The 528638-nt window shown below is 38.4% G+C and overlaps 3 protein-coding genes and 1 long non-coding RNA gene across 23 annotated transcripts; 2 read left to right on the top strand and 2 right to left on the bottom strand.

Moving 5' to 3' along the window:
* Window positions 1-16577: 16577 nt before the first annotated feature.
* On the bottom strand, window positions 16578-18508 carry LOC136993598 (uncharacterized). The gene is made up of 3 exons (XR_010885971.1): window positions 18443-18508; window positions 17286-17397; window positions 16578-16630 (listed from the first exon to the last, which is right to left on the bottom strand). It is a non-coding gene; the product is annotated as an uncharacterized lncRNA (long non-coding RNA).
* A 1243-nt stretch (window positions 18509-19751) lies between these two features.
* LOC106500113 (translocating chain-associated membrane protein 1-like) lies at window positions 19752-39313 on the top strand. 5 transcript variants are annotated; one of them, XM_067307871.1, is made up of 13 exons: window positions 21066-21726; window positions 22335-22381; window positions 25579-25639; window positions 26150-26172; window positions 28288-28406; window positions 29697-29813; window positions 29902-29960; window positions 30685-30769; window positions 31110-31180; window positions 31265-31369; window positions 33614-33757; window positions 34611-34771; window positions 37882-39313. In XM_067307871.1, the coding sequence occupies exons 1-13, from the start codon at window positions 21644-21646 to the stop codon at window positions 37953-37955; spliced, it is 1149 nt and encodes a 382-aa protein (XP_067163972.1). In that variant the 5' UTR covers window positions 21066-21643; the 3' UTR covers window positions 37956-39313. The 5 variants fall into 5 exon arrangements, with proteins under 5 accessions (XP_067163973.1, XP_067163976.1, XP_067163975.1 ...); XM_067307875.1 differs by lacking the exon at window positions 37882-39313 and having other exon boundaries at window positions 21055-21726; window positions 33614-33767; window positions 34611-34693; XM_067307874.1 differs by lacking the exon at window positions 33614-33757 and having other exon boundaries at window positions 21061-21726.
* An 8296-nt stretch (window positions 39314-47609) lies between these two features.
* Window positions 47610-147708, top strand: NCOA3 (nuclear receptor coactivator 3). 11 transcript variants are annotated; one of them, XM_067307526.1, is made up of 25 exons: window positions 47610-47741; window positions 72543-72584; window positions 99885-99941; window positions 114501-114576; window positions 121559-121666; window positions 123371-123543; window positions 125585-125685; window positions 126665-126839; window positions 127382-127570; window positions 127840-127941; window positions 128799-128939; window positions 130284-130431; window positions 131189-131577; window positions 131821-132701; window positions 134487-134622; window positions 135775-135963; window positions 136472-136711; window positions 138313-138439; window positions 138938-139109; window positions 139897-140193; window positions 141460-141564; window positions 142035-142260; window positions 142479-142653; window positions 143246-143387; window positions 144447-147708. In XM_067307526.1, exons 5-25 carry the CDS (start codon window positions 121578-121580, stop codon window positions 144456-144458), a joined length of 4209 nt encoding a protein of 1402 aa, XP_067163627.1. In that variant the 5' UTR covers window positions 47610-47741; window positions 72543-72584; window positions 99885-99941; window positions 114501-114576; window positions 121559-121577; the 3' UTR covers window positions 144459-147708. The 11 variants fall into 11 exon arrangements, with proteins under 11 accessions (XP_067163627.1, XP_067163630.1, XP_067163626.1 ...); XM_067307529.1 differs by lacking the exon at window positions 114501-114576; XM_067307525.1 differs by lacking the exon at window positions 99885-99941.
* Window positions 147709-149499: 1791 nt separating this feature from the next.
* On the bottom strand, window positions 149500-324319 carry SULF2 (sulfatase 2). Of its 6 annotated transcripts, none has more exons than XM_067307538.1 (22): window positions 324303-324319; window positions 215579-215760; window positions 213691-213938; window positions 207240-207479; window positions 194252-194403; window positions 190513-190682; window positions 186093-186243; window positions 183885-184060; window positions 179861-179989; window positions 178816-178872; window positions 177863-177992; window positions 168101-168308; window positions 161477-161720; window positions 159474-159570; window positions 157651-157745; window positions 155375-155434; window positions 154782-154951; window positions 154073-154215; window positions 153229-153352; window positions 151855-151885; window positions 151505-151561; window positions 149500-150361 (listed from the first exon to the last, which is right to left on the bottom strand). In XM_067307538.1, the coding sequence occupies exons 3-22, from the start codon at window positions 213863-213865 to the stop codon at window positions 150331-150333; spliced, it is 2640 nt and encodes an 879-aa protein (XP_067163639.1). In that variant the 5' UTR covers window positions 213866-213938; window positions 215579-215760; window positions 324303-324319; the 3' UTR covers window positions 149500-150330. The 6 variants fall into 6 exon arrangements, with proteins under 6 accessions (XP_067163639.1, XP_067163637.1, XP_067163638.1 ...); XM_067307536.1 differs by lacking the exon at window positions 324303-324319 and adding an exon at window positions 220145-220196; XM_067307537.1 differs by lacking the exon at window positions 324303-324319 and adding an exon at window positions 219894-219941.
* Between the last annotated feature and the right edge of the window lie 204319 nt (window positions 324320-528638).

Consider the following 528638-nt stretch of genomic DNA (forward strand, 5'->3'; position numbering starts at 1 on the left):
CCTTTTATCAAATAATTATTTATGCAAAAAAAGAAAAACAAATGGAGTTGTAGAGGGAGAGATTTAATATTAAAACAATAATTAGCAAATAACAAGCTAAAATAACCAAAGCAAAATAAACATTCTTACACTCCTGAAATGATTTGATGCAGAATCTAGGATAGTGCAAAAGCAATTACAGGAAACCATCTCCCATAAATCAAGGCCAGTTGCCAACAAAATATGCATTTCATTCTAACTTTACCTGAATGCTAATGATCCCTAAAACAATCACCACAAATAAAACTAACCCCCTCCTTTAGCTCCCACCAGCACCTTTCATGACATAACCATTCTAACACACAAACCTCTTTGCTTGAGAACTGACATGACTCATACCTATGCAACTCAATAAAATTAATAAACCTACTCTGCATTGTCCCATACTGAATTCAGATTATTTCTGAGATAGCAATTATTGTCTCAGGGAAACTGCCAAACCATCCTATCACTGTGCTTACATTTTTTGTGTACTTGTGTTTTAGTCTGCACCAGTGGATTAAGAGCCCAGAGTATAAATGTTCATCTCATAAGTAATTCTGGAGTCCCTGCTGGAAGCATTTTCCCTTTTTAGCTTTGGCACCATTTTTCAGGGCAGAGAGCAGGAAGGCTCATGGATTACACTGGCAGTTTGTTCTGTTTTAGGAATGTAGCAGAAACAGTGCTGCTATAAAGGGAATCGTACAGCCCACTACAGCAGCAAGAACACACTGGAAATGCGTGACATTAAAGTGAACACTTGCAGTAGTTTTAACAGTTCAAACGATTCAAGATAGGTTTATTTTTTACTGTATCCCTAAAACCCTATGCCACTCAGAAATACCAGCCCCCAATGTAAAAATATCCAAATTTTGATTTGTCCATGCAGCAAACGTACATAAGAGAGGACTATCAGCCATTAACATTTACTCTCATTAATGGACTGTTCTACTCTAATATTATTCTATTCAAAAAACTAAAATCCTAATCCCTATGAAGCACAGCAAGAGAGTAAAACTAAATACATAGTATTTGTCAATGCTTTGTGCTAACCAAGACCTTACTCTGGGAATGCAGTAATGCTGATGGTGACTGGGAACTCTGCCAAACTGACACACTTGGACCTAAGGGAAAGAATCAGCATGCAGCAGACAGAAGCAGAAGCAGCTCTAGAAAAGGCCTAAGGTCCTATCCTCTTGACTCAAGAAAATGGTGGCCCAAACGCAAAACAAAAGTTTACAAACCTTCAGTCATTAGCTAGCAGAACGAGGACAAAAACCTAGAAAGTGTATCAGACAGAATATAGCATTTGTATTCAGCCACCAGGTTACTCTGCTAAGATAAACAAAAGAATTCTATCTGTTCCTTTAGAAACAAATCAGGAGGGGAAAGCTTGAACTACCTTTCTCTCTATTTTCTTGCCCATACACATAATTTAAACAGGAGGTACAAATCCAGTAAAACAATATACAGGTAATTCTGGAAAACTCAGTAGATTCTGTCTGTTAAGCCACAATTAATGAATTTCCTACTGCAGCTTGAGCAATTCTTTTACATAGAAGTGGTGAATTTTTTGGAGGGGGAAGGGAAGGAAAGGAAAAGAAAACAAAGGAGAGAGAGGGGAAGCTAAAAAGCTTTGTTAAAGCAGAAGAGAGGGCGGAGAGATTAGATTAGCTAGTATTTGACCTTTTCAATGCTTTGGAGATGTTAAGAAACAACAGGGGTTTAAAGCAGAAAAAAGAAAGAAAACAAGGGAAAGATGGAAAGCAAGAATACAGTCACAAGGAAATTAAAAGACAACAGTGTTAAAAGTGCAACCTACTATATTTAGGGTTCTTTGCAAAGAACTGTGCCCACTGTGCAAAATCTCCAGAAGGCACACTCATCAAGCATCACTGCCAAAGGACAGGCAGAAAACAATGTTATAAGGGACTATACTACTTAACATACACTGAAAAGCCCCCAAATTAAATTAAATAAACACCAGTAAGGAAGAGACCTGTCTGTGTGATTGAAGCAGGCAGTTTGGATATATGGTCTATAAAGGAACCCACGGAAAAAAAGCGCCATGGGGTGAAAATATCATTGACAAGGAGGGAACAGTAGATGATGGTCAAAAGACCAAACTTTCAAGGCTAACATTTTGAACAGATACACAAAAGGAAAGGGAGAAAGTCATATTCCCTAAGGATAAACAGAAAATGGGAAAAGTTGCATTAAGGGCTTGTAGCTTGGTCCCAGATTTCCAAGTCACTGAATGAGAATCCTAATTTCTAAAATGTTTCATGTTGCTAATCTATTTCAGTATCTTTCCTTTAGGGAGTTTGTCGCACCTTCTCCCCTTAATTCTGAATCTGCCAAGGTATCATTAACTGCTTAGAGTCCACAGGACACAACCACCACTTGATACAGAATCCAACAATAACTATCCAGAAAAATAGTTCTCGAATGTTTAGAATCATGCTGGATGCTGAATGTACTGACCTGCCTAAGAAGATTGCTAATTCTGTAAATTATCAAACACTCTACTGGAGAATGTGTTTATGCCCAGCTAGCTGATTTGTCCCTAAGCTTAAAGGGCTTTGTGGCCAGATGCATGCATGCATTTGTCCTGGTGAACAATATCTTTGAATACTTTTGGTTTAGTTTATTTGTTCTGGTTCACACTGATCACTCATTGTCTGCAGATTGAAAAAGCTGATTTTGTTTCTAATAAGCACTGAATATCTGGTGTGTTATGAAAGTTTCTCTTGACAGCCATTTTTAGTACACTGTGTAATGTATTTCATGTACATTTCCTTCTAAAGGAAATCTCCATTCATGTTCTGCCAAAAATACTTTAAAAAAACAAAAGTCCCTTTGAGCCCTTTGCTTTATCAGCTGTAGCTTTTTTAAAAGAGATGCTGCAGCCAATGTCATCTTAAGGCATAAGCCCATGTTTTTCAGCCCTTTCACCTTCATTTTGAAATGGTCTCTCCAAGATTCAACAGGTGGGTGCAGGGCTGTGAGATATCCTGTACAAAACAGAATTTTCATTATTATATATTTAAATTATATGTTCTGTATGAAAAACCTAACAGATATAATTCATTTCATGTTTCACTTGCAGCCAAATACTTCTTCAGATACCTGGAAAGCAGCTGTGGGACATATGCAGATATACTGCATGTCAAACCTAAAGCATATTCCCCATGCAGTTGAACTGCACCTGCAGAGTAAGTGGAATTATCATGCATACTCTGTGATAACCTGGTAATGATTCCAACCCACTCACTGCACATGCAAGCTTTGTGGGTATGGGGATGTAGAGATCCTGCATGAGAACTACATACAAAATCCTAAAAGTAGCCTGCATTTTAGCAAGTGATTCTAATGCCCAAGTGTGAGACATTCCGCATTCAGCACTTATTCTGACATTGTATTCTTCCCAAGAAGACAGAAGACAGATTCTGCTGTTAGGGAAGAATTATCTAGGACTGGCTATGAATAATGCTAAACCCTAGTCCCATTGCTATGGTGTCCTCTTTTCATTTTTTCCCATTCAGGAATCACTTGGTTAATATTTTCAATCATAAGGTTGATTAATTCATAACATACAAGAGACTTTTTTTTAAACAAAAGCTGATTATCTTACAGAGGACTCTATCAGCTAAAGCTTGTACAAAATATGTAAAGTGATGGAATTACAAAAATACTGTTACTGCAATACTTTTCCTCTCTTCTAGACTGAGAACTCTTTGCAACTCACCACGGCACATCTAGACAATATCACTCTTATTTTTAAGCTCTTTCTGCTCCTAGACACAATACATTTACAGTCTGACCTCAGCTTTAAGGCTCTGCATACTCACACCTCCTTCTCCTTCCTATCTGCTATTCCCATTGCTATATTCATCTCATTTTTCTGCTCTGATTTGCCTCTCACCAGCAAAGAGTCTGTTTCTTTTTCCACCACAAAAACACAGTACAATCACTTTCACAAAGGCTTAACCCATAGTTTCACAAACATTTCTTTTATTGAAAGTACCAGCTTAAGCATCTTGCCATTCCTTCCAGCCACAACAGTCTGCTCAGTCACACATCTAGCAGAACTGTCTGCATGGTTATGCAGAACAGAATCAGCGATTCAAACATTTTTTTTTAATCTTTTGGGTTAGCTTTAACCCAGGACAGGCACCAATTCACAATAGTTCACATTGCTGCTGCAAAAATATTTGTAGTGGCATGACTGAGAGGGCAGAAACGAGCGGTTTGAGATAACTTAAACCATCACTAACACTAAAAGAAACTCTTGTGAAACTACACGCTCAAGCACTGCATCTACATTTCTGTTTTACAGAATTTATCATATTAGCTCAGGTTTTATTCACGCCTAAATGACACTACAGATCTGTCCTTGCCTCTTCAAACCTTGTGAAAGGGCAGAAGGAAAGCAAGTGTTTGAAATATAATCACATCTCTGAGAAGAAGCAACACTTTTTCCAGCTGTGTTTTGTGTGTTAACTAGGTACACAAGTAAGTCTTAGCTATGAGACTTATTAATTATTAAATGAACTTTAATATGTTTTTTAAAGCCACAATATCTTTGAATGACATTAGAGTGGACAGATGTCAGTTTACAGTATTCAAAAGTGACAACATTTCAACCACATATGGACCCACAGAACAGAAGTAAAAGGAAAATAATTATGTTTTTGGGTTGAAGTCACTATAGGTCCAAGAAGAACTCAAGCACAAATGTCAATTTCCCTTTTTATAAAGCATTATTTTGACCTCATGTAAAATAGTCTTGCTTCATTCTGGCTTTTAAAGATATCCTGGAATGTAACAGTCTAGGCAGTACAGTGCCTACTGAAAATGAGTTGTGATACTACTCTGCATTTCAGGTTGTCATTAGTAATTCAGGAAGTACCAAGATATTTTACAGCAGAGCAAAAAGAGAATTCTAAAAATGTCTCTTAAGCAATTCTATGCAACATACATTCACAGGCGGCTCAGTGACAAAATTAGTACTGACCCTTGTTTTATTGTGATTCTATCCATCTCTCTGCTGTATTTCTCTTAAATTAAATCACCTCAGATTCCACCCATGAATTTTGCACCTTTTTAATCTCATTTGTGCATTCATATATCTATAACTATCATCGCTTCTTTCAAAGAATGTGAGAACATACTGGAAAACAACTAATCCTGGATATTAGCACTGTGCAAACCTTTTAAAACAGCAAATAAACATGATTCAGGGAAAAAGATTTGCTAGCTGATATAATTACATTATATTTAATAGTGCATTTTCCTTCATTATGGCAAAAAGTATTTAAAATACAAAAGGAAAAACTATACGGACAATTCTAACTTTAGGATGCAAACCAAAATAAAGTAGGTGACTTAAATAAAGCCTGGCAAAAGAAATGTTCCCAACTCAGCCCACCAACACAGTCCAAAGCGGATTCAATTAATTCCTTGACCACTATTGGATGTCCCATGCTTGTAAACCTTACAGAGAGGTAAACAGTCAAATACATGAAGATGAAGAATATGCTTTCTAAACTGCAAATTTATCAAAACAGGGCATTATCTTCACATATATTTAGGGCTCGGCTCTCAGATGAGCCCTTAGAATGTAGTTAAACAAGATAGTTAAGTTTATACAAGAGCTTATTGCCCCTGAAAGGGGCTCTCTTATTTACCTCCTCATTCCCAGCCACATATTCCCACTCCTTCCATTGCAGTGGATTTATTATTTGTATGACCCTGCAAGTAAGCCAGTTCAGCAGGCTCAATCAGCAGAAAATTAGATGGAGGAAGAGTGGGGTTAGACTGTGCAGCCATAAATGGTAGGGGGAATGAGTGGGATTGCTCCTTTTAACAGCTAGAGGCTGTTAGATCAATTCAAATAATCTCTTCTGTACCCTCTCCTCCCCAAAGATATTGCTACAAAAAGAAAATTACACAGAAACATTAGCCAGTTCTCTGCATTTTCTGCACTTTAACTTCACAATGCTACGAATCTTCCTATATAGCCCCAGACACTTATCTACATTTTTTGGGGTGAGCTTAGTACTTTGCATTCCTGTGAGCAAAATGAACCTTTCAGTACTTGGTCTTATTCCTGTGAGAATCTATATTAAAAATAACAACAACAAAAAAAACATAAAACACAAAATCTACAATATATTTGCTGTGGACTCTTAGGTTTATTTAAATGTGTATGCATTTGTTTAGGAAAGCTTAGATCTTGATGGAAGGATAACATAGAATACCACCAGCATTTCAGATTGCACCCGAAAATCCATATTGACACTTTTTCTGACAGTCCAGAAAAGAAGAAAGGGCCATGAGTCATGAACGTGAGCAATGAGCCATGAACAAATACTATTCTCTTTTCAAGAACTAAGCAGCGTGGCTGTATAAGGCATGACCAGCAGAAAACTTGAAATACAACTGTCTGCATAACTTAAAATATAAAAAACAAGTCCTACATGACTTGGGTATAATTGTTAAAAAGATTCTCTTTAACATTGCTTCTATTTGCAAAGATTTCTAAAGCAAATGCTTTAACAGACAATTTCTAAATAGCAATTTCTTTGAAAGTTAAGGTTGTCATTCCTGCTTGTTGCTAGAACGTATTTTTAATTAGAAGTAGTAATCTACATACATTTTGACATGCATTTGTTCCTCATGTTAAAACATTATGAAAGTTTATGTAATTGTTCAACAACATTTAAATATTTCTGTTTTGTATAGTTTTTATAAGCACATAAAAACAATGTAAATTACTTAAAGGAAAAACAAGTTATAGCGCAGAAGAACCAGTCTCGTCCTCTAACAGCTTAAATTTTAAACCTGCAAACCATTCCTTATTTTTGTCAAAGGCCAGTTTTTAAGACTGGGGGCCTAGACTAAACATCTCTGTAGCTCTGTAGATAAAGTATATGAACTGTTCTTCACCTACTTTTGCACGTAGCCTAATGAAATGGGATCCTGATTTTGATTCGGATATTGCTATAGCATAAATATTTAAAAATAAACTCCTTTATATACAAGCATTAAGGACATTTTATCCTGAAAATTTATCTTAGAAAAGAATTTAAAAATAATGTATTTCTACTCACTCGGATATGCTGTGATAAAATACCCCTATTATACCAATGACCAAAAGCTGTTTTTCTCACTCTATTTGTGGAAGGAAATGGTAATGGTTTCAGATTTGGCTGGCGTGCCTACATCGTTTCCTAGGATAGAAGTGTAGCACCCCCTAGTGTTCCTTTACCAGTCATTACACTCAATTAAAAAAAATTGGTCATACAATCACATAGAAAATGCTATTCAGAACAGTTTTTGCCATAGGATTCAATATTCAATTCTGATGTAGAAATTAAGATTTATATTTCAGAATTATGTGAAATTCTTACAACAAAATAAGACTCCAGTCCCCGGAAGAATCATTCACCACTAACTGAGCTCTCTGAGAACTGCTTCTACATAGTCACATGAAGATTTTGGCACAGAGACTTCACTCATCTGCCTGACAACCACAGACAATTTGAGGGTGAGGCTTTCCTCAAGGGAAATCAGAAAACTCTCCACTGTGGCAGCATGAAGCTATCAAAAGCATTTTTATACCCTATACTCAGATCGCATCTACTGGTTGGTGTCAACACCAAGACCAAGGCTGACCATCCCATACTGACCTGTGTGGCTCCTACGTGAGCGCTGGCCGTTCTGGCCCTTGCGAGGAACCCTGGCCAGCAGAGTGTTCAGCGCCTTCTTTGTGAGGTAAGCTTGGAACAGTGCATCCTGCACCTTGCTGTTAAAGAAGAGCTTGCACACTTCTCACTATGCTAGAGAATAGTCTTCCTCTAGCCACATCCAGGGCCTCATGTGTTAATTTAATTCTGAGAAGGCAAACAGGTGTGATGCAAAGGATTTTATATCATTGCTACGTCTCAGTCAGGACGTGCTTCTGCCAATGCAAGTTTACAGTAAAATATCTAGGGCTACATAAGCAAATCTTAGTAAACATGAATTAAAAAGACAAAGGCTAGAAGCAAACTTGGCAACAAAATGGTTCTTGTACACTGCAGCAGCAGGCAGAAAGTACTGAGGCAATTGGGACTCCTCTGCCAGAATGTATCAGGCAATGAAAGAAAGTACCACCACCAGGGGACACTCACATAATCCCAATAGACATACATTCAAAATATACATACCCGTGAAAACACTTTCTGAAGAACAGGAAGACATATGGGCCCTCAAAACACACTTCTAATTTCATCACAAATTATTACCAAATTTCTTCAAAGACCTGTCAACACTAGGGTGACATTTAAAATTAGCTTCGTCTTGCACAAAGCAGATTTGATTTTATGAGTTTTGATATGTCAAATTTTAATTCAGAGTTTTGCTATAAAGCTAACAAAAAATCAGACAGGTGTGTCTGAGCTTTTAAATTTACATTTTTCTTTTACATTAAAAGTGAAGAGTTGCGACCAGAATGTCACTCACTCTGAACAAACTGAATATATTCCCATGTATCTTAGAAAATAGAAAAAAATGTCATTCTTTCAAGTGGTATTGCAATCATGCTATTACAGTGTTACAAGCTAATCAGGAAAGGACATGATGGCTCAGTTCAGAATATCTGTTTTCTCTGCAGTTAGCCAAGAGTCATAGAGATTTAATTCACTTAAAAATGCCAAGCAGAGTGTGGCTTGAGCTTAGGGATGGGGGAATCTCCAGTCACAAACATTATTTTCTTAACCTCTGGTCTTCCTGAAAATCTTTTAAAGACTTTTTTTCCTGGTGATGAGAGGAAGCCACCTCACTGTGATAACATTGAGCACACAACTTATTGAGAAAATTCCCATACAGCACAAATACATTAGCATAATTCATCCTTCTCCGGATGGCATGATGGCACTCCTTTGCCAGCTAAACTTACAGAAAATAGCTATACTGGACAAAACAGTTTTAATCAACCCATGTAAGTATAACTATGTAGTGCTTTAGAAATAAACCACTCCACTTGTCAATTCAGGCAGCCTAAGCAAGCTGTTCACTTTTGTAATTAAAAGCCCAACTACTTTAATTAGTAAAAACAAACAAAATCTTCCTACTTCAAGAGAATAATTGAGACACCTAGAGAGACATCTAATGATATTGTAGATGTCCCAGGATATGCCAAGTAGCCTCTAGCTGTCACTCCAGAGGGCCAAGTCTTTCATAAGTCCCATGTCATATCTGTCAGCTCCATGAGGACATCTCAGCTCCCAGAGAGCATTTAAAATTGCACTAGATACCTCTGTTTAGGAAGCTAAATCCCACCCTTTGAAAAATTCTTGGACTAGACATAGTTGTGGTGCTGGTTAATAGCCACCTGGAATATTGAGGAATCAAGGTTTCACTCACCCTGGAAAGCTGTTACGCTTGTATCACACGGACTGTACAGAATAGTCAGAATTAAGATATCCAAGCAGACAAAAAATTTTCAGAACTTTGTCTGAACAACATTGCTCAGAACAGACTAAACTTACAAACATAACTGAAGGAAGAAAGAGAGATAAAACAGATGCAGAGTATTTCTGCAGGACTAACAACATTATAAAATTCCTTACAAAATTCTATCATATATATAAAGTAGAAGGCATGATGAACACATCTTGTACCAAACTCCATTAATTAATGCATTTAAAGTATACACATCATTAAACCACAGAAGCGTAAAATTAAGTCCCTTAGCGGTATATACAATGATTTCTCCTCTTACATTCCCAAGTGTGCACCTTACATTACTACCACTGAAATACTACAAGCTATACCTTTAACTGTTTTGCACATGCACATGATCAGGAAACATTACTATATAGATACATTATTTTTTTCATGTTTTTTTTTGTGGGTTTATGTAATACAAGTTGTATTTATAAGAACACTAATTCGAATGCTTCTATTTACTAATACTCAGTTTTTCTCTAGTGTTTAATTGGTGTGACCATTGAACAGAAATGATGTTGTTATTATGGGAGAGTAAGAACAGATGCTGGTAGAGAACATATTACTGGTCAACAGCTGTGAATAAATATTCCCTCTCACAGGAGAAAATCTAACAAGCAAAAAAAACTTGTTCCTGAAAAGGAAGGGTTTCTGTGCATCTGGCAATTAGTCATTATTAGCTGCCCTGCCCAGGCTCTATTGGCAAATTGCATTTCCATGATCTCAGTCTCCTACTTTTCAATCGTCTTAAACAAACTTTCAGTTTGTAATGTGAATAGTACTTAACCATGACAATAAATACAAGAAAAAAATTTCTCTTCTAAATTCCCTATTAAAGTTTATGTTTTATTGCACTTTTAGGAGCAATAAAGGTCAACAGTGGATTTAATCTTTTTTCATTTTTTAACCCATTTTAGGCGATTTGCTCCTAGGTGTTTCCATAGCTGAGCAATGCTAATGTAATGTGTTCACACACTACTACATAGATACTAGCTCAACTGCAGCAAAAGAAGTATTTCAAATAAAGAATTAAATGTAGTTATAAATATTGATTCATTAGAACAATCTTTAGAATGCTAAGAAATAAAGGCAGCTTATCCACCCAGATAAAAGATAAAGAAACATCAGATTAAAAAAAAGGTTTATTTCCAGGTCCAATTATTTCTAGTCATTAGTTGTTCCTTGACAGAATACTTAATGTATTAATGCATGAATGAAATATTTGTCTTTGCATTGCAGGGTCATCTATTTAAATGTCAGTTTAATAGCTCATTACATAAAACCCTAGGGTGAAATCCAGGCCCTATTATCTCCAGTGAGGCCAGAGTTTCACCCAGGACATTCATCTGCTTTTTCAATGCATGGAAATTACAGTCTTTCAAGGACAATAAAATCTGTTCTAGGCAAATTAAAAATTATTAATGTATCTAAGCTCTTCTTGTGTCTATTGAGTAAGTTCTGGAAAATAATAGTTAATAGAAATGTTAAGGTGACAGAAATGTTAGAGGTATGTGGAAGAGATTTTCCATCCAGTAGTCTCATATTTTAATTTTCATTAGTCTGTTTTCTTATATTAGTGTTACTGCTTTGCAATTCTCAATACTTTGTTTTTATGCAACACTCTCCAAACACTTTATAAAAGCATTACCAAGCCCATTTAATAAATGGGAAAAACAAGGCAGGGAGAATAATTTACTTTCCCCCCGGATATGACAAGGTAAATCCAATGTTATGAGTCCTGAGTGATCAGGCTGGAACATAAAAGAAGGGGAACATCAGGTTGAAGAAAAGGGTATGCATTCTCTCTTCCCTGTGAGCTTAAACATCCAAAAGCCTCAGGAAATTGTCCAGTATTTCTTCATCTGATTTCTGTTTTTATGATTCATTGGTGAACCATAAGATGTAGGAAAAAAGCATTAAAAATACAAGCCTTTTCAGTCCTTAGTAAAGCTACATGCTACCTTCAAGCCAAAATAATGAAGTTGGACAACATCAGTTATCAGAATTTAAAGGATTTGAGAGAGATTTTGAGGCATCTGGGACAGAACTAAGACTTCAAGGTCCATTCTGTAACAAGTAGAACATGTTGCTTCTGCACAGTGCTATTAGCACCAGTACAGACAGGCATGCATTCTGTCAGCATGAAAAAATATTCAGAGAAAATCACTTTCATTTGACTGTTACAACAAGGTACACACTGAACAGTGTGAACAAGACTAAATACATTAACATTGGGAAAAGACTTCCTGGGAAAGAAGGCTAACTGTAGGGAGTTCAGCTATACCTAAACCATTGTAGAAACACGTCGATCAACTTAGTTACAACCTGTAACAACAGAGCTTTTTTTACAAACCAGGCTGGACAGTACTTATTTCTGATGCACACAGATTTTGCTGCAAAAGGTTAAATTTAGGTCTTAATACAAAGTAACACATTTTTGGCTCTGTTAAAAGCCCTGCAGGCTTTCATGGGCTTCAGTCTGACAAAGGTAAACAGAGATGAATACTAACAAATGGTCATGGCTCATTCTCATTGTTCTTTATGCACAGTCAATTTATGAAGGCTTGCCCAAACGTCGCTGCTGACTTGCTCTCTTTTTCTTATCTATATTCAATATTGCCCCTTCATTCCACTGAAAGTCACCATACTCATTCTGACATAAAACTTATTCAAAGAAAGGGCACAAAATAAAAAAGAAGAATCTTAAGTGAAGCAGATCCCAATTTCATTGGGATTGAGTGGGAGGAAATGTCTTTATGTAGAAGAATTAAGTTTAGGAATTGGTTAGAAACTATACCACACAGGACAATTTGTTATCTGAAATTTACATGCTTGAAATGAGAAGAAAAAAACATAAAATTTTAAACATTTGCATAGATTGGATTGCAAAATCCTGTTTGTTTTGCAGTCTCCTTTCTTGGAGGTTTTCAAGACCACATTGGATAAACCCATGTTCAACCTGCTCTGACCTCATAACTTGACCCTGCTTTAAACAGGACGTTGGACTAGATACCTCCCAAAGACCCTTCCAACCCGAATTTTCCTATGATGCTTTGATTTGCAAAATAGTACATATTTCTGTTTTAAAGCCCTCTTCTTTCTACTCTATTAATAGAGTCTTAAACATTGTCAAAGTTAAAGTGAAGTAAGCCTGTAAGATAGATGTTTTCTCTAGCAATGGAAGTCAAAGAACAGGTCAGATCTGTGCTTTCCCTCCTATTTATGTTTTGGTGATGCTTTTTAGGTGTTCACAAAGAACGTAATATAACAAAGAATTTCATTTATTTTGGGGATGGGGAAATATATAGAGAAAGGAGTTATTCACAAACTAATCATACTAATAGGATTAATGTGCAGTCTCCATATATCATATTGTTAATTACTGCAGACTTGCAGCCCACCTCTAGTGCAAATGTATACACTGCATTTAAAGATACTATGCTTATTCTTCCTTTATTAGCCAGCCATTTTAAAACTATGAAAACAACTATGCTGTGCAGCTTTTTGGTTTTACCGCTACAGGGATGAAAAGGAAAGGGATAGACTGATATCAAATTTAGGGAAAAAAGGGTTAAAAAATACTTTTACAAAATAAAATGCAAATGCAAAGTGTTTTCTGGAAAAAATTTAAGAGTTTTTTATTTTAAATTTTCCCTAAAATAGTTTTTTTTAATTAAATCTGCCCCACACATGGTGAAAATGTAAAAGCCTGAAAACATAATTCACTAATTTTTTATCAGTACTCAAGCTGCAGAAAAAGCACATATTACTCTGACAATATACCATTAAATAGAAGTGTTTACATTTTCTGTTTTCCAGAATGTTATTTCCAAGATTACAGTTTTTTATATAAGAGTTTTAATCAGTTGGTGATCTTCAGAGCTGTTCTTCCTCTTTGAAGAACTGCCTAGTTAGAGAGACAGTCTCCATTCCAAAAAGGAAATGCACGTATCTCATGACAATGGAAACAGCATATAAATGCATAAAGATGTATGGGGAAATAGATCATCATTACTTATGTCACTCATATGTCAATAATATCTAAGCAATTACACAGATATAAGAGACAAATTACAATATAGCTTTGTTCTTTTCTACTGTGCCCATTACTCCAGCCATCTAAAGCAAGCTCTTTACACATCAAAACATAGATTTATACTGTATATATTACTTGATTAAATGATTACTGTCTTTCAATGAAAATATCCATGTTGTAAAACAATGCAGTTTCAATTCCAAACAGATATATTAGGAAATACAATAAATACCAAAACAGGATTTTAAAACCAGTATAAACTAACATAGAGGTTTTTTTAAATGTATAAAATGTACTAAAGCAGATTCTATTTAGACAAGAACCGACTATATCTAGAGAATCTACCTACTACATTAAAGAGAAATGCCTTCAATCTCTCTATTTTTGTGCAACTATACATACCTCTAAAATAACTTAAAAAGAACAACCCACCTAATACCAACAAACAGAACCCTTGGCATAAATAAGTAAAACATAAGCAGTTAGATGGCGAAATCATCTTCATGCCATGTTACACTACTAAGATAACATTTTACAGGATCTATAAAGAACAATTTTTATCTCGAAGGTTTTACTGAAACACCAGTAAAAAACGGCATTTTTCTTGTAATCTGAAAGTTGAATCCAGCACTACTTAACTGTACAGTTAATACAAGACCAGAAAATAAATTAGAAAATAATTTTATACAAAAATGATAATCTGACTTTTCTAAATATAACTAACCCCCACCAAACCAATCATTCTACTTCAAAATTCACTGCCCCTCCTTTCCTTCTAGAAAACATCTCATGCCATGACAAAAAATTCAACATTTGATCTTCCAAATACAGTATTATAAACTAGTTTGTGCTCTTCATCACTTAATGGACACCCTTAAAACAAAGAAGTGACAATAGACTGCAATAGGATTTCTAGTTCAAAAGGAGAAGAGAGCCTCAGACAAAACAAAAGGTATTATAAAAACATAGAGATCTAGGAGCTTGTATTAGAAGTACTATCTTTAGAATGCACTATGTTAATGTATGCAGCAGTTGTTCCACCTGCTCTGCAAGTATAATATTCATTTGCTTAATAGATTCTAAATAAAAACTGCAATCAGTCACCACAGAAATTGCACATCATTACATAAGAGCCAGTAATTGATTACCAGATGCAGACATTGAACTAGATTTCTACCCTTGTTTTTCACATAAGAGCAAGATAGCTTTTCACTCTTGCATGCTACCTAAAATCTAGAGCCTGTTTCCCGCCTTTCTTAAGGCTCTACTATTACCATTCAATTACATATTATAGTAAAATGACTTCAACTACTGTCTAATTTTGAGGTGTTTTTTTGATGTATGATTCCCATTGAGCATTTTAATTATAGGGCAGAGGCACAAATCCATGCTTGCTTCACTTCCCCCAGCCCAATTATATGACCTACCCTGTACATTATTAACAGTTTTCTTTTTTTGCAGAGATAACAGAGCTTCAAGAAACAGGCAGATTGCTCTCAAATTGCAGCACAGAATATTCAGAATTCACTATCATATTTTTACGGCTACAACAACTGCTGTCTCTTTTTTGCACAATTCCATTTTCGTAAAACTGAGAAGCACTTTTACTCAATAACTAAATCTTGAATTTTAATCTTTACAAAGTAGAAGTCTGCTTTGTAGTGCCTTATGAAAAGAAAAGCAAGCAATATCATGCAGAAACACATCAATCATTCATCTAGTTCAGAGTCCTGACTCTGCAATAATGATTGGATCATATACTTCAGAGAAAGGGCCAAAACTCTATTTCCAGTTGTGAAAAATTATATTGTAATAGAAAAAATCCCCTTTGAGTTCAGCTAATTCTTTTATTCTCCAATGGACAATGATTGATAGGCTCCCATAATTTTCATTTCAGCTACTATTGTTTAACTAGAAGTTTTTGGTTTTATTTTATTTTTATTTTGTTGCTGTTGCATTTTATTTTTCTTGTCATTAATTGCCAAATGTTTAAAATAAGCCTGTACTGTTCAAGTGTTTTCCTTTAGGTAAGGAATAGGTGAAAACATCAGACATACATATCTTGCACTTTGTCATATTTTGTATTTGCCATTATCCTTCTCAAACTAAGGTGGGACCATTCCTGCCACATAAGCTGGAATTCCATTAACTTTAGGAAGATTCTGTCCAGGCAGAAAGTTTGGTGTAAAGAGAATATTTTACAAATGCATGGCCTAGAGATCCTGAACCTTTTGTATTTTGTCTCGTAAATCCTGTATATTAAGAACAGGCAGAGAGCAAAACAGGCTCAAACAGATCAATTCCTCACCCTCAAATATTCCTGGGCCCAGAACAGGTCAAGGGAAATCACCCTCATTTCAGTCCTTTCCTTGTGCCTTATAAGTACAGCTGAAAACTGCAGAGAGAAATCACCTATAGATTCTAACCTGTAGGAGGAGCAGCAGCCAAAGCAGGGACATGACAGTCCAACATTTGCCTAAAGGTTTGCCTGAGACTCCGTTTTTGCCTTGCTTGCTCGCTCCAGTCCTTCTTTCCTAATGTTTTACCATATGTGTGTCCCTCTTCTCTTCCGTTTTTCCCAGCTTGTCTTTTCCTAGGTAATCTCTCTCTTTCCTCGCCCCAGGGAAGTCCCAGAAGAACACAATTAATGTGTTTTGATGCCATTGCACCATTTACTGCTTATGAGGTATGGTTCTTCCCCACAGTGAACCTAGCTTGTCTATTTATATCCTAAATTCTGCTAGATGTGGTCTCTATGCTACTTGGTGTTTATAGAATGCCTAATACAAAACAAACAAACAAAACAAAACAAAACAAAAAAACTTGGCTGGCTCTTCAACACCCCCCCCCACACACATACAAAAGGAAATCATGCAGTTAATTTGAATGTATATGTCTAATGATTTTTAAATTGGGTTTACTCACCCCATGAAAATGACTGGATCTTTCTTCTTTTCTGAATTTACTCAAATTCTGAATTAACTCATCTTATTTGACTGAAGCATAAAATGAAGGAGTCAAGGTGGTCATTCTTAGCTACTTCAGCATGGTCAATCAGATCTCTGGTTGATTTCTACAGCTCTGAAAATGGCATTAATAGATACAATGATAAATCTACAGAAAAGTTTTAAACTGTGAATTAAGCTTTTTTGTTTTGTTTACTTTTTTAGCAGAAAAAGCCTCTATGAAAACAAGTAAAAACGCAAAGAATAGCTTTCTTGGCTAAATTAATTTGTTTAAAGCATAGGACAATGGAAATGACCCACTAGGAGCTAAAAAAAGTGAAGCAATCTTACCAACCAGTTAATGGACTACCAGTATTCATTAATGTATTATAGAAGAACCTACTCAGCTCTACCAGAAAAAGGGATGAGGAGGAAAGGCTATTGCTACGACAGTCATGTAATTTAGAAATACTGACAAGAAAATGCCCATGTATAACACAGAAGTTGTGGAATCAAAAAGGTAAAATACTTGGGTCTTTAAACCTGGAACTTAGAGCTTAAATAACACAGACACAGAATTATGAACTAGTCAGGAAAGTAGATAGCCAAAAAAATAAGTGGGTTGTCTTTATGTAGGCCCATCCAATTTTCTCAGTTTCCAAATCTTAAATAATCTAAATTCTGAAAAGATACCTGAGAAAAATAAGTAAATATAAGCAACAGAAGTATGATGTTTCCCTAGCCTCTTTTTATGCATTTATATAGTGCTTTAAACAATAGAGCTTGCTTACTTGCCAAAGACAGAGTCCAGCAATCTCAAGTCTTCTTGAAAAAGCACATATCACACACAGTGGAAAGAAGGGGTCACTTCACTTCATTACCTTAACATGATGTTGCCATCAACTGCCAGAGGAGAAAAACAGAACTTGAGCACAGGGTTCCAACAAGTAAAAAGGTGGTCTGCGACTTCACTTAAGTGTCTTTTTTTTCCCCTTGCCTCCCACACACAATGTTTTAATGCAAAAACAGGTTCAAGCCTTTTGTCAATTCAAATAATCAGTTTAGACAACTGTTAGCTCCTCTTGTGCATACAGAGTACATCAATATTAGAAATTTAAGTTCATATATGCAGAAAGGCAGAAGTCACTGGATATTTCTGGAAGCAGGTACTTGAACTCAAATCTGAAGTTAATATTACTGTAAATTATCATATCTGATTGCCTCATGGTATCTCATTGTCTAAATCTTTGAGTTTTATACCTAGCAAATCTGCCTCAAGATTCATTTTTCTGAGATAGTATAAGTATTAGCTTAATTATAAATCTTAAACTGAGGTAATGTATTAAAATTGAGTTTCTTGTACAAAAACATGCATCTGTGTAAGTGAGGAATGGATGATAAAAGTTATCTGCTCCTAAATTTCCTTAGTTTTGTTTCAAAATAAAAAGCCAAACAATATTGTTTGTTTGGAACTTAAGCAAATATATGAGGGCTGAAGTTTATACTGAAAGTGAGATTATCTACAAAGCTATGAATGTAGAAGCTATACAAATATAGAACAATTCTTAAAGCCCTACAGCTTTTTTCTTCTAGAAAGTCATGTTCCCAGCCAATAAAAATTCAAACTAGCTTGTTCACTCTGATACGGGACAAAAATGGTTCAAATTATATTATATGGGTATATTGTGGGTTACAAAACCATGTTCCAAGTTTGTGTTTCTTGGAACTACAAGCTCCCATTTCTATTTGGCATTACTTGCCCCTATCTCTAGTATGTGTCCAGAAGAAGAAGGGAAAAAACTTTTGAATCACAGTTAGTTTTCAATTGGGGATACTTTCCTAGCTTAAGAAAAAAGAAAAACAGTAATTATAATAACAATTATTGAAATCTTGCAATTTTATGATTTTCTTTTCATCAGAAAAAAATCACCATTTGTAAACGACTTACTGCAAGTATTTTTATTTAGAATCCCTCTCTTTGGCTGAGGTAAAGAACATGCATGGCTGTTGCTTTCCCAAATGTCCATACAAGCGCTCAGTAGCAATGCTTAAATTCTCCCGTAAAATCCAGTTTCTGAATACATTAGCCTGAAACTCAAAATGAATGTGGAAAAAGGAGCATGAGTATTGCCAAACTGAATAACTAGGAGAAAGTATAACAGAAAGAAAATTCTGGAGTACATAAAAATTGTTTCAGTGAGCATAAAACATTTAATAATCAACAAGTAGCAAAACTACCTTTACAACTGAACTGAATTTTAGGTCCTATTTAGCAACTGGATCCAGATGAATCACCCCTTCACTGGAATCAGCTGACACTATACTCCCTACAGCAGGGGAGGCATCTGGTTGCAAGATGGAACCTAAGTTTTATCCTCCTTTTCAACCCTCTTCTCTATGATGCCATCACCTCCTCCGGCCTTCCCCCTTTGCCTCGTTCACAGTTTTTTGATAGATTGGTTTGCTTTCTGCCTTGAGTTCCAGCTAGAGCCTGCAGATGGCCAAATCCTCACATTTCTAGGACTTCAAAGCACCTTTTAACCCCTCTCCCTCCATGTTAGTTGAAATAGTAACAAGGGGTGGGGGGGTAGTGGGGATTTCCCAACAGCTTTTGCCTAGCGGTGGTAAGCGACCACTGGCCATCCGCAGGCGGGGAGGACGGCGAGGAGCCGCCAGGGGGATCTGAGAGTGGCACCCGCCACCTGCGCGGGCGGCGCTCCGCGGACCTGTGAAGGGAGCTGGCCGCCCAACGCGCCTCTCATCCTGCAGGCCTTGCGAGGGCAGAGCCGCCTTGCCGTCCCCGGGGCTGGGGCGAGCACAGCCCACCCCCCCACGAAGACCGGCTCAAACCGGGCCAAACCGGACTTGCCCGCTCCACAAAGCCACAGCCTGCGGGGACCGCCACAGCGCTGCGCCCGCGAAAGCCCGCCCCCAGCACGAGCCTAGCCCCGCCCACTGACCACTGTCTGTGGGGGTCTTCTGTACAAGCCCCACCCACTCGCACATGGGACTGGTTGGAGCCCGTGTCACTCACATCGCACCCCGACTCCAGTCGTGAGCGCCCAACTGCCGCTGAAGCACCGCCCCCCTGGAAACCTCTCCTCCCAGCCGCCCAGCGATTAGCTGCTAGGGCTGCTAGTTAGGGAGCTTCTTCAGCTTGATTGGCTAAGGAGGGGTAGGGGGCGGGCCCCGGGGTCCTGCGGTGTTTACCGTGCGTGAGGGGAGAGCAGCTATTGTGGGGGGAGGCGCTACCCCGGGCGCCGCCACCGCCATGGGGCTCCGCAGGAAGAACAAGAGCCCGGCGGTGCTGAGCCACGAGTTCGTCATCCAGAACCATGCGGACGCCGTGTCCTGCCTGGCGATGGGCCTCCTGCTGGGGCTAATGTTCGAGGTACCGGTGCGGGCGAGGGGGCCGGTGGCTGCCGAGCCGAGCGGGACCTGGCGCGGCAGCCGCGGCGCCCCGCCCCGCCTCGCCTCGCCTCGCCTCGCCTCCCCTCCGCGGAGCCTTGCCCCGCCGCTGCGCTCCCCCCCGACTCCGCTTGCCCTTTCCCCTCTTCCCTGCCGGGTGGTGGCCCTGTTCCTTCCTTGCCCCGAGGCCTGGCTCTGTGGCACGCTGCCCGCCCACCCCCTTTCCGTGTCTCCACGCGAGCCCCGGCGTTGCCCGCTCCCGCTTGGCTGCTCTGCTGCCTTTCTCGCCCAGCTTTCGTTCGTCTCCGCATCTGTTTCACCCCTTGCAGCCTCCTGTAAACTCCCTTCTACTCAGTTCCGTTCCCTTGGAAAAAAAAAGCTCCTCAAACCCCTTTGCTTAAAGCAGATTCGTTGTGTGTCTCTTGGTCGTGAGAGTATTTATATATCTATATATATATATATATTTTTTTTCCTGTTCAGATGTCCACATGGTAAAGCATGTAGGAACACTGTTGCAAAGAGGGTTTCAGGCAGCCACTGGTGTTCTGAGCAGGGTTAAACCAAGTGGTGGCCAGAAACTGCTAACCGCCCTCTTGCACCACTGCTCCCTCTGTTACTGTCTCAGCTCCGTAGTGGCGGATAGTCTGACGAAAAATGCAGGATTTCACAGTTTCGGACTAATTGCTGAATTCCTCCTTCCCTTTGCATTTGAAAGTGTTCATAAAGTTTATTTCTATATGCAAGCTGCTTATCGGTTTCTTGGGTACCGGCTGTTCTCTTTTAGGCATCCTTTTCCCACCTTTGGGACAAAACTGTTGTGCGTTGCTATGTGAGTATGTTAGGCTGGTGTTGAGTATGTGGTAGGACTTTGTAAATGGATAGATAACTTACATATTTTACTGAAATATTTCAACATTTTTCCATCAGTTGGATAAGATTTAAATTCAGATTGTTTTAAAATAAAAATACTTTTAAATTCTGAGAGAAAATACTTCTCTGCAGGAGTCCTTTTATTTTTATCTTGACCCGCTTCTGAAACTGTTAAGGGTACTGTGTAGGAATAGAGTAGAGAAAGGAGTTGTGACAGTCAGATAATTTCCTTCTAAATGATGGACAAATCCAGTGTTGACACACAATGAATTGTGTCTATGGTATAAAAGTTAATATATGAAATGCAGAAGTCTGTCTTTGGTTTAAAAAAAAACCAAAATATTAGCTAGGAGTTTGGCAACTAAGGTGATAAAGGCTTTTTAGTTAACTTTGAAGGAGGAAAGTAAATGCTTGCACCTGGGATAAAACAAATTCAGTTTGGGATTCCTATACATATATAGAACTTCTTATGTATCTTGTATACGTTACTTTGTAATGAGGTTCTTATGTGTCTTTGCTGTTAAAAGCAAGTATGTTTTCTGGAATTTGGTCTCAAAACTCCGTTTGTCTTAGCTCAGGCTTTGTATGAACACAGAAGTTGTACTTCTGTAAGTCTACCAGTTTTTGGAGGGTCTGTGCAGCTTCCCAGCATGTTTTTGTTCTGGTGATGAAGCTTATTTATTTTATAGGAAGAGGAGTGAGTCAATATTAGTTAAGCTCGAGCATAATTAGCAGAATATCTCATTTCTACTCTGAATAAATCTCAAAGCTTAAAATTGTGCAGAACAGATCCCAGTGTAGCTTGTGATGTGTTTTTATTGTGCTTGTTTGACTAGCCTTGTATACTTACGGTTTAATTTAAACACTTTGCATGTCCTTTTTGATGCAAACATTCTCTGTAGATTGGGACAACTTTAATTTCTTATTCAGAGGAACAGTGTTGCTATGTAACAGGTGATAAATGATTTTGTTCCTATAAGTATAATATAAAAAAAAAGTTCTGTACAGCCTTTCATTCTATTGTCAGATTTTTTCATATTAGACCTCTGTCTCATTCACTGCAGAAAAGCATGCAGTAGTTATTGAATGAAATTTATATTTCATTGCTCACTGTGTAGGTCTTATTCCATATTTATTATGTGTAATTCAAACTCTACCAAACAAAACTACTGATGTTTTTGAGTATTTTTTGTGACGTTTATCATGACACAATATAGAGCGTTTCATAAGCGTTACTGAACTTGCCTACACAGCTGTTATCTCCATTTCCTTTTGGTCTTGATTTCTTCTCTGTATTAAAGTGAAATCATTTTTAGGTTTGAGTTTGGGGTACTGAATGCCAATTTTTTTTTATCAGTGCTTTTCACAGCATTTTATGTTTATTGTGACTTCAATTGCAGCTGTCAGTGGCAAGTTTCCAAATCCAACTTGTAGTACCTTAGGCTGTATGCTAATGAACTAAAGAATGTGTAAATGAAACATTTTAGAGTTGACTACTTCTTGAATGATTTGCTCAGGACTGTGTAGTGATATCGGAGTAAATACAGGGTTTTCTTTTGTAGGTGGCATTCAATTGCCCATATCCATGAGGCCTTCCAAAAAACAATAGGTATGTTAAAATTAGAAATGAGCATTAGTATGTCATTAATTCGATTATAAGAATTTCTTTAAATGAAATTCTTATGCCTGGTTGTTTTTCCACCTTAATTGTGCTTTTCTATACTTTAACTTTGCTAATTATTATGAGGTCCATAGATGTTTGTAATGAGATCCACTCCAATTATAACATACTGAAAAATGGCAGTTAAATTTAGTACATAACTGCTATTTTCTTTCTTCTTCCTTCTCTGAGAATCTTTATACAGCCTTGTCCTAGTCCTTTTCTTGACAAGAGAGTAAACTTTGCCTTCAAAAGAAACTTTGCTTTCATCGTCCACGGTTCTTCTTAAGCCACTAGTATAAGCAGAAAAAGTTGCATATGATTTCCTTCCTTCTCCTAGAACAGTTTCCATCCTCCCTTCTGTGTATTCTGTGGTAAGGTGGCCGCAGGTGCCACTAAACAGAGCTCCTGTACTTTCAGTAGAGTGGAACGTTTGCAGTGTGTAGTCTGCTTCACAGACAGCTGGGGAAGGTAATAGCTAACCTGATGGGCTGTAGCAAAGATACCTGCCACCTTCTTCTCTCCAAGCACATGAAAACTGCCTTATCCTCAGGAAAGCTACTATCCCAATATGTCTTCAGGAGATGATTCAATTGAAGGAGAGCGTATGGTTTCAGTCCCTTTTTAGAATGAAATGAGACTGCAGTGAACTCGCAGAGCAACACTTCCAGGTTTTTCTTCAGAAATAATGTTTTTCTCCAGTCTTTGAAGGGCAGCCTTCTGGTAACAAACCATAAAATGAAAAATTGCCTTTCACTGCCTTTTAGCTTGACTGTCACTTCAGGTATCTTTGTGGCTGTATATAAATTTAAGTTATGTGCAGTGAGCCTATATTGTAAAAGCAAACTGTACCATTCCTCTAGTAATAGTAGCTGTAAGACTAACTTGCTTACAAGTTTTTGAGAATTGTTCCTATACTTAAGGAATTATGTTAATTAAGTAATGGTGAAGAGAGTATTCTGTATACTTTATTTAAGTATGGGCCTCAAGGTTATGGAGTTGTGACCAATACTTCTGTTTAACTTATAGATTGCTCCTTCTGTTGGCTCTGCAATTTGAGCTGTTCCAGATTTGTAACCAGGCTTCTCGCACAGCCTGCAGTCATTCCAAATCTCAGAAAACAGCACGGTGAGGGCAGAACTGTTGAGCAGCACTTCAGTACTGCTGAGGCTTTCAAAGATCTCCCTTTTGGCATGGGCAGTGACAGGGAAGAGGCATGTCCCCTAACGAAGGGCTCTGCAGGACGTTCCATGGTGCTGTCTGAACGCTCTGCCACAAAGGCAACTATTGCTGTGGGTCCTAAGTCATAACTGGCTGAAAGCAAGCATCTTTGCTTTAGCAAGGTGCTGATGGCATCAATACCTATGTAACTATCTATATTTTCCCTGTCTTCTACAAGTAAACAGTTGGCAATGAATTCTTTGCACTCTTGCTCCATGGGGGTTTTAAGTTGGTTTTGCTACTTTGGCTGCTTGTTCTTCCCCTCAAGCAAACACAAGAATTTGTGTAGCTGAGCAGTGCAGCAGATTTGGAAACCCATCTGTGTTTAAAATTAATAGTTTTTTCCTCCCTCTAGTTTTGCTGGGTCAGTTTTAACTTATGTAATTCCCCTGTCCAATTCACCATGCAGCTACTTGTGCTGACAAGCATGGTACAGAGACAAGAACTAACTGGCATTAAAGAGACAGGCCGGTTTGCTCTTGATGGTAGTGCTGGTTTATCAAGCTTAGATTGTTCATGGAACTGCAGCGGCTGTCAGTCAATTTTGTATGCCAGAAAAATCAGTACTTTTTTTCCCTTAATGAGAATTCCTTTTAAATGTGCTCTTCAATATTATGACTCCTCTACTGCTTAATTTCACAGGTGTACTCCCAAACAGTGTACTTAAATGATTTGCCTCCCCCTCTCTTTTTTGTTACAGAGGATGTTCTTCTAGGTTGTTGTGCCACTTGCTTACTTTGTAGCTGGTTAAATTTGTGCTTGTTTTATATGTTCCTGTGTGTTCCTATTTATACTTTCAGAAATTAGGCTGTGTAACATGTGAGGAAAAATAGCTTTCTTTTTTTAGTTTATATTTCCTTATAAGTCACCTCTATGAAGCTCAGACTAAGAGAAAATGTAAAAGAAACAAGAATTTATTCTCCTTTATGTTGATTTTCAGTTGATGCCTGTTGTCTGTCTCTGATTTATGCCCTAGATAATGGAGTGCTTGCAATCATAATAAATGTATTTGCCATTGGCAGTGTAGGGTGTAGTTCCATATTGCATTTTCTGCAGCAATGAAATCAGTTAGTTTTTCCCCTCCACTCACTTATTTCCATGTGTTGTAGCTTATCAGTCTTTCAGTTAAATGAGCATGACTGTTTTTGAAGTTGTGCAAACCAGATCAATGAAATGTTTTCGGTTAAACTTAAAAACATGTTTACCTCTTATCACTCAGTCATAGGGTCTATAAGCCATATTGCAAGCCAGAGGATAAACAGTTCCATTGCCATAGCTAAGGGCTAAATGCACTGCAGCATGAGAACGGGAAGAAGTTGTCAGGAGATACAGATGACTGAAAACTTTCTGACTAGCTTTGCCACTGGAGAAAAAGTTGCATGGAAGTATGCCACTGGCTACTTGGATTGTGCTGTAGTTCTTAGAAAATGTTTGCTCTTTCTTGCTTTATTTATCATGCAAGGAAATTCATGGATGAGTCCTTTAGTTCTACTATTATGCTTTGAATACTCGATTTATTTATACACACTCTTAGCCAATATATCATTCTTTAGAATATCTTACAAGATTAGCTGAAACTTTCCATCTGTGTTAATTTAAAGGATCTTTTAACTTTTGAAATAAATGGAAGACATCTGCACTTCTAAACTCTTAAAAATGTTTTTTAGTACAACACTGAGTAATTTGAGCCTTAGCTAAAGGGACATAATTCAAGTTCTGACCCTATGCAACAAATGTTAAAGGATTTGCAACGTGGTGAGCCTCCACAGTTCTGGGAGATGAATAGCACTGTTGTGACCCCTTTGATTTAAATCATGTGTGGGAGAACATTTGCTGATGGCATAATCTTCTCCTTTTTGGGGAGTGTTTAGTCTAGCTTGTTTGAAATACCTGATACCTTTTTCTTCTCTCTTTTTAAATTTCAGGTCACAGCCAAGTACGTCATCATCTTTATCACTGTGCAGTACAATGTCACCTGTGCCACCAGTAAGATTAAATCAAATCTATTCTGTTTCTGTGTAATGCAAGAAGCCAACTATTAAAGAGTATTTTTTTTCCTAAAAACTTTTATAATACGGTAGTACTCTCATGTTTGTCTGTCTGCTTTTGGATTTACTAATACTGTATTTAGTAAAACATTCTACTGTTTTCTCTGTTGCTTGTGACTAATACTCAGCTATTTTTCCCATAGTTAACGTTGCTACAAAATCATATTTCAATGCAAGAAACATGTTCTTTCCAGCTTTTGATACAAGCAATGGGAAGTTATTGAATAGTAAAATATTTTTGTTAAATTCTAAATATCTATTGCTTATTCCTGATTTCTTATGTTCCTACTAATAGATTTTTTTTTTATATATATATTTCAATAATATCTTATTATTATTCTTGAAGAACTGGTATAGCTGATTAAAAACATGATTTTAGATAACAAAATGAGGGAGACTAGTATGGAATTTTTCCCCTAAATATTTTCATTTCTTCCATCTTTTGTAGCTGCTGTACTAAATATACGACTGGTAAGCGACTAGTGGGATTCCTCTATTTGATAACTTATTTTTTCATAATAATATGAATAACCATACACTATTTCTAGAAAATCTTATATGGGCATCACTAAAATTACAGAAATAGAAACTTAATTGATGTTTAACCTCTTTAAAAATTAATACATACCTCTTTAATACATGACAAATTCATTTAGCCTCTGTATACTTGTATACATATGTATTTATAGTAGTTTTTTCCCCAGTCTTTTTCCTTTCATCATAATTTAAAACACACTATCTGAACCTTATATTGAAAAGAAACTCATAAATTTATTTCATCATAGACAATTTCCTGTATATTCCCAGAAATTAATCTTCTCAGTGTTTTGGAAGAATAGGTGCTGTGATCCACCTATTACAGATATGGAAGTAAGGTTCAGATATATTAGAACAAAAGTCATCAGGATTCTATGAATTTTGACTTCCAAACCTGAGACTTCTGTGCTGTGACTCTTGCAGACAGTGTAACACTTTCACTTCATTTAATATGTTCAAAATAATGACTTGATCAACTTCACTTACAGTTGTGAATATACATCATTTTTGCAAACTTCTCCTGAGATGTCTCATGTTGAACACTTGAGGCATGCACAGTCAGTGGACTTGTGCTTAACTGATATTTGAGCAGCATCAGGTAGGAATCTCATATAGCAGAGACAAAAGTAGAGTTCATTTGTCAGAACAGTTACCAAGATGCCTTAGATGTGAGCCTTCGTAGTGTATGGCATTTATATACGATAGATATGATCAAGGCATAGCTTCCTTTAATTTTATAGATATGGATGAGTTGCACACAAGAAACTTTAAGGCTTCAGCTCAGGACCTCAGAAAATATTGAAAATATAACTAGTGGATGCCCATTTTAAAAAAAATAGTGCTAGCTACCAGTCAGAAATAGCATTTGATATGCAATTACTTTTATATTATGTCACAGGCTTCTTTCAAGCATTGAAACAGGACATCTTACATATTTTATAATTCTACAAAAGTCTGGTGTGCTAGGACCTTAGTGTACCATTCACATTATAGGAAGCAGTAATTGCTTTCTTGACATTTTCTACCATAGTTTTCTTTAGGAAAAAAATGTTTTATGATTACTGTGTTTTTGCTGATTTGTTTTTGGGTAACATCAACCAAGTTTGCTAAAGGGTAAAAGTCTTAAAGACAAAAAATTCTTTGACATTTATGAAAAGTAATGGCTGTATAGAGGAGACATATCCAAATTAATGCCCTTACTTAGGAGAAAGCAGAAGAACACAAATCTCTATCTATGCAGAAGAGCCTGCATATCAGGATGAGTGTGGTTCTTGAATAGTTGTAGTACAAGTTATTTCTCTTCCACTGCAGTCTCACAAATGCATAAAGAAAAGTGAGGTTAGGTGTTTGTGGATCAAAGGTGACACGCCCCAATGAAACAAGGCTTCCTGAGATCTACTTCTCCTTATCCTTGCTTTTTTTTATTGAATTTCATTTGTGTGCTCTCCCACGCTTCAACATAGTAAATGCAAACATTTGAAGTATTTCTATGACAGTGGAAATGATTTTTATTTTGTCTAATAACTTTGTTTTTAATTTATGAGAACATATTGCTGGTTCTGTAAATGTAAGATTACTTGCAATTACGCAACATCTCTTAAAAAGAGGGAAGTTACTTATTTGTTATTGACCCATGATGTTGAACTACTTAGGATACTATCCTCGCTGTATAGTGTCTGTCTTTCTACATGTAGTCATGCTTCTTGAGATGGAATTTCATTTGGTCTCTACCAAAGTATAGAGGGGAGTGTTTTGTTTTTTTTTTTAATGGCCTAGTTGAAAGATAGATGCTGCAGCTCAGTGTGTACTGCTTTCAACCATTCCTTCCAGGTTTATAGGTGTATCATTGTATTGAAGGAAAAGAGGATTCAGCTTATGTAATTAGGTACAAAAATCATTTTGCCACAACCAGAAAGTTTAGAACTAGTATCCTATATTAATTCAACCTAGCTTCCAAAAACACAGGTCATTGGTGCCCTTTCTCAATTGCACAAAATACCTTTTCATAAGAAAGTAAAATATATATTACAAACTTTTTTTCTTTTTCAGATGACAAGAGTGAACACATTCATTTTTATGACTATGGTCCAAAAGACATTGCCACTGTCTTCTTCTACATGCTCATAGCTATTATTCTGCATGCTGTAATCCAGGAATACGTATTAGATGTAAGTTTACTACTGGGGTATAATTTACTTTTATAAACATACTGCTTTTAGCTATCAGTTGCTTAGCAGGTTTTTCTGCGATAAGTGTATAAGCCATGGTACAAGAAATAGCTTAGCATTTAGAAGCCCTATTATGATTGATCCTTTTGTTCTTTGGCAAAAGTGTGAATAGGCTTTGATATTTGCATAGTGATATTTCCTCAAATTTTCTCTAATGATTTTCAGTAGTACTTTCTTCCATAGGCAGATGGGGGGAAAAAAAAGGTGTACATGCTATCCAGTTACTTCATATTCCTAAAATACTTAATGTGGTAATCAACTGACAGAAGGTCTTTTACATCTTGGATTTTTTTATATTATTATTTTTTTTGTTCAAAAAAACCCCAAAATAACATTTTCCTCTCTTAAGTGGTGTTCATTTGGAAATGTTCGGACTCCTTTATGCTCTTTTGTGCATAAATGCATGTGCAATCACTTGCTTGTAGCTTGCAGCATACAAAATAAATGCTACCTGTTTTTCCTAACACTGTTTAAAAAAAAATATATATATATCAGATTTTAGATGGTGAATTTTATCAATATTTTTCTTTTTTGTATCTTTTCTGGTTTTTTGGCTATTTGCATGAGGATTTTTGCCAATAGGCCTTTGAGCTTGGGCTGAATCTTTCTTTCACTTACTGTTACGAGTTCCATTATTCTGTAACAATGGATACTGAATGTTCATGTCCAAGCTCAGAATGCCTGTGAATGAGGTTTGCTGCTTTAGATTTTTAATATATTTTCAGGAGATCAAAAATGAAAATAACTGCAGTGTGATGGATTCTTATTTGTCAGCTGAGCCTCAATAACTTGATCATGTGCTGTTTTATAACAACTCAGTTATAAAGTAAAATGAATTTGGTAAAGTCATCATGAAGACAAATTAGTATTGAATGGCCTTGGAATGACTTCACAAATAGGTCATCTGAGTCACAGAAGCTCAAATGTATTTAAGTGTGCAGAGATTAGAAGAATTTAGCAATATGACTCTGATTCTGGAGGAAAAAAAAAGTCTAGCTTTATTATCTAAATATTTTTCCATGTTTACTTTGGCAGCAAGTTTTATTGAACCTGATTGTTATATATACAGATCTGCATATTCTGCAGATCAAGCTCTCAAATGGTAGGAGCTATATATTTTGAGTGAGGAATGTGAGATTAGGGAAGTAAAGAATACAAAAGTGAACACTAACTGCCAAGTAGCTTCCTTGTTTTAGAAATAAAATGTGTTGATCTGCTTTTTGTTTCTAGAAAATTAATAGACGTCTGCATTTGTCAAAAACAAAGCACAGCAAATTCAATGAATCAGGACAGCTAGCATTTTTCTACTTGTTTTCGTTTACATGGGGAGCAAGTATTTTGACTGCAGTAAGTAAGTCACCCTAATTGCTTTTTTATTTACAGAATAGACTTAAAATAGTAAGAAGGTCCTTAAATCACTGACCTTTTTCTTTAGGAAGAATTCATGATGAACCCAACCTCACTGTGGAAAAATTATCCCCATTCTCGTATGCGGTAAGTATTTTAAAACCTGATACTTCTAATGATTCAATTTTAAACTGCCCAGAATTTGGGGGACTACTAAAAAGGTATTGACACTGGTACATTGTAAGAATGACAGGTGAAAATAGTTTCTTCTGTTTAAAAACTGAGCTGTTCTATCCAAAGGTAATTTGCAATGCTTTAAACAACAGTCCAGCAGATATTTGCACGTGTCTTTAGTTTTACCATGACAGCTGACTTAGAGCGAAAGTGTTTGCAAGATGGGATGTATAGTGGGACAGCTGAGGTGTTTCACACTAAAGAAACATGTGTGTGGGAGGGTGAATGTTCAAATTAGAGGGGATCTATAGCTTGATTGTTATTAAGATGCCTTATGAAATTGTGTTGTTTGCCCTCCCCCCTTCTTTTTCTTTTTTTCCAGTGAGTGTGGTACATGGAAGGGGGAGGATATGCATTTTTAAGAAATGAGTTCCACCGTTCAAGGGTTGACCTGTTTTTGTTTGTTTTAATACTAGTTCAAAAGGTGATTCAGAACATGCTGTCAAGAAGTGTATGGATGCTAATTCAACAAACTGTCACCATAGAGCTGTTTTATGTTTGCAGCTCCTATGATTTAGAAATCATAATATATAATTAGTCAGAATGAATTATTTTAAGATAATTAAAATCTTGCATCTCATGTTGAAAGCCTGAGAAGTCATGATTTTTTGTTTTCTTCATCTGAATTATTGTTTAGTTTTCAGGTAAAATTCTTCTATATCTGCCAGATAGCCTATTGGCTGCATGCACTGCCAGAGCTATATTTTCAAAAGATCCGAAAGGTACGGAGTGAAGTCCTCAGTACAGTTAATGAAATATATATTCTTTTCAATTATTCATATTAATATTTCTGTTTGTTTCTAGTAACTATATAAATATTTATTTACATATTCATATTAATATATTCAGTTATTCATATTTTGTTGATATGTTTTAATCGCTTGTATTTGCTAGCTTATTTAGTCTGTGTCAGAAAATGGCATTATCTGTAGGTGTTGAATTGGATACGCTTCTGAGAGATGTATACAGTAGTGAGAAAAATGATCAAGATTAATGAATTACATGCTTTTTCTTTAGATAACATAACTAAACTGTAACAGTATGTTATTTCTCCAATTCTAGGAAGATGTTCCAAGGCAGCTATGTTATATTTGCCTTTACATTGCTCATATCTCTGGTGCTTATATATTAAAGTAAGTGTTTGCACAATCATTTTGAACGGATAAATTTATTTACTTCACCATTTATTAAACAATTCTATCTTTTCTGTTTTATAGTTTGCAGCATTTGGGGCTAATTCTGATGGTACCTCACTATTTAGTGGAACTTATTTTTCATGCCTCACGTCTTTTCTACTTCAGTGATGAAAACAAGCAAAAAGGGTAAATCTTGCATGTATTAATTAATATTCAGAACTTTGGGTACTGTTTGCATATAAATGTATTTGCATGTATGTAAAAATGATCAGGTAGCAAACCTCATGTGATCTGTGCCTGATTTTACTTGCTTTGAATTCAAGCAAGTCATTGTCACTATATAAAGTCAAGGAAGCAAATACACAACTTCATAGTTATCATAGTAAGATTTTGCTTAGATTTTCGTTAAAGTCCCATTTGAAATTGTCAGCTACTTCAGCTTCTGTAAGTTGCCCATTTGCTTAAATGTTCATAAATGTTTGTATATAGGGATGCTTGTTTTTAAAACGAGTTAACCCAAGAATAAAAGGAGCATTCCCCATAAGTTTTGCAGGTCTCTCCTTTTTTAGTAAGAGCAAAAAGGAAATAACTACACAACAGAGGAGGTAATGTCTAAAATGTGCGTAGGTGATAATCTCTTCAATTATGTATCTCTTGAATATGATTTTCAACCCTTCTGAGAAGAAGGGGTATAAAAGTAATGTATCCTTCAGGAAAGGAAGGAGATGCACTGAGATACTTAACTGCGAGGCATGCTAAGAATGATTGGGTACATTTCACCATCTGAATGCAAAGCCTTTTGGAGGTTCTGATATGAATAAAATGGCGTTGTCCGCTTTGGGTGTTCTTGTCTCTTATTTGGTCTTTCTTTGCTGTGCAACTGCCCACCTGCAAGAGAATATCATGCACATCTTGCTTTCTTTCATGTAATCCTTTATATACAGGCAGCCTCCTTTGAGGCAATCTAATGGTGCTGCTCCTTCTGATCTTTTCACCAGACCCATTTATGTTACTCCTTAAAGCTAATGATTTAAATATTTATATACAGTGAGCATCCTTTGCAGAAAATCAATATTTATTAATGCAAATAGGGAATGTGGGAGAAAGGTTATTTTCATGTGTCATACTTTTTTTTTTTTTTTTTTTTTTTTTTTTGAGCTATGAGCTTATCTGCTTTTCATTATATGCCATCCAAATGCATCAAGGCTAAAATACTGATTAGAAGAACATCTTTTTCTGTCTTATGAAGAATGTAATGGTCAGATAAACAACTATGTTTTTCTTTGACTGGAAAGCAGTTATCCTGTGTGCAGCATTGCTGCAACTTAAATAACTGGAAATGGAAATTGGACTTCATGAAAGATGATATGCAGAAGCATTTGGGGTATTTTATTTCTATTACAATATACAGCACTTGTAAATAGAAACGTCAAATGCTGGGCTAGGAGAACACCTGGCTTTTCAAATTGTGTTGTTTCTACAGTTAAAATTATGAGTTCTACATTCAGACACTAGCTTTTCTCAAAATCTTGTTTTAGAAGAGGGTGGAAAGAGGGTAGCTTTTTTAGCAGTCTTGCTTACTATACTGTGACAGATTTGAAGTATAAGTTTTCTTTAAGTTTAAAATCAGTTGAACAAGCTGTTTTATTTATTTTTATTTTTTTCCAATGGAGGTTTTGAAAAGGTACTGTTTTTCACATTAGTAGAGCCTCTTTTAATCCATTCATCAGTCACATGATACCAAGTCTCTTCTCTGTATAAGTCTTTATGTAGTGTAGTAGTAATTACCAATATGACCATGTTCATTTTTTAAATTAATTACTGTCAACTTAGTAGCACTCTGTGCTTAAGGGTTCTTTGTCACATCTTAGAGCAAAAATTCCTGGATGCTGAAAATCTGTAGGATGACATCTTGCTCTGTTAACTATAAAATGAAAAGGTTGTGATTTCTTACTTGTTCTTGCTAGCTAACTGACCATTGTTTTTTCTCTTCGTAATCTATAAATTTCTGGCTGTTTAAAAATATATATATCGCCTTGATCTGCCAACTATTTGATATATGTATATTATACCTTTAGGGTCATCTTTCTGGCTCTATAACGTCACTGCTACTTATAAATGACTCACAGCATGAATGTCAACTTGAGATACACCTTTTTGCTTCACTGTGCTTTCTAGTCAAAATAGTATGTAATTTTTTTTTTTTTACTTTCTCCCTCAATGAAAACTCATTTTCTATATTGAACACTTTAAGGCAGGATTGAATGGTTTGGAGAAGACCAAGAGGTCAGTTTTTCTGCAAATGTTGGTCCTTTCCTTTCCTATCATTGCTGAGAGAAGTTTTATGAAAAGCTCTTTGTGCACTTAACTTCATTGAAAAGAAATGGACTGAAAGGAGAAAGCACATTAATTTCATTATTTTGTTTTCAGATTTACCATTTGGGCTTTACTTTTCGTAATGGCACGTCTTTTGACCCTAACTTTATCTGTCCTTACATTTGGATTTGGTCTGGCAAGAGTAGAGAATCCAGATTTTTCCGTAGCAGCCGGAAACTTCAATGTACTCACTGTGAGGTATAACAAGGCTAGTAGACATTCATGCTTTTGTATAATGTGGCATTTCAAAGTGTCTTTTAATATAACAATGCAAGATGAAAATGTGCTTTGAAGAGGTTCCCTCTCTTCAAGCCTCAGAGGTGACATTTTCCTCTGAGTTTTTAACAGGAAGGGGAATTTTATTCTCTTTTCTATCTTCTTTTCACAAAAGTAGTAGAACAGACTATATGGGAAGCATAAGGCAAAAAGAGAATTTCTTTTTAATGAATTGTTGATTATTATCCAACAACCTGGGATAATCATCTCATGGAAGTTTTTTACTTTTCCTATGTCTGTTATGGACATAATATTTGGAGATATTAATACCATCATTTTTAAAAATAATTTTTGATTGGGGCCTTCCTAAAATGTGTTTTGCGTATCTCTTATTCTTGCTTGTTCGTTTTGATATCTGATTCCTTTTTCGGTATAAGCTCATCATTTTAAAATTCACTGTTATAAAAATGTCTGTAATCAAGTAGGTGGGAGGGACTTTGAATCTGTATGATTTCTCATTTGTAGTTAATTTGGCAGAAGAGGCCTCTATTATGCAATTTCCTATCAACCACTGAAAGCGAAGATCATAACTCATTGATAAGCATGATTGCTTCTATCAGTGTATTTGTATACAATTCCCATTCATTTCTCATGTGGGTACATACCCCATCTTGGGAAAGCCTTCTGATACACCTGTTTTCCTGTGGTGTAAAGATTTTAATTGTTTTGATGGTAGACATTTGGAAGAAAAGGAAGCAGGTACTGACTTGCAGTATGTTCATGGATAACTAAAACTTTTATCTAATTGTCTCCAAATTCTCAAATCTTTTATTAGGATTAGCTGCCTGACTGCCATTTGTCTAACACAGGCCTGGATGATGTGGAAATTTATAAACTTTCAGCTGAAGAAATGGAGAGAGCATATTCAGAACCAGATTCCTAAGAAAAAAATAACTAATACAAAGAGCAAACCAACAAAAAGGGAACCAAACAGAGGTCAGTGACGTAATGTTCTTAAGCTGTTTCTAGACTAAATGTTTTTATACAAGATGCATCATCTTATCTTTCCTTTTTGTAAAAGAGCAAAAGCATGTATCTTTTGATACATACAGAATATAGATAACATTACAACTTCTTCAAAAGTTGGAAAACATTCTTCTCTAATTCCATATTACTAGCAGGACAGCACACTGTATTTAATGTTAGTGATGAAGAATCCCGGGAGATGTTCAGGACTAGTGTTACTCATTGAACTCTACATTAATCTAAATGTAAGGAATGTTTCATGAAGCTGGGCTTAATAATTCCAGGTTGCTTTTCTTTTTAAAATCAGTCTTTTACAACGCTGCAAAAAATTGTTTAACTTTTACCTCTACTGTATCTCATAGATTCTGTTTGTATTATGCTTCAGACCATTCAAATTTAGCTTGCCTGTTCTATATACAAAAAGACACAGCTTGTAAAGAAAATCATAGCAACTGAAAAAGAACTCCAAAGGAACGTTGCAGTAACTGGTAAAGGACAACTAATGGAGAAAGACCTTTTTATTAAATGACATTATATTAATTTCAGATTCAAATGTTTTATCAATTAAATGACTTAAATAGGATTTATGAAGATTATGATCAAGAGAAATTTCATATTCCTGTTAGTAAATATATAAAACACTGGAGAGAAATATGTATGAAAGCTTTGGAATCGCTTCTCATGAAATTTGGGTAGAGCTTTGAAAAACACTGGGAATTTTACCACATGCCGTCTCTGTCTCTCTCAAGTTATTCTTTATGTATTAGCTCTTATCAAGAAGCGTAGAAGCACTTTACATTCAGAGATTACTAGCTCCCTGAGTCAGCATTAACTGAAATCAGTTGGAAGATTCTAGATGAACATAATGTCTCAATAACACTGTTTTTCCTTATCCTTCCAGAGCCGCCTTTCTGCTCTGAATATAGCTGCAGATGCATTTGTTTTCCTTCTCCAGTCTCGTGGGTCCTTCTCTCCTTTCCCAATGAATAACTTCATTGCTCTTCTGTGTTGCCATGTGAAATTAGTGCAATTTTTAAGTTCCCCAGATGATTATGGTTTGGAATAGCGGAAGTGAAATCATAGTTTGACTTTGTTTTGCGCTGGCTGAGCAAAACAAGGAATAGCAAAGGCATTCGAGCTCTCTGATTGCATATGTGGGAAGTTGTTCATACACTGTTTATCAGTTAATCTTGCTTCTAATTGCAGGAGTACTTACACCTGGAGAGAAATTCTTAAGGAGAGCTTGGATTCCACTGAAGCCAGTAGTTTCGTTTCAGGCATTGTCTACCAGTCATTTTCTAACCTCCTGAGGATAATAGACTCTCCCTGTCTTGCTACCCTTAAGATAAAAATCCAGGCTCACCCTTAAGATAAGAATCCAGGCTCAGGTGCTGTTAATGTATCTAGTTAATGGTTAGTCATGATCTGCATAGGCTCCTAACAGTATAAGAAAAGAATATATATTTGAGGTTGTTAGGTGTGGAGAGTTCACGTAGCTGATAGTAAGACAAAATAATCAAGTTCAGATTTAACTGGGAAAAGGAAGGCTAGGAGAATTAAGTGTGCCATAAATCCTTCACACGCTGCTTTGTTCTGTCTGTCCTGCTCCAACTTCTTGTGCTGTGACCTGATCTTCTAAGCTAATGACAGAGAAGGATAATAAGTGTGAAAGGACATACTGTCTGGGATAGCATATTTCTTACTGGTGTAATACTAACACTGTATCATAGGAAAAAAAAACCCTAAGAAATCAGTAAAGTTAATACAAGAAACGATAAACAACTAAACCAAAATTCCAGTTAAAGAAAGATGTCATAGGAGAAGAGGGGATGTTGATTAATACTTGGTTGAATAGTAATTGGTTAAAAGATAGGAATGGTCAATTGATAGTCTGAAGAGAGCTTACCAAGGGGGCCTGACAAGTTTCTTCAGTGACATTTTCACCTCATCAGTTCATTTATGAATAATCTGTAAATGAAGCAAAATTATTCCAAATTCCTGATAACGAAGAGTTGCAGAAAGATCTTGCAAACATGGAATAGATAAAAAATTGGCAGATTTAATATGCAGTTTCTAGATTTCTAAGCTACTTAATGCACATTTTAAGGGGAGGGAAAAGGAAATTTATATGTACACAACATTATACATCAAGTTAGCATTTATCTGTCAGGAGAGATTTTCTGAAGTCAGTATTTTTTCTGCAAACATCAGGTTGAAGCTTTGCTGCAGTCAAAAACAAAAAAACAAAAAACAAAAAATTGGCTAGAATGTACCATTGTTTAAATTGTTCTGTGTATCTACATCCTGAAAATTGGATGCCCTTTTGGTGACTCCATCTGAAAAGACTTAGACTAACACCAGAAAGATACAAAGACAGATGACAGTAAGGGGAAAGTTTAAATACCAGGTAGCTTAAAAAAAAAAAAGTGGCTGATAGGAGATATGATAGCGTTCCAAAACCTTAAGGGATTTGAGCAGGCAAATACCAAATGACTGTTTGCTATTTCTCATAGCATAAGGCTAGAGGATTTTCAATGAAATTATCAAGTAGTATGTTTAAAACAAACAAAAGGAGATATAAAACACAGAGAGATTATAGAACTCATTTCCACAGAAGTTTGCAAAGGTATTAATTAAGAGATTTAATTCCTGAGGGTTCAAGTCTGTCAGTAGGCATTATTAAAGCAATGATCTAAGTGCAATTTAGGCTTCGGAAGTCCCTAACCTGTGTTGATTTTTCTGGAACTTGAGGGGAATTATGTTGGTTGAACTACTCTATTTGCACTATTTATGTTGCTCCTGAAAACTCTGCTACTAGATACTTTCAGAGACAGAGCACTGGACTAGAAGCAACTTTTGTCTAACTTTTGTTCTTACCAAGAAACCAAGAACTTTTGTTCTTACCAACTTCATACAAAAAGTTCTTAAAAATTTTAGGTACCTGACTCCAAGTAAATTTGTTTTGAAGCAAATACCTAAGTATTTTCGAGGTGCTATTCTAATTTCAGGCTGCTTTTTCATGTGCAGTCAAGTTGTGGTTTTGCTTACTGTAATTTAATTTTCCTTGTTTAAAATTACAGCTAACTTTGTCAATGGAGCAGCAAAATTAGAAGATGGAACATCTCCAAGAATAAGAAAATCAAAACCAGTATAAGCTAATACTAGAGGACAACATATGACAGAAGACTGTGACTTTTTAAAAAATTGATCCTGCAAAACTATTACTTGGATGTCTTATTATATAAATGGACACTATCAGGTTATATTTAAAACTTTTTTGTTAATAACTCACATTTATGACAACAGATCATCTTTAATCTAGGCTAATCCAACAACATTCTTCAAATTTCACTTAGCTTTGACAAAGAAAACAGATAAACCAGTTTGAATTACTGGCTCTATGACCAGAATGTGATCAGAAATGATCCCATTTCTATAATATTTGCATTAGAGACACTTCAGGATTCTATCTAAATCTAAACGGTCTGTTTATTCATTTGTTTTTTACAAAACCTAAATTCTGCACTAAAAAGATCATACCATGTCTGGTGGTTGTTGTTGTTTGTTTGTTTTCCCCCTTAAAAGACTCTTCTCTATTTCATTCATCTTAGCTGGAGTAAGAGGTATGTCTGAAATCTATCTAGCATGGTAAAAAAGCAAAAATGTTCTATACCTGATTTCTTTCTAAAGATTACAGATTTAGAGATAGAACAAGATACCCAGAGCTAATTCTGACAAGACATCACTAATCTTTTAGTATAAAGGTGACTGTAATATTTAGTAAAGATGCAGATTATGTACTTTGCCAGATCTGCTAGGTTGCCTCTTGGATTTAGTGTGGATGGTAGTCTTGGGGGGGGGGGGGCAATTAATACCTGTAGTTTAATCTTGGCCCTGTTTTGAGGGGGTAGGGGGGAACTTCGTTATATTTCCAAAGAGCCAATATAGCATTCTTGCAGTCACATGTTCCAGAATTTTTTTTTCCTCATCTGTTTTTTTTTCTTAGTTTATAACTGGCACATCTGAAAGTCCTGAGTCTACTACTTTAGGAAGGTGCTCAAATAATATTGTAATGAATGTTTCACCAAGCATCATTTCAAGGCTTTTTTTTTCCTCTCCTTTTTTCTCCTTTTTAACCTGTAGATAATCACTTATTTCGGTCTGTGACTCAAGGTTTTATTTCTGTGAAGGCATTAATTTGCTCCTTACATGAACACTATATTTGGATATGATTTTAATATTAATATGCTTATATTAAGAGTGCTTGTTTGACTATAAAAAGATTAATGGTATTTTTGTAAGTAACTCTCTTTAGATCTGAGGCTGGTATCTCAATGTTGTTTACCTTTCATGAACTCACTTTCTTATTTGCTGTAACTTTTTCCTTGTGCAAACAGATTGTAGGAATATTGCATTAATTCACACAAGCCTTTACATTTCTACTGAAAATGTTTTCCATGTAACTAGAATACATTTGTTAATCTTTTTAATAAAGTTGTAAAAATGAATGTCTCATTTGGTAAAAGTATAATCTTTTGAGCAGTTTGGGTGACATTTCTTAGCCTTTAGGTGTGTCTCAGCATGCTGCTCACAAGGCAATGCTTTCTTTGCTGTATACCTGCAACCATAAGCCTATGGTGCCTGTAGGGTTTGGACAGAGGTAGCCAAAGACCAGGGATATAGAAAATTCTCCCTTACTAAGAAGGGAAATTGACACTAAGTTAAAGATACTGTGACTAAAGAATGAAGAATGATTGATTTTGTTTTTGTTTTTCCCTCTACAGTGATGCAGCTCTATTCCAATCAAATTTTTTCCCCTGTCCTCACTCCAAAATGCTTGAGCTCTGGAAATGGGAGACTAGGCACACCCAAGTTGCCAGGTTTTCAAAAGTGAATCCAGACAGTGGCTTATTAGGTGTCAGTATCCATTTCTAGACACCTAAAACTAGACAATTTTGAACTTAAAAGATTTTTTTTTTCTTTGCTTTTAGTGTTATCAGAAAGTATGTTCCTAATGCTACGACTTGAATGAATTGGTAACACTACTCCTGGATGTTCTTATTGCATGACACTTATGATGGCCTTTTCAAAGAAACTTGGTGCGGATTTTTAGATTATCATTTTTATTTAAATTACTATTTTTAGAAATATGATTTTCAAATACTGGTATCAGATATACCAGTGTGTGTATAGCAGCTGCTGTATTGCATGTACACATACATTTGAGATAGGTACATCCTCCTTACAGCATGATGAAACTCATTTCTCTTGAAAATAAAAATCACTGTCTATAATTACGTTAAATATTTGGATACTTACAGTAATACCAAATGCAAGAAAATTCATTCTAGGCTTGTGCCTTATGAAGATGTTTCAGAAAACTCCATTTGCATCAAAAAGGCCGCTTGCATTTAGAACAGTGTTTCTGGGAATATCGCAGTGTAATTATTTTACAGATATGAAGATGGTTCCACTGAATATACAAATAATGAGGATTAGCAGGTTGGTAGAACAAGTAGTTCATTGACAAAAGAAATAAGCGTATATACTTTTTGGAAGTACACTGAATTGAGTCAATTTTTGTGATTGTTCTATTTTATTTTATTTTTATTAGCTTGCTAATAGAGATTCTGTGCAAGTTCAAATGTGAAATAATTTTAAGCCAGAGGTGCGTGGTGGGGTTTCTTTTAAATCTCACATTTTTCCTTTCTGGCTTAGTGGCAATGAGTTGTCAGGAAAGTCGAATCTGCGTGGAAAATAATGAATTCGCAGGAGTACTTGGTTATGTGTACTTTGACTTGTTTGTTTATTTTTTAAACTTGCAAGAATAAGACAATTCCATATTCATCTCTGCAACTATCTGTTTTTAATTCCTTTCACACTGCTAAATTAAAACTTCTTGTTTTGTTCCATGGTTAGAAAAACCTCTGTGCCACATTCAGGTATTTTTTCCATGTATTAAGCACAATATTTTATAAGGAAGATCTGAGACATAGGTCAGCAACTCTGAAATCCCAAGTGCTTGCCAGCTTCTTTTTAATTACAACCTTTGGGAACATTGCCATAATGTCTAATGTCTTTGAAATGACTCTTCTCTAAAATAGTAAAACCTATTCCAAACTCCTGAGGTAATAGCAAGATCCCAGGTCAATCCAAGCAGCTGATTATGAAGTCAAACCAAAATGCACGGTGGGAGTTGCATATAAAAGTGTTCAGCTGAATGGGATCTAGCTAAAAGATAAACCTAAGTTGAGGGTGAGGAGAGTAGTGCGTACTGCCACTTCCTCCTTAAGTCCCATTTATGTCAAAGGCGATTTTCAAAAGTCTTAGGAACGCACATCCAAAGCGCCATGAGACAGATCAGGAAAGCCTGTGCTTAAAGTCTAGGCTAAGAACTATGCAACGTGTTAGTGGTTGAGGGGAAGGTGGGGATGGTGGGTGTTTTAGTTGTTTCCTTTTAAAGGTAGCTTTGCCAGTTTTTTTCAGAGACCTAAGCTGATCGCGTTTGTTGTTTTCAAACAATATTATGAATGTCAAATACAGTAGCGATCAGATTAGATGCTGACTCATTCCTGTTGCAACCACGTAGGCTTAACTGAAGTTACATAAAATCTCCAGCAGCACAGATGTTGCGGCATGTGCCCTAGTCTGTAATATTACAATGAATGATCTTATTAAGCTCTTTTTATCTTTAAGACTTTTATGTAAATTGTAAGACTTTTAGAGCAACTGCATGTTGTATCTTGTCACAATCTAATAGTAAATTTAATTTATGTGGCAGAAGTCCTTTGCAAGTAGTCATATGCTCATCATAAAATAAAATATTACCATGCATCTGCTTTTTGGGGAACCAAAATTAGATCTTCTTATTTTTAACCCTCCTTTCTTCCTGGTGAGTATGTAAGAGCTGTTTTATCTTGTGAATATTTTTTTTAAAGATAAAATGGCATTTTTTAGGCAGTGCAGAAAAACTTACTTTACAAATTTATATCTCAGTTTTTGAATGGTATGATACAAGTGAACAGATTGTTTCTGACAGAAATGTAATAAAAAAACATTCTTTAGCTGATACATTTTTATCTCCACTTCTTAGGTTCTGAGTTGACCACCTGGCATGGAAGTGAGTGGAAGTTGTTAGTGGCGTAAAGATGTGGACGGTTCTGTTGCTCTTTCCCACTTCTGTTTAAGTGCGGTAAACAACTGTAATGAATCCAAGTAGGCTCTAAAATGTAGGATGTTTTCAGAACTTGATTAACACCAGCTCCCAGGTACACATGAGAATTTCTAAATGCTCAGTATTGCAGAATGCTACCTAACTCTCTGTAAATAACTAATTAGTTTCATTATGTTGAAGATAAATGGATTGGGGTGGGGGAGGCAATGTTTCATCTATATTTGTTTCTTAATATTGCAAGCATAGGTTGCTGCATTCAGTTAAATTGAGAGAACATATGCACAATGCCTTTCTTACACCACCTGAATGGTGACTTTCATCACAAAAATTGCTAGTAGTTAGAGAAATGGGTAGAAGAACATTGATACTGTAAACTACAAATATTTAGATGTGTAGTTTTAAACCTTTGTAGCTGAAACTTAGGTTATGGATTTACTCGTGGTGAGCAAGAGAGTAATGTTTACAAACTAACGTGCTTGTAACATTTTTTGTTACAGTTATCGCCTAAAATTCTTCTGCAGTGTTGCTCTACACTTAAACCAGCAATGTACTCTATATTACATTGATAAATGTGTGATTCAACAAATATACTGATTTGTTTTTAATGGCTGTTAAACTGTATTTTCATTTCAGTTAATTGACTTGTCTGTCCTTTTCCAGTTAAACAATTAGAGTGGTGAAAGGCTTTTTTGTTTATAATGCATTAGGAAAAATGAATTTGTGTAAATATCATTTCATCAGTCATTGTATAAGCTAAAATTATGCTATAGTGAAAGGTTGCTAAAAATACCGTCAGTTATTTTTGCTGAAGCACAACAGTGTGTTTTACTTAGGTTTTGTTGTTTGGCATGTAATCCATAGCACAAGGTCTATGTTTTTTAATGTATGTAATTTTTGGTTGGTGGTATTCTCCAACTGTGTATTTCTGATGCATCTCATTTTTGTCCGCTTTTGTTTAATTTCCTTTGATGACAGTAGATCATCTGTTCTATTATGCTAAATCAATTACTTTTGGTAGTCTGGTCAGTTAAGTAGATTAGCCACAAAAATGTCAGGCAAGGAAGAAGATATGTAGGTAGTTTGTGTTTATTAAAAATAAAATAAAATTATATTCTAGTTCTTTAATGTTTTTACCCATTTCCTATTAATGTTGGTTTTCTTTGCTTTTTATTCAATACCAGGAAGACTTTTCTATTCAATCCCTATGATGCCTGTGCTAATTTCAAGGTCTTTGAAACACTAGATATTCTCCCCAACTCCAATTAAGCAGTTTGCAATCAATCTGCTGCAAGCTACTAGCATACAGAAAATTTATCAAAATAATACAGAAGGTAAAGCAGGTTAAAATTTTATAGTCATCAAGAAGTGCCAGTTCAGCCCCAGAAAGCCTGGCAACGATGTGACAAACTAGTTCTGCTTAACCTGCTTAGTCTGGAGAACTCTAAAATAAAATTTCTTTGGTACCTGATCTTTTGAATTCATAAAGTTTTGGTTGGGATTTTGGATTTGGGGCATGAGGATTATTTTGTTTCTTTTGTGTTGACTATTGCTAATTATTTGGTGAAAAAGGAAGGGATGGAAAGCTGTTTTTGTCCTAGAGTAATATTGGAAAATGTGGTAGCATAGGAGAGTTATTTTCTATGGGGATGTTCTTGCTATTTCTTTGCAAAACATTTCAGCATTTAAAAAAAAATCCCATCAATAGATGGAACAGGAAAAAAGCTAAGCTCAGGTAAAACTTCATATAAAGAGTTCTTGTTGATCATGCTTAGTGTTTTTTCTATCTCTGAGTAAAAAAAGAAAAAAAAACAGGCTGAAGAAACAGGGGTTTTCACTTGCACTAATTGTCTAAATAGGAAGTGATCTTGGAAAAAATCAGGAGACAAATCGGTTATGGAGAGTGATGCCCTTGTAAAAGGGAAAACATTCTTTGGGGGGGAGAATAATAGCTGATAGAAAATGATGACTGACTGCATTGTGGCCACAGTAAAGATGAATGGCAATGTCCAAAAGATGAACTGTGGGTCCTGTTTCTGTAAGTCAGTGCTTCCATTGGCCCTTTATTGACAGAGAAAGTGTTGTGATCAAATTGGATTTAATGAGCACATTACATAAATCAAGCTTAAATTCAAGCGTGTCTCTTGGTGCATATCTTTGTCTTTACATTTGTCTAAATGTATCTACAAGTTTGGCTGGATATACTACTTTAAAAGAAAAATGCACCAGTAGGTGGAGCAAATAGATGAAAATGTTAAATTATACAGTTTTACAGCTGCATTTATTATCAGTTTTAGGACAAGTACAAAATTTTTTTATTAATTCTTGAAGAGCATCACCTATCAATGAAAAGAGAAAGCATTTTATTACCTTATCTTCATTGTATGAAGTGAGAGCTACCTTTGAAGTTAGCTTGAATTCTCCTTGTTTGTAATTGCTACAACAATAAAGAAAGGTTAAAAGAAAAAACAAAGCATATACAGTATTTGTACTGTATTCACATATGTTCTGAATCATCCTTGAGTCTAACGTGTGGTAGATACAATGTAAATATCCAAAGAGCTTCTGATCTAAATGGAAGAAATATGAGTAACCTGCCGTTTGCCAAAATAACATCTCTTGCAGTTTAGTTGCATTATTACCACTGTCCTTAACCTACCCCTCTCTTGCACACCCCCTATGTTCCTTTTACATCACCCTAACAACATTAACTCTTTGCTGTTGTGATACCGTGATAGGGAATCTGTCCTTACCAGCTGGTTAAATTTGAATTCACAAGGACAAGCATGCGTTTATAACTGATAGGTTATTGTGTAGTATAACTACAAGGTGAAATCTAAGGTGGAGCTACATCTAGTTCTGGAAAAACAAGCAACTGTACTTGGATTTCTTTTACCTCTGAATTGTCTTGGTTTGTAATGCTTGTTTCAGAGACAATTACAACTTCATAGTATCTTATATTAATAACTTACTCATAGGCACCCAAGACTAGTTTGACTTTTTTGGGGGGAGTGGGGGAAAATTACTGAAAGGTGTATTTAATGGCTTTACTTGTCTGTTCCTCTCGAATACTGATTGTGTCTATATTACTGTAATGAGCTCTATATGAGTAGCTGGGCAAAACTGAAGTCCAGTGCCTTAATGCAGGAAGGATCCGTTCTATATTTTCATTATTTCACACTTTCTACATTTGCAAAAGGAAGAGAGCATTTTTATATGGCTGCTTTATGAGTACCTAGAACTTAGGTATACCGTGTTCCCTACTTATCCAATTTTAGCCTGCAAAATTTTCAATTCTGGTTCAGAAAACATTTATGAATACAGGATTTACTGAAGCAAATTGAGGCATAGGGAGGTTATATTTTACATCTAAGGCCTTTAATTTATATTTATCTTTAATTTCCTTAGCTTACAGATGGCTAGTGAAATGGTATTATGAGATAGTTTGAAAACATAGTCTTTAACATGTATCTGAGGTAAAGAATACCTCTGGTACTATTTATGTTCTTTTAATACAACACAAACAGTTTGGAATAAAACATTTACTTCAATTGAAACAGAACAAATTGTGCTCGTTTATACCAAATCATTAGCTAGCTTTAATTTTCACCTCAATGTTTTGATTGAGAAAATTAAAAAAAAAAAAATCACGCTTCTGGAACACAGGGAAGTAATATGACAACAGGAGTTTATTCAGGTTAAAGGAGGGATTGAAGACTCTTCATTACTGATAACATACTTTTATTTAATAATACTTACGAAGTATTATAGGTCATTTCTGAATCTTTGTTTTTTTCCTTCTAGAGTTATTTTTCTAGCTTACCAATCAACTTTAAATTGTTTACAAGATGACTTAAACTGAAGTTACCAGATACCTGTTTTTTACTTCGAACTTATAGCTTTATTAAATTCTTGATGTGTTTCTGTAACTTCATGAAAGTACATTTTTTTTGTGGTCTTTTTTCTTCATGCTTAATTATTTTTTTTTAAGAATCTTCTGTCTGTCTGCCTGTCTCTTCTCAAACAACACACTTTATATCATTTAGAAAATAATTACATAATACTTTGTCCCTAACAGATAAACCAGAGTCCAAGTTGTCTTGAAATAGCTAACTGTATGGTGCCAATCTAAAATTATAAATAGAAGTATTTCTAGCTGTGCAAGTTGTAATACTTAATTTATATACTATGAGTTCTCTAATATAAACTGTGCCAAATTCATTGTGCTGTGACTGTAATTATTATAAATTCCATGATGTAGTTAATATTGGAAATTCCATTTCCTGTTCTGTGTATGGATGCAGTTCTTAATTACATAATCATTGTGTGTTTGTTTTTTTTTTTAACCTTTTATGGAGTCTTTGATTTCCTTTCATAGATGAAGGATCATAAGTGAATTGAGTCCTTAATATCACTCAGGGAACTACTGGGAAGCTAGTTCCAAGGAAAATTAATCATATAAAGATTTTCTCCTCTTTCTTGGTATAGTGTGGCATAAAATGGTTTTAGATTTTGCTGCCCCAACAACTGGCTTTCCTGCAGGTTTTTTTGAAGCAATGATAAATAGCATTAATGGAAGATGTTTAAAAACTTAAATTGCAGCAGCACCAAACTAAGTGGAATTTAAAAAAAGTGAGGGATGGCAGATGTAGTATTCTTAATAAAATTTCTGAGTGATTTCATGTACCAGGCAAGTCATTCAGACCTTCCCAATTTGAAAAAAGCTGCCTGGAGGTGGCACTTGTTTTTCTCTTTTGTCATGCTAGCTTTAGCCTTGGCTATAAATTTTCATGAATGAGCGAGTAAGTCATCTCTCCTGTCAGCTACCAGCTAAGTGACACTGCAAGCAGCACCGCTGCCTCAGCGCAGCGTGCAGCACCCCCAAACTGCTTCCTTCATAACAGCACATTGCCTTTTTTAAATTATTTTTGGTTTATCCTCTTTGGGTTTTTTTTTTTTTTTTGGAGGGGGGTTATCTTTTTGGGGGGTGGTTGGTTTATCTTTTGTGTTTTTTTGTTTATCTTTTTTTTTCTTTATCTTTTTTTTCTTTATCCTCTTTCGGGATTTTTTTTTTTAATTTTTTTTTGGGGGGGTGTTGTTTGTTTTTTTTTCCTTCCTGCTGTGTTGGATGGAACAAAATATTTGGATTGCACAGGCCAGTGCTGCACCGTCTCTTCCCCCACTGCTGGGCAAGGACTGCCGGTGGAGGAGGAGGTGCGAGGGCGCCGCTGCTCCCCATGCCGTGTGTTTTAGCCCTCCGTGAACATAAAAATGCCCCTTTTATGAACCTGACAGCGGTGCGGAGCCCGCCACCACCGTGCTTGACCCCAAGCACGGCGAGGGCCAGTCCCGCGTTTAACCGAGGGGCCTCGGCGGCGGGGCCCGGCCGTGGGAGCCGCCCCCGTGACGGGCCCCGTGTCTGCTCGGGGCGGGCCCGGCCTCGGCCCCCGCGGCGGGGCAGCCCCGCCCCTCCCGCCGCGAGGGCCGCTGGGAGCGGTGGCTCCGGACACCTACAGCCGCGGGCTCCAGCGAGGACTACAGGTCCCGTGGTGCCCCGCGCGGGGGCCGGGCCTCCCCGAACCACAGGTCCCGTGAGCGCCCGCGCGGGGCCGCACTACAGGTCCCGCAGTGCCTCGCGCCGGCTGGTGGCTCCTCTCGGGGAGGCTGGTTCCTATTTAAATCTAGGCAGCGAGGAAAATGGCGGCGAGAGGCTGAGTGTGGGGGAGACGGGGAGAAGGCGACGTAGCCGAGCTTTGGCTCCTTTCCCAGGTGAGTGGGGTTTGGAGGGAGGGAGGGAGCAGCAAGCGGAGGGAGGAGAGTTCTGTTTCTTGCTCCCCCGCTTCTGGCGCCGGGGTGGGACTGGGACGGGGGAGGCAGGGCTGCCCCTCGCCGGGAAGGCAGCAGCCTGGGGCTGGCTGCGAGGGGCGTCGCTGCCCGCTGCCCGGCGCCCCCTCCCGCGGGGGGAGGACGGGCGGCGCAGACGGGCCGTGTGCGAGGCGGGGGCCGGGGATTCCCGAGGCAGTGTGTAAATGCCGTTACCTCTCCCCGACCATTATAACTTTACGAGGTCCGTGCGTGGCTAGAAGGGGCCTTGCCGAGGCGGCGGCGGGCGCTAGCGTGCGAGCTGGAGGCTTACCCGCCGCTGTGCGATGCGGTGTGTGCGCGGGCTGAGCTCGGTGGAGGGTCCTCGCGCGGCGCCGAGAGACCTGGGGCTGCTTGGGATCCCCGTGCCCAAGGCGCCAGACGCTCTCTGTGCCGCCGGGCGGGTGGAGGGGTGTGGGTGAAGCGCCTGCGGCGGCCTGCCCCCACCTGCCCTTCGCCGGGTTTGTCTGTTCCGAGGCGGTTCCAAAGACCTTGTTCCCTGCGTCCTCCTCCTGATCATCCTGTAGCCTCGGTAAGTTCCAGAGGTGACTTCTCTCCTCTCCTTGTCTCTAGTAATAAGGAAAGGGAAGAGAAATACTGGAAATAAAGGATGATTTCCATGCCTCTTACCAATTTCTGCCTCACAGCGGTAATGAAACTGCTGTTGAGGGATGGAGGCAAGAAGCAATTTCTTTTTTCTTCCCCCCCCCCCCCCGAAGTCACAGACCAGTAACTGGAAAAGCTCCTGGTGATTCTGGGGTATAAATGGGTGCATATGGGGGAAAAGGGGTATCTGAGGCTGACATAATTCCCAGCGTCCTCTTTGTGCAGTTGTAAAGTTGGTTCTGTGTGTGGTTTCTGCTCCTACTCTTCAGTGTAGTCAGGGTTTTTTCTTTCCTTTTTTTTTTTTTTTTAAGAGACGCTTCCTGCTTTATCAGCTTATCCAGTGAACACTGTTTTAAATCTCTTTCCTTTAGTCAGTCAGCATCTCCTTCCTCTTTAACCTGTTAAGAAAAAAAAAATCTGATTTTTGCCTTTAAATGGTTTATCTAAAAGTTATTACAGAAAATGCTAGGTTGGATTCTATCCAGAATAACAAGACAAAATTGAAGCAAATTTGGAAGCGTGACAGTCAGTAATGTCTAGCTCTGTAGTGTCTGTAACACCGTTAAAACAGATGCTTTAAAAAAGAAGCTTAATCCATCATCGCTATTGTAAAATAAATATTTTGTAGTAAAATATCTTCTACTTACAGTGAACTGCTGCACATGAAATAAAGGTGCATGTGTTCTACATTAAAAATATAGGGTAGCTTCATAGTAACAAGTAAACCTCAGCATTAAAGTCTGGGTTTAGAGGAAACTGACAAAACTGGGTTGTGTTTTTTAACTAGACAGTGCATGATAATACATAGTGATTGTATTCACTGTTAAGTGTCATTGTAATAGGCTGTTTCTGTATTACTCTGGTTTTGAATCTCATTCAACTCTGTTACTACAACTAACGTTTTTGGTTTTTTATATAGCAGTTAATACCAGTGGATTTGCTGCTGTGAAATGAAACTAGAGGTTGGGGGGTGAGGAAGGGAAGTGATGGCAGACAGAATAAACCCAACATTCAGGCTTGCTTTAAATACCTTGCTTGGTAACAAAGTGCTGCTTCCAGGCTGCTTTTATCTTGGCATGCGAGTTGTGATTTTTTTTTTTTTCCTTTTTAATTCTTCATTCGTAACCTCTGTTCATTCTGGGTTTTGATTCATTAACTTGGAAGTTTAGACTATCTGCCTTTTTTTTTTTTTTTTTTTTTTTTTGCATGGTATCACTCAGACTCTAATGTGTAGTTGAGATAAAATGCAGAGTAGGAAGGAGAAGGAAATTTCGTCTACAATAAAATGTTATCTTTTGATCGTGTGCTTTTTTCATTAATACTGGACAAGAAATCACAGCCAAAGCCTTCAAGATGAATTTCTATACTACAGTTCCTTAGAATAGATTTTATTTTTTTAAAGAACTCTGAAAAAGAAGGGGTTTCTTCGTCATATTTGTGTGTAAAATGAAGCCTCCATTGATAGCATGTAAAATGATATTGGACACTACAGTCTGACACTGGAGGTTGCTTCAACTCCTGCATTTAAATGAGCCTCCCTCGAAGATGTGATCTTGAATGGCTGTATGATACAGGATATTCTGCATTATGTTAATGCAAGCTGTTTGATTATGAGTATTTAGAAATATCTTAAATATTATTGTAATTATTTGTTTTTATGCTGAAAAATGGAGGTGAGGGGGAGAAGACAAATAATATTTTTCTTTTTATGCTAAGGATATGAGAGGATGGAGAAGAATACCTAAACCTGAATGCTGGGGCAGGTGCCTGTTCGCTTTTTTTGTATGTGTAAATCTGTTGACACTTTTAAATGCAGCATATTAAGGAAGAGGCATTTGTGAAAGAATTTAACCACAACTGATTAAATCTGCTGTGGAATATATTTCCACTCTGATTTTAATATGTTGCGTTTAGTTTAGTGAAGGTACATCAGATCCTTTTTCACTCAGTGTAAATGGGAGGTATACTTCAGAAAGACCCCATTACTTTAAAAAATACTTTTAATGGGTAATTTTTATTTTTTAATTGATAGTTATCAATAGGCTGATTGTCTTTGAAGCAGAACAAAATTAACTTGGCTCCAAACTGAGTCTCACGAGGAATTTCGAGTCTTTCATATGAATTATGTGGAATTACTGTTTGAGGCTTTATGCTTCTAGATGTACATACATGTTTTTCTTCATGTTGTCTAGAGCCAGCCCTGTTTCTGACATTGTACAGGTTTAAAATAAAAAGGGGGGGGCAGCAGTTGCTTAAGACAACATGCTATTTAAATGAGAGGGAAGAAAGGGCAATGGGGCCACCAGAGGTTTTACTGCCCATTTTGCTTATAACCTGGAAAGTCAGGCTTGCTGCTGCTGAAGAACAGCTTAGGGTATGTTGAAAGACACCTACTTCTGAGATTGAAAAGGGTTTTCCTGCAGCGGTGGTCACTGCTTTTGAATAGACAAGAGGAATGGAGGTGGTGAGGCCAGCTCTGCAGTTACCTATCTAACTTTGTCTTCTCCTTCCCTGTGTTTTCTTTTTTTATCCCCTCCCACACTTGTCTCCTTCACAGTTAAATGTGAGCCAGCTCTGATCAGGTACACTTAAACTGTTTGTTAAACATTCTTTGTTAGGTTATGCATCATTACCTTCTTGGAAATCTTACTTTAAAGACTTTTTTACCATCAACTTATGTTCTTCTTTGAAAGCTATAAGCATGGATTGTGCCATGACTTCAAGCCTAAGACCACTAGAACTGTGTTTTGTGAACAAGACTGTTCTAGAAACATTAAACTGTAAAAGTTGTCTAGAAAATGTAGTGATCATTAGGTCACGGCAAGCAATTTTTTCATCCAAGTTGTTGCACATGTGGCTAAACTACACAGCAGTCTTGCCCTGATTCATCAGATGCACCTGAAAATGTGGGAGGGGAGAGAAGAAGAAGGCCACAGAACAATACCACTGTATTATATTGCTAGCCACAATGACTAGCACCTGCATTTGTGCAAAGTGAATGAGAGTCTTTTTGTCATAAAGCCTATTTTCTTTACTGTTTCCACACTTCTGCGCATGTCTGGATGTATCAGATCCACGGAATGAGATAATCTAGTACCACAGGTATATCCAGAAAGCCTTTTAGTGGCATGTTTTTGAGGTTTGTATGTGCAGTTGCATGGAATATTGTGTGTATGACTCTCAGGATTTTTTTTTTCTTCTAGTTGTCTGCTGCATGGAAGAGAGAAAATTAGTTGTCTGCTTTTTCAAAAGCAGTACTGAAATGGTTTGCATGGCTAAAAATGTTATCAAGATAATACCTTTCACCTGTCTCTTGTGTAGTTGTAGACTAACAGTATTTTTCCTTGGCAGTGGTGGAAGGGGGACTGAGTGATAAGGAGAAGCAGAAGTACCTTGCATCTCCCTGGTCTCAGGGACTGTAAGACTATTTAATGCATGGATGGAACTTGCTCATCAGGGTCAGCTGTGTTTGCCTAAAATCTCCACAGGACTATATAGCTGTATGTGTGTGCTCTTTTTCATGAACTTTTTAGGTGAAATGAAATAGAACTGGATACAGCGGCTTTTGTTGTGGTTCCAATAGCTTTTTGTCAGCAAACTCAAACGGTAAAAATGAAATGTTGTTGCGTATTTTATCATTAGGCCCCTTAAATATGTTTTTGAATGGTACTACAAATATTGAAGTATTAAGTATAGACACTGTTCCCTCCAACACTTCCCTTCAACAAACCCAATTTTCATATGCTTTCTAATGGAAATGCTTTCTGTTTTAAGTTCCTATTCAGCCTAGGTTTTACTATGCTTAGAAATGCATGCAGAAGAGCAGTTAGTGAGTGTGGGAAGGGGAAAAATAAAATGATTCTCAGGAAACCCACCTAGACTAGGAAAATGAAGCAAGTCAACAACTACTGGCTAAGACTATTTGCCTGTTGCCCTTGTTGAAGAAAACAGTTGGCAGATTTGGTGTTTGCCTGCCACTTTCAGTATATCATTATAGAAGATAATTCATTATAGAAGATAGTTCATTTGATGTTAAACTTTTCTTTTCAAATGCTGGTGTTTCTCTGGGTCATGTGCATAACAAAACTGTAATGCATTAAATTTTTTGCAGGGGGAACTGTAACAAAACTTAATCCATATCTTGCACCCCTTCCACGTGTCCTGATCACCTATTTGTTTAACTTTGTAGTTGATCACAAACTAGACAAGACTTTAGTAGTGTCATGCTGTGTCTAGGGAAGCATCCATCTCTTCCTGTTACTGAGCCAAGTTGCAGGTACAGTGGTGATGATACTGTGCAGTGCTGTATTAAATGAGTGTTTCCTTGGAGGTAAGAAGAGATTGCCTTTAGCCAACCATAGATGTCAAATGTCTTTCCTTTTCTATATTCATTAATGGGTAATTTTAAACTTTAAAAGAAAAAAACTTTTACTTCCAGACCATATAGTATACTTTTATAAACAAATTTAATGGTATGGAATGCTGTTTTTTCTCCCTAATGAAGAGGGAGAATAGGAGCTTTAAGGCAAAGGATCTGTCATAATGCTTAACGTGAGACTCTTTAATTACAGTAATTATTAGTGGCTTTGCTTCACATGGAAAGCTTTATATTAAATACATTGGCTGTATCATAACTTTAGTTTAATGCTTTCAGGTAGTGTATTAAAATGCAAACTGTGCTGCCCCTTCTCGGCTTTCATAATGTTAATAATATGACATTAAATCCCTGAGGAGTTGGAGTTTAAAAAAAAAAAAAGAGGGGTGGTAGGTGGGGGCTGGATTCTTGAACCTTTAAAACATGCCTTTTCTTTATGAGCTACAGGATCCTTGAGACTTGTTAGCCAAGGCTGTGGAAACTAAATCTCAGTGTCCGCTGCCTGTCAGAGAGGGCTACAGTATTTAACTGGGTTGACGTAGGCTATGTGAATGCTCTGGTCAAGATGTTCCTGTGCCCTAAAAGTTAAGGTTTGTCATTTTTGCAGTGCATCCAAGCATAGGAATCATGCAAGGTGATAACTTGGATAAAAGTTTGATTCAGATGCATCCTGAGCTATGAATCAACTTTGGTCAGAGGGAATGCTGCTTGCACTAGTGAAATAAGCCCTAAGCCAACTTGACGACTCTGTCAAATGAGGATTAAAAACATTCAATATGTAAATGCAGCCAAAATGGGGGAAGAACTGTATTTGTGGGGAGGGAATGCTTGTCTTGCATCCATGGAAAGCAGAGTAGAAAGCTCTTGCAAGGGAAGGTTTAACACATTTTGAGGAGGTAAATCAATAGTATGACCAAAGAATTTGTTTGCAGTAGTAGAATCTCTAGCATGTAGTGCTGAAACTTTATTGCATGGGGCATGGTAAAACCTTTTGAACTTCCTGCTGTTTGAGCTTTGAGATTAGTTGGGGAATGACTGGTTAGTGCAACTAAGGTATTATCCTGCTTTGCTGTACTAGTGTTTGGAATTATGAGTTGTAGCTCTGAATGTTAATAAATGTCTTTAGATCCTTGCATATCGTCACATAAATCTGATATGACTTAGGCATGTTCTTGTTGCAGTGTGTGAACTTTACATAAATCATATCTTTACATGGGTTTGGTATTCTGGCAACTCTCTTTTATAGAGACCTCTTGTCAGACTACTTTCTAGTATAGCAAACACTTCAAAGATATGGCAACCTCAAACTAAATCTTCCGTAGAATAAGAAAGGCTTCCTCCTTGTCATTGCATCATGGAGCTGTTGACTTTTGCTGTTGCTTTGAAGGGTTTCTTTCTATATGCCTTTTGAAAAAAAAACATGTAGAGTAGACCACAGGTTAATCTTTTTACTAGTATTGTGCTTTGAGGGTATATGTTTTTCAGGTTGATGTGAGATGTAACCATGAGCTTCTTTCCTGAAGCTTATCTTCTCCCAGAGTGCAATTAAAGACTCCTTAGTCTTCAGAGTTTCTTTAGAAAGTGGAGAGGCATGGGAACATTATTTAGTTGGTCTACTGGATACTTCATCAAATTGGTATGTTTCTCATTTTGTAAACTCTAAATTATTGCCTCTTAAGTACTACTACCTGTTTGTCCTACCTTCTGTTTTAGCTTGTTCTCTTGATTAGGCAGAAACCACTGCATAACTTCTACCCCTCTGCCCAGTCTGGAAGAAATTCATGCGGGGTAAAACTAGGAATGTAAAAATGACTTCCAACCCTCCTAAAGCTTTTTGAAGATGAAGGAGTTCATCTAAATGAAAACTCTCTTTATCTTAGCAACTCAGCTTTCCTTTCTCCTTGTAAATTAGCTGCTTGTCCAAATTCTAGAATTTTTCTTCACTAACAGGGCTTACTATTTTGATACCTCTCAGTCACTTAGAGTGATACATATATGTGAAGGGCAAAGGAAGTGATTATGAAGTGTAGGGTATTGTCTACTGGTAAACAGTACTCTCAAAACTTAGCTTGCTGAAACCTTTATTTTGAAACATGTACCAGTTAGGAGGTCTTAAGAAATTGTCTGGTTTGACTAGAAACCTTAACTTTCACAACTTCTCTGACAAATTTAAGAATTGACTTATATATTTTTTAAAAGCTGTAACCTGCAGGTAACACTCGCAGTTGTCTTCCTCAAAGACTAGCAGATGATGCAGTATTGTAATCTGATAGCAACAGGTTGCATGGTTAAATCAAGCAGACTGTTTCTTATCCTGTGCTCTTCTGAACTGGACAAGTTGGGCATCTTCTTTTTGTAAGAGTTTGCACTTCTGTAGTAGGTAAATATCCATCCTTTTGATGCTGGTGAGCCACCATTTGTGTTGTCCTTGCATTAGCCATTGTAAGTGCTTGTAGCCTTCTTAAAAGCCATTTTGGAGGCTCTTTAATAAAAACTTAGAACAAGAGGATGATCTCGGGAAGGAATCTGAAAATAGTTGAAGTGTTTTTGATGGTTCACTAAGCCAAAGAATGACTTAGCAATGGAAGCTTACAAGTAGTGATGTAGGGTTTTTTCCATTTTGCTCATCTGAAAGCATCTCTTTTCCTTTTTTTTTTTCTCTTTTTTTCTCTCCTCTCCTCTAAGCAGGAGGCAGTCTGTCACTGCTCTGAGCTCTAACTAGATCATAAGGTAAGAAGTGCTGTCGCATAGTGAGACTGAGCAGCTGTTTGTCCCTCACATTGGCAAATGAGTAATAAGCTCTAAGGGAGTTGCTTTACCATTTGCTTGAAATGATTCATGGGTGAAATGTAACTTTAGAAATCTTATGTGAGGGCAAAATCTGCCTGATACGAACAGGCTTCTTTCTTGACTTGCATAAGGAATAATTAAGTTTTTTCTTTTAGACCTCTTATTATTATTTTTCTTACTTAAAAGCATTGTCAAATATTGCTGTAAGTCTAGAGAGGACCTTAACACTGCATGGGTTTTATGCTCTGTTTTTTGCTATTAGCCAAATATTGAGTGCGCTTAACTGTTTACATATAGATAATAGTGTGAAGTCTAATGCAACTTCCAGTGCTGACTCAGCACGAAAAGCTTGGCGACAAGTTGGCTTATGAACTTGCTCAAAGTACATCGCTCGACTCTTGTTTAACTCTTATATGACTGACCATGGCAATTGTAAATGTCTTTCAAATGTTTTCTGATTTAGTTAACGTGAATCTGAGGAAATTATTTGTCAGGGAAGTCTCTAATAAAATTCAGTAAGATGTAGGTATGCATGGTAGAAACTGTGTGCGCCTAAGAACTTGAGACCGTATAACAATGTGGTTGTGGTGTTCTACATATTTTCTCTATGGTTACTTTATGTCTAATATCAGAATGCCCTGCCTCACTGTTTGAAACATCCCAAAGTGATAGAACAGGTAATAGAGCAATGGGTAAGGGGAAAAAATGCTTTTGGTGCTGTACCTAATGGTAGAAGAGTTAAGCAGAAGGCAGAAGAAAATTCAACAGTTCAGTTGCCCCCCAAAAACTAAAGTGACACATGTATTCTCTACTCCAGTACTTTGAGTAAACTTTTCCTTACTGGTTCAGAGTAATCAGTCTAGAGAACTGCTTAGTATTCTTTTTGCACCAGTCTGAAGAACTAAAACCTAAAGCAAAGATAGCATTTCCCTAGTTTTGTCCTGTACTCTAATTGCACTGATCATCCTATGGAGTGTATTAGCATCTTATCGCTGTTGTTCTTGTCAAATATTTGATGGGTGTTTCCATCAAATTCTCTGTAGGCTAGTGAGTCCCCAGAATAGGGAAACTTCTGTGCTGTATGCTTCTGGCAACTAGTATGTGTGTGAGTGGGTTGCAGCTAATAGGATCTACTTGGACAAACTTTTCTGAAACGTCTTTGTGGACAACTGTTGGGAGTGTACGTGTGTGCATGCACACACAACCTTACTTTGTATAAGCTCTGGATTTCTTGTTTCTTGGAAGTTTATAAACAAGGAAGTAACAGTTAAAATCGTTTCTCTTATTCACAGTGGTGTCTTTAAATTGATTATCGATTCTTCTAGTGGCTTGCATCTTAAGGGGATGATCTCAAAAAATTGCTACATCTTTTTGCCAGTGACTTAGATTTTTTTTTTTTTTCCCCAGACCTTTTCTCCTCCTCTGTAATTCCCTCCCCCCAGCCCCAAAGCTGTACTAAAGAGGGTGGTCAAAAATAGGGAATTATGGCTCCTCTGCCTTTTGTGTTCTTTCCATCTTTGCTGGAATGGACTAAAGTAGAGATAGCAGCATCTTTTGCGACAGTACTATCTCCCCCTGCCTTCCACACCCTTTCTGGATGCCTTTTAACATTCAGAATTGGGATGTCTGGCTCAATGGAGAGACCTCAGCATGTGGCCTACTAGAGGACTATGTTCTAAGTAACACTGTTAGGTATGTATGGATTTTTTAAATCATTTTAGCCAGTACATATAAAATACCATTTGCTCGGCTCAGTTATAACTATTAAGTATTATAAGAGAGGATCCTTACAGTTAACTAAAGAAGGCAGTTTAAAAATATTTGCTCAGAGTCATACTCTGCTGTATCTTTCATTTCAACATAATTGTGTAGTAGCCTTTTAAACAAGAAAACATAAAAGAACAAATGGATTGAAGACATTTAAAAGGTATCTTATTTTGGTCGCTTACTTGTTTAATGGCATGTGTTGTCATATGCATTATCCTCTCATTTTGTAAACTGTGTGCATATTTAGAAGTTTTAGTTTCCCATTAAAGGCAACATAATCCATGAATGCTTTATCTGCAAATTGTTCTCTTGATTAAATACAACAGCAGCAGCACCTTTGTTGACTTTGAATGTCCATTTGACACACACGTGCCTGTGCACACACACCTGCAGGAGGAAGGCTTTTATTTTGATCCATGTAGAGAAAACTGAGAAAAGAAAACATCTGCACTGACTGGAATGGCTTTTGGAGATGGTTTGTATTGCACTTGTTGGGGTTTTTTTGTTGAAACTCCTCAGTCTCTGGTTAATGCATGTTTCTAGCTCATAAATAAGACTTGTAGAGGTGAGGCATAGAACCAGTGCTTGCAAATTTGCTAGACTTGTATTGGCGGGGTTAATGATTATAAAAAGTAGTAGTGGCAAGGAGCAGAACCCAGTGAGATGCAAAATGAGTGAAGATTTGAGGAAAATTCAAGTGGCCTTCATTTGATTGTGTCATCCACTCTGTAATTTGCACTTGAGCAGAAAATACAAGGTGGATTTCCTTAACTGCTTCATCTCTTCCCTTTAGCCATGCTATCTTTTTAGAGGTGATTTGAGGTCCAGCTACAGATTAATACATAGTATGGTAATATTTCAGATTAGCCAAGCAATACTTCTGGTATCTGAATGATGGTGCTTTTTTTAATCTTAGCACCGCTGTACTGTGTCAGTGAAACTTTTGCTTAAACTAAGGATTCTGTCTAGGCAGAAGGCTAAGGTTGTTTGGGCTATGCATTTGAGAAAGCTTTCAAAAAGAACTTTTAAAGCAGTGGAAATTTCCAGGCTTCACCAAAAAAAAAAAAAAAGAGAGAGACATATGAAGTCCTGGTCTAATAACTGCTTTGCAAGAAGAGAGAAATATGAAAAGGAACCGCAGACGTTCTGGATGTCAGCCTGTGAAATTTTCCACTATTTCCTTTAATAACATGCAGGCATGCTTATATTGCTGGAATTTCAGTTAGAAGTCTTATTCTGACTGAAGCTCCAAGCCACTTGGTGAGCAAATGCTCCCTGTAAATGAGTTGTTAGGAAAAAAAATTCTCATTTGTATGAACTTCTATAAACCAATTGCTGAATATAAACTATTATATTAATCTTGCCTCCCATTTCTGGTGTTACAGTTTGCATTAACTGTTGCTTTTACTAGTGTATAAGATGATCACGCCAAGTGACAATCCATCTTGTTTCTTTCTTCTGATAATCTAGACTAATATTTCCAAGATGTGCTACTAAACTAGAAATCTTAATTTTCATTTTTATATACTAATCAAAGATAGACATTAGGAAACACATCCTGTACTAATCATATTCTTCTGTAAATTAACTAACTTTAAAACATACTTAATAGTTATTTATGAAATCATTGCTGTTTCAAATACACTGGTGAAAATAAAACTGAAGGGCTCTACCAGTTCAGCCTCATTTGTGTACCTTGAAGCTGTTTTCTGCTGAATTCCTCGTTTACTATGAGGCTCTCTGACCTTTCTTCAAGATCTAGAGGACTCTGTACTTTGAATGTCTTTGTCTTTCTGTCAGTACAGATTTTCATTGTTGACTTGTGCTTTTTTGGGTCAAAGCCTAAAGAATCCTTTACATTAAGTTTTCCTGCTTTGCTGAAATGCTGGGGTGGGAGCTCAGGTGATACCTTGTGCAAAAGCAAGCAACATCACAACAAACCAACTCCCTTCCAGTATTAGTTGAAAAATATAGTGACGGAGTCCTCTAAATGCATTCCTGTGGAACGCCGTCTTCCGGAGGCCGTACAATGCACTTCCCCAGCAGCTCATGCCAAGTCAGGGCTGTTGTGCTTCCTCCCTTTTACCTCCCTTTCCATTGCTCTGGAACTGGTGCTCCTACAGTCAGCAAACTGATTCACTTGAAAACTGACCTAGCCAAAACAAAACAAAATCACCCAGACAACTTCTTGCCAAGTCAGCTTACCACCTGGTTGCACAAACACCAACATTAGTGCGGGGGGAGGACACTGGAGCATCCACAGTTTATAAAAGTTTAAGCTGCATGAAACTCTCGCAAAACTCTGTTTCTGAAATAAGCATGTTATGGAAGAGAGCCTCAAGCAGTACCTGGGCACAGCAGAAATTCAGCCCCTTTTGTCTGCCCTGGGACTCGAAACCTAGAAGAGGTGATGGAGTTAACAATTATGTATTATTACTGGTAGTTCCTTATCTGTTGAATCTGCATTGGAAAATTAACTTCATTCAAGTCAATAGGGAGTAAGTAGATGTATTTAGTACTGTTCTGAAAACTGGTATTAAGAAATCAGCAAGCGTTTAATAGGAATTTGTTACTAGTGTGATTCATAGGTATTGCTGAGCAGAATAACCTACTGAAAGGGGTAAGTACAGCAATAATGCTAATTCAGGCTGGAATTAAGCTATCAAATAGATGGCTTCTGTAGAGGCTCAGAAAATCAGCAACCTGATGGCACTGGATCTAGTGTTGAAACATTTTTTTTTTTTTTAGCAGGACTGTGGGAATAGAGTATCTGTTGCTTTTTGTTTTGAAAGAACTCCTTGTTTCTTGTTTTTCTCCTATGCTATTGTAATTAGACAGTGGTCTTTCATAGGCTACTGCCTATGGACTTCATGGTTTCTAGGTTGAGGTTAAGGACTAAGAACAGAATAAAGATCCCAAGTATTTGGTGATACGTGTTTCTAAATGAACTTGCAGAGTAGGCTGATATACTCTGCAGCGTGTATAGTATTTAACTTCTAAGTGGAACTATCACTTAAGCCCTAGCTTTCACTTCCACAACATCAAGATTAAAACTTTTTTGTCTGAAGACTTTTATGGAGACAAAAACAAAAAAGGCAGGGCAGGATGACAGTACAGAACAACTCTTGTATACATCTGTGTCTTATTTTATACCAAGAGTGCCTTTCATGTCTAGAACTAGATTGCTTCCAAAGTTAACCTGTACAGCTAGGCCAAAATAAACAGCCACATGCAAAGCTGAAGACAAATTACTGTACTCTGATAAAGTATGTTTACCCTAGGAAGCTATTGCTAAATAGAAACATATTCAATGTTTATATGAACACTTGTTCAGAAGGACATCTGCCAATGCCTGTACACAGATTGATAGGACACATGTCAATTTAGTATATAGCCATCTTGCCTACACCTTCACAGACGCGATAAGAAGTGGGAAGAATGGCACATAATAGTAACTGACAAGATCATCAATCTCAAATAGTACTTTTTTGAGCCAAGATGGCAGTTTCCAGACCTCTAAAAGCAACACAGCTGAACCCTTTTGATTGGTGTTAAGTAATTGCACTACAACAGACAGTTGCCAAGATAATGATGATTTCTTGGATTTAGGCCCTCGTTGAATGTCCGCTTAGTATTGTCTGGAAACTTTTTACTTGTTTTCTGTCTACCTGGTCTTTTTTTCAGGTGCATGTTAATTTTTACTAGGCCTTTTATGACAAAATATGTATTTCTTTAGCTTTGTTAATTTTCTTTAATGCTGCAGTACCATACGAGATAAGGTGGTAATACAATGTGTGACATTCCTGATGAAGTTATTAACTTGTGTAGAGACAACCTAATATTGATATCCTCTATTTTATGCTTTCTTTGAATTATGTTTATATATGTAGCAGACTTAACTTCCTTGCAGGGAATTCAACAACTCTGCTGCTCATGTAAAACCAGACCTCTCAGTTATCACTGTTCTCTTTTGAGTTACTGCATTGTCTGCTCTTCTTGCATCGATGGCTGACATCACTCAAATTTCAGTGACTGGAAACCTCAGGTCTTAAGCTCAGCTAACCAAAACCACCACTCAATTTGGTAGAAATACATGGCCAGCTAGAAGGGGGATCATATTAGTGCCCACAATGTGAGAGAGGCTGTAGTGTGAGCTTGTACCTTGTTGGTTATAACATTCAGAGAGATGCTGTGAATTCCTTCACTCTAGGAAAAGCCTCAGTCAAGTGCATGACTTCTCTATATCAGCGCCTGCATAAAAAGTATCCTGCAGATACAAATTTTAGAGGTTGCTGAGATCACCTAAAGCAGGAGAATATCAAAAAGGAAGGTGAAAGTATGTGTAAGTAGTTAAAATTAAGTGGTGTGAAGCTCATCTTATGGGGGGAAGGGTGTGCTTTTATCCTTTCTGTAGCATTTGTTTAAATAAGTGGTATGTTTTGAAAGGAGCACTTCAGGTAAAGAAACGTGTTCTATTAAATGTGTGATAAGCTATTATTTTTTGGGTAATGAAACCAAGAAATCTATGCAAATGAGTTTGAGGGGAGTGATAAAAGGACAATGAAGTATGGGCAATCTTATTCTGAGTGGCTGTAACTTAAATTTGATATGTTTAAAGGAGCTGCTTTATGCTTTTTTGAAAAGAAAGTGAGGTTAGAGACAACTCGTATAGTTGCTGGTTTCTCTGCTTGCACAGCATTCTGAACTTACCCTTTCTTATACTCAAAGCCTCCATAACTGTGCATGCTATGTAAAAGATGATAGTGTTCTTCCTGAATTTCCCCTGTAAGCTTGCCTAAATGCAAGCTTCATCATTAACTTATCAATTAGTAAAGTGTGCAGTTTGAATGGAGACCTAGCATGTGGACTAAATATTAGACTTTCTCTTGCATGTTAAACTATTGGTGTTAGAATGTACAAAGTAACTTTTTTCCAAACTCAGAGTAAATGCCTTATCTTTTTACGTATCTTTTAAGATCCAAAACATACAAACCTATAAATTACCTTTACCCTGCTAACGCTTTTTTAAAAACTCTGCAGGTTACGTTACCTCCTGGGGTTTTGTCACAGGTAGTATTTTAGGCTCTGTGGATGTCTCTTTCCACCTTTTTCTTCTTCTTCTCCTAAGCAAAGATCAAGAGAGACACAAAAGCTAACTGTAGCCTTCAGCCCAGCTCCTGTGAGTTACAGCTGACAGGTGGAGGGGGTCCTCAGTCAGCTTTCAGGGCAGGTAATAGACTGGCTGAATTGACTGTGGGCCAAACTCTTTAGACTGGAGTGTTCAAAGGCTTGTTTGAAAGTGTGTGTCTTTGCTTCTAACTGGAATTAACTCTTAGTTGATGCACCAATTCACACTGGTGTGGAGACTCAACACATGTTGTCCTTTATCATATGGGCAACCTTTTGAGGTGAGCTGACTTTTTCTGAGGCAAAGCAGTCCTAACTCTTGTTTTTAATTAGAATACACAAATGTTTTACCTATACTAGAATCTCTTGGACATCAAAACTATGAAACTTATCTGACTGGTCCTTCTAGCCTCAATTTGAGAAAAAGGTGAATCTTGCAACTGCAGTTTAGTTTTAAAGTAAACCTTTAATGTCCTAGGTTGTTATAATTGTCAAATCTGTTCATTAATCCTTTGTCTCTTAAACAGAAATGGTTCTGCTGAACATTTAACCCTCACTCTTCAATTCCAGAGATTTCATTTATTCACACTTCAGTAGTCATTCACCTTTTCTTCCTCTCCCAGATCTCACAAGAGCTGATAGCATCCTATGTAGAGAAAAACACTTTCAGGCTTTGGCTGTTCCAGTTAGTGCTAAGTTCTTCTGAAACTTTATTCAAGCAGCTGAGGTTGCACAGTTGAAAGTCGTCTGACATGCAAAAATAATCCGTTGTGCTCCCGTTTTGCATAAGTTTGACATAGTAAGGCTCCAGAAAGTTTATTTGTATCAGAGAATTTGAGAAAAGACAACAAACTTTCTCAAAACCACATGATATTGCAAGGCTGCTTCAGCAGACTCATTTCTTGGAGCAAGGACTGCTCTCTGGATTAACACACTTTGCATAGCTTAAACTTTCAGTATTGTGTGTGTGTGTGGGGGGGGTTGTTTGTTTGTTTGTCTTTAGCATAGTATAGTTAAGCCTTACACTGTGTGGACTCTTATAACCTTGGCCACTTGTATTCGCACTGAAGTATCAGATGTCTACCACAGCATAAGAGATTTTCAGAATGACTCTAAAAAAATCTAGTAACTTCCTCCTTAAATATTGAGGCACTAATACAGGATAGATGTACTTATTATAGATCTGTTGTACCAGATTGGTGGTGTCAGCTGAGGATGTACCACATTTGTGGTGGTGTTACTATGGCAACTGCCTTCTAAGAGCTGTCTCAAGGTCACTCCTCAGTTGTAGCCTGGAGTGCTTGCTTCTTAAGCAAAATATCCACACCAAACAGCTAATTCGGAAAATGAGCACTTTGCTTTGAAAAAGCAACAATAGGGATGCAAAGCAGTATTTTATTTCTGGGTTGAGGGAAAGGAGATTCTATTTAATTGCTTTCTGTATATTCATCCAGCAGCTATTTGAGGATTCTCAGAATCATGGGGGGATTTTTGATGAAATGTAATCCATAAATAATCTAGTATTAATGACATGTAAAAACTGTTTGTCTTTAAAAGATGCACCCCTGCCTCTCCCCCCCCCCAAAAAAAAAAAACACTTGAGTTTTAACCTGTGGAGGCTGAAGGTCTTAAAAATTAGTGACCAAGCCTGAAGCTTAAGGTACCAAAACAACTGCCTACACTGATGAAAATTTAGACAAGATGGTGAAAACTGTAATGCAGAGCTGAGAATTCAGTACTTAAGGTCTTCTTGTATGAGACATCCAGATGCATCCTTGCATCTAAATCATTGTGGATGCGGTTAGAGAATGTCAAACACTCTAGCAGTGTTTTCAGTCTAACGCACACTGATTCGGAGACAAGGCTAGAGAAAGAATTGTTCATGAAGTTAATCTTACATCTGAGGTTTTAAGAGATTATAATGTAGGACATGTATATAACATTAGACTAAAACTTGATTTGAATGAAAAAGTGCTATTTCCTTGTTTCAGATGGTTAACTGACTAGTAAAATGCTACCATATTTTAGCTGTTCTTTTTCCTTTTTGGATTTAAACTCAGTTTTCTTGTTTTGCCTCATTCTTTGGACCAAAATAGCTGTTTGATAGCAACATAAGCTGCCATTGGACTCAGCAGTTGATATTATGGCTACCCGTGCTTCTTTTGTAAAGTGGTTAAGCTTTTTTTTCTTGAATTTATACCCATCTGTTATGTCCTTGCACTCTTTTAGCTCTTCTCTCTTCCTAGCGCCCATTCTCATAACGCAGTCAGACAGCAGTTTAATCCTTTCTTTTGCCTTTTAGACTGATCAGAGCCTGTTCTTCTGACTTCCTGTCAAGAACATGTACTAGCTGCGCGCTCGCTCTTGCACACTTGCTCTCAATTGCTCGCACTCTGTATATATTTTTAATTTGAGATTAGTTTCTAGCTTCAGAGGATTTTGTTATTTCCTAAGAGCATGATGTTTCTATCTTGTACTAAGGAATATCTTTCTAGAGCTGCTCCTGGAATTGTGTCTGTAAACACCACTGGAGCTGGAGACCAGGAGTCACTTCCTAGAACCTGCTCTAGAACTGGATCTGAGCTGGATCTAGTGCCATTCACTAGAATTAGGTCTAGAGCTGTCTATTGTTATTAAACATAACCAATTAAGTCTCGTATTCAAGACCTTTAAGAATCTGAATTACTTGTTTGGAATTTTTATACAAGTAGGTTTACTAGCTGTGGTCCTCAGAACCCAAGTAACCATCCATAGAGTACTGCTTGAACTACACAGAAATGGCAGGTGAGTTAGTACTTCTGTTGCTAGATTAGTAGGATATACCTGTATCAAAGGAGGGAATGAAAACACTTAAAAAGCTAAGGATATAAAGCTAATAGTCCAAACAGTCTCTCTCAACCCTCAATAAAACATGCCTAAACACTAGTAAGAGGAAAAGTTGTGCATTCCGACCATTTTTTTTTCTGTTGAAAGAGGGATATCCATTATCTCTACCTTAAAGTTGGCCTTCAAAAAGTGTTCACACAAATGTCTAGACTTCTTTCTCCAAAGCAAGCTGTCTATTCGACATTACCACATATTACAGAATGAAAATGCTAGTGTATCCATTGCTATAGTGTGAGGCCATAGCAAGAGAAGAATAACTTTCACCTGTGCCACAGAACAGAGGTTTTCAGGATGTGATATACAAGTCACTTCCACATGATATGAAGCGGCAGCATATACAAGCACTTCCTGGTCTGCAGAGTAAGCAGTTTTTCACAGGCAGCTTAGAAATTGCACAAAGGAAAGCATTTCCTGACAGATACTTGTGTGAGGCACAAGGCTGACACCTACATCACTAACTACTTGAGACATGCTTCCCGCTTGAGAACCATGGAAGGTACAGTCTTGTCACCCAAAGCTGTCAGTGCAACCCTACAGCTATGCCGCCATAGGATGGTTACCTTGTTGCTTTGTTTTTTTAGCCTGTGTTGAGCTCCAGGATAAGTTTATCCAGGTGTTAAACTGAACTCTTGCTGAATTCCACATCTTGGCTACACTGCTGATAGAAAGCAACTTCAAAGCTGTTTTAGGCATAATTATACAGATTTAATTACAAAAAAACATTGTAGAGCAGATATCTTCAGTATCTGCTTAAGAGAAAAACCAAATTTATATTTTTTATGTGCACTCAAGAGGGTTTCACAAAGTCAGTAGGTTAGACTTGTGGGTCAGCCTTCCACCTCCATTTCCTATATTATTGCTGTTTAAGAATCCTGCAAGAGTTCCTGGGAGGAAGAGTCTGATCTTCCACCGCTGTTACATATTTCTTGGAGATGCAAGTAGCTGATATCTTTTGACAAAGGCAGATAAGCTAAGATGCCCAACAGTGGCAATCTTTTATTCCAAGTATGCATACTGACATTGGGCAGAATAGGCCCAGAAATTTAGCTACACTAATTGTCTCAGTCATTTGAGAAGGGTTTTTTTGTTTGGTTGCTGTTTTTTGCAGTAGCAAAGCTGTTTCAATTTTCTAATGTAATACTTTAAACAAAAGGTTGTATACTTTCCTGTAGTCATACTCCCTTGAAAGTTTCTTCTATTATGGAGCCTTCCTATTTAGTAATTCCAATCCAGTCTAGACTTGTTTTTTTCTGGAATAATAAAAAAAACCCTTGCAAATCTTCCAGGCTTTTTTCCCCTCCCCAAATAAAGTTAGCAAGGAGATTCACTAACATCGCATGCCCATTTTGGGATTGGGGGCAGGGGACTTTAATGTACTCTGTTACTGTAAAAACAACAACCAAAAAAAAAAAAAAAAACCCAACAAAAAAGTCACTGCGAGTTTGTTACTGTGCATGAAATGGAACGTTTCTCTTCTATAGCTATGCTGGCTCCATAGGATCAACAGCGGAGTAAAATAAGTAACCAACAGCCTTGTAGTTTAGCCAAATCATTTAGGACTAGGGTTATCGGTTGTGGGGGGAAGGCGATGAAGGGGGGGACCCACAACAGAATGCCACAACGATCTCCACAACGTAAAAGAGGCTTGTTCTAACTCGCCTAGGGTATTAAGGTAGCATTTCTAGAATTTTCAGCCAAAATTACAGGCCCCACCCCCAAACCAAGGATTGAAGCAACTGCTCTGGCTTTGCTCTGTACCCGTGCATAGAAAGCCCCATGCATTTCAGTAGCGCATTCAAGAACATGGAAAAGAGGAGGGGAGAGCACAGTTAAGTAACTACTTAAGGTCTTAATATAAGACCAGCCATCATCAGTTTTTCTACCTAGTTTTTAGCTGATACTTTATAGTGGAGGAACTTGCATTAAGATTTGTTATGTAAAACTGTATTGTAAATATGTTTTGCAGAACAGATGAAGTGGCTTTTGCAATCAAAACTTTATTACCTTTCATGAGAGGGTTTTTTTTTTTTTTTTTTTGCCCAAGTTTGGAAGACTATAAGGTGTAAAGCTCTTCCCACACACCTAAATCAACTTTAATTTCTTTCTCTCTCATCAGCTATCTTACAAATTCTTTCATTGTTCTAACTGCAAGAATTTCTTCATGATATCTGCTAGAATGGGATCTACTACTTTGCTTGAATATGCTTTGCTCCATGCAGCTGCTTGCTGTCTTAGAACATAGAAATAGAAGGATAAAGCACAGAACAAGAGTCAAAGCAAAGAATATGTAAGTGGTTAAATAATTTTGGACAAGAAGAAAATACAGCTTCTAGAATTAAGGTGTCTTGCCTTTTTTCCAGTTGGGATAACTTGCATACCTTGGTTTTGCTGCCATGTACCCAGATGTGACTAAATTGTCTTCAGGCAAAAGTTCCCTGCAGCATTATTCTACTGCTTTATCTACAAAGATATTACTGTCATGTTAGAAACATTAATTTCTGTATCAGTTACAGCTTACCACTATAGAGCAGAAACTGCCGATCTCAAAACTAGCAGAAGTTAGCTTAACCCTCTCAGAGAAAATAAATTATGCTTATGTGCTAATAAAATAACTTGGAGAAGATCAGTTGACTGTTTTGCTAGCAGTCACCTGAAAGCTTTCAACATCTGGCATAAGCATATACATGTGGCATGGTCTCTGCTAGTGCTAACACTGTCCCTAGGAGAAAGGGGTAGTTCTTATCTTGTAGACTTCAGTCAGGCATGACGCCAATAGTACCATACTAGAAAAAAGTGTGAAATTAAGGAACTGGCCAAAGCAAAGCAAAGGCAGAACTGGAAGTAGTAGCTATCATAGAAGTGGTCAAGACCTGGAATGAGCATGTTCCAAATTTTCATTACCTCCCTTAGCCAAAGTCTAGGTTTGGCTCTAGACATAGTTCTGGTTTTGGCTTGAGGAATTAATCTAGAATTGGCCCCAAGACATATTCCAGAAGCATCTGTAAAAAAGGATTCCTGGAAGCAGCATCAGCTAGATGGCTAGAAAATGATTCTAGGCGAGTCTAGGTGTGGCTCTAGATCTGAGTCAGGAGACAATAGCTAAGAAACAAGTTCTTAGTGCTCAAATCCCATCATAAGTTTGCTCTGTTTTTACTGTGATTGTTACAAGCCCTTCTGGAGCTTGGCCCTTTGCTCTGAGGACTTCAGCTTTCTGTTGGTAACTAAGCAGGTGTTGGCTTTTGTTAGCAGACCTCTGAGGTCTGATTTTTTGCTTGTCATGCATGTAAATTTTTGAATGGGGTCTGGACTCCAAGGTATATATCATGTGATGTAGACACTTGTACATACAGGAGTGTTAAAAACCAACTTATGTTATCTCCTAAAGATAACCAGATGCTCACACCTCTTCCCTGTTTTTTAACATCCTTGAAATGTAGAAGTGTCTTAAAGGACAGGCTTGTTTTCACAGGCTTTGTCTTTCTCTCATATCGTTATGTAAACTCTTTCCTAATAAGTCAATTATGAGATTGTCTGAGCTGGTCTGGCCTTGTGAAATGTTTTAAGGATCTTTTACAGGTCTACAACAGTGCCCTAAATTTCACCATTTAAAAGTTATATTAATCAAGTTGTTCCATTACTGTCAAACTATATGAATGTGCAGATTTCTTCTCCCCATGAGCTAGAGCAAAGGAGATGTCCAGAGTTCATTTTTGAAGTTTTGAAATGAAGCCTATATTTGTGAAGGGCCCAATGATTACAAAAAATAATGGCAAATAATTAATTACTACTTTCTAAAGCAATACATAAGTCCTGATTTGGTATACTGTGACAGTGGGAGATTGTGTAATTTGGTTAGGTCTAAGTAAATTAATTATTTCTTTGGCTAAAGATTCCTTTGGTAAATACATTTAAAAAAAAAAAAAAGTTTCTGCCTCAGACCAACTTGTTAGCTGCTCCTGATCACTTCTCAAATATTAAGTTACTGCTAATGAGAAGGGACTTGACTAAAGCTAAAAATAGAGCATGTTGAACTTGACATGAACCTTCATATCTTTTCTAGCTTTTAAAAGGATTTTATTGCAAATTGTATATTGTTTAGTTTGTTTCTCACTGATTCAAAATACTGAAATGAACTATGTTATGAAATTGAGCTGCTGTGGTTGTGTTGTTTTCATTTTGGATATCTTATCTAAATATGTTACCTTACAAATTTGATGCAGTGTTCGAGCTTGGAGATGAGATTTTTAATTCTTACCGACACTTACTTCTGAAGGCAGAAGTAAGCATATTGTGGAAGACACAAGACACAACTGAAGTGTGTTTGTGTTCAACACGTGGAAGAAACTTGCTTTGTTTACCTGGGCTTTGGATAAAGTCAGTGTGGCAGATCAGGTATTTTCACTATATGGAGGTTTTTTTACTACAGTCTTAAAGATGTTTCCAGTGTTCTTGAATTTGATCTTTACAAGGATCCTTCTTTATTCTGTTTAATGTAAATTAATTTATTGACTTAACTGCCAAGTTTACTAGTTACTGAGTAGAAATGATACACTGACCTTGACTGAAACACTTCCACGAAGTTTGTCGCATGAAGCTTTGGTAAAACTCTTAAGGAAAATAACCACTTATGTAATACTTGTAGCTCTGGGAGAAGCGGCTAGTAGTGGCTTGCTTACCTCTGATCTCTCTTTTCTTCTCCCCATTCTCTAAGGATGGTGCTTGATTTGACAGCTACACCTAATCGTGGGTTATTGTCAGATTTGTCATAGCAGCCTAGAACACAGGAGTTAAAGGAGCTCTCTTTTCTGGGTGAGTGTCTGTATGTATCCCTAGCTCTTGATTTAGGAGACCTTACCTCAGTGGTATCTGTAGGGCTGTGTTTGTGTGCTGCTCTTTTTTGAGGTATGCATGTGGCCTGAATGGGTAGAATGGGCTCCGAATCTGCAATTCTTGTTTGCTTCAGCTGGAAATTTACAGTACCTCTTAAAGCAGTGGCCTTGACACCTTTTGGCTTGGTGTGGGTTTTGTTTCTGACCCTTTTAGGAGCAAAGAACCCTCCCAACCTTTTGTCGTGAGAATCTCTCCAGCTGTCGCTCTTCTTGACTAACCTTTTTTCCCCTTCCTCTGTGTGGTTCCCTTTCTAGACAAATGCACCATCTATGTCCTCTGCTGCTAATGTGAACAGTGGTTTTGATTAGATATAAATCTTAACTGATTCGTGAGGTCATTTTTGAGCTTTGGTGCATATGGTAAACTGGGTAAGAGGTACTTCCCTATGTAGTGGAATTACATACTTGTCCAGCTTTCCCGTAATCCCCCTTACTGTTGCACAGTGGATGAGAGCAACAGGGGATGCTCTCAGGTAAGTCTGGAGATGTGATGCTTTCAAGTTGCTGTTCATCAAGCTCTGATACAAGTCTTTTAGGGGGACACTTACTAGTTGATGGGGTTTCAATGGTGTTTGGTAATAGCTGATGACACAGGTGAAGCTGTAGATTGAGTGCTATTAGCAGTCCTGTTATTCTGCGTGTGACAAAACACATAGTAAAGGACCTCTTATTTGAGGCTGAAGGTAACAAAACCCTCCATGTTTTTAAGGACTTTTAGTGCAGTATTGTTCTCTTTGTGTTAGTATTAGGAAGTAGAGAGTCAGTTTTCTTGGTTGTTCCAAATACAAATGTCTCACTGCTTTGACCTCTCTCATTTTCAGAGAAGTACAGGGCATCAAGGTAGCAGCATGATCACAGCTGCACTGAGCAAATCAAGATCCCATGCATTTTTTTCAACCCTCTAATCCTCTCTTGTTTTGGGGCAGGATTGGTCAGATGCTAGTCAGTCAGCAACCAAATCGTGTCCAAAGAGGTGGTGCTAGCTCTGACTTGAGGGGTAGCTCTGGAAGCTGTTCTGGGCTTCTGTTCTGTGACTCTACAAAATTACTCCACACTCCCTTCTGGAAGTGGCTCTAAGGGTGGTTTTACTGCCTGACCTATGGCAGGCTCTGGATCCAGTTGTAAAGGTGACTTTAGAAACAACCTGAGTAGCAGCTTGGTGGCTGGCTTTGGAAGTTGGCTCTAGATCCACCTCTGCATGTAGCTCAAGATATATCTAGATTCAGCTCATGGCCTGCATGCATGTGTCTAAATTTATCTAGCTAGTTCTAGAGCAAAAAGGCAAGAAGTCTTGAGAGACTGGCTAAGAAACCCGGTGTTAGCGCTCTAATCACATCAGAAGTTTGCAACAATTTCATTTACAAAATCTTTGCTGCCTTCAGCCCATCTTCCTTTCTTATTTCCTCAAGAGCTCTCTGTATAATAGCTTAATCTCCACAGCTTGCAGGTGTAGCCTCAGGTTTAACCCGAGACATATGGTAACCTCAGATCATGAGGAGAATCATTAACTGTTGCAGTGGTGGCATACTCTTATCTGTGATCTTTATGCTTAGTGATGTATGTAAGGGAGAAAACAATAGATTCCTGTCCAGTTTTCTTCCACACTGAATAAAAAAATTCTTAATTATAGATTATTCTGTGAAAATGACAGATCAGTGCTTAGTAGTGTTGAATGTTCTGGATTATTAGCAAAGAAACAGAATACAAAATTGAAAATTCTGTATCATTATACATTCATGTTATGCCTTCCTCTTATATAATAAGTAATTGTGGCCTATGCCATATCAGAAAGAGTATAGTGGACTTAAAAGAAAAGTGCAGAGAAAGGTAACAAAGATCAAAGCGGTGGAACAATTTCTGTATGAGAGAAAATAAACCAGTGCTCTTCTACCGTCTTTTTTGGCTTCAGAGGACCAGACAGATCTATATGAAATAATCATAAGTGTCATGGAAAATCAACAGGAAGAAAGTATTTTGCTCTTCAGTCATTTCATTTATTTCCCTCCTGTTCTTTATTATCAGATGGTAAAGTTAAAAATAAAATGGTATTTTTTCAGGGTGTAGAGCTCAACTACAGACCTTACTGCTACAGCCATATTGTAGATACTAATTTTCATGGGCTCAGAAAGTATTTTATATAGTCTTATAGAAGAGAAGTCCAACTACTGGGAAACTCGGTCCTTCTGAACTAGGAAATGCCTGAGCTGTAGCCTGTGAAGTTTAAGAGTATGCTGGAAGAGAATCATACCTGTCCCTTGTTCTTTCTAGGCATTCCTACTGGCTTTCGTTGGAGAGTGAATACTGGGCTAGGTAAGTCTTCTGTTTGACTTAATTGTCCAGGACTACTTTGATTTATAAGATGTGATCCAGAGAAAATTGATTTTTTTCAGGGGTTGGGAGAAGGGAGGAAATAGTTATCTTTATTTTACTAAGGGAATTGAATTTTCTTATGTTGTATATTAGTATTGTATATAGTCTGCTCTGCTCTACCTCCCCAAATTTGAGGAAATCCATGGTATGACTTGACTTCAGTATGTATGATAATATCTAATGCTAATAGGCTTTTGGAGGTACTTGGGCCTTTAAAGGATGTTACTTTTAAAAGTTGTGGGATGGAGTGATAGCATCTTTCTGTGTATATATTTACCTTTAGTTCTTAATCCTCCATACCGCTGATACTTGAGTTTTCCTATTCCTGAAGTAACCAATGAACAGTCCTTTTGAAACAGTAGTAATGAAACAGAATTTCTTAATTGAAGCTGTTTAGGGCCCAGAGTGGATATGACGCTAATCATCAGTTTTTAGTACTGATTTTTGCCATAACTTGGGGGGTAACCAAAATATAATTTAGCCTTCAGTATTCAAATAGATTAATATGCCAAGCTATACACCTATTGCTGGAGTGTGAACACTTGCTCGTCTGGACATCCCTTTCAGTGGGATTTTGGCCTCAGAAAAGGAGGCACCTCGTCTTCAGAGTAGTCTCTAATAGTAAGATCAGCCTCCTTGCTCCACAATTTAGCAAGGTGCCCTATAATAAAATTCAGGTGAGCTGGCTTGGTCAGAAGAAGGGAAGGTTAGAGCAAAATGAGAAAAGCAAAGGGAGATAGTGAAAGAAAAAGCTTTGAAGAATGATCTCTTCTAAGCACAGAAAAGATTACTTGAAGTGTTTTGTTTCAGATAGTTCTGCTAGTTTAAATGTTAAATGTTCCTAAGCAATGATTTGCAGACAGATGCCATGCTGAGGTAAAATAATATGTCGTGGAGAGAAATAATAAATAACTTCTGCTCTTGACTGGATGGAGGCACATGACTAAGCATGTTAGTCATAAATCTACTTGGAATGAAAAAAATAAATTACAGTGTTTATAGTCTGAAAAACAAAATTAATGATATCAGATTTAAGATTTGTATGCTCTCTGCTTTTCTTGTATTTCCCCATGCTATGCTGTGTATATCCTGTTATTGTATGTATACTGTTTTTCATAGGCTTAGTCTCTGTGAAAGTTTAACAAAGTAAGCTTCCTACTAGTGGGAACCCAAGTGTAACTAAGGTTTTGTAGCTTTCTGAATTGTTAGCGTACTGTTAACAACTCACTGAAACACTAAAAAACACAATTAACAAAATTAACAAAACACTAAAAGCCCATACAGTGGGCTTTAAAAAGAAGATATTAAAGCTATGCTGTACCTAGAGACAGTGTTATCAATTTTTCTACTACATCTAATTTTGACAGAGCCCAAGAGTATAAGATTCTGACAGCAGTGTGCCTAAACATAATTTCCCTTTCTTAAAAATTAAGAATTCCATGTAGAAATGATGTACTGTAATAGAGGGTCACTTATCTGGGCATACGTATTACGATCTTTACTGACAAGAAAACACATGGAATCAGCTGCATTGTATAGGTGGTATATTCCTGTTATATGGCATAAATGCATGATGGCTGCTAATTGATTAGTTACCATGTTGGAAATGCTTACCAGCTGCTAATACACATCTCTTGGGAACAGAGGTGTGGCTGGATACTGGCTTTAAAGCTTAGCATCAAGTTAGACTTTGAATTAAACTGCAAAATGACCTGAAAGCCTGGAAAAAGAGAACATGATTTGTTTAAATTATGGTGGATGCATATTGGCTCTCTTATCAGCAGACAAATGCTGAAACAGTGGTTGCCCAGCTCAGGGTTTTATTTGAATGTAAGATACAATTCGGTTGGTCTACTTGTATGGGAACTAAAGAGACAGTGAATAAAAAAAATAACAACTCCATCCTGGTGTTTCCTCCAGTGCAGTTTATAAAAATACATAAAATTGCTTCCTAATGTTGTAAAACTACACAACTATTTAGCCATTTATCTACAAACAAGGAAGCAACTGGATCTGGAACAAAACATTACAGATGTGTTTGGCACTTGAAGGGGAAGGATGTGATCCATTCTTCCGTCTTTGGCAGTCAGTGGCCTCTTGTACTAACTTCCAGTATGGCTGCACATCTTCCTAAAATTATTTGGAATTTCTATGCTAATAATGATATTTTCATTTTGGATAATTCTTCAGATAAACATCAGTGTTTGAGAAGCGCTGTTTGTATAAAAACTTTCGTGAGCAAAACTTTTTTTAATGGGTAAGTAGCTATTATAAATATGCCTGCTGTAGGAATCCTAAGGAGCTTAGTGTCAGACTTGTAAAGTGTTTTTTTAATGAAAGTGAAGGTTTTGTTTCCTTAATAGAACATTAGAAAAACTAGAAGCATAAGGCTTTGTGCAATGGAAGTTCTTGGTGAACAGTAGAAATGCTTGGACAAAAATATCAACAATGCGTTGTGAGCTTCATTCAAAAGCATGCTGCTTTTTCTCTTAAATAAATAATAAAAAAAAATCCTTGGTAAGCATTTGTGTTGAGGTAAGGAATATATACTTTGTGTCCAGTGAAGATGGGAGTATTAATGGATATATGCAAAATGTAAAGGAAAAAAAAAAGGTCCAGGAGATTAATAAAACATGGCTTGTTTGTTTTTGTTATTGATTTAATGTGGTGACAGAATGTTGAAAGTAAGGCAGAGTAGTGTTATTTATAACATACCCTATTATCTTAAACCCATTGACTAATGGTAGCAATTTATCATTAGGCTGCAGTACATAATTCTCTGATGGTATTGTGCTTATTCTAATGTTACACTGAAAATCACAGGAAATGATTCTAGCATCAATCCAAACCCTGCTAACAAAGTTAGAGCAGGTTGCTCAAGGCTTTGTTCTGTCAAGTTCTGAAAGTCTCTTAGGATGGAGATTACACAGGCTATCTGGAACCAATTCCAGTACTCAGACGCTCTTTGCAAATTGAAATTTCCCTTGTTGCTGGTTGTGAACACGGCCTCTTGCCCTCTTGTTGTAGGCCTCAGAGGAGAGTCTGTGGCTCCCTGCCCTATAACATACCCTCCTTTACATGCAGTTTTCCATAGTTTGTATAGCATTGAACAAAGACACCAGCCTTTCTTTCTTTCTCTTATTTTTCCATTTCAGCTTAGTTTTTAAAGAATTGATCCCTGAAATCTAAGATTTCACTGTAACAATGACATGCAAAGCAATGCTACAGCTTTCAATTTTGCTTAGTAACTTTTAGCAGATGCTCTGTGTAATAACCATGGGTACACAAAGGATGGGGAATATTTGAAATATAACAAGATAACCTGCGTGTAGTATGGCGGGACAAATAATTATTCTAGTTTGAGAATGATCCTGTTTTGGCATTATTTTGCAGTTTAGTTGAAAGTAGGCTGGTAAACTCTAGTAATTCGAAAAATGCAATGTAGTAAAACATACAAAAACAAGTAGAGGAAAAGAGGAAGGGTGGGTTGTTTGTTTTCAGCTGATGAAATTCAGATTTTGAATACTAAGTGTAAGCGTTCAACTAAACAAAGGCCTCTACCATAAGTGTACTGTACCTGTGCACACTGAAATTTAATCATAGGGATATTTTGATTACAGCATTGAGCTAGGAACATCTCCATATTTCAAGGTCAAATCATGTTTTAGAAATGTCATGTTTTGCATTAAGTAGCTCTACTTTCCAGTCTTTACAATGGAACAAATATGTGAGCCCTGATAGCGTGCATGGAAAACTTAACTATTTTTGGTTTCATTTCTTCAGTAACTTCCTTGCTTTTATTCTCTAATCTTGTGCTCCCTCTTCAAGCTTCAGAGTTTAGTTATGGGCCAAAATGCGAGATAACTTTGTTAACATGCATTTTATTGTTATTCAGTTGGAGGATAGCAAGATCTAATTTCAAAAGCAAGGGGAATATTTTTTTTAAGCTATTTTAGTAACCTGATGAAGAGAAATACCAAGGAGAATTCTTGCAAGCACTCTAATGCATCAGGCATCTAACTACCATTGAGGTCAATTTGTCTGACTCTGCATATGTAATCTGAAAACTCCTACTAGATAGCTACAGGGGGGACCCTGCCTCCCCACAGCACCCAAAGACTTTTTCAAAATATGAATCTAGGGTTTTTTCCTTTTCAGCTGTGGATTTACTAACTACAGTTCAATATTTTCTTTATTTAAGCAAAGTGAGAATTTCACATTTTAAAATGGTAATGTATGCAGAATCACAGAATGGTTGAGATTGGAAGGGACCTCTGGAGATGGTTTAAGTCCAACCCCCCTGCTCAAGCAGGGTCACCTAGAGCATGTTGCACAGGATCGCGTCCAGGCGTGTTTTGAATATCTCCAGAGAAGGAGACTCTACAGCCTCTTTGGGCAACCTGTTCCAGTGCTCTGTCACCCTCACTGTAAAGAAGTTTTTCCTCATATTCAGATGGAATTGTCTGTGTTTCAGTTTGTGCCTGCTGCCTCTTGTCCTGTTGCTGGGCACCACTGAAAATAGTCTGGCTCCATCCTCTTGACACCCTCCCTTTAGATATTTGTAAACATTGATAAGATCTCCTCTCAGTCCTCTCTTCTCCAGGCTAAACAGGCCCAGCTTTCTCAGCCTTTCCCCATAAGGGAGATGCTCCAGTTCCCTAATCATCTTTGTAGCCCTTCGCTGGACTTGCTCCAGTAGTGCCACATCCCTCTTGTACTGGGGAGCCAGAACTGGACACAGGACTCCAGATGTGGCCTCACCATGGCTGAGTAGAGGGGGAGAATCACCTCCCTCGACCTGCTGGCAACACTCTTCCTGATGCACCCCAGGAGACCATTGGCCTTCTTGGCCACAAGGGCACATTGCTGCCTCATGCTTAACTTGGTGTCCACCAGCACTCCCAGGTCCTTCTCGGCAGAGCTGCTTTCCAGCAGGTCAACCCCCAACCTGTACTGGTGCATGGGGTTATTCCTCCCCAGGTGCAGGACCCTGCACTTGCCTTTGTTGAACTTCATGAGGTTCCTCTCTGCCCACCTCTCCAGCCTGTCCAGGTCTCTCTGAACGGCAGCACAGCCCTCTGGGGTATCAGCCACTCCTCCCAGTTTTGTATCGTCAGCAAACTTGCTGAGGGTGCACTCTGTCCCTTCATCCAGGTCATTGATGAATACACTGAACAAGAATTTTGACTAAAATGAGCTGCTTTACAGTGTTGAATAATATATTTACTGACATTAATTGTATAACTTAGTTCTTGTGTAAACACGTGAATAAATGTCTGTATGTATTGCATCTGCTGACTAGCAAAATGTGCCTAAGGCAAGACAACGTGATTTATGGATTATATTTCCTTCCAGCTTGTGTGCCCCCCCAACCCTGCCTCCAACCCTTATTGGCTGGTGTAAAGATTTCCAACTGTTAAATCAGTGATTTAAATGCCAGTTTAAAAATGTGCTCTGAGTGAATATCCTTTATCAGAAGTTGGGAGCTGTCATAATTAGGACTGTATTTTTTACATCTGTCTTGTTTACTCTTTATATATATTAAAAAAAAAAAAAAAAAAGGTTCTAAGCTGAGTGTCACTGAAACTCCCTATGTACCCAAGCTGGGCAAAGGCCAGGTTAGGGTTCAAGTCCCTGACGGAGCTCAGTTGGCTGTTATTAGGCCAATGTCTATCACTGTATGGTAAAGAAAGCAGGGTTACTTTGCTGAGATAGTAATGCACCTTGGAGATGATACAACAGATGCAACTAAATCTATAGAAGGCTTTTTTGTACACTGATGTGTGACAGTCCCTCGTACTGCCTGATAGGCAGTGACCCAGCAGTGCGTGCTGGGCTAGGTATGCGCAACGAGGGCTGAAGAAAGAAGGCTTAGAGTTAGGATTGACAATACTATTTTAAGTTTTTTGAATGACCTCCCAAACTTAATATTTTGAATGTAACTTTGTAGGGTTTTAAAAAGCACATGGAAAACATACAGTTTGCTCTAATGAAGTTTCTGCTCTGTATGCCAGCAAGGTTGTCATCTGGACTCTGCAGCGAGGCTTCATAGCCCTTTGGCTGCGGGACCGGGCTTGCCTTCTCCAGGGGCTTGATACCACTTTGGCTGCGGGACCGGGCCCGCCTTCTCCGGGGGCTTGATACCACTTTGGCTGCAGGACCGGACCCGCCTTCTCTGGGGGCTCGATACCACTTTGGCTGCAGGACCGGGCCCGCCTTCTCCAGGGCCTAGCTGCTAGCGGGGCAGCAGAGGCTGAGCCCCCAGGCTGCTGTTTGTACTGCAGTCTCGAATTGGAGGGGGGGTCGGCCTCTGCTAATCTCTTGATCCTGCTGCAGCCTCCTCTTTCGTGGACGCTGTGGGTGGGTGGGGCAGGATAACCTAGAAAAATGTCCCTGTTTACTAGCCGCTGTGCTGCCAGGCACTTTAACTGCTTCAGAGCTGGCGCGTTACAGACAAGCTGCACTTGGTCTTTATAACACTGTGATAAAACATGTTCTGTCCTGTCAGCACAGAGGAGCTGTGCAGGGACAGAGCTTACTCAGTTAGATAAAATACTTGAGGGTTTTGGCAACTGGTTTAAAGCAAAACTGAGCATGTGCAAAGACTTTAACGGCACTAACCATCTGTGCAGATCTCTTCATTGGGGCAGCAGGATAAAGTTTAGCTTGTTCTAGGATTTGAGCATTTTCTCTTCTAAAGTTTTAAGTTCTCAGATTGCATGAAAGGTTGTATTTTGTTCAACAGAATTCTCCACTCTGTTTTCAAATGTGGCTGAACCAATTTTATTCAAGGCTTCCACCAAAAGTAATCCAGAGGGGTGTGTGTGAGACAATCATTAAAGAATGAGGACAGGCTTCCATGATGGAAAATGTTAGGCTTCTGTAACCACAGATGTAGCTGTGCCCGCATAGGTAATGATATGCTTTAGTGTATTTTTCTATTTCAGGCAAAGATGCCCACCCTAAACTAGGAATATTCTTTTTCTAATGCACAAGCTTGTAAAAATTAACTCTTTCAGCAGATCTTCCTAATTTTAGGCTAGTATGAAACTTTAGCTGCCATGTCAGGTATATCAAGACTGTTCTAAGGATGAAACATTAAATTGTGTGTGTTCATAAATAAAGACACTGGGGTCGCTTTGCTAGACAAACAGATGCCCTTGTGAAAATGCCTGTTGGTGTGTGGTTTTGAACATTTCTCAGCAATCCCTCTTTCACCCCTGCTTGGTACTCCAAACTGAAGAGTTTTACTTGCACATACAGAAAGCAAAATAATGCTCTCTTTTGTTTGGTATAGATCATATTTGCATGACCTGTAAGCTTTAATTGTGTCTGGGAATGGAAGAAACTTCATCTGTTTGGCCTCATTCACAATGCAAATGTGGCATGTTTTTAAAATAACCTTTTAAATATCTTTAGAAGTCAGCTGTGTTCACCTGTATTTTTAAACAGGTTTTGTAAACAACATGTATAGCCTTCAGAAACTGGAAAAAACACATGCTGTAGACTTCTGGAAAAAAGCTAGCATGCTTTCCTCAAATGTGTTTTTCCAAAGTGGCTTCAGAATAGGACACAGCATAGATTGGGTGGAGCCTCGGAGTCTCAGTAGGATTGAGACATGCTGTTAATTCAAGGGCAGTCTCTTATTAGCTTCATGAGCTGCATAATAAAACATACATGGCTTAAAAAAAATACATTTTCAAGGGAATTGCATGAAGTTTAGTAAAGGGCCCTCAGAATTACTCATTTTTTACAGACATGCCAGTGCATCACTGTAAATCGTTTTTGCTTGAAAACATACAGACTTAGACTTCAGTTAATAGGTTACTTATTATGTGGTGATCTAGTAAACACTTCTAAATATTACGCAAGTTTTGTAATTAGCGTATTTTTGGAGACTTGGTGTTAGAAATTGCTAGTGTCGTCTTCCCATCCCCCAGCTCTTGAGCTCAGAGGAGTCTCGTTTGCTTGCAGCTGCAGTGGTAGGCATCTTTCAGGAAGTGACCTTGGCTTGTATTAATCAAATTCAGAACACACAGAAAAGCTTCTTGGTAACATGCTGACTTGATGTAAAATTTTATAGCATCCATTTTCTTTTAAAATGAGGCCATCTTATAAAATGGGAATATATTTATGATATCTCCATTTAACAGAATTTTTTTCTAGAATGACATGGTATTTAGAGAAGGTAAAATAACAAAAACGAACTGCTGTTATTTAGAGGAAAATATGCTTTGATATATATAATTAAGTCTTAAGTTACTCTTGGCAAAACTATTTAATCTAGCTAGGCTGTGGAAATACAGCATCATTTGCCAACTTTTTTCATTGGTGTTTTACCTTTTTAAAACAGAGTAGAAAAGCTTGGTGATGAGGCATGTTCTTAATCAGCTACGATCTTTATGCCACCGCTAGCTTGGTGCATTTTAATCACTTCTCGGTAGCTGTGTTAAGCTGTTTCGCCTATTTGCATAGATTAAGAAAAGAATATACCTGTGCAAGAAATCACTGTTATTTGACCTTGCCCACCAGCTGGATAATGTTTTTTATTGGCTGCTCTTAAATTGAGTGGTTGACTATTTCTGAAGCAGCTTAGGGGAGTACTTGCATGATCTCCTTCATCCTGCCCAAAACTCTTCTGTGAATTGGGTTATAAAAGTGGAAGGTTGTTGACAGTATCTTCAGCTGGCATAGCTGTTTGTAAGAGTGTCTCTTTATAACACTAGCCTTCCTCAGGACCTACGCAGAGGGCTGGGACCAGAGTATCTTTCCATCACTACAAGGTGCTCTGAAAGCCTTTAAGGCTTTGGGGTAAGAAAATTTACCAGTTTTCAAACTGCATCTTTCTGGAGAATTAGTAATACCTGGCACCTGACTAATACTTTTTTCCCTGTAGGTTGTCATGTATATTATCTTAATCTAACATCTGGTTGGTTTCAGGGTATGGAAAATTGAGTTCTACCTTAACTGGTACCTTCAGCATAAGCCTCCTTTGCATTTTGGTGGCATACTTACTCATTTTTATTTCCTCACAACTGTATTCAGATTCTGTCAGTCTTTCTGCCCGTGTTAGAAATCTGAGTGTGTTAACATACGTGTTCTCAAACATTTCCTGACTTGACTGCTACAAGCTGCCTGTTTGGGATGCTTAATTCCATGGTGTCTTTCCTGCAAATGTATGCAATAACTTTTCATTCTCCTCAGGATCATGTCAAAGCTGCTAATCATTCACTTTTAGGTTTCTACAAAACCCTACCCCTTTCTGCTGGATTGAATATACTCTTAGATTCCCTTGCCTACTGCATTTGCTTTCATTTTTTTATACACTTCTCTTTATGCTGCCTTGTATTATATGTGTTATATATTTGTGCACTAAACAGAACTCTTTATCCACATCTTCCCTGAAATTGCTTTTAGTCCTCTTCCATAGTCTGCAAGGCCAATGAAGGGTGACTAAATCTGTTGCTATGCATGCTTAAGTGTAAAGTTAAAACCCGCTTTCCAAGATCAAGTGGATGCCAAAACATAATCATAGATTGTCATTCCCCTGTTACTCAGTACTTGCTGCCTTCAACATTTTCATAAACCATCCAGAGAATAAAGCTAGTCCCAGCCCTGATTTTGGGGGACCCCACAGCAGACTGACTCACTGAGTTAGTAGACCCTGTGATGAAACTACATTGCCAGACAGATGATATCTGGACTCTGGAAAGCTTTTGTCATAATTCTGCAGTTATGATGACTTTAAATGAGAAGTACTGTTAGAAGACAGAACCCAGAACCATTGATACAGAATGGAGGCATGTGGAGGAACCCAAATTTCTTCTACATTCTTCCTTCTAGCTCCATAGTCCTGAAATGAGTGGAGACTAAGATTTTTTTTGCATACCAAAATAAGGAAGACAGGATCTATAACAAATGTCTGCTCAGTTTTCAGAACGCTTACTCTCTTACTTTTGTGGCTAGATGTTTGCTCAAAAGGTGAGAATTTATGTACTTAACGGCATGACTGCTGCAGGAAAGCAGTTTCTATTCATGCTTAGTCATATTTGAGTGTAGAATCCTAATAGACACTAAGAACCTGGGCAGCAGAGTACAGTATTGATGCACAAGTATTATTCTGTTATCCACACTTTCATGCAGATGCCAGGTTGCCATTTAACAATATTCTCTTCACTGCCAAGAGCTCCTTAGAATGAAATATCTTAACTTACCACCAAGTAGATGGTCAAATAACTTCCTGCTACCGAGGATCTTGATCTAATGGTCCTGTGCTTCTCGGAGTGTTCCCATATGCCCTGAGCTTCCTGAATCTAGGTAACTGATTTATTTTAGCTTGCAAAGTAGTGACTTAAACTTCACTTTCACTGTGGAATTTTGGAAGTTCTTCTATTTTTGCTGGGACCTTACCTGAAACTTATATCTGAACTTCCATTTAACCAGCTAAGAACTAGTTTCTTAGCTATGGAGGGCATGCATAAACCCTTTGAAAGTTCCCTCATGACTCTGACCATGATTTTCAGTGTCGTCATATCATTGTATTCCTGTAGCCTTGTGTTTTAATGGTCAAGCTACCTTTTCAGAAGATATCTAAATGGCCACAGTGCGCTCACAGTATTGCCAATCATCATCAAGTATCAGGGCACACTTAATCTGAGTAGGAGCCATCTCCTCAGGAATGCACATTATCACACTGTGTCAATATTACATATTTTGTAAACCTGTGACAGGCATCCAGACTGGACACTGTATGTGGCAGTTCTGGAGAGCAGTGGAATCCATTAATCAAATGCACCTGAGGCTGCTCATTCCTGTCCCTTCCCTGTGCTTGTCTGCTAGCTGCTGCAGCGGTCACTCACCTTGTGTACTAGGGTTTATACTGTCCTAGTGTGTGACAATATCTTGTGTAGGCAACTGTATACTTGAGTAGTGTCTGATGGAGGGTTGTAGGTGCTACTTGTTTTCCTGTTGCAAGATGGTGAAGACCTGAAGATTTTCATGAGGAAGAACCACCGATTCAATGTCCGTCCTTCTCAGGGTGGACACAGGGTGTCTGTATGCTTTTTTCTTTCCCTTTTTAATGAAGTCAATGTCTTGAACCATCAGAGTATTATTGATGCTATGGAGACTCTGGACAGTGTTGGCAGCAGTACTCTTCGGGCTGCCCAGCCTTATGCCAAGGGCAATACTGATTCTTTTTTGTCAAGAAGGAAAGTAAATCACTTTAGATCTTGACTGCGTGTTAGGAATCCTTTCCGACAATTCTGTTCTAGTATTCTCCCCCCGCCCCTTTATCAAGGTCAGTCTTTCCTGTTTGCCGAGACAATCTCCCTGTTGTCACTTACAGTTCCATATTTCAATGCTGCTTTGATACTGCCCTGCGTCTGCCCTACTCCTGCGACGACCGACTGGGTTTTCAACTAACATGGGGGTAGGGAACCCACTTCTACGGTTCTTAAATCCCGACTCGCTCCGACATACTGCTACTGCGACGCTAAGAAGAGTGCCCGGCTGGCAGGCCGGGGCCGGGCGCCCCGCGGCGGGGCCGGGGCGGGGGCCGGGCTGCCGCCGGGGCCGGGCCGGGCCGGGCCGGGCGCTGCTCGCCGCCGGGCCGCAAGGAGTTAAGGGCCGCGCTGCGCCCGCGGTTGCCTGCAGCCTCGGCGCTCCCATTGGTTGCGGAAAGGTGAAATTGAAACCACGGTAAACTTTTGACCCTGTAGCAGTTCTTGTGGAACGCCTTCCCCTTGCCAAGAGCAGAGCTCCCCCCCTTCCTGTATGTATTCGCTGTGATCGTGCCGTGCTGCATGCAGCCTCTCCGGGGGGGGGGGGGGGGGAGTAGCAGAGAACAAGCACAAGCAAGTAGCTGGCGTGTTCAACTAACGGTAAAGCTGGGAAATATCTTGCTACTAATGCCAGCGATCTTTTAAAACTCTGATCAGTAAACAAGTAGGAATCCGTTTTTCAACTTCCAAGATGGTTTCTGTGTGGTTAAAAAAAGCCCAAATTGATGCTGACTATCACGGCTAATTAGAAACTAGGGAAGGGAGGATGAGTCATCAGGCGCACTGGCACGCCGGCTGCAGTGAGCCCTGCCTCTTAATAAAGGGACTTGGGCTTTGAATTGTGAGATTGCGATGGCTTCTTACTAAAATCTTAGGTAGGAGTGTTCTCTCTACTACTGATTAGTTCACAAGTTGCTGTGTTAAATACGCTTTTACCTCTCGGACTTCTTTTTTCTGTACTGTTTTTCTGTTCCTGTATATCTTCCTTAAGTAAAGGAACGTATTTGTGCAGTCTGGGAAACGAGCAGCGCCAGCTCAACTTAATCCACAACTTGCAAAGTGTAGCAGGCTTATGGTAGCCATGTTACTGTACAATTTTTTTATTGGGGTAGGGTGACTGCAACAAATTCTGGAGCCCATTACAGTGCAAGTCAGTTCCATGCTGCACAGATTCTGGCCCTAAAAAAATCCAAATATCTGTGGTCAAGAACATTCACCTTCCCTCTGTGGCTTTGCCAAACCAGACGAATTAAAGCAGCATTACGTTTTCAATGAAGTATGAATATAAGGTTTAGTTAATTCGTGTTTCTTGCCCCTTAAACATGTCTGTCTTTTTACTGACAAAAGAATAGCTGACTTGGTTACTTCACTGCATCAGCTGCCATCTCCCCCTCCCCCTCGCAGCACAGGTATTAGCCTGCTATTCGTCCTGCAGCATTAAGCTTACTGAATGTTAAGTGCCACTTAATCAAGGAATCACTCAGCACCTTACTTAGAGATAACATTCAAAACTCTTCCTTGACAAAGAAACTTGACTCTTGACTACTTCAGGCTGCTGTTTTCACCTCTCTAGTGGCTTGTTCTTGCAAATAGCTTTGTCAGATTTATATAGCCTGTTCATTTTCCTAATGAGATTAGGGTGGGGAGGAGGCCTCAACTGCTGTGATTTGAATTTTTAAAAATGCACTTCAATGAGTAGCTCTTTCCTGGTTAAGAAGTGTTTAATTTACAGCAGTGTTAGCGTAGTGGGACAAGATGGTGAGGGTTTGGTGTTGGCCTCTTGTTCTTGCTACGGTTTTATCTGGGAGCTGAGGAGGGAGTCTCCTGAAGCACTGCCAGCCGCATCGAGGGAACAATGAGCATGATATGATTAATAGCAGATCCCCTGCCCCCCCTTGTGCGCAGTTCTCCTTGCAACAGCAAAAGAAACACGCGCTTGTGATGATAGTTGGTGGCCTCGCTGTTTGTTCCCGTTAGTGTTCCCAAGCAGCAGCTATTACATACTTTATTTTTCCCTGCTCCCTGTCATTCTTTGTTCTGTCTTCACTGCGCTTGTGTGCGTATTGTCTGTCCCTCATTGTCCCTCTCATGGCGGTTCGTCTGCCTTCCCAATGGAGCTGCACCGAAGCAACAAATCATACTGCTATCACGGTGAGATGAAATAAATACTTTTCTAAAGGAAAGAAGAGTGGTCGAGTAACAACTATTAGGAACTAAGAATCACCTGCAGACTCCATTATTTAACTGTCATTTAAATGTCCCTATGTCAAAGGTTTCTCTTGTACAGTTGCATGATTGCATTGTGGTAGCATTAGTTGCACGTGCATTTTGGTATTGATCTTTGTGAATTATTCTTCTAAAAGTTTAACTGCTCATATGCTAGAAATGGGCAATCTCTGAACACATTACTGTGTATGCCAGCATTAGGGTAGGGAACTGGCAAAAAGTGAACCCTGACTCTGAAACTAAGGAAACACAAACTTCACTAGGCTTGTAAATTCTGTAACTTTAAAGTATCATTTTTTCGGGAGAGTGGGAATTGGCTGATTTATGGCTTTTGAAGATTATTATTAACAACTAACTGTTCAACATGCAAAAATGAGTAGTGCAACCTTTATTTCTAATAAAAATAGCCTGAATGGCTATTGTTGGTGCATTTTGTAACCTAAAAGCCCAGAATGAGCAGTCACAAACTGAAAATAAACTACTGAGCTCTATGCTGTTCCACTCTGTTTATTCAGGGTAGACTTTGAGGTTGGTTGCATCTCTTCACTTTCCTCGTGCTAATTGCCAGCTGCTTTGGAGGCTGCAAAATGTCCTTTTAGGATTCCCCCCCCCCCCCACCAAGAGTTCCAAACTGTGAGAAATTTGAAATGGGCAAGTTCATGCTGAGGTATTCTCATCTACTCTAGCCGTTGTCTGGAGTGAGCCGTTCCTCTTGTCCTGTTTTGCCAAAGGAGTGGAAGATGAGGAAGAGGAGATTCTGGAGCACAGCTGGTCAGCTGAGTACATGGCTTTATGTTTCAAAAATCGTCGTTGATACTTTGCTTCTGTAGTCTGCCTCAAAGTGTCTGCAGGCTTATTCCCCTAGGTCTCCTGGCTCTGGTCAGGTAGTCGCGTGGTAAGCCGGCTTCTGGGATGTAGTATTAAAGCTAGTCACCTCGCAGCCCTGCCTCCCCCAGATGAGTTCCTAGGTGTCAGTTCTGGCATAAATGAGATGCTGAAAAATGCAAGCCTGCAGTAGTCTACAGTCTTCTTTTCTACTACCAATGTGTTCCTGCCTTCTCTCCTTTTATTTCCTTTTCAGCTGGAGGTGAAACTTCCTATCTGCAGTCCAGGTGCTTCTCCTGTCACAGGATTCAATAAGCAGCCTTTCCCCTGCTGCTGCTTCAGTCGGCCTGCGTCCCCAGGCAGTTCTGTGGGGATCCTGCTGGGGATCTCCAGTGAAGAGTGAACTCTTGTCCCTGTGGGTCCTCTGCAGTAATGCTGGGTAGAGTTTTGGAAATGTAAATCCCTCTTTGAAGAGCTGTTAGATATGGAGACATAGCTTTTGTAGGAAATCTAATGATCAGGACTAAAGGTCTTAAAAGCACTTTCAACTAACTTTCAAATCCAGTTTTGTTCTATCCTTGGAGCAGGTTTATAACAGCAACTTCCTAAAAGACAGTGAATAAAATCAGTGTGTGTATTCTCTCACCTTCCTTGCTAGCATGGCCTTAATTTTTCTAAGTTCTCTTGCATGCCATCAGGATGTAGCAAAATGGGTAGATGCAAAACTTTTTAAGCTGTAGACATGTTGATTTCTTTAAGTGTATGCATGTGTACTTACGATCTTGTTTCTCCAGCACTAGAGTTCAGGAATCAGTGTTTTTATATATATGTTTGTATATATAGGTATGTGTGTGCATGTGCACACACAAAACTATGCAGAGCAGAGTGGTGCGATCCTAGTGAAGCAGATCTTCTCTAAATACCTGTGAACTACGTGTAGCCTTCTGCACTTGCTTGAAAAATGTGGTAAGTATAAGGATTGGTTGCTATAGCCGAAAGGATTTTATGCTTTTCTAATCTCTGTAGGTGGTATTATCTGCAGGGTTGTTGCTCCTACATGTCTCTGGGTTAATGTGCCCCAATAGGTTGTTTTAGGTAGAGATCTTCTCAGTCTCACAAACCGCAAGGAGGGTAAATCGTAGCTTTGCTGCTGACTTTTACTGAAGAGCAGAGCAGGATGTTTATTCTGCAATGTTTTGGGAAAAGTCTGCTTTATTTCTAGTATAGCTTTAAAACCTATTTTCCAGTTGTTTGTTTGTGTGGGAGTTTTGGGGCTAGAGGCAGGACCGGGTAGGATTGCTCAAAGAAATTCTACCTGCTAATGTAGAGCTGTCCTTGTCATTTACCTCCAGCTTATTTTTTTGTATTCCTGAAAGCTGCTCTTACCTATCCTAAGTGACCACCAGCACTAATTTCTCCAAGCTTCTCTTCTGATGTTTATTGAGTAAATAACACTTGTCTTGTAGGTTGATTATCAGCATAACCCATCTGGCTCTTTCTCAAAGCAGTGCATGAAATTTAAATAATAGAGAGATTGCGTCCATGAACAGATGCCAGATGGAAAACAGAAAACTGGCTGAAGTGCTCCATAACTGTTGCATTTGCCCATTTGTGGTATGTAGCCTTCTTATGATAGTCTGTTGAAGTCCAGAGCAGGAAGACTAAGACAACAAAAGGGATCAGTTTTACAGTTTGTGGAATAAAAACTTCTCCATGACATATCGCTGCACCATGCCCATTGATCACTCTCTCCAAACAGATGAATGTGAAAATGCATAGTTTTCTCCAAGATAATTAAATTAAAAGCACAATAAAATAAGTAGTCTTTACACTAGTCAACTTTCATTCTCAAAGTGAAATCAGGGAATGTCTTCCGAAGTCAAGAATCTGATGAAGACAGATAGATTCATGGCAAAAATGATAGGCCAGCAAAACCGGTAGGCCTTTGTCTTGCCAGCTCCAACAGGATATTGTAGCCGTTTGGTGATGATGCTGCGAAAATAGAGGATGAGTATTTTTCCTTTTGGATGTTGCCGCTTAAACATACTCCTGTTTTGAGCAGTGGAACAGAGAACTGTAAACATTCCTTTATAATAAATCTCAAGGCTATGATGTGATAGAGAATAGGAAAATTAGCTATGCTTATTTACATTTTTTTCTAGCTGTAGGCTCTGTCTGTCCTATGGAGAAAAAAGGGCCATGTGTACTGAAGATGGAAAATTATGAAAAGAAGTTTGTTTTACTTTCAAGAAGGATTTCTTATGTCTCACAGTAGGAGAAATAATTTTGCTTTTCATTCAATGCTTATTTAACATAAATATAAATGGAGAGGGCAGAACTGAATTATCTTGGCTATGCAAGTAGAGGAGGAGGAAGAAGGGGAACTGCAAGCTCTATGTTGGTCTCGGTATCCTTTTTAATTTATCTATGATTGTCATTGTTCACAGAAAAAAAACTTGTGTAAATAGTGTCATTTCCCATGTTATGTTGGTGGTAATGTCAAGAATTCTGAATTAATACTTTTAAATGGTATATGGCAAATATATTGATAACTTTATGCTTCCTTTTCACTTTTCCACTTTCTAATATTCATTAGGTGATTTGTTGTTTCAAAAGCTGTCATTCCCTTTCTCCTCCCTCCAATACTGTTAAAAGTAGGAAAGGTTGCTTTGTTTTGGACTTCTTTCTTTTTTCATTTGCCTCTTTACAACCTATGTAATGTTCTCCTGGGTCCTGTGTCAACTTCACCAGTTCGTTGTAGTGACAGTATTTGAATTGAAGATTTCAATCAGTAAGGCACCTACTTTAAAATATCCTAAAATTGAAAGTGAAGAAAATTCAGATCAGCATGGAACTTCCTTAAATCTGCTGTAAGAGGCAGAAAAAAATGTTTGGAGAGAATAAGAGTCTTATGTTTGCAGGGGGACAGTGGGGGAATCCTGTTAAATGAAAGTCAATACATTTAAAATTGATAAAGAAGAAAAAAATTCACCTATAAACTTAGGCACATTATATTAGACAAGTTAATATCTTTAAAAGTATTTTGCATTTTTTGGATAGGAGAATATTTATAGCTGTAGTTAGTAGAACTTATATTTAAAGGATATTCTGCGGTATATATTAGTTTGCTACTAATTCCCAGAAGCTAAACCCCCCTTTGGTAGACTTGTTTGCCTCCTCACCCTTTTTCAGTACTGAGGAGTACTGCACCTCTGCTATCACATGGCATGATAAATCCTCGACCTTATGGCAAACAGCTGTTGATAATCAACACACTAGTGGTAGAAACACTGCCTTTATATTAAGGAAATACCCCTTCTCTTTTCCTTTTCTGTTACTTTATGGGCATGTAATATTGAATGTTAATTAGGTGTCTTTAGAAGCCCTTTCTGGTCTTTCTGAAAGTAAAGCACTCTGAAGTTGCAATTTTCTTTGTTGCTTGCTTTGACTGTCTGTCAAAGCATGATTAGTATTGTTCCATGGAGCTTTTTTTTAGTAGTGTACCATTCGTGATCTCTTCATAGCCTGCCTCAGTCAAAGGTTTCACAGAGGTGCAGGGACAGCCTTTGAGAAACTTAGAAGGCTGCTAGTCGTTCCTTGGCTCAGAAAGTTAGGAAGATGCTGGCTTGCTTGGCTGTAAAAGCAAAATTAGTTTTTGCTTTTAGAAAACTTAATTTGGTGTATTTAAAGTACAGTCATTAAAAAAAAAAATCAGCCATCTTCTTGAGGAGTGAAAGAGAAAGGATTTAGTGGTTTTTAAGGTGTTTTTTTTTTTTTTTTTTTTTGTCCTGTAAGCTAGCAGACCTAAGATGGTCTTTTGTTGGTATCTTAGGATCTCCGATGGGTAACTGAAGAACTTCTGCCCTGCTTGTGCTGCATGGCAGCTGTTTGCCAATGCAGAACCACTGCAGTTTGCAGAACCGTATTTTAAGAGCCCACTTTCATTGTGCTTAAAATGCTCTGCTGTGATGGGTGTCACCTGAGCAGCTTCGGAGGAAACCACAGTGACTAGCTGCCATGTGGGCACAGCAGGGAGGAAGCCCTAATCTCCGCAGTTGCCCAAAGGTGATAGATAACATATCCCTTCTCGGAGTCAGAGTTCTTCTGCAAAGATCCTAGAATTTGAAAGAACCTCTCGATCTAGGAAAGATGTGTAATTTCTAAAGCAGTAAAAGTAACTATTTGGTGTTTACTGCAAAATGCCAGGACTCGTGGCTCTTTCATAATCCAGAGCTATGGTATCATTTACAAATAGTGGAATTTTAACTCTTTCATTACAGGTGGATGAAGGTTACCTCTCCTCCAAACTAAATTTCACTTTGGTTTTAAGATCAAAAGATTTTGGGAAGGAAATCATCTAGCAGTCTTCATAAAAATTGTGAGGACAAGGGGAAAATTAGAGAATATCATTTAAAGACTAAGCAAAATTTCTAAAATTTCTCAGTGAAGTGTTTGTATGTCTTCTGTAATGTTTTAAGGCTTCAAACTAGAGCTGTTATGGCTGACATGAATGAACTGTTTTCAGCTTCACTGGCTATTTTTGCTGGTCAATGGTAGGTACACTGTGATACTTAATCTGACATTTTTTTGTCATTCTTAGTACCTATCCCTTCCTTTTTTTGTATACCTACATACACTAATATGTGGATATATTTAATAATCTGTCTCTTTGAAAGTAGCTGTTTTGAAACGTTGGTATGAGGATTATAGCATTAAGAAATATGTAATGTTGATACTGATTCATTTTAAGCAGAGCACACAAACATTGCTCTTGAGAACCGTACATCATCTTGGTGGTATTAATAGTTCATCTATTTTAGGTTGCAGCCTTTTCATTAGGGCTTCTGCCTTGGTTGGTCAGTTCTAGTATCACATCGCCAATGCTGGTGTCAGGGCAGTTGCAATGAGTGCTGTAAACCAAATGCGGAAGGGGAAATTTTCATACTTTGCTGTTCTTTATGCTATAAAAATCTGAAGAGCCTTTGTATACAGCTGAAACTCCAGTGTTTGCTCTGATTAGTGCTTGTAATGACCTTCTTGGTCAAGGGATGTCATTTTGATATTTACATTGCTACAGATACTGCAACTTTTGTAGTAAGTCTAATTGGTAAATTGCCACTGTTTTCAGCAACTGTTGTTTGATTTCTGCAACAGTGACGTTCAATGTGAAAGAAAATTTAGATTACTTATTACAGCTATAAATAAGTGGTCAGTTCTCCGTGTCATATTTAAATAAAAATTGTGAATACTGTGGGACACAGATAACTGTTTTTATTAGGTTATTGTTGATGTTCTTACAAAACATCAAATAGACTGGAATAATGAGTTTAAATAGAAATTATTCAAATTTAGACATCAGGTTCAACATAGATCATAGTACGAGAACATACAGCTGAGCAAACAGATAGTTAAACTTTTTTTTTTTTTTTTTGGCTCTGTGTGCTGTGTCTACAGCTATGTTTCTAAATAGCCTGGGAAATAACCAGTTCTAAATAAAATTTAGGTCTCCTGATAGGACAAAACATATTTACTGCATCTTTCCTTTTATGTTAATAAGAATATTCAGATAAGAGATCTTTTTTTCCTACTGAAGATAAAATTTTGAATAAATATTACTTTTGGCCTAAGTAATTCTACTGGAGCTGATGACAGAATTCTCACTGAATTCAAATGAAGCCATGTTAGACCAATGGTAAGTGCTTTTGAAAATCCCAGCAGAAGTATATTAAGTTTCAGGTGATCAAAATACTTATATAAGTACAGAGGTGGAAAGTGCTTGATACAACACACGTACTTTATGATCTCTCAACACACCGAGCTTTTGACCTGCTCAGGAAAATGAGCTTGACACTTTTATTAAAAATTCACAAAAGACTATCATAGTGCTTTAGATGTACCTGCAGAAAAAGAAACCTCCTTGTTAACATGATAGTCACAGTGAAACCTTTTCAAGTACATTAGTACCAAGCCACTGCCTGGCTTGATAACGGTAGCTGAGTGATCATTTTTCATATACACGAAATGATAAATTGAATCTGGTTTCGGATGGGGGAGCTGGAGAACCAGTGGGTCTTAGTTGGATTGCACTGTAAATAGGAATAATTGACCTATTTATATCACATTTGAAAGTAACATTTCCTAATGGTAAGCTCTGACAATCTGATCCCCACCACAACCTTTTTTATACAATTAGTGTTCCAATACTGTGCTCGCTGCAATGCACCTCGGCTAATTCTGCAAGATACAGCTAGCATTTTATAAGGAGAGGGCAGGAAATGTTTAAGTTCGTGCTGCTGAACAAGACCTTATTGGAAGAAGTTTTATTCAAGGTTGCTATAATCAAGTCCACAAAAAAGAAAATTTTTTTAAAGCTTATTTTGCTCTTGAATTTTTGAACACTGTAGTTAACATCTTTCTTTAAGCTGTGACAACTTCCTCTATTTTGGTATGCCAGTCTCATACTCATCCACCCAGGAGAGAAAGTGACTGTATTTTTATGTAAATTGTAAAAATTCATTGTAAAAAAAAAAAAGGGAAAAAAAAGAACAAAGAAAGAAAAGAAACACAGAAATTGGCAGTGGAAATAAGAAAAAGTTTTTTCCTCTTACTTTTTTTTTTGATTAGGTTTCATGTTGGATGTGTCTGCTTTGCTAGAATATGTGTATTAGAGTGTAATATGTAACTTTTACCAGAGATTTTGAAAATACTTCCATTAGTAACAGTGTGATGATTTTATCCATGTAGTGTTACCCTGTTTTCATGTTTTAAAATTTTAACTTCCAAACTTTTGACCTTGGGTAGATGTTGCCATGTATAATGCATTATATTCAGCTGGGGAAGTAAAAATTGCATTTTTCTGGGCTCTGATTTGTGGGAAAAAATAGTGTGTATTGGGCTGCATTGCCTGACAACTGATATTTATCAAGGGGAACAGGAGCTTTACAAGAGTAAAACAAATTTTTAAGCAACTTTCAAAGCTTTGCATGTATACACATGTTCAGCATATGTCTTGCAACTTTGAACATTTTGTTTGGAAAATATTAACTGTCATGCAGATGAATCCAAAATATAAACCTGTAACGATTTTTTGCATAGAGAATTTAGTAAAAGCATTAACATTATGTAAACTGGCACTATAATGTAAACCCTGTAAGAGTAAAATTAAACGTTTAAAGCTGAAAAATATCTTATTGCTAGCAAATGTTTTAGTGAACTTCAGAAGTGGACCAGTAAAGTGTTTGTACTTTCAATACACTGGATTGTTTTGAATGTATGATACTGTTTCATAAGCATACAGTTCCTAGAAAGCATGGAATTAAATACAGTAAAAATACTATTTCTTATTAGAATAAAATGCTAAAGGTTCTATTTAAAAACTTTAAAAAGTGGAGACGAATTTTCTTTCAATAATGAACAAACTGATTAAATAGCCATTTTGATATCTTTGCAAACAGTTAGTATACATTTGCTAAATAACAAAAAACTTGTTCTACTTGCTTCAAATGCCTTAAAGAATGATGTGATTGTCTTAAATGTTCAAAACTATGTAATTATTCTTGCTTAATAATCCCCTGAAAGTTATCTGAAAGTAATAATTATTTTCATATTTAAAAACATTTCTGTTAGTCTAAATAGTATGCTGGACTATTTTTAGTCTCATAGTTTCCTGTTACTGCAGTAACTCAGTATATTGATAAACAGATCACACTGGTCTGCTGCCAGGTAACTTGAAATGGTATGTGACTCCTAAAGATAAAATGCAAGAGTATGGTTGTGATCCTCATCTTCTTAAATTCTGATCAACAGTATGAGGTACATTTTTCTCCTTAATATCTTACTAATGTCCATGCTAAATACTGACTAAGTTTGTCACTTGCAGATGAAAGTTGTTGCAGGTGACCTAAGAAATGATTTTTTTTTTCTTCCTTAAATAATATCCAGATTGCTAACGTCAAAAGATGAATTAAACCTTATTGTAGGGCTGTACTAATAAGGGTGTTGGAAAAAAAGTTAAGAAAATGTGTAATTAAGTATTTTCTAAGGTCTTTTTTAGGGTCATAACTAGAAATTGTATTCAATTAATGATTCTATTGCAGCTTGTAAGGACTAATGATCAGAATCATTGAGACCATAACAATGAATGGAGTTATGCTGAAGAAATTAAACTGCTTCTGATTTTATACTACTACTTTCTTCTTTTCCTAAACTTTCTATAGAGTATTCAGTTTCCCACTGGTCTCTTGATATTAATGTTTCTTCTACTGTTAGTGTAAAGGTAGAATTGAACATGATGGCCTTTTCATCTGTTTGTTTTCATGAACTATTAAAAATTCATAATAGTTACTTGAAATCTGAGATGTTCATACCAATATTGTAAGTAATATTGAACTTTTTTCACTGTGTGTTTCCCTAACAAAAGACTTAATTAACATCCGTCCTGCTTTTCAGTCGAATGTAATTTTCTCTTTAAAATAGACAAGATATATTTTCTTTCTCTCCCTCCATCTGTAGAACAATCTCAGTTTCTTTGGTTTCTTTAGTTCTTCTGTCTGAGATAGAAAGAAGTCTCTTGGCTGATACACCAATCTAGATATTATCAATGAGCAGTGTTGGATTCTGACAAAATATCAAGCCACCAGGATGTTTTTGTCTTGCAATGCCAGGGCAATTGCAAACAGTATTTCACTGAGAAGTCTTCAAATCTACTTATTAGGCAGGCTGAGCGCTTCATATTAAAAATCCAGTATTATTCAATATTTATCCCCCTTGCATAAGTTCATGCTGTATGTTGCAATCTGGTTTTTAAGACAGACTTCAAAATTTCTGCCTTTGTGTCCCTAGGATTTTATGTACCTAAGACCATGCACCTTTTTGAGTTAGGAAGGGCAATCACAGTCTGAACTGTTTTGCAGAATTCCCATCCTCAGTACTCTGCTATTCTCTCTTTTAACAGAACAGGAGAGAACTGTGCAAGTTGTAGTACGAAGAAATACTTCACAAGTGCCATCATAGTTGAAGAATGGAAGTCAAGCTGGAGCTTCAGTCTTTACCAGACCAGTTTGTTAAAAATTGGAGGTTCAGGATGGGATTTCCTTGCTCCGGTTTGGCAGCCACAGGTTTTTAAACATCTGTTGATCTCAGACGCTTGTAAGAGGCAGAGCATTTCCACTGCATTTTAGTGTTGTTTTGGACTGATCTCAGCAAAAATTGTGATGGTAATTGCAGCAGCTCTTAAATTCTCCCTGTTTATTTGCTGACCTTAAGTGGACTTACTTTGGTCTGATCATTTCAAGATGTTACTAATGCATAGCCAGCTATTAAAAGTCATGCAGACAGCAAGTAAGTCAGAGTGAGATGACATTAGAAAGTGTCCCTTCCTTGGGGCTTGTTGGTCTCGAAATAATCCATAGATTTTAACTAGTGTCATTAAAAGCTTTGCAAATTCATTTAAGGCAATTAATGCATTGATTTATGACATTTTAAAATTACAAAACAAATCATAACAAGAAAAAAAGTTGACTTTATTTAGCAGCTTGAAGACCCTTGAGAACCCTAAACTGTAGTAGTAAAATTTGGTCTTGCAGACAAAATATGCTGTATTGCATGGCAGAAAATGTCTTTATGAACAGAAACAAAAAATAGTTAGAGTAGTTGTGCCAGTATTGTTGCTTTTAATTACCTGTGAATGTCTCTGTGTTACACATAATTCAGAAGATCGTTGATGTTTCATTTTTCTCTTTAGCAGTTAGTGTCCCTGGTAGGATGATGGGCTACTGGATCTGTTACAAATGTTAAATTTCTTCCTTATCAGATGTTTTCATATACTTTTATCCTGCGAAGTCTTCCTTCCATCATCACTATTCCCCCCCCTCCCCCGCCCTGTACTTATGCCCAAGAAAAACCCTCTTTTGTATGTGCACACACTTTGTTCCTGAAGAAAGCTCTTGTAAAATCTTACGTTATTTTTCTTGGGATATCTTTGGTTACTATTGCTGGAAATCTGGGTGATTTCTCATTGCAATGACAAACTGTGATTTCTTTTTTTTTTTCCAGCTAGTAAATACAATATGGTTGCAGTGAGTTGAAACTTGTCTGTCAAGCTTGTTTCTTGGCTAGGCCCATTTTTGGTTGAATTACAGTCTTTATTTCACATTTGTACCATGCAAACTGCCAAAGAAGAATAGGGGGAGTGGCGGCGGTGGAGGTAATGAGAGGAGAATAACTCTAACTGCTTGATACTATCAGGTTCGTCTGACATTGGTCTTGAAAATGCAAGAGGAATGTGTTAGTGGGTAGAAAAATTGGTGGTGGTCTGTTCAATGTAGAAAAGTTGAAACAGTTCAATTTTGTGCTGTATGTGGGAGTGAAATGTTGCTGTTAAAATGGTAGAGTCTGTGTGCCTGCACACACGCTGTGTGTCTGTGTACATCTGTATAGTCAACAACAGTGTATGTTTTGCAAGTGCTTAAAAATGGTCTTAAAAGTGAAAACCAGGTGAGAATCTTGCTTTCAAAGTTAGATTTTAGCATACTGTCTTAATTTTATGCATACTTTCTCTATGTGCTCAGGTACTTGTTGGAGGAAAATATATTTCTGCCTGTAAAATTTTTGTTCCTTTATTTTTTCTCTCCATGTGAAGTAGCTGTAGGCATCATGATACAGAACTGCGGAGGTTAAGAATGACTAGGGCTGTATAAATCCTTTGTTTTAAAAAGCGTTCGCTAGTAGCAAAAATGGGAGATAAGCTTTATTTTTATCATTGCTGGTCACTGGTATTGAACAGCAAATTCTATAGGATGGAATATGGTGACATTAGCATGCTATAATGAAATCCACTTTTGTGCTGTACTGTTGCTACAGTGATTGTCTGCAGAACTCATTTTACAATAGAGTGAAACTCTTAAACATATACTGCAGTACAGGTGCTGTATTTGCAGCGTATGTTCTCGTTTGGTTGAGTAATCTTAGATAACTTCTCTGGTTTCAAATGTATGTTAGTTCACTTACAATCAGTCTAGAAAATGGGGGAAGTGATTAGCACAGAGGTAATTTTTGAAGACCTTGGTAAGTCTGTGTGTTATTCCCTAATTAAGGAGCCTGCATGCCTGTTTTACCAATGTTTGTGTTACCTACGAGGTAAAATGTAGGTGTAAAGCTGCATGGTAAACTGTATCTGTGTTACTGTGCCGCTATATTTATACTTTCATAATTATAGTGCTTATGGCTTCCCAGCTGAAAACTTGCTCAAGGTAACATAATTTGTATCACATTAGAGTGTTTTAAGTCCAGTTACTTTCGTCTGAGGTATGTATAATGTAGATAGGGCGTTTTATTTATGTAATAATGCTAATAAGTCTTCTCATGTGAAAAAAACCCCAAACTTTAGTTTTGAGTTTTACAAATCTTTACTATGCATAGTTTCTCATGATGCACTGATGGCCAAGCACCTCTTCATTCATTCTCTAAAATATTTTTTGTCTAGGTTCATTTGCTTATTTTTGTTTGTTCATGACCTAAATTATTGTAATATATTTTATCTTAGAGTAATTTTGAAGGACAATTAGAAGTTACAGCTAATGTAGTGTTTAATATTTTTCATAATAAAGTGTTTATCAGTCTGAGAAGGCAAACAATTGCTTTTTGTTCACATTTGTGTATGTCTCTGTTGCAGATTGCAGTACTGCTATTTTTTTTCAAATTTCATTATATTTGCTATTTCTCTTCAAACCCCAACTGTGACAATGACATGACTAGCAAAGCATCTCATTTTTCATTTAAAAAGAAAAAGGTTTTCCATTTTCCCAACACCATAAAAGAGAATTTGAAAATATTGAGAGTTTATCTTGAAGTCTGGCTGAAGAAAAGGGGGTAGCAAAGATGACCTCTTTGCTTTTAAATGAAGTTATAGGAACAGAAAAGACCTTGTGGTTTATTTACATAATAGGGGTGTCTGATTCATAATATTTAAAAATATTCAGATTGCCATTGCTAAGATAAAACTACTAATTTGGGAATTCAGGGATTCTGCACTGGATTTCAGTTCTTCTCTAAGTGGAAATCAAAGCCCTGAATACCATGTGAAGTGCCTTTGACTGCCTAGGTCCACATTATCTAAGAGTCTGTATTACTGAGTATTAAAAGAGCTAAAGTATCTTTAGTTTTATCTCTAACTTTCTGAAGCAGTTGAAGGAGGGAAGGAGACAAGAATGTGAAGTTTCACACACATTGTGATACAGATACGTGAGTAGTGTAGGGAACGCTGAAACTGAGACTCCATTTGCTTGGATAACTTCTGAGCACTGACAAGGAAGGTGCTGAGCAGCCCCTCGTAGAGGAGAGTCTAAAAAGGACCTGTGAATCCCCTTGCTTTTTGTTGAAAGTAGAAACCGCTTTTTGAAAAATAGGATGAGAAATGTGAGTTTTGACTATATATTTAACTATATGTATTTGTAAACTGGAAATTACAAAAAAAATTAGTGAGTTGCACAGTTCAGATTTTCACTGAACTGTTCTGCCTCCTCTCTCAGATTGGTCTTTGGCTGATAAATGCTCGAAATTGGGACTTTTAGAAAATATTAGATGTTCAGAATCATAGCACCATAGTAGGATAAATCCTGCTAGTTTTTCTTAAGCTTGATCTCTACTAAGGAAGCTTCCTGGTAAATCTATATCAACAAACCTCTTAGTAAAATCACATTTCGTACTGGCAAAGGAGTCTCTATACAAGTTCTCTGAACAAAATAGACTGTAGGTAAATACAGTTTTGCCACTGCACTCAGGCAGTTCAAACATAATAATCTTTTTACATGTTTTAACAAATTCAGGATGTCAAGAAATGTTACAATGATCAATCGAGGATCATACAGCTCATAAAGTGATTCTGTACAACTTTCATTTTCTTTTTCAGGGCTATTTTTTCCCCTCAAATAAGTTTATAGAGCAAAAGAGCAGAGTTTTCTGTTTGGTGAGTAAATATTTTTTAAATTTTTATGTTCAGTTGCTTAGCTGTTATCCACATTAAGGTCTTCAAAAGCCAACTTAATTCAATTCAATCATATGCACTCTTTCAAAAATCTGTATGAACAACACATTCTCAATGTGGATTCTCTCTCTTTTCTGTACTAACTTCCCTGCTTACAATCACTGTAATTTTACTGAAAGATGTTATTAAAACTTTTTTTTTTACTATTGCTGTGAATTTTATGTTCATTTCTACGTCAGTATTTTGTTTTCAGTATAATCTGTTTTAATCTACAAGCACTCTTAGTGTTTCAGGAGATTTTGTTTTAAGGTATACTGAGATCTTAAAGCATTAGTTCCTTAGGTATTCTGGCAGAGTTACGGCAACATATTTTTCCATTTCTCAGTCAAACTGGGGTCAGGCCAATGTTTCATCTAGCACCATCTTCTGTTTCCCGAGAGTGGCAGTAGGAGGCAGCAGATAGGGAGAGTGTGGGAACCTAGACAATTTGCACAGTCCTTTCACCTCCTGCCCCCGCAGCATCCACAGTGATTGCATTAGGGATGTTAGAAGGTAGATCTCTGCCTGTTTTCTTAAGTACCTGTTCATGAAGCTGTTGTCCCTGAATTTGTCTCGTCCCTCTAGAACCCATCCTCACTACCTCTGGTGATCACAGGCCACAGAAGCACTTTCTTCATCATTTAAACCTGCTAGAGTCACCTAGTGCCCCCTACTATTGGGACTGGGTAAACACCAGTTCCATATGTGGTTTAACCCTTGTCTTCCTGGTTTTGGAAACTTCAGTCAGCTCCACTTCAGCTTCCAGCACTCCAGACTGAAGAGTCTTTGCCTCTCCTCATAAGTTGGCTACTCCATCACCTAGATCTTTGCAGCTGTCCTTCTGTAGCTCCACTACCTTTGTCTTGAGATGCAGAAACCAGAACAGTGTCATCCAGTTGTGACTATGCCATGGTTTTACAGAGGGACAAAACAAAGTTTTAATCTCAGTGTTCTTCCTGATGGTGCCCAGCCCTTTTTTGGCCTTTTTGTTTGCTGTTGCTAAGCACTGAGCTGATGATTGCAAGGAGTTGTTGCTGAGAACACCAGAATGCCTCTCCTGGGTTGTAACTGCAAGTTTCGAGTTCAAGCAGGGTTTAGATCTCTCCCAGAATCCCCAGCAGTCTCTGAAGGCTTTCCCTTTTCAGAAGACATGCTATGTTGACTGTTTTCCTGCAGACCTTTTTTATCCATGTGCGTAGTGATCTTATTTTTTAGGACAGCTTCTGCCATATAACATGGATGGAAGTCAGACAAGGAATGAATGTCAAATTCCCTGGTCCATAGTTCCCTATATTCCCTCCAGATTTCTTCTTGTAAATAGGAGTTGCGCTGGTTACCTGCTAGTTCTCCAGTATAGTAGCAGTTTGTAATGACAGATTATACAGATTGACCAGCAGTTCTGAAGATTCACGTTTGAGTTCTTCTTGGATGAATGGTATCCTGGGGACTGATTAACATCTAGTATGTCTGGTTTAATACTTGCTCTGTATTTCCCTAAAATTCATCTTACTCCTGCAAGCTATTTGCTGCAAAGAACATGCTGAGTATGGGAATCTCCCAAGTACCGTCAATAGTGAAGACCAACACAAAGAGGCTCTCTGAGCTACGGCTTTATCCTCTCCCAGTGCCCCTTTTGTGCCATTGTCATCAAAAGGTCCACTGTCCCCCTAGCTGACTTCCTGCTTTTGATGTGTTTAAACATCTTTTTACCCTCAGTTAGAGAGTGCCGTGCACGGCAGTCTTCACATTCGTTTTTAGCCCTCTGTTTCCTGTTTACATTCAACTTGCCATGCTTTATGGGCTTTCCTGTTCTTCCCAGGTGGACAATCTTTCCACTTTTTAAATGCTGACTTTTTCCCTGTGGTAGCCTTCCTAAGTTTCTTATAGAACCATACAGGAGTTTTTTGATGTCTTTACTCTCTCCTCCAGAATCTGTGTAGGTGTAGCAGCTATTATCAGAAATTCATTTAAGAGCTGGCATCTTTTTTTGTCTCTTCCTCTCTCTCTTGTCACCTCAATCCAGGCACAGAGTGACAATGTAAGCACTTTTCCATCATGAATGCTGGGAGTATGCAGTGATGTCCTCGTGTATCACTAGAGATGTGGAATTTCCTATTCCATGGTGTTACTAAGCTGCATATTGTTCTTTAAACACAATTAATTTTATAGGAGAATAATATTGTCTTTGAGAATTTGTTTGATTTATGTGCACACACATTCACTGATTAATGTGCTGATTTCCTTTTCCTTTTTTTCTGATGAAGACTGTTTAAAATATTTGGCTTTAATACTTTGGACTGGAGCTACAAAGGATGTGAAATATTGAAAAAATAAATACAATATCATAAAGTGTTAGAAACTGTAGAGTGTGTATTTCATGTAGTCTGTATGTCTTTGTTTAATGTGGAAAAGTGTTTTGGCAGCATTCTAAGCAGTTTTGAAAATTAAACCTTGACTCAATCCATACACTTCAATTCATACTTAAATCCTAAACTTGTAAGTTTTAAATAACTGAGAATTTGCAGTGGCTGTAATGTTGAGTATTTTTAGAGTACCTATGAGTATTTCCTGGAAAAAAGTCTTATTAAAAATGAAATTACAAGATTTGAAATGCCTTTTTGCACTTACATTAGATGTATTCAAACCCAATTAATTCAATTTTAAGTAGTACTCCTGTAGGTCTTATAAAGATCCCCTAAATACTACTTCAAATTTGGAATTAAATTAAAAAGTCATCTGTGTTTTAATCTGTGAACAACATCTGGTGAGCTCTAGTAAGAATATGATTTTTTTTGTTTTCTGCTCTCTATTTTAACATTTCTCTACCATTCTGATCTAGTTTCCTTGATGCCCAGACGATGATGTTTTTTGAGGTTCATACAAATGCTAGACTTTATTTGTTCCGTGGATATGCCCTTTCGTTTGATTGCTTTTATAAAATATGTCCATTGTACCTAGCTGGTTACTTTTTCTCCTCCTCCTCCTCCTGCAAAGACTCCTTTATTTTTTTCCTGCTTCTCTGTGTTTTAGTCTGCTTCATGACTTTCATCCACTTTTTAAAAAAACTGAGTTAGTTAAAAATTCAGCAAGAAGTAAGATTAATTGAGTTATGCTGCTGAATGCTTCCTAACAGCATTTTACAGAATTATTCACATCTTCATTTTACAAACAAAAAAAGCATGCGCCCCTTCCTCCCCCACGTCCTCCGGGAAGGCCTTACAGGAGCCTATTGTCTCCATTCGCCCTGGGATGTCACAGATGGGGAGATGCTCTTCTCAATTCTTTTCTCTCTTGAAGCTCTAATGACCGCTGCTCCTTTGATTCCTTTCTCAGGCAAATTGGCATAGGCAATACAAAAAGAAATTTAGGTCACAGATATCTTTACCTTATTCTGCTTGAGTGAGAGGGAAGAGTTAGTTCAATATGTACTTGTATATACTGTAAGTATATGGCAAAATTAATCTGATCCAACAAATATGAATTTACCAGCTCAGATACTGTAGGCAAAGGAGTGTACAGTTTTAGTGTGAAATAGAAACAGGCAGTTGAAAGAGTGTTAAAGCTCTACTTATGTTTTTTTTTTCTAGAGACTGTAACCTGGTTCCTTGTGTTCATGTGCATCTATACTGTTAAAACAACTGGGCGTATTAAGAATGACTAATTTTAAATAAAATAACTTTATTTTTTATGTAGTTTCATTTGCAAATGAGTATGGATATGTTTGTTTTAGTTTGAGAGGAGCCTGCTAGCTACCCTCAGTACCGGCTCCCCTCCCTCCCTGTCAGGACAGTGAATTTAGCACCGTGGCGCCGAACGTTGTAGGGAGCTTCCTTTGAACCCCAAGTGTGTTGCACCCGTTGGCTCGGCACGCAGGCCTGGAGGGAGGGCAATGCGTACTTGCTTGTGGACAGTGTTAGCCACACGGATATGCAGGTGTTTGAGCTGAGCAGGTAGTACCAGGGGTCGTTTAGTCATTCAGAATTATTTTTCTGTAAGCAAACTATTCCTTTTTTACGTGCTCCTCAGGCCTGCCTTTATGTGTGGCAAAAGCAAGCATTTACAAAAACAGGAAGCTGTTTTGTGTGTTGCCTTGCATCTCTGAACTGTCTTATACCGACATACCTTTTATGGTTGGCTACTTGATTTTCCAGTTAAAATTAGTGTTGCCTTTAAAGTATTACTAGCAGGTCATGCTCTTCATCACTTCTGTAGGCTGGGTTTTGCATGTGTCTGGTCCTACTTTTCAAGTTAAAACGAGTACTCAAAAGGTAAAAACACCACCGATACAGCATAGTTTCTCATTGTTTTACAGGATGCAGTGATTAAATCTAAACATGTTAGCTAAGTTATTTAAGCTGTTTCTCATTATTGTTTGTCTTTTTTGTTGGTGTTTTGTAACAACGGAATACTATTCCCTCAAATATTCGTGCCCTTGAAAGTGCTGTTTATTTCAGCTGGCTGCAAACTTGTGGCAGCAGGCCATGCAGTTTATGAAACGTTGCACCCCTGAAAAAAGGACTTTTTTTGTTTTGTTTTGTTTTGAAGTGTGTAATCAGGGTTTCGGGCTGTCCAGGGTGGGAGGTTATGTTCTGTAGAACTGGCTTTGAGTGTTTAGAAAGCGTGACAGAAAGTACTGCAAGCATTGTGGGGTGGCTTGTATTCCAGCTCATCTGCTGGGAACCCGGAGCACCGCTGGCAAGGCGTATTTCTCCCTGTTAATTTATTTGTGCATAACTCTGCTACTAATACCAAAATCTGTTTTTGATGCATCGTAAGGACTGGAACTAAAATCTTTCATTAGACGTTATATTGCTGTGTTCTTGGTACTCATGCTGTAGAAGTCTTAAGAGATTGCAATTTTTCCAAGGCTAATATCAGAAACTCTTAATTGTGTAACAACTTTTATTCTTACAAATGCAGAACAGAATACTAGTCTTGTCTATATACTAAAACAAAAGATTCTTAAAACTGCAGCATCCGATTGGTGTCTTATACACCTAATTTTGTGTTGTTTGTGTAAGTAAAAGGCAGACACTTGAGATTTTCCTTTTTGTAGTCAAAATCAAAGGGGATCTTTATACTGAGGTCTAGGGCATTCCATTAAATTTGGAAGTTGATCTGATATAATTAATGTTGAAGAGTTGTGACTTCAGAGGTCTTTACGTGGGGTGTAAGAACTTGCCGCAGTCGGTCAGTTAGAGTGAAAGTAGTTTTTCGTATCATCAGGCTGACAAAAGATTAGATCTATTAGAAGTTTGCAGTGTCTCCCAGGAGACTGTGCACAGGGATAAAAACAACTATATTTTACTGTTCCCCAGTACTTCCACAAAGGCAAAATATGACAGAGCTTTATAGGAATACTCACGAGCACAAGGACTGCTCTTCAAGGATTTGCCACAGTTTCCAGCTGTGGATAAATTTCTGTGCCTGTTAATAATTTGTGATTATTCAAGCGCTAGGAAATGGCAGATGAAGTGAAGAGGCTGATACACTAAATGTATGGTGGGATGATTAATGACTGTGCTGCTTAAGGCACGCAAGCATCAGCTAGATCACATCTCATCTCCAAAGAGGAACTGGTGCCAGAAGTACAACAGTGGAAACAAAACTCTGACTAAAGCTCAAAGATCATTATAAAAAGTCTAGATTGCTTATAGCTTTTAATTAAGAGGCTTGCTTTTTAAACAAGCAGATAATAAAAAGAATAGTTAGATTTTTTTTCAGTAATGAAGTTGTAATTAAAAAAATATTTTTGTCTCTGGAACTTGACACTTGAAAGTGTTTCTTTGAATAAACAAGTTTCTTAAACTCCAGCCTCCATGCCTACTGATTTGGTGAATACTCTCAGTTCACATACAAGATTCAAAGATTAAATTGGAAATACTGGGGGGGAACATCCATTACGAATAATAGCTGTAGAAAATGCAACATATTCATCTACTTTGAATGTTTTTCTCAGTATTTTTTTGTAGGGAAGTTGAAAAGCTGGCATTAAGCTTGCTGTCTGCTTGACAGAGATCACGTTAGAAACTGATAGTGTGTACAGTAAATGTTTCATTCTGACAAATAACAAGTCAGTTTTTCTCTTTGTTTGAAGGTAGCTTTTGGTTTTATTAGTTTTTGATGCAAATGTTATTTTGCAGCTGTAGAATGACTTCTGTCCCTAAATTTAAGCTTGCAGTGGGCAAGCTTTCACAAGGATATTGCTGATGTTCTGCCCAGTTTTTAACTGCTGCCCTAGAAAACTCTGATTTTGAACTGATCTCATTCTAAACACATTTCATATAAAACTATCATCTCTGTAAAATGAGTGAGATTTTGGCATAATAGAGTCTGATTCAATTGCAGCAATGCCATAGAGCTGGAATGAGTTTATGCTAATTGTAATATTATAGTCATGTTTAATTTGCCTTTCTCTGAAAATCAAAAGAGCAGTGTTTGTTTCCTTGAGACGCTGGTAGAGTAGAACTGGAGAACAAAAAAGTGCATGTGTATAATATATAAAAACGTATTTGGACACATTCAGAGTCTTAGGGAGGAGGGTGGACTTGATGATTTGGGGAGAGTTCACATGTATTTAGTGAAACGAACTGAGTTTAGTTGATTACATTTCCTGTTTTCACCAAGAAATTCATAAGCACTTTCTGTTTTTCAAGTACCAGACAGTGTATAGCTACCTCCAAGAAAATGAGAATCGTTGCTGCTGAAAACTTGCAGTCTGAGTTCTAACTATCCTGAAACTGTATGTTTGGAAAGTTGCTTTCCTCCCTTTTAAGGGAAAACTAATTCCCTAGTCATTTTTAAATTAAGGTAAGAGATCTTGTATCTTTGTCTGCTCGTGTAGGAAAATGTCTCTGTCACTGTAGGATCTTACAGAATCTACTGTATTCTATAAGAAGAAAAAAAAAAAACATAATTGCCTAATTTACCAGAGCTTTAATCAATGTAATGATACTAAGGATTTTGGTGTTTTTCTTTAAGTATACTATTAAACATATTTTGTGAAGCGTGCATGAATTAACAGGAGTGTACTGTTGTATGTAACTGTCAGCGTTTCACCAAAAGCACTGGCTAAACTTTGACAACTGGATTTTGCCAGCTGATCGCCCTTAACCTTGAGTTCTAGAAGATTTGCAAACTTTCTGCTTTAATGTATAAAAAGAAATTGAAACCAAGTGGATGTTAAATTTTTCATAATAGCTTCAAGTTGTATTTTAATGTTTTTTATTCAAATACTTAAATGCTTCATCTTTTTACACTTCTGTATAGTAATCAAAAAGGCATGCCAATCCATACTAAAATAATGAAAAAAATGTTGTTTTATAACCATTTTGTGCTTCTTTAAATCATGAGGTTAGTTACAATTTTCCCTTTTCCCCTCCCTCAGATGTACCCATGAGGCCTGTGTCTGCTCTGAGTTTTCTCTTCAGCATCTCAAGCCTTTGCCAGTTTAGGATCTAGTTTTCTTTTTATGATACAGCAGTGCAAAACAAGTGCACGTACAGAACTTAGGTATTGTATGTGTGACCATAAATTTATGGTGTTTAGATAGATACTTCTGGACTCTTCAGAATTTGCTTTAGATTTGGCAAGAGTGAAAGAAAAATTATTCATTAAAATTATTTCTCTCGTGTGAAGTACTATAATTTTTTTTTACTTTTTTTTTAAAAAACTTATTAAGTTAGTGAAGGGAAAAAAGCAAATTCTGTCCTGTTTAGAACATCCAGCTCTAAATAGAGTTATATTGCAACAAATACTGCAGCCTTGTTGACTGTGTCAGTCTTCAGTACTACTAATACTATTAGCTAGTTCCATAATCTTACAAGATCTAAATTTTCAAAGATCTCTAGGTCTCTAGACCTCTAGAAAGTATAGAGACCCTATCCTTGTTGCTCCTAGGATATCATGGAGATCTAAAAATCCATGTTGCAGGGAGAAATGTCAGTGTATTGAAATTCATGATAGAGGTAAAGTGAAAGAGCTTTCTTTTTCCTAACTGTGCTATGAGCAGTTTTAACAGAAAAAGCACTGTGGTTGAGATTTATACCATCTCTTCTAATAAATGAATTTTCCTTTTAAAGCTGCACGTTAATGCGATATTTACATATGTGGGTTTTTTTTCCATAAGATACAGTGCTCCCAATTTTGTAAGCTGTGGCACGAATCCCATCTAGTATCTACTGCTAGTCAGCACTTTGTGTTTGCCTCTGCTGTGATCGTTACCTGTTTTCTGTGAGTCATCCTCTGTACTGGGTCTGTTCTGTGCAACTGCCGTGACTGAAGCGTGTGCTGAGAAGGGCGGCACGTTATTGTAAAGTGTAGTGGTCAAGACTGTGCAAAAATGGAAGTCATATATTGCCAAGGCATGAAATAAACTTTCATTAGGTGAGATAATGTGTCCACTTAAAACGTAAGAAGTTAGAAGTGGCTAATAAATGATTAATGCTTTCAGACTTAAATCATCAAACTGATAGGTTCATGTTCTAAGGTTCTTAATTAACGTCCACTTCTAATTTAGAGTGATCTTGTAGCTTGCATTAATAATCTTAATTTAAATAATTTTTAGCAATATGTACTTCCATCTTAGTAAATTATGTGAATTAGTTCAAACTTGATTCCTGATGGAGTGTGCTGGAGACGGGCGTCGGGCAGCTCGCCGCCTTCTCGCCGCCCTGGGGGTTACGTAAGGAGTCAAACGCCCGGCGCCGCCTCGCAGTTCAGCCTCGCTGGCATTGGAAAGCCATTCCCTCTCTAATACTGTTATCTCGGCGCTTCCTTTGTAACCTCCAAGAAGGACATTTTGTCCTGTAAAAGGAACCTGATTTTGGTAAATTTCCTACTTTTTTAGAATTTTTTTGCTTTTAGTAACTTTTTATTTAGAGCGGAGAGCACGTCGTACAAGCTTATTGCATAGGACTTGCTGACTCTGTCCAGGATGAAAGGGGGAAGTGTTTTCTGTTTGCAGAACTTCATTAAATATTAATACAAAAGCTAAGTAGACGATAGCACCTCAGTCTGCTGCTGACTTTGCTGAGTTCCTTCTGCTGTTCAAGCGGCTGCCTGTACAGAAAAGCATGCTGGTGTCTGTGGTTTCTTACCTGCTAATTTGCTTTATCAAGTCCTGTTATAGTAGCCCAGATATCACATCCTGTTTCTTTATGGTGTCTGAGTTAGGGATTTTTTCTTTAAATATACTTACTATACCCTAAATTATTTTTTAAAGCAGTGTTTACTGATTTTTCCAGATTCAAGTCTCTAAAGACTTGTCTATGTTAAAAACATTCTAAACATATTCTAAAAATGTTAATCTGCTGCCAAGAGCTATGCTGAAAGCCCAAACGCCTCCTTGCAGTACAGCAGCTAGGAAATCGGTCAAGGTTAAAGGCCGCCTTTAATATTTGTAGCCCCCCCCCCCCCCCGGGTTGCCGGTTCTTTTTGCCAGTGTCGTGTAAGTCGGTGGTGTTGGCCGTGTCTTATCCAGCTGCCTTTCACTCGCGGGAGCTATATCCTGGCAGATATGCTTAGCCAGCTGGGTTAGGCTCCTATCATGGCCGGGATACGAGGGCAGCGCTGGCTCTGAATCCGGAGCGGTGCTCGCCTGCCTGCGGATCCATGCTGAGACGCGTTAGCCGCCTTCCCGCAGCGCTCGGTGCAGAAGGTGGCTGGGGGGAAGTTCTCACAGGTGTTCTGCAGCGTGCGGCAGGGCGTAAAGTCCTGTTCTATGACAGAGTTCACTAGAGCCCCTCGTTGTTCCTTTTTATTTGTTATAACAGGGGCTTACAGCTGTTGCTGGGGTTAGCAAGTAGGGACGTATAGGAAACATATTAGCAACTGCTGACTTTCCAAAAACAGAGTGCAGGCGTTACTTCTCGAGGAGCAGGAGAAGTGCTCAGGATGTGTCCCAGCTCTGCCCACCCTGTAACTAAGTGTCCTGTCATTTCAATATATGCAAAGTGAGCACGGCTCCAGTTAATTGGCATATCTGAAAAATAGCAGAGTAGTGCACAGTGCTTACTAAACACTGCGGGGAAAGTGGTAAATGAAAGCTGACAGGGCCTGAAGAATTACAGTCTGCCTAGGATGGAACATGTAATGTAGAAAGGATGTGTGCGGAGTTAAAATTATTTAACATGTTGCAACAAGGTGTGCTGCACTGTCTCCCAGATCATAGATAGCACCTTTTTAGTTTTTTAACTGACAGCCCTGATTCAGTGAAGTCTCTCTGAGCTGGTTATTTATTATCTAGAAAATGACCTTTTTTGGCTGATGGAGTGCGGGGGGAGGAGGAAGGAAAGGGAAGAATGATTAAACACATGTATTTTGGAACAGCATTTTATTAGTACTTACTGTACTGATGGAAGTGCTAAATTAGGATAATGATTTATCAATACAATTAGCAATGTATTTTGCTTTTTCTTTCGTAATGTAAGTGTAGATGCTTTAATATTAAAAGATAATTAAGCCTTTTAAGTACAAAATAGTTACAGTACACCAAAATGTCTTTATTAACACTATATGCTTCAGTTTTGTTATCTGTTTCTGTAGTTTGTTACATTGTATTGCCGGACTCACAAAGCTGTAGTTAAGGTTCAGTGGTATTTGTTTTGTCTGCTTCACTTTTCCCTGCGCAGATTTAAAAATAGGTTGTCCTAATGTACAGTAGTTTAAAGTGTAGTACTTTATATTTGATTTTCTTTTTAAAATGGCATATTAATTGTCTCTGGAACACTTAAGGAGGATTACAGGTGTAATCCTTTTTCTTCCTTCTGTCAAAATGTTGCCTTTGTGTTTAACATATCTAGTACATTTGACTATATAGTATATTTTTAATATTTAAAACAGAGTAGCTTTTGTTATCACATTGTGGCTATCTGTGCCACAAACAGTAGTATGGCTTGTCAAAAAAGTCTCACTGATTTTTATTAAAATTGTATCCAAACATAGTAACTTTTCAAATTTTATTTTATTGCTAAGGCTGATGTTTATCCTTCAGCTGATACTGTCGTTTGTGGGTCAGATTTGTGACAGTGGTACCTTTGTGTGAGTATATTGCTCTAAGAGTGACTGTTTTCCCTTTTCTTAGAAATTGGCTGAGTAATTATTGTGTATGTTGAACTTTGAATGAAATCCTAATATACTCCAAGAGGTAACTTTTAAATCTGCTATCATCTCAGTTTATCTGTTTGATTTTTCTGACACAGGCTCTCCAGCAGGACAATGTTACTTGGCTCCTGTGACAGACTTCGTACTGTGCCCTTACCCCTAGCCATCCCATCCAGAGGCTAATGTAATGTGTTTTAAACCTTTTTCAATTGCATTGAAAATTTGACAATATGTATGCTTAAATTTGGAAGCTGGACTGTGTATAGCTTATGAGTTCTGTTCCTGCGAGGTGTGAACTGAGTATATCTGTAGCTCCTGAGAGCGGGGAGATCAGTTGCAGCATGTTGAGCTCATTGAGATCAAAACATGCAGAACGATGGTTTTCTGTAAGTAGACTTGTTCTTTGGTTGAGCAGTTTTTAGGCAGGAAACCGAGTGCTCACGTGATGCCAGTGGTAGTGGTGTGGTGAGAGCTAATGGAGAAGCTTGCTGCAGGGGCACAGATGCCAAATGTTTTAGAATACTAATGGCTTTGAGACTGACAAATGCTTAGAGTATGACTGTGCTTTAATACAGGCACTCTAATAGCCTAAGCTAATTCAGGTAAAGTAGAAGAGAAAACAGTTTTGAAAATAAATATATATTTTTTTAATTTAAAATCTTAAGAATTCCCCTGTTATCTCTGTATTCAGAAGAGGAAGCAAATAGCATTAGAGTACGGACAACAGAGTTGAATCATCAGCTTGCAATAGGTGAGAGTATGGGCTTTCATTAGCAGGACAACACCAACTATAGAAAAGAGGGGCATATTTTATTTTTTCATTTAAATGTCTTAGATGATAACAATGTAATGACTTACTGGATTATATAATTTTAATATCCCATTTTATATGTAGTAGTACCTTCAGGTGTAATTTACTTTTGATATATGGCAAAATTTTTACTGTACATTTTGTTTATTTTATTGGATAAGATTTTCATTTCTGTTTCAGCTTGCTTTAGTTCAATCTGGTCTGTAGAATAGCATTTAGAGCATCTGCCTTGGTTGCCCTGCCAGTCCTCATAGGATGGTCCTCTGAAGTGTTCTGCCGGACTCGATTAATGCAAATGCTACTTCAGATGCTCTTCTTACCCTTCAAAGGGGAAATCCTGGAAGATTATTCCGTAGGCGAAAGGTTGCTTTACTGCAGCGCCTCTTTTGGAAGTTGTATTCCATCTTCTGTTTTAGACAGCTCCAATGTTTACATCCATAGAATGAATATTCTACTTGAGGAGAATAGAAAGGGCATATTCTAAAACTAATTTAAGTAGTGTTAAGATTTTTATGTTTCTTTCAACTTTCAGCGTTTTCAGGGTTTCTCTCCTCCCCCTCGCGTTTCCAGTCCCGCAGGATGCTTTGATACTTGTGACAATTGTTAATGGGGAAAAAAGGAGCATCCTTCATATGGATTTAGCTACCTTGATAAGCTCGAGCAGTTGAAGTTGTAACATTCATGTTTTTGAGAAAGAGTTATGGGTCTCAACTCTCCCTCATACTTCTTTAAGGGATTTTGTGATCCAGCTGTCATGCACAGCTCAGCTTCTCAGTAAGACTCTTGTTTGCGATTATGTCAGCCCACCTCCCTGCTTGCACAGATGTGTGCACAAGTTTATCAAGCCAGTGCCGAAATTTGAGGAAGGAATAGACTGGAAAAGACTGAACATCGCACACAACAATGGCCTGCAGATGGATTTTTCAAACGCTTGAGTGCTGCTTGGCGTGTCAGTATAATCTACCAAATCAGATTGAAAATTATGGGAGATGTGTGGTTAATCTCTAATTGTCTGTATCCCTCCATTCACCATCTGAGTGTAATTTATACCATCTCTTTCTTTCATAAATTCTGTCCAGCAGAGACGTCAGCAAATAGTTTGCAAAGCCCTTATGGGTATAAGATCCCAGTGAGGAGAGATGGCAGGCTCTAACTGACTGTACTATAGGATTGTTTTAGCATTTTTACAGAAAATAATAGCCAGAAGATTTAATTTTCCATAATGTCCACATAAACATCTCTGATACTGCATCCCAGGATTTCTGTATTTTTTTTCTTTTTGTGCCTTTGTTCTGGTTTTCGTTATTAGCGGCGGTTGATTTAGCATAAAAGGATGTTACAGAAGTCTTTAATTAGGAGACAATTTACTCTTGATGCTTATTCTTACGTGACCACATTGCCAATCAACCTTCTAATTGGTAATTCTAGTTCATATAAATAAAGCTACAATCAGTATCGTCAAAGGGATGGTTAAAACAGTAGTGAATGTATAGGCAACCAGTTGATATGAAAAGCTTCAGTTTAATTTCTTAAGAAATGAGCTACTTGAATAAAACTCCTTCACCTGACTGCTAATGATTATCTATTAAGTAGCCTGTGTAGAAGTATCAATTTTGAAACTCTCAATTTTGGATAGGACTATGGTGTGTGCTTACATGTGAATGTCTCATAAATATTTCCCAAGAGCAATTTATTTTTCTAATTAGCTTGAACAGCTTCTGCTTTACATAGTGCTTCAAGCAGTTTTTAGTAAATCAATTCAATCACACAGCTGTTGTTTGAAACTTTTCTTAAGTTACTGTAATGCTCTGTAGAGACCCAGAATCTCACTAATTAGTACACTTAATCATACCTTGTATAAAATGCATGATAATATGTATTAATCATTCCCAGAATTTCATAGAAGAACAGGGTAACAGAAACCTGAGAGTGTTTATAGCTTTGGAAGCAGTTTGCTCTTCTCGCACAGGAGGTTGTACGAAGCACCCCGCTGACGTAGCGGGGCTGCGCGCTTAGTTTTTACTTCCGGATCATAACCTCACAAAACATCTCATTTGGGGCTGCAGCTTTTTATATCTAGATTTAAAAGTGCCTGCCTGAAGTTTCTAAGAACAAACATCTCTAGTAGTTTTGATATTTCTCCAAAAGGAAGGAAAATATTCAAGTCTAGCTTTAAAATATATATCTTCAGCTCTTAGGTGAAGGAAAACTTGGCTTTCTGGTGGTGTTTGACTCAGGCTTGTGAAGTGTCAAGCCTGTAGCGGCGTTGAAAATCTGTGAATGGAGCTCCATCGGTGTCCCAGCTGACTTCCTCCTCTTGCTGTGTAGAAGATAGAGGGTAAAAGTAGAGCAAAAGCCCACTGAAACGCTGTTCACGTGCAGCCCAGCATCTGGAACCTTCCTGGTGTTTCACATTTACTACTTACTGTAAATGAGTTTTAAACTCACTTGACAGATTAAAATATCTGAATGTTGAGTGTTTTCTTTACTGGTTTGTAACATTATTATTATCAAGTAAAACCATGAAAAAGTAAGCACTGTTTTTTCCCCACATATACAGCCTTTTTTTTTTTTTCCCCCCCCTCCAGGATGTGACTTAAAATGACTTCTGATTCTGAGGGTCCTCTGAAAAATATGCTGTGCTTGAATGTTTGCTAAGGACAAGTGAGTAACTGGTTTCATTTTTAGACTATACGTACCTGAGCAGTTATTCCTGTATCATTTTTAAAGCTAGAAATTGTGTATGTAAATATAGAAGAAGCACGAAGTTCTTCAAACAAACAAATGAAAATACACTTCACTACTGCCAGAAAGTGAGTTTTCCGACTTTGTTTTCTTGTGGATTTCTGTCTAAATAAATGCGAATATCCGTTGTTTCTGCGGTCCCTCTTACAACAAAAGAAACTTTGCGTAGTTTGAATAATATTTTGAATCAGAAGTTTCACTAGAAAGTTATCATGCTGTTTATGTCTTTGAGGGAAATATAAATTAGAAATAGCACATTTTCACTGAGAATATGCAGTTGCTGAATCAAATGTCCTCTAGTTTTATTTACATCCGATTAAAGATTTGGGGCTTTTTTCTTTTCTTTAGCAGGAACCAGTTAGTTATTTCAATTTGCATCTTAACTATCTGAATTATGTCTTAATTTTTAGAAAGGAAGATTATATTTAATATTTTAATGTTGCGTAAATTTTAAAAAATTCCAAGACATCTTCACGATCCTTTGGAAAGGACTGGTTTGATTTAATTCTTCATAATTGACTTATTCAGGTGAATGCTAAGAGCCAATTTATGCTTTTTCCCTAGTGAAAATTTCAAACAAAAAATCAGCTCAGAAGAGCTTCCAACCATGGAGTATACCATACATACTTTTACTGTAATAAATATACCATGTATACTTATTGTAGTAAAAGCTGGTATATTCATGGGACTAAAGAAGTGATGAAAATGTTTATGCAAATAGTATGAATTTTAAAATAGTTGTGATATGAAGTTTTATAGTAATATTTTATGGTAGTGCTTTTTTTCTTTCTTTCTTTTTATATGGTCAACTATTTCAGCTAACCAAATACAAAAACTGAATCTTAAACATCTAATTTTCTATATTTTGGGGCCCCTGATAGGGCAAAGATTTCCCAGTTGCCATAAGCTTTTTGTTGAATAGATCTTTCATCTACAGCTAATGAGAACATGGGCACCAGGGAATACTGCTCAAGTTGGAGGGGAAAACCAGTGTACTCAAAGACAAAGTGGGACAAAACAATCTAATGCGTAAGAAAGGACTTCAGTCTCTTCACACCATATACTTAAAAATAAATGCTGTGGGTTAGCAGCATTCCAGTGTGTGGGTGGGTAAGAGATGGGTACGACCAGGGAAGAAACTATTGAATCAGGCTGAAAACTTTCTGCTTAGTGTGTTTAGTATTTCTTGATACCCTTTCCACTTGAATGCCCTTTAGTAAATGGCTTTAGGAAGCTGCCTGATTCGAAATACACTGTATTGCTAGCATGTGCTTCCTTTTCTTGGTGGTCTACGAAATGTATTTAGAAGAATTTTTTTTTAACCTTTCAAAATACTGAAACCCTGGCAGGTTGAAAAACACTGGTCTTTCAAATGCTGCTGTTTTGAACTCTGCACAAATATTGTCATAATAGATGGATTAATAATTATTAGAACTTGTTCTACCTGTCACACAGAAAAACCATTACCTTTTTAACAATCTATCTATAGTTTTTGCTGCGAGAAGAGTAGACATGTGAAAAGTATGTAGTACATTGCAAAGGGCATGGACATGTGCACCTTATTAATAGGGGTAGATTTTTTTTCTAACCCATTTACTGATGAGCAAAATGGTCTTTGCTATTTTTTGTTTCCTTTTTCCTCCTTTCTGGTGAGTGAGAGTCTCATGGGTCTTTTGGAAAATTTAAGATTATATCTGAAAAGATAGAATCCTTCTATCAAATTGTAATGCAAAAACATTCCTACTACTTAATATTTACAAATAATCATGAAACTTTGGAACTTTTTATCCAAACACTGCTGCCTTTGGTTCCACTCCACTGGTGGAGTTGGGAACATCAGCATATACCAAGAACTTAAGCGGTAGGTACCGCTGCCATTAGTGGAATTAAACAATGATAGCAATAATCATACTGTGTGAAGAAAAATGGTGTAGTAGATGTTAAATGTGAAGAGAGGAGCATAAATTGTTGTTTGTTGCTAAATTCACACCGTGTTTCAGACTGATTTTCTGATGTCTTTCAGTTTTTATTTTCTAATTTGCTGCAAGTATAAACCTTTGGAGGGCTCTGCTCATACTTCCTTCCACTGAATTGCACATCCTCTGTCTCTCTGAGATGCAAATGTATATCTTTCTAAATTATTTGGTGAGAGCTAGGGCTGTGTTTTTCTAAATATCTTTTCGTTCACCTCAGAATGGCTCAAAAATGCTAAATGTTTGAAAGTCACATTGGACAGAACAAAACAGTGGTTTATTCCCATCTGTTTTGAAAATAGAGTGTAGCATAAAATGTTTTTATTTTATAAATTGTTTGATGTAAATGACAGTGTATTCCAATACAACGTAGTAACATAGGCACTTAAATTTAGAACTTAATATTAGTTGCTTCCTCTATTGACGTCAGACTAGCAAACATTAGAATATTATTATATACCTAGGAATTATCTGTCATGAAGTACCTGATTTTAAAATTTGTCAATCCCTAGAAATTCCCTCCATAAATTCTGTAAACCAGGAACAGATAAATTTGAGAAAAATCTTGTTGTTTATTATTGGATAGAAGTTACATTCTGCATTCTCTTTCATCCTTACATCTAGTCAATTTGTTGTAGCTTCTTGCACTTTAAGCACCTATTTGCATACAAATTTCATTAAAAAGTACATAATAGTATGTATTGATAGCTCAAATTCGTAATTCAGAGACCTAATGTTAGTTATGCTTTTATGCACTAGCCTGGCTATCTGCTTTTTGAACTTTTACATGCAACTTTGAAGAAAACTAGCAGAACAACCAGACTTTGCATGAAAGTGGTTGCTGTCATATCTGTCAGTTCTTCTGAGTAAAAATAATAATGTATGTTGACAGATTAATTGTTCCTGTATTTTGGGTGTTTAGTACTGATCTAAAATGTAACATAATTTCTTATGCTTTGCTGGTTTTGTATTGTAACTGAGCTATGCATTGAGTCATAGAAGGCTAGCTTGTAAATTTATTTTCATTAAGCACATAATTAAAAGAATTTCACTGTATAATTTGTCCCTTTAAAAAGTGCTCTGCTTAGGTCAATAAGCTGTGCAATATAACAAATGGAGGAGTCTCTCTAACACCATCTTTCTAGCTACCTTTATTGGTGCATGAGCCAGAAATAATGCCATTGCCTGTTAACTCAGTCTACAAAGATGGCTGCGTTAAATTTTTTTCATTTTATTGGTTAAAAAAAAGCACCAAAGTTTTAACTTTTGAAAGCTGTGTTTCAGAATTGTCTTTTAAAATAAAGATTAACTTGAAAAACAAATAAATTTATTTTTGGAAAAATACTTAGCCTGTTAGAAATTACAGTTTCATGAACTGGTTGTTCTTTTCATTATTAACTCACTGAATAATGGCTTCTGTTGCTAATATTTCCTGTACCAGAAATATTAGTTTGTTAACAATTTGTACTATAAAGCCGTGCATATTGGAAAGCAACTTCTGTAATTTCCTTAGCTAAACAGTTAAGAGTTGTTCTAGGCTTTCCATGCTTTCTCAGCTTGTAATAATTTTCTTAGAGAAAGGAAAATACAAGTGCAGGGGACTCAGCAGCTCCAGGCCTGAAAAAACTACCAGAAATGACTCTGGTGTAATTGTAAGGAAACAGCCTACACAAATTACCTAATTTTCCTTCCTTCTCTAAGCTTCTATATTCAGGCACTAAAAGGTTTTCTTAAATAGAACTAGTGCTTTATTCTCGAATATGCATTATGTTTCTCAGAGAACATGTAATAATAATTTGGGTTTTCTACTTAATCATATTGTGAGTTATCTGTCAATACAGGTAAATGCTAAACCAGAAATGACATTTCCATTCTAAATAGTTTAATTCAGCCTTGTTACCTGCAAAATTACATTATGCTGAAATTTTGTATCCTAGCTGAAATGTTCAAGTATTTAATAAGGTTATATCTACTTGGAGATCTCCTCTTCAATAAAAGATTTTACTCTTGGCTTCTGACATTCTTGCTGTGCCCACACCCTTCCTGAGCTCTCCTCAAGTCTTACTGTATTTTAAGCTCTTCCTTTCTCTTTCCACAATAGCTCTAACACTGCAGCATTATAATGTGCCTGGGATTGCAGTTTCAGGGAAAAGCACCAGTCCTGGATTTTGCATGTGTCACCTACAGAATGACTCTTAGGATTCAGCCTTAGCTATGAAGGCTGCAGACATAAGACCTTGTGAGTCATATGTGCTGTTGAGTGTCAGCTTCAGATAATCAACTGCTTTTTGCATGATCGTAGTCTGTTTATATAATTTGTTTTTGAAACTGCCTATTTGTTCAGATGAGTAGTTTTTCTTTCCAGTGCTTAAGCGACAAACTATTATCCCCAGGATTTTTTGGTGATATACTGCCATCTAGTGGCTTTTATGCCCTTAACAATTTATTTTTCTTGAGCTCAAATAAGGCATGCTGTGACTTGAAATGTATTGTATTTGAGAGTTTTGCCCTGGAGGAATATCTGGCTGAATAAAAGTCTTCAGGCTTGCTGTTCTATTGCTTTATATATTGGGTTTTGTCTTACCCATACTGTTTTCATAGCAAATAGTTAGATATAATACCAACTTATTATCTGTGGAGTCCCTGACCATATTTGTGTAGTGAGGTATCTTTTGTAATTGTTTATTTCAAATCCAAGGTTATGTTTTACTGCTATTTTTAATTTTATTGTGATTTAAAAGGTTATCCTGTTCTTGTAATGCATATCATTGGGTCAAAGGTTGGTTATATATATAATTTTATGTTAAGCATTGTAACATTCATTTAGCTACAAAGAGAACCTGTGCTTTAAAGAAATGCCATTTTGCTTCTGAACTTTGCATACCTCCTAGAGTAACCCAGTGTTTGCTCCTCAGTGCAACCCAGCAGTTCTCTGTCCTGTCAAGCCTTTGAAGGTTTGTTCTGCTGCATGAAGATGTCCTTTTAAATTGTCCACCCATAGCTAACATCCTATGATAACAGTATCAGCTATTGCAAGCAGCCCCCACGCTAACATAACAAGTGCTGCTTCACACAAATATGTTCTTGTGTGTCTCTGCCCTTCGCCTCCATTGACTCAGCCTTGGAAAGAACTGAGCAGTATTACTTTTTGCTGCAAAAAGCAAGTAAGCAAAGAACCCCATCAATCAAGGTTAATACAGTAGAGGCAGTCCACACACTTCAGTCTTTTCTCTTTTGACATCTTGTCCTGGAAGCACTTGGTTGACTCAGGGTGCCTTTCTTAGGCTATACTCCATTTTTGTTTCTTCGTTGTCTTAAGTGCACAGAAGAAATCCAGCTGCACATCACTGAATCACAGAATAGTAGGTTGGTAGGGACCTCAGGAGGTCATCTAGTCTAACTCCCTGCTTAAAGCAAGTCTAATTAGACCAGGTTGCTCAGGACAGGTTCAGGCGAATCTTGATCTGTTTTTAGCCTGATCGTGATCTGTCTGTATAAATTTCCAAAGATGGAGATTCCACAACCTCTTTGGGTAACCTCTTCCAGGCTTTGACTGCTCTCATGGTTTAAAAAAAAAAAATAAAAGTTTTCCTTATATCTAATCAGAATTTTTATCCAAGATGATAGTGGGTGGCCTCGTGATGACGTCTAGACCTCCTTCAGCACCCTTGGATGTATCCCATCTGTCCCAAGGACTTGTGTATGTCTAATTGGCTTGCGTGATCCTTAACTCTGTCTTCCTCTAAATGAATGGGTGTGAATGATGCAGTAAATAGGGACGCGGGTGTAGTGTGGAAAGCAAGAAGAAAACACAATAGAAAATTCTACAGTTGCAGGGATTTTAAGTTTACATTTAATTTGGAAATTCTGTAAAAAGGATAGAATAGTGCTACACTCCTGACTGCACAGGTGTGCTGTATTGTTATTATAATACATAAAACCAAATCCAAACGATTAGATCATTTTACAGTTCTGATTATGTTCTGAAATGTCTTGTTTGGGTAGGTGAGTAGCACAGATTCATTAAAAAGGTTTTTCTCCCTCAGCATGTCGTTGATTGTAACATGGCCGGATAGGGCATAGTTGTCCTCTCTCCTTTTTGTGTTCCTTTTTCCTCGTGGGAGTAAGGGGAGACGAGAGTCACAAGATGCATAATATGCCAGGTTAGCTAACTGTATCTAGAGTTTAACAAAAGCAACCTATTACTTTACTGGTTTGTGTCCTGGTTGTTGCCGCAGAAGCAATGGAGTTGAAAGAGTGCTGAAATCTTCGCTTGCCTCGTCCCTGCAGTCCTTAGAAAACTGTGTGCATGTGGAAGGTTGTAGCAAGGCGTATGAAGTTAAGGCAATAGTAACATGTTGAGTTAGAAATAGGAATAATAATCTGTTGGTTATATACTAAGCTAAGTAAAAAAGCCCGATGTAAGCCCACTGATCTAAGAATGGCAGTTATTTGTGGCTGCAGTCCTTAGGTTACATGAAGAGAAGAAAGGAACATACAAAAAAGGAAACTTTATTCCACGCTTCTGTATTTTCAGTGCTCTGATCACCCATCCCGCATTGCGTTAGCTTATCACTTGCCTTTTCATTAACGGTATCTAACTTTATTAATTGTATTTAACTATATTTTTGCATAATATGTTACTTTATTTTGAAGTTATCTAAACATGCATTAAAACACTCAGAAATTTCATTTATTTTCAGACAAACTGGAGCTATAGGTAGATCCCAGTGTTATGGTATAAAACTTAAAGGTATATGTATTTCCAGTAAAAATATCAACTTGTAAGTCTGATTAAAAAATGACTTAACTGGATAGTCTCACTTTTAAATTAGATAAAGAACACTAGAAAGGAAATAGTGGGGTTTTTACATTTTGAATTATTGTTTTGAGGGGTTAGTTCATAATTCTTATTTTATTGCCTTTAGTTGCTGATGTGTGATCAAGATGAGTGGATTGGGAGAAAACTCCTTGGACAGCTTGACCAATGAGTCAAGGAAGCGCAAGCCATTGCCCTGTGATACTCCAGGTGCAAGGTAAGTTTATACAGACTTTCCAGATTTTACATTATGTAATTTTTTTAATGTTTCAAGTTTTAATTGGAATTTAGAGTAAGTTCTAGCTAATCATTATGTTAATTTGAAAAATTCTTTAGGCTAGCTTTTGTTGTTGTGAAGATACAACTTTACTATTATGCATAGAGCTGCCAAAACGCATGAACCACGCTGGGTAATTAGACTCTTGCATAAATCTTAATGGATTGAACAAGTAAGGAATCACAGTTTGAAACTGTGATTGCAAGACAAAAGAAATAATGCTTTTGCTTCCCCAAAATTATAAAGGCAGCATCTTATGTCAGGTAATTCATTTGGCAGGCCTTATACTAGGCAGTGAGGGTCAAGTGCAGAATGCTGCAATAGGTTGAGCTCTTTTTTGATTTGGTTTCTCCAGACTAGTTCTCTGCTTGCAAATCTCAAATCCCGGTGTTCCATGCTGTCCTCCTGCCCTTCACCCCACCCTGTTAGAGTTTCTGTTATCCAGGGGACTCTGTTTTCTACCCCCCTCCTACCTCCTTGTCTTCTGCTGTGTGTTAAGGGTTCTGTACTAGCTTTTCACGTTCTTGTTCCCACACAGTATTATCCTCTTTCTCCAGTTTTACCAAAACACCAGATGTTACAAGTGTACTCATATTTCTCCCTTTTATATGCTTCCGCACCATCCCGTGCTAATTTCCCCGTAGCATAAGAGACTGCATATGAGATCCTCACATTCTTCTACCATATTCCAGTGTCTGTCTGTGTCCCTCATTCCATTTTCTCTTTCCCTTTCTCTGATGTCTGTCTATCTGTTCAGGAATTCTGTTTTTCTCTTCATCACCACTCATTAGCTGTCTTTACCTTATAGGTCCCTGCTCTGTCATATATTTGCTTTCTCCTTCTTCCACTACTGGCCCATGCTTTCTTTCCTTACTCTTTCACTTGAGGTCTTCTCAAAGAATATTTATTCTTTTTTGATTTCCTTTGTATGTCCATTCTTCCCTTTCTTCTGAGTCTCTCTCTTCCTCATCTTGGCATTCTCTGTATATGACACTATTCTTTCTGTTGATTTTAGGCTATGGAGAGTGTATTTACTCAGCACATTAATCTATGTAGGAAGAGGAATTTCTGGGGGATACGTTATCCTGCAACATTAGGTTGCTTGGGATTCTGATTTTCTTGAATGTTGAGATGGTATTTTCGTCCTGACATCTAGAAATGTCTCTGAGGTATTACCTTCCATGCACATCTTGTTACAAGCAAACCAAAGAGATCTTATGGAGTGTTAAAATTCCATTTTATTTCTCTAATAAATTTATAAACAAATCTAAAGAAACTTTTAAGGTTAAAATATACTTTCTGTATGAGTGTTACAGTTTTATAACAGACAATTGCAATTTTCATTGAATTTGACAACAGAGAAATCACTGGAGGATTTTTTTGGATTAATAACCATTTCATATCCTCTTAAGATTCTTTAAAAAAACAAGCAAACAAACCCAACACACAAAGGTGCACGCACACACACACACACACACGCACAACCCCTTTTGGTTTATGTTTACTAGGCGAGTGTCTGCTATCTAGACTTTATAGCCTAGAGAGTGTTCAGTGTTAGCTGAAGTGCATTAAAGCTCAGAGTGTGAGTGCGGCTTTGGTTTATGCTGGAGTATTTGTACCTGAAATGCTGTTTGTGGTTCCCAGTCTGACCTGCAGTGGTGAGAAGCGTCGGCGCGAGCAGGAAAGCAAATACATTGAAGAACTGGCTGAACTGATATCTGCTAATCTGAGTGACATTGACAATTTCAACGTCAAACCAGACAAATGTGCTATTTTAAAAGAAACCGTGAGACAGATCCGGCAGATAAAAGAACAAGGTACAGGTTTCCCTCTTAAGACAAAAGAAATAATTTCATTTTCTTGTAGTGTCTTTCCAAAGCAGTAGTTACTTGGACAATTCAGTTGTGCTTTTTCACAATAGCAAAGACTTCAGACTTTGAGTTGAATCAAATCTCTGATGTGGCTTAAATGATTTTATGTTAAAAATTGAACAAATACTTAAACTGAGAATTGGGACTTTAAAATACTGTATGGCCTTTCTTACTTATTTCCTGAAAATACTAGGAGAGCTTGAGGTAGTCCACAGAGAAACTGTTTTTTGGAAATACAGATGGACCAACTATCCATTGGCATGAAGAATGCAGACGACTGCCTTTCACTTTAAGGGGCTTCATGCTTAAAGGGACTTTAATGCTTTGAAATAAATTTCTTAAAAATATCTAGTTTCTTATAGGATACACTTCCAATCAGATGTTTTGATTTTATTACTATTTTTTCCTAGTATGTTTTATGGACTTTTCTTTCTTTTCTTGTGCTGTTTAACACATGCTTCATAAATGGTTAAGTATTGGATTCCAGTATAGTTAAAATGCGATTAGTTGTGAAGTTAAGTAATTAAATAGTGTAATTGGCAAGACACAGAATATAGTTAAGTCAACAGAGGAGAAGATGGAGCAACAACAAATCTTGATAGTTTCCTGGAGCTAGGGTAAGCCAAAATGGTACAGTAACATACTTTTTTAAATGAATAGGTACCTGCAAAACTTATTTTTTGAAATATATGGTGAGGGGAATATTTTTTAAGTGACTATAACCTGCCAAATTTATGTATTTCCTTTGGGCAGTAAATTATCTCTGGAAATAAAGTGAGCTATGAAATAAAGTGAGTGTATTTTACATATCTTGATAAATTTCCACATTTTTTTAAAGGCATGTTAAAACAGTTCTAAAAAATCATCTTAACTGGTGTTTTAAAAGTATTTCTAATTTAATCTAGTGCATTCTATTGTAATAATTCTGTTCCATTATAGACTTTAGTATATGATAATCTTTTCTTAGGATGTTGTACTCCCCTTGTGGTCTGCTTAGCCAGCCAACAGGTACCACAGAACAAAATTTATTATTTGTTTTCTGTAATTCTGCTGCCTGATGTGGGTGCCCATCCCCCTGCCCCCTGCAATCCGATATATTTATTTAGGATATTTTGTTTCTTAAAAGCTGAAAAAAGTGAGAAAAGGCTTTTCATTCTTGGCATAAGAAATGTTTAAATACTAATGCTCAGAATGTAAAATGAGATTTTTTTTTTTTAATTTTTATTTCATATAATCATTAAGATCCAAGAGAACAGGTTCAGGAGCAAGTCCACTGTCTGTGATGTTGATAGGTTTGAGGGTCACAGATTAAGCTAGGATTCTGCAAGTCCCTGGCTGTCCACAGCACTTTCTCTTTGGAGTTTTCACCTTCATAGCAGGTATGACTGGATAGGAATCTGCATATACTCCTGATTCACCACAGATTACAGCCCAAAATGTTAATATAAGTTGCTTACCCCTGCAAGACTGCAAAATACACGCATACCCTATGTCATGCACCCTGCTGTGAAGGTAGCAAGGGCTCCTGTAGACAGAAGGGCAACAGGGTAGAAGGTGCTGATGACATCTGAAGACTGACCAATGGGCATGAGATAATCAAAATAAAAACAGAAAGAAGAGATGTGCTTAAGGAATGTGTGTAATGGCTATTGAAAGATTCATCAGGGATTCATCAGACAGATGCTCCCAAAGGCAGTAGAAGAAATGTTGTTCACAAAACAGAGTGGGTGGTAACTTTGATCCTACTTTAATTGTCAAGTCAATTTATGTGAGCAAAAGGTTTGACATTATGTAACCATGACATGTTTTTCTGGTCATAAGCAACCAACAGTATATGAGACTCCTGTCTCATCAGTGGTGGGGTTTTTTCGTTTTTTGGGGGGTTTTTTTGCCTTTATCCCCAGGCTTCCCAGAATCTGGCTTGTAATATTAAATGCAGTTGTCTTATGAAATTTTGCTTTTTTGAAATGTATCTTTTGCATTTCAGGAAAAGCAGTTTCTAATGATGATGATGTTCAGAAAGCTGATGTATCTTCTACGGGTCAAGGAGTTATTGATAAGGATTCTTTGGGACCCCTTTTATTACAGGCAAGTACAAATTATGTCCTAGTAAATCCCCATTGAAACAAATACTTAGGTCAGGTGAAACTACTACAATAAAGCCACCAATCTTGTAGTAATGAATAGTATGTGAGGACTATACAGAACAATGTTTTAAAGAGTCAGAAATCAGTCACATTTTCTTAATTTCACTTAAATAGTCTTTAGAAGGAAAGAAAAGAGTAGCATCTGGATTTTTCTGATAATGTGCTTTACTTTCTTTTCCTCCAGCAGTCATTACTAATGCGGTGCTTGGCAATTCAAGGAATAGTTTTCCTTTGCTTTAGAGGGTAACCATTACAATAAATGGATGAAGTTTTATTAAGACTAGAGGTCTTAGAAGTATGGTGGGGTTTGTGTTTCTAAAATGCGGAGCATTTTAAACAAATGTTGCCTTCAAGAAAAATAATATAACTGTAAAAAGAGGTGTATAACAGATACTTCTTCCTTATGCCTAGAAAACCAATCCCATGCAAGCTTATTAAAGCAATTTTAAAACTTGCTTGTTTTAAGAATATACTGAAATGTTCTTTCAGTTAAGAAAATACAGTATTTAAAGAAGTAGATAGCTGTTCTCTTTTTATTTTGTCACTTGCTGTTGGAAATGTCTTCATGTTCCAGTCTTACTACTTGTTTCCAATGAATTTTTTCTTATTGTAATTTGCCAGATTTTGAAATAATGTTACAAATTCATTAGCTCATGCTCAAATAAAACAAGAATAAAAACAAGAAGGCTGGTTATCACTATGAAATAGCTAAGTTGTAACACGAATGAATAGATTGATTTTTGATATTGAAATCATTCCTTAATAGAAGCAGTTTTCCTCACAGAAAAATTTAAAACTTCAGCTTTTCCTTGACAGGAAATGCGACTGTTGTAATTTGACATTTATCACTCACTTGGTTTTTAAACCAAATTACATTCAGAATTATGTCTTATGTGATATGTTGTCATGTTAATATTTAGGCATTGGACGGTTTCCTGTTTGTTGTAAATCGAGATGGGAACATAGTATTTGTTTCAGAAAATGTCACACAGTATCTGCAGTATAAACAAGAAGACTTAGTTAATACAAGTGTCTATGGTATATTGCATGAAGAGGACCGGAAGGACTTCCTTAAAAATTTACCTAAATCTTCAGGTAATAAAGTTTGACTTACTGCACTGTTACTAGGCTATTTAAAATCAAGCAGAGAGGAAAAGCTCAACTTGTAATGGATAACCTTACAAAAAAATTAGTTTTACAAAGAAAACTTGACTTCAAAAGTAAGTTAATCTTGAAAAATCTTAGTATGTTCTTTTGAAAACGTACCATTATAAACCAATGTACTGTAAATTCACACTCTGTTTTCATTTTGCAGTTTGTTTGCCTGTAACTTACTATATACTAATACTAAAGGAACAGGGTTCCTAAAGCTTCTAGGGTAGCTGAGGTGATTTCCTGCTTTTTAGATATGGGAGTGACTTTTCAGCTGCCCTTCCAGTAGGGTTGAAAGTATCATGGAAGGGATAATGTTCTTTTACTTGGTTCTCAGTACGACTATTCACAGGGTATAGAAATGATGGTATATTGCAAAATGTTCTTTAATCTCTCTAATCAAGTAACAGGGTATCTAATTTAAGAAAAATTGCTTATGAACTGATTTTTATCTGAAAATATTTATAAATTTTTACTATGTTAAGTTAATGGAGTTGCTTGGACCAATGAAACGCCAAGACAGAAGAGTCATACGTTTAATTGCCGGATGATGGTGAAAACCTCTCATGATCTTTTGGAAGATGTAGGCAGCCACCAGGATGTGCGTCAGAGATATGAAACAATGCAGTGCTTTGCTTTATCTCAGCCAAGAGCTATGATGGAAGAGGGGGAAGGTAGGAAATCCTGTGCAATTCCTGTGCAGAAAAGAAATCTCTAAATAAAACTTTTTATTATGTGGTATGTATTATGAAATCTGTAGTTTCTGGATGGAAACTGAATGAAAACTCCGTTTTTTGAATGGAGTAGGAACAAAATGCAAAAACTTCAAATCCTTTATACTTATGTCTTAACATTGCAAGACGCTTGAGCTATTTTATTTAAATGCTTTTATAGTATAAAATAGGAGAGAAATGAAAGCGAAACCATTCTTTTTTAAATACAGATTTGCAGTCCTGTATGATTTGTGTGGCACGTCGTATCACAACTGTAGAAAGAGTATTTCCAACAAATCCAGAGAGCTTTATTACGAGACATGACCTTTCAGGTGAGAAATGTACCCAAGATTAAGGTTTCCAATCTCTTTTGTCCTCATGCTCTTGTCCGGTGTAAATGAAGTACTCTAAATAAATTGTGTATCTGTAGTGACTGGCGGAACTGATATCAAGAATTCCCAACTGTTTTTTTGCAGCGTACCATTGTCAGCAGTGGGGTATAACAACAAGCGTGGGACATGCGTTCTGACTGTATGCTAGCAGAATTACACAAGCCGTTCTTTGGAAACATGGCACAAAGTATTACTTATGTTGTAATGTGGCAGCTTTCACTTTGCTTTACACATGAGAGAGAGTTTAAATCATAATTTAAGCTAATGAAAGTTCTTTAGAATGTTTGTGGTCTTCTACAGTATGTGAGGAAAAGCTTAGAGTGTTTTATGCTGTTTAAATAGAAATATTATATACACAATATCTATATGGGGCTTTTTCAGATGCCAGTTAATGTTTATGATATTCATCCGTAGATGTAGTTGCTCAGTATTTTTGAAAACTTTACTGTGTATATGTCCTTTGGGTGCCTCTAACCCATGATAGTCAAAGTTGCTATATGTTTTCTAAAACTCGGGCATTTACCTGTGAATGTTTCAGTTTCCTCTTACTCTGTAATCTGAATCTACTTGAGTATTGCTCTTTTATCAAGCAGCTTCATATTCTTCATATTCAGTAGCAGATTATTCATAAATGTCACTTTTGTATACTGTATACTTAAAGTTTGGCATTAGGGTGATGGATGATTAAAATGGTGATATTAGAGTCTTCTGAAGTGTTGCACCGTATTCATATATTGTATAGAATTATTGGGGTAGTCATAAAGAGTTTATTGTGAGTATTTTATTTCCCTTAACAGGCAAACTTGTCAACATCGATACAAACTCATTACGGTCTTCCATGAGACCTGGCTTTGAAGATACAATTCGTCGGTGCATTCAGAGGTTCTTATGCCATAATGATGGACAGTCATGGTCAAACAAACGCCACTACCATGAAGGTAAAAATCTGTTTGCAGCATTTGGTCATGCTGCTTCTCTCAGTGGCTGTGTTTTTTTTCTGAATAACAAAAATACTAAACTCTACCCGTGTTCATTCTTTTTCATGTTTTTAGTTGGGGCTAATGCTGTGATTCATATTTACAAGCTGAAGAGATATGACCTCTTGAGGAACAGTAATTCTGATACAGAAGTTATTTTGTTTCTGTAGTATGTCTGTTTTGATAATTTTTGTGGAAAATACCAGATACATGATCTAGGAGTCTGAAGAAATTTATTTTTCCACACATGGATATAGCAATGACAGTGACAAATTCAGCTGTATTTCTGTAATGACCTCTTACCCTTGTTCAACACCAGCTTGAATTTATTTTAATTTATTTTAATAAAAGAAAGGATAACTCATTTGTTAACTAGTCTGAAGAGTAGTAACCACTGGTTAATACCTTTTTTCATGTTATTCAAGATACAAGGCTTCAAAATATTTTCAGTATTCTAATGCTACGTATTTTTAAAGCTAATTTGATGACCCTGATAGATAAAACAAAGTACAGCCAAGTCTCCATTAAGAAAGCTGTAATTTTCTATATGTGTTAACTTTAGCCTTTTTGAAGGGTTCACAAAGTAATTCAAAGTATTAAATAAAGAAAAACTAGTACTGACAGAAAATGGAATTTCCATTCCATTGGACTTAACTGATTAAGTTTAATCCTAAACGTACAAGAAATTTGGAGCTCAGAAATTTTTTTACGAGATAAAACATTTCAAAACCATTTGGTATTGACTTTGAGACACTTCAATGAAACTTAAATGCTGACTTAAAAATGAACATTTCTTCCATATTGAAATGATTTATGTGAATTAGTTTGCACTGAAATTTTTGACTAAAAGCAATGGTTTCCACAATTTTCTTGATAAAAATACCTTTTTTAAAAATTAAAAGTACTCCATTTGAAGGCTTCCTAATTTCATTTCTATTCCATATTAATTACCTGTATATTTTAGTGCAGTTGAGATTGAAGTATTGATTAATCCTTCTCCCCAAGGAGAAGACATGGAAACCTCCTTACCTAGCCAGGCAAGTCTATTAACAAATTTAGAGTTTTGCCAGATGTGCATGGTTAGCACAAAGTACTGCAGTGTCAAATTAATCTTGCTTGCTTTTTTTCCTCTCCCTACTATTTTAGGGAGAATATATGGGATACTTCCTTTTTCAGAATATCTATCTTGGGTGTGTCTTTCATTTTTCATCTTGAGCAAATGAGTATTTTGTAAAAATCTATACAGTGCTTATTAACATTTCTTGGACTTTCAAATATGCAAAATATTTTGTATTTCTTTTACAGCTTATACACAAGGTCATGCTGAAACACCGTTGTATCGGTTTTCCTTAGCGGATGGTACTATAGTGACAGCACAAACAAAGAGTAAACTATTCCGAAATCCTGTAACTAATGACCGCCATGGATTTGTCTCTACCCACTTTCTTCAAAGGTGAAATCAGCAGCATCTGTTTGTCATTTAAGTATCATAGCTTTTAAAAATAGATCTGATTTTGGCGATACCTGAAGAAACAGTATACCAGAATATTTTATCTGGTTAAAACTAGAACATTTTTCTTTGGGATTAAGATTTATAAAGACAAAACACTGGAAATAAAAGCATGTAACTCAGCATTTCTATCTTGTGCTTTTTAATTACAGACCAGTAAAAAAAGACAACAAAACCCCTTAAAACGCATCATGGATGATTCAAAGTTAAATGTACTGTAAATAGCTGTACTGTAAATGTGACCTGTTCTTGTTGATTACAAGAAGAGTTGCAATGCCACTCTGGAGGGAATCTGCCTGCTTCTGGCGTTAAAGTGCCTCCAGATGCTGATCAGTGGGTAGCTGAGATTGTTCAGGGCATCATTAATGTGCACAGCAGAATGGTGTCGCGCATTGGCTCGGGAAGGGAGTATAAGAAGGAAGACATTTAAACTGATAAATCTAAATAATGGCTGGTGATAAAAGCATTTTAAAGGGGTGATCCTGTATGCGCTTATAGCTCAAATGACCTAAAGGACTAAACACTTCTATAATGAATGAATGAGTGGCATGGTTTAGTTTTGCTTTTGTGGAGATACTCGAATTCTCACTGCTCTTTTTGAAAAATCATTTAATAATGCTATTCTCTTTGTAGCACTTGATTCTGAAAAAGATTTTAATTTATTTTCTTGGGGTGTCTGGGGATGCTATTGAATTTACAGAGAACAAAATGGATATCGACCGAATCCTAATTCCGTTGGGCAGAACATCAGAGCACCTGTGGCTGGAAGCACAAATTCTGTTGGAGGTATTATGAACATGTCACCCGGTCAAGGCATGCCGATGCAGAACAGGAACTATGGCATGGGAGATCCCAGTGCAGTGGGTCAGCTGAGCAGCACGAGATATGGAGGCCCTGGTAATATGGGGCCAATGAACTCTGGACCAGGAATGCAGTCCTCCACTTATCAAAATAACAATTATGGTTTAAATATAAGTAGCCCACCACATGGTAGTCCTGGCTTAACTTCCAACCAACAGAACCTAATGATATCTCCTAGGAATCGAGGGAGTCCAAAAATGAGTTCACACCAGTTTTCTCCAGTTACAGGTACTTTATTTTTTGCTGTGCGCTTTTTTAAGAAGTTCTCTTTTCTCACTTTTATCTGAATTCTATCTTTCATCCTTTTTATCTATGACCTTGCGTGTGTTACTTAAATATAGCATACGTAGTTTCATTGTAAAAATTTATTTTAAAGTAATTAGCTCAGTGCAGCAGTCATATGTAATCCAGAAGGAAAAGCAGATGCCGACAGCAATCTAATTAAAGTTTGATCTCTGTCGTGTAATACAGGTATGCACTCTCCAATGGGATCTGCCAGCAACACCGGCAACAGCACTTTCTCTAGCAGTTCTCTTAGTGCTCTTCAAGCCATTAGTGAGGGGGTTGGAACTTCCCTTCTATCTACACTTTCTTCGCCAGGTCCAAAATTGGATAATTCCCCAAACATGAGCATAGCTCAGCAAAGTAAAACGAGCACCCAGGACTCGAAAAGCCCGCCTGGTTTGTATTGTGAACAAAACCAAGTGGAAAGTTCCGTGTGCCAGTCAAACAGCAGGGAGCTCCTTAGTGAAAAGGATAGTAAAGAGGGAAATCTAGAGGCATCTGAAAGTCAGAGAGGACCATCTGAAAGCAAAGGGCATAAAAAGCTGCTTCAGCTACTCACGTGCTCCTCGGATGAAAGAGGACATTCCACAGCATCAAACTCACCTTTAGACTCTAATTGTAAAGAATCTTCTGCCAATGTTACCAGTCCTTCAGGAGTTTCCTCATCAACATCTGGAGGGGTATCTTCCTCCTCAAACATGCATGGGTCGCTCCTGCAAGAGAAGCACAGGATTTTACATAAATTGTTACAAAATGGTAATTCTCCTGCAGAGGTAGCCAAGATCACAGCTGAAGCTACTGGCAAAGACACATATCATGATGCTAGTAATACAGCGCCCTGTGGAGAAGGCACTGTCAAACAGGAGCAACTGAGCCCAAAGAAGAAGGAAAACAATGCTTTACTGAGATACCTACTAGATAAAGATGATGTTAAGGACCCGCTTTCCAAAGAGTTAAAGCCTAAAGTAGAAGGCGTGGATAATAAAATGGGACAATGCAGTAGTTCTACTCTTCCTACTTCTAGTCAAGAAAAGGAGATTAAAATAAAAGCGGAACCAACAGAGGAGGTAGAGTATAATGTAAAACGATGGTAATGAACAAGCCAATATTTTCTTTTTAGAGTGAATGGCTAAAAGAAGAGTACTTTATTTTTTTTTTAATGTGTGTGTAAACATTTCCATGAAAGTTCTGTGCAAATGGTGTGAAACCATGTGCTCAGGTTTTACTGTAAATGACAAAACACAAACAAATAGAACTACAGGATATATATAACCAAATGTGCTGTACTGAAATCCCAGAGTAATGTATATTTACAGATTATTATTTAAAATCAGATCTTTTAACATCTGCAATTTCACATAGCACATGTTTATTTTTATGGCTCATTAGGAAATGGAGCTGTTAGCTGCCTCTGTAATTAGTTGGTAATGCAATAGCAAAAAGTAAAACTAGCAGAGATTACATAACTTCATTTTTAAAACATAAACACAGCATATGTAATATTTAAAATAGCTATAAATTCATTTGTGTTAGTACTCTTTAATTATTAATTTTATATATATACACAAACATATACACACACACATATATACACACACACATATACATACGTACATAAACATACGTGTGTGTGTATATATATATATTGTATTTTTCTGTATTCTTTTGTCTGTAACAAAATACATTCTCAAAACTGGAAAGATGCCTTAAAGCAAAATTAACCATTATTTATGCAATTAACTCTGAAGAAAATTTTCAATTTGATTAAAAAAAAAAGCCTTTGTGATTTGAAAAAAAAAACATATTATTCAACCATTAATGAGTTGGGATGATAAGAAAAATTTGAAGAATGTTTGAATATGTTTCTAGAGTTGAAATGCCAACAAATGTCACAATATTACAAACTACATGACCATGGAAATGGAACCCTACTGAAATCAGTGGTGCACTTGTTGGGAACAGCTGTTCTTAAAATTGTTACTCTTAGATAATATTTCTTTTCTATTTGGCACCTAGGGCACATTTGGAACTGCTTCGACATAAATAATGCTGGTCAGTAGGGCAGAGTTTACTGAAAACACGTTGATAGCTTAGAACTTGGATTTCCCAAATCACTAATAGTTATGCAAACATGAATTTACTGTACAACTTTTTATATTAGCTAACAGCTGACTATATATTAAACACTTCATAACATTTTTTGAATACCATTGAGGAAATAAGTTGTTAACAACTGTGCAGTAGTACAGGTGTGTAGTTCCACTACTTGTTGCTGAGAACTGTGACCCATATTCAGAGAAGCTTACTGTGCAAAGATATTAATCCATTATTTATGCAATTTTTATTCTGTTAAAACTGCATCTGATTTAAAGACAAATTTTAAAAGAAAATTAGGGATCATATTGGCCAGAAAGGTCTGTGAGTATTTTTCATATGTTGTTGTGTTTTGCAATGATCAATTTAAGATATTTATAAATGCCCGATACATTATTTATTACCAAACAGTACACATTCGTGATGTTGCTTGCTGTCATTAGTGGTTTTATCTTTGTAATTTGTGATGCCTGAAATGTTTATATTCAAAGGTGATTTTCTTTCTATTTATGTATAGTACCTCCAATTTCTCCTTAAATTCTTCTTTCTCAAAATTAGCCAGGCAGAATACCTATTAAAAAGTAGCTAAATGATATCCGAAATTCTTTGGAAATTAGGAGAAAGCCTCAGATATTATCGGTGAACTAAACTATTTATCTCTTGGTTATATCCTTTAAGATTAGTAAGGAGCTAAATGAAAGCTGACAGATGGCAATATGATAGTAAATAACCTTGGTATTTTATTGTTTCTTTTTCAGATGAGTGGAGACTTGGATAATTTGGATGCAATTCTAGGTGATTTGACTAGTTCAGATTTTTACAATAATGCTATGTCTGCAAATGGGAATAGCCTTGGAACAAAACAAGCATTATTTCAAGGAACTGCCGCACTGAGTAAGGAGTTTAATTTAATATCACTTTGGTTTTAAAATTAGTGTTTTTTTCTTACCTGATGTAAACATAATGCATGCTCAAATTCTTAGAGAATACTTTTTTGATTTCATATATCTTCAAGGGCAAATATAATGTAAAAGGCTAATCATGCTTCCGTAGGCTATTGTATTATTAGTTTGAAGGGCAATGTTGGCAGCATTTATCTACTATACACACCCTAAATAAAGTTAACTCCCTCATTTTATGGTTTCTTCTGGGTTTGTCCAACATGGATTTTCTACAGTGTCACCAAAGGCATCAGGAAAAACATTTTGGCAGTTGTAAATTGAAATAGAGAATTTTATTCCTTGCAGATGACTAGGGAAAGAACATGGGATTAGTGGCAAGCTTTTGATTTCCTGCTTATTCTACATGAAAGCATCTTGTGGCTTGTAAAATCTAATCAATAATCCTCCTCTACATTGAAAGGAATGACCTTCCTTAGTAGGAAGCTGAGCAGGAGAGAAAGATAGACTCACTAATGGACCAGCATGATTACAGTAGTCACTGACTTTTATAATAGTGGTCCTCTCTTGGTTATATGTGGCAATAGGTTGCTGAGTTAACCTTAGGAAGGTGAAACATGGATAATGCAAAATGTTAATTCAGCTACAAGAACATATAAGACCAGTGACGCTGTTGGCTCTGGAGCCCAGTGATCTCTAAGATAATTAGTTCACGTGGTACAAAGTGTTCAGGAACATATTGCTTCTGGATCCAACCTGGTTCAAGCCGAGCACCATTTGACTTGTCTCTGCCTCCATGTCAGAGATATCCAAATGCTGGGCAGTCCACTCATGTGTATTAATAAGATTGTAATACTAGGGTATTTCAAAATGTTAAACATGGATCATTATCAAACTTAACTTAAAATGAGCCTTTCTATGTGTAGGGCCAAAGGAATTGCATTTGGCTTTGCCAGTGAAAAGTGTTAAGTATGTACTCAAAATGCCACTGAAGTAGTGAGAACATAAACAGAATAACTGTTCCTGGCCTGTTAAAGGTGAAATATGTGTGCTTCTAAATAGATCAAATTTATGTAAACCATGAATAGTACTTTCTGTTTTTACGTTTAAAATGTGCAGTTGCGAGCATCTTTTAATTCTTTAACAGGTATGAGAAGTCCCCAGGCCGTGCAGCCTACCCGCCCGCCTTTCAGCAGAGCCATGTCTTTAGATAGCCCTGTGGGTTCTAGCCCTCCAGTGAGGAGCGTCAATGCCTTCTCCATGTTACAGAAGCAAAACTTGATGGGTGGAAGTCCAAGAATGATCGAAAACCAGGAAAATTTCGGAGCAAATCTGGGTCTGTTGATTGTGTACAGATAGATCTCAGAAAGAAAATGCTTTAATGTAAAAAATGTTGCAAGATTATAAAGTGAATTCTTGTCAGAAGAAATCTTAAAGAATATTATCAGCACCTGAATACCTTAATTATTATTACCAGCTAAAATTATAAGAAAATAGCCATTTACTATCTGTGTGTATTCCCAGGACTTTACTTTTGTTTAGTAGTTAAATTTTTTTTGACTGTTACGAGTTCTGACTTTAACCTATGCTTTTATTATATAGAAACAAGAACAGGTGAAGATGGCAGTCAGTCATTAATATTTTTAAATGTATTTAGATGAATGTGCTCTTTGGATGATATAAAGCTTGATATGGTAAGCTTTACTTGCTTTTGCAGGAATTCAGTGAATTGCTCTGTCATTGGCAGTTGTTGGTAAAAGAAAAAAAAACATAATAATTCTAAAACCAAAATATGTATTGTATTCTATATGAGAAATCATTATCTTCTCTGCTCTTCATTATAGCAAGTGGACCCAACCGAACTGTTGCTATGAATCAGCATCCCTCAGGAGACTGGGGTCTGCCAAACTCAAAGGTTAACAGATTGGAGCCAACAAGCTCTGCTTCGATGTTGAGACCAGGACCCGAGTTTAATGCCTCCCTTCCCAGAGCCACCGTGGGGGCTTCTATGGCTGGGTTGCCCATTCGTTCTAATAGCGTCCCTGGTACAAGACCAATGCTACAACAGCAAATGATTCACATGAGTAAGTTCTTCGTATTATATTGTACCACTTAATGCAACCTTGTTAGTTCCTCGGTAAGCATTCATTATAAGAATCTTTTCAGTTTTGGTAGGACGCTAGCTCTGCATCCCAGACTAGGCTCCAGAGGTGAAGACTGGTATTCTCCCCTGACTGGGACACATGCCAATTAGACTGTGAGATGCAGTGTAAGCTTAATAACAAATGATCGCATTATATCAAGGAATGGTGTTATTTGATGCCTTACTGCTGTTCTTGCTGTTTGGTGGTATCAGTGTGTTTCATACACAGATAATTCATGCCAAATCTCCAGATTTTTTTGGATAGTTCCAGTGTATTTCTAGTTCTCAAGTGCAGTACTTCTCTGCTGAATTCCAGGAACTAAATTCCATCTAGGATTATATGAGGAGAGACTAGTATTGTGATTTATTTAATTCATTTTACCTGATATCTAATTTGTTTAATAATCTTTAAACTAAATTACTTTTTGAAGTTAACGTTTTGGTAATCAGGTTTTTAAAGCTTTTTAGTAAGTGTTTCAGAACTCTTGTCACAGGCAGTGTTCAAACTTTGTGTAAAGCCACATTGCAAATACAGGTTCTTTTTACGTATTTGTATTTGCTTGGAGAAACCAAGCTACATGCCCGAAATGTAAAGAACGTCTCAAAGTTCTAATTTTGAGAAGCCTGTGTTTTTTTCTGTTCTATATCTCTAACAAAGATTTAGCCTAGAGCTGAAATTGTCTTGACTAATGTAACAATATCAGCAGGTCCAAAGATTCACGTGCCCCTAGGGCCGAGAAACACCCTGGCACTCCTTTGCTCCGTCTTCATCCTGGAGCTCTATGGGGCTGTTACCAGGTGTGCCCTTACACGGACTTGCTGTTTCAAATTGACGTGTGGATGTAAGGCTAAATCTGGAAAAAAAATTATGCAGTCCTGAACTGAATTACAGTTCCTCAGTAGCTTCTTGGAAATCGTTACTGATAGGCGATTCCTACAGATACTGGGAAGTAATGGGATGGCACACACTGTGTAGTGCTGGCTCTCTGCAGCAGGTAATAATGGGTGATGTGATCCCTGGCTACCTCAGGTCTTCTCCTGAGCCCTGGAGGCTTTTTAGGGAGAGCATCAGGAAGGGGTGAACAGGCAGAAGAGCCACACACTGAAAATCATTGTCATGTAACTTCTGTTTCATTTGATTTTTCAATCTGCTTCAGAATTTAAAATGCCAAACACTGTTAACGTCACTGTGACAATGCATATTTGCTAGGATCCAGATTTCATTGGCCAGAAAACTCATTTGTGATGGTGTAAAGTTACTGCGTTTGTCAAGTTCCTATTTTAGGGATTTAAAGATTAGTAATAGCAATTCTGTTCTAATAGGGCAACAGCTTTAGATCACTGTTGTATTCAAAATCTGTGGTCTATATTTCTGAAATAAGCTGAGTGTGAATTTATGTATGTATGCAATTTAAAACATGCTACTGGAAAGCTCTTGAAGCTATTTGATGGTTTGTATAATCATCCATAATGCTTTGTGTGAACACTCAAGAGCAAGGTGCCACCTTTTGTTTTTTAAAAAACAAACCTTTTACTTCACAGGGCCGAATGAGATTAACATTGGTATGGGTGGGAATCCTTATGGACAGCCAGGACCGTCTAACCAGCCAGGATCATGGCCTGATAACATGCTGTCCATGGAGCAAGCATCTCGGGGTTCACAAAACAGGTAGAAATGAGGATAGTTTTAAGATAAGTTTAAATACAACTGTTCACTGTTTAATACGTGGAAAAATCAATGTAGCATATACAGTGGGTGTAAGGGGTTGGATCATAGTCTGTTTCTGTTGCTGTTCTGTCATCATGTGACACTGCATCTCTTTTAACCCAGCTCCACAAAAAACATTGCTAACAAAATCAAACTATGCTTGAGTTGGGAGGGAAAGTGAGATGGGAAAGCCTTAAATTATCTCTCTCTCGCATGTGCACAAGCTAAACTTTAGATGCCAGGAGAAGTTTAATTGGAAACAGGAAAAGCAGAATTTAGGTGCATTGAAGGTTAGATGGTAGTTGAGTGGACGTTTCGGGACCTAAATTTGGGACTTGAGGCTTGAGGTCTTACTTCAGTCTTCTGGGTGGTTATAATCTTTCAGGTCAGTATGCGATATAAAACTATATACCTGTCTTTATAGTCCATAATGGCTGTAATTTTTTTTTGTATTTATAGACAATTAGTTAGAAGCTCTTTGGATGACCTTTTATGTCCAGCACCAAATGTGGAAGGACAGAGTGACGAAAGGGCACTTTTAGATCAGCTGCACACATTGCTAAGTAACACAGACGTCACCAGTCTGGAAGAAATCGACAGAGCATTAGGAATTCCTGATCTTGTAAACCAAGTGAGTACTCAGAGATTTTGGCCATTTATTTTTCAACAACCTGTATTATCTTGGTACTTGAAAATGAAGAGAGCCTTCTCGCTCATTTGCATCTCCTCACTTCGTTGCTTCCATTTTCCAAAACCTGCCTTTGGAAGAATCTGCTTTGAGTAACGATATTCATCGGAGTTCAGTATTGATTAAACTTCTTGTGCATTATGAAAAAATAAAATGACATCTTCTTTCCTATGTTTATAGAAAATGCCTTGGTATATAATTTGGGGGAGGCATAAATCATTGTAATTCTATCAGCAGAGAATGAGTTGGTTTTCTTTAGTATATCTATTATCAGCAGAAATATGGTGTGAAATATATTACTGGCAGTAATGTGTTAGCCAGGGTGACACCTCTGTCCCCTCCAATTCCAGCTTGAATTTGCTTGGCTAACAAGTAGGAAAAAGAAATTCCATTCGATAATTTGGAATTTACTGGAAAACACAAAACCACACTGTCATTTGTACAAACTGCAGTTTAAAAGTGAAAAAGAACTTAAACAATGATACTAGTCTGTTCATGTAATCAGTATGCAACAAAACTGATTTAAAGATAAATAATTATGTTTTATCATGACTTCTGCCATTTCTTTTTTCTGGAGACAGACCTAGTAGTAATTATCTGTACAGCTTTCTACTCAAGAAACTATTAGTCTTAGCACTCTGTGTTAGTTCAATTGTTTCTTTAGCACTTCCTACTAAAAGAACAGTGAACCCCAGTGTCTTCACTAGCAGTATCTTTATATCTGTTGAAGGGGCAAGCTCTGGAACCGAAGCAAGATTCATTCCAAGGTCAGGAATCTGCAGTTATGATTGACCAGAAGTCTTCGTTATATGGTCAGCCCTATCAGGGGCAAGGGGCAGCAATGCCAGGAGGTTTTAGTAACATTCAGGGACAACAGCCATCCTTTAATTCAGTGATGAATCAGATGAGCCAACAAAGCAATTTTCCACTTCAAAGTATGCATCCTAGAGCAAATGTGATGAGACCTCGAACCAATACACCAAAACAGCTCCGAATGCAGCTCCAGCAGAGGCTTCAGGGGCAGCAGGTAATCTTTTGGTCCTGCTTTTACAGTTTTGTCTTGTTTCAGAACAGAAGGAGGTACGCAGAGTATTTTATTGGTTGAAGAAATGGGAATTGACATTACAGCTGGTGATCGAGTGGACGGGCCATTCATTTTAACAGTGCTTTTCACATTGACCGTCTATTACTATAGAAGTGAAAGAACCTTTATTAGGACAAGTGTTGTTCCTTCATCAGCTTCCTTAGTTACCGATTGGATTAGTTCCTGCAGGACAGGGCATTATTGCTATTTAAAAAGTAATCCTGTACTAAATAGCTCTGCATGATCTCCTTATCTTTGTTAAGATTTTGTCCTTCTTCCGAATCTCACCGAGTGGGACCATTAAATAGGCAGTTACATTTTTTCTGCAAATTGATTCTTTTGATTGTGTTCTCTAAATAACCATTTGTGTTTACTGAAATATTGCTTTGCTTTTGCTTTATTAATTTGATCTCATTTTAGCTACGTTCTTCGGATGGAAGGAGACAGTGCATAAAGCCACAAAGATCTTAACACTGTCTTGAAAGCACTGCTTAAAAAAATTATCTGTTGCTGCATGATTTCAACATTAATTTCCCCTTGTGAAAATATACTCCAGTAGAATAGAATCATGATGTCAGTGGAGAATGCAGAATACATGTTTAATATGGAAAATACTGGCTAATGAAAGGAAATGCTGTGGCCATTCTGAAATACACTAGGACATGACCAAGTTTTGGATAATAGAAAATTCATAGGTAAACCGCAGAAAACTAAGATGATGCTGTGTAACGTGGAATGGCAACATTTAATGCTTAAGAAATAGTGTGTTCTGTCTTGGCTGTTCAGTGACACGAGTTCAACCTATGTGGTTTTGTGGTATTATGACAAAGAGGGAAGGAGACAGAAGTTTATTATTTTAAACAAAGCTGTAGTCTGTGGTTATTCCTTCTGCCCCAAATATGATTTGGCACAAGAGTTGGTCTGCTATATATTCTTAAAAAGTTTTAAGTTCCAAAAAAAAAAAAGAAAAGAAAAGAAAAAAGAAGAAAAGCCAGTTAGTACTAGACTATTTGGAGGGGTTTTCTTTTTGTGTGTGTTTGAGCTTGCCAACTAATAGTTGGGTACTTTGGGTACATCAAACAGGGAAGAATGAGTCATTGTACTTTATAGATTCAAGGGGTTTATAAAGAATTTTTCTGAGGACTTGCCACTACTTTTTTTAGATACTGATATTTTCAAGGTAATAGTGCTAAAATGTCTTTTTCTAAGTTTATGAATCAGACCCGTCAAGCGCTTGAAATGAAAATGGAAAACCCAGGCAGTGGCAATACCTCAGTGATGAGACCAGTTATGCAGCCACAGGTGGGATCACAGGTAAGTAATTAGGACACTAACCTTTCTTAAACAGTAGTTTTTAAATAGAGACATCTTTTGCAAGTCTGCTTAGAATTTAGGCTGCCTTTCATGTTTCCACAGTGTATATTCATGTTTTTCCCCTGTAAAACAACCAAACAAAAATTTTAAACCTCTTCTATTCATGAGATTTCAGAGGAATCTGCTTGTTAGGCCCTGCTGTTGATACAGTGTGCTAATAGTCTTTTCCATGTAGGGTATGCTAGGTAGTCTGCTGCCTCATCTGTTTAGCACTAGTGACAACTTAATGAAAACCCTTGTCTGATATTTTAATGGTTCTTGTACTGGCTGTGGATTTTCTTTACTTTCTGTTCTGGTAATGATTGTGCTGGGTCTTAGAGTTAGAAAGTGTTTGAGATTTAATTGATTCTGTCATGACTTTATTAATAAAAATGTTTTCTAATATGATTTTTTTTTTCTTTGGGGGATAGCAGCAAGGTTTTCTTAATGCTCAAATGGTGGCTCAGCGTAACAGGGAGCTAATAAGTCATCATTTTAGACAACAGAGGATGGCAATGATGATGCAGCAGCAACAGCAACCTCAGGCTTTCAGTCCACCACCAAATGTGACTGCCTCAGGAAGCATGGATGGTGCTTTGACGGGCCCTCCAATGGCTCAAGTTCCTCCCCAGCAATTCCCCTATCCACCTAATTATGGTACTAGTGCTAACATGTTGCTTTTTTTCTCTCTTGTCTTTTCTCTTTCTTCATTTATTATCAATCTCAACTACCTAAATATTGATCATTGTGAAGCATGGAAAATACTTGTACAAAAAGATGACTTTTCCCCCCTCCTTTCTTTGCAAGAAGATAAACTAAAAATGCTTGGCCATGCTAACCGAAGTATATTGCCTGTCTGCTCTTTGTCTTGTAAGGACTAAGCCAACAACCTGATCCTGCATTTAGTAGGGTATCAAGCCCTCCCAACCCAATGATGTCATCAAGAATTGGAGCCTCCCAAAATCCTATGATGCAGCATCCTCAGACAGCCACAATGTACCAGTCTCCTGAGATGAAGGGCTGGCCGTCGGGAAGCATGGCCAGGAGCAGGTAAACATTATAACTATAACCTATGACTCAAAGATTCTCTTTCATTTTGCCTGAAAGCAAAAGCCATGTTAAACAGCTTGTAGGAAGAAAAGTATTTCAAAGAGGAAAAAATAGATTTTATCTCTAATGTCTGTATTGTCCTTGATCTGCTCTGGTTTAGGAAACAGACTGTGATTAAATGCATCTTATGCCTAGCTCCAGTTATTTATATTGGACCACTGCAATCATTGTAACCAGAAACAACGTTTAGTCTTTGACTATTAAAAAAATAACTTGGGAGAAAGATAAAAATTCAAAATAGTATTACAATGTGCAGTACAGTCTTAATTGAAGCCTCCAAAAGGGTTACAATAGGAAATGCATATACATATTTCTGTATGATGTATGTAAAAATTCAAAATTCCTTTTGAGAGGGTAACTTTTTTTTTTAAACATTAAAAAGACAATAGGTGGAAAAAAGTAAATGTAAATAGTTTTATGCTACTGGTGATTATGTAGTTTTTCTCTCGTGTGTCACAGCTGGTGCAGGGAAGGCAATATATCATTGAGTAGACTTCTTGGAGGTAATTCTGTCTGTCCTTTTGTGCTTCAGTTCCTTTCCACAGCAGCAGTTTAGCCATCAAGGTAATCCTGCGACTTACAGTATGATGCACATGAATGGCAGCAGTGGCCATATTGGACAGATGAACATGAACACCATGCCTATGTCAGGGATGCCTATGGGTCCAGACCAGGTAAATTGTATATAATGATTAATTCTGTCATTAGACAAAATCATAAAGATTCAACAAGTCTATCATCCTTCAAGGTCTGGATGAAGAGATCTATTGACTCATTTGACACTGAGTACAATTTGCTTCAGGCTGTTCTTCTGGCACAATCCTGTTCTCAGTTACCCTGTTTGTAATTACATCTGTGGAGCTACCTTTTGTATGTCCCAAGAGATACCTTATTCTTGTTGATATTTAAACCAAATCCATGATGGACCTAAGCAGTGTGCTATGATTAGCTGTTGACTTTCAAGTATCACAGGATCAAGGCTTAAAACCATAAGGGATGCTTAAATACTTCTGAGCCTGGAGAAACCCCAGAAAACAAAACACAAAGACTGTGAAAAGTATCTGCAGGAGATGTAAAAGATTACGTATAACAGTGAGTCAGACCAAGAATCCCTGTAACAGTGTCCTTCTGGCAGAAGCTAGTGATGATAATTATCCTTATGCGTATACCTTGTGGATGCATAGCAAGCAGCTATGGAAAGTTTAGGCCTATTGTTTAAGGGGAAAGTGAGTTAGTAACAGACAATGTAAAGAAAGCTGAAATTCCAAATATATTTTTGTTGTAATCTTTCCACAAAATACCAAAGGTAGAGCAAAACAATATTCAGATAAACTAAATATACTCAAGTCACCAGTACCTCACAAAATGTTGTCTAAGGTTCCTAAGAAACTAGTGAAAAAAATCTGAGGACTTTTGGGGGACAAGCAAGGTTGTGGAGGACTGGGCAAAAGCAAGCATTACACAAGTCTTATAAAGAGGACTAAAGGAAGGTGAAATGTCAGATTTTCCAAAAGCACACATCATACTGTGAAGATAACCAAATACCACCTTTAAGCAGCTCTGGGATAGCATTTATTTTCTATAAATTCATCTTCAAGAAGGAGCACTAAACTTCTATTTTTCTGCTTAGAACTTGACTTGACAGTACTTTCCTCTTCAGAAAGCAACGTTGGACAGTTTTTCAGCAAAGGTTTTTATTTTCTCTGATGATGCTTTCTTCTTTTCTTTAACAGAAATACTGCTGACACCTAAACCCATGATCTCCAAACAAGAATGCGCTCTGTTAATGGTGCACTAGTGTTACAAAGGAAAGCTGCGCATTCTTCATGGCAACTAGTACTGGCCTTATGGAAATAAGTGATTTTTCCAGCTAATCACCATGATGTCCTAAGTTACTTCATTCAGAAGAAAAAAAAATCAAAAAAACTTTTTTCATAGAAGCAGTCTGTATTACTGTGTATTATGTTGTACAAAAAAAGGTCATAAATATTTTTGGCGCTCTGCCTCTAGAAATGTGAATTTGGCAATAGCATTTTAGTAAATACGATGGGTAGACTCCTTGTATACCATGTCTGTTTGCTGTAGCTATCCAAAGCCCTTTAACTACAGGCAGACAAAAGTGCCTGGAGAAGTCATGGTGATAAGAATTTTCTGATTTCTCTAGTAAGAATATCTGACAGAGAATGTAGTTCCTAGCCTTGACTCTTTTATATGAATTCCTAAATATAAATGCTGCTTTTAATCTCTTACCCCCAAGAGTCAGGATTTCCCAAGCAAAGTAGCAGTGCAAAATGAATTGGCACATACTATTCCAGAATCCTGTCCATTGATGTCAAGGGGTAAAAAAGAGAGGATAATAAATTTAAATTATTTAAACACAATTGTGACTAATATTTACATATTGATGTGCAGCTGAGTGCACTTTATAAAAGATTATATAATGGATTAATGCAATATCTTTGATAAGGACTTAATATGAAGGTAGGGTGTACTCATGTTCCTTCTCAAATACAATCTCTTTAGAATTATTTGAAAAGACTGCATAATGTAATGTTTTCTGTGTTTGGAAATTAGAGCAATAATCTTTCATCTTTTTTAAAATAAACTTCAGAAAACTCAAGGCCAGGCACTGCTGTCTGAATCAGAATTTTGCAGTCTTTTTGTGAATAAATTTTGTAAATATGATCTTTAAGATATTGTATTATATATATGACTTTTGTAGATCACTAACTCATTTTTGCAGAGTTTGTGAAGCTAAATATTTAACAAAGTTGATTTCTGTAAACTAAGTGTAGTTGAGGTCCAAATAGAAAACTTTTTTTTGTTTAATTAAATTTAATGTCTTTGAAGCTGGGTGACTTTGGCCCACGTCTTTCTCTCCTTTGGTCTTTGACACGTCATTTATTTTTACATCTTTAACATATAGCTTTTTATAAAAGACCAGTTGTTAAATGCTTTCTCCACCTGTGAGCACTTTGTTACATTTCTTTTTACATAAGGCAATTTCACAAAAAGGCTCTGCATTGTAAAATGTTATGACTTGTCCTGATGGTCATAGCTTATACATTGCCTTTTCAGTTGATGAATTTGGATTATGTCTTTTTTGGTCAATGTTAATGAACTCTAAATGTTCTTCAGAAGAAGTTTGTCTGTTGCAAAATATTTGTTGTTACATGACATCCAGAAATCTTGTAGGTTATCGAGTCACAGTTTAACCAAATGTCTGCACCTCATTGGATTGTTCTAATAGTAATGAATGTATTTCCTAAGCAGGTTTCTCTCGTATCAGTATTTACATTTGGTTACAAAATTATTCATACTGCTTGCTGATAGATGTTTTATTTCTCTGTTTTGGTTCCCTAAAATGAAGATCCTATGGCAGTTTTTCCAGTTTCAGGCAGTTGCAGCGAGTTAAACCTTGAAACTTCCCTAAGGGGTGACCCAGAAATGTTGACGGTGTGTGGTGCTCTAGTTCTCTTGTTCACTGTGTAATGGAAAGCTGACTTCTCCCAAGTGAGTAAAGAAAAAAACCTCTGTTCTTGATTGCTTTTTCTGGTACTGTAAGCATGAGGTGGTTTTATTTTTCAGAATATTCAATGATCTTCCATTTTAATAGAAATAATTTTCACTAGAAAAGGTCTTACAAACGTCATCCTTAGCATCCAGCCAGTTGCCTTCCAAAGGGAATGTAGATTCAGTCTCAGTCTACTTTATGCAACCCCATCTTTGCAATTAGTACTGAGTGTATAAATTAGGTGATAGCATTTACTTGAAACCTTCAGTCCAATTCATGTGTGCTTTTTAATGCTAAACTTTTAAAAGCCTAAGGAACTTTATCTCCTTTCTTATGTCTTAGAACACACCTATTGGTTGAGTAAGTGCTGCCCACTTAAGTTGAAAGGCAACAATCCCTTGTTTTTTTACATTAAATCAGAGTGGAACAATCTTTATAGTTTGTAGTTGTTCATTATATTGATGGAAGCTACAAACCCTGATTGCTTTCATTAGGTGAGCTCGTAGACTATATGCTACTTTATACGTTGTGCCCTTTAAACTATTTTTCAATGAGGGATTCTATTTATACACCTCTATAACTGACTGATGCCATAAAGGATCATCACTTTCTCACCTGTATTTAGAATGTCGGAGCTTTCCAGTACCTACTTTTTTGCTGAATCCAAAGAATTTTAGTTTAAACTTGATTAAGGGGGGGCGGGGGGGAAGGCCTTTTTAAAGTGCATTGATGAAATCTTTCTTGGCAACACTGATCCTAAATATTACATCTAGTTTGAAAAGTTTATCTATCTACTGCAGTAAATAAAACTTTCCTTGAAATCTGTTGGCATTTAGTATCTCCACCAACTCTGTTTTGATTCTACAGCAACAGAGTTTTCTGAATGTTTCTTAAAAAAAAAAAAAGGGGAAAAAAAAGAAAGAAAAAAGCGCCTGTGTAACCTTTCTCAGCAGTAAGAGACCAGTTAGCTAGTACAACCACCTCTGATCACAGTTGCACACTGAACATAGTTTTGCTACGTCTTTATTATTCTTTTGATCGCAGAAACCATGTTTTTATAAAATTCACATATAGTATTTTTATCCAATCTTGTCCTAAAGTTATGCTTTTAAAGTTAGGAAATCAGGACCATTTTTCAGTTATAAGACAAAACTATTTGAATGTTTTACCAGTTAGCGCACATTTTATTTTAGAATTTACGTGCAGACTACCAGGTGATCGAATGCTACAGCAAGTATGAAACCGTGTAATTCTGAGAGCAATATTTAAAAAAAAATCTCAGGAGAAGGCATACAGTATTGAGAATTGCATTTAAGTGTAGTTTACATTAAGTTTTGCTTGGAATATCTGTATCTTTATTTTGCAAAACAGAAAACCATGGGGACTGATTTCTAAGAGCTGGTTGTAAGGTATTACTGCTCTTCTGATTTTTGTGTTTGGATGTTAATAATAATGTAAATAAAGGTTTCTATTTAAAATCAGCACTTGGTGACAGAGTGTAATAGCTGTCTAGTATTTTAAGGCTGATAACTATCTGGAAAGGTCAGAGACAATCCTGTACTATTACAAAAATGCTGTAGCTGTGACTGAGCAAAGCTATGTATAGCAAATGATTTTTTTTTCCTAGTTGGCTGTAAAAGCTGAGAGCGTAATGACTTGGACCTTCCACCTGTGAGACATTTAACAACTAACGCTGTGTGTACACTGAATGGGATTAATGTCTTTTTCAGCCTTAAACAGCACTCTTATGCAGAGCGGGAAGGCAGAGTGGTAGCTTTTCCATCTAACTTGGCAACAACCTACCTTTCATAAAATAAGTTTCTTCTTGTATAACATAGCCCAGCAGCTCAATATTTTGCCTGTGTATAAAGGGGCACAGTAACTCGTCGTGCTTCTGACTGATAGGCAACAGGAGCAGTAACAGGGGCCATGCAGGATTCTGCTATTCACACCCTCCCCTGGCAAAAATTTTAGACTGAACACAGAGAAAGGTAAGTCAAAAAAAAAAAAAAATTTTTTTTTAAATCTATCTGGTATTCTGTCTGCATACTGATGATTGGTAATGGTAGACAGCGAATACTTTTCTCTGGCAAGCAGTAAAAATGTGTTTCTAAAAATGTTTTCTATATGAAAACTTTTTTTTGTTTGTTTGTTTTACTTTGTATTGATCCAGGCTTTCATCATCTAGCAGATGTTTCTTTGCTGAGGAACCATTAAATCTGTAACAGGTTATAAACAGAAGCTATGGTTAGATTAGGAAACACAGTCAGATATTATTTCTGTGATTTAAAAAAAAAAAAAACTGTCAAGAAAATTTTGGAAAGTATATTTGACTCATTTATGTGTGATACAAATACAAGCTCAAGCCTAGTTTTACTATAACACATACAATAAAAGACCCCAGTGCCACCTTTTGAGAGGGTTTTTTGCTTGGTTTGTACATTCAGGTGTATTTTTTGTGTATGGGTACGTGGAACCAGAGATCTCTATCCCCAGTTGAGTAATTCCACTTGAGTTTCCTAATGTGCAAAAGCAGAAGGGGGTATCAAAATCATTTCCTTGCTGTATTTTTTACTCTGTGTTTCTAGAAGTGTAAGTTAAGTTTATGTTTTGACAAAATGTACCTCTTAGTGTTAAGAGTAAAGGCCACAGTTGGTCGAGTCTTCTATTTTAAATACTTCGTAAAATGCAGGTACATCTCCCAAGCCACAGTAGAGAAGATTGCTACTAAAGTCGCAGGCTACTGCAAGGAAAAATAGTAACTTGACAGAGTGTCCTGTGAGCTCCCTCTGGCGTGGGCCTCCTCACAGGTGGCCTAGTAACACGGAAAAAATTTATAAATACAGAGATCTCACCGTTAGTGCCTGTACTACAATGTGTTTAATAACCTTCTCTTTAGGGGAAATACTCAAATAGACTCTGCATGCTGTGCTGCTTTAGTAGAACGGTGTTTTTCAGTCTTTACCTACAATAACTCTTATTCAGAAGATCTACTTTTCTGTAGACTGAACTATACTATTATATTTTATTGGCCACAAGAGTATTGAACTTGTTGGAGCTGCCTCTTTTAAAAATAAAGATAAAAGTTACACTACTAAGCAAATGTTGCTTTCTCAAAGGAATTGTTTTGGTTTTGAACATACAATATAATATTACCACATAAAAAGACTTAATACAAATCTGATTTCATTAAAATTTAAGACGTACATTTACTGAAAATTTCAGTACTTTTAAAAATGGATGAATTCTGAAATGTACTATGTGACATTAAGTAACATTTTGAGAAATGGTATGTGGACATTCCACACTTTTTATTAACAAAATTCTTCACAACCTGAAGGAGTTTATTTTCAAACAGTATATCGATCAATATGTACATAATCCCCCTCCCCGAAATCTGGCTTCCTGTTAGTCAAGATTTTCTCTAGAGTTCCTAGAGGTGTCAATAGGACGGACAAGTAGACATTGAACTACAACATATCCTCAGAGGAAATTTGAGAAATATCACAATGTTGAAACTATTCAGTGCTGCTCACTTGAATTCCTGAATCTCTTAATAGTTCTTTTCCACCATTACCAACACCCCAGTTAGAAGCAGAAGTGTCCATGTTTTCTAAATCTTGCTTTACAGTTGTACTTGGCTTTGATGTTTTTCTCATGACATTTGAAGATATAGCTGAACCGAAAAGCGTCTTAAGTCTCCTCCCACGGAAATGTCGTTGTCTGCTTTGCCCACTGGGATGGCGATCCTCTTTGGGATGCAGCTGCATTTCCCGTTATGTCAACTCCTGGAACAGTGTTAGTGGTGACTTCTTGTGAAATGCCTTGTGAAGCAGGTGAGGTATAATCCAAAGCAAAAAGCAGGTACAATAGTGGATTTCAGAGACCTGTATTCCTGACAGCAGTTCCCAAAATTTCACTGTATCTATTTAATTCACTGAACAGTGCAAACATTCTATCTATTTGAGCTTCAAAAGTTCATCCAGTCCTCCAGGCTAACATTATAATTCTTTCTGAAATCATACACGTTTTCATTTAGTCTGTACATGGATTCAAGTTCTGGCCAGTTCATATCTTCACTGAGGTCCAGCAGTTGGGGGAGATTAGCCCTCCCATCCTTCCCACAGTTGTCCTCTTTAAATAAAACAAATATGACTTAGTGTATAACATGCTAATAGGAAGTAGTTGAACATATACTTCTAATAGTTCCATGCAGGAAAAAAACAATTACAGATGCTCCACAATGTTTCAAAAATATAGCATGTGTATCATAATCAACTACGTTTGAAACTTTAACCTGTACAAAATTTGTATCTATCTCATTAATTGTAGCTCCATCTGAGTTCTGAAGGTATCGCTTCAACTAGAAATAAAAAATCTTACAACTAAATGAGCAACTCCTCTTGGAGGAGCTCTTGGAGAATGCCAGACTGTACCCATGAAGGTACTTGTACATATTTTTTCACTACAGAATTTGAGAGTGTCTCAACTCTCTTAAAAAGAGGCGATTCAGAAACAGAGGGTAGTTGGCAAGTCAAAGGCAGCCCAAGAACCCATACTGTTTTAAGCGTCACGATATCTTTAAATTTGTATCTCACCTTTGGGTTCTGGCAAGTTGAGAATTGACAGTACTACACTAATTAAGAATATCTTCCAAGTTTTAAAGGGCAGTAAAATAAGCAATAAGCAAATCTGGATTGTAGTATAATGTCAGAATCACCCCAAATGTACAGATCTGTCTATGTACAAAGAAGTCTCCTTTATGTTCTAGCTTGCCTTCTTTGCTCACAACATAGGAGGCTATGGTGGGATAAGTAACAAGGAAACACATGCTGCTCTCTGCTTTGAGAAAATGACACTTCTAACCACAGTTTTGTTACTTCTGGCTGGTGTGACAGCTAGAGAGATTCTGCAAGTTTAAATTTAGACAACACCAACATAATTGCATCTAATTTTTAAAGGCAGTTTCTATTTTTTAATGGCAGTTAAGCATAGTCAGTTGTTTCTAGTGAGAGGTCACCTTTGCTTCAGTGTGAAGCTGCCCTGACCTTAATGCTCCCAGAATCCCAGAAGGTATGTACTAAGAGGTTTTGTACAGCAGTAGTAGTCTATAATGATGGCAGTATCTTATTTCTTGCAAAATTTAGAGGACTTCCCACTTAAGCATTCCATGAGAATAGGTGATCATGTTAAAAAGGTGCTGCATGCAAAAAAGAAACGTTAGGGAAAAAAAGGTAAGTAAAAGCTAATGCTTTTCATGAACTGCTCCCAACTCACAGCGACTTGGAAGATGATGGTCTCTTCACATCTGGCCACTTTCGACGCTGAAACTGCCTAATTTTCAAGCAGCAAAAGGAGAAAAAAGTTAACCATCACCAAGAAAACCACCAGCACTACAGTCTGAAAGATGGGAAAGGAGAGGAGTTTAGCCTTAATTTTGACGAAAAAGATTAAAACGTGCTGTAACATTGAAATAGGAATAGCTAGAGTGTTCCAAAGTAATCAGGATGCAAAGTTCTTGCAAATGCAGTTCCAGGCAGTTTCTGTCCACTTGGTTCCCAACCCCACATAACTCCTAAGCATGAAGGTGGTACTAAAAAATAACATTTTTCTTTTTTTAAATATACCTGTATTGCTCGTAGCTTCCATCTTTAAGCCCTAGGTAAGGAAAAATTAACAATGTTACTAAGCATTGCCTGCAATAGAATAAGGTATCAGGTAAGGTACAATTTTTAAAAAGTAAGACTTACTTTAAAATATAAACAGATAACTTGTATTGTCATGATAAATGCTTGCATATGTGTTCACTAGAACTGTTATTTTTGTACTTAATTCCTTATCTAGGTAAAATAGGTTGTAATTTGGGATAGGTGTCTTTTAAACTTTCCTGGAAATGATCTTCAGTGGTGAACGTAAATGCAAAAACTAGTGGATTTCAAAATGCACATCTCTATGGTGCATGTACTGGATAAGGCCTAAAATAATATTTTGGGCTTTGGGGGACTGAGGTAGATAACAGCACTTTATTCTGGGATTAGGGGGCTTCAAGCTCTAAGGGCTGTGTCTTCTAAAATTGTGTTTCTTATCTCCCCTTAGCACAATTAAGATGACATAGATCTCGGTTCCAAAGGAAGTTGTAGCTTTCTGTTTGCTGTCTTAAACATAAAAAGATCACAAATATAACCAGGATTCACTGAGTAGACCAAGAGATAATTTATGGGATAGAAAATGACAAAGCTAATCTAGACCAAGAATAAAGACCCATTTGCTGCTTGGAATTTAAAGCCATCGTTACGAGAGCACATCTTTTAGCAGCATAACGTAGCCTGCCTCCTCCTCAGATGTGCTGTTACGTTACAGTGACCTCGCATTAAAACAGATTGAGGAAAAATGATCAGCTTAAAAAATAACCTCCTTTTTGTAGTTAAAGTTATTTTTAAGCCAGTTCACCACAAGGCTGCATGGACTGCACTGTCTCTAAAATAAATGTTTCTAAAAATTATGCCTTCAGTTGGAATGTGAATGCTAAAACTAAACTGATGATAAACTTATTGCCCAGAGAGGTTACGCAGTCTCCACGCTTGGAGGTTTTCAAGACCCCACTGGATAAAGACCTGAGCAACCTGGCCTGACTCTCATAGCCGACCCTGCTTTGAGCAGGGGGTTGGACAAGATGCTCTCCAGAGGTGCCTGCTAGCTTGAATTATGCCATGAGTCTACGAACTGTATTTTGTGTTACTGTATTCTTTCACCCTTTAATCAGTTTTGTTCCTCCCTCATATCCCCCTGCCCCACCACACCCTCGCATTACACTTCAATATACTACTTAGTTAATGTTTCCAGAAACTGATACTTAACACATTGAACAAAACCAAAAAGCTGAACAAGCAGCCATCAGCCTCAACAGGACATTGCTAAAGAACTGATACAAATTTCCTCTGGGCAAGCAAGAGACCCATTTCTTTTGAGGGAGTTTTTGAGCATAGTGGGAAGGCACTTACCCAGATCCATGTTCCTAGTTCTCGGGTTGCATTGTTTATATCCTTTGCAGCTTCTCAGTTCCATGAGCTGGATGTGCAGTTGATTGAGAACGTCTCTATCTAGCGTATTCACTGCATTAATTAGCTGGCAATAAATAGCAGTTCTTGTTAGCGAACAGAGATTGTTACGTGGTTTAGTAACGTCCACATATGGAATACATATTTTTTTTTCCAACAGGAAAGAAGGCAAAACATGTTAAATGATTTATGACTCATCTACAGCTTGCACCACTACTGCTCTGTTTTAATACATCATCAATAAACAACACTGATGTGCTGTGCTACTTATAGACTATAGTTTGTAATCTTAGGACTCATCTCAGTGGGCAGCCAGGACCCTCAAGGTTTTATCAGTCTTCTCCAAAGTCAGAAATAGGCAACACAGAAAAAACGTTTTCAAAGCAAGGTAAGCTGCCCGGGTGCAGACTGCTAGGTTTATACGTCTGTGACAAAGGTTTGGGGAATTACATGGTGCTCGCTCAGGTTGTGACTGTAGTTGAACAGTACCGTCAGTGACAGCCACTACAGACAGAAGAACGCAAGAGTCCTGCAACATTTAAAATGTCTGGTTCTGGTCTGCTCTTTTTTTTTTTTTCATTCTTTTTTAATTGTTTTTTGAGAGACTTATCTTTCTTGAACTGGGATCAATCTGTGCATCCCCATTAAGTCAATATGTAGTTTTTTGTTTGTGCTACAAAAACTTCTAGCAAATGCATATTCAGCAACTCGAAATAAATTCTTATTGCAGAAACATGTTAGATTGTTAATGTTTTGATATTTCCAGAGCTGTTTTATGATCAAGTACCTGGTATGGATCGGTATTGAGATCAAAATACTCCAAAAACCCAGTAGCAAATTCACAAAACAGGAAGTTGTGGGTCTCGTTGATTGTCCTCAAACACCAGTATGTGTTGTTGTTGGCACTGGTACAGGCACAGAAAGGGCCCACTGCAAATTAAAGTTCAGGTGTCGTAAAGACGTAAGATGTATGTTGCTGTTGTTAGGCACTGTAAAGTATATCGCTTTATCCACAGACAATTACTGTCTTATCCCTGAGCTCTCGGCGGAGACTGCCTTCTGGCACTAGCTTCTCCTCTTCTATGCCTACCCCAGCCTCAGGACACAGCTAACTATATACAGGCTGGGCTAGTCGCTTTTCCCTCTTTATTCCATGTGGGAACCCTCCAGCTGTAGGTGAGATAAGACACATAGTAGGAGGCTCTATTATAACCACTATAGTGTGGGGAGACAGAAAAGCACGTGTTGTGCCACAGTTGGGACTGCTGTCTAACATCTGCTGGCTTTTATGTGCAGTCTGGTTTTCTTTAACCCCCCTGCCTTTCGTAGGGTGAAACCATAATGCCAACACTGAAACACGGATTATTTAGCATGAGGAAGATTGTGTGGCTTTGGCTACATACCTAGTGATAACGTTACTGCTAGTAACCCAGAATCCTAGGCCAGCTCAGCCAGTACCTTGCACCCACCTATTACTTAGTTTAGAGTATCCTTACGTGTCCACAGGGGGGCAGTTTGCCAGTGCTGGTTGTCGTGGGTGAAGCAGGTCAGACCAGGCATGCTGCACGTGTCGTTGTTTTTTATTCTCTTAAGCAGTTTGCGCAGTTTCTTCTTCCGCCTCTGTTCTCTAAGCAGCCACAGCCTGTCCTTCTCCTGGAGTGCTTTCCTGCACACATGAAACATTAGGGTCATGCAGACTCTGTTATACTTGTACATACCTAAAAGAAATAAGCAGCTAATCAAATAAGCTGCTTTTAGGGAAAGAAATAATTGGTGTTTTTTAAATAAATGGCCTCTTTTCCAGATGGCTCCTGAGATGACTCTTTGCAATTCCATGGTACTGAAAGGAAATGAAGCCAAAGGGGTTTGTCTGAAGTCTCTGATGTAACCTTTCCCAAACTAGCAACTTGACTTCCAGAATTTACAAGCTTTGCTTATAAGAGCTTGGTTCCTTTCCCAGGTGCCTGGTTTCTTTTTAGTACAGGATGAATGAGCTATTACTGCCTTTGCTTAGGTCGTAACTTGTGTGCATGGACCAAATGTTTACATCTTTGCATCTCCTCTTTCAAGGGAGCGTGCCTTCACTTACTTGAAAGGATGCAGATGAGATCCTCTGTGCCTCAGTTTGCTTTTGTGTTTTGAATGGTAACTGGGGGGGGAAAAAAAGAAAGCATTGTTGATGAACAGCAGAAAGACAATTGCTCCTGTTTATACCACACTTTCGCTCTGTATTTGAAGCAGATTTAATCCAGTGTCACTTCTTCCTTTGATTTACTCATTCAGGGTGTGCAAGGTCATGCGCTTCTGAGCCTTGTGTGCCTCCTGCCTCTTCAGCTCGTGTGTGCATAGTGTCCTCTGCTGGTCTAATACTGTATTACAATATGCATCCAAAGACGGTTTCAGCTACAATTCTCTATTTTAGTTATCGTTAGCTCTTGTTTCCCTACACTGGGCAGATAAAATCAATAGATTTATAAATGTATTACATAATACCTTCCACTGAATATTCACTAATTTGTTCAGACAGATAACAAGATGACAAGCTTATCCTGCTGTTTTCCTTCTAAATGAAAGAATGAAGTAATTTAAACTATCCGTTATACTGCGTAGTTTTTTTTCTCTCCATTGTTACTAGCTGGAAGTTTCAGGAAAACTGAAACAAGATGCATGGACCTGTCCCAGCAGTAGTCGTGTATAATACATTCTGAGATATATAGGATGTATGCGAATACATACTATGTTCTAGCTAGGTGGGTGAACTGTTTTAGATCTGTCTCCAGAAACACTTTTGCTCCCATTACAAAAGTTAATGCTATTCAAGATTTTGCAGAGATGCCTTTCTGTATAATTTGCAAAGTTAAAGCAAAAATCAAAAGAGGCCTAGTCAATGGCAATATTTTGCTGACTGATAATGTTCACTATACTTATTAGCCACACAAATAAGCAAAGATAAATTAAGTTCAATAAATGTTATCTTCTAAAGAGCACATCAGAATTCAGTTAGATGTCGGCCTAAAAGTCTCTTCAAAACCAATAAACAAATATATTTCAAATTATGAAGAGCTGTAATAAATTAAATCCCTAAACCAAATTAACAAAATAAGATTATTAAAGAACTTAAATTCAGTCAATTTTTATCTTCCACAGAGACTGGGTATTTCATTAACTAACCCTAAATACTGTGTTCAGTGGAATGCTCAAAAACGCATTCCGTTATACAGCGAGACAGAGAAGTACCAGCCACACGCTCTCACAGAGGCCGGTGAGTAAAGCTGCTTTAGCTCAAGATATGTCTTGTGCCTTCAAGTACATTGTTTCATGCCATCTTTTTTTGCGATACATGTACAACTACTGTTGCTGTGGCTGCTGTGCTCCCGGTGCCATCTGGCTCACAGCAGCCTCAGGAATGGCTCTATGATCACAGCCGCTCCTGGCTCTTTGAAATTGTTATTTCTGAGCAACTTTCTCTGAGGCAAATTCTATTTGTGTTAATGTTTGATTTTGAAAGATTTTCTGATGTGCTTATTTGTTGAGCAAGAGCTTCCTTGCCCCAGAAGGTTTCGGGTGTGTTTGAGCCTTCTTTCCATACAATCTACAGACCCATTTTACAGCCATTTTGCAAATATTTGACTATATGAGAAACCAACTGTACAGAGACCCTTGATACACAATCACTATTTTGATATTCTCTATTGCATTTAAAATTCACAAGTCATCTGCATTAGGAAAAAAAGATCTGGTGCACTGAAGTCAGTGATGATTACAGAATTACAGTTACTCTGCACTGACTGATAAATACCTGCTTTCCCCTCCTGGCACAACTGCTAAATATTTTATTTCTGTGACTATGTTATGAGGCGATACATTCTGGCCTTGAAAAAATGGGATGGGAAGAATTTCTCTTACCCGATCACTCTATTAGTCCACATAGTTTACACACTACTATTAAAAGAGCTTCGTGTAATACTGCAGCACACTGATAATTCGCCCTTGTGGACAGCAAGTTTTAAGAAAAAAGCCTGCAGATTAAAACATTAATTGCTGGTATCTAATAGCAGCAGCTTCAGTACAACAGCGTTAACTAGCAAAGTGGCTTAAAAGCCTTGGTGCTAGTTAGACCTCTTACACCATCACCACTTGACACAGAGGCAATTAAACTGTTGCCTGGCCAGAAAATGTGTCTTGTACCTCTACAGCAGTCCAGCTCTCCCAGGCAGCGTTAGCAGATGAAACATACCCAGCTTATTTTCCTGCCTAACAGAGACAGAATATAAGCAGACTAATACTTAAACAGATTCTGATCTGTGAAGATATAAATCAGCTACAGTTGCATATTACAATTACTCAGAAGTACACAAGAAATACCTTATCTTGTGGCAGTCACATTCTTCAGGTCTCTTCTTCTTTAGATGACCTCTCACCTCCCTCAGGTTTTTTATTTTATTTTGCAAAGTTTCAATCTAAAAAAAGGTAAAGATATGCATTAAAAAAATGGAGTATGATTTAGCCTTGTTCTAACCCTCTCCAGTCCATTCCACTGCTATCAAATGCTTCCTTTTCACCACCTTCCATGACTCCCACCACTAGCAAGCATTTTCACATGATCTGTTTTCACAAAGACAAAACACAGGAAATCTCTAGAGGAAATTACAGCCAGGAGAAAACCTTTTTTGGCAGAGTTTGCCTGCTTTGATTACACAAGGTGAAAGCAGAATGTGGTGCTGGGGGAGAGGGCAGGGAGGACATACGGCTTTAGGTAGACAAACGCTACAGTTTCACGGTGATTTTTCTTCTTGCACAATTCAGGATATTTGCAAAGGGAGAGAGGTTACCCAAAGGAAACCAAAGCCCTTAAAGTTCGGCCTGTTACAAACCTGAAAAGGGACTAGGGAGAAGGTGCTCAAGTCCCCTCTTCAAAAGTGGCAAGTTTCCATCATTTTACATGACAGTCTTTAGCAACATCTGGCCATACAGGATATGGATAAGCCATTAATTTAATTGTGCTACCCACATTGTTTATTTTTGACCCCTACTTCAGCAAGTCAAACACCTGCTTTTGTTCAGTCTAGCTCATAGTCAGTCTAGCCCATCTGCACTCAAACGCACATTCCAGGCTTCCACCTTGGTTCTTTATACAGCAGAAAAAAACGAAGTCACCCAGTCTGAACAAAGAAGTCACTGCCGAGCTACCGTAAGATGTCAGTGACTGTAAAACTAACGGACACGCACGACTGACAAATAGACAGAGAACAGAGTTCAAGAAAAATACAAAGAGAATCCAACCCTACGACCCTAACGCAGGAGCACAAAAGGACAGAAGTGAGCTCTCATTTTCTTTGCCACTCCATATAGCCTACATCTTCTGAAGAATAAAAGAGCTGGAACAGCATGGTGATATTGAAGATGTTTGAGTTCCCTTTTCTTAAATGCTAGCAGAGCTAATAAGTTTTTCAATATCTGCCTTGTTATGTGCCAATCCGTACTGTAAAGGCCAATAAGTTCTCACATACGACTGTGCTGTGAATTCATGTGATTTGCTACGAGAAAAAGAGGAGGTCCTTTCTTCATGCTCTGCTTTGGCATTTGTTCCACCATTAAATGTAAAGTGTTTCAGCTTATACTCTTCAATATTATCTAAAGTTTTACAGGCAGATTTCACAGGACAGGTTCTCTCCAGGTTCTTCATATCCATAAGCCTAAGGAAAAGCAATTCAATTCTCAAGTACGGAAGTTAAAAATAAAGAAGCAAGCAAAATAAATAGTTCCAGGAGCTAATGAAGCTCACGTTTCCTTAGATTTATGTTTCATAACTGAAAGGCTTTTTTTTAAGAGGTATGTTGGGAAGCAGTGTTAATAAGATGTGAGATCCAGTTGAAATTTTTCCCAGGATTGGGACACCTATAAGTCTCTCTCGCTCATCTCATGAGGTTTATGTCATTCCTCAGTTGTTTTTCCAGTTGCAGTTCTCCCTCCACTCAGCATCGTGTTTTCACAAACCTGTAGTAGCTTTATTATCTATGAAATCTCTACTCTGAAACCAGCCAGTGAGTTCAAAAGGTTCCTGTGGGGAACAAAGATACCCAGAGGCAGACAGACCCCCATACAAACAGTCAGCACGATCCTATCAGCCCGCAGAAAACCATGCTAAAAACACACACTGCAAATGCATGACTGATAACATCACTGACCTCATGGTCAATATGAAGCTTATGGTCCTTCCAAGCTTGCAGGGACCTGTACAGATCTGTGTCACACTGAACTGTATCATTCTCCAGGATATAGCACCTGGCCATGGAAAAACAAATGCATTTATCACTGTACACAGAAAAAGTCCCACCAATGCAAACAGCTGGTTTCAATAATACCACCCGAGGACACATGAGAAGCCAGCTTGGAAATGACATGCAGAATTCAAAACAACATTGTTCATTCAAGAGACTTAACAGAGTATCCTATGAGCCAGGAAAGACGTTTGGTTTCAAGTTGCCATGGAAATTTTTCAGAAGGAGAAAAATTAAGGGGAGAAGATCCCTATAAAGTAGACCCTGTTGACTGTTTCATTTCTATATGTAAATTGTTCTGCACAGAGTTCCTGTTTATTCATTAGGCTGCCTACATAAATAATCTCTACTAACTAGCAAGCACTGAAAGCAGTGCTCAGAAGCAATTTCCCTGTGCATAATTAAGTGATATGGGGGTAGCAGCAAGCAGAAAGTGCTTCTTTATAAGATGTATTAGGATACCACAAAGAAAAAAAAGGAAACCTTGCAGTTTTCTAGAAAAAGGGATAAATTTTTTCAGAAACATCTCCCTGACTTCAGAAGCTAAATACCCTTAGACAATATTAAGTGCTTGTGTTTTACTAACTTCTAATGCAATCTAGGCTTTAAGATTCTTTCAAAAAATTGACTTAAATGCTAACCTGAGAAGTTTATTAAGGGACAAGAAATACCATGTAGTTATTTTTGAGTTCTTGTTTAAATTAAAGCTGAGTTTTTTCAACATTTCTTTCTCTATTTCTATATAGATATAATAATTAATTCCTTAATAAATAAGGAATATTTATTTATTCCTTTATTTTCTGTAAACCACCTCACACATGAATGTTGTCCCATTGCTATCTTTTCCACGAGTGTTCCTGGGGACTCCTCATGAATTATGTACAATCTTCCTGACAGTTCCCTGTATGGATACGGGATTCACCCAATATTTAACTTGCTCCAGGAGAAAAGCACATATAGTGGTTTATGGGTCCTGAACATTCGAGAGAGCTGGGGAAGGAGGCACAGTTCTGCTCATGTCAGCCTAGCTACGTTTCCTCATGTTGCTGAGTCTCTAACCCTGGAAACAGAAGTTAAACGGAAACCACAGGTTTCAGCAGCAGCTGACTGGCTGATGCATGTTGACATGAGCTAGTCGTTAAACAATTTAATGCACATAATCAATAATGGTTGGTGGATTTCCTGATAATTCACAAGCAGAAATGGTGACTAAACTAATGAAATATAGTTGCAGGTACATCATCTGCCCCTAGACTCACATGCTGAGAAACAGACTTTTTAGCTATTAGAGTGTCTTTACAGCCCATACAATTCCTTTATCTCCCTCACAAATGTTTGATTTCCCAATGCTCCTGGTCCATCCAGCTTCATCCATGATATAGAATTTCCTTTCCTAGCACTGGCTACTAGCTCTGAGATGCTGCTTCTTCCCTTAGGACTGAATTTGTTTTTGAAATACAGAACAATAAATGACATGAAACTAGGTCACGCTCCACTTAGCATCTTTGATCTTCAGACAGGCTAGGTGAGCAGGACGCACTGAGATTTCCAAGGGTAGAGCCATTCCTGGTTTTAGATAGGATTACACAACTGCTGCAAACAGTTTTGCCTGTCCTCATTGGAAATAAGCACTGACTGATGATTACTGTCTCCAAAGAGTAGATGGCATATAAAAGCATTGCGGTAGTTCTTCAATAGCTTCATGCCCCACTACATGTGATGACAAAATTAAAAGAAAACCTAAAAGTGTTGTATAGATGAAAAAAGAATTTTAGTGAAGTTAGACCAGGTATCCAAAAGGGACCCATATGGAGGGATCTAAACGATAAGCTAATCAAAAGTAACACACCCACTTTTGTAAAGCAGCCATTCAAGCAGCACAGGCTTACAGACATGTCGTGTGTACTCACCTGTGAGTCACTTTTATTAGGTTAGGGGCTGTATACTCCGCAATGCCACCAGTGCCACTGTATTCCCCCATGTCTCTATCTTCCTCTTCACGAGCAATATCCCTCTGCATCTTGTGTCTTTTGGTGATGTTCCTTGGTAAGACTGGTTGGTATCCATCCTCTAGCCCGAAGTTGTAAACCTCTCCATCCAACTCAACAGACACAGAACGGATAGAGCGATTCCGGACATAGCTTGCTTTGTACTCTGCATGGAAAAGGCAGAGAAAAGTGTGAGTGAGTGAGAAACAGCATGTTACAATTTGGTCGCCTTTGTGGTTCTTGGAAAAAAAAGCCTATACCGTGGCATTTGGAATTAACTGAATGAGAGATGGTGCTTGTTGCAGCTGTCCTCAGAGCTGCTGCCTCATTACCTTTTGCAAGGATAGATAGTACCTTAAAACATGAGAGAGAGGGGCTGATATAATCCAAATGCAGAGGGATGGCAGGAGGGAAAGGAAAAAAAACGTATTCATACAATATCACTTTGAGAGTAAACAGCTCTTTCAAAGAAATTCTGCTTTTCCCCCCGAAGTCACCAGATGGCAGTAAGACCTTAAAAACTAAACCTGACAGTTACAAACAGCAGGGTGGTAGGTCACCCTGCCAGGCCAGATCTCTAAAGGTTGCTATTGCCTAGCGACAACTGCTCCCGTGATAGGATGCCTGCAACACTTCCCCAGATTTGTCCCAAGTTTCAACAGGAAGTATTCCCAGTGTTCAGCCTGACACTTTTCTCAATTCCATGCTCCTTCTTCAAGGTAAGATGCTTTATTCTACGGAGAGGGGTTAATACCTGAATCTCTACCTTCAGCCACTTCTACTTCTTTTCTATTTTTCTGATATATGGACTAGACAGTGAGTTTCTATACTCAGCAGCACCCTCCAGTGCTGTGCAGTCCCTCAGACTTTGCCTCTGCATTTGCAGTCCAAAATCAAAACGAAACATTTGCTACCCATTATCGCTACACAGTTTGAGATGTGATTTTTTTGCCATTACTGCTTTCAAAACTTCTTTGTCCCAGCATAAATCCCCAAAGTTCCTCTTCTGTTTGTTCTGGAACTGCAAGAATATACCTTAGTTATGGAGTCTAAATCCGTATCTAAACTTCCCTAGCATGGGATAGGGTCCACCTCTGGCCACTATTTTCTACTCATTGTCAACAGTTGCTCAGAGTCACTCATTACATTAGGCAGGCCATCGCGTTCCTCGAGAAAAAAGTACAACCGGACAAAATACAACAGCACAGCCTCACTTTTTCCACCTGCGCAATGCTCGATTCTTTTGCTCCATATACGTGGTTTGGAATCATCTATGACATTACCGGAAACAAGCAGGTCTCTTGGCTCCTCTCGTCATCTCTCCTCTACACAGAGCTGAAACAGCAAATCGCACTAGAATGGGACTGACTTCTGCAATCTGATGAAGAAAAAACGCCATCATTGAGCCAAATGAGAAGACCAATTTTCTTGCAATTCCAAGCTCCATAAAATAGCCAACTTTCTCTACGGGATAATCTCCACAGAAAACAAGCAGAGAAAAAAGCAATGGAGGTAGAACGCAGCCAAAATTGACAAAAGAAATATTCACATCAGCCAGCGTCCTTTGGCATTGACACACGCTGACTTTTTTCAAGAATCCTTATATGAATTCCAAATGGATCAGAGTCTCAAAAGCCATTTTGAAGATTTTGGGAAGAGAAACAAACATCTCTTCCCACCTGAAACTGGTCCCAGCACCGAATTCTTGTCAGCACCACACACACAAAGTAGAAAACCAGCTGGATTGTCTGGCTCAACACATTTTCCACCTGTGGCTCAAAGTTTGTTGCTGATATTAAGCCAGGTGAGTCACAGCTTGGGTGGAGAGGGGGAGCAGAAAAAAAACCCAACCCAAACCAAAGAACTTATTTCAGGCACCCATTCAGGAAATGTCTGAATAAATGACAAGGAAACTGCAATCTTTTCAGAAGTAAGAGGAAGTTCCAAAAACCTACACCCTAACAATTATATTCAACGTGTAAATTCCCAAATTCCCATTTCTTTAATTGTTCCCTCATTTCATCTTGTCAAGACCAGCCAACTAACAATTTACCTTCCTTCCAATTCTAACATGCCAATCCAGCTCAGCACATAGCCGCAGGGAACTGCAGCCTGCACATGTCCTGAAGAACAAAAGCCCAGGAGAGTTACTTTGCCCTTGTAGCCAATCCTGATCCAACCTGGTAGAGAACAAATTGGTCCCGAGTGAGACAGCTCCTGAAGGACTTCTCGTATCGCATTGTCACGATGCTCTACCCACAGAGCTGTGATTAGTACCAAACTATCATTTTCAGAGGAAATGGTTGAAATATTTAATAAGATCAATATTCACCTGTGCTCTCCCACCTGCAAAGTGGTATAAATTCCAGGCTAATCATTTTATTCTCCCTCAGTGTTAAGCTTTGCTCTCCGGATCATTTGCCTACACACATAACCCACAAAGTAGATCCAGGGCTACTAAACATTTGGCTCAAAATACCTGTACTCCCCTTTTCAAACTACTGAAGTTTAGCTTTGGTAAGTTCTGAGAGTCCCTGTACTTCTTTCTCTGGTCTTGCAGAAGCCAGCTATTTTAGAGATGGTACTGCTAAAATGTTACATCCTCAAAACTGAATCTGGAAGTGGAGCCTGGAGCAATTTCAGCCTAATGAAGCTAACCACTTCTCAGTGCCATAGTCATCCCTGCTTTGTCTTCTTGAATCACTTGAAAAGCATGCTCGTCGTCTCTGGAGCCTGGAAGAAAGTATACTGTTCTGGTCCAGATTTCCCCAGGCAGTCTAGGGACTCATACCCACCTGATTTTTTAGAGCTATTTTTTGGTAGCATCTCAGGTTTCAACACTGGAGAGTGAAAGCATGAATTGCAGTATCTGAAATTATCATTCAATTGAATAAAGTGAGGCAATGCTTTATTATAAAACCATAAACTTCATATCTGACATAAATATAAACCTTGAAGGCTGGGCAAGTTTAACTCTTCGCAAATCCTCAACACTCAAGCCTTATTACTTATTTTGCAGCTGCCAAATTCATGATTAAACACTGAGATCATTCAGAAATGATAGTTCTCTCAGGGATAACTGAGAGGACCATAACCAACTGCAACTATGGTATGGCAACTCCCCCAAAGCAGAAACATCACTGCTCAGCAGGAGCATTAGCAGAAGACAGAGGACTCTTGGTCTTCCCCATTGCTACTTATTCTGTGTAGGTGGTTTGGATCCGATGTATTTTCCAGCACCATAAATGACCATGGAATGAGCCAGTAAGCAAGGAATCCGCTGCTAAACATGTGCCACAAGGAAAAAATCCACCACTAGCCTTATGAATACCAACTTGAGATTTCCAGAATTTAGTAGAGAAGCAGCACCTTTTTTAAACAACACCAAAGGAAAACTAGGCACTTTAAAGTTAATTTTTTAAAGATATCTCAAGTGTCTAGAAATATGGATAGAGGGATGAAGGTGATTTTTCTTAAGCATTAGGCACATAGGGACTTCAAGAATCTTATCTTGAATCTGTGTCCTTAGATATTTCAAGGAGAAAAAGAAATCTTCTGATATCCAGTTTCCTACAACTGCCATTTAAAATTCTACTTCATTCTCTTTAAAGTAATTGTCATTCAGGTATTTTGCATAGCAAATAAAGTCAGGTCTTAAAACACAGGGATTTTGCTACAACACTGATACTACCTCAAAAGAAAAACACCACCATGAAAACTGGAGTAAAAATGTACTAGCCCCTTTTCACAGACTTCTGTTTCTTGTTTACAGACCTATGTGGCCTATCATTTCTCTGCATGCAGCTAAGTAACTCCTTTAATCACATGTACTTGCTCATCACAGTAGGAAAAGATCAAATTCACAGCAAGAAAACCTAATAGACCACAACACAGCCCACCATCACTTTTAAACTTTCCTCCTATTGCAAAGCTTTGCTTCATCTTTCTTATAAAAACAAAAACACACCAAAGAGGACAGAGAAATATAAATATTGTAAAATATTCCTGACACCCAAAAGCAGATATACCAAACGTTAATGCTTCTGTGATTCTAGCACGTAAAAGCTTCGCAGGTGGGTTGTACACGGCCCAGATAGTATGTTCACAGCATGACTGTTTGCTACTGAATTTATTCAATTTAGAAAATATTCTCACTTGCTAAAGGCACTGCTGCACCCGAGCAGGCATCTGGGCCATACCTACATTAGAAAGCAATTTGTTTATCAAAGCATTTGGTGCTCAGGCCCCTCTATCTAAAATTTATGTGGCCTGTGGCAGGGTGGTAACTTTGGGCTACATTTGATCTGGTCCGCTTGGCCATACATCCTCACCATGCACGAGTGGTTTCAATCTTTCCAAAAGACTCGTCCTCGTACCCCATCGGGGGCTGGAACACACTTGATGCACTGCAGCAGCAGAGCTTCCAACTGAGTTTTCTGCAAGCGACTGTAGATTAAAACGCAACAAAATTGCTCTGCAAACGCATCCCTGCTGCGCATGGGAAAAGGGAATGATCAGGAGATTCCCTTCAAAACCACACTATTGCTATGAACCAAAGCATTAATGTAGACAGGGCCTATTCTAGTTTGAAACTTTAATTTTCTGTTTACTTCTTGTTCAATCTGACAAAAAGCATTTGCTGGCATTCAAGTAGGGCTGCCGCATGACACCCTGCATTCATCGGACTTCGAGTACCAGAACCCCAAGGGCTCCCTCAGAACTGTGCAACCCAACACAGACTACACTTTATCTCCCATCCCGGGACTCATGAAATGGGACATAAGATACCCACACACAACATCAAAATCCAGGTCACTCTCTATTACCATTTGCAGAACACTAGCTGGATGGGCAGCAAGGCAAGGCTCTATTTTCTCTTTTGACAGTTTGCAATCCAAATCTCTTTTGACAATTTTGAGCCAGATTTCTAGGTAGGCTGTTTAAAAAAAATCCCTGGTATGCTACCTTGACTTGTATTGCTTTATGTTCATGTCCTTTCAGCATGTGATTTATTAGGTAAGCGAATGTGAAAGAATAGCCAACACCAAACCAGTCTGTGTCAACAGGTCTAAGCTAACCTCTTCCACTGTGTACCACACCCCGCATGTGGGCAGAGGGAAAGATAAAGCATCTGTAGTCAATTATTTTACTCAAGACACAAGCAATGGGAACACGATTGCCAAGATCCTATCTTATGCTGCTTAAGCTTATGCCTTGTGGTTCAAGGAGGCACAGTGAGCTGAAGGGTACAGTACAAACTCTGCCTCTTCTGAGCAGAACCCTGGGGAAAAGATGTTCCGATCGCTCTGCTGATGGTATCTTTGCAACCTTCACTTCTTTGCCTCAACCTCCTTCATACATAAACTAAAGGTAATTATACACTTAATCACCTCCTCTGCATGTTGTGAAAATTAGTTAATGTTTAGGAAGCATATCGCAGATGAAAAGTACTTAAATAAGTGTTAAGTATTATTAGATAGCACTATGTTGCCCTCACTTAAATTGTTTTCCTCTTCACATTTAAGTGCCTTCGATCTACTCCTGTTATTTGACTCCCCATAACTGAACTTTCTTTTTTGTGACTTACTAAAAAAAAAAAAGTTAACTGAACTGCAACCTCTAGTGTTATTTAAAGATTATCTGCTGTGCCACATATGTAAACAGCAAGTATAGTTGAGTAATTTCATCCTGGAACCAATAATTTTTTTCAACTAAAAATTAGCTTAGTAGGTACTAATCAGCTTGCAAGGCAAATATAATGGGAGAAAATCAATTTAAACTCTCTGTTTGAAGCTTGTGCCAGGTCATTATAGAGAAAGACTAATCTGCTAAATAATTAAGGCTCTGCATTTGTGGAGTGAGACGAAAGAAACATTACAAGTGAATAATAATTCTGTGCTGCCATTTGCGTCTTTAATCTATAATTAGACTATGTACTTCAAATATAGATGTTAGCCTAAGGTTTAAAACAGAGCCAGTGGAAAGGGCTTTCTGAAAAAAGCACCTGCTCTGTGCCAAGGAAACTAGAAACAGACTCATCCCCTTTGGATGTGATCTCTGGTTAAAAGTCAGCCTTGGCTCTGCTGACTGAGCATAAGGAAAAGATGTTAGAAGCAAGCGGCTTCTGTAACAAAGTGCACACATCCTTATTAAAAATAAATTACTGCAGTAATGGCCCAAAGCACTGCAGTATCTACTGAAAATTTGAGTACTTGCTATAAAACACTGTTCATATTTTATGACCTATGTAAGGATGGGCTGCTTGCGACTTCAGTGTGCGTATGGCAATTTCTAGTTTCAAAAGAAATATATGGCCCTATTTTCGATCAAAACATTACTCTTCCTACAAACTGAGGATATTTTCAAGTCTGATTGTCCAGTAGGAGATACCCAGCTTCATATTTAGATGCATAACAAATAGCCTGGTCTTCAATGACATCTGCAGGTGTTCAATGTCCATGAAAATCAGGACAATTATGGGTGCTTGCGAACAAACTCGTAATAGTTTTCTAAGGCAGAAACAGAAGACATAGTGGGTTAACTTACTCTTCTTGGAAAAGAGTTTCTTCCTCCGTCCGACATGGCTCAGCTTGTATTCGTTCTCTTCACAATTGCAGTCTTCACTATTCCTGTTGTAATACTTGGGCAAAAGGTTTGAGGTGCCTTTGCTGTTGCCTGCAGCTGCCAAGTTTGCCATTCCCTTGCACTTGTGTAGCTTGAGCTTCCCACTGGCATCTTCCACACACTGCCATTTCTGGAAGAAACATTTTATCAATAAAACTCTGCCTTGAACTCTATATTGTCTAACAGTCAGCTGCTGTGATCTAGCAGCGGTTCCTCATTATAGTAAGTTGGGACTTATCTATTGCCTACGACCAAAACCAATTTCTTATCATGTTCCATTCTCAGACAAAACAGGAACTCTCTGGAACACTCTTGCATTTGTTTCTCGGAGGCAGAACAATGGGAATTGCTTAATAAAATCAGTATTACTGCTAAAAACATGAAGGTGACAAGTCCCAGAAGAGAGACCTGTGGGATGAACCAAGGAACTTCAAGACTCATCCACAGGTCTGAGAAGGATCCCTGCTTACAAACAGGTGTGTTTGCCAGGCCTGCAGGAATCGATGCCACTATCATACCGTTGCCACAATCGTACCACTACTGCCTTAAATAGAGCCACTATCATTCCATTAAAACAGAACCAGGCCTGCACGTAATCTCTGCCTCATCCCCTGCACTATAAAAAGGGAAGCAACTTTTCTGAGGAATCTCCTTTTCTTTCCTAGTTTACATGCTTGATGGTGGGATGAATTTATTCAAGTTGTAGATTCCGTTTTTTTGTAATTAGCTGATCTGAGCTGATTACCTAGACACCTGCAGCTAATGGAGAGGAACAGGCAGCAGCCGGGTACAATTCATTTCACCTTAAAGCAGACATGTAAAAGGGATGAGAAAAGGACTGCCCTACAGAAGAGCCTGTTTCTCTTCATTGACCTTAAAAGGGTCTAGGTGACTGGATCAGCTATGGGTGTCTGTAGTTAAATGAGATTAATTCCATCCGGAGGGTTTCTCTCAGTAGCTTTTCCCATTCAACATGCTTGGGCTTGATTCAGTTTAATGGGGAGCCAAAAGGGATGCCTGTAAATGATAATCCCTCCCTCTTTCTCTCAGGCTAGAGAAAACCTCATCTCTAATCCCTGATTCCTTCTGTTACCTAAAACCTGAAGCCACCTGCTTATCGGCCCCTTTCTGCTCCAGTCAGAGCTGTGTTCAAGCGCAAGGGAGTTCAGCCACCTTCAGTTTGGCACAAAAGTGTTTACCCACTTCCCAGATGCACCACAAAATAATTTTACCTACTCTTTTATTTATCAGCACGCTACTAGCTACTAAACTAGGCTTTGGTACACAGTAGCTGTTATTACTGCCTTAAATAGAGTCACTTGGGAAGACTTCAGCTTTTTGCCGAGTCTTGAGAGGAGTTCCTCCTTTCCCTATTACAAAATCCTAGATCTGTGCCTCCAGGACTCACTGGGGTATCAACAATTTTCCAAATAAAAGAACAGACAGAAAAACAGCAATAGCTCTCCAGCGAGATGACATTTTACGGCCAGCCGGGAGCTCCGTGGGGAAGAGCCAGTCACCTCTTCCCGCAGCGAGGTGCTCCCAGGCTTGTGCAACAAAGCGGACGTTTCCCAGTGAGACTTGCCCCGTTATCTGCATGACAGCGAAGTAAAAAAAGAGCAACATTGTGCTTGTGTTGTAGAGAATTTAAGAGGAGCCAGCACTGGACTGGCCAGTCACAGCTGATTCATGTACATCCAAGGTGAGCTCCTCTCTCATTTAAAAAGTTTGGAGGTTTGTAGTGTGTCTACTCATTTCCTTAGAGACCTGGATGCCAGGTCTCCCGAGCTATAATTATTTCGTACATTCAGGTATTATGCCCAATCTCCTTTATGATCCATGCCTTGTGCTCACGTAGATAAACCGGGCTAAACTTTCAGCACGAGAAATCATAGGAAATCAGTGACAGACACTGACATTCGGACATTTAAAAGCTACATCACTGCATGACCGTTTTCATCTGTAAAGCAGGATACATTTTGCTAGAAGGGGTGCAGAACAAGAAAGTCTTTGAAGAACAAACTGCTAAGTTTTTTTTTTTTTTAATGTCTAACATGGACTGATGCAGCCTGCAGTTTGAAGTAAAAGTTATTTTACTAGAACGAGTCTTTTACAATGAAAAAAGCTGTAAAAATGTTTGTTGCTGTTTCCCATTTTGATTCGTATGAATCTTGTTTTGGAAAATATATGAACAAATTGCATTTTCTGCTCAGTAGAGCTCTCTGCTGTAGATATCCAATATATTAATAATGAAGACCTTTTCAACAGATTCAACAGAGAGAAAATTAAATGCCATGATGAAAACTACTGTAAATAAATGCCCTGATGTGTGGCCCAAAATATTTATTCTCCATTTCTTTCATCTCCTGTCAAAAAAGCAAGTGATGCTTGTTTTTCCCCTCCAGGTGAACTAGAAGAATTCCTTCAATTTTTGGTGCTTTCCAAGGCAGCTGTATGCTAAAGTGAAAATATCTTAAAGGCTTTGCTGGAAGGGCATGGTGTATACATTAACAGGCCCACTGCTGAAAGAATGCAATGCAGAACTATGTAAACCACTTCAGAAGCAAATGTTGAATACATGTAGCAAAAAGAGAATCTCAAGCTCTTACTTTTCCTCAAAATAGATACAGGCATGTGTGAAAATGTGTCTGGGATCCTACAACTTACCCCGCTTGCTTGTAAGTACAAATAAATTCTGTAGGTCAACGTCATGGCTATATCAGATGCAGTCATTCCCACGGGATGCTTTCAAACTTAGGGAAAAGGGCAGTGGTAGAAACGAAACTGTGAAAATCCCTACTTGACTTAAAGCTTCAAGAAGCTTTAACCATTGTGAATTCTGGTATTTTAAATTTATATCTAGCGCACAACATAACATCATGCAAAAACCCATGTCAACCCTGGAAGCAACTGAAGTATTTTATAAGAGGTAATCATCTAAATAATTAAGTCCCTATATAAAGAACTCTAAGCACCCCAGAGATAGTCTGGCTCACAGTCACAAATCATAACCATCCAATATATAATTATATATACATAGTGGATTAACTCAGCCATCCAAGAAAGCAAAGTGCCCTTAGTTCACCACTTGCCCCCAACTTTTCAGGTCTTTTCCTCATTAGCCCAAAAGATATGTTCCTCATTCAGGTTCTGTAGCTCGTAATATCTCGCAGCAGCTAAGTCCTGAAAGGGAGGGCAGCTGTAACACAAACTAGAGATCAGTGGAAAACACAAGCTCTCCCAAAATCTTTATCCCAGCTCATGTCAAAACTCCAAAGGAAGAACCTTTCTTTCTTCCTGTGCTGCCTTACAGAACAGCTACTCAAGTCATCAGATAAATGGCTTTTGCAATACATTCTGAAGTCCATCAAGCTCACATTGGGCAAAACTTTCCAGACACCTCATTTAGTCATTAAAGCTGTTCCAGCTGGAGATTTCCCACCATCTTTAGGCAAGCAGTGCCAAGGTAGTGGCTGTGCTGGTGCTTTCTGCCACCTACTGCGTTGGGCTTGTTCTAACACTTCCACTCCATCCTCTACCCGACCTCCCACTGCAACATGCTACTCACAGTTATTCCTGCGCGATTCAGAAGAGCCTGGGCTATATTTAATGGAGAAATTAGTCCTACTTAACAGAAATCTGGTTCAAAGGTACGCTGTGAAGTTAAAGAGAAGACAGCTTGTAAGATACACTCCCCCAAAGCCTAAACTACCTGCTACATGTATCAATAATAGCAAATTAGGACTTCAATATCAATGTAACATGAATCTAACAGCAGCAGTTGTATACCCAAGAGATGCCCTGCTTCTCTCCAGTAAAACTATTAACCTTGAACACGCAAATGACCCCTAATGGAAAAAGACATGTTGTATTTTTCTGTGTGTCAGAAAACCATGATTTCTCTAACAACCTCCATCACCATCAAGTGGTTTTGCATTATTGTGCATCAGAGCCTTCTTGCCACTACAGTAATTACAGATGTTAATTCAAAGTCATTACTTGAGGCCCAATCAGAAATAAATAGCCATGACCTTCCCAGTAGGATTTTACATGCAATTCACTCATTTCCTCAGTGAATCTCTCTCAATCGACGTTGTTTTTCTTGGGGAAAAAGGGCTAAACACACAAGTCCTGCTAAGAGAAGACAAAACAAACAGATTTCAGGGCTGAGCCCTAAACCATCACATCGTGTCTCATCAGCTCCTCTTTTTGTTAAGGAAAAGGGATACCATTCCCTCTTACAGAGAAGTGAAAAGTGAAATCGTGTCTGATCTGCTAGCTAGGCTCCCTCCCTAATGGTTTTAGGATTAGAGGCTCTAGGATTGAAAGTTTCTCCAGGGTAATGCAGTTCTCTGTCACTGCCAGCAACCCCACAAAATCAGTTCAGCAGCATTCATCCTCTTTAGTTTATGTGAGTGTTTCTTGCACCCCATTCTTGCTGCCACATTGGATGGCGAGCTCCAAATGAACAGCTGTAAGGGCTAGAAATATCCTAACTTCCAGTCTAAATTTATTTTTGAGCAGTAGGTCCACATTTTTTCTTGTATGAAAAAGTATGCTTTAATTAGCTTTTCTCCCCTGCTGTGGTTTGCTCCTTGTGTTTTCTGGGCTAATCAGGATAATACAGCAAAATCTGCAGAGAGACGTAAGCCCCTTCTCTACAAGAGGTAATTCTACAGCTTTGGCTGGCAGCTTGTCCTACTGCTCAGATGTTACAGGTTTCAGGAAACAGTGAACCTGAATTTCCCCTTGTCCGTCTCATACACACTACTTCTTCTCTGTTCTTGACTGAAAATAATTGGCTCCTGTCTTCTGCATAGTATCCCTTAGATTCATGCAGACAGATGTCCCTCTCCTCAGCTATTTTTTTATAGACTGAATGTGCCCGGTTCCTTAGCTCATCCTCACAAGCCTTACTTTCTTAATCTTTTATCATTTTGGGGTTTTCTCCTCTGCACCTTCATCCAATTTATCCATCAGCAAAGGATGAATCATAATAATAGCAGAATAAATAGCACTTTCTATTTTTTTTTCATTCCAACTGGACATTATTTCATTACACTGGCTCATGATTTTTGGAGAATCTGACCTCTGTGCTCTCAGCTGAAGTTCAGCTGTCAAGCATCACATATCACTCAAACCTTAAAATTACAAGAGGAATTGACAGGAAATTTGGGGATTCTCTAATGTCATAAGCTATAGCTGAAGTGAGGCAGATGGATCAATCAGCTAGCATGCAAATGAAAATTTAGCTGAATACCTGATCTGAAGCATTATAATTTTATAATTAATTTAATATTACTATAATAATTGTATCGTGGTATCAGATGGTCCCAGCTGCTGTGTTAGGTACTGCAGAAGCTAAAGAGCGAGTGCATCCTGCAGCCTAACCAGGCATTGGACTAGTGGTGACGGAAGAGGCAGAAGCACTGAGAGGGGAGCGGATTTGTCTGAGGTCCCACACCAAGCCTGGAACAGCTCGGAGACTGAGGCCAGTCTCCTGACCTCTAGCTCGGTGTCATTTGAGCTAACCTACACTGCTACTCATGTCAGGGTATTTTAAGCATTTGTTTTTTATTCAGTGTCAGTATTGACTTTGGCAAGGTACATACAACATCCACTACTGTATTGACAGGGAGTTAAAAAAAAAACCTCCGTTAACAAGAAATGCAAATTTCTTGGTTTTGTGAAGCAACAATGAGCAAAAAATGTATAAAAGTAAAACAGCCTCTGGACATCATTATAGGCTATTTCTGGCTAAAAGAGGAAACCAGTGTTGTTAATTATAATTCTTGATAAGGAATACAATCCTTGAATAACAGTCCTTAATAAATCACTGTGATTTTAATTTTCATGGTTAGTTGCCTCCCAATGTTATCAGTTGGCTGATAAAATTTTTAATGTATGAAGTTATCAACAAGTCATTTCTTGTTGTAATCACAAATTAAGAACTGGATCCCAAAAGCTGCTGAGCACGTGCAACTCACACTGGAATTCAGGAACTCCAAAGATCCACCTGATGTTATCTGGATTCTAGATGGTTTGATATGCTTCACTGTTATGAACAGAACCTCAGTTCCTTAGTAACCTCAGGATATCTCTGCTAGCTACAACAGAACCGGAGAACCACATGAGAGAGAGAGAGAGAGAGATCTAAAACTTTCTTCCCCATTGTTAAAGAAATTCCTTATAATCCCTGATTTAGCTTCCCAGGTCTGACTAACATGAGCAGAAGCTACAGGGCCCTCAGGAAAAGAAGAAAATGTAAACCATTTTCTCTACTGCTCCAGCCTCGGCACTAGGCAATGGCTAATGATAACCATGGTGGCAGGAATATGATCTAGGGATACCATTTAGAAACTGCCGTAGGAAAGCACACATTAGTCACAATGATTTTCATCGTTGCTATGCCATGCTATGTCAGAGAATTTGGGGGACCAAGGGAGTAAGTGGCATACTTTTACTCTGGCATACTTTTACTTATGATATCTTCATATCACTTGGTCTTTCCTTACAAAAGAAAATGTCCCTTCACGATCCTGGTACAGCACAAAGCAATCAGGGAAGGTTGTATAATCAACTTTTCATTTGCAGAACATCTGCAGGAAACAAAGCACAAATTTTTGCATTTTGAATTTTCTTTGGGAGAAAATGGTCATATGAAATAAGCTTTTTAATGCTATGTAAAGCAAAATTCTACTTGTATTAGATTTGCATGCAAATAAAGCCTTGAAAGGAAAAGGGTTTGAAAAGGAAATAATGCAAATTCAGGCAGCTATTTTTCTTTGCAAATTAGAAATATTATTGTACTATACCAAGTCCTGTTAAAGACAAAAATCATAATTTTTAAATGTACAGCATAGACTCCCTATAGCAATCAGCAGTGCTGCAGGTATCGCATATTTAGCAAACACGCACAAAGTTGGCAAATGACTTAAAGGGAGATTTTGTGCAGCTGTTGTTATGATACTGAGGAGTTGCTGGGAATACTCTGTGGAGCAGTGCCGATATCATAATTGGCTTCCACAAAAGCACATTAATGTAGGCCGCCAGATAAAAGTGGGTCAGCTTCCACTTACCAGCCCGTTTAGAATGAAAGGCTGAGCTACACTGAAGAGAAAGAATTTGTGTGCAGGCCATTAGGTACCAGGATAAATGTTTTTTATTTCATGTGGGAAGAAAGAGCTCATCTCTTTTAAATCCTTGAATATAAATGCCGAGCTGCTCTTTCATCTGAGGTTACAGTCACCCTTTGTTGGATGCAAACAACTAACACAGCCCAAACCCTACTAACCGAAAAAGAAAACATGGCAACACACACATTCCCATTGCACTCGGAAGCACTTCCATATATTATGTTGCCAAAAAAATCCCACATAATGGACTATGCAACAAGGTTTTAAACAGTGTGAATAACCTCATCTCCATGATCCTGGTGCTCTCTTATCAAAACAATTATAGGTCAAGGAGGGTGACAGAGATTTGCAAAGGAAGAGCATTTTGTGGCGATAGAACAGCATTCACAGACTTGCACGCTCACAGAGGGGAATTTCAAGTTCTCCATCTCACATTCATAGCTTTCTTTACCTCTCCTCTACTCAAAACTCTGTCCTTGTCTCTTCTCATTCAGTCCCCTCCTGAGTCTTTGTCCCCCATTTGTGCTTCTCTTGTCTTCCTGCTCACACTTCACGTTCTCCGGCACTTCTCAGACTACTCTGTGCATGGCAGCAGCTTCCCCAAAACTTACTGGAGTCAAGAGAAAGACTTCTAATGACTTTAGCAAGCTTTCGCTAAATCCTGACCCTGACTTCTCTTCATCTTTATACCAGGACGTGAAAATTCATCTCTTGTACTAAACACTCGAGATACTGTTAAATGCACAATAATTAAGTGCCCTGTAGGGTCAGGCGACACCTGCAAAGTAACCACTGTATCTGTATAACATAAACTCCCCCAAGACAGCGTCATGTTATTCATTTGGGCACATTCTACCTCTTACGCAGAGCTGTGAACAGCATCAGCAAACAGACAACAACCATTCGTCATTTGAGAAGTTATTCTTGCTTCACTCTGAAAAAGACTTTTGGGTGCACCTACATTTAGGGACAATTTACCTTCAAATAAGCACATTCATTTCCCACTGTTTCTGCTGTCTAGACAGAGTATGAGGACATATTCTCTGGAGTAGGGGTTAGATGGATTGAGACTCCCTTGAGAGCCCTTCCCAGACTCTAATTGACTTGATTGTTAGGCAATTTTTCCTGATGTCCAACTTAAATTTCTTTTTTGCTCAATTTCATCCTATCACTTGCAATTACGTTTGACTGAACTGTTCAAAACAATTCTCCTCCTCCCAGTCTCCTCACAATGAGGATGCAGCGCACACACCTCTTATTAGCACACCTTCACTTTGAAATTTATTGGCAATTCTAAGTACAGAGTTGACATTTTTTCCCCCCTTCTCACAGATGTCAAAGATATTTTATTTTCCACAGAAGAAAATATAAGCCTGTGCATGTGTGCAGACAATACAGGGATGTCTCCCTCTCTTTCATAACTGAGACATGTGGTAATTATAGCAAGAAAGCCTGAATGTGGCTAAGTTACTTTATGTAAAAAGACAGCCTCAGTGACAATGTGGTCTTGGAAAGTCTCACTTCCCCTCTGTCCTTACAATAATGTTTAAAATAATTGGGAAGAAAACGACCAAAGGAAGAAGCTGAAACACTCCTCAAAGGGAAAATACTGATGGAAAAAGAAAAGCTTTATTTCCCCAAACTACTTACTGGATGACGTTGTAGGAGAAGCAATGACTTCTCCCCTGATTTCTCAAAGAATGTGGCAAATTTAAAAAACAATGGCTTGCTCCCCCCCATCTAAAATTTCAGCTCTAGACATCTGATGACAATAAATTACTGCACAAAAGTTAGTACTTCTTTAAATTCAGTATTTTCAAAAAAAGAGGACATTATGATCTCTTTGTCCACTAAATATGACAAAGAAGCACAGGAGGAAAAGAGCAACTGGAAAATGTTTGTGCATATAAATTGGATGCAAACACTTAAAGAACTGTGGACTCATTTCACAGGTGTGCTGAATTCCATGATCTGTATAGCCAGAAGCAGGAGGAAGACACACACACACACACACACACAACCAGACAGCTTCATGCCCCTTATACACACTGAGACCGCCCGCAGTCGAAAACTGCGTATGTTTGCACCATATATTTTTGCTAAGAGCAGGGATATATTGACTTCACAGAATGTTACTACTCTGTTACACAAATCTAAATAATAATAATGAAATGAATTAAATTAAGAATTCAAAGAAAAGGAGCCATGTGCATTTGGAACAGGCTAATCTGTTAGGCTCACTGTAGCTTCTCATCAGTAATGAACCCCAAACCACATTCTATCTGGGGAATATAATGTTAAAACAGCCTAGGTTGTTCTCTCTCAGTAGTCAGAAATCAATACAGGGCCACTTGAATCAGCAATTACTTGACTGACAGCGAGTCTCATAAATGCCATACTACAGTTTTGAGCAAAGGCCACAAAATGAACCGCTTGATTGACAAGCTGGCGTTGACAACAAAGTGAAGGACATTGTCATATCTGCAAGAGGTGGTAAGGTTAGCCTGGATACGACTGCTTATATTCAGTTAGGGCCCGGATGCCTCACCTGCCCAAGCTGTTCACAGGCCGTTTGATACTCAGCTCGCTGACAGAGGTCTTTCACACGCTGGTATTTGGGTAGGAAGTTTTCTTCTTGGGCATCTACCTTCTCATTCTCTCTCTTATGCAGTAGTTTACTGGAGCGAAAAAAAAAACATTTATCTGCATTAAGGTTAATTCCAAAATATACATATTTTGCTGGAAAGGCTCAGACCAGTAGGCTATCGTCCAGACTCTCCAGCATTGCTGGTGGCCAAAAATTAATAGCCCAGGAGAAACTAGCACTTCTCATCATCTCTGATAACACACAAATTACTCATCTCACGCTCCAAAGCAGCATACAAAGGCATACAAAACTAGGAAGAGTACACATGCGGAGCCCAATACCTTGCACATATCCCCTCCCATTCCAAACTAAAAGGCAAAGCTCTGTGATTTCTGTATTCTATAGATACTAACATTATTCATTAAACAATGTAGTTTAGATCACCACACCAGTATGCCACATGGCTGCTGGGCAGGAGATAACAGTCCACAGAAAGGGACCAAACCTTCCTCAGTACTCCAGGGCTGCTTTCTGCAAACCTTGCATGTCCGCTGTTACGTATGAAGGCAAAGGCACAGAGGGAATGGCCACCAACCAGAGAGGAAAGGTTATTCACACTCCCATGATACATATAGGAAGGTGGAGGGCAGCAGTCAGAGCAAAACCTGATGCCTTTCCACCCCCCGTTCAAGCGTACCCCCCGCCCCCACCCCAAAGGCACCTTGTGCAGGCTGTAGGCAAAGGCCATACATTCCCTCCTATCGCACAACCGTTGCCATCAGGCACCCTGCAGCCCTGTCCCTGCTGGCACCGCTAAATGGCTTTAGGCCCGTGGTAGAGTGCTGCTTTGGCTCTAGCTATTCAGTATCCTGCTATTTATAGAGAGTGAGCTTTGTGATTAACCCTTTCCTTACCCCCTCTCCACTAGGAACGAGTCTCTCCACACCTTCATCTTTTTCTTTAAATGGAACCTGGGAGGAGGAGAAGTAACAAATTTGCACAAAAACAGTAATCAAATCATGCCCCAGCTTGCTCTCCCACCCCCAGTTCAGATGAGAAACATCACATTGTCCTCTCCAGGGGACACGCAGCTTTATGCAGCAAGCACGTATGCCTTTCCAGTGCAAATCATGAACAAACATAGAACAGATTTGTTCTCACAGGGACATAATTCGCAACAGATTCCCACAGTATAACAACTATTTCAACCTAAGCACTTTTAAGGCATAGGGGATTAACTGAATTGTCCTAGATCACAAAGGATCGCAAATTAAATCAGGATTTCCTGAATCGAGTTTGGGCTCTTAATGTGCACACCATTCCCATAGTATCCTATTCTAAAGCAGCTGTTCCTGTTCCCCCTCTCCCTTCGCCCAACTACTTATAAAGCAAATCACTTTCTTTCCCTTTTCCTTTATACTAGCTGCTGATTTTCTCTACCGAGCATCCAGTCTAATTCTCTTCCTCAGCCTTTTTCTAATGCAAGTTTTGATGGAAGGTCTCAAATAATAACTGTGTAATTCTGAGTGCTCCTCTGTCTTTACATCATAGTCTGATACACAACCCATCCTTTCAACTCAATTATTCTACAGTTTATTCAATATGAAATGCTTTGCTACAAATGATGCCACAGAGACATTTCAAATCTATAACTCATAGAGCTAAAAACCTTCATGTGCAGCCCACTCACTGCTACACTGATTACATTCAGTATACCCAGGAACTGTATCCCATATAGCTAATATATGAACCTGACAAAGTGAAAATAAATAAATGAGGTCAGTCACATATTGCTAAATAGGTCTTTAGATTTTCCTATGAATGATGCACTTACACAGATGGTAATTTTATTACATTTTCCTTTAAGTTTAGCTGCATGTTGCTGAATACTTGCCTGATGTCCTGTCCCCTATCCTGTAAAAACACATGCATGTTTACCCGCACATTTCTATTTCTTACCTATTCACTGGTCTCTCAGAATCCAGAAGTTTTAGAATGGATTTACCATCCATATCAGATGGAATATCCAGTCCGGCAATATCTAGAATTGTAGGTGCAAGATCAATGTTCAACACAATGTGAGGATTCCTGAAAAAATACGTATGAGAAAGAACCCGGTTTAGAGTCACCAAGCAACTACAGTAACTCCAGCTCACCCACAAAGAGACCAGGCATCTGAAAAAGCTTATTTTGTGACAGCTGCAAAGAACAAAAGAGGACACAAATCCAATGCAGTCGGTATTGAACAGAACTAAAATGTAAAGTATCGGAAAGAACTTAGCTGCATAACCTCAAGAGGGGCTAACATGAAGATTTAAACTTGAGCACAGAGCATTTTTGAGAATGTAAAGTAGTTCATAAGGCAAAGTTAGTTAATTATTGCAAAGAAGGGTTCAAAACTCTTTCAAAACATGAGAAAGCATTTGAAAACCTCCTTGGGTGTCTTACAGAATCAAAGTTTCTGCCAAATATGCTGATAACTTTATTAAAAAGTAAAATTGGCATGTAGCGCAGGCTTTATCTGTTTCAAAATATGGTATAGAAATAAGTACCTCAGCTCACATCATAGCAAGCATGTTCTGAAGAGAACATGGGGAGAAATACATTGCCAACTACCACAGCAAATAACTAGAAGTGATTGTTAATGCAGAATGTGACCCAGAAAAAGGTAAGGGGTCAGGAAAGAAAAAGAAGGGAGAAAGCAGTTATGGAGAAAGCAAAAGGGAAAGAACAGCTTTAACTCAGATAACATCAGCCTTTCCAAGTGCAGAACTATCCATTCTGCAGACACTTACAAACAGCTTTGACTCGCAAACTCCAGTGCTGTTTGCTCTTGCTGCTTGCCATGCTCTGTTACTTAGCAAAGTAGCGGCATATGCTCCTCAGCCACCACAGCTAACATGGCAACCTTTGAACTTAAACTGATCTCAAATTAAGTTAAAATCTTGGTGTCAGCTCCAGAGGAATAAAGACAGTTCCCATCCCAAATCCCCTTGAGCTGCCACAGCTAAATATGAGAGGGTTCCTGGCACAGTCCAACTTCACTAGCTAAAAGAATATCCAAATTTCTAATCATGTCACTTGTCTTTACTGTCAGTCCAGTTTTGCAGAAGTGCTTTCAGTTTATGTTGTCCCTGACAAAATTATTTGAAATACATCTATGATGTTGTTGTGTAATAACCCATATCATCACATACATACATAGTGTTAGCTGCACACCATTTCTTTTTCTTATTTCTTACAAAAAATACCAAGGCAGGCGCTCAATTTTTTTAAAAAGTGGAGGGGAAAAAAACAAATAATAAACATAGTGCTATACAGACAATCTTCTACAGCACTGAGCATCAAGACTGACCCTGCTATGCTTTAGAGGCACAAAGGAAGGAGAGGACCAGATGGGCTGCTACATACGCCAGTGCAGAATTCCAGCTCAAGATACAGGACAGAAGAAAGCTGCTAAATTCACACTAATTAATGATACACCATTTATAAATTGCTACCTTTTTTGAGCGAGCGGGCAAACAGGCACTGACAAGAGCATGGATGATGAATTAAATTGATGTACCTAATTTGATTTTAATTACTAATAATTGTGGTGTAGCATATTTTGCAATAGAAATGAAAGCTTAGTAATGACTTGCTGCAGTGACTACTATTAAATCTTCCTTGGTATCAAAAGGGAGTCACGAAAATTACTCTGCAGGAAAAACATAAGGTTTATGCAAAACACAGATGAGTGGGGTTCTACCATGTAAAGAAATTCAGGCTGAAAGGGAGGATAAATTTATTATCTGACATGTTCCCTATCCAAGGTATTTTATCCTGTTCTTCCTATTTGTTCTACTGCACTGGACTCTGTTCTGTTAGGCTCTGTCAGGCTGACTCCTGTGATTCTAATAAAAATATTTTTTCATCTTCAGAAGCCACACAAAAATAAAATTCAATGGGAAAGTTTCACAGGTTTTATGCCTGCCTAGGTGTAAAGATCCGTGAACTATGAGCCGGCTGGCCTCCCGCGTTGCATGCTGCAGAAAAACTAGCTCAGTCCGCTTTGGCCACATTAACATTGCCTCTTCTTTGAGACCAAAAACTGCAACTGAAGGGAGAAAGAAAAATACACACACACACGTGTGTGTGTGCATGTGTGTGTGTGTGTATATATATATTAGAAATACACAGTATAGGCATAAATATATACCTATAACACACACATGTATTTCTTTATTTAAGAAAGAGCAAGTTCTCGGGAGGCTAAGCCATCTCACTTGAAATTACTTGTTGCTGCGCACAGACTTCTTTCAGTACTGAAGCAACCTGTTTATTTCTACCTAAAGAACCTCTTCCCTCCAATCCAGGCTGTAGGACAGGTAGTCCCCAGTCTGATTTTCTATTAAACCAAGAGGCAGCTTTGACACCGAAACACTTCTTATTCTTTGTCACTTTTAACATTACAGAAGTGACCCGAGTCTACCTAGGATTTCAATAGACTCCAACCTCATCTACGTTTCAGCTCCAAACTGTAGAATTTTATAGCCCCACTTTTCAGCAGAGTATTGAAGCATCTCCTGTTTAGAACCGGTGCCAGTCACAGAGTCCCTAACGCAGGCACCAGCTCCCCAGACGTTTATCTTTCAGGCTACTCTTATTCCCCTCACTGTGCCTGTTTTTTCCTCCTAGTCTAACCCCTATCTGCTCTACTTCTCTCAAACTCATGGCTTCAAACCTTCTCCTTATGTCACCTCACATTAGAGCAGTCTCCTATTCCTCTACAAAATATACCCCCTCTCCTTTCCCCAGTAATATTACTCACTTGGGTCTTTTTGCTAAAGTCACATGTTTCACTGAGTTGTTCAGTGCTGACTTCTACAGAGGCAAAAAAACAGATTTTTCAGTCCCAAGACCACAACTTCAACTGAAATCAACAAAAGCTTTGGAAACCTGGTACAGAAAATGAAATCATCGCATCTCAGAAAGCTTAACATTCAGATTCTATCAGGACTGCGCTTTAGGAAGAGATGTTGTTCACTTCGCACGCATAACTGCTGCAAACAAATTACAAATACACAGTGCAATACCTACATAATTTAGTATTTTTTTGGCTCACTGATACTATGACTGTGAATCAGTGAATTGAACCAGCAAATGGAATGACATTTTTTATAACTATTTGCTACTTACACACTATTACTCTATTACACACTAGATCTGGTCCTCTGCAGCGAAGAAAAAAATTTGTGCATGGAAGACTATATATGTTAATTATGCTAACGCATGCACACTGATACAAAGAAAAGACAGCAAATTATGGCACTGTCCAAAATCATTACTTAAGTGCAAATATTTGATATTGAAATAATTGCTTAGAAAGTATATTTACATAATTTCTTAGCTGATCAAAGCTACCATTTTAATTAACAGTCATATTCTGCACGCCTGTGTGTATCTGACAAAGAGCCCTAACCATGTAATTGCAAAGGATGAACCAAGGAGAATCTTCTGCAGATAATACTATGTAAAGCATTACATGCATTCCTCTTCACAAGCTGAAACAAGTGATGCCACAAAATGATTTAATTAATGTCCAACAATATTATCTACTGTGCCAGTGAACATTATACAATGTAGTTTCACCTGGAAAATGTATTAATTACAGGTATTTTTTTGCATTCTTCAAAAGGAAACAAATCAGTGTTTCCTAGATTAGACACATTTCCAAATGACTTTTTTAACTGCATCCACAAATGTCTAGTGACTTGGGCTGCCCACCTGTGCAAGGAACCCTGATTATACAGCAGCACATGCTATCCATTCTGCTGGCTGAGCAAACCTACTTTGCTGCCAAAGAAAAGCAGGTAGTCAGTCAAAATGGGCAGAACTTTGTGCCTCCACTTGGATGCCAAGTCAAGATGATTTGAGATGTGAATATAATGGATTTTTCTGGTCACAACATACACACACACATGCACACTAGCCGAGAACTTACAAGGACCCAGCCTCCACATTTGGACCTCGGACATAGAAGGGAACTCTGATATCGAACTCATACGGCATGGACTTTCCTTTCACTAGCCCAAACTGCCCAATATGATAACCATGGTCAGCTGTGTATATTATATAGGTATTGTCCAGTTCACCTGTTTCAACCAACGTATTATAAATCTGAAAAAAAGCAAAACAAAACAAAACATGACATTCTCTGCATTGCATGGTACTATATATATATAGAATATTGGATATAATTTTCTGCCTATGTATAATCTACACATAAATAACAACACGTCAGCATGCCACTGAGTTATCATGATGGACTATTCTGAATGACATGTAATCACACACACGAAAAAATTTACAACTAAAAATTGGGGTTATACATTACAGGGCAAATCTCCATTTTCTGTATTTAGGTAGACCATTAAGATGCCAGAGTTTGAAAAGAGTCTGGGTTCAGTATTTTGTCTGAGAGTTATCAAAATAGTACTACATATATACATGGTAACATAGATGAGAGTTTTAGGGTGACGAGCACTTTTGAAATTCTCTCGCCACCTTTATTTTTTTTTCTGTAGCAAACAATTTTAATAAAATGAAAGCATTTTACATCTCATGCTTATTTAAGCAACACTCAGCTAACCTGCCTTCAGACAAATGAGTCCCCACTATTCAGAATATTTGCAAAATCTCACCCAAATAAACATCACTTAGTCATACTCTCACTAGCTGGAGAACAAACATGGAGAATTAAGAGACGCTTTAACCATACTTGTGGTTGCTTCTAGGGATTTAAATGGGAATCTTCATGTGAAACGTACTGACTTGAACACCAAGGACTAGTTTTTATGTGATATTTTCACTTGCACAGCTCCATGCAATTTCTGTCACATGATGTACATGCAACATCAAGACCCTACACAGCAGACCCTTCCAACCGAAACGTCATTTCCTGTCCATTAATTCTTGTGGAGCCTGGGCTACAAAAATATAAGCATGGTTCTGCTATCATGCTGACCCGTATCAAAAGAAACTTCTTCGATACAGATAGAATTTCATCAATATAAATTCAAGGTTATCTGTTCCAGTAGTGAAAAAATACAAACTTTTTTTTTAGATTTTGAAAGACTATTAGACACATACAATTCAGTGGAAAAGATCAGACCAACTTGGGGATTACAGCTAAAAAAAACGCAAACCAAATCTAAAAGAAACAAACAAAAAACACACATTTTGTCTCCAGTGAAACACAGTCATGATAAACTCATCCAAAGCGAAACCATTTTACTAAACAGAAAATCAGAATAGTCTAGTAAAGTAGCTAAGCTCCCCTAATGCTGGTATCTGATCCATCTAAGCAGGTTCATTAATATGAAGTAGAGATCATACTTTCCTGAATCAGTAATTATAAGACATTACTAACAAGTTAAAGCAATGCCATCCAGATAATCTCCTCCTTAACTCACAGAATTCCACTTATTTTATGTGTTACCTTTTTGAATAAGAATGCCAACAGACAAGCAGTACATTGCAACACTTTTAAAGCTGACTTCTTGCAGCTGGAAACAAATCCATTCTTTTTTGCAGTAGCTTTTAGCTAGTTCAGACGTTTCTATTCAAGACGCCCAACTTGCACTGTGAGATTTCTGTAATCTCACTGTTACATAATGCAGACAATTCAGAAAAACCTCTACCTATATATTTACTTACTTTGTGTATTTAACATCCTGGACCCGTTTTACCATAGTGTTGTTCCAGCTAGGACTGGTCTAACTTCATTCAAATTTTTTTTTTTAGAGTTCTCTCAGAAAGCCACAGTGTTACGGGATCAAAATAGGCCCACAGTTAGGTTCCTAATTTCCAACAGGTTATAGGATGACTTTTGACTATCAGGATATACATTTTTTAAATTCATAATGTACAATTTTTTCAGGTGATCCCTCTCCTCTTAATCAATAGTGGGTCTGTGGCAAAAAACAGCTTGCTTACACCACCCAACTCATAGTGCCTATCTTTATTCAAGATGTAAGGATCCTCGTCTAGAGAGACAATATCCTCAGAGGTGAAACGATGGGCATGCTATTTAAAAACTCGAGCAGTCCTCCTCCTCCCTCTTACATCCACACTTAGCACAAGCATTTTGTAGCTTAATTCAAGAAAAAAGTACCTGTTGACCTGAGAAAAAAGCGACTACTAAGCTTACCATCTCCATAGAGTCATCCACAGACATGAGTGTTTGAAGGCGCTTTCTCTGCAGCATGTTAGTGAACTCCATGTGTATAGGTTTCATGGGACCCGTGTACCTCATTATCCAGTGCTTGTCTGGGTTTGGAGCATAGTTATAACTAGGAGTGCTAAGGAACAGATAGAAAAGCAGAATAATTTAGCAGTGTAGAAGAAAAGCCACAGTAATGTACACCAAAAATTTCTATTTGATCAATGCTATAGGACTGACTCTCTGAGTGCACAGGAAAGCATTACATTTAGTTTGGAAAAGTATTATCCTTTCATGTTCTATATGAAAGATGGGAGAATGAAAACAGCTCTGTGGGGAATAAAACCTATTGAAAGAGTAGACATACATTGTTCTAGCAGTGTTCAGACTAACATGGATACATTTCAAGGCCAAAAGATTAGAAGCCTAACACCACAACTGGGAAGTATTATCTGAATGAAGAGCATGAACTACTGAGTTCCTACTCATGTAATTGCTTTGCTTTCATTCTGTGCACATTAGCACAGAATATTATTGTTCAGGCTGTTTAACAACAACTATCACACTTGCTGAAAAGTTACTGATAAGTAGCAGCTCTTTTGAATTCAGCATGACTGGCCACTTGAATACTTTAGCACTCGTGTACCCAGAGGAGCACCGGTACCCTACCTGGTAGTATCAAACTGCATGTGAGCTCATGGCAAGCAGAAGTGGATACAAAGCCGGATTTTAAAGACCTGCCAAGAAAAGCAGGGGTGAGGGGAAATAGGACTGTATTTTGTAGATACTTTCCAGCCACCAACTCTTTTGTGATCATCAAAAACTCTCAAATTACAAATTGATGAGTTCACACTAAAGAAAGATAATTAACATCACTGCCAAAACCCCAAGAGCTGGATTCAATGTCCTCCTGGAATCTCACAGCCCCTTCACGTCCTCATGATCCTTTAACACCATTAAAGTGATGAGGATGAACATCACTGACTGTCCATTAATTCATGTTGATGGCAGTTCCAGAGATTGCTCTTCTGTGCATAACTATATTGTTCTAGGCCAGCTGGATATAAACAAAAGATTTATTTTGGTATATCATTATCATGCTGTTGACTCTTTGCATCACCAGCTCACTAAAAAGTTACATTTATATCTTACATTTACAAGAAATATTACTTTTACCTACCATAAATATTCCTAAAAAGTTTGTTATTACTTAAGACTGAGAACCATTTTTGTCTGTTTCTTCACATGCTGGCTCAAGACACACCACATGCAGATTCTCAAATATTAAAGATTACTTTTTCTAAATGATTTGTTAAGGCTTCCTTTTCCATTCAAAGCGATTAGATCAATCTACGCAAATGTGCAAGCCAAGAGGGTGACACAATAACACAGGAAAAAATAGCAGACATTTAGTTATTTTCTTCCTCCTAAAACACAACTTCCTGACAAATTCAGCTCATATTTGGAAAATATCTACTGTTGTTTTTACATATGTAACAGAGCAGCAGGGTAAGTTATCAAAATAAACAATACTAATATAAATTGAAACTTCTCCTCAAAATAAGGTGCATCTAAAGCATCTTTGAATATGACAGGTAGTTTAGAAGTTGTAATATAAATACGAAATGAATAATTTGACAGTGAAATGTTTTATGCAGAAAGCCTTTGTTGGATGCTATCTGAAAAATGTGCATAGGTGGCAAATGGAGGATTCTTCATATAGGGAGGACAGGGCTGGTGTTTATTCTCTGCGTATTGTTAATAGCCTCTTGAGTTTCAGAATGTTATTGTGGCTGAAATAATGACATTGCTCCTTTGAAAATGCTGACAGTTAAGGAAACTGTTGCTATGTGATGCCCAGAATGAATCAAAAATGCTTGGCAAACTCCTTTTCAGCTTACTTTGTGATTTCCTGGCTGATCTGAAACCTCCTGCTGTTTAATCCAACCCAAGCCCATGATTTTCTTTGATTACTACAGATGTAACCCTCTTACACTTAACAGATTTGTCTGTCTTATGGGCAAAACACACAAAATATAACATTCCTAGAAGCTGGGTAAGATGGCCTCTTCAAACGTGCTCAAAAGAAGTCCTAGCCTGATTGCATTTGACCTTGGAAAAGAAGGGTGGTAAAATGTACCCTCTGCACAAATAATATTTGTGATGCCCAACTGTTGCATCCTCTGCAGCTATCAATACATGCAGTAAAAAAGGAAACTCGATCATGTAGCCCAGGGATTTGCTATGCGAATGCTGGCTGATGAGGATAATTTTCAAACAAAAAAAGACCGCAAAGCAGTGTGTCAACTAGCACGAGCATTGCAGTCCTGCCTTCATTTTGCTGGGCGGGTATAACATAAGCATCAGCATGTCCACTTTACCAGTGCTCCTGCAGGCAGGGGTACAAAGACACGCTACGTGGTGCATTGCCTCCTGGTGCTGGCACCTGGCAAAGTCTGTCCAGCTGCTGCTTTGGGGCAATCCATGAGCACAGAAGCCTTCCACTTGTGTACTTCTCATCGTGGCCGACCCCTATTCACAAGGTAGGGAAACAGCGAGAACTACCTACCGCCTGTTATCGTTGACAGATTTATCTGTCACGGAGGGATTCCCTAGGATGTGGGAGCAGGGGAAAACACGGAAACCAGAGGACAATGCTGCATATATAGCGAGGGAATGATGCGCCTCCTGCATTTTTAGTTTCAATCTTAAAACCAGGCCAATGAAAATCCTTATAGATTATTTCTACATAGTGCTATGGAAAAGTGTCTGAAATCATTTAAGACTGGCTGTTTCTTTGCACCAGATTTATATATAAAATTCTGCTTTATGTTCATATCTAAAAGAATAATACAATTCTGTAACCTAGTATGATAATTTGTTTCTTTACAAACAAAACTTACTTCTGCAATGTGGTACTTCCTGAATAATCACCCTAAGAAAGGTCACCTGCAACTAAAAATATTTTTGTGCAACTATTTTATAATCAGGAAGGTAAACCTAGTTTGCATGAAAATAAAAGTTAAACTATGAGCAAAAGAAAAACAGATGCAGTTTATATTTTTCATTGCTGTCCTTCCTCAACTCCTTCCACTCCTTTTCATTGGACTGCCATAATTAAATGGCTACAGAATGCTGTTTGATAAATGACTCTCATCTCTGAGATAAGAATGCCTTCCACAAGCACCTCTAATAAGACTGAAGTCAATACTGGGTACTAGCAATAGCAGAAATTACTCATTTGGCATTTCTGTAATTTTCATTTCAAAGAAAAAAAAATGAGCACAAGATGGCAAACAAGCGTGAAATACAGTATTGCTGTAAATCTGGGATACACATTCTCTTTTGTAGCACAGCACAGAATAATGAAATATATAAATCTAAATTCTGTAATACTTAGGCAATAGAACAAAGGAAAATTTTTCTCTCAGAGTCTATTTTAAATTGAGTGGAAAAGCTCAAATGGATTTCACTGGACTTTGGACTAGTCCTGAGCACCCTTGGCTACCAACTGATTATTATTTCAATCAATTCCCAGTTCCTTCACAAACGCAAGGTAAAATGGAATGGCCCTTGGAGAAAAAATGTGCATGTAGAAAGAAAATTACAAATGTTGAACATCAGTGAAGGCACAAAGCCAGTAATCGGAAAAATCTTGGAATGTTTTCAGTTTGCCTAAAAGGCAGTTTGGGAGATTCATTCACATGAGCAGCATGTGAGGAGGTGTCTGAACTACCCAGGGGAGCACTATGGAGTTGTGCCTGTAAGCAGGCTCTGTGACTCTAAACAAGAACTGTCTCATCACGGTGCTGCACTGGAGCTAACGCGTTAACTGGGTAACCAGGCTGTAGTGTTTCTGGCACCTGAGCTGTTTTCAAGACTGTCAGGTGCCATGCAGAGACAAGCCAACTCATTCAGAAATAACTGAACCATCTAATTTGACACTGCAGGCCTCTATTTCCTCTCTTTCCATATATAAAATAGGAATAATGGCTATTGCACACTATGAGATTTTTGGTAATACCCATAAAATAACATAGTTTGTGCATACGGATAGGAAGATACAGTTTCTTCCCCTGAAGAGATTACAGCCCAGGAACCAGATTTCAATTCCCCTGCTCAAAATAAAACAGTGGTTTACTTTCCAAATAGTCTGTCACAACGCCCAATGAATTCAACATGAACCTTTCCATTTATCTCAATGGGCTACAATTTTGAGTTGTAGATGTGGTAGCCATTCTCAAGATACTTGTACTGTTCTGAAGAAGTATAAAAATCTCCAAACTCTTTCTGTGTATGTGACAAACTTATGCCAAGAGTATTGTAAGGCAAACATTTTTTCACCCAGAGGTACACAGCACTTTTAAACTCCTGAACCTGGAAATACAAGGGTTTTCTTTTTCCTTACATGTGTTGTGAGGCATTAGGAAAGAGATGTGAATACTGAGGGGCTGAATCTTCAGGACCATGAGGAGCAGCATGGCTTATAACCATCAATACAGGCCTGTGAGGATACATCTTCTTTGAGATTCTGAAGAAGGTAATACTGTCATTGGTGATCAGATCAGTTAGATAATCCTGGAAGTGGAAGGAAAAGTTTAATGAGATATTTCAACAATAAATGCAAGCTGGGGAGTGAGATGGCAAGGGGAAGCCTGAGGTATCATAAGAAACAGGAAAAAGGAGGCTACTTAGCTCAGAAAGGGAGGAGGAGGGAATAAAATTTAGATGTTAAAACATCAAAAACTAAAATGAAATCATCTTCTCTTCACTGACTAAAAATACGAAAAGCAACAGTTTCACCTCAGAAATAAATGACACTAAAGAAGATCAATTAGAAAGCTTTATTCCCAGAGTGCATAATTAAATTAAGGAGATCACAGTGCTAAATACAGTGACCACATATTAATAAAGAATTGAAAATTACAGGCCAATTTCTTTGCTTTCTGGTGGTAAAGTTTCCAAGGCATGTAGTCCCTCCTTACCTTATAAAAGTGCTTTGAAAATTCAGGGTTGGTATTCATTTTTCTTAACATCCCTCTGAAGCATCAGTCACTAAAACTAAAAGACGCTGGACTAGCTGGACCAAAAATTTCATTCACTTTACAGATACAGTGACAATCTGATAGAGATTTACGTCCATAAAGTAAATTACTGGGAACTTAGAAAACTCCCTTTGGAAGATGTGGACTGTCAATCTTTCTACTTTCTAAAAAGTATCATGTACATCTGATATCTCCTGGAGCTAAACAGATTAAAGAGAATATTTTTAATGATATACCACCTTCTTTTTCTTTGGCTAAATTATGGGAACTGCTGCACATAAATACCCCTCAGACAAGAGTAGGATGGGACACACAACATTGCAAAGCTGCTCCTTTAAAAACAAAAATAATAATCGTCATGTCACAGCTGAACGTAAAATCAGACGTAATGGCTGGCTCTGGTCAAGTGAACAAGTACAAAGTGTGGTACATACTGGATGGCATCTCCCTTTAAGTACAGCTTTCTGTCCATGGTTCAGACACTTTCTCCTCTTTACCACTGCCAGTGTCCTTAACCTGAGAAGTCAGCTGTTATTAGTCAAAGGAAACCTTTTTCATTGACTGTATTTATCTTTTTTTCCCCTAAATTATGTCCTGTGTATCCCAGAACCAGGCTGTCAGCCTCCAGTTATAATTTTATATATTGGTCTGCCCATGAGGCATGTCTGTTACGAGACTGCCACGATTACGACTGTTACTGATACGGTATTTTCAGCCATGAAAGCAGGTGCAAACAGACATAATTCCATCAAGGTTAATTGAAGGACCTCTATTCCTAATGATTTGCAGGGAACAGGAGGATGTACAATAAACCTGACCAAAGCAGAAATGACTTCTGAATCTCCATACAATAACTGAGACCATACCTCTAGCTGAGCATACCGGAGTGCTCTCAAAAATGCACCAACGTTAAAGGTTGTTTTTTTTTTAAATTGAAAAAAGAAATTTTTTTTTTTAAGCTGGGCAGTCAGTTTCTTAAGTATGTAACTCATCTTTGGTTTAGCCATTAAGAGAGCATAGTTTTCAAATTCCGTTTTATGGATGAAGATATTCAACCTAGTCAAAACATCATTCAAATTAAATGTTGCAAAACCAAGTATTTACCAAGCCAAAAGACTGAACAGAAATATTTCCTCTAACTGATTTCTTTTTTTTAAGGCTCCACATTGTGGAGTTGTAGTTGACTGTGCTAATGCATATGGAACTAAAAATTCAATTGATAGAAAAAGAAAAAAAGTGAGTAGAGTACTTCCGGCTAGAAAATCTGAAATGATTTGCAAAGTTTTGATTTTCAGAGGATAATGCTTAGCAGTTGCTTTGGAGGACAGAATTAGTAATGGGCTTTTCTAGTTTTCCACTGGCACATGAATTAACATATTAATTATGTCAAGTAGAAAGGGTCAAAAAAAATCTCTCTGAAGAAATTTCATTTCATTTGTTCCTTGCTGGAAAATTAAGTTTCCAAAAGTGAAGAAACAAAAACAGCAGGACGGAAAGATATTCAGTCTCTATCTCAGCTTCTGTATGTTCATTTGAACTCCAATACTAACATCAACATGTGCTGCTGCTCTGCACACTATCATCTGGTTATTATTATAGCACTGTATTATGCAAGAATATGAAGATTATCAAAATGTTTATAACTTTATCAAGTTTTTTTACTATCAAATTCAGTAAGAAAAACTGAACTAAATGAAAACCTTAACATTTTCAAGTACTACATATACAAAATAGAGCTGAGGACATTTGAACTTCAAGTTCCCTGTTGGCCCCTTGTTACAATGGGGAACGCTGCCCTGTGAAATCACTTGCCTGACACTGTTTCATTTAAGATTGATTTCCGTCAAAACATTTTTGGTAGCACGGCTGTAAAGATTAGCTCTCTCATTTTTCATAGATCAGAAAGGAAATAAAAGAGAAATAATTCTGTTCATCAGTTGCCCCTTCCCCTTCGCAGCTGGTAATAGAAAATGAAACCTTGGAAGCCTGTTAAGTTTCATCTTTCAACACAAAGCACATTAAATTAAAAAATTTCAAATGGGGGGGAAAGGGGCAAATCACACAGACATCAGTCTCAAAGAAAAAAGTGACTGTGAACACGTTGCTAATGAAGCAAAAATATGGAGGAAGGATTTGTGCTCGATAAGTAGAAAGGAAACTGAATTTCTGTTAAGCAAATACACCCTACAAATGAGTATTGTGCAAGAGAGTGAGTCAACTTTTTAGATTATACACTACATAAGCTACAGCAATTTACTGATAAATTTATCTATAATCATATTCCACAGATTGTTCAGGCTATTTTAGGAAATCACAGAAGCTGGTTACTTCGGCAAGTTCACACTTTTGGTTCAAATAAATATACCCCTGACTGCAAACATTTAACTGTTTGAGCTGTAATGTGTGTTAGATGAGAAAAAAGAATAGTACTGCATAGGACAATGAGTATCAAGCATTTTAGTTAGTTTGCCGAGAGTAGAGCATCCTTGCAAGGATTTGAGGAAACATATTTGCCTGTAACAAAAAGTGGAAATACATATTTAATAGTTAAATGCTCCATTCATTCAGACAGTAAAGTCAGATTATCATGTAACACACCAAAATCCTATGAACTCTCCGTCATATTATGGCTGTGAAACAAGTTCCTTAGATTAACGTAAAAAGATGGGCCTCGCTGGAGGGAACTGGATTCTAATCTCCTTTACACTTGTGCAACTCCACTGAAATCAGTTCTACACTAAGGGAATAGATGACAATCAGACTTGGCACGCAAAAATTAAAGTACCAAGCACAGAAATAGTCATCATACAGAATTTAAATTCATTTTCAAGTCTTTAGCTCATAATATATATTTACAGTCTCAGGATGTTTTGTTTATATTCCCACTGCTGCTGAAAGTGTTTTCAGTAACGTGACTCTTCAGCAACGGAAGATAACAGAAGGTCCAAACACGATGCCTGTTGGGCTGCAGCTGACGTTATAGGCAGCAGCTTTCAAGTCTGAAAAGAATTCTTTTGTCAGACTAAAACCATAAAGTGTTTGTAGCTTTCTTGCAGCTATATACAAATGTTAAAGGATTAGAAATAAACCAGTAGAACCTACCCTGGAGTAGTCAAATCCATGCTTCTCCTTCACTCCATTTCTACAGAGCGTGTAGTTGTAAAATCGGGAGTTTTTAAGCAATCCAACCCATTCTTTCCAACCAGGAGGCACATAGGAACCATTGTATTCATTAAGGTACTTTCCGAAGAAAGCTGGAGGTAGAGAAAGCAGAAGTATATGTATTAAGAAAATGCAGCATAAACACCTCAAAGACACCATATCTAACAATACTCTCATTTCTGTCTCTTCTGACTGGAGCTTTGTTTTCTTCATTCAGATACATATAAGGTAAGAGATAAATTATGAAATAACTTGTAAAATTTGGCTTTAACTTCCCTTTATTTCTTTATTTCAGAGCTCTATAACACAATTCTTTTGATTTTCAACTGGACTAAATAGGAGATGAACTGGACCACAGTTACAACTATATTTTCCTTAGTGCATGATCGTTCAGACTTAGACAAACAAAACAGAAAATGTTTAAAATAGCGCCAGTTGCCACATTATCTCACCCTATCCTGAATCACCAAATTTAGCTACACTTTTCATTTTGGTTACACCCACTTAAGCCATCTCCACCTAGTATCTGGCAGAAGCAGCGAAGCCAGTAAAAGGAGGCTGGCTTGGGAGAAATGCCTACAAATGAGGTCCATAAATATGATGAGATTTTAAACTTGCTGCATTAAAGAAACGAAGCAGCAGTCTGTTTGGCAGAACAAGTGCAGGGAGAGTACAAGGATCCTTACAGAAGGCAGGGTCGGCATTTGAGCCATCCTCCCAGAAGAGCAGGCTAGCCGTGCTCCTGTAAGCCACAAGTGCACAGATACAAATCACTTTGCAGAAAATGGTTAAGAAAAATGCAAAACACTAGAATTTGATGGGGAAAAAAACAAATTCCTTAAGATACATGATGTACTCAGTGACACTTTTACCCCATTCCAGTTAAAAAAATGAATTTTTTTAATAGTACGTGCATGTCAGTATTAGTTTATGTGTTGTCATCACTATGCAATTACAGGATATATTGTACTGGAAGATCCCATTCCTCTAGCTAGTTATTTAAGGCTTAAAGGCAAAAATCTGTTCTTGGGGCTGCAAAGCGCTTCAGCATCTGAATTTCCATGCTCAGAACTCTCAGATCTGAACTTCTGAATGGTCTGGTAATGAAAGTTAGCACTGCCACTACCACGGTGACTAGCTCAAAGATCATTACGCTTGTTCCACTTGATGTTACACCGATTTTTAATTCAGAGGCACACAGTGCCTGAAGCAACTCACACTGACAGTCTATTAGTGAACATCTGTGCTTCCGTAAGGGCAACAGAAGATAGGAGATTCCTGATCTTAGTCCTAGATTAAAGCTCATCTCAAAACACAGGGGATTTGAGCATACAATTCTCAATTCCCAGGTTCTTAAGGATTCTTTTTTAAAGCTTGAAGCCTATAGTGTCTGATCCTGCACCCCCTTGCATTTATGTACATACAAGGAGCAGTACTGCAGAAAGAGCAGACCAGGCTTTCAGCCACTGTAAAAAGGGCCAGCCTTATTGAAGTCAATGGACCCAAGTCTATTTTAGTAGGTTGAATATCTGTCCCAAAGTAAGAAACAGAGATACAGAACAGTATGCAAGAGCGCTCCGTATCATTAACTGATAATGTTTTTCCTTTCTGCAAAAATAGGAAATGTGGCATTAGTAGCATAATAGCATAATGGAATGGTATAATGGAATGGAATAATTTTACAGGGAGTAGGCATATTGTGCATTGAATGTCCATAAGGTCCACCTCAAAGTGCTTACGTAGAACTCAAAAGCACATTTTGAATCATCCTCCTGAACAAATTTGCAGTGTATTCAATTAACATGTGTTAGTTGAGCCAAGAGAAACTGAGCGAATGTTTGACGTCTTTCTAAGCGTTTGAAAGAGATGGAAGTGCTGATAGAATTGGGATCTGTATCACAGAAGATGAGGAGGGCAGATCTATTGGGAGACAATTAATAAACTATTTGAAATTACACTGTGCTTTTGAACAATTTTGCAAAAGTAAGTAAGGTGTTATGCTATAGATGAGCCACTTACAAAAGGGTTAAGTAACTGATAAGCAGGTTGCAGAAAGGAATTTCTGTTTCCTTGTCCTAAACTCTAACTCTTGATGCCTTCTTTAATCAAGCAAAGTAAATTAGCAGCAATGAACAAAGCAAAATCTACTCCACTGCAGATAAAAACTATCACATTACTCAGGAAGGAGCTTATACACACATTTTCAAATGACTTTGTTCTGTGAACAACTTCTAATTTTTAAAGAGTGAAAGGCAATCCACAGTGATTGGGGTAATTAAACAACACAGATGCACATTTTTTTCTTGGCCTGGTAACAGGGAATAATGGATTGAAACACTGACTACCATCTACAGTAGCAAATATGCACAAGCCACTCCAAAGCCTTCTGTCCCTTATCAATGTATTACATCCAAACAGAGATATATTTGGCATTTCTGCCCACCCTGTTCATGGAAGCTGAGCTTCCAGTTTACCAGTCAGTTCCTAAAACCCTTGGCTGAGCCAGCTGAAGAACTCAGGAAAGAGGCATTCTGTAAAGAATTACTTCATTGTTATTCTGCAGAGGCATTAAAGGAAAGTCTGGCGGAAGTTCCTTCCAGCACCTTTTGCATACCCCCCATTGTACATTCAGGATGTCTATAATCTGTCATGGATGTCAAAGTGCTTTAAATAATTTTCTCTGCTGTTTCCAATCTTCCATTTAATGTTTTTTCCTTTTCCCCCCTCCTTACTCCTTCTCAGCCCTTGAAAGGCTCATTATTTAAAAACTTCTAAACATTACTCCTCAGTACTACAAAATACTGGGTTACAATAAAGCCCTCTTGATGCTGGTGAAAAATTTTGATTTTGGATTGCAAAGATTCTCTCTAACACAATTTTCCACCTCATCAGATTAGTTCACCCCCAGAGACAGCTGCTCACTAGAGTACATGTGCCTTCGGTACATCCGATTCCAAACCGCTCCAAGATTTCGTTAACAAACATTCATGGAGACTGCTGTTTGAGATGCTCAGCCATGCTTCTATACCCAGGCTATGAAGGGATGATTAAAAAACATCCACATGGCTGTTTTTAATAAATGCAGTAGGAATGTGGTTTTCTCTTGCCTTAAATACTACACAAAGCCATCTCTCCTAAGACTACATGAAACAGGATATACAAGAATTGAGCCCTTTGTACACTGTAACCATTTCCGCTGGAGTTCATAACCTTATAAAGTTCTTTTCTCTAAGTCCCACTCCAATGATAAGCACCTGGAAAATTCTTTGGTATAGACTAGAATTTTTACAAGAGGTTTCTTTTGTTTTGGTTTGGTTTTCTTTAAACTCTTCCTGAAAGGAAAAAAACTGAACACACAAGAATTTGCTCTATGCTCCCAATTAATAAAGGTCTGCTCTGAAAATAATGCAATTGCAGATACATGAGGCCCAAAGCTCATTGCTTAGAAAGTAGTCTAGCATATTGTTAAATGTTGCATAAAAGCAAAATCAAATGAACAGACATCTCAGTCTCAAAAATGTTCCAAGAGGCTCCATTTACTGGAAAAGTTCAAGCTAGTTCTATCTATATCATCTGCCAAACTCTGTAAGGTTTTTTTTTTTCTTCTTTAAACAGTAATTCTTTTTTTAATACCTCCCTAAAAATACCTTTTGAAAATTAATGTATTCACAAAGGATATTTATGTATCTTCGCACTTAATTGGAAATTAAGAAAATAATTCAGGATGGATCAATCAAATGATGCCAGAGATCATTCATGCCTTTTTGTTCCATACAGGCTGCCCAACACTGAGAGTTATACCTGACAGACCTTGTCATGCTCTCACACTCGAAGCCGTCAGAAAGAATGCTGTGGAAGTCAACGGAGATTCACCAGCATCAAACTGACAGATCAGAATTAGACCCAGAATTTCAGTCTTTCATTCAGTTTCCCTGATTTGGCAGTTCAGCTCTGATTCTGCTCATCGTTACTCTTCTCTTTAGACACAGCTCTGTTAATTACTGGTCGAGATCACTTATTCATTTCACTAATAGCTTGCTTAACAATACAATCATGGTACTTATGTTCATTTTAAATAAGGTAAGAGGATGAAATTAAGAAAGGAATGTACAACAGGGCAACTGGTAGTAACTTCCTGACAGCGATACATTCCCTTCCATTGGGAAGTAGTGAAAGCTAAATCTCCTGTGCCATGGAAGGCAAGTCAGGCTGTGCACTAAAAAAATACACTCCAAGGAGCAATGACGCCCTGGCTTTGGGGGGATCAAATAGCTCTTTCAAAACCTGTGAGGAGATTATCGAGAAGATGGAGCCAGGTTCCTCACAGCGGTGCATGACGAGAGGACAAGAAACTACTGGCATATACTGAAACAAAAGAGGTTCAGACTGGATATAAAGAAAAACTTTTTCACAAAGAGGCCAGCCAAGCCCTGAAACAGGTTGCTCAGAAAGACTGTTGAGTCTCCATCCTCGGAGGTTTTCAAGACCAGACTGGATAAACCCCTCCACAGCCTGGTCTGACCTTACAGCTGACCCTGATTCAAGCAGGTGGCTGGACAAGAGACCTCCCAAGGTCCTTCCTGAACCTGAATTATCTGGTGATCCTACGATAGACTGGGTGACTTAACAGGCCCATCTTTAGTCAAATTTATACGATTCCAGGATTTTTGCATTTAGGACTGTATTTGTAAATATTCATGCTCTCTTAATAAATACTGAAGTTGAGAAAAGCAAATTTCAGCTTTTTGTTACTGCTGGACACTAAGCTCAGAATTTATACCACACATCTCCCCTTCTGGAGTCATCCCTTCACCTCCTCCATGCTACTTAATTGTATCTATCCTCTGTCTTATTAGCACACCATTAAATTGCACTTACCATCATGAATGTAAAGTTAAACTCACGTTTTAAACTCTTAACCCTCTATATTTAAACATGAATGATGTGCATTAAGTACTTTAATTAAAGTTCTTAAAATACTGTTTTTCTCTTGTTTTTTTATTTTATTTTAACAGCCATCTTTTCAGGTATCAACTTAGGTTTCAAGTTGCCAGTCTTAAAGTTACTCATACAGATTTGTTTACTCCTCTCAGATCTTTTGCTACTCTATCTGATACTAGTTTTTTCCAGCTTATAGTTGAACAATTAGCTAAATTTGAGCAATTCTTCAGTTTGGGGGGGGGGGGAAGCATTTCTGATATTATTTCTGCTATATATCTAGCAAAAATTACTTTCAGTACTTTTTGTCCTCTAAAAGACAATCAGAGGAAAGCGGGTGAGAAAGCACTCTCAGCATGACTAAATGCACATGTAATGAGCAGTAAGCCCAAAGGTCATTTCAGTTCTGTGTTCTGTATTCACATCATGGCCAAATACACTCTTAAACCGACAATGTATAATGGAATCAACTCCAGTCAAATTAATGGATTTACAGCAGTATAAGTATGGGGGATCAGAGAGAAAAACCTGTAATTTGGTTTTAAATTTGGTCCCACAGGAAAATTTTTTCCAGGAGACGTCAGTTCTCATTATGCACCAAAATAACTGACCAGTGTTTCAAAAAACAGTAGTCTGGAGTGCTGAAGTCACCTGAACAGAATGGTTCCAGTTGGCACCTTTAGTGACAACAGGAAATAGGGCATGGCTGCATAGATTAAAAGATGTGGCATTAGTATCAATACCTCAATAACTGGACTAACTCTAAAGGGCTGTTTAAAATATACAGTGGGTTCTTAAACATTAGAATATTTTCAAGGAGGAAAAGTGGAGCTTAAGACCACATTTTGTTTCCAGATCCCTTTACTGCCATCAATTTCAGGCTGCTAAGGTAGATTGGTCTCTGAGTGCTTTTTTGCTATTTCTTTTCTTTCATGCGTCTGGAACAGTCCTTGAAATGATAAATTCATTGAAGCACTTAATCAATTAGACTAAGGAGAGAAGTATAGAGACACACACATTTTATTGCGGTCTATTGCACATGATGCCCCAATTCTTCTCTATTCTATAGGACACTGATAACACACACTTTTCTTGAAGATCTCATGTTCCACCCACCACCACAGGGACATTAGGGACAGAGTTTTAATAAAGGCTCTTATGCACACCACTATTATCTGTAACTGGGACAAAAATTATTCTTATGATTCATGAAACTAGTTGTAAGAACCCTATTTTACGGTGACTGGTAGCCAGAGCAATTAGAATAGCCTACAGGCTTTCTTTCTATGCCAGGGGACTAGTCTGATATCTAGCAGGAAAAAATAAACTTTATGACACCTTTGTTCCTCTTCCTGAGCTGGTATTGCACATTCCTCAGCTGTGGCCAAGGATCAGTGCGAAAATCCGTTTAATGAATTGAGAATTGGCTGAAGGGGAGCAGATGAAGCCAAATCTTGAAATGGTCAACAAGGAATCAGATAGAAGAACACTGATAATGAGCCAAGTGCTGCCCATCTTTCTCAGGTGAGCAAACTCCCCGTGGAGTCACTTGACCAAAGCCCCCTTTCATTAATGCCTACGGCACAGCTTATGGAAATTTAGCAGAACTAGAATTGCAAGGCACAAATATCTTTCTGAACAGCTCTCACATACAGTCCAAAAGCTAATGAAAAAAAGAAAACAAATCTTCCTATCATGACTCTGTATTACCATTTGGTAGGAGATGGCTTAGAGAGTCACAACAGCATAGTTTCCTACCCTGGCAGTATAAGAGAAAGCAGGAATGCTGGCTACGTGCCTCAGAGCGCTGCTCTACAACACAGCTCACTGTCACTCCTCAGTCTGCTCAGTCCTTGGTGGCCAGCACTGACCATTCAGATTTTACCCAGAATGCTTCCCAACATCAAAACCACCACAGCAGCGAGACAGTTCATTAAACATTCACCATGGGGATCACTCCCTCCTTTCATATACCAATGGCCACAGAAAAATTCTAACCTTTAGATTTATCCTCCACTCTTCATATGTAACATTTCCTCCTCCACATATAAAAACCAAAAACCTTCTCAACAGTGCATTGGCAGACCTTTTTTAATAACAAGCAGCCCAAGCAAGAGCTTATCCAGCTTAATGCTGAACCTTTATTAAAATACCAAAGTCTGCACCATGCTATTTTGTCAACTCCAAAAGAGTTTCATTCAGATTCATTCTGTCTATAGGATTTGAAGAAAATGCCTGATTGCCAAGTTCCAGAGAGATTCTGAGATAATGCTGTGCAAGAAGAAACATTTGCCATATTTAACAAAGCCTGTTTTCTTCCACCTAGCAACAAACTTGGGAGAAACACTAGTAAAAGCATTAATTCATAAATAAAAACAATAAACCTTTACTGAATCCAACTGAGAGAAAACTCCAACCTCAGTTCAATACAACCACAAAATTGCTTTCAACAAGATATTCACTGAAAAAGAAGAAATCCAGGTTCTACTGTAATTTATTTTCTATACATTCACCTTTTACCTAAAAAATAAATAAATTTGATACCCAGGTTGTTTATACTCACTGACCTCTTACTCTTAAATGCATTCATCTCCAAAACATATATAATCCTCTCACAGAATGGTAGAGGTTGGAAGGGACCTTTGGAGATCATCTAGTCCAACTCCCTGCTCAAGCATGGTCACCTAGAGCATGTTGCCCAGGACCCTATCTAGACAGCTTTTGAATATCTCCATAATACATAACATATACGTGAGGTTGGGAAGCGCTGTTACCTCCGACTTGGCAGGGGAGGCACAGGTCTCGGGCCCCCTCCTGCCACTGGCATGCACAGAAACGCATGAGGACGGGCCAATGTGACAGGACTGCCACAAGGTTCTGTCTGCAAGCTCTGTTCCAAAGGCATTGGCCAGGCTTTGAGATCATCGCTGTTCTGCTGTGCACTTTATTAAAAGATGACATACAACTTATTGTTTAATCTCTGAACTTCTGTATCACTAAGCTTGTCCATTGCCCACTAAGTTTTGTATGACGGCTGTATAGGACAAGCATATAATCATGTGGGCCATCTACCTCATTCACACCTTTGTGCACACAGGAAAGACCAGCTTAGGAAAAGTGTACACAGTAGATTCCGCAATTACATTGCTTTGATCATTTTGAAAGATTTCTGCAAAAGAACTGGCATTCTAGAAAAACAAATGTGCAGTTATTCTATTTAGCTTTCACTATTTTGAATATGACACGACAATCCTCTTTCTGAAGAAATATCAGGCTATGAATTGCTCTTGCTTGAAATGATATGTATCGTTTCATTATGATACCAATCAGTATGACAAAACCATTACTTTAAATGCTAGAGGTGGCAACCTATCAGAAGAATACTTTATGTGGGGGAGGAAAAGATGAGTTTTTCTTCACAGTCTACTTCTTATACTGAAAACAGATAGACTTAGGGGAAAAAATAAGAGAGAGGGTGGGAGTCAAAGAAAATATGACTGGAAAGAAGGGTGCCACAGACGTGGCTTATTTCTGTTGTGGATGCATTCATCTCAAGACTCTTGGGAAAGTTTTATTGGGCTATGGGCTATCTTGTGGATTTTAGTTAGCGAGTATATAACGGCTAGGGCACTGGAGTGTGAGTAACTGCAGGGTGGATGGAGTTGTTTCTCTTCCTAACTGCTGTTTACCTGCATGTGACCTTGCAGAAAGTACTTCACTATTCTGTCTCCACCTCTATCCATCCTTGACTCTTTAGGTCACCGATTGTCCGCTACCGCACAATTATACACAGAGATCAACTTCAGTTAAGTCTTTAAACATTTCTGCAACAAAAATAGTAACCAGCAACTATAGCGAAAAACAAAATCTGCAGCAGAGAACTGATAACCTGAGAATTTTCTATTGGCATGTATCTGGACATTACAATCTGGTCACATATTTTTCAGGTTCATTCCTCCTTTAATAAACATTTACCAATAGCCTTTTCTCCTCTTTCTTACAATTTAATGTTAAAATCATTTTAAAATATCAAAGGCTCAGACAGTGAAGTGGAAAAATAATTATTTGAATGCAGTCAGTCACTGTATCTTCTTAGTCTAATCTTAATGGGAGGAAATGGAAGATTGCCACTGAATTTTAATGAATTCATTAGTTAATTATTGTAAAGCCCTGTGAAAGTGCTAAGTATGATTATTACTTTTATTCCCAGGAAATTTTTTATAATGGCAGAGATAGACCTCCCACAATGACTTTTCTCTAGGTTCAAAATATATAAATGTTGCAAAACAGCATTTATTAATTTTCTGCATAATTCAAGTATGGGCAGAGTGAGATACCAAGCCATTACCACACAAGAAGTAGCTTTTGCCTTGTTAATAGGTTCATTTAACTGAATAGGGTTAGCTGTACCATAGGGTATTGCTCTATAGGAATGACGATGGTAAGTTGGCCAAAATTTGTATTGCATTTGCTGCATACTGAGCCACATTAAGTCCTAATATAAATTAACAGAATTCTCACAGAAGATTCACTGAAGCAAATGCTTCCTTCTGCCAGGCTGAATTTGGCCCACCATCCCTAATTCTGTTGAATTTAATAAGATAAACATGTCTTCTCATTTCCTGACTGCAGATAAGACTGACAAAATATTCTGGAAACAGTCCCCAGTTTTAAGACCTAATCATTCAGACAGCCAGGCAAATGGAAAAGAGAAGCTTTTCTCATTAAGTAATGTCTACGGGAAAGTTTAAATTTGTGTTTCAATAAAACATCTCAGCATTTGTTGTTGCAGGACACAAGCATGCAACAATGCATTGTGCAATTTAGCAGCTGTCTCATGGAAAGAGATGTGTATATTCACAGAAAACAGCGCATTCTTTCTGTAAATGTTTACACAGGAGCCTTTGGCAGAGGAGTTCTCTGACGCTCAGAAACGTTTGTCACAGGATCTCTTTGTTTCTCTTACATTCTAATCATCTCCTGCTCCCAACTGAAGTATTAGTACCCACTGTTTTAAGTTACTGATGATTCAGATGTTGCTTACATGGACTTTTTGAACGATTAATTCATCACTTGACTTGGTATGTTTACATAAGTTGTCCTTCTTGCATAATTTTCCACAATGTGTAATAGGGCAATGACATGAGAAGCTCTTCAGAATGGGACTGATGGTTCAACATACTGAGATCAGGAACTTGGTAGCTACGTGAACCGCCTATGTAAAGACCACACAGCCTTTTAGTCGCTGTTCATGACACTGGCATTTTTTAGCAGCGAGACAGCTTAATGCTGAGGAAGATGTACCTGTAACACCCACAGTCTTAATGGCTTTAGTGGAAGAAGGAAGAGCCAGACTTTGCACTGTCATGATATTTATTTTAATTGACCACATAAAGTGACAGTAAGCCTTCTCATGATGGCTGATATCCTGGCTGTTAAAAATCAATGACAGAACTTCCCTCGAGCTCAGTCTCCTTTCACCTCTAGTTTGCCTAGTCCAGTGCCTAACCCAAAGTATATCAAACTTTTTAAAATACAAAAGTTGAAAAAATACAAAAGTGACAACCAAGGTTGAAACTGGGAAACAATTACAGGAAAGTCATACCTCTTCTATCTCCTCTCACATTTTTTACTTTCAAAAAATTGTGCAGGAGAATCCTGCAGCACGCTGACGCCTCCTGCCTGCATACCACCGGCACCTTTCCCAAAGGCGGCAGCAGCAGCACAAATCTGGCAACTGGACAAGTCTGTACAAATCAAACCCACCAATGCCACTGCCACAGGAAAAATACTACAATGCTGGAAGAATGGTCACAGCAGAATCCTCTTTTGCAACAGCAGTAAAACATAGAGAGATCACAGTGAGCAGAGATACGGGCAAGGAGACGTGAAATGAGGGGCAGGAAAGAGAAACTGAGGGAAGGTGAGGTGCAGTAGGATAGTAGAATTTCTTCCTTCATGTTTAAAGGAGAGTGAAAAGAGGCAGACACAGGGAGAAAGCCTGGGTTATGAATTAAGAAAAACCCAACCTCCCTCCCAAAATAATAGCTTCCTCACTCCAGCGTTGTGAACTTGCATATCAGAGCCATGCTGAAAAGGCTTTATTTCTCATGGTCTTTTCTTAAAAAATAGCAAGAAGCTAAATTACGTGTTTTTGCAGGGTTAACCAATATCACTGTGGACCTCAAATAAAAAAATCTACAAATGAACTCCTATGATTTTTGATCTCCTTTTGTTCACTGCAATAATGTTCAAGGAGGTTCCCATCTCACAGAAACTGTATTTGTAACATCCAAAATACTCTCCTTAGCAGATTACTTTTGAAAACTGAGAAACTGCGTTGAACAAAGCTTCTAAAGTATAATGTCCTGCTGTTTCTAAAGCAGGTAATTCTGATCAGATCTTTGGGAAAAATAGGTAAAACACACCTTCATACTACTGACAGTTCTTTCATATTGGTAAACTCTAGACTTTAATCAGAGATCAGAAATGAACAGAAGTCTCCAACAATGGCAGCTTTCATTAAAATTTGTATAATAAAATACATTTAACTTCATGAGGATCTCATTTACACCTGAAGATTAGAAACCCACTTTGTACTTGTGAAAGCACTATTTCTGTGTGTTCCAATACCTTTAGTTTGCAAATTAATGGTGGTAGACTGAAAATACAATATAGAGTCACTAAGATCTTGGGCCTAAAATTAAATATTAAGTTAATGTAAAAAATTTAAGACGTATGAGCACCAGGACACCTACAATAGCTGTGGAAGTTAGTGAAACTTGCAGGAGCTCGAAATATCATCACTAAATACAACAATTATTACAACAGACAAATATCAGTAAACACAAAACAAATGCTCAGTAAAGAATAAAACATTAACCTTGGTGTGATGTTTATAAGATCACTGCTGTTAATGCCAGGAATGACAAATGGCAGGAAACAGCAACCAATTAATTAGGTATGTGCACTTTCCCTAGTTTATTCCTTTCCAGATTGAATCAGGTCTTTATTTTAGAAAAACAAAACAAGGAAATTACCTATTTGTTTTAAGACCAAGCTTTTGTGGTGATGACATGCAAAGCTCATGTGAATGATTAAAAAGAAAAAACGGTAGTTAAAAATACTATTTAAGATATATTCTAGCTCCTAGAAGCCTCACCCAGATCAAGCATCATGTACTACAAATCCAAAGCACAAACATATACTATAAATAACAATTATAATACTATGCTGTATATACTTTAAATAATATGAACAGATTCAGCTTTATGCCTGTTTCTCAACATGACAAAAGGTGTCAACAGCAAAGTAGACAAAAACACTGCAATGGGCAAGGTCCTATATCTTACGTCTGGAGAACACAAGAAGAAAATAGGCGTGAAACAAATGTTCCATATTTTCTGAAATCCTTTTCACAGGATCTTTATTCTTAAGGAGAATTGCACACAAAGAGGATCATTTGTTTCTCAGGAGCGCATTTGATCTTGCAGACTACTCCCCAGTTGTGATTTATCTTAACCACCTTTTTAGGAACGGACTCTCTAGAGAAACCAATCCAGTTGACAGCTCTGCCCCAAAGCACAGAACAAGGATCAGTCCTTTCTCTTGTATTCTTAGTTTGATTAATACATCTTTTTTACAAAAAATTGAAGTAACTAATTCCTTTCCATATTTTCTTTCTTGTCTGTTCTACTCACTTCAGGTAATTGCTGGGCATATTTTACGTGCTGTACCTTGAGTTCAGTCATATAACAAGATACTCTGTTCCTAGAGCACGTATATTTTAACCTTCCCAGCCTCTGAAAAAGTCTTTTTTTTAATTTCTACAAGAAAAAATAAAATGAAGTTAAACCTACAGGCACAGCTGAAGCTCTGGCATTCTGCATTGCTGCAGTCCTTTAGGAGAACAAATTAAAAGGTTATAAACAACGGCCTCTGTACTGAGAGGTCTAAGGCAGCTTTCAGATAGAGCCAACCTTGATCTTACCTGTCCTGTATCCTGTGTTGTTGAGGTACACCGCAAATGTTCGTATTTCATGCTGAGCCTGCCAGGACGGAGAAGAACAGTTCTCATTGTTAGTGTAAGTGTTGTGGTTGTGGACGTACTTCCCCGTAAGAATAGAGGAGCGAGACGGGCAGCACATGGGTGTTGTCACAAAGGCATTGATGAAGTGAGCACCTCCGTGTTCCATGATCCGCCTCGTTTTATTCATCACTTGCATTGAACCTGGAAGAAGAAAACCATCTCAGAAGGATTTTCCTGTTTCAGTCACAAGAGCTAGCTAAGAGTTCTCTCCTCTTTATCAAGGTTCCCCCATTGCTTTAAGAAGGCCCAAATATTGAAATCCTAACTTAGATTTGACTCAAACCTGTTGACATAGACCATCACACATATTTTGAATGTCTTTCTCTCCAAGCTCAACATCTACCACTGTAGCCAAGAGGTTACTCTGTGCAGCCTTTCTGGAGCCATTACTGCTGTTCCAGTAGCTGAAGGCAAAACTCCGAATGAACAAGGCTGAGACAACGTGGCCTGAGGATAAAATTCACCTTGTGCAGCAACCCTGATCAAAATCTATGTTCTCCTTAAGCATTATTTAATCCTTGGTCTGAGAAGACATCTTTTGTGCCAACCTTCTGCAAAAGGCTGAGAACTAAAACGTTCTCCTCCCTAGTGTGAGATATTAGCAGGTATGGATACTCTACATCAAAGTGAAGGCAGAGTAAAGCCCTCCTCAGAACTTCCCTAACCAGCCCACTGAGTTCCATCTATCCATTTGATCAATTTTGGTAATGCTGTTACCTAAAACTCTGTGAATTTTCTTAGGCTTGATTCAGTAGAACTGAATTGTTGGTGATTTCATTTGGGACAGATAACACTGTCTCGTTTATAGCCATCATCCTAAAGCAAACAAACAAGTTTAACTGGCAGGGACTTGGATGACTTGTGGTAATGGGACTCAGCCTTTTTGCCAACAATTACTAAAAGCCACACTGCTGCCAAATGGCTATTCCTTTTCCTATTTAGGACAATGCTTTGGACTCAGAATGAATCTTTACCATAGACATCCATCAAGCAAAATCTGCTATCCAAATCAGAATCTTTCTTAAACAGAATATCAAGGATCAGAAAAAAAAGGAGATTTAGTTTCCCTCATCTATTAGCATCTGATCATTAAAACTGCATCAGAGTAAGCTATTCTTGATCTAGGAAGAATTTCCATTTTCCAAAGACATTATAATGATACCTGTCACCAGCATGACCTTGCAAGGGAGAGTAAACCTTTCCCTCACCAGCCCTCCCTTCCTGTAATGAACAGGGAAAGCCAACAGACAACAAGGCGATGAGGACATGGGTTCATGCTGGAGTTGGTTTGGGGCTAACTTACCAAGGTTGAGTTGAATTAATAGTTCAGCTTTAATCAATGCATCCTGCAACCATCTGGCACAAACTGTATGTTGTTTCTGTCAATAATGGGCTTAGGTTTCTTCTAAGCTCTTTAGGCAGGGATTTCATTATGAAATTGCAATAGTAAGTCGGTTTGATACAGGGCACATTGATATAACCAGGAGTCAAAACCTAGAGGGAAAATGGTCATAAGGCACATACGAAATCTGACTCTCTGGCACCATGAAGGAAGGTTAACTGCTACTGTAGGTCATTTAATCTTTAAACTGCCATGGCATTAGTTTTCTTGAGATCATTTCATTTGAATGAATAAATAAAAGATCTGTGCATTTTTCAAATCAAAACCCTTCCCTGTCACATCACTTTGTCACAAGAGCAAAGGCAGGTTTATCATAGTCCCCCTTCAGAACCTGTTAAACTGCACATATCAAGAGCAAGTTTCTGAACAAAGCAACATTTTTTTGTTCCCCGAAGTGCAGGATAAGAAAGTGCATGGTGTGGGAGCAGTCTCCCTTTCCTCAAAGGCACTAACTCAATTACAGTTATAACAGTCAGTTATGAGAGCCTGAAAACTGTGAATGTTTCCTCTGTGGTGTCTTATGAGCTAGCCCACGAACAAACAGGCAGACCAAAAAACTGTTTTGTTATCCCAGTACTAAAATAAAATTTAACAAGCTCTTCAAATGACAGAGGCATCTGTGGATAAATAACACTATATGTTAAGTCTCCCCTTGAGGTCAGTAACCTCCTTTAATAAAAGTGCTGTAATGACAAGGCCCTATATATCAACAGTCTTTAATACAAAAACATATGATCTAATCTGCTTCCCCAGTTTGAGAGCTAATGCAGAGTGACAGATCAGTGAAAGGTAAGAATCCAGCATACTCTTCTGTGAAGTCTTAAATAGGCCAGCTTTAAATATTTTAAACAGCGTTAAACCAGCCAACCAAAACTTATTTTTTTCAGCTTGCTTCCAATACAAACATGGAATTGTGGAAAAAAAAGTAGGAATTGATTTTTCTGTGGCAGAAGATTAGTTACGTGTTAATCAGCAACTGGAACCTCACCAAACCACCTTTTCTTGAGTTGGAAACCTTCTGGTGTGTCATTAGCTGATGTACCAAGGGAAGTTATGCTTTGAAGTGTCAGTATTTTACTCAGAAAATGGTCTTTTACCTGCTTAAAATCACTGATAGGAAATAAATACGACTTAACTAAGTCTGAAATGTCTAAGTTATTTAAAAAAAAAAAATCCATGGGACTACTGTGAAAAATATGAGCGTTTTAACAATTCGATGCATTCAAGCTGCTTGTTGGACAAAGTGAAGCAAGAACTAGGTTGAAATTCCACTAGGAATTTGTGTGGTATCCATAACTTTGCTTAGTGTCTCTTCAAAGTTCACTGCAGGGATAAGATGGATATTTTGACTAATAAAATGGAGAAAACACACTAAAACTGCACATATTTTTAATCAGGTCTTGACACTGAGGAAAAGCTTACAAATGTGAAGAAGCTAAAAGGTATCCAAACATCCATGTAACCTAGTTACCCCAAAACTGAGAGGGAAGACGGATCACACCTCTAGTCTTCTCATTCACTGAGAATGGAGGCTGGAAGAGCCAAAGTGATCAGGATGGAAAGAAACTTCCCAGGAACCCAGAAAGTTTGAGTTAAACTGACAGCAGTAAATATCTTCTTCAGTACAATCTAGATTTCAGGATAGATAGGAGTATTCACACAGAAATATTCCAATTTGAATGCACAAAACAACTTTAAAGACAAAATGCACAGATTTTTATATGCACATTTGTCATGATTTGTAAGATACACAATATTGCATATTGTTTATATTTCTTGTTAACTAAAGAAATGCCCAATTAGATCATCATCTAATTCATCATCAGTGACAGCAGTGTGAAGAAATTTATCTTGCCCACTATTCGCAATAGATATGTTCCTGAACTTAATTTCACATTTTAATATATTAGAAAAAAAATCTTTGCTATAATCCTGGGGAGCTGATTATATTTACAAAGGTTACAAACAAAAGAACATCTAATAACGAAAAATGTTTAAATACATTCAATTCTCCAAAGGTATTCCTAGATTTCCGGTAATGTACATTTCCTATATTATGTAGGAAAAAGAATTATGAAAATCCAGTACTGGAATATAATTATCTGTACTACTACAAGAATGCATTATTAACTGCTCAGTATGAGGCTAAAACAGAAATTTGCTAAAAAAAAAAATCAATTTAACAGTTGTTTTAAAAAATAATATTGACTTTCTCATTAATTGTATTTTATTGTCAGATATAATCTAATTAACATTTGTTTTAAGGAGCTCCAGTTGAGGACCTTATATTAAGCTCCAGGTGACTTAGTCTACTCTGAAGCAAAATTTCCAAAATATCCACAGGCAGATATGTTAGCTGGACCCCTGGAATGTTAATTAATACTCTCCCCTAAAGCCTATTAGCATCCTATCTGAACCTTATTAGACAGCCTTTTCACATCTTCAATTCCTCTTTTTGCCTGCGTTTCATTTTAATGAAGCTCTAAGGCCCTAATCTCCATGTATGATAACTAAGAAATGGTATCTTCTGTGCCACATTTGTAGTTTTTCAGTGGGATAGGTAGGAGCATATGAATCTCCTCTCACTAAGATTTCTCTGTCATCACTGAAATGTCTTCTACATAATCAGATCTTTCTCCAGATATAACTAAATAAGCTGGTTGGTTAAACTACAGCAACATGGTAGTCAAATCTAATTAAACTGGAGATGCTGAGTCTCCCACACAGGGGACATCAGCATTAGACTAACTTGGACTTGCATGGCTCTAATGGGGAAAAAAAGATCTTTGGTTCTAATTAATTCTTTCTCCTCGTCAATATATTCCTCTTCTTCTTTATATTCAGCTTGTCAGTACAACTCTCTTGATTAGGCAGTCAGCTGAGTGTATATGTTTCAGTAGCTCTTGGTGTTCTCATTTGCCTTCTCCCATTTGTATCCATCACAATTTGCACCGGCTCTCCTGTGACCTGGAGATCCTGCATGCCCTTCAGCAGTCCCTCATCAGTCCTTCCTTTTTTCAATATAATGCTGGGGTTTGGCTTCCCAAGTAAAACACATGATTAACAGCAGTACAAATAAAGAAAAGGAAGGTGAACTCCTTTCCTGAAAGGACATCTCCTTCTGGCAACCCCCACCTGCTGCTGGTACATCGTTAAATCTATCCTAAATTAAACAAAGGCAAGGCTGTTAGAGCACTTGAAATGGTGTTGCATTCCCTTTTGCTTCAAAAGTAGCCCCAGAACAAAAATAAAAGCTACAACATCCATCAGTTACAGAACATTCTTAGAAATAGCTGAAATCTCAGTTATGCAGAGCTTTCTCTACTACTCTTCGACAGCTTCCATGTTTTCCTTAGCTTTTATTTGTAATTCACATCTTGTTTCCACCTTTCTTAAACACATTAACCGCAGTCCCCACAAATGGCAATTCTGATTAACTCGGACAGCTCACCAGACAATAGACAAGAATAAAAATTAATTCAAACAAATATTGGGTCTCATGAAGCCATTAATGGCAAATGAGGAATATCAAATCTCAGCTTCATCAAATGGATTTTCTTCAGTTAGATCCTAATTTGAAGGGACACATGCCCATTATGCTTGAAATTGGGAAGCATCAGATTATCAGAGAAGAGAAATACACTGCCCAAAGGACTTTGGCAATTGCATCAGAAACAAGCAGGCTAGCGCAAAGCGGAAAATGATAAATTTTTTAGGACCACCTTCTGAGCCTGCAAGATAATGTACTTAGATCTTTTTTTGATATACATTATTGAAACTGCTTTTTTTTGTATTTTGTCTTTTGTGACCAAAATAATCATTTCCTCCAAAAACCAGTAACAAGCAAAGAAATCCTTCTGATCTTGCTCATTTGAACTAAATTTGTATTTGTGGAGTTACTTCCGTAACAAGATTTCTCTTTGAAAAAATTGCAAAATTTACAGTATTGCAGACATGCAGTAACACTGATCAAAAGGAAGCACCTGTAAGAACACTGCCACACTGCTGTCATAAACCTCTCATTTAGAAGGATAACTGTATACATAATAAAAATTAATTAACTCTACTATTTCGTTCCATTTTTTCTGCAAGGTCTGTTTTCTGATTTTTTCCATCTACAGTACAAATTTGATGTAGCAACCCTCAAAAGAAACAAACCACACATATACAAGCTCTCACCTTTCAGATGAATCAGGCTTTATACCCACTTAAAACTGTATTTATAATGTAAAATTATTGAATATTAACTGCTTTGTCTTAATCACTTCTCCTAAATACAGATAACATTCGGTAAATATAAGCTTGTTTGGGAAACAGAACAAAACCCAAACTCTGTTAATTCATTATTCCAAATCATTAGGCAAAGCGTATGTTTAATCTTCATCTCTTCAACAATTAACATATTGTTGAGTAAGACAGCAGAATCTTTGCATACTAAGTGATTTTGGTCAGTAATTAACTACACATCTAAATGGACAATAGCGAGAACAGTATGTATATGTTAGGTAACATTTAAGTAATTAAAATTAAAACTGTAATTGCAATGAATGTCTGCAATTACACAAAGAATTTGGGTAATTATATGGTGCAATAATCATTTATGAATTTAAACCTACTGCTTTGGCATGCAGCTTCCCAGGTTACACATGCAATTGCCAGAAGCAGTTTGGGCGCGTAGATGAACACAGACAGGCAGGAATCTCACGTTTCCACAGAAACAGGAAGTTTGACATTTTAGGTTGAAACTCCCATTTGCTATCCTTGAATTGCATGCAACTGCGAAGTATTTTCCACATAAATGTAAGTTTTAACTTTTACTACTTGTTCTTTCTATCATATTTCCACATTGAAAAAAAAAAAGAAGATAATTAGTTTGAAAGCAAAATCTAGTTGCAAGGAAAAGCAGTACCATACTCGTTAGCTAAAATTCTCTTTATCTTAGGCTCTTACCAAGTTCTACATCCTGATCATCAGTAAGAACAAGGATGATGTTTGGACGGATGTTTCTACGGTCTCTTTGAAATCTTCCCTTCAGACGCTGATTTAACAGGAAAGCTGAACTTCCATCCAACAGTGATAAAACAGTCATCATGAATAATCCAAGGACAATGCTATGCTGTGCCATATTGTGCTGATTTAGTGTTTTCTCTGAACAAGGTGGGTTAACGTCTTCTATTTCTTTTTTGTTTGCAGAGCTGCTGCAAGGGAGAGGAAAAACAACATTTATTTCCCCCCAAAAACCTTTACAAAGGAACAGCAAGTTTCTCCTCAAAGAAGTAAAAATACAATATACCTGAAATAATCTAACTCCTAAGAAAAAAAACAAAGGACCTGAAGTTTTATTTAGGGCCAAGTAAAGTAGAAACTTGAAAAATTCACATTTCATAAGTTTTTACCTACATATGCCGCAAAATTTTTACTCCGTACTGAAATTTAGCAATAGGTTCAAGAATTTAGCAGGGGATCAAAATTTTTGCTTTGATACTTTTTAAAAACAACCTTCTTCCTTAAGTTTTTGGGATGTTTTGAGTTGACAGTTTTGTTTACTGTATCAAAAATGGAGATGTTGAAGAGGAAAACATGCCTATCCACATTTTAAAATGGGACTGCAGTAAAACGTATGGAGTTAACAACACGTGTAAACTCATAGAGGATCCTCAAACAGAAGGCTATTTCGGACTTGACGTGAACCGTTTTCTCTTACAGATTTCATCAGAGTGCAACGGGCTGCCCGAGTCTTGGAACTATGGGATGATAGTGTTTGAAGTCTACTACAGCTTTGATGATACTGTGATATCCTTTCACGGTATCTATTGGTTTCCATATTTTTTATTATTATTAATAAATACATTTTAAGGCCCACTCCTGCAAACTTTGGGGAATGGAGGCACTGAAGTTTTTTGCACTGCCTATGGCTTCTCTCCATCATAAATATAATACTGCAAAACTGACTTATTTGCAAAACAGAGCACAACACTCTGATCCTGCGCTTGTTAAGAGTCAATAAAAAATTCCTAGTGATTCCTACAAGGATATCCCTAAAAATGAATAAATATATTGAAGCATTTTTGAAATCTTAGTTTGGTTGGTGATCTTCTGGTATAAAAGGATTTTCTCTTGCTGTCAGAAGTCAAAATACCAGTATGAAATTGTATTGAAAATATCAAGTGCTAATTATTTCTTCAGATCCATTGATCAATGAGCCAGTTTTTGATGAATTCCCTACTCGCTGCCTGCCTTTTCTTGGACTGGTGCCAATGATCTCTTGTAATGCAGTAGAAATCAATTAAAAATGACACAAGGGAGACTATCTGCTTTTCGTAAAGACCAGAAATGCCTTAGCAGAAAGAACTTAGCAGTGTGTTTTACCCAAAGAAATACACTGGCTATTCTGTTCCTAAAGCCACTTGGGAAAACAGTTTTTCCTCCAGCAGATTATTCCATAGCCACATTATTACTTCATCTCTGTCAGTGTCTGCTCTTGGAGATAAACTTTGATTAAGAATGTTCTCCCGCAATAGCAAAACCACTGGTCTGAAAAATTATACTCAGCTTCTACGCTTATTTAAAAATACATACTGAATTTTCATACAAGTCAACAGATACATCACTATAGTATGATGCAATATTTATTAAGGCTATTTTCCAAAAGAGTACACTAATAAGGTTTTAATGAAAAGAAAAATCTTTCTGCCTTACTAGTCCCTTCAATAAATTTCATAGGTGGGTGATATTAACTTGCTTTATAGAAACAATTACTTTCAGAAGTTTTAGCACCTATTCCAATGGATAGGGAAAGGGGAAAAACTTCCTAAAATTATAGTTACAACTTCAGTACCTCTGCTGCTGCTCAGAGGTTTGCCAGGCTATAGCAGCAGGAGCACCAACACGTCTGATCAGTTTTCATTCCTCACATTCAGAATTCCATCTGCAGCAGTACAACTGGGAAGAACCATGTCAGACTCAATGTGTCGCTACTATCTAGAGTAGTCAAAAGCAGCCTGAGAGGCAAACCTGGAGCTGTTTCAAAAGGGGAAGAAAAACAAAAAAAAGTTAGTTTAGCAGGCATATATTCCTGGACACCAGCTTTTGGGGAGCGGCAGCAGAGAAATAGCTCCTGCTCTTCAGAAGTGACCAAGTATGCACTTCCATAAACAAAAAAAAAATTGAAAGGATAACATAGAGGTTTTCATTACACACGCATTTTTCCAAAGTCCTAAAGGTTAATTTTGGGGGTTTTTTTCTGCTCTATACTAGCTAACTGCTTCTCTAAGTAACGGCTTTTTGCTGACTTGCAGCTTGTAGAAGGCTGTACATTCTTGTTATATCTGATCATACCTATATCCAGGGAAAAGTACTGTGCAAACGACAGCCTTCCTCGCATTTTCCTCACTTCTTTGAGCCAAATGCCTGGAAGTAACCTTGTGGCCTCATTGCCTCTCTCCCCTCAGCCTTTTTCCTCGTAGTTTCTTCCCCCTCTCTCACTCCGCTGTATCTAAAAGTAGTCCCCAGCTCAGAGAGCTCCTTCTCTATCAATAAAATACTTAGCGCATTTGGGGAGGTACATAAACTGCTCTTCCACGGCTATTTTATCCACGCTTCTATATTTATGGTTAAAAGAATTACAGTTATCTCTGAGCGGATACTGCGGGTGGAGGAGAGAACTTCATGCCAAGTGCAACAGGCATCTTCTCCCGAACCTGTTCTCTCCTCCTCAGCCCCCCTCCTCACCGCACATTTCTCAGCTAATCTGATGTGTTAGGTTCCTATTATTATCAGCGTAAGTACTGCTAGGAACCAGCTCAAAGCATATAATTATGTGCAAAACTCATACCAATAACTAGGTAAGAAAAATTAAAGCAATTTTAGAAAATAACCTATTTTTTGTAATGTGTATTCACACAAGATAAATAGGGCACTGCTAACAGCATATTTTGCAGTGAAATCTAAAAGCCAGCTTTAAATAGCTCTCAAAATGGCAGCAGAAGAGTCCCTTGCACAGACTGCCAGCTGTCAAATGGAGATTGATTTTTTTTTTTAACCCCTAGTCTTTGGCGAACTTCAGGGAAAAAATATGACATAAGGTCTCTCTTCACAATTCTTTCCCCACCTCTGTCAAGAAGTTTAATCAGTGACTCAACAGAAGTCAGAAGAGCTCCACGGCAATGCCCCGATCTGCCTTCACTTCTAATATAGCACCCTCTCCAATGATGCATTTTGATCTGAGCGGTACAGATGGTCCATTGCTTTATGTGCCTCTGCAGGCCATCCTCCAATATTAGAGATGCTTAATCTGCAGCGGCTCCCATGAGAATTAGGTATGCCTCTTCTTTTCTTCCAGCCTACATATATAAACTTGACAAGTCTGGTCACTCCTGTTTATATTTAGGCAAGTGCTATCAGAAATTTATGAAATGCTCTTCAGCTGGGGCATCTAGCCAAGCTTTATTAAGCCGATGAAACCTTCTAGCAGGCTGCTTTAGAGAAAGTCTGGTCTTCTTATTTTCCATAGTTTACGGTTGAGTCTAACAAGTCCCTGACTCCCTTCACTGTCTAAATTAGATACAGCTGCCTCTTTTTGTTCCTCACTCCTGCTTGTACGGGGAACGAGAACAGAGACAAACTCAGTTCTCCCGTGCAGCCACACAGGACATTAAGACTAACTCACATTTAAAATGTTGAGGAGACAAAACCACATTTTACTGCATTTATTCTATTTATCAAACAATGTAGCCAAGTTCTGTTCCCAAGTAGCATTTACACCAGGGAAGGACTTTTTTTTTTTTTTCTTTTCCTTTTTCACCATTGCCTTCAGTCATTATTGTCAGCTCTACTGTGGCACAGGCAGGATGCACAGGGATGGCTGGTGTCAGCTCTACCCCCAGATGGTCTTTTTTAACCTGCTATTGATTAGCACTACTTGGCACAGAGGTAACAGGCACTGTGCGAGAAACTGTAGCAACCGACAGTCGCCTGTACCCGCCAGCCCTCCCAACCCTGCTCATGCTAGTACAACTGAACAGAAAACGTTTCCTACAGTCACTAGCACGACTGTCCTGAGCGTAAACCTAGTGCAACTTCGCTGTAGTCAAATAATTGTATTAATCTAACATAGAGCAGAATCCGACTCTTGCTGTAGTAGAAAGGCACAAGCATTTAACAAGCTAATTCCTATATCAAAAATATGTTACATTTACAATAACTGAATCTTAAAAGATTGGCTTGCTACAAGCACCTCCTCCCCCCCCCCCAAAAAAAAAAGGTAAGGCAAGCTCAGCTTGCTAGCAGCTGCGATGGAGCAGGATAGCAGTGTGTAAGCCACAAAGGACAACTGCAAAAAGCAACTCACACCTGCTCTGAATATGGCCGAGCCAATAGCAGGTGCATTATTTAAGTGGACTTAGGTGTGCCATTTGGCCAATGTTTAAATTCATAGAAATACATGGTGCTGGATCCATTCCCTAGCAACCAACCCAATTAAACAAGCACTTCGTCAGTTAAATGGATTCTGAGGTGCTGCTGCTCCTTTAACTCTTGAGTCACTGCTGTGCATCCCAGGCTTGGTTATGATGCTCCTTCTTTACTAAAAGTGTTAACCATCACTTAAAACTATTAAATTTTGTTTGTAGGAGATAAAAGCAATTTTACACGTAAATTGGGAGGATTCTTGTTTGTAATCAAACGGGTTCCCAGGGGAAGGAAGGCTAGAATCATGATACGTGCTGTAATCTAACGACATGCTTTGTTTTCTTGTAGTTTTATACTGATTTTTCTTCCAGCCAAAAGTTTACAAGAAAGTACAAAATGAAACCCCCAGTGCTAAATATGACTCTCAAGATTACAGCTATACTCACTTACCTACACAAACTATGGCTAAAGTACTTTTATTTGCAAATATCTGCCCTTTCCTTCAGAAGTGAGGAACCCAGCTTCCAGACTTCTAAGAGCTCTAAATCACTATTCGCATGCGCTCTTTTGAATTGTTCCCCTTACGCTAGTGAATTCTATATCAAAGCTAAACATTTATAAAGGGAAGGTTTACTCTCACTGCAGAATCTCTCCCCTCATCTATAACTTTATTTTACATAATGATTTAAAAATCCAGTTATTTTCCCTAGGATCTTTAAAGAAAACCACTTTCAATAGCGTGGTATACTCTCCATGAATCCATATGATTCTTTCTATTACACTGCTTATATATTACAGCAGAGCTTCCCAGTAATACTTAGTTAGTCCTCATGTAGGTTAAATTGCTATTTGGATCCCCAACATCCATACTAATAAACATACTTTTCTGCAATACACACAGTGATGACCCCATAACAACCTGATAGAGATTAGTGTTATTTCTCCATTATACATGCTATCTTCACGTATTTATAAACTACAAAAATATACTAGCTTTAGAGATAGTTACATTAAGCACAGCAATAACTACAGAATTTTACTACTAAAAACACCAAAGTGAATGAATGCAAGAGCTTTAAGAACAGTAGGTAAGAACAGTTACTGTTATGCAGACGCATCCTATCTAGTAAACAGATTTTTTTTATAGTTGTATACAGAAAAAAAACCCCGTGGTCTATATGCACACACGCAGACACTTACACCCATACATTACCCGGATGCACACGGTAATTTACGAAATGAGGAGCGAAGTGCTGAGGCACCAGTTGCCTTTGGCGAGGCGCACAGAGCCCAGGCGCGGCCACCCCTCGCCCACCACGGGCAGGGGACCTGGGCGGGGGGGACCTGGGCGGGGGGGACCCGGGCGCCCAGGGCCGCCTCCCCCCCAGCAGGGCCAGCAGCTACCGAGCCGTGAGCGGGCCGGCACGGAGCGCCCAGCCCGCCGGTGCCCCGAGCCCCCGGGGGGCTCCCGCGCTCCGCGGCAGCGGGGCGCAGCTCCCCCAGCGGCGCGGCCCCAGCGCCTCGCCTCGGCCCCTGCCTCCGCCGGGCCGGCGCCCGCCGCCCCCCGCCGCCGCGCTCCCAGCCCGCTCCCCTGACGCCGGGCGCAACTTCCAGCGCCGCCCCGGTCCCCTGCGCAGCGGAGCGCGGCCGGCCCAGCGCGCCGCCCCCCGCCCCGGCTCCCCGCTGCCGCGGCCTCCAGGAGCCCCGAGGTGGCGGCCCGGAGCCCGGCTCCGCCGCGCACTCACCGGCGCCGCCGCGGCGCTCAGCCGTGCCGCGCTGCGGGCGGCGCTCTCGGCGCTCTCGGCGCTCGCCCGCGGAGCCCGGCGCGCGGCGGGGCGGAGAAGCGCATCCCGCGGCCGCGGCGCCGGGCAGCGCCGGAGCCCGCTGCCAAAGCAACCCTTAGAGGAAGCGCTCGGGCGGGCGCTGTTCCCCCGCTTCCTCCTCCCTCCACCTCCTCCTCTGCCTTCTTCTTTTCCCGTCTAAAAAGTTCCTTCACCTCGAGGATCCTCCTCCTGCCTTGACGCAACGCCCGGCGGCCCGCAGAGGAAACCTGTTCCGCCAGCCGCGCTCGCCCGAAGGCCGGCGGCAGCGCTGCGGGCTGCGGCTCTGCCCCGCGCCCCCGGGGGTGCCGCTCCGCGGGGGCCGCCGCGGCTCTGCCCCGCGCCCCCGGGGGCCGCCGCCCGCGAGCCGCCCCGGCTGCACCAAGCCCCTGGAGCGGAGGGGGCGGCGAAGGGCGGAGCGGGTTAGCGGCCCGCGTCGCTTGGGCTCTTCGCGCCTCCGCGGGCCGCCGCCGGCGGTACCGGGCTGCGAGCGAGGGCGGCGGGCGGGCCGAGCCCGTTCCGCTGGGGCGGGCAGAGCCGAGGGGCGCAGGAGGCATCAGCCGGTACGAAAAGCTCAAGCGAGGTCTTCGACGTAGGGGCTGCGTCTGCATTCGGTGCCATCTGCACTACCTGCAGCATATTAACTTCTACTCCTGGAACGTCATGGTGTTTGGGCTTAATATTAAACATCAAATATCGTTAGTGAATTCTTTAAGGACCTCATACATGTATCCTCCAAACATGCTGATGCATTAGTATGTTAAAAAAAAGTTTAAAATTTTCTTCAAGCAGTCTCATCCTGAGATAGCCTATATTGCATGCGAGATGCTACCTCTGAACTTATTGACACTTGTAATATTACATCTACTATTGAATTATCCATCGATCACAAATTCCAGTGTATCTGCAAGTTCCATGGTTTTGAATTTGCATCTTGAAAGCATGCATTAGTAAATATACATCCAAAAATAAGAAGAACACTATGTCACAATATTATCATAAAATGATGCTACGGAGAGAAGGGTTTATGTGGTTGAAAATGGACAGGATATCATTTTCCTGTGCAAGAAGAACAATCAGTGGAAGAAGAGGAGTAAGCACCAGAATTTCACAACTGAAGTTAAAACACATGTTCACTTAACCACCTGCAGAACCAGAGGGGAAAGGTGGTGCTTCCTAAAAACTCTTTGGGAAAAGGACTAGCTGTAGTTTTAAGGAGAAAAGCCAGAGGAGAAGAGACTTACAGGAAGAACAATTGAGTTCTAGAAGTAAATATTTTGAAAAGCAATGTAGAATGTAAAAAAATTACTTCTATTGCACCTATGGTTTATTTGGATTTTTGCTTCAAAACAAATGTTATTTCCAATGAGCTAATTCAGGCTTTCCCGGATTAGGCTAATAGTCGAGATGTAACTATTACAGGGAATTGTGCTGTTTTGTTTTTGCTGATTTAGATTCAAATCTGTGCATAACCAAGCCTAACAACAACAGAAAAAACAAAACAAAACAGACAAAGGTACCAAGTATGCTCCTACAGAAACAATAATAAACTATATGAGTGAAGGCAATTTATGTCAGTACAACTGCATCCACACTAGGGGCTGCAACAGTATAACTGTATTAGTATAAATAAACTACTCCCTTAGACATAGAATTATATTAGTACAAAAGCTGTGTGTAAAACGGGCTACATCTGACTAACATTGATAAAAATTATGTTGCTTTCTAAGGTAAGATTTGCCCTTTTACTAGTAACCGTCACCTCCTGATCAATTTACAGACAGTTAAGTTTTCCAGCACACCTGTGAGCTAAGGCATCCTGATTCAGCACATTTTAGAAATGCAAGAATAAGTGTCAGATAAGGCAGAGTCAGCCACAGCCAAACAGGTTTCCAGCAACACGGCCAGGCACGGAAACCAGCCCCTCGGTTCCTCCGTGCTAACCTCGCCGCCTGCAATATGTGAACTCTACAAACTATCTCTAAAGGGTCCCTGCAAACAGTGACTACGAAGCCAAATGACAATATTGTTTGCTACGCAGTGGTCCACATTTTCCATCGGAGAAAAAGATGTACAATATCCCTTTTTAAAGCATAACTTTTCTAGAGCATTGTAAATGGGATTTTCCATTGTAAGAAACATGGGACCTAATAAAGCTGTGCTGTGAAATTTCATTAAAATAAAATCCAATCAAAAAAGATACTAAAATTAGTATCACTGACATCTGTATAGTAATCTAAATTTGATTCAACATCGCTGGAAAATCTGCCACAATAGATCACTCATTTCAACAAAAGGCTATATGCACCTCACAGTGAGGGCATGTAATTTCCATTAATGTTAATGGGAGTTATGCAAGTGCATTAAAAGGATAATATACCCCCTGGTTTGTGACAACCCTGTCAAGTGTAAGGTGCTTCCCATTGAAGTGAATGGGGTTTCCATCTCATGTATTTCAAAAGAACTTGTTCTGGCACTGTTACAAAACACAGCGGATAACAACTATTATACATGCTCAGTGAACAGCTTCCAAAGTTAAAGCATTCCAGTGATTTCAGCTAGTTTTCCCATTGCCAAAAATTGAAGGATATAAAGGCATTTAAAACCCTGTGGTTTATTTGAAGTCTGGGGGAACAGTACCATGTGAAATCACCACTAAAACAAGAAGCTCTGAAAGCCTATTGGTGCAAGGGAGAAGGAACTACGCAGGTATCTACTTTTTAAATAAGCCAACTCTCTTCATTCACCGGCAGGAAAAGGCTTCCACTGCCATACAGGGCTCATCGCATCAGATCAGGAGTTCAAAGGATAAAGGGACAAAGCAATTTTACTCCCTTCGCTCCCACACCAGAGCTTTCTCACTCTGCATCAACTACATTTCTCACAGCAAGACATTTAACAGCTTGGAATTATTTTACTGTACTTCAAATATTAACAAATGTTACTATCTAAATATTTTAGTCTATTATCAACTGTACACACAACTTCAGAGACCTCAGAATAACATGTAGGCAACAAGACAAAAACAATGAAGTCAAGAGGAGAAATAAACATAGGAGCATTGGTTTATGAAGATGATGCCTACGAGAAAAATGAGATTTAAAGAGTAACAGTTTTTCTAGCAGGGAAAGTCTGCACGTGATGGAAAGCAGCAAAGGCAAAGAAAGCAAGCCAAAGAGGGAAAGACTTCACCAGCTCTGAGACTCAGGAAGACAGAGGAGAAAGGAAAGGCCAGATTTTAGAACACCTTGCAGGCAGAAAAGGTAAAACTTTGTACAAACCTGAATATAAAAGAAGGCACAAGTGCAGGTAATGCCTTTCTTTGTTTATAAACAATAACTGAAAACAGGGAACTGAAGAAAGTTAATCTTAAAAAGACAAAAATCAGTGTTTAGAAAAAGCTACAATGAGGAACTACATGTTCTGTAGTTTCCATATGAAGCTTAACGCTGTGTTAGGACACCACAGTGAAGACTGAACCCTAGGCAGAGGTGACATGGAAAGAGGCAGAAGCAGTGAGGGAGGGAGAAAGGAGAGCGACTCAGGACATCAAGTTCTGCTCCTTGCTTCACACCAAAGACTTTGTGTCATCTTGGGAAAGATTTTTCAACCTCTTTCAAAAACTGAGAGGTAGATAATACATCTAAGAACTTAAAAAAAGAAAATATCCCATGATATACCAATGGGCTACTGGAATTAGGAGGAAACAGATGTGCAGGCATTTCTTTGAATACCATCACACATCTATCTGCATTGTTAGACACCTAAAACTCTAAACATCGAGCCTACATTTTCTCTGCACACCTTACTTTGCACTAGCACAGCACAGATGCACATCCTGAACAACACATGCTGCAATGTTCACCAAAATACGGATTTGCACATAACAGGGAGCCACTTTGAACCAGCTGGCAGATACTGGTTCTCCACACCAGTATCTTTTCATCAGTTCAGAGATGACAACTGAACCTCAGGGTGTAACAGGAACCCACAGGGAACTGTCCCCTGTACTGGAGCACAAGAGGAAGAACAGCGTGTCGGCAATGCAGAGAAGCAGCTTCTGGGAAATGAGAAGACAGTCACAGAGAGTCCAAAGTCCTAAAAAAAAACCACCCAAAAGACAGAAGAAGAAAGGCAATATGCTGCATGAAGCATGTGTTTTTCACTGTTGCCAAATAGATTGTGCTTTCAGTGCTCAGAATATTGCTTTCTTCTCATGTTACATAAGATTGAAAAGAAGGGCTGACTTACACATTTTTAAATATCTCAAGTCAATGCCTTACAACTCTTATTCAGACTTGCTAATCTTTATCTTTGAAGTTACTCATCACATGTAAACCTCTCAAATCATTAGCAGTTTTGACTTCTCTTCTCTACTTTCTATTTTTAATATATACACACACATGTTCAGAGCTGTCTTTGAAGACCTAGAAATAAAGCCAGCAACAGAACACAAGTCTGATCTCACTTGCTTCTTCTCAGTTTAATTCATTACTGTAATTGCTCTAGAGTTACACTAATTACACTGGTCTGAACTTATCCCAATACAGAGTTTAACTTTTTACTTCTTTAAACAGCTGCAGTTCAGTTGTATAAAATATGTAAATACTGCTTCAACAACAGATCAGAATACCATTAGGAGGCCAGAAACAGTGCAATATGGGATCCAGTGCTCAGCTCCTTGATCACACATATTGCATGGCTTTTTCACTGCAGACCCCAGCATCATCCTGCTAAACAAAATTTGTGGACAGTTGCTCCAATGTTATCTCTTAAAGTGAAGTTGTGCTTTCTATAAATACGCAATCACATTATGGAGAAAGTGATTTATATGTTTTGAGGTATTATGGAAATGGAAGAGAAAAAACACAGCTGATGAGCAAAGGAAGGGGGAAAATTCACCTTGCTGTACTGATTCAAATGCTAAGCAAAGGAACGCATCATCCTCTTCAGCTTGAAAATATGGATTAAGTATAGTATACTGTATGAAATTAACTACAACTATCTGAGTAAATGTTTACATTGTATCAAGAATCCATTAGTATAATTCTAGTCTAGGATTAATCAAATACGTTTTGATCATAACTCACAACAGTAGATGCAAGTCACTTAGTAAAATATTGAAGAGTAAATAAAAATCAGGCAAAGGTGATGGGGAAGCTGTAGCCATAGCAAAAGTGATACCCCAGTGCACTGATAAAAAGTGGTAATTTATCTAGTTGGATAAACAACCCAAAAATAAATCTTTCCTGGAAAGCCAGACAAAAAAAGTAAACACAATTTATTAGAATGATTCTGAAGTTCACATACAAGATTAATATATGTGTACTGAGTATTAAAATTATTAATAAGGCTCAAAGATGCATCTGAATGTACATCTTCTGTATAGATTTTCAATATAGCATCGTTGGTCACATAGCCCATATAGAGAAGAAAAGAGAACATTAGTGAAAAAAGCCTTCCTTTTTTCCCATTTGTAAATAACCTTTATTAAAGCATTGCTGGCTTTCAGATAACTCTTCTAAAGAACTGGACAGATATTTTTGTACACCCTGATCTAATTTTCACTTGCAGACTTTCAACACATTTCAGTAGGGTGTACATACAGCCTGCCATTTGGATACCTGGATGCTGAAAATGTATGGATATAAAACAATGGCACAAGAGTCGACCGGATGCATTGTTTAACCAATGGCTTAGCTACAATCCCTTCTCATCAGAAGGTGCAAAACGCGGAAGACTCAAGTTAAAGTTCTAATGAGAGCGAATACAACAGAGAAGTTGGTAGCCATTGCCCTTATTTAAATAACATTTCCTAAAAATAGTAAACTTTGTAATAAAAACAAACAAGCAAAAAACTCCGTGACTATCTAATAACAACTATGCTCAGATTTGAACCTGTTAGAACACCAAAATGAATAATAAACCGATACAGAAAGGATAGAGCAGCTGGCCTCATCTCAGCAGAGCACTGCAGCGTTCCTCCTCCTCTTTGGCCCACTGTGCGTTTGAACTTAGTCAGGGACTAACGTCATCCCCCTTCCACAGCAGAGCACGCCGGCACCTGCAACAGTCTCCTTCATTTCCTGCCTCTGACCAGCTCCCAGAGCAGGGAAGGTACCTGGTGTATAGCTTGCAGCTCTCTGCCACAGGAAAGTTTGGTCTGCGGCTCCTAGGTTCAGGTGGGGGCACTGCACCCGCAGTAGGGCGGACACGCACCTTCCCTCACATCGACCTGTTCTGCAGGCCCAAAGTCCACAGAAAAACAAAAGGCTGCAGCTGGAATCAACTTCCATCAAGAGAAAGCAAGCTACACCTTACTGTTTACTTACTCTGCCTATCGTTAAGTCTGCTAATCATAACTGTTCAGCGGCTCCCTTTTCTACCTACCTCAAACACTTTTCACAGTAATACAGATATTTGGGCCTGACTGAATAGTCACATATTCTAAGCGGGACTTCAAATGCACAGGTCTAAGAAACGCTAGGAAAGCACACGTACGCAATCGCCCGCTTCCTGCGTGCACTGAGGGCTCAGTCATTTTCTTGTTCAGTTGCCACAATAATGTAAGTGATGCAAACTTCTTGGGGGGGGGGGGGGTATCTTTTATTCGACCAACTGCTACACATGGCAAGGAGCAGAGACACCCTCGGGCACACCAAGCTTCTCTTCTGGTCTGAAATAGAAGCAGCGATCCTCAAAGCTAAACCGCGAGTTTAACTGATGTGTTCATCAAGCTATCTGAAAGACAAGTAGCTGGTACCTCTGATACAGGGAGGCTTGCTAGCAAGGAAGAGACACAGCCTAACCCGTTAAAGCAACTCATCGCCTGAAAAACCTGGAGATACTAGCGAGGCGGGGATATGGCAGAAATCTGAAAAGAGGTCAAGAAAGTTATAATACTCATAAAACCAGTATTTCTAACACGTCTATCATTTTTACCTTCCAACTGAGTCATGAATTTTAATATTCAGGCTTATCTTTTGAAGGTGCTTTGTAGATGTCCCTCGAGGGTCAGAACTGATTCATCAGAGCCAGAGGGGTTATTCTGTGCGAAATATTCACCAGTCATTGGCATCTCCTATTTGCTGATCGTCTGCAAGGACCCTGGTGGTTTCTCAACTCCTACAGTTTCCGTAAGATGATCTCGTGCATTTGGTCATGCAAGTTATTTTCTCTGGGGACCATGGAGACATACCAGCAAGTATATGTGCAGTTCATGACTCTCAGTATAGGTAATATGAAGTTGTCCAAAAGACTCAATGCATACATTACATGTTCCTAAAATACTACTTTTTGAAATGGTTGCTTTTTAATCACAGATCAACAATTTTAATTTTTCTCTAGGTGCCAAGGACAGAGATTTATATAATGTCTAAAGGAGACTAAATTCATCCAAATGCTTTCAACTTCTTTAAAGATAATGAGGTAAATACTGAAACACAAGCATGTCCCACCCCTGCTGGGGAATGTTTTACTATAATTTCCAGACAATTAAAAATACAGAGTTGAATCCACTTCGGTGAGCTTTAACATCACTCGCTTAACTTTAGTGTTTGCCGTCTCCGATAAGGAAGTTACGATTAAGTTCCTGTCTAGAAAAAAAAAAACAATAACCATGACTACAATACTACACTATTAGCAACCACCAATTCAGTAATCTCCAAAATGGTTCTTGCCACCCTGTTTCCTACTATTCTCATCTTTTTTTGTTAAAAAAAAATGTTAATACATTTATATAAATAGGTTCAATTTTTGTTCATCTTTCAAAAGTTTCAGGCTACTTTTACAGTTGTCTAAAGCACTAAAGTCTGGCTACCTTCTGTGCTCACAGTATTGTGCAGTTAGATTCTTCCTTCATACTTTATAAAAGTCAGTAAGAGATTCCAGTGCCCTAATCTGACTAGCATCCTGGTCTTACATCACCTAATTATCTGAGGTTCAACTTTTTATTTTCTTTCAATCACATAATTACCCATTTGAGGTGATTTACATCTAACTGTGTTTTCTTAATATGTAGAGAATATTACAAGATACAACCAAGCCTCTTCTGCTATTCAATACTGTCACTTTGAGTTATTATTTGTAATCATAATTTCTCTTTTCATCTGCAAAAAATACTTACCTGTATGCCATTTTCTCTAGATGCATGGGTAGCATCCTCTGTATTTGCCATTAAAAAAAAAAAAAAAACAACATAACAACGTAGCTCATCATCATTGTAGGCACATTGCTGGCTACAACTATATTTGGCAAAGAACAAGTTGAGCCCGATTGGTCCCTCTAAACATTGTTTTTTGTTTTTTTTTCCCCCAAAAAACATCACAGCTGCACTTCCTGGCTTAGAACATATATTATTTCCAATTTCAATCATTACTTGAAAATGATGGTCTGATCCTGCACTCCTGAATTCAGAGAAAATTTTAGCACTAACTTCAGTAGAAGCAAAGCCTGTATTTTTATAACTGCAAATTCTCTGTATTACCAGTGAACAGCAAAATTACTATATGAGAGAAATGTGACCTGTAAGTCCCACTTACACACCTAAAAGGGAGCAAATTGATTTTTTAGAAGTGCTTAGCACCCACTGGAAACAGTTTCAAAAATTTATGTAGCTTTCTTAGGTCAGGAAATTGTGGCTGAATTCTCTTGATGTTTAGCAACACAACCTTTTGATTTGCACTTTAATTAGCTTTGTTATTATTATGCCTTAAAGTCTCATGCTTGATTACAGTTACAATTATCGAGAAACTTGCTAGTTAAGAAGTACGACAGAGACCAGCTACGTCCCTGCCAAACAGGAGAAATACCTGGGTTTATTTCTGCAGGAATTAAGGAGGTTTTTTTTCAAGACAGGACTGGATACTCTTAGCTGGAAAAGTTCTTGCCATCACTATAAAGCTGTTACTTAAACTGTAGATGCAATTGTAGATACAAATCAATTTGTTAAAATGTGCTTTTAAATTGAAAATCCCTTTTTGAAGATTTGGCTCTTTGGTTTTCCAAAAAACAAAAAAAAACCCAAAACAACAACAAAAAAAAACAGGCAAGTTGTAATATCAGCACATAGCTTCTGAAGTATCTACCAAGACATCACACACATTTTTAGTAGTAATAGCGGTAAAAGCAAAAAATATAACTGCTCTTCTTTGAGTATGAACAAATATGTGTCAATCAATATTTATAGTTCAGTATAAAAATGTTTTGCGTTTTATCTACTGGCAAAGAAACAGGTCAAAACAAGCTTCAAGCTTAATAAGTTCCATATGAATAGACTAAAAGAAGGTGGAGCTCTTTTGTGAATTGAAGTGGAAGGTTGTATCTGAAAGCTCTGGTTGTGGCAATATGCAAATCCGAGGTGAACTTCCTATTCAAACAGACTTTTGGCTTGCGGATCTCTAAATGGACACAAGATCACTGGCCAAGTCTTGTTCTGATTTACATCACTTTAATACAGAGTAACTGAAATAGCCTAGTATATCTCACCAGCAAGAAAGCATTTAAACGATCAGAAAAATATTTCAGCAAAAGCACTGTGACACACTTGCTAAATGAGAATCTATTCAAGACTCCCAGTTTTATGATTAAAAACCTCTAAAATGCCCTAGAGCAATTTTAATTTTTTAAAAACTATCTTGGGCATAAAATTCTTGCAAAATGTGTGTCCAATATCCAAAATGGGGAAAAAGAAATATATGCAAATAATTTCCCAGTCTTAGGCTCATCAAGTCAAAAGCAAAATAAGTTATATCAGGTAGCACCTGTCTAGAATGTTTGTTTTTAAAGGCTGCATAAGTTAGTAGGTGTTTGAATTTTAAAGTAGTGTGTCATTTGCCGGAAGGAAGTTGATAACACTTCAAATGCTAACAGCAGTGGAAAAAGCATTAAATTTTTATGGGCAGTAATGGTTCTTTATAGTAAAGTTAAATATCTCTGAAAACCATCTCTATTTGAACCATATTAAAGTTGAATGATAAGAAGTTAAAAGCAATATTTCATCATCTTTTCCAGTTTGTGTAGGCATTGATACACAGCATTTACTTCAACATATTGTTTAAGCTCTACAAAGGCTGTGAAAGACACTTTTCACTAACAATTGGGATAAACTGTTCTCTGAAAAAATTAGGGTTTTTTTACTTAAGTATTCTTTACTATATAGAGATATCTAGTCTAGTAAAATTCTAAACAATTAAAAATTAAGGATCCAAATAATGTTTCAAAGTTTTGCATTATTTTTGTTTAAAATTATAATTTGTGAAGAAAAAAGTAGCATTTTGAAAGTATTCTTAGACTTCTGCTAGTGATTTGTCAAAACTAGCCTTAAAAGCATAGAGATGAATGATGCATATTCATTTCACTTGTTCAACTGAGATTTTTAAAGATAAAAAAATTTAAGTTTGGAACCTTTTGCTCCCAACTAATTCTTCCTCCTCTCCCCACCTGAAAATCCCCCTCTCTTTTTCCATAGCTATCTGTAATAGCTATGTCTAAAACAAACCCTTGGATTTGCTCTCCCGAGAGACAAGGCTAGAATTTGCAGCTTGCAACTTTTCTAAAAATCAGCCAATTCCATAGACTTAAAAAAAGATAATAAAAAAAAATAGTAGTTCCCATTTGGAATTCAAATCACCAACGTTAGTATTGTTCAAGAGCTGTTTTGGGTTTTTCTGCTATGAAGCACAAGGTTTTGATGCAAAAATTTAGTTTAGAACAAGATTTTTGGGCTGAGCTGCCTGTGTAGATCAGTGTAAATTCGACATGTTTCAGTATACAAACTGTGCATATCAATCTTCTGGAACAAGCCCATGCACAATTGCCTGGATGAATCCAAATGCTTTAAATTGAAATTCTGCAGGGGAAACAACAGCAAAGCTATTCCACAGTTACTGCCACAAACTGCCAGATTTGAGTATAAAGTGTGAATGACCGGCATTTCCCTATGTATTTGACCTTCCCTTGCAATCCAAACCCTAAGCCTGTTTGGCTGATACTGCAGGACAGGAAAATGACATTTGCATCAGGACACTGTATTATCATATGGCAATATAGTTCAGATTTGAGGTCAAACTTTGCAGTTCATTTAAACTTGGCAACATTTGGCTTTTTATAGATGAAAATATAAAAGTTTTAATTCTGTTAGATTTTTAGCTCAACTGGTTTAACATATCTTAAGCTCTCTAATAATAACTTTTATTTCTTACCTATTACTTTCAATAATTAGATCTCAAAGGGTTTTTACAAATGAGGTACAGAATCTTTGTTACATTGATTGAAAAAGTGAGCTGTAGAAAGGTAAAATGACTCAGTCGAGGTCACCTCAAGAGGCCAGTGACGGACCTGGGAACAGATCTCCTGGGCCCCGAAGCACTGCTCTGTTTCCTAGGCTAGCAGTTTCCAGCTCGAAGCCTGTGGACCCTCTGGGGCTCTAAAGGCAAGAGCAAATCTAGTGCCAGAAGGCATAAATTCACTATACAACATCTACACCTATAACAGTGTGTTACCAAATTGAAAGAGATTAAAATCTCTAAGCTAAGATTAAATCTCTAGGCTACATACAATCTTTAAGTATCTACCTCGCTCATAATAGATCCTATACATACATCAGAACATATCAACTATCCCGTGCTAACAGTTCTTGGAATGCCAGGACATGGGACATAGCACGTGCGCGCACGCGCGTGTGCTGTGTGGGCACGGAGGTATGCTCCAGCACTTACTGGAATGAGCAGCATGCCCGTGTTTCTGTAGGGGAGTGCGGGAGAGAGGTGCAGGGCCCAAGGCAATAACCTTCCCGTGACACCCCAGACCTATATCCCTACTGGTGTTAAGAAGAACTGAAGAGGACTTCATCCCACTCCTCGCCACCACCTTAGCGAAACAGCTTGTACTTTCCAGGTCTGGTATTCTGGGTTGTCTGAAGACTCAGACAGACATGTCTATAATGATGACACGTTGCTCAAGTAGCTCAGTTGTTCAAGAACCGCGCGGAACACAACTACAAAAGGAAGAATTAAAATAAATAAATAAACTACAATTCTGATATAATCACATGATTACAGGTGACGGACCTACCTTGTTTAGAATTCATTCCAGCTCTTCCCAATTTGGGCGGGAAAAAAAGGCAATGATGAAAATACCAATGTATTTAAGATGGATAGACATGCTTGAGGATCTCACTATACCAATCAATAGGTAGTCTATTTACTTTGATCCACTAAGGATCAAAGATACCAGCCCGAGAACAAAAAAAATGGGGAAAAAATGCAGAGGAGTGCTCAAGATACATAAGAAAATACCATGTTCCAGCTGAGTCCCTTTCATCAGTCTTTAATTGGTTTCCATTCTAAAAGATCTTAAGAGACTAAAAAGTTTATTAAAACTTAAACATAATGCAGACTTGTCTGTTGCAGGGCTGATAATGGGCAGTGATGATTATTCACAACATTTGCGTGCCTACACCAGTTTGTGCCTAACAGCAAAATGCCTTGAGGATGCCAGTTCAGACACATTTAAAAATGTTGTAGGGGTAACTTTATCCCAAGAGACTTTATGCTAACTCAGATATTACTTCTTCTCCCATAGTTTACCAGAATAAATCATGAGCTTGGCTCAATCTGGCAAAAAGTCAGATCTAGATCTAGTTTATACTTCCAGATGATCCAGTACTGCACAGATCTAATCTTAATGATCACATAAACACAGTCTGCAAGTGTTAGGGAGTGGGAGTGTTAGCATTTGCCTATCAGACCTAAACACAGAGTAAAAGATGAGACAAACTCTCTAACAGGCTGTATCATAAAGCAGGTGCTCCCCTTACCTTTTAAAACTGTAATCTCATAGCAATCCTTCTCAGAAAGTTTACAGCAGATATTTCAAGCCCTCTTTTTCCTTCAGTTTGCCATGTGCCAATCTCTTTCTCCTCTCACTGTAAGTTTTGACAAAAACAAATTCAGGGAAAAGACTTGTCCCAATGACTACAATAGAGAGGAACTTAGGTAAGGTAGAAGCTTGAGTTTCTTAGTAGCTTGATCAGTTTAATGGGAAGGAACAATGAAATAATGTGGCAAATAGTTATAGCGTGGATACAGATATTAACCGTGGTTGGATTTTTATATTGTCTAGCTTCTTTTGATTTTACTTAAGATACCTCCCCATCTTTTTCTTGCATAGAAGTCAGCTTCCTGTTCTCTCCTTTACATGTCACCTCTGTCAACAGAAACAACCTGTTTATCTCGGTGTTTTTTCCCACACCACTTTTACTGAAATGGAGAACATCATATAAACGGTCTAATTACACTGGTCTGAGGCAACGTACATGAAATAGCAGGTTATGTTTAGCAGCACTATTAAGTAAGATTAGAATAAACAAGCTCAGTAGTTTTTATAACTTGAAATGTATTGCATATAAAAGTAGTCTCACAGGTCGTTCTACATCTGTGTTTATATGATGATGAATCTTTCTGCAATTTAAACAGTGAAATATTTTGTCTCCATCCTGACACATTATCATAAAGTCTAAGGATTACAGTTAGGATGGCTATTCCTAGGGGCATAATATTAGCTGCATATGAGATTGATGTTGGTAGCTACAATGAAGCATAATACCACTATCTCTATTATAGCGGAGCATTAGAAGTTCTCTTGCTGACCTACAGCTCTAAAAATAAATGCTGAGTGACATGAATAGCTTTGCAGTAGTTCCCAAGTTAAAGAGGTTGAACTATAATAGACAAGTTGCATACAGTGCTGTGAATTCTTCAAGTACAATTAAAACGTTTATAATCCGAAGCTTGCGTTTTCACATGCTTTCCTACATATCAAATACTCAGACAATGCTACAATTCAGTATTAAGCAAGCATATGAAGCCACATGTCAAACAGATAACACTCGGGTCTCATGCTATCTTGATTTCAATGAAGAAATAGTTTTCAAAAGTCTGGAGAACACTCCCATGCATTTGGCAACTACTAAATTTTAGCAACATAAAATCAACAGTGATGCATCCTCAAAAAGCTTGTAAGGACTGTCCAGTATCTTTTATTTCTGCAGCTTCATTAATACACTTCTTTTTAATTCCCCTGACTTAATTGTACACATGGCTGCAGTCTTACAGTGACTTACCACAAAGATCAAGTAGATTATTAAGTAACTAATTCTGTGGAGCTGGATGAAGTCAGAGTAGCTGCCTTAGTGAGCATCTTCAAACAAGAAGATAAGTGTTTATTCATTAGGATTTTAAATTATTGCTTCAGATTTATAAGAATGCAGGAGGCACCTTGTTCCCCTGGGCCCCCCGTATTCATTTAGACTACAGTCAAAAGGAACAGAGAAGAGCAACCAGCAAACCTGCAAACCGTACCAGTAACACAGTCACTTTCAAACTTGATAGTCACTAGTAATCCACAGTAGAGATAAAAGTCAAACTATTTTCACCTCCCTCTCCAAAAGCTTCCTTAAAAGAATTAGATTTGTGGATGTAAGATATTTCATGCCACTGTAACATGTACTGCCATTTAGCTCCACCACACTCTTCCTCCCTGTCCCACCTACTTTCCCATCATTCAGGAAGCCTTCGGGCTGCAGTCCCACTATGTGGTACTGGACCTGCTCCTTCAGCTGGCCTCTAGAGAGCGGGAACACCGCAGGCTCCAACACTGAAGGCAGGCAAACACAACAGGAAAGCCATGCTGGAAAAAGAAATGAATGTTCCTTGAGAGAGGAGTCAGCTAGACCCAAATAAGTAAAGGGAAGAAGTAGTTAGTAGCCAGAGTTTCCTCCCTCCAGTTAGCCATGTTCCTTAATTCAGTCAACTGAAGTAAAAATCAACACATAGGATTAAAGAAGATTTTCTGTGAAAGGGAGAGGTTTGATGAATAGACAGTATCAAAAATACACTGTATGTCTTTAGACTGCATACTAGATGCAAGAGAAAACAAATGTACTACTAAAATGCCATACTGGTTTCCATTTGCCTATACTGCTTTACTTTGCTGCCAGTATTTCTTCATGCAGCTCATGCATGGCAGAAAACACTCATACAGCCTTCTCCACCCACCCGATGTGATCCTGCTGATATAACAGCTTTACATACTGGTATCTAAATAGAGATTTAACAAGTTCTGCCGTCTACAGAGCTTTTAAGGAAACGCTGCTACAGTTGAGAAGTTCATAAGTGATACTACTGGATTCAGTCTCCTTATCAACAGCTTCAGGAGCAAAAAGGAAAAGCCCTATAAAACAAAACTTCTGAATCTCAAAGTCTAAAGCTATGGTTCCTAACAAAACAGTTTAAACATAAGAACAAGTGCAGCAGAGACTGGCCTGAAGCATTCAGGTCTGACAATTTCAAACTCAGTCTCAAAAATTAAGGAGATCTATTTACCAGCTAGTTTAGAAACCTAGTTATCAACCCCGGTGTTCTTGTGTTTGACTACTCTTATGTTCGCTTTGTCAGTGGGGAGCCAGTGTAAAAAGGTGGTCACTGGTTCAAGATCACAGTCTGATTAATGAGAAAGCAGCAGAACTTCACCTCTACTTTGAGTAGTTAAGTACTCAACAGGGTGCAAACCATTGCACGTAATGCTGCCCATCTCATTTTACACCTGTTCTAATGTAAGTAATCATACACACGCAGAGCAACAGGAAACTGGGTTCAAGAATTCCCGATTCTTTTTTCTGACAAGACATTTCCCTGGTGAAAAAAAATTCACAAACCTCACCTCCACTAAGAGCTAAGTGTGTGTCAAACTTTTTTTTTTTTAAATAATAAAAAGCTTATACTATGTATCTTTAAATCAAAAACCAAATCTACTGAAGCCAAGAACTATATTGCACACCCGATTCTCTACCTGAATGAAGGTGAACAAGACAACGAACCCAGATGAGAATGGTTATTCAAGTCACCTATTATACTACTGGCAGATGCTAAAACTTTATGAGGATATGAGCAGTATAAAGAATTAAACAGGAATGAAATGGTTTCAACATTTGGAAAACCCACTCCAAAGGCTGAGGCCCCCAAGGGCAGCAGAGCCGGAGGGCTGCCGGGCTGGTCGCATTTGGAAAGCGACAAGTGATCTCACCGCAGCCCAAAACGGGGCACTGCCGGTTGGCGGCACGGAGCCTGCAGCAGCTCCGCTCCCCCCGCTGTCCTGCCCCCCTTCTCCCCCACGTGAAGCCCTTATCCGAACGCCTTGGCAGGCGAGACCTGACCATGTTCTAGCCACGTACTTTCACGTTTCCACCTCTGTTATTCTGTTCTGCTCCCTTTAAGGCTCTCCAGCATATGTGGTACGCTGCACAAACCCAGGCAGAACATGCTGAACCTAAGAAAGTTCACCTTTAAAAAAAGTGCTCTACACAGAGCCCATATGGAATAAGCTCCTATTCTCCCAGGCAGGGCTTAATTCAAACTGCAGCGTTTTAGGAAACTAGCTTGCAGTTTGAGTAGTTGATTGTCACTCATCCAATATGAAAAATTGCCACCCTAAGGACCTTTACCCTTTATAAAAATACTTTTCTTTACAGTTACACATGAATATAAGCCACGTTTTAAATGAATTACATTGCTTCCTATAATACATGCTTTCCTCCGTATTGTTAGGAATTATTTTTCAAACTAAGCAAATTTCAAGCCTTTGATACTGCTTGCACTGTGCCTTGAAAAAAGGCCCAACCATTTATTTTCTAAACTAAGGAGCACATGAAAAGTAGAACTTGCAAGAGAGTGTATTTTTAGCATATAACAGATTGCAAGCAGTAAGGCTACAATTAATATTTTATTCTAAGCTCTGTAGGATCATATCAGATGCAAAGATTAACTGCAGACAAGAATCTACTCACCTAAACATCCGCCACTAGACAGTAGTGAAAAAGAAAACCACCCCAGCATTCATGGCAGTAGCACACATGTACCACAGCACTATGTTCTCCTCAGCATGCATTTGGAAAGACAAAAAAATTATTGACATTACTAACAATGAAAATTTCAAAGTTCCATTTCTGCTTATATATTTTAATTTATGCACTGGATGCAGAAAGGTTTTATCTACACAAGCTCCTAGGACCTACTTAACCGAACAGTGGGACCAACCAGATGGGGTTATGCTGTTATTTTAAGTGGTGGGCAAAACAGCCGGGTTTCTTTGGTAAGCAGGCTGCGACTGCCTCCCATCGGTGATGATTCTCAGCTGGAGTCCGTGCTGGGCATACGTGGGTTTTTTGATGCAAGACTAGAAAGCATATCCACTACAGCTCTGTAGCATTTTTTCCTGTTTCAGTTACTATAGCTTTTCATTTAGGTCACAGGTACAACATTGTGCTTTTGGAAATGAAGGTTGTTTGCTTAGGGAGCTGGATAGTTCAGCATACCTACAGGTTACAAACACACTTTCAACTTGAAAGCAGCTTAATTTAACAGAGTGAGTGTGTGTGCGCACGCGTGCATGTGTGTGCCCGTGTTTCTGAATTGATGTAAAAACAAGGAGTTAAAAAAACAAAAAACAACCCCCCCCCACCCACTTGATATCCTGTACATCTCTTGCAAAAGAAAAAAAAAATCCTTAAAATCTATAAAAAGTGAATCATGGCTTGTCCTGTGAACTTCTCCAGGAGCAAATGTCATCACATACTGCACTGTCTGAGGGAAAAATATGGCATCTGCAAGACTGTTTCGAGCTTTCAAAGGAAATATGCCCTGACAAGCTCAATACATGAGCCAAAGTTTATATGTGAGACATTCTGTGAAACTGCAGCTTGGAAAATTCCAGTGCAGAAGAAATGAACCCTTTAGCAAAACTGTTCATTTCTAAAACAAATAAATAGAAAAACAGACAAGAGGGGCAAGTTATAAAACAGCTAGGTGTATGTGTGAGAGAAATTGGTTAAAAAAAAAAGTTCCCTCCCCCTTAAACTGTTTAAAGATTTTTATTTCAAAAAAGCACTGAGTAAGTGCCAATGTTTCTTTAAAGAAATGAGCCTGATATTGCATATTTATCAGGAACTCTGGGGATCTGTATAGCAAGTACATGTCAGTTATTTTACAGAGAACTTACTAATCTGTTTATACTCCTATAAACCATCCTGCTGTGAGCAGGCATAACACAGTGTATATACTGACCTGCTGAGGGAACTCGGAAGCCCTACGTGATAGACTGTTTTCCATACTCTGACTTACATAGCAAATTCATTTTATATATTGATACCTTCCCCTTTTTTTCTTGGTATACCTGTAATGAGGAGCGTTGTTCCCTTAAAAGAGGGAACAAAACACATTGGAAGCTATGTTGGGGGCTGTTTTATGTAGAAAGCTGCATAGAAAGCAGATAATAATTCAACTTATATTGTTTGACCTCCAGCCTCACATTTAATGTTTATAATCAAATTAGAACAGAACAGAGGCTGCATCTTTTTAAGCATTTATATGACACTTAGTAACCTGAAGCCTCAATTAAAAATACAGCCTTTTTTGACTTTTCTGAAATATAAATTCATCATATGGAAGATAAAATACTATAAAAATCCTAACAGCTGTAAGGCATAATGCACCTGCAAACAAAGAAACCCATTTCAAATGCCCCCTGAAATACATTGATATTTTGTTAGTGGCATCTATAATATGCCAGCCTTGCGTTTTTGCACATACCTGTCATATCCAACAGCATTCACTGCTACCCTAACTGAATCAACTCCTTCATTCGTTATCAAGGCACACTTTCCTCTGCGAAGTGTCAGACTGTTTTAATGATTTATTTATTTCAAGTCATTTGGTAGTAGCTGGTAAGTCAATAGGTGCATGTTAAAATGATCTTTCTTAATTATTTAAGGCTTCTGAAGATTGAAAAAAAATCTTAACATGAATTAAGCATTCACTAAATAATGCTCAAAGAATCAGAATCCCTAAAGTCTTTTTGAAAATAAATATGGGACCTGACAAGCTAACTTCAAGAATAACCATCAGAATAACTAATATGCCTGGAATAGTATGCCCCTCCACAAGCAGCTTTCTACTGTTGCATATTGGGTAAAAATCTATTGATATTGACACACTGACATTGACAGATAAGCAGCAATAAAGATGCATGGACACCTTCTTCTAAGCCCTTGGTGTTGAAATAACATTCACTGTGTGATTAATGGCCGATGCATTTGTGAAAAGGTGCTGTCATCATTAAGGATTTCTGAAACATTGTCTGTTCCAACATGTTTTTAAATGCAGCTGAGGTCAGCACTGGGAGATGTCAACCAAACACTGGAAACTCCTGAAGCAGCTCCTCAAAGAGATAAACAGTACTGAAGATACAGTTGACATTCAACAGAAAAAGGCACATAGTTTGGAACTATAATTCTTTTACTGGTTTTGAAGGTGTTTGCAAATTGGTACAAGAACATAATGAACTGAAATGAAACTTGTCTTGTAAGGAGTACATGTAGTGAAATTCTTCTAGTAAGACAGGAGTGTCATTAAATAAAATGTTGTGGTTATCTTTCAGATGGACAGAAGAGCATAAATTGGTCAAATGCTCATTCTGCTCTATAGAGAAGTGTATTAATACAAAGCTTTGTCAATTAGAAGTTCCACATTTACTCCAAATGAACAGATCAATTTTTAAAGAATGAGAAACATCTTGCCTAACAAATTTTTCTCTGTTAGAAGTTTTTTGTGTAGAGCAGTACCTTTCATATAAAGCAGAAGTTTAGACTGTTTAGAGTGATGTGAGAAATGATCCAGCATCACTTCCTACAAAAAAGATGCCAGCGCAAACAAACGTTAACTTACTTTCCAAATCTTTATCATATATCTCTCATGCTTTTTCCTGCAATGCCACAGGGGACCTTAAGGAAGGAAACTTGTTTCTTACTTCGTAAGAAATTCCCAAGATGTCCTATATGCCAACTGCTGAGGGATTTTAATATCTTCCTTACAGCAACAATAAGACCATGAGTCATTTTGAAAGGAGCAAAATGAACAGGATATGATTGGCATGGTTACAACATTGTTTGAGATTTTATGAAGTCAGTCCTTCCAAATGAGCAGCAAGGCTTCCAAAGAGATGCAGAAGCTATTTCCCAGTATGCGCAGACAGAACTTGCCTTGAGGAGAGAAAAAGCTGCTATAAAGCAACTTCTGCTGCAGACAAAACATATTTTATGTGCAAGAGAGGGAAGAAAACCTGAATTTAGCTTTCATAGGTAATTATAATCATGATGGTTATTATAGTTTAACTATGATTAAGCAAGTTGATTTATTAACACCTGAGACCTAATCATAAGCGTGTCTGCCCAAGGAACATGAGCAGAACCGATGTCCACGTTTCTAAGCTACTTAATTGTAGATCTGCCATCATCTATGCCACAGAAAGTTAGTCAGACCTGATTGTTTTTGCTATTTACCATTTCTGTCTTGATATCTAGCAGCTTTCTCTGTAAAATGCTAGTTTCATCACAAATGTCTTCAGCGTAAATAAACAACATGCTGTGCTGCCTTTGATAGTGAAGACTGAGGTTTGCCTCCAGTTTTAACTAGTATTGCCCTAAACTTCCCTGTGCACCTCTGAATTCAGACAAAAAAAAGCAGGGTGGAAACAGCCTCAGGATTAAGGTGGAAAAAGTCTTTCTCAGTGCATCATATTGTTTAACACACAAGCTCCCATAATACGGGAGATAAGCACGCTCTTTGTGGAGTGCCATAGACTCTCTCCAGCTCCCCACACCTGACAGTCAGACCCTGAGAGTTACAGACAACCTGCAGGGCTGTAACTAAGAACACAGAAGTACCAGTAGTACAGAGGAGGCATGTGAGTTAGAGGATTAAAGTCTTCTCTTTCTGTCCCAACTCTGTAAAGTAGTAATTGCTATTCAGTGTCTGTGTGGGAAAGGTCAATTTGTACAGAATCAGTTTGTGACTTCAAGGAAAAACAAACAAAAAAACCCCTCGTATCATTCCTGTTTCTCAAACTCTGAAAGTAAAATATAATGATTTTTTTTTTTAAACAGGGTTTTTTTAAATAGAAATTTTTATTTAGCTATTGTGAGATCCTTAAAGGAACTCTGCATAAGAAACCTTTTCTCCTGCAATATTTACAGGAGAAGATACTACATTTTCAGAAGTTCCTCACAAGGCCAGAGGGGCTCATTTCTCATGGCAGTATAAAGGTTCCACCTGACTATTTTCAGACAGGAAGAAATGTGCCATTCACCCCAACCTTGATAAATCAGAGTCACTTTCAAACATAAGAAATGTTTTCTTATCTGTATGTCTAATCCCCTGATAGTTCAGGTGCATAGGGAAGGAAGAGCTCAGATGCCTTTGGTTTGGTCACCGACTGCTGAAGCACTCCTTAGGCTTTAGGACAGAGCAAGCCCACTGAGAGGGAAAGACGGACACATTCCTTCTGTCGGTTCAGGCTCCAGGCCCCCAAAGTGAGGGTCTGTGCAGAGCAAGTCAAACTGCTCCCATATATCCCAATATTGGGTTTCACAAGTGGTCCAGGCATTTGTGAACAGCAAGATTCATGGCAGAGCTTAACTGAGAACACCGTGAACAGCTGGAGTGAGGAGAAAAGCCCTGAAAACTTTCTTCATGACAGGAAGATAAACAAATCCTTTGCCCAGTTTTGATGTCACTTTCTTGGCAGCACTAGTCTGTCTTTGCAGGACCCAGAGTCACAAGACTTACCTGTGCTTTAGGGAAATCTGCTTTCTGTAGGACTCCTCTTAGCCAGGTTAAGGCTCACACAATGGAGCTGCAGCTATCGGGGACTTGAGAGCTTCCACATCTGTCCAGCTTAAAAGCCCATGCCTTCACAGAGGACCTTAGCAGGATCTGACGGCAAGGCAGAGCCTACCCTTTACTGGCCCCTGAAAGGGCCCATAGCCCCCTCTGAGCTGGCTCCATGCTCCCCTGGCTTCCATGGTGCTGCAGTGGGGTGCAGAGATGATACACCAGACGGAAACAGAACCAGATGGAAACAGAGAACATGTTTCAATGACTCTCCACCTCAGAGGAAAAGAGCTAGCAGCTCATATGAAGTAGTCATTACTGCAAATGAATACACACCAGGTTAAAAGACAAAATGATCAAGAGAAGTTCAGCTGGCAATTTGTTCCACTGCTGAAGGCAGAAAATCTGATGGCCTGAGCTGAAACATGGGCCATAGGCCCAGAGCCTCTAGCAAGAACACTGGTCCACCTCCAAACTCCACACCTGTAAGTGAAGTGATGAGACACACTACATCAGGAGACACGATTTATTTTTTTTGAAATTAAGAATCTAAATTTATTTTAAAAATAATTTTACATCAAAAGCATCCCTGGTGTTGGTTCACTGACTGAATAAGGTCATTCCAAGAACACAGCTGCCACAATGTTTGCCCTATTTTACAAACTGGCAGAAAGAAAGGAATAATCATGACTGATCAAAAAAAAATCTAAGTTGTCAATATAGACAGTAAATAAATCCATGTTTTTAGATCTCTTCCCCTAAAAAAAGCTCCAAAAGGCAGCAAAAGCCAAAAAAGATGAGAAAGGGAGCAAGCAGCAGAGAATGACAGCCAGTAAGAAACAACAGAACACATGTAATAAAATCTAATATAGAGCAGTTTCCATTCGAATGGACCTAGGATGCAGCCTGACCGACCATATCATAGATGAACTGTCCAGGAACACAGATAAAACTTCACTCTGCAGGATTAGGAAGCAAATCAGTCACAGCCCTTGTTTGTACTGTCTTGCTTCTCTTTCTTGGTGGGATGTCATTCTGACAGTGCTTTGGCAAACTCTTCAAGAAAGCTGCTTCTTGCATTTATTTCACTGTAGCCTCGTCAAGAACATTAAAGCAATAAGGGTGGGTTAGCTACTTGACAGTAATTGGGAAACACCTCAGGGTACAAATTCTGCTCTTCCAAGACAAAGGGTTAAAATTAAAATAGCTGACTTTAATGGGACTGAAAGATCAATAGACCCCATGGCAAATTAACAGCATGTGTAATAAATGAAGAGAGGTTGCTGCCAGGCTGCTGGGAAGTGTCACTGGGCAAAGGATCTAGGGATCCAAAATGTCTGTAGGCCATGCTGTACCAGCTTTCTGAACTCACTGTGAAAGAGGATTAAAAATCAGAACCATCAGATAAAGTTAAATGGAAAGCATCTCTCAAATTCCACAGAGAAGACCTGTATCCTCCAGAAGAGGAATGCGTAAGATAAGTGGACTCCATATAAGTCATTGGGGTGAGGAGACTACAAAAGGGTAGTAGATCAGAGCAGAAATTTCTCTGAGGAGCTAATGGGAAACACAAGGAGTGAAGAGATCTCCAAGTAAAAGGATATTCTATAGGGAAGATGCACAGAGGCAGACAGAAGAGGCATGATGGCAATCACCTGAACGGTGATCCTGCTTCCAATTAAAAGCACAGGAAGAATTTAAGCATCTAGAATGTAACTGTGTGAGAAGGTAGTCACGCAAACTGAGATAGCTTTGAGTTCTTAAATTCAAAATAGCTAAGGCCACCCAAGACTTCTCATGCTAAAGACAGAGTAAGGTCTAACACATCAAGTTTTAGTTTATTCAAAGGTAGAAAGAGAAAACAGGAGCTTCATGACTACTCTTTTTTTCCTACCAAATGAAGAGCTTTTAAGAGTCTTCAGTTTTGCCAGGAGAGACTTCTTCACAAGAAAGTGCTGGCTGCGGCCCCAGACCCACTGGAAATGCTGATCGCTGCTGCGTCCCACAGGCCCTATGGACTTCCAGCTATTATTCCAGCCCTGGGAAAAGATTTCTACACTTCCCTGAGCTTGTTCACATCCACATACTTTTTGCAATGCAGACTTATTCATAGTCCTCAATATGTTGGGATGGCTTGAAGCTATCATAGATCTTCCTCTTTGCTGGGCTGCAAGTCCCAAACTCTTAAAAGTACCGAATTTCAGCCAATATCCTAACACTGTTTCCTGCAGGAGCTGGGCTGTCCTGGAAGGTTTTTTCAAGTATGGACTATTTTTAATTCTGAAAGGTTGCAGCTACAAATAGCCAACAACCCCTCCTTTTCTTCTTTTCTTTTTTTTTTTCTTTCTTTCTTTTTTTTTTTAAATCATGTAATATTGACACACTCTCCATTTCTTTATATTTTCTTCTTCTTTGGGCAAAGGCAAATTGTTCTGTCTCTAGTTAGTTTTCTCCTTTGTGAACAACCAAGCAAAGAACTAATTTAGATGTTTGGCAGTATCTAGTGCTTCTATCATTAAATTATCCCTTAGAAGCTCTGCTAACTTTTTAATGATTATCTTTGACTCATATCCCTGAAAAGTGTCTGTCTTCACTTCTTAAGCAATCTTAAATTTTTCTACGTCAGTATGTACAGTTATCATCTCAGTCCCGTTTTACAAAACAGCTATGTCAGTCACTTTGCATCATTTAAACATTTGAATATTGATATCCTTTTATGCACATTCATACTAATTGATATTAGCTTTTTTTCTCTCTCCAACAAACAGTCTTAACACCTTGGAACAGAAAGTTTTATTAATAGCCTTCCTTTAATAACTAACCATACTAGGCAAATATAGAAAAAGACTCAAAATAATTTAGTTTCAAGAACTTAAGCAGAAAATAGAATTTGATTACTTATACAGGACACAAAGTTATTTCTACAATAGGATTTCACCAAGCTACCTGAGCTGATGTGAGGTCCCAGGTCTATGACCTTGGAGTTAACCGTGTTGGCAAAATCCCCTAGTTAGTAAAGGCTGTACCTGTACAAGCAACAACTCAAAGTTGCTGATACTACATTATTATGCCCCTGCAGTGATCAAGTTAGAATAAGCAATACTAGTAAACCAGTATTTTGAACTGTAGAAACAGAAATCTGCTATGACTGCTCTGCTAATATAACATACCTACCTACCAAGATTCATAAAGTTATTTAACACTTTAACTTGATCTGAAGCCTATGAGAAGCTGGATGCTTAAATAGGAGTATAAACGTGGACCTTGGCCAAATTGCTCCAAGTTCAGACACGGCCTAAATCCAAAATAAAGCCTTTGAACTATTATGTGCAATTTGGAATTTATGGTAGTGCAACCAAGGTAGAAAACCATTGCAGCTTTACTTTCTGCCAATACTTGCCATCAAAAACAAATGAATCAAAATCTCATATATATTTCAGAGTTAGATTAAAAACTTGACTGAAGTACCACAGCAAGATTTAAATTTTAATTTTTTTTTTCCTTCTTTATTACATCTTACACCCATGAGTTATGCTATTCTGCTGGCAGCCTACACCTTCCAAACTGTACTATGCTATCCAGACCTTCCAGAGACTTAAAGCAGAGAACAGAATTCTACCAAGTTATTTTCTCCCATACATGATTTTATTAACTGTACTTTATAAATTAGGCATTGTATTTTAACAGCTGCCTACTTAGAGCTAGTTATAAAGGGAAAAACAACCACAGACTTTTTGCTGTCAAATAAGTGAATAAATTTCAAGCAAAAATTTGAAAAGCTATGTTTGTGTGCACAAATGATTTACTACAAAAAAAAAAATACAGAAAAATAGCTCACCTGTAACTAGAAAGCACTTTGCCCACCAAAACAGTATTATATATGGCAGAGCTGTATAAAAAGCATCCTATTTACACTACAAAGTTTACATGCTGGTTTTCTTCTGCAGCGTGTATTCTGATACTACAGAATAACTGGACCACAACAGGCACGGATGAGGAAGGATGAGGAGGTAAGACTTCTTTCTCTGCATTTTAAACTGGCTGCAGCGGATGCCTTTTTTAGTCCTTGGAAGATTGATGATTCCATTATTTGTAGTACTCAGCAATAAATCTCTGAGTTTAGGCTAAAGTGAGCACTTTTCCCTACTTTGCGTCTTCCATTACACTGTTATTCATCATGTTTAATCATTCATTTACCTCTGACTGCTACTGCACTTGGGGAGGACTGGCACATTATTGATTTTTGACTTTTACCCTTTAGAAGCTGGGTAAAGGGTTTTGTGACTGCTTAATCAAAAGTGACATGACCAGGGCAGGGGAGCTGCAGACCTTGGGAAATAGGAACTAAACAACATGCCAAGTTATGATGAAATGAAATTAAGAGTCAACAAAGAAAGCAAATTATAATAAACTGAAAATTAAAGTGGATACCCCCCAGGAGACCACAGAGTACAGAGCACTGCTCTGCCTAGCAAAATACATTTCTGGGAAAGAGGAGACTGAGATTAAGCAGGGAGATTTACAGCTTCAAATTCCCACAAAAAGAAAAATGCAAACCATTATCTGCTAAGGGAGTGTCAGATAATTTAATTTGGCTGAAGTATATTCTCAGTTGCTTATAAAGCTTTTTTCCTCAAATAAAGAATGCCACTTCAGCACTCCACTAGCAAACATGCAACTACAGTAACACACTGACTTTTTTTTTTTTTTAAATCACAGTTGTTTGGTAAACAGAAAATAAGCCAGCTATTAAAAACAACTCTGCTCTTACCTGAAAAAAGTACAGTTAAAATCTTAACTTCCCCTTGACTTCTACTATGACACATAACAAATTATTCAATAAATCTAAGTATAGTTACCAACTCCAAATCCACAGCATGGTAAAGCTGGTTTCACAGTATTTTAGAAAAAGAGATAGAAAAAATAAAAATGCACAAGATGGTGATTAAAACTGTGCAGCTTCTTGCAAAACCCAATTATACACGTTCTGTCTTTAGAGAGGAGGAAAAGAAAGAACTTGTGAACCTCCTGAAAGAGCTCAAGCTCCTATTACTTTTTCCTGGAATCTTCAGCATCTCTTTTTGTGGCCCTTGCCTTATAATATTGTCATCCTTGTTGTCATAATTTATGTCACTCCAGTTCCACTAACCTCAGCACAGAACATCACACCTTCTCAAACCTGCTTTTTTTTTTTTTTTTAAATACACATTCATTACCATTTTGCCCAAATGTTATACCCTCAGAACAAAAATAGTAAATCAAATGCAAAAATAAAAGTCACGGGTGACACTCTTGAAGCAGACACTGCATATGTATGAACCCTTTTCTGCTGTGGATTTTACAGAGCATCTCAAAGGCCTGAAAAGAAACCTCTGCCTGTTACATAGTGATCAAGGTAAGACAAATTAGCAAAGGTCTGTTCATAAGAATGGGCCAGTACCGCAAGTCATGCTGGCCTCTTCTGTTCCTGTCCAAGTATTCTGCCCATGCAACACCATTTGTCTTGAGAGACACGATTCATCACCTACTAACTCCCACTGCAAACCTATGTCTCCTGTACTGACTTCACATTTCATGATAAGATTCCCCACCGATTACCCTGCGTTTCAGATACCCATAGACATGCAGATGCAGCCATGTTCACATTTAAACCTTCACCATCACAGATTATTCAGAACTGCTGTGAAAGAGCAACTATCAAAAGAAACAAGCCTTTAAGTTACTTTCTTATTTTATAGATCTTAGCTCCAATGAGCCATCTGAATGGAATTAAGACAAGTTCTTGAACTTGTCTTGAAAAAGGTCAGCCGTTCATGCCAGAGAATTATCACTGCCAGTTCTTCTCCGAGCCATATCACATACTCATTACCTGGGACTGAAATTAGTTCACCCTTATTGCACATAGTACTACACATGCTGTTATTTTGAGCCACAGTTTCCAGAATTGCTTAAACTTGGAAGAGGGATTTTGTTATTTAAATATTCTTCCTCCTGTGGCAAGCTTCTGAATTTTTGTTGACATGAGCTAATTCTAGGAGGTACCACTGCCCATATAAAACATAATGGCAAGAAGACCACCATAATAAGACTAAGCACAATAGAGTATTTTGGAGCTTGAATAATAATTTTCAGACTATTAAAGGACTTTAGAAAGAGATTATTAGTTTACACCATGGAGAAGACCATTAGCAGAGTCCTGTGGGAATCTGTAGAGTCCTGCACCATCAAATATATTCATAGATGTCCTAGGAATAGATGAAAAGTGAGATGTCAAAGTTTGTTCACAAAACATAATTATTCAGGGTAGGTCAAACTTTGCAAAAAATTAGAAATAAATTTCTTAATATTGAATAACTGATAATAAAACAGCAGGTGAAATTTAAAGTCAATAATGCAAAGTAATGTATACAGAAAAAAAAAAGATTAACTATTCATATACCTTGGGGCGCTCCAAATTTGCTATCGACTTCCAGGAAAGACTTCAAGTCATAACAGAGAACTGTGAAAATTCACCTCAGTGCTCAGCAATGCCAAACAAGACAATAAGATAAGATATGAACAGGAAAGGACTACAGAACAAACCAGAAAGCATAACTATGTCACCATATTGATTCTTCATTTGCCCACATCCTGAATACTGATTGCAGTTCTGTTCCCCTCCCATCTCAAAAAGTGTAGCAGGAGAAAGACTATAGAGGGAAAAAACAAAACAAAAGTTAACCAAATAAGAAGTGTCTTCTATAAGAGGTGAGAATTAATAAACTAGAATTTGCAAAGATGGGATATATGAGAGCAGATATAGTGGGTTATATGATAGAAATCTATAAAGGGATGGAGAAGGCGAACAAGGAATGTTTTTTCACAACTTCTAAGAACCAGAAGGAATCAAATGAAATTATCAACCAATGTGTTTTAACAAAGGAAAGTACTTTTTCCACATATTACATTATTAAATTGTGTAACATGGGCAAAAGATATTCTGGAGACCAAAATATACACAGGTTAAAAAGTAATAGGAAAATTCATGGAAAGGCTATTAAAAGCATCTTTTAACACTGAAGTCCCAATGCGAAAGATGGCCATAAGCTGTAAGGGTATGGTGGGAGGATATACCATTGCTTTCATTGTTCTCATATTCTTTCCTCAAACATTGGCTATAATCGGCACACCATGCTTTTGTTTGGACCTTTTAGGTCCATTCTTACATTTCTAGTATAAAACTATAAAAACAAAAGTAGTGAATAGAATCAAGTAATTTTGATTTATATCATACATCACAACAAACAAGCAATATGGGAATACAAGAAGCAGAGTTCATAAGCCCTGTTGTCATTTTCGCAGTGCTCTTGAAGGTCCAATAAAACTCCTCCTTTTTGTTGAGCACCTCGCCAATCCAGATCTCAGATCTTTCATACCTGATTACCAAAACAAACAGGGGGGTGGGGGAACCCACTGAGCACATAATACTACAAAATATTAAAAAAAAAGTCTGTTCTGAAGGATAAAAAAAGTACTCCTTGTTACAGGCAAGAAGTGTGAGTCATCAGTTTGCAGTCCTAAAGTCTCAGTCACATGTCCTACACCCACACCACTCATCTGTCAAGGACTATTTAAGCTGTGGTCAGTCTGCAGGAAGAAGTTCAGGTCATGTGCCAGTGTCCACTCTAATGTCTCCACTTGGTGATTAAAGTAAGACAATTTGGCAAAGGCCACTGCAGACTTTCTAGCAGGACAATTACTTTGTCATGTGGAATGGGAATACATAAGGTGCATCAGCCCCAGAGTGACTGAAATCTGCCTCAAAGAATTGAGAAAAAGTAAACACGAGGAACAAATCAAACAGCTCTGCAATGAAAGGTGGCACTATCACAGGGGAACAATAAGGCTACGTTAATTGAATGGAGATGAGAGATAAACTCTTCATGAAGGTGAATTTGATCTTTTAAAATGTGATAAATGACACAAGAAGCTCAAGGGGGGGGGGGGGGAAATCGATAATGATGAATCTTTAAACATAGTGTGCATAGGCTGCATGTGCACAAGCAAAGGGTGGGGTGACTTGCCTGGCCAGATTTTCAGGTATCTGGCAACAGATACTTTCAAAAAGTGAGACTCCTTCAGAAGAAATGTGAAGCTGGGTACTTCAGGACTGTACCACACTCACCAGTCACTCACTGATTTTCAAAATCGTGATCAGTTATACCTACACGCTCTCTGCATTGCCACTTTCTCACCACCTGCTGCATTAACAAAACAACTTAACACCAGAAGATAAAAAAGTGTTCCTACTCCATGAAGACCAATAAAATTTACAAGCTTTTACATCAAAGCCCTTTTAAAAAGAAAATTAAGAATATAAAGTGAAAATGAAAACTCAGGAAATTCTATTGTTTATGCCACTGTAACTCAACTTATTCATGCACTCACTTGAACTATATGATTCAAAAGGGTTTTCACTTGTGCTTCAGCGTAGAGAGAACAGTAACATAAAATATAATGCATCTATTCTGGCAGTCTTCAGAGTCCTGGCAGCCCAGGGAAACCTGTTGGAAAGGTATTCTGAGCCCCCCTTGCTGGGGTGAATCATGTCAAGTCAACCTGAGGACAGCATTCAAAATCAAAATTGGTCAGAAAGCAAAAACAAGACGAAATGAAGTTTGAAGACTACTAATGGATTTTTCCAAGAAAACTGTCAGACATGCAAACACCGATCATAGAACCAAACTGAGTTTTTGTTAATTTTCACGAGGGAGCAAAAGAAAGCTATTGCATCTGAAGGACTGCTCACACATCCTCCTCAAGCCAAAATGAGTCCCTGCTTCATACAAAATCACTTTTCAACATGCTAAAAAATAAAAAAATTGAAAACATTTTTTTCCTAACACAATTGTTCAGTCTTCCCCCAAAATTCAGCTGCCAGAAAAATTCCAGAGAGACATTAACATACTGCCAAGTTAGAAGTGACCAAAAGCTCTTGCTCATAACCTCGGGCAGCATGAGCAATGTAGTTAAAGGTGATACTACCTGCTCCCTCTATAAAAAGGGCTTGTGTTCCTTTTACCGTGACTTGTCTTCAACAGAACCATAAGACAATGTCCTGTAACGGTCATCTGCATCAGGCTTTCAAGGAACTTTAAAAAGACATGTTTTATAGACAGTACAAAGACTTCACTTAGCATTTCTTTCTTCATCAGTGCTGTCATTCCTTGCAGGAGCTCTGAGCAGTAGGTCCTTCTGTTCACTCCCAGGGAGATACATGGGGTTGGATATCTGTGATTAGCAACAACTCTGTAAAGCACCTCCAAGTCCTGCACCACCTTCCAACCCTACTGCCATCAAGCCCCTTCCTGAGTTCTCTTAATTCGGCTGCAAGTTCAAGCTAGCTCAGAGCAAAGCTGTGACCAACTTCAGCGCAGGAGTTCGGACAAAAGCCAAGGAAACAGCAGTTAGCTCCACAGCTGGATGCAATGTTGCTAAAAGGATATTGTTCAAGAAATACTGACCAAGATGAGAGCATACAATTTTTTTCATGATTTTTACTCCAGTTTAAAAAAAAAAAATCAGGTTTCTCACTAATCACTACAGCACATTTATAACATTTAGAGATTTCATTTTAAAAACAAAAATATCTGTCTTCATCATTAGAATTCTGTGTTTCAGACCTCATCAATTCACATTCTGCACGATTTTTAGTCCCCTCACTGGCAGAAAAACTAGCTCTGGAAACTTGCACTGAGCCAATCTTCATAATAACTACTTTTCTGATACTGTGTGGCAATGCACTTTGCTTTTATTGCAATCACATCTCATGAAGTACTCTCAAATGCAATAACAGAACACAATTATTTCCCTATTATATTTAATTTGGCTAAGAAGAAGCAAAATGCTCAGCACTCACACTGTTAACAGCAGTAAATGTCAGTAAAACCAGCTTCTCTGGATTGATACTTTACATTATATATTTTTATATATATATATTTATATATATGTTTATATAAAATAGTAAAACCTTTCATATTCTCTTTTATGTTTTATTGATTTAATCTTGTTAAATTGCAGAAAAGCTGAACCAAGAGGAGCTGGATGAAACGCAGCTGAGATGATGGGTACATATTTCCTTTCTGAATGTGTCACTGTGGTTGTGTTGGGTTGTTTTTTTTTTTTTTGGGGGGGGGGGGGGGGTTGTTGCACCATTCAGCAGACTAGATCACTGTTATCCCACTGACATACAGTATGGACATATGCCACTTACCAGTTGCACCAGTACCAGTCAGGAACCTCACCTATGCTAAGCCGTATCAATAGCCTCCAGAGCACAGCCAAGGTTTCTGAGAACTGTTTGGTCATTACAGTTTAATAACTGCTGAGCATTCACACTGCTAAAAACGGGCAAATCTCACTTCTGCATAGCAGTACTCTCCTTTATGGCATCAAAAATCCCAGGAAAACAGCTCAACAGTGGGATTTACCCAAACTGGCTCTCTACTGCCTAGTAGAAAGGTGGAAAGCTTGCACATAGCCACAGCAAATGCTTCTTTATGCAAAGAAACACTTGGGTTTATGGTCTGTTGCTGCTGTCCTAGAGAAAATAACCTGTCACCACTGCTTTTTATACATCATTATCCTACCCCAGCAATCTCTGCTCGGTGGCTGAACACACCAGCGCTCCCCTGAGTCTCTGGAACTGCTATACTTCAGATCAATTCCCTTCAGAACTGTCCAATTTAATCTTTTGTCCCCCTGCTGCCTCATCCTTAACTTCTTTCACTGCAACAGTTTGAAAAGCGAGAGTCAAGCCTATTTGCATATATGACTTAAAATGAATATTCCCCATTCTGGTTCAGTTATAATGACTGTCGTGATTACAGCTCTCAGCAATTGGTTCACCATGCTGCCTAATAATCTGAAAAGAGCAGCAGGAAAAATTAATAGAATCCAGGAATGGACTAATGGAAGCTTGCTGGTTACTTAGACCCCAGAGACCCTGAATTCCACCGTTCCTGGTTGGTATCGTGCACTGAATCATAGAAATACCCAGAGAGCACAAAACTGATGATGAAGTACACTGCACCATACAATATCTGCCCTGACTGCTAAGCAGTTAATTCAAATCAGTGCAGAGTTTTGAGGATACAACATATAAGCAGAGTATCTAAAGCCAAAACAATAAAGTGTTCAGTGTAATAAAGTGGACACATTTCATTGGAATAGTGCTAAATCATTATACTTAGAGTAAGCAAGCCCTGTTGCTACACTGAACACAGAGATAACCTCAGAGATACCAGGAGCAAGACAGCCTTATACAATAGTCTGTTACCACATCTCAAATCCTAAATAGCCAAAGTCACGGCACAGCTGGTTCTTGGCACCTGTAAGGATACTAACTGGTCTAAAAGGTTTATTTAAGCAACAGGTACAAATCTAATGTAGGCAAACAGAGAGCCCCATTATTTACTAACAGAACAGCCAATGTGTGGGTGGTTGCTCCTAGAAGAGATGGAGCTGTACATTTGTGTCGCTCTTTCAGTGGCTATACATACATGCCTTTCTTGAAACCAGTTGCATGCTGATCCAGACTTTGGCATGCAGCTTGGAAAAAGAAAAAAGAAAAGAAGAAAGCACATTTGGCACCAAGAGGCCTTCCTGAAAGCACAGTAACCAAACTCTGACACCGCTCAGCTTCTCTGAATCAACAGAGGCCATTCAGTCCCGCATCTGCCCAGCATATCTGATCGCATTCTCAACTTTGGGGGTGGAGGGGGAGATGAATTAAATATCCGAATTCTTAGCAAGTAAAATGGGAAAGCATCAGTAAGTTTTGGAGAAAACAAGCAAACAAACAAAATTTCCCAACAGCCCCTTAGACCAGAAAAAATGGAGAGGTTTGCTTGGGAGTTTTAATTCTCCGCCCAGAATACACACATTCTTCCATTAGATGTCCAGACAAATACATCACTCTAACATCTCCAGTATTTAAAGTTTACTTTGCTTTGTGAATCAACTATTAAAACTTCTCTCTTAGGAAAGAGATTTCCTTTGCAATATTTATGCCACATTTATAGCACTATAAAATGGATTATTTTATAAAATACGCAGTGTTTCCAATGAGGCAAATTAGCCTGAAATAGGTGAATGTGAGAAGCATTATGAATAATTAAGTAGCTGATATACAGCTGCATTACCATGAGCCTCTTTTTCAGATTGCCATATTTCTCAGCATGACACAGGCAAGACTTTGTTCCTGTAATATAAAGAGATTCTTAATTAAGTCTTCATTCTTTGATGTAGTTTATTTGTATTTATTATTGTTATTTATCCTTCTTTATATGAGCTCAGATTATTATATTTAACTCTGCAAAATGCTCATTTTCTGCTTAATCTGCTAGATTAGTCACCATATTGCTGATGGGATTTCTTTACAATTTTTTGTTGTTTCTAACTCCTTTAAAATAAAAAGGCTACACATTCTTCAGGTAGAAATAAATTGCACTATCCCAGTCTTCAGAGTAGTCATGTGAAAATTATTGTTCTTGAAAAACAGTAACATTTCAATTTTAACATATTTTTAGTATGTTGGAGTGATCTTAACTCCACCCGCAGAGCCATAAAACTCCACACAATTGCCCATGTCTTAATGACCTCTGGCTTTGAATACAATCGTTGTTCTTTGCACACACTCTGTCTGTCACTTTTAATGCGTGAGTATTGACATTGTATCTCTTTTAGGTTCTTTGCAGCCCTTTAATGACCATGCCAATTAATAATGCATCATTCTCTCTCCACTAGCTAATTTTAATTGCTGTAATTTATGTCCCTAGACAATACTTGCACTACAGATGCAATCTATACTACTCTGACTGAGTTAGAAGATCACACTCTCAAGGTCCCTAGCAGATAAACAACACAATTCCAAGTTCATGGACATCATCTACAATTGACATCAATTACTGTTCAAGGAAACAAGTCATGACATTACAGGTAACAAACAGCTCATTTTTATGTTCTGGAGCAGAGTGAACTTCACCGTCAAGGCTTTGACAATTAATTAGAGCTTCAGAGACAGAGCTTTGCTGAGATACTCAGATACTTTGAAAAGGGAAAAATCCACCTGAAATTAGCAGTAACAGAGGTTCTGCAGTTCCTGAACAGAGACCTATACTGCTGCACAGATATTCACAGAAATATATGAAAAACACCTCCCAGGTGGTATTAGTTTGTGGCACGAACGCTCCGAGTCCTTGCCTACAGCCTGAGACAATGGCATCGCACAAGCCTGGAGCTGCAGCTTTTATAAAACATGTTTGCAATGCTCATGGGTACAAATGAGATTGTGGAGAAGAGAAAAAAAAGAGGCACATAGCTAACTTCTGCTCAACCCTGCAGACAGCCCGAAATCAAGGGTGTAACTTTTAGGTCCATTTGCCTTGTATTAGATTATTCAGTTCATCTCTTTGCCAGCATTAGGGATGCTTCACAAACCATATTCTAGTGCTTCACTCAGTGCAGTCTACTTTGACCCACAGCCCTGCTAAGTTCAGCCCCTCTATTTTTACTGTCATCTCCTATTACTTCCAGTCTCCACCATCAAAACCACAGAGCTCCTTGTGCCCGTTTCTCCCACTTATCTTCCAAAACACAAATATCTTTCCAGTCCAGCACATCACACCCTGGTCTCCCTAATAATTCTCAAGCACATTAGTCTGTTCATCTCTGTCCAAAGCACACAGCTGTATTAAGACAACCTGCCGTCTGTATCTGGATGCATCTAACTATGCACAGTATATTCCATTTTGTTTAACTGTTAGATTCCCTCACTATATTAGGATACAGGCCTTAGCTTAGCATTTGTGTTACCGATATAAGCACTATTTAAAATCTTACAGGATACAGAGACATTAAAATTATTGCCTTCAATTATTATTACACAACCATTAGTATTATGCAACAAATACGCACAAGAGTTCCAAACTGAACCCTGTTAAACAACCAAATAAATTTACTTGTACAAAGTGCAGCAGACAGCATAATTTGTCCCAGTCATCTTTATTTGATCCTTCCTCCTCTTTAATCACAGTATTGTTTTATAATATATGGGATCACTAAACCAACAAAAATAAAATGAAGAGCAAAACTTGTGGCTTGCAATGCATCTATCATCATTCAGCTTTCAAGTGCCTGTTAATGAAGCTTTGAAATGGTATACATCCTTAACTAGTCTCCAGTGAACTATATTCTTATATGGTATCCTCAGAACTCATCTAAAATGCTCCATAAATTTACTGGCACAGAGCCAGCGTGTCACATTTCTTTAACCCGTTTCCTCTTTTCTATCAGAACTGAAGCTGGACTTTGCTGTTAATCACCTCTAAAAGTTGGAAGGGCTAAAGGGTGACAAACAGACAGGTTGTGTGGAGCAGAATTTGGGGTCCGTTAGCCACAGCTGCCTACCTCACTCTGGAACTGGGAAGCAAACCTAGAGCTCAGTTCCTGATGCTCCCTTTCTGTTGGTGAAAAGCTTCTGAGGCCACTGCCAAGATGCACCGCAGTCCTTTCCAGGAGCTGGCCCAGGCAGAGGATTACAGCCTGCTGCTACTCGCACTTACTGCGCTCATCAGGCAGTACGCAACAGCCTGACCCCAAAGGTTCCCACTGCTCTTCTCACAGACTGGCCTGCAGTAGTCTTCCTCATGACAGCAAAGCAAACAAAAAACCAAACCCACCACCCAAACAAGAACAGAACAACCCTCCACTACAAACAACATATTTAACTATAAATGATCCCATTAACATCTAACTATTAATGTTTCCTGTTGAATGCTTGAGGAATCGCTTAAAGTGACGCTTTTGTGGCAACACTAAGTTGGCCCCGTAGGTTGGAACGGCCGCCCCTTGCTGGGTGTTCCCGTCTCCTGAGATGCAAAGCACTGCACATTCTAAATGGCAAATGAATCCAACAGTTACAGACTTATCACAAATATGCTGTAAAATGCCATAAAAATGCAAAGTCATGTAGATAAATCAATCCCCCAAGTTCCTATGCTGATCACCCAAAGCAAACTGTTAACCTGAATTGCATTAAGTCAATCTTCCTCTTCTCTGAAGCAGTGTGCGTAACAATACGTGACTTGACATTACTCTACTACTCACAAAGTATTTAGATGCTACATTGATAGTTACCATGAAAGAACCAAAGAGGTTAATAATTCTGCATTCAGGTGTACGACCGTGTATCATCTGATAAAACACACATCAGGACAGTAAAAAGAAATATTAAGTAGTTATCTGATGCAGTAAACTACATCTGTCCTGCATGCTGAATGAAGGAAAACAAAACATGGTCACATTCAATCATAATATACCTGCACAAAGAACCAAATTAAAAGAACATTGGAGTGCTCCACTTTACAAGCATAAAACTAACTTTAAGGGCGTGTGTGTAAGCATTTAAACACATCACAACCTCAGCTGTCAGAACAGCTGTGACATGTTCACAACTGGTTCAAATTCAAACTTTTGATTCTCACATACAGACATTTGCATCTCTTTCATGGACTTCTTCAATGGCAATCAGTTTTCACTGCTGCACCTCTCTGAGCTTAGTTTTTGGCAGGTAACTTATCTTTCCAGTGAACAAAGTTGTGGCTTTTGAGGACCACATGCTCTTGCTGTAACACAGAGTCACCATATATCACAAGTATAATGAAACTGAATCTGTGCATGCAAGAGCAGCACATTTCTCAGTGAATAGCTCCTAACAATATTATTGGCTGCAGAAAAGTCAAGGATCAGAGCCAAATGTACCACTGCCCTCCATTAAAATTTCCTATAAAAAGGGAGATAAAGGCAGGTTCCTAGGGCAGCCAAGGAAATAATCATAATCAAGATGTAGTTCTACTGAGAGCCGTGGGCAATAACAAAGGTCAGCAGAGCGGTGTCTAAGTGGTTTAGAATTAAACTTATACTAGGTTTCTCTCTAGTAGCTCCTATGTGAACTGCAAGGCAATTTTTTTCTTTTTGCCCTCTTGCCATACCATACTCGGATCAGTAATAAGTCAACCAAAGAAAATGCCTAACACTGTTTTATGAATGAAAACCAAAACAAAACAAACTAAAAATCTCCTTAAACCTACTCTGTTGTATTTAGTTTCTGAAAGATTGAGCATAGCCTCTACATTACTGTGAAAAGCCCAAGTTGTAGCAAAGCTAAATCCTACATGCTGCAAATGCCTAAGATTGGAACAGCTATAAAGGAATTCACTGCATCTATGACTAGCAGCTGCTGGTGTTGTAAATAATTTTATTTTAAGTAGAGAGCTTCTGCAGAGTTTCTCATTATCCATATACTTAAGTACAAGCAGGCTCAAAGGCTGTGCAATTATGTTCTTGGTTACTTCCTTGGCCTACAACATAATTCAAGCTGTGCAAAATATTCACAATGAAATTTAAAAGTTTTGAAAGCTAAAGTTTCCTCATCTCTGTTCCACTTCTTGCAGTGGAAAGTTTTTGTTTGTTTGTTTTTTGTTTTTTTATAATAGAACAAGAGTTGCACAATTTTTATGACTACATGACAGGGTTTGTTTTAAAATGTCTAAAAGCCAACCAAACAAAACAAAACCCCTCAACCAACAAAACACCCTACAACTGTTGATACTGAATACTAGAAAAGATATTGCATTCTGTATTGAAACACCAGAACATAAAAATACTGTTTTGGCAAAACTGAAACCACAGGCACAATTTTCAAAATTGCTTCATCAGGCATTTCGGCAATTCTCACAGTACCAGTCAAAATGTTAAAGTTACCTACAACAAGCAATCTTATCAACCGCATCTTGAAGTTTCCAAGGATTAAAACTATTGACAGCAGCTGACTTTTTGAAATACACATCCAATACCAAGATGCATTCAGGTTCAGATACAACACTAAATGTGATAGGGGCCCATTATAGAATTGTCTGAAAGGTGAATCTTACCAAATGAGGAAAGAGCAATGATTTAAATGCAAAGAAACAAGCAACTTCAGACTGCAATGAGTTGCTGGTACATGGGGACTCCTACAGCAGTCCCAAGAGCCTAACCTTAGAGATCTGTATCGCGTGCCACCAGAGCTGTGGGCTGTGAAGCTAACCAGGTTAAACGTCCTGAGAACAAGCATTTTGTCAAAACTATATCCTTCCGTGTGCACTTGAGTTATTCTCATCATGGCTCCAAACTACATGACTTTCAAAGAATAACTAAGGTTAAAATGAATCCCTGGAGGTCATCTGGTCCTTGCTCAAAGCAGTGTCACTTCAAAGCACCTTTGGCTGCTTAGGGCCTTGATCAAACAAGTTTTGAGCATCTTCAAGGTTGGAGCTTCCACAACTCTCTGGGCAACTTGTTTGAACATTTGATGCATTTGTCAATTCCAAACGTTTCAATGTTTGACCAGGTTGTTCTACATGACCCATATCATAATTCAAGAATTCGGGAAGGGTGACAGAAGCCAAAAAAACAAAAACAAAACAAAAACCCAAAACCTAAAGATAGTGAGGACTATCGTTCAGAACCGATTTCATGGGATTGAGGGATGGTCTCAGCTGCAAAGGGAGATCAAAGCAAGATTACAAAGGAAAGAAAATAGAAGGAATGTTGGAAGACATCTCTGTACCTGTTTAGGTATTTGGATGTTGTCACCTCTTATCAAGATAAATGCTGTGTTCTGAATTCAGGATGACATTAAGGAAAAGTGAATTTTCAATATACAGAACAAATTATGCTCTAAAGTAAATACCCAGGCACTCTGTAGGTGTGAAACAGATTCATCCTGGAATAACTGAAGTCAGAATCTAGCATATATTTTATTACAATAATGGTTATTAATTTAAAGAAGAAAGTCTGTGTCACAGCTATCATTCCCAGACTCCAACCCTTGCACATAAATAATCTCCAAGTTGAATGTGACATTTAATTTTTAATATATTCATATGTTTCAATTATTAGATACCCATTTTTCCCTGCTGTTGACCTGCAGGGAAATGTCTCATCCATTAATATATCACAAATATATACAAGCAATAATTAAACAGTAATATCTACTACTTAAAAATAAGACAAAAACTATATACTCTAATTTAACAGGGTATTTTTAAATCTCTTTTGTAACTTTTTGACTATATAGGCCAAGCAATGACTTCTGAGTTAAAGTTAATTTTGTAATATAAAATACATGAGACTAATAAAGAATCAAGTCTAGTTAATATACTATCTCAAACATTTAAGTTCCATTAGAATGGCATCAAGAAATTGTATAAATCAAGATGACACTCTCATCAATTTTTCTTCTACAGATGTGGCTTGTAACCACTTTAGCTAATTGATTTTGTCACTTCATGAGATAATACTAGCTTTGAATCAAGTTCTTTGTAAAATGACATAAAACACTTGACAACAGATTAATAAGGACGTATTGCTAATGCCACACATTTAGTTGAAACAAAATTAGAATTCTGAAACTGATACCAAATCCAAATTGATCAATATTTTCTAATTTACATCTTTTCTCAGTCATGCCCTAAATTGCAGCATCATATGAAACTTACTGTGCTAAAATTCCTCTGTACAAAGGATAAAGCCACATAAGGGCAAATGGGGATATGAGAGGTAGGTTTTTATTCCTCTCGAAAGTCCAGATTCCCTAACATTAATGACTGGCAGTGTTTGAGTTTGGGGCACAGTTTGTCCTTTATAGATACATGCTAACATATGGTGAAATGCAAAACGAGTACAAGGATCCATTTTTTGAGTGCAGACCAAAGCCTCATTGAGTTCCTTGCAAAGAAGGGACAGAAAGCTACTGAATAGTTCACCTAGTCATGCCTTACTACGGAAGCTTCCTCTGCTCCTTCTGTGAGTATTGCCAATTGCAGCAAACATCCGGACACGAAAAAAACGGTTGGCCAAATCTGCAGACTGGCAACAACACAACCCCCAAACCAGTTGCTTCCAGCAGCTGTGGTCACTGCCCTCCCCCTCCTTATGAGCAGTCACCCTGCACCATGTTCTTCCATACTGTCATTGCAGGAAAGTAGAAAGCCCTTGTTGAAGCTGTCACTGCAAAATAACGGCGAAGGGCGGAAAGAGAGGGCGAAGGGCGGAAAGAGAGGGCGAAGGGCGGAAAGAGAGGGCGAAGGGCGGAAAGAGAGGGCGAAGGGCGGAAAGAGAGGGCGAAGGGCGGAAAGAGAGGGCGAAGGGCGGAAAGAGAGAAACAAAACAAGCCAAACTGAGTTTTAAGTTATTCAGAGAGCACTGCAAAGGGTGTGACAAATACAAAAGAGATCTCAAAATATGAGTGAGAAAAAGCAAGCAATAGAATAGAGGGAATATGAACAGCTTGTCTAAACAGAAACGTCAGAGGTAATTAGCAAAAGAGCAGCACAGATGTTTGCTTCCCTGCTCCAACAAAAGGTAAACGGACTGATCTTTAACTAGGACATGCTTTAAAGAGTCCATCCTGGCCAGCAGCTCAGCTATAGTATTAATTATGCCAATCTGTCATCTGCATTTATTGTAAAGGACAGCATTTAGGACCACTGTACTGCAACAATTTCATCCACAATAGTCATTCTCACCACATCTTTCTGCGAGATCAGACGTCTAACAGCAAGACTAATTCCCAGAAGGGGCTACAGAAGAAGATACACTAGTGCAAATCATGAGGATCAGACAGGAGGAAGATGGACTATATTTCAGTTGCATCTTTCTGGTATGCATTAGGCTCTCACAGTCACGGTTTCAGATTTGGTCTGCAGGTCTTAAACTAAGCAGGGACAGGTAGTTGTCTGAAAGCATGTGCAAAAGATTGTTTTCCATATACACAGGACTGACAGTCTTCAATTTAAGGCAAACGTGACATGGTTTAAAAATTGTATCTTAGCTGAAGTTGCATCTTAGAAGAATTCTGAAGTCACACACCTGACAGTTTCATTCAGCCCAGAGAGTGTATTTTACTACTACTTGATTAAGAAGTCATACTATTAATGAACTATATTCAGAATTTTAAATCCCTCCTGACCCAAATTAAGAAATCACCACACCAGATCATCAGTTTGCAGAAATCAATACACCTGGTAAGTTTAATGGCACTACACTGATTTACAATAGTGATCATTTTTTCAAGTTTTTTCAGAAAAGTGGCAATTTCTGTATAGATAACAAAAGTCAAAAAAATACGTGCTTTTCATTACTTTGAAAAAAAGAGATTTCCTAGAAATTGTGAAAAGAAAATTATTCTTTGCATGTAAAAAGGAAAGTTTGGACCGTGTCGCACAGGCAACACTACTCATTGGTTAGCAGATTTTGAACACACCTACAAAACTACTCATGGAACATCTGAGTGAGTTTTAAGAGATACAGAGACAAAGCAATTAAAGTAGCAGGAAAGGGGGTTGTTTTCATTTTTTTTTAAAACTTACAGGGTCAATAATTGTCCTTCTATCACTAAACACTGAGGCAAGTAACCAAGAGTTCCAGTATCAGCAGCTCTAAGATATTACAGAATCACAGAATCGCTGAGGTTGGAAGGGACCTCTGGAGATCATCTAGTCCAACCCCCCTGCTCAAGCAGGGTCACCTAGAGCACATCGCACAGGATTGCATCCAGGCGTGTTTTGAATATCTCCAGAGAAGGAGACTCCACAACCTCTCTGGGCAACCTCTTCCAGTGCTCTGTCACCCTCACAGTGAAAAAGTTTTTCCTCATGTTCAGATGGAAGCGTCTGTGTTTCAGTTTGTGCCCGTTGCCTCGCGTCCTGTCGCTTGGCACCACTGAAAAGAGTCTGGTCCCATCCTCTCGACACCCTCCCTTCAGATACTTGTACACGTTGATAAGATCTCCTCTCAGCCTTCACTTCTCCAGGCTAAACAGGCCCAGCTCTCTCAGCCTTTCCCCATAGGGGAGATGCTCCAGTCCCCTAATCATCTTTGTAGCCCTTCGCTGGACTTGCTCCAGTAGTGCCACATCCCTCTTGTACTGGGGAGCCAGAACTGGACGCAGTACTCTAGATGTGGCCTCACCAGGGCTGAGTAGAGGGGGAGAATAACCTCCCTCGACCTGCTGGCAACACTCTTCCTGATGCGCCCCAGGATACCATTGGCCTTCTTGGCCACAAGGGCACATTGCTGCCTCATGCTTAACTTGGTGTCCACCAGCACTCCCAGGTCCTTCTCCGCAGAGCTGCTTTCCAGCAGGTCAACCCCCAACCTGTACTGGTGCATGGGATTACTCCTCCCCAGGTGCAGGACCCTGCACTTGCCTTTGTTGAACTTCATGAGGTTCCTCTCTGCCCACCTCTCCAGCCTGTCCAAGTCTCTTTGAATGGCAGCACAGCCCTCTGGGGTATCAGCCACTCCTCCCAGTTTTGTATCGTCAGCAAACTTGCTGAGGGTGCACTCTGTTCCTTCATCCAGGTCATTGATGAAGAAGTTGAACAAGACTGGACCCAGTACTGACCCCTGGGGGACACCGCTAGCTACAGGCCTCCAACTAGACTGTGCCACTGATCACAACTCTCTGAGCTCTGCCATTCAGCCAGTTCTCAATCCACCTCACTGTCCACTCAGCTAACCCACACTTCCTGAGCTTGTCTATGAGGATGCTATGGGAGACAGCGTCAAAAGCCTTGCTGAAGTCAAGGTAGACAACATCCACTGCTCTCCCCTCATCTACCCAGCCAGTCATTCCATCATAGAAGGCTATCAGATTGGTTAGGCATGATTTCCCCTTGGTGAAGCCATGCTGACTACTCCTGATCACCTTCTTGTCCTCCACATGCTTGGAGATGGCCTCCAGGATGAGCTGCTCCATCACCTTTGCAGGGATGCAGGTGAGGCTGACTGGCCTGTAGTTCCCTGGGTCCTCCTTCTTGCCCTTTTTGAAGACTGGGGTGACATTGGCTTTCTTCCAGTCTTCAGGCACCTCTCCTGTTCTCCATGACCTTTCAAAGATGATGGAGAGTGGCTTAGCAATAATGTCCACCAGCTCCCTCAGCACTCGTGGGTGCATCCCATCCAGGCCCATGGATTTGTGGGTGTCAAGTTTGCTTAAATGATCTCTAACCCACTCCTCCTCCACCAAGGGAAAGTCTTACTTTCTCCAGACTTTCTCTCTTGCCTCCAGGATCTGGGGTTCCTGAGGGCTGGCCTGAGCAGTAAAGACTGAAGCAAAGAAGGCATTTAGTAACTCTGCCTTCTCTGTATCCTTCGTCACCAGGGCACCCACCCCATTCAGCAAAGGGCCCACATTTTCCCTAGTCTTCCTCTTGCTGCTGATGTATTTGAAGAAGCCCTTCTTGCTGTCCTTGACATCTCTCGCCAGATTTAATTCCAAACGGGCCTTAGCCTTCCTCGTCACATCCCTGCATACTCTGACAATGTTCCTATATTCCTCCCAAGTGGCCTGTCCCCCTTTCCACTTTCTGTAGACTTCTTTCTTCTGGTTGAGTTTTGCCAGGAGCTCCTTGCTCATCCATGCAGGTCTCCTGACTCCTTTGCTTGACTTCCTACTCATAGGGACGCACCGCTCTTGAGCCTGGAGGAAGTGATGTTTGAATATTAACCAGCTCTCTTGAACCCCCCTTCCTTCTAGGGCCCTCACCCATGGGATTCCTCCAAGTAGGTCCCTGAAGAGGACAAAGTTTGCTCTTCTGAAGTCCAGGGCTGCGATCCTACTTGGTGCCCTGCTGCCTCCTCGCAGGATACTGAACTCCACGATCTCATGGTCACTGCAGCCAAGGCAGCCCCTGACCTTCACATCTTTCACCAGTCCTTCTTTGTTTGTTAGTACGAGGTCCAGCAGCACACCTCTCCTTGTTGGCTCCTCCACCACCTGTGTCAAGAAGTTGTCACCAATGCTCTGCAGGAACCTCCAGGACTGTTTGTGCCTAGCTGTGTTGTCTTTCCAGCAGATATCAGGGTGGTTGAAGTCCCCCATGAGAACCAGGGCCTGGGATTGTGAGGCTACTTCCAGCTGTCTGTAGAAGGCCTCATCCACTTCCTCATCCTGATCAGGTGGCCTGTAGTAAACACCCACAACAGTGTCACCCATGCTAGCCTGCCCTTTGATCCTTACCCACAAGCTCTCGACTCGCTCTTCATCCACCCCTAGGCACAGCTCAATACATTCCAGTTGCTCTCTCACATAAAGAGCAACTCCACCACCTCGCTTTCCTGGCCTGTCTTTCCTAAAAAGCACGTAGCCATCCATGGCAGCACTCCAGTCATGTGAGCTATCCCACCATGTCTCTGTAATGGCAATGAGATCATGGCCCTGCGACCGCACACACATCTCTAGTTCTTCCTGTTTGTTCCCCAAGCTGCGTGCATTGGTGTACAGGCATTTCAGGGAGGTGACTGAGCATGCAGGTTTCCCAGGAGGAGTAAAAGAGGATCCTCCATAGCCACATCCCATGCGCACTTCCCTGGCTGCATTCACCTGTTGGAGGCATCCTGACTTGAGCAGTCTTTTGCCAACTACCCTGTCATTATAACTCTCCCCTTCCCCCATCTTTCCTAGTTTAAAGCCATTACCATGAACAAATTGTTAAGTGATCTAATAGTGTGCAAGAGTTTGCTTTATTTTCAGCTATGACTGCAGGGGTTCACTGACTAAAATCACATTTTAGCAACACATGGGCAAAGGCCATAATTTGAGATTTTCTCCAGAGAGACAACATGGCAGCATAACCACATTTGTATGTCCCCCCTTCTAAGGTACTGATTTATTCAGAACATGAAAAACAGTCCCCCACTAAACCACCAGCAGTATTTTGCACACCACCTGCAGCAAGTACTTCCAGGCAAGCATCAACTAACGCTGGTTAACACCAATGCAATTGACTTCTTTGGCCAAAGTGTCACACCACCACTTTGCAAAAGTATTCATAAGCAGTCTTTCCCCCATTTTAAGATTGGTTTTTGAAGGCTGCTTGTAACTACGGCCTCTCAGGCTGTGTTTTATCCCTCAAAATGCCAGAGTAGCTTTTTACTGGTACTTAAGACAAGCTGGTTGCCTGTCGCACTTTCCACACCCAAGCGCCCCACTGGTGCTCGACAAGGACTGACGTGCCACCCCGCTCACTTCCAAGTTCTTCTACAACCAACGTTAATAGGCTTTATTATTTGGTGGTGACGGTACTTAGGGACTCCAACAAGAATTCAAGTCTTACTGAACTTGTTATTACTAAAACAAGCCGAGAAGTGGACAAACATCCTTTGCCAGGACAACCTGCAGTCTCTGCTGGGCACGTGCAGTCCAGCAGGCTGCAACCCACTGGCACCATGCCGGCAGCACAAGCGCGGTTTGTGTTCCTTACAATTCTTTTTCATATTAGGATAATCTCCAGATTGGTACTGGGGTACAATTTCTAATCTCTGCTACAGTAGTAGACAAAAACACAGGGAATTCTTTTTGATGATGCTAGTTCTAGTGTTGCATGCGTAAGCCTGAACAAAGCAGAAAAAGGCCCCACTAGGCCACTGCAGCATCAACACTTGCAAGTGTATCTGCATACACAGACACTATGATTTTAGCAGAGTAATTCCCAGACAGTCTAATTTTCAGAAGTGCTGCACACATACCAGCAGATAGGGAAGTAGAGTTATAAACAGTCAGCACAACAGAAGAACACTGGATGATTAAAAACCTGTTCAAAGAGGCAACTGTGATCCCTATGATTCATCTGCTTTGGTTTAGCTTTTAAGTCTAAATCAAGTCATGATAAGAATAGCTGACTCATGTGAAAAGGTATATTTAAAACTTTTTAAGTTGTTCTTCATATGTTATTCAAAAGTTATCACACTACCAATGTTACTAACTTGCACACCAGAAGCAACAGCTAAAAATCAGACAAGATATATACACTACTTAAAGGGAAAGAAGGCTGAAAAACTGGCACTAGATTAGGAAAGCCGTATTACAAAAAAGTGAACTGTGTTACACATCCTAGCTATCTAGGCGCCTTGAAGTTTGTAATGTAAACTTAGAATTCTGTCACTACCTTAAATAACTTTTGGTTAAAAGTCCTAATACAAACTTTACAATGAATGTATTTAAACAAAAGTAGCTACATATAAATCTCAACCGTTTTCACTGCAGTGTCTATTACAGCAGACAGGAAATGTGAGCACTATGTTTTTTCCTGAAAAAAGATGCAACTACAGACAGTGAACATGGTTCTTTAACTACTTTCTACTAGCAAGTGATACATAATGTGCTCAACTACAAGGTATTTGCTAAGGAGCGACAAGGTAACTTTCAAAAAGGATACTGAAAGCTTTTACCATGAAGAATTGACATATTCTGCAGATATATATTGCGTTATTTTATAGAAGATTGTAAGTTCCCCTTTAAGCTCCTGGCTAGTGCCAATCTTCTAATATCTTATAAAAAAAAATAGTGGAACCAAGCCACAGCAACCTCTTCACACTTCAGGCTGTTCACAGTTCCTATTTCACGGCTCATTCAAAAGGAAGATTAGAAGGACTTTTTCCATTTCACATATTAAATGGTTTAATTCACAAGGGATTCAAGTCAAAGTAAGTATCCAAAAATAGTATGCTTCCTGTATAAATTGTATTTTGTCATCCCAATTAAACCATGTCACACCTGCACAGACACCAATTGCCATTGCTCCTTTGTGTTTCAAAGTATAAACCCTACAGGTAGGGAAAAACTCAGCTTAGGTCTTTAAAAATCAATGCCAGTTTTCTAGTAAAATAATAAATATGCGATTAATTTTTTTTTATTATTGGTGACATAATAAGTGTCTGTAGTAAGAAAAAATGGTCAGAAAAATATTTATTTTAAGATCCAAGTTCTTTGTAAATTATCCAAAGAATTTGCAATTGTGTTTTCTCAGTAAGAACAGAAACTGCTTTTGCAGAAAGTAACATCAGGTAGTTCAGCAAAAAATAAGAAGAGTTAAATCATATTTATATTAAGTTTTATTGAGTTTTGTGGCAACTTGTCTATCCTAGTGAAAAATACCAAAGGACCCTAAATAAGTATGACCCCTGACATCCTCTTCCTCACCAAATACAATTCTTTCTAGAGCCCATGACCTCCACATTAGATTGACAAATCTGTTATTCTTGTCTCTTGGGGAGGGGGGTAATCACAGGTTGAGGCAGCATAGCTGAAAACCCTAAAAAAATTAAATATTGTGCTAAGTAACTTGCCTCAGCAATCAGAGGAAGATGTAAACAGTTCACAGCTAAATTCCAGATTTTATTTTACTTGTTCTCTCTTGATTTTATGTGTACTTATAGCTTTTTATGAGCAATACAGTAAATTGCACCCAGCTATTTTCTTGCACTAGTACAAAATACATAATAAATTGATTAGCCAAAAAATTCAATCTACAATTTTTGTCCAGTGATAGTGTTTTTGCTGTTTATATAGCTATTACTATAAAGAAAAAAAAAAAAAACACTGTAGGAGGCAAGCACAAGACATTACACTAGATCCAAATGTCACCCTCCGCTCTGAATACGGAAGGAATAGTCTGCAGCTGAATCGTCCCAAGAACAAAACGAAGCAAAATCCCGTGCTTCTGGAGAATCGCCATTCCCGCGTTGTCAGCAAACACGGGCCAGGCCTCCAAGCAGCATGTGCATCTCATCCCCCTGCAGTGCTGCTTCTAATAAAAGCTGACAATTTAATAGTTCAGTCAGCTAGTTTTTTGCTCAACAGCAAAAATGCCTTAAGAGGAGCTAAGTGACTTGGTTGAACAGGACACCATGCTGCAATATGCTACGTCCGATTGGGCTGAACTGTTCAGATGACATGGTGCAATGCCATGCAGTAATATGCTAGCTCCAGAAATGCAAGCAGTGTGAGCACATTAAAACATTACTAAATACAATTAATTAGCCCTGCTCAGACTCAGGGTTCATTAATCCAAATGCAAACTTTGACTGATGCTGGCTGCGTGCTCCCAATGTTCTTTGCGGAGGCAGAGGCAGGGGGGAGTGGAGCTAGGATTTTTGAAGAGTTGCTGAGGACTTCAAAGTGTGGCTGAAAGCAGAGAGTTTGCACGTAGAAAAGGCTGTACAACAGTAAACTAGCTCAAATTGAGCCACCCGCCACCTTCTGAAACAGCAGCAACAAAAATGCACAGGGGATACTTTTGACTTGTATCTTTGTCTCAGCTCACAATCTGTAAAGTGCGACTCTAATCTTTGCAGCTTAAAAGGTGCACTAGGAAAATGATTAATTCTTGTGAAGTATTGCAATATCTTGTGATGGGAACGACTGAACATTTCCACAGCAAGTTACATCTGTATTCAAGTAACCTGCTCAGATCTCACACGGGATAAGATGAAAAAAACCAAACCAAACAAACAGAAAGAAACCCCACAAAACAACAACGAAAACCCCACACCACAGACAGACAGACTTGCTAGACTACAGGATTGACAGTAAACTCTATTCTTGAGCTCCTCAGCTCTTCAGTGCTTGATTCTGCAATGTGACTATAGAGTTCTTCTAACATGTTACTCACTAAGCTCACCAAAATAAACTTTAGTCACTTCAGCATACAGTGTACTAATTCTTCAACCAATTCTTCTTGCTTCCTCAACCAAGCAAGATCACTTAGAAATCACCTACATCTGCTGGCCTTGCACTGTTCTCTTTGGAGGTACCTTCCTCGTATATTTTTATTTGGCCTAGGTAGTAGAGCCTGACTATGGCTTCCATCTGCTATGCAGAGGTAAGAAACAATTCACATGTGTAAAGCGATTAACACACTTCCATGTAAAAAACAAAACACACCCCCACACACCTGACCACTTGTTCAGCCAGGACACAAGTAACTGAAAAAGGTACATATTGGCTGACAGTCTCTTGAAAAGACTGTTTTCTGTTTTTAAATAGTAGCTTAAATTAGTGTTCTTGCACCTTAAAATACACAAGATCTACCTCTGCACCAGCTAATGCAGTTAATGTTCTGATATTATCATAGGAAAAGTGAGAAGTGATAAGCCTGTTATACCAATGCAATAATGAAAGTCACAAATAACCACAAAAGTCTATTTTCTGAAATTGTTTCATGTAAGTCATGAAACAAAAAAACCCCCACAGAATTGAGATGGAGTGAAAGTTTTACACCCTGACAGTGAAAAATACCAGTTGATTAATTTGGTAAGAAAAGCATAATTACATTAAAAATGAGGTGTCCTGACATGGCATAATAGAACTTAAGTCCAAATGTAAACACCTGCTGGGTGATGGTAGCATAAACAGCCAAAGTAAATTAAGATCTCTTCCATATCCTGAGCAAGAGCTATGCTTGTTGCAAGAAGCAATTTCTTTCCGATTCCTAAGGAAGAAAGCCTTAGCTACTGCTTATTTATTTTTAAATTTACAGTGCTTCAGAAACCCTAGCAGTCTTTGCCTAGATTCACATAGCATTCTGAGTTTCTGCACACTTCACAAGGAGGGTTAGCACAAAGTGATTCACATCGCTATAACTCTGCATCCCTAATTTCAAATCTGGAAGAGGCAACTTTTAAAAGGTAACAGATACAAAACTGTCTAGCAGAAAATAATCAAGAAGTAGCAGAGGTCAGCGTTCTTCCCTCTTAAGAGGGCATTTGGGAAACAGAGAAAGACATCAGTAGGAAAAAAAGTCTCTTTCTCAGAAATACGGTAAAAACAAAAGCATTTATTTACAGTTGCTCAAAGATTCTCACGAACTTGTTGAGCTGCATTTTCAAGGGGCAGTTGAAAACCTTTCATCTTCCTTTCTTCCAAGACATTCTCAGGGCTATCATTAGTCCCTCAATATCAGAAGAAGAGCTAAGTTACTCCAAAGAATACAGAATTTGACTCAGAGAGAGACAGTGTTTGCAGTTTTCTCAGTGCACAACTGTGCTAACGTGTCACCATTGCAAGAAGGTGCATGGGCATCAGAGGGATGAATCAGGAACTGGCAGGATTAACATTGTGTCCTGCTTCTTGCAGATCTGATGGTACTAACAAATTCCAGTAATCGAAGGAGTTTTCCTTAGCTTATTTTTAAAATGGAATAGGAGATAGCTCATTTGTATGCTATATTATACTCCAGAAAAGAGTAGGTGAGATTTACCACTGTTTTCATAGTTTTTACTATTTGTGGACTCTTCAGCTCATGGGTCAAACTGCTTATTGCTTTTGCTATGCTGCTCTGGGGTAGCACAATTAGCACCGAAACATAAAGCAATATCTGAAAGGTTAATGTCCAAAAAAAAAAGTAAAGAAAAAATCCACACAAAACATTACACCACACACAAAGTGGCTATACATTCTTTCTTTCTTTCTTTCCCCATGACATATTCTTCAGTTATCAAAGTAATTCATGTCTCAGTTCAGGGACAAACATGGCTTTCCAAATACATCTTCCTTCTACAATAGTTATTTCTGAACCTATCAGTACAGAAACCTGAAGATATGGGCATAAAAGCTGAATTGCAGTATTTAGAATACCTGATAGGAAGTCTATTAAGTCTAGAGGCTTGAAAAGCTACATTTCCTATAACTATACACTCAATGAGTTAAAAAAAAAAAAAGAAAAAAGAAAAAGGAGGTGCACAAGCTTCACGTCAGGAGAAATACTCACCTAACGAATTAAGAGCAACAAATATTTTGTACAGAATTTCGGAATGACTATGCATTATGAAATCCATGGCCAAAACCTCATAAGGAACATCCTGTAGTACTTCTTGACTGAACAGAGCTGCACACTGCATGCATAAACAGTTGAAATTCATATGCTAGATCCTCACCAGGCTGTTTTTAAGCAAACTATGATGTCAGTCAGTTAGTGTTAGACCAAATGAAGTCTAGAAATTGTTCTTCTGCTACTTGAACATGCACGTGTACACATACTATGATCATAAACTTGCTTCCAAAACATCTAGTGGAGCTTTAAATTAAGCAGTGTGAGTCATTACTAGCTCAGCTGATCTGCTGAGTAGCTACCTAAACTGCATACACGGGGTACTGAGAGGACTTCTCTCGCCCAGTGACAAATTCCCTTGGATATGCTAGTATTTGCACAGATAGCTCGAACAGAGCTAGTCTGAGTGATAGATTTGCAATTATATTTCTGATTGTAGTACAGCTCAATCTTAAATAGACTCTGTCTAAGCTGCCCAGACTCCCATACCCACTTCAGTACCCCTTTTTCAGCCTCACAGCTGGGTTCAGGAAGTTAGGATGCAAGCAAGGTGCATACCCCAAGACTAGGGAACGTTAACAAAACACACCTATTTCACAGCTCAGGGAGAACGTGGTGTCTCTAGGCTGCCATTAAGACTTAAATTGGCCGTTCGGTTAAGTCAAGCACCATCACCACCTTGGGTGAATTCCAGACTAGGTAATTAAGGTTAACAATTTATTTTCATAACAAGTTAACGTCCCTCTATTTTGCAGTATATATTGAGGAAAAAAAAATTCAGAACTTAAAAACTAATAGTAGTAGCCGTTTTTCCTTTTTGATGTTTTATTTCCAAGTAACACTGTATCTGTTCATCCCTGCATCCAAGACATCTCTGATGAACACAAATATTGCAGATGATGCATGAGGGCTAAGATTGTTTGTACTGCACATCACTGGCCTTATCTACAGAAACTGCAGCTGGTCTAGGACAAGATAAAAAGAACAGTAATCTTAGATTAATGGTTGTTTGAGGGAAAGGGAAAGGGAAAGGGAAAGGGAAAGGGAAAGGGAAAGGGAAAGGGAAAGGGAAAGGGAAAGGGAAAGGGAAAGGGAAAGGGAAAGGGAAAGGGAAAGGGAAAGGGAAAGGGAAAGGGAAAGGGGAAAAAACTGCATGCAATGTACCACACACACACAATCTACCATATATAAGCCAAGGAGGCTAAATCACTCTGGCAGAAAAGAAAACAAGAACTTTTCATAACAATAATTCAGAATTAGATATGAACAGGTATTTTTCTTAGCTAAATTTCAGTTTGTGTTCTTTCAAATACAGAAGTTAGGCAGCTAACATCTTAAAAAATATTAAATGGTTCATAGTAAGAAACATAGAAAGCCTCAATTTTATTCTCTAACAATATTCTTCATCACGGGAAAAAGTTGTAGTCTTCAGATCTCACCATTAACATTCAAAGAGTGTTAATGTAATTAAGCTCAGTTCTAAACCTCCTCTTGTTACGTGCCTCTTGAGAGAGATGCTTTCTTTTGCATCTTTGAAGACATATAAAGAGATGCTTTGGTATTAACGTGAAATTTTCCATTTGAGGATTTAGGCTGTACTTCCAAACTTGTAAAAGGCACATAACAGACAATGATCAGAGCACAAGGCTGCCATACATTAAACTGATCACACTTAGTATCAAGTTGTAAACTGAAAAAAGAATTTCAATAAGGAAGCTGAATAAAAAACATCCAGTAACAGAGACTAGAGAAACTGCTGCAACAAAACTGTAATATTTAAAATATTTGATTGCAACAAAAGGTCAGTAAATGCATTTGAAGTATACCAAGTGGCTATTCAACTTTGATTAAAAGTGCTTTTTCCACCATAAAATTAATCTGTGGTTAATGAATTTTCACTTGCTTCCATCTCAGACTGTTTTGATGACATACCATACAAATTAACATAAACTCAACATCTTTTCTAATGCTGCAGTGTTATCAGGGCCCAATCTAAATGGGCTACGTTAAAGCTTAGATAAAATGCAAATTATGTCTTGCCATTCATTTCCCACCATCCTTCAAACAGCAATTTTCAGGCATAGGGAAGGAGAGAGACCAGGTCTGTCGTCATCATCTTCGAGGCACCACAGCCAGGCTGTTATAGTAGGGGATTCTTAAAATTAAGCATTCCAAAAGTTTTAAGTAAGAGAGAAAGAAAAAAAAGGGGAAAAAATAAATGTGTTAAACAAAAATTTCCTCTTTTGCACCTATTGCATACTTATTTCAGAGTGATCTGTAACCAGATTAACTCAAAGTCAAGGAGGCAGACTTGTGGAGTTAACCTTTGAGCATCTTACTTTTCAGAGGCTGGCGGCTACACATCCCTTCACACGTATCAACTGCACTGTAGTAAAGCTTTATAGAGACATTTTACTTTTCCTAATTTCCTTGCTATCGGATTCCAAAATAAGTTTCACTAGAACATCATTCGTTATTAGTTAGTTCTAACATTCTTTCACATGCACTTGTCTATGAAGCTTCTTTCGTGCCAGATAAAAGTGTTTATTTATAAATGCCTTTATAAAAACATCACATCTTTAAGTGCAAAAGGCCTAGTTTCATTAAATTTGACATGAGAACAGCCACCCTCTCCATTTCTCCAGCACTACATTACTATTCACATTAAAATAAAAGATGCAAAGACAACTAAACATTACCAGTGCCACAGCTTGAGAGTACAGTATGCTTGCAACTAAAACCAACTTCTACTGCAGAGAATTATTGCTGTGCTATCAAGGTGCTATTATGTTAATCTGTCTACAGTATCAAGTTTGACTGGAGAGCATTTATGAAGAAATCTTTACAAGTCTGTACATTAAAAATAGGGATCCAGATACAGATTTAGTAAAACAGCTTCATAAAATGATGGCACTTTTTATGGTTTTTTTTTGTCTAATAATTTTTACTTAACATGCAGGCCTTCATGATTTCATTCTAAATGCTATCCCTAGTTCCATGAGGCAAAGAAAGGTAAAAGGATGAAATAATTTAGGAGGTATTAGAGTGATTAGGTTTTGTTTACTATGCTTCATCCAGATCTTGTCTACAAGCAGAATAAATTTGAAGTTCGGACTATTCTTTTAGCTAAGAAGTCCCAGTTTCAGACTGTAGCATCACCAACACCTAGAACACTTAGGTATTCTGCAACCTCTGTAATAAAAATCACATATGCATGTGTAACTAATACCTGCTGCATGACATCATGCAACCCTAGACATATCACCTGTTGATGTTGCTCAAAATTCAATTCATCATTGCTTCATATTGACTATATTGCATCTCTGGTTAACAGTAACATTTCAGCTATCAGTACTGCAGATGTTCTTCCTCATGAAGAAGACATGCTCCTTAGAAGGTCTCCATAAACAAGTAAAAACAGTCAAAGTGAATACAGGTGTAAAATTTTTCTCTTTTCATCCCAGGTTCTTTTTTCTAGTGATAACTTTTTATGAAGTTCTTTATGATTTCATAAAACTTCTCCATTTCCTCTAGAAAAAGGCAAAGGTGCACTGAAGGTGTATGTTGGATACACACAATACACAGATGGTCATTCTTAAATAAAACTTACATTGCATACCCACAGTATGCCAGACGTTCATTTTAGCTTATAACAAATAACATTCTAAAGTGATGTTACATGTACCAAAAATGTAAGTTTCTGCTAACTCAGGACAAACACTAGTTTCTAGTACAACTGTAGGAAGAAACATGAAAGTCACCTAGTTATATTACTAAGAGACAGAAAGCTTAAGTAGTATTAAACAGTTCATCAAGTCACAGCCAACACCAGAAAGCCTGCTCAAACATGGCAGTATTTTAGAACTTAAGTTATTCAGGCAGGCAAATCCTGGTTCAGCAAGACCATGAACTTCATAGGTGATCAAATTCCAGGACTGGGCTCCTAATGACCATCCTTCAACGCAGAATTTTGAGAGTGGAGGTTGCTGGGCTTTTTATTGCTGTTTGAGTATTTGACTAGAGTTCATTAGAAGGTGCATGTGTACATATGCATATATACAAACACACACAAACATACACACACTTGTCTCCATCTAGTCAAACCTCTTGCTCAAAACAGGATGGACTATGAAATCAGGCCAGGTTACTTGGAGCTTTCCTAGTCTGGTCTTGAAAATCACCAAGGATGATCTTCTTTCTAACCTGAATTTTGCAACAGGAGGTGGGGGGGGGGGGAAGGGGGGAAGGCATGTGTGTACGTGTGACCTTGCTTAAAGACATTTTCAAATTCAAAGTTCATTCAGAATATTCAGAGCTGCAACAGCTACTACTCATTAGCCAAATACTCAAATGTGAAGCCTATTATATTCATTATGAACAAGTATATTTCTCCTCATTTTTGCAGAAGTCAAACTAGTCAAAACAGTACAAAGAACAACACGTGATTTTCCACACTCACTAAAAAACTAATTATAACATACAAAACAAGTTAAGCTGTTATAAAAGGGGAAGAATATAAGAAATGGAATGCCTACATATTAGCTGTGATTGGAATAACTAATATTTTTAGCCTTTACAGAGTTACCTGACTCAGCAGCTCTTTTTCTTAGTTTATGTGAAAAAGGAATGATTAAAGTACTATTATCTTCACTAGCATTATATATTTTAGATAACGTACTTCTCCAATAATTCTGCCAAGAAAGGATAATTTGGACTAAGTAACATTAGAAATACAATATTAAGAAGCATGAGGAAGTATTTGCTATAATATTAGCCCTCTTATTTAGACGTCCAAGTTAGGATACTGCATTGAGTGAATAAAAAATGGAATAAGGTTGGGTTTCTCCACAATGTAATTCAGGATCTCTAATTTAGGAGCCAACTTTAAACAGAGGAAAATGCATCATTACAGTCCGGACACATGATTTACCAGATGCAACTTTTAGTACAAGATACCAATATTCTTTGTGAAATAATCATGCAGTCGTGTTTTCAACATCTAATAAATTACCTAGATACTATTGTTAACTCCAACAGTGACATTTTGTTTCCTCAATGTTAGACTCCCACACTCCTATATAGTACCATAATTTTTTATCCCCATAGCCACTGATAGACCATAAATTTACTGAGTAGTGCAGGATTGCTGCCTGCTTCAAAAGCAGGGTTCTTTTAAGCTGCAAGCATCTTTTATTTGCAGTTTTCTATTTTTGACAGTTTGCTCTAACCCTAAAGAAGAAGATTGCTTCATGATTTCCCTCACTAATAAATTATCAATGGCCAATAGAAACATTTTATTGACTTTCCAGCACTCACAAGAGTGGTAGAGTGTCTAACTTCCTTTTGAACAAACCTGGAAGCCATTTGCTGTGGTTTAACTTCACCATATGCTTTATTCTCTTAGTCATACTTTACAGAAGGCAAGCATTTATCATTTTTTAGCAGAGATGATTTAAGCAGGCAAGAAGTTACTTGAAACAATTACTGAACTAAACCACGAACCCTTCACATATACTAATAAGCTGTTTATTGACATTAATAGTTTCATTAAGTATAAACTGCAACAAGTCCTTTGCCTAATGTGACCATAACATAAACCCCAGCTAAATATGTAACAAAAAATTAACTAAGAAGAGGAAGTTGCCTTTGTAATAGTAATTAGAAGCAAACCAGTAAGGTTAATGAGAATCACCTTGATAAGGGTCTGTTAAAGCGTACAAGAGACTGTCTTCCTCAGTCGAAACTGGGCTTTCTGGCCAGGGGTAACTGTCTGCTGTACTTTCTCACACTGTACTCCCCACATCTATTCTTACTAGCAATCACAACAAAAGGCATGGTTAATTTTAAAAAGAGGGAGATCTCTAAAGTCTAAGATGAGAATCCCAAGGAACAAGAACTGTAGGTTAACAGTCCACAGATTTTGGAAAATACTAGGAAGTACACCACAAAAAGTACAATAATAGCTGGAGGGCAAAAACTGTTTAAGGATGATTTTACTCAGTGTTCTACAGACTTGCATGAAATGGAATCCAAGAGTATAATATGTGAAGAAAATGCTCCTATTTAAAAGGTTGCTTTCCATCAGCTACTGTTTAGTCATCTCGCATTACCTCAGAAGCACTAAAGAACTTACAGTTGACTCATCACTCAGGAAGGGAGTATGCTGGAATGGCTCGGCAGACATACAGGCAGGCAGAGACACTGCTCTTAACTTCTGTTCCCCGACTGAGGAAGGAGCACATGACAGTCCCTAAAAGAAGAGGAGATGAAACCTCTTCTAGTAAGCATGGGAAGAAAGTGGGAAGGAGATATGATTTTTTTTTTTTTTTTTAAATAATAGATATACACACACACAAGCTTGCATCCCTTTTTCCCCCCTCCCCTGGAGTTCAGGAAGCTGTTTTCTACTATGGATTAAGAATCCTGTATGTTTTGTTGACCACAGCATGGGACCATCATAATCTTTGTGAAACAGATTTACCTTGCCCTTGAGTAATCCCAGGAAATTCAAATTCAAGCATGCTGCTAGAATTCTGTATTTGTTCAGCAATATTTTTTGTTCAGTTTGACAGCCCACACTGACATGAACCCTTGCAAAAATGTTGCTTTGAATTATAAACATCCAAATATCCTCCATTTTATTGTATAGCTCTAATCACTGAACAGATGTCCTTCCCACAAACCTTTAGACTAGACTGAGCTTAGACAACATTAATTAGAACTTGCTAACTTTGCTTGGTTCAACCTTAGCTTTAAATAGTCATACTAAATATAATTGAGTTTTCATAAAAATATAAACAAAGAGACTAAAAACAAACAAGCAAGCTAATCTCCTAGAGACTCAGCTATCATTTCTTTACCTGCTTGTCATCTGTGACCACAGTAGTGCTTTTGGGGAGGAGGGGGAAGTGTTAGAAATTGGAAGTTCCAACAAATTGTGTCTTAGATACACCCTTCATGATGTGAAAATTGCTGTTGGTTAAACATTGTTAATATTCATATCATCCCTATGTTTCCTAAAATGAAAATACATTCATACAATCCTTTACTGCTACAGTAGATTGGTGCAAAAACTTCAAAAACATCCTATCAGAGTTTCCTTGCGACTCAGAATCATAGTCTTTTGATGTTGCATGTTAAGTTATTGAAATATTTGTCATTGGATTTTACTGCCTTCTCCTCGATTCAAAGAGTACACGTTCCTTCTTTATGGATGGCAAGTAATTTCTATTTTCTGCCATTCCAACTAAAGCTGCCAACCAGCCATGCATCTCAGGAATCCCATTTCTTCCTATGACACACAGTTAAAAGCTTTGTCTAGCCAAAATATTGTAGCCCAGATCATTTGAAAAGAGTAAGCTTATTTTAATAGTATTTTAATGGAAATCTATATGGCACTGGAAAGTCAGGATTCATCTAGCGCTGAGAAACACTTAGTTTATCATTCACATCTCTATAGTCCTGTTGAAAGTTAAAATTTGATAAAACTGAAGACTACACGTGAAGCAAACAGATAAAATCCAGGCATCCCTGAAATATCATGAAATCTGTACAACAGAATGTTTCCATAGCCAAATCCTGCCCAATTCTGAAATAATGAAGATGATGAAAACCATTTGTATAAAATATCAGTATTCATCCACTTTCTTTCCCCAAGGGAATAGAGTCCTTTCATATTTGTTGGCAAGTTTAAATTCTTTTTTACAAGGTATCTTTCTTTAATTCACATAAAGCAACTGCATATCATTCTGCTTACCCACAGTTAAATGTCTCAGCTACAGAATTTGAGTAATAAAGTCTACATATATTGCTAAGATTTGAGGAAATATTATGAAAAATTCTGCACCCAGTAACTGAACTGCTGTAGTTGATTGTTCCAGCACTACTGAGTATGGCATGCTAATGCCAGCGATAGAGTCGATACAGTACACTGCAAACTGTTTATGCAGACCACATTTATGATCAAGAGGAAAGACACTACTAACTTTTATAACTTGGATAAGGTTTGATTAAGTCTTCCCACCAGAGTAATGAGTATAGGACTAGGGAATGAAAAGGGAACTAAAATAAATGTTTTCCTGGTAGAACTCTTGATCATTTTTATTTATTTGTATCATCAGGGATTCTCTGGCAAGCAAGCAAGCACCTCACAGCAGCTGATAGAGAACTCTGAGATTACAAACCATCTTCTACAGAAGATGTAGGCGAAAGAAGTAATTAAATGCATACTTCCCTTCATATCTTCTGCAATTAGTTTTTTATGGAAATAAGGTAGAGATGTGACAAATATTTCTGTCATTCCTGTGGCCACAAGAGAAAAATACGTTCAGATTTGAAGTCCAGCTCTGAATTATTGTTTGTACATATTCATCTCAAGATTAAATCTCAGCAACTTTCATTTGTCATTTTATATAGTTTGCCAAGTGCCTTTACCCTAGAACTTCACCACAGAATATTTATGCTTACAGGATATGCTTACAGGATAAGATATGAAGGATATGCTTATCCTCATATCTACCCATGAGAGAAAGTGCAAGGAAGAGAGAAGGTGCATGCAAACATTTTTCTTCTTTACAAGCTGTGATATATTCACAGCAACACAACAAACACACAATTACAAAAATTAAGTTACAATTATTGCATTCATGCTTCATTCTGCAGTTGAACATGTGGGTCCACCTGAAGAACTGATATCATGCTACTTCCTACTGTAACCATAATGGATTATTAATCACCAAATGCTTGGAACACACATTGCTTATTACAATTATGAATGGTTGACTATAGCTAGAGCACTGCTATTACCAAACACCAGGTTTAGAGTGATTACTATTCTGCAAATAAGACAACGTTAAAAACCTCAGTAGGTAACTTTATACACCTCTGCATGACTCTACTTTTCCATCACGCCAGAGAGAGCAGAGGAAAATCACTAATTCACACTAATGAACAAGGGGATCCCTTACAAGTTAGTTAGGAAATGTGTGACATGATAGAAATTAATAACATACATTGAATCATTGTGTGTTACGTTTGGAAAACCAGGCTTTCTTTTTAAGAAATTCTGCTTAGTGTTCCATGTGTTTAGCAATTTAGCAGTTGAGGTATGACTCTGGAAAAGTAGCAAATTTGCAAAAATACAAGAGTTCTCCACGCTATTTGTTGTTTAATCTGTGATTAGACTAGAATGACAAAACTACCTCTACATTATGGGATTTACATCTTACAGTTTCAAAGTTCTACTACAACTCCTCCTATAAGCCATTAATGTCATTTAACTAGATTTGTCTGCTACATCCCAACACAATCTTTTTCCTTTCTTCCCCCAGCTCTTTCCATTCATATAGTCACCTCTACACCATCACACTCTATTGAAACTGCTCTGAGCTGGAATCTGCATTAAAAAAAAACAACAAACAAACAACAACAAAAACCCAAAACAAAAAAAACCCCAAACTGAAACTTCCACTCATGACTGGGCTTTTCCATGTCACTGCAATACTGAAGAAAGATATTTCCCTTAATTGTGGAAATATTTCAAGAAATTTAGTTTAGCTGCACTTCTTAAAATTGCTGCTGGTACAACAAATAATCTAATTAATATCAGTTTAAAAAAATGCAGCTATTCTCAGATGTAAGAATTATTTTCAGAGATGAAACAAGATTTAATTGCTGATGTTTTCAGTTTCTCTTTTCCGCACACTTATTTCCCTTCCTTTCCCTGTCTACATGTTGTGACACGTGCCATCATTCACAGAAGCTGGCTTTTTTGTTTTGTTTTTTCTCTAGCATTATCACCTATAATCATGCAAGGAACTATGACCTTGTACAAAAAATAAGCACAGCTCATGAATGAAACACCATCCAGTTCTTAAATACCCAAGAGAGCGGGCACTCAGAGGAGTAGACGATGTACAAGCTTCCAAGAGTGACTGATGGTGTCTCTTATATGCTACCTACAGGCAAAAGAAAACATCTTTGTAAGCTTTCAATCACACTGATGAAGAGCCACCGTACTTAGCATATAACTGCAAGGAATATAATATTTGGCTATAAATCTTTCCATTACAAGGCAAAAATACCCATTAATTGTGGCCTAAAGGCCTCTCAGTTTTGAAACCATTTGTGTTTTGCAAGCATGCAGGGCGCGTGCTGGGCAGAGCTGTGTCAGAAAAACAGCACACAGATGCACGAAGAACAAAAGGCAGGCAGCTAGAGACACTAAAATACAACATATAGCAGTGACCAACAAAACTTTTACTCAAGCAAAACAATGACAAATACAGTTCTCACATCTAATATGAAACACTTGCTAGGCTGTTTTGGCAACTGGCTATTTTAAGTTACCAGAAGTCACAATCCAAGCTGAGCCTCTATGTCTTGTCTTAGATACAGAACCACTAGTTTAAGACTGCCACACAGAGACCTATGCATATATCACCCAATGCCAATCATTTTAAATAGTGCATATGAAGTTACCAGTACCCATAATAAACACCTATAAGTAGAATTAGTGACCTATGACCACAGAAAGAAATCAGAAAAAGCTAAATACATCTAAAGACAAAAAAAAACCAAGATTCCTGCTTTTAAACTGTTACTACAGTTAGTCAATCTATAAAAAAAGATAAGGATTTATAAACATGAAGGGTATCTGATAGATTAGATCTATACCCATTCTGCATTCTCAATGCCATGCACATGTACCAATAATTCTCCACATGCACATAACATCCAGGACATACACAGCACAGATTTTGAGAGTTCAGGCTAGCAGCAAAAGTCTATAGGTAAAAGAGCTTGAACCCTCTGGCATCAGGCAAGTTATGGTTATAATATACTCAAAGGATAACTGTTCAGAAATATCATCATCTTCCCATAATGCATGAGAAAACAAACAGTAAAGTGTTTGCATTTAAAATGTGTTTTTCCAGGATATGGTGTGCATTATTAGCACTAAATTGATTGTATATAAATCACTTAGAGGTGCAAGAAAAGCAAACACTGATGAAGAGAATTTTGATTTGGTCAGTAATGTAATTAAGGAGCACTAGGGCTATTAAATACTATTTTATACAAATGTTAACTACACACTTCTGTTAATAGCATTGCTTAAATCAAGTTCTATCAGTATGCCAACAATACCTACTGTAATACATTGGGACCAGCACCGCCAACTTAAAATGTCACCAATTTCTGGATAAGCATAACATATAAACAAAGCAATATGTCAGTGGGATCATCATCTTCTAAATCCAACCTCTATCCTACCTCTTCCAAGGGCCAAGATATGATACTTCAGGGAAAGGTGAAACTTGTTTTCTCCGTAGTAATACACTTTCAGCCAAACAGGCAGATTTGCACAGAATGTGTCTGCTGCCACTTTCTGACCTCTACAACTTACCAATTTATATCCTGCAGCATGATGTTTGCCTCAAACTACTTCAGTGTTATCAAATTCATCTAGAACTTTTTTTTAAAGCAACTGCATAATATATCTGATTAATTTACTCCAGCCATGAACTGCTATAGCAGATGAGTTAGTTATGAGCTATAGTTATATTCTTATTTACCATTCTAATGTTAATTCTTTTTCATTTCATATACTACTTTATTCTCAAGCTGGAGGCAGGCTCAGGTCTGCTCTCAGTTCTGACAGCTCCCTCTAGTTTTCCCACTGAGGCATAAAATGTGCCCACATCCTGCACATGTACGTCCTCGTGTCTTACAGAAGAAGAAATCTCATGCCAATGGCTGCTACCTTCCTTTAACCTCACACACTCCCCCCTTCTTTATCTCCCTTCCATCTCTAATCACAAGTACATGGCTGGCAGTCATCCTTCTTTCAGTACCACATGTGGGGAGAGCCAACATGTCAGATCCACAAAATGAACTAATAATTCCCCTTTCTCTCCAACTCCAAACAACTCTCCTTCTCTCGAGTTGAAGAATTAGGATCTTTTCTTCATATGGCTACAGTCTCTGCAAACTGCTGACAACTCAGTGAGAGGCCAACTAAATAAATCACTCAAAACGAAAGAGCTGCTTAAGCTGCAAGTGACCTGAAACAGCTGGTAGATTTTTAGATGTCTGCACCTCCTCTAGGCAATCAAATATTCTGTATATGCACACAGTGACGCTCCAAACCTGCTGGACAATCAGAGAACAGGGTTAAGAAGGAAGCGCAGGAACTGAGAATTAGCAGGGACAATTAATTTTCTTGAGGGATTGCAACACTGCCTTTAATTTCCTTGCAGCATATAGAATGTAGAAACAGTCTCAATTAAAACTGTTTAAATCCCAGCTGTGCTTATCTTTTAATCACATGCTTTGCATATTGATTTGGATATCAATAGGTGTTACAGACTGTAATATTGTTATTGGGAGAACCCCTAAAAAAAAAATACATATATATCAATTTTCCTTCAGGGAAAAAAATTTTCATCATTCTTCTCTGGATATCAACAAACATCTATAAATGTCTATTTCTCAAAAATAATTGTGGTTAAAGCTTAAGCAAACATTTGTTTTCCAGAACACAAGACCTATTAGAGGTATTTTGTACAGGACACTTTGCCTGCTGTTTGTTCTTAATTTATTAGTGCAAAGTTTCAGTTTAAACTGGAATACGCTTATATTATAAGATAGATCCTCTGCAGAGCTCCCCAAAGCTTGCTGCTAGCCTCTTCACATACCTATTTCATTCTGTGGCCTAGATAATGTAACATCTGAAAAGATCAATCCTTTGAAAAACTTTCCTGAAAGAAAAGATAACACTGAATGATGTTATCAAACACATTTTTGTAAACATTTTGGGGATCACTTGGTTTTTCTAGTGTTGTACAAAGAAATACAATATTCTCTGCAATAAGCTATCAGTGAAAGGCAGCTACTTTGAAACTAATGGTGGAAGCAAGAAACCGGAACAGACAACACTGAAAAACACTATAGAAGAAGGATGGGGGAGGGGGGAAGGATTCTAGCTTCTAAGATCCTAATACCATCACTATGTAGGCAGAACAGACCGCCTGTAACTTTTTAATCTTTTGTTACCATTAAGAAATTGCTAGAACATATCCACTTTATTTAAATAAGAAAGGACAGAGGTATGACATACACCAGCAGATCAGAACAAGTAAGGATAAGCTAAGAAATACAGGGTGTAATCCCCCCCCCCCAAAAAAAAATTCATCCCCTCTATATGTATACTATATAGAAGAGATGTTACTTCATTCTTCACTCTCTCGTTCTGGCCATAACTTTTCCTTTTAGCTACCATGGTGAAACATATATGATGGCTAAACTAGCTAAGTACAAAATGAAGCTCCAATAAGAGCGGGCTCTCGCTGAACCCAGCAAAAACTGAAGCAATGATAGCGACGGAGAATGGGAGCTACCAAAGAAACAGCACAAATTCAACCAAGGACAAAATAGATAATCTGCAGCCGTTGGGAAACTCTAATCTAATCATTACCATTGAAACTCAGACAGTCAAAGCCACCTTAAGCATCTCCCTTCCAGCTACAGATGACAAGGTGACTTGGTCTGATCCCTTCAACTAGTATATAACTATCCTCCAGCCATGACAAACCAAAGAGCTCACAGTACCCCATGTTCTGCAGCCTGTACTGGATTTAGCTCAGCAGCCTCTGTTTTTGCAGGTTCAGTACTAACCCACAGAAGCTGACTCTACCCCACGTTAGGCCATTACACAGACGACGCTGATAGAATAGCGGTGCAATACTCTGATAAAAATAAATAAGCTGTGACAGCACAGATCTCCACATAAGCCACATTATCTCATCACCCTCTTCGGCTTTGGTAAGTGGGTGATATTTGCAGCACAATTCTAAAAATTCTCAAACTGTCATGTGGAGGACTTGGTTGCACAAGAAGTCAGGAAGTGCTCTAGATTTTCTGCAGTAAGTTCTGTCTTTCGTGTAATGAAGGTATAGTCACGCGTGTGCTGCACGCTGCACTAGCTCAGGCACCAGAGATACAGCGGGATGCTCAGTGTCATAACAGAGGCTGATTGGGGGAAATTAAACAGGCTGGACAAAAATATTACTTCAGCTGCACCTCACTTGAAAGGAGAGGGTCAGTACTTAAGAGCAAGAGATAGGGAGCAATGAATTACGATTTAACTGTGAAGTCAGCTTTGCTTGGAAGGAGTTCAACTAAATGAGCTCTACAGGTCCTGTCCAGTCTAAATTATTCCATGACAGATACAGAAGTATAGCCAAAAAGCACATACAAGATTTTAGTTTACCAGGATATCATGGAAAGTTTTTTTGTTGGTATGCACAGAGCAATACAATAAAGATTTTTTTGCATGTGAAGCTACACAAGCCAAAATCTTGTGCACCTTATTTCCAAACAAAATCATCCATTGCCACTGACTTTAAAGCAATTTATGTAACACTGTAAGAATGCTCAGAAGGAACTCTGAAAAGATACAGTTCTCCAAGGATAAGGCTTCTCCCATCTCTTACATTTTTATGCTGTTAATTAAACACACCACAAATTTGAAGTGTAGTTCATTCAGATTCTCATAATTCAGCATGCATGACATACATTAGGCAAGGTCTGGAGAAACATGAAGAATTAGCACAAGAAGAACTAGAGATTCTGACACAGACATGTAACTGCAGCTTCCTTTACTATAAAGGTGCCCTCACAGATTTACAGAGGGAATTTGCTTCAGGGTTTTACTAAGTAATAGCTGTTGTTCCTCTTAAGTATTTGGCTGAAACTAGAAATGAGTATGTCATCCTTTCCTACTAGAGATGAAACTCCCTGTATTTCCATACAATCACACAGAGGGCAACAGAAGCAGAAAGAGAAATCAAAACTGTTACAACCTGATGTGAAAAATCACAAAAAAGTCCATCTCTCAAAACAAAACAAAACTAAATTTAAAACACACACACACAAAATTAAAACATTCTTGCCCAGTAGCTGGTGCTATATTGGCAGGACAAAACTGAACCACAGATGTTACTGAAGACTAACAAGTTTCTAGCTATACTATAACCAAGCACAAATAGCCAACATTTGAACTTTGTGATCAGCACAGACTCGGATATGAATGAATAATTGCCACAAATATAGTCACAATCATAGTAACTTTGCAAGACAGATGGTTGTCAGACATAATTTCACATCAGGTGACCAAAAGTCTCTACTGCATTTAGGTATGTAGACAGAGTAACATCATATGCAGATTATGTACATTAAACTGTCATTCATCTCTACATAAACATGTCAGTGCTTGATCCACTGAAAAAAGAAAAAATAGGTTTTAAAATAATTAAATGAATATTCTTATCTTGGACATTTTAAGTTGCAGCACTGCCATACAGTGTGCATAAGCTTCTTCATTAGCCTGGAAAAATTACAAAAGAAGGAGATTCAAGAGCCACATCATCAAAAAAATCAAGTCAGATATGTGTAAGTATGTCTCATCTGTGAGGTCCACCTGTGACGAGTAACCTAACTCACTGTAACTCCAAAACACAAAGCTTTTCCCTGTTCAGAGGCAAAATGCAGCATTCACAGTATTTCTAGTAGTAACTATTACAGATGTTTTCTAAAGCCCTGTACAAACTTAAAATACTTTTACATCAAAAGAGCAAAAAGATCTGAGTTAGTAAGCAGTTTTGCATTTTCACTTCCTCAGCTTTCACATAAGACTGATACTAGGACATTACTACCAAGAAAATTCAGACGTGCAATGCAGTATAGAGGTTTAGTCCCAAACCATCACATGCCTAAAATGAACTGATTTGCCCAAACATTCATACTTTTCACTGCCATCACCTCAGCCTAGTTCTAACAGTTTAGTCAAAAGCCAAGTCTGGTCCTGTACTGATCTCCTTGTTCTTCAACAGCTCATCACTTCTTAACATCACTTCTTGGCACAGGCTAGCCAAATCTGAAAAAAGTTCATTTCTCTATTTAAACTTCCAAGTAAATGAAAGCAAAACAAGAGAAACACACCATATTGAGATGGACTTGTTTCATACACAAGTCATTTATGCCAAGTTGTAAACGTTAAGAGTGCATCTGTTGTAACAACTAGTCCTTAACAGATATTAGATGGGGAAGGATCTTGTAACAGAAGTAACATTAAAATTTATCAACCGGGCACCACATCAGAAAAGAGATTATGGTCCTGCAATCCACAGAAGCAAGAGTATCAGTCTACCACCAATTTCAGCTGATTTGGACTAAAATTCTCCTAAAATAACATGCAGCACAAACGTAAACAATAAAAAGACAAAGAAAAAACTGAAGACAACAGCCAGTGAACACAAATTAGGGGCTAAATTAAACATTGTTCAGAAAGGGTAAATACAGACAGCCTAGATTATTCACTTCCATTATGCCATTTTTTCAACTCTTCAAGCTGAAACTTGCAGTATCACAAGCCAGTTTGGTGTCTATCTCAGTCTCTCCCAGTAGCTACATAGTACTAGAAGCTTAAGTATTATCCACTTGCCTTCTGCTGCTTGGCCTGGAGGTGTAGCTGGGAGAAGAGAGATTCAAACCCAGTAAAAAGCTATTCCACCAGCCCATGAGGCAACCAACCCACTTGCACAGAGTATTATGCCTGAACTTCTGCACACTCACACATCCTCACTTTGTTACAAATGATGTAAGAAGCCAGATCCTTAGAACAAGGCTTTTCATTGACTGAAATCAGTCAACAATATTTGATAGTAAGAAAGTTTCTTTGCTGCCATTACAAAAAATATATATAGAGAGAGAGAGCTATGTTTCTAAGATGGAAGATGAAAGCAGTTATTTCTGTTCACTAAAAACAAATCTTTCACTACTTTTCCATCTCCATTTTTTAAGATTTATACTCTTATCAGAAAAATATTGTTTCCCCCCACCCCTTAAGTTTTAAATTTAGATTTGTTGCACAATCTACAGGTTTTACTGATTGTAACCATATTTGATAAACACTAGGACATTTTCAAACACAGCTGCAACACTGCAAAAGGGAACAGTGTTAGACCCACAATGTTCTTTGCAGAGTAACTCAAATAAAGCACATCAGGTTTCACAAACTAACATTTTTAGGACTGCCCAGGAAGCATTTCATCTACCCCATCCTATTGTAAGTCTTCAAAATCAGTCCTATTCAATATCAAAACAAAACCAAGACCTGGGCAGGGGAAACATATGAGGGTGAGAGTTGTTAGGTTAAAAAGGGTATAAAGTTATCTAATACACCCCCAAATACCCAATTGATGTAGTAAATGTTTTAACATAGGCAGGTTTCAAATCTCAGTTCTGCCGTTTTCTCCCATACTAGATAAATAGTCTGCTATAGTCAACTGGCTACGCTAGAGTAGCTCTTACCTGTTTTCTGGTTTTGAGCGGGTATTTCATCCTACCAGTGAGAACCCCCCTTTTCAGCAAAAGAATACAGAAGACTGTGGCAAATTCCAATTTTTGATGTATAATATTTATATAAAAGTATTCTCAAATAGACGTCGACATTTGACATCCTTTTCCAGTTGCATATAAAATACCATTGCAAAACCAAGTTTTATTTTCCAAATAAAGGCAAAGCAGGTGTTAATAAGCTACTTTAAGTGCTATTCCTGCTCATAACAGCCACAGCATAAGGAATTCCCACTGTTAGAATAACATGTTCTGGGCCTCATTCTCCCAACGTTCTCTAAAAAGCCATGGAGTGCTACAATTATAAAATAAAATGTCTAACAATCTACAATATTTACTATGGAGGAATTGTTGCTTTTTTGATAAGAAAATAGTATACAATTCCCCAAAACATTTTAAAGCTCATGGAAGTTGTTACTAAAACAAGATTTATATGCTATAAACTATTCACAGTTCCCTCCCTGGAGTGTGAAATTAGTGACTGAGGAAAGATTTCACAGGAACTTAATCTGAGTGCAGCGCTGTTGCAAAGGATTTGCAATTTTGGTCTCTTTGCCAAATCCTTCGTATTTGCAGGCTGCTGTAGTTATTCATGCAAAGTGACAGATAATCAGAAGCATCTAAAGCTTTTTTACATTTATATTAAACATGGAGCTCTTTTCTCTCTATCGATGTATATCTAATACCTTAGGCATCGCCAGGTCATATCAGAAGTAAGCCCTGGGAAAGTTCCTAGTGACAGAAGTCTAAAAATCTTTCAGATTTCATGTTTTAACAAAATTCTGGAAATCTCTTTGAACTCTTTTTACAGCAAACATCAAAGATGAACAAGAGGGTAGAGTTAAAACTCAAAGTTTGAGAAGTGTGCAAGTGAATAACAAACATTTGCATTTTAATTGTTTATAGTCTTTGTACATTCATTTAATAACACTTCACAAATCCAAAATAGTGAATTTCAAATTTCAGTAACATGCCTATTATCATATTGAAACATAAGGATCCCTTGGACAGCTGACCGCAGCTTCAACAACACTGAAAGACTGACAAGGCTTATCGCCTTCACTGACATGCCTCTATTGAATGCCAGGAACACGCACAAATTCACCTGCAGCTCATTTAAGTCTCACAACTCAGTAGCTAAAGAGCCAAGAGCAAAGGCTTCCCAGCCCTCACACTTGTACTCAGCTCAGCCTCTTCTTTCCTGCGCTGGTCAGAAAATTCATCAGCTGCATCTGAAACAGCATCCAAGAACAAGAGAACCCACATCGCTGCGCAGCGGCAAGGGAGCAGTGCATCTCCTGGACAGCTCTAAGGCGGCCGTATAGATAGCACGTACGTTGCAGTAGAGGCCTTTCGCTGTAGCCCCCCATGGCTGGATGTGTGGCACACTCGCCCTTACCAGGTGGCCCAAGATTGAGGATTTGAATAAGGGAAGATCACTTTTTGTTCCCTTCATTACCCCTTTCCAGTTTTATTAATGGTGAAACAAAGCAGCCCCAAACGGCCCCACGCAAACACATATAGGAAGAGGCTTATTTGCGGTGCAAGCACTGATAACAGACACAACAGAGCATATATCTGCCAAAATGCTAACATTTTGTTCTGACAAGACAGCTTCAAAGAGAAATGGTCTAAAGAGGTAAACGTAAATACAGTTTCCCTTTATACGGAAGGATACTAGTGCTATTGTACTGAAGTAAATTGACTCAAAATTGATATCTGGGCAAGAACAGAATACGGCATAAGCAAAAAAATAAATTTAGTATTAAATTCATGGACTTATGGTTATCTCCCCCCACTTCCAAACCACGAATATTTTCCCCTACATCATCCTTTCCATTTGCTGAGCTTTACTTTGACAGTCAGGTGTTATGGAAAAGTGACATTTTTCAGGCTTTGAGTCAGCTGGATGGGAAAAAATTTCAAATGATTCTATTTATATTCAAGGACTGAAACTATGAAAACTAATTCTACAGAATTTGATACAGTCATGCTTTATACTTTCTATAAACATTTTGAATGAGGCATTGCTTTTGCATCACCGTAGTTTAGGAAAACACTAGCTAGAGATAAGTTTCCTTAACTAGTGTTATCTTGGGAATCTGCACTACCTGGAGAGGGCATAATGTCTTATTAAATCCTGTCTTGAAGAAAAGTGGCACAATGCAAATAGCTTATATTCTGCACTCTATGTTGAAAATTACTTGGTGAATCAGTTCTAATGATGCTCACAACAAATACGGGAGCACCAAGGGAAGACAGGGGGGAAAAGAGGCAAAGGTTAATCAAAAGTATTCTGATTCAGAGTTTTTAGGTACTTTGTTTTGCAAAAAAACCAACCAAACAAAAAAAAACCCACCACCACCACACACCACCAAAGTAGGTTCCAATACCCTAGATAGGTATGTCAGTTCTTGAGTGTGTAGTGAAATCATTATCCCTAAATAGCCAACACTAAATTCCTATAGTCCCTAACCCTAGATATATGGGGCAATTTACATTTTAACTTTTAGGAAAAAAGGTTTTGAAATTATATCCATCGAGCTTAGCAAGCAGATTCACAACTGTCATTAACAGATTATATACAGTCATGTTTTCAGGATTAAATCCCAATCCTGTTTTTATATATTTGTCATTAAAATAAAAATTTATTCTCGAAATAATGTAATACTGTTTCCACTGCAGTGTTTACACTTTGAAAAAGAAAGACTTCCAAGGTGAACCCATTTGAGCTGACCTTCTTCAAATCAACACCAGTATACAAAACACTTATGCAAAGTACTTTCAATAATTTGAGACAAACTGAGAGGTAGTATCTAAATTCTCCTTAAGTGTCCACATTGTGGACAGTGTCAGTTAAGTTGCGTGTAGGTGTCAATGTAAAAGTTCACTGAAGAAAGAAATTGAACACAAGAATAGTGGCACTGAAAAATTCAGTTAAATAAAGAACTATTAGGAAGATAATCCCTTTGAACTACTTTTGTTTATAGAAAAGAAGTTATTTGTTATGATAATTATCAAGTATTAAATGAAATCTCTTGTGATTACAAAGGATTACAATATTAAAAAAACAATGAAGGCAAGTCATACTCATGGAATAACATTTCTGAAATATTACTTCAGAATTGTTTTGGCTTTTTCCTTCATCTGTCTTATGCTTCAGTACTTTCACGTTAGAAAGCTGATTATAACTTATCGCATTGTATTGTAAGGTATGCAGGAACCACTCGTGATAGATGAATATATGATGTCAGACTGTCCCTTCAACAGGAGGGCAAAAGTGTAGTTCTAACTACACTTTAAAACTTATGCTAAAAAAACCTATCACATGAGAGCACTATCCAGAGTACAGTACAATATATTTAGTAAATATTCTTACCTGCTGTTGTAGAAATTCAGGTTAGGCTTTCAATCTGGATAAGTTTTCCTCCTTATATGGGCTCAATAGCACTGATTTCAGATTTGTACAAATTAATAGGAACATAATATACATCTACATAAAACTAACTTCTCTCATTGATTTATTTTTAAACATAAAATAAGGATATAAATATGAGCTTAGGATTTGAAATATCTGAAGAATATATTCCTATTCCTATATTTCTAACAAAAGCTTGGGATTTGGCTCCTCTCAACCACTAACCAAGAGAAGCAATTTGCTTATAAATTTATGAATAAGGGAATTACACTCTGCGTAATTCCAATCTTCTCAGTCACAGTTGCTTTTTTCTTCTAGCAGTAGGAATACTCAGAGGTGAAACAGGGGAAGGACCCACAGAGACCACCAACAAGTCTGAAATCCTGTTAAACCACTAACAATACCAAAACTAACAGACCCTGACAGAATAAGCTCATAAACAGAAAAGATGAAGGACTTAGCTGTGGGGCACTGTAGCTCCCTTTGTACATAGGATTCCCTGCACTCTGTGATGACTGCCAGAAAAAGTTTTCATTCTCCAAGACGCTCCAGCTGGTAAAGTGGGAGGGATTTAATATCTCATGACTTAAAGTCAAAACATAAGGAATTTTATCTTTCAAGAAACACAAAACAGACTGATGCTGATATTCTACTTATTCCACCCCCACAAAGAAGAGGAATACTATAGAACATTTTTCATCATTTAGGTTCAGGCACAACACCATGTTTCAACAACATAAGAAACCACAACATCAATAGTATTTCTATATATTCACATAACATTTTTCCCTTGCAATGAGAAGCAGAGTTACCCCCCTGGATATGATGTGATGGATCTCAGGAGAAAGGAAGAGGTTCAACCACAGGCAGAATGTATGCAAAGTCCCGTTTGCATGACAGTGCTTTCAGAGCAACTGAAAAAGCTTATACAGTCCTGTCTCAGGAATGTATTTTTATGTTTAACAGTTTTACAAGCAACAAGGAAATGAAGACAGATAAAAGAATACCAATTCTCCCCAGTTGGTGGAAGTAGCTGGGTCCCTAGCAAAATTGCAGTATATACACACGTATACAACATAGAGATTATTTTGTGTGGGGCTCCAAGCCAGGTGGCTGAACAGAGCAAGTTCCCAAGAATCTGTTCATGGAAAATCCTCCTCCTTCTGTGTTGCATATTCTTAACATAAAAAGCCCCACAATAAAACAAACACAAATCTCTGAACAAGTGTCCTATAGCTTAACAGAATAGCCCAAGCTTCCCCCCCCCCCCACAAAACCCATCTGTTTACACGGCCGATGCAGGAACCAGGAGCGCTGTAGAACTGTTCCCATCTGTTCCCTGCAGAGCAGCTATTCTGCAGTATAAGGCTGAGCAATCAGTGAGCTGTTTCTACCTGTTCTGGTTGGTGCTGCAGGCAAAACAAAAATAATGGAGGATTTCATTCCCAAAGGAAACATGTGGTAAGAACTACGAGGAACAGGCAGAGCAGACAGGATTGGCTCTAAGACAGCTGTTTCTCAAGGCCTCAGTCTGTAAACCCTAGGTGTCCTACATGTCAAAGAAGGTTCAGCTGGTTTTGGACTATGCATTATTAAATAGATCCTTGACACAGACTATGCAGAGAGCTACCTGGAAATGGATTAGTCCAGCTGGACAACTGCAACCTTGGGAGATTTCTATATACGAGTTGTTCTGGGCAAGGATCAAAGGTTCACCTAATCCAGTATTTTTGGAATACTACTAACAGATGCTTACAACAAAAATAAAAGAGTAGGTATGAGTATGTGAATCTTCCCTTGGCTTATTCTCCCATCTTCTGGCAATCTCTAACTTAGAGATTTCTTTATCCAGAATTATGTCATATCATGATGAATAGTTATCAACAGACCTTCAATCTATGAATTTATTAAACTCCTTTTGAACTTGCTTGTATTTTTACCTCCTAAAGGCCACTATCAACATGTTACGTTTAAGCTACAGCTGAATGTAGACAGCTAAATAGATAAAGATGGACCACTATTTTAAAATCTCTCTGTAGTTTTTGATGGAAATAAAGTTCACGGTCCCAAAAATTAATCTTCCAATTAGAACCACTAAAACAATTCTGGAGTGAAAGAATATTTACAATTTGTACAACTTATACAGCTTTTTGCCTGATGTTTCAAGAGTCAGGGTATTCAGTGCTGGTCTAAATTAATGTTGGTTTCTCTGCTTAAAAAAAAGAAAAGAAAAAAAACAAAAACAAAAACCACAGACTGGAAGGTTTGAATTCAGATCCAAACCTTTCTTCTGCTAACAATGTTCAAATCCACACAATCTCCAGAAACTGAATTTAAGAGAAAGCCAGCAACTCCAGTACAATCCTCCTCACAACAGGAGATACATGACTGTAGGCAGCCAGAACAACCATGAATCAGGGAGAGGTGTCAGTGAAACAAGCCCTTTCCCTTCTGTTCACTATCACATCATATCCCAATGCCAACTTCAGCAATTGCTTTTGTGGCAGGGAAACATTAGATGAGTAGTTAAGTCACACTGAAGGCAGTTTAGCAGTTGAAAAGAGACCTAGTACCATGCAGCTAACTAGTTCTCCATGGACCACCCTGAAGTGCTCTGTGAATAACCAGTGATCTCCAGGTTGGGGGTGGGGAGGTGGAAAAACCATCACAACCTGTTAAGTTAGCAGGGAGGCAAAACAGTAAGAGCTTATTCAGGAAACACCAAGAATTCTCGACAGGAGAAGTAGAACTGGTCTGGGAAAACTTGGGACAAACATCCTCTTAGCTGATCTGTAGGATAGAATCGGCATGCAACACTGGTACTGTTGTGCTGTCATACCGTCACGCAAAACTAATCTAAAGAAGCAGTAACTTAAAATCTGTGAGTTTTTCCCTCCATCTATGATACAGACCTGAAAAATAATTTTATTTTGCTGCCATGCAGCTCAGCATAGGATGATTTCCACATCACAGAAGGAACATGGTACCAGGAAGTAATAAACATGACTAGCCACCCACCACCCCACCTACTCTTGGCTGCTTAAGGTTCCTAAAGAATCATTATCTCACTAAACAACTACAACTGTTTCAGATTATACTGGGGATGAAACAGGGTACGATCTGAAAGGTGAGGAATCTTTCATAGCTATCGTCTCCTGGTGGGGGAGTGGCGGGGAGGGGACAACACCAAAAGCCACTATCCCTGAAATGAGGTGTTTGTAACGACTGTTCCAGTCGAGCATATGGACTGCTGCTACGAATGGCAGTGGATGCCTGGTAACCATTCCATCTTGCTCTGCCAGTCCTTGTATCAGTATAATTTCATTTCCTGAAAAAGGAAGTGTATTTCATGCATGAATCCATCCACTTGGAGCAGAATCCTATTTCCATCAGAGAAAAGTGTTATTCAGATCCACCCTTTGATAAGATCTTTATTATTATATGATTATATTCTCATTTATTTACATAACATAGTCACGTAATAATAAAATTGCATTTGTTGCAAACTGCCCTGCCAATATTTGCACCAGTTCTGGTTTAATTTAAGCATGCAGAAGAGGGGAGTCTGGGAAGCTGCCAACAATAATGTCCCGCACGTTAAGCAAATAGTTTGTTTCCTCCAGAGGAGACAGATCAATACTCAAGGAACAAAAACAAAACCAAGAAAAGCTAAAAGCTTAGTCATGTAAATCAGGGTGGAGGAAAAATGAAAGAAAACTCCTCATTGGCATTCTACAACTTCTGCAGACCCCCATGGCCCATTAGCTAATTTCTATTAAAACACACAGCTCTAGAATAATAAATGCCAGTAGCACATTTCTAAAGGTTTGTCGCAACTGAAGTAAACATGTCCCTGTTCCCAGGACACCGAGAGACAGAAAATTAACCAGAGGTTAACTGGGTCATTAGCTAGAGCACAATATAGGTCACTGCAGATTTAATTTAGTTTGTATTCAACTAAAGAATCAAATACAGCAACCAGTTCTCACAGCAGGAAAACAAGTAACTTATCAGCATGTTAACGTATCTTGGATACCAAGGCATCAAGTCTGTCATTATGATTCATACCACTTTTTACTAATTTCGCATTATTTTGATGAAGAGATACAGTATGTACACATGCTCCCACAATTAGAAAGGTTCCAAATGCAAATATGCAAACACACACAGATACAGAATATTTAACATTGTATAGTCTGCTGTTACTTTTTTTTTTTTTTTTTTTTTTGCTCTGCAATACATTTAAGCAAGCTTTCCCTCACAAAGCAGGACTGGCAAAGAAGTAACAATACACGAATCTAATAATAATTTAAAAAAAAAAATTAAATACAAAACAAAACATAAGGTTTCAACGGGAGTTTGACCAGGACCTAAGTCACACATACATACATTTTTTGCCTCAATACATTCTTCTACGAACAGGGAAGAAAAGAAAAAAAAAAAGCTTCAATAGCTGTAACAGGAGGAGCTCAATAGAAAGATCAAATATTGCAAAATTGATTATATTAAATACATCAAACATTTAGAACTTTTTTTTATCCAGTACATCTGGTTTACATCATTTTAGGAAAGAGTCTGCACTAAAGGAGGGAATTCAGAAAGCAAGACTGTATGAAATACAAAGAACGCTTTAGCTACATCGAGGTTTAATAAGCGATTACCAACTTGGTCTGTTAAAAGTACTTAAACTGCCTTAATTTCCATGACCATGTCATGTTTGTAGCTAGGATGCTGTTCTTAATAACTGTTGTCTCTTTTGATGCTGAAGTTGCTGCAAAAAGATGCACTATTAAATACACACACTAAACAGACAAAGTAGATGAATAGTAGGGGTAAGGGGGGCAAAATTTTAAGTGTAATGTGTAGCACTGGCAAAAAACTTTGTGGTAAAGAGATGAACTGATTGTTTTTTTCTTCAAAAAGGCTGTCTTAATCTGAAGTACTACCTTTGGATTAAAAGCAGCAACCAGGTTTAAGAAGCTAACAGCAACAAATTCCTACTCAGTCTAAAATCCAAAGTTAAAACAGGAAATAAGTCATTGTATTGTTTAAAGAAGTGCTAGGCCTGAGAATGAGTTTAGCAACACAGGTGCTGCAGTTTGATGCAGCCCAGTACCTAGTGACCCCTCCAAGCAATTCAGAATGCAGCAGCAAATCACAAGGCAAGCCTTCCTTTCCCATGAATGACCGAGAATTAAACAACTCTACTTGAATACTACAGCTGCATCTAATTGCATTTTTAGATCTGGATCTAATTAATCAAGACTTGAGTTACAGAATGAGAGAGGTACAGTTTCATTTGTTCAAACAAGATATTTTTGTATACAAATACATGGAGATCTCCTGTTCAGGAAGCAATTCTAGTGAAAAATATGGAGGAGGCGGGTTGGGGAATCCTCTTCCCCTTTTATATAGTGTTTTCAAGCATTTCCTTTTCAGCAGCTATAAGAATGATTTCTGCACACCCCAGCCAAGCATTGGAACCAATATATTCAGTGGTCCAGTTCTTCCATCCCCTTGTAGCTCTCTGAACAACCATTTCCATTTATTATAGCTACATTTTTCCATGTTAGCTGGGGACACTCCCCCCGCTACCTTTCAGCTGAATATCCCAGGTAGCATGGTAGCATCTTTCCTACACCAACAGGAACTTCTTTCCTGAAAATCCCCCATTATCCCCTCTCCTATATAAGAATTCCACACATGCACACACCTCAGACACTTACTTACATAAACATACTGATCCCTAATCCTAGAAATGCCTAAAGTCAAACTACAGCCCCAGAGGCAGGCAGGCGTTCCAAGTCAGAATCTGACGAGCTGGAATGTGATCAGCAGACAAGACTGGTGACACTGGGAACAGTACGGACAGCAGAAAAGACCACAGGCTTCAAACTTAAAACAAAAAGCAAAAAAACCCTCTTAAGTCCTTTCACCCCTTTCTCCCTTTAAAGTCTTGCAAAGGTTACTTTAAAACAACTCTAGTTTCACCTCCAAAAGTTATTCTGTTTTCTTGGGTTTTAAGGATCTTAAAAACTGTGGCTCCAATAGTCTTATACTCACTCTACCATTGGGCTATATAATATCCTTTCTATGCTACAGTCACTATCAAACTCCTAGTTTACCATTCCCCAGCATTTGCATTCTGCATGGATCAAGTCTCAACTTGATACCTTGAATTTTTGCTAAATTTCTTTCTTCTAACAGGTGCAGAATTTCTGCCTGAAAATTAATAAGGCACCTCACCTAATTCTTACTACAATTAGTCACAACAATATGTGGAAAGAGCTTGGCACCATGTAGAATTTGGCCATGTGATTGCTTTTGACTTTGAACATACTTTCTTCTTATGTAGTCCCCATCAGTTATGGATAGGGCTTCTAAGACCACATAAAGTACTATAAATAAGTAAATACATTGTAGATTTTGGGTTTTATTTATTTTTTATTTATTTTTACAGGCATAATACTACTAAAAATCAAGCTGCTGTGTACCCCAACTCCCTCCTTAAATTCTATTTGTCCACCTGAAACCTAGTATGTAAGCTTGCATATATATACACATCTATAAAAACAGAATGATTTTATTTTTGTCTAAACTGATCACAAGAGAAACAAGTGCAATGAATGATTTAGATATTTTTCCTGCCTTGGTAATATTGCAATTGGCTCAGATGCATGCTTTCAGTGGTAACACTTGAATCCTCAGATTAAAGATTAATAACGTAGCGTACACACCCTGATGAATGCATGATTCATGATAGATACAAATGGCAGGTTCTAGTTAAAGCCTTGTGTGGTCATGAATAGCACACTGAGATGTGCACGCTGGAAGGCAAAGAGAAAAAGGTGCAATTTGCTAGAAGGAAACAACAACAACAACAACCCACCTGCTTGCATGTGGATTTGAGATCATTTTTGTAAAACGATGTCTGCAGAGCTAATATATCAGCAAACTACTGCTGAAAAAAATAAAGCTGACAAGGAACACTATTAGACACCACCCATATTTATTGTCTTAGAGATTAGCATACCATTGCAAGGATAGACTTCATTGACATTTGGTGATTTTCTTAAAGCTCCACCTGCTAAAAATTAGAGATTTAAAAAGTTCTCATGAATCACTAGGTTCTGTAGTAGCACTAATATAGAAAAGTTCAAAAATCTGTTCTTAAGCAGTTCAAAACACAAAAGCAAATAAGCACTACCTGGTTTTTGCACTGAAGAATAATGAATTTCAAACCAAACATGCTGACTGAATTAAAAAGGATTGCTCTTAAGACCTTGGAATGGGAGGAGATGGAATAAATAAATCAAAGCAAGTATTTCAAGCTTTGACAAAACCAAAGCAATTAATTTCCTTCTCCGCTTCTTTGCAAAGCTACAGAAACATGGCTCAGGAGTTTGTTTCAGGCTTAAGTTCAGGCTCTTACTGAAACTCACATCAAGAACCTCATTAAAATCAACAAAATTAGTTTTTAACTAAACTAAGTTCTATAGTACTACCCATTCTAGCTTCACAAACATGTGAAAATACACTTTCTCCAGCAGAGTGGTGCCTAGAGCAGATGATATAAAACGTAATAGCATTTAAGACACCAGAAGTTCCACCAACTGAATCATCACCCCGTACAATAGAGTTTCCACACCATATGCTTTAGTCTCATTAACATTTGCTGTTTGTTTTCTCCCCTCCTCCAACAGATGATGTGAAATCTGCAGCAATATCTGAAATTTATAGCCAACTACATGTTGGTATGTTGCCAAGACACTTTTTTGAAATATGGTAGTAAATAACATTTAGAAGTTAAGTTTATTATAAAATGATTTCCAAACAAATCTTTAACTGCTTCAGTTCCTTGCCTATTAAGAAATCAGAGAACGAAATCCTCACCATAGTCCAACTTGAACAAAATCATCTTTAGAAAACACCAAACACATTATTGGGCCATCATTAGACAAGCAATTTTAATTGCTGCCTCTTCTGAAATACAAAGTTTGCAAAGGATCTACTAATCTGGTCTAAAAATCTAGTTATAAGTTAATGACTCTTAAAAATAAGTTATAGAAAAGAGTTAAGACTTAACTGGAAATTTGTTATCTTTCAAAATGCCATTTCTTCTCTTTCTCTAGTGCCACCTTTTTGTTCTTCTAAATAATCTTATTCTAGCATCTTGAAGTTACTTTCCTGCTCTTCATGTCCCCTTAGTGATCTATGCTCAGTGAAGGGCTCAGAACTAGGTAACACCACCCAGAAGCAAGCTCCAGGAGTCATTGTGAAAAAAAAACAATCCAAACGCAAATGCTCAAAAATTATCAAAAATGCAAATATTATTTTAGTGAAAAGGTACATTTATTGAGTAAGAAAATCCATCAGGGACTATTAACTGCAATGGTATAAGCACAGTGCAAGGAAGTTTAGGAACCTGCTGAGCCAGAGGGACCTCTGAACAGCATACTGCATGCACCGCTACATGTGTGTCCTGTATTATACTCTAACATGTCTCCTGTTGGCTGCAGCCAGAGGCAAGACGCTGGGCTTGCCAGATCTATGTACCTGCCTCACTGCGAGAATGAGAAAATTGCATCAGACTAAAACCTTATCTATCATCAGTGCCCTCAGTATTATTTTCACTTTTGAGATTTCTAAACAGATATTTTTGAAGTAGACTAATAGTGTGACAAGTTATTTTCATATTTATCTTGAAAGAAAATGGAAGTACTCTATTGTCCAAATTCTGTATCACTACCTTTGGTATATTCATTATACTATTGTTCAGAAAACCACGATAAAAAGGGAAAGTCTTGAAGCAGTTGTGCAACATCATTGCCCTGTTTAGTAAGGCAGAAATGGATAGTGTTCCCCCACCCCACAACTGAATAAATGACACGACATGTCACAGTACCCGCTTTCCTGGCTCCCTCTCTCCTTTTGCCATTATTTGAGGAGACCAACTACTTAGACACTGTCACACAATATTACAAGTTATTCTAAAGAAGCAAAGACAAATGAAGTTACTAAAGTAGAAGCCTAATCCTTGATATTTCAGAAAAATTTGCAGTGAACTACTTCGTATTGAAACTGATTTTGATGTCAGCCTTATATTTTCTGCAAGTTATGTGTCAATAATAGGATTACTATTATCTAGTGATCAAACCCTACTTAAGAAATAATATGTCAAGCTTATAGCTACAGTAAATAGTCTCAACTTGGAACTCAGTTTAAGGTCCCTATCACAAAGGACAGCTGGCATCTTCTTCAGAGGTTTCCATCTCAATTGTAACAACTTATGTAGCAATAGTTTCCACGGAACACATGCTTCCAAAGAAAAGAGAATAACACAGAACAAATTCAACAATTTCTTTTCAACAAGAGATAATATAATGGAACAAGTAAACCTGGAAGATTTCCTTGGAAACATGATGCAACACTAAAGGCACATTTAAGTAAAAGAACCCTGACAGTTATTTTTCCTAAGGCTACTGTAAGGGAAAGTGAAACTATGCCTGCCAAGATTCAGCAGCAGTAACCGAATCTGGGATCAAAGGTTCAAAGGAAGTTACTTCCTCGGCTCCTGGTCTTTCCCTCTTTGTCAGCCGAACACAGAAGGTGAATACAACAAACACACACTATTTTGCAGTCTCGTGGGCTACCCTAGGTTGTAACCTCTCTAGAGGTAGCCAGAGTTCAATCTAAAGTAAATTAAGTCTAGTTCTTAGAGCACAATATTTTTGCTTTTTTCTGCACAGATGATGATTCATTTCCTTTGATTGATTCCTCTACTGGAAACATTTCTTCAGCTTGTCAGAATAGCGAAGTGCTGTATTACACAATACAGTTCTCTAGGAAGTTGATAGATGCTCAGACATTTCATAGTAATTGACCAGGATTTAACAAGCTTAGTTTATATGGTGCAAAATAAATCAAAGCTAGACAGAGCATTTCCTTCTAGTTACCAAGGGAGGGACGGGGAGTGTGAGAAACCAAAAGTATAGAAATCGGTATACCGTGGTTTGATAGGCGTTTTTAAATCCTGATCTGCAAACTAGTTTAGCTAATTCTAACCAAGACCATCTCATCAGCGCAAAAAAAAAAAAAAAAAAAAAAAAAAAATCAGCAGCAGCAGTGGAAATGAGCTGAGAGTCAGCAAGACAAATTCAGAGTTCATATTACAACATGCCTTTTAAAAACTTCTGGAATATATTTAAAGATCTAAAGTGTGAAAGCCATTTAACCACCTTTAAAAGAAACTGAAATAAAAGTGGAAAGATTCATAAACAAGTTCAGAAGCATAACTAGAAACTCACTTAATGCTATACCCTATAACTTCTATGTTCCTTACCATTTGAGATATATGTGCAAGACACCAGTGTCAATAGGATACTTAAGTTTATATGGCTGACAAACACATGTCTATATGGACAACCAGCAAATTGGAAAATTCAAATCTTGGTTTATGTTTGTTTTAAGTCAGCATCACTTTTCTATAGTTTGGAATCTGTCAGATAAAGGAATGAGCTTATCAGTTCACTAGACTCAACCTTGCTTGTAGTTTGCTGCTTTCTAAGTTTTAGTCACACCCTGTTCCTGTTACAGACTGTACATCAAGAATTAAAAGCATGGATCACTGCTCACGGAGGACAAGTAAACTAATGTTTTATTACCTTTCACTGAGCAGAGGTAGCGGGGTTTCCTCACAAAGCAGTCTAGTTCATCGAGCTCTCCCAGACACACTCAGCTACGATAAGCCCTTCCGACACCTGTTTGTGTTACCTGTTCTTTCCTCTCTCCAGCAGAGATTTCAAACCTCCTTCAGCAATCTATTCCATCTTTGCAAATAAGAAGTTTTTCCAACTATCTAGCCTAAATCTCTAATGAAATATATTATTTCTTGTCTTGTTTCAAATGGATGAGGAAAACAGATTTTTTCCTTCCTCTATAAAATAAAATTTGATTTATCTGAAGATTCATGTCTACAACTGAGTCTTGACCTTCCTAGACTAAATGCCATTTTTCAGTCTTTGCTCATGGGTCATATTTTCCAGACCTTTGAGTTTTTTGTTATTGATACGATGTCACCATGTATGCAGAAAGGTTGCTTCACCACCAGAATAAATGAGAAAAAGTTATTTTGCTTTTATTTCTTTCAGCATTTGAGCAACTATCGTCATCTCAAAGCTGCCAAAGAAATTATGTGATCTTCATACTGGCAGCATCACTAACTTTTAATGAAACATTTAATCATTTCTGAAACATTTTTTACTCACATCATTAATGAAGTTGTCTCTTGAATGCATTCACTTTTAAAAGTTAACACATTCTTCTGGCAGTCAGTACTTCTGGTTCAATTCCACTGCTCCTTTAGAAAACACCACCCAATCTAAAATGCTTTCAGTATGAAACTACATCCTTGAATGAAATGATTTATTTCACTGGAAAAATCTTAAATAAACTCAAAAAAAAAAATTTGTCATACACAATAAACATCACAACTGCTCCTACTTACTGTGCTTTGGCTCATGCTGCAGAGTTGTCTCAAAGCACACAAGCCACTTTAGATGAAAGTGAACTGGAAGATGTACCTCAGAGGCCTATCTAAGACCCACTACAAATGTTTATTCAGATTCAATTGAAGGTACCAGACTAGAAGTGGTCTAAAGTACAACACCCCAAAAACCACATAGCATGGGAGGTCCTCAGCACCAGCAAGGACTGCTTATATTGTGCTGTTCTACTTAAAATGTAGAAATAACATCTAACTATATGCAGGCAGATGAAGGATGAAGAGAATTAGCATATGCCAGTATGTCAATAAGGAGCATAAATTTAGTAAGTACTCTGCTTTTGATACATTGTTTTTTTGACGCACAAGCATATCCTCCACTAAGTTTCTTCAGACAGGCAATTAAAGCAAGGGAATAAGCTAATTTACCCATCATATCAGTTACAGAAAACATCGGAGGCTTGAAGGCTTCAGTTTTGCCATCTTTTCTCTCCACAGTCCATAACTATCTTCTAAATCTATTCACACTCACACACACCTCCTTTCAGAAATAAGGATTATGAATAGACTGAAAAGTCTGTTTCCCTTTTTACAGGCAATACTTTAAGTTATCAGAAATATTCCTTCCATTTCGGTTGTTGTTCATCAGACTTGTTGCTTCAGCTTCTGCTTGACTGCTTATTCACAGTTTGAAAAATTCCTATAATGTTAAGGTAGGGTCAGTTGTTATTACAACACCTCATTATACACTAAAAATTCTTTTTTTTTGCTACAGTAGTAAATAAAGATAAAAGATCTTTTCTATCAGAAGACATTTAAAAATAAATTAGTTTCAAGTCAGTAGTTTCACTGTGTTCCAATAGCTTTATTTTGAGTAGTATTTTTTCAGAACACTAAGGACATTATATTTATCTTCAAAACTCTTTTCAGACATTATATAAAAAAAGATAACCACGGGGGGGGGGGGGGGGGGCAGCAGGGGGAAACAATAACAAAAAATCCCCCAAAGATACTCATGTGAAAGTGGTTTAATTCTGAAATTCTATTTGGATACCTAATTGGTCCAGTCTGTAGAGGTCTCAGCTTTCAGTGAAATCAATACTGCTTCACTGATATTTCAACTTCTCCTTAAGAATTTAAGCAGAGATATTCAAATGCGTCTCCTCACTAAGTGCACAAAATCACATTAACCTGCTGCATAAGAGTTAACTCCAAGAGTGTGGAGAATCTGCAAAATCCAGAGTATCTATTATGTCTCTGCAGACCATAGCTCAGTACAGAGATACCCAAGCTAGCTCAGGGTAATTTAACCACATTAGCACTGAGGTCTGCCAAACGAGGTAGGCACAGAGCTCTGCTTAGATCACTAACATGAGTACACTGCTTCCAGGACTCAAGGAATCTTCTTTGGAGCTAGTTTAGCTGCACTACTTTATGCAGAGCAGCCAGATCTCTTGTCAGGACTCTGCGGCTACCCACCCTTTCAGCCCCTTGCAGTTAAACATCACTACTCCAGTAGAGCACAGTGGGGACTGGAGGGAGGGAGGAAGGACAAGAGAAAGAAGGCCAGATGCTCAACAATATCTGAGTAATATCAGGGTTGGAGGCACAGAAAAAATGGCAAGGGGACCCATACAACCAAGAAAGGTGCCAATATGCCTCCTTCCCATTAACCAGGACTTTCTAGAAGACAGTGTCACCAAAACACACTGCATTTTTGTCCTTTCCCCAAGACACTCCAACACATCCACGGCAAATTAGAGATAAGGATTTGAGGCAGGAGATCCAGCATGGGGATGTTGCACCAGAGCTATGCTAGAGACTTCTCTACTCAAGAGAACATTTCTTGCCTTAAAGCAGGATAGGAATGGCAGGGGACTAGAAATAGCTGAGGATCTGGCCCAGAGGTAATCATTTGAGAAATATTTCAATAACAGAGCATCCAAAAATCAGACACCTGCCACTCTTAATTCAGTCAAGCTCTGCTGCTGGCTCTGAACCCACCCTAACAGATCCCAGTAAAAATGCCAGCAACATGAAGAGGAAGAAAAAGCCTCACTCTTCAGCATGAAGCTTGAAACAGTCAGTTCTTAGAAATAACTGTGCCTTACAGCACAGTAGAAGTGAAGACTTTAGGCAAGGAAAAAACTACTACTCTAGAAATTTCAGGCCTTAATTCACAACTTCGTGCTGATACTTGATGGGCACAGGTCATCTTGTCACTAAATCAAATAGGCAATATTAACACCTGGACAGTCAGCTATCTGATCATGGATGAAATTGAGAAAATATGTACTATGCTGGGTTTTTACAAAAGCACAAATGCTAAACAATCTGATGCTTGACTGAAAGCAGAATCCAAGAATTCCATGCAAAAATGAAGGATGCAAAGAGCAATTGTATGCACATTTAAATCCTTGAGTGTACACAATCCTATCCTTCAAGTGTCTTCATATTTAAGCTCCATTTCATCATGTATAAGTTACAGGATCTTTTCTGTTTTAAGATTTGTACCTGGCTGAAGTGAAGTCTTTCTGGCAACAATTCTGCATCCATAAAAGCAGAAGGCTGAAACTCACTACAGTCTTTAAGCACATATTAAGTTTTCCTGTTAATTAAGGGATTTAGGGTATTCCGCATTGAAGCATTTCTTTTATTAGCATTCAGTACCACATTTTTAGTCCCTAGAAGGCCTCTGTTTTGGCATGTCTTTAACAACTTTATACTGATGGTCCCTGCCCAGTTTGAACATCTTTGGGCTAAAACGTCAATCTAGAGTTAGGTGCTGATCTGACTCATACTAGAGTCAGACACACAACTCCTCCCTCACCCCTAGAAATAGGATGCAACAGGAAAAAAGCTGGTGAGCAAGCATCAAACTATATACACAGAACATCCTTCAGTTCCCTTTTTGGATAACACAGGAGGTATAATACTGAATGCAAAATACGAAATTGGTGTCTTTTCTCATGTTTCTTGGAAAGTACTTTCAGAAGTATTTTGTTAAATTCAGCAGAAACAACTTGCACTTCAACATTTCTTTATTAGCCAGCATTAGCCACTTTCTGCTTACTCCTGAATGAGCTGGCAAAGGTGCTTTCAAAAATTATGCAAGCATGCGTAGAAGAGACAGTATCAAAACCAAACTTTTACTCAGTCATTCAACAGAAGGAAATCTGTATAGGACATTCTCATTTGGTAGCATCAGACAGGATGAATACAAGCTTCTCCAGAGACGGTGACTGTTCAATAAAGTTTAGAACAGCAGGTATTAAAATCTTCCCCATCTTTTAAAGCAATTGCAAGATAAATTACAAAACAATATTTACAGGCAGCACTGCTGAATAACTCTCTCAAGATTCTGAGATGTAGTATTACCAGGAGGACTGAATATCAATTTGGATACTTCTGATTAAAGGGTAAAAAAATCGGAACCAAAAAAAAAAAGTTCAGATCAGCTCTAAAAAAAATAAATCAAGATTGTAAAATACACTTAGGAATCCTTCCAGTGTTACTAGTGAGGCTAATAAAACAACAAATAAATATGCTTATAAAACAGCTTCTGTCTTTATACTTCAAAGCTCTTTCACATAAGAACAGGTCAAAGTACTTGCAGAGGGCACACAGATGTCACACAATAACTCGACACTCAATGTGCGTAACCTGAATGACAGCACGAGATGAAGTCCTCATTTCATGGAAGACAAAGTATTGCCATCAGTGAGGCGAGAGACAGCCATGATCTCAAACCCAAACATCCTACCAAGTCATCTGTGCATTGGATTACACCACCTTAAGTTAGTAAGTACTACATTTCATTACATACACAATCTCCCACCACCATAGTATGAAGCTAAACATGATGAGAAAAGGTTATATTTCACAGGATCCTTCTTAAAAAAGAAAAAAAAAAAAAGAGAGAGAGAGAGAGAGAGAGAGAGACCACATATGCAACAAGAAAACTCACCCACAACATAAGAAATTTGAACCATATCAGAAATGCAAATTTTAATGGCTTGGGATGGACAAGCAAGTCTTGCTACAGATAAAGCCATGAGGCAAAAGGCTTTCAGCAGCAGAATATGGGACCTAAAGCATGGCTTTACTTATCCTAAGAGCTAACCAGAATTACCCAACAAATGCAAGAGCTTCAGATTTTGCCACTTCAAGAAGTTTTTAAATAAGCCATCATACAGGAGTTGTTAAATTCAATTGATAAAAACACAACATTTTTGGCATTTTCATTACAATGATTTGTAATGAAGCCAGCCCTGTTTTCTTCCATCCAGTCATAATTTGACAGATACATCTGCAATAACTCCCACTTTATTCATCCAATGCATTGTGCTATGAAGAGTGAAGACATACCAAAGAAGATGGGATTAAAAACATTTACTGCAGTATCTTCCACATCATGCCATTCTTGGAGAACATCAGCCTGCTGAGCAGTAACCTTATATAAAAAGGCAAAGAATATTCAGAAAACATGCATGGGGTCGATAGCCAGCGAATGGAGAGCTTCCAGAAGAAAGTTCTGAAAGGGTGATTTTTAGATGATATGTAAAAGAAAACTGGGAGCATTGTACTTGGATCTGAAAGGTGTCAGATGATTTTCTAAAGGACCACGAAAACGATGGTGTTTTCTGAATACTCAAGAGTGGCACAGTGTGGAAGACACTGCAGTAAATGTTTTTAATCCCATCTTCTTTGGTATGTCTTTATTTCAGTGCAATTGATTTCCTCTTATGGCTGTACTGTGCGTCTTCCCATTAAGTTCTCAATTTCAGCCGTGAGGATACAGAGACAGTATGGAAAGTGGAGGAAAAAAGAAAAATGTCACAGTCTTTGGACAGACAAGTGTCACAAAAGGGTGGAGGAGGAGCTAGTCTAACCACCATTACCAGTTTGGGATTTTCAGAGGAGTCCAATTCTATCAGTTAAGTGACTGCCTGTTGCAGTAACTCCTAAGCAAAGATCAAGTACATAAACGAACAAAAAAAGATGTCTGAGGTAGACAAATTCAGTAGAGTGATAAACTTCAGACTTGTATTTCCAATTCTGATGCCAGTCATTCCTTTTGCTTTGAGAAACCCAATAATCCACAGATTCTAGATTTCTAAACGTAGTCTCTTTTAGAGAAAGCACACAGAGACAGCCACTAACATCCAGGGACAATCTAAACATTTATGGCTCCCTTCAGTCAAGGATTGAAGGGACTATAACCCTAGAAAGAGATCATGCAAGCCAGGGGGTGTCTGTCTGAGGTTCCATTTTTGGAACTTCTCATTTGTGCCTACCCTGAATAACAGAGGAGTTCAGTGACCTAAATCCAGATCAAGTCACAAAAGGAATGGGAACTTCAGTCAAGTTAAAAAATTTTTGGTTTAGCTTCTCTGACTTAAGAATTATCATGTGTTAAATGTGGCTAAGAAGGCTTATTTGGTTGCTGTGAAGGTTGATCAGCTAATGCTTGAATGGTTTTTGGACAATGAGAAGTCTCAAACATTATCTACACATTCTTGCTCTTTATCTTGTCTAAGTCCAACTGTTCTTCTATGTTTTATAGGTTGTCAGTTCATGAACAGTTAACTTCAGTAAGCAAATCAGCATGTTTTTTATGCTGATGACTCACCAGTCCCCATTAACTTAAAAAGCCCATCTTATTGCCTCCTATGTTGTATCTGTTTTTAAACCATTTTCTGTGTTTTACCAAGTGTTCGGCTACTTAGTGGAAGGGAAAAAAGTCTCTTCTGGCAAGAGCCTTTTTTTTGAAATTAACTTTAAATGGTGAGTGCCCCATCAATTCTGGAATTCCCTAACAATATTAGATTTATCAAAAAATTTTCTGGCATGCCTGGTGAATTTCTTAACACTTTCAGGGAAGTTGTTTGCTAAAACATACCTCAAAAGATTTGTATAAATAAATAAATACTTTAAGTTAAGAAGGATGACAGACACAAAGCATTTTGTATCTTCTAATATAAATCTATTTTTAATCTAGAGTTAGAGAAAGTGAGCAAGAGAAAAAACAAAAGGGAGAGCCAAAGAGGACTTTGTCATAGCTAAAGAAGCCATGGTATACAGCTGAAAAAAAGACCCCACAAGCTCTACTAACTAGCTCCAACTCTAGCATGACAGCGGTGAAAGAATGGGAAATCCCAGCTAGCTACTCAAAGAGATTTTTGTTCTAACAAATTAGAGATCCCTTTTGCCTTTCCAGTGCTTGCTCAGCAATCCTATCACAGGATTGCCCAAGACTTCACATGCAAATAAAACTCTTACTGGGTTTTAAGACCAGGCCCTGCAAGACAGGCATTAAGTTTTAAGCACCAGTAGCTCCCAGTAAGCATCTTATACGTAAGACAAGTGCTGTCTCATCACTGGAGATGCTATGGAAGCAAACATGGAAGGCTAGTGAAAGTAAAGACACAAGATAATTAAAGGCCTAGCTACTGACATTAAGATCAAGAAGAAAAGCAAAGTTCAGCACAGAGATGACGAAAGAAACACTTAGAAGTCTAGCACAGCAAAAAGTTATCAAACATTAACTTTACTGCCTAGCAAGCCGATTTCATGTTGGTTAAGACAAGAATAAAAAGATTCTTATACTGCAGTACAACAAGTAGTAGAGAATTTTCACTTGGAGATTTGAAAATGACTTTGAAACAAATAATTGATCTACAAAGAGATACATGTTTGAAGAACATTTTGAAAATTGTAAGAAAAATCTTATATCCTTAGCAATTCCATTCTTACTTTATATACATAAGCAGAAAGAGTCAAGTAGAAGTACTGCAAAAAGTTTCTGTATCTGAGATAGACATCTGAGATTTATCCAAGATAGATATGTGGTATTTTTTAATCTGTCTTTCAACTGTTCTCTTTTGTAGGTTTTAATAGATTTCCACACATAAATAAAATTCCTCTTTTCTTAGTATCATACCAGGAAAAATTTTAATGGAAGAAAACATTTAAAAAAACTTCATAAAGATGAGCATATATGTAGGCTGAGGGATAGGAATGGCACTAGCACCTCATTTGTAAGACATCTTTGCAATTAAGATTCAAGGCACCACAATGCTCCAAGCTTAGCAAATTACCCAGAAATATCACTTTCAGGATCTTACTACTACTGTCACTGCTCCAATTTTAGCCTCAGCTCGTTTTAAACTGGCTTGCCTTGATATTATTAGCAGCATAAAAATGAGCATGTGCTGTAAAACTTCTGAGAAGCCGAGTCCACTCGCAGGTGATTCTGCCATACTGATCTCTTCACCACCATAGCTGCGTTGTCCCCAAGCTATGTCAGGAGCATGCAATAAGAGACACAGTCAAACAGTATCCACAGTATAAACACACTCTTCCTTGGAGGGAGATTCTAATATTGAGAAATCAAAATGAATAAGCAAATTCGGTAAGAAACACAAACCTTAAATAAGTCTTGCATAACTGGAAGAGTTTCACTAAAAAGCAGAGCAGAAATATTTAAAGATATCAAGAGACTCAAAAATATTATACAGAAAGTTCTGTACAGGAATTTGATTAAGCAGGTAACGCGTGGTAAACAGCAAGTCCCAGAATTCATTTCCTTTCAAACTTAGCACTCCCTATTGCAACACTGCTGCACAGTAACACAGGGATATGTGGTTCTAATAAATAGCTACGCTTCCTAAATAATAACGTGGGAAGCCATATAGAAATACATCTCAGCAATTCAATCAAGTATCACTGGATCACAGAAGGCTGATTCAAAAAAGAGGAGGGACCACTGGAGTTCATCAAGCCTGTGCCTTTCCTTCAAAGGAGAAAGGAGTTACGTTTAGCTCCTATCCCTCTCCAATGTCTGTCCAACCTGTTAAACTTCTTAGAAGGAGATTTCCTAACTTTCCTGGGTATTCTACTCCTGTTCGTCAAAATGCAATGCAGGAGGAGACCAAGTTCACCTCACAAGCATAGACAAACATATAGTAGATGTTTGCACCATAAGCTGTGAAATGCTATAAGCTTATTTTAAGAAGCTCCTGCTCATGATCACTAGAAACAAGTCACACAGCACTACCTCATAAGAGGACAGAAGAGAAATCACAGACTTTCTCAAATTCTTAGGTCCTGGAAAAAGAAGGAATTGTGTTTGGGTTATCATCTAATTTTAGGAACATGGATATTTCCAGCATATATTAGAGTCACCCTTTTGTTCACAGCCTGTGCCAACTGACATGGAAGCAGAATTCTCTCAGTCTCAAATCTGGCAGTCAATGTATGCAAGAGCACGAGAGTGATCTACCTTTAGAACAAATATCCAAATCCTCTACCTGCCCTCCAGTGTGGGAGCTGCACCACGTATAAATCACATATGTTGACATTTGACAGCACCCAAGAATCTGGAATTAAAAAAAAAAAAAAAAAAAAAAAAAACACAAATCCTCCCAGTCCCTAGAAATATAGGCTAGACTTAAATGAGGAAGGTGTTTCACTTTAGGTTCAGCTTTTAAGAACTACCAGTGCCATGCTGCTTTGTTCATCTCCTGGTACCAAAACATCATAGGACATACATGATGCTATCCTCCATGAGGACTGCCAAATTCAGCCCTTCTTCATCTTCCTTCTTCTCCCTTCCTACAGTTTAAGTGTTGGTTTGGAAACCAAAACCTTTGCTTTTTGGAAGATTCTGGTGTGCTGAAGAACATTTTCTTGCTTAAAGCATGTTTCAGAATCATATTTACAAAGAAGTTTTGCCTACTGCGGTACATCCCAGATGCATCTAAATAAGCATGAACAGATGAGATTGTATTGAGCTAATTAATTATCTTAGCCTATATCAAATTCTATGCCTTACTAGCTTGGAAGGCACATCCTAGAAAAACTAGCAGCAACAATCTGCATTCAAGAACATTGATTGGGCCAATTTTGAAAAACTACAATTCTCTTGTTGTTTAGAGGCCTTATAACAGGGTTGCTATTGGCAAAGACAGCTTTCAGGCAGAGGGAAGAAAAATACAGTTGTTAGCTAATCAAAAGTTAAATCGTTCAGCCATTTTAAAAGTTCTTAAATTTAATGTAACAGTTACTTCAAAACTTTTTGCCAATCTTTGCAAGAACAGAGATGTTACAAGCTATTGAAATATCTGAAAATTATTTTTGTCACTTTTAAAATAAGAATAACTACTAAGTCTGTCTGGCTCTTCCCAAACTGCAGTGATATTACAGGCAGATAAAAGATGGATGAACTCACAATTTGGTTTTATTGTTGGACAGCACGGCAACTTGAGCTGTAGCTCTAATGAGATAAACAGCAGTGGTTGAAGCAGAACATTCAGCCACACTTTAGAACATTGCTGCAGAAGCTAGAAACTTCACCCCTAAGTTGCACCACTGCAACTTTTACCACATTCTGAAGCTGGAGATGTTAATAATCTAACCTGACACTACAAATTCTATACAGCTGCAGCTGGCAAGAGTAAGAAAGTCACTTAAGATCATCTGAAACTGGATTAAGCCTCTTCCTGAAGGCATGGTAAATGCATTCATCAGTTAACATGCAAGTTTGTATTTCATGCAGTCACCTGATGGAAAAAGAATCAATATGTGAGCCCCTAGTTTAATCTCTTGTATAAACAGCTGAATAAAATAATAAAAAAGACCTAAAGCTGCTAGTAAGAAAAACATGATAAGATGGACTCGAAATTATTCAGAAGATTATAGAAAGCATTAATTGAGGCTACAGTGCTTCTTTCTGCAGTGCACTGCTGGAGTACTTGCTTAACAAAACCAAGACAAATCCCAATTCAACAGCAGTGCTTGAAAGAAAGGAAGAGACATCAAGATATGCATAAGTATGTAAAATAGTCTCTAGCATTCTTCACTGATGTGAAAAGAATATAATGAATCCTTCACTGCTTAGAGGGGAACATTTTTGTCTTGCCAGAGGACAGATTTCCAAAGAATGATATTTATGTTTTCCTACAACCTGTAATTTTCTCATTTATCATTTGTCAGTGCCCAAAGACCTTTTATAGCATATAGGATGTTTGCATATGTTTAATGATCCTTTTACCAAACAAATGTCAGTCTGAATGAGGAAATTAGTTAATATCGCTGATGTTGCTAATTTAACACCATTAGTGTCACACTGAACAGCTACAGAACCTACAAGGTCTTGTATCCTAGCTAGGCTCTACTTGTTGCAAGTTTGTTTCCCAGCAGACAGCACTGAGGATAAACCATGCAAATATCACATGCAAGGAAATTCAATAAAAATTTTAAAGATAATTTTGATTCTGTAGTCAGACTACTGAGCAAGCGTGACTAAAGACAGATCATTTGATAGGGATTTAGAGCCACTAACTGGAACTCAGTTATCTATACTTTTACAGCTGCTTGTGTACTAGCATTTGGAGCAATCAAAAATCTGAAGGGGTCACAGAAACCATCATGGTATTTCTAGACCTACAGCAAGATCCAGAGATGTAGTGATGATGATGATGAATAGACGGCAGAAGACAAATTGCAATGTTGTCTTCAGTTGCAATTATGTATTTTCATCATCCTCTATGCAAAACTGAGATATCTTTTGTAGTTTTTTGCTTCCTCACACATCAACTATTTAAAAACAAACAAAAAACACCTTTCTACTAGCAAACCCATGTAACTTTTCTGGACATCACTAAAGTCTACATGCTCCCCTTCCCCTGATGTAGAGTAGCCAGATTCTTTAAGTCCTTCAAATGCTGCTGGTACTAGAACACAGGGGAAAATAAAACTTGGTGAAGACTAAAAGGTAAATTATTTTAAGAGCAATTTAACACATAAACCCAACTACTTGTGAAATGGACAGAAAAAATAAGGGTGAGGAAGGGGAGGGCAATACAATTCCCTTGCAACAGCAGGAACTAATAACTTCAGGATGAATAGTAGGAGTTTTTCAGTAACAAGCATTTCCCTTAACCTGATCAGTAACAGATACATATAATGCATTTTTGTTGCAAAAGCAATCTGATAATTCTAAATGTTACCATCAGTAACACAACTTTTTTTGCTCTTTCCCTGCCTAAAGGTCTCTGCTAAAAGGCAGAAACTGTATGTTGGCTTCAAGGCTGCAGGGTGGTGAAAACTGGTGATGAATTTGAACCACATTGTAGTAAAGGGGGGGGGGGGGAAGACACAAAATCACAGAGAAGTGTTCTGGAACCAAAGCTTTATAAAGGAGTGACATTCATTCAGAATGTGTCTCATTAAACTTGTTTGAACTCTTATCTGACCAAGCTGACTGAATATCTCAACAATGCAGAGACAATTTTATTAGATTCCACCTTATTTTGCTCAGCTAAGCAGACTTGGTATAGTTTTGTAATTTTTGTAATACATGCCACAGTGGACTCTCTTAATCCAAAAATACCAACTTGAACTTTAACAGCCCCAGAGGTTCATGCAGAGCATTGGTGACAACTTCTTGACACAGGTGGTGGAGGAGCCAACAAGGAGAGGTGTGCTGCTGGACCTCGTACTAACAAACAAAGAAGGACTGGTGGAAGACGTGAAGGTTGGGGGCTGCCTTGGCTGCAGTGACTATGAGATGGTGGAATTCAGGATCCTGCGAGGAGGCAGCAGGGCACCAAGTAGGATCGCAACCCTGGACTTCAGAAGAGCAAACTTTGTCCTCTTCAGGGACCTACTTGGAGGAATCCCATGGGTGAGGGCCCTAGAAGGAAGGGGGGTTCAAGAGAGCTGGTTAATATTCAAACATCACTTCCTCCAGGCTCAAGAGCGGTGCATCCCTATGAGTAGGAAGTCAAGCAAAGGAGGCAGGAGACCTGCATGGATGAGCAAGGAGCTCCTGGCAAAACTCAAGCAGAAGAAGGAAGTATACAGAAAGTGGAAAGCGGGACAGGCCACTTGGGAGGAATATAGGAACATTGTCAGAGTATGCAGGGATGTGACGAGGAAGGCTAAGGCCCGTTTGGAATTAAATCTGGCGAGAGATGTCAAGGACAGCAAGAAGGGCTTCTTCAAATACATCAGTAGCAAGAGGAAGACTAGGGAAAATGTGGGCCCTTTGCTGAACGGGGTGGGTGCCCTGGTGATGAAGGATGCAGAGAAGGCAGAGTTACTGAATGCCTTCTTTGCTTCAGTCTTTACTGCTCAGGCCAGCCCTCAGGAACCCCAGATCCTGGAGGCAAGAGAGAAAGTCTGGAGAAAGTAAGACTTTCCCTTGGCGGAGGAGGAGTGGGTTAGAGATCATTTAAGCAAACTTGACACCCACAGATCCATGGGCCCTGATGGGATGCACCCACGAGCGCTGAGGGAGCTGGCAGATGTTATTGCTAAGCCACTCTCCATCATCTTTGAAAGGTCATGGAGAACAGGAGAGGTGCCCGAGGACTGGAAGAAAGCTAATGTCACCTCAGTCTTCAAAAAGGGCAAGAAGGAGAACCCAGGGAACTACAGGCCAGGCAGCCTCACCTGCATCCCTGCAAAGGTGATGGAGCAGCTCATCCTGGAGGCCATCTCCAAGCATGTGGAGGACAAGAAGGTGATTAGGAGTAGTCAGCATGGCTTCACCAAGGGGAAATCATGCCTAACCAATCTGATAGCCTTCTATGATGGAATGACTGGCTGGGTAGATGAGGGGAGAGCAGTGGATGTTGTCTACCTTGACTTCAGCAAGGCTTTTGATGCTGTCTCCCATAGCATCCTCATAGACAAGCTCAGGAAGTGTGGGTTAGATGAGCAGACAGTGAGGTGGATTGAGAACTGGCTGAATGGCAGAGCTCAGAGAGTTGTGATCAGTGGCACAGAGTCTAGTTGGAGGCCTGTAGCTAGCGGTGTCCCCCAGGGGTCAGTACTGGGTCCAGTCTTGTTCAACTTCTTCATCAATGACCTGGATGAAGGAACAGAGTGCACCCTCAGCAAGTTTGCTGACGATACAAAACTGGGAGGAGTGGCCGATACACCAGAGGGCTGTGCTGCCATTCAAAGAGACTTGGACAGGCTGGAGAGGTGGGCAGAGAGGAACCTCATGAAGTTCAACAAAGGCAAGTGCAGGGTCCTGCACCTGGGGAGGAGTAATCCCATGCACCAGGACAGGTTGGGGGTTGACCTGCTGGAAAGCAGCTCTGCGGAGAAGGACCTGGGAGTGCTGGTGGACACCAAGTTAAGCATGAGGCAGCAATGTGCCCTTGTGGCCAAGAAGGCCAATGGTATCCTGGGGCGCATCAGGAAGAGTGTTGCCAGCAGGTCGAGGGAAGTGATGCTCCCCCTTTACTCAGCCCTGGTGAGGCCACTTCTGGAGTCCTGTGTCCAGTTCTGGCTCCCCAGTACAAGAGGGATGTGGCACTACTGGAGCAAGTCCAGCGAAGGGCTACAAAGATGATTAGGGGACTGGAGCATCTCCCCTATGGGGAAAGGCTGAGAGAGCTGGGCTTGTTTAGCCTGGAGAAGAGAAGACTGAGAGGAGATCTTATCAATGTTTACAAATATCTAAAGGGAGGGTATAAAGAGGATGGGGCCAGACTCTTTTCAGTGGTGCCAAGCGACAGGATGCGAGGCAACAGGCACAAACTGAAACACAGACAGTTCCATCTGAACATGAGGAAAAACTTTTTCACTGTGAGGGTGACTGAGCACTGGACCAGGCTGCCCAGAGAGGTTGTGGAGTCTCCTTCTCTGGAGATATTCAAAACCCACCTGGATGCGATCCTGTGCAACATGCTCTAGGGGACCCCGCTTGAGCAGGGGGGTTGGACTAGATGATCTCCAGAGGTCCCTTCCAACCTCAACCATTCTGTGATTCTGTGAACAGCTTCTTCAAAACACCCTACAATGAGGTCTGAGCCACAGAATTCAAACAGTCCATTAGGTAACCGATTCAGTTTTGTACTAGTCTTTTCTTACCATGCACCTTTCTCTGAGACTCTTATGTTTCCTTAAGTAATGAATCTCTAGAAGCACACTCCTATTGCCAACAAGTGACCCTCAAGGCACATATCATGCACCTGGCACAGTCAGGTTTGGACATCTACAGTATTAAGAGGATTTCAAATCCCAACATAATAAAAAAAAAAAACAATCTTCCTGGCACAGCACAATTTAGAAGCCATCTGCACCTTGAGAAGCTCTCAACTTGTTTAATAATAATAATAATAATAAATGATAATAAATAAAACAAAGTCCCTACTTTCTGACATACTGGAGATATTTCTTCAGGTCCCTAACATAATTTAGGCAAAAGAAACAAGACAAAACCAAGAATTTCCAAAGTGTACCCATTTTCAAGTTTCATTTGTTTTACACTAGTTAATATGCAGTTTTTCACTATACAGTAATATTAAATTACTGAACTTGACCCAGAAAATAAACCAGATGTTACTAAATTCATCAGAAATGATTTTAGGATTATATAAAGAGATTTATTCAAAATGCCCATTCAAACAGTACTGGGAGAGAAATACGACTACAACATTCCTTTACAAAGTCCCCTGGGGTTGCAGGTGTATGACATATCCGAACAGCACAAAGACTATTCTTATTATTTTCTTATTTGACAACACAGACGCAAAACTATGTGGTCTTGAGAAAGAGATCTTTGAGATCGCATGCATGCCTAAGGATATTGACTCAAACAATACTAGATATATTTACCTTAGTACTATCAGCAGTTTAAACGCTGTTACCAGATATATTTATCTGAGGTACTATCAAAAATTCAAACACTATAGCACTGTCAGGTCAACAAACTTTTTTTTTTTTTTTTAATTTAAAACAATCCAAGTTATTCATTGCTGTGGGGAGGGAAAAGAATTTGTCCAATAACAGAACTCTCAGCACTGAATGCACAAACATTTGTTCAAGAGACAACAGGCAATAACAATTTAATTGCACTGGAGAGAATATAGCAATTCAGAGACAGTTTAGAACTAGTGAACCAAACACTGTAAATTACTACCTGGAATTTGCCAGAAACCTTGTTCACTACTCACTCAAGTTCAGATGACAAGATCTTGTAACTAGCTTAAAAACAAAACAAAACACCACACCACGTATTTTATTGTTACTCTTAGCTTAAGATATCTTCACACCCCATTTTAAAAAATAACACTATTATAGCAACGTAATCTTATTATTATTTTTAACTAAAGCAGGACAAAAATGCAACAATGGAAAAATGAGGAAACTGATCTTCACAAGGCTGTTCAGTTGATGTTATGACCTTTACTTTTCCAAACAGTCCTACCAAGTATTTGGTGTGGTAGGTCAGAACTTCAGTTCTTAGCTGTGCATTGAGCTTCATGGATTTGGCACCTCAACCTTCCTTAGAAGCAAGCTGCAGTTTTCTAAACAGCATACTCTGCTTCTTTCACACTCACAAAAGTGGAATGTGCTAGGTAAGGATGCTTAAATCAAAGCTAAAAATAAGTAAATAAAGTCATATGTGCACATCCTCATGAACCTACTGTCATTTTGACCTACATTCTTCCCTTCTATCAAAGGACAGCAACGGCAGGGTAACATGCAGGGATAATATGGCAAAAAAAGATCTGTAAAGAACTAGACATTTTTAGACTTCAACCACACTGAAGACAGAATGCAGAGGAAAAATATTAAATTTATTAGCAGATCTAAGAACATCTACACAATAGGTCTATTGAACAGGAATTGCAGAGCCTGCAAGACTACAAGTTTTCCTCATTCAGTTTCCAGATTCTAAATGACAATAGCTTCTGATACACTTCAGCATCTTGAAGATCCCTAGTCTTCCTCTCCCAAATATTACTAGAAAACGCAAGTTTTAAAACACACAGAACCCATCTATTACATTTGGTAGTCATATTCAGTGACAATCTCAGAGATGGCCAGAATTTTCAGATCACAGCAGTACCACTGGTGATAGTACTTCCTAACCCAGGGACCAATAATCGCAGCCTTCTGCAATGGCTGCTGCCTCTCCAAGATCTTCAAATCAGAAAGTCAATTCAGTTGCTTTCCTTTCTTTTAGAGAAAGGTGCTGCATGTCCTTCTGGAGCAATGAGACTTTATCCAATTTTTATGTTATCCCTTGTGAGGTATTTATATTTATAGCTGTTCCACCATGGCCACAAATTTATTACCATCCTTAATTTTAGAATACTATATGCAGATCAGAGACAACTCAGCAGCCTGTCTAGTAGACACCTTTTTATTTTGACACTATCTCCCAAGAATCCATTAAACAGAGCTAATTAGGACTAGTGGTTACACGTCAAAACCTGTATTTCATCACAAACTGCTTAAACTCACTTAACCATGAGCTACCATCATGCTTTTACCGTGGAAGGTGAACCAATGCTAGAAGATAGAGGTGACAAATACAAAACAAGAATCTAAAATTTATTCTAAACTCATTAAAAAAATTATAGCTACATAAGTCTTCTACAACTTCTATGGGGGAAAAAAAAAAAAAAAAAAAAGAAGTCACTGCTATAACAAAACCAGGTTAGAGATGTCAGTATGCCACTATATATTCTGTCTTTCTAGTTACTTCAGTTTACTGTATATAAATTTAGATCATAAAAACATTTGATAGAAGAACTGTATCTGTGTTATAAAGACTGCACACACAAAATAGGGTGTTATAAAACTAAAATAAAGCCAAGGTAACTTTATGATTCTCATTCTGCTTTACAGAAAGCTTCTCCTAAACAAAGTTTCCTAGATTCTGTTGTTGGATCTTTCATACTAATTAGTGTTTTTAATGTCATTCTGAGCATCAAAACAAATTTCATCCCACAGCCAGAATACAGGAAGACAACATTAATTCAAGCACTTCCACAGGAAATCCTGCTCATCGGGATTTGGAAAATAAGAACACAGATACACACTAGCGTATTTTTCGTGCGTGCATGTACACACACACAGGTGAGCCTAGGTTGAGCTGTTCACTTAGACTGCCTTACCCAAACGTATATACAATGGTGTTGATACAGACAGAAAATACAAGTTTCCATTTAACTGTGGTAAGATAAGATGACCGTAGGCACTAACATGCAAAGGTCAGCTAAATTTGTCTGTGAGAAATCCTGGGGCAGCCATGCAAGATTGGCACACTTGTTTCACATATTAGCTGAACACTGGAACTCTAACACAACTCCTTACAAGAGGGGTGATAAAAATTCCAGTTTACTGAGGCATTTTTACTGCCTCAGAAGCAGCACTTTTTGGATGCTGAGTCTTGCTGAAGACCTGTGTACTTTCAGCATCTGTATTTGTAGAAAGGTATAGTTTTATCTGGTATTGAGAAAGGTCTGAAGCAACATTCTAAGGAACCCAGAAATCGTACGTAACCATTCTCCTCTTACAGAGGAGAACCACTGATTAGTTGAAATCCTCCCTTACCAAACTTTAATTATTACTCTAGCATTTCTATATACATGCCATTTGGGGGGTGAGAGTGCAGGGGATTAGCAACAAAGAATAGTTAGAAACACAGATGGTTTCCTGAAGTTAAAAAAACCTCCAAGTCTATTAAAGATCAATACTATTGGTAGAAAGAAGGAAGGAAAAAAAAAAAACTGAAAGAAAAAACAACGAATCACTCTCATGACAGCTTTTCAGGTTTCAAATTACATTGTGGTTTGTACTGGAATGAAACCAAGATATTCTCAAAAACATGAGCATATTGGAACATCCCTTTTTATACTGAAAACATAGGCCTGTATTTCATTACCCAAAATGTCCACCCCAGGCCTGAGAAATCAGCCCAGCATATTGATAAAAAAAGAGAATGACTTGATCTGAAGAATTTCTCGCCTGCAGTATCCTTAATGGAGCAGGCTGAATTTAAAAGACATATTTCATCTATGCTTCCTGGAAATTTGCAATGCCATGGAGCATTCTCCACACAATATGATCTCACCAACACTTTTAATCAAGGCCTTGAGCTTACTTGTGCTCTATTCTGAACTTCCCAGAGAAACTACTGCTGTAGATGGGTAAGGGAAGGATGTTGAAAGGGAAAAAGAAATAAATATATAAATTTTTCTATATACATTTGTATTTTATTTATATACATATATATATAGTACAATTACTTGAAGCAGATTTTAATCAGTCTACGCTATCTAGAAAACAAGAAGTTAGAGCTGGTTGCAAGTCAAATTAATTATTTCTAAAACAATTTTAAAGAGAAGAGAAAATACACATTCACCCTCCTCCCTAAGCTGTAGGTATCTTGCAGATATCTATTATCCCTTTATTTCTATTTTCTACAGTAATAATAGAGTGAAGAAGAATCAGTAAATATGGATTACGGGCCTATGAATCTTTTTGCAATAGTTCCTGTGTAACAGGAAAAGTATTTACAATTATCTTCACTCCTGATATTTATTTTAGCATCTCAAAAATACATATCTGCCATTACGCAGCAACAGTATTTGCATTCAGATACATGGATCAGTTATATTTGCAAACTGGATATTGCCAGTTCCTTCTGAGTTTCTTTTTTGCAGATGACCACCTATTATCTTTCTCACCTGGGATCTTCATGAGGGACATAGTTAAAATTAAGTCAGAACAGTGCAACACAGACCTTTTTTTTTTTTTTTTTTTTTTAAACACACAGAACCATAGCAAAGCATTATCTATTCCAGCTGAACACTTTGATTAATGAAATACTATTAGTTACTCAGAGCAACTACAGATTTTTTCTAGCCTTTTAGGAAGAATGATGGAGGAGCTACTATTGAAAGACAAGATTCTAATCAAGAGGGTTTTATACAACAAGAATTTCAGCTAGAAATTACCTGAAACCAGACTCCTTGCAAGGAGTCTAAAGCAACAAACAGTGTTACATACCCTAAACACAACAAAAAGGGTTCTTTGCAAATATCAAAGCCCAGGAAAGAAAAAAGTCCATTAGATACTTTGAGAATCGCATTTTATTTTCTGAATTAGATGAAAAAATCCCAGACATGAAAACTCCCTCATGCAATCACAAAGCATATATAGTAGGAAAAACCCAAGATGCCAGAAACCTTGCCTTGAATCCCAAGATTAGGGTTGAAGAGAGGCTAGAGCTCACCTGAATGACCTAACACAGATTAAAAGTAAATCTGGCCTATTTTCATTGAGTTTTTTGTTTTGTTAAAAAAAAAAAACAAAAACAAACCAAAACAAACCTTTCTCATATTCCACCTCCCAAAGATCAAGCAGAACAGTTAAGGTAGAATTGAGGAAGACAGTAGGGGGTTTTGTTTGGTTTCTAAACAGCACACTTCCAACTTTTTAAATTTCCCTGCTTCAGGACATACTATGAAATGCAACGATTAGTTATATTCTGTCAAGAGGACTGACTTGGAGGGCTCTCATTGCATGTTTCAATCAAAGCAGACACCATTTTCCTCAAGTATCACCCCACATGATTCAGTTTTGTTTCCACATAATGAGAGACTAAATAGAAATGCTGAATCAACATTAATGGGGGTGTCAAAGTACAGTAATATATTTAAATTAGCTAAAATCATATTTGGAGACAAGGAGAGAGGAAAGGAGAGAGAACTGCTACACATATAACTAGCACTAAATTATCCCAGTTGCGTCTTCTGGAGGACTCTCAATCACATTAAACTCTAGTGTGCAAGTTCCCAAAGCCTGGCGCACCAAACATCTCACCTGCATTCCATATGCCCACACATAAGCGTAAAAGCCGCTGCACTGCAGATTACTTTGGGAATACAGCTGACATCTAACCAGTTAAGAGACTTTCGGCAACTACTGCCCAATGGCATAAAAAGATATTCACTGTGAATCACAGAGGAGTTACTTATTGCCACCATGAAAGTGAAGAAAAAAAAAGAATCATCTTTTCACAAAGAATTTGTGTCTTCATCTACTGACCTTAACATTAGTAACAGGAAAGCAAAAGCATACATGCACTCATTCACCTGCCTGCAGGTTGGAGAAGGCAAAGGAAGTGACTGCACCTCCGTATGGCTCCACACAGATATATACACATATATAATGCTTTAAAGGAGAACAGGAAAACAAGCTAACGAGAGACCTACCTACAACTGTACCATGTCTCCGCCTGGAGCCTCGCAGCCTTGCGGTGCTGTTCAACAGCCCAGCACAAAACTAGAAACCAAAAGTTTTTTAGCACAGCGCATGTTATTTTCCAGCTCAGCCACTGCCTCGCTGCGTGACCTTGGGCAAGTCACTTCCCCGCATCTCGGCTACCCACCTGACAAGCCCCCTGCAGAGCTCCGAGCACGCAGAACCCGGCAGTTACCCACAGCAGGCGACTCTGCACCGGAGAAGCCGAAATGGGCAGGGGAGGGGCGGAGGGGGGGAATTCCCCCTCTCTTACAGGTGATACAAGTCTCCCCGACGCCGGCACAGCCTCCCGCCCGCTTCCGTGCCGCACGGCTCAAGCCGCCCGAGGAGCCGGCCCCAGCCGGCCGAGCAGGCGGCTCCGGCGGCTCCGGCTCGCCCGCCCCGAGCGCACGTAGCCGCCGCCGCCGAGCCGAGCCCTGCGGCCTCCCGCCCGCGCCCCGCAGCCAGAGCCCTCCCGGCGGCCCCGGCCCGGCTGCGCGCGGGGGCGGCGGTACTTACCGCACCCGCCAGGCGGAAAACTCGCAGGTGGCCCGCGGCCGCCCGGGGAGCGGCGGCTGAGAGGCGACCTCCGCCCCGAGCCGCGGGAGCGGGCGGGCAGGCGGCCGGCCGCCTCAGCGCTCGCGCGGGGAGCGAGCCGGGGCGCTGCGGGGCGCTGCCCGCCGCGGGGCCGCGCAGCTCCGGCCGCCGCTGCCGCCCTCCCTGCGCGGCGCCGGCTCCCCCCCGCCCTTCCTCCCGCCCGGCTCGCGCCGCCGCCGGCCAATGCGGGCCGCGGCGAGGAGCCGGCTTTAACCATCTGTTGCGAGGCGCCTCCTCCACGCGCCGCCGCCTCCCTTGCCGGGGGCGCCCGCCCCGACACCCCGCCGCGGAGGTGGGAGCCGGGGAAGGCGCTGGGCCCCACCGGGGAGCTCCCGGCCCCCCGCGCCCTCGGGGGCTGCGGCCGTTACCCCGCCGCCCCTCCCCCCGGCCCCTCAGGGCTGGCGCCCGTCGGCTCACCCCGCGCGCGGCGCCCTCCGTCCCTCTCCCTCGCACCGGCGCTCGCCTCTCCGCCCCCCAGCCCCCTCCCTCCTTCCCTCCCTGCGGGTGGCCGCCTCCCCGCGGGCCCGCCGCCGCCGCCGCCGTGGGGCGAGGAGCGCGGCTGGCGGCGCCCCGGCAGCGCTGCGGCCCGGCCCGGGCGGCCCCCGTTAGGTGCCAGGTGGGTTGGGAGGGTTTGCGGGGGGGACGTGGAGGAAAAGCGCGTGTGGGGTCTAATCCTCCTCACGCTGGTGGCGGTGAAGTCCTGGCCTGGTAAAACTTCTTCACTTCCCACTTAATCATCAGGGCTCTCCACATGGGATGTCAGGAGGCTGGCCGTGGTATTGCATGGAGCGTTGTGCCTCATCCTGCTTGAGAGGCTAAAATCTTTCTCTGTGTCTTTAGACTTTGTAGACATCTCCTGTGGAGAAGCTGTTCCAGAAGAATCAAGAGTCTCTTTCACTATTAAAGTTATGAGTCTTAGCCTTTCACGAAGTGTTTTTTATGTTCTTAATTTGAAAATTTGGCATGAAAATGTGGACAGCCTGGGTGCAGTGTCCCCTGTTTTGGGTCTCTGTCTCCACCGCATGTGATAGTAGTTCAGGTGTTCACAGTGCACGTGTAAACCTTCCCCAAATTGACCCATTGTTCCTCTTATTTCTCATTTCTTGCATACATCCCTGCAGAATTCAAATGCACTAACAGAAATAGAAAACAAATGGATGAAAGGAGCTTTTTAAAAATAATTTTGTCATTATGGACCTTCCCCAATCGTGCTTTTTATTCCAGTCCCTGCGTTTTCTGTTGATTCTCCACAGAAAATCCAGAGAATGAGAAGCTAATTTTATTTCAGACAGGTTCCAGGGTAGCATTTTTATGAAGAAATGTCAGGAAAATGATGCAAATTCTTTTCTACTCTAAACAACTTGAAGTTAACAAAACAGTCTTGAGATACATTCTGTGGAAAGAAAAAAATATATATTACATGAGTTAACACAAGTTCTAAATGAAATTGTGCACTTTTTTGAAACTATCAGATTCTTGCTTCTCATCAGAGCAGTTTATTGAGAGAGTATTGAATTATTGAGCATTAAGGCGTGGGTGTGTGGACCAGAATGTGAACCAAATGTGATTTGCAGGACCACCTTATTTCTATGCAACCTTGTTACAATTTCTATGCTATTTTGAGATATATTTTATTATGCTAGTTTTAAGGTGATCTGTTCTCATTGACAGGTATATTGTTCCTAGCTGGGTAGTCTTCTAGCTAAATTAATCATAAGTCCTTTCTTTTTTTTCAGAAAAAGTATGATTTCTGAAAATTAAGTCACATGCTGTTATAGAATTGCTTGTAGTAAATGGTACAGTGTATTATCCAAATGAACACTTCAAATATGGGATACATTTCTTACCCACCAGGAAGGCCTTCAAATATGGGATGCATTTCTTCAAATATGGGATACATTTCTCACCCACCAGGAAGGCTGTATTTTTACATTAGAGGATCTCAACACAGTTGAGATTTATATCATTTTTACAAAAGACATCTCAAAAAATACTCAGAAATACTTAAAATGATTTGAATTTTTCTGGTGAGACTCCAGAAGGATGAAATTTTGCCCTCATGTATGCATGTGGAATGCCTATAAATCTGAAGGGAGAATTTATCATTACAAGATGTTCTTAAGGAACAGTTTATATATAGTTATAATTACTAGAATGACAAATTAGCTGGTGAATCTTCCATTAATCTTACAAGGCTATTCCCAACTGTAAGTTATTCCCATATATATTCTAATCAAGCCTCATCATAATGATGTGAAATATTGTTTCTACCATTACTACAAGGTATTGTCTTACTGCTCTAAGAATGTTATTATTATTGATTGTATTAAAAATAAAAATTCCATCTAACATCCTAAACTAATTGTCCTAGGTACAGAAGACATATATACAGAGACACACTTCATTTTAATGCTTTGCATGCTATCAGCATATATAGAGGTCAAACAGAGGATGGTATAAAATGGAACAATCCACAGCCAAACAATTGGACACTGAAACAGTGAGAAACAAAATGTTTTTTTCAGTCATACAAGAAGTTCTGGCAGAGTTCAAAAGCATATGCAGGTAAGTGGTGTCTCATTCTGCTGCTGTAATAACAAATCTCATGTTCAGACTACACCTTCAGTTTCAAAATAATGTTTCCCTATGAAGTCTTTTATCTCACAAGTAAAATGTCTACTGCAAAGATATTTACTTAATTTTTTTTAAACATGTATTCTTTTGCCTGGATCATTACAATTTTAATTACTTAGTCGTATAGATTAAAAATATGAAAAATTCTTCATACATACGTCATCAATAGCATGTATTTCATGGATGTGATAAAAGCAAGATTCAAATAGGCCAGGAACATGCCATTAATTTGGAGGTTTTCTTCTGTTTTTATCTTTGCTGCTATCTTGGTATGTGACCTTGGGCAAATTGTTGAACTTGCCTGTACATCAGTCTTTCATCTGTGAGATTAGGGATAGTCACACTTAATGAAATGCACTTTATTAGTAATAACATTTTGTGAATGTATTTGTATATAAAAATGAACTAGTAAATAGCATCTTCAAATACAGACATCCAATCATTATCCATCATAATAATATTTTCTCCTGTTATATTGGAAGCAGTATACACTTGACAATTTATATTACTTAAAAATGAAGCTTAAAAACTGGCAGTATTATGTGTTAAATATAGTAACAAACATATTAAAATCATCAAAGATCCAGTGTGAAAGTCTTTTAGAGTAAATAATAAGCTTTTTCTGCTAATTGGTTGAGTAATTCATTAACAGTGTGTGCAGAGGTAAAGCTGTAAGCAATTATAGTTCGAGAGACTAAAGACTGTTCAACAAGAATGAACAGTTCTCCAAGGTGTTCAGGGTAAAGAGCACTGTGTCCCTGAAAAAGCTTTATGTTTCCTTCACGAAAAAGATCTTAATGCCTAATTATAAGAGTTCAGTGAGAGTACAGTATCACCAAGAAAACTATTCAAAAAACTGTTTTGGTGTGGTTTCCATGTGCGGCAGATGTTCTTCACTGCAGTAAGTCCTGAAAACAATGTCTCTTGCCATTCACACATGACATGTTAGCACTAAGAATTTTGTTTTTTGTGGGTGCTTTCAAGTCGCTTCCAACAACAACAGATTATGTGGGCATGTTACATATAGTTACTTTGTAACTTTCTTCACATATTTTTTCTTTATGCAAAGTTGAGAGAAATGCGAAGTATTAAGCTGATGCTTCTGTAGAGTTAAAAATATTGATATGCATTAGCTGCAATTATCAAAATTTTTTAAATCCCTAATGTTGTAAAATATCCATTAACCTTAATCAGTCCAACACATCTGACTGTGCTTGCCAACTGCCTTTTTCCAAATACAGAGGTATCAAGTTACATTAATAGCATCAGTAATTAAATACTAGTGTGGACTCAGAAACATACCTTAAGATCCAAACAGTGCAAATTTGGGCCATTGATTCCAGTTCTTGCAGCAGGCTATTCTCTGAAATAAACCAGCCAAAAACATGAGAATGGAACTCAGCATGTGAGTGCAAAGACAAAGTTTGCATTTTAAACTCCTGTTTTTTCCATGCAAAATATGTTAAGTTCCCAGTGGAAAAAAAACTCAAGATTGAACAAACTAATCAAAAACATACCTTAAAGCCTTAGTCAGAAAGGAGTTGCTTTGTTATAAAGACAAAGCAGATTTGTGGGAATGTTGCCACTTTTTATAAACTGTTGAAAGCTGGGGGTTGTTTTATTTTGGTTTTGTGCCAGTCATGACTCAGGAACTGTTATGAAAATGAATGTGCTATTTCAAATGCTGCAAGACCTAGTCTAGATTTAGCTAGTGCAGCAAATTTACCTAAGCAAGCAAATTCATCTCAGAAGCTGTAGTACTGAAACTAGCTGGAATGTCATTTAGGTGCTGACACTACTAAGAAAGCAAAAACATTGATGGACGGTCAGTGCCAGGGGCTGATAAGTGAAATGTTATGTTCCCACCCCACAAGGCCACATCTCCTGCTGACAATCAACAACTGTATCTGTTAGCTGAAGGGAGGGGGGGCAACAAAAGACACTGCAAGTACATAGGAAGCAGCTGTCTGTAAACCTTAGAGGATAAGACAGTGGTCTATATGACTTCAAAATGAGTCATTCTGTGTAGACAACTATAAAAACTTTCAGCTTTCACATATCCTTTGGTAACTGTGGTAAATGGTAACTACAATCTCATGTTTCCTACCTTCTTACTCAGAACACATTAAGGGAAATGGATTATTACTTCAGTGCTAACAGGGAAGTGTTCAGCAATAACAATGTGCAGCTTCTAAAGCACTTCTCTGTTTCGAAGGGCTTTGCAAACATTGATTAATTAATCTGTTCTGTGTCCAGTCCTGGGGAAGCATGCAATCCTTCCACTAAACAGTTGGGCTTTGTTGTGGCTTTTAAAGGCTGAACTGTGCTGTGGGGTCGGGTGAGTGAGCACGTGCAGAGGGGCAATACTGGAGTGATAGCTGCTGAAGGCACACTGTTTGGGGAGCTACAGGGAACAAGCATAACAGTGGCTATAAATCTTTTCCTTTTCTGAGGTGCCAATTGATACACAGAGGTAAATAAAGCCTGATTATCTCTTTTCACAAGTTAGACTTTGATATGTGTTACACATAAAGGCTGGTTACTGTCCTAACACAAGGATAGCAATTATCAAGTTCCTTCTGCTACTCGCACGTGCTCACACATTGCTTCTTTTTTCTGACTTTCCACCTGTGTAAAAGCAAAAACTTTTTATGTCAGTGTCTACATTTGATCTAAAATGGATTGAATTTTAGTCACACTCCCTTTGTAATGTGGGATTTCCCTTTTCTGTCCAACACATCAGGATACACTTGTCTGGATGCATTCACTTGCGCTGACTGCCTTAATTTCAGCTTGGAGTGGAGCTTGCATGGGACTGTCCTTTGCCTTTGTACCTTCTGCAGCCTCTGCCTAAGGACACTGATCTTGCCTTTGCCAGCCAGTAGCCTGAATGATCTAAATGATGTATATCCAAAAGTTACACTTTTAGAGCCTACCTACAACATCAACTACTGACAGCTAAAAAATTTTATTAATCTGAGATGCATAGTACATTCATTATGGACTACAAGTATATATCAGTTATAACCAAGCCCTGCCAAAAATACTGTTGAAACAATTGCATATATCGCATGTCTGCTCTGCTACAGTATTGCATCTGGCATTAGAAGTTACAGACTAGAATATATAATAGAATATATTTTTTTCTGTCTCCATTATGTTGAGGAAAAGCACCTTAAAGAGGGAGAGTACAAGGAGTCATTTCAGTGGGGGAAAAAGATGCAGAGGGAGAAAGAACTTTATATACTTTAGAAATCTCTGCCAAGCTGCTTGCTATAGAACCTTCTGCAGACACACTTTGTAAGCAAAGATTCCTTGGACTCTAGCAAAGGACTGAACATTTTTTGAAAAGACGTACAGCTTTACATTTCAGGACAGGGTTCGCATTATTTACCGAGAAATGGCTGACTGGCCGCCTGCCAAGTTGAAAAACACTCCCTTGCTAGCATTTCAGCTGAAGAAAAAATGAAGTAAAATAAATACCTCTGTATTACTCTATTACAGTGTTTAGACTCTACTTTTCAGATGAAAAAATGAAATTTATTACAGCATAAATGACCCCCTAAAGATCTAAAAACTGCCAGAACTCTCTGTCTCTTCCTTTCTAATGAAGCTTTGCAATTTCCCAAAGTCAGAAAGTTGTGATTGTACCAATAGATCATGCCTGTGCATACATATGCAATGTGTATAGAGGAGTGACATGCTTTAATTGTATTTTTAATGGAAAAGATCAAATAATTCCGTGAAATATGCTACAGGTCTCATGATTGATGATTTCATTTTGAACAAGCCAAATTAAAAATGAGACTGAGAGCACAGTCTCTTACAGTAACTGTGAAATTACTCACTGTTGCATATACAGATTTATGCATAGATCTCATACTTACATTTGGTATGGGTTGAATGTGCATGTGACATCTTTTCTGGTTACAAATTCATGGATATTTCCTATTATTTGTATCCTTCAGAAGTAATATCAATCAACAAAAATTCAGTTTTTGCAGAACTGCATGGGAATTCTCTGCTTAGAAAATGCTTGAGGAGCTGAATATTATTATCATTTGGATTTTTTTTTTCCTATATCTGAAAGTTGTATTTCACATGTACAATGCCGATCCAGGTACACTTGTATGTTAACCAGTAGATCTTTACTTTCTAGTTGAAGAACAGAAAAGTATGTACTCTTTAAGGCTTTAACTTAGCTTTGAGTTAAACTCTTCTTCCACAGCAAGCACTGGTCTGTTGCTGTCTTAAATAACAGAGGTTAATATGCAAGCTGGATTTAAACATTTTTCCTATTAGAGATCTAAAATATAATAAAGCAAACAGTGTAGCTACAGGCTAGGCCACGCAAGCATAAGTTCATAGATATTAAGAGAAGAAGGAAGCCTTGTGATGGCTTAACTTGATCTTCTTGCATCTAGGGTTTCTTATTATACTGCAGATCTTTCAAGCTTCACTAGTTACTGCTGTCTCTACCATGATAACTGTTCAATACCTCATATACTGTTAGGCAGTGTCTTAGTTATGTATGCCATGTGTCTTTCTATAGTATTGAGCCTTAAAAGCAAACACTCCCTGATCTTTCAGGCATGCGGTTTGAACCACAGTCACACCTGAATTTAGCTGCTGGCCTTTACCACTTAAAAATCTCTGGCAGAAATGCCATACACATTTGTGAACTTAATATCTGGACTCAAACCAGACCTGCATGTGTGACCTCCATCTCAATATATATGGAGCCATATTTGGAAACTCCTGAGTCTCAAGGGTGCTTGACTTGAGGCAATCTGTTTTTGCTAGGGGCCAGAGATTATATGCAAAAGCAGAACTTCTTTTGGATTTTACTCTTCTCAAATACATGCACTAAATGTGTCTCTATGTATACTGTCTGCAAACTGTAAATGTGTGTATAGGTAACAGTTTCCCTGGGACTGAATGTGTCTGTATAAACATGTCTTTTTTGAAGGACAGGCAAGTGTCGGTTTTAAGTCAAACAGCTTAGCTATAAGTTGGATTGCCAAGAGTAAAGCAGGTATCTGACACAAATGAGACATCACAGTAACATGTCCTTTTTTGCACATACCTTTCTTTAGGTAGAAAGCAAGAGTACAGTCCCATGCTGAGTTCTTCCTGCTGCTTGGCATGTTGATACAAAGCAACAGAAATATTCAAAGTTTTTAATAGCTTTCTCCTCATACAAAGAAATTATGATGAATCTTAAGTTTTACCTTTTAATTTTGTACCTGCAGAGCAGAGAAATCTGAGTGTGCATATGGAGGGGGAAGGGACTGAGCTGTGCTGCTGCTAGAAAGCTGGAACAGCAAATGAGAAACCCACCCAGAGGTTTCCATTGTATGGTTGTTATGAAAGAAACTGAATTGTGGGATAAATGCCTAGGCCATTGTTTGGTTTTTAACTCATTCTTCACTCAAATGAAATCCCACCAAAGCAGGCTGAAGTTTCCCAGAGAAAAACATGAGTGAAAAAAACATGATTTGCATTTGGTTTTGGTTTTTGTAAAGGATCAGTTATTTTGTCTGGAAAATCCATTGGGACTGAGGTCTTTCTTTTTTCTTAATCACTTTTCACCAGGTAGGATCCTCTTTCAATGTAACATTTATATGATGTCATACCAAATACTGTTCTTATATTCCCAGAAATTATACAGTAAAAGTTAGTTTGATATGCCTAGCACAGCAGCAGTAAGGATCATGATTTGGCTAACACCTGATTTATTACCTTTTCAGGCAGAATGTAAACATAAGCATTTATAATTATTTGTAATAGTAGTTATTTCTATGCTGTGATAGCATTACTAAGAATAATTGCAGAAAGACAGAAAATTACCACACGAGGTTTGCAACCTAAGAGCATAAATTCTATGGGAACTGAGCCCTTGCAAGATAAGCTTTAACTGAAGTTCACACTTTCAAGTTTGGTCCCTAAAATACATAAATCATACTGTTCTGACTATTGAATTATAGAAGACAATGAGCATGTGCTGTGCAAAGGAATCACAGACAATAAGGTTGATCTAAAGCAGCAAGGATTTAGAAAAGAAATTCAAGTAAATTCCTGCCATTGGTTTGGTAGATTCACTTCTGGTTTTGAGTTTTCTGAGTTGTGGCATGTTAGTGACACTTTTTTTTTAGCATAAATGCTAAATCGTAATGTGCCCTAAATGAAACATTTTCATGTAATGATGACTGCATATAGGCATCATTAAAAATAAAATTCCAAATCTGTTTTGCCTTTTATTCTGCTGAGAGTCACTTATCATTTGAGCTTTCATCCGGCTGCCTGAGCAAACTGGTTATGTGTTTATTTTAACTGTTTCTTAGCAGAATGCATGAAAGATCTGAACATGAAGGAATATTTCTTATAAATTTGTTGCATTCTTTTCAGTTACAACTGCTAAGTTTATCACTTTGTGGTTGCAACAGGCCAAAATTACTATGGGCAAAAAAGAATAGGCACATGTAAGTAAATCTTCTGTTCTGTATTTCCTTCTGTTTGATTATGAAACCTGAAAGTCAAACACCCCATTTTTATCAACTACTGTGAGGCTGCGGTAGGTGCTTCTAAGAACAGTGGTCAACTGACCCAGCTGTAAAACCTGATAACTTGGAAAATGTCTGGCTATGCATGATCAGTGGATGCATTTGAAATTTTAGATGTCTGTCCCTTATTCTTTGAACTTTTGAATCTAAAAGCCAGTTCCTCTCTTTTCTGTGCAACACATGAGGTGCCCTTTTAATGCTGGATAATAGAGTAATATACTTAAAGTATAATTAACGGTTTTGCCAGGTGACATTTCAGATTTTCTAGAAAAGAGCAGCGCAGATAGATGCATTGACCGTTTGCTGGGTTTATGTCCACTTTACTCCAGATTTCATGTGTCTTATCTTCCAGTTACTCTGCTGTTTTTTGCTTTATGATTTATTTATTTATCTGAATATAGCCTTTTGATGGTAGCAAAAGGCTTTGTTAGTATAACTAACTGCCAAAAATCTCTTAGGCAATTGTCCTCAGTTTTGACATGACATTTAAGACCTGATCAATCCAAGACAAGCTCTATTTGTTTAATTTCCCTCTTGTTTATTCCTTATAATAAAGTCTAGTTCTTTATAGCTCAGATAAGGTTAAAGGAGAAATCCCAATGGTACTGAAGACAATTTATCTTCTCTTGGAGAACTCATGAATATTCTTCTCCTATTCTAGAAGAGTAAAATTCTATGTGTAGGACTTGCATTTCTTCTTCTTGCCTCCCCAAGATTTACCCTGAGTATGCAATAGGATCCTTTTGTTGTCCAAGCATTTATGCTGCTGTATAAACAATAAACACATAGGCTAAAATCATAATCAGAGAAATCCATGTGTGTTTTATTTGTTCTCTGTAAAAAACATCAGTCTCCTTTAGGATTTCCCTGAAGACATCACTGTCTAATGCCTTTAAAAGAGATTAGGCACATTTTCTTCTGGGTAGGGATGATCTAATTTGCTTTGGATCTATTTGGACATTGCATGTTCCACTTCACTCATTCATTCTCACCTTTATAGGTGTCTGTTGATTTCAGAGGTAATGAAAAAAACCCCCATACAATACAAAAATCAGTAGAAAAAAAATGAGTGGGAAGGACAAAAGATGAACAAAACATAAATGGTGGTGGTGGGCAATAGAAACAGTCTGTTAAAAGAAATAAAATCTTTAAACTTGCTTATTCTTTGCCTACTATGTAATGTCATTATTTATATTTGTGCAGAGTCACTGCAAACTGTGAATGAGGAGCTAATTAAAATGATAAAATTTTTGCTTACTTTGAATTGGTAGGGGAGAATTAGGCTCCAGATACATTGTTTAATATAGGACTCCATCTTTCACCAGCCTGTTTTTTTGGCAAGGGTCTTCAAAATGTACTAAATGCCATATGATTCCCTTTTGTAGGAAAAAAAATATATTAAGCCATATTCTGGACTATGTGCTGGCTCCTTTGCACCAAAAGGGTCTATAAAGCTTTCCTAAGTTGGCAGCTGAGATTTCTGCTGCAAGAGGGAATTCCTGGCTGAGGTGGAGCTGGCTAACAGTCCCCTTGGCTTCTAGCTGTGCCAATTGGTATTAAGAAAGAGATCTGGAATATTGTCCTTAAAATTGAACTTCCCATAGAAACATAGAGACTTGCACTATGTTTGACTTGCATATGAGCCAGAAGCCCATGAGACTGACAAAAACCAAAAGGCTTTGTTTAGAAAATATGTTCCAAAGTGCCAAAGCTTTTACCTGTATTATTAATATACCATGTACGATCTCTGTAAGGTGCTAAAACCGCACTAGAGTCTGTGAGTTTACTCATGTAAAGGGAGTCATTCTTACAACAGATAATGTATGAAATATTGCAACAACCATTTCCATAACACTGTGACATTTCTATTTTATAATTTTTTTCCTGTTTTGTCATAAAGAACTTAATCATTTGTTCTCTTACAGTTGATATGGTTTTGTTTTAAAGCTTCTTTGATGATTGGAACCTGACAAACCTTGACCACTTTTATTTTGCCGGAGGTAGTGGGCCTGAGTATGTGTCGGCAAACTGTTATGGGCCTGCAGATGACAAGTTTGAGAATTTCAAGTGTTTGTGTGTGTCTGTCAGTGAGATGCAGAAGACATTTTGGAGGTGGTATTTTCAAGTACCAGGCCCTGGGAAAGTGGAATCTTTCATAAGTATAATCTTTCCCTCCAGCAAGGAGTTAGCAACAGAGAGACAATTCACAGCTTTAGATGAGCCCAAAATGAGAGCACTTTAAGCTGATTTTTCTAAACTAAAATAATTTACTAAACTATTGCATTCCTCCAAAAAACACTTTAAATAGCCTTTAGGTTTTACTCACCATCTTGGTGTAGTCTAAACAGCCTCTTCACCTCCATGAAGTATCTGTTAGGATCTGATTTCTTGCACTACTACTCTCCTAACACTATGTGATGCTGTGTAATAGTACTTCTTATCAGTTCCTTCAGAAATTGTCTATGGTATCTCTGGTAGTTCTGTGCATTATGGTCTCTCCTGGTTTTACATAAAGGTCTTTCATAAACATTACACGAGGGCGAGTCTCTTCTTTTATAAGATAATGAAAATTAGAAATGAAAAGGAAGTAGCAATAACTTGGCAGGAAGTTTCTGTTTTCCTAAAAAGGGGACAACCTTTTTTACACTAAGTTTCTCCTTTACTCAAAGCAATATGGAACCCAATGATGAGGTTTTGTTACACCAGTGTAACAGATGTTCTTATGTTTCCCATTTTTAAAGATATTCTGTATTTCCAGTTTTTCTAACAACCAATGTACACTTTGTCTTGTTGGATAAACATTTGCTATGGTTTCTCTTATGGCTTAAGTGCTTGAAATGCCTTTGGTGATTGACGGGGCATCTCATCTCATTTTTCTCAGGAAAGCTCTCCGGTCTGTTTATTTCTGAAATGCATTGATCTTGACATTGCCCTTTTATTTCACCTTTCACTCTCTAGTATCCTCCCCTCCTTCAAACAAACAGAAACCTTGTGCAACTAGCCATACACTTGCATTACGTGTGTTATATAGTCCTATATTTGTTTGTTTTTTTGGGGGGTGTGTGGTTGGTTGGTTGGTTGGTTTTTTTAGTTGATAAGCTTTTCAGGGTAGTGGCTGTGTTTAGTATTATTTTTATTATGCATTCTTACTGTCACAGCACATTTTAAGCTTCAATGGTTTGAATAATTATTTCAAAACGTAATTTTCAACTGCTTGACTGTACTGCTGCCATATTGTTGTCTGATGCAGGAGTCTGCTATAAACAGTAGCTTTATCTACCTCACCACTCTGGGAAAGTCCTTAAGAGCCCAAACAGTTCAGTGCTGAAAAATTAATGCAAGGCTGTTCTGCAGCGAGTCTGTGTCAATATAATAAAAACACACTAAGAATTTTCCTTGTGGTACAGCATTGGCACTGTAGTAGCACTAGAGCAAGATTTGGTCAGTGTAGTTATGTTAGAGATAAACTTTAGTTCAAATAGTTTAATCAGGGATTATCAGCTTTTTCTTTCAGGGTTGAGCCCGTGGCATTGCTGTACTCAAACCTAGTCTGTGGGTTAGTGGTTTACCACTAATCTTTCAGTTTTCCCAGGTGAGCCATTTAATTACACTTCATTTTTTCTCCCTGATGGCCAGTCTAGCCAGACTGTTGAGAATGGAATCACATATAAATGTGTTGTGTTCTATAAATATCTTATGATATTATTATATTGTAATGTGGATAAACAAATTTGTAAAGGTATCTCTACTGTGAGAGGGAAAAAGACTGAGGGATGTTATACCCTGAGATGCTTGGGCCAGATCCTCAGCTCCCAAAAGTCGAATTTAGCTCCAACATACCTTTTCCCAGTATAAATTGTATTTTTTTCTATTTCACCTTAAATCTTGAGGGATTAATAATTTCCTCTACCAATGCTAGCAAGAGTCCCAGTGCAAAAATGTTTTATGAGGTGGCTCTCTTACAAAATTTTTAATGTTATCTTTGAAAAATGCAGTCTCGACAAGTTTGATGATTGAAGCAGAGTAAGTATAGGCATAGCTTTCCAGCAATCTGTCAGTGAAATTGCAATTTTCATTGAAGAAAGTTTTTCTGTCAAGAAATACCTAAATTTTTCTTTTTAAGTTTCAAAATTTACAGGCATTTTTATGTAAAAAGGTTGGGTTTTGTGTCAACTTTATTTTAATTATAAGTTAAGTAAACTTTCCTGCAAAGGCTAAATAAGTAAATAAATCCATTATAATTTTTCCAGGTTATCAGTTTGTGAAAATTTTCAAGATTATTTTCATTCTGATTCATGATGACACAGCATTTCAAAATGAAGAAGTAGTTTCTTGTCCAGCTGTAGGTTTACTGAAAACAATTGCAGTGCAGTGCATTAAGCTAAGTGCTCCTGAACTGGGATCTTGTGGAATCAACTGTAGCATTTAGTCTGTCGTCCTTTGAATCCTTGTCACCTCCTTTGATGCATCTTGCAAGAATTTTTAATTAGCTCTAACTAGCTATTTTTGTTGATATTGCTCCATTCCCTCTATAATTCATTAAACTCTCCAACTTTCAGACAGTGGTAACATTATTGCTTATTATTTGGGCTTTGATGTATTCTGTTAACAGAGGTGAAAAATTTCCTCACTTCTTACCAGGCCCTGAGGCATCTTATCCCTAATGACATGTTAAGTGAAACCCAAAATGCGAAGGACCAAATTCTGATGTTTTGGAAGATAAAATTCCTTTAGAGATATCAGTCTAGAACAATTTTGTAGAAGAGCTGTAGGGCTGGAAAAGAGAGTATAAAATACAGAAATTGTCTATTTAAAAAAGCAAGAAATTCTGACTGCTTGCAAATAGTGTTTTAGGACTTTGGTAATTACTTTCAAGTACAGGAGGAAACATATTCTGCCATTAATCTGGGCAATGCTTTATGCTGAAAGATCCTTGTAACCATAGCTAAAGCTAATGTGGCCTATTTCCAGCTACTCAGTGGAAGACTTCTTAGTGTTTGCTACAAGTATGTTTGCAGTTTATTATCTTTATTTTTTGGGGGTACTGATCCAAATTTTAAAAATCATGTTACATATTAATTGGGGGCATAGACAAACTCCTAATTAACCAGTCAAGACCTCTAGAAACCATGAAAGCGGGACAACGGTAAGTTTTTTCTTTATACTACTTTCCATCTTTCACATAAAGACATGTCCTGCTCTTGAATATATCTTGCCTGCCTTTTGATTTAAAGACCTCTTTGTAGTTTTAAGGTGATTTTAAATGTCCTGATCCATTAAAACATTTATCATTTACATTCCAGCCGAATAATTTTCTTTATGATAAAAATATTTTGAAATGTTGTCTAATGGACCCAGAAGGAGAACTTCAGTGTGCATTTCATCTTTGTCAAGTTTTTATATTCTATTTATTATTCTTTGCAATTACACAGCCGGAAGCCAGTTATATTGCCTTTGCAGAGCTGTTTTATTGAGACGAAATGAAAATGAAAAGGGAGAGATTGAATTTTTGGATTAATACTAGCTACAGATCATCTGTGTTGGATTAAAAAAAGTCCTGGTAAATGGGTCAAGAGGTTGGGAATGAGATATGGAATTGTTCATATGAGACTGTAGGATCAAATCAGTTTGACCCAAGCTGGCCACATCTGATGATTATTACTGTTTGCTGGTCTTTGGGAAGCAAGCTAATGGGTTTTGGGGAAACAAGCTAATCTCTGCACTTCTGTTCTCTTTCAAAGAAAAAACGTGTGTCAGGGATGTAACTAGAGCTTACTGAACTCCAGTGTTCCCAATGACCAACATGCTGTTGGGTATACAATGTATGATATCAGTCTGATGTTGGATATGCAATATGGACCTATTTTTCAAAAAAAAAAAAAAAAAAGTGGAAGTAAAATCATAACACTACATTCAACTTAAAAAATCCAAAATGAAAATATTTATTTGGTATGCTGATGAGGAAGAATGGAGGAATATTTATTTGCAGATCAAATATCAATTTTGCTTGGGCAAATTACATATATAATTACTTTGATGTAAGCATTTGTCCCAGACAGGTCCAAGGTATATTTGCAGTTTCTTCAAAAATTTAAAATTTATAGTATTTGTTTATAAATTATCCACCGACTTCATAATGGGAATGATAAAAAGCACAAGTGAAATCTGATGTGTAGGTCATGTGTGTATATTATTTTCTTAAAAATTCTGTGTAAGTTTTAAAAAGAGGCTAATTCGGTGCCAAGAGGAGCTACATCAGGAATGGATGATGTCATTATGCTGGAAAAGATTTTGAGAAGCGAGACTTCTGCAGCTTTGTGTGAAAACATCAAAGGATAGAGAAGATGATGAATGCTGAACAAGTTTCAGATTTATTTGATTATATTTGTGACTTTTTCAAATACTTTTAAGAAATGTGCTGAGATTTGCTCTTTCACTAGCAAGACCAATTTTAACTTTTATTTGTTTAATTATAAGCTTTGTTGTTGCTGTTCTACTGACTTAGTGCAGAAGCATTTATCAATCTAAGGTTTGAAATCAACTTCAAAATGCAAAATAGTTTAACTCAGACAGAAGGAGTCTGTAAGTATGTTTTCTAACATAAAAGGAATGTTAGGATCATATTGGGAAGAAGGTTAAATGTCTAGAAAAAAATTGCCAAATGTGATGTTATGCAGCTTGAAAGTCTTCTGGATTTCATTTCAAAGGATCCATTTTCTGTTGCATTATTTTGAGAAGGCTTTTTGATACCAGCTGATATGTTTCAGTTTATAACATTAAATGACAATTTAGCATTTTAGTGGCATGAGCACAAGTATTATGACTGAAATTATAGTGTATAAAATCAAAAGTTTAAGCAGTATTGTAAAGGAACCTGGATTATTATCTTGGTCACATTTTTTAATTTCTCTGTTGTTTACTCCTCATTCCTTTGGTCAACTGTTAAATCAAATCCCTTAGGCCTAAGTTCTTTATCTCCCATCCCCATAAAAACCATGACAATATTTTCTAGCAGTAGTCCCAAATGTGTGCAATATTCGAAATTTAAGCTATAACATTTTGGATCATTGCTGTAAAATAATGTCATACTTTAAGAAGAAAATTCATTATAATTTTAAAAATAAAATGAACCTAAGAACTCCATGATTGAATCTTCCAGTTTGGCCCCAGCACCTGAATAAGTTACCGCATATTTAAACTGTCTTGATAATTTCTTTACTTGATTGTTATCTTCTTGGGTCAAGAATACAGTCTTGCTATATGCCTGTATAATAATCAGCATAATACCAGCTGCATACCATTCTGCTCTGATAATGTTTTAATCCATCTGAAGGATTTGACTTTTTTATCTGTTCATCTTTTTCTGTATGAAAAGTGGAAATATGGATCATAAGTTGTATCTCCCAGCAAAAAACAAAAAACATCACCAAAAAATCATGAAAAAAAACCAACAGTAGTATATTGTTTAAAACTTTAAATGGGCCAGAGTGTAGAAGCCAAGATTGCAACAGTATAGTTTAAGACAAGCACAAACAATGTCTTGGCTGAAGACTATAAAACAAAAGACCTGGCATGCCAAGCATAGTTTCAGTAAAAACTGAGTAATACTGCTGCTTGCCCTATAATGTATAGACAAAAATAAAACCAAACCTCAGTGTCATTTTGCTGATGTTTCTGCTACCTTTTAAAAAAATCTATGAGTGATTGCAGGGTGCTACCTTTGCTTGTAGGATACCTTCCAAGTAGGATGCCAGTGCTCTCTGAGTTCATTTTCTCTCTTACTGCTTAAATTTTTTATTTCAAAGGAAGTGAAACTTCCACCTATTTTCCCATCTTTCTTGCGTGCTAACCAGCTGGAGTCAGAAAGTTACACAGAACTTTCTTGCTCATTTTTTGACACAAGGTCCATGTAGCCTATTGACAGCTATCCCCTGCAAAATTGTGTGCCATCCAAGTCAGTTTTTGTTGGTTATATCATTCACCTCATTGGGATGATCCTTGCAAATGCTGAGATTTGGGTTATTGTATTGTATGTTGTTGAATCACGTGGAAACCTGTAGCAAAAATGTAGAAGTAATGAAAATAGGCATCTCTTCCATTTGCAGCTGAGGTTTTAATGTCTTTAATGGTTACATTTATTATAAAGTTTATAAACAAGACTTTATATAGAGAGTATGCCTGGACAGATACATTCCCCACATACATAGGTAATTTGAAAAATTCAGAGTACTACTATCAAGCAATTAAGGAATAACTCTTTTCTTTCTAGTTTAAGGTATTTTCACTAACAGCTTACATTAAGTGGTGTGAAAATGCATGGCAAACAAATGTCTTGCAGAACTTTATTATTTTCATTTTGTGGATAGACTTGCAGCCAGTACAGTCATCTGGACTGTCAAGAAGGTTGTGTTGTTTTTTTGTTTTTTCTTCAAGATTTTAATTTTTAGTTTATAGTCCTACAGGGTTTGAAAATGTTTTCTGAAGTTACAGGCCCTTTTATGGTCTTCTTCTTAAGCTGCTCTACATTAGAGTTGCTATATAGGTTTATGCAGCACAGATCAAACTCTGAAGAAATTTATGTTAGTACTAAAATGTAATTTATTTTACCTTTTACATATGTCATTGACTTCATCATTGTAATAAAATGATGTCACCTTTGTAACTGATGGTATTCTCCTCACTTGGTGACTGAAGTTTTTGCTTGATATGTCCAGGAATAATTAATATAATAGAGACTTCTGTCATATTTGATATTGGACAAATTAGGTATTCTTCCAGCTGTTCAGCAGAGGGAATAAATTTGGGCACAAAGTAGTGTTGCTAGCTTTAGCACCTGAGCTCATTCAAGCATTTCTGGAGAGCAAGACGTTCTACTACAGTGACATACATTCAGAAAGGCACTTTATTGTAAAAGTAAAAACAGTTTTCTGGCAGGATTCAAGTAATGTGATTTAAGGAAGGTGAAGGAATCCATGTACAGTGTTGTGAAGATTCAGACACATGCACTGTTTTTTATCCTTTAGATTCTCTAGTATAATGAGACCACAATCCTTATCATAATATTAATAAATGTAAGATTTTATTGAAATAGATTTAATATATGCAAGTATAATAAAATATGCCTTATAGGACATAACTTTTTGAGTTGATTTACAAGTTAGAAAAATGGACGTGATTGGAGCACTGTTGTATACAAGACAGTAGGTGAGAAATTTATACTGCTCACAGTGGATTTTTATAAAATCCAGAGTGCGAAGTTAAAATTTCATAAACAAATTAAAATTGCAGCACAGACTGTGTTTTCTGTGATCAGCCATGTTTGTTTTTGTTTGAAATAGCTGTTAAAAAATCCCTTAACAGTTGGCTCTGTTTCAAGGTCCATTGAGTTATTTCATTGGAAGGAAACTGCAAGCACGAACCTTGTAACCTCTACTACAAATGAAGGGAGTGGGCTGTCATCTCTTCCAATTATCAGATTTTGTGTGAGTATGTTGCTTTGCCATATCTTTCTGAGAAAAAATCTTTGCTTTTAAGGTTGAGTGAACCTTACAAAAGCCTTTAGGCCATCATAAGTCTCAGAAAGAAATTCAGGAAGATTCAGGAATGATTACTTTGCACATTAAAAAATATATTTTTATATATGTAAGTATGTATATATATAATATATATATTACCCCCTCCCCCTCCAATATTTACTCAGTTATTGGATACATTTTGAGTTGTCTTGGCTGTCTGCCTGTCTTCCAAGTCCCCTTCTCTGCTTCAAAGGCCCTAAGAGTCAAGGTGGTCCATCTTGATCAGCTGCTGAGGCTGGGGCTGTGCTTGAGAACCCTCTTTGTCCCCTTCCACATTAATACTTGCTCAGAGAAAACAGCAATCTCCCTCCTCCAGCTGCTTCAGTAGCAGCAGCAGCAGTTGCACTTACCCTCCTGTGCTGACAGATCGCCCTTAGGCTCTCGGGGAAAGCTACTTTGCCCTCCTCAGAGGGGTAGGCTGCTCTCACAACCACACCTGGAGAGATGTGTGGGGAAGAAGAGTAGGCAAGTGGGATGACAGTTCCTGGGGAAGAGGGGAGGAGAAGAAAATCTAGTTATAAGGGAATAATGGTGTGACTCTGAATTAGGCATTGCATATTTGAGAATGCTTGTTCCCTTCTCTCCTAGGGAAAAGGTGAAGTGTTGGTTTGACAGTGTAGGCTGCGGACAAATACTATAAGACACTGACTAGGCCATATATAATTATTTCCTTATTCTGTGTCTTGCGAACTCATTTGTGAATGTCACTCTGAGGGTTACTTTCTTTGGCACATCTCTTCAGATGCTGAAAAGAAGATATAGCTGGAGACTGATAATGCAAATGTCATTATGTCCAGATTCTGACCAGTCTGGAGTGTCAAAATATCTCCCAGCGGAAGCTGGAATAGCCAGTGGTTAGTAGATTTGTAGCAAACTGGTCTGCCTATGGGCTAGAAACATTGCAAATAGCTCCCAGTGTTCCGGGTGATTAGCATCACATCTCTTCATCTCAACCTGCCCTTTGCTCAGATACCAAGGGAACCCTCTGTATTGTTGCTGCACGAAAGGAATTCTGGCGTTCTCCTCCTTTCCCTCGCACTCAGCTCTGTGTCACCAGCATTGCCATAGGCGGGGGTTGTAGTAGGTGCAGATCCTCTTCAAAAGGTCATTCCATTTCTTTTGCTTCATCGTTCTTTCTGCTTCTCTTAGGGCTCAGTCACTATGGTTCAGAGAATTAGTCCTCCTCTGTCCTGTGCTTCTTTCTCCATGCCTTTCTTGTCACACACTTATCTTCTGCCCTGATAATTGACCTTCTGCTCCGATATACATAATTCCAAAATGAAGCCTTGCTCTTCTTATAGTCCATATACCATGCTTGGCGATATCATCCCATCAGTAAGGCAGTATAATGCCAAGATTCTTGCATTATCCAATCACTATAAAGTACCCTTTACAGTGTAAAGTATGAGTGAGCATCATCTTTTTACTCCATCAGTCTGTGTATGATGATTAAGAGAGTTAATGTAATTTTTTTCTTTTCCCTGTGGGATGCCAATGATCTTTTTTCACATAAGTATCCTTTAGGGAATGTTGCTGTTTAAACCACAACCTCAGAGTTTTGGTCTTGACCACTAGTGATACTTGCCAAAATGGAAAAGTGACAAGGATATGTATAGGAGCTCTGATTTTGATTCCAGAGGGTGTGGTTGTCATCATTAAGTTTACTTATTACATGCCTTTTTCCTTTCAGATTTCTGTTCTTAACCATAGCATTCACCCTTAGTTTGTCTGACATTTTTACTATTTGAGAGGAGCAGAGAAACTATAGAAAGTCTTGCAATTAGTCTAAATTTTTAAAGCATTGTATTACTTAGCAGATTATTTGCTAAATGTTATGACCATATCCTCAACTAAAGTATGAGCAAGTCTGTTGGCTCTGATGAATTGCTTCAGCTGTGGCTCTAGCTGTAACATCTAGAAAGGTACCCCATTTGTTTGTGGTGGTGCTTTTGTCTATATTTTGGAGAATAAGAAGCAGCGACTGCTAGTCTAGCTTAGCATGATTCACCTTTGTAACCAAAGCACACAATGTTCTAGAGATGGAAGTGATCGGGTATACTTGCTATTTCCAGCTGAGTATGTTCTGCCTAATTATAATAAGAAAATAGAAAAGGAAATTAAAAGGGTATCTGTAGGGTATCAAAGAAACTGAAAAATATACTAGTCACAGTGCCTAGAAGTCTGATAACTAGCTTGTTGAGTTGTGCATATTAGCTTTAACCTAATATGCATGGTAGCATTTACAGTCTTCCACGCAGGAAATGCAATGTGGAGTAACTTTTAATACAAGTAATGGTATGATAGTATATGGAATTTCACAATACTAGGGCTCTGTTGTGCTAGACTCAGTGGGGACAGGTGCTTAGACAAGGCCCTACCCAAATTAACGTGTTATCTCAGTAAATGAGGCAGACAAAAAAATAGGATATGTGAAATATAGTTAAAGAGAACATCACATAATTCAAGTGAGTTGTCCAGCAACAGATAGGATGTCTTTGTCAGAGACTGGAACTGAGCACTGGCTTTATTGTTTCATGTATTTTTTTCTTTTCTGAATGCTCAACATATCACACGTTAACCAGAGGAACAAAGCTTGCCACCTTCTTAAGGAGATTTTTTGATCTGTTTAGGTATAAGTGAAACACGTTATGAAACAACTACGGCCATGGACTTTAAAGGTAAATAGTGCTGTTCTTAGTAGTCACACAGGGTATTCGTTCTCAGGCTCACAAGTCAGCATTTACTAGAGGTGGGTGTCACAGGTATTTAGAATTACCTTTAGAGATGCGGGACTGCTGAGCTATAAGAAGTCAAGTGAATAAGGACTGAAAGGTGGGAAAAGGATATTTAAAGTTGCACACTGGAATACTTTTTTGCTTTCCTGAGGTTTATCTTAAATGGTGCAAAGGATTCAAGTGTATCTAGTCCTTGTTAGTGCTAGTTTATTGAAGGTCTCCTGTTGCTAGACAAGGAGAAGAGATTTGTCCATAGGCAACAGTACATATGGAGTGAGATGGGGAGGATGCTGAGAGATACTGATGGGCACCAGCAGCTGTTTCATACTGGAAGTTCCTGTTAGTTTTTCTTTTGATCTGCAGCTATCATTCCAATTATGCAAAAGCCCTGATTGCACAGTTACTCATTAAGTAGACATTTGGTGCCATTTCTTGTGGTGCTGATTGATGACAACAGCTTTAAAGCAGATTTCATTTTTCTACAGTAAATTACTGTAGTCATTTTGAATAGTATACAGGGCCAGAATATTTAATTGGAGAAGTGTCTTGAAGGTAATGCATGCAAGAGTGAAAAAAAAAAAATTTGTAGCTTTCCTGATTTTTTTTAGATGTATTTCACTCCTCAGTGAAGCACTGAGGTCTTTAGTCAGTCTTGTTTTCTTGCATACTTCAGTTGCTAGTAGTCGTTAAAATACTGAGCCACAGTCTTTGCAGGTATAAATTGATAAAATTGTACTGCAGTCAGTGGAACTAAGCTAGTATGCTATCCAAGGATATGGCCCATAAAAATTGTGCAAAATTTCCATGAATTTCTGCCTTTGGACTGAAACAACTGGTTTTATGAACACCTCTTGCTGAACTGTCCTTCTGTCTTCGGACTTCATGCACAGAGAAGGAAGACTTTGAATATCATGAATGCTAGAACTCCAAAAACTCATATAAAAATCACTAGTTAGTTTTAACTGAAGTTAGTTTTACCTGTTAAGTAGAAAATATAATGGGACTACCTGAGTTTTCAGGCTTTTTTAATCCTGTGAACAGTTGGTGAAGTTGGTGAAAAGATATGGGGAGTAAGAGTAAAACGGCATAACTCAAAGCAGTTAAGTTTCCTAGAAATTGGACAGCTTGAATCCCTTTGGCTTCATGCAGTTCTGCAACATTTGAGCAATTTTAATTTTGCAAATGAAGCCATATTTAACAGAAGAGTTATTATGAAATCAATATGGAAGACTCAGAAAGTGGACTTAGGTGTTTTTTCCTTTTACAAATTTTTTGACAAATTCACATGTGCTGAAATACCTTTTCAAACCTACTTGATTCAGAAAAACGTAGCTTTATCTAGAGGGAGAAGAAAAATGAGTGAAAACACATGTTAAATTCAGACTAATGATTAAACATAAGATTTTATGCTGTTTGACATTATCAATAGGAAATCCAAGAGTTCTGTTATTGCTGAGAAAAAGAAGTGCATTCCTGTAAGATAACAAGCTATATCATATATTGCAGTCTAGTCCTACTGGTAAGATGCCACATTTCCTTTACTGAAGAAAAAATGGAGAGTTTTCTCATGTAACATTTCTTGAAGCAATATCAGCATATATAGCAAATACCAGTCCATTTAAGTCATAATACTCTATGAATTAAATTTAACATACTAAACTCCTAAGCACAGAGCAGAATGTCTAAAAGATTCAGGAAGCTTTAAGTTGTATACTTCAAGATTTATAATCCTCCCTCCCTCCCTCCCTCCCTCCCTCCCTCCCTTCCTTCCTTCCTTCCTTTCTCTCTCTCTCTCTTTCTTTCTCTCTTTCTCTCTGTCTCTCTGTCTCTCTCTCTCTCTCCTTCTCTCTACTTCTCTCTCCTTCTGTCTCTGTCTCTCTTCTTTCTCTCTGTCTTCCTATCTTTCTGCCTGGAAATAGTCGTGATTTTTGTGTCAGTTCTTGCTGGCGCTGGACTATGGATCCTCCAGGCACTGAGCTGAACTGACTTGTCTGACTGCTCCATCAAAGTTCTGGCATGTACTGTTGTTATGCATGTTAATGAAAGACAGATTATATTGGTCACTTTTTTACTGCATGTAGTCTGGAGAAAGCTGCATAGTACACAATCTGAATATGGAGAAAGAGCATATCAGGACTAAAGTCTGGAAATAATTTAAAATTAGTATGAAGTTTTAAAGTAAAGGAATTAGAACTCCTATATTCTGTAAATATTCTTTGTTGCTTATGGTGCCTGTCTCTCCAGCTGTCCTTCTAGTGCCCTGTTAAAGAGTGGAGATGCACACAATAAGCAAAAACATTGAAAAACTAAATAATCAGCCTAATGTAATTTTTCTAGCTGTGTATAGACATATAGATTACCTGCCAGTTAAGCATGAGGATCCTTTTGTGCAGCTATACTGATGTGATTGGAGTAGAAATTCTAGAGAGGAGAGACTGCTAAATTCATGTTTGCCTGAAAGTTTGTTTCAGGCTGTTTTGTTTAGTTAATTTTTGTATCTCTAATTGTAAACTGTAGTAAATTATAGGCAGAACAGCTTAAGTAATAATGTTAGCATTAGTTGGAACTGCTTAAAAATATACAGTCAGGCTCTCAAAATACATGAATACTGACTAAGAATTTCATTCCCAATGCAGATAAAATTGCCCTATTTTTATTTGTCTATTTGCAAAGGCTATAAAAAATAAAAATGAGTTGCAGATGCATAGGCTTTGCCTCTTCCTGCCAATAGCGGTGCATGTAATGAAGATCATTACATTATCAGCAAGCTATGCATCTGTAGAGTCGCATGTTTGCCACAAAAGAGCATGGTCCAACAGATTAAGAGTGAAGAATTTGTCCTCAGTCTTAATTCTGGTGGCTTCCTGTGTGATCTTGGAAAAATCATTTTGCCTTTCTATGCTTTACTTTTCCATGCTAAAATATAATTCATTATCACAGAGGATTGTAGTGAGTATTCCTTATCATTTGCATACTACATCTGGAGGAAAGTGTGGTGCGTGTACTACTGTCTTCTGATTACAATGTTACTTTCCTGTCCAAAGTGAGCAAATAGTCTTTATAAATACATGTTTGTAATCAGTGATTAAACATGTGCAAATCCTGCTTGTCCTTATCTTTAAGAGAAAATTTGGACTTCATCTCTGTTTTAGATGAAATGTCAGGGCATGACCATAACCTCTTGCTAGCATGTCACAAAAGAATCCAAATTAGAATGGGAAAAATTTTATGTAAAACATCAATTTTCAGGAAATCACTTCTAAGATGGGCTATATCTCATAAATTACTTTTCTAGGGGATAAAGCAGACTGCTCAAAACATAACAGCTGTACACATGGTAAGGTATTTAGCAGTATTCAACATGACATTAAAAACAGCCGTAGTGCTAGGCAAGCCCTTTCTAATCATCCTTTTGTGAACACTGGAAATAGCTCACTTAGTATGAAAAACTCCTCTGTAGACAAGGCTGTTGCAAGGCACTGCTCATTGCCAAAGTCCTTTAATCAGATGTATGATAAAGCCACAGGACCCAATGCATGTGTGCAAACTGAAGGGCCTTCCTTTACACTTCCTAGAGAGTACTGTATTTTAGAGAATCTTCTTCCTTGTGATCTTTGGAAGGTTTTCTGAGCACTAATATAAGTCTTGTCCTACTGCATCTGGAGTAACTATTAAATCTTCTACCTAAACTTGGTGCTGTATCCTGCTTTTATAGTTTCTTTTATTTGTTATGTTGAAAGTGGAGCCTTTGGATGCCAGGTATGCTGCTCAGGAGATGTCTGAAAGATCTGTAAGTCTGACTTCAGCTGGGGCCAAAAAATTCTTATAATGCCTTATGTTTTTTCACTTGCTTCTGATTGTACAGTATCTTAATTGCTTTCAGCCCCACTGCTTTTTGTCACAATGGATTGTGGTAATTGTCTAAATCATACTCAGGCATTTGAGGGCCAAAGCACTATCTTGTTCATGTTTCACCTGTGAGTAATGCATATGCTCAGATCTTGTGGAGTAAGGTTTCACTGATACACAAATGGCAATGTTCTCACCACTTTCCTGTGCTGCAGTACTCCTGATGCTCACGCGTTGTATCTGTGCTGCACAAGGGATAGCCAAAGGGCATTTTGAATAGATAAAACTGCATTGCTTGGAAAAATTCCCACTATTCACTTGAGTGAAGCATATTGAGATAATCCTACTTAGATCTCGATAAGTATCGTCCGTTGTTGTTTCCAGACTTGCATTTCATCACTGAACACATGCTGCTACATAGGAGCCTTGCCTTTCACATCCTTAGGTTAAACACTTATTTGTGCTTTTGCTAGTTTGAGATGATTAGATTACTGAACTTCTTTCCATTTAATGGGCTCCCAGACAAGTGCTGTGCAGAGATCACAGTGAAGTCAAAATGACATTGCCCAAGGGTTTTATAGAAATGAAATCTAGTAAAAATGGACCAAGCTCTGGCATGTCAAAACAGGGTAAAGAAAACCTAATCCTGATCATCCATGTCTACAAAAACAAGGGGGAAAACGTGCAATTTACCAGTATATTTCTGTTTGGAGATATTGCTGTTAAAACTGCAGTATTACTTGTTCCTGGGTTTTGAGTAATAGGGTCCACATAGTGAACAAAACATGAGATTTTGATGGAGATTTTTGTTAAACTTGTAGATTGTACCTTCAAAGGTAGAACTTCTCATAATCAAAAACTGTGACTGGAACAAAACTATGAAAACATTTTTGAAAAAGTCTAATGTGTGGGATTGATCTGACTGGTGACACTGATTTCATTCCACTTGTAAACTCTCTTTTTTCAGGAAAAAAAAAATTGCTGTGTTATAAAACTGGGGGGTAATATTTGCATGCCCTTCAGAATCTTGTTAACATCCACATTAAATGCAAACTCCTACGGGTGGTATCAATCGCTTTAGTATTGTATCATTGTATCATCATCACTATGGCCCTATTTTGGTTGAGGTTTTACATATTAAGCACTTTATTTTAATAATATGAGCCTGTTGGCACTACAGACTTGGAATTATCACTCTTTATATATTTCCTTCGGACTGTGGAATATACACATTTTCAGCTGCAGCATGATTCCCTGAGGCTGTGGTCTGGGCTGTCATCTGAAATTTGTCCTGTTGACTTTGTTAATATTTTAAAACTGAATGTTAATAACAACTTTTTAGGATGCCTGTTCTTGATTTTTCACATGTTTTCTTGTTTTCTTTATTTCTCTCTTCTGTAGAGAATATGTCATAATCCTAATACGTACCCTATGAATCCTTACTTGACAATGTGTTATTCAATGGAGCTGGCAAATTTTATAGGTCACTTCAGGTCAGATGATTGTTCTGTGGTTTAAATTTTTAATGCTCAAAGACACTGTAGTATTTTGCATGAGAAAAAGCATAATATTTGGATACGTATATCCTATGTTTTATTCATCAAAATAAAATTGAGCAATCTTGCCACTTTTTACTGATGTGGGTATTATGAAAAGTTTATCAAGCAGCACTTTTCTCTATGACAAGAAGCAGACCCCTTTTTCACTGATTAAAGTACTTAATTTCCAGAAACAAATAACCCTGACCATTCAAAAAAACCCTGAAAAGCAAGATGCGTCTCTGAAAATATGACCTCTTTTTTAGTGAAATATGCTTATCAGTACTGGAGTAAAAATCTGTTTTCACTTTTGCTAAATATGGTAATTTGCCTTTTACACCTCTGTTTAGGCTTCGAAGGGAAGCCAGTGGACCAGCACTGCTGGACTTTAGGAATATACAAGGAGCTTTAGAAAATAAAATAATCTGTTCTTCATGCAACGTTCTGCTGATGCTGCACAAAGCTATCCTGCAGCAAAGTAACACGCAGAGACCTCCTATCACTTGCGTTTGGACTCAATACTCCCTGCTGTTCTGGGTCTGGCATGCCAAACAGCAGCTCTTGTGCTTTTGACCCCTGATTTGCAGCTCTCCTGGCGTTCCCAGTGTTAGTCACCTTTACAGATACTTCTTAGTCTTCATTTATGACTCTTACAATACGGTAGACCTGACCTTCTACTTCGTAAAGATGTTCAAAGATGCTTTTTGAGGTATAATTATAACTGTATCTGGCAACTTAACTTTAAAAGGAGAACTGGCATTCTGCTCAGTTCAGCTAATTCTAAGCAAAGGGAAACTTTGTGTTGTTTAAAAAGAATATGATCTTCAGTTATTGTACTTTGTTCTGTACATAGAAAACAAGAAATAACTGATCAAATAAGCATATCTGTCCTATAGAAACTGGACCTCTTTTCTTTTTATTTGACCCTTCATGTTAGTTCCCAAAAGACTCCAGGCATAAGTTTGAGGATTGAATGTCCTATAACCATTGAACCTCTTGTTTTATGGGATAAAAGGTAAGTTTAGAAATGCTTTTGAAAATGTGAAGCTAACAAGCCCATTTTTCATTTACGGGAAAAAGATTAAAGTATTTAGTAATCAGTACTACAAGAAGTTATAAAAAAAATATGGATTTTTTTTTCCTTTGTGTGAATGAATTGCTTGACTAGCTGTAGGGGGCAAAGTTTAGAGAAAAATTTGATTTAAGGGTGGCTGCTCATTGCACAACACACATTTGTGTATAGAAGATACTGCCTGAGCTTTTTACAGATTATTTTAATTGGTACTTTTGCCCTTTGGCTTGAGTAATGTTTCACCAACTTTAATGACTTGGATTAATTACATTCTACCCTTTGTCAGCTTGTGCTGTGGCACATTTGGATGAGATTTTGGTTTATAATAGTGCTTTTAAGTAACAAACACCTATCTTATCTTTGGCAAGTGTTATTGATTTTCTGCCAAACTTGAAAATGAGATTTGAGGAAGCATTGTAGAGAGTTGCCAATAAACATTATTAAAAAAAAAAATTGGTAGCCAAGCCAAATGTTGAAGATTTATGGGTCCTTTAAGGAAATAGACTTAAACTTTATATGACCTTGCTTCTGCTTTTTCTTTATGACTAGGATTAAAATAATATTGTGTAAGTGAAAAATTAACTTTGTCTATTGCAATGCAGAAGCAATAGTTTTGTGTGCTAGGGCTAAAATCGCAGAATCTAGGACCATTACTAGTACTTAGTAATTCATCTGAACCAGTAGAGGGAGCTTCTAGTTTTGGATACCTGAAGAAAAATGCCTCCCTGGACTTTCTACAGTTAAGTTTGTTTTTTGTTACAAGAGCTTTCCTTTGTTTACATCTCTCCTCTACTAAACAACGTTAGGAGAATAATATAGGTACGGGCAGAACTTCCTGATTTTGTCAGTTGCCTTTACAGTGACTTTAAATTAAACTGTCCTTGCAAGTCTTCTGGCTAAGAATGACTACCGTCTGAACGACTTATTCAAGACTGCTTCATCCTCAGTATAATGGTAATTTTATCTTGGATACTACACAGCCAGTACATTCTGTTGTAAAATAATTAACCATAATTTGTGGTCTTTCCCCACCTCTTGCTCTGTGGTTGTTTAAATACTCTACAAATAATAAATTATTTAAAATCTCTACAAATGATAAATGAAAGAATACGTACTTGTGTGTCAGAGATCCATCAAGAGCACGCGCATAAAATTCCAGAAAATTATGAAGACTATACTATTAGTGTTAGAACTATATCAACGCTATTTGACAGTCAACAGGAAAACCTTGATTTTAAGAAATTCAGTCTGAAATGCTCCGAAGTGGTCAGGTGGCTTCATTTCACCCAAAATGATGTCATACTTCAGTGAAACAAAGGGTTGGCCAGTGCTGAATACTTGTGAAAGTTTTCCCTTCAAAGCATAGCACTTTAAAAGAATTGCCTTTGTAATATTCCACTTAGTAGTAGTTAATTAATCATTTGAATTTATTTGAAGTAATCAGATTTTTGATTCTATGCAGTGTTAGCCAATTACATGACAGAGGAACTTCAGCCTACTCCTTTGTTTCTTGCTTAAGCAAAAGTCCCAGCAAACTGTATTTTAAAACTAGCCCTTGTCTGCTGCGGAAGTCTATGCCCTGGAAGCAAACCACCATCCACAGCTGTCTTCATTTTCTTCCCCACCTCTTTCCAAGTTCACACAGTGCTTTCTCTTGTTTTCTCAGACGCATGGTGATGTTATTCAACTCTTTATTCCACAAATCAGCTGTAAAATTAATGCACAGGTATATAATTCTTACAATTTTACTGTGAACTGATTTGGACTTACAGTTTTCAGATAGAGTGGCTGTGCTTTAACTAGAAAGTGTGAATTTGGGATGTGTGAGTGTATGCAATGCCTGTATGTAAGTGTGTGCTCAAGGATACTGATATTGATGGAATTCATGAAATTATAATGAACATTTGGAGACAGGGCATTTGCAGAAAATGTCAGTGTAACTTCTGATGTATATGCTTTTAGTATATTTGCAGTTATTTTCTAGACAACACTATGTAATAGTGTTTCAATATGCCTATGTCTGATGGGGATTGAGTGACGGATTACAGCAAAATATGATTTGGTGGTGGTGGAGATTTTTTTAAGGAGGATGTTTTAATGTGCTTACAATGTATTATGAATTCAGCTACTGTCCATACTCTAATTTTATATTTATGTGTATATCTAACTTTTATATTTATATATAAGGACAATTAATAAGTCAAACTCAATTAATAAGATGCTCTGGGACACTAACTGCAGTCTGTTGGCAGCTTAGTATGCAAAGATGAACTATTCCAGTTTTCTGTCTTACGATGATCAGTATATGGTGCTATGCAAAAGGTCTGGTCTTCCAAAACACTGTAACAATAGGTTAGCTCATTCATGGCACACTTCCTGTGACTACACTGGATAAGGCGTCTCCTAAAAATCCTACTGGGCATAAGATTTGCCCAGCATCTCATATAATGATGCAAAGAAAATCCTCTGCAGTAAAAATCTTAGAATATTCCATTCATTCCTCTGTGACAGCTGTCAGATGGAAAACAAGAGTAAGTAGATATTATCAAAGAGTTGGTATTCTAGATGAAAAGATCTTAATGAGACTAGTAAGATAACCAGATTGGGATGCTCTGAAAGAACCACTTCATAATTCATTAAATGCCAGTGACCCTAATGAAGGCTTCATTTTTTTTAGATGCAAAGCTAGTTATGAAATGTTTCTAAAATTTTAATGCATGATTATAAAATTCTACTGCTTTTTCTGTTACCAAAAAGAAGGAGGAAATGTTGGGAGGAAACAGAGAATTTTCTCCTGAAAAAAGGCACACTTAAATACAAGTTTACTCACATTTCAGCCATATAGGATCCCTTTAGTCTTCTTGACAAGTGCCAAGTAGGGGTATAATGATGACAAGATTAATCTCCACGAAAACAAAGTTTTTGTTTTCTTAGCTGCTTTTAATTGAAGGAGAACACAGTGGACAACTACTAGTTTAGAAGTCTTTGTTTCTTTCTTTTTGCTCTTTCTGTTTATTTAATAAAACCTACACATACAGATTGAGGTGCAGCTAAGCTGTCTGCTACAGCTTGTTTTACTTTGTTGGAAACATTGAATCTGCATAAATCCAGCGGTAGACGTCTCTCTACCTGGCCCTGTTGCCAGCCTCTGCAACTATCTGGACATATCAGTTTGGAGACAACATCTAAATGAAATGGCAGGTCTCTTTGTCAAGACATAGAAAGACACATTCGTCTGAAAGGTTTTTTACAAACCCTCTGTACTGTGGGACCAATTGCCTCCCGTTCAAACATTAGCTGAGCTGCCTTACTGTATGTCCTGATTTACAGAATTCCATTGATCTGGCATGTAAAAGCAGGATCATTGATATTTATTTTCTGTTGAAACTCTGGCCCTCCTCTGAAGAGCTTGCACTGTTCTTATGCTTTGCAACTTATGTAAATTTTGCCCACCACATGAAGTGGCAAATTCCTTCCTTTTAGTTTAAAAAGTAGCCATAATGAGTAGATTCTTTTCCTTCCAGTATGAAACCTGCTCCCCTGGTGGTGAGTGTCAGGCAGCTGAGGGGAGAAATCTTACAGTCCTTGGAGGTCACTTTCGTCTAGGCTTGTCGGCAGAGTGAATTTTAATGCAGCTTTAGAATTTCACCTAATCTTCCAATTCCTCCTCATTATGTTGCATCATTTTTCATTTTATTTTCATTAAACTTCCACATTTGTAGCCAACTGTGCTTCCTAACTGACATTTTTATGCATTTAGTTACAAAACTGCCTTGTTTTAGATTGCTACCTATTCAGATTGCAATATCTGAATGCAGTAATTAGTTTCTAAAATAATGTTCTTTTTAATTTCAAAAAGTTTGGAGTTTTGCTGCAAAAGATAATATTTTCTCTTTTCAAACAACTTTTTCATTTTCTAAATGTATGTGAAGTGTTTAGTATGAAAGACAGCAAATAAAGTGAAAGTGGCAGTATTGCCAACTTAAAATGTTGAAAATTCATGAGTGTGCCCACTCTTTCCCGCCCAAAAGCCATTAGATTTAAAATGGAAACAAAACTGGAATTTTTCATTTGCTTTTTAGGAATTAAATATTTGGGATCTCCCTAATTATACTGTTTTACTGAACTGCATGTGAAGGAAAATTTTAAAAAGAAAAGACTTTCAGTAATTGCATGATTCTAAGAACTGAGACTCTCAAAAGTGTGGTATTAACGTGCTACGGTGTAACGAGCTGGCAACACTTAGGAAGAGCTGGGCAGAGGCATCTGGCCTGTGCTAGTGATCTCATTTAAATTCACGAGGGGAAGGAAAAAGGACCTGTTTCTATAGCTTTTCCTTACAGATTTTCAATGTGATATCCATTAGCTAAGCAATAGCGTGTAGGCTTTTAGTCAGGAGTGGACCTTGAGGAGAGGCTTGAAATATGAGAGCAATAACTGCTAGGCTGCTTCTTTCCCAGTCTGTTGTAGCTCTTGAACAAGTATGGTCTAAATAATCAGTGTTTTGTTGGTAAGAGCTACAAAAATCTGACTCCATAACAGTCATTTCCAGTAACTGACACTGGATGCAGGATTTGAATCCTGTGGGTTTTTCAAGGTTCTGTACAATTCAAATGGTTAAGTGTTTAGGCAACTGACCTATATTTTCATTGAAGTTTTTAAAAAACCTTGTGGACAGATCAATCTGTTTACACCTCCTATCCCCCATATTTGCCAAATAACATTCTATTTAGAGACAAGCTCAATTACATGCAGCATCAAAAACAAGCCTTATCTCTTCCTTTCTTTTGCTGTCAGTCTCTGGATAGCTTTTGTTTTTATATTTAGACAAATGCAGGCTGGTGGTTGTTTGCTTCATAACAGGAAGGGAATCACGTTGTATTAATGCATTGCAATAACGCTTTCAAGATCTACTTTGTCTTGTTTAATATTTGTATTCTGCAGGTCCTCCTCTTCTGCGCAACGCAGAATAGGAAAACAATTGGTTTAAAGGATATGTAGTGACACTTTGATCTTTAAAGGAAATGAAGCAGTAGGGCTGTACAGTAAATACTAGTTTCATTATTGCTGTTAATAAAGCAAAAGTTTATTTTGTATCAGTTGGATACCCTGCTATTTCTCCCTTTTTCTGTTGATCTCAAAGTTAGATGGCTGCTGCCACAATTGGTACCTATTTCTTTTTGTCAAAGCTAAATTTTTCCTATTGATATTTCTCACTGAAACCAGTTAAGTCTTCTTCTGAGTTATCCCCCCATCTACTCCTTAAATATGAAGCTGTCTCTCTGTCTTAATCATCTGCCCAAACCTTTGCAGTCACTATAATTTTATTGTTTACTAAATCTTCATAGGTCTTCCAACATCTTATTATGCATAAATGTAAACATGGTTACAAAATATATTACTATGGATCCTTGTTTCTAAGTTATGAATATTCAGAGGAATGTTTATCAGAGGATATTTTAAATATAAGTATAGCATTTGAAAATACTTACTATTTTGATTTGCTTTAGTCTAGGCTTTAGTATCAAGAAATACAGCATTATACTGTTTTCCCTTCAAAACCTGAGCAACATGTTTTTGAATATGGACTGAAGAGCTATTGCTGTTTTTCAAAATGAAAGCCTGGATTGAGGGGGAGTTTAGACCTCTAACTTGTAGAAGAAACAGAGGTTAAAAATAATCGTAGTGATAACTAATCTCTGTCTGTCCTCACCCTTTTTTAGATATGACTAAGTTTAGGTGCTGGAAAGGACAGATTGGACATACTGTTTCTGGTTTCTGAGCAATCCAGCAGCTGATGGCAACATTACCATGTCATTCAGGTGGAGTTCTTCAGACACCACCTGAAGCAGAAATGGGTCTTATATAACAAAAGTATGACCTCTCTAAAAGTTAAGACATTTAATTTTGCTTATGCAGCTACCCTGTTGTCACCCCCTTTAGGGTGTAATTTAATGACAAGCTTCTTTGTACCACTATACTGTTATGCCCCATCTCTTGTAATTATTTAGCCTTGGGTAGCACTTCACTAAATTATTAATGTTACTTATTGCTTCACACAACATTTAGTCCCCAAATCCAACCACATGAGTACTAGTTGCTGCTTGGTCGATTTTGATGACAAAAATAACAAATTGAAACCATAACATTTGTTTACACAGAACACATTAAGCTGGTAGTTATCAAATAAGAACTGTATTCCCACCTTAAATTACCTTGAAAATAAAATCAATAGCTTATTTAAACACAGGCCAAAGGAGAGAAAAAAAAATAATTGCCCCTAGGAAAAGGAGTGACAGTTTTTGCTTAGTAAGAAACAATGTTGATAACCAGCAGAAGGGATTTCAGGGCAAAAGTGGGATACACTGATCACCAGAGGGAATAAGAACAGCAACCAATTTAATGCAGTTTCTTTATTTCTACCCAAATCCAAATAGTTCAACCAGCATCTTTCAAATTTAAGGTGCATTATGACAGAAGTAATAAGAATAAACACTTTCATGATTCAGCTGTTGATTCAAAGTGAATTTTAAGTGTTTACATTTGACAAGCTATTTTAGAAAATAAAATCTCCAGCTGGTACAATGGCAGTTCATCAATATTTATGCTTAGGTAGTAAAACCAGTCTGATTTAATTCAGATCCCATGTTAGTCTGTGATCAGTCTGTTTCAGATTTCTAAAGTAGCCTGTCCCTTGGCTACTGTCTTCCCATGCCCCTTTCTCTCCTGCCTTTTTTCTTGCTTAAGTTATCATTTATCCTGAAATAATAAGATAAGCAATGTCCAATCCTTAATATCTTTTTGTGAAGTTGTCACTAACACTTTAAAGCAAAGTGACTTCCAGCATGTTTGAACTCTTTCTGAAAGATCAGGGCATATATTAATCTTACAGAAGATCTGACTCTTTGGTGAAACAGAGTTGGAGCCAGTTTCTTTTCAGGTTAGTGACAAAGTTTACCACTGTTGATCAGTGTCTGGTACTGAAGCCGCTGGAGGTGTGATAGTGCTGGAGGAGTTCAGTTTGAAATCACTGCTTGAACACTTTCTTCCTCTGTTCTGCCATAATTCCACTATTAGCAGTTGCTGGTCCAGCTAGCAGAGGGCAAGCTCATTTAAGTGTTAGTTTAAGTTAGTGGGGATTTGTGCCATTTCCATCAATGACACCTGGCACAGGAATTCCTCCAGGTTCCAGATCCTCAGAAGATATTCTTGCAGAGGTATCTGCACTCTCTTTGGGTAGTTGGCTGTAGTTCTAATGTCTGCTAAGAGCCTTCAGAAGCAGAGGACTGGCATTCCCTGCTGCTTTGCTATGTCCAAGATGAATTGCATATTTGTGTTTTATTTTGCTCAAGGTAAACATGCTGTATTCTGACATAGCAGGTTTTGGGCTGACCACCTCAAGCCAGAGGCTGGGAGTGCATGTTAGCACCACTAAAGCTTATCATACTTAGAGGGAACAAATTCTTTTTGTTTCACAGGTTTCAGCTGTCCCAGCATAGATTTAGAAATGCCAGATTTTTATTATGGCAGCTTGTGTAAGTAGATGCATATAACTTGCACAGTAAGTGATCTCTATGGGTTATGGTAACAGCAAGTGTTTAAAGTTAGAATGGAATTTGAAAGACCACTTGATGCTTACATATTAAGAAAGGGCTTCTTCCTCTGCTATTTCTTTTTTATTTATGCAGATCATGAGCATTTAGTAATATGGATCTCAAAAATGCTGATCTGTTAACTTCAAAAACATTAATGGATGGACCCATTCTAATGCTTGTTGGTGACATATGCAACTTCAGTGTTTTATGTGTTGACTGTGTTTGCTGGAAAAGCTTGCCAGTGCAGTCCCAATCCTTGGCCAGCTTACAGAGGTGCTCTCTGCTCTTGATTAGGTGCGGTCACCAAAGCTTTCCAAGTACAAATTGTCAGTATTTAAAAAAGTACAGTTCCATCATGAGAACCTTTGCCTATCCTAGAAATGTCTTAAGTTAAATAAAAAGCTCAGTCTAGCTGCAGCTAGTCTAATCTGCAGCTCCTTCTGATCTAATTGTATTTTCCATTTTTAAAGGGCTGATTCCAAGCTTGCCTAAGTTATTGGAAAAACCCTCAGAAGATAAAAATGTGAATCTTATTTACTTGGTCAAAACCTGACTGGCATGCAACCCTATAAATTTGGCAGCAGATGAAGGATGAGGTGTATTTTATGTCCTTAAAATAATTGCAAAGAGCATTGTGTAAGGAAAATGTACTGATTTGAAATTCCATGTGCTGTTTTGTTTGAATGTTTCTTGTTCTGGTGGGTATTGCTTTCCTGAGCAATTACTTTACACAACTTTCACATAGTGTCAGGTGTAGTAGTTCTGGAGATGATGTCTCCATCCATCTCCATTCATCTCCAAAATTACCTGACAACTAACACGAAAAAAATGCATGATGGGAATGCCATTTCTCCCATTTTCCAGAATTCAAGTGTTGTAAACTGATTCGTTTCTGTACCATATGGTTCACAAAGCATTGAGGTATCTCTTTAGGAGGTGCCTATTGATCCATAACTTGAAGTTTTCAAGTTATTTCATTTTTAGCTTTTCAGATTGTGCCAGTCCATTCTATGGTATACCGAGTGCCCCTGACAGATGCTGAGTGTGTTCATTTTTACACTGATTTGGGGATTTGGACCTTTGGTTCTAATTCAGAATTCATCTTGTCAGATCTCATTAGCTACAAGGCTATAGAGGCTGCCCAAGATCAGATCCCATATATTGTCCTTTCAATATTAATGTGTTTTTTTCACTTCTACTATAGATCCAGAATACATAGCCTTACTTTTCCAGTACAGAGACTCATGTGTTTCGGGGATCAAGCGGTTCTCTTTGTTCAACAGGCAGAGTTCTGCTGCTGTTTTGTGTCACAGGCAAAATAAATCTTAAGGCTGCTGAATATGTGGACCATTGCAAATAGAATCGATTGACAACAAAGGACAATTTGACAGTAAAACAGTCAAACACATTTTAACAAATCATATTGAATGGAACATCATAAAGAGAAATAAATACAATCCCATGACTGTTGTATTGTTTACCGGGGTAATGTGCAGAGCAAGCTTTTTCTTTAGAAAAAATGAGTTTGAAGATTGTTTTTTTCCAAAGCCATTTTAAAGGCATATTTTATAGTGTTTTGTTCCCCCTCTTTGTATGTTCAGTATTGTTTTTTCCACCCGCTTTAAAGTCTGACAGCCATTTTCCCTTTTTTTGATTTTGTTCTTCCTAGCTGGATAAATATTGTCTCTTTCCTCTTTAAGTTTAGGAAAGAAATGACAATTAATTTGGTTATCTTATTTAACAGCAAACAAGTGGCTCATAAAACTACAGTGAAACATGGATGAGTTTAATCTACCTTCACTAAATACTATTGTCAATTGCATCATTATTATTTGTTTTTTGGCCTACAGAGTTTTGTTTCCTGAGTGTTTTATTAAGTACCATTGTGGTACAACAGAAAGTTTGCTGCTTCAAAAATATATCTGTGCCTTCCAATGTAATTAAACAAGATTATGCGGATATTTGAGGTAAAAAAAGATATATGAGTTGAGGCGTTTTGTGGTTTGTGTTTGAACAAATAGCACCCATTTTCGTAGATGGGGGCTTGGTAGGATTTCACTTCACCAGAAAGTTCCATTATAAATTGCTTTTAGGCTTTATAGTCTAATGAAGTTCTTCAGCTGCCTCTCCACAGTGTTCTTACTTTGTGAAGCAAGTAGCTTTAAACAATCACATAGAAACGATCTAGTACTAAAACCTTCAGTGCTGCAATTACCTCGGACTTTGTAAGTGGGTAAAGCTCACCTCTGCCTAGATAGCTGGCATCATTCAAGTCTTCTAGAGTGAGTTTCACCTGGTATGGCTGAAATAATACAATTGTATGTAGTCCTTCTAACTGCCTGTGCCATGCAGACAGCCTAGTGTACTACGGGTAAAAATCTTGGAGCAGGACTGTTGTTCTGACCCTGTTTTTGGTTAAATCATGGCAAAGAGCTCAAAGAAGAAAGTTAATGTAGAGTTTTCCTTAAGGTTCAATGTTAATTTGGAAGCAATTTGGAAGCTATTGTTAACTTTAAATTGCAAAATGTACATATTTATTAAGGCTTGAGGCTCCTCTGCAAAAGAACAGTTAATAATATTATAATGAAAATTGTTATAAAGAAAGCATTCTGCACGTTATTTATTCCTCCAGATGACATTTTTTAAAATCATGTCTGTGAAAGCATTGAAGTTCTGTTTTCTCAGGATATTTGGCATAGAAATTCAGGTCCAGTATACAAATAAAAGTGGTATGGGAAGTGCTAAAAATACTTTATAAATTAATATTTTCCCAGCTTGCTCACTTTTAGATACATTTTTCATAAAGTTTATTCCATGTGATCCTTAAAAACTGGTTGAAGCTCTAATTAAGGCATCAAACAATATTTTTATTGAGTGAAATATTGTACTTTCATAATCTTGATTTTAACTTACTTCTTCTCACAGTAGTTTCATGTTTTTCCTCCATGACTTTCTATTTTGACGACAGTTGTTTGAAAAAGCAAACACCTTCCAGGAAAGACTTCTTTTCTGGAGCTGCTTGAAACATTTTTGGATAAGATGAACTCTGCTTTCATCTTTGTGTCCCAGCTATAAATTGATATTGGTTTTGATATGAAGGCTAAATGTTAAAGGGTTCACTGTTAAGCTGTGTTGAGAAAACTTGCTCTCACTTATCCGCTGCCTGAAGGGAAATATATGTCATTTAGGTCCTGACCTTCTGTGGATTCCTGCTCTTTAAAGGCTTCAGTGATACACAAGTCACTTTTGTACAGATAGGCAAATTGAAGAGGTCACATAAAGGATTTTACCCTTGTCAGGGACACGATAGCTTAAAGTTAACTTTTTACCCTTTGAGAAATAATTTACTGCTGAGAAGGGAGTGAGGACTAATGGCTTTTACAGCCCTTAGGTCATCAAAGAGTCACTTAGGAAAAGTAAGTCAATGGAAGTCTCCTTTATATTAACTGCTTCTCTATGCCTTAGTTAATCCAACGATAAAATAGATGTTCCTGAAATTTCTGAGGTTTCAAGCTACAGACAATGACTGTAATAATTAACCTTATTGATTCTTCTGAGGATTCTGAGAGAATGCTTATATTGTGAAACATTTATCCATAAGGTTTAATTTAAAGAAAAGTTATGAGTCATATGTTTGATTTTAGTTAGCAGGCAGCATTTTCAACAGTTTGCATGCCAAGCTCTTACATATGCCAGTCAGGTAGTTGCACATGAAGTGGATAAATAGGAGCATCTGTCAGTGTGCTTGCAGAATGTGGTGACCATGTGTCATGACTTGGCACGCTACTGCACTTCATTCTGTGTGCTTGTCCCTATTGTGAATTTGATTCAGAATGTCTTGTGAAATGCTCAGGTACTGTACATCATTATCACACTGACTGCAGAAATTTTAGGTCAATGTAGTACATGTAGAAAACTTGCTATTACTACAGATGTTTTTCAGGTAAAATGCATTTGTTTGCAAATTAAGCCCTGATCTTCTGTCTTTTATGGAACACAGATAAAATCAGTGGGTTTAGAGTGATTTAACAGGATTATGAAGAAATGTCTCTAAGACTTTCAAGTTGAGATCTTGAAAGCTGCTTAAAGGATTTGGAAACCTCATCCCCATTCACCATGATGGTTTTCTTGAAGGATGGGAAGGATGTTCTGGTAGGAAGGAATTAACTGGGGTTCAAATCCCTGTGCTGCCTAGTTGACCTTTAGCTACCCATGCATTCTCTCTGTGCCGCTGTAAAATACAGATAGCAGTATTTGTAGGGGATTATAAGACTAACTAGATAAAGAACTGAGTCCTGACAATATTGGAAGAAGAGCCATAGAAACCTGAGAAATGTCTTATAGACAGAAATTGTCACCTTTATAATTCAATACCTAAGAACTTTCTCTAACTATTTGGAACCAGCCTGCAGTATCTATAAATGTATGAATGGTTGAAAAAATCTGTCTGAAATGTAAAGAATTCCCAGGAGGCTGATCCTGAGAGTTAGTGAGGAAAAAGTGCATCTTTGAACAAGTGTGACCAGCCTCATTATCTGGTAACTTATGCAGCACCAGTCTGCAGCATAACTGAGTGAAGCCATTCAAGGACGTTAAGGAGTGCGTCGTCATTGTCAGTGTAGCTGAGCAACTGAGACACGGCAACCCCAGAAACTCACGGAAACATCACTGCCAAGGCAGTGTTTTAACCACAACCCCTTCTGTCCACAGTGGCTTTATCGGCTGACAAAAGTAATAAGCTGAGCATATGTGTGTCATATTGCATAATTGCTCTCCATTTGAACTGGTTAAAAAAAGTTCCCCTGCCAATTCTCATTTTAACAAAAGAATGAAAGTTATTTTTACTGTAATAGTCACCATGGTATCTGACTGCCTAATTTTATAAGCATGTAGATGAGAGACAAGTCAGTGATATTTGCTTTCTGATTTGAGAGAATGAGACTATTGGAGTGGTCCTATTAGGAATATTATAAAACCTGACAGCCTATAGTGACTCACATATACATGAAAGCATATAAATGTACCATCAATAGAAACCTGAAAAATAGGACTCTTCATTTTAAAATGTCTCTATTTACCTTTACCTGGCACTGTGTTTACTTGTCTGGTAACAAAGCAAAGCCGTCACAATTAGCATATTTCTAAGCAAGTTGATAGAACATAGATGCTTGTATTTCACTAGCAGATAGATGACCCTGTTAGTTTGTGGGAGAAGAAAATACAATGGTATAAAATATACAAGCTCAGTTACTAGTAATAAAGAAACACTGGAACAAGTGTTGTATTGCTGTTGTGGTGTTGTATATTATCCTTATAACTGTGGCCTGATATACATTACGAAATTCACTAAGAAAAAATAACTGGTTTAAATTAAAGATCTGAGTGGGATAGCCACCTACCTTTGATAGTTCCACAGAACCACAGACTCACATGATAATTTAGGTTGGAAGGGACCTCTTGAGGTCTTTGGTCCAGCCCTGGACAAAGCAGGGCCAGCTTAGATCACGTTGCTCAGGACCTTGTCCAGTCAAGTTTTGAATATCTCCAAAAAGAGACATTTCATGCACTCTCTGGGCCCCCTTCTGGTGTCTGACCATCCTCATTTTGAATTTTTTTCCTTAACATCTAATTGAAATTTCACTTGTTGCAATTTGTATATATGTGACACCTGTATAGTGACATCTGAGCTTAATGTTGCCTAATCTAGGAGGCAGGGGCTGATGACAGGGATTTGGAAGAGAGACTTTTATAAATGGTCACTCAGTTTTATGCTACCTGATGATTTTAAGGAGAGGAAAACAGAAGGTTCTTGATCCCTCATAGCACTGAACTTGGGTCTTGGTCTATATCCTAAATTCTCTGCTGAGCATGGTAAGACTAAGGCATATGTTTAGTACTTAGAGGAACTGAGGAGCCTCTGTTTCCATTTTTTTTTTAAGTTGGATCCAAGAATTGAGTAACCAAAGCAAGTAAAAAAAACACAAAACAAAAAGCAATTGTCATCCTGTTAATATAACAACCAGCTGTTAATATAAGGCTGTAATGCCTTCAGAAAAACACTTTTAAACTGCATGTTAATTCAAGAGAAGAGGCCTGAGATGTTTTTATGTTTTGGGGTTTTTTTGTTTTGTTTTTTTTTGAAGTATTCAAAACAACAAACCAGCACAAAACCAAACAAACATTCCCCACTTCCAGGTTTAATAATTTTCTATAAAGAGTATCATAAACCTTTTTGGTTTACAAAATTAATTTGGGTAACATACAGGCAGCCTTTGATAACCTGCAATTTAAAAAGCTTTTGAAAGTGAGTGGGCTGTGCAGTCTAGTCAGTATATGGCTGGTGGAATTGAAACACCAACTCCCTCATCCAGCAGGAGGATCAAAGAATAGCTATCCTCTTGCACCAGACCAGAGTAGATAGCATGCCTGCTGCAAGAACATGGCAAGGAAGCAGAGTGCCTTTTGCCAGCAGGGTGAGACTATTCTTGGCTGTCAGGAGTCCTGTCCTGGGAACAGCTGGATTTTGTGAAGGTTTGCAAAGTTGCCAGAAGCACCTTTTGTGCACTGCTGCTTTGTGAATACATACATGCTCCCTTTGTCCATTTTTGTCATAGAAGCTGTTAATGGTGATGGAGTTGAAAGACCTTCCTTATCTGTAAAGCTGTGAGGTCCCCTTTTCAGGATTGTGTTCTCAGTGTCTTTTAATGCACTGCTTCTTTTCTAAAAACATCAGTGGCTGTTAGAATGAGTTGGGAATGTCTTAACAAAATGTATGTGGCAGAAACAGGTGATTCATCATAACTGAAACCTGCTTGGGACTCAGCAAAAGCTAGTCGGTCAGGCTGATACAATGTACTACCATCAGCAATAGCTTTTTTCTTTTCCTCTTTTCTTGTATCCATTTTTCCCCTCTCTTTAAACACACACATGCATGCACACGTGCATGCACAGACACACCCACCCACACCCCTTTCATCTCTTTCTGACATACATTATAGTTTGTGTCTTTCAGAGTTTTTCTTCAGGTCTTCAGTTTGTTGTAAGGTGCTAATCTAGTTGTTTTAGAGCTGGAAGCATTTATAGTGGGTATTTTGGAGACCCTTTTGAACTAAACGTGTATTTTGTGGGTCCATACAACAGCAGGAAAGTAATCTTGATAACCCTTCTGGTCTGACTTTTCTGTATTGATTTTGTACATTTTGAGAATGGAAACAATTGTCAAAGTATTTAAATTTTCCATGAAAAACAATGTTATTTGCTGAACTGCCCTAGAATTTGTTAATTTAGAGAAGAATTAGATGGTGAGCTTCTAAGGTCAAAGAGGACCTTAGGACAGGCTTTTTTTGATGTATTTAGGAAATTAGTTGGTAATGGTCATTAAGTGATCCACTAGCTGGTCAGGGAAAGACAGCTTTGTATTTCAGGACAGGTATTGACCAAGTGGAGACAGTCTAAAGGAGAGGATGAAGTGAGATCAGAAATCTATAAAGCATGAATGCAAATTGAAGGAATAATGTTTTTTTTGGTCTAGAAAAGCTAGGCAGATAATATGGCAGGTAATGGCAGAAAGGAAAGGAATAAGGTTTTACATGTCCTTTATGGAGAGAACAAGAAATACTAGCTACAGCAAAAGAGATTCAGGTTTGGTATTAGGATTTTTATTAACATTTGAGTTTGACTTTGTAACATTCTAACTTTGTAAGAAGATATGCTGGTGAGGCTACAGAGATTATATAAAGTGCTTGTGGTCTTCATACCTTCAACTTTTGAGAATGATAAACAAACATCTGTTGAGAATAGGCAAGTATAAGTGATCCTTCCTTAGGAAGAGATGATCTAGATGATTATGACCTCACTTCCTATGAAAATGTCATTAATCATTAAATTAGAAAGGATGTTTAAGAAGTCTTCTCTTTTCTTTTTACACTGAATTACAGGATTGAAGTATTAATTTGCTAATAGCTTCGCTACTACTATGGAAGTATCAGTGGATTCCACATTTATCTTCTAGAACTTCGTGGCTTGGTCCTATTGGGGAAAGCAGTATGCAGATTGGTTCTCCTGGGAAAGGAGGAAGCATGTGTCTTTCAGATTCTTTTTTGATTTGTAAAGTTAAGCACTGGGAGAAAAAAGGCAAAAAGTTGATGATAAAGGGATTATTTTATCTGACAATAAAATTATGATACAGCATTGGTAAAAAAAAAAAAAAAAAACCTACTTTATGTGGTGTGTGAATCTGTTGCCTCTTTGTGATTGTCCAGTACCTGTAGCACAATGTTCTTGCCTGTATAGGCTTTGATGGGCCTATAGAAGAGAATATGGAAGCAATCTGAGAGCTTCATGAAGACTATTTAACTGGACTAGGAATAGCATACAGTGGGAAAGTTTATGTAGTATTGAAGAGGGCGATGGTTTGGCTGAGATCTAAGGCACATGAGCAAGATGCAGCTGCATACCCTCAGCTGAATTTCTGTAACTGTCTGCACACATTCTCTCATGCAGGTTACCTTAATTCTCTTTCCTTTCATCCTAAGCCAAGTCTAAATTGCCCCCCATTTGTTCTGGTTTGAGAACGTGTATAGGGTCATTAAAGCAGCTCTGCTAATGCATGGCAACATATGCCACCATACTATTATTGCATGTCTGAGCTGCTGTCTGTGAGGTTATTGACACAGGGAATTGCTTTATAGTGTTGAAATTACAAAGTAACAAAAAGGTTGGCTTAGCAGAAGATTGATAAAAGAGAAATGTGTTTGTGAAGTACAGTAGAGGCTCTGACCTCATCTTTGTGAGTATTTCAACAGATGTACGTGAACAGGAATGAACTATGTGAGTCAAAGTAGATAACATCATTTGGCAAGCAAAATAAATCATGACCTATAATAAAATGAATGTACAGTATTAACTGGGGAAAGGTACCAAAAACTGACCTTTGATTGCCATTTCAGATTTCTACAGGTATATCATAAAAAAAAATAGCATCAATTGTTACTAAAGCATATACGGTGCTCATATCCAGTTAGTACAGATTATATTTTTGCAGTCCATATTTGTGGATTGTAATGCTGGAGAGGCAGTTGGTGCTCTTTTCTCACAAAATTTAAATTTGTACTGGTTTAGTACTGCTTCTTCCTATCGACGGAAACATCAGTAAAATATTTATATAAGTAAATCCAGTTTGTCTCTTATGAATGGTTCCCATGTCATATGGAAGAGTATCTGTTAATGCTTTCTTAGCTCCTAATTTTCCCTTGCTATGTATTATTGATTGGTCTGTCTTTCTTAAACATAATTAAACAAACTGGCCTGCATCTCCTTGTTTCACATTTATTCCCTGACTATTACATAGTATTATACACATTTTTCCTGTCTCTCAGGTAAGCTGCTACCACTATGTATTATCTTCTGTCTTATGTTAGTTAACCAACTTTGTCTTTTTTCTTCAAAAAAACTTGGCTCCTCTGTGCGCAGTTTATCATGGATCTGAATGCTTCCCAAGGTGACATACAGTCATACAGTGTTGAAAAATGTATAGATTCACTAAACAAATCACATGATGATAAAATGAAGTAAAAGAATCCTTGCCGTTCACTTTGTTTTTCATTGTTTTACTTTTTTAATTGCAAGAGATGGTGGATTTACTTGTGAACAGAATACTGCTACAGCAAAGTTCAGGTCGCAGGATGGCTGCCAGCAAATTGCAGCATTTCCACTTCTTTTTGTCTTTGATCCTAATGGTTTCATTTTTACTTTCTATTCTGAATAACCATTTTGCAGAACAAAAATCTATTAAAGACACAGAGTTTTATCTTGGTCTGCATCAAAATAAAACTTGGAAATTAAATCATTCTGATATAGAGGTATAAATAAAACTGGATTAATTTTATCTAGGACCTGGTGTACTACATAGTTTTATAAACCAGAAGTCAGAAGACAAACTTGGCCTGAATTGTTGGTTTGTTCTGAAATTGAAAGCAAAGTGAACTCTGCATCAGATATGTAAAGCCTGGCTAATGGTCCCCTCTGATTTTTTACTCTGTGCTTTTTTTGACCCAAAAGGTGAGAGTTTTTCTTCAACTATGATAAAATATTTCACTTACACAAAGAAATTTAGCTGGATGTCTCCCTTTTTTCTATCTCCACCGCAATTTTTGCTGAGTAGTAATACATGCACACCTATTTGTAGATGTGTAGGAGATGTGTGCATATAATTTGCCTGGAATAGTTAACATGCATAATGGCAAAAAGAATTTTGCAATCACTGATGTTAATGTTTGAATTTCATAATATTTGCAGTGCCTTTAAAGATAGCTCATTACTGTGGAATGTTAAAATTCTGCATAATGAAGGAATGTAACACAGGTAGGTTTTGCAAACTAAAATCCCACTTTGATTTCACTATTGGAAAATCAATGTTTGTTTAGGAGTGTCTCCAATAAAGTTTATTAGTAAAGTTTTCTGGATTTTTTATCAGTCAGCTGTGTCTGTATTTTAATGCAGCTGTCTTGACTTCACTTCTAATGTCTGGGAGATTTTTGAATATTCTAAAAATAGGAGCAGACTCTTTCTTGATTAGTGCTTAGTTTCTCTAATTGTTCCAGCTGCAGTTCTTGCACGCCTCCCCCCAACCCTTAGCTGGAAGAATTCCCAAATGACTTAGTATGTTTTGAGGACTCTTATGGTAACTGATTATGATGCATCTGATATGCTGAAAACCAGAATATTGTCCAAATTAGAAAATTAAATGTAATCAGAAATTTCTGAGTTTTTCATATCCTACTGGAAATCAGTCCACAGGCTGCCCTTAAATTCTGTGTTGCTCAACAGTAGTTGCCCTTTGTTCCCTAGGCTGGCAAGGGCCGGGTGATAGCACTTCCTCTAGCTGCTCTCTTCTTGAGGGTCTGAAATGGCTATATCAATAGCAGGAAAGAGGCTTATAAACTTGTTCCGGATGCAACAAAAGCTCTGGGGCCAGCTGGTTTTCTTTTCCAAGTTTTCCAAGCTTTCCAAGCTTCCCTTGCCTTCTAGTTAAGATTCTCCTGTTTCTGCAGTGCTTTGTAGTCTTCATCTTGCCCGCAGTGGTTCCTGGTTCCCCAGCAGGTGCTCAATATTACTTACACACCGGTGATTCCATCTCCTTTCTGTTCCCTGTGGACAGCTTTCCCACCTCTGTCTCATAGTCTGTTTTTGTAGACAGCTGCCTGCCTGTCCAACCATCATTCCCCTTGAAATCGGGCCTCGAGTGCCCTCTGAGCATTTATGCAAATAGATGAGAAGGAAGCTGACCTACATGTTAATTCGCCTTCCTTCTCCCTCTTGTTTCCTAGACTAAAGGTTGTAAATTGTGCCTGGAATATTTATAACACATTTGCTTCTTATTAAAAGACCAAGAGTACGTATCACAGTACAAAATGTTGGTGGCTGTGACGGGGATGATTGTTAACAAGTACTGTGATGACGCATGTTGATATTTAAAAAAACAAGGAGAAACAAATCTGTGTTCAGTTCATTTTTAACATCAACACCATTCACCAGTTCTGGATGGAAGCAAAGCTAAATTGAAAGTCCTGCATTATATGATGCATAGCAAACTTTCCAACAGTTCAGACAGCTGTTAAACCCAACTAAATGACTTTTTTATTGCAGTATTGTAGCCATGTGTTATCCTTCTATTCAGAAAGATAGACTCAACTATTCTGCTGTTGAGGTATCTCTGCCTGATAAACTCTCTGTTCCAGCCATGGATTACCAGGGCTGCATATATAATTTGTCTGAAGGTGAGGCCCTATTATTTTAGCATTTTTTTTTCAAAACATCTGAGAGATTTGGGTGTTCATTAGCTATTACCGTTGTGGAGAGACAACTACTTAGTTTATAAATTGCAGTAGTACTTTGTGGTTAGATCTCTTCTTTACTTATGGCACTTTCATCCCCCTGGGATCCAACACTATTTTCATATTTAATCCAAATGTCCCTTCAGTTACTGTATCTTTGTAAGGCTCACTAAGTGACAGAGCTTTCATTTACATGAAGGGTAAGGTGCCTTCATAAATTCCCAAGTTAATTCTTAAGCAATTACTTTTACTGGCAGCAAGATTAATGTATTGTGAATGATGTGAATGTGTAACAAGATCTCTGGGATTACTCACCCAATCCAGCTGCTCCTGGCTCAAGATAGATTATTGCAAGTAATTATTTTTCTAATTTATTTTTGTGGGAGATGGAAGAGTCAGGGTGACAGTTTGCAGGAGCTTTATGGGGACAAGAGTATGCAACCAGTGCTGAAGTCGAGGCAGCAACCCTTGAAGTATGTAATAGATACTTACAGAGAATTTCATTCCTTTGCTGATATATGTTAATGGAAAGAGCAAGCTTCTGAGACCAGTGCCACCACCACAACTTCAGTTTTCACGCTGATAAACAGCGCTTTCCATCTTTAAACACTTGGCAAGCATCAGCCTGTTGATGTTGCTAAGTTTGGTCTTTCCTCACTGTTGATACTACCTACAATTACAGAACCAGTTCTTCTGTTATTGCTGCTTCACCACTCCCTGCTGCTGGTCCTCCTCTACTTTTTGACTGTCTTGTCACTACCCTCCTGTCAGTTACAGTAAATCCATTGTGTGTTACATTGAGTTACTGCATAAAAACTGATGTTCTGCTGTTGCTTGAAAGCCAAATTAGTTGATGTTGTCATCTTCTAATGCAATTACTCCCCCAAAACCTTTTCACTATTAATCATGTGTCAAGCTGCTTTTGGTAAATTCATTGTATCTATCATATTCACCAGAAAGCCTGTTTCTTTTGCCTCCACAATATTTCCCCTCACTCTATGTGGTATAAAATTGATTAATATTTCATTTATATGAAATGGATTGAAAGTATGCTGCTTCTCTTCTTTGTCCAGCTTGATATTTTCCCTGATAGCACAACTTTTTTTGCATTCTGGATACACTATTCATTGGAGAGAAATCTTGTTTCTTATCTACTGTATTACACCGTGCTCATAATTAACTGTCTTCTGCATGAGCATTTCAAATAGTACAAATATATATATAACAAATTTGCAAATGAAGGTATTGTTAAAACAATCAGCAGAAGTTAGAGAATTGGATTATTTTCCTGTAGTCTCTACAGATGTTGTGTGCTCAGGTTAGATTGTCTTTAGAAAAGAACATAGTCATTCGGTCTTGCTTTGTGAGGTTCTGTTTTGCTGAAATTGATAGCACAAGTAAGGTAATATTTTCCTGGAAACAATAAATGCCCAAATTTAGCTCTTTATTAAAAAAAAAAATCAATTCAGCCTTTGAAAAGATAAAAGAAAGGAAAGAGCTTTCATTGAAAGACTGTACCAAATAACAAACTTTGGAAAATTAACTAAGATGCCCAAAGTTTATATCTTGTCACAATCTTTTATGAACAAAACAAATTCTGACCGTGATTGAACTTATGTGTTTGGGGAGGAGTAAATTCTGGTATGAATATAGAACTCTTTTAAAGTAGCTCCATAAATGTCTTCATTCTCATTGAACAAAATTTGTTCTCTTGGTTTTTAGCTTTGTTTTAAAACTTTAGGATACCTTAAAGTGTTGTTTGTACTTTTCTGGGAGTTTTGTGCCTATCATCTTTCCTGTTTAACCATTAAGTGCCAACTTTGTACATGGTAATGTGTTCAGGGTTAAAAATACTTGGCATCAGCATACCACCTCCCAGGAATTTTTGAGAGACTTACAACTGTTACTCAATGGAGCTTATAAAAGCTCTTGTGGTTCTCAGTTTAAAGTGAAAGTAAGGCACAGAGGGGTGAAATGAACTTGCTGAAGTCACTCAGCAAACTGCAGCACTGGGAACAAGATTTTGGATTCCCAGGTTTGCATGCAAACTTAATTTGGGAGCCCACTGCAACAGTCATTGAGCTCAGTGAAAGGACTCCTGTAGCTTCACAGGTTTTAGATCAAAGCCCGTGAAGCAGTAATTCACCAGTGGTATAGCAGTGCAAATGGCTGTTGTGATGTAAACTTTAGTGTTTTACCCTGCTGTTAAGCTGCATAAAAAAATCGTTCCTGTTGGTCTCGCTTTGTAAACCTTTCATGTTTCTGTCAATCTAATTCCATTAGCTGCTTTGTAATTATTCTGTTGCCGGTATGCAGTGCATTGAGATGATATACAATATGGCTGTATGTCTTGGTCTCTGAGCTTTATAGCTGATTTGGCTGTCAAGAATGATGAGGAAGTTTTGGATGCAGTTGATGCTTCATTTTGTGCCTTAGGTAAGATGTAGTTAATGTTTTTGCTGAAACACTGCATTGTGGGCCAGGGATATATCTGTTCATCTCGTGCTATGACAGAAAAAAAATATATAAAGGGATGAGATCATGTGGAGAACTCCTTTCAGGGTATATTGAAGTTTTGTGCATTTTAGGGTCTGTCTCAGTGCAAGCATTTTTGAGTTTCTGTGTTGTCACAGGGACTGTTCTGCAACTAAGGCCAAGTTGCACAAGAACGTAGTTCCTCACTATGGCTTTTGATGATATCATGCGGCTTTTAAGTGGCATCAACTGCCCTACTGATGCTTTTTTTCTTTCTTCCTGCTTTTTAATGGTAGAGCTATTAAGTACAGTAGATTGCACCTGTGACCACCAGACTATAAATCACGCTTAAACAAAAGGGACCAATATCAGTTGTATCACTTTTTTTTGTTGTTTTTTGCTGGCTTAAGAGGCCACCATTTTGTTTTGTGCTGAAATCACACAGGTACCATCATCTTGTACAGAATCCTTGCAGTTTTTAGTCATCAATCTGCCACTCTACCCAGGAGCAGACATTTCAGTGCTAGTTTCGCCCTATGCATTTGTTCTCAGTATTGTTAAGAGCCCGGGACATGCACTGGTGTCATGCTCTGCCTACCCAGTTGCAGGAGATGAGAGTCTTTGTTTTGGAGCAGAGGATCCTCCTTACCATGATGGTAGAGCAAGAGACTTTCTGCAGGCAAGTGGTAGAAACAGGCTCATACACATCTGCTAAATCCGTTGTTTTGCAAACAGCTCATACAGGTGTTTGTTCTTGCATACATTTCACCTGAATGTGCACACCGTTGCTCTCATTTGGGGTTTACAACTGACTCTGTGTGTAGGGGATTTGCACACTGGGATTTGTTTTTGCTCTTAAATACATAGTTCCTCGAGGACTTTGTCCTACAAACTGCTTCTACTGTGAATAAGAGCCTTGGAAGCCCATTTTACATGATGATGTTGCTGAGCATTTCCTTGGTGCATGTCAGAAACACTTGCAGGTAGCTGTGCCAGAGCAAGCACATTACAGAGTAACTTGCCTGGCCTAGTTCTTCTGTGAAAGAAAGAAGGAGAGGAAAATTATGTGAGAATTGTACTGTTATAAAGCTGTTTAAAAATAAAACTGAGTACATTTACCTCAGGCACTCACAAAACAGAAATTAATTTACTGCTTTGCATTCTGCCAGGTTGGGCTTTTTTTTTTTTTTTTTTTTTTTTTTTTTTTTTTTTTTAGGTAAGAAGGAGAGGAAGAAAGAAAGACTGCCCTTGATCTGTTCACTGTTTGCCTCTGCAAAGTATAATCACACTAGGTCATATATGGAGCTGTGTTTGTTTGTGTACATTGTTGTTAAACACATCCTTCTATTTAAGATAAAATAAAGCAACAACATAAAGATAAAAATCACCAGCTTGTAGCTTCTGTGAACCCTGATGTCCTGAGCGCAACAAGAGCCAAATACTGTTTGCAGAAAACCAATGAAGCATAAAATATGGCAGCATGTGTCACTCCCCGTGTGCATTATTATCTCGCGCACATTATCTGAGGCACCCCATCTTGCGCAGTGTGTGTCTGAATAACCCCCTGCTGTTGAGTGGATTCATGCCTGCTGTTCATTTTTGAAAAGTCATTTCATACAATTATCCTGCTAAATATTGATAGCTTTCACCACTCCAGCCACGGCTAATTAAAAGACACACTGTGTAAAATTTTAATTAGGATTCATGTCAGGGTGAGTAATGATTAAAAAAAAAGAGAGAGAGAAAAGAAAAACAAAAGTGCTTGACATTTGTGGGGAGAGTTTATTTACGACCTGCTGGTTTGTTGCTGAAGCTTTTTGTCTCCTCAGATTTATTTCCCCTCCCAGGTTGTTCTCAACTCCTGATCTGAGGGTACGGAAGAAAAGAGTTGCTCAGTGTGAGCCTCTACTTCATGCATTCCCAGTAGAAGGCTATATGTTTTCTACTGTGTTAGTTGCTGTCCTTTCAATTAAGCAATAATGATTTCAGGAACCAGATATTTCCTGGGGATTGATGACCAGTGAGCAGACTTGATCACTCAAAAAATAGATAGCAGTCATTAACTTCAACTGGTCATTAACTCACAGGGAAGCATCCTATATACCATTTTCTATTGCAGATAACTCACAATAATCATAAAAGTGGTAAGGGGTGAGACAGAAAGAAGTGCCCTTTATTTTAACTTACATGCCCTACATTATTTTATTTGCATTACAGTGGAAAGATGATGCACAACTTACATGCAGGTACTTCTCATAAAGTAATGCCTAAAATTTTAGGCATTTGAGTGTTAGCTGTTAGATGTGTGGAAGCTTTGGAAGTGCTTTCAGGCTTTTCAGATAATATTGACATTTAATGCAAGCAGGTTTTAATAGAAAATGACTAGAAAAGGAGTGAATGAGAATCTATCAAATGTTGCTTAAAGTCAACAGGTCACTTTGGGAAGATTGTGCCGTGAAATATGTCTGTGTCTCTTCTTGGTGGCTTGCTTTGACTCTTTCACTGCTTTCCATATTAGAGATATTTAAATTTATATATTAGATAGTTACAAGGGTGTCCCTCATACCAGTTGCTTTTCTCCTGCTAATATCCTGCACTAAAATGACATTACTGAGATTGTGACAAGCCCTCTTTTTGTGTTAACAGTTTGAGACTGTTATTCACTAAAGGCACTGATAATTTTTTTGCAGATTTTGATGAACAGAGACCTAAATTATGTGCTTTCTTTAATGAGAAATCTTAAACCTAAGGGGAACCTGGTTCATGGGTAAAAGTTCTGGATCTTAGAATATTAATGAAAATAGCATTTGGCTATAGCTGAGCCTTTCTACAGAGCTTTTTTTTTTTAATACATGGTGTTTGGAGAGAGGTCAAAACCAGGCAAATAGTTCAAAGGACCTTTTGTTACAATAATGCTACCAATTTATGTAGGTTATATTCTTCCTGTTGCAAAGGAAGAATGAGAATTGTAAGTATTGCTGGTTAGAGTATGTAAATGATCCAGAGTATAACTGATGGGAACTGGTGGAGAGAGTTCGTTGTTTAGAGACAAAATTAACTGAGTGTGGAGAAAGAGCAATTTGCATTCATAAAATGCTGAAATTATTAGCTTAATAAATATTGGAAGAAGACATATAGGAAGGAAAGTTCCAATGTTAAATAATTTCCAGCTGAGCCTTTATTATTTGTCAATATATCATTTATTTATGGGAAATTTAGTTTATTGATGATTTCAGGGCTCCATTAGCTATAATTCTGAGGCTGCTGCATTCAGTACCACCTGAAGTTGCTGGCCTCACTGAGCTGAGAGTCTAAGATTGCCTATTTGACCTGTGCTTCGTCTAACTTTTAATGTAATGTCATCACAGTATATTTTTCAATCTTGTATTTATTTATTAGACTAAAATAAGAATGGCAGAAAAAAATACAGGCTCTAAGGCTCTAATATGAGTGCACCAAGTTATTTATATTTAAAAGGTGATTGTGGACTAAATTTTAGCTCAATTTTATATTCTGCTGTGGTTTGGATTTTCCTTTAGACAGTATAAACATGATAACAGGTTCCTAATTAACTGATTTACAGCTCTTTTGGAACAAATGGTTGTTAATATTCATAAATGTTTGCAACATTTAAACAGATGTACAACCCTGACATGATAAAAATGTATACTAATTTGGAGATCTTAAAAAGCACAATGCCACTGTGTTTCTCGGTCTTCCAGCCTGAAGAATGCTTCTTTTTAAGTTGGTGCTTGTCTTTCCTGGCAAAACAGTAACCCTTGCTAATGAGCAGATGTTTGCCACTGTGGTACATCTGGTAATTTGTTTTTAACATGTTATGGAGCAGTAGGGGGGTAAGCCGTGACCCTCATAGACATGGTATGCTGCAGTTAACAAGCTGATTTCAACCCATCTAAGCTGGAGGTGCTTTTGAAAGGGTCACCTATATTTTGTTCATTAATCAATCCAGTGGGAGTTGAAGAAACATCGTCTGCTACTAATGCAATATAAGAAGAGATCCACTCCAGTCTCAGGTGTGTTTGGATCAGTCTGTAATTGAATACATTTGGGTCTAGCACTTGAATCTATTCTATTCTGTACGCAGTTAACCTTTTATCTCCTGGGTAACAGGAGGCCAGGATTCCCCCAGCTGTGGCAGAAGTCTGGATAGTGTGGCTACTGCAGGACATGTGAGAGGGTACAGTGTAGACATATGCCATGCCATGGAACCACCTTGGGTCCTTTGGGCTTATTAGGTTTGACTGTTTGTGCTGACCTGTAGAGTCACTGGGCCTCTCAGCATCGTGTTTCCACACATTCCAGATCCTGCAGAGACATTGTAGCTCAGGCCCACTGCCAGGCTGGATTATCTGTGCATTCGCACCATGCGGTCCCCAAGCTAGGAGGCTTTCAGAACTCTAAGGCACGACATTAACTACCTTCTAGCAAACAGCACTGTTGCCGTTACATGCTGAAGGCTTTGTCATACTTCACTCTGCCAGTTGGCCCTAATTATAACTTTTGAATTTCCTGTGGCCATAAGTAATGTCAGATGGTTTGTGGGCAGCATATTGTGTATGAACCACGGCTGTGTATTATTATTGCATAGGATTTTACAGCTACTGCTCAACCCAAAGGAAAAGAGTGTTTTCGTTTACCTCCTTTCATGTAAGGAGAAGTTTACTGGCTAACACTTCTGGTTTTGTCCTCTCTCAAACCTCCCTCTCTACCCAATCCCTTTTCCATTGAAACCATCTGTTGGGATGTAGCTTTCCAGGCATGTAACAGGAGACCTTAAAACGTAAGTCTACATCCAGCCCTGTAGCCCTTACAGGACTAAAGACGTTGAGTTCAGTCCTCTGCTTTAGTGATCTGAAAGTGAGAAGCAGTCACAGTATTCTGGTATTGGGGCTGTCATTTAGAGTGCCTGGGTTTCTTTAGCCTATGCCCCTGCTGCCATGGCCCATTTAGAGATTTGCAAACTGTTGCAAGCCCTGCCCTGAGGGAAATTTTTTTGCAGTTTCCTGGACCTTATAACCACTTCTAATTTGCTTATTTAGTTAGTTTGTTAGTGCTGGACTTGCTAAGTCTGTCCATCTGAATGGTCACAAAAAATATTGCTTAAATTATTATAGGGAAGTGGGTTTTTTGCAAAATCCAAATAGATAGGCATTAGGTATCCTTACTGAAAGGATCAAAAGACAGGAGCTCTCCTAGGCCCAGTCAAACTAGTCTGAAACAAGATGTAACGCAGGCATTGCAGCATGACCTTGGGAACAGCTGTAAGAAATCATTCTGTAGCATCGATTTTCTCTTTGTGCTAATTTACATATTCATTAATTATATGTATGGCATATATAATCTCACAGTAAACTCAGGGTAAATCTGTGGGTTACCATAACTTCATTAACATATGTGTCACAGCAACATTAAATCATACTAAATTCATTATTTACTTAATCTTACACCAATATTCAACCATTAAAATAATAACATTTCGTCTCTTACAAATTCCATGATCCTTTATCTAGTCAAAACACACTCCACTTATATATCATAAAAATAACCCAAATATATTCAAAACCTATCTTTTCACAGGATTTATTACCCTGTTCCACAATTAGCAAAAACAGACATTATCCATTTCACAAGTAAAATCCTTTGCAGTCAAGAGGTCCTTCTTGTAAGAAAAATGCTATAAAGAATTATCCTTGCCTCCTAACTAAGAGAACCAGAATGATCTTACTAGTTTAAATCTACATTTTTTTTTAAATCATATTTTGTTGTGTTATAAAGCAACATTAACTATAAAAACAATCCCTCTATCTGTTTCCCATTTTTTATACCACCCCTCAACTGTATAGGTATTGCTAGTTCTAGTCTTTCATTAAAAATGTGGATTAATACATGCTTTTTGGAATCACTATCAATCACTATCATTTTGGAGTCTGTTGTTTCATAGGTTTACTAATGGAATGTGCACCTTAAATGGAGCCTAGTTAGTTAAATTCTCAGAATTACACTACTTCATAATAGCTATCTAAAAAAAAAAAAAGAAAAAAGAAATGGGAAAATTTTGTGTGATCAAGGCTTACTGGGAACGAAATAGAAATTTGAAATGGTGACTGGTGACAGTCCCATCACAGTAAAACTGTAAATCTTTCGTAACCATGCAATACTGCTTGTTTGCACTGTATATTATTCTGTCCATTAGTCTTGTTGCACTTAGTAAGCTTCAATGGACACACAGCAGAAGTTGATGTTAAACACTTTCTGACGGGTTTCTCAGGTTACCATTTTCCTTGAAACAACAGGTAACATTACTGTGCCAAATGCAACACACCTATGGGTTCCTGAGAACAGCAACATCTACATAGTGCTTTCTAAATTTGTGTTTCTCTTTGGGGAAGCACTTGCACATGTTCCTTGTAGACGTCAGCTTCCAGAAAAATGGCAAAATATGTGGTAGCCCGCTGTGTAAAAACATACATGTCTGGGTCAAACACTGGTAGGAATACAACGAGTGAAAGACGTTTGGGATGTTAATGTAGAACAAATTCTATTATGAAAGTAAAAATTGTGGCTTGAGTGAGGTGTTGTAGTGCCTTGGGATCTAACTGCCTTTTAAGGAAGTTTATGAAATGATTACAAATGTTTATCTTTGGATTTCTGTTCATTAGAAAAACAGTGGAAGAAATACAAGCTAGTATACTGCATATTTTAAATTAAGCTTGGAATCTTAATGCCTTAAGACAGTATTAATTGTGTATTCACCATAGGCCAAAGAAATTATTTCCTTTCATACAGATTTATGTTCTGCCTGATCATTGTTGAATAATTATTACACTTAATCCGTTCATCTTATTCTGGATTTCATTAAACAAGTGGGCTATTTCATGCATGTCCTAAATGACAAATTTTGCTTGTAGCTAACCCTTAGATTTCCTGAATAATTGGAGGAATCACTTCATCAGGCTCCTCCCTCGCTCCCTTTAAGATACAGTTAATGTCTTTCAGTCCTGTCTTATTTATATAATTCAACATTTACACTCCTGTACCTCAGAAACTTCTAGTCCAATCCAGTTCCTTAATCCTGCATTTGAAGGATTGTTTCTTTATTCACATCTAGGTGGTTTTAGTTTTTGTTTATAAGCCAAATTGGGAATTCCTCTAACTGGCTGTTCATAAACTGGTATTAAATAATCAAAAAATATAGCCTAAAGGAGGGTGCTTTGGTATTTTTACAGTATCCAAATTCATTCTACATGCCAGTTAAACAAATTTAAAACCAAACCCCCAAAATGATATGACCACTGGAAGAACCTTCAATTACTATTGGACAATATTTCACCGGTTGGAGTAATCGAAATCTGTCACAGGGTTTAGTTTCTTGTTTAAACTGAAAATTGCTTTAGTCTTGGAGCTTAACACACTGCATCCGTGCTTTAGAACCGTGTTCACTGGCATATACTGGTAGTGTTGCACTAGGCTTAATTTGTATACACTGGGTCATCGTTTTGTAGGGTCCATAAGAACGCCCATTAGCCAAGGCTGTGTCGTTATTGCTGAGAGCATACTTTTCTCCCCTTGATTCATTTCCTAAGAGGACATTTTTTTCTGGTCTATATAGAATAAAGTATTAGCACTTGTAAAACTATACTAGGCAGTATACTCCCTAGTATACTATCAGATCAGTTTGCCTGAATGGTCTCATAATATTTAAGGGTCTCAGAAATAATTTGAGATGTCTGAAATAATCACCGGGCTTGTTGATGGTTCTTGGAAATTCGTGATAGTGGCTCTTTATTGTACCTAGAGTTCAAATTGTTTCTGCTCTAACAGTTCTTGCTATCACAAACTTTTTCATCTTTCCTATTCCCATCCAAACTCCCAACCTGGAAACTCCAGACACACATTTTGGCAATTGATGAATTGTCAGATTATTAACACAGCTACACTGTCTCAAGTCTACTGATAGAATTATTTTTTAATTGTCTATAAATCTGTAATTAGGGATTCCTAGTGCCTGGTTTATGAGAGATGGTTTTCTTATTTCAGAATACTGTTACTTTAGGGCATAGCTCTTTTATACCTTGAATTTCAATCCTAAAAACTTTATACAGTCCTAAAATGACATCACCATTAAAAAAAGACTTCAGCTCTACTGTATCTGTAACAGATAATGCAGTTGCATTAAAATTCAGTCTGTTATTGGAAAAGCATGGTAAATACAAAATAAATCCTCTAAAAATCAAATGCTGACAGGAAAGAACTGGAGCTTAATCTTTCTTTTCGGTTCTATCTTTGTATTCCTCCTTGGATGAACGACATGCTTCTGCAGAATGGTAGTCCCTTTGCTATATGATTTCAGCTGGTTACTCTGGTAGCTTTCGTATATTGGTTTCTTTCCTTCATAAATTGTAATTTTGTACATTCAAGAGCTGAAGGTATCTGTAATTCAATAAAGGCCATTCTATTTGTGATGCAGCTTGTATTTGAACGCTGCATAGCTATAACACTGCAAGACCCTCTAACCTTCCTGCAATTTTTGTGCTGAATCTTGTCAAAAGAAATATTTGCTTTAACTTCTGATTTTTCCAGTTTAGTAGCTACTTACAGGTATCTCTGTTTCATATATTTTTTTTAATAATCGCAAGATACTTTCTAATTTTACCTTCTTAGATTGAGAACCACTAGTATTCTTTATCAGATGTTTAGATGTGAGCATGCTTTGGTTCCCTCAAAGAATGGTTTCCTTTGTGGAAACAGCTAGAGGGGCCCAAAGTGCCAAAAGAAGAGAGGAAGCTAATAAATCCATTAGCATTCACTAGCTTCCATAGCATTTAATTGCTGGTTTAAATTGTCCAATTTACAAGCTCTACTACATTGAAAGACTTGGGCTGATAGGATATATGCTATTTTGGTGAACTTCCCAGTGTCTAAAAGTATTCTTGAAATACTTTGAAAAATGTATTTCTTGGTCAGATTTGATCTTAGTTGATTGAACTTGTCCCACCATTAGTATGACTGTAGCCAGTACTGCACTAGTTTTCAAAGGAAATGATTCTACTTGTTTAAAGAAAATATATATAATTAAAATGGTAATTTGTATTTTTGCAATAGGGACCTTTCATTTTTGATTGTACCCTGACCTGTCAGCATGAATAATCAAATCTTTTTCCTTTGTGCGAGGAGGGGAATTGTTAATAATAGTTAAACTAATACAGCGGGGATCCAAAGGAATACCAGGCATGTAAAGATTGCTAATCTCTTGTCAAGCTCTAGGGCAGACTCATCTTCTTTGATGCATATTAATGAGGAGAGCAATACCTGATTGGCCTAATTCCTGCATTTTGCACTTGTTTTTTTAGAGTGCCATCAGATGATCTAAGCCCCCCACAATGGTCAGCTGTGAAAGAATTCCATAAACCTTGATCAACACTCAAACAATTCAAGCAAATTTTGGAAAATTAACATACACTCTGTAAGTAACTGCTAACTTTTTCTTTTTTCTCATAATGCTTGCAGTTTTTTGCATGGTCATCTAAAATACTGATGTCACTTGCAGTTGCAATGGGAAAACTAACAGCAGTGGCAGGAGGGAAATGAGTTACCATTTCTTAAATTGAAGTCATTTCCTGCAGCATCAGGTTCACAGAAACTATCTTCCAATGAGGGGAACTCTTTAAGGCTTGAGAAGTAGAGAGAAATGTGTGAAACCATCAGTCTGATAGGTGCCTGTTTTGTTGTCTTATAAAGAGTTGCATTATGTTAGAAGAGTGTCTGTACGGTTAATATCACCCACTGTGACAAGCCTCAGTAGCCATGGAAATATCTTGTAAGGAATCTGCTGCAGCAGAGGTTGGTATAGTGTACCAAGTATCTCTGGGTGTACTAGGCATCTTTGAAGTAGTCGTGTTTGTGGCAGACAAAACTGTGTCTTGTGCTGTCTGTTGTGAGATGTGAGAGAGGTTCCCCTTGTCATAAGATGAGTAACTATAGGAGAGGAGAGGCCAGAATTAGGGTGTACCAGGGCTGCATCACTGTTATTGTGCTGTGTTGGAGATGGTAAACTGAATGACCGGCAGATAGAATTATGACAGCTATCAAGTTTGAGTGAAAATACAGTATCTTTCAGCTAAGTAACATCTAGCAGCATTCTGCATTCTGCAGAGCAGTGGAATGCATTGTATCTTTTATGCATGTCTGATAAATCAGGCTGTGATAAATCATGCATTAAAGATGTGTATCTCTAGGACTCTCCAGCCATGAATGAATAGCAAAGGGAAAATCTGGCAAGGTCTCGGGACAATTCTGTTGGTTACTATTGCTTCATTAATATGTGTCACAGTAATATCAAACCATCACTGATTTATTTACTTAACCTCACACTAATATTTTACAGTTAAAATGACTATCATTTCTCCCCTATGTATCTATATGAAAATGAAGCTGTTTTGCCTAGGCAAAACACACTCCAGTTTTAACACATTGGCCCACCGTTAAGAAAAAAGAATCATAAGACGTTTCAGGTCTCTCACTTCACAGGATTTCTTATGCTGTTCCCCACTTATCAAAGATAGATACTGTGCAAGTCAAGGGTGAGTTACCTTTCCCACATACGTCCCATCACAGTTACAGTTTACTAAGCTTCTGCCTCCCAAACTAAACTCAAAAGAATTTCAGTAAAGTTTGTATGACCTAATTTTCATACCATTGCTGTAAAATAGATGAGTAGCAACTTCATTGTAGGGATGGTCCAAGGTCAGTATCTGAAGCATGATTTATTAATTGATTATTCCTAGCTCTCAAACCAGTGGAGTGGGCTGGCAGCAATCTTGTGTATTGGAATGCTAATTACATGTTTTACTTAGCAATTTCTGAGAAACTTAATTTGTTTATCAGACAGCAACAGGATCAGTAACAAGGAAAAAGGGAAAGAAATGGCTCCAGGCACCAGAAAAATTACATTGCATTCAGTCAGGTCTGCTAGCTCATAGGCTGATGTATTATTTTGTAAGAGGCATTTACACAGAGGTTGGCAAGGTTCGTGAGGGTTCCATTGGAGTTCAGTTAAAGATCAGATTAAGATGATGTATCCTTTTATTTTTTTGATTCAATCCACAATTTCTGATTCCTAAAAAAACAGCTCTGGAAATGAGTGCGTGTATGTGTGTGTTTTCTTTGTGTATTTTTTTTTCAATGATACAGCCAAGTGTTTTCTTCTCGTAGCCAGGAATAGTTCAATGGCTTTGGGAAGCAACCTTGTAAAACTTGAATGCTTGAATCCCAGCAGTGCTGGGCATAATTTTCTTTAATTTGAAAATATGCAAATCAAATAGGGCATCCACAGAGGCCATTTATATTGAATAGCTTAGCTTTGATCATTGTTTGTGATGTCTGATCTAAGGCACAATCATTCATAATTAGATAAGCCTCTAACCCTAATCAAGAGAGAGAGACCTTTTAGTTATTCCATGTAGCTTCAAATCATTAATGGTAGAAACAGAGAAGATCACATGGATCATTCTGCTGTCTTCACTACTTCCTGATGACTTCTCTGCGTTATCATTTCTACTAATAATTTAAATTCTTCTTGTAAATCTGCAGTGATAATATGTTATATGCTTTTCCTGTGGACTATACTTTATTGTCCTTCTTCACAGTGTTCCCTAGGTTTTGTCCTTGGTCTTCTTCACTGAAGGATTCTCTTTTATATGTGCCATGGGCTGTCACTGAACTTCATGCCTTCATGTCAAGCATGCTATGTTTGGGTTTTCAAACTATTTGGCTCTATGTAACTCAGACCCAAATTTTATCCTTGAAACCCATTTTGTTAGCTGTCATCTAAACCTATAGGCTTCTGCATTTCTTAGGTGCATAACTGCCTCCTAATAAAGTTGTGTGGGAGCTTAAATACCTGTTTTGTAGCAACTTAAATGTCCATTTCTGGGCATGTGCCTGTGAAGAACCATTTCAGTCCTTGAAAACCAGAGAGAGAGGCACATTTCTTGTGTCTAAGTGCTATTCCAATTCATAACACTGGCATTTGTTGGCCTGTTTTGCCTAGTCTGCTCCAAGTAGCACAGATTCTTGCCAGATTTGGACTTTGCACAGCAACCGAAGGAAACACAAACATTTTCCCTTACAGCTCTCCTTTACTCAGTAGCCTCCTTTAGGATAATACAGGGCAGGATTTCTTTCTCCAGTGGTTGATGTGAACTCAGCTCTCTGCTTTCACAGCACAGTGCCATACTAGCAAGCAGTAGAGGTTTCTGTGGCTTTTTCAGTCACTCTGTGCAAACTGTTTCATTTTTCATGCAATAAATTAATATTTATTTGAGGAGAGAGAGAGTGTGTTGAATGATGCTCTAGCCTGCCGAGCGGGCACTTCTCAGGATGCAGACCTATGTCTTAACAATTGCTGCGCTAAGTGTAGGGGTTTGGGAACCAAGTGTCTGCTCCCACTGGCCTGTTAGGATTAAATGCCCTGATCTTTTGGCTATACTTATATATTCTCTGATCAAGTGACTATTCATTTAGCCTGTGTAAAGAACAGCTTTTATTGGAGAGTGTTGGGAATACCTGTCCTAGGATAGTCTATAACATAAGAGTTAGGGTACACCCCAGGGAGGTTCAAGTATCTTCAGCGATGGAGGGAACTGAACCTGGGTTTCCCACATCCTGTGTAATTGTGCAAACATGGAGGAAAGGGGTAAGTGGGACACAATTATTAGTGGAAAAGGCTGTTTTTAGCAACTTAATTTCACTTTCTTCCATCACCTTCCCCTCTTATGGTAATATTTAGTTCATATTATTGACTCAATTAGGAAGTAAAGCAGACTGAAAATTAGAGTTACCAACAATTGTTGCTTCCCTTTTTATCATAAGGACAAACTGGTCGAGCACTTGTATGGCAAAAGGGAATGCAGTAGTGTGGTTAGTATGAACACAGTTTCTCTAACTATATGCAAGTCCAGTCGGTGGGCATGTTAATAGCTTGTGAAACATATATCTTTACATATTTATGTGATTTGATCACATAAGAGATCAACTGATCACATGTAAGTGTGAATTATAATAAATGCAATTAGGTACAATTAAAATCTTTTTTGTTTTGACTTCACTATCAAGACATTTTTTGGTTTTTAAGTATTGTAATAAGGGTCCAAGCCTCCCACCTGGTAATTTTTGTCAGTATTTCTCATTGCTGTTGCTTTGGGTCCTTTTTGCAGACTGTGCCCTGCCTGTGTATCAGTGCAGATTTAGGAGTGCAATGATACCACTATGCCCCACAGATCGGTAATGTCCCCTGACCAAAAGGCTGTCGAGCTGAACACGTTGTCCTGCATTGCCTGAGTTCCATTTAAAACAGCAGTGCAATATGGGTGGCTTTGCTGCTTCTTCCACTCTTGTTAATCGACAAAGATGCATTCTCTGCTTATCTTTATGAATATAAATCCAAACTGTCCCAAAAGGCAATGCAGAAAGATTGCCCATTTACTGCTAGAAACGTGCATTGAATGAAAGGAAGGGTCTCTCCTCAGATGGTAAAACTCTATCTGCTGCACACAGATTTGCATTTGAAAGAAAATATTCCTTATTCCCCTGAGTTTGTGTTCTGTTGCCATACCTGAACTCAATGGTGTGGAATTCTTTCTTGTCATTACTATTTGATGTGTTTGAGATCCAAATATATCATTGACACAGTTTCAGTGGGGCTGAAGTTATAGCCAAGGATCCCCCTACCTCTCCCTCTTCCCAAAATCAAATGTAGAAGAAACTATTTTAGCAGAGTTAATATTACTTCTTGTGTAAGTGCCTGTGAGTATTAAGATTGTTTTATCTCTGACCTGGAATACACCTTAAAATGGCTATCTATAATTTTCAAATGAACATATAAAAAAATTCCTGCATTCTTGAGGCTTTGCTCATGTTTAGATGCATGCATCACTATTTCCTATCTATGCTCGTTCACTGGCAGATGGGTATATGTAAGTCAGTCAATATATTTTGTGCTAAAAAGGCTTTTCCTTATGTCTCAAAAAAAATTGGGGTTTAAAAATATTTTCCTCCCCTCATGTGAGAGATCTCTGATATGACTGTCCACATGCATGCAGCACTACAGACTCTGGTTGCTTACTTTAGTCTGGAGTCTTGCCTGTCATCACAGGTCCTCATGGGCGAGCACGTACCCTGACTTCAGAGGGGCAACAACACATGTAGGCCTGGAGTGGAACTGGAGAAGAATTTAGCCTTCTGTCGAGTGAGTAGGCAGGAAATGTGCAAATTCAAGCATGGTAACAAAAATGAATTAAAGCTGAAAGGGGAAAAAGAAGTACACTCAAAAGTTGTGCAGAAAGAGATCAGACAAGGAAGTAGGGGGGCAGAGTATGGGAAGAGAAACCGAATCAAGAGGCTTGGCTTGGAACAAGAGGTAAGGCAATAATGTCCGTGTTCACGGCTGCAAGGAGGAGACGGGAAAAAGAACATTGGCAATCCCTGGGCTGGACCTTATGTGAACCATTCTGGAGGAAAACTACTGCAGCATATCTGCACTGAATAATTAATATTAATAATATGATAATTACATATTCATACTTATTAATGAATTATTGAATATGGACATCCTTCAGATAAGTATATTCACTTTAATCCAGGGTGTTAAATAATACATTCTACAAAATATCACTAACTCTGAAATTCCTACTTGAACATCACTTTATGTCTTTTTTTTTTTAAAGAAAGGGTGATATTTTATTTAGCACAGTTTAAAATAGTTCTGCATGCACAGATGTCCTTATTGAGATCTGGCATGCATGGCCAAAAATTCTGTGCCACATTGATACTGGTTTTTTATGAGAGGTAGAGTCAGATAATCACTGAACTTGAGTTCAAATGGCAATTGCGGAAACTGTTAGACCTAGTCTACACACAGATTGTACTGGTTTAGTTTAAACAGAGTAACTCTATTTGTAGCTACTCTTATTTCAGATTTCAGTGGTTAATATACTTACTTTAAATCTGTTTCTAATTATCTTTGAACTAAATATACTAAACATACACAGATGTGGATAGCTGTGTGATAGCTCTGTTCCCGCACCAATCTAGTTTGCTGTTTGGACATATTAACATGTGACCTTGGTCAAACTAGCAAGTCCTGCACCAGGATTTTCACAGACTTCTCCCTTTGTTTAAAAGATCTGTGCAGAACTGCTTCTTAAATTAAGCTTGTGTAACTCTTTCTGTAAACAAACTAAACAAAATTCTGCTCTGCTCTGTTTATGGTAAATCTGGAGTAATTCTGCTGATACCTAAATGCTAGAATTGTTCTGCTGAATTTAGGAATTGTACTTAAGAGTAGCCCAGAGTAGAATTTGCTTGATTGTAGTCACTTGATTTCTAGGAAAAACATCTGCAATGCTGGGCTCCATCCATTTATTGGCTTATTACGTCTCTATTTGCTGTCTTCTAAACTTACATTAGCGTATTATCTGAGGGTTTGGTTTGGTCCAGAGCCTATTGAGATGAAAGGAAAGGTTTATTTAAGATTGCTTCAGAGAAATGAGAACGTTCTATTCAGTTCTCCCTTTACTGTAGTATGGACAATTTTAAGGGAACTCACAGGCCTCTGAGAAGAAACTGTAAGAAATAATGTGTGAGAGTATTTTCCCTCTGTTTTTTCTCTCAGGGGTATTTGTCATGCAACATTATTCCATCAAATTGTCAGAAGTGTTTCATTTGTTCAGGTATTTTCTACTAAATAGGAGGCATAGGTGTGACTGGCTGTACTGGTCTGTTTGTGCGCTCTGCATGGACACACGTACCATCGGGGTTCTGCTGTTGAATGTTCAGCAGGAGTTTAGATATGCTTTTCTATTTTAGTGAAATTCAGTTGCATCTGCTCAAGAGAGGTTGCACCAACATTTGAAATAACGGAGTCAATTCATAGGAACTAGTACACCTTTACTGTTACATCTTCGGCTCTTTTCCTTCTCTGGCATATGTAATTCAATGAATTTTATGGAAAACATTAATTGTGTCAGCAATTGTCTCTACATTTGAATTTACATGACTGCATGTGAATAAACTGAATAAACCACGTCTAAATTACATTAAGTTACATAAGTCTAAATCAGGCGTTACTCCAATGTTTACTCTGGAATTATACCTACAGCTGAGCATGAGTTTGACCCAGAATTATTATGCATAAAAGTGTGTGTTTGTGTGTGTTCGAGAGAGAAAGAGTGCACAAGAGGATGGTTCCTCATTTTGAAAATTGATTTCTGAGTTGGAAATCAAACATCAATGTGAAACAAAGTTTATAGTTCTGTATTGACTGCCCTGCTTCCTATCCATATGCAATCACGTTCCTCACCTGCAAGAGCCATCATCTTTGAGGAGCCAGTGACTGTAATTCAGTTTTTTTATTACTGTTACAGAGACAGCCATTTCTCACTAAACAGTACTGAGTGATGTGTGGTGATTTTATGATCTTATGCAGGGATTAGGGAGTTGGAGCTAAACTCATTTTCCTTAGAGTCACATATTGGCCTCAAACCATGCTTCATGGACCATGCTGATAAAAAGCAAACGATTTTATTCAGTTCACATTAAATTCAAACTTCAGGCCCTGGAGATCTGCAGAAATAATGTATTAACACTTATCTTACAGAGCTGAATTCTTCTAGGAACAGCAATCCCTCAGCAAGCAGAGCAGAGAAAATGCTAAAGCTTTTTGGAGTCTGGCGTTTTGTCCCGAAGTAGGCATAGTGCTGTGAATTAAATTTTGAATTTTGGGAGTGCGCTTTTCAGGGGACACTGTGCATGCTATTCCCAGGAGGATCACAGCAGAAATATTTGTATACGGTGAAGTTAATTTTAATCTTCTCCACTATTACAGAAGAGAAAAGCAAAGGAGTCTGAAGAAGGCAATATCAAGTCCATCATTTATCTGAGAGAATCCCTTCAGGTTTTAGTGTTTTGTTCTGTTTTGTTTTGTTTTTTCCAGTGGGCAGAATGAGAAGAGGAGAGAGAGGAAGGGAAGAGAAAAGGATCCAATGACAGAATCTCCTTAAACAGACGTTTTGGCTGATTCTTAATCATTGTGTTTTCCTGTTATATTTGTACATAGTAGCAGCATTGTTCGTGTTGTGCTGGTTTGGAAAAGGGAGGCATTTGCATCTTCAGTATGCTGCTAAGAACATCGTATTTTTACTGCATCAGGATTCAGTGCCAAAAATACCCTAGAAGACACTGGAAAATTAAAACCTAAATGATGAGATTTACAATATGAAACTGAGATGGGCGGATGTCTCACAGGAGAAAAGGGAGACAGAGGAACTTTCTAATGCTGAATCACAGCAACAAAAGCATATTATGGATCTTAGCAATAAAATAGCATACATTTTTCTTCAGAGTTAAATGCTCATAAACATCTCCAGTATTTCTTTGGTCATTGAGTATCATGAATTCACAGGAAGATTAATAATCCACTTGCAGTGGAACAGCAATAGTCTATTTTTATGGTATCAAGAAATCTTTATCAGCATATGCAATTCCCTTTTCCCAGGTGCAGAAAGAGCTTTGATTTCAGTGCTTGTCACCATTACAAGTTAAGGAAAAGCTTCAGTGAGATTTTGTGCACTATTACGCTTGATCAGATCAGTGGATACTATTCCCCTAAATGACCAAAGCAGGAATGAAATGAAAACATAAATTAATGCTTACCACCAGTTAATGTAACTGGTTTGCTTGTGGAAAGAGACTGGTTCATCTAGGATTCCAGAAAGGATGAGACTCACCAATTGATGCTACTATAACCTACAGAAATTGTCCAGAATACTTTTATAGAGCTTGCAAGACTTTTAATGCTATCTTTGCATTTAAGAAGCCTGCTGGCATAGCAGTAAGTGTTTGCAGCTATGCCTGGTGTTCTGTGTTTATTCAGTAAAAAGGCTTAGATGGATCCTACTGGGTCTGTGTGAGTCCTTCATAATTAGGCACAGACAACTGGGAGCTACAGGCACCGTAGCTCTCACATTAGCACTCTCTGATAGAGCAGGCGCTCTCCCTCTAACGTGGGTTGCAGCACTCTGCCCAGTCTGCACCATGCCTTCATTTGCTTGCTTATCTTTCCTGTTTAAAAGCCAAAGTGAGAATGAGTTAGGGGCTGGTTTCACTGAAACTGGGGAAATGTTAACCACAGCAACGGGAGCAAAGACATTCTCTAAATTACAGAAAGGAAAGAACATGTCAGGCAGTGTTGGTAATGGTAACCCTGGAATGACCACAGATATGAACAGTCCTGTTCTTTTTCATTATTGGCATTTTAGGGGCACCTCACTCTCTTCTGTTAAATTGGCCTCCTTCTGAAAATATCACAGTACATACTAAACAAGCTTTGCAAAATGGAGGAATTGTTTCTTCTTCAAGGGCAATTTTATTTTGATATGTTTTTACCAGGGAAAACATTGGCTGTCTTGTCCTAAATGTCAATTATTTTTTTTGCTTAGTTGAAGTTCATAACCTTTTATACCCCTAGCTATGTTTTGATCTGCCAGTCTAGATAAAGATCTCCTCACTATCTATCCTTAAATAAAATTCATTTCTATTGTGAAATCTTCTTTACTGCAGGGGCACTTGTTAGGTAGCTCTCTTTGCGTTGCAAGTTGTTCTAGACAGTCCCATATTTATAATCTCTGCCAGCAATAGGCTCTGTCCACGCCTCTTGCTGGCCCTGCTCTTCTAGAATGCCTCCAATTCTTCTACTTTTTTCTTAATTTGGTTCCCAAAACTGGAAACGCTATCTTTATTTCCTAGCATTTCCAAATAGAGTGGAATAAATTACATGCTTCTTGCATCTGACTGTTGTAACAATGCCTCCCAGAATGAGGTTTGCTTTTTTTAAATCAGCATCATGTTATTGATTCACTAGAAGCTTTAAATGTTTCTCTGCTGAACTGCTGCCTTGCCAGATGGCCCCCATTTGGTGTTGCAAATGTCATTGGTTCTTCCTAAGTGTACTGCATTTTGCACTTACCTTTATTGAATTTAACTTTGTTGAACAGTTTCAGATTCTCTCCAATCTGTCACGATCATTTTGAATTCTCTACTTGTCTTCTGAAATGCTTGCAGCTGCCTTAAACTAGATGTCACAGGCAGATTTTATAACTATCCTGTACTCCATTATTCAAGCTGACAGAGAAAATATTTTTAAAAAATGGATTTAGAACACCTCCCCCAGAGAATCTCACTTAAAATATTTTCACTGTTTGACAGAGGAACAACTTCTCAACAAGTTACTTATCCTTATGCGATTCCAGTGAGGACATATACCAGTCCTTCCTTTACCACTTGTCTCTTACTACAACAGTGTTTCAAAGTCAAGCAAGGCTTAGTCCCTAGATAGTTTTTTGAATTGCTTCACTTTGTGAATCATGCCACAGATGCACCATGCAGCAACAGGTACATCACTGAAACTCCCCCAAATGGTAGGGGCTTTATTAATTTCCTTCATTTAGGTACCATTTTTTTTTAACTGTCTGTATAAATTAGAGCACTGTACCATCACTAGTCATTTTGAGATTGTGGAAAACCGTCCATCTCAGCAAAAGTTTTGCATTAGATAGAAACTCTTGGGGAGCACAGCAGAAACAGCCTTTCCTGGACTTAGCGAAACTTGTGCCTTCATTGTTTGTGCTATTCTTAATTTACATAATGTTCCGATTCCCCATTATAGACGGGCTAGTCTTCAGCTGAACTATCCGACATTTATCTAGAATAGCCAAATATATTACTTCCTGTTTTAGATATGAAAAATACTGTATTTTCACAAAATAATGCAGGAGAAAGGGAAGAGCAAAGAAGAACCCTCAAGCTGCCTGCAGTTCGGTAGCAATGAGGGCATGACGTGTATGTGCAGGCAGTTTATCCCATGCTCCTTTTTCCTCGGTACCCTCCTGCCTGTGCTTCCTGAAAGTCAGCTTCCCTCAGCAGCCCTTTGTCCTGATTTTTCCCTGTTGCCTGCTCCTTCTACCCTAATAGAGTCTTCCTCCTTCCTCCTACCTTTTTTTTCCCCTGTACTTTACCTAAAGGTGTGCACTATGCAAGGATATTCTTTCAAGTGCTTTTTTTTAGAGAGATATGAGTTATCCAATGTATTCGTTGTATAGGTGAAGATACCTAGGTGAGTCAGTTTCTGTGGCTGCAATTTCAAGTTCCACAGCGCCAGGATTGTGCGTTCCCGCTCTGCGTCAGTATAGCCGGGGGCAGGGGACTTCTCCAAGGTGTGGGAGACCTCGCTTCAGGCTCTTGCTCTGCTAGACTGGAATCTTGCTTTTCCATATACTGAATTAAACAGATGAACTTTGTTAGGGTGAACAGCTTTCTCTGACTTGAGGGTGATCTACTGAAACTTAGGTATGACATAGAGCCACAGAACTTGCATCTCATTATTTGGAGCCTTTCACAGAAAGAGAATTTATGGGCAGAAGATCATTAAGGTTTCTAATTTGTTGTTGCAGTGTTACTGCTGGTTTCTGAGTGAGCCTAGTGATGAAGATTTCAGTTGCTCACTTGCTTACTTGCTTAGGGATTTGAATTTCTCGACAGTTCCTGTGTCAGTATGGCTTCACTGCTGATTGTTTGACTTAGCTCTGCAGTGGGATCATACATGGATGCCCTGCAAACTATCTGTGGTTCAAGAGCTGCCAGCTGGCCAGCCTTATCCTTTGGGCTGATTTTAGGTGTATTTGGCTGCTTTTCTTTTTTCCTTTTTGAAGTTTAAAAGAAAGTCAAATCCCAGATTTCTGCAAGACAGAAAAACATTTCCTACACTATTCAGTATTGGAGCGAAGGGTTTATTTCTCTTTGTGAATGCTTAATCAGTCTGTCATAGAACTTTTTTGAGTACTGAATTCCCATATTTGAGTGTGGGGCTTTTTCACTAGTCCTATGCTCATGCTTCCTCTCTGACCCCCTGAGCCACTTATGTTGCTTAAAAGAGGGTCAGCACTTCTCAATCTAGTTCACAGTGTGTTAGCTTACTGGGGTGGAGGTAATTTTTCCTTAGCACAGTGCAGTCTCTACTGACCAGTAGCATGTTTTGATCAATGTTAATTTGGATAAAGAGAGCAGTGTGGTGTGACCGAATCAGTATCCTTCCTTTGTTTCACACCTCCAGTTTGGTTCTCTCAGCAGCATGAAGCACAGACTTGCGTTACATGCGTTGCAGCTGATCTCCCTTTGGAAGGGCTGCTGTATCAGTGAGTAGATCCATCTGTTTCTTTAGTTTATTTCCAGACTGGCACTTCCACCAGAGCTTAGCAGTTCTGGCATCACTCACTCAAGGTTGAAGCCTGAATTCTCTTGGGACATATGGAATTTTACTCACAGTCTTACCTCTTGGAAACAGTTATTTAGGCAGAATCTTGAGCCTCCCTAAAAACACATTGTAGATATCATGACTGTTGGGTTGGGATTAAAATAATCTCAAAAGTCAGTCCTAAAGGCTCTGAACTCCAGGAATAAAAGAATCTAAAATTGATCAATAGATCTAAAAAGCCATTCTAAAGTTCTCTTGTCCTTTTTTTCCCCTATAAGGCATTAGCTCATGATTTCTGAATGCCTGAGGTTCGGACAACTGTTCTGTAAGAGCTATACATCATACTCTTATTTCTGAAGTGCTTAGCTAATTGTATGATGGACAGGTTTTTGTTGCACAATAAGCTAAATGGTAGTAAAAAATATTTACATATGCAACGGGATATCTGAATTAATTAGGTGCACAAAAGGCCAAAACTGGTTATTTGTTCACAGTAATTGTATGTTGCATTTGATTTCCTAGACTCTGGGTAATGTTCATAGTCAGAACGGGTTTGGTATAAACTAGAAGAATACTGGCCAGATCCACAGTTATCTAAGTCGCTGTGCTGATTTACAGTAATGGAACATACTGTTTTGTTGCCCTGGCTTCCGTCCCAAGCTATGAAGCCATACTGGTTTGTTTTATATGTGAAAAAGCTCAGTAGAGACCTGTTACAGAAAAAAATGACTTGAACCTTTTCTCCAGAGGTTTGGGGATTCGTGTTTTTCAAAGTAATTGTACTACAGTGGTGGTGATGAATCCAAAGAGAAAACTCTCTCAGTGAAGAAGGAATTGATGACAATATAGTGCTGACGGCCAGATGGATACTGAATCTCAGAGTGTTTGCTAGAAAGTCACATTGGGAAGGTTTCATACAGACAGCAGCTGGTGAGATGCAGCTGTGCAATCAGTTCTGCAGAAGAGTACACACAGTATTTAGCTCTCTCAGTGCAAAACTAACTCCTGGATCACCATTGTTCCACACAGATCAGAAATATTTACTGCATTTTATTAATTGGGTGCTGATTTTGTGCTGGACCTATTTGGAAGAAAAGGTGAGTCTTGCTTTTAAAACACAGTATCTCACTCAGCAACAGATTCCTGTCTGTTGTTTACTTATAACGTGCTTTTGGGGTCAGAGCCTACCCTTCTTTGAAGAGAAGACAAGACATTTTAAGTATCATTTTATACTCTAAATAACAGAAGGAATGAAAATACTTCTATCAACAAACGCTACAAGGTGACAGAAACCATCTTAAGTACAGGTGGCTTGGTGGCTTTTTTTTTTTTTTTTTTGGAAAACAAATAATAAATAGAAAAACTTTAGTATTTCAGTTGATTTTAATGGCCTCAGGATTTGATGCACAGCCTTTATTGCAATGACCGGATATTTCGAAATAGGCAGAAATATATCCACAAAGGAAGTGCTGGGTTGCAGTGGCACACATCTGATCAAAATCATCATTGGTGGGACACCACTAGACATTGTGTCTGAAGCTCTCTGCTTTTTTTTATACTTGAATCTCTCTTGGTCTGGTGAATGTCTTTGGTTCCAGCCTCTCTGGTATACCTCCTCAATCAAGAACATCTGATTCTGCTTCATGGAAACAGGATTCCTAGCTTGAAGAGTCCTGTTGACTCTTGAAGCTCTAACTTTGAGCGTTGAATTTATGGGCTGCATCTTCAGAGACACAGGCAGCCCTCCCCTGCACTGTCTGCACGCTGGCCCTGAGCCCAGGCAGCCGAGCCTCCAGGAGTGGGAGGATGCACTCAGGGTGCTAACGCTTATCTTGCTTTCCCTGACTGTGCCTCAGAGCAATCTCTCTGGTTCTCTGGCTTTGGAGACCCAGCTTTAATACAGGGTTACTTTTATCTCTATTAAATGTTTTCTTGTCTTCTGCTGCCTGACCTCTATCATGAGTCAAGAGAAAACCAAACTCCCATATATGTGACCATCTCATCATTTTAAAGTGCTCCCATTTGAAGGAGGGAGACGAAAAAAGTGTGGCTCTTCTGTACTTCTGATGGGGAGAACAGCTGTTGTGACAAAACTGTTAGGAAATCATAGATTTCACACTTCACATATGCTTTTCACAATTTTTTGCTGTGATTAGAAAAGAAAAATAATTCATAATACCAGTCAGAATTACTACATAGTGCATAGACAGACTCTTCAGACTATTGCCAATGTCATACTCTAGTTGCTTAGTGCAGCCCAATAAAAGCATTTATTTTATAAAGAAGTTGAACTTTCGTTGCCCAATCTGAAATTTTCCATTCTTTGTGTCTGAAATTAATGAGCAGCAGTGCCACTTGGTCTTACAGGTCTGAGCTTCATTGGATGTTAAGAATTCTGGGTTGTTTTTCTAGACCTACTGTATTTTTCCACTTTCTACACCTATTTCCCTATTTATAAAAGAAAAGATATTGATACATTGAAAATTAAAGTTGGTTGTGTAGGAAGAAGGAAAGGAAAGTCTTTCTGGGTTTTGGTTAGTTTGTTTGCTGTTTTAAAAACCTGTAAATAGCAAAGTTCTTATTAATTCTGTTTTCAAATCTGAATCCTTTTAACCTCTTTTTTAATTCTAGAATTTCCTCCAAATTAATATTATTTTGACCTTTTGAAAGAATATCAAAATACTGAAATATTGAAATATGTTTGAAATATTTCAATAAAAAACTCCATGCATTCAGTGTTCCTTTTTTATTGATATTTGGAAGCCATTTCTAGTGAACCTCCTAGTGGAAAAGCTGTGGAATAAATTTGAACAGATGTATTAAATTTTGACTAAATACCACTTCCTGTGCCAATGAAACTCCCAAGAGAATGAAGATTCTTTGTGAATATAGACTCTTTTCCCAAGGGAAGATTCCACAGTATATATTTAAACAGTAGATTAATTCCTCCCTGAGATCTGTGCTGATGCTTTGCCAGCAAAGTTGAAAAAGGAACAAGAGCTGCCGTGATCCAAGAACGCCAGCTGGGCATGTGCCAGCTGGGCTCCCTCAGACCAGGCTGGAGAGCCGTCACTCAAAAGCTGAAGAAAAAGACCATCGTTAGTAAATACTGTCTAAAGACTACCCTGGGATGAGAATCCAAGACTTTATATTTGAGAATAAGAAACTTTTGTTTTATTGAAAAGTGGCTCAGACGTTTTGACTTCTATCTTATTCTGCAAAAACTTAGGAGAAAATTTTAGCATTTTCCCCAAGGATAATTTTGTATTTTTGTCAAGCAAAGCTTACAAGCTCCTTTTATTATGCATTATGCAGTCAAAAAGTTGACATTATAAAATCAAATTCCTTTCATGCCTTGAACTAATTACTGTGCCCTTTTCACTTTAAGTATTGCCATGTCATGAAATTCTTTAGCTAAGTATTCTGAAAGGCATAAAATAGCACGGCCAACCCAAACAAGCTGTGAAATGACTAATAGCTGCAGCTTTAATCATCTGACCTGTCTTTTGAAGGAACAGGACCTCATGTGCATCATTTCTGTGACATGTCTCTGGAAGCTTATGGAACATCATGCATATCCAGTTAGCAATTAAATACTTTAAATTATATCATTAACCAACATGCCTTCCTTCCTGGGAGGTTCCTATTGTGAGGTAGCTGGTACCTTTCTAAAATAAATATTGAAAGTTGAGGTGTTTAAGTAACTTAAAAAATGGCAGCTGCAAAGCTGTTAAATGTGAAGCATTTAAATGGATAAACCCAACACTGAGGCAAAGGTATGAATTCTTCGCAAGGTGCCTTTTAGTCCTGGAAAGGAAGAGGTTTTTGTGTGTTAAAGTTGGGCTAGCAAGATCTCACCTTCCAGTTCTTCGCTAAGCTAATTAGAAAGAAGCTGCATGGTGCTCAGGCTTCTACTGCTCACAGAAGCTCATTTCCAAAGCTTTGTAAAATGTTTAAAATTCTTCTCTAAAGGAAACTGAAAGCAAATTGAAGCAATAACTACTTTTTAGAGACTTGTCTGACTATCAGAAAACCCACAAACAACAAATCTGATGCTTCTTTCCTACCTGAGCAGAAGAGGTTCTCCTCATTAGCCTCAGTGCTCTCTAATCGTAGACACTTGATTTTCTTGTTGCCTGCCTCTTTCTGGATGTAAGGTGTATATTCTGCTCTCACATCACTTGCATAGTGTGCTTTCAGTTTGAAGACTGTAAGTGATGTCAAAGACCTTTTTCTGTTAATTGGAATGGGTTTGGCATAAAACTGAAACGTAAGATGCTGTTCATCAGAGACATGAATTTGCATGACTGGAAGTACTTTTTTTCCTTCTGAGTAGGAAGCCAGGGTGTGTGTTCTACGTGTGACTCAGGAAAGAAAACGAGAGACCTAGGTGAGAGTGGTTTACGGGTTTGGCAGAGGCAGAGGGATGCATGCTAGAACTGCAGTATACTGGTTTGGATTAATTTGGGGTGTTCTTCTGAGAAGCCCATGGCCAGGGAGTGTACTGCTCTGAACCACAAAGCAGGCTGATGTCTCCCTTCTCAGGAGTAACAGGCAACCTTCTTTTCCCTCACACTCTTAACAAAGCAGGGCTGCTAGAAATGGCAAAACTGTGTCATGTCCTTCCAAAGTAGAGGTGTCCAAAAATATTGAGATCAAAACTAATGGAAGTTTTCCTTTAAGGTGTATATTTAGGAATCGTACAATTCATTATGAGAACCCAATATTAAAACTAGCCCTTCTGGAAATGTTTCTTTAGATGTAAATTGTCAGACAGTTTGATCCAAGCATGGTATTCACAGCACATCTGTTATTATTTTGGCTTTGTTTCAAAGAGGAGTATACAACCTGGGGGTAACAAAGTTAGGTTCTTTGGAACAATATAAATAAATAAATAAATATCACATTTTGTGCTTTAGGGTAAATGTTTTTGTTTATTATGGGCCAAGTTTCCATTACAGTGCACTGAAATTTGTGCTTCTGAACTTCTAGAAAATTCATACATCCACACTTGCTTAATTTTCTCAGTCTTTATATACAGCAAAGGTCAATAAAATGTGCTAAAACTGGTATCAGTGGAGAGTTCTTATCTGATAGTCTGTATACTTTGTTTGCACAGATGTACATGTCTCCATAGTGTGCCAGGCAGTTGGAAATCAGGGTTAATGAGCTCTGTACTTAAACAAATGCTCACTGACTGCATCTCACAACATCTAGGAAGGTGAGTCACAGGGAGACACACACACACCTGGGTCTCCTCGCTTGGTTCTGAATTTGGATTGCTAGGCGACGCTCCATCTCTTACCTTTTGTGTTTGGTTGCTTGACAGAAAGCCATTATTTATAATATATTCAGCTTTTTTAAGCTTTTCCACTACCAGCATTTGTGTAAGGAACACTTTTTCCTGGTGATACTTGCTTTAGTTGGATATTCAACCTGAGATATCTTCCTTCTCAACATTTGCAACAGGGCAGAACAGAATTTAAAGGATGTATATTAAAATGCTGCTGGATTTGGGCTATCAACTAAAAGGAATTATTTTCCTCTGGTGTTTTCATTTGTTGTTTTCACAACATGTGGCCTTTTTTATAACTTCTGATTTAAGGTCTTTTATTGATCGTCTCTGAGTTTTGATAATTAAGCCAATATAACTGATGGATAACTGTAACTGAAGATGCTAAACATCCAGCTTGCAGGGATCCAGTTCAGCAGAGGAAGTTACTTTCCCCTAGTCCTTTGATTTTCTGATTTAGTGTAATTTCGGACAATTCTGACAGTAGAGATATTCTCTAGAGATATAGATATATCTAGAGATATTTTCTTCAATCTGCTCCAGGCACAATCAGATGGGTCCTTTTAAAAAGTTGAAACAGGAGGTTTAAGTTAATGCACCTGATTTTTTGCCTGATGTGGTTCAAGGAGTGCTCGCACACTCTTGGCAAAGGATCTGGGAGCAAAGACGGGCTTTTGCCCATTTTTGAGAGGGTACAGAAGGTGAGGTTTATAATTGCTTTCTGTTGAGTGCCGATGAACACTTAGAGATGATAGCCTCAGCGGACACACTTTGTGGTGTGAATGTCTGTCTGCAGACTGCTGTGGACTGGCTTGTCTATCAGAGAAGTGATTCAGGAATAACCCACCAAAGACGTACAAGTGGAGCTGTATGTAAAGGCCGTGGTCAATGACCTGTAAGAGAATGTCTGCCTACGGCTCAGCAGAAAGAAAAGTTATACTACTGCTTCTGTATTAACTGTTCCTGCTTGTTTCCCACATGGAGACTGTTTTCCTGCATTACCTATGTGCAAGATTTAATTAAGTTAATATTTCTACTCCACTTTAAAGATATAAAACCTTGCAGAAGCATGACATTCCTATAAATGATAGCTTTTTTGTTCAAGGTTTATGTGTGGGAGGGGCAATGAGAGGTAAACCACAAACCAGTGAAATTAGGAGGTCTCAAAAGCATAGTAAACCGTTCGGTGTGTCTCCAAATGCAGCCCCTGGAAATTTTTCCCATTGTCACAGAAGGGTATAGATCTGTGTCTGTGAACCAAACACCAAAAATATATAGAAGAACGTTTATTCAAGAATGTGAGGACACCATGCTTCTGCTTCAGGCCTTCTCTTCTTCTGTGCTTCTTGGCCAGTGGTTCCAAACCAAGTGTTTTAGAATTACTTACAGGGTGTTTTGCAGGCAGTTGTAAATATTACTGTTTTCATTATTATTTTAAGCAACATTTATGCTTAGGCTTCTTTTCTTTCATATGATTACTCTTGCTGTGATAGTAGGTAGTTATTTTTGCCAGGAAGGCATACTCCTTCCCAAGAATGCATATCTGGTCAACACAAGCTGTGCGCACGAAGAGCAGAGAAATGGGTGTAGTGCCCAGACCTCAATCTCTTGGACAATTTGCAGCATTGAGATTGAAAGAAACAAAAGCCAAATTTGATCCGTTATCTACAAGCACCTCTTTTCTTTTCTGTCAGAGGAATTTAAATCCATTAAGGTGTAAGAGATCTCAGAAGTAGGTTTATTTTTACAGAGCTGCCTATACAGTGAATTGAATGACTCATGTAACAAATTTAGTAGAAAATGGAGCTGGGTATAAATCAGAATATATCATTAATAAACACGGTCACTAAGCAAACATCTTGAACTGAACAAAGTAGAACAGAATTCTGAGGAAAACAATTTTAGTAATCTCTGGATAGTGGATTATCATTGTAGATCAGTGTGTAAACTACAAAAATTAAAATACAGAACAATAAAAATCTAATTATTGGGTTTGCAGGTGTTTGTGCTAATAGTTCAGAGTCAGATTTAATATCCATCGAAGTTAATGGAAGACACTTATTTTCATTGGATTTTGATTTGATTTAGGAAATAGATTTCAGCTACCTACAGGGTTTTTCAAAGGATGATTCTAACAAAATAAAATAAATTCCACGAATCAGTCCTTTTGCAGATGCAAAATGTATTGTTCCATTGAAGTTGATAGACACGTTGCCAGTCTGTTTAACACAGGAGCAGCACAGGTTTACAACACGCTGTTCTGTTCAGCTAGAGAGCCTTGGTCAGGTATACTTCTCTACATTCAGGTGCTTCATATTTAATTTCCTTGATGAGTCACAATGTGGAAAACTTTGTTCCAAACTTGTGTGAAAATACAAAGAAATATATCCTGGGAATACCAGGAACTTCAAAAGCTGCAGGCAAAAGCTCGGTGGCTAACTACATAGAGTAGCTAGCTAATACTGTTTGCTAAATTTGTTGCTTCATGTTTTTTATCACTCTCTCTTCTCTGTTGTATAATAAGTTTTATAATTTTAATTGATATAATATGATTTAATATGATAAGAGCAGAAAGAAGCTTGAAGTGGTAAAGTAGTAGAGGGAGGGGCTCCAAGAGTCTGAATTATTTATTCCTTTTTGCATGTCCAACTTCGGTGCTCTGTCTTGTAAAGCAAAGAGACTTCCAAGATAAGGGGATTATTTCTGTTATTTGAATGTTACAAAAGTAATTTTGCATAATTTTGGCTTCATAATTTGATGGCTTTCTTTAGTAAGGAAGAAAATAATAAGCAACTGAAATATTAAATGTTGCAAAACACTTTATCAGTGTCATTCATTTAGAGGCTTACACAGAACAGAAGGATGTCTGCTCTGTTTTGTGGTGCTGTGTTTATCTGAGCAGTACTTAATTAAAGACAAATGAATATGATTTATTTAAATATACTCATACTTTTAATGAAAGGGCCTGAAGCTCATATAAATATGAGCTTCATATATTCATATAGGAATACATATTCACATAAATTCATATATATTCATATAAATGAATATACAGTTATACACAGGTTGCACATATACTTTCCTTTTCACCCCAAACATCTCTGCAATGGCAGTTATATAGGAATACAAGGCAAAGACACGAAAAATCCCATCTTCAGTTGCAACTTTGGTGAAGCCTAAGGTGAACTTTAGTTATCAGAAGCTGAAGCCCTGAATACTGTATCTGCCGCCATTGAGTTAGAAAAATAACACTATATTCATGATCACACAGACCTGTAAAATGACAAGCTATTAAATATACAAACTAGTTACTTTCCAGATTCTTAATACTTTCCACTTATAAAGCATATGCTGTGACCATTTTTTTAAAGCAAACTGCTAGTACTGTAGCAGCCCGTAACAAAAAGGCATGGTATTTGCCCTGTATATCTTTAAAAAGGGATTTCTGGTCGTTCGCACTGGTGAGGACTTTGTGTGGCAGAGGGTAACCACCTCTAAGAGAAGACACTTTGCAGAAGGAACTACTTCTCCTTATTTCTAGGTTTGCAATCACAGCCAAAAAGTGGTTAGTGCGGCAGGGGACTACTTCATATTGAAGGCTAAAGATTTCACAAGCAGGAATGATAAATAAGATGCTGGAATATTAAGAATGCAGGTTAAAGGTTGCATGACTGTGGTAAATGTGGTGCGTTTTTCAAAATCTGGTTTTGTTAAAAACACTAAAATTCTTGTAGGTTAGCTTGATTTCATATTTCCTCCTTTTCCAGAAAGTGAAGTTTGACAGTGATACTCTCTCATATCCAGAAATTAACACGGAACATGGGACCTTTTTGTGACTGGTCAAATCTGGCTTAACGTGCTTCAGGCCTGGAATGAAAATGCAGCTATTAAAACAGTGCTCTTTGAAACCGGCTTTCCTTTGCCAATGCTGGAGTGGGAATGTATTTAATGAGATGAACAATTAAGTTTGACGCAGTTGCAGTGCAAGCTGGTTTCCTTTTTCATTAACTGGAAATGAATACATGTGGGGGGAAATGGAAAATAAAGTTATAAAAATGTAAATGCAAAAGAGTTCCTGTGACGGAGCTTTGTTGTCCGGTCTTGGGAGGTATTCGTTTGTAGTGACTACACAAAAGGGCAACAAACGTATAGCAACTGTTGGCACGTTGTAATATCTTACTGATGTTTCGGGATTCTAGAAAGTTGCATGTCACCCGATGGCCTTTAATACACTACGTCTCTGTTTCTTTTCATCCCCTTGCAAGATCAACTTAGTCCAAACATATTTGAGTATCAAGAGACACAAGCCCTGAGCTTTACGCTATGACTTTGCACTCACTGCTCTCTTCTTCTGGTGACACTGATCACTGATGGAAATGAATTCAGCCAGGTCTGCTGTGGTCACTGTGGTAAAGAATTCTCCCTATTTCTGCCCTGAAATAATGTTTTCTTCCCCCCAGTGATGAATTCTGTGTAGAACGCTCTCACCACAAGTGCAAAAAGAAAACAGATGTGTTTACACTGTCTCCATGGAGACCCACAGACACAGGCTAAATTCACACTAGCATCAGGGAGAAGATTCCCCTTCCTTTGTCTTCCAGAGATGGAGACTTGCCGGGGGAATATCTGAAAGCAAACCAGACAGAATTCTCCAGAGACCGTTTTTGCCCCTTGTCTTTTCAGCAAAGGTTTCTTTGTGTGACCCTTCAGCAAAGATTCCTGAATGGTGTGACAGCTGTTTGTAGTTTCACTAGGAATTCAGTCAGAGTTTAAAAGATCCTAACTATTATTAACATTTTAAGCAATAGTAAACAGGTAATTCACTACAAATACTTCATTCATCGGCTCAGAGATACTAGTTGTTTCAGTTTATTCAGTGAGCACATGTTATTAGTTGGGAATATTCAAGAGGTGATACAGAACCATATGACAATTCCTTCTCTTCTTTGTTGGATCACTGAATGGGTTTCCATAGACATTAATTGGAAAATATTTTTCTACCTTTTTTTAATCCCTGTGCACTTGTCTGTGTTCATGAATCTTTACGATTCACCACTGTGTTTCTCAGAGCAACGGTGTTTTGGCCATGCCATGCAAATGACAGAATTCAGTGTGACCGTTTGGAAGCTGCTAGTGACTAGGGAAGGGAGAAGACTCTTCCCTCTTTCTGCTCTTTTTCGAAGAACCATTGCAGTTGTAGTCCTTGCGCTCGTCTAACAAGTATGCGCTTCCGTGTCTGCTGAAAGGGCCCAGCTCCTTGCAGTTGCACTGGAGACCATGATTTGTTTACAAGTGACTCAGAACTGAATATATCCTTATAAAGTGATGAAGTTTTTAAAATAAATCATCTGGAACAAAAGAACAAAGCATGAGCATGCATAGATAACTCATGCTAAGCTTTTTCAGTTGGCACATAATTTTTTTCAGCTCATGCATGTTTATTCAAGCTATCATTCAGGAAAATGTTCCTCAAACTAAAGCTAGTTTCAAAAATCTTCATCTAACAGATGAAGAATTAGCTTTGTTTTGTTGGTATTTTGGGCCATTAAATTGCAAAATGAAACAGTACACAGTCATCTTGAAATATTGATTTTTCTTGTTTTAAAAACTCAATCATTCAATTAAACAGCAAAAATAACGCTCTCTGACTTAGACGACCAATCCCATAGTGAAAGTGAATGGCAGAAAACAGAGCAGACAGTGGGAGAAGAATCCAGAAGTAGGTGCGAGTTCAACAAAAACAGGTATTTCAAAGAACTCTGTACAGAAAATGATGTGCATGAATAATTCTCAAAAGAAAAGAGGATGGCATACTCAAGTTGTTAAATACAAATAATTCCTCCAGATCTCATCATAAAGCTTCAGTTTAGCTTTAGTTATGACATTTCAGTGCTAAATGAATACTTTAGGTATGTGAATACCCCATCTAACAAGAAGTTGCTGTTTGTGTATATAAAATTGTTCTTATGCATAAATATTTACAAAATAAAGGCTTTAAACACATATATGTTAAGCCTTCTCTTTGAAGAATATTCAGAAATGAATACTCAGAAGAGATGGCTAGAAGTGGAATAACAAGGCTTCTTCAAAAACTGTTCATCGACTGTTCTCCATAAAATAGTTTTTCTTACCAATCAAGGGATCCACCTCCTAATTATACTTTTGACTTTTTTTTAATAACCAAATATTTCCCTAAATTTGCTTTTGCATTTTCATTGTGGTTTCTTCCAGGAATTGTAACTTAAATATTACATGTTCTGATCACCTCTGTGAACTAGAAAACTGTAATTGGACTTCCTTTCCTATGGTAGGTGATATCCTGGGCTTCCTGTGTTGCACATGGAAAATCAGTCAGAGGGAGGACAGATACAACACAGTAAATATAATCTGGACTAAACTCAGGACCATAGAGGGGAATGAGACCATATGGTATATGAGATTGTTTTTCTTTTTTCTTTTTCTTCCTCCTTGAAATAAAGTATTTTGAAGAGGAGTTTTATAACATTTTTTCATCTTTACCTTTTTGTTGATGATAAGGTATCATTGTTTATCAGCTCTATGCTACAATTTACTCGATTTAAAATAGTAATTTATGTTGAGAATCAAACTGAAGTTTAATATTGAAATAGTTATTTTTAATCTCACTGGTAGACTAAAGAAAATCTTACTGGAGTTGATACTAAAATTCTGAAAGAAATCTTGGCATTTCTATGCCTGGTAAAAATGGTAATCTTGAGTGGGTGGTATGAATTCTTCTGCCAATTCCTATCAGGTCTACAGAGACATCAAAAAGGTAAAACTCCAAGAAAACCTCTAAAAGAAAATAAAACCTACCCATGGCCTACAACTTTACCTACAATGCTTAGAGGCCCTCTCTGCCTTCATCATCACCTCTTTTCCCCTGTCCTCCCCCAAACGTCAAAAATCTTTTAATGCTATTGCATGCTTGCTTTGCTGCATTTTGGATTTCATAGTTGCGCCTCAAGGGTTGAAGCCTTGGTGTATCTATTGCCTCTGCTCAAGGATTGAAGCCTTGGTGGATCTGTTGCCTAAGCTTAGATGTCTCACAAGCTTGTTCCTACTCAAGGTAGTTTCACTGTCAAGGCGGTTCTCCATACTTGAGAGGTGGATGAATCCAAGTCTAGCATGTACTGGGGCAAATACATACCTACTGGAATTTGGATCTGCAGCCTAGAGCTTCAGGGATGGCTGCATTTGTGTCTAGTGTGGAAGAAAGTGCAAAACCTTATTCTGTATACTCTGTGCTGTAAAATCAAGTTGGTGCTTGTGCTGCCATATGAGCTGTATTTCTGTAAACATTTTGTGTGACATCAGAAGATTTAAACAAAAGCTTTAGACGGTTGCTATGTTCACTGGCTCTGCGCTGTGCTGCCAGGGAGGCTGTCCTAATCATTTTTCATTCTTTCAGATCTACAGCTTGAAACTTGTTTGTATGAAAACCAGTGGCAGATTTATTAAATGCCACATTCAAGATGCATTTCATCCTGTTTCTGTCATTCCAGTCACAAGTTACCCACTTCTTCCTTTATGATGCTCTGGTCTTCTTATTAATGAGGCCTTCCAACTTTTTGTCATCTGCAGATTCCAGTGTTTCATTCCTATCTCTTGTGCTGTGAATGTTAATGAAAATGTGAAATAAGGCCAGTTCTAAATTGGAGCTCCAATGAACATAAATCAAGCTTTTTAGGCAGTTCCTCACCCACCTAATTAATCTCCATCTTTGCTAACTTTAGTAATAATAATTTCTAATATGGCATTTTATCAAATGCTCCCTTAAAGTTTTGCTAGATTAAGTCTGCTGTATCTCCTTAGAACATCCGTTACCTTAGCAAAAAATGTATTGTATTTATCTGGCATGATGTTGGTAAATCCATGCTGTATTTTATCTTATTCCCATAATCCCTGTGTCTTTAATTACCTTTTTCATTCAACCTTTGTTCTAAAGCTCAGTCCAGTGATTTTTGGATTGGGGAATTCTTGAACTTTTTCATAATGGAGAGACATTCTTAACAGAGGGCCTTGTGGACACCACCCTCCCTTTCGTTGTTAGCAGGCTTGCAGCTTTTGTGGAGGGTCATAGTTTTGTTTTTGTACAAGTCAGACCTTTGAAGCAAGGAAGTAAATTCTGTGAGTTTGTTTGTCCTCCATTTATTTCACCTTATTCTCCACCCTAGTCTCTGCCCGGATGCCTGGCCACTTGGCTGTCTTGTCTCTTCTCCGCTTGAACACCGTTGCTGCTTATTTACAGTTGGCAGCTTCAGGTCTCAAGTTGGTGCTTAGTGGATTTACTTTTATTTCTTGCTTGATATCTAAGGGAAGTTTCCAGCTGGCTCATTCCCTCATCTTATTATGTTGCAAGACCTAAGCTGGTGCCTCTTCTTTCTTTCCAGTGGTTTCTGGGGAAATTAGGAGAGCAAGGCAGCTCCTTGTAGACCAGAACTCGGGAACTGCCATTGCAAAAGTTTTGTAGGCTTGCACAGAGTGAGGAGATAATAACAACAAGAGAGAGTCCTGACCCAGCACCATTCTGATGATCCACAGAGTCAGTATTTAGAGCTGTGTCCTGTATTGTACTCAAGGGCAGTGACTGGGCAGGAGAGAGAGCGATATAGCTTATGTTGATGGTTCACTTTAAAGCCGATGTCCTGAACCACGAGCCTTCTTGCTGTGCCAAGCTCACACATTCTGTCTGCACTGGAAAATTGATAGAGATTTCAGATAATTAAAATGACATTGGCATCCTGCGAGCTGCTCTAGTATATTTGACACTGACTCCAGTGAGAGTGATGCTGGGCAGAGAGATGAAAACAAGGTTTCAAAACCAAGAGTCAGACCAAATCCAGAATCTTGCATGATTTATTCTCTTGTGAAAGGTTTTTTACTTCTTTTGTTTTTTGCTCATGCTGCCTAACATATATAAAGACTATTGCTTAGGCAAGTCTAGTGATCCTGGATTCCAGTGCAATCCAAACACGCTTTGTGATATGAATAACATACTTTAACCTTTGTGATTTCATCTTTTGTTTTGAGGGAATGACCAGGTATGCACTGGGATTCATTATAGCTTTAGAAATACAAGTTACAGATGTGAAGCAATAAAAAGATCTGTTGCCAAAAAATAGAGGGATAGTGACAGCGTGTTAATGGAGCTGTATCCTGAGGCAATGCAGAAATATTTGGAATTCACTGGTGTGCCAAGGCAGCCATGTCACTGCAATGTATTGACTTGTGCTTGCATTTGTAGGTCTCTGCTGGATGGAGGGTATCAAGCCTGTGCATGTTTGACTAAATGCTCTCTGCTGACTGAGCTAATTAGGATTTCATCGAGCCAAAAGGTCTTGTGCATTACATTTTCTGCCCCATGGTGCAGTTAACTGCCAGCCATGCTGTATGCACATATACTGTAGCAGCTTGCTTCCCCTGTGAACGGGAATGATGCAATGACAGCCAGCAGAGGGTAACAATCAGAGGTAGAAGCAACGCATGTCTGTCTAAAGATGTGCAGTGGTCATGTTCAGACTCTTATTCTAGGTCTCTTGTTTAGACAAGTGAGAGATTTGGGACCTGCTGTCAATGTTCAAGTTTGGACAGGTACACATGTCCATGAGGGAGTGTGTAAATGTTCGCCTTGCAGGTGTAAGCCTAGCATGTCAGTTTGAGAGTTTAATCTAAATTATGTTTGACAAAATAGACTAGACTTTAAATAGTGTTGGGATCAGAAGGCCGTTATATGTAGAAAGGAACTGATGTGAAAGCAGGACTTTTTCTTATGTGACGCCTGGGACAGAGAACAGAGATTAGACAAATCCATCAAAATCATTGAATTCTCTAGTGCTGCCAAATGCAGTTCAGTAGCAACGAGCCCCTGCATATGTTTCCCACTTCCAGAGGGGCCCAGCCTGTCTAGTCCTCTTATCTAAATCAGAAGGGCATCTTTTTTTCCTCAGCCAGCAGTTATTAAACTAGGGATAAGCTGCAAGTAGAAGTATTCTTTCATTGTCTGGTACTGATAAGGTGCTTGTATTGAATGCCGGTCATCCTGGAGGGAACCCGTTCCTCCTCAGAAGGGCTGAGCCTTCTTCTGGTCCCCCTGCTTTTTATGAGAATATAATGTCTTTGGTTTTGAAAAAGTTATGCCTGGTCTACATGCTTATACGTGAGATCATGGGTATGGGTTTCTCAGCCCGGTGACAGGCATGTGATAGTCACCTAGATGTCACAGCCTGTTGCTTTCAGTCTTTTATGAGACTTGGCACTGTTAGTGCAAAGGTGCTGGTTTTGGCTCTGTTTCCTTGGCTCTGGTCCTGGAATAGCTGGCCAGCTAGCATCCCTCCGGTGGGATGATTTGCAGCCTTTGCCTTTCCCTCAGGTCTAAGTGATGCAGACTCAGGACTGATGGTGGTATAAGTCTCCTTCTGTAGCCCCTTGGGTCCTAATTATGGTTCCTTAACGGCAGGCTTCCAGCCAGCCAGCAGCAATCAGCTGTGACGGATGCCAGCTAGAGTTTCCCCCACTCTAGACTCTGACTCACAGCTGCCTGCTGCGCTTGGCTTAGATGTTAGGCCCCCTCCATGTACTGGGCCATGATCCCAAAGATCTGTTAATCCTTAAATTAGTCAGAGATGCTGGAAAATGTGAGTATCCTGAGAGGAGAGTGGGAATCTATTTGGATTTCAGTAGAGTGCTCCTGCAGCATGGTAATTGCAATTTCACAGTGGTGCAGACAAGTAAAGAAAACTCAGTTTGAATTTCAGCAAGTATTTGCCGAAATAGTTTTTGACAGCTTGGAAATTCATTCCACATTTGAAAAGTAAATAATAATAAACAGGCTATATTAACACTATGTATTTTCCATAGAGATGGCAGGGGCCAGGGCTCTTCTTTATCTCCTGGAGGAAGGTAACAAAAGCAGACATGGAGAACAGGCAGAAGTGAAAGAGGCAGGAAATCTCCCTTTTTTTATGGTGCCATTTGTTTTCAGAACCACACAGATTATTCTGGCCCAGGTCATAAAAGTGTTGTTAAAGCAATTGGCAGGCAAGAGAGAGCTGAAGCATGGAAAGGAAGAGATTGGAAGTTGTTATGGGCCTGTTGCAGACCTCCCATGAGAGTCGATGCAAATAACTTTAGACCTAGATGTTCAATCCCTTGACATGCCCCTGATTTCAGTGGGAGTCAGGAACATCGGTAACTTTGTCTGGGCTGAGTGGAAATCTCCACGGTCCCTTCCCTTTCCTTTCTGTAAAATGGGATCAGAAACACCATCCTGCCTTGCAGAGGCATTGAGGATAAATACACTGAAGGCTGTTAGGAGTTTGTGCGCTGCAGTAAAAGGGGTCATATTCATAAATTACAAGGACTGAAGTGGCCGCTGTGACTTTTGCCATATCAAAGTTTTTAGGGGTGGAGAGACACCAGGCAGGCTCCGCAGCATCTGGCCCTGTAGTCTGACAAATTTACTGACAGTATTGAGCTCAGGTGTCAAAGCTGCTTTAGGCAGTTAAATTCGCGTCTGCCTCCTCTGCTGTGCGCCAGGGTGGAAAGAAGAGAGGGAAAGTGCAAACCGGCAATGCTGCTAACAGTGGAGCAGTGAGACCAGGAGAAGCTTCTGGAGGGATCCTGGACTGAACCTGTTTCTTCCATGTTGTGAAATTCTCCTGGACTTTGTTCTCAAGAACTTGACGTTGCTGTAATCTGAGGGGAGGGTACACTGAAATGTTTTAGCACCTCCCTGATTTTCCAAATGGGCATTTCTTCCTTCTGTATTTTTCTTACAAGGAGAGAACAATTTGGCACCATTCTTGAATGGGGGTGGAGGAAACCGTTTGGACTGACTTCATCTGTATGAGCTGAAGAGTTTTTAGAGCTGCAAGGTTTGCTCTGTATGTGTGTGCATTGTGTCAAAACTAAGTGGTAAAAGGCAGGAGAGCATGAGGTAAGTGTTTAGCAAACTAGCTGACATCCTGAGAATTCCCAGAGACCCTCTCTGGGAGCCACTCGCGTGCTGGTGCAGGGCCGCTTCTCAGCTCTGTTGCCCAAAAGCCCCTTGCAGAGCCAGGAACACGACAGCCGTGCAGCTTGCGTGAGCGCCGTCAGCTCTCTTGTGGGTTATGGCAGACAAGGCCTGCATTCCTCACCTCCGAGCTGATGGCTTGCAGCCCTGGCGGCCAGGGCAGGCGGAATTAGGCTGGGGGGGGAATGGGGAAATGGGAAAGACTTGTTCTTCAGCATGAATGGTATTATCTGGGGCACTTACTTAGACTCTGAAAGAATTGAAAACTGCTTGAGTTTTAGTGCCATTTTAGGACATGCTGTAGAATTGAATAAAACAACAGTATTCTTGTTGGAGAATTTTGTATGGTTAAGTTTTGTTCCTTTAAAAAAAATAATGCAGAATGCTCCCATTCCATATCACATTTTTGTAGATTTTTGGAGTGATATCTATAGAACTGTGTTAACTTTCTGTAAAGCCTGGTTTGTTTACTGTGTTAGATTTTTCCCATAATGGAAGCCTTGCCTAAAATCCACAGGGTAGGAGATATACATGCATAAGAAAGTGAATAAATAATTTCTGGATGGAAAAATATACCAGGATTAGCAGAGAATTTTTTATGTTGACATGTTTGAAATACTTTATTTACTGCATTTCCTTTAAGAGGATAAAGTTACTGCAGATGAAATTTTTCAGTGAGTGAAGGACAGAAGAGGACTGTAAGTTCCCCTCTTCTGAGGGATTTGTTGGAGGTTGTGCTGGCCCTTTGCACAGAAATCAATCCCCTTGTCCCAACCTGAGATGTCAGTGATGACTGTTCTCACTGTGAGACCATACATATGACCACATGCAAATTTAAGGAGGGGGCACTAAGTTCTCTCAAAGGTCAGGGCTGTCTCAGGTTTGTTGACACTTCTGGCTGATTTCATATGATAACATAGTAAATAACTCTGCAAAGCCAGTTGGTGTAGTTAGCTGCAGCTGTGGCTAGTGTAAGTACAAATCCTCTTTTCAACTTGCTCCAAAAATGTTTCAATTAAATCTGCACCACCAGAGGTGACAATAGTTTGGGGAAAGAGAAATAAGCTGCCAACATTTGACTGTAATTGGCAATTTCAGCAGAGAGGCCAAGGGGTAAATTGGCTACCCAGAATAAACTCCCTTTTCACCTGAAAAAGCTGTTCTTCCAGCGACTGGTTGAGGCCACTGTCAGGGGACTCAGTGTGGGTTAAGATCATATGCTCCTGCCTGTGCTGGTCGTGCTGTATGGATAAACAGACCTTACAGTCTCCAAGGCTGTCAATCTGACTTCTTTCAAAAACACGTAAGGGTCTGATCTCAAGTCTAAAGAAATTGATAGGAATCGTTCGATTGACTTTGGATCAGATTCAGCTTCCACAGCCTGCCTGTTGTACACCTCACCCAGAAATCTGCTGCACTGGTTCACTGATTTGAAGGGCTAGTATTTGTGTTCATAAATGCAATACAATAGGATATTCTAGTTCTGCAAGAGGCTAAAAGCCCTCAAGTCTCCTGCACTTTCCTGTGAGCTGAGGCTGGTCAGGGTTCTGGAGAGCTGAGCCCTGACAGAATACGAGGCATAAGTGAAGCTTCTTGTTCCCTAAAGAATCATATATAATTTGAAGATACTTCTTCAAAGATACTTTCCCCCATCTTGTAAAGTAGGGATGTGAATTGCTATGTGCTGGAATGTGTTTCTTCCAGTCTTTTCATTTTGCTTCGCCTTTCTTGTGACTTGGCTCTGATGCAAGATTTTGTTTATAATCTGTATGTAAACTTTTCTTTTATGGTGAGGTTTGCTGTAGCCTTACTCTGGAGCTGCATTCTGTTTTTCCCCTCCGTTCTCCTTTTTTTAGTAAATTCGCTGTGCTTTCTTTTTGGAAATGTGAAGCCAATGAAAACCGCATGGTGCTGTCTTAAAAGGATTCCCTAACTACAGGATTTGAAACTTCTTTGCACTCCAAACCTTGGCTCTGCCCCTAAAACACAAACCACACAATCCACATGAAAGCATATGTCCTTAAGTAGAATCACGTCAGGGGAAAGTTTACAAGATGCAAATCCTTACCGTGCCCATCTTGACAGTCTGCCCAGGCCACCCATTTCATGTTTAAATAGTCATTTTAACCCAAATGTAAAATATTTCCAAGTTTTGAAAGCCATTAGTTTACCCAGTTTTGGTCAACTAGAAATCACAGAAATAAGCTGTCCAAACAGTTCACTGAAGGAGGTGATCTGTGCAGCCAGAATTCTTCTGTTCCAGACAGCTATTCATCATGCCTATAAGTCTCAAATAAATCAATAGTTAGTGACCTCCCTAATTCTTTTTCCTTCATTTATTTTCTCAGCTTCTTCATAATGAGCAATTGCTAGAGGTGTCGGTGAACGCATTTGGTCTAATTGTGAACCATTCCAAACACTGTGGACTGGAAAGTTCAACTCTTGCTTTCAGTGTTTTGGGGAAAGACTGAGTGGAGAGAAAAGCCGAGCAAGCGGAGTGGAAGGCCGTACAAAGAAAGGCACAGTGTTGATTAAGACAGAGAGGGGAAATGGGGAGGAAGAGAAAGAAAACTTCTGAAATGCTTTGAAAATTTGAATGTACTGAGCCTAAAAGCCATGTCTATAGGAGGTAAATATTATCATCATATTTGTACAGATGGACTCACAGGAGATGGAGAAATTAAGGGCAAGTCACAAAAGGGCATTAGGCACTGCAACCCCAAGCTTTGCAGCACCAAGTTCTTGGATGTCCATTTGCCCAGTGTAGCTGCAGCTTAGGGTCTGTCTGCACGTACTTTGCAAACAGGTACAAGTTAGCTCTGTCTGTAATGTAAGCTGGCTGCGTTTGAATTAGCTCTAACCGGGAGCTGCACAGTCATGCAACATGCTGCTCGAATTCATAAGCTTGGCCTCTTTTAATTATGGCTCCACAACTTCTGTTTCAGAGCCAGCTCTTGGTTAGTCAGTGTCTAGTGCAAGTGGGATTTGCTCTTGGGTGTCTGCAAAAGACTTTATAGATGTACCTAGATATAGGTATATTTAGGTAGGCTGCCTTAAGCATTTGCCTAACATCCTAGTTAGTAAGAGATGCCAGAAAGAGGGTTCCCTGTGCTGCTGAATTAGGACTTGTTTGCTCTTTCTGAATGTGAGGGAAGCCCCGCTCCATGAATGAGGTTCACAGTGCTGAAAACTGTCCTGAGTCAGATAATCTGAACATGGGAAGAGGTCAGCTTTCCTAAGCCTTTCCAAAGGAGATTGTGTGGCTGGCAATTCCACCTTATTTCCCCCCAAATAGTTCTGTGAGTTAGTGTGGTTACCCAGGTCCTGCACAGTGTGAGTTATTGAAGCCTTAGGCTGTTCTATTATATGCCATGCCTGAGTTGAGTTTAGTGCTTCTCCCAGACTCAGGCCAGAAAGCTATAATGGGTTCCTTTTTAGCTTCCTTTTTCCTTTAGTTACTTACAGGTGAAACTGGATGTTACTGAAAATAGTGGTCTCCAAAGTGTCAGCACCCATTGCATACCTAAAGAGCCCGTTGTTAGTGCTGTTTACTCTGTTAGTATTCCCAGGAAGCAGATCATTACAGATGTCGTGCAATTAGGTCTAGAACTCCAGGGACTGAGATACATTGCTCGCATGCTGCTGTGGGAGATCAGTTGTTCAAGGCAAATCTAGCAGTTGCCTAATACGTCATTTGTGTTGCCAGCCATAACAATTTAACTTAAATTGATTCAAGTGATTTATTTTGTTATATATTCATAGTTAAGTTAAGCTGTTGTGTCTCTGTTTACTGTTGTGTCTCTGTTTACTGTACTGCTGTTCACTGACAGATGGGGGAAAATATGCTGAATTGATGGACTCAGAGAAGATGCTGATGGTTATAGTTCTAGTGCTAAGCTTAGAAGGTAACAATATGTTTATATATGTTAATACATAACTCCGAAGGAAGCCAGATAAGTAGAAAACTTGGCAGAAAGGACTTATATGTTGTTCTTTATATGTTAATCCCTAAAAATATTTTATCTTGTACTATGTTTTTACTTAATTTGGAACCATCTCCTTCGTTATAACCTGTTACCATGTTATTGCAAATGTGATTCTAGACATCTAACTTCAGTCTACTTTACTATCCAGAAAGAATCAGTGTTTGGAAGTTATAAGACTTCACTTACGGATGCAGATTTTGCAACTTGTCAGCAGGACTTTTATGTCTAAATCATTATTAAAATGCTGCATATCCTGTGGGGGTTTTGACCATATAGCCTGTGTTGTGCAGGTTTAGGTAGGCCTCTGTTCCTCCCAGATGATTGTTAATTCCATTGTGTCAAAAGACAAGGTGACTACTTGATCCATTTGAATCTATTCAATTAATGAGGACAAACTGAAAGAATTACTGACGATAGACTTGAATTCAAGTGTAGCTCTTGCAGTGGTTTGGAGTTCCCCACTTTCAGACTGATTTTTTTTTTAGTGGGGTCTCTGAGCTATAGGCTATGTGAGAATACAATGTTGTAATTCCAAAAAATCTTAAGCCAGCTGTACAGTAATTATTACATGCAGAAGAGAACATTGCCTTACCTAGAGAGAAGAAAATAGGGCATTACCTATATGATGTCAAATGAATCTTCGTGCAGCTCAGTGTTGCACCACCCAATAGTGTTTCACTTTCTAATAGATCACTGGAATTATAAAGCCATCGAGTGCGGTTTATTACTGCTACAGTAGCAGGATTGGACATTACTGCAGTAAATGACAGTACATTAGTACATTCTTAGTACATTAGCTGCTCCGTTTGGTTTTGCTTCTGACCATTAGCTAATGGGTTTGCCGCTGCCTGCTGTCAAAAGATGACTTTTTTGCAGTCCTAGTACATTGCTGAGATACAGCACTAAGCAAGCTACCAAGGTCTTTATTTTTTAATTCATAACAAATTATCTGTAGATAGACAGGGAGAAGGGACAGAATCAGCTGAATTTTAAACACAAAAAGAATATAACTCTTTTAGCCAGCTTGGTCACCTAAACAATGACTTTTGAAATTCCCCAAGAACAACCACGGTTTGGTTTATTTTCATTTGATGTGTTCACCCTTCCCTGGAGGCAAATGATACACATGTATTTTGAGCAACTGACATACAGAGAGGCCATTACTTCTGCAGACACCATCAACTTGTCTTATTTTCATGGCTACAAAGAGCCAAAGAAAACACAGATCACACTTTATTGGTTCTAGCAATCTATGGCATGTCAGTTCCAAGACAACCGTGGGACCAGGTCTTGAGGTTAAACAAGAACAAACAAAAGCCAAATACATTATTCCTGCTGACGTGAGGAGAGTAGTTCTTTAAAAAATGAATACATAAATCCAAATTGACTTATGGTCAAACTTGGCCTGTCGCCATTAACTTCTCTTGCCACCTACTGTTCCCTTGATCTTGGCTGTTTCTCCCACTAACACTCAGTATACTGAGATCTGTTTGTTGTTACACAATGGTCTATGATTCTTTTCAAGTTTTAGCCAATTGTTTAACAAAATTAACATTTTGGAATTCACACTTCACTTGTCTCCATCAAAACAGTTAAATCAAGTTTAAATAGATTTTTAAATGCCTAACTGATTTGCTCATTACACTCAAAGGATGCAGCAGGATGCAGCTGGTACTCTAATTAACAGTTTGTTCTCAGGGATACAGTTTGTTAAATATACTATGTTGATATCTTTTGTTCTGATGTTTGCACAGTACAAACAGAAAAACATTATTCATTAGGTGTCACTTCTAAAAGAGAAATGACAAAAACTCTTCAGAATCTCAGTGTAACCTAATTTAACAGGAATGAGGAAGCTCTTAACCAAGAAAATAATTTTTGATATTTGAAACAGGCCTTGCATAGGTAGCAAGTTTCTATGCTATTTATGAAGATGAGGAAACACAGGTTTTTATCCAGAATATTAAAACACCAGAAGTTATCTATATGTTCTCTTATTACGGATTGTTCAATCCACTGTTAATTGAAGTTTATATTTTCATTTCAACATACAAAGATTAAAAATTACTCTTTGGGAGAGGGAGGGAGAAGGATGATTGTTTTTTGTCTAATTCAGAACTTGCTGTTTTGTTTTTCCTTTTGCAGCAGATTTGCTTCATGCCACTTCACAGAGAAATCTCTAGTTCCCTTTCACTTTTCCTATCATGTGTATTTTCCATTCTGTCCTTTCATACATTTCATGTAAGGACCTTCTTTATAATTCCTGCAGGCTTTCATGTAGAGTTTATTGATTCTCTAGATCTTTGCAAATTTAATTTTAAAGCACATGTTTTCTACCTTGATTACACTAGTCCTTGCTGTTCTTCTGTAATTATGGGCCATTAATCATGCCACATTATATCTTGCTCCACAAATGGTCTCATTCTTTTTCTTAAGACTACTTTCAGAGTAAGATGCTCTTCAGTATGACCTATGCAGAAACCAAAACAGAACTGCAGCTCTCAAGAGCTTCCTGAACCCGTTCTTGAAAAGGCAAGGTAGGTAGGAGTATTGCTCACAGCCCGGTGACTGCTAAGAACTCACCCAGCATCTCGGATGAGTTTGGCTGACTGGGCTACAATGGGCACAATGCTTGTAGCAGCTGAGCTGCTTGCAGTAGTTCAAGGTAGGTGGAGGATGTGAAAAGAAATCTTTGCCTGTTGTGTAGATGTGCCCCATCTGCACCCAAATCTGTTTAAAAGTCTGTAGAGTACAAATCTGTGTTGGGATAAAATTTACCTGAGTGAAAAAAAGTGCAGCGTTCCATGCTGATCTTTAATACTGCCAGCTTTGTATTTAGTTAATTAACCAAATTTCTGAGTGTATGTCAGTGTGTTTGTCAGAGAGACAAACAACGCAAGCTTAATTAACTGGGAAAATTTTCTATGCGGTAATTATTCCGCTTTCTCTAGTGATAGTCCTCCAAAGAATTTCTCCTGCACTATGAAAAATTAGCCAGAGCCATTCTGAATACGACTGATCGCAAATCTTCTCTCACTAGTTCACAATATGACTAGTGTGGATTTTTAATGTCTACAAACAACAACCTGTTAAGTATGAAATCTGAGATTTTCACTGCAGCTGAACAGATTAGAGGAAGCATGTCAAGAGATGCTCTCTTCCTGTTAAAATGAAAATAATCGAAAGTAATTTAGCATCCAAACTGCCATTAAATTCCTTTGTCTCCTGATCTTTGTTATTTTCCTTTAACCTGTTGCCTTTTAATGACTGTGCTGGAGACTTTTCTTTTGACATAAAATTTCTATTAATGTTTATGGAAAAAATAGTCTGTCAGATACTGCACAAATACCTTGGCCTTTTGATAATACTTATTTCTTATTGCTTGGGTAATGTTTGTTTTTTCAGATGTTATAAATGCTGTAGTCATTCTTGAAACACCAAACAAGTAGCTTTGCTCTATTTTTATAATGTAATTCAAGCTCAGGCAGCAATTTAACTTGTTTTCTTCCTGCTGTTTTTGTTTTCCCCCTATAGAACCACTGAAATCAAATTCAGTGTTCATTGCTTGCCAGTCAGTGGTAAGCAAGAACTAAGACAGACAGACTGTCATGAGGATTCTTTTGTCAGCAGGTTGCATAAAACAGCAACATCCAGAATGTTTTCACTGGTTACTTGCCAGACACATATGACCACTCTGGGTCAGTGTACATAAATATATATATATATATATATACACATTTATTTATTTATTTATTTATTTACACACACACACACACACACACACACACACACAATATGGGCCTGGACTGAGTAATCACTGAGCTGTGTTTGAATTTCAAAAGCCAAATCCATATACAAAGATCTATGCTGCAATTACATTTTTTAAAATAAATCAACAAAAGTCCCCTCCATACCCCAATTTAAAAGCCTTAACCTGCCAATACTGAAATCTTTGAATTTGTAATAGAATTCATCATTAAAATAGACTTCATGTTTTGTTTTTAAGCTTCATACGTCTAGTCTATCTGCTACACATACAGAATCCAGCAGATAATGAGAAACATTTGCTTGTTGGCTTCACTCATAGTGAAACAAACTGAAGAGAAACTATGCACAGAAATGGAGTTCACCATGACAGAGGACCCCCCCATGGACTTAGGGCTGCTTTAAATCTCTATTTCAGGGCTTAATGATGCATAGGGCATTCTTTGGGCTCTCTCCGCTGGGATAATTTCCATTTGGCATTGTTAACGAGAAATGGAAAGCTTGGGCTTTGGCCTGATAGTCTCAGATTCAAGATGTCAGAAACCTGGATGCTGTCCATAAGGCAGAATTTAGATGTCGGCATGCATTGGCATTCGGCTGCACTTACCACAACAGGTTCATGGGGTGAGGGAGGCATTTTAAACTGAGAGCCATTCATAGAAATAATTCTGTTCCTTCAACTCCCAAGGAATGATTGTAGAGGATATGCAAGCTGTAAATATGATTATTGTAATTCACTATACTTCATACAGTCAACTGAAAACTCTCTGTAGGCTCTTTAGGATACTTATGAAGAATGTTATAGATCTGTAAAATGATATACACTTACGAGATGGTGATTTTTACAGAAAATGTTGCAGCAACAGAATACAGAAAAAGAAAATCTTTGTGAATTCAATAACAATTGAAGGCAGGCCTTTTAAAATAAACCATAAGTACTTTTATTGCCCTCTAAGCATCACTTTCAAAATATCTAACTCTAGTGAGGTTACAGACAGAAATAAAAAACAGCCACCAAATAGCCAAATTTTTTTTTTGAGTTGGCAGATATAATAAACTAGCAATTTTCAGTGTGCCAGTCAGTGCAGCGATGTTGAACTCAGGTGTTATCCCACTCTGACTTGCTAGCATGCAAACACTTCTCATTCCTGTTACATACTGCTTAAAACTCAAACTGTCCATCCTACCATGGAGTATGACCTGGAACGTGACTGTTTCCAGTAGTCTGGCTAGCTGTGCAGTTGGATTATAGCTGCAAGCTGATTCACAGCTCAGCATAACATATTAACTCCTTGTGCTATCAATCTGTACTGCCATTCAAATCTTTCTGTTGAACTCTAGTGGCGTTTCATAGTGTGTCCCCCCCTCCTCCTGCCTTGTTCACCTGGTCTTCTCATTAAACTGGTGGAGATGATTTGAATAACTCAAGCCAACTCTTGAGGGAAGAAGGTTTTCAGATGTGAACTGGCCAGGGTTCCCAGTGAAGGTGTTGGTGCTGAACTCGGTGATGGCGAAAGCACACAGGTTATGAACACAAAAGCACATTCTCTGTAAGAAGCAGTGTTCTGGATAGGTGGAAGCATAAAAGAAAGCTCTTGCTAATAGAAGAGATTCACCTGGAGGAATTTTGTAGCTTTAGCTTTCAGTTCAGCATCTTGTATGGGAATTACAGTTTTTGCAGGACAAATAAACTTTGACTTCTACGTAAAATATAAGCAGACCTGCAGTTCATCAACCGCTGAAACACTTTCATGTACTGTGACTGCAACCGTTCAAGGGAATCCTTGCAGCACTTAGCCCCCTTGGGGCTGCAGTTGTGGCCTTGGATGGCTCCAGAAAGCCCCCCAGTCAGTAGGTGGCTGTGGCAATGCTTTCAATTGATTTGATATGTAGATTTTAGTCAAGTTCTGGATTCAGCTTTGCTTTCTAGATCTAGCTGTTTCCTAAACTTCCTTTCTTCTGATAGATATACCTCTCTAGCCAGAGAGAAATTCCAGTGCATGAAATTATAACTGAAGGGAATTTCCACAATACCATTATAACCATTATGAAAATATTATACCGGTATAAAAACTGCCACATTTGGGTGGAAGTTAGTTTTCAAGATATTAGGGTTGCCTGATCAAATGCAGGAATGTAACATTGTGGATGAAGTTGTCCCTAGCATTTAGATGTACAGTGTTGTGAAATATTATCATGTTATTACTAATCTTACAATACTTTTTTTCTTAAAGATGTTGCTGCTGGGGTCATGTGATCATGTAATAACTATAGCTGCCATTAAAAAAACCCTGATGCTCTCCAAGTCACAGATTAAAGGTTAAAAATCTAAACTGGAGCATCCTGAAACAGAAGATAGCATTTTTAATTGTAAATCTCATGTTTTTAAGAATTGCAGGATGCCTGGATTAGCAATAGTGCTTATTGCTCCTACAGAGACTCATTCAGGGTCCTTATTCAATTAAGACCCAATAGTCTCATTATTGATCTGGCAGGCTGCAACCCTCAAAGCCTTTCACTTTGTTTTGCTTTGCTGAGACTGATACAATATGAATACAGGTGGGCATGGGGCAGTCAGCAGTATTGCCGATTGCCAAGGCAGGAGGCCAAAAAAAAGCTGTCTCCTGTTACCGTCTTTTGTGCATGAATAACCTCAGCTGGAGTTGCACCCTTCCTGGCAGAGGGACCTCCCCGATCTCCCGTCCTCTCATCATTCCAGGCCTTTGTAAGACCCCTCTACATCTATGCATAGTCATGCAAGTGTGCTCCTTGTAAAATGCAAAAGAGGATTTATTATGCAGAGGTATGTTTTAGTATTATCAACACTGCCTGTTTCTCTTAGAGAAATGGTACAGTGTCACAGAACAGAAATAGCATGTATCATGAAAAATAATTGATTCTGGGTTGCTGAATGGTAAACTAAGGGTAGTTGATATATATGACATGAGGAACCTTTTTGTCTGATATAGAGTTTCTGTTCTTTTCATTTAATCTGGATTACTTTAAATACCAAACTATTTTGCCAAATTTGTTTTCAGGTTCCATGTTGCCTAAAATATTCAGGAAATGAATTATCCATAAGTTACCTGTGAGGAAATTAACTGTTTTCATAATTCCTAGAGATTCATGAAAACATGGGAAGGAGGCATTTTAGTGATTGGAGTCAAAATGTTTTCTTTAAAGTAGCCTTTGCTGGGCTTTGTGAATATAACTGTGAAAATAAAAACATTTAAATCCATCACAAATTAAAGAAGTTGGGAAATGTCTTTGAAAAGCTAAAAAATATATCTTATGAACATTTAGAAACAATGTGAAAAGTCAGCATGCGGTGTTGCAGGCTCTTGAAATGCTTGGGCTGTTCTCAGACATAGTAGTTCTGTTGCTGGCACCTGCCCTTTAGCCACAAATCATTTATTTGGAGCATAGTTAAAATAATAAGCATCTTCAGCTCAGCCCCTTCCCTTTTTAACAAATCTAATGGTGTAACTTACTGTTGTATGTTAGTTCCTATTCTGAAAGTTCCTTAAATACCTACTTGAAATGATACACAGCCTTTGCCTTCAGAAAGCTAGGTTTTTATCAATAATTGCTACACAGAGATGTCAAGGACATCATGGTTATGTCATGTTATAAATGAGAGGGTGTTACTGGGGTGTTTCCAATATCACTTTGTCATGACTGTAAACAAATGTCAAATATTCAAAGACAAGCTTTGGGCTGTGCAAATCATAACTAGCATTCACTTTACTCAGCGCTTAAGGTGACACTTAGTCATCCCATATAGAAGGTTATCTAGGAAAGAAAAGAAGATTTTTGTGTGCTTAAATGTTATTGCAGGAAGATTTTAAAGGGGTGAATCTAATTACCGGAACTAAAGTATAGCTAGGACATTAGTCTCTAAAACAGTCTAGTTCCTGGCTCTTGGTTGTATCCTGGAGAGTTGGTCTGCACTTGTTTTTTACAAGCACTGTAAATATCAGGTAAACCTAAAATACTGATTGGGGTTGATTTTGAACAAATGCTTTTGATGTCAGTCAAAAATGTAACTCCAGCAGCATGAGTCCATGGAAATGATTCTGAAAACGTCAACAAAGTCATGTCAGCCTGACAGTTTTGTTACTGAATTGCTGTCTCTGAGTTGCACATATTTTGGTCATATACCATTTTGCTTGCAGATTACTTGCTAATGAGGACAATTGAATGGCTGCATTAGCATGCAGGGGGAGAAGGATAAGGAATATGTTTGACATAGAGCACACCAAATAAGTTATCAAGAGGGTACATATCCACTGGAAATAATTGCCAGAAGCCATGGCACAATAAAATTGCATTATTGCAGCATCTTGTGACAATTGGGCTGATGACATCCCTAGAAAGTCTAAGAGCAGGTTCCTCCAAGTGCACTTGAAATATATGTGAACAAATATATATATATATTTTGAGTACACTAAAGTACGCCACTCCCTCATAAGAAGGTATCCATCCATCGTAATCACTTCCCAGACATGCTGCAGCATGAACAGAAAGACCTAAAGGGAAATACATTTTAAGCTCTTTCAGAAACAGAAGATTCTTCTCTTCATTAAATATTTAGGGTACAAAATTATTTGCCTCTGTCAAATTTCTATGTACACTGACAAAACAGACTGATTGTTTCTTTTTTTCAAAGCTTTAATGATGGAGCATTTTTGGGTACCTATGGCAAGCTGTAAATTCTGTTAATGCATTATACCACATTGCTTGGCACTCAATAGACTCTATCTAGACCACTGCATCCAGTTCTGGGTCCCCCAATATAAACAGATATTGAGAAACTGGGACTGTTTCAATGGAGGGTTTCCGTAATGATTGAGAGCTCATGCTCAAAGAAAATAAACTGAGGGAACTAGGCTTGTTTAGCCTGGAGTAGAGAAGGTTTAACAGGGACCTGATAGCAGCCTTCCAATACCTACGCAGTAGGTAGGTATCAAAAAGACAGAGGCAGGATCTTTGCAGCGGTTTGTGGCAGGAGGACAAGAGACAACAAGCATAAATTGAAATGAGCATTGGAACAAGCTGCCCAGAGAGGTTGTGCAGTCTCTGTCCTTGGAGGCTTTCAAGCAGTCAAGCAGGATGTGGTGGAAGATCCTGCTCATCATAGAACCATCATAGAATAATTCAGGTTGGAAGGGACTTCAGGAGGTTTCTGGTCCAACCTCCTGCTCAAAGCAGAGTCACCTGTCAATACAGACCAGATTCCTCAGGGCTTTATCCATTTTGGTCTTGGAAGCCTCCAAGGGTAAAGGCTGCACAACCTTTCTAGGCAACATATTCTCATACTTGACTGTACTAGTGATGAAAAAGGTTTTTATTTTATCAGTCTAACCTTTCTTGTTTCAGTTTATGCCCATTGTCTCTTATCATCCTGCTGTGTCTGGCTCCACCTTCTCGATAACCTCCTAAAAGATAAACTCCTACTCAGTATGAGAGGAATAACAGTTTCAGCCACTTGGCTTATGTGCTTCACTGAGAAGCCACTGAAGCAAGGCTGCTGTCTGAGGGATTATGACTGAACAGCTCCAAGTCAGAATCTGCCCTCAGTGTAGTGACAGTTGCTGCAATAGTGGTCTTCCTGAAATCACTGATGGCTTCTACTCATCATGTGAGCCTAGAGCTGAGGGTCAAGTTGGTGTGGAGCTCAATTTGAGTATTTCTGAAAGTAGCTCTTCTAAAGTCACTCCAAAAGGCTGGTTATTGCGATGTTAGTGCCCTTTTTAAGAAGTAGGCTACAAATGCCTGAAGTTAATCACTAATTTACTCTTCAGAGCTGTAGAGAAAAGAATAGGTCAACGGTGTGGTGAAGAAGGGTCACTTTACTGCACAAATACAGGCCAGTTAAGATAATTAAATCTCTATGGTGCATCAAGGCAGGATTGGTAGGGAGCGAGTGAAAAAGGGAAGTAATTTGTGCAGGAAGCAGTACTGGGATACAGAGCCCTTCACACTCAGGTCAGTGGCAACCCCCCACACGCAACCGCTTTGCCACTAATTGGCCCCTGAGATGACAGTCTCAGCACAGAGGTCAAGGACTGAATGGACTATGTAGACTGAACTAACCACCCTCTAGGTCAGACATGAGGCACACTGGTAAGGGTCAGAGAATGTTGTTTAAATGTCATATTGGCTGTATTGTGCCTCTTTGGTGGGTAAAGGGAAAGTCTGTTGGGTTTAGCATGTTTTGTGAGTACCAAATGTTCTTTCTCACATGAGCACTCTCACGTATTTGGGTAAACAGGATAGAAGCAATCACTGGGTTGAATAATGTTGAATTCTGTGTGATAGAATAGTACTGCAGGATATGCTACATAAATGCTAGTTTTATTACGTCTCAGCAAGTAGTACATACTCTGAACATTTTATGCTTGAGAATAAAGTAAAACCAGAGTAGTGTATCAAAGTGATTTTGAAACAAGAGAAGCAAAGGAACAATGGCTTAATCAGTCTTTCTATTTACTCTGGCCATCAGCTGCTTTGTGATGCATAAGTTACATAGTTTGTATTCAGAAACAATTGGCAAAACCAGATACTGAAAGGTCATAGCAAATTATGATATAATGGACCAAATGAGTCCCTGACGGCTGACTCCTTCCAGTGACGATGAATGTAGCCTGGGTGTCTAATGAACTTGGTTCAAAAGGTAACTAGTCAATTTTACAGTTCATGCAATAGACCACTAGGACCCTCATTTCAGAGTAGACTTTGAGATTACAAAATGCAAGCACTTGTCCTGCAAAACCTCAGATTTGTTTTGAAAGTCTTGCATACAAGTACTAGCCAGTCCAAGTTTTAAGAAATGAGCAGGTGTATTTAGAGAGCACTAATGTGATCTTTTTAAAAAATTTCTGATTTGCAGAGGTGAGTGGCTTGATTAACAGTTGGCCTGCTTACGGAAATTCTTATTGTAATCAGAAAATGCCAGGAAAATATACCAACCCTCAGTGCTCAGGGTGTTAGATTTCTGCTATTCATGCTCTGCTCAGTGATAGGCAGGCAGGAGACATTCAGAGGTGACGGATGGAGAAGCAGGGAAGGCAACAGGACAAAACCACAGGAGTTAATTGTAAACTCTGCTGATTTGAAAACAATTTTGGGTCCCTTTCCAAAACACTCAGCTTGAAGTATTTGACAAGTGTTGAACAGTGATTGTCTGATGTATAGATAAACTACTGAAGATAGTGTTCTTTCAAGCAGTATTACCTTCAGGGAAATCTAAGGTTCATAGTATACAGAATGATAAATGTATATTCTTACCCAGAAACTCAGAACTTCATGTGACCAAACGTGTGAGAACATGACTATTGCAGTTATGCATGCAAACAATTAAAAAAAAAAGTGCCTCAGTCCTTTTCCATGGGTCGTGTTGGTCCCACTTGCTGTTTTGTCAGTTAAAAAGTCCATGGTTGGCAGCAGACACAGCATAGTCAACACTTATCCAAAGAAAAACCAAACCCAAATACAGAGAAACATTCTAGCTGCTCAGTTCTGCGGCAGAGTTAGTGGGAAATGAATATAGTGCCTCCAAGTGAATCTTGCACGTGTATGGCGTGTATGTCATTTATTCACTTGTGCATGTTTTTCAACCTTGCTGAATGTATATGCTATAAACATACTTTTCTATGATTCTATGATCTCAAATAGCAATGCAATGTAAGTTGTGCAGTAGGTATCAACAATTACTGCAGAATTGCCGTCTTCTTCTTTTGCTTCCTTCCAAGGTGTTAGTGTTTCCTTCCTCGTCAATGGAGAGGCCTCAAACATAATGCAATTTTGTATTTTTTTCCTGAAAAGATTGATTTCAGTCAAAGTGCAAAGCAGCGAGCAAACTATCCTGCTTTTGCCTAACAAAATTATAATCAGCGCTTCAGTTATCAACATGTCTTCCAAAGAATGAACATTTGCTCACACACTGGGGAAAATGCTTGGCAGTCTGTGCAATAGTGCCACCTGGTGATCACTGCCGGACTTTTTTTTCAGGAAGAGAGGTCTAAAATAGTACATTAGAGGTACGCACCATGTTTGAAGTATCACTGTTCCTTGTGCAGAGCAAGAAACCTAGAGTCATGTGTTATGGTTGATAAATGACAAGAAGAGTGGTTGTTGGCATGATGGATGTCCAAAAGGTTTTAAGTAATTACTGTTTTTTTAAGGATAGGTTGGCACAATGGTGCACATTTGCACCATTCCTTTTACACTTACCACTTAAGGAAGGTGGAACTATTTTAATGCTGTTTATAGACCCTTAAAGCCTTTCCAGCCCTTCCCACCAGCACATAATCATAACTGTGTGAGAATGCTGTGTTGCTGGATACAATTGCTCTCTTGTTAGAATCCAACATAAAGAGATGCTCAGTCAAAGAAGCAGCCAAAACTTTCAGCAAAAGCAGATAAAAGTAAGATGGCAACTTGAACCAGATGGAGTCATGCTTCTTCTGTGTATATAAGATTTCTTGTGCTGATTGTAGCCCTACCCTGCCATATGTAGGTCACTTGGCTGACAAGCTATTAATGTCTCCTAGATGTGTTATAGTTTTTGCAATGATAAATTACTTTCTTTCCTGGGAAAATATGTGTTAAGATTAGCTGTGCATTTACCTTCCTGACAAGCTCAATGTGGGCAGAGGAAAACAATTAACCTATTTAAGAGCAAATATTTTGAGGAAGAAATTGCATGGAGGAAGAATCAAGCAGCAGTTCTCTTATATGAAGAGAGCATGTTCAGTTATGTCCAAATAGATCAGTTATTTAGACTGATGAATGAAAAGGATTTATTTAATGACAGTGGCTTTTCAAGTTATTTGAATAATTTCCTTATAGCCCAGTCAGAGCAAGTTAGAGTTGTCAAGAAAATTTCATGGTGGGGAGGAAAGGGGGGGAGTTTGTCCAAGAAAATAAGCAAGTAAGTTCACTATCTTAAACTCAAGTGAGTGTTGTGACTATGAAGGAGGTGAGGAACTGGACACAGGGCTGGCAGGTAGAGAAGTTAAATCCTTCTAAGGAATGGGAATGGGAATAGGAATGGGAACTTACTGGCTACCTTCCAGGAACAGAGGCAAAATGAGGCTAGCTGAGGGAAGCCAGTGATGAGGCAAGTGAGGCAATGGATTAACAATCAGTTAAAATGACCCAAATATAGAAGGTTACTGGGGAGGGGAGATTTCATCTACTTCCTTCTTGGTGGTTTGCCATGTTTGGCTCTGGCACAGACTGCTGAACTGAGATGGGACTCTTATTAGCAGCTTGAGAGAGAGAGAAGTTTTGTAATTTCTTTTGATTTATGTTGTCGACTGCTTTTATTTTATGGGCTTGACAAAGACCTAAAAAACTTTTGTAAGCTTGACTTTGTCTGTGAAGCATCTTTGCCAGGAGAAGTGGAGCTGGCTTGCTTTGACATTGGCTAAGCAGCCACTCACAGAGCTGAGCACATATTTAATCTTCACTTTGACACATCCTCTGGTTATTAAAAGATGCCAGCATTTGCCCAAACTTCCTGTCATTGATGTATGATAGGGACTTTGGGCACTTTGCAGAAAGGAAGGAAGGTCCCTGGGAGCTTAAAGTCTACACTTCCAATATCCTGTGATTAGATTATGAAGAACAAGAAGAGAAGTGAACTGATGAGGAAGGCGGTTCCAGCAATGGGTTTGTAGGGCAGTCATTCCCATTCTGGGGGTCAGGAGAACGTGGATGCATCCAAGCTAGTGAGATGCATCAGGTATGGGAAAGCATTGCCACTTTGAAGGTGAATTCAGTTTTTCCAAAAGTGAAGGGTGGCAGTGATTGAGGAAGGATTGAGTGAAGTACCAGATGGGTGCTGATGGAGTTTCCTGGCTCCTGCTAGTCAACACAGAGATGAACAGATCCCAAACCTGCATTACCTCCTTCCTCCTCCCATCACTTCTTTCACAGCTGACCACAGAAACATCTTATTTGTGCAGGGATTTACAATGATATCAAAGCTGGCAAATAAACAATGGGGTCAGCTGGGGGGAAGAGAAGAAATATCATGTGGAAGAGCAATAGAGAGTAAAAATGCATGAATAAGAGAAAGGAAGCATTCAGAAGGGAAGGAAAGAATAAGACTGAGGATGTAGTGATTAAGAAAGCAAATGAACAGGGAAACCTGAGGACCCAGGTTTGCCCTTGACGGTACAGGAAGGGAGAATTCTATTCCTAAAAAGGGAAAATCTGTCCAGACTAGAGCTGTGTGAGATGGTTGGCCAAAACCTCCCCTAGTAAAATGCAGATTCAGGTTGACCAAATAATTTTGTGGCTCCTTATTGAATTGTTTTGTTCAAAGCAGAAAGTCTGAAAAAAGAAGTATGATGCTTCTGAAAACAAAGTATTTCAAAATTTTAAATTAAAAAAAAAATGTAACCCCCTATACCCAGTTTTCTTACAGTGAATAAAAAGTTTTAAGAAGTCTGAAGTCAGCAAAAAAATTGATTCAGTGGGGAAAAAATGGGGAGAGGCTTTGAGGGATTAATCTGAAACTAATTTTTTAATAATTGTTTTCTAGATTGGCGATGAAGTAAAAATTCACCTGTTCACACATGTATTCAAATGACTTACCTAGTATTAGTAATGTTATAACATACATGATTCTGGGATTTCTGAATTTGCTGGAGCATATGGGATTATAGATCCATCTGGAGCAACATTCTGTCGCTAGCTTTGCCCAGTTCAGGACATTTTTGTGAAAGACAAACAAACTGAAAAAAATCAGTTATTGTTCTCCCCTCAATTTGTGCTGAAGTACTGAAGTTAGAGAAGGGAGGGAAATTCCTTCCCGACTCCGTAAGTGCTCCCTGGCCCGTAATGCCTCTTTTCCTGCTCGTCATCTTCCATGACTATGCATTTATCAGTCGGTCATAACATTACCCAGTGTTTTTCTCAAACCTGCCTGAAATATTTGAATCAATGGCATCCTGATGACAGTAAATGTCATTATATCCATTGTGCGTTTAAAGAATGAAGTACCTAGATGCTAAGCAAGCAGAGTAAAGGGTAATACATTACTGCAAGCCTAACCTGCGCTACTGAGGCATCAAAGTGAGAGAACGTAAGCATGCAGAATTCCTACCTGGTTAATTCAGTGAGGGTGAAAGTGGGCATGTAAGGTGATTGGTTTTACACTGCTTAACTTTAGGCATATAATTTACAAATGTAAGTGAAGAGACTAGTCTCCCTTGGGTTCTTATATAGCCAGCAGAAAGAGATAGTGCCCCCATATCTCTAACAGGAACAGTACAGACTGACTCTGTTGGATTCTTGATTCTAAGATAGTTCTCTTCTATCATTAAGGATGAATCATCTATCATTTAGTAACAGATCTAGACTCCTATAGGAGCAATACAGTTAATTTGCCAGATTTGCAGGGGCTTTCCCTGCAATTGCCCTATTTCCTGCCCATTAAAAAAACAGAAGTCTCCTTATGGGCCTTTCTTTTCTTAAAGGCCAGGACAAGGACCTAGCAACATGCTGAACCTTTGACTTTGCTGCATCAGTAATAATAATAGGTGAAGAGAAATGTGTATCGTTGAAATTATTCTTCATGTAACATGGATGAGCACAACACTATTGTTAGTAAATGAGATAAATTTATTGACTGTGGATAATGGAGCATATTAGTCATTGGAAAGTGTAGTCACAATGAAGCTGTATGAGCATCTGAGAGAGAGTTAAAAAAAAAAACAAAAAACAAAAAAGTGGTCTAAAATACAAGCTTTATAGAACAGTAGAGCAGTCTTATCCTGTGACTGGTATCCTGCTGCTAGAAACCACCTTCGGGTAGAGAGGCACTTGGAGTTAGCCACTGTATGTGTAAATCACTAATGAACTGTCCTCAGAAAAAATGTTCCTATGCAGTAGGGTTTTTAACTGTTGACCAGTTGGGAGATAGATGCACTTGTCAGTGTTTTTCTTGCTTGGGAGGGACCTATTTTGGGGACTCCCTGCTGGCTTCTTTCCCTGATTTTGGAGAGAATCCAGGTCTGGCTGGAACCTGGCGTTGCTGGCAGAACGGAGATGCATTTTCCAGTTCCACTTTCATGAAATGCAGGGGAACAGAAGCTGCTTTACTGGTGGTGCTCTTAGAAGGTAAGGCTAGTGCAGAAATACCTCTGGATTTAGAAGACTTCAGTGGCAGCTGACTTACCTCACCAGCGTAGTCTGGTAATATTTGAACTTCAAAATGTTTTTGAAGCATGCAAGTGTTAAGAATAGTTTTACCTGATTAATCTAAAATTACTGAGAAGAGTCCTTAAGGCAGAATAGGTTTAACTTCCTCAGTCTCAGGCAGTGGCTTGTTCCTCCGGATGAACATAATTTGTAGAAGCTAAAGAAAGCAAAATGACTTTCAAAAGTATACAGAGGACTTGTATGTTTTTGCTGTTTGCCCTGGAAGATTATTTTAATCAGCAGAGGATAAGTGGAACCTGGCTTGCAATTAGTAAAAAAACCCCATGGTGCATTAAGAAGCAGATATACAAAATCGAAAAGGAGGGTAAGAATATCAGTGGGAACTGTTTGCTCCTTGATTTAAAGCCATTGCTGGTGGACACTGTAGTCCAGACCAGAGATGCCGGCCTTTTTGGGGACACATTTTCTCCAGCTATGAATAGGATCCTACACCATGCTATGCTCCCTCCCCACCCCACTCGTATGAATGCACCTACGGTGTACACACGCTACAACTGGTCTGTCGCTTCCTGGAACAGATGTGCAATGTACAGCTGAGCTGCAAAAAGACTGTGTAGTGTAGTGTAGTGTCCAGAATAGAAAGCTGCCGAATGCAGGTGTCGCAGCCAAAGGATTTCTTCAGCGTGCAGTTGAGGAGCAATCCTAGAAGGCCTCTTGGAGAGACAGGTTGAACTGCTTCTATCAGTGGGCTGTATTTGGTCCACAGGCTGTATGTTGACCATGTCTCATTCAAATCAATTAAGGTATATAGAGATATTCTACCATGCTATTTACTTCATTTATATTGCTTTCTCATTAAAATCAATATTATATACTGCAAAATAAACTGATTTACCAGTACTATCTTTATCAAGAAAGCCACCGCAGTTCAGAGGACAAACAGAAAGCCTATATTTCATCTACTTTTTGTCTGATAACCCAGGACTTGATCCTTACTACACTTAAGTGGGAGATTTGCTCATATTTTCAATTTTACTCCAAGATCTTCATTCGACAAAAGACTAGCTAGCCTCTAACCTTCTGAGAATTATGGTCGCCTTTTTTGTGGTGCTCACACTCTCAGACTTAGGACCTTAACTTCACAGTTAGACATTCAGATAAAATTCACATGTTTTTACTTCCAAATCCCCGCTGATTGGTAAACTGAGATTGTTCAGTGTTAGCAGAAGGTCCTTGAAAAGTCTAGTCACTTCTAAAAATAATATTTATGTACCTGGTATGCAGATATGGCATTAGGTGCTTGACCTTGTTTATCCAGATTTGAACATACTGGCTTAAACCAGCTGGCTTTATTTTTCTCAGCTCTTCCTACTGACTCAGTTTTATCTTTCTAAATAAACATTGCTCTAAGGTATAAAAATGTTGTATCATATAGGAGAGCCTCTATACATGTAAAAATAATCCTGTTAATGTACTGTACAAATCTGAAGGCAAACTGCAATTATACTCTGAAGGGTTGTGGAACTTTTCTCTGAATATTTTACATAAACAAGTCCATTTGTTCATTCAATAAACCTGGAGCACTTCAAAGCAACTGTTTACATTAAAGATGAAACAGAAAATTTGGGCTGGCAGAATTCCATCCTCATACCCAGAGAGCTGTCAAGCAGATACATAAACATTAGGGAGCTAATATATTCATACTAAAGGGACAGCTCAAGCCAAAAGCATAATTTTTGGATGGAACATCCTGGTGTGTTAGTGCATACGCTCCTATTAGTGGAAACAAAATGACCAGTGTTGGCTGGCAGATCTGTTTTGGAAGACCTGCCTTAAAAATTTTACACAAGCAAGTATTCAGGAAGAGGCTCCTCTTCAAAATCCAGCAGGTAGAAGGGTTTATGCTTCTCATTGTCATTTTGCTTTTAGAACTATCGTGAGAAATTTGGGGTCATAGAATCTGAAAATGTTGTGAAGTCAAGTTTGGGAGGAGGAAAGAGTTTCTCAATGAGAGCAGGACTGGTGTCTCTTCTGTTATACTGCAGGAAAACAGGCCTCTCTCATGAGTCCTTGGGAAAACACAATCAAGCTAGAGGGTGAAACTGGGTAAATACTGTAAAGCTGTATTCATGGATATTTGTTCAAATGCAGCCTGTTCAGCCACACTCAGATTGTTTTTTTCCTTTTATTTTTTATTGCACCATGTATATGGGCTTTTGTTCATCCCAATTTCTGAGAAAAGCTATATGTATATATTCATATATACATATAGGCAGACACACACACACACACACACAAACACACACATATATAGGCAGTTAAGAAAAAGGTTCTAGTTACCTGTTTACAGCATGAAGGACACAATAACTGACCATGTAATTTGCAAGTAGTTTCACAAAGTGCTGAATATCAAAATCAATTAAGTTTTTCAAATACTGGCAGACTGCAATGTATTTATGAATAAAATTATACATAACCAACAGCTTCATAAATACCAAAGTCTGTTTGCAGACAATGATAAACAAATGTTTTAAGCATGTCATACATAATTTATTACAGGTAAGAAACCCCCATATCGAACTGCAAGATTTGCTCTGTGTTCTTCTCTTATGTGTGCGTATAAGAGAGTGAGGAGATTAATTGCAGGGGACCATATTTGCCAGCAAAAGATAAATCCTCTGGAGGACGAGGGCTAACTGTATGAAAGACTTTCACTAGCTGTAGAACTGTTTCCTAGGAGCTCTTTAACAGAATCTTTTCATAGAATCCCTCTTTTAGGGAGTTCTTCTTTGTGGTGGAGTATCTTTGAAAAAAGAAACTAGACTGACATTTAGATGGTACTCTGCTTATTTTAGAAGCTAATGAGACAGCCTAAAACCTTCTCTGTCCTTCCCTGAAACTGACTGAGAACCCCCTGTGAGGACAGGGAAGATTGTCCTCTGGACTATGAGAAGCCTGTTTTTTCTCGCTGACTCTTCTGGGATCCCAGAGAGACCAGCCCCGACTTGAGCATCTAAGCTGGGTACCGAATGTTAGCCAGTCATGAATGCTTCTCAAGAAGGGAAAAAGTTAAGAAATACAGAACTGTGGTCTTGTCTCTTTTACTGAGTCAATATAAAAATCACAAATTTGTTAGTGGTGCAATATTTCTTGCCTTTTGTCTCCTAGAAGATTTGAGGTGCTTGAGAATAATTGTGTTGCTTCTATTCTGTCAGGACAGCTAATGAATCATCTCTAGTTTCAGCTTTAATAACAGCAGCAGCTTTTAGACACTGTAGCTGCTTCATGGGGTAGTGAAGGAAGAAAAAGAAAAAGAAAAAGAAAAAGGAGGAGGAAAAAATTTGAATTTCTGACCAAGTGATAAATACATCATGATGTATCAGTTATATTCATTATAGTGCAATTTTTATACAAATATTTTAAAACTTTCTTTATGTGTTTCTGGTTTTGGATCCCAAGTACTTTGCCTAAGCCATGAAGGGAGGGTATGGGGGAGGTTCTGCCCAGCTAACAATAAAGGTTAAGAGTTGTCCCAAGCATTATTACTGCTGATGACAGGCATTGATATGGCACTTTTTCCTCAGCTAACAGAATGATACTCGTATGAGCATCTGTGCATAGATCAGGCCATGGAGAAGCTGAGTTACCTATCAAACCTTGCTGAGAACAATCTGTTTAAATGATGTGGTTTGCAGCCTGATCCTGTCTTTCCAGATTCCATATGTGCAGTCGAAGCAGTGCAATCTAAAATAGCCATTAAAAAAAAAAAAGCTACCAGAACTTTTGGAAGCTGAGCTGTTTCTCATCTGTTATGAAGCCAGCTAAGCTGACCTTTCACTAGTCCTTCTTCCTCTCTTCCCAACACAGGCAATACTTCAGGAGCCTGAGAGATAGACCAAACCTGCAGCTGCTTGTAATTAGAACAACCTGTAAGGTTTATTAAGTTATGGTGAAGGCCAACACATCCCCTGCTTGCCCAGGGAAGCAGGAGGGGGGTGTAGAGTTGAGCACAGTTTGGGCTCTGGCTTTTATATTGCTGTAGCCTGTCTTAGGTCTTGTTTATTCAAGCAGTGAAAGAAAACAAGGAAGTCCCTGTTCAATACAGATAATTGATCCCGGGCTGGGGTAAGGAAATGAACTAATAATCTTCTGAAGTATCTTCTAGTTATATATTCTACAGACAGTCTTCCAGTGACTACATTTTTCAAATCTAGACCAGAACGATAACTTTCAATTCATGAGGCCTCCTAGTGCTGAAGTGCAAGGGTTCAAATTGTTTGAATCAGCATATAAAACTCCCCAAATTTTGTTTCTCATAATCCAAATCCCTACAAATACCAAAAAAAAAAAACCCCACCACACCTTAATTTGTTAAAAAGAATAGAGAAAGAATGAAAGCAGAATAAGGTGATATGAGGCTATTTCTCTGCTTGTGAACTCCAAAGGCAAACTCACTGACTGCTTGCTCCCAGTGGCCTGGGTCAATCAGAGAAGCTCATCAAAAAGAATCGAACATCAGTATGAGAGACGTGTCTAGATTAACTTTTCAGTCATTCCATACACTGTTTTACATTCTGTTATGATGCCAGGTTTTTAAAAGGACATTAAGAAAAAGTTGGCAATGTGGGCAGGAGGGGAAAGAGCAAGAGAAAGCAGATCGTAATTCAAAATTTCAGGCTGGCTGTTTTTCCTGAAGCTGTGGTGCAATGCCAAAAATGCTGGCATGCAGACTTCAAGTGTAATTTTGATCACTCTCACCTCTGATAAATTTCAAGCCAAGAGGTGGAGACAGTGGAGCATCCATGCTGTCAGGAATGCTGGCATTCTCCTTGGTTTGGGGAGCAGGATCCACCTGCCAGGCACTGATTGATTGAACCATCTGGCTCTGCATTATAGCTGCAAGAATGCAAAACATGCATGAAACCAGATAGGCATCATCTGTGCAAAGCACTCATTGGATTCAAAATTGCTACATTAACATTAAAAATGGCATGGCAAAAATGACCGATTTGTTATATCTCATATCGTCCAAATGATCGTCTTCAATGAAACAGTTATAGAGGAAATTCATATCTGATTAGAAAATTAACCACAGTCATTAGACATTAGAGAGAGAAAAGCTCTATCCCATCACTGGTAAACAAACAATGCATTGATCTCTAATTGCTGGTGCACATCAGTCCTTTCTCTTATGTGACAGGATATTAGAGGAGAGATGTACATTTAAGAGGTAATAATTTTAAGGTAATGTAACTTTCCTAATAGACAGGTCAAAAAAAAAGAGTGAATTAGTTCAGTTTAGGTTTCTCTGTGCTTGTTGAGGCATCTTGGCACACAGGCAAGGTCAGGGATTGCTCTGACACAAGTAGTGTTTATCTCCAAATGGGGTATTTACCATACCCTCTATTCTTTGCCAAGCCACTCAAGTAGCTCTTACCTGTTTTGTTAGATAAAATTAAATAAAATATGTTTTCAACCCTAAAGTGCGAAACAGGCAATTCTGATTCTTTGTGCCTCTTGCAGGAAAAACTCTTCTGTAGGACTTCTTCCTTTACTACCAGCCTGTAATGCCTTAGGATCACCTAGCTTCTGCAAGCAGCGAAAGACACTAGCAGCTGATGAAGAGTGTGAAGCTTTGAAGCCTCAAAGTCTCTCCTCTCCCCAGTACTGCAGGAAAACTATTTTCATTGTATCACTGTTTTCACAGGTCAAAAGCAGAGCAGAAATTGGACAGAAATATTACAGTGAAAATAGCGGATTCTTCAGTGGTTATTTCTAGTGCTCTACCAATGAAACATTAGGAATGTTACAAGATCTGATTAGGGATTTATTTGAATCTATTGTATATCATATTAGCTACTATTAGCTAATAACATGATCTGGATTGCAATATCTGGAAGTGTTTGTGATTCTCCATTTATGAAGAACACCTCCAGAAGTTGTCTTAAAAATGCATTTCAAAGTTCTGCATATATGTAGGGAAAATCCAACATGGACAGAGATTACTTTTTCTTTTGAGCCCTTTAATATTAAACTGTATAACTCAGAATGCCTTGCAGTCTTTAGGATTTATATACTTATTTAGATTTGCTTAGATTCACAGGGCCAAATGCAGAGGTGTTATTTAAATTCCTTAACAGCTAACTTCAGGCTTTCATATTTAATAATACAAGCTCCTTGATAGTACATTCACTCTGTTGCTGTTTAGATACGTCTAATTAAACATGCAATGTTAGCAGAACGTGATTTGTTTCAGGAAAGAACATTAAAGTCAGGAAACGCCAGTTTTTTCATGATCAGGGTAGTCTCAATATAGTCTTTGGCTCTTCTGCTTGTTCCCTGAATTGCAAAGGTCCTGTGGAATAAATATCATATTATGACGTGATTAAGGACTGTTTCATAATGCACAAGCTCAAAGGTGCAGGATTGATTGCGCAGACAACTATACATCTGGCAGGTGCTAATGTTCTAGTGCTTGACTTTGCAACAGAATTAACGTCCTTTCAAGTAGTGTCTAGGTATGTGTGGGTATGTGTGTGTGTATATACTCCTGCGATTAAAAGAAAGAACTGCATGATGCTCAGTCCCATGCTGCACCAGCAGCAGGGCTGCATCTGGAAAATCCATAAGCATGGACTAGGTAGCTGCTGTGTGAGCTGCAGAACTAATGTTAGCCAGTTGCAGAAGATCACTGTTTTTGCCAAGCAGAGGGGTCAACCGTGGATCTCAGGAAGTACCATGAGCAGTTCAGCCTCATGTTTTTCTCTCTCTCTCTTTAGTTCGTGAGGACAGAAGAGTCTCTGCCCAGTTGGGGGGACATAAGCTTCTGGCACCATGTGTTGTTCCCGGGAATGGTCATAAAAATCTCTCCGATCTTTATGTCCCTGCTCAGGATGTAGTGGCCAGGGAATGGGATTGCTAGACAGGGCTCACTGCGATGAGGCTGTGTGCTGGTCCAGCCTAACTGTCACACACTCGCGCACCGTGGTTTCCCCTGTGCAGGTTGTGCTGACACTGCTTTAGTGATGGAACCATCTGGAAATAAAATGATCCCTGATTTTGGTACCTGGCCAAACATCCTCTGAGGAGGAAGGGGGAGAGAAAGGAAGCTAAGCCAGAATGGAGTTTCAGGAAACACAGAAATGACGTTTTTGCTGCAGAAGCTGTGCGTGTAGGTGAGAGAATTCCTGTAGAATTGGGAGCCTTAACAGCTCCTCCAAAATAACTGTTAGACTGAGGTGACTGTCTGCCCTTCTGTGACTCTGCAGTGTGCATGTCACATCCCGGGGGCCGCCAGCCCGGCTGCGTGGTGCCTCACTGCGTCTGCGGAGCCGTGCTGGGAAGCTGCGATGTGTATTCCCGCCGCACAAGCTGCCCCCTCTCGCCGGGACACCCTGGAGGAGGCGGCTCCCTGCGGCTGGGCCAGTCCTGGTTCTCGGGGGCTCCGGGAATCGAGCAAGGAGAGCTGAGCTGGGCCTGCTGCAAGCCAGGCGCAGGGTCAGGCCAGGAGGGAGGAAGCAGCTGCATCATGTGGCAGGGGGACCGTAACCTTGGGAGCCCTCTGTGCACGGGTGGGAGGACCGAGGTGCCTGGTCTATGGATGGCACAGATGACCATTTTTGAGGAAACATTTCTAAGTCAGGGAAATGGGGATTTGTAAACACTTCTAGCTGATGTGAGAGAGAGAACTTTTGCGAGAGGAGTGTCTTTGCAGAACAAAATTAGTGTGTGGAAAGAACATGGAGTGGGGGGCATTTGCTGGTGAAGAGAAGAGAAACTTGAAACTTAGTTGGAGAGGCAAGGAAGGCGAAAAATGTTGCTGGTATGAGTGACAAGGAGGACAAAACATGCAGCAGCAGTGGGTGAGGGGGATGGTTTAATCACAGTCTGCGTATTTCTCCCCACATCTGCTTCTCCTCTCTTCACCATCCTGAGATTTGTTCCGCTGATATGTGTCACTACAGAGAGCGCTCTGAACCCGGCACATCCTGGGTTCTTCCAGGCCCTAATTCCCTCAGGCTAGCTTGTTTATGTCGATTGTCTAAGCACTGTGTTTATCCCAGCAGGGCCCATATCCAGGATGAAATTAATTTAGAAGTGGTTTCTGAATACAGAAAAAAATGCTCCAAGTTATTTATTTTAGTAGTAGCCTAATACCAGTTGTTTACTTCTACTGGACCCATTACATTGTAAATGTTATTTGCCCTAGTGCAACTGTAATGTAAACCTATAAACCTTGTTTTTATTATAGCAAGTTTACTTCTCTGGATAGAAAATAATAGACTCTCCCAGCAAAATTCACCTCTTAATCTACGTGTCTGATCTTGAGTCTGGTATTATTATCTCTTTATCATGCCTCTCTCTCATGGGAGAAAATCATAAGCAAGATTCACAGTGAAGTTATGGGAGAATTACATTTTTAGTTATTATTGAATCTTATTTATTACATTCTGAACACTGATGAGGTATTTGGCATTGCCCAGATGCATTTTAGGGAGCTCTGGTCTGAATTTAGCAGCACCAAGTGATAGTTATGGGCCTGTATATGGGAATATAAACATATGAAGAAGCAAAAGATACAGAAGAGCTGAAAAAGGAAGCAAGTATCTTTATTCTATGTATTTCTATGGGGAGCTAGTTGAATAATACTAGAAACTGTAGCTCTTTTAATTAAGCAATGTCTTATCTGTAATATATGAAAATAAGCTCTTGAGTTGAGCTGTTGCTACAGTATTGAATTTCTTCTTCCCTTTCACCCATTTTGCAAGTAACTGAACAGGCCTTTTGGTATCTTTTTCCGAATGTTCATCTAGATGATTAATATGATGAGAGCGAGAGTCTATATGCCTTTCATCTATCCTCTAACAGACGTGTTTTGGACTCCGTTTAACTTTTGCTAACATTGTTGCTAGCAATAACTATTAAACATTATTTCCTTAATTTCTGAATTTAATCAAGATAAGATGACATGTAGATTTACAGTAAAGATTTTACTGGAAATCTGTCTTTTTGCTAGTGGTACAGTTGAGAGGAGCACTTCCAAAACAAAGTGACCACATCTGGAGCGAGGTTCAGCAAAAGAGAGGGAGTGAAAGGTATTCTTGAAAAGAGGTGATGACCTTGACGTTCTCCAGCCCCCCCTCTTGGCTCAGCATCAGATTAAAGTATCAGCTATGTACAGAAGATTGTGCACAGCATTGGTGCACAGCATCATTTGAACAGGCAAAGCAGCGATCCCTGCTGATGGATAGACGTACTTGTTTGAAGGTCGCCAGTAAACTGAGGTGCATTTACAGACGTGCACTGTCTGCAGATTTGCATGGGCACTTGGCAATTAAATAGTATGAGCTCATTCCACATCTCCAATAACAGTTTACTTGAACAAATTTACTTGAACAGCTTTACTTTGCATGATTTTAATTATTTCCGAGTGTATATATCTCCTCTTCCCATCACTAGAAAATCCCAGTGAGAGTTTGATTCATTTTGCTCAGGATAAGTATGCAGTACAGTTAAATAAAAGGATTTGGCTATCAGACTGTCAATAGGAAAAGAAAAGTAGAGCAATGGAAGAAAAACGTATTAATGTAAAAAGAATCTTTTTCTCTGGCATTTGCTGCTTTCTAAATCAGTCTTAATCTGATGTACGCGCGTGTGTTATATCCATGAAATACACATGAACTCATTTAGTAAGGAAAGGAGAGGAGAGCCTTCCTTCAGCTGGTGATTAGTTTATTATAGTCAGCCCTTGTAATTTTTTTTTTTTTTGAATTAAGACTATCCAGAGGCTCTTCTTACTCATTAAAATTTGATTCAAACACACTGAAACCTAACAAGAGATTTTCAATAATATTAATGAGCTTCAGGTCTGAACCTTATGTTTTATAGTCTTTTGAAGACTTATTAAAGTTGGTTGTGAGTTTTACAGGTCTTTTTATGAATTCATGAGAGGAATCTAGATGCCCAGCAGCAATGACCAGAATTCCATATCCCTGTGTTGATATCAATAGCAAACATGATATTTAAATAAGGGAATTAATGAGAAACCAGAACTGCATTCCAGAGTGCTGTTAGCTTGTTCTCCAGAAAAAAATTGAAGGTTGCTAGAACACTTATCTGTTTGAATTTTTCCGTTTGCATTCAAAGAAAGTTTTACGCAATACTGAAAACAGAATACACTTTAAAATGTGTATAGGAACACCTGACTGTGTCTTTACAAAGATCTACCAGATACATATTTTCAAAATGTTACTGAATATGAAAAAAGTAGTGGTGTTTAAATGAGGATATGAAGTTGTACCCAAAATGTTATAGCAGCATGTGATGGCAACAGTGCTCACGTACTAAATAAAGCTTTATGTGGTTGGATCGGACTTCATGCCTTCATTACAGCTGCATTTAGGCACACGACTGGAACTGCAGTAGGTGAGCAGAGTGGCCGGTCAGATGGCGTGAAGAATGAGGGCTCTAGATCTCTGAGCAATTCAAGCCAGTCCTAACTGAACTGGAATTGTATGAACTCTTTCCAGTGAACCACCTTCCTGACAACGTTAGCCCTTTCCCTGCTTTTGAGAGTAGACCAGGAATTTGTTTGTGATTCATTCTAATGCAGTTTACTTGAACAAATTTTGAGACTACAGCTATGCATTATTTGGCTGCACAATTTGTAATTGGTCACCTAAGATGCAAATTATTCTTTGAACTACGTAAGTTTAACAAATAACTTTCGCTGTTTGAAGAATAACTGTTGAGTGATCTTATATATGAATAATAAAATCTTTTCAGAGTGGGCATGTGTGAAGTTATATAATTACTTACAGCTTTTCTTTTCCACAAATATTCTTGCAAGCAAAAGAGGATGTTCACAAATGCGTTTGTGTTTCATTTTCACCATACTAGACTGAAACATATTTACATGAAACAGTAAAGTCTTTCATTATTTACAGGAATGCAGATTTATTTTCTAACAATTTGTGAAAGGGAAAACAGATGAAATTTGGTAGATAAGTTATTGCAAAAAATTTAGGCAGTTCATGCAAGAAGGATCAAACTGCAGTGATAGTATTACCTTTAAATGAGTGGCTTCTTAAAACAGCTTCTGTCATATAGAAAAATTACCATATTCTACTCTACTTTGTCTCTTGATTTTTATACAGTCAGTCATCACCCCATCCCCATCACAACAGCTAAATAGCTACTCTTATAAAGGGAATTGTGAACTAACCTAAGTAAAATATTCATGAAAAAATTGTTCAGCCTCTTACTTGATATAGGACTCATATATGTCATCTATGAAAAAAATAGTGGGTTCCTAATCTACAGGGCAATTTTTCATTAGCCCTTTTATAAACCATTTAGCTTCATCAGGACCAGTTCCTAGTAATGTCAAATTAATGTGCCATTCTCGAGAAAATTCTAAAACGCTGCCAGCTGTCACTTGCTTTGAAATGGTACAGAGCATTAGCTCCCTCTTCTACATTAAGCTCCTCTGGCATAACTTCATTCCTGACCTTTCTTAGTTTCTACACCATTTAAACTGTAAGGCGAATCATGGAAACATATATTACGCTCAGTTTTCAGTCAATGTCCAGTGTGCTGCATGGATATCCAAACCTATCCAAACCTGGTGAGGTCCGACGGATGATGTGACAAACTATCCAGAGCAGAAATCACGTGGATAAAAGAGCGAAGGTTGTAGTATTGTGGGCATACAGGGTTCAAGCAAGAATGCCCCACTGACTGCTGAGTTGACTTCTGAAAAATACAGTGGAGATCTTATATATGTTTGTATGTATATATACACACACATATATAGGTGTGTATAAAAGAAAGAGAACATACCTTAGTGCTTCACAACTGAAAGATGCTTGTATATATCAGTGTATCAGGAAAAAGAGATGTTACATTTGAGAGGAAGAAAAACTACCAGCTGCTCAGAATTTTTTTCCTGGTTTAGCTGTATGAATTATATTTTCTCAGCCCATCTGAGAAAATCCTGTCCTTGGTATAAAACCCTTCTGTAATTTCTGTTCAATACTGATACAAAAGCAGTTCTTACCTTTTCTAAATATTTCTATTTCTGCCTTTTTATGCCATAATATTGTATGATGGAGAAAATATTATCTGGCATAGAGCAATTTACCTGTAAGAACTTCCATTATAATGAGACACAGTGCAGCATCACTGCAGAGTTACTCCAAGTTGTTCATAAATAAGGTGGTGGCACAATATGACTTCTTAAAGTGAGGGGTACCACCCCCATTTATTTCACCTCTCCTGTTTTACTGTAGAAGGAAATACATATAATATAGGATTTTAGTGCACTTCCCTCCTCCTCCCACCAACACGGAAGTTGTGGAAACAAAATGGAATATATATAAAATACTTCCATGAATTAACTAATCGGAGTTAATGTCCAATATTCATAATATTTTTCCTTGGCTTTTAAAGCAGATGAGCTGGATGATGCTTTTCCTAGAGTTTCTTTCTTGGTTTGCATGGGGTTATTAGAGCTGTTTACTTCACTTTGGAAGGTGTGGACTCATTTCTGTTCCACCGAGAGCCATTTGTGAAGGATTTCAACCAGTAGCTTATCCCATAGGCAGAATATTCCACAAGCAGAAACCTTCCAAAATTCCATTTAGCTAATAATGAAGCAAAAGCAACGTGTTTTACTCAAGAAGAGAGACATATTATAAAAGAAGTCTGTACAGAGATAAATACAAATATTTTATAAGAGCACAGAACACCGCCCACGTTAGATAGTTCATCTGCAAAGGTAGCAGCTGTGGAGAACAGAACAAGGACAAATACTGAAGAAGCGGGGAAGGTGGCTACAATACCTTTCAGCTTCATTAGCTCACTTCAGACCTGAATATATTCTTAAGCCTTTAAAAGTTCTTCAGTATTGATCTTTTCTTATTCTGTAGTTTCTTATGCTTTTTCTGCCTTGTACTTTAGAGAACAGAGAGGGAAGCTGATGACCTAGATTCTGCTCTTGGATTTACCACAGACTATCTGTGTCATATTTGACATATTGAGGCAAATAGTCTCTTTATGCTGTAATATAAAATTAAGATAATATTTTTCTACCTGCCTTAGATGTCTTAGAGTAAATTCCTTAGTGCTTGTGATGCTTTTCATTTTGGTGAGTACCACAGAAAATAACCATAACTTCACTAAAAGTTTGCAATGGCAATAAATAATGGATGTCACATTTTTAAATTTTTACGAAACAAGGTTATGCATCTACACACAGGAAAATCTCATTTGTGCATGCAATTTATAGTAATCTGTCCACCTTGCTACAAGATGCTTGGAGGCAAAGTAGTTTTAAAAATGGCTGAAGAAATTGATGGAAGAAAAATCTGCTGAAAGATGTTAAATACCAAGATACTGGTTCTCACTCAGGGTGTCCATAGTCTGTAAATTGCTGCAAGCTAAGAGAAAAATTTGAGAAAGTATCTTGTAACCTTCCCTCAGCCTTTGCTGTTGACTCCAGTCAGAGACGGGGTACTGGGACAGCCGAACCTTTGGTCTGAGCCAGGGCAGCCATTCTCACGCTCTTTAAGCTTTGTAATCTTAGTTTTAATATTCCTCTGGCTGTGTCTGAACAAAGATCAATGTTCCTGCCTTCTCTTGAGTATGTGTGGATATCCAGAGCACTAGGTTCTCCTTAGTATCCTGTAGTCTTTCATTTTTATTTCATAATATGACCAGACACATGTCAGTACAAAGTCCATCAGAAGAAGCTGCAATTAGACTTCACAAATGATATGCATTGCTTCTGGTGTGCCACAGTTTCATCTCACAGTCTAAATTGCTGCCACTTTGAAGTGAAGTCTGTGGAATTATAATGCACCAACCCTGTGAGTCATTTCAGTGAGCAGAGACCTCTACAAGGAATTAAAAATGGAAAAGAATCCCGCGTATGGAAACACTGTCTCTGATGCACCCTCTCAATCTGTTACGTTGTAGAAATCTGCCAAGAGTGCTTTGCCCACTGATAGAGCTAATGGAGTGGGAGGTGGAACACTAATTACAGCACAAAGCAGTACTTAAACCCCTGGCAATACTCAGCCACCATAATGTACCGTACAGACTTTTTCTAGGTCTCAGCACCTCAGCCTGGGGTTCGGTCTCACAGGCTTTACTCAGAGCAGCTCCAAGCAAAGGACCCCTGACGTCGCTGGCAGTTGTGCCTGAATAACAGCAGCGGATCTGGCCCCTGAACTGTAACTCTGTGTAAAGTATTTTTCCTGCTGGTCGAGGCACACTTTATGTACCTTTTTATGGAAGATTTTCATTTTTCAGGCTTGCGGTGGGACAATGAAAACTGACTAATCTCACGCATAAACCGAATGGAGCCCGGGGGCATCGGGGAGGGACAGCTGCGAGAGCTCTCACTGCTTCCTGTTTGAATACTGCATTATTTCTTCAATTTAACTGGACTCGAATGAGACCACTGTCTCTTCACTTTTATAATTATTGTGGGGACATAAATTCAGCAACATGTGCTTGGTCAGCTGTCCTGTTTTTCTCCTAAGCAGTGAATTTACAGTGCATACGTGCTTTGAGGTGATTATTCTGTTATAGTTTATGGTATCTAAGCTTTTTTCCTGATAAATCTAATTCATATGGATTGACAGTTCAAACAATGTGTTTTCTGGGTCTCAGGAGGAAACGTATGGCTCACTTTTGGTTTAGTAACTTACAGAGATTAGGTTTTGCATAATGTAAATCTGAGGTGGGTGATATTTTGTCTGTAATGCTATGAATGCAATTAGTGAGATAAATACAGAGCTAAATTCATTTTCTCTGAAAAGAGGCAATCTGATTGCTATGCAAAACGCACCTTTATTTGCAATACTGGCGCTTCATAATGTGGTTAGCAATGCACAGAGTGGCATTTTGATTTGCAGCTTTAAAGAATTCTGGGATGAATAAAACATGAAATTAATTGCCAAAGAAGAACCTTTGCCAGACTAGATGAGATCTACTGTGCTGAATAAAAACTATAACCTATGACAGGCTCCATTGCACTCCCAAAGGAAATGATGTCAATACCAGAAAAGGTTAAATAGCACTTCAAATAATTTAGAGCAGCCAGGGTTCCTTCCTCTTCAGATATAGGAGGAAGGTAAACACATGCTCATGTCATATCATCCTGCAGCAGATATGATTGGAAGAGAGCTCTGAAAACTATCAAACCCCGTGCTTTGTTTTAATAAATTTGGATCCGTGTGCTAGTTAATTTTGAGCTGAGAAAAGTTGTTAAGAAAAGGTGGAAGGAAGAATAGTCAAATCCGGATGCTTTGTTATATGTGGGATCCTAAGTCCGTATGTGGAATTGTACATGAAATGTCCTAAGTACCTGGAAAATCCTGCTGAAATCAGTGGTACATTCAGCAAGTCCAAGAGTAATGCCCCACTGTCTGTTTAGGAATCCAAGTTTGTGCATGTATGTTTGAAAAGTTTGAAAACACCATGGCTATGAATCTCAGCTGCAGTAGCCATTGCTGAAGAGAGCTTGCTCTAGCCATAGATGGATTTATAGGAGCAATTTAATGAATCAGTTTTGTGTCACAGTGGAAGCCCAGAACAAATAGAAAATGCATGGGAAACATGCAGTAGTGAATATTATTTGGATTCTATTTTTTACACAGCTATTACACTCAGCTGAGGTTTGCTATGGATTTGCCTAGAGGTGATGGAAATAGATGAATACAGACTGTTTAATAGCTTTAATTTGAAATTGTGGTAATCCTGTGGTTCTACTTGAGAAACAAGTAAAACTTGATTGTTTTAACTCAGTTTGACTTTGAGGCCACTTGAATACCCTAGGAAAGGAAAATCCAGGAAAGCAAACATGTATGAAAAAATTGAAAAAAAAATATTCAGAGGAACATTTTCAAACAATACCAAACACATTTTAAGTCTTGGGAAAACTGGCAGAGGTTTAAGGAGATACTAACACCATTGGCTGGCCCTGTTCTGCTCTTTAGAAAAAAAAAAGGTTGATAAGATTCATGAAGCTACTCTACTATGGTCTGAAAGAAATTTCCATGTACAGAGACCACATTCAGCGGCTTCCAGGAGGCCTTCAGAGTGCCCTCCCGGGGGGCATGTTGTGAGTAGACTGGGCTTTTGCTAGAAGAGGCGGACCAGAAGCAGAAGTTCTGCGGAGATTTTTGTTGGCGCTGCAGCCCCCGAGGCAGCTGGAGGGGAGTGCAGGTTCCCCCAGAGCCCAGACGGGCCCGCAAGCCTGCACTGCGTTCCCGAAAGGTGCAAAAGGAGCTGAAAGCTGCAGCTCTGGCAGTTCTCCATTAGTGGTCATTTCTTGACAAATACAACCACACTGAGGAGGAACTATTAGAATAAATCACCTACCAGTGTTCCTGTTTTATTTCTACCTCCTTGCGCTGATGGTGTCTTTTTGTTACTGCTGCTATGTCTTCCAGGTTCATTTGGGGAAGGAAAAAGTACAGAAGTTTCTGCAGGTTCTCACCAGCTTCATCAGCTGCAGTCAGGTAGCTCATTAACAAGCCTAACGGAGTATCCAGTATCAGTCCCTATGCATTTGTTTCGTTTGGAAGCTGGAATGGCAGCTAGCCTAGCAGAGGAGCAGAACCATGGTGTTCCCATGGGGCTTTCGCTATGGGGGAAATTAGTAGTCAATCAAAGGAAGAGGAACACCTCTCTTTTTTTCCAGATTTGTACACAAAATACACAAACAGTCCCCCCACACACACACATGCATGCACACACATATCTACAAATATGGATTTTTAAAATTTAATTTCCCAATATGCTTTTAAAAGTTCATAAAACCACGGTGTATATGTTTCTAGTGTAATATAATATAATAGAGAGGAGGAGAAAGACCAGCAGAAAGAAGATTATTTTAAGCCTCTTGCTCTAGTGAATGGTTCCAGAGCTCTTGTCGAAAACTGCAACCCTTCTGGAGGCTGTGACTGCAATGAGTCTTACTGATGTGGAGTCTGAGAATATGAACTCAGTTACAGCTTAATTCTTTTGTTTGTAACCAGAATGACGATAGAAAGGCGAGAAGGAGATGGGAAGAATTTTGAAGAAAGCAGTGTGTGACCAAAGATTTTTTGCAAAAGGAGTGTAGATTTCTTAAATTCCTATATTAATTATGAATTTAAAGGTTCTTTTATTAATAGTTAGTAAGTTTAGGGGAATCATGTGAGCATCTGGCAGAAGAAGAGATAAGCAGAATATTTATCTAAATAGTCTTGGAATGAATAAGATCCCCACACCAAAGCAATTTTGTTATCAATGTTTGTCATACTTTTATTGGTATATTTTAGCAGGATGTTTTTCTGCAGATCTGTGAACACCAATGAGGTGAAGAATTTGTAAAAAATAGAGGAAGTAAAAGCTAGAGCTTTCTAATGAGAAATGAATATCCATACCCTGGGTTGTGTCTGCAGTATAATTAACTAGAATGAGTTCTTTCACATGTAAATTAAGTCACTGAGAGCATTGCCAGCTGTAATCCTTTTTCTCTTTGGTTATGGGGCTTTGCAGGTTTGCAGGCTACCTTTTTAATTGAACATTCTTAAAATCGAAACTTTTTGTGTCTTTTATGTCATATTTGGGTTTCAGTACTATCACATTATGTTATATAGTCCAAATCATACCATGGTCAGCTTAATTTGAGGCTAATTAATATGCCTTCTTAAACTTCTCCAAGGAAAGCAGTTAACAGAAGGGCACTTCAAAGAACCGTCTTATTTTAGAATCTCTAGTCTCAAGGGGATTTTCCCAATGTAAGGGTATTGCTTCTCTGTATTTGCACTATTTCAGTTAAAACAAATGTCATTTATTTGTGTATGAAGAACTTCAGCTGCATCTATCAGAGCAGACATGAAAGAGTTTAAACAGTTTAAAATCTCGCTGAAACATGGAACGTAAAGTAGGAGCTTGCCATTACATTTCATCTCAAAGTGCTGTGGATCTAGCCCCACATGTATGACTATTTGCCCATGCAAGTATTGAGTTTACATTTGCAAACCTAGAAGCTAGGTCCTGGCTGCTGAATATTTCCCTCACTGTAATTCTCACATTTTTCCATTTACTTTATTAATCTCTATGCAGATGTAATCTCAAAATGTTAAAAGAGAGAATGCATGGAACCTGTATATGATCTAGCTATGAAACAGAGACATTTGTTTGATGGACTGAGCCAAGAGATGATGGTTTGGGAAACTCTGGACAATGTTATATTTTTCTAGATGGAATCATGAAAGCATCCTCCTATTCAACAGTTAGAGGTACCTTTTTGGAAATCTCATGTTTGCCAAAGATTGTGAGTTGTTTACACACACAGGTTATGCATTTTATTTGAGTTTGCAATCAGCACAATATCATATTGCTTGACACTGCTACAGCTGTTCTCATATTGAAAGAGGGTCTGTCATACTGGTATAAAGGATCTTTGTATATGTTTACTGGTGTCCACATTAGAGATTGTGCAAATATCACATTTTAATTAAAGAAACAAGAATTAAAAGCCCAAATCTTTAAGTCAAATAGTTATACTGGTTCCAAAACTGGGTTAGTCCAGCATAGAAGACTGGAAAGGGGTGGGTGAAAGTAGGATCCAACTGTAGTAAAATTGCAGGAGTTTCATGAGATTTTCACTGAATTTAGACAGACCCAGTGACTTTCTAGATTGCAGTATCCTAGGCAAAAAGGGCTGGAAGGGACCTTGAGAGATCATCGGAGTATTCCCTGAGTTCCAAGCCAGGAACAACTCTGTCATTTGCCATACACGTTTGCCTAACCTGTACTTAAAAACCATCACAACTTTCCCTTAGTGATCTGTACCACTGATTCACTTTCCTTACTGTTAGAATATTCCCTTCCATTCGTTATACATATTTAAAGCCTGTTGCCATGTTTCCCCTTAGTCTTCTAAGACCAAAGACAATTTATTTCAGTCTCTCTTCATAAATCAGGTTTTCTAGACCTCTGGTCGTTCTTGTTCTCCTCTGGATTTCCCCAGGTTGTTCACTTCTTTCTTGATATCTAGTGCACAGATTTAATGCTGTGTTCCAGCTGAGGTCTTAGCAGTGCGGAATGGCCCAGAATTATGGCTTTGCCTGTCTTGCAGGGAGTATTACTCTTTAAGAAGCCTGTGATTATGATTACACTTTTTTGCAAAAGCATGACATTGTTCATGCGTGTTGGCTGATTTCACTTTAAAACCCACATCCTTTATGAACAGATACTTCCTAAACTCTCTGCCCCTTTTTCTTTTCTTTGCACCATTGGTTTGTCCTACATGTCATGTGTAGCTATTGTCTGTTCTCACTTTCATTGTTTTTCTACATTTCTTTCTTGACTTTCTCAAGATCATTTTGCCTTATAATTCTGTCCTCCAGTCTGTGCTACCTATGATCAATACATGGATGTACTTGCTGGTGGTTAATTTTGTACAATTCATGCTCTTGCCAAAAATAGCCCATTTGCTATTTCTGGTGATCAGCAAGGAGGTAGACCTGTGTTCCACCTGCTCCTTTGCTGGGACTCATATATGGGAAATGTGTGTCTGCATGTGTGCATATTTTCTGATATATATGATGGGGGATATCAATTTATCTTCTGAAAAACACAGATTTCACAGAGGGTGCCATCAATGTAATGTAGCACAGTATCACGTAAGAACTGTGCATTTTGGTGAACTCTACCGTAGAGTGCCTGTGCTCGAGCTTACCTGATCCCATAATGCATGTTGTATACTTGCCAGCCAAGCTGGTGTATGCTCTAGCAGGAGGACCTTACAGCCAGGCAGCCATTTTTCTCCTATACGTTTGTTTCAGTTGTTTTGTCAGAAGGTTAATTCTGAAAAGCTAAAGAGTAAAAAATTTGTCATCTTCAGAATTTGCAGGATACATTGATACACAACTTAATACCATCATCTGAAGAATGCCAGAGTGAATAAGAAAAAATTACTGTTTCTATACACTGAGAATGTATGCTAGTGCTCTATATGTTAAACTGCCAGAGGTATTTTTCTTTAGTTCTGACAATTGAACAAGACCATTAAGAACAAGTCAAAAACGATTTCTTTTTCAGCCATTCAAACCTGCCCAGGTTAGACACATTCCTTGTTTGCTTTGTGCCCATTTGAAGCTCTGTCTTGCACCTGTACGATCATCTCCACTAGATTTTAATGTGAAAGCCTGCTGCATATGGCCTGGTGAACTAACACGCAGGGATAAGGTCACCATCTGCTCATATGCTCAAAGCTTTGTGCTTAAAACTGCATTTTGCTTTGACAATGACAGTTCATGGATGGCCCATATGAAGGGTCAAATGAAAACAGGAAACCAAGGGAAGGCAGCTTTTGTTTGCACAGAAACCTGTTGCATAAGTTCTTAGAGCTTAGGCTATGGTGGAACCTTTGCAACCATCTGTACATTGATTCCGAGTGTGAAATTCTTCCTGGGTGTCAATCCATTAACTTCCCTGAAATGACACCAGGGATGCCTTTAGCTTTCAGCTCGCTTTCAGCATTTTCTCAGCTCACTCATTTACATCTCACTCATCTTCTGTATTGTTCTTTCACTCAGCTTGACACTGCCTGTACTGAAGAAGACAGGACTAACTGATTCGCATTGTAACCAGGGCCTTCCGAATGTGGGAGCAGGGAACGTACAAAACTAAAGTTTTTGCAAATCGATTTGTTAGTTGCCTTCAGTGAAACTTTGGACTTGTTGTACCTTGTTATTAGCTTTATTACTGTTTTTTTGTTAATTAAAAATGCATGAAGAAGGAGTCATAACATCCAGAATTCTTACTGAGATCTCAGAGGTTCTCTGTGAGAAGGAATTCTGCAGAATTCATTCTTAAAATTATGCGGCATTAGTGATGGAATAACTGGAGACAGAAGGGGAAGATACAGTTTGTGAATTGAGTCATACCATCTACAGCAGTACAATTTAAGCAGCATGAGTTAGGTCATTTGTACTTTATGCCAGAGTGTGAAGCAACAGAATCAGAATCAGGACCAGAACTGCAGGGACCCTCTCTGTCTCTCTCTCACATACATGGGCAGAGAAAATGTGTCCTGTTCTGTTTTTTTGTAACGAAGATGGTATTGCAGTGCTGTTAACCAAGGCTTGAAAACCTATGTCTCTTTACAGTGGATTTCATATTCTCTGCTGATTTGTCAGAGAGGCAGGTATCCTGGAATCCATTTTCTAACGGAGCTTATGTATTTCTCAGTCTTCAGCATTTCATTTTGGAATGTTTTTTTCTCTTTGAGGGCTCATCATATTGGAAGCAGTACAGTGGACAAATTAAACAAGTCCACCAAAAACATCTGCAGGAACATCTCACTGACAAAATGAGTTCAGGGTAAATTTAAAAGTATGTACTACGTTTGTATATGGGAAGTAATAGAATCTTAATTAAAAACCCTGGAAGCGCAACATATATTGAATAAAATGTAATGGAAATTAAATGGAAATATCCAGAGTTGGCACTCTGCAAATCTTTCCATTTCTTCTCAATTTTAAATAAGTATGGAAATGTGATCAAAATTCAGAAGCCATTTAATTAACCATCAAAATTTGTGTACATTTATATGTAATTTACATTTATTCTACCAATAGGCCACTGATTTCTCCTCATTCTGTTTTTTAGACTTGTCTGTTTATCTGAAATGATTACAAGGCTGAATAGCAGACTAAGAAGAAGCAGAGGAGTTATTGCATAGCTGTATGATTTGAGAAACAAAGACAAATTAGGAGAAATTACCTCCTAAACATAAATAAAATGGATCAGTTCTAGAAATGTAGTAGATAGCACTGCAGAACTCAGGCTTTCTCCCTGGAAACATTGGGAGAAAGCTGCATTAGGAAACTTAGTCATTTTGGGAACGTGATAGTATTTTCTCACACAGGTTTGCTGTCGCTATGCACAGCAGCACGCTTGCTCTCCCTGGAGCGAGGGGTGATAGTAGGTTCATGTGCAGATACAGAACCATGCATATGGCATTTGTCTCCCTCTGCTGTGGTGTCTAAATTGCGTGTTAACTCCCGGTATGACAGAAGTTAATGTGTGTAGGTGTGGTGTTGCATTTGTTGAGTATAAAACTGATTGTGCGATGTATGTGAGTATAACCCTGTCTGTATCTAATTGGATTTTTGTGTGAACAGCATTATATCTTTTGGTACTGAGAATTAATAGATATCTCCAAGTAAGTGGAACAAGCTGAGAATGTGGTCCTGTGAAGGTACTGAAAATGTAACCACCTGTTTGGAAGAGCACAGATTTCCCTTCAGGAATTTGTTTCTTGAATTTTTCACAGCTTTTTCACTGCATTTGAACAGTTTAATGTATTTATTATACTCCCATACTCTAAAACTGTGGGTATCTTATTAGAGCTGTTTTTTTGGCTGTTTTAGCCAGTGAAGCTGAAGCTAAGCAGATGGATAGTACTGTGGAGCCAAATCAAAAACAAAAACACCCTGTCAAGTCAAAGAAAAAAAAAGCAGCAATAAATAAGCTGAAAGAGGAATGAGAGCTAGAAAGAGCATCTGAACTAAGAAGAGGGGCAAGCGAGCACTTTCTGTGCTCATCCTGAGATCACAGAAACGATGGGCCAGTGACACCCCAGTCCTGGAGGGTCTGAGTGTCCTCAGCTCTTCCAACATCAGGGAAAGTTGAAGACCCTCAGGGGTCCCGGAGTGGGTCAGCACCGTGCGCTCAGATTGCTTTTGCCGTTCTCCCCCTGCCCTTTTTTGTTTCCCCCTCTAAGAGAAGCAGTTTCAGTCTCATCTGTTTGTTCTGCCACATGAATCTCACTAGTCCTGTCGGCACTTCACCCCTCTCAAAACTATTTCCTCTTACTATACCTTTTTTAAAATTGTATGGCCAAAGCTGAACACAGCACCCCCAGATGAGAATAGGATTATTGTTTAGTCAATTCCTAATGCTTTTCTAAACACGTTTGATCTTTCTGATGGATTATCCATGTCAAACTGAAGTTTTTCATTGAACTATTCACAGTAACATATGGGATTTTCTCCTGAATGGTAAAAGTTAAGTTAGTGCTTCTCAGTGTGGATCAGTTGTTTTTAAAAGTAATTGCTTTCTGAGAATAAATAGATGTGGAACACAGGAAGAAATGTTTTTTGAACTTGTTATTCTATGAACTACCCCAAAAACTTATTTGAACAATTTAAATCATTCATTGCCATAAACAAGCCATAATATACAAGACCTCTTTCCAGCAATAGACAATATCTGAAAAATTAACCTTAAAATACTCCACAGCGTAGTTTTCTAGTCAATGATTACATCAATCTCAAAAAAACCTAGAAAAAAGGACACTTTTTCTTGTTCTCTATGATAAAATTCAAAGCCTTAGGATGAGATTTCATCTCAGAGATACATTTTCTTTTCCTCTATAGATGTGTAAATAGGCATATAATAATATGTTAAATAGAAGACTAAACTGAGACCCAGGTTCCAATGACGGCAGACTGTCTATGTGTCTGTACAGTGGCCAGCTGGTTCCATCACTGCTGTCGTTCCCTCTCCCTGCTTGGGACAAGCTGCTCTGTCTGGCAGCATTGCTCCAGCAGAGCTGACCAGTTATGGCTGCACTGTTCTTCCTCACATCTCCACCATTAAATGCTTCAGCTTTCCTTATTAAAGACCTTTAACTTAGTATTCATGTCCTGTATGGACTTAGTATCTGCTGCAAATTATTTATGTCAAAGCACTAAATTCTGAAATTGAAGCCAATAGAGACAAGATTTATCATTTGGGCAATAAAGCCCACATCTTTTTAAGCACCTATGTTGCTATTTGATTAATATAGTCTCGGCCTCATTTTTTTCCTCTTTACTTTTTCATTAGGTACACTTTCTCCTTGGCAGCTCAGTGGCATAACTGGGTTTCAATTATAGATTAAGTGGCTTCCACAAAATTAACTTTTTAGTAATCTTCTGATACATAGCTTAACTTGTGTATCTCTGAATGCCCTGAACATTTTTTTTGCTGCTGACTTTAACATTATGGCTCTATTGTACATAGACACTGAGAGCTTCTGAGGAACGATTCAGAGAAGCCTGAGTCGCTAGGAGGTTCGGCTCGATTGTTAAAGATAGAAGTTATTCAGCAGCTCTCCAATGACATTTTTAATTAAATGCCAATGAGCATGCGTGCGTCCCCTGGTGCCAGTCCAAGTTTAAAATTTCCATATCAGAGGATTCTTCCCACTCTTCTACCCCACAGGCCATAAGAATGTTAATGCTGTTAGTTAAGACATCTTAATTTTAGTGTAATGTATTTCATCTTTTCATGCATTAGCTCTTAATTAAGTAAGAATTCAAAATAATGAGATGACAAAAAATAAATTGTTGTTCTCCTAATTAAAAATACTTCCAAATGAGAGAAACTCTCAGCAAATTCCATCTAGATAACTCAAAGACAGAGGAAAAAATGCCAAGAAAAAATACTTTTGAAGGAAGCTGAATTAAAAACACCGTAAAAGCATGAAATGCACAGCACTGAGATTAATATGAGAGGAAGGAAAGTTAGGATAATATAAAGCAGCAAAGGATCCAGAATGACAAATACCATGCAAAATGGGAGCATAGGCAAGTACGGAGAAAGGAGAAGGCAGGTAAGCTACCAAAGATGCATAGTACTACAAGGCTTCTGATTGCACTGCAATTACACTAGATGATGTGTTAAACACGTTATCTATCAGAGTAAGGATTCTCCATTATCACTTAGGTGCCAACCCAAGTGGTTACACAGTAAAGCATTCCCAGGGGGAGAGGGAAGCCAAAGGAAACCGATGAACCAGCCAAATCCAAAATCTATTATGTACAGCTTTTGAACCTCACTGGAAGAGTGACCATCAGGATAACTGCAAAAAGCCCAACTCAAGAAAGAGAGGTTCAAAATGCCAAGCACAAAAATCTCCAAATTAATAATTCTGTCACCATGCATATTAAATAGCTCTATCTGTTCACAATGAAGGAAATTTAATAAGTATTGTTGGTTAATTAAAATCCCGCTTGGGATTAACCCCTCAGAGCCTGGCATTTTGTCAATAGTCAGCCTTAGATGATGTTTGTGTATGTGCATGCATGTAGAACTAGTTTCCAAATAGTTAATGGTTTGTCGCAGCTACTCAGCAAACAGTACATGGTGAAAAAAAGGTAGCATGCATAATGTAGCTTTTTCTCCTGGAATTTTTATGCTGCACAGGCATGTAAAGAGAGCTCTGGGCTTTAAGACACACTCATTTTATCCAAATACCATATTAAGCAATCATATAGTCACTGCTAGAATCTTTTCAGTGTACTCAATCCTCTAGTAAAATATATTTGTCTAAAGATAAAATAGTATAAAAGAAGAATCAGAAGCTTTTTGTGTTCTTTGTACAGCTGGTTAAGTTGCTTTTAGCTGCACTCTAGCATAGAGGAGTAACTGTCTCCTTCCACAAAATTGCGCCTTTGGCCTTGACTGTTACTGTGGCAGATGTGGATTATTTGGAATCAAAGGCCTGTGAGTGACTGGCACTCGGGCAAGTCAGGTATGCAAGTCATTGCGATGTCTGTTCCTTTGCAATTACACAGACAAGCCCTTGCTTGCACACTTGCTTAGTCTGAAAAGCTGCTAAGCTGAATTTCAGTATTTCCAGATTTTAATTATTTTCAAAAGTACCAGGTTACATACCAGTGCAGTCCTTTGCTGTTGTTGATTTTATTACAATGTATAGGGATTTTCTGTGTTAAGAATAAAATTGAATACCGTATCAATGCACCTCATTGTAAATGTAAAATTGAAGATGCATCTCCTGGATTTTATATTAGTGGGCTACAATGTATGTAAAATATGGTAGAAGAGGAAATTATCACATGGCTTAATCATGGAAAGCTCCCCAATTTGTTTCCTAGGAAAAAGCCTTTGCACTTTTGCAGTACAATTAAGCCTTTGGTATGGTTATCACTTTCAAATTATGTAATATGATATGACAAGTCATAACTATCATGAACTCCCAGGGGCTCCAGATACTTAGATACGTTGCCTGGCTATCTCCTTTTAGATTTCCTTGGTTAAATGGGTAAATGACACTGAATGGACTGTCTATGAAAGCATCATAGACAGAGCAATTTGCTTTACAATTCAGGTGTGAAAGTTTTGAATAATTAATGTGGTATTTGAGTTCCTTTGGATTTTTATTTATCAGAATATTTTCACATTCTCCATTAGGCTGTTTAAATACAATCAATAGAGAATAACTACAAACCAAGATTAAAATTATGCCACTGTGTCTCACTGATAATAACGTGTTTTAAAGATTCTTGTTCTTGGAAATGTTTAGCATCACCACTAAGCTCCAGCTGTAGACAGAATTATTGATCTGAATATCAGTCCTTGGATCTTTGAATTATTACTGTATGCCTATAAGATACTTCTTCCCTTTCCACCCATACAAAACATTTAAAATGCAGGATAGTAATCCCCGTTTCTGAGTCTCCTGTGAAACTGTTCTGCTTATCCAGCTCATCCTGTTCTGTCTTGAAAAATCATGTTTGCAAAGATTAAGGCATACATTTTCAGAAACACTTAGTACAAGTGTGTAGCACAGCAGGTAAATATATCTCAACATATTTTAAAAGATACAAATTACATAGCTGCAAATCTGAGCTATCATGCATCAAGTAGATTATTTATTTATGCCGGTATTAGTGAGGAAGCTGGTAGCTGTATTTAGTTCCCTAACACTTTCCAAATACAGGAAGTTTTTTTAGAAACTCTCACTTTGCAATACATGCAAACAGATGTTTGCTATTTCTCAGCAGGCAGGAAAGCCCTTAAACTACAGAAATGTCTTTCAGAAATTCAGAAATGCCTTTCAGCAGAAGCAACTGCATTAAGAATAGAAAAAACATTACGGAATTACTACTCACAAATTTAAATCTACAAAACCCCCAAAATACAAGGCTTAATATTGACAATTGATTAACTCAATAGTTTTGCATACAAGTTACATTTTATGGTGAATATTTTCAGACATAACAAAGAGTGTGATGGTATACTGTATATAGTGATATACTTTTGGCTTTGACAACTATGACTTTTCATGATGTTTCCCTTTTTATTACTACCACTACTACCTATTTTTAAATGATGTGTCTTCTTTGCTTGGGAGGCTGATGAGGATGGGTTGACTGACAGGGTTTGAGGCCAGAATTTCCAAGAACGAATGTTTACTGTGGTGAATTATGCCCATTTTCAGGATAACTGAAATAACTGGCCTGGTCTTAAAAAGGCAACACCTCAAGGAGGTTCCCGTGATTACATTAGTAGCTGTTTGGTGCCTGCCCGGTTAAAAAGAGTCCCCTTGTTTATGCGCGTGCCTCAGGCCGCTGCACTTAGCAGGTTGGTTTCTGCAGCTTGTCCCTGAATTTTCATAGGCTGAGTTGGAGACAGACTCCGTTATCTAAGACGTTTCCTAGACTTTTGCCATGAACTGTGGAACTGAAGACTGTTTTTAAGATGTGATTTTTATTTTTCAGAGTCACTGTTTTGGAAGTTTGGATATCATTTTGTTCAGTCTGCTATTGTGAGATTTTAATCATTACCAAGGAGTTCACAAATCACACTGAACTTAGAGTGCTTTTCATCACACCCTTTAAGAGTGCTGCATGTTTTGTTACAGCAGGGGTGAATCTGGCCCTGAACTTAAAGTGCTATAATGCAAATAAAGTACAATTGTTGTTTTAGCATCATAAAAAGATTTTAAGTCATGGAAACATTTAGATGAATGGAAATTATATGACAACCAGACGCATAGATGTACACAGTATTAATTTCAATTTGGATTTTAAATCCTGTTTCTTAAACTATAAACAGATATTACACTAAGCTATTCCTAAAACCAAAAGAGTTTGCAGAATAAACTTTCACATCTTTTTCAAAAAAAATTGATGGGATTTTCTTCCCCTATTGGTCAGGATTGCTGTCTGCAAGAGTGTACCATTAAATTCTGATCTTGTCAGTCATATGTCAGTTTTTAAAAAGCATGACTTCATTCCATTTACAGGAATTGCAATGAAACCTGGTAAGCAAGAATCTTATTTATCATATGGTACTTCTCTCCTTTCACCAAAAGTAATTTGTTATGCAGAAATTATATTGGTTGCAACATCAGTATAAAGCACTATTTTGAATTATTTATTGAAAAATTAAATGGCAGCATGCCAGACTGTGATAGTGTAATTCCTCCAACTGATTGATAGATAGTTTATTTCTTAAGTTAAAGATATGTATAAGGTCCAAGACAGTTTTTTCCAGTAACTCACTTCTCTAGGCATTACTTACTTACATATTCCTTCAGTTCAGCATTAATTTGAAAGTATTCATATTCCAGGAAGTCTTGTCATGTCATTATTTCAGGGGGGCATATTATAGTTGCAGCAATAAAACCAAACAAGGCTTCGACCATGCAAACCCTGAGAGTTATTCCACTGCAGGGCTGTGGTGGTAGAGGCGAGGATTGTGGCAGTAGAACACTGCAGACCTTCTTTTTCAGAAAGCAAGAATGCTCATGTTTTATATACTCCATAATAAGGGCAAAATTTTATAATTTTTCCTATTCTACACAATAATTAGAAAGAAGCCTTAGTTATTACTTTGAGTGTGCCTCTTTTCTTTCTTCTCTTTCGACTTTACCTTTGGAGGGTAAAAGAAGTATGTGAGGATGCTGGTGCCCTGTAGCTCCCTCCTCTTCTCATCTCCATAAGTATTCATCTCTGTGAAGATAAGAGACAAGGTATACATAGCAAAATCCAGATTTGTTAACTGTGTTTACATTATTTTGAGCTTTTTACAACAATATACATTTTTTCCATGAATCACCATTTATAAAAACATCGCATATGTTTGTCATAGAAATATTATCATAGTAAAATTCTTAGGGAAGATTAATTGCACAAATGCTATCCATGTGTATCATGTAAGAGCTTTATATATGGACAGATTCATCAAGGGACTCTTACGTGCTTCACTCTCATCATGGTGTTTCCATTGATTTCAGATTGGTTTCTGGATGATATTCTATGTAAGACTGAATCTTATAAAACAGAATTTCTGCATTGGAATGTACTCGATCCCATGCATAGAAAGCTGTCTTACAAGTATCTTCCTAAGGGCAAAAGGTCTTTTCGCTGTGATAAAACAAAGCCCCCACAAACATAGGCATATGTTGAGAAATGTCCAGTTAAAGGCCTAATGCAGAACTGGAATTTCAATTCAGGAGTACAATGTGGAGAAATACAAGTTGTGAGGTTTTTGTTCTGAAGTCAAAGTGTTCACCACCTGTAAGGGTGCTGAGTAGCAGAACATCATAAATTGGAATCACGACATGAATTTGTGATAAAGCAATAGTTGAAAAACACCACAAATATCTGTAGCACTAACAATAAAGACAAGATGACCATCACCTAACTGTTCTTCCTTGCTTCATTTTTTCTTTACAAAGACTGTTAAGAGTCCTCCAGTCTTTGGGCTGACACATTATTATTTTTTAAGTCAGCACTTAGAATGTTGCAGAGAATGATTAACTACCAAGTCCAATATGTAATTTAAAATGGCTAGTCAAGTGTGTCAGGAAAAGGAGTACCGCCAGCTCTTTTATACAGAGTTGCCACCATATGCAATGAAGAGTTGCATCAGACCAAGTTGCTTTGGTGTGTTCTGACCTGTGCAAAAAGACTGATGGAGGAATAACCCCTTGTGAACTTCTGCTTTCTTCCCAGTTTTCTTTATCTTCTATATCACAAGAATATGTTTTATTATAATTATAAATGTATTTACACCACAGCGCAAAGCATAGTACAAGATGGTTAAAGTTAACACTTAATTTACATCCAGCTTAACAACCTGCCAGGACACTTCTGAGACTGCCTTTGCTTTTGGGATATGAATCTGGGGAAAAGCTTACTGTCCAAGTACTTAAATATTTATCTTTTAGCAAAGTTGTCTGGTAACTTGTTGCTTAAATTGATTTCCCCTAAATACAAGTCCAAGAGATCAAACAACCCATAACTGGGTTATCATAATATCCATGGTGACTTGAATCTCCCGTGTTGTTATTGCTACAACAGTATACATAAAGAATCTGTGCATGTGCTTTTGTAGGTGTTTCTCAATGGATATGCAAGGGTTTTATAAAAAATACTGGAATTTGGCAGTTTCTCCCAGATTAATCCTAAATTCTTTCAATAACTTCTTCATCTACTACAGGGAAGAAAAATAGGAAAAAAGCTCCTTCTTTGTAACAGTGTTAAAAACACTTTGCATGCTCTCTTCAGTCAGGATAGCTGGTTGTATGACTGAGATTAATGGCATGAATTTTTCACATTGGTAGCAATAAATTTTGTATTCTCTATTAATGCACTGTTCCATATTCATATTTTTTTGCAGTAATGTCTATGTTGTGTTGCCTAAAAACAACAGCAAAACAATGTTATTCATCAGCACTGGAATTAATGAAGCCTAGTTCCTAATGACACTGTGTCCCAGCTCACTCTACTGCGACAACCCACATCCCCCTACAATGCTTCCGGTTCCATCCCACATTTCCCTGCTCTTCCGTGTAGACCCGGCGTTCCCTCCCATTTTCTTACTGTCTGTTGGCTAAAAGGCAGCGCGTGCGGTGGCTGATGGTGAATGACACGTGCTGATGTATGTGTGCTGACTGGGTAGCCACGAGGCCAAATACGAAGAGGAAAGGGGAGAGAAATGAGCAGAGAAGGTGTCACACCTTAGGACAGACACATTTGAAGTCTCTCTGCTATATTGAGAACTTGAATTTCATGATAGTTGTAGAAACTTAATTATTTTTGAGACATCCATCTGGATGTCAAATATGACTGAAATCAGTGAAAATTGGATTGAATTGGATTCAAGCTGGCTAAAAAATCATGAGATCTTGAATCTGTTAGATCTGCAAGATTCGTAGCCTCTTAACTCTCATTCCCAGGCTAAGAATCCCTCTTCACAATGTATTCAAACAGCTTTTCACCAAGTGTGCATTTATGCTGTTGTAAAGTCACATTAAGAGGAGGTAGTTCTGATGGTGAGTTTAATGCTTATATTTCAGCTTTTGTTTCTGATCTGCTGTCAGAACAGATTGCAAGGAAAATTTTTAGTCTTTATAGTGGGTGAAGAAGGAGAATTAGAAATTGCCATGAACAACATGAAGGAGCTGTATGTATCTTCTGACCCTGAGTGGGACTCTGCTGAACCCAGTTTGCTGTAAGGAAACACACTGCAGGTTGTAAACAGGATGTAATTAAAACTATTTCCAAAACATAATTGACTCATGGAAATACTATTTCACTTTACCTTCATTCCTGCGTGCACTCCTCTGAGTGTCTCGGTATGGGTTAAATGCATATGATAAGAGCACAATAGCAGAAGAATGAATTGGAAGATACCATGGGCTGTGCAAAGATCCTGTAGCACTGCGCCACTGAATTTGTCATTGATTGTTCAGCCACAGCATTTAGATAGAAAGGCAAGTTCAAATTCAGTATTCTGGAGGAAGAAAGAAACCAGATTAAATGTGAGGCCAATTCAGAGATCAAAGTTGCTTGAGAAGCATGGATCAAAACCAATGTGGTCATAAATCTGAGAGGGGTGAAAAGTCTTCCCCCATTCCAAGCTTGATGATGTTGAGGCAGTTACCTGAATCCAGTGTTTTATTGAAGTGGTTGCTAATTAATCCTGCAAATCTTTGCCTTTTGAACAATCCAAAGAGAAAAGCAATATCTGTTGCACGTTTTTCTACTTTAGAGGAAGATCCACTATTGCAGTTAAGACACAGTTTTCTTCTTTGCGGTTTAAATTAACACCTTCCAGGCTATTGTAAATTACTCTTCTTCTGCAATATTTTCTTGCCTGTGAATATTTGAGTTAATAAAGCAAGACACATTCCCTATTCGTGTGTTATTCCGTCACTTGGGATTTCTGTCATGCACTTTATATTCTGTCTAATGTGAATGTGTTCATATGCATATACTGAAAAAAAAGAGTAAACTAAACTTTTCCTCATTATACTGTTTACCATACAACCCTTCTTCTTTTCCAGAGCAAAATCATGTATAGAAAAGTATATTTTGTGTGTTTGCTCCCAAGTGATTTCCCCAAGAAAACATTTTCTCTTGTATTTCAGTATGTGAGAATATCAGCTCCTGTGTTCTGCATACGCTGAAATCTTTTGATCATTCATTAGACTGTTCCCTTTACCACTTCCATGACTGTTTCTCTTCCACTGCATTTGTAAGCAATCCAATTCATATTGGTGATCCTTATCTTTTTTTGGAATTAGAACTGTAGGTGAAAAAATTAAATTCCATTACTTTGCTAGTGTGAGTATTGACAGTCAGTTTAAATACTCATTGGCTGAATCAAATGCAGTGGCTTTCAGTACATATCTAAATAGTACCAACTGTGGAAAAAGTTAGAAATAGTGCCTTTGAAGTGAAAATTTGCACATACAAATATAATTGTTTAAGTGTTGCTTTAGTTTTCCTTTGTGTTTTGTGGGGCAGGAGATGGGAGAAAAGGATTCTGCATAGATTGCTTCCTATCCCTGCCCTAATCCTTTTTGCGTAACTGTATATTTTGATTGCAAAGACTAATCTAAAATCCTGTTCTGAAATCCTGTTCTGAACCACCTGAAGTAATGAGGGAGAAAGACATGAAGAGGGAAATGGAGAAAAGGGATCAGATACTTCATTCTGTTTTTGACGTCTCTTTTTTTTTTAAATAAAATTTCCCTTAAATTATCAGCTCCCTGAAAGCTCGAGGAATTGATGAGTAATCATATGTGACGCTGGTAGTCATTGCTAGGATACCCTTTTTATCTGAGAGCGTGATCCTATTCCTGTTGAAGTCAAGGTAAATCTCCTACTACTGATTTCCAAAGGAGACTGACTTTTCACTTTGTAGCAGGTTCTAGCACTTTTGGCTCTGCTCCAGGTATCTGTGGCAATATTCTGGGATTTTTTTTAATCTCCTTTCCTTCTTTAATTTTGATCTCTGAATATTGTTTTCTTTTAGTCACACTTCTCTCAGTGTCAGTGACTGCAATCATCGCCTAGAGCAGTGGCCCCTCGTCAGGGTCTGGTTGGCTCCACCCAGGTCTTGCAGGTTCCCATGTCCCTCTAGCCAGAGTACATTTAACAGCTGAAAAAGATCCCAATTTTAAGAACATACTTGTTATGGGGAAATACTTTTGATTTCTTTTGGGGAGGTTAGTTGCAAATCCTCAATAACTTACATTTCCCCACATTCCCCAGAAGTTTTGTTCTGTATGGCAACAGTATGACAAGGAAACGGGGAAAGAAAAGAAGCAAGTAAGTCAGGGTGGCCCTTCTGGCCACTCAGGTGGTTGATAATGGTGGGAACTGAGGGACAGGGTGTGGGGCACCTCTGTGTCCAGTTCCACTGCCCATCCCAGTGCAGCTCCTGCTTTAGAAGGGGGGATGGAGCTGAAGACGTGGGGTGAAGAAGAAGGCAAATAGAGGTGAGAAGCCTGTCTTCTAGGGTCTCTCACAGAAAGTGTACGGGAAGATTGTGCAAACAAACAAAAAGGAATAGAGCTGCAAAGTTTTGTTCTATTGTAAATCTGCTCTGACTTCCTTACCTACGAGTATGGGCCTATGTAGATCAAGGGATTTTTCTTCAAACCTGTCTGGTAAATATTTAAGTGGAGAAATCCTGTTCTTCCTCCCCTGCCCCTTTATTTAAAGAAGCAGCGCTTTCCCTCCTCAGTCCTTCACCTTGAGAAGCCCTTCCTCAGGCCAAAGTCCTGAACCTGTTTCTCCGGACCTTAGCAAAATTTTCTACTTAACATGACACTGAAGTCTAACACTTTTTATGTCTCCCTTTGATGCATATGACAGGGCTTTCCTCCTGCTAGCAAGAGTGTGTAAGCCACTTTCAGGAAGCCTTCTGTTAGCTCACTCCCTGCTTTTGCCTGCTTGTTCCCCGATTGCCAAGAAGATATATTGCCATGAGAACGCCTAGAGCCTACAAGCAGTTAGACCCTTTAAAACTAATTCAGCAAACATGTAAGAACTTTATTCTGGAGGATTCCTTTGGTAAGTGCTTGGTTTACAAGGCCTCATTGCATAAGAGAACTTACAGTGTATTTCAGAGAGATATAGTAATAATTTACCAAGATTTTGTTCAGTTCTTCTAGACATTTATTCCTTCAGTATTACTTCACTGGTGGTATTTTTCACAAGGAATCATGGTGTCCAAACATGCCGTGCAGTTTTATTTAGCTTTCTATAAAACATATTTTTTAATATTAACAGATTTGTTTGTGCAAGTCAGCTTTCATCCATATTTTTATTAGTGCTAGCATTTCTTTATAGCATGATCCTGCTCTTATGTTGGTATGCACACATTTTTTTTAACCATCTGAATGTGGGCTCATTGTGATTTTCAGCACCTGTATAAAAGTGCTAGAATCTCATGACAAACCTTCAGAATTGATAGACATATATTATTACTGTTTGTACAGGGGAGGAAAGTAAGCATCATGCTTTAATAGTGACAGCTTGGTGGAGCAATAAGTGCCATAACTAGACACAGGTTAGTCTGGATCCCGCTTTTATGATCAGCCTATCAAACAGGACATTACTGTCATTTAGTCCACCTTCAAACAGTTAATTTTCTGGTTTAAATCCAATTAATTTGAAGACAATCCTCTAAAAAGGAAAACAGTTTGTATCAATTAGTAGTATCAAACATATGCTAGGTAGGTTTGCAAAGATGCTATTTAGAATCCTCAAGCAAAGTTAGGGCACGTATATATTTTAAAATAAAATATAATATGTCACGTATGATTGTGACAGAAGGGGAGCTGAGATGTAATAATGTTATGAATGCCACAGAAATGCTGTGTAAAAATCTAGAAATATTGATATGTCACCTAGTTATTGAGGGAGACTCTGTGACAGATTTGCACAGCATATGCTTTGCAGGACAATTTCCTTGGCACATCAACAGTTAATAGGTATTATTTTTTTCACCTGAAGACAGCCGGGCAATACCACAACCAAATGCCTGCCTGACTACCCAGGACATATGTTCACGCTGGTTGGCCAGCTGGCCAAAGAGCTAAGAGGTGCATCCGCTCTAACAGAACAGCTGCCTATTGGAAGAGATGCGCTCCGAATGAGGCAGACAGCATGTACTGCCTCTTCAGGTACACTAGGTTTGTCAAAGTATGATGAATCAACTGTTATACATTAGATCCTTTTTCACATTTTGGGGGTCACTGAGCAGACGGCAATTGGAAAGAGGAGGCAGGTGATACAGGATTGACAGTGACGTATTGCAAAAGACAGAGAGGATAGGGTCAGTCTTTGCTAGCGTAAAAGGGAGAGAGTGAGAGCATGGGCGGGTGGCAGGACATTTCAGGACTGCTAGGGAGCATCTGGGGACATGAGAAGTGGGGGGTGGGGGACAGAAGAATAGGGAAGAGAGCATGGGAGGGAGTTGGAAGATGGTAGAGGTAGGAAGTTTTCTAGTGAGACAGGGGAAGTAGGGAGCATGGGATGGTTGACAACAAGTACAGTAGGAGTATGGGGGCAGGGACTGTGATGGACATGCACGTCCTTTGTATACATAGCTTGCCCTTTGTATATATATTCAGGTCTGAATGGCCTGAATATGAATGGAACATCACTGCTTTAAAACTCATGTTGGACTTATGAATAAAACCACCTGGTAAGCAAAAATGGCTTGCCAGATAAGGCAGTGGTATATGTGCGTTCCTTTGCAGGGAGGCAGGAGGTAAAAAGATTCAAAATAATTGAAGTCTTTTTAAGAAGAGTAAGAGTTATCAAACATCAGGAGGTGTCACAGGCATCACTTGCAGGGTGCTATGCCTGGAAGATAGTGTTTGGAAGTTCCTGAAAGAAGTGGGCATCCCAGTCCCTTGGGACTGATAAGCATAAGAGAACAGCTAGGTGTATCTAGTGTGCTTCACGGTTTGTAAGATATGTTTGCTTTCTACTAACTAATAATTTGTTGTTTGAAAGAAAGGTTCTTTAATTATCAAAGTTGTTCTGGAGGAAAGTACAGATGTATATCAGACTAACTGATGTAAATGGTTGATACACTGCGGCCCTCAGCGTAATCTGAGACTAGAGAAATTTCATGATTTACATATCTTCTCCTAAAAGAGAGGAGGTGAACCAAAGCCTAGGATGTTGTTAAAGAAACTTGGAGGAATTAGGGTTTCCTGACTAATAGGTTGGTATTTAGCTGAGATCTGAATTAGATCATTCAATCATTGAGAAAGCACTGATTTCAGTACTTTCTATCTTTCTCAGCAGATGGAGATGTATTTCAAACTATGTATATATTCGAATGAGACAAGGCAAACATACAGATAAGTAAAAATAAACTAGGACTCAAAATGCATTTGATTTTTCTCTTTAGAACTGAAATGCAACTTGAACAACTGCTGAACTTCTTGTCCCCTTTGAAGCATTTGTTTGCTCTTCCATGAAACTAGTTTGGTCACATTTCAAAAAATGTTACTGTGTAGTGATCAGCACTCTTGTGTTTGATGCGTAAATCTCAGCAACAGAGTCTCTGCATACAGAAATAAGAGTGATGAACTATTAAGGTGTTGAAATTTTACATCAGTGCAGTACAACAGTACAAAAATTAGAGAGGTTTAATTGTTATTTTTTGTACTGTATACCATGGAGGCCCATGTTGTTTTCTTATCTGGCACCAAGGAATGGCCATCTGGGGACGGACATCTGAACGTTAACTGACTTTAATAAGCCTCCAGGAATAAGAACGCTTCATGTGTTACTCTTGACAACCCTGAAACACTCAAACATTTTTTACCATTTCTTCCAGTCTTCAGGAAAACAAATTCTAAGGAGTGTAATATATTAGAGTGCTCTGTCTCTAAGATAATCTTAAAAATAGGGCACCACTCTTATACACAAAACATGGATACACATGTGCAGACATGATTTTCACTAGCTGCAGCTAGATACTATAATGAGATTTAGTTCTTCTGTAAAGCACTTTAAGGTCTACAAATGAAAGCATTGTATAAGAGCTAGGTATTATTATTTTTATTACTACCTTCCAAATATTGCTAAGGGCACCTATGGTGTTGGATGGTGTGCCTTTTATTAGAGACTAGTAAAACTGCAAATAAATAACTAATGCACTTTGTATGGGCTTACTTTTAGACATTAGAACAATTTCTAATGGAAATGTTCATAAATCTCTATTGTATTGTCATTTGTTACTCCATAGAGAGTCTTAAATTGCTTATTTTTAATTTTGAATTGGATTTTGAAAATTCATCTTGGGGTACACGCGTATTCAGTAATTCTGAGACTTGAAAGAGTATGGCTAACAGAACAGAGACGCTCCTCACTCCTCCTGCTTCCTGTGGAAACCTGGGATAGAGAATTCACTTGTCGGTCAGTAGGCGCAAATGGAGAGTGGTGTTGTAGTGCCATGAACTTGAAGAAAATAATGTGGGAAATCTTGCCGCTATTAAAGAAAATTGAATTTTTCCCGTTCATTTCAATGGGGCTAAAGTTCTTCTCCATTTGGTTAACATTTCATCATGCTTTGTATAAGAGAAATATAAGTACTCAGTCCTTCCTTTTATTTAGCCTTAGAATTAAAAACAGATTTTTCAATTCTGGAATTTCAAAAAGGCCGAAATGAGTTGACAGGTGAAGTGTTCATTCTACCATCAACTTTGTCATTGAAGATCTTCTGAGCATATAAGCACTTACTGGAGTTTTCACATGCATCTGCCTTTGCAAAGTGCATGCTTGATTGCATACATCATATTCGTTATGTCACCACGGCTGCATATGCAGCGTGCAGTTCCACAAATGCTTACTTGTTGGAATTGGTAGTCAGAAGTGACTGTGCAGTTTTTTATGCACCCTGATGGCTGTGTGTGTGGTTGGCCAAGTATTCAGGTTATGCCAGGCTGCACAATTTGAGGCACTGAAACAAGCATAAGAAGTGCTACATCCCCCAAGATGTAACTCCTTTAATCTGAAAAGTTGAAACCCTACTGAGCTGAATCTGAACAGCAGCCAAACCTGCAGGGGCAGGGGGGTGCCACACTGAGCTGCTGCAGAGCAACTGTTCCCTTTGGGTCTGTGTCCTCCAGCCCCTGGTCAAAGGAGCACTAGGAAAAAGGAATTCCCTGGGAAATCCCTCTCTTCTCTACAGTTTGATTGCAGGGAAATGGCTTTAGTCATATGGCTATAAACTTGCCTAATGACCTAAGGAGGACTCTTGCAGGAGGAGCTGCTGAGAAGCAAAGTGCTTATTTACAACTGGACCTCTCTAACTCTGGAGCCATTCTTCTCTTCCCATATGTTGCCATCTCCTAGCTGAGCCCCAGGTCTTGCACTGGACACGAGAGGAGATCCCCAGCCTACAGGCCAGGGCTCAAGCCTGGATTTAATGTACAATGCAAATGGACACATCCATGCTTCAATGACAGAGATCTGATTCTCTCCAGGAGCCAGGAAGTTTTGTATTTTCCTCTGTGCAAACTTTACAAAGAGAGTAGAATGAACTCTGGCTGATATTCATCAATAATCCAGATACAAATTAGCAAGAATTTGAATTTAAATTAGACATTTTGAAAAGTCAAGCCTATTGAAAGCCGCTGAGCGGTACATCAATTATTGCAAAATATCTTTTATGAAATATTTAACCTGTGACTTGAGTAACATGGGAGGGCAAATAGTTATTTTTGATGCCTGTCTAGAAATTTAAGATCTGAAAGTAATCAGACAAGTTAGGCTTCCTAGGGTGTTTGCTTTAGTATACAATCTAGAAATACGTTATTATTAAGCTCTAAAAAATGTATGCACAAAAAGGAGAAGCGTTCACATGAAACATGAAAGTTTTTTAACAAGGTATTACATAAAAGGTATCTGTAGAGTTCATGTTCTATATACATATATTCATACATTTCTTTTTTAACTCATAGGAAACCTGTACCTGGTGACATGTCCTTATCTCCTCTGCACAGAGGAGGGAATTGTAGTGTATAAAAACTATTCTGATCTGTTTGTCACTTGCTGCTGGTGAAGAGTTTAATGTTTTAGGTAACAGTGCTATTATTAGTTTTATGTTGTTTTAATCTTTATCTGGGGGTGTGCTGAGGTTCTCTGGGGTGGAAGAATCCTTCATGAGCATGAAGGATTAAAAGTGCATTAAAACTACCACTGTTACCAGGCAACACATTAAATCTTACTGTACATTTCTGTAACTGTAGAGTTGCATGACTTCTTGGCAAAGTACCGTCTGAATCTGATAGAGAGAAGAGTGTGACTGAGTGAGGAGGGAGTAACTCAGTGGCAACAGGAATTTGAGTACAACTTTGATTATTACAAGATGTCCTCCAAGACTGGGTGTTTACCCAGTTCGCTGGCATTGATCAAGAAGTCTTCAAAAACAGCTAATTTTTCTTTCTTTCTTCTTGCTAAGGAAATTGCCTATTTAGAGCAGATCTCTGGGGTTGCAGAAACTTAAGGAAAATCAAACGGGAATGGTGATGCTAGATCGTTACTGGAGTACAATAACACGGCTGCCTGGGGAAAAGGAGACTTTGCCTCCTCAGACATTGCACTATATTAGACTTACATTTTATGTTAGTACAACTCCATTCATAGGTGCTTAAAACTTCTGCAAGTCTTTTCTTTATTTTTTAAAAATCTACTACAAATGATCTTGAGTGATTGAGGCTACATTTTTTAAAACTCGGCAAATGCATTCAGAAAAGTACACTTCTAAGTTGTACATATATTTGCCATGATTGTGTGTACAACTAAATATGAGATTGCAACTGTATCTGATTAGCTGATTGCAGTTGAATGTACAAGGTCCCTGTACACTATCCTGCAGGTATAGTTGCACAACAGACGTAATATTATGTACGGTAGTCAAATATAGTTACTAAAATCAAAACTTTCATCAGCTCGTCAGTTCATACAGGTCAGGAATACAAAAGAGAACAATTTTGGAATTGTAGCCTTCTAAACTGTATTTCTTAAATGTGCAATTTATCAGTTAGAAGGGCCTTCCACCAGAAGTCTGTTTTGCCACGGAGGTAATGGTCTCATGTATTCTGAAAGGATATAAATGAATTCCTCGGTAGTTGTTGTGGAAACAGCTCTTTGCTTAGTTTGAAAGCAGGGACAATGCAGGCAAGAATGGTGTAAAAATGCAATGAATCCTATCTAATATCAATCTGTCTTCATGGCAACAGATGCAAACTTTGCTATACTTCAGTTGGCATATAATGAATACGTTATATAGCTATGCTAACGAACTTCCTCAATGTTTTTGTAGATTTTGAAACCCTGTTGAGGGCATGGAAGCTTTTTGTTCCTTTATATCTCTCTAGGAATGAGTATAAAACTGGATACTACTGAAATCCCATGCAGTAGTAAGGTCAGTTTAGATTTGCATGAAGTTTGATCTTTTTTTGAAAACTCCTTTCCATTTTGAAATGGGTGATAATTAATGACATAACTGAAAACATTAGCCAAATCAAGATTTTAATTTTAAAATGAATGGCACAATACTAACAATTTTAGAACTGAATGGACCATTTGTTCCTCACCCCAGATTGTGATAGTTGTTTTAAAAAGCACAATCCATTTACTGTTAATGCAGCAGGGCCAATTTTATCCCTCATGCAATACCCAGCAGCAGCCTGTTGGATTTACGTCAGACACTAATTTTAAATTGTTGGCTTTTTTCTTTGAAAACAGTTTCATTTTGCATTCTCCTTCCTGGAGATGACTGTATAGTTTTGGAGTGTTGCACAACTTCACTGAAGCCTTGACTGCCAATGTCTGATCCCATTCCAGAGATTCATGCTTGCCAGCCTCGTAAGAACATGGTCGAGTATTTTTCTTTTAATCCCACCGGACTTCCCCAAGGAGCAAGGAAAAGAGTTACTTCATCACCTGGCATGTCAGCATTTTGTAACCCCCCTGCTGCTATTTCAGGCCTCAGGTTCAAATGGAGTGGGAGAGCAAGTCTTGAAAGCCTTGTCTCCAGATTGTAGCATAGACTGTATGTCAGTTCTTAAAAAACATATTCTAACGTTCAGCTGAGTCTAGTAAATTAGTTTTATTATAGTACAAAGCAAAATATAGCCAAAAAGAGACTTTTTCATTAAATTTCATTGATTTATTACATGTTTTTCCTGGACTCTAATCCTTAGGTTTGAAATACATCATCACAAGAGCAAATCCGTGTATGGTACATGTAACATATACCATATATATTTAAGAACTTTGCCATTTTCAAAAAAAACCCAAAACAACTCTACAATGTATTCATTATCTAGTATTGGCTATGATTCAGTTGCATAAGAGAAGTTTTAAAAGCTTTCTGGAAAAAATAAATTCTGCATCAGTGAAAGTTTGCTCTACAGTCTTTTTATTTCTAGCTTTTGAGCAGAAACATCATCACTGTTCTTATGCACCATTATAAGTGTTTTTCATTAAATCTGACTTCCAAAGTGCAGCTTGGAAGATCATCTCTGGTGAAGGCTGATGAAATTTTCTTTGATACCTAAATAAATAGGATTTGAGAATTTGTTTTATGTGTGAGCACAGTATATTGCAGTTACAAACACAGCCCACCTAAAAGATAACCCCAGCGCTCTCTAGCACAGATTCAAATCATTCATTCCCTCTCTGGGCATTCTGATAAAAAGGAAATTCAAGAAAAAGCAAAAAACTGTAGAAAGAAAAAATAGCCACAAGTACCTCTCAAGGAAGAAATACTAATTAACCAATTCATGGGACAGCCGTGTCGGCTTCAGCGCATGGCTCTACCTGGGACAGAGACCAGGCTTATCCAATACTATCCTAGCAACTTTTTTCATATTTATTTTGTATAAAGCAAGTCCTCTCTTGCTTTAGTAGACAACAAAGACTTTTGCACTAAAACTCAGAAAAGCCTGTAAAAGTGTATCATTTTTGCCTTTGATCTTTCTGCAACATTTTCACTGACATGACTATCAATATTTTGTAGGGCTCAAAAAAAGTTTTGTCCTTGTTTTTAGAGGTGAACAAATTTGGGCCTGCAGTCATCAATACAAGGCAACTGATGAATATACTGGACCCTTCCTTGCGTTTCATTACAATCTTTGAATTGCATTAGTACCTTTCACTTAAGAATTTTTACAAGCTTTAAAATATTAATTGGTGGCACTTCACAAGTCCTGGGTGAGGTAGGTAATCATGATCCTTGCTTTTGGGAGGGTTTGGGGAACAGCTGCTGTGATTTTTGGAAAAAGTGCTGAGAAGAATGCTTAGGTCCCAAATGCTGCGTGACTTGTCCCTATGGATGGAAATTAATACAAGTTATAAGTGCTACCACATTATTTTCCTTTTTCTGTCATGCTAAATCCCTCCTTGAGCTGTTAAAGGTCCCAAAACAAATATGATTATTGGAATTTGAGAAACAAGAATAACAAATATTTGCCTATAGACTAGGGAAGCTTTCTGGCTAACACAGATTAAACTTAAGGATCTTCAAGGGTCATAGGAGCTTTCTCTCTGTTGAAAGATGAGGTTTGATTAGAAGCTCCAAAGCCCATTAGATCACACAATAGTAATGATAATGATAGACTTTACCTGGTACTCTAGTTTGTTTAGCTGCCATAAGAATTTTTTACTTAGGGTTTTTCCACATATAGGTTAGCAAAAAAAGCTCCTAATCTGTTTGAAAAAATAATAGTTGGATCCCTAGCCTGCATCAATATAGTATAGCCCCATTAAATTGAATGAAGCTATTCCAAATTATACCTGCTAAATATCTTGCCTGATAACAGTAAAGCAGCAAGGTGGTAAAGTAAGAGTTTTAGCAGGCTAAAAGTAACTAGCGGTGCATCTGGTGATGATAGACAGCAGGAAGGATACACATCCATTTGCTCCATTCTCTGCCAAATATTGTATATAGCTTCACTGTGTATTTCTCAGCCTAATTCTTCACTATAAGCCCAAAACACAGTTTAAGAAAGACACTAGGAAACCTTCTCTTGACCTAACAAGGCTTTTTGATTAAGCCCTGTTTCTCAGACTGTTCTCGCATTAATTACAGTTGCAGCATGCCCAAATGCCAGCTAAGAAACAGCAGTTCCAGATGTAAAACTGTATGAACGTCATAGATTCTTCAGAGAAAAAACTGCAGTCACAAAACTTTCTTCATTTAGATTTATTTCAGAAATTCAAGGTTTCTGTCCAAAACAGTCCCCCGTACCTCAGTCTACTCTCTTATAAAACGTATATCAAACAATATTAGTTGCTCAAGCTCTTGAAAATAACCACATTGGTAGACAAGTATATTTTAAAGCATACAGCTGCTATGGAGTGTTGTAAAATACAAATTCTTTCTTTTCTACACTATGTTAAAAAGAACTTATGATTAGTTTAGATTTTGTCTGGAAAATTCCACCCTCTGGTGCCAGATCTTCGTTGTCAAAGAAGAATTTTGAGTTCTACTGAAAAATGGTAAAATCCATTAGTCCGTAAGACAAGAAAATCATAGTGACAGACACAGGTACCATGGAGGATCTGGAATTTCATGGCCTGTATGCAAAATTCTGAAAAACATACAGGAATTGTGAAAATCTTATGCTCCAAGGTTTTCTTGAAAGACATTTGAAAAAAATAGCCCTAATGCTAACATTGCAAACTCTCAAACGGAGATTCTGCTCCGTCTGGGACAGATCCTAAAGTTCTGCTGTTGTGAAGGTAAATTAAACTCCTGTGGGCATGGGAGTCTGAGTCTGGCACTTTGTGTAAATCCGTCATCGAGTGTCCCATTGCTTGAAGAAACTTGGCTTGTTGGGAAATTTTGTTGCCCTGCCTCAGAACTGAAACATCATTAGACATGAAAAACATTTTTGTAGTGGGTGACCAGTGTTGTTTAATTAAATGAAGCCCTATCTTTTAACACTCTTTTAACTTCTGAATGTCAAACAATCACCAGAACCCAAAATAGGCTTTAACCTATTAACGATCTGCCATCTGGTGGCCTGCCTTGTTTGAGCTGATGCATTTCTGATTTACACTGGTGCAATTCCACTGAAGTCAATGGCTTTAATATGTCCCCTGTGGTTAATGAACGTGGTGTGGGAAGAGCATCTGCTCCACTTTTGTTCCAGACTTTATCACTGCGGTTCGTGCGAGACCTAAGTGATCTGTAGGTAGCCAGGCCACTTGAAGAATCATTAGGAAGCTTCCTTTCTCCGAAGCGGCAGAAACTGCACTAACCTTGTTGTGGATGAAATCTACCTTTGGCCACCCTCATTTTAAAAAAATGACAGTCAGAGATTGTGTTGCCTTCTTGGGAAAAACTGATTATTGAGGTGGCTGAAAATCCACTTCTTGCCAAAGCCGTCGTGTATTATTCTTATTTATAGCTGAAAAGCATTGCAGTAAGTGCTAAATAATTAGGATTTGTTTCTATTGCTGTTCTGTCCTTTTCACTTCTTCTTTATAGCCCAAAGGCACGTCAGATTTACAGACTGGTTCAGGTCTTCATTTCTGTAAAAGGTTAAGATACATTACACAGCATCTGACCTGAAACTGTGATCATGTATTATCCCAGTGTTATATCTTATCTAAGACTGGTATCATTTAAATAGGGAGTGAGGAGACAAATATGGTAGAATAGTTGTACTTTTAATTAAATATTTAGGGCCATGGTTTGTATACTAGTGGCATAAATAAAAGGGTAGATCAAGATCTGTAGCAGAACTGATCACTCTGTGCCTTCCACGGTCCTGATAGCTTCCTTGGATATATACATTTTAGGCAATTAACAGAACGCAATTTATGATTTAACAATCCTCATAATTAAAAGATAAAAAATTTCCTCTATAGTGAATCTTCTTTGTTTCATAAGATTCAAATACAGCAACAATAACAGGACTCAGCATTCATACTGGACAGTGCTTTATCTCTTCAAAAGTGCCTTGCAAATACAGACTAATTAATCCTCCTAACAGCCTTTAAGGTAGCTGAGTACTACTGTGAATTGGGTTAGGTAATGGCCTTCTGACACACAGTAAATATAAATGTCACTAACATTAAAAATATGGATATAACAACTGCATGTTGTATTCTGCAGTTACTGGAGATCATTTGACTCCACTCCAAATTAAAGTTATTCAGCGTATTAATACAAAGATGGCTGGTGCTGTCTGTCAGTGTAATTGCGATCTCTCCAAAACATTTCTAGCTTCTGTTTCTATGTAAATGGTAAGATTGGCCCTAGATGAATGAGGAAAAAAAAGTTCATTCATTATTGCTAAGCTATGTTTGAGGAACTTTCCATCCCTTTTTTTTCCTAATTCCATTCAATCCATTTCTTCTCTTTGAGACTGTCCTCTCAGTTTGTGTTGCCTAATAAGAAAAAGGTTTGCCCAACTTTCTAAATGTTTTAGGTATATTTTTTTACACTGGGGGGAAGAAGGCGGCATTTAAACCAGACAATTAACAGGGATAGAAAGCAGAGGGATGACAGGAAACAGTGGGACTTGCTGACATACTGTAAAATAAACAGAGGAGACAGAAAGTGCTTAACAACTGGTGACTGTCGCAGTAGCACTGATCTGGCTTCCGCCCTAAGAACTACTGACCAGCAGAGCCTGCTTCCCGGGGGGGGACAGCCCTGCAGCTCCCCCCCTACTTCTAGCTCGTGATAGCTTGCTTTACAGGAGTCTCTTTCAAATGCTGTACACATTTATACATACTCCTTAAAATAGCTGTGCCTGCATGGTTGTACTCTCTCTTCATCTAGTAGGTTATATGGCCCGATTTGATTATTTCATAAAGGTGAAATCCCTTTGGCTTGCTGAGTGCTGGTCTCATTTCTTTTATTCCACAATAATTCTCTCTCTTTAGCAAAATCTAACTTTTCCAGGTTTCTTTCTTACTCCAATTGTATGACTCTAGAAGGATTCATTTACTGATAATCTGGGGGGGTCACAGATAGTACTTGCTAGAGCTGAGGTAATATTATAAGAAAATTTTGTAGATATTTTTACCAAACTCCCTTTTGTTGTGATTAAGCCTCTCTGCATTTTCAGTACGTGAATGCTCTCATAAAAAGTGAATTTTTGACTCTGTTCAAATGCTCTTTCTAAAGCTTCATTGAAATTTTAATTTAGTGACCATTTTACAAAGTCACGGAATCACTGAGATTAGAACAGATCTCTGGAGATCATCTAGTCCAACTCCCCTGCTTAAAGCATGGTCAACTAAAGCATGTTGCTCAAGGCCACATCCAGTTGGGTTCTGAATACTGCTGAGGGTGGAAACTCCTCAACCTCTCTGGGCAACCTGTTCCAGTGCCTGACCACCCTCACAGTAAAAAAGATTTTCTTTAAGGTTAAATGGAATTTTCTGTATTTCAGTTTGTGCCTCTCGTTCTGTCACTGGATAGCACTGAGAGGAGTCTGGCACCATCTACTTTACTCCTTGCCATCAGGTATTTGGACACATTGATAAGATCCCCCCTGAGCCTTTCCTTCTCCAGACTGAACAGTACCAGCTCCCTCAGCCTCTCTTGGTATGACAGATTCTCCACTCCATTATCATCTTTGTGGCCCTTCGCTGGACTCGCTCCACTGTCTTCTTCTACTGGAGAGCCAAAACTGCATACAGCATTCCAGATGTGGCCTCACCAGTGCTAAGTAGAAGAGAGGGATCACCGCAGTCATCCTGCTGGTTACCCTCTTCCTAATGCAGCCTTCTTTGCCACAAGGACATGTTGCTGGCTTTTTTTCTGCCAAGCTGCTTTCCAACTGGTTGGCCCCAGCGTGTGCTGGTGCATGGGGTTGTTCCTCCCCAGGTGCAGGGCTTTGCATTTCCCTTTGTGGAACTTCATGAGGTTCCTGTCTGCTCATTCCTCCAGCCTGTCGAGATCCCTCTGAATGGCAGCACAGGCATCTGGTCTGTCAACCACTCTTCCCAATTTTGTATCATCATCTTCAATTTTCACAAAAAAGATTATTTTGAGTGTTGCATACAGCCAGGTAGGTGACAGAAATAGCATGTATCTGACACAACTGAACAATCACAAGTAAACGGCAATGCTTAAAATTTGGATTTTTACACTGGGAAGCAAACCACAAATTTAGTGGTTAGGGAAGTTAGGAAAAGAAGTTAGGATGCAGACTGCAGATAAATCCATGAAATAACTTCCAATTAAATACACACTAAAAATGTATACCCATATACATTTTATGAACAGAAAAATGTAGAAAATGATGTCATAATTTCTACTGATAGTTATTTATTTGGCTATATGACAAATTTAAACCAAAATGGGAAGATGTTTTGTGATGAACATGCAATTACTTAATTTCAGCTTGACTGCCATTCAGCCCTGGAAATTTGCATTATCTTAGCTGGTTCTCTCTCAAAATACAACCAGTATGCTATCAATAAAGATATATTTTTATTTCTCCACATTGGTGCTTTTTCTCCCTCATAAAAATATGATTAATATGTGAATACTTGAAAATCAATACACCCTCCCCCTGCAATTTCCTTTAGAACTGTGGCATGGACACACAGTTTTCCTCATTTCACAAACCAGCAACTAGAATCTGATGAAGCTGCCTTAAACTTCTTCTCCTGGCCAGCTGTGAATTCCACTGGCCTGCAGAAATACTGAATGAGATAAGAAGGAATGGTATGGAGTCAACTGCACTGATTTTATCTGTCAAGGAAGTAGAAAGAGGGAAGAGATGCAAATAGAACATACTGCACTCACACCCGGGGGTCGTAATGACTTCTTAAGCTCTCTTGTAGGCTGTTGTAAATATTGTACCCCAGGCGCTAGGCTGTTTTACACAAAGTGGGGGTGGAGGGGACTATATTCAGTTCCCAGCAGCAAAGGACAAAGTCCACCTTTGTGTGGCACATGAAGCTTTTTGCTTTGTGTGTTACAGCCAGATGTGACCTGCTTTCTAGCTGATCTCCTTTATAATACAATTTTGTTCCTTTGGGAGAGATATCTAGTTGGCAGTTTTAAGAAATCAGTTTTTGCAAGCACAGATAAAAATGATTACGTAATTATTTTAACAGAATCATCCTGTACTCTCAATAAATTACTCAGACTATCTCTTAAGAGTTCAGTTTTCTCTTTTACTGACATCTCATTCTTTATATGCCAGGAAAATATCCAACAAGTTTTCTAAACTGTTGGGTAGTCATTCTTTACTTTCTACTTTAGCCTCTCCTATCACGTGTATGTCCTCATCTTCATTCTGTCATCCATTTACACTTCTCACTGTCTGATATTTTATACCTCCCCAAAGACTCTTTCATAAACTTGATTAGTCTTTGCAAATGGTTGTTCATAAATGGTGACCCTTTTTTAATGTTAGTGTATTTATTGTTGGTTGTGGAATATATAAGCCTAGGGCAGTCACTAATTTTCCTTCAATTCCCCCCCCCACACACACTTTTCCTGCTTTGTTTCATTTAATTATTTCCCACATCACTGCCAAACTGACTTTTTGGAGGAATATTGCTGTGTGACACTTGCAGTACTCTTCTTACAGTCCTGACTTTAAATGAGTGTTAATATTCAAAATGAAGTCTCCAATTTGTGTGCTCAGATACAGCTCACTGAGATGTGACCAAAGATAGTTTGCTCAGTGTCTTGTTCCTTTGATTTAGTGTACATGATCCTCATTTACTCTAAATCCCTTTTGCAGTACTCTGGCAATATAAAGGAGATTTACATTAACATTCAGTCTGTTGTCATCATAGATTGCTGACCGTGGAAGTCTTGGGTTGTGTCCAGACAGTCAAAATCTTCCTGTTTGTAGCAGTTTGTTTTTAAACTTTATGAGATTTTTAGTTTATTATCTCACTATGGAGATTCTTTTTCTGCACTGTGTATAAAATAAACATTGTGGTTCATTTAGACTCTTTGCATCCCTGAGATTTTTAGCTATTCATGCTAGCTGTATTGTTCTTTAATGATATTTAATGTAAGCAGTACCCTGAAACTTTTGTAGTGTTTTTGTTCTTTGATTATAGTTCATTATTACTTCCTCTCAGTTTAGCCATTGTTTCCTCCAAACTTTTTCCTGGTTTCTTTATGATCTCAGTGTTCATTTTTTAACCCCAGAGCTATTTGCCCATCTGTTCCAAGAGTGGTCTTTGGTTGCATCTCACCAGCACATTTACTTCCATGTCAGCTTTTATCTAGTTTTTGCACAGACTTTCATAGCTAAACTTAAGAACTAGCTCATTTGGCAAATGATTATTTTCCTCTACTTCTTATCTGTAATACTATCTTTACTAATCTTTAATCTTTAATCTAAATACTAATATTTAATCTTTAAGCCTATCCCATAACCATGATTCCATCATATATACAAATGTCATGAGCACAAAGCTATTGACAATTGTAATCTAGTTAAATCCAGAGTCCTCAGCTTTGAGATTACTACAAACAAGATTCCTTTTGAGAAGAATTTCCATCTACCCATTTATCTTTAATTTTTGAGCCAGCTTCATTAAAGAGAAGGACCAAAGATTGGATAAAGCCTTGAGTAACCTGGTCTGACCTCATAGCTGAGCCTGTTTTGAGCAAAAGGTTGAACTAAATGAACTAGATGAACTCCTGAAATCTCTTACAACCTAAGGTATCCTATGATCCTATGACCATTCACTGGATTTGGTAAAAGAGGTATCATGTCTTAACTTTTCTACGATAACAGACAGTATTCAAAATTAGCAAAAGCAATAGGCAGGTTGTTAGCAGAACATACTTTACCACTCATGAGGTGCCCAGCAGTTTTTGCTGAGCATTATATAGGCAGATGTACAAAATTGGTGTGTTCCAGTTTTAAATTCATAAATAATTATGTAGAATGGGGGAACTTTCTTTTCAGCTGTGTGATCTCCTTGCCTTTCTGCGTGCCTTGATGTGTCCAATGGTGAAGTATTTACAGTGCAGCACAGAAGCAGCAACCTGGGAAGGCTAAAGTAGCTTTATGCTTCTTTTGTTTCATCAGACTTCTGGACTGCTGCATAGTCCCATAACTCTATGGAGATATGAAAATACAGTGGTTCACCAGTGGTCTTTCGTAAATTATATCTATATGTCAAATCTTTCAGGGATATGTACTCTGCCCTCAAGATCTCTGAACTTAAGCGTATGTTGGTCTTACAAAAGGATCCTCCAGAGAGAGAGAGAGAGAGAGAGAGATGTGTGACATCTAATGCTTTTGCACCGGGAAGATCCCTCCTTGGTTATATCAAGATCAGGCTTTTAGAGATTATCTTTTAGTTCTAAGGAAAAGTGCACCTCACTACCCACTCTGTCAAATGTATGGCTGCCACTGTTGAAGCTAGCTATGAAAATATGATCTCATTAGTCTTTTGTGTGTACTCGAAAATCTGCATCTAAATTGCTGTTATATTTATTTGTAGCTGAGTCATTTTCCCTTTGAAGAGGCTGGATTTTAAAAGAAAACACAACTTTACAGTAAGGTTTTTTAGGGAATGTGTTAAGTCTGGTAGTCTGTCACTCAGTGGCACAGATATCCGCTCTTGGTCTCCACAGTGAGCAGCATTCACCTCTCACTCTGCATCTGCATTAGCATAATTCTGCCTGGAGCTCACTCCCTCTGAAACCCAGCTGAAACTTCTCTTTCATATAATGGCCACATTTTGTATTGTTGTATGTATCTGTTTATAATGACTAAATTTAAAAATATAGGCATGACAATAGCTATGGAACTGTAAAGGATCATTTTTTTATGTATATATTTTGAAAGTTCCAAATATGTTATCTTGAGATTTTTTTCCACAGTAATATTTACACTGAAATAAAATCTCCTTTGCATTTAAAATGCATCCAGAAGAACAATCAATAAAACTGCAGTTCCAACTGTGCAGCAACCTACATTATTTCTCCAGTGAAGCTAATGCTTTATAGTGGCAGTAACATACAGCTATATTTTGTGGTGGCCAGAGATAGCAGTTTCTGCCTTTTTTCCCTTTAGGCTCCAGTGAAAATCTTTTGTTAGCACTGAAAAATGCTACTCATATTCAGGAGATATATTTGGAACATTCATGTGCCTGCTACTTTTCAGGATCGACCAACTTCAAACCAAAGAGTATCATGTATCGGTGAACAGAAAACAACAATTTACTGGATGGCTAACATACTGTGCATTCATACAGCACCATGAAAAGGTCTTTCCCCTTTTATTAGGAATCCATCAGGATATTAAGCAAAATAGCCTCTTTTAGAAGAGCAGAATTTAATAGTCTGTTGTCCATGATGTCAGTGAATTGCTTTCATTTGAACTTTGTGAGTTAATTTGTGTGGGTGGGTTTATTTAGGATTTTTTTCATTTCTTTTCTACCAGTTGCATGGAAGTTGGAAAACCAGTCCCAGGAAGCTTAGCAGATGTTATATTTTCTCTCTTCCATTTCACAAGAAGACTTGTGATCACATCCTGAGGGAAATGTTGTTTGGTTAGAACCTATCCTCTTCTCAGAAATTCCAGAAAATTTACTCTGCCTTGGGGTCTACGCGTAAGATATAAAGACTGAAAGATAGCTTCTAAATCAGGAGGAGATGGGAAGAGTTTGTTCTTTTTACAGAACTGCATACTGTAAAAAACCTGTAAATTTTGTTTATAATGTGTTGAGTAACAATTCAACAGTTAATTGTATAGAACATAATGAAGAATGGACCTTAGAAAGCATGGGTTAATCTGCCCTTATTTCATATTAGCTGCCTTTCAAATTGCAAACCATAAAACTAATTTGGAGATATAATTGTTGTTCTTTAAGAAATCCCCATATTTTTCCTATTTTTGAGCAAAACCCTGCAAATTCCAAGGTTAGTTCAGACCTAATTTAATTCAGTAAAATTCCATTAAACTCAGTGAAAATTTCACTCTTCATGACTGGTTGAAATTTGTCCCACTGTTATAAACTGGATTAATTTCCACACATCTGCCTCGTTTTGTAACTTGAAGTTTGGCAGAGAGAGTAAATGAGATGCAGTACTATCTCATTGGTACATCAAGTGCTAGAATCACTACGTTTCGCTTTTCAGCGATGCTCTTATCTGAAAGTTGTACACATTCCTTTCTACGTGGTTAGAAACGCAGTTAATTATTTTACCCTTGGCTGTTTCACTAGTGTCGCTGAAGAAGCCATACATAGTGCATGGCCATTTGCAGAGTTCTTTAACGTGTTGCCTGTGGACAGGGGTGGCATTTTAAAGACCAAAACCAGAAAACAAATGTGAAATAAAATGTTAGTTTCTGGTGCAATTTTGTGACATCAGGAAGTCTGACTTTGGCTCCTTCTTTTCAAACTTCAGCATTTTCTGTTTGCAGCAAGACAAGCTAGAGTTGTTAACTCATCTTACGGCAAGCAGACAGGATTTATTTAGCTGTGATGCTAACATTGTCTCAACTGATATGAACACAAGACTGTCAGGGACCCACCGAGTTCAGTCCTGGTATGGTATGGAATCCGGTCATATAACCTTACTCATTTGGCAAGTTACTTCAGCACTCACTTAACTTTAAATCTCTAATAAAACTGCATTTAAGTATATGTGTAAAAGAATAGAGTTTTTAGAAACAGCAGAAACTAACCTAATTTTGAAACTTATGGAACTTACCACCAATTTTGATGCAAACTGTAAGGATCTTCAGTAGTATTCAGCACTAGCTTGTATAGTTTCTCAGTAAAAAGGAATTTGAGCATACAGTTACACTGTTTGCTAAAGTGGATTTATTATGTTATGGTTATTGCTACTATTTATAATGCTGGAGCAGCTCAGCTGAGAGCAGGCCCCAATGCAAATGATTCATCCGGTCTGTACATTGGTAACCGGTCGTATGAATGTTCTGAATCTTTTTCAGAATCGTTCTGCTGAAATTTCATAAATGTAAATAACAGTCATAAAGAAAGTAACCCTAGTTTTTTGTGTCAATAACAGTAAATGCCAGTGTGATTGGGTGATGAGGGAAAAATTTGCTAATTCTGTTTTAAACCTTGCGCATTACAGCATCTCCTAATGACAACTAAGCGTTCTTTTACCGAGTTAAGCAGCTTTTTCAAATATTTGTTTTCTCAAAGTGTGGAGTATCAAATAGTGGAATTCTGGAGAATATATCTCTGTATGAATCCATATTCTTTACATCCATATATAGCAACAATATGATAAACAATTCTTTAAGCAAAAGTGTAAGAAATAATGGGCATAAACTACATGATAGTTTAAACAAAGTAGAAAATTTCTTAGCTAAATGATCTGTGCGATGAAGTAAAAAGTAAAATGCTAAGGGCTGTTATGTTGTGATCTTTGGGATGTTTTTGCAATGTAAATAACAAGTGCATTACAAGTGAGGAAATGGGGAGAATGAATTTTTATAATCTAGGAATCTGTTTGAAAATTCAATATATGTGAATAAAAAATGGTTGGGTTTTGCATACCTCTGGCTGTACCCAGAACAGCCTAAGAAAGGTGGGTAACATCTTTGCCAGACTAGGGAGAATGATAGATCATTAAAATTTAGGGACCGCTTATTCAAGGTAAATCAACTTGTGGAGTTGATCTACCCTGGAATATTAACAAGACGGTACTAATTCCTCTTATCTGAAGGAGAAAAGGGAACATATCGAATGTTTATAGCAGAAAAAAAATGGCAATGAAAGTTTCTTTGAAATGGAAACATCAAACGCAGTGTTCCAACATCAAATGGTTCTGAACCAGAAGCTTGTTGAAATTGCCGTGTTCCCCTGAGCCGGGGCTTTGCCCGGTGCTGTAACGACACGGACCTCCCTCACCGAGCAATTTGAGATCTTCTCCTGAAAGGTCCTGTACAACTTGTAGGTATTACTAAGAAGTCTGGGAAAGGAAGAAGCCTAAGACTGAGATTATACAAAGGATTTCTTTACATGAAAGGAAGGCATAGCCCCTGTTTTCTTTAGTTTCCTACATATGCAAGAATTTTGTGTTTCATTTTAAGTCTCTTGTCTCATTTGAGCCCTGGCAAGAAAATGAGGCAACAGTAGTTTAATGAGTAATTGTGCAGACCATTAATGACTTACTAGATAAGTCTGTTGAAGGGGATATAGTTCTTCACAGGATGCTGTGTCTGAGCTAGTCTGACAATACAGGAGATTAAAGGTTTACTTAGGAAGAGAAGGCCAGCAACTTTAAAGTAAACTCCTCAGGTACTGCCTGCAAAGCTGTCTTAGGTGTACGCAGCATATCTGGGGAAGGCAGAAAAACGGAAAAGTTTTACAGTCTTCTGTCACTACTAGTACTAAGTAGTGAGCTTGTGTTCATTTGCCTAAGTAAGATTTGGGAAAGGTCCATGGTTTGTATAAGTCAGCCTAACTCCATTGACTTCAGCATTTTACCCTGACGCTCAAGTCCTGGAGTATTCTGATTTCCTGGTTTGTTGTGGCGTAACTCTGCTGCCGATCTCACCAGAGTTTCTCCTGGTTTGCTCTGGTGTTAAGGGGGCCTAACGGGGCTCTCAGCTTTGGGAAGTAGGCTGGAGTCCTGCCAATTTTATTTTGAACATTAGTTCAGTCACTACTTCTTTTGTCATCTTGGTTAGAATTCACCCCAGCTTAGTACTGTGTGGGTTCCCTGACCCACTGCAAGTCACTACAGTCATTCATCACCGTGCCTGTGTTTAATTCCAGATGACAGGAATAGGTACAGCCACTATACTGATTTTTGTACTTAATTTTTTTTTCAAAGCAATTTATATTCATTGTTTTGAAGGATTGTGATGATAGAAAAATCGTGCTTTCCTTTCTAAATATAAGTACTTTTAAAAACCCTTTTATCTCTTTTTTATTCCTGTGAAGAAAATTTTTAATTTGCGGTATGTCAACAGTTAATATGATAGTCTCCAAACCACCAGCTTTGTCTGCCACACAGCAAATTCCTTTTCCCTTTTTCAAGCGCCAAACTATTCAAGCTATTTAATTGATGTTCCTTATCTTTTCATTCCATTCTAATGTGACCGTTGGGAGAAACTGGAATCTCACTGCTCCGTTAGTCTCATTTTATTTGCATTTCTACCTGTTAGTGGATCTGGCCCAACTGCGCAATGATCTCCAGCTGTTTCTGCACCTCTCTATACATCAAAATTGAGTGTTAAGTTCTTTCTCTGTAATAACTCTACACTACCTGGCAGTCCAAATTAGGCTTTGTTTATACCATAATTCATTAAAGATGGGAGATTCTTAAAGCTCTTGAAGAATTGGTTAGGATTTATGTATTTTCACGGTACACACTGTGAGACACAACTTCCATTTTGTAGTGATTAGACAGGTTGCTAATGTGCAGAGAAAGCTGAGAGGAAATTATGTCCATAAGCTGGCTCATTCATACTATGTCACACATTAAATTATATACATCTTCTGAAAGAAATTTGAGTTATTTCAGTTGGTTTGTCCATCCCATAATCTAGGTTAGCCATTATGAGAGGAGAAGAAATGTGAAAAATTTATTGGAAACTCTGCTGCTTTCTAGGAACTGAACTGAGACCACCAATTCATTTAGAGTCGGCCTCCAAAGAGCTATCAAATGATAATGAGTTTTGGTCATTGTTGACCTGAGGCTAAATTCTACTAGTGCTCGATAGCTGCAGAGAAAGATTCCCTATCCCATTCCCAACCATCTGAGCCAACCATCCTGTATAAATAATTGCAAATATGGGTTAATATTCCCCTCTGCAGAAAACTGAAAAAAGCAACACAGAAATATATTTGAGTATTATCACAGGAATGTTATAGCTTACTTTTATATATTTCTTTTTTAAGTCCAGTACTCCAAAAGTAATCAAATAAATGAGACTCTTTAATGTTTGATGATTGGAGGAAAACTTCACTGATTAAAGACCAAAACTGATGGAGTATCAATCACTGCTCTTTTTGATTAAGTACCTCACTAATCTTTGTCACTGTATAATGACTATCCTGGCAAACAGAGTCTGATTGCTGCAGGCAAATCATTTACATTAATCAAATAAAGTAAGAAAGATAGTGATGTACTTCACTGTTCAAGAAAAGATGCTGGATGTCTCTTGTTGAAAAAGCTGGATGGACAACATGCCTTTAGAAGAAAAACCCTGAATGGACTAGATTTAATGCTCTGTATTTTAAATGCTGCTATTAAGAGCTCCAACTTATGCTCCTGACCCAGAGCTGGATTTATAAACTTTTCATAAACAGTTCATCAACAAACCAAACTTAGTAGGTAAGGAATTACAAAAATAAGTAGCGATTAACCTGAAATTACTGCATAATTAATATTTGTTTTCATAGTGTTAAACTTAATAAAAGGAAGGGGCTTTTGCTCTTCTGACCAGACCAACAGAAACAGCAATGTTGTTCCTAGATATATTTGTTATGTAATAAATTCTGGAGATTCCTGGTTATTTGAGGATGGAAAAGCATCTAGCTATCACTTTAGGATCTGGGTACAATATTGAAGCACTGCTGGGATTCCTAAACACATGCTTATCTGCAGCAAAAACCTCTTGGAGCTTAGATGTGTATAAGGAAAAATGTCTTGTGAGTGCTGAAACTGCCAACCTTCCTAAAGAAACAATTTGCAAGTCCCCATGTGATTCTCAAACCAGTCTTTCTTTCCCAATCTGAGAGCTGTTTTCAGGGCTGTGTCTTGAAGCTTTGCAGAGAAAGCAGCTGAGGTTGATATTTGCTGAGGCTGACTGGTGTACATTTGTCCCTCATCAGAACCTAGATCCTACTGTGAAGAGCACTTGCTCTTCTAAGATGTGAGAGACCCAGCCTGAGTTGTAGCAGGGACTTTAATCCAGATTTTCCACATGACAGGAGAATATTCTCCTACCAGGCTTTTGTGTACTCTGGGAGTAAAGGCATCATCCTTTTGAGGCTGTCCCATTTGATGGAAATAACTAAAATATACGCAGTGAATGCAGAGCAGAAGAGGTGCTTTATAGCCTAGTGGCGCTACTCCTAGAGGCTTCACTCAGGTAATTCCGTAAAAAGAAGTGAAATGAACTGAAGTCTTCCATTCCTTAAATGAGGCACCCTAAAAATTAGATAGTCCATCTTCAGGACATAGAAGAGAGAAGCTGTGGTGGCTAACTGTAAAAGGATTATAAATAAAAGGGATGTGAGCACATAATTCATTGCTGCTGTGTTGCCATTGGAATCAATGAGGTTACCTAGGAATGAATTTAGTCCAATGCTAATAAAGCTATCAGCAGAGCTGGGACAATAATATTTTTCTTCTTGGCCATGACTGACTGAAATCTTTCTCCTGTCATATAATCAGTAATTGTAAGATGCTATGCACACCAGTGGTGCAATAGAAATAATAAATAACCTCTGTACAAAGGATATATGGTCAAAGACTCAGAGAACACAGCAGCTTATTTGAAATAGCAATATATTACTAGTCTTTAAATTAACAACATAAGAAAAATGAACTCCATTTATCACATAACTTACCTAATTCAAGTATAATACGTATCAGGCCTTTGTATTACTTAGTGAAAATTATAAACAAAGCAAAGATGGTTTGTCAATGGAAATAAACCAAGGCAAAAAAGATTATGGAGAAACTTAAATTTAAAACCCAAGGTCTTGGTTTCCATCACACCAGAAATCTGGCTGAATAGAATTGAGTGTCCAATATGCAAGCACAATTGTTGTAATTTTATGTGCCTGTTAGACATATAGTCATGTAAATGGATGGGCAGTGTCCAATTAGTCTGTGCAAATCAATACTCTATTTCTGTATGCCATTGCAGTAAATGAATGTAGCCCTATGTTTTCAGAAATTTCAAAATGACTTCAAGATGCAGAGAAGGTTTGGAAGAAGGGAAAGCAAGAAATGAAGCTGTCTAGTAGGCATTCATATTTTTAAGAAGCTTAGCTTGACATTTGAGGTTTGGCCCTGAGTAATCATAATGGCTTTTGCCCAGATCTCCTTGGTAGTTTAAGCAAGCCAAGGGGGTAGAGCATACAACATCGCATATGAAAGCAAAATAAACATTAAAGTCACCGACCAGATTATCTCTTTGCTGTGTACAAATGGTACAAAGACATCTGCTGGGAAGACCAGATTACATTTCCTTGTGTGAAGAGTTTTGTGTTTTAATGTTATGGTAAGATTAAAATGAAACTATTTGAAAATCAAAATTTGAGCTAAAGAGTGAATTAAAAGACTTAATTTGGTGTAAGCCTTTCACATACATATGAGAGGGAGAATATTCTTAAGATGACAGCTTTTTATCTGCTATAAAAATCTTTGAACGGGATACTTGATGGTAGGCACATTCGGATGTGAGCAAAGGCACAAATCTGCTCTTTTTGAAAAACAAGAGCAACCCCCCACCCCATCCACCAGTGCTCCTCACATAATATAAATAAGTTTCAAGACAGCTTGATTTCTTAAAAACTACTTATCCAATAAATACGGAAGACACCTAATAGTGACAGTGAGCATTCAGGAAGTAGTCATGGGATGTTCAAAACTGCAATTTTGGAGTATTTTGGTACTCTTTCTTATCTTACCTTGCCCTTCCTGAAACATACTGTTCCTGTGAAGGAATATGAAAGGAAGACCTGGAAATTAAGTACAACATTTGGAAGTCTGTACAACAGACAGATAGTAAATTTTTGTTCTGCTTTTAAAAAAATGCTTATCCAGCTAGCAGGTAGAACATATGGCAGGAGATAAGTCTATATAATCACTCACGGATGATGAGAACTCAGGAGTATGATAGCCAAGTCTTAGTCTGTTGGTTTCGTTCCATTTCTGCTCCCATGTATTTTTCAGTGTGCCAAGGAAATAGGATGTTGTTGATGCTATTCTTGTGCACTTGTCATAATAATATGCTATGGGAACAAGGAAATATCAGTGATTATATAGTCATGAGATAACACATTGTTATACAACTGATTCTAACAGGAACAGAAAATGCAGCAGCCAAATCCATTGTTCTGACAGTATCTCTATTTTGATGAAAAAGATTCAACAAAAATAGGGAAGTGGATTGAAAGAATGTGGATGTTGTGAGAATTGAGATTTTAATGTCATTTTTATCATGAGAGGTTGTTGAAAGACTGAAAGAAAAGCAGGTGGATATATTGATAGCCAAAGAAAATCAGAGAAAATCCAGCCAAAATGGGCCAGTACTAGTCATTTAAGATTGTGCCTTCCTTTTCTTCTTCTTTTTTTGTCTTAATGAGGGACAGGGAGAGCTACTGAAAATAAAAAGGATAAAAATTTTTCTTTCTTGAAGTTTTTCATGCCTCACAGTCCTTATATAGAATCAATGACTACTATACTTTCGAAAGCTCCAGTTAGAAGAAACCCCAGGGACATACACTTTGCTCCTGAAAACACAACAACAATAAAAGCCTCATTCATTACAGAGTTAAGAGAGCACAGATCTCCCTGGTGCTCAGTCCTTCTATGGTGTCCAGAACAGCATAGCTCACATAGATCCCATCATATGCATTAACTTGCTGGTGGGAGAAGGTGAAGTCACCTGCCAGCCACTGAAGTCCTTATGGGAAACAAATTAATTAGAAGAGTTAGGTTAGCTGCAGGCTATAGCATAGTTACATAAGCAAAATATAATTTTAGAGCTATGCAGAAGGTCATAACTGCAATAAAATTTCATTAATTTTTTGGAATACTGATCCTAAGATTGGTTACAAATAATACCCTTTTTTGTTTGTTTGTTTGTTTGTTTTGATAAAGCACTCCAAGGAGAGAGCGCCTGAAAAATTCTTTGCAGGAGATGCCTCAACAAGATCACGCCATCAGTACAGATGTTGCATAAGTTTCTGAAGCTCCCAAAGGATTGTAGAGAAAGGTGTTCCAGAAAACAATAATGCTGCTATGTATGCTAATATGCATGAAGGTGTTCTCCTGTCTTTTATAGAAGGTAAATCAGTCCCTTTCTCACCTCTGTCTCTGAATTAGCAGTACATAAGCAAAAGAGAAGACAAATAAGATAAACTTGCAGGGCATTAGCCAGCCTCCAGTAGTTATCCATATGTATGTACTTATCTATCACCATTCCATAGTATATTCAGTATAGTTTATTTTTCAAAGTACTTTGCAACTAATATAGAGTGAAAACTTCCATATGGACAATTCCTAAAGAGTAATTCAAGTGCTGACAGTTCCTGCCCTTGGTAATCTTGTGATAATGTCACTGTTCATTTATATCTTGTGTGTCTCCTCTCTGTCTCCATGCTCAGGACTGTCTTTTTTTACAGGCTCAGTTTCTATGTCATTGTGTTCATTTTGATCAGGTGAAACCAATCAGAATTTTGTATCTAGAAGAGAGTAGCTTCAAGAGATTTCTTAGATCATCATTTCAGCTTTGGGGACTTTTACTGTTGAATCTGCAGCAATTTTTTCTCTCTAACCCCTTGACACGTAATAGCAGTCAGTAACAACCCAATAAAGATATACGTATTTATGATATTCATACAAAAGGTTTGAGATGTTTTATAAGTCAATCATTTCTGCAGCTTCCCCTTTCCAAGCAAACATAGCAATGACATGTATTTGGGACGGGCTTTCTTTCTTTTTCTTCTTCTTTTTTTTTTTTGCTATATGGACCATCTATTATTTCCTTTTTTAATTTCAAGTTTCATTTAGTCAAATAACTACTTTGAAAGTCCCCTCAATTTATATTACTTATAATGCTGTACAGAGCTGTTTTACAGGGGTCTTAATTTTTCTTTTATCAGTCACACCATATGTCATTTCTATCCACTGGCATATTCAAATTATTGGCCCTTCCACTCCCAGTTTCATAACAGATTCTAATTAGTGGCAGTATTCCTCCTTCTTTCTTAAGAGGATATTTTAAGCTTATGGCAGAGTGGGAAAAGGGGAATAAACTTTCTTCACGGCATTGTTGGCTTTGTCATTCAGGGTATGTAACAGTTGAGGGATCCTAATGCTGTGACAAGAGCACGCACAGATAGACCTTGTGAGTTAAGGCTTACAGGTAGCTTTGGAATTGCAGCAGATTCTGTGGGGAGACAGAGACGAACCAGGGGACTGCTCCGCTGCACTCATCCTGCACACGATGCTTGTGGACTAATTCTGTTCCTCATGCACCTGGAGAAGGAAAGCAGTATTTTTTCTGCCATCCTACACAGGGTCACTCCCGTTTTTACAGACCTTGAGATTTGTAGTGAATATTTTCATAATTACACAAGTAGAGTAAGGAGTATTTAAGGAATATTTAATATTTTAGTGTATTAGCACTCAGTGAAATGACATGTTTTGGGGATTGCTGAATGGAGACAAAATTCCATTCAGACGCAGAAGCTTAGAAACAGTGTGTTCTTAGTTCTAGAAATGCATGTATTTGTGTGTGTGACAGTGCAAGTGTCTAACTTAAGCTCTAAAGCTTGGATATGGTGGCTTTCTTAGTGAAGATGGCAAAAGAGAACCTAGAAGTTAAAGTGCTCAGAGTTCAGTGATTTGACCACTTGAACTGTCGCGACCTGATAATGAAGTTCACAGGCAGATCCAGTTACAGGGATTTGAAATCTCTTTAGACATATAGGGCTTATTCTGTTTGGCATAGCTCCATTTTTAGTTCCCGTGTCTGGATTGATGAAAGTTCCTATAATATATACTCATTGCAGTGCTAAGTTTCTTAAGGAGTCACCCAAGTCTGGAAATGTGTTCAACAGTACAGCTCTTGATTTATTTGCAGAGAATAAACTACGGTGTGCCTCAATGCCTGTGGTGATTATCTCACCTTGATATTTTTATAGATTTCAAGGATACAAACTTCAATGACTTGGGTAAATCTCTTCTAATTAGTTGAAGTTCAGTTAATGTATGTATTCCTCTAGCAATTAGCAGATGTACATCGGTGTCAGTGTCAAAAACTGGATGGGAGCCAGTTCAGGGCTCATTATCCCACCAGAAACCCTTGGTCGCTAATCAGTACTCAATAAAGATTAGACAGTTCCCTGCCGACACTTGGCTATTAAATTCCATTTGTACTGTTGCCCCATAAATACTATAAATTCTCTTTCATTAGCACACTTCACAAAACCCTTTGAAAATAAAAGTTTCATTTGAGAATAACTGAACAAAGTGGAATCTAATTAGGCCAGAAGACCCCAAACCACCATCATTTCTCAGAGTGTAATAATGCCACAGTAATGCTCTTGAAGTTGTGCTGCTACAATATTTCCAAATAAATGTGTGGCCATAAATTAGGAGTGCTTATCAAGCTAGGATGCATAGTAGTTCTGGTCTAAAAGGCAAACATTTCTAGATGCCCATGAAGAGAGCTGGTATTTTGTAAGTTAAATTGCACCCATAATGCATTGCTGCATTTGAAACAACCATTTTCAGTGGTTGTCAGCTGTGTCAATCTGTCCTTCTAACCATTTATCTGTAGCCACAGATTTCTGTAGTATTTGAAATAATTTTTGAAGATCACATATATCTAAGCGTATTTCCTTGGTATTCACAACAGTGGTAATGCTGAATCTCATTGGCACTTATTTGGGATTGATAATCAGACAAGCACTGTTGATAAGTCAAAAACTTCTGCAGAGCAAATAGATTTCTGTTAATGCCAGTAATCTTTCATTTATTTTCTTCTTTTGCTTTTTTATTCTCTTCCCTGCTTTCTCACCAAGACATCCTTGGGTCCTCTTTCTGCAGTCCAACCCTCAGGAGATTTAGAATTGTTTTTAAAATATCTGATCCTTGATCTCAATACAAACCAATTTGAGTGCAAATGAACATTTGGCAGCCAGGCCACTGACATTTAATTTTAATTTCACTGAGGGAAATATTTGTTTGTTCTTCATAAAGGCATTTGTTAATGTGCTGATAAATCTTTCTGTTTGCACTTGCTGGTGATGTGTATAATGGCAGGCCTGTCTCGGGAAGTTATAGATATACACTGCAGGCTGTGGAGAATGGATAGGCGAGTAAACATAAATATTACTAACTACACCCTGCATCCAGGTGCTGCATTTCTGTACTAGTTCCTATGTTGACCTACACCATTGATCTTGTTCCTTCTTAATAGCAACCTTGAAACAAACAATCACTGTGCTGGCATCCATCTTCAGGAAGGCTGTGCAGTACTGCCGAAAGAAGAAAGTTACTTGGGCACAGATCCCCAAGGATATTTAGGGACGGATTTTTTTAATTAGATGTAGAATTCTCATTTAAATTATTTGTATTTGGACAGGAAAAAATACAAGAAAATTTCTGATATAATCTAGCCTCTCACATAAGCATGCTATATTTTTTCTAGCATTTGGATATTTAGAAAGATATAAGAACTGTTAATTTAAAAGGTAAGTGTGCAGTTGCAACATGCAAAAAGTGATAATTACTCATTTAACTGTGTTTACATAATTAGATGAATAGCATCAATAAAGATCTGATACACAATTGAGTTACTATGGCTTAATGAGTTACCACGTCAACCGAATACTAGTAAAACTACATGCATTCTTTTAGCCTATCCCAAGCATGGACTCAAAAGAATTAAGTCTCTTTCACCAAGGTTTACTCTAACTGATTTACCTTATATTTGCTATGGGCTAAGAATATGCACATGATAAATTCATGCAGAACTAACTGATGCATGGTGAATACTTAAATAACAGATAATTGATCCTGTATCTGGGTCCTGAGAGTTTTTTTCTTATTTACAGTATTCCTAGAGCAGTTGGATTTATCAGAATGGCTTCATCTTTATGACAAGGTTTGTAAAATCTGTGGGGATGCCATTGAGTTCCCTCAATAACAAAAAAAATGTCCATGAAACTTTCTGAAAATTTAGTTTTGTCCTGCCGCATTTAGTTTTGTTATTTAGGAAATGCTGTTTTCCAGGCTTCCCTTCCCCTCCTCACCACCCCATTACACTGATTTCTGCACAAGAGTCCAAGGGAGAGTTTCCAGGTTGAAAAGGCAACTATAGGAACAGAACTGAAAAAGTGACATACCTCCATCACTCTCCATTTCACTATGTCATTATCAAGAACCTCCTCTGTTGTGTTTTCTGCATAAGTAAACACCTTTTGCCTTCTTCAGTTGTAGGGAGCAGGGAAGCAAAGAGAAAATGAAATGTCCTGGTGCTTGTTTCGTTGTTACATGATGATTTTTCCACTCTTTGGAAATGAGCTCTGGGCAAGCAGTTCAGCTGGAGGAGCTGTTTTGCTGATGGCATCTCAAATGTTTTTCACACCATAAACTTTGAGGAAAAACTGTTGCAAGGAGAAATTGTTCATTCCCAACAAGTTAGCCAAGTTATAGCCATTTATGCTTAGCAGCCTCTTAGAGTCAGTTCTTGGGCAGTGTCAGATTCTCAGCAGTGCAGCTGAGTCATTCGGGATGTTCTATAAACATTGAAGGATGCTAGTCCTATATAGTTTATGTATCTCACAGCACAGATGGATAGATTCTGATTAAACAAAATTCCTTTAAGGCTTAGAAGTATAAAATACTGTCATAAGACTGGTCAAGTCAATCACATGCAGCTCCTGAGCACTTCAAACATAGCTGCCCTTCTGGGCTGGGTTACCTGCTCAGCTGACAGCTACACTGTTGGAATAAGGTCAGATAGGTATCTAGAATCCTTGCTGTCAGAGAAGTGAGCTAGGAGAAGCTGCTGACACTTCGTGACCCTGGGACCCAACTGTAGTTGCCCCAAATCCTTTCTGTCATTTCATTTCCTGCCTCTGAACTCTGTTAAAGGTCCCTCTCCTGCTTGGTCCTCTGAGCAAGTGTCTTGTGGCTTTTGACAGCAAGGATCATTATATGCAGCTTGCTGCCTACAGAAGACTGATTACCCTGTTCTTTTGGATTGCCCTTTCTCATTCAGGCTTGGTCCCAGCAGTATGTTTCTAGAGCATAGTGTACTCTAGGGCACATATGAACAGGAAACCAGACTGAAATATTTAACCAATACTTTTATAATAAATCTGTAATTACCAGAAACTGTACTACCTCTGACAGCAGACTGAACTCAGTGATCAAAGGAGCAGAAAAAACTCCATTTGCAATGGAAGAGCTCAGATATCCCCTTGAACAGTGATGGGCACACTTATTACTTCATTCCTTTACGTTGACATTCATGAGGGTGGCCCCAATTCTGCCAAGTGCTACTAAGAAAACACAAGATAAACCCTGCATGTTTCGGGTGTTGAACACAAACTCCTCCTTTTTTAGCCATGCAGAAGTTCTTCATAATGAAATGAAGGCATTAATACTATTTTGTAATCTTGGCAGCAGCTGCATACATAAATCAGGAGTATATTTCTTAAGCTGCAGTAAAGATTGTGGAACCAGTAAGGCTGGGGAGAGAAGTGTGTAACTTTCCTGAAGTGAAGGGAAATGAAGGGAATGTCTGTGCAGCACAATTCAGATACCTGAATTACCACCAGGGAGCTGCCAAGCTTGACTTGAGAAGTCCTGCTCAACAAAGTCCTTCTCAACAAGGCTATTTAGCCCTGTGGAGAGCTGCGCTAATACGATTATGGGACTTCTGCTGTGCAGGATTTCTTGCTCAAAGGCGGCTAAAATCTTTACACAGGATTAGATCATATTGCATAGAAATACTGTTGAGGAATTGCTTGGCTGTATCTGAGGACATGGAGAGAGGGACGGTGTTGTCGAATGCTTAGTAGAGCTCAGAGCAGAGCAATGAAGCAGCAAACAGATGTTTGCAGTATATTCTGCTTTGGTTTGGATGTGACCAATGAAATAAATAGGAGTTTTGACACTGGTTTTAATAGCAAACACTACCGAAAGAGGACTGTCTTGTTCTATATGTTATGGAATAATCTATAAAAATAAAGCCTATTTTTATTATTGAAACTGGCCAGGGTAACAGCTTAACTGCTTTCAGAATCTTCAATGATGTTTTATTTTGTAGGCTTGCTCCCACCTGGGCTTGGTATTTTTATGCCAAAGTACCTTCTGCCTTTCATTTATCAATTTGTGCAGTTTCACAAAAATAATAAATCATTCTGTCCTATACAAAAATCATAATCAGTAATGATAGTATCAGAAATGAGAGTGGCAGTTTGAAAACAGTAGGACGCACTGAAGGAATCTCTATCCATTGTTTACAGTGAAATATGTGGCGGGAGGTAAAAGTGGATCATCATGTTCTTGTGCAGAGTAAATGAAAATTGACATACAGAGCTATCAACTGGAAGGCCTAGCAATAAGCTCATTATCAGGCAAAGCCTGTGATATCTCACTTTTCAAATCCTGTTGTGAGTCTTTTGTTTTGTCAGAGGCCACTCAATTTCAATGGAGTCCTTAAAAATCCAAGGTGACTTCTGTCATTAGGAATACCAGGATTTTGTTGAATAGTTGAATTCTCTGCCTGTCAATGCAGCAATAATGTATTGAGTAAAGACCAGATCTTGTATTCTGTGTAAATTCAGTAACTGTATCCCTACTTGAGATGTCCTCTACACATATGTTCGGTTGACAGATTAATACAGGATATAGTGTTAATAATTTTCCTTTCCAATGGAATGTAGATCATTTGTGTTGCTATATATATATGTAGCTTGTTTTAACATCAGTGTGGTGTATCACATGGACCTAGCCAGATTTAATATAGAACAGTAGCTATAGAAGTATTTGGCCAAGCAAAAAATTTGCAACACCTGGAAGAGGTCCATATACTGACTAACTGTAGAAGATGTTAAATGGGCATAAATGCGTGGATATTGGCTTTGAGACTGAGCATATAAGTGTATAAGCTATTCAGTACATGCAGCTGGTACAAGCGCTCAAGTGCATTGAGGTATTGTGCTTACAGTCAGGATCGAGCATCTCAAGACAGCAGAATGGCAAATGAAGGCCTTATTGCTCACTTACAACAGCGGGGCTTGTTTCTGTCCAGAGAAGATCTGCAGTCAGCTATTTTAAGTATGATTATAGGATATATCAGAGCTATGATTGATGCCGTTGGTCTTCTGCAGACTCATGTGACTGATTTGATGAGGAAGATATGACACAGCCCTGTACTACCTCTGAGCTTTTCTTCTAGCCTTGTGGTAATCTCTTTCTGCTCCTAGTTCTGCTCACAGATTCATACACTAACTTTACTTCTCTTGAAGTAAAGCGGGACTGCTGGTGATAGTAATGTTTAGAACGTATGTTAGTCTTGACAGGATATTAGTCCATGTATGCATGGGATGAAGTGAACATAAGTCCACATTTTCAGCATGTTAGTTTTGCTTGGTGTTTGCGAAGCTTACAAAGTCTGACTGTTTCCACTTGTCGGGCTTACAAGCAATTAAAATAGTGGCAGACATCACTTCACTACGTGGGTAGTGAGACCAAATCAGGTCATTAAGTCATTTGAGACTACACTGATATATATGATTAGTCACATGTGAACTACTGCTTCACAAATTTATGAAGCATTTTTGCAATACATGCAGCGCAGCCACATCCAGCTCATTGATGCTTGTAGAGGATATCTGATCAGTGAAAGGCCTCATCTCTTTCATCCAGGAATTAAAATTGAAATCTTCCAGAATTATTTTGGTACAAAGATTTAGAATCTGTACCGTACTTACAAATATAAATGGTGTCCTTAACTGGTTTGTTGACCCCAGGATGTAACCATGATATATTTTTTCTGTGTAGTGGTTATATTTTCTATTTTTTGGAGAGAGCTAGAAATAGACAGTTGTTTCCTGAGATTTTTTTTCTTATCAAATTTTGAATCTGGGAAGATTTTAGAGATTCTATATAAGTAATGTGGCCCCTTCCTCCCTTCCCACATTTTCCTAAAAATAGCATTAGTGCAAAAACATTTATTGTTTTTCAAGAAAAATGTCCTTGCCCTGTTTAAATCATGATCAGTTCAGAGACCGCCTTTCTCACCGCCTGGGAGATGATGATCACTTTTACATTGCACCATTACGATGTCATCCAACGAGACAGCAAATATTGCAGATTAATGCTGCCAAAATTGGAGTAATTACTCCTTGAAAAGTGACAGGCATATTATTAAGGCCATATGGCATTATACATAGTTGGTGTAATAACTAATCGGAAACAGCAGTATTTCTAGGACATGAATGTTTGGCAACATATACTTGACTAAGAGTCTTAGTTTATAAATATATGCATTTCTTGCCAGAAAACCAAGGAAACCACCTAGTCTTGGGAGAGAAATCACACCTCCTTTCTAGCGATAGAAATAATTTGTGGGCTTGAGGTAAAAGTGACATTTGCCATCTATTTGCTGGTCAATTAAGAGCAAGAATGGTCATTATAACCCTTAAAGGCAGGCTAGCTAATTCTTTCCATGAGTTTTTATTTTTTTGTGGTTGCTGAATGAGAGTGCAACTCGTGTTTAAGTGATGCAAAATTACCTGTTATTATGCTTGAGCTTCTTGGAAACTGCTGGGACCTTCACCATCCTGAGCACGTTGGTGAACTAGGACAGGACAAGTTTCTGTGGAAACAGGACACGTATGGATGCAGTACAGTTGTCTTTTTGCTCTGGCTCTTAACATGCGTGGAATAGATACACACAGCAGTAGTGAGCTTTAGTTTCAGGTGAGTATTGCACCATTCTCAGTAGAAATCTGCTTCTGAGAGAAGTCTGTTAACACTGTAATGATACCAATGCAGTAGGACTGTTACCTTTCCCTGGTATCTGCAGCAATAATAACCACATAATAACAGACAAACTGAACATAGCTAAATGCTTGGCTTTATCTCTTCAGATAGGGACTTTTCAAATGTGTCCTACTACCTGTTAAGAGAAAGGAAAGCCGAGTTAGCTGCCAGCAGACAGATTGGTCTCACGTGCAGGGGCACAGCACTCTGTTTCATGAGATGATATTCCACAGTGTAGAAAAATTCCCCAAATCCCATTACTGTAGGCACTGTGTGCACAAAAGGCTATCATAGCACTGGGACCTCCAGGGGAAATGGTGGGTTATGAATGAACTGTTTTTCAAAATTAAATTTCGCATCTCTACCTGCTCTGTTGTGAATAGGAATTGACAACAGAAAGATGGAAATTTCAGGCCCATATTTTTTTCCATCTCTTGTATCTGACTTTCATCAAGGTGAGGTACCTCCTGCTTCGGTTCAGGTGGCTGAGTAAGAAAGAATGCCTGTGCTCATGTCAAATTGCTTACCTGAGTTGGTACTCAGGTAACTGAGTACTCCTGGGCTAGTAATTTAACCCAGGAGTTGTTAGGGTCATTTAACCACTGTTTGTGCAGTACAGAAGAGCTAATAGGAATTAGACATTTTATATTTGGTGTATCCATGACCTTCCCCACTTGTGCTTCTCTTCAGCCCTAGAAATTGGTTAGACTTGTGAAAAGAAGAGAAAAAATGTTTCTTGTAATATTCTCTTTTGCTTGTACTTGAATTCGGGTTACTAAGTGGTCATGTATCTGCCCATGCTTTCTTGGGACTCCAAGATATTTATTTTATTGTTCCCTCAGAGATGCCACAGTGAAAACTCTCTGATGTCTTTTTTTGGTAAGTGCCTCGGGTCACCAATACTTCAACTGTTTCAGTTACAGAATGTGTAAACATGCTTTGAACATGTATTCTTCTCCGCATCCTTTTAACTCATTTGTAGACTTTTAAAATGCCAGTTGTTCTCTTTTTTTTTTTAAACACAGAAAAATGGAGACAAAACTTGACATATGAAAGAAACTACAGAAGGACAAATTAATACATGGTGTTGCTCTGTAATTTCAATGTAGTTAGATCAGAAATTTAAACTTGACCTGTAGTAACTCACAAAGTAACACTAATGAAAGTAAACATACACAGATAAGTTGCTTTGTTTTTATTGAACTTGCATGCAACTGATTATAAATTTAGTCTTCTTAGCATGTTCTGAGAAACAAAATTATCCTCTAAGTGGGTTGGCATATCATCACTACAGCCACTTTGATTCCAACATGATGATGCATTGCTCAGAAGTGAGGCAGAGAGAACAGCAGCTCCTCTGTTCTTGGTAGGTCACAGTGGGGAGTGAAAGCTCCTATTGGAAGTCTCTGCTCTGGTAGCACTTTTAGTCTGATATGTAATGAGTAACTGCTGTTCCACTTGAGCAGGCTGTCAGGTTAAATATGTTTCTGCAGTGATGCTCCTGGCATAGCCTGTTTAATGCATATGCAATACCTGTATTCAAGTAAAATAAAAATGAAATAAAATGTGCAATGAGTGTGTGAGCTGAAAAACCTTCTGCCATTTTTATTACTAAGGCTGATCAGCCTGAGTGTAAAGCTGCATTTCCCTAGAGCAGAAGCAGAGCCCTCAGGTGTTTAGAATTGTAGCACTAGTACACCCCGGGTTCCTGGAGATATAAAACAGAAAATATAAGACTACATGTCTGTCCCCCATGGGAATAAAAGGCAGAGTGACAGATGGACTGTAATAGTTCCAGCCTAAGAACAGAGGGAGGGCATATAATGGTTTTCTGGCAAATGCAGGCTTACCTATGGGAAAGAAGAGCAAACCCTACGTGGTAAGCCATGTGAAAAAGAGATCCAGACACCACTGAAGTGAACAGCCATCTATGAGTTTTGGAGCCTTCTTTCCACAGGTACATTGAGGTTTATGCCAGTTTTTAATAGCTGATGACCAGAAAGTGATACAGATGCTCTTATTAAACTGGTATAGGAACCAGATGTAGTCAGGAAAAGTTGCAGTTGACTCTCTAGGAGTTTAAATGAGCTACAAACATAGGAAAGCTCTTCTTATGCGGCACTGTTTTTCTTGTCTATATTAGAGACTTGTACTTAGTACCTTCTATTGCTGAAAGTGGGGCTAATCCCTTAGCTGATACAAGATCCTAGATTTCTACTTCATGTAGGTAATAACTGCACAACAACCCCCTCTTCCATTTAGAGAGGTATGAAAAATGTTTAAATAAGGCAGACTAGCTTCTGTTACCGTTTAGCAGGTGAATACTTTGTGTGCTTCAGGGCATGATGAGACAGGGAGGGAAACAGCAAACAGGATTGCAGGAGCAAGGACATCTGCTGCTTAAAGACAAATCTGGTGTAATTGGAGTAACTGAAATGTGGCTAGTTCAGGAAATAAGCTGTAATATTACCTTATCCAGATACAGAGTTTAAGGACAGGCAATGTTCAATGAGAAAGGAGAAGGAAATATGACAGTAGAAATGAGGAAGGACATTATGCTGAAAACAGAACAGTCACATGGTTGGCAACTCAGACACACCTTGAACTCAAGGCTAAAGACTGAAGTGGTAAAACAATTAGAATAGAAAACAATGACTGGTCTCCCAGGGCTAGGTGAGAAGACAGATCAGGAAATATTTATGCAAATGGAGAACTGTACTAGGGCTAGGACAGTGATCACAGGAAACTGCAATTACTCTGACATTGACTGGAAGGAGAATTACAGAGGGACTTAGGAAGCAGAAGCTATATTTATTGACCAATTTTTTTAGCCTGCATCTTGACAAGCAACAAGATTAGAGGCCATTTGGAAAAAGTTGAGGTAGTTAAGAGAGGGAACACATCTGCTAACTCTAGTGCTCAGGTTGGATTAACATTAGCTGAATGTTAGGACAGAAGAAAATTGATATTGATTGTGAGCATGATTCTTATTTCCAGACATGGGGAATTCAGTGTGCTGTTGTACTCTTGGATCTGTAACTTTTGGGTGAATTGAAGTGGGTATCATTTTATGGGATGACATGTACAGTAGTTTTATCTTGACTTAGGTTTGAAAAAGAATCATCAGCCATAATGTTGTTGGGGTTTTTTTTTATCCTAAACTTTTAAGAATATATCATTGCTGTAAATATGGTTTCTGATTAAGATCAAGGAAGTGGACAGCAAAAGTTTGGCCAAAAAGGCAAAGGCTTAGCTTTTGTAAGAGACAAATGGGAAAGGAGAATTATACTTGTTAACTGGGAAATAGGTTACAAAATTCTGGAAACTGACAGGCCTGAAGGAAATTTCAAATCAGAGTTTTGAATTTGAAACAAGGAAAGAATTTGGTATTTTTAGAGAAAAAATGTGAAGAGGTGGTTTATATAAGACATTGTAAAGAAATAGTTCCTTCTAAAGTTCAAATATTGGAGTGAGGTTAAATAAACAGGATTTATTTTCAACATGACGCATATATTATTACAGTTATGGTAATCACATCCAACAAAAACACAACTTCCCAAGTTTCTATCATGGGTAATGTATACCATATAAAGTTGATGAATATGCAGATTAGTCTGAGATAAAACAGTGACGGACAATGGCTTTTTGGAGCTGTTCTCCAGGATGACATTTCCTTTTGTTTGCTCTTATTCTTGGTTCTGACATGCTGGAGTGGTGCTGTGGCACCTGTCTTTGTTGGAACTAACTGATTCTCTCCCTGAAAACAGTTAACTTATGATTTATTTGGTGCATTCAAGCACATATCCTTATAATAACTTTGATAGCTTTGTGACTATATGGGCAGTTAACCCCAGCAAGCTAACAGTAAAGAAATAAATCTTTAGAACTTCATCAGATGATTACAATATAAACCTAAACCAATAACACTGATAATGAAACCATAGAAGGAAAGCAGAGAGAAGAGCATGTACAAAACCAGCCACACACACAAACTTTTAAGTCCGCACAATGTCCATTCCTTTTTACTTCTATCCTGCAGTGGGGATGCAAGTACACACAAGTTCAGGATTAAACAGTTTCTCAATGCATGCAGAACACACTTTTTCTCATAGGCAGTTTTAAGTAAAAATCAGACTGCAGTTCAGGGGTCTCACATTCTCTGTGAGCATGCACACAACAGTATGCAGAAACAGCAAGTGCTTAATTTGCATGTTAGCTAAACAGGGCAACTTCATGAGCTCTGGATTGATGACTACCAATGTGAACAATGCACAATGACTTCCAGAGGTCAGCTTGAGCTACAGATCTGTTAATGTGGACCATGATACTTTTGGCCTCCAAAGACAGAGCATGTAAGATATGTCCATCAGTTTGATGCACCAATGCTTCTTTTGAGGAGACTGTTAAAATAAGGAAGAGAAAAGCAATAGCTGCAACCTGTTCTCCTTACTCTTTTAGAATTATTATAAAGCTGTGATAGAAGGGTATCCATTCACTTCATTTATACAATTTATCACACAATCATAGGAAAATTTAGGTTGTAAGGGAACCTCTAGATTTCATCTTGTCCAACCTCTTGCTGAAAGCGGGGCTAACTTCAGTGTCAAACCAGATTGCTCAGGGTCTTGTCCAGGCAAATTCTGAAAAACAAGTTTTGAAAATGAAGATTCCATGGCCTCTCTGGATGATCTGTCTCAGAGCTTTACCACTCTAATAATTTTTTTTTCTTCATATCCCATTGGAATTTCTTTGGTGCAACTTATGACCTCTTGTCATTTTATTGTGCACCTCTGAGAAGAACCAGGCTCTGCCTTAGCTATGACTATCCATTAGGTGGTAAAAGAGTGTGGTTAGACTGCCCTTTTAACCTTCTGTTCTTCAGGCTAAATCCAGCTGGTTCCTTCAGCCTCTCCTTGTAGGCCTTCACTGAATGAGTCTGGCCTTCATTGCCACAAGGACACACTGCTGACCCGTATTACTTGTCCGCCAGGACCCCCAGATCCCTTCTGAAGAGCTACTGTCAGTCAATTGCTAGCTGGTATTATTGCATGGGATTATTCTGTCACAGGTGCAGGTCTGCATATGTGTTTGTTAAACTTCACGAGACCCATTCCTTCTGCTTGTCTCAGTCTCTTTCTATTCCATCCCACGTTCCTTCACTGCAACTGCTCAGACCTCAAGAAAGTGTGATCTGTGGAGTGATCTATGGAAAAGTGCTTGGAATCAGTGAAGATGCAGAAGGCTTCAAAATAAAACTAGTGAGAAGAAAGCATATATTCATGCCAGTAAATTAAACTGTCAAGAATGACAAAAAATTCCCAGTGGAATTCAGTAAATATGCAAGCAGCAGTGTTAAATATATATGCAAAGAATATAAAAAGTGCTTAAAGAAGCTTCCTGAAAATAATCTGTGTGAGTAAATACTGGCTAATGGGAGAAAAGCCATCACTCTTTATATTCATCATATAGTGCAGTAATGTTTAACCGTAACACTTTTTATTGTGCATACAGTAGTACACTATAAAGCAAACAAATATTAATACCAAACCTGTCATTTCTCTCTTTGAATTGTAGTGAGACAGGAAGATAAAAATCTAACAGAGAGATAATGCAGACTCCAGTCACGTTGTTTTCAGTAATACCATGGCAGCATGCTTCCACTCAGCTGACGTACACTGAGGGCCCCAACACAGACATATATTTTCAATTCATCAAGAGACTAAAGGCTACATTTAATTTACAAATTATGGTTGAAACTGCAGCTGTCACTCTTATTAGTGACAGACTGCAACAGCTACCCAAACGCAAATGCAGTCTTGCTGAAACCAATGGAATCATTCAAAAGTTGACTCCTCAAAAGCTTACAATCAACTCACCACCTAACTCAGCTGAAGACTAAAGTCTCTCCAAACAGGGCTGGAGTATTGCCACTGCAAAGAACTTCATTGCCCCTTCAGATGAAGGAAGATCCTAGGTGGAGGCTGATTACATCCGCAACTGGCTAAAGCTGGACTGTCTATTGTAGAAGCACATGAGTTATTGCTAGAAAAGCAATACCACTCCTCCACATGCCTGGGAGATGTGAATTTATTCCAACATGCTCCAGGTTGTGTTAATGTGAATTTGCAGCTTCTTGGCTTGACATGAAAGTTAGCAAGCTTGCTTGGTGCACACACACAATACTCTCACATTCACTTGCAAAATACCTTTTGGACATAGCGTGATCCAGCATAAAGCTAATGAATTTAGGGAGTACTGTCTGTAGTGCCTCAGTATAAGCCCAGAGGCAGCTATAACCTTGAAGGGACTGGAATTTAGATGTGTGGGGATTGGGGCATCGGGTAGTATGGAAGTGGCTAATACCAGCCTGCAAAGAGACAGCACAAGCAGTGGTTCCGTCTGGGGTGGGCTTAGTAGAAAGAGTTCAGACTGACAAGGCAGGGACAAATACTCCTTCTAGGAGATGCAGGTGATAGCAGTTCATCCTTAGGGATCAGACAGACCTCTGAAACCATCATATATACTTATAGTAGTAATTCAAGTGAGAAAGCTGCAAAGGAAGTTCCTATTCCTGTAGTCCTTCCTTACATGGTTTGTCCTGTAGAAGTCTTAAATTCCACAAAACATAATTTACAGGAAGACCTTTGTCTCTTTGTATGTTCACAAACCATTGTAAACCACCTTGGAGTGTATAGTTGTAATGATGTAATGAATGTTTGATTCAAAAAAATATCTCTTATGGAAGCTTCTGGGAGCTGTTTGCCAGGAATGATCACCAGTAATTTGGAAATGTTAACTCTTTTGAATGGACAAAGGGGGAATGTTATATTTCTGTACTCATTTTGCCGGATTCTTAGTTGGTATAAATCTACATATATCTTCTGGACTGAGATTAAGGGAGTAGCATTAATTATACCACACAAGGATCTGTCATGGTAATAAATTTATAACTTTCACATTTCCAGAATAAATATGATTTTGAAGTGTGGTTATCATTAATTCCCTGTAATAGCCACACCAAATTCACTATATCTATCAACAGTCCTGCCTGGATAGTCGCTCAATAGAGTATTTACAGATTCTGTGCAAAGTGGGGGAAATAAACACAATTTCAATAGAATTCTTGTGCATCTGTATTTTGCAAACCAGAGAGAAAGAGTTTCAGGCATAGGCAAAGAAATCCTACTGCTTCTTTCAGAAGGTAAGTTCAGAAAGGATGCGAGTAGGATGAAGGGTTGGCTGAGCCTGAGACAGAAAAAGACTTACAGAACATGCACAGGATATGTTCAAAGGATAATGCAGTAGTTATCTGTATCTATCTGTAAAATTGCAGTGGGGGAGGAAGGATGCAACATGAAGGGACAAGAGGATGAAGGAGAACCACTAAGCCATGTGTCCAGGGCCAGGACACGGGCACAAGGATATTGTGCATTTCACTGTGGAGCTGCCTGGGGGTAACAGGGTCATTTCTGCATATTCAAGTTATTTGTATTGTACAAGCTTTAGAGCATATTTTCACAAATACAATATTAACATACAGCTTCTGAACACCAGCTAGAAATGTCTGTTGTTCTTTCTGCAATATGCAGATGTGATTAAGGCTAAAAATAATCCCTAACTGAAAGCTCTGGGAGCCGTGTATCTTTCCAATAATTTGTCTTTTTTTCTAGACACCAAAGAAATAGTGAAAATAGCCACAGAAAAAGAGCTTAGCTATATTCCTTCAGTTATCCGCAATGTAATTTTATTCGCATAGCTCTAGCAGGCTGTTTTCTGCATTTCTCCCCGTCCCCCAGCCCCGCAAATGCCTTGTCTGCATTTCTGAATATCTGTTTTTGAGACGCTTTCGTATGGAAAGGAAGTTACTGCCATCTTCTGGTCAAGCGAAATAAAAGTAATAAAACACATAACACCTCCACCCACTCGTGAGCTGCGCAGTCACCCACTCCTGGCGGCAGGGACTTTCCGGGAGGGTCCCCGGCTGTGCGGGGCGCCAGCGGGCTCCTGGCTGTTCCTCAGGGTGCCCAGGGAACAGGGGACGCTTCTAACTTATTGCGCGTTGGCAGCCTGGTCCCACGGGCCTCCGGCTAACCTGAGATTTGTACGTGGCTCCAGCATTGGCTTACTCTGTGAGTGGAGACAAGTCATTTATCTGTGCTGTAAAAGGAGGACAATTTAAGCGCTTTTTTTTGTTAGAAATTGCCTTAGACTTTGCCAACAAAACCCCTTGCAGGTCAACATAAATTGTATCACCCCTTTTTGTAAAATCTGTGCTTTTATTTTTGCTTCCTGCATTCACCATTTCTGTGCAGACCATTCAGGAGCTTAAAAATCAGCTGGGGTTAATGGCTAAAGGCACAGCTGAGGGTCATCAGCTCTTCTCAGCTAGTCATTTATTGCCAGTAAATGCCTTATACTGTCTTTATTGCTTAAATAATATTCCTGCTACTGCATGTGAAAGGGAATGAAGCGATTGTCTTTGATTTATTGCGAATGATCATTTCTGTAAGGCATTTATGTTTCCCTTTGAAAATCTAATCTTTGATATGATTAAATCTTTGGTAATCTTTCTTCATCAGAAAATTCTGGCTTGTATGAAATTGTTATTTTTCCAAATGCAAATTTGGAATTATCATCTCCTATCATCTCCTTCTCAATGCCTTGCCTTCGTTGTGACCTCAAAGCTCCTAGGCAGCAGTAGTTTGACAAAAAAAAAAAAACTTAAAGTGTAGCCACCTTTAGCATGAATCTGCCAGCTAATAAAATTTAAAAGTTGCTAGTATGCAATGTGTATTGTAGTGTCTTGAAAAGACTAATAGGTAAGGCAAATGTAGAAAGTATAATTTCAGCATTTTGTGATTTTTGGCTCATATCTTATAAGAAAAGAATCCCAGAAAAATGAAACCAGAGGCCTGGAGCCACGCGTGGCATTAGGCATAACATTTAAATCCATGTGCTTCTTCACATCCTTTCTGTGCTATAATTCCACATCTCTCTCAATGGTCAAAAATTGTGGCCAGAATTTGACACTTCTTCTCAACTGCAAGACTAGGAGTAACATTTAATCTTATTTATATTTAGTCATAGTTTCCATTCATATTTAAAATAAAGTGCAACAGTTGTTTCCTCCCCACTGTGTAGTCTGTGGGACTTTCAGGATAAAGAACTTTGTGTTTAATGGTTTTCATGTTCCTACTTCTTAAAAAGTACGGAGTAATTTATGGGCTTTCTTTCACATGCTCAGTAGGCTTCTGCTCATCCCATTAACTATTTCTAGTAAATTATCTCAAAACATTTGTTATGCCCTGAAGATGTACATGCTTTTATTGTTTGTATTAGCCAAATATTTCACAGTGCAGGAAAAAACAAGAGTATGTGAAAATAATGCATCAAAACAGATGATTGTAAAGAGCCTGTCACCAGGAAATAATTTAGAAGAAATCAAACCTGATCATGTCGATAGATGAATGCAGATTAAGGTTTTGACCTGTCTTGGATATAAAGCTTGAAAACAGCAGACAGCAAAACAGGAATGGCAGCAGATTTAATCATGGATTTCACCCACATTCAGCAGACCAGCAGGGCACTCATTTCAGAGACCCTTAAGATTATTCTTTCCCCTCTGTGAAATCCTCTTGATACCTTCTGATTCACTGACAGCATCTAAGAATGTGCTCTGATGTGATGCCACTAACAAACGAATCCTCTTCGAAACTCATGCAATGATCGACTCTGCAAGAGGTTTCACTTCTAGTCTGCTAATTAATCTTTAAACTCACTTCAAAAAATACTTACAAACCTCTCTGAGCTGGGCATAAGTAAAAGAAGATTGCACTTGTTTTCCTATTCTGTTCTACATTACATTGAAAGGATGAAAACAGTGAAGATGGCATGGGTTTTCATCCTGCAGGTTTACTCTCAAGACTATACTTTTCTAAATTTGTAAACACTACGGAGGCCATCACATGTGGTAGGCTCCATAGCGTTCCTTTCTGCTGAAAAAGAGAACATTATTGTTATCATCTTTCCAGAGGGTCCTTCCTCCCTCCACTGCCCTTCCTTCCCCTCCTCTCTCCAGTGATGCAAAACCGAGGTGCATGATCACTATATAAAAGATGATGAATTCTACTGGGTAGTTTTCCCTATGCCTTTGGTGGAGGTTGCTCTCTGCACAAGCCCCGTTGATAAGGCAGATTAGCTACATGCTCACTGTGTGTTTTGTCACCAAGTCAGCCCAAGTTTACTAAACAGCATTCAACAGCGGGATGAGCTGAGCCCTCCAGCTTTGCACTGATGCGGATGAGAAACGCTCGTGTGACATGTTTGTTCAGATATGGGGTCTTCAGCTGCAGCAGAGGCAGGGGTAAGCCCCTGGCAATAGTAACATCCTCAGCTGCCAGCAGCCTTCTTCACAGAAATTATAGTGGCCTGTGACTGCACCCATCCGCAGGCAACCAGGAAACTCTCTGCTCTGGTACATCTGAGTCCGAGTCCAGAGCCTTGGAAAGGTAAGTACAGATTTTACTGAAGTACTTCAGAGTGAAGTCGTATGGCATGAATAGGCCAGTACAACAGGTCAGAGCTAATGAAAGGAGGACACTCCTCCCTCTGTGCACCCCTCACTCACCTCGTGCTGATTCATTTAACCTTGCTGTGAGCTGATTCAGCTTGCTAACTGAGCGGGAAAGTCACCGGCAAGAGAGTGAATGCTTTCTGCTGAGCTAGCAAGTTGAATCAGCTCACAGAAAAGTCTGATGAGTGCCAAAACTGGCACGGGAATGGGCTGGAACTGTGCAGCTGGACCTCTTCCTGGCTGCAGCAGTGCCTCTCCGTGCACACTGTGTACCCTTGCTCTTCATCAGTTAGGCAACCAACCCCTCTGACCTTACATTTGAGCAGAGATTAACTGCTCTGCTAAGCAGCATCCAGAATTAAAGGAAGTGATTTTTCATGGAACTACATTAAATCAACAGAAACTTGTTGATTTCTGTAGGAGTTTTGTCTAAGGAAACACTAAACAAAAACTAAAGATTTCAAAGTTACAGCCTGTTCCAGGACAATCCATCAATGACATGGATGGATGCCAACCTCTCATTTCTCATTGTGGTTAAACGATGTGTATAAAGTGATGATGTTTTGTGGTTCTGCAAAGGCAGAATTTATTAAAAATCTCTTCTATATAAGATAGAAGATTGTGAAAAAACTATATATAGAAAAAATAATATATTATTTTAAATCTGGTATATTTTCACCTGTGTTCTCCAGCATCCCATATTAAGTCACACTGTTGCACTCACTACACGACTGAAACATCTGTGTACAAGGTAATCTGAATACAGGAAATGAAATTCTCCTTTCCGTTACACTGACTGTACTTTCACTGCTTTCAGTGGAGACACATTTATAAAAAGAATTAGCCAAAAGCTTTTTAGGTCCAAGACACTGTTGATGAAATTCATCTGTAACACTAAGTATCCATTCTTTAGCAATGATTTTACTTTTTGTGTCAAATTCTTCCTGTAAGAAAGCTGGGTTAAATGAGAAAAAGGGGCATCCTGAAAAAGTTTTTTTAAAAGCAGTTACCTCTTATGGTATTTTCAAACCAGAAATGAAAGAACTTCTTAGTCTTTACTTTGATAGTCCCATGATCTTCACTGTTTTGTGGAAGGGGGGAAAAAAAAATCAGGTGATTAAAGCATAACATACCTTTTTAACCTTGCTCTTTCTGAGACTTTTAACATTCTCATTTTTTATTACAAGAGTTGATAAACCATAAGTGATCAGTAAGAAAGAGAATGGATTGTGCACTTAGCTTTACCATCTGACTTAGTTACTCTTCCAAAATGCAGTTTATTCTGAGTGCTAACTGTAGTGAATTTAATGTAACATGGGGTTAAAGTGAGAAACCGGAACAAATACTGTCTATCTAAAGGCCAGTCAATAACTGAATAGTTTGACAATCCCAAACCTCTGCCACTTTAATGTAATTGGAGTGTATGGAAAAGACATTACATTTCAGCACCTACTAGCATCAGCCTCCGTTACTGGTGATACCACTGTGAATGCATTCAAACCATACTGCTGCAATGATGTGAAGGGAGTCGGGGTAGAGGTTTGTGCTCTTTTAAATCTCTTCTGAGGGATTTTGTAGTTTTACACAGATTGCAGTTTGCTGTTTGTATTGGTTTTGGGACACATATGGAACCTCTCAGTATGTCTGAAGATTTTTATGGGCTTGTCTGTCTAAAACTAATGAGGCTGAGCATCTTTGAAGCTGATTATGTGGAGTCCCTATAGTAGTCCATCATCTGTGGTTTCTCCAAATGAGCAAGCAGGGGAAAAAAGTAATATTACTGGAGGAATATTATGCAACAAATCATGTGAATGACATCATGTGCAAAAGGTTATGAACAGTAAAATTCATTTTTAATAATCACTCTTAATAGTGATCATTCAGTTGTATCGATCAAGAATTGCTTTCTAAGAACTATTTCCTGTGACTGCTGATATGTTTGCTCCTTATTCATATTACTGAGTGGGGTAATTCATTTAGAGCAGGAGACTGGGAGAGATTTCCTTCATTTCCTTTGGCTTTCAGAGGTAAGGAACAATTTCACACCTGTCAGAGTGTCATTCAACTGCATTAAAGAATGTGACGGGGAGGACCAGTTTAAGGCAGTTACAACTAATTATCTACTTTGGCATTACAGTATCTGTTGGATCTCCTTCCACCCTTGCTAGATGGTTTAGTTCTATCTGCATCTTTGTTTAGGAAAGTTCATTATTTTATGTGTGTGTATAGATATATGGATTATTTCTCTGAATATAATGTATTAGATTCAATGTCCCACTGACAGCAACAGCCAATTTATCCCAGTGGAGCAGACTGAATATTTATTTCTTTTCTCTCTTTTGGAGATCCAGCGCCCCTAGGCAGCATTGAAAAACCTAGCCTAGAATTCTTAATGAATTCTCCTTTCAGCATAATATATAGGGACTTTCTGGGAGCCATAAGCAAGGCGGCTTGGGCCAGGAGAAAGCACTTCAGACTGTGGAAGAGATGAATCCTGTTTCCTCCTTTGCTATCTTGACATGGACATGTCATTTAACTTCCTGTATGTAATTTGTCACATGTAAAGGGGGATAATGATATTTATCAGCCAGTAAATGCACAATGTCTGTACTTGTTATGGCTTACTAATGCAGAGGTATGCTGAAATTGTAGCTTTAATTCCACTACTAATTGGAAATTGGGAAGTTTCCTGGAACCTTTGTCAAGAAGAAAGGCACTAAATAGGATTGTGGCTTTGTAAGTCATGGCTTCTTGACATAAATTATTTCCACCTGCTTACTTCTATGTCTGAAAAAGCCTGTTATTTCACTTGAAACCAGCAGGGTCTTTACTTACTGTTGCTGAATATTGATACTTCCTTGAGATTTAATATATTTTACAATTTTATGAGTATACATGAATAAAAGCTTCCCAATAATGAGGAATGATGGTAAAAATATGTACTCTTCTATGGATTTTTTTATGACTCTGAGACCAGACTCAGATAGTTAAGGCAGATTCTAAACAGTGTTTTTGACATGTTTAAATGGAAAAGAATAACTGAAAAAAACAAAGGAAACTCACTTGATGGAGGCAGAAACCCAGAGCTTCTCAACAAGAAGATCTCTGGGCAATATACTGAGAGGAAGGGTGGGAGGAACAGTCATTACGATTTTAGAGGAAGGACGGTTCAGTGGTCGGAAGACCTAGGCTCATATGAAATGGAGTTTTATCTATGCTGCACAGGAAACTTTCTCTGTGACACTGGGCGTACTGCTTGGGTGCAGATTCTCAAAATTCTTCAAAAATGTTTGGAGGCCTAAACCGTAAGAAGAATTCATGTAGTATTTCAGATGCAGGTGCACCATGGAATTACTCTACAGCATAATAAGGTTTTCTGCTGTTTTCTCTTCCTTTCCCAATAATTCTATTGTTCTAGTTTCTTTATGATTGCCACAGAGCTCTGAACTAATCATTCCAGAAAATGGTCCACAAAAGCGCTGAGAGATTTTTCAAAGCCCAGGAGTCAAATTCAAAGCCTGATTTTGTACCTCCAGTATATAAATTTTTTTTTAAATGAACAATACTTTGCATTTACTGATGTTGAACTTTAGTTGCCATTTAATCATTTAAGTCACTCATTACTGGGAATTTCTTCTCTCTTCAGTTAGCTCTTTTCAATTAGCTTCAGATTTTGTTATCCTCAATAACATTTTATTTTTTGAAAACTTTGTCACGAGACCATTTACCCCTTCTGTCAAATCACTGGTGAACATGTCCTGGCAGATCCCAACACATCCAAGAAGTGTACTGCTGGTAATCCTTATTCCCTGTGAAAACTGTCATTTGTTTCTTGTCTTTCAACAGATTTTAATCCAGTCATTTCAGTTAGAGTTAAATCTCTGAGCTCTTGGTCTCCTTTCCATCTGTAAAGTGAGGAAGTAGTGCTTCCTACTTCATAGGGCTGCTGTGGAGATAAATATGTTTCAATATTATTGCAAGACGGTCAGAAACTACCATCAGAGGGGAAGTAGACACAAGAAGTGCTTGATCCCAACCCAGAGTTTGGCGATGACTCAGACTAGGAGCTGGGAAGCCCTCCTAGGTCTAGTAATACAGATATACCCTTAGTGAGCAAGGAGGGGAAGATGTTCGTTTCATTACCCCTCCTGGGAAACCTGCATGCTTGATCACCTCCCTGAAATGCCTGTACACCAATGCACGCAGCTTGGGGAACAAACAGGAAGAACTAGAGATCTGTGTGCGGTCGCAGGGCCATGATCTCATTGCCATTACAGAGACATGGTGGGATAGCTTGCATGACTGGAGTGCTGCCATGGATGGCTACGTGCTTTTTAGGAAAGACAGGCCAGGAAAGCGAGGTGGTGGAGTTGCTCTTTATGTGAGAGAGCAACTGGAATGTATTGAGCTGTGCCTAGGGGTGGATGAAGAGCGAGTCGAGAGCTTATGGGTAAGGATCAAAGGGCAGACTAGCATGGGTGACACTGTTGTGGGTGTTTACTACAGGCCACCTGATCAGGATGAGGAAGTCGATGAGGCCTTCTACAGACAGCTGGAAGTAGCCTCCTGATCCCAGGCCCTGGTTCTCATGGGGGACTTCAACCACCCTGATATCTGCTGGAAAGACAACACAGCTAGGCACAAACAGTCCTGGAGGTTCCTGCAGAGCATTGGTGACAACTTCTTGACACAGGTGGTGGAGGAGCCAACAAGGAGAGGTGTGCTGCTGGACCTCGTACTAACAAACAAAGAAGGACTGGTGGAAGATGTGAAGGTCGGGGGCTGCCTTGGCTGCAGTGACTATGAGATGGTGGAGTTCAGGATCCTGCGAGGAGGCAGCAGGGCACCAAGTAGGATCGCAACCCTGGACTTCAGGAGAGCAAACTTTGTCCTCTTCAGGGACCTACTTGGAGGAATCCCATGGGTTAGGGCCCTAGAAGGAAGGGGGGTTCAAGAGAGCTGGTTAATATTCAAACATCACTTCCTCCAGGCTCAAGAGCGGTGCATCCCAATGAGTAGGAAGTCAAGCAAAGGAGGCAGGAGACCTGCATGGATGAGCAAGGAGCTCCTGGCAAAACTCAAGCAGAAGAAGGAAGTATACAGAAAGTGGAAAGGGGGACAGGCCACTTGGGAGGAATATAGGAACATTGTCAGAGTATGCAGGGATGTGACGAGGAAGGCTAAGGCCCGTTTGGAATTAAATCTGGCTAGAGACGTCAAGGACAGCAAGAAGGGCTTCTTCAAATACATCAGTAGCAAGAGGAAGACTAGGGAAAATGTGGGCCCTTTGCTGAATGGGGTGGGTGCCCTGGTGACGAAGGATGCAGAGAAGGCAGAGTTACTGAATGCCTTCTTTGCTTCAGTCTTTACTGCTCAGGCCAGCCCTCAGGAACCCCAGACCCTGGAGGCAAGAGAGAAAGTCTGGAGAGAGGAAGACTTTCCCTTGGTGGAGGAGGAGTGGGTTAGAGATCATTTAAGCAAACTTGACACCCACAAATCCGTGGGCCCGGATGGGATGCACCCACGAGTGCTGAGGGAGCTGGCGGATGTCATTGCTAAGCCACTCTCCATCATCTTTGAAAGGTCATGGAGAACAGGAGAGGTGCCTGAAGACTGGAAGAAAGCCAATGTCACCCCAGTCTTCAAAAAGGGCAAGAAGGAGGACCCAGGGAACTACAGGCCAGTCAGCCTCACCTGCATCCCTGCAAAGGTGATGGAGCAGCTCATCCTGGAGGCCATCTCCAAGCATGTGGAGGACAAGAAGGTGATCAGGAGTAGTCAGCATGGCTTCACCAAGGGGAAATCATGCCTAACCAATCTGATAGCCTTCTATGATGGAATGACTGGCTGGGTAGATGAGGGGAGAGCAGTGGATGTTGTCTACCTTGACTTCAGCAAGGCTTTTGACACTGTCTCCCATAACATCCTCATAGACAAGCTCAGGAAGTGGGGGCTAGATGAGTGGACAGTGAGGTGGATTGAGAACTGGCTGAATGGCAGAGCTCAGAGAGTTGTGATCAGTGGCACAGAGTCTAGCTGGAGGCCTGTAGCTAGCGGTGTCCCCCAGGGGTCAGTACTGGGTCCAGTCTTGTTCAACTTCTTCATCAATGACCTGGATGAAGGAACAGAGTGCACCCTCAGCAAGTTTGCTGACGATACAAAACTGGGAGGAGTGGCTGATACACCAGAGGGCTGTGCTGCCATTCAGAGAGAGACCTGGACAGGCTGGAGAGGTGGGCAGAGAGGAACCTCATGAAGTTCAACAAAGGCAAGTGCAGGGTCCTGCACCTGGGGAGGAATAACCCCATGCACCAGGACAGGTTGGGGGTTGACCTGCTGGAAAGCAGCTCTGCGGAGAAGGACCTGGGAGTGCTGGTGGACACCAAGTTAAGCATGAGGCAGCAATGTGCCCTTGTGGCCAAGAAGGCCAATGGTATCCTGGGGTGCATCAGGAAGAGTGTTGCCAGCAGGTCGAGGGAGGTGATGCTCCCCCTCTACTCAGCCCTGGTGAGGCCACATCTGGAGTACTGCGTCCAGTTCTGGGCTCCCCAGTACAAGAGGGATGTGGCACTACTGGAGCAAGTCCAGCGAAGGGCCACAAAGATGATTAGGGGACTGGAGCATCTCTCTTATGAGGAAAGGCTGAGAGAGCTGGGCCTGTTCAGCCTGGAGAAGAGAAGGCTGAGAGGAGATCTTATCAACGTGTAGAAGTATCTGAAGGGAGGGTGTCGAGAGGATGGGACCAGACTCTTTTCAGTGGTGCCTGGCGACAGGACGCAAGGCAATGGGCACAAACTGAAACACAGACGCTTCCATCTGAACATGAGGAAAAACTTTTTCACTGTGAGGGTGACAGAGCACTGGAAGAGGTTGCCCCGAGAGGTGGTGGAGTCTCCTTCTCTGGAGATATTCAAAACCCACCTGGATGCAATCCTGTGCAATGTGCTCTAGGTGACCCTGCTTGAGCAGGGGGGTTGGACTAGATGATCTCCAGAGGTCCCTTCCAACCTCAGCAATTCTGTGATTACAGTCATTACAGTTGTCAGAGGCAGGCGTAAAGCCAGCATCTTTGGAAAGAGCAGTGGAGTCAAAAGGAAACATAATAGGAGATGAAATATGAGATCACCAGTTGGTGTAGCGGTTTGTTTGCATTGACTGGCAGGTGGCAAAAGATTCAGATGAGGCACTCGGTGACTGCTAAAGCTAATGGGATATGTTGGTACATAAGAGGATTATTTGTTATATGAAGTAGATCTGGAAACCCTAAAGATCCTGAACACCTGGAAAACTTACTTTCTGAACTTTGTAATTAACTTCCCTTCAAAAAACCAACCAACAACCAACCAATCAAACAAAAGCTAACCACAGTCATGGTCTAGACCGCATCTCAAAATCCTAGCGTAACTCTCTAGTAAGAGATATTAACAAATATACAAGCACTTCTGGCTGATGACATTATAGCGGCTCCTCCTCTTTACTGCCATCTGTTAAATTGCTTTAAAAGGTAAAAATACTTCCAATACTTTCCTAGTCTTGTGAGTAAGTTAGTAAACTCTTTTAGAAGGCAGAAGTGATTTTTTGCTATTAGTAATAGAACACATGATGATTTCTGAAATTGTATATACATAGGCAGGAATTAGACTACTACCTTCAGGAGAACGTTCGGTCCGCACCGTTTGTTGAAAACAAAAAGGCTGAAAACTATTGCTTTGGCGTATGCGAATCTGTGTTTCTGGGCTTGGGCTATATACACTCTGTAGCAGTGTGATTCCACAAAATTTATGGAATCTACACTTGATTTGTGCCAGAGTAGTCAAAAGAAGTAAGGCTCAAGGTTTGTTATTGCCTGCAGCAAGATACATTAGGTGTTGTACTGGCTATAAAATTGCTTATTATTTTACAAAACTGTAGTAAAAAAACCCTGAAAAATAAATAAAGCTGAGTTCATGAGGGATCAGAGATAAATGATGCATCCTTTCCAAATCACTCTTTTCCAAGCACTGCATTTGTGTGATAGCTTCATTAACTTTCATGCAATAATTTGCAGATAAATTCCATGCAAAAAAAAGTAAGTATTCAAGCACCACTAATAATATAAATTTGATTTTTGCACATTAAAACTGTGATAAAGCCATACCAATTATTTTTAATTATCTCAAGATGAAAATACGTCACTCATGTAAGTAATTATGTAAGTAATTTAAAGCTGATTAAATAATAATGATTCCTTGCTCATTGCCTTCAAAATGCTTATAACCAAATTTCATTTTAAGCAGGATCAAGAAAATAATCACTCGATTCAAACATTAATTACTAATTTTAATCCTAATTCATTAAAAACTGACCTATTTTTTGCAGACTCTGCAGGGCATTAATTGACATTTTATAAAATGAATCATTATTTTGGCATGGAGAAGTATTTTTCAGACTGTGAATCATGACTACCAGAAGGGATTGTGAAAGAGCTCCAAGGGAGCTTAGACTTCTTGGAAACAGCAGCCCTATTTAACAGCAGTTCAGTTCCTCTAGGGTGGGATTGGAAAAGTAGTTGTAGCTGCTAGCAATTCCCACTAGTTAGGGAGCTGCTAACTACCTTTAATTACTGGACACATGAAAGTGGAAGTCAAAAGAGAATCAGGTTTTCCTAATGTTTGAGAAAAACTATTTTAAAGCAAACAGCTCTATCAAGAGAAACTGGTACAAGGTAGGAAACAGTTTAGATCAGAGCAGAAGTGTGAGAGTCAGGAGTCTATATTGCTTTCTTTCCTGTTGCTTTGGATGGATATATAATCTGAGCAATTTGTTCAGGATTTGGTCCTGGAATGTATAGCCTTACCACTACAGGACTCCTTTTGTTGTTCAGGTGTTTGTCTGTTTATTTGTTTTTGGGGGAGGTCTAGGTTATTTAGACTAGCTAGCCCTCCTGAGGGCTGGGGACAATACCAACACCCTGACTGTCCCTAGAGCCATAATTCAGATGCCTCTTTGACTCAGACAGTTCTCCAGGTATTTACATTTATGTTTTATATATATTATTTTCTTTTTTTTCCTCTACATTTCTCAAATTTCAGTCAGTCCTATTTGTTCACAAAGTGAAAACCTGTGCCCAGGCTCTTATCATGTTTTACCTTATGTCAGAACAGAAGTGTGGCCATATTGGATCAGAGCAAAAGTTCGTATAGGTTTGTGTCTGACGTTGGCCCAAAGTGGATGCCTAATGAAGAGCATAAGGCTAGAACAAGTTTACATGTTATTTCCTCTGAGTATTTTTCCAGCTTTGAAGAACTTGCAACTCTGGGAATTCCTTAATGAGATATGCTTTCTAGATATTTTATAACCTTGAATGGATTTTTTTTTTTAATGCAAGTTTGCCAAATTTTCCCTTAAACTTCATTGTCTGCAAATTCAGGTGTAAGAAGTTCCATATCTTGACTACAGTTTATGAACACTCCCCCCCCATTTGTTTTTAACAGGACTACTGACCTGATTGCCATAATTTCTTTTTCTCCAGCCCTGATAGGGCAATCACACTTTGCTGGCATTTCAGAGCCAACTTTCCTTAGAAATATTGTATCATATCCATCCAAATAATAGTTCCAAGCTTTAATGGTCTGTATCTATCCTTGCCAAAGACAGTCACCTTTATGCCTTCTCCTGTGTTGGCTTCAGTGGTTGAGCACCACTCCCTGAACACATTCAAAAAGTTAACTCATTTCATTTTTCAAATCCTTTCTCAAAACTCCCCTTAGTCAGGATGCCTTCAGAAAATTGACACTGGAAATAAACTTTTGGATTATAAATTCCTTTAGGACAGGACTACCTTTTTGGTAAGTGGCTATAAAGAGTTTAGCCCAATGATTAAGGGATCCTAGGTGATATATTAATAAAAAATACATTATTATATCAGTAATTTTTCTGTTAATATACTTTAAGCCCCAATGGAATTATCATAACCCTATGTAATGTATTGAATAGTACCACCAAAAGATTTCACCCTTCAGTTCCTGCAGCTAATTTAATAGCTTGTTTTTGCTCAAATTGTGTGCTTCATAAGTGCCAAGTGAGCAGGACTCCACCTGGGGGACTGCACCAACATCAGTCAGTCTTACTTTTAGGAGACTTTCCTGATGATCAGTCTACATTTTTACACCTATTAATTTCATCTTAATCAGAGGCAGAACTGGACAAAGCTTCTGAGACTGAAAATTGACAGAACTACAATTTCAACAAGGAATCATTTAAATGGTGGAAGAAAACCACTGAAAAGTGCTGTCTGTCATTCACCAGACCTCAGGATAAAGAGAACACATCTGAAAACAGAAATTGAGATTTTCAATGCAGCAAATCCATTATCCAGATGTCACTATTCCCAGCATAAATGTAATGACCTGAAATGGAAAGAAACTAAATGATTTTGTTGAAGCAGTGTAGGTACCGCTGGGTCAGCTAGATCTCCGGAGTAACGGTTAGCTGCTGTTTAAGGGGAAAAAATCATGATGGTCAGTGTAAAACAGAGCAACACATAGAAGGCAGACAGTCATTTAATTTATTAGAAAGCTTTTTGTAAGAAGAAAAAGATTAAAATCACTGATTTAAAAGATTAAATCACTGATGAGTATTCTCAGCCTTTTAGTGAACACAAGGACAGCAATAAAAAAATTGGAAATAACACAGAAGATTAAGGCCTTCTGTCAGCTGTAGCAAAAACCCGCCTAGCACAATGCAGTGCCCAGCTGGAGACTGGGCAGAGAAGCAAGCACTGTGTCCTCCTCCCAGCCGTCCTGCGTGCGGGTGCCTGCAGGCGGTGGGCAGCCCCCAGCCTGGCAGATTTCAAATCTACTTCTCCCTATTGGGGAGGCTGGAAGCAGATGGTCTCTGGGGTGCCCTGGTCCCGGTCCCGGTCCTGGTCCGGTCGGGCTCCAGCTGCCTCCCCGCAGGTGATCTCGGCAGCTGGCGGGCTGAGAGCAGACAGTGAGCGCAGCGTCCGGACTTCGTCAGCAGCCTCAGCCCTCTCCGCGGGGACCCTCAACAGCAGCAGCCCTGGGTGAGCCACTGTCACAGGAAAAAGGGCTGCCGGAGACCCTCCAAAAATATGCTGCTCTGAACTGTGTTCTGTTCTCTCGCGTGCAGTCTTTTCCCCGTTTTTCTGAGAAGATCGACTTTTACTTCACATCGCTTCTCTATAGGCTGGGGGTGGGGGTCCGCTGGCGGTACGAGTGCAAGTTCTCATTTTGAAGCTTCCCTGGCGGTATTTGTTCTTTGCTCAAGACAGCACATGAGGCCAGGCTATCGCACATTGCTGTCAAGACTCTCAGGTAAAAAACCGGCACAGTCACAGTCCCTGCCCCTCACTTCTTCTAAGCAGGAACATGAAAAAAATGCAGACAGCTCAAGTGATTTCCAGTAAGCAAGCAGTTAATTCCTTTCCCAGTCATTTGCTGATTGCCCAGATGATTAGGATCAAATGGGGCAGCAGGCTGGAAAGAAAGGGCCAGTTAGGCTCACCAGGGAAAGAGGACAGGAACTCTATAAAAGCTGATGCTGATAAAGTAGGTGGGAAATGTTGGTAAAAAAGAGGGGGTGTTCCTGGTGGGTTGGGGGACCTGGGGGCTAGGGGTCTTAGTGCAGGACTGTTTCAATGTACCTTTTATGATCTCTGTTACCCTCAGAAGGAAAGCTTATCAGTTGAGGTCTCTCTTTCTTAATTTAAATTCTGAATTCCTATTATACCTTTTTTTTCTGTTTTTCTCTTTCCTTCTATGTGGGCTCTTTGCATGAGAAGTTCTAGCCTCTGCAACTGCATAATATCCCTCGTAACTGGAGAAGTGACTGGACAGCTCTGTGATTTTTGTTAGCGAGAGAGGTGAGATTTTCTCTTTTGTTGATTTCTATCATTGTTCTCCAGTGTAAAATGCTGCTTGGAGAGTAGCCTGCTGTTTAGTGCTGCTATCTATGGCATGTTGGCTTAGTTTCTTTCTCTTTGGTCTCTCCCCCAATATCCTGTATTCAACTGTTTTTAGGCCAAAGCAGGTCTCTTGTTCAGAAGTTGTTGAATCAGTAGTGATTTCTTGCAAACAAAGTGAAAATTAAACTACTGTTAAAACCAATGTTTGAAACTAAAGGCTTGTCCTTGCCTTATAATAATGTTCAGGCTACTAGATTTTGAGGACTTTGGGAATTTGCCAAGCTGATCTTACATAAGAATGAAAACCTAACATATCTCAACATGCAATAATGGAATGAAACAGTGGGGTTTTTCTGGTTTTGTTTTGTTTTTTTTGCCACAGACATAACTCTCTCCTTTGAGAATGTTTCTCTCTGTTGCTACAGCAGAAGGAAACCCAAATCATATTATCTTGACCAGAGGCTTGGATGAAGGGATTTAATTCTATTTTATTCTCTTCTTTCTTGGAAGTCTGTTGAATCCATTCAGGTGCGCAGATGTAATCTCTTCAGTAGGTTCCTTCACTGAATGCCAAGCCTGCACAAATGCAAGCCCCTGGAGAGAAAGGAGAATGACAAGGGTCCCACTTTAGAGATAAAGCCGAGAGCACTGACAAGCTGACTGTATCAGAGGCAAGAGGCATTTATAAGTACACCAAAGTGACTTGATAAGTCTGGCTGGCTGTCCAGAACTTTGTCCTCCTAACTAACTGCTGGATTGCCATGCAATGTAATACATACACCACAGAAACAGTAAGTGTTGTCACCAATTGCGATATTCTGAATAAGTGCCAGAATACATAAATCTGAGTTAAATATTTTGAGGGAAGACTCAAGTATTTGTGTCAGGAAATTTTAGATGCCCAGCTGAGGGAAGCAAAGGCAGCAATACTGTTGCCTGCCTCCAGTGTTTGTCTTCCTTTTTGCAGAGGGCCAGGGAAAGAGATCTAGTCCATGCTCTATAAAGACAATGCAGTTTGCATGCGGCAGGAAAGAACACTCTTAATTGTCCTTTTTTAACCACAAAACAAAAAAGGACTTGACCATCAAATACAGTTTTCCTTTCTCACTCTTCCTGACATCCAGAAGGTTCTGCTTGAACAGCAATAGCCCAAGTAATTTTAATAACCCAACATAAATATCCCCCATTAAAATCTTTCAACTTTCTAAAACCAAGAGGAATGCTATGAGTCCTGTCCGATAGGAGAAGACCCATTGCTTTGACCATCCGGGCAGTGTTTTTGAATAGTTTGATTTCAGCTCCGATAGAGCATACACCATACCAAGCACACACACAGAGCAGTAATACCAAAATGACAACATGGATTAGACACTACAACACAAAAGTTGAACAAATTATATTAAGACTTTTATCTTAATGCAGGATACACATGCTTAGTTAAGAATACATAATGTGAAGAAAAATATAACACTATTAGTACACTAAAATCTCTCAAACTTAACTGGAAAAACCCTCTCAATTATTCTGTACATTTTTTCTTTTTACAAAACATTTAAAAATGCCAATACTATAAACTGATATAAAAATACTATCTCTGGAACATTTCCTAAAACCATGAAAAGTTCTGTTTCACGCAAAAACATACTATACAACTTGTGTCATTTCAGCATTGCCCCCTTGCCCAGATGAGGTAACTGATCTTAGGTGCAAAATGAGTTGTAAATGCAGTAAAGGTATAGCCAACTTACTTCAGCTTGTATAGCTGAATCATCAACCAGCTTTCAGAAGTCTTTCAAACTTGGCTTAACCTATGGACAGAATACAGTAGCCATTCCTACCCTTTGTAAAAGAGAGAGGGGGGGAAAAATAAAGGCCTCTGGCCTCTTCAATTAGTTATTTGTTCTGTGGAGTTTTACTAGTGCAGTGAGTTTCATCTTGTGGTCTTAGCTCATCTAAAAAGGTCCGCGAAAGGTAACTAGGAAAAGCAAACCTGTTGTTCTAGGATACTGAGGTCCTTCGTCTCGAATTCAGCATCGAAGCCGCTGTATGCGCCAGAATACAAAGGAGGAGTACCCCATTCAGCTGATCAGGGTAGACACTTGATTTCAACAGTGATATCCAAACTGGAATATGTGGTGCCTGATTCCCACCATGTTTACAATGAGACTTAGAAGGAACGGAAATAAACAATATGATCCTCATGCCAAATATGTAATAAAAGAAGCAGGATTTATGGGGGCTACGCTGAAATCCAAAATTAATATCCTTTTGCCAAGACCATGTTTTTAAAAGGTTATTCATCTAACTTAAGTACCCAGTTCTGATATTGCTTAAATCAAGGCGTAGTGACTGATGAAAATGAGGGAGACTGCAAAAACTTCACACACATAAATATGACTTTATTTTTTTTTACAATGAAAACAGACGTGTTAAATCAGGTTCCCTGATTGTATGTATTAATGTATAGTACTGCTGATTCCTGAAATGGAGCGGAACAACTACATGACAATATACTTGGTTGTCTTTCCTCAGACCCAGTGTTGCCAGTTAATAGAGTTATGGAAATTAAATGCAGAGGCTTTTAGAGCCATCTTTGTGATGTTTATCCCTTTTTTTTTTTTTTTAATCTAGCTTCTTGTTTTTCAAATCATTAGAACTATATAGTGCATGTAAAGCACTGTCAGTTTTCAAAGCAGTTTGCAGATTGTATCCATTGAATCCTCACAATACTGTGGTAAGAAAGTAGTTTCTTTTCACCTGTTTAATAGATGGGGAAGTGAAGCAGGGAGGCTAAGTGACTTGCTCAGGATAGCAAAGGAAGCTGGGCATGGGAGCCCAAGAACTCAGAAATTCCTTCCTTAAGGACCCTGCAGTTTGTTCTTTTTGTATTAAACAGGTAGGCGCCCTAGTGAGGCAGTGTGGTGGTGCTCTGGCAGTGCCATCCAAACTGCTAGTGCGCAGTGTTAACTAACAGGAAACAGCAAGGCTTTCTGCATACAAAGGAACAGAAGGATCAGACCCCAATGGCAAGATAATGGTCTCTTGGCATTAAATCAAAACCAGGACTCATTCTACAAAGCCAGAAAGATACTTTTTGCTGTTTGAAGGCCTTTCTCCCCATTAAATTAAGTAACTACTGCAGATTTCACATAGTGGCAAATGTGAACTTTGCATTCACTGTAGTGCTACACAAATACTAGTTTCATATACATATTATACTGGTATTTTGATTAATCAGTGTTACCTTATCAGTAAGCCTGCATGCTATGCTTTTGTGCATTTTGAAGCTGGTTTTCATGTGGTTGTGGTTTTTGTGTGTGTGTGTGTTTGGTTTTTTTCCCCTTTTATTCTTGAACAAGGACCAGGTGCTTAGAAGCTGTTTGGCTGCATCAGGCATTTATGATGCCAGCTATTATAACTGGCAATATATTATATTTGCTGTTACGGAAGTAGGAGTGTTTCAGATTATTTTTACATTGAAATTCTGATCGTTAGTACTTAGTGTTTTGTATCTTCAAATCACTTTAGAACCATGAAATAATTAGTACTTGAAATAATCTCAAATAGTGGACAAGGGAGTGCTTCATGCCTATTGCTATTTTCTGATAAGAACATGTGACAGAAGCAAAGGATTTGCCACAGCCCAGGTGGATTTTTCCTTTCAAAGTTTTTTACACGGAAATGAGATGCCTATTTATCTAACTCTATGCTTTCTCATTTAAAATCCTAGTATTTCAGTCTGCAAATGAGTACTGGAATATGAAAATGTCTAATGTTAACATATAGCTAGGCCCCGCTTTGCAAAAGCAGCTTCCGGCTTTGCAAAGGCCATGCACAAAGTGGGACAAAGCAGGAGCTGTTTCCACTCGCCCGTGCCTCAGCCAAGCACCGCTGGTGCAGTCTATGGAGCAGCACGGGGCTGGGAGGGACCTTCTGGACTCGCTCAGAAAAGCTGTGCTCTTGCTCTAGGCACCATCGCTTACAATCTTTCTTAAGCTTTATAAGCACCTTCTCAAAAGTTACCTTTTTTTCAGAGCCAGATGGAAAAAGGGGTTATAGGGTTGAGAACACTTTTCAGCCAATATTTATCCCCGGTTGGTTGCACACAGTTTTCTCCTTGTGGTTATATTTATGATTAGCTTGAACTGTCTTCACTGTCTTATATAAAGACAGACATCAATTATATTTGTGTCTCAGGCTAAATAAATGAGGTCTTCCCAGTCTAATCTTGCAGGCTGGTCTCTCCGTTATTGATGCCATCTTGGTATCTTTTCTCAACATCTGTCTGATGCAATTTCAATTATCTTTAACATTTGGTGTCCGTAACTGTACACAGTTGTCTAGATAAGAGCCCACTAGACCTTTGCACAATGGCTTCGCTCTATCTCAGCCGAACTGCTAACCAAGGTCCTTTTATTATCAATTAACAATAAATATAGCACACTACGTTTTTTAGTCTTCAAGTACATGCTTTAGTATTTAGTATTTTTAGTATTTGTAC

This window comes from Apteryx mantelli, chromosome 18, assembly GCF_036417845.1.
Source record: "Apteryx mantelli isolate bAptMan1 chromosome 18, bAptMan1.hap1, whole genome shotgun sequence".
In the NCBI taxonomy this organism is placed as follows: Eukaryota; Metazoa; Chordata; class Aves; order Apterygiformes; family Apterygidae; genus Apteryx; species Apteryx mantelli.

Excerpts from the sequence above, each read along its gene's own strand:
- LOC106500113 (XM_067307871.1), top strand. The coding sequence starts at position 21,644 with ATGTCCTTTTTGATGCAAACATTCTCTGTAGATTGGGACAACTTTAAT. Across the intron at positions 25,640-26,149 it reads CAATGTCACCTGTGCCACCA|CTGCTGTACTAAATATACGA; the intron begins GTAAGATTAAAT and ends CATCTTTTGTAG. Across the intron at positions 34,772-37,881 it reads AAAAAGGGAACCAAACAGAG|CTAACTTTGTCAATGGAGCA; the intron begins GTCAGTGACGTA and ends TTAAAATTACAG.
- NCOA3 (XM_067307526.1), top strand. The coding sequence starts at position 121,578 with ATGAGTGGATTGGGAGAAAACTCCTTGGACAGCTTGACCAATGAGTCA. Across the intron at positions 126,840-127,381 it reads AAATTTACCTAAATCTTCAG|TTAATGGAGTTGCTTGGACC; the intron begins GTAATAAAGTTT and ends TACTATGTTAAG. Across the intron at positions 138,440-138,937 it reads TCTCGGGGTTCACAAAACAG|ACAATTAGTTAGAAGCTCTT; the intron begins GTAGAAATGAGG and ends TTGTATTTATAG.
- SULF2 (XM_067307538.1), bottom strand. The coding sequence starts at position 213,865 with ATGGCACAGCATAGCATTGTCCTTGGATTATTCATGATGACTGTTTTA. Across the intron at positions 179,990-183,884 it reads AATGTGGAGGCTGGGTCCTT|GAATCCTCACATTGTGTTGA; the intron begins GTAAGTTCTCGG and ends GTATTTTTTCAG. Across the intron at positions 177,993-178,815 it reads TCGTTCCTAGTGGAGAGGGG|TAAACTACTGCATAAGAGAG; the intron begins GTAAGGAAAGGG and ends TTTTCGCTCCAG.